The sequence below is a fragment of the Ursus arctos genome, unplaced genomic scaffold (assembly GCF_023065955.2).
Source record: "Ursus arctos isolate Adak ecotype North America unplaced genomic scaffold, UrsArc2.0 scaffold_8, whole genome shotgun sequence".
Lineage (NCBI taxonomy): Eukaryota > Metazoa > Chordata > Mammalia > Carnivora > Ursidae > Ursus > Ursus arctos.
The window spans coordinates 28,133,960-28,710,675 of NW_026623100.1; the positions used below are offsets into that span (position 1 = coordinate 28,133,960).

The window sequence follows — 576,716 nt, forward strand, 5'->3', positions numbered from 1 at the left end:
AGAAAAGCTGGGAGCAAATGGCTTCACCATTGAATCCTACCAAACATTTAAAGAACAATTAATACTAATTCTTCACTAAGTCTTTCAAAAAATAGAAGAGGAGGGAGCACTTCACAACTCACTTTATGAGGCCAGTTTTACCCTGATATGAAAACCAAAGATATCACAAGAAAAGAAAATTACAGACCAATATCTCATATGAATCTAGATGCAAGAATCCTCAACAAAGGTTAAGTGTTGGTTAAGTGTCTGCCTTCAGCTCAGGTCATGTGGATCAAGCCCCACATTGGGCTCCTTGCTCAGCAAGGAGTCTGCTTCTCCCTCTACCGCTCCCCCTGATTGTGCTCTCTCACTCTCTCTCTCAAAGAAATAAATAAAATCTTTTTTTTTTTTAAGATTTTATTTATTTGACAGAGAGAGACACAGCAAGAGAGGGAACACAGCAGGGGTAGTGGGAGAGGGAGAAGCAGGCTTCCCATTGAGCAGGGAACCCAATGCAGGGCTCGACCCCAGGACCCTGGGATCATGACCTGAGCCGAAGGAAGATGCTTAATGACTGAGCCACCCAGGCGCCCCAAAGAAATAAATAAAGTCTCTAAAAAATCCTCGACAAAATACTAGCAAACCAAATTCAGCAACATATAGGAAGAATTATACACTATGACCAAATGGGATTTATCCCAGGAATTTAATGTTGATTCAAGATCTGAAAATTAACTAATATACCATTTCAATAGAATAAAAAACAAAAATCACATAATCATCTCTGCTATGAAATGAATTGAGTTCCCCCCGCCCGCCCCACCGCCCAAATTCACATGTTGAATTCCTAACCCCCAATGTGATGGTATTTGGATATGGGGCCTTTAGGAGGTAATTTGGTTTAGATGAGGTCATGAGAGTGGGGCCTTCATGATGGCATTAGTGCCCTCACAAGAAAAGACACCAGAGAATTTGGTCTCTTTTTCCCCTATGTGAGGATACAGTAAGACGGCAAGCCAGGAAGAGAGCTCTCGCCAGAACCTATCTTGCTGACACCCTGACCTCAGACTCCCTGCCTCTAGATCTAAAACAAAATAAATTTCTATTGTTAATGCCACTCAATCTATGGTAATTTGTTATGGCAGCCTAAGAAGACTAAAGGCAATCTCAACAGACTTGGAAAAAGCATTTGACACAATCTAACACTCCTTCATGATTAAAAAAAACACTCAGCAAAGTAGGAATAGAACTTTCTTACCTTGATAAAGGGCATCTACAAAAAACCCACAGCTAATATCGTATTTAAGGGTGAAAGACTGGATAGTTTCCCTCTATGATCAGGAATGAGACAAGAGTTTCCACTCTGACCACTTCGATTCAACATTGTACTAGAGATTCTGTCCAGGGCAATTAGTCAATTAAAGAAATAACTAAATTGAGGCACCTTAATTATTTTTTTAAAAGACTTTATTTATTTATTCATCGAAGAGAGAGAGCGAGCACAAGTGAGCACAAGCAGGGGGAGTGGCAGGCAGAGGGAGAAGCAGACTCCCCACTGAGCAAGGAGCCCGACTCAGGACTCGATCTCAGGACCCCAGAACCATGACCCGAGCCAAAGGCAGATGCTTAACTGATTGAGCTACCCAGGTGTCCCGGGGCACCTTAATTCTTAATTCTGGCTCAGTGGGAACTGCATGCAACTCTTGATCTCAGGATTGTGAGTTTGAGCCCCACGTTGGGTATAGAGATTACTGAAAATAAATAAATAAAATTTAAAATACATACATGTATACAAGAAATAAAAAGCATCCAGATTGGAAAGGAAGAAACAAAACTATCTCTACTCACTGATGGCATCATCTTATACATAGAAAATCCTAAGGACTTCACTAAAAAACTATCAGAACAGAAAAGAATTTCAAAAGGTTACAGGACACAAGATTGATACACAGAAATTAATTGTAGTTTTATACAATTTCAATGAACAATTCAAAATGAAATTAAGAAAACAGTCCCATTAACAATAGCATCATAAAGAATAAAATACTTTGGAAGAAATTTAACACATGAAGGTCAAAACTTCTACTCTGAAAACTATAAAGCACTGGTGAAAAAAATTAAAGGAGATCTAAGGAAATGGAAAAATCTATATTCTTGAATCTGAAGACTCAGTGTTGTTAAGATGCAATTCTCTTGAAATTGATCTATAAAAAATAAATAAGTAAAAAAATTGCCCTACAAATTTAACTCAATCCCTATCAGAATCCCCACTGAATTCTTTGTAAAAATTTACAAGGTGATTCTAAAATTCATATGGAAGGGCCATCTGGGTGGCTCAGTCAATTAAGTGGCCAACTCTTGATTTCGGCTCAGGTCATGATCTGAAGGTTGTGGGATCGAGCCCTGCATCTGGCTCTAGGCTTAGCACAGAGTCTGCTTGGGATGCTCTCTCTCCCTCTCCCTCTGCCCATCCCCACATACTCTCTCTCTAAAATAAAAATAAATTTTTAAAAAATAAAATAAAGTTCATATGGAAATGCAAAGGATCCAGAGTAACCTAATTAATCTTGAAAAAGTAGAGGGAAGTTGGAAGACTCACATTTCCTGATTTTAAAACTTATAAAAAGCAGCAGTAATCAAGACAATGTGGTACTGGCATAATTAGAGACATATAGATCAATAGAATAGAACTGATAGTCCAGAAATAAATCATACATCTACGGTCGATTGATTTTTGACAAGACTGCCAAGACTATTCAATGGGGAAGAATGTTCTTTCTGACAAATGATGAGACAACTAGATAGCCACAGGCAAAAGAATGAAGTTGGAATCTTATCTTATACCATATACAAAAATTAGCTTAAAATGGATCAAAGACCTAAATGTAGAAGCTGAAACTATAAAACTCTTACAAGAAAACCTAGGGGGAAATCATGATTTGGGATTTGGCAAAGGATTATCAGAAATGACACCAAAAGCATGAGCAACAAAAGAAAAAAAACATAAATTTGACTTCATCAAGATTAAAAACTTTTGTGTTTCAAAGGAAACCATATGGATCTCATTTAAACCTTATGTTTTAGCTGGCTTTCTCTGACATTTCTCCAGTAGAAGGATGGGGGATGGGGGATTGGCCACCTCATTATTGCCAGTTGGGGTGTAGAAGTTCATTTGGGTACTGGACTCTCTCAGCCTCTACTCAGCCTGTGTTGACACCTGAGGTGGGGGAGCTTTTCATTACTTATAGGGAAGATGTGAGTTCCAGCTCTTCACTAGGCCTCCACTGATAGGGAAGGGTAGGAGCGCCTTAATACTCCTCATGTGGACTCCAGTGACAACACAGGAGTGGGAGTGAGTGACCTCTGGCCTCATTACTACCAGTGGTTGTGAAAGTCCTGACTCTCTACTAGGCTTCCTCTGATACCACACTGATGGTAGTGGTGAGGGGGGAGGGTTAAGCCACTTCATTACAGCCTGGCAAAAAGTAGAGATCTGAGCTCTCCACTTGGCCTCTACTGATGTGGGTGGGGTCGGGGCTATAGTTTTTTTTCTATCATGTTTGGCTGGAGTAGGGCTCTTGCTTACAAGTCTGTCTTGCTAGGCTGCCCTTTTTCAGGTCCTTTGGCTAAAGAGAGTAGGCTTTTGGGGGGTTTTCCCTTTTTTTATTGTTAGGGGGCTCAAACTGAGGACCCCTAAATCAAGAGTCACATGCCCTACCTACTGAGCCAGCCAGGTGCCCCTAGGGCTTTCCTTTATTTTTACTTACTTACTTACTTATTTATAAAAGATTTTATTTATTTGACAGAGACAGACACAGCAAGAGAGGGAACACAAGCAGGGGGAGTGGGAGAGGGAAAAGCAGGCTTCCCCCTGAGCAGGAAGCCTGATGTGGGGCTCGATGCGGGGCTCAATCCCAGGACCCTGGGATCACAACCTGAGTGAAGGCAGACACCTAACGACTGAGCCACCTAGGCGCCCCTGGGGCTTTTCTTTAATTTGTGCTAGTTGCCAGCTTCCAAGTCTAGGTTATAGGAGGCAGAAAGACAACCCAGAGGACTCACCCCTGTGTTGTGCCTTCGGTCCCAAGCTCTAATCTATCTTCTCTCCGCCTTTTAGAATCTACCTTCTCTTCATCTTTTAGTATCTTCCTATGTTTGTTTTTAAATTACAGACTGTTAAACATGAAGAAATCTTTGGAGATGATCTTGCTTAATCACCTTATTTTACAGTAGAAAATGAACCCCAGTGTTACAAGCTAGTTAGCTTAATGTCAGTAGATTCCAGTGTTCAAAGTGTTTTTTAGTGCATAATATTGCCTCAATCTTTGTTTCATTTTGTTAGGTGTGTACTCAAATTGATTGAAATTTTTCATCCAGATGTTCAAATTTAGGGAAAAAACTTAAAACCATATGTTTTGTTACGTGAACAAAGTCAATTTGTAAATTAAACTTAAGAATCATTTTCTATTGCATAGGTTTGAGTCAAAATAAATTTTTATTAGATGATACTGAATATCTACTTTATGTCGAACTCTGTGCTAATACACTTTGTAAAATGGGCCTTGTTATCAACCCACTGGTAATGTTCCATCTCTAAAAGCTCTGACATGCAAAAATGTCCCAGGTGTTTTTATTTAAACACCAGTTACTAACTTGATGCCATTCTTCTAGGAAACTTGTTGGTTTCCCCATGGTATTTTGAATTTGCTTAATTTTCTATGGGAGTACCTGTCTTGTTTTAAATCATTCATCAACGTATAACTCCACTGAAATAACTGCCAATGGGAGATATTAATTTAATCTCTTTAAATAGTTGTTGTACAACTGAGTTTTCCAAGAGGATTTCCTAAATTGCTTCACAGATAAGTGCAAAGGAATTATTTCTTTTTCTTCCCAAGTACTGGGCAGATACCAAATATAAAGCCATATTATTTAGTCTGTCAAAACTCCATATTCTAATTGGTCATTTGTTTTCCTAATTGCAAGCTAGGAAGGTCTCAAAGAGACTAATTCTGACAGCTCTGGGTAGCATTTTTTTTTTTTTAACATAAGGCTATGTTTGCACGTTACAGGGCAGTCTGAAAATACTGACAAAAATGTCCTGAAAATATTAATGAATCTACAAACCCAGAGACTTATTACCCCTTGACATCAAGGTGTAGCCTTCCAGACATTTTCCTAGAACATGTTTAAATTTAAATGTATATGAATATTTTAGTAGAAAAAAACCTCAGTTATGGCAATTCTGCAGTATTTAGCACAGGGGCTGGGGCTCTTAGGCTATTAGAAAGAAGGAAACATGTCATGATACATAACATTTGTTTGGGGGCTTGTGTTATTAATCTTTTCTTAAGTTAGCACTTTAGGCTTATGTAGGTATAAGCTTTTGGACTTAATTCATGTTACACTATTCTACTTTGGTAGTAATAGGCTTTCAACCATACGCAACAATTTTTTTTTTTTTTTTTAGAGAGAGAGTGTGTGTGTGTGCGCGTGTGCACGCTCGTGTGGCGTGCATGCATTGGGAGTGCAAAGGGAGAGGGAGAGAGAGAGAATTCCAAGCAGGCTTCACACCCAGCGCAAGCTAGGGGCTGATCTTATGACTCTGAGATCATGACCTGAGCTGAAATCAAGAGTCAAATGCTAAACTGACTAAGCCACCCAGGCACCCCTCTATAGGAAACATTTTTAACAACTAGATGAGGATAAGAATGAAAGAAAGGAGAAGGTAGAGTGAGACTGCTGATTTCTAAAGTTGTTTGGGGTTATTTCTGGGCTATTTACCATGCATAAGTACTAATATCTCATTCTATTAGTTATTAATCAAGAGTGTTTATTAAACCCTTTAACCATTTTCTTTTTAAAAAGTAGCATTTATAGGGCACCTGGCGACTCAGTCTGTTAAGCATCTGCCTTTGGCTCAGGTCATGATCCCAGGGTCCTGGAATCGAGTCCTGCTTCTGGCTCCCTGTTCAGCGGGGAGCCTGCTTCTCCCCCTGCCTCTGCCCCTCTCCCTGCTCATGGTTGCTCTCTCTCTCTCTAATAAATAAAGAACATCTTTGAAAAAAAGTAGCATTTATTATTTTTTTGAATATAAAAAATAATGTTCATTATAAAGAATATGAAAAAATTAAATGATAAAGAAAATTTAAATGACCCATAATCTTACTATTCAGCAATAACTACAGACAACATTCTTATCTTTTTCTATGCATATACATGTCCTTTTTCTATGCATATACATGTATTTTATAGACTTGGAATGATACTCTATAAGATCACATGAATTTGAAACACATTTTAAAATTTCTGTAAATTTTAAATGACCATATTTTAAGATAAGCATAAATTGATATATCAATTTATTTAAAGATTTTACTATTGTTTAGATTAGATTTTCCAATCTTTGGCATTATAAATGCAGTGAACATGTTTTATATCTAAATCTTTGTTTTAATTTCTATCTTCTTTGCATAGATTTCTAGGAGGGTAGTTATTGGATCAAAGGTTATGAGCTTTTTAAAGATTCTTAATATACCTTGCCAAAAAGTATCTTAAGAATTCGAAGTATAGGTTTGAAATTGTATTTCAATTTTTATCATACAGATATAGGAATTCAAGGTGATATGCTGCTGGACAGGGGAAAAATGTACATTTATAGTGGATAACACATCCATGTATTAAAGTTGCTGCCACCTATTCAGAATGGTTCTAGTAAACTGTACATTTCTGGAATTAATCATAAATTCTATGAATAAATTAAGAAAACCATACTAGGAATTAGTTGGAGTAGAAACATTTTTAGTAGTTTATCAATTATAGGCTTATGCATATCTGAGAAGACACAGCTGCTTTCATTGCCAATTAAACTGCACTAATATTAAACAAATGTTAAAGAAGTAAAATAGCAAAGACAGTAACTACCATCAGGAAGGCTAGGTTCTCCACCCAGAGGTCTCATCTCAGGCTCTGTGCTGTTCCCCAACCATCCCTCCTGGTTATATCTAATTAACAAGAATGGTGATTTTCTATTGTTATGCTCAAACTTGCAAAGAACTCTTCTGATGGCAGCGCTGGGTCACTTTCCTCCTGCATTTCACAAAGGGTGCTAAACATGCATCCTAATCAAATTGCCCTAAGTCTCATGCTTTCTCTCGGCATCGTTTTCTTTTTCACTCAAGATATGTCACTGTCTTCACAATAGCCACTGAAGAGAATATCTCTTGGAAAACTTAAAGTTGTGCAGAATTCCTAACAGTGAAATCTCATTGGTCATATCCTATTCTGAGGCCTTATGGAGTTTGTCATTACTGGGGCTGTTAAATTGACCAATACATATATATCTGTATTGGGTGGGGACAGCCACTATCAGTTTAAGCATCCTAAGAAAGCCAGTTTTATTACTTTTGGAAGGAACTGAGCTATTTTGTGCCCTGTTTCTACATGTGCATAAGTAACCATAATTGTTCAGAATACCCAATTCACAAAATCTTGATTTGTAAATTATAATTAAAGCTTTAAATTCAAAATGTTTCTGAAACTGGTGAAACTTCAAAATGGAGCATCATACATTGAAAAAGGAGTCAATATATTTTCTTTAAACAGCCATAGACTTTAAACACAAATGCAATTGTGTGCCTTGCTTGTTTTGACAACTGTTCAAATAAGCTTTTAAAAAAGATTTATTTATTTTTAGAGTCAAATAAGTTTTAATTGAAAATAAAAATGTGTAAATTCTGAGACACAGCTTATAATCACAATGCTTAGTACAGTACTTTATTATACACAGAAAATGTGACTTTAATGCATGCCACCAGCAAAAGTATCTCACCTTTTAAAAAAAAGATTTATTTATTTATTTTAGTGGGGGAGGGGAGTAGAGGGAAAGGGAAAGAGAGAGAATCTCAAGCAGACTCCCCCTTCAACCAGAGGCGGGGCTTTATCTCAGGACCCGAGATCACAACCTGAGCCCAAATCGAGTTGGATGCCCAACAGACTGAGCCACCCAAGTGCCCCTAAACATTATTTCTAATACAATATTTAAATCACTTTGGGGATGCCTGGGTGGCTCAGTTGCTAAGCGTCTGCCTTCAGCTCAGGTCATGATCCCAGGGTCCTGAGACTGAGCCCTGAATCGGGCTCCCTGCTCAGCAGGGATCCTGCTTCTCCCTCTCCCACTCCCCATGCTTGTGCTCCCTCTCTAGCTCTCTGTCAAATAAATAAATAAAATCTTAAAAAAAAATGACCTGAGCCAAAACCAGGAGTTGGATGCTTAACTGACTGTGCTGCCCAGCTGTCCCCAAAAGTACCTAACTTTTTAATGTCCTATACTTGGAACATACTTTCGTTATACAGATTTGATACCACATACTTCAGATATCTTTTCCAGTTTTGTTGAAAAGTTTGCTTGGTTGATTTCCACAACAAACTTGTGTGCCCCTTAGCCATAGTAGCATCCTGGTTGTTATTTCTATACATCTGTATCTTAAGTTTAGGAAGATCATCCAAATGAACAATCCTTAACTTTGGTGTCACCAATCTTTCAGTGTCTATGTTAATTATATATATATATCTCACCTCCATCTCTTTTTCCTCTGAAACTGTCATGTATGAAATCATCATAATGTTGGTTTTTAAAAAAAGATTTTATTTATTTATTTGAGAGATAGAGAGCTCAGGGGACGGAGCAGAGGGAGAGGGACAAGCAGACTCTGCTGAGCAAAGAGCCTGATGCAGGTACTGATCCCATGACCCTGAATCATGACCTGAGCAGAAAACAAGAGTCAGATACCTAACCAACTGAGCCACCCAAGTGCCCCCATAATGTTTCTTTACCACATCACATTCATCCTCCATGATTTTTTTAAAAAGAATTTATTTATTTATTTATTTGAGAGAGAGGGAGCACGGGGGTGGGGGGAGAACAAGAAGGGGGGTAGGGGTAGAGGGAGAAGGAGAAGCAGACTCCCTGCTGAGGAGGGAGCCCAACGTGAGGCTCCATCCCAGGACCTGGAGATTATGACCTAAGGGGAAGGCAGATGTTTAACAGACTGAGCCACCCAGGTGACACTTGCATGATTTTTTTAAATTACCTTTACTAGGGTATAATTTAGATAAAATGTATCCACTTAAACTGTACATTGTGATGCACTTAGATAAATGATACACCCACATTCTGCGTGTTTTTAAGATTTTTTATTTATTCATTTGAGAGTGAGGGAGAGTGAGAGCACAAGCAGGGGGGAGGGTCAGAGGGAGAGGGAGAAGCAGATTCTGCACTGAGCAGGGATCCTGACGTGGGGCTTCATCCCCGGACCCTAGGATCATGACCTGAGCAGAAGGCAGGCGGACAACCGACTGAGCCACCCAGGAGCCCCTCTGCATGGTTTCTAATTTGGAGAAATGGGTGACCTGAGTTCAATCTTAAACTGGTCACTTACTATCCGTGTGATCTTGGGCAAGTTACCTTAACTTCTCAAAGATTCTTCTACCTGTAAAATGAGGATGATGATCTCACAGAATTGTAAAGGTATAGTGAAATAATGAACAGTAAGTGTCCAGAATATAGCCTATTCTCAATTCACCTTTCATTACTAGGTGAGATAAAAAATAAACTTCATATTTCTAATTTTCTACCTGGAGGCTTTCAAATAGAAATCTATGAACTCATCATTTCTTCCTCACTTCTGACTGTTCACCATATTCATTTGTTCTGTTATTTTTCCTTTTGACAGATCCTGCCTCATGTTTATTCGTGCAAAGAGCACAGGAGGATACCAGCCCCATGCAACCAGAAGCCCAAGGAGGAGGAGGGTGTCACACCAGAACTTGTATCCTCACATTGGCAGGCAGAAGCCTCTACATTAGAGCCTTCATGGGGGCTTGGGAGCACCTTTGGGAGCCTGAGCCACAGGCATAGCCTGGGCCTTGGTTTGAGCCTTGGCCTTTGGCCTGCAGAGACTGAGACCCTTGGCAATATGGCACCAGCCTGTTTCCTGAGCTTGGGGTGAGCAATGCAGGCAAGTTGACTGAGCTTGCAGCTGCCACCATTTAGGATCTTGGGTTTGATCTCCTTGGGCTTTACTAGGGCCTTGATAGCCTCAGCATGTGCACTCATGGCCTTGGAGTTGTCCTGCACCTTCTTCAGGCCCTCCTTGTTACTCTTCCTGGCAAAGCGCATGCTCCTCAGGATCTTAGGGTCTATCCCCTTAAGAGATTCTGATCTTTGTGACCAGGTTTTTTTTTTTTTTTTTTTTTGAATGCTGTTTCTGCACCATTTTCATGACTTGTGTGTGGTGTAGTTCTTGGACTTGGCCATGTCTATATGAAGCCTGCAGCTCCTGAATTGTCTGGGACTGCCATATTTATTTATTCTTTATGTCAGATGCAGAAGCAACACTGGAAAAACAGCATGATCTTATATTTCAGTTGCCCACAACCCTCAGAATTTTCAGTGTGTCCTTGTTAGCCCTGACAGGCATATATGGTTGTGTGTACCTTTCACTCTGCCACCAACAACTGATGAATAATTTCTAAAGGACAAAGTTTCACAAGGAAAAGTTAGTTATGAAGTAAGTCTCACAACTACACATTTCCTTAGGCAAAAGTTCACAGAAGCTAAAGGATAGTTTCTATAATTGTTCAAGTACAATTCTAAGCACTTGAAGCAGGGAGGTGTTTTTCTGTCCTTTAAACTCCCTACAAGTGTGTTAGGCAATGTTATTCAGCATCTGAGAACATAGGCAAACAACTGTATGTGCTAAATCATTTGGCTTCATTTTGATTGCAAGGGCTTACTCCAGCCAATGAATAACTTGTGAATACAATCTGATGTCAGACATGGAGAAACACAGATGACAGTGGCTTTATGTTGTTCTTGATTATGCCTGGGATATACATTTGTTGGAAGTTTTCCCCCCACTATTTTTCAGATACCTGAAAGGAACTCTGAAAACATCAATACCCCATTTTCCTGCTTCCTACCTGCATTTCTCTAAATAATTCGATCTGAACTTGGTCTGCAAGTATTAAGACTGGTGTCAGCTGTAATTAACAGGCATCCTGTTAGCTGTAATTAATTAAAAGGCAGTTTGAAATTAGCATTATTTGATGGTGATTCTAGCCATTTGTATTTTTTAACTGAACTCACCTCAAAAAATTTTAGTACTGTCATGTCCTTGCTCCCTGATTTTTCTTCGGCTAGGCACTTCGCAATTCAGAGGCATTCTCCTTTCAACAATCTGTTTACCTATTCCCCTTCTCACTTCCACTTGGGTGGGGCTGGCAGGAAGAAGTGCCTTAACGGTTCTTCAGGATCCACCCTACCTGACAGGTTCTCAATGCAGAGATGCGCCCGGTAGAAAGAGAATCAACCCGCCGCCTCCGGATGACCAGGCCGAGACGGGGCCCTAATGAGAAAATACCCTGGGTTCTCCGGGTCCCAGTCCCACCCAGGCCTTCGGGATCCGGTGACTCCCCGCAGCGCGGAGGAGGAAGAAAAGGATGTTCCGCGGCCGAAGCTCCGCCCCGCGCTGGCTTGGGCTCCCAGGAGGCGTGGCTTCAAGGGCGGAAGGAACCTCGTTGCGGTGGATACGCTTTGGGCCGGGAACCAGCGAGGCAGAAGGGAGCGGGGGTCATCATACCTCCCCAAAATGGGCGGTCAGGCTGCACCAGTCCGCGCAGTAAGAAAGGACCCCCTCCCACCCCCCTCCCCCACACCTCTACCCAGAGGAGAAAGCATTCAAGGCGCTTCCCATCCTCTCGCACAGCCTAAGTGACCAGTGCGGGTCGTCAGCCACGTAGAAGGCAATCAGGGTAGCTTCTGTTTTCATTTTCACTTTCCGGGCCCGCAGACTTGGAGCAGAGAAAGTGGAAGGGGCCAGCCCTGGTGTCACCATCTCTGCCCCCAGGCCGGCCTCCTGACTGTGGCAGGCGAGGGTACAGGGGCAGTGGTGTGGGGGTTAGGTGGTCTGCAGGGCTGTACCATACAAAACACTACTCCAAGATTTCCACCTCTGAAACAGTACGGGATAAAATGCAAATGACACTACAGATAAAAGATTAGTATCCAAGATCTACAAAGAACTTCTCAAACTCAATACACCGGAAACAAATAATCAAATCAAAAAATGAGCAGAAGATATGAACAGACACTTTTCCAGTGAAGACATACAAATGGCTAACAGACACATGAAAAAATGTTCAAAATCATTAGCCATCAGGGAAATTCAAATCAAAACCACATTGAGATACCACCTTACACCAGTTAGAAAGGCAAAAATTGACAAGGCAGGGAACAACAAATGTTGGAGAGGATGTGGAGAAAGGGGATCCCTCTTACACTGTTGATGCGAATGCAAGTTGGTACAGCCACTTTGGAAAACAGTGTGGAGGTCCCTTAAAAAGTTAAAAATTGAGCTACCCTATGACCCAGCCATTGCACTACTGGTTATTTACCCCAAAGATACAGGCGTAGTGAAGAGAAGGGCCATATGCACCCCAATGTTCATAGCAGCATTGTCCACAATAGCTAAATCGTGGAAGGAACCGAGATGCCCTTCAACAGATGACTGGATTAAGATGTGGTCCATATATACAATGGAATATTACTCAGCCATCAGAAAGAAAGAGTTCTCAACATTTGCTGCAACATGGACGGCACTGGAGGAGATAATGCTAAGTGAAATAAGTCAAGCAGAGAAAGACAATTATGTGGTTTCACTCATTTACGGAACATAAGAAATAGGAAGATCGGTAGGAGAAGAAAGGGAAGAAGGAAAGGGGAGTAAAGAGAGGGGGGAATGAACCATGAGAGACTATGGACTCTGGGAAACAAACTGAGGGCTTCAGAGGGGAGGGGCGTGGGGGATTGAGATAGGCCGGTAATGGGTATTAAGGAGGGCACGTATTGCATGGTGCACTGGGTGTTATACGCAAGTAATGAATCATGGAACATTACATCAAAAACTGGGGATGTACTGTATGGTGACTAACATAACATAATTAAAAATTATTATAAAAAAAAAGACTGGGAACAAGTACTACCTCACTCATACAATATTTAAAAATATCTTAGGGGCTCCTGGCTGGCTTAGTCTGTGCAACTCTTGATCTCGGGATTGTGAGTTTGAGCCCCATGCTGGGCATGGAGATTGCTTAAATAAATAACCTTTTTTAAAAATCTCAAAAAAAAATGTAAATGTACTGGGGTCACGATAAGAAACTTAAGTATTCCCGGCCCCCAACTATCTAAAAATATTATTCTGGTTAAGTGGTTAGCTTTTCTTCTTTTAAGTGGAAAACCGGACCCTAAAAATACATACCAGATGTGGTGGCTAGGCTAGTTTGAAAGCAGCTGGACAGGGAGGACCTCAAGGAAAGCAAAGACAAGATTTTCCCTCCCTCCCACATTGTTAAAATGTGACATGGCTCCACTCTCTCGCAAATAATACGTGTTTTCAGAGAATTCAGTTTTTCTGGTTTTGGAACAGCTTCTTAACTGAATTCCTCCACGTTTAGTTTAACTTAAGTCTTGATTGTGTCATCTACCCCAACGCTAGACCAAAGAGTTAAAGGACCAAAAGAAACTAAAAAGCCTTGTAGAGGGGTGTGGGGGGTGTATAACTGCCTGTTCAAAGCATACTTCAACTCAAAAACTATAAGAGCAAAATTAAAGCATGCTGACATTTAAGATTCCCAAAGACAAGCACTCAAAACAATGCACAATACTGGACTAACGCACACCCAGGATGGCAGCCACTTTCTGTTGGTTTCCCCCTTCTCCATACCTGTTATGGTGTTGACAACTGCTCAAAGAACAGTGACTGGCTTTATCAGTTCTTTGAGGATGTTGCATCCAGTAGCCAGTGGAAATCCACTGTTAGGCATCTCTTCCTATACCTCATAAACCACAACCACATTGTCTTTGATCACTGGCTCTGAACAGACTCTAAAATAACCCTAAAATACAATATATATATTATCATTCAGAGACTAATAAAATGAAAGAATCTTCCTAGAGAATAAGAAAAAATATAAACCAAACCAAAACAAAAAAATACCTCAGCTTACTTAACTGAAGCATTCTTCAGCTTCTGTAACTGCAAAATATGTTTGGTTTAGCAGCTCTTTCTGCCCATGGATCCAGTCTTCATGCTTTAATAAAACCACCTTTTTTGCACAAACAAACAAAAAAAAAGTTTGGTTTAACCAACCAAATTCTGTGCTAGATCCAGGGAAAAGAAATATGTATCACAGACACTAATAGGGAAAATGGGTCTATAAATAGAAAAACAACTAATTCAGTGTTACATGTTTAATAAAAGCATATACTAGGTACAAAAGTAGCCTACCCAAGGAGTGACTAATTCTATAAGGTTTATGGGAATGAGGGTATAAGAAAAAGTTTGACTCAGGAATGATGTCCATTTGAGGGGGTATTTGAAACAATGAAGCATAAGCAGAAATGTAAAAAAAAGCTCATGAAGTAGATACTAATAAATGACTACAAAATGCTGATTGACAACACAGAACAAATTAAAATATAAAGAGGTACAGGATTCTATTAATTTTAAATTGGCAGCAAAAAGATTAGTTGAAAATGGGGTGAAAGGGAACAGAACTCCTTTTACTTGAATCTTAAGTAATACAGAAATTAAAATAACAGCCCTTTAGAATTACACTCCAGGCAAAACCAACATTGTTATAGTGGCATATATTTCTCCAGGTTATGTATTTGGAACTGACATTGTTTTCTATAAAAATAGACTCTCTATACGTGAGGCAGTACAGAAAAATGAGTGTGCTGGCTTTGGCAGTCTGGTGTTGGCTGGGCCAGAATGAAGGATCCACCACTTCCCACTTGGGAAGTTACTTCTCTTTATTTCAGTTTTCCCCTCTGCAAAATAGGTCTATAACTTTACCACATGTTACTGGAGATTTTAAATGTCAGAAGGGACTTTTTGTGCATGGGAAAGAACCCAAAAAGCTGCTTGTTTTTTAATTGATTTTTAAATTTATTAGTGTTATAAATTTTAAGCCTAGCTGCTATTATGTAAACACAAATCTCAAATTCATTTATAAATCTATCAATTTTATGTTAAAAATGAAACACTTTCACTTGTTCTTTGGTTAATGCTCAGTGAACTTACTAATTGACATATTAAACTTTCCATTTAAACACTATTATAAATGTGATAGAATTTTCTTAAGCATTACATATTAAAGTAACAAAAGCATCCAAATCCAACAAATCAAACTGTCTTACCTATTTGCACTGTTTATAAATTTAATTTATTAAATTCCCCTAAAATATGTCAAATTCACACATTGCCGTAATCTGATTGTCTCAGGTACGTCACGCCCCTAACGAGGCAGATTTACACTCTAAATCATCTTGGCTCATTTTCTGCCCAGTCCAGAGCACTTACAGAGTATTCCTATGAGTCTTCCTGAGCACTGAAAGGACACTGGTTAGAAGAATGGGCTGCCAGCCAGACTGCTCTGCTACTAACTGGCTGTGTGACCTTGGTTAAGTCATGTAACTCTGTGCCTCTGCTTTATCACCTGAAAGTGGGGGTAGCAATAGAACACAACTCCCAGAGTTGTTGTCAGCTTTACCTGAGTGAGTGCATGCAAAGCACTTAAAACGGTGTCTGGCAGGTACTAAGTGCTCAACAAATGTTACGGTGTTAGGGTAAATCTACCAGATTAAATTCTCTTAGGCATCTGTGCAGCATAAAAATCAAATCTATACATTAGGTCAAATTCACTTAAGCACTGAAATATTCACTACATCCCTAATTGGTCAAACCCTAAATATTTCAATTAAAAATCAATCTAATGTCAGATTTTTTCCCCAACCTGTGAGACTAAAATATTTCAAGTATCTTAAACACGGAGAATACGTACACTAGCAACACAGTGAGTAAAAAGTTTGTTACTACGGGGGCACCTGGGTGGCTCAGTCGTTAAGTGTCTGCCTTCGGCTCAGGTCATGAGCCCAGGGTCCTGGGATCGAGACCCGCATAGGGCTCCCTACTCAGCAGGAGGCCTGCTTCTCCCACTCCCACTCCCCCTGCTTGTGCTCCCTCCCACTCCCCCTGCTTTTGTTCCCTCCCACTCCCCCTGCTTGTGCTCCCTCTAATAAATAAATAAAATCTTTAAAAAAAGAAAAAAACTTTGTTACTACATCTTGTAAATATAAGGTGGCATTAAAATGATGTATTTCTTCAGCATGTATATGTTATTTGGGGCTGCAGTCATTATCCAATGACATTATCCAAGGAAGAGGGCAGGAGATTTATTTTGGCACCGTTAATCTAATATGTTCAGGGTTCAGTCAAAGACATGAGATTGTGGTTATGGCTTGGGGGTTTTTGGTCAATGATTCCAGATGGGGGAAGGTTAGGTGGGAGAAGAAGGGGTGCACTTTCTAAGGGTTCTACCCGGTCTGCCAGTTAACAAGCTGTAACAAGCTTGTAATCGCTGGGAACTTGTAATAGCTTGTAATAGTTGGGAACTGCCTGCCATGTGGTAGGAACTCAAAGCATTTCAGATGGGATTTATTTTTACAACCTAGAGCATCATCTATCCCTTGCAAGTTTTACCTTTGCCTGATTTTTATGGTAACTACTTTCAACTTTTCCCTGCTTGATTTGAGAGGATGGAATTTTGCACTTTCCCACTCAAGAGTTCAGCTAATCTCTTTGCTTTTTGAAGTTAATTAAATTCTTCATCTCTTTTATATTTACTTTCTTATCTGTCAAATGAACAGATTAATACCATTATAACATCATAGAATTGTCATAAGCCTTAAATGAAATTTTGTGAATCACAACATTGGGTATATAGTAAGTGGTCAGTAAATGTTAACTATTATTAGGTGGCTATTTTTTCAACTTTTTTTCTTTAAACATTTTCACATTCTTTAAATATTTTATTAAAATGCAAAAGAACAGCGTCCTTCAATCAAAACTCAAACTTGTAGTATCTTATGGTAAAACACTGTGTTAATTTCCTATTGCTGCTACAACAAATTACCATAAACTCAGGGACTTAAAAAATCCCACAAATTTATTATCTTGTAGTTCTGGAGATCAGAAATCTAAAAAGTTCTCACTGAACTAAGATCAAGGTGTTGGCAGTGGGCCGAATTCCTTTCTGGAAGCTCTCAGGGAGAATCCATTTCCCTGCCTTTTCCAGCTTCTAAAGGCCACCTGTATTCCTTGGCTCGTGGTCTTTTCCTCCAGCAATAGTATCACCCTGACCTCTGCTTTTGTCGACATATTTCCTAACTCTGACTCCCCCTTTAAGGACCCTTGTAATTTCTCTGGGCTCACCTGGATGATCCAGGATAATCTCCCCATCTCAAGATCCTTAATTTAACCATACCTGCAAAGTCCCCTTGTCATGTAAGGTAACCTATTCACGGATTTCAGGAATTAGGACCTGGTTGTCTTTGGGCAGCCATTATTCTGACTGCCACAGATACTCTTCCTGAATTACTGATGATGAAACCAAAGCTGGCATTATGTATCAGCAAAAGGATGAAAAAAGATTATTTCACTGTCCCTTAAATAGATCTTGGCCAAATGCTAAGAGCATTTGAAGACAAACCCTTTGGCTATATGTTTCCTTAGAATTGGGCAAATTTTTAAATCTAAAGGGTTCTGAGTATCTTCCAGGTATTCCAGGCATTATATGCCATATAAATATTTATATACAATATCATCTCATCTCTCCAGAACATGGCAACATGTTCCTAAGCTGCTTGAACTTAGGAAGTGCATATGCATGTGCATGCACGTGCACACACACACGCGTGCGCACACACACACACTGTCCCAAGTAGCTAAAATAGCTGACAAAAAGTTGTACCTAGACTCCCGTGTTTCACTCACAGGAAAACCTTAGATTTACACTCAGATCCCACCACTTGACATATAGTTCTATTAAGCCTATCTTATTTCTAATCCTTGGCTGACTTGAAGTAGGATATTAGAAGGGCAAGAAAGAAAGCACTAGGCAGGTAAACTGACAGAACGAAGAAGACCTGAAGAAACATATCTCAGTCAATGATGTGTCTTGTTTATATGACACAGTCAAATGAAATAAAATTATACTAAATCTGTGCATTCAAGTCAGGAAAGGATGGTGGGGAATAAGAGGTACTTTAAGTAGAACCTATTAGTTCTCAAACCTTTGGCCAATCACTACTTCTCTGAGTTTTTGCTTCTTCATATATATATTTTAAAAAAACCTCTTTGATGTCTAGACTCCTGTTTATGATAGAATTCTATTATTTCAGGTGACAACAATAGCTTGTCACCAAGGAGACAATCAGAAGTGCTATGTATTCTGGAATGCACTTGTTTTTTATTATATTTATTACAATGACAACTACTACTATGAATCTAGCATTTTACCAGCACTTAAACACCTCCGTTGTCTAGGACAATTAAGAGTAGGCAGGCAGGGCAATGTGCTTCAGTGGAGTCAAAGGCATCACTTTTTCACAGCCAGAATAATAACTAAGATTTGATGCTTTAAACTAACCAGCAGTTAATAAACATGTGCCAAGCACTGTGTTAGGTGCTAAGTCTTCATGAAAAATGAACTTTGTTTCATGGGACAGGTGGGGCGCAATAACTAAACCAAAATTTTAAAAATGTATAAACGTTTTGATCCAGAAATTCTTCCCACAAGCTGTCCAACAGAAAGTTACATGCAAGTGCTCAAAGGTATCCGTACAAAGATGCTTCCTTATGCATATTGTTTGTAACAGTAAAACACTGGAAATGACCTACATGCCCATCAATAGAATGAGAGAGACCTATATATACCAATATGAAAAGATGGCAAGATACAGTACTGGATGACAAAAGAAAGTTATAAGACAGTATGTCTTTCTTTTGTTGATGTAGAGATATAAGAATGTGCAAAAAAAAAAAAAAAGATCTCAAGGATATATAACAAAGTATTTTTTTTTTACAACAAAGTATTAATAAGGGGAGGATTATGGAGATTTTTTCCTTTCTACATTTTTTTTACAATGTTCACTTAAAAATAATACACATCACACAGGAAAAACCACAAAGGTAAAACAAATAGAATACAAAATAAAAGGCAAGAAATTAAATAATAAGTTTTAGCAATGTTTTTATGAGAAAGTATTGAAACTGTATTTAAAACAACATGTTTTCCAAGAATTTGGATCAGATAAGGTGTTTAATCTGTGGTTTTCTGACCTAGTAGCTAGAAACTGAACTTTCCCTCAGTTTCCCCTTTCTTCGTTCTGGTTGGTTATAGCTTTCAATAAAGCTTTTCACCTGAGCTTGCTCTTTAAGAGCCCTGGATTCAGAACACAGGATAGTAGTGAGTGCACACATGCCAATTTGTTTACCACCAGTCTCTCAGAGGAAATCATGTGCATCTGTCTGTTTACTTTTCCTTGGAACCTAGAAGGTCACCTCTAAAAATAATCTTGCTCAGTGTCAGAGCTTCCGTGACACAGAGGTACATGCCTCACATGCTCTCCACAGTTAGTGCCCTATGCCAGGCGTATCCAGTTCCCAAAGGGCTGAGACCAGAGAAGGAAGAGAAAGCAGCTGCCAGCTGAGCTGTCCAGTTACTAATTTAATTTAGTAATGGGCACAAAGGAAGCCCTTCAAAAAATAATACACACCTTTTCTCATGGCTGTCACTCTACACTAGTGATGTTGAACATTTAAATGTTGGTTGGTTGTATTTCTTCTTCTGTGATATTCTGAAGGAAACATGAAGAGAATTTCTCAACCAGAGCCCATGCTATGGTTAGTTGACTTTGCAACGGGCACATCTGGGGTGCCTAACCAGCCTTTACTCTTCTGGTAAGGCCCTGAAGCTCTGCTGAATGAGCAGTCCTGAGAAATGATGCTCGTACCTAGGGAACATGCTCCATTTGCCCTGGCCTCCACCCCATTTCTCCCAGCTGGCACCTTTTCAATACCCCTGCTGGGCTGGGATTCCCCCCCCCCCCATTGTGTGAGTGGGGAAAGTGAGAAATCAGTTAGAAGTCTGCTGTCCAAGTCAGGAATATTGAGAGGCCAAACTAAAGATATGGGCAGAAGACAAATAAATAGAAAGATGGTAACTGAAGAACTGGAATCTATGGAATTTTATAGCTGGTTGGATATAGGGTGCAAAGGAGTTCCACACGTTCTGGAAAATTCCTAGACTTGTGCTATTATGGAGGAGAAGTCCCATACTGGACTATGAACTCATCCTTTTCTGTCTCTTCAGGGACCTCAGGGCAACAACTGTTTTGCCATCTATCTTCAATTGTTCACTTTCATTGATTCCTTTCCATTTAACCCTATTCAAGAATCTCTCACATTTAAAAAACAAAACAAACAAAAACAAAACTTTCCCCTGGAGAGGTGGTGGGAAGAGTGGGCTACTAACATCCTCATCTTAAATGTAGGGAGTCAAGTAATGCTGTGATTAATGGAATGAAAAATAGAGCTTATGTAGGTTTTGTGGCCAGTGGATGGTGACACAACCACTTTGGATGACAAAGGAGAGAGGTATAAGTGAACTAAATTCTCATTTAGTATGGTGGGAAGTTAGTAGATAATGTCTAAGGCTGATAAATCAAGAAACAGTCATTAGGAGGTTAAGTGGTGATAAGGAGGTTACCATAACACAGAAGCAGTTGAAAGTGGTTGCTTCTGGGCTGGCAGAGTGGCTCAAAGGATTGTTGCTTTTTCTTTTAACTATTTGCATGTATTTCTTTGATGAGGTTTTAAAAACTTTTTTTTTTCAATATGGTAAAGAAAGAGGCCTTAAAAAAATCCTCCCTAAACTTACATCTCATGGCTTACCACCGTTTCTCCTCTTCCTTAAGATATATTCCTTTTTTTTCTTTTAACTAGGCACCACACTCAGTGTGGAGCCCAATATAGGGCTCAAATTCACCACCAGAAGATCAAGACCTGAGCTGAGATCAAGAGCCGAACGCTTAACCAACTGAGACACCCATGCACCCCAAGAGATATTCCTTAATATATAATAATAATAGTAGTAGCTTATACTTACTGAATTATTGTTATGTGCCACACACTGTGCTAATTGCTTTCCTTTCATCATCTCATTTAATCTTTACAGTGAACTTACTGCAAAAAGATATTTTGAAGGAGTATTCTTTTCTTTTAGAGTTTTATTCATTTAAGTAATCTCCATCCAACGTGGAGCTCGAACTTGGGAGTTTCCTATGTTCACCATCTACATTTGCTTACCATCCAGTCTCCCCTCAACCCACTGCAGGCTGGCTTAGATTGCTCTCAAAAAGGGAACCCATAAACGCCCCACTGTTGAAACTAGTTATACTGTCAGCATCTCTACCTCTATTCCTATCCTCCCTTTGCTTCCACAAGACTATACTTTTTTGTTTTTTTTTTTTCTCCTGCTTCTCTAGCTTCTTCTCAGGCTCCTTGAAGGTCTTTCTTCTCCTACTCACCTCCTAAATGTTTGTATGTCTCAGTTCCTTCTTCAACCTGCTTTTCCTCTCATTTTATATCTCTTTGGAGTATTCATATACTCCTATTGCTTAAGTTACCATTGATGAAACTCAAACCTCTGTCTCTATCCCAACAGTTCCTTCTCCTGAGCTATAAACCCATAGACCACTGTCAGACATCCTGATCTGGGTGTACTACAGGCACCTCGCCTCCACATGTCTCAAATGAAATGCATCAACATTCCTTCATGCTTGCCCTTTCTTGTGTATCTCTCTCTCTTAATGACTCCACCATCCACATAGTTGCCCACTTCCAAATATGAATATTATCTTTGATTCCTTAGCTACCTTCCACATCTAATAACATTTAATCAACCACCAAGTGCCATGCAGTCTCCATTCTGGATTTCTTTCTACCCCTCCTTATCTAGGGGTCCATTACCTTAATTTGCACTGTCATCATCTCTTACCTGGACTATGGCCATGGCCTGCTAATTGGTCCCCCTGCCCTCTCCTCTTTGGTTCCCTCTAGAGTCCATTCTCTCTCTCTCTCTTTTTTTAAAGATGTTATTTATTTATATGCCAGAGAGAGAGAGCACAAGCAGGGGGAGCAGCAGGCAGAGGGAGAGGCAGGCTCCCCACTGAGCAGGGAGCCCGATGCAGAACTTGATTCCAGGACCCTGGGATCATGACCTGAGGCGAAGGCAGACGTGCTTAACTGACTGAGCCATCCAGGCGCCCTAGAGTCCATTCTCTACCTTTCAGCCAAAGTGATTCTTTCTCATAGGCAAATCTGAAGCTGCTTTTCCTCTGCTAAAAGGATCTAACGGTTTCCTGTAACCTCAACCTAGATTCCAGCTGGCCTTGCTCACCTCTCTCTCATGCTACCTCTGGTCTGGCTCCTGCCACACGGAACTTCTTGTGGCCTCTCAACTCTCTCTCTCCCAGTTTCAGGGATTTGCTCTCACTACCCCCTCTGCTGAGATCATTCTTCCTACCCCGTTCTCTTCCTTTGTGATTCTTACTAGTCTTTCTTGATTCAGCAGAGATATTTTCTCTTTGGTAGAGGCTTTTTCTGACCCCAAAGCCTGAGTTAGGTTCCCCTCTGTGCATTCCCATTGGGCCCTATTATAGTACTACCACACCTGAATTTACCTGTATCTTCTCTGTCTCTCTCACTAAACTGCAAACTGTTAGGGGGTAGATGGTATATTACCCATCCTGGCAGAGAGCATCAATACATTGGTCCTACGGATTGGAAAGAATATGGAGTCTGGATTCAGACAGACCTAGATTTTGGTTTTCTTCTTCTGAGTCTTCCCCCCCCCCCAGATGTAAAATGTAGATCACAGTTCCTTCCTCACAGAGTTATTATGAAGATTAAAGGCTGTGGCCATAGGAGCTTGGAGTCAGTGTGTGTTCTCTTCCCCCACTGACCGCAAGCTGGGAACCTGGTTTGAGGGGAACAAGGATGAATTCAGAGGTGGGTCATGCGGGAGGAGGGGCCAGCGGGGAGCAGTAGGTTGGGCCTGAAGCTGAAGGGGAACCTGGAGGTATAGGTTTGGGAGCCATCAGTTTAGGAGAACTGAGCTTAGGGGTAAATGAGATTGTGCCCGGGATGGCTCAGGCCCAGGGAGCAGTGAAGAGATTTGCTTTTGCAGAAGGAGGAGGAGGAAGAGAAGGAGGAATAGCCTGTAGGATGTTAGAGGAGAACCAGATGAGGAGGGAGAAGCAACAGTGTCACACACTGCAGAGGTTGAGGAGAAAGTGCCCCTTAGTTTGGACTTAATGAGGTCACTGATGTCCTTGGAAAGAGTGTTGATGACTGCTTTGGGTGGTTAATCATTTGTTCTAGTTCAGAGTAGAAAGGTGGGGGGGGGGCATGTAGGACTTGGAGTTCCAGAGCAAAAGCCATCTGAACAGATAAGGGGGAGGGAAGAGCTGAAGATAACAGTAGCAGCAAACAGTGTTCATAAATTAACCACAGGGCTGAGCTGGGGTGCCTGCCAGTACCCAGATGCCCAGACCTTTCCCTACTTCTCACCGCCACCCTCACTAACTCCTGCCCTGCTTAAGAATACCAAGGCATAAACAGGCATGGGTGGCAGAGAGTGGTGGAAGCATATACAAAGCATATACAGAGAGTTAGTTTTTTAATGACTACCATTTATTCATTTCTGTGTGGCAGGCATTGTGCTAAACGTCTTGTGCACACTACCTCTCTTACTACTCACAACAACCCTTTAAAATACTGTCATCAATTTATTAATGAGAAAACGAAGGCTCAGAGAAGTTAATTAACCTGTTGGAAGTCAACCAGTAAGTGATGAGCTGAGATTAAAATTGGGTTTTTGACTCCAGAACCCTTGCTCTTTACTGACTTGAAGGACAGGGGATAGAGTGAGGAAAGGACCTGGAGAAGTCAGTTTGAGAGTCAAGGGAGAGGCATCTCAAGGCTTTTGGAAAGTTAAGGAATCTGTTTTGTGTACACAGCTTACTTCCCTGACTCTGTCTGGCTAAGTAGTGAATTAAGTTTACACTAAAGGCTAAAACCATCTAGACCTGCACAGTCCCATAACACTTTCTGCACTGATGGAATGTTCTCTGTCTGTGCTAATATGGTTGTCACTAGCCACACGTGGCTAATGAGCACTTGAAATGTGGCTACTGTGATTGAAAAACTAAATTTTAAATTTTATTTTAGTTTAAATTTAAAAACTGATATTTGATTCAGTTATTGGAAAATTTTAAGTATGTTTTGAACAACTTAGTCTATGAAACTACTCTTTCCATTTAAAATTTTGTGAAATCTAAACATAGTGAGCATCTGAATTGTTATCTGCTATACATGTAATACACACTAGACTTCAAAGATACATAAAAGAAACGAATGTAAAATAGCTTATTAATTTTTAATTGCCTACATGTTGAAGTGACAGTATTTTTGATATATTGGTTTAAATAAATTTTTAAAATTAATTTCACCTGTATTTAGAAAACAAATTTTAATGTGGTACTAGAAAAATGTGAATTAAATGTGTGGCAGGCATTATATTTCTGTTGGACAGCCTCGTTCCAGAGGCAGGGTCCTGGCACTAACAGAAGTTTCCATTAAGTGGTGGGTTGGAAGGCCTTTCCCTGCCTTTTATTACTCTAGCCCTCTCCATTCTTTCTTCCCCTCCACCCTTCTTATTCTTCTCACCCTTGAAGTAGGGAAAGTACTAAGTACTCAATTGTACCCTTACAGAGTGTTCAATTTTAAAAGACAGGAGAGGTCATGTGGATGTTTCTCGTGAAGAAGTGACTCACTGTCATTGGATTTCAAGCCTTGGTGAGGAAGGTATTTGGCCTTTAGGAGTTTCTGTTAATAGGTACCAGTGGCATCCTTCGTGGACTTCCAGGATTGTCTCCATTTACATGTTCTGACCATATTAGTACTCATAGTTGTCAAAACTTGAACCCTTTTTATGGTTCCAAAATGTGTACATGTAAGAAATTATCAGTTCTGCTTATGTATATAGTTGACCCCTTATCTGGGAGAGATATGTTCCAAGACCCCCAGTGGATGCCTGAAACCACAGATAGTGTAGAACCCTATATACCATGTGTCTCTCTATGTATACATACCTATAATTAAGTTTAATTTATAAATTTGGCACAGTAAGAGATTGACAGTAATACCACAATAGAATAATTATAACTATATCCTGTAATAAGTTACATAAGTGTGCATATGTGTCTTACTCTCAAAATACCTTATTGTAGGGGCGCCTGGGTGGCTCAGTTGTTAAGCATCTGCCTTCAGCTCAGGGCGTGTTCCCGGCGTTCTGGGATCGAGCCCCACATCAGGCTCCTCCGCTGGGAGCCTGCTTCTCCCTCTCCCACTCCCCCTGCTTGTGTTCCCTCTCTTGCTGGCTGTCTCTCTCTCTGTTAAATAAATAAAAATCTTTAAAAAAAATACCTTATTGTACTGTATTCACCTTTTATTGTGATAACTGAGATGATAAGATGCCTATGTGATACGATGAAGTGAGGTGAATGACACAGGCTTGTGACACAGCATCAGGCTACTATTGACCTTCTGACGATTGTCAGAAGGAGGATCATCTGCTTGCATGGGTAACTGAGACCGTGGAAAACAAAACTGCAGATAAGGGGAGACTACTGTAATGCTACTCTCCCTATTCCTAAAAACATGCCTTTCTGAGGAGTTGAAGGGATCTGCAGCTGCAAACCTGTCTTGCTCAAGCCATAAATCAGAGCTGTCATCACTGGGTGGGAGACTAAAATGCTAAAGCTGGTACATCTCTAAAGTTGGCTCTCTGGAGCCCCTATTAAAAGGACATGTGATAGAAGCCCTTATTTGTTTTTGATTTTAAAATGAAGTAGCCTCGATTTCTTTATATGTAAATTGGGGAAACCAAGAAAGGACATTTGGTTAGACTCATATTGTTGCTGAGAAGATTAAATGAATTCAGACATGTAAAGTGCTTAGACCACTCTCTGGAACATAATAAACCCTCAACTCCATCAATGTTAACTTTTAATATAAAATAGGTGTAGGATGCTCCTAAATGCCAGAACCTAAACGATCACATATCATGAACGTCTGATTCCAATTAGATTATTTATTGGAAACATACTAGACTATCTTACCCAATAGAAGGAAAAGGTTAAAACAATCAAACCTAGAAAAGCTGGATACAGGTGGACCTCAAACAACTGAATGCTGCAGGCACTCTCTGTCTCTTGTCTTTGTACTTCTGTGGGTGTTGACTTCATTCTCACTCACTGTAGATGGGCTTCTTCACATGGCCAGAAGCCAATAACTCCAGAGTCTACCTCCTACACCCTCCCTACTAGAGAGACTCTTTTCTCAGTTACAGTTAAAAAAAAAAAAAAGAAAAGAAAAAAAATTCAAGGGAAGGACTATGAGTGGCCACCTATCGTCAGTTAGGTATTCATCCTTAGACCAATCAACTTTGTTGGTGGGAGCCAGGACATAGAAGAGCATGGTTGCTCCTTTTGGAACCCCATAGTTGGGATTTGGGTAGAGAAGTTCCCATGTGGGTCACCTGAATTCTATACATATTTTTCCCCGTCCCCATAATGGAACCAGAGTTGATCCTCCATTTGCTGATCAGGGACAATGACCTGTGCCAAGATGGTGACTCTTCTTGTCTGCTGGCCCCTAGACGCAGGAATCCAAGGTGCCCAGGTAGCAGCCACAGCTTGTAGTTCACTGTGTCCAATGGCAAGAGTGCCTCTTATCAGGCCTTCCAACCCTGCAGATCCCTGGAATGGAGCCCCACATCAGGCTCTCTGCTCAGCAGGGAGTCTACTTCTCCCTCTCCCTCTGCCGCACCCCCTGCTTGTGCTCTCTCACTCTTTCTCTCTCTCTCAAATAAATAAATAAAATCTTAAACAAAAATAAAAATGAAAGGGTTTGAATCATCTCACCCGCCAGGGCATTCTCCACTGGGATGTCACTCCCAAGTCACGACCAGTGATATTTTTAGCAATTAGACAACCACTTTTGTCTGAGACTATCCGTGCCCACATACTACTTGAATGGGTCCTCCTAGCCAGCAGGGAGGTGTGTGGTCCAGTCCCCAAACTGGGCTTGTCATTTCAGACCACTTCCAGTATCACCTGTATTGATGGGTTCTCTGGCAGCAGACATCAAGGCAGAGTTAGAACTGCAAGAGGTTTATTGCTGGTAACATCTATTAAAGGAGTAGTCAGGGTAAATCTTTAGACCATGATGCAGGTCTGACACCTGGGAAAGGAGAAGGGAGAGAAAAGAGGACTAAGTGGGAAGAGCCTCAGACAGAGTAGGCAGAGGCTCTGAGAAAATCTTGGCCAGCTCATAGAGGGGGCCCATGTTGGGCAGAAATACCCAGGTACCAGTACCGACGCCATGCTTAGGCATTGACAGAGAGCTTCCTGGGAAGCAAGTGGACATGGTGTGTAGTAACTAGAAGGCAGAAGAGGGCTTCTGGGGTTTTGGTCATTATCTGTTTCTTAGTCTAGGTTTCATTGTACATGTGTCCATTTTATAAAATTTTATCAACCTTACTTTTATGAGCTTTTATGTACACATGCTATCTTTTTATTTTTAAAAAGTCACAGGTCTCTGCCTTTGGCCTCTAAGTAGTCCTTTTTTTTTCTGAAGATTTTATTTATTTAAAAACACAGAAAGAGAGCGAGAAAGAGCGTGCACATAAGCAGGGGGAGTGGTGGGCAGGGGGAGAAGGAGAAGCAGGCTCCCTGCTGAGACTCTTTTTTTTTTTTTTTTTAAAGATTTTATTTATTTATTTGACCGAGACAGCCAGCGATAGAGGGAACACAAGTAGGGGGAGTGGGAGAGGAAGAAGCAGGCTCCTAGAGGAGGATCCTGATGTGGGGCTTGATCCCAGAACGCTGGGATCACGCCCTGAGCCGAAGGCAGACACTTAATGACTGCGCCACCCAGGCGCCCCCCTGCTGAGACTCTTGACTGACTGAGCCACCTAGGTGCCTAAAGTGTTTTTAAATAAATAATCTATCACTCAAGGTTCACAGTAAGCATCTACAAAGAGCAGAACTTGTGCTAGGTCTTTATGGGGATTTTTTTTTTAAGGAGCTTAAGGGAGAGTCTTATTTTGAGAGTTTATCTTCTTCTTAGAGAATAAGAGGCACACAGAATTAGAGAATTAGTCAGTTTATAATCAACAGCCGGGTTACCTTTAGGGTAGGGAATTAAAGCTTATTTATCTGTGTACTCCCAGAATCTTTCATGTCACCAGGAGTATGATATTGGAGTTCATTTTATTAGTCAACCAAGGGAAAGAATGAATTAATGAATAATAAATAAATTAAAAAATGAATGCTGGATGAGTATAAGACATTTGAGACTAGGGAGTAGTATGGGATGGCTACAGAACTGGCAATATCATTTGTAATTATGTTTCAGTTACAATCTATAAGGTGATGAGTCCTGGATCCTTACCTCTTTCATGAGTTTCAGACAAACATTTACAGCAGCAAACTTGATGTTGACACATGGATGTTCCAAAGGCACCTGCAACAAAACACATTCCAAAAAAAATTTTTTTAAAGACTTATTTATTTGAGAGAGAGAGAGAGAGAGAGAGAGAGAGAGAAGCATGAGCAGGGGGAGGGGCACAGGGAGAGGGAGAGAATTCTCAAGCAGACTCCCTGTTGAGTGCAGAGTCCAAAGTGGGACTCGATCTCATGACCCCGAGATCATGACCTGAGCCAAAATCAAGAGTCAGATGCTTAACCGATTGAGCCACCCAGGCATCCCCCAAATGCATTCAAAACTGAAGTCATTTTTCTACTAACCCTATTCTCTTTCTCCTGCTGCCACTCAGACCAGAATCTTAGAAGTCTTTCTAGATTTCATCCTCTCCCTCAGTCTTCACATTCAATTTGTTATGAAAATCTTGTTATTTCTATTTCTTCAACTGCTTTGGAATTTGATTTCTCCTCCCTCTGATTTCCTTCCTTCTGGCCACTCTTCCTTGTCATTGTCAAACTGATTTCTCTAAAATGTAAATTTAACCATGATTCTGTTTTCCTTTATACTGTCTCATAAAGCTCCTCACTGTTATAGTATAAAACCCATGTTCCTTGACTAGACTGACTTGAAACATCTTCCACAATCTGGTCCTGTCTACATCGCTTACCTCCCTACAAAGCTGGAAGCTCCTGGTGATTTGGAGACTTATTCTCCTCATCTTTTTCATTCCAGTGCCTCACAGTTTGGGAAACCTAATAAACTTTTCCTAAATGAATGAATGAGGAGATAAGACCTGAACTGGTCTTTGCAGATTGGGCTGCCTGGATAAAATATAGATAGAAAGACCTGGATCCTTCAAACAATTATTGGGCTACTAAGTTGAGCTAATTAGTAGAGATTCCTTGTCATTAATTTTTGTATCTCCATGACCTGCCAAGTACTTGACACATAGGAGGTATTCAATATATATTAGATTAATTAATAAATTAGTAAATGGTATTATGTATTCAGCCACAAAACAATATTTCTTTCAGGAAATGTAATGCTCAATTAATTACAGAGCAAATTATGTGAAGAAGAGATGAAAACTCCATTAAGTCTTTATGAAGAGGCGACAATGCTAGCCAGATATCGGAGCAAACAGACCAGGCCTCAAGCCAATTTAATTGAGCAAGTAAATTTCTTATTGACCAGAATATGGACATACTGTTAGAGAGGACACCTGTCTTCCTAAGGTCAGCAGCTCCAGCATTAGTTTATTAACTGTAACAAGATCTGGCTGCAGATGCTGCCAAAACAGGGATATCCCAAGGTGTTGTTACTGGATGCTAATTTTGGATAAATACCTACTAGAGGTTTTAAGTCTTTCAAAATGAAGACTGTATCCTCTAATAAGTCATAAATATTATTAGAGTTTCTATTTCCAGTGAACAGTTAAACTCATATTTTTTGTAGTTGGGATATGTAATGGACATGCTGGCATTTTAATACTTATATTGATGTTCAGAAGTCAAATATTTTACAAGGTCCTAGGAACTTATTTGCAAAGTAGTATGTTATGAAAAATGACCCTGGTGCAACACAGTCACTCCCTTTGGAGAACTCACAAGTAAATTTAGTTAGTTAAAGCTTCTGCCAGCATGACTGTAGCCCAGAGAATAACAGGATATCTTCAGTTGCCAGTTGCTCTTATCTGCTGCTTCTGATGCCTAATTTGGAGAAACTCCATTTTGCTGCAGGTTTAAGTCTCTGGGTTATCTGCTCCTGGACTTTTCGGCAACTGTTTGATTCTCTGGAGCTTTCAAGGAAACTCAGTGGTTCCTGACATGGAGCCTCTCACTCAAAATACAAAAGGGTAAGCTGGTTAAAGTATCAACAGTCAAGACCTTGTAAAGCTTTTTTCTTTTTTTCTTGACAGAAAGAGTTTTAATCGACCTTATCAATTAGAGGACGAGATTAAACCTTAATAATAACCTTGACTAGTCTTCCCTCATTATGCTGGACTGTGGTGAAATGCTTTCTACTCTCATGTCACATGAAATGGATTTTCCTGCTTCCAGTTTAACTGGCTAGAAACTGCAACAAATAAAGCTTACATTTTAAAATGAGATGGTTTTCTTTGACCCTCTGGGACCAAGAATGGATACATGACAAGGATGGAGGCCAGCTTATTCATCCCAGTCACCAAGAGGCTTGGAGCTTTAGGGAAAGATTTCCCCAGAGATGAAAGGTTGTTATTTACAGTTCTCTAAAAAATTAATAAGGCAATTTGATTTTTAATACTTCTGCAGTCTCAGTATAGTGACTTTTTATAGCCCTGAGCTATGTGTTTAAATGCACTTCGAAATGTCAAAGTGGGCCTCTACACATCACCCCTTCCTGCTGTTTCCAAAAATGGTTTCTTTCTTAATTATCTGCAGACTTACAACTTCGTTTGAAAACATTTGAAATGCTCCTGATCAGTTGTAAGCAAAGCTGATCACTTGCTGCCTTCTGAAAGTTAGGAGCAAATGCAGCCTGGCTGGAGTTTGTAACCTATGAATATTCATGGCAGGCAGGATTGCCGAGTGGTTAAGAGCACCAGCTCTGGAATTTGGTAATCTGTGTTTGAGTCCCCTGGTCTGTTACTCACTAGCTACAAGACTTGTGCAAGTCCCTTAAACTCTCATCAGGGAAAAGGGAACAATAATAGCACTTGCTGAGCATAACATATTGCCTGGCACAGGAGGAGCTGCTCGGTAAATCTTATTAGCAAAAAGAAAATAAGCATCAGCATCAGCAAAACGCTATATCAATGAGACTTTGTGTTAGGTCCTGAGGATACAACAATGTGTAAGATACGGGTTGTATCCTTCCCAGGCTGACAGGAGAGAAGGGATATATACAAACATATGTTTATTAGACAGATAAGTTGAGGTGGCGCAGCTATGAGTGAGTGAAAGGAAGATCTGTCGAGGAAGAAAGACAGGTGCTTGGCCTTGGTGGAAGGGCAGGATCCGATATGCTGACTACAAGGCTGGGGGCATTCTCGAATCTGTCACAATTGCATAAATTACTCTTTTTGTCAACCTCATTGAGCATCTCAGGTACCTCAATGACTAAAAATTCATGGGGCAGGAAGGTAGGGGGACTTAAAAGGTTATTGGCCTTTTTTTTTTTTTTTTTAATGTTTTTAGTTTGGTCATTTGAAAACAAAGCTTTGTTGCTGGTTTAAAAATACTTCTTTTCCTTAAGTAAATGAAATATTTACCACAACAAAATAAGAAATTATGTATGTGCCATATGTTGTTAGGTTTCTTTGAAGAAAACAAAAACAGATATGATCTTTGGCCCTGGGGTACAGTCAAAACTCTGAATCATCCAAGTTTATATATAGTTTAATAAATCATGCTTAAGGAAATGTATGTGGTCCAATTCAGTCCAGGGGAAATATGTGAGCTTGACTACGGTGGTGGCAATGAAGAGGGGAAGAAGTGTATAGATTCAAGATCTTTATAGACAACCTATTTTAGACATAGCATATTGTAAGGAGAACAAGGTAGCAGATAATATTTTCCAAAAGATTCTTCTCTAGAGACAATAGAGGTATTTGGTACTCTATTGTAACCAGAAACTTTATGAAAAGATAGTAAAATAATATCCAAACACTGACATGTTAGGGAAAGAACTACTGGAATGTTCTCTTGGTACCCTACTCTTTCATTCTTGAATTCGTTAAAAACGTATTGTGTTTCCTACTATGTGCCATGCAGTATGTGTTAGGTAATGCATATGTGGTTGTGAACAAATTAGATATGTTTCCTTCTCTCATGGAGCTGGAAGAAGGCAGATGATAAGGGGTAGGCAAATAAATCACCATATAATTATATATTCATCCATTTATGCATCCAGGAACTAATTATTGAGCACATATTATGTGTTGGGGAACATTTTGCATTCTCAGGATACAATGATGAGCAAAAGTAGACCATCCCTGTCCTCATGGAGCCTACATTCTGAGGAAGCCAGTTTACTCAAAGAGTCACACTAAAAAAGGTGAAGTTGTAACTATGTAAGAGCTATGAAGAAATATACAATAGGAAATATGACCTCACAAGGAGGTCAGAGGAAGCTTCCCTGAAGAAATGAAGAATGAATGGAGAACTGAAGGATAAGGAAGACTAAGCTGGCAAAAGGAAGGAGAGGAAAGCATTCGCACCAGAGGGAAGAGCATGTGACTAAGGCCATGGTCTGTCTTAGAGGCCGAGAGACTGTGAGTGTGGCTAGAAGAGGAAGAGTAATCCACAAAGGAAACAGAGAGGGCGCTCCTGGAGGTGAAGGAACAAACTCAGAGAGTATTGGTCGTGGAAGCCACGGGAAGACAGTGTTTCAAAGAGGAGAGCATGAACAAGAGTCAAATGCTGCTGAGAGGTTAAGAAATACGAGAACTGAAAATATCCCCTGGATTTCACAACATGCAGGTCATTGGTGAGCCCAGCGGAATGATGGGCCAGAAGCCAGAATGGAATGATTTGAGAGTGAGTAGAAGGTGAGGAAATGTAGGCAGCAAGAGTATAGATTAAGAATTGCATTTGGTCACATGTAATGGATCCTGATGACAGTTGCTTAACTAAATAGGGTTATTCTCGTCATATAATAAGAATGACGGACGGAGACGGTTAAGACTGGTGCAGTGACTCCGTGATGTCACCAATGTCCTAGAGTCCTTCCTTATGCTCTGTCATCCCCACTATGTGGCTTCCCCCATTGGGCATGCAAGATAGCTGCTAACTTTCAAGCCAGTGTCTCAGATAGGCAGAAGAAAGAAACATCAAGGGGAAAGGTCTGGTACCTATACCAGGAAAACAAACATTTCCTGTAAATCCTCAACTGACTTCAGCTTACTTATCATTGGCCAGAACTATGTCATATGGCTACTCCTAGGTATCAGGGCAGCTGGGAAATGTTGCTGTTTAGTTTGACTCATTGTCATTCCTAACAGAATCAGTTTCTATAGCAAACAGGGGAGATGGATATTGAGAAGGCACCCACAGTAGCTACATAGCGTGTACAAATCATATGTTGAAAAAGTGTGTCCACAAGGGAAGGAGATTATAAGATGATAGTTGGAGGGGGGATGTGGGATTGAGTGACCCTTTAAAAAAATTGGGGATGACTTGAATGTATTTAAAACTTGATAAGAAGGGTCTAATTAGAAGAGAGAAAGTTTGAACATACAAGAACAGAAAAGGATAACTGACAGTGTAATGTTCCTCAGAGGGAGGGAATAAAATCTAAACAAAGAGAAGAGGGATTAACTTTAAAAACCAATAAGGATGGGCTCTGTGTTGTAACAACAGGAAGGAGGGAAGCAGGCTTATGTTTTATACTGAGAAAATGGGGCTTCTATTTCCTCTATTGTGTAGGAGGTAGGTTTGCTATTGCCAATGAGGGTAGAAGGGGGTGACCAGAGCTTTGAGAAGTTTGAGACATTGAAGGTTGAAATCACCGTTGTGGGGCAAAACTGACTCAAACATAAAAGGCACAGCTTTTTTTGCAACGGGTTTGCTGCAAGAACACGGGTGTCATGAAAACCACCGCTCAACCTAAACCAAAGTGGGAAAAGAAAAGACTCACATCAACATCATCGTCATCACTGGACATGTAGATTCGGGCAAGTCTACCACTACTGGTCATCTGATCTACAAATGTGTTGGAATTGACAAAAGAACTATTGAAAAATTTGAGAAGGAGGCTGCTGAGATGAGAAAGGGCTCCTTCAAGTATGCCTGGGTCTTGGAAAAACTGAAAGCTGAATGTGAATGTGGTATCACCATTGAGATCTCCCTGTGAAAATTCTCGAGACCAGCAAGTATTATGTGACCATCACTGATGCCCCAGGACACAGAGACTTTATTAACAACATGATTACAGGCACATCTTAGGCTGTGCTGTCCTGATTGTTGCTGCTGGTGTTGGTGAATTTGAAGCAGGTATCTCCAACAGTAGGCAGACTTGTGAGCATGCCTGTCTGGCTTACACACTGGGTGTAAAACAACCAATTGTTGGTATTAACAAAATGGATTCCACTGAGCCACCCTATAGCCAGAAGAGATACGAGGAAATCATTAAGTCAGCACCTACATTAATAAAATTGGCTACAACCCTGACACTGTTGCATTTGTGCCAATTCCTGGTTGGAATCGTGAAAACATGCTGGAGCCAAGTGCTGTTATAACATGCCTTTGTTCAAGGGATGGAAAGTCACCCGTAAAGATGGGAATGCCAGTGGAACCACACTGCTTGAAACTCTAGATTGCATTCTGCCACCAACTCGTCCAACTGATAAGCCCTTGCATCTGCCTCTCCAGGACGTCTACAAAATTGGTGGTATTGATACTGTCCCTGTGGGCTGAGTGGAGACTGGTGTTCTAAAAACCTGGCATGGTGGTCACCTTTGCTCCAGTCAATGTTACAACTGAAGTAAAGTCTGTTGAAATGCACCATGAAGCTTTGAGTGAAGTTCTTCCTGGGGACAATGTGTGGGCTTCAATGTCAAGAATGTATCTGTCAAATGTCGTGGCAATGTGGCTGATGACAGCAAAAATGACCCACCCATGGAAGCAGCTGGCTTAATGGCTCAGGTGATTATCCTGAACCATCCAGGCTAAATCAGTGCTGGATATGCATCTGTGCTGGATTGTCACACAGCTCACGTTGTTGCAAGTTTGCTGAGCTGAAGGGGAAGATTGTCGTTCCAGAAAAAAGCTGGAAGATGGTCCCAAGTTCTTGAAATCTGGTGATGCTGCCATTGTTGATATGGTTCCTGGAAGCCTATGTGTGTTGAGAGCTTCTCTGACTATCCTCCTCTGGGCCGTTTTGCTGTTCGTGACATGAGACAGACGCTTGCTGTGGGTGTCATCAAAGCAGCGGAGAAGAAGGCAGCTGGAGCTGGCAAGGTCACCAAGTCTGTCCAGAAAGCTCAGAAGGCTAAATGAATATTATCCCCAATACCTGCCACCCCAGTCTTAATCAGTAGTGGAAGAACAGTCTCAGAACTGTTTGTGTCAATTGGCCATTTAAGTTTAATAGTAAAAGACTGGTTAATGATAACAATGCATTGTAAAACCTTCAGAAGGAAATGAGAATGTGGACCATTTTGTGTGTGTGTGTGCGTGTGTGTGTGGCAGTTTTAAGTTATTAGTTTTTAAAATCAGTACTTTTTAATGGAAACAACTTGATCAAAAATCTGTCACAGAATTTTGAGACCCTGGGAAGCCTGGGTGGCTCAGTGGGTTAAGTATCTGCCTTTGGCTCAGGTCATGATCCCAGGGTCCTGGAATCGAGTCCCACATTGGGTTCCTTGCTCAGCGGGGAGCCTGCTTCTCCCTCTGCCTGCCACTTCCCCTGCTGTGCTCTCTCTCTCTAAAATAGATAAATAAAATCTTAAAAAAGATTTTTAAGACCCATTAAAACAAAAGTTTCCTGAAGAAAAAAATACATATAAAGGGCACAAATAAACTGCTACCAAGGAACGCTGTTCTCATGTGCCTTTCCCAGGAATATACCAGAGAATGAGATTCAGAAATCAAAGTGACAAGAAAGACATCAAGATAAGGTCTAGTATAAAGTATTAAATATACAATTACTTCCAGAATTACTCATACCCATGCCCATACCAGCTGAATATCCTCCCATCCCCATCATTAACATGAACATCATTAATTCAACAAATATTTAGTGGATATCTTCTACAGGAGGTACTTATTTGTGTCATAAAGCATTCTAGGATGGGTTGAGGTGGGTGGGAAACAGAGCCTGGGATAAGGCAGCAGTAGGAAAGCAACTGATTGAAAAGGTGGACCCTCTCTTAGCTGGAGAGATGTATAGAAGTCTTAACATCTAAGCCCAGGGAGAGTGGCTAAACTGCACCCAGACAATGGCATGCAAGGGGTGATCTGATCTGAGGGTAAGATGGGAGTGGTGACATCTGGCTTTGGGAACTCTGGGCAAAATTGTCATGGTACCAGGGGCAGACCTGGACCCAGATCAATTGGACTTGAGGGTGCCTAGAAGAGCAATCCAGCTGTGGAGATGGCAGGTGCAAAGTTAGAGGGTAGAACAGGTTTCAGGAGGCCTGCTTCCTACTTGGATGATTCCTCAAAATGCAAGCCTCAGGAAGCTGCAGGCACTGAGATGTTAAGATATCCAAAAGTACAGATGCCTGATAGGCTGACACAAAGAAACTGCATCTGAATAATGCTGCTCACGTCAAGAGGTAGGTTGTGCTGCATACATGGTCTATCTTAGAAAGCCTAGTGCAACAGAAAAATATTTCTATTTGTATATTCTACTTACCACTATGGATATTTCTACATTCTACTTACCACTATGGAGAGACTATATCATATTCATAGGGGCAGATAATAATAACCACCATTTATTGCACATACTATATGCCAGACACTGTTCTAGTTACTTAATGAGCTGTATCTCATTTTATCCTTACAACAACCCTCTAAGTTAGCTATTATTGTTTAGAGAAGAGGAAATCGAGCTTGGTCTAGTAAGTTTAAATTAATTTGCGCAAGATCACATGGCTGTAAGTGGCCAAGCCAGGATTCTGGCCCAAGTGAGACTCCGGACCTATCATTACGCCATACCCATTTTATCATACTGTTCCAGTACCGTGTTGAACCCTTATTAAGTGTCATTTAAATAATGATTAGATTGGTCTGTTTCTTTAGTAAGCAAAACTGGGATCACAGCCCATCTCTTTGGATGTATGCTAAAATGACAAGACCATGCTGCCCTCTATCTATCAGCTTCAGTGACATTGGCCTCTGGTAATTTTCAAAATAAATAAGAATATCTGACATTTATATTGTGACATACACTTAATAAAAACGCTTTACTCAAACTTGCCCCATATATTATGAGCATTGAAGCCCACACATATACACACAAAAATCAATGCAAAAATTTTAATGAATATGAATTTGATTTGTGGTAAAGGCCAGTTATACTCACTGTAGTATTCACTTTTTCTAGAACCTGTCACTTAAAACTTTATTTTTACTTTCACAGAAGTAAAAAAGTGATTTAGGTTTTTCCACACTTTTGTTTGTTTGCTTTCACTTCTTTAATGGAAAATTTCGAAGATACACAAAAGTAGAGAGAATTAAACCTCTTCAACAATGACCATTTTCCCAATAAGTTTGATGACATGATTTCTGATTGAGTTATCTCTTAAATTCTTTCTGATATAATTACTACTTCATTCAGATATGATCATGGTGTTTCCATATCATTGGCACAATTACTGCCTTATACTAATTAACCATGGCTGTTGCAGGGACATTTGATATATTATTAAATGGTACTGTTTAAGTTAGCTCACTAGAGCCCACAAAGTATTTCTGTTTTACCTGGAAATATGATTGTTATGAGTTTTAGGTTTTGCCTTAGCTTGGGTTTGAAAATGAATCTGGTCTCTGTTGCCCCCCATTGGGTTAGTCTGTGTTTAACCACAGTGACCATCCAATTTTAATCCTGTTTCTGTTAACACTGAAACAGAGAAGAAATTTATCCTCTGCAAAGATAATCAGAACAGAAAATGTAGCTGCTGGAATTATGTCAGTGTGCATAATAATGTAATTCATAGCTATTTGTAGTGGGTCCATTTAGAGAGTTATCTGATGCTTTTTTAAAAAAGATTTATTTATTTATTTGAGAGAGAGAAAGAGAGAGCAAGCACACAGAGGGAGAGGGAGAAGCAGACTCTCCACTGAGCAGGGAGCCCAATGCAGGGCTAAATCCCAGGACACTGGGATCATGATCTGAGCCAAAGGCAGATGCTTAACCGACTGTGCCACCTAGATGCTCCGAGAGTTATCTGATGGGTATAATCCCACAAATTCGATGCCAGTGTGGGCCAGGTGACTTTCCTGGTTCTGATCCTTAGCCAGCCTTCTCCACTACAAGACAAAGTGGATCAGATAAAAGAGCATAAATATTTCAACCCAAATCGATCCTGCTACTGGATAAAACAAGCAAAAACAGTAACAACAAAGCTACACTCAACTCTTCGCATTCTTGGGAGTGGAATCATAAAACTGTATTTTTATATAAACATAATAGCCACACTTTTTAAATATATTTTTTTCTTCTCAGTTATATTGGTAGATGTCAAATCCCTAATAATCTGCAATTGGTTTAATAAGACCTGATAGTACTATTTGTTCCCACCCTTCTTTCTTTTGTGGTCACTTACTCTATAGTAATTATAATTTTATAGATTCAGATTTCCAAGTTGTATTTCAAATTAGTTGGTGAATTGTTTGTTTTAACCCATCCAGTTATATAATTAAGATTTTATCTATTTGCTTATTTAAAAGATTTTATTTTTACGTAATCTCTACACCCAACATGGGGCTCAAACTCACATCCCTGAGATCAAGAGTGGTGTGCTCTACCAACTGAGCCAGCCAGGTGCCCCTATAATTAACATTTTAAATTATTTCCTTATAATTACTTCTTTAAGATATTTGAACCTTGACAGGTAGTCACCTTCCTAATCAAAATACTATTTAACATTTTGATGTATTTTTAATTAAATAAAAATAACTATCTCCTATTTACAATAGACACACTTAAAACAACATGTCAAAAAAGGAAAAAATAAAGGAATGGGAAAAGATTCACTAGAAAAATGCTAATGAAAAGGTGGATATAGCAGTTTTGTAATCACTTTTCTACTTGGATATTATTCTGGATTCTGTCTCTCTGTCAAATAAATATTCTGGATAGCACTACTAGTATTATAAATATATAACTATTCTATATACTAAGTAAGCAGTCTGAAGAAAAACAGGAAATAGTGATAACTTCCTAAACCCATTGTATCATCCTTGCCTACCCCCACTCCATTGCCTAGGATCCTCCATAACTCAGTAGACACATCCCTTCATGCTTCTCCTTCAAAATCTAGCACTGAATAAAACCAACTACACTTATTTTTTTAAAAAAGATTTTATTTATTTATTTGAAACAGAGAGAGAGAGAGAGATGAGCGGTGGGGGAGGACAGAGGGAGAGGGAGAAGCAGACTCCCCACTGAGCAGGGAGCCTGATGGGGCTCGACCCCAGGACCCTAAGATCATGACCTGGGCCAAAGGCAAACACCTAACTGACTGAGCCACCCAGGTACCCCCCAACTTATAACTGGAGCTCAATCAACTTTAAAGTCAACGACCTTGATCGTCCCCCAAGCCCAGTGATGTGTCTGCCCCAAATTGGCCTCTTGCAAGCCTGTCCATATCAGATTCCATTATAGGCCCAAGATCAGGCTGAATCTGGACCCAATGAGAGACTTCCCAGGGTCCTAAGTCTCCAACCAATTATGTAGAGGTCTCCAGGCCTTGACCTCCAGCCATACCACAAGGGCTCTGAGCTTTTCCTCCTCTGTATCTTTTAAGGGCTGGCCTAACTGTGGTAGTCCTCCTCATTCCCCTTCCCTTCAACCCCAAATAATTAAATTTATGACCCCCAAATACATATTATGCTGATGTTACATTCTTTTTTTTTTTTTTTAAGATTTTTTAAAATTTACTTATTTGTCAGAGAGACAGCACAAGTGGGGGCAGTAGGCAGAGGGAGAAGCAGGCTCCCCGCTGAGCAAGGAACCCAGTGTGGGACTCGATTCCAGGACTCTGGGATCATGACCTGAGCTGAAGGCAAACACTTAACCCACTGAGCCACCCAGGCAACCTGGTGATGTTACCTTCTTACTCTCTTCTAGGCACTTGGGTCACCAACCCTAGTTTTGTTGTTGTTGTTGTTGTTTTTCAATTTTGACCATGACCCACAGTAAACAAACAAACAAAATTCTATTGAGACCAGGTGCATACAAAAGTTTTTCCTAAACAATACTTAGTCCCTTACCATATGATAATTCAATCTGATATTTTCTTTTTTATTCTAGCGAAAAAATTCAGCCACTAAATTGATTTCCCTAATCACTAATAGGTCAAGACCCTCACTTTGAAAACCCTTGATCAAAAGGGTCTCCCATTCTTAAAAATAAAATAAAATAAAATAAAATAAAATAAAATAAAATGGGCACCTGGGTGGCTCAGTTGGTTAAGTGTCTCCCTTTGGCTTAGGTCATGATCCCAGGGTCCTGGGATTGAGCCCTGTGTCAGGCTCACTGCTAAGAAGGAAGCCTGCTTCTCCCTCTCCAACTGCCTGCTGCTTCCCCTGCTTGTGCTCTCTCTCTCAAATAAATAAATAAAATCTTTAAAATAAAATAAAATAAAATAAAATAAAAGGGCCCCCCAAGGCTCTTCTGGCATCTTGTTCATCAGAACCAGGTCAGATAACATGAAGGCATATTTAAAACAATCAATACCTAATTGCTTGGATTTTCTAAGGAAGAATTCTTTTCCACAAAAGGACAATAATATCTAGGATATAAAAGAGGTACTTTTAATTGTTGGAATTGGTAGAGATTTTTTAAAGCCTTCTAGAAAATTTTCACAATCTGAAATCTTCTTAAAGAACATAAGATTGAGGGGCGCCTGGGTGGCTCAGATGGTTAAGTGTCTGCCTTCAGCTCAGGTCATGACCTCCAGGTCCTGGGATTGGGTGCATCAGGCTCCCTGCTCAACGAGGAGTCTGCTTCTCCCTCCCCCACTGCCTCCTCCCTCCATCTCCCCTTCATTTGTGCTCTCTCTCTCAAATGAATAAATAAAATCTTAAAAAAGAAAAAAAAGAACACAGGATTGAAAGTCAGGAAACCTGAGTCCTGTCTCACCCTGCCACTGAATGTTAGGAAGTAAATCCCTCAGCCTTTCTGAACCAAGGATCTTGATCATGTAAATCCAATGATATATAAACCCTGTAAATTTAGTGATTCATTCACTCATTCATTTGCTCAATCGTTTGACAAATGCTTCATTAAGTATGTGCCAGACAGGTTTCTCACTGCTCATCTGACAGTTTAAACTGGGAGGGCCAATGTTACAAATTCATCACACATCACATATGATTGTATGCCAGGGTTCTTTCTCATCAAATTTATGCTACATCAGGCACCACAGGGAAATGAGCTGCTTCTTATAAACACATTACTCAGAAAAATGATAATCATTTATATAAACCACTTAATAAAAATCTCTCTAAAATGTATTAGAGATTATACTGTACCTAATTTCATTAATGGTTTAATGAGTTAACTCTGATAGTAAGGAGTTTAAGTTATGAATTCTTATACTAGTTTAAGACATCAAAAATGTAATTTTCACTCTAATTCCATTTTCTTTGATTCCCCCCACTGCTTTTTAACTCTTCATTTAAATGTCACAACACCAGGTAAGTTGTCACCATCAGTGATTACAGTATTACTAAAAGTCATTCCTATACCAACATAGATAGCAATTGCTTGACTGTACACAAGTGATCGTGAACTACATAAAATAACACACAAAACCCAAATTAAATGTATCCCCAAATCCCCAATTCAGTATAAAAATGTCCAGAGCCATTCCAATGCCCTGTGATGTAAGGGAAAGTGTGAGAGAGGAGGAGTTGAATGGAAGGAAAAGCATCTTAACTGATAGCTCATTTTACAAAGGCACATAGCCATGTGGACACATCATTAGGGACCCCACGCCCAAGGCTTTGGAAGGCGTTTGTACAGTTCAAGGGCCTGAAATTTAAGCTTCACTAGTTCATGGTAAATCTGCTTCTACAAATACCAATTATTGAGTAAAGGGGTCAATATGGTAAGCTTCTTATGAGCATGACTCTGGTTAAATGGGTCTGTGTTTGATTTTTAACTTTATTCACTAGTTTGTGACTGTGAGGAAATTAATTTCTCCACACTTTCCTTTTTAATCTGTGAAAAGGGATAATAATATCTAACACATAGGGCTGTTCTGAGTTACTGAAAAATAAATGTATAAATGTATAAAGCATATTTGGTCACTGGCAGATGGTTAATAAACAAGACCAATACTTATGTGATAATGGTGATGAAGATGATGACAGAGCTATACTGAATATGACAAGATAGTCAGAGGATGTTGAGGGGTATAATGCTTTTTGATCCTATAATAAATGTTCTGCAAACAACTGGAATTTGTTTGCAAATTTGCAACCTTTGGTTGACTTGGTTTTAGTTTCCACAGTCTTTCAAAATTCTGCAATAAATGTTCCTATTCTACACCCCTCTGTAAAACCTTTGTTTTTGCATAACTAAGGTTATAGGAGCAAGGACAAGTTTAGGATAGAAAGAACATTCTGCCACCCACTTCTTGGCCCTATTTAGGGTCATTCCCTTACTCTTCTATCAGTTTTACCAGTGTTTCAAAATGGCTAGATGCTAGGCTCACACATTTAGGATCATTAGGAACATCCAAAATACTTGTTCATTGATCCAGAGATTTCCCAACACCTCCTCAACCAGAAGTTCTTTAGAAGGGAAAGTCGCAAATATATATACTTATCTATATGGAACATTCACAATTCATATACACATATATATATTTATATACCTATATACATATATATATATAAATAGTATATACATGTGTGTACACACACATACACATACATATGTGTATATGCATTTCAGTGTCTAGTAGATAAGTAAGTTTAGCGTTTTGAAAAACTGAAGAAATGATATTTATTACAAATGTTCTGTCTCTAGAAGTAGAGATGAAAATGGAACCTGTAAAATGTGAAAGACAAGCAGGAATCCATCAACTGTTCTTGGAGACAACTGTGAAGACAAGTGCAGGCTGTTGTAAAGCATCTGAAAACTTAAAATGTTAAGCCTTTTATTTAGGGATACAAATTGGGGGTATTATTAGCAGGACTATATGCTTTCAGAGTAAGAGAGCTGGTTTTGTCTTTTGTTTTTCTAATTGCTTGTGTAGACTGGAATGTCCCTGAAAGTGATGGTTCTTGCAAGAGGTATTTGCATTTTTGTTAAAGTATTTGCTCATGGGAGATTTTAAGACTAGACAGTAGGCAGGATATTGTGCAGGTCTGAACTTCTCTTTCTCCTATGCCACAAGAAAAGCTGTGAAAAGGACTTGGAGTATGTGAAACAATAGAAAATGTATATATTGGCCTCTGTCTCCGGTTCCTAGCACAGAGCTCCTAAAACCCTTGTAATTTCCTAACTGATAGGAGTATCTTTTGTACTCACGAGGCAATGGTTGGCGGGCTCCAGATGGGGCATGTCACCAGAAAGACCAAGCCATGATAAGAAACAGAACTTTCAGCCCCACCCCCTATCCTCCAGGAAGAGGAGGCTGGAAATTGAGGTATTGATCAATCATGCATACGTGATGATGCCTCCATAAAAGTCCCAAAAGTATGAGGTCCAGTGAGCTTCCAGCTTGCTGAACACACTGTGGATGGAGGATGGAGGTGCTGGGAGGGTGGCACACCTGTCAAGGACAGGGAAGCTCTGTGCTCTTCCCCCTGTGACTTGTCTTAGGCATCTCTTCCATCTGGATGTCAATCTGTATCCTTTACCATATCCATTTATAATAAACTAGAAAAGGTAATTTAGTATTTCCCTGAGTTCTGTAAGCCACTGTAGCAAATTATCAAACCGAAGGAATGAGATGTGAGATTTACAGCTGAGCAGTCAGAAGTACAGATGACAGTCTCGGACTTGAGATCAGCATCTGAAGTGGGGGGAGATAGGCAGTCTTGTGAGACTGAGAACTCAAACCTGTGGGCTCTGATATTAACTCCAAGTAGATAGTGTCAGAGTTAAATTGTGGGATACCCATCTGGTGTCAGAAGTGAAATGAAGTGTGATAGGAGTGTGAGAGTAGAGGAAAGCACAGGGAGTATTTTTTCCATACAGAGTATTTTGGCCCAGTGCTGCATGGACTACACTGCAGGTTGGGGTAGAGGGTGTCCCACAGTGGCATTATTCAAGACACAGTAATCAGCTTTGGAAATACTCTGTCATCCATAGCGATCACTTTATTCTGGCCATATGGAGCCAGACCACATCTAGGAATATCCAGAATATATAAAGAACTCTCAAAACTCAATAATAAGGAAACAAACAACACAAAAATTTTTGAAATGGGCAAAACATCTGAAAAGACACTTCACTGAGAAGATATAAAGATGGCAAATAAGCACATTGAAAATATATTTTACATCATTAGCTATTAGGGAAATGTCAATTAAAATAACAGTGAGATTCTGCTACCCTTATTAGAATGGCTAAAACATAAGACTAACCATACTAAGAATTAGCAAGAATATAGATCAACTAGAATATAGATCAACTAGATCATACATTGCTAGTGGTAATGCAAAGTGACACAATCAGTTTGGAAGACTTAGCAATTTCTTAAAAATTAACGATAAACCTACCATCTGACCCTGCCATTCTACTTCCAGGTATTTAACCAAGACAGATGAAGGTACATGACCATACAAAGAATTATATGCAAATCGTCACAGCAGATTTGTAATAAACCCTAAACTAGAAACAATCCAAATGTCTCAACAATAAATTGGATAAGGAAATTGCAGCAAATTCATAAAATGGAATATAATAGTAATAAAAAGGAACAAACTATTGATACACACAACATGGATGAATCCCAAAATAACTATGTTGGAAAACAAAGCCAGACAAAAAGGAGTATACTATATGATTCCATTTATAGAAAGTTACAGAAAATGCAAACTAAACTGACAGAAATCAGTGGTTAAGGACAGGAGTGAGAACAAGGGGGAGGAATTACAAAGAGGCATGAGGAAACCTTTTAAAGGTGATGGATCTGTTTGTTTTCTTGATTCGGTGATGATTTCTCAGGCTATACATAAGTCAAAACATATCAAATTGTACACTTTAAATATGAGCCCTTTATTGTATGTCAATATCTGACACTAAAGGTGTTAAAAACAGCATATTTCCAACTTAACTTGCTCTTTAAAAAAACAAAAAAATGAGGCACAACATATATAGTATTCACTTTCCTCTTAGGCAGGTCCTATAAAAAGTCCCACAGCCATTCCAATACCACTCCAGACAGGGAGAGTACAAAGGAGCAAAAGTAGTAGAAACAGACAGAAGTCTGAAATGTTTGCAATTAAAATACAACTTTTACAAAAACATACACCCATTTGAATGTACTGTGAGGGCTTCTCCCAGGGCCTTGGGAGAGGCCACTTTGGAAGCAAAGTACTGATGGAGATGACAAGCACTCCTAAGCCCTCCTTGGATTTGGGGGAGGTGAAGAGGAGCATGGGGATTCAGCGAAGGAACAGACTCCCCAGCTCCATGGGCTCAGAGCTATGGTTTGGATATTAAAGCATGGCCTTGTTTTGAGGTCACAAGCTAGTAAGGAGTGAAGACATATCAATTACTCAAGGAATGGGGCAAGTTTTGAAAGGTCAATGACACCATCCTCTGGAGTTTATGCATGATCAGCCAGCACAGACCTGCATAGACGCTCAAGAGATATTCGTGAGCTTAGGCACAGGGCTGTAAGACAAGACTCACAGATTCTATTACTGTGCGGCGGCTGCTGCTACTATTTGCTGATTTGTGACTTGAGGCAGATCATATCATCTCTGGGTGTTGGTTTCAACACTAGTAAAATAGAATAACAAGAATTACCTATTGTGGGGTATACTGAGGTCTTCCCACAGAAATAATTTTTAACCTTGTTCTGAAATCTTGCCGGTCCCTTCTATTATGTAAAGTTCCTTCTGGGTGCCTGGGTGGCTCAGTTGGTTAAGCATCTGTCTGCCTCAGCTCAGGTCATGATTCCAGAGTCCTGGGATTGAGCCCTGCATCAGGCTCCCTGTGCAGTGGGGAGACTGCTTCTCCCCTGCTGCTACCCCTGCTTGTGCTCTTTCACTCTCTCTCTGTCAAATAAATAAATAAAATCTTAAAAAAAATAAAGTTCCTTTTGCAGTTGGAAGAAACAGAAACAGGGAAGTAAAAGAGAATTAGATAGCACAGGCAGGTGGCCCTGGGTAGGGCAGCTCTCCACAGGGCTGGGGCTGCTGACCACTCTCCTTACTACACAGAGACCTCACTGAGCCTTAGAAGGAGCCTGTGCAGGGTCCTGAAACATAAGCCTCATCTGCTTCAAATTAAATCCACCTCTGCCTAGAAGTTTTCTATTACATTTCCCCCAATTTTTTAAAGTTACCATTTATTGGGTGCTTACTTTGTGCCAGCCATATATATACTTGCCATTTTTTCTCAACCTTGTCAATACATTAGAACTACTTGGGAAGTTTTTAAAATATAGCAACCAAAAAATGAACTCAAAATGGATTAAAAACCTAAATACGAGACCTGAAACCATAAAACTCCTCAAAGAAAACATAGGCAGTAGTCTATGGACCTAGGCCTTAGCAAATTTATTTATGGATATGTCTCCTTGGGCAAGGGAAACAAAAGTAAAATTAAACTATTGGTACTACATCAAAATGAGAAGTTTCTGCACAGCAAAGGAAACCATCAACAAAACAACAAGGCAAACTACCGAATGGGAGAAGATATTTGCAAATATATATCTGTAAAGGGTTAATATCCAAAATATATAAAGAACTTATACAACTCAACACCAAAAAAATTCAATTAATAAAATGGGCAGAGGACCTCAATAAACATTTTTCTAAAGAAGACATACAAATGGCTGACACATGAAAAGACGTTCAATATCACTAATCATCAAGGAAATGCAAATCAAAACCACCAGATAACAGCTCACACCTGCCAGAATAGCTAAAATCAAGAAGACAAGAAATAACAAGTGTTGATGGGGATGTGGAAAAAAAGGACCTTCATGCACTGTTGGTGGGAATGCAAATTGGCGCAGCCATTGTGGAAAACAGCATGGAGGTTGTTCAAAAAATTAAAAATAGAGGGGCGCCTGGGTGGCACAGCGGTTAAGCGTCTGCCTTCGGCTCAGGGCGTGATCCCGGCATTATGGGATCGAGACCCACATCAGGCTCCTCTGCTATGAGCCTGCTTCTTCCTCTCCCACTCCCCCTGCTTGTGTTCCCTCTCTCGTTGGCTGTCTCTATCTCTGTCAAATAAATAAATAAAATCTTTAAAAAAAAATTAAAAATAGAATTACCATATGATCCAGTAATTCCACTACTGGGTATTTACCCAAGGAAAATTAAAACACCAATTCAAAAAGATATATGTATTCCTACGTATATTGCAGCATTATTTACAATGGGCATGATATGGAAGGAATCTAAGTGTTCACCCACAGATGAATAAAGATGTGGTATATATATATAATGGAATATTGCCCAACTATAAAAAAGAATAAGATCTTGCCATTTGCAACATGACCTAAAGGGTATAATACTAAGTGAAATAAGTCAGACAGAAAAAGACAAATACCATATAATTTCACTCATGTGGAATTTAAGAAACAAAACAAAGAAAAAAGAGACCAAAAAACAGACTCTTAAATACAGAGAAGAAACTGGTGGTTGCCAGAGGGGAGGTGGGTGGATAGGAAGTGAAATAAATAAAAAAGATTAAGATTACACTTACTGTAATGAGCACTGAGTATGTATGGAATGTATAGAATTGTTGAATCATTATATTATATACCTGAGACTAATATAACACTGCATGTTAATTATACTTCAATTTTTAAAAATGTAAAACATACCAACCTGGAACCCACTGAAACCAAATCTCTAGGGGTAGGGCTTGAGTATCTATAGTTTCTAAAAACCCCACAGGTGATTCTAATGTGCAATAAGGGTTGGCACACTATACTATTTACATATGTTAACTTTTTAAATCCTTACACAAACCTGAGAGATAGGTCTTATGACTGTTATATGTGAATAAACTAAGGTTCGGCAAGGTTAAATATTTTATTCAAGATGAAATCACAGAGTCATAATTCAAACCCAAATGGGTCTGACTTCACAGAACAATTTACTATACCAGTCCCCAACTTTATATGCCCCTATAAGAAAGAACAACCTTTTAATGCAAACTTTTGCAATTGGCAAAATGCAGTGATGAGTAAAATATCACGTAATTATTTTCACAGCAAATGTGACTTTAACTCTAATCCTATAAGAAACAATGGAGTAAAGCCATATTCCAGAGTTTAGTTTTAAGTTGGAAGAGTCCTTTACATCCAACAAAACTTCTAATTATCTTTATAAAAGAGAAAGTTTTTGGTGATAAAAATCCTAAGTACCATCTAAGGTTGGAATGGGTCCTATTTGGTGTGGTCTGGGAGGTCCTGGATACAGGGTAATTGGCAGTAACTCAGAATATACTGTACCTCAAGCCTACCCACTCTCCCTTTCACAATCCTACATCTTCCTTTTTCTTGGATTCATTGTTCACTTTGCTAGAGTACATTCCCAACTAATTATTTCAACAAAGATCTGTAGGGGGGGGGTAAAATTTCTGGATCTTTGGGTATACAAAAGTAACTATATTTTGTACTCCTACTTAAAACCTAGTTTTTCTCAGTATCATTTTTCCCCACATCTTTGAAGATACTGTTCCATCATCTTCCAGCACTGTTGTCAATGAGAAATCTGATGCCCCGATTTGCATTCCTTTAAGCTTAACCTGTTTACCCCTTTGGAAGCTTTTAGGATTTTATCTTTATCCCTAGTTTTCTAAAATTTCACTATGACAAGTCTAGGTGTTGGTTCTAGTTCATTCATCTTGGTTAACATTCTCAATTTGAAGATTTGTAGCTTTTTTTTTCCATTGAAATGCAGCTTGGCACACAATGTTACATTAGTTTCAAGAGTACAACATAGTGATTTGACAAGTCTATACTTTATACTATGCTCACCACAACTGTAACTACCATCTGTCAGCACACGCATCATTACAATACCATTGACTATATTCCCTATGCTGTACCTTTTATCACCATGACTTATTCATTCCGTAACTGGAAACCTGTATCTCCCATTCCCCTTCATCCATTTTGCCCATCTCCCTAGTCCCTGACTTGTATCTTTCTTAAACTCTGAGAAATCGACTTTTATCATTATTTTCTCCTCTACATTCTCTCTTTTCTCTTTCTAGTGCCTCTATAAATGAATATTTAAACTTCCAGATCTATTTTGAAATGCACTAAAGGAGAATTCCTTGGCCTTTACTTTCCACTCACCAATTTAGTCTTCAGCCAACTCTCTCCTATTAATAAACCTTCTATTGATTTATTTCAAAAACCAAAAATTTAATTTCCACGATCTCCAACTGACTCTTTGATTTGGTTGTGGTATCCTTTCACAACACACTAAAAATACCAATTTTGTTTATTTACCCAAAGAGTCCTTCTGTTTGTTACATTAACTCTCTCGAGTGTTTAGTTCCATTTGTGGAATTCAGTGCTTTTCTTTTTTCTCTTCTTTTAAAGACTTTATTTTATTCATTTGATAGATAGAGAGAGCACAAGCAGGGGAAGCAGCAGGCAAAGGAAGAGGAAGAAGCAGGCTCCCCACTGAGCAGAGAGCCCAAGACACTGGAATCAGAACCTGAGCTGAAGGCAGACGCTTAACCTACTGAACCACCCAGGTGCCCCGAATTCAGTGCTTTTCTTACATGGGGTTAGTTTTCCATAAAATTTTGATGATTCTTTTATCTGTTTACCTTCATATGTGTTAATTAATTAATACCTGATCAGTGGAGTGAAAGTGAGATTGTGTGACTATCATGCACTCTAGCAGTTTTTCACCTAATTGCCTTAGTAGCCACTGGTGAATATAGCCTGAATCAGTAATCCCGAAGACAGCTGTAAAGTGGTGATTTTCAGGTCATCTGGGTGGCTCAGTCGGTTAAGTGTCCCACTCTTGATTTCAGCTCAGGTCTTGATCTCAGGGTCATGAGTGCAAGCCCTGTGTTGGGCTCTACACTGGGCTTAGAGGCTACTTTTTTCTTTTTTCTTTTTTAAAAAATTTAAATTCAATTAATTAACATATAATGTATTACTTGCTTCAGGGGTCTGTGATTCATCAGTCTTATATAATACCCAGTGCTCATCACAACATATACCCTCCCCAATGTCCCTCACTCAGGAGAGCCTACTTGAACAAAAAAACCCCAAAAAACAAACAAACAAAAAAACCGCAGAAGGGGTGCCTGGCTGGCTCAGTTGGTGGACTATGTGACTCTTGATTTCAAGGTTGTAAATTTGAGCCCCATGTAGGATATAGAGATAACCTTAAGATAGAATCTTAAAAAAAAAAAGTACCAATGGAAAATAAATTTATGGGTTTATTAAAGAGAATTATTGCACTTGCTGGCTCCTTGGCCAAGACTTTGAACTTTAAATGAGATAGGATCAGGTGAGATGAAAAAAAAATTACTGGTTGGTATTCAAGTTATTATAAATGTCCCATATGGGACATATGGCAATAAATTCAAATTTATTCATTCATTTATACATTCAAATACTATCTTGATGGGCATTTATTATGAGCTAGGACTTTGCTATAGATTAACTACTCATTTTCTATATTGAATCCACCCTAAATATAATTTACATCTTCTTTACCTTTAGTTCTTAACAGATGACATTGTAAAATTTCTTCAGATGCTGATGATTCTTCATTCGTTATCTATTAAGACCTATCATATCCCAGGCATGGGGGATACAATAGCAAACGGATAAGGCCCCAGCCATCATGGAGCCTGTATTTCAGCTGAGGGAGGAGGCAGACAAAGAAGTAAAATAGCTGCAAACCACAATAAGTACTAAAAAGGACACAAACAAGGATGGAAGGTGGACAATAACAGGGAAGGGGGCAAGGAAGATCTTCATTTGGGTGAATAGGGGAGGTCTCTGAGGGTAGGGATCTTTGTCTGCTTCACTGCTCTCCCCCAAGCATCTAGAACATGCCTGGAATGTAGGCACTCACTAAATGAGTAAGGAGATAATATACAAACTGAATCAAAAGGATGCTAACCATTCAAGGAGAAGGGCATTCCAGACAAAGCAAACAGCATGAACAAAGGCTCTGAAGCAACCTAAGTGTCCATTGATAGATAAATGGATAAAAAAGATATTATATATATATAATATATATATGATATTATCTATAATGGATTATTAATCAGCCATAAAAAAGAATGAAATCTTGTCATTCAGGATAAGATGGATGGATCTACAGAGAATTATGCTAAGTGAAATAAGTCAGACAGAGAAGGACAAATACCATATGACTTCACTTACATGTGGAATCTAAAAAACAAAACAAAAGAACAAACAGAAACAGAATCATAAATATAGTGGATAAACTGGTGGCTGCCAGAGGGGAAGAGTTTAGGGGGATGGGCAAAACAGGTAAAGGGGATTAAGAGGTACAAACTTTCAGTTATAAATAAGTTATGGGGATGAAACGTACAGCATGGTGAATACCATCAATAATATTGTAATAACGTTGTATTGTAACTACGCTTACCTTAGTGAGCATAGCTGAATGTGTATAGAATTGTCAAGTCAGAGCTAGGAGTTAAGATGGTGGGGGAGTAGGGGACCCCTTTTTCAGCCAGTCCCCTGAGTTGAGTTGGATAGGTACCAGACCATCCTGAACATCCACGGAATCAGCCTGAGACGCAGGAAGATACATCTGGATCTCTGCAAATGAACATCTCCAGCGCTGAGTATTGAGGTACAAAGCGGGGAGCCGTGAAACCGCGCACAGATATTGGAAGATAAACGGAAGGGGGAGGGAGCCGCTGCGTTCAGGCGCCGGAAAGCGGTAGCCACCTGCACGGGGGAGCGGGCGGACTCTCGGAAGGCACCCGCGAGACAGCAGACTGAGACCATGAGCCGGGGAACGCGCACGACCAGACTGAGGGCCGGAGCTCCGGTGCGCTCACTGGAACCAGACTGAGACTGGGAGCTCCAGGAGCGCGTGGGGGGCGGCTGGTGGTGTTAGAAACACAAAGGACAGAGATGCGCCGGCCCTGGAAGTGAGGGCTGGGACGCCGGGTGTGGGGCGCACATCCAGGGACGCTGCAGGGTTGAGCAGCACCAACAGAAACAGAGTTAAAGTGGCCAGAACATCAGTGGAGAACAGTCTGCGATCCCTCTGTTCTGAGACAGAGGCTGAGATTCAGCCACTGCTGCTCTGACTCTCAGAAGAGGCACAGCAAACCGCCAGGGAAAGCCGCCAGAGAACAAAAGCCTGGAAAGACCGGCTCACAGTGTGCCCATTCCCATCCCCCCTCGCAGGGGACACGGAGACTCTACCCAAACAGGGTTGCCTGAGTATCCGCGCGGCAGGCCCCTCACCCAGAAGGCAGGCTGAAAAATCAAGAAGCCCACATCCCTAAGATCCCTATAAAACAAGTGCGTACGGCCTGGGTCCCAGTCAATAATTTGGGCTCTGGACAACCCCGCAACCTCTCCTCATCAGAATGACGAGAAGGAGAAATCCCCCCCAGCAAAGAAAAGACAATGAGTCTGTGGCCTCTGCCACAGAACTAACGGATATGGATACAACCAAATTATCAGAAATGGAATTCAGAGTAACAATGGTGAAGATGATGTGTAGACTTGAAAAAAGTATTAACGAAAATGTTAATGAGAATATAGAATCTCTAAGGGTGGAAATGAGAGCGAATCTGGGAGAAATTAAAAATTCTATGAGCCAAATGCAGGCAAAACTAGAGGCTCTGATGGCCAGGGTGAATGAGGCAGAAGAACGTATCAGCTAATTGGAGGATGGGTTAGTAGAAGAAAGCACTAAAATAGAATCTGGACTCAAAAAAATCCACGCTCAGGAATGTAGGTTACGGGAGATTACTGACTCAATGAAACGTTCCAATGTCAGAATCATCGGCATCCCCAAGGGGGTGAAGAAAAACAGAGGTCTAGAAGAGATATTTGAACAAATTGTAGCTGAAAACTTCCCTAATCTAGCAAAGGAAACAAACATTCGTGTCCAAGAGGCAGAGAGGACCCCTCCCAAGCTCAACCACGACAAACCTACGCCATGTCACGTCATAGTGCATTCGCAAATATTAGATCCAAGGATACAGTATTGAAAGTGGCCAGGGCAAAGAAATTTCTCATGTACCAAGGCAAAGGTATCAGAATTACGTCAGACCTGTCTACACAGACCTGGAATGAGAGAAAGGGTTGGGGGGGCATTTTTAAAGCTCTTTCAGAGAAAAACATGCAGCCAAGGATCCTTTATCCAGCAAGGCTGTCATTCAGAATTTTTTTTTTTTTTTAAAGATTTTATTTATTTATTCAACAGAGATAGAGACAGCCAGCGAGAGAGGGAACACAAGCAGGGGGAGTGGGAGAGGAAGAAGCAGGCTCACAGCGGAGGAGCCTGATGCGGGGCTCGATCCCATAACGCCGGGATCACGCCCTGAGCCGAAGGCAGACGCTTAACCGCTGTGCCACCCAGGCGCCCCGTCATTCAGAATTGATGGAGAAATAAAGACCTTCCAGAATTGCCAGTCATTGACCAATTTCATAACCACGAAACCAGCCCTACAGGAGATATTAAGGGGGGTTCTATAAAAGTAAAAAAGGCCCCAAGAGTGATACAGAACAGAAAGTCACAATCTATAAAAACAAAGACTTTACTGGCAACATGGCATCATTAAAATCATCTCTCTCAATAATCAGTCTCAATGTAAATGGCCTAAATGCCCCCATTAACGCCACAGGGTTGCAGATTGGATAAAAACACATGACCCATCCTTTGCTGTCTACAAGAGACTCATTTTGAACCTAAAGATGCATTCAGACTGAAAGTAAAGGGATGGAATACCATCTTTCATGCCAAATGACCTCAAAAGAAAGCTGGGGTAGCAATTCTCGTATCATACAGATTGGATTTTAAACTAAAGACTATAGTTAGAGACACAGAAAGGCACGATATTATTCTTAAAGGATGTATCCAACAAGTGGATATGACAATTTTAAATATATATGCCCCCAACAGGGGAGCAGCAAGATACACAAGCCAACTCTTAACTACAATAAAGAGACATATAGATAAAAATACGTTAATAGTAGGGGACCTCAACACTCCACTATCAGCAACAGACAGATCACCTAAGCAAGAAATCAACAAAGAAACAAGAGCTTTGAATGCCATACTCGACGAGTTGGACCTCATAGATATATATAGAACACTACACCCCAGAACCAAAGAATACTCATTCTATTCTAATGCCCATGGAACATTCTCAAGAATAGACCATGTTCTGGGTCACAAAACAGGTCTCAACTGATACCAAAAGACTGAAATTATTCCCTGCATATTCTCAGACCACAACACTTTGAAATTGGAACTCAACCACAAGGAAAAATTTGGAAGAAACTCAAACACTTGGAGACTAAGAACCATCCTGTTCAGGAATGATTTGATAAACCAGGAAATCAAAAATCAATTTAAACAATTTATGGAGACCAACAAGAATGAAAACACAACAGTCCAAAACTTATGGGATACTGCAAAGGCGGTCCTAAGGGGAAAATACATAGCCATCCAAGCCTCACTCAAAAGAATAGAAAAATCTAAAATGCAGTTTTTTTTTTTTTAAAGATTTTATTTATTTATTTGACAGAGAGACAGCCAGTGAGAGAGGGAACACAGCAGGGGGAGTGGGAGAGGAAGAAGCAGGCTCCCAGCGGAGGAGCCTGATGTGGGACTCGATCCCGGAACGCCGGGATCACGCCCTGAGCCGAAGGCAGACGCTTAACGACTGCACTACCCAGGCGCCCCTAAAATGCAGTTTTTATATTCTCACCTCAAGAAGCTGGAACAGCAACAGAGGGACAGGCCTAATCCACGCACGAGGAAGCAGTTGACCAAGATTAGAGCAGAAATCAATGAATTAGAAACCGGGAGTACAGTAGAGCAGATCAACAGAACTAGAAGCTGGTTCTTTGAGAGAATTAATAAAATTGACAGACCACTGGCAAGACTTATCCAAAAGAATAGAGAAAGGACCCAAATTAATAAAATTATGAATGAAAAAGGAGAGGTCACAACCAACACCAATGAAATTGGAAGGATTATTAGAAACTTTTATCAACAGCTTTTTGCCAATAAATTAAGCAATCTGGAAGAGATGGAGGCCTTCCTGGAAACCTATAAACTACCAAGACTGAAACAGGAAGAAATTGATTTTTTAAACAGGCCAATTAATTATGAAGAGATTGAGTCAGTGATAAACAACTTTCCAAAAAACAAAACTCCAGGCCCGGACGGTTTTCCTGGGGAATTCTACCAAACATTCAAAGAAGAAATAATACCTATTCTCCTAAAGCTATTTCAAAAAATAGAAACACAAGGAAAGCTACCAAACTCATTCTATGAGGCCAATATTACCTTGATCCCCAAATCAGGCAAAGACCTCATCAAAAAGGAGAAATACAGACCAATTTCCCTAATGAATATGGACGCCAAAATCCTCAACAAGATCCTGGCTAATAGAATCCAACAGTACATTAAAAGGATTATCCATCATGACCAAGTGGGATTCATCCCTGGGATGCAAGGGTGGTTCAACATTCGCAAATCTATCAGTGTCTTAGATTTTATCCAGAAGGAAAAATTCAAAAATCATATGATTCTCTCAACAGATGCAGAAAAATAATTTGACAAAATACAGCATCCTTTCCTGATTAAAACTCTTCAGAGTGTAGGGATAGAGGGTACATTCCTCAATCTCATAAAAACCATCTATGAAAAGCCTACAGCAAATATCATTCTCAATGGGGAAAAGCTGGAAGCCTTTCCCTTAAGATCAGGAACACGACAAGGATGCCCACTCTCGCCACTATTATTCAACATAGTACTAGAAGTCCTTGCAACAGCAATCAGACAACAAAAAGGGATAAAAGGTATCCAAATCGGCAAAGAAGAAGTCAAACTGTCTCTCTTCACAGATGACATGATACTCTATATGGAAAACCCAAAAGAATCCACTCCCAAACTATTAGAAGTCATAGAGCAATTCAGTACGGGATACAGCAATTCAGTGGCGGGATACAAAATCAATGCTCAGAAATCAGTTGCATTTCTATACATGAATAATGAGACTGAAGAAAGAGAAATTAGGGAATCCATCCCATTAACAACAGCACCAAAAACCATACGTTACCTTGGAATCAACTTAACCAGAGACGTAAAGGATATATATTCTAGAAACTATAAATCACTCTTGAAGGACATTGAAGAAGACACAAAAAGATGGAAAGATATTCCATGCTCATGGATCGGAAGAATTAACATAGTTAAAATGTCCATGCTACCCAGAGCAATCTACACTTTCAATGCTATCCCGATCAAAATACCGATGACATTTTTCAAAGAACTGGAACAAATAGTCCTTAAATTTGTATGGAACCAGAAAAGGCCCCGAATCGCCAAGGAATTGTTGAAAAGGAAAAACAAAGCTGGGAGCATCACAATGCTGGATTTCAAGCTGTACTACAAAGCTGTGATCACAAAGACAGCATGGTACTGGCACAAAAACAGACACATAGACCAAGGGAACAGAATAGAGAACCCAGAAATGGACCCTCGGCTCTTTGGGCAACTAATCTTTGATAAAGCAGGAAAAAACATCTGGTGGAAAAAAGACAGTCTCTTCAATAAATGGTGCTGGGAAAACTGGACAGCTACATGCAAAAGAATGAAACTTGACCACTCTCTCATACCATACACAAAGATAAACTCCAAATGGATGAAAGAGCTTGATGTGAGACAGGAATCCATCAAAATCCTAGAGGAGAACATAGGCAGCAACCTCTACGACATCGGCCAAAGCAATCTTTTTCATGACACATCTCCAAAGGCAAGAGAAACAAAAGATAAAATGAACTTATGGGACTTCATCAAGATAAAAAGCTTCTGCACAGCCAAGGAAACAGTCAAAGAAACTAAGAGGCAGCCCACGAAATAGGAGAATATATTTGCAAATGATACTACAGATAAAAGACTGGTATCCAAGATCTACAAAGAACTTCTCAAACTCAATACATGAGAAACAAATAAACAAATCATAAAATGGGCAGAAGATATGAACAGACACTTTTCCAATGATGACATAGAAATGGCTAACAGACACATGAAAAAATGTTCAAAATCATTAGCCATCAGGGAAATTCAAATCAAAACCACACTAAGATACCACCTTACGCCAGTTAGAATGGCAAAAATAGACAAGGCAAGAAACAACAATTGCTGGAGAGGATGTGGAGAAAGGGGATCCCTCCTACATTGTTGGTAGGAATGCAAGTTGGTACAGCCACTCTGGAAAACAGTGTGGAGGTCCCTTAAAAAGTTAAAAATTGAGCTACCCTATGATCCAGCCATTGCACTACTGGGTGTTTACCCCAAAGATACAGACGTAGTGAAGAGAAGGTCCATATGCACCCCAATGTTCACAGCAGCATTGTCCACAATAGCTAAATCGTGGAAGGAACCGAGATGCCCTTCAACAGATGACTGGATTAAGAAGTTGTGGTCCAGGGGGTGCCTGGGTGGCACAGCGGTTAAGCGTCTGCCTTCGGCTCAGGGCGTGATCCCGGCGTTCTGGGATCGAGCCCCACATCAGGCTCCTCTGCTATGGGCCTGCTTCTTCCTCTCCCACTCCCCCTGCTTGTGTTCCCTCTCTCGCTGGCTGTCTCTATCTCTGTCAAATAAATAAAAAAAATCTTAAAAAAAAAAAAAAAGAAGTTGTGGTCCATATATACAATGGAATATTACTCAGCTATCAGAAAGAACGAATTCTCAACATTTGCTGCAACATGGACGGCACTGGAGGAGATAATGCTAAGTGAAATAAGTCAAGCAGAGAAAGACAATTATCATATGGTTTCTCTCATCTATGGAACATAAGAACTAGGAAGATCGGTAGGGGAAGAAAGGGATAAAGAACGGGGGAGTTATCAGAAGGGGGAATGAACCATGAGAGACTATGGACTCTGAGAAACAAACTGAGGGCTTCAGAGGGGAGGGGGGTGGGGGAATGGGATAGGCTGGTGATGGGTATTAAGGAGGGCACGTATTGCATGGTGCACTGGGTGTTATACACAACTAATGAATCATCAAACTTTACATCAAAAACCAGGGATGTACTGTATGGTAACTAACATAATATAATTTAAAAAATAAAAAAAAAAAAAAAAGAAGTTGCCCACCAACATAAAAAAAAAAAAAAAAAAAGTAAAGCTCTATTTGGCCAGGGAAAGCTACAAAATGTGAGAATGAAAAAGTTAAGACCCCCCCCCCCAAAAAAAAGAATTGTTAAGTCACTGTGCTGTATGCCTGAAACTAATATAACACTGCACGTCGACTACACTTCAATTAAAAAAAAGTTCATAGAAAAAAGTTTAAAAATAAAATTGCAGGATTATATGCAACTGACGAATTATTGAACACTACATCTGAAACTAATGATGTACCATATGTTGGCTAATTGAATTTAAAAGAAATAAAAATAAAATTGCATTCCTTACCTCATGTTTATGGATCAGCCACTGAAGTAGGAGGAACTCATGGCCTGAGTTGAGTATACATTATTTCTTCACCCCGACTGACCTTATCAGTATTTCTTCCACTATCAAAGGCAACAAACAAAGGGACCAAATAAGCTTCTTACGGGACAGATAAAACTATTGCTTGCAATGATTTGGAGGCATCCAAGTGGGATAAAAACAGATTGAATTACTCAAAGACTGTAGGGTGGCAACCAAACTTATCCAAATCTTCATCTTTTTCTATCCTCCAACCCACAACTACAGTAAGACAGAAACACAATTTGGAATTATTGTGATAATTGATATGGGGTGAACCTTATTATAAAAAATTTCCTATGTGTTCAAATAGTTTAATGAAAGAGAAAACATTAAATGTGAACTAGTTAGTTCAAAAGGAATGAATAGTTTTTGTTTTAAAAAAATTCAAATCAGGTGTACCTTTCATTATTGCTCTGTATTAAACAGTTAACATACATTATTTCATTTAATCTTCACGACTACCCTGGTGGTCAATTTTAATATTCCCACTTTATAGAGAAGGCTTAGAAAAAAGTCACTTACCCAAAGTCACACAAATAACATTACTATGATAATAACGGCAAAGTCAAGTCTGACAATTTTTATTACTTTGTGTATAGATATAATACCTTCAGTAATTATTTTATATTAGCATTATTTGAAAATAGCTCAGCAAGGATTCTAAATAAGTTGTTTAACAGGAATCATCTCATTTTGGGGGGCACCTGGGAGGCTCAGTAGGCTAAGCATCTGTCTTCAGCTCAGGTCATGATCTCAGGGTCCTGGGATCGAGCCCCACATCAGGCTCCCCACTCAGCAGGAAGCCTGTTTCTCCCTCTCCCTTTGCCTGCCTCTGCCCGTTTGTGCTCTGTCAAATAAATAAAATCTTAAAAAAAAAAAATCATCTCAGTTTGGAAACAACCCCTTTATATTTTTATAGCATTTGTCACAAAGTGTTTTCATTGGATTTTTACCACATCCTTTCAGGTAGGGGAGCAGATGTGATAAAAAAGGAAATGGAGGCACAGCATATCTCTATGTTACAGCCTCTCTGTTGCTCTGTGAGTTGTGTGCTTCCATGTCTGGGCCCCACACTTGAATAAAAGCCCTTTGAGGGATGAGGTTCTGCCTATATTCTCTTTGTGGCCCGGGGCCAGCAACCCTGTGGGCACTCCGTCAATATTTTAAACAGCTTTACTGAGGGATAAATGACTTACAGTAAACTGCACATATTTAGAGTGTTAAGTTCTGACATATGTACATATCCGTGAAACTAACAGCACAATCAAGGTATAAAATATATTGAACATATCCATCACTCCCAAAAGTTTCCATGAGCATTTATGAATGAACAAAACCCAAATCTTTAGACTCCTAGGATGGTGCTGCTTCTCCTATATTTGATGGAAGTCTATGCTTTTGTATGTTTTTTTGTTCCTTTTGTATACTGTTGTACATTTTTGGAAAAGAACATAATTGAAGATAAAATATTTTATTTGTAGAAGCCTGAAACATACATCGGTTGAAGCACATATGGAGTCTGCCATTTGGGAATTAGAATATTCCGCCTGCTTCCTGATGAATCACCAACTCACAGTCCTTCCAGAGACTTTGCCCTGTCCTGATCTTGGATCCCGGGAGGCACCCGGGGGTTTGTCATCTTTATAATTACTTCCCTTTTTGCTTTCTGCTTAGGCAATTTTAAGCAGTACTCCTGCCATTTGTTGTCTCAATTTCTGTTTATCTGCTGAGAGTGATGGTGAAACTCCTAGGTTCCTGACCCAGACCGCCTGGGTTCAAATCCTAACTCTACTTCTTATAAGCTTTGGGCAGGTTACCTCTCTGCACAGAGTCTTGTAGTTTGACAGCACATTTTTGGTAAATGTTACATATAACTATTTTCTCTGAAAACTGGCTTATATACTCTATTCAGCCCACATGGCAGAAATGTCCAAAACTCGTGCCTCACAAGAGGAGGATCTTCCCTTCCTCCCACAGGATGCCCCCCCTTCACTTCCTCCCACCTCTAGTTTTTATATTTGTACCTTTTAAGAGACTGCTCCATTAAAAGAATTCTAACCAATAATATAATGATCTAATTTAGAAAACAGTTACTGGGGCACCTGGGTGGCTCAGTTGGTTAAGCATCTGATACCTGATTTTCCACTCAGGTCATGATCTCAGGGTTGTGAGATCAAGACCAGAGTCAGGAGTGGAGCCTGCTTAAGATTCTCTCTCTTCCTCTGCCTCTCCTCCCCCACCACCTCTCTCCCTTTCTAAGAAAAAAAAAAATTACTAAAATTGGTTCCACTTCTCTATTTCTCTCTGGAACCAAGGAGTATTTTAAGTCTAATCTACATGAAAGGGTTTTAAAATATTTTTTGGAAAATATATGTATGTATATTTGTATATATGTATATACACACACACTACATATACATATATAGTACATACATTGAGTGTGTATATACATATATGTATAAATGTATATGTATATGAACACACATAGATATAGAACAAATCTTATTACTTAAAGCAGACAATCAAAATCTGATATCCAATATTTGTTAGTGAGTTATTCACTTTCGATGACATTGTTTCATAGTACATAAAGTTAAGATGTTAGGTAGCATGATCTCTCCTTACATATAATAGCTAATAAAGACACATTAACGAAGCAGTCATATAAAGTATTTTATGTATGTATGTATGTATGTATTACTTTTTAAGTTTAGTTTTTTAGTAATCTCTACACCCAAGTGGGGCTCAAACTCACAACCCCCAAGATCAAGCATCGAATGCTCTTCCTACTGAGCCAGCCAGGTGCCTAGTCATATCAAGTATTTTAAACTGTCCTTGAAAGGGTGGACACCAAGAGTTCTTCATTGACTCCCCCATTGTTCTTAGGATAAAGCTACTGTCTCTTCTCTTCGCACCTCCTTTCCTGTGATCAAAGTTCTTCCTAAGAATTGCCTATACTTAATTTCTAGTGACTCTTCTTTCTCTCTTGAGCCCACTCTAATCAGATCTTCCTCCCACTGTCATCAAAATGCACTTATCAAAATCACTGATGACATCCATGCAGTCAAATCTAAAGGACAACTCTCAGTTCTTCTTTCATTCTGCCTATTAGTTGTTCTTTTCTTCCTGAAATACTTTCTTCACTTGGTCTCCAAGACACGCCCCCTCCCTTGGGTCTTCTCCTACCTCAACGGCCTTTTCTTCTCTGCATTATTTGTTGAGTTCTCCTTTATCTTCCCAACCTCTAAAAATTGGAGTGTCCAGGTCTTATTCCATAGACCTCTTCTCTTTCCAATCTATATACACACACTCATTGGAGTTCTCATCCAGACCATAACTTTAAATATCTATATGCTATGGCCTCCCAAATTCATATACCTAGCCCAACTCCTATCCAAACTCCAGACATGTTTATATGTCCAACAGGCTATATAATATCTCCAGTGGGATGTCTGTAGGAATCTCAACAAGCCCAAAACTAAACTGCTGAACTTCTGCCCTACATTGCTCTTCTTTCATCTTCTCCATTTCATAAAAGTAGTAACACCATTCTTCCACTTGCTCAGGCCCGAACTTTGGAATCATTCTTGAATCCTCTCTTCTCACATCCTACATCCAATCCATCAGAACATGCAATTAGCTGTACCCACAAAATTTATTCATAATCACAGTATTTGTCATTGCCTCCTCTTCTGCCACTTCAGTCCAAACCCCCATAATCTCATGTTCCCCCCTACTCAATTTTTTTTATCCAGTGAAGTGAAAATTTTTAAATGTAAGTTTGAGGGCACCTGGGTGGCTCAGTAGGTTAAGCATCTGCCTTCGGCTCAGATAATGATCCCAGTTTCCTGGGATGGAGTCCTGCATCGGGCTCCCTGCTCAGATCTCTCTATCTCTCTTTCTCAAATAAATTTTTTAAAAATGTAAATTCAGTTGTTACTTTTCTGCTTAAAACTCTTCTACAGCTTCCCATTTTACTCAGAGTGAAAAGTCCTTAATTGTGACTTATAAGCCCCTATACGATCTGTCTCTACAACCACCATCTGTATCAACTCTCTGATTTTATTTCCCATTGCTCTCCTTCTTGCTCACCCCACTTTATCCACAATGGTGTCCTTGCTATTCCTTACCCACACCAAGCATATTCTCAGGGCCTTTATACTTCTAATATTTTCCAGATATGTATATGTAATTCCCTAACATCCTTTATCAGCTAGGCTTTTCCTAACTATCCCAAATAAAATAAATCCTCTCATTTCTTTCAATCCCCTCTCTCAATTTATATTTATAGCATTAAAAAACCAGTTTATTGGGGCACCTGGGTGGCTCAGTCAGTTAAGGGTCTGCCTCTGGCTCAGGTCATGATCCCAGGATCCTGGAATTGAGCCCTGTGTCAGGCTCTCTGCTCAGCGGGGAGCCTGCTTCTCCCTCTCCCTCTGCCTGCCGCTCCCCCTCCTTGTGAGCACGCTCTCTCTCTCTCTGTCAAATAAATAAATAAAATCTTAAAAAACAAAAAACAACAACAAAAAAAACCCTTTATCCTGAAACAATTATAGATTCATAGGCAGTTGTAAGAAATAATACTGATAGATTCTGCATACCCTTTACTTAGTTTCCTCCAAAGGTCACATTTTATAAAACTATAGTACAATATCACAACTAGGATACTGACATTGATATGGTTAAGATACAGAACCTTTCCACAGTTCCATCACCATAGGGCTTTGCGTTGCTCTTTTATAGCCACACCCACTTCCCTCCAACCTCCACCCCCTCCGTAACCCCTGGCAACCACTAATTTGTTCTCTATTTCTATAGTTTTGTTATTTCAAGAATGTTATATAAATGGAATTATACAGTATTAACCTTTTGGGATTGCCTTTTTCTAGTCAGCATAATTCTCTGGAGATTCATCCAAGTTGTTGTGTCATAGCATTTTTTTACCACCTGACATATACATTTATTTGCTTATCTGGCTAAGTTCCCTGAGAGCAGGGAATCCATTTTGTACATTATACTTATAATGTAGACATACTATAAATATTTGTTGAATAAAGGAAGTCCAAACTCTTTAACATGGTCTATAAGACCCCAAGTGAAGCATGTTTACCTCTCCAACCTCATCTGTCACTTCCATGACCTCCCTACTCTGCCACCCCAATCCCATACAGACCCCATTTATGACAAGATTGCCTACACACTCTTGGTTCTATCACATTTGCTATTTAGAACAGTGGGCTTTCAACTTTGGTGTGCATGAGAATCACTTGAATGGTCAGGCTTTTTTTTTTTTTTTTTTGGTTTTTTAAAAGATTTTACTTATTTATTTGAGAGAGAGAGAGTCTGTGTGAGTAGGGGGAGGGACAGAGGAAGAGGGAGACAATCTCAAGCAGACACCACAATGAGGGCGAAGACTGATGTGTCACTTGATCTCAGGACCCTGAGTTGAAATCAAGGGTTGGAGGCTTAACCGACTGAGCCACCCAGGTACTCTGGATGGTCAGGCTTATTAAAACACAGATTGTTAGGCTTGGCCCCCAGAATTTTTGATTAAGTAGATCTGTGATAGGACCTGAGAATCTGCATTTCTTTCACATCCCAGATGGTGATGATGTTGCTGGTCCATGAACCATGGACTTTGAAAATCACTGTTAGAACATTTCCCTCCCCCATTCACCTGCCTAATTTTTTACTTCACCTTCGGTCCTTCCCTCACCCCAGAACACGGTGTTCCATGACACACTGTACTTACCCCATCACATCACTTATCTCACGATATTATAATATCCCACTTATGTGTGCTTCTCTACCACCAGACTATATCCTCAGCACCTAGCACAGTTTGACACAGAGTAAGCACTCAATGTATATGATGACTGAATAGGTTCCTTAATTTGGGTACTTTAAAAGACTCAACTGAAACAATATCTTCACGTCAGAGGACATTTAGAAGGAAGGGAGTCTATGTGCTAAAAATAAAAACATCATGAATCCCTTCATTGATAGGTTGAGGGAAAAATACAGCAACTTTTTAAGTTAAGATTTTCTAGGAACTGTTAGTGCTTATCGCAATTCTTTCAACCAAAACACCGCGCACTGCAATAATGACTGATGACAAAGCTCAAGAATGAAAGTTAATGGGGCACCTGGGTGGCTCAGTTGGTTGAGCACTAACTGTCTGACTCTTGGTTTTGGCTCAGGTTATGATCTCAGGATCCTGGGATTGTGTCCCACTCCGGGCTCCAAGCTCTGCACTCAGCACAAAGTCTGCTTGAGATTCTCTCACTCCCCCTCTCCCCTCCCCTGTGCTCATTCTTTCTCTTCTCTAATAAATAAGCAAAATCTTTAAAAAAAGGATGCAAGTTAAGATACTTCACCCATTACTTTTTCAATAATTGCTTCAAAGTCTGTATTTTGTTCTTCTAAAAGTGTACTCCTTTGCCTTCAGACTAAACATCCCAAACCACAGGACTATCTAACACAGCCAGGACTTCAAAGAACTCTTTCACTGACCCCCAGAGCTGGTCAGATATTGAAATCTGAACATATTTGCTTGCATACGTCTATAAGGCATTATCTAAAATTCCAAAATCCAGAAAAGCTTTAGAAACCTAAAGTTTTTCATAAGGTTAAGGCAAACTCATTTGGCAGCAAATCTGACCTGAACATATATACAGATATTATATAGGTTATATAGCCTTTATTTTATCCTATTTAGGGTTAATACTAATGCATTCTTATTGGCATGAATATTAATATGTTTCATTATAAAATGCTGCTTCACACCCCACTGAGGTGTTACAGAAAATATACTATATGCATTATATTCCTGTCTAAAAACCCAACAATTTTGAGTTCTGAAACACATCTGGCCCTAAGGTTTTAGATAAAGGAGAATGTGCCTATATTAAATGTGAGGTATCAATTTCTCTTAATCTCTTTTTTTTATCTACTGTATTCAAAATATTTACCCAAATAATGCCCTCTATTGTTTTATTATTTTGTATCTGAAAAAGTGGTCTTATTGAAAACAGCATTCCTCATTTTATCTGTTTTAATATCAGCTAAACATTGTTGAAAACTCCATGTTTCTATTCATATGAGACTTTCTTTTTAAATCAGGTTACAGGAAATTCTATACTTCTTGGGATCCTTGTGGCTCATTTCCATCAGATGAATCATCATCATCCTCACATGAATCATCAGCAGAACAACCGAAAGTATAGAACTAAAAAATATATCTAGGAAACATTATTTCAAAACACAGTTGAAAGACTAATTCACATTTCCAAACCACTGACATCTAGCAGTCTCAACTGATGAAAGTAAAATTTTTATAGATTAAGATGTAAAGGGAACAACAATAAACATATTATCATTATAAAGAGCAAAAAACAACTAAAATATATTTAGGAATGAACTGAACAAGAAATGTGCAGAATTTATGTAAAGAAAGTGCTACTGGGGAATCAAAAGAAAATGGGTAAATCAAGGGGCCATGTTTTTAGATAGCATAACTGGTTTCAAAAGGAACAGAAGTCATTCAGGTGAGCTTAAAGTGAAAGAAGTTTATTTGAAGGAAGAGAGGTATCTTGTGTAGATCCCCAAGAGCAGAAGGGGCAGTAGGGTCTTAGTAGGGGCAAACCAGGCCATGGAAAACCCCAGAATCCCAGGCAGCTACCCTGATATCCTCTGCTAGGCTTCTTAGCTCTGCTTCACTTCTGATTGCCTCTCTGCAGGCCTGCTTTTCTCTGCACTACCTATGTGTGGGTTAAACCTCTCTCTCTGCTTAACCCTTGTGTCATCACTTTCTAGGTCAAGAAACCAGGTAAGACTAATTGCAAATTTCTGGGAGAAACAATCTGATTGGACCAGCTTTTCTACCTACCTGCTAGTCTAATCAGCTATGGCAGAGGAGGGTAGGGTCCAGTAGGTATCTACTCATTAACAGAAGGTAAGGATGTAGACTGGGACATGGGGGAGTGGTGCAGACAGGTTGAATGGCATGTCCATTACAGATGAGCAGATTCCATGTTATAGAGAGGCCATATGACATAGAGAACACAGGCTCTGTTTCCTGACCTTCAACAAGTTATTTAATATCTTTATGCACCAGTTCCCTCATCTGTAAAATGAGGGTGATAATAACAGAGTTCTGTAGATTAAATAACACAAACAGAGCACTAAGTAAAAACTAGAGAATTATTTTTATAAATATGCCCATTTTCCCTAAATTAATCTATAAAATTAATGCAATTCCAATCAAATCACAACTCTTTTAATTTGACAAAATAAGTTTAAAGTTACTATGAAAGAAACAATGAAACAATATATCTATGGCAAGGATGACATAGAGTACAATGGGAAGAGAACATAGACTGAAGCAAGTTATTGGTACTGTTGTAGTTCTTGGGTTGGCAGTTCACTTCGCTTTGTTTGTTAACATATATATTATAAAGTTTTTTATATATCAAATAGATTTTAAAAAGACAGTTCTTAAAGAAATACTCTGCAAAAGAAGTCTACTAAGCAGGGATTTACCTACCAGAAATTTAAAAACAATTTTAAAATATATTAAAATAATAATATTGTTGTCCAGTAACAAATCAATATTATAGAAAATAAAGTACATATGGAAACTTCGTGCTGTACAGATTTTAAGTCTATAGGGAAGATTAAGTATTCAATAAATGGTGTGTGGACAACCAGCAAGTCATTGACAAAAAAAATCAAGCTAGATTCTTCTCTTCCTCCTCATAAATAAATTTTAGATGGATTAAAAATTGAAAAAAAAAATTTAAAGATACCAAAAATGCTAGAAGAATACACAGATAAACATGACATCAAAGCTAGAAACAAAGGAAAAGACTAACAGATACGCCTACATAAAAATGAGAAACTTCCCAACAAAAATCCCATCACCTTGGGGGACCTGGGTGGCTCAGTTGCTTAAGCGTTTGCCTTCAGCTCAGGTCATGATCTCAGGGTCCTGGGACTGAGCCCCATATGGGGCTCCCTGCTTAGCAGGGAGTCTGCTCCTCCCTCTCCCCCTGCCCCTCCTTCCAGCTTGTGCACACTCTCTCTGTCTTAAATAAAGAAAATCTAAAAAAAAAAAAAAAAAAATCCATCACCTTAAACTTATACTTATTTGCACTTACTTACGTGTTCTGATTCTGATTAATTCTACACAAACTGAGTTTCTACATAGTACAAAATTGTACATAATTTTATGGAATACACTTAATATAACCTTACCACATATTTTTTCTTGTACTCCTAGTTATCTTTATATTTAGCCTACAAATCATGTTAGGAGAGTCCATTCTCCTCCACTCTCTCCCTTTTTCAAATAAGTTTTTTGAAAGTTATGACCATTTACAGTTGTCCCTTGAACAACACAGAAGTTAGGGCACCAACCCCTCCCAAGTAGAAAATCCACATATAACTCTTGACCCTCCAAAACTTTATTATTATTATTTTTTAAGTAGACTCCACACCCAGTGTGGAGCCCAACACAGGGCCTGAATTCACAACCCTGACATCAAGACCTGAGCTGAGGTCAAGACTTGGATGCCTAACCAACTGAGCCACCCAGGCGCCCCAAAAAACTTTATTAATAAAAAACTGACAGGACACCTGGGTGGCTCAGTAGGTTAAGCGTTCAGTCGGTTAAGCATCTGCCTTCAGCTCAGGTCATGATCCCAGGGTCCTGGGATGGAGTCCCACATTGGGCTCCTTGCCCATCAGGGAGCCTGCTTCTCCCTCTGCCTACCACGCCCCCTGTTTGGTCTCTCTCTCTCTGACAAATAAATAAAATCTTTAAAAAAAAATAAATCGACTGTCCTTACTGACAACATAAACTGTTAACACATATTTTGCATGTTACATGTATTACATACTATATTCTTACAATAAAGCCAGAGAAAAATATTAAGAAAATCATAAGGAAGAGAAAATACATTTACAGTACTGTACTATATATATATTTAAAAAAAAAAGCCCACATATAAGTGAACAGCAGCAGTTCAAATCTGTGTTGTTCAGGGTCAACTATATTCTCTCAAGTGAATTTTAGTATCATTTTCTTGAGGTCTATATTTTTTTTTGCATTGTAAACTTTTGATACACAAATAACTTAGAGATGAATTGTTTTCTTTGCTATGTTAGTCCATCTGGCATCGTATGTTCTTCCTTTCTGTACGACTTTTCTCTTTTTCCTTCAGCAAATGACCACCACAAGCCATGTTAAAAAATGGTAATAATGGGTACCTAGGTGGCTCAGCGGGTTAAGCATCTGCCTTTGGCTCAAGTCATGTCCCAGGGCCCTGGGATTGAGCCCCACATTGGCCTCCCTCCTCAGTGGGGAGCCTGCTTCTCCCACTACTCCTTACCCCACCGCTTGTGCTCTCTCGTGCTCTCTCTCTGAAATAAATAAAATCTTTAAAAAATAGGGTAATAATATTTGTAATTATATTTCAGACAAAGGTTAATATTCCTGATATACAAAAGCGCTGGTAATTTTTTAAACGTAAATACTTCAATTTTAAAACAGGAGTAACTTACTGGCAATACATAAAAATAGAGCCAATAAATGTATGAATGATGTTGTTTTATACTTAGTCAACAAAATGCAAATTAAAACAAGATGACAAAGATGAGAAAAATGTTCAAAAGGTGATAAAGATCTCAAAGCCTGACAATACTCAAGATTAGCAAGAAGATGAAGACACAGGTGGGAAAGTAATAAATACATTTCAAGGGGAAAGTCTGGTAACATCATCTAGAATCTTATAAGCGTGCATTCCTTTGATCCAGTAATTGTATTTCCATGAATTTATTGTAAGGAAATCATCAGGAATATGTACGGATTTATGTATGAGAATAGTCATCTAGTAGTTTTTTTTTCTTTATGAGCATGATTTTTTTTTAAAGATTTTATTTATTTACTTAAGAGAGAGAATGAGAGAGAGAGAGAGAGCATGAGAGGGGGGGAAGTCAGACGGAGAAGCAGAGTCCCCGCTGAGCAGGGAGGCACATGAAGAACTTGATCCTAGGACTCCAGGATCATGACCTGAGCCGAAGGCAGCCGCTTCACCAACTGAGCCACCCAGGAGCCCAGTATGACTCTTTTTTAAATTTTATTTAAATTCTAGTTAGTTAACATACAGGGTAATATTGGTTTCAGAAGAATATAGTGATTCATCACTTACATATAACAACCAGTACAGCTGCACCTGGGTGGCTCAGTCGGTTAAGTGGCAGACTCTTGATTTCCACTCAGCTCATGATCCCAGGGTAGTGAAATCAAGCCTGGCATGGTACTCCGTGCTCAGCGCAGGAGCCTGCTTAGCATTCTCTCTCTCCCCCTCCCTCTGCTCCTATCCCACTTGCTTGCACACACTCTTGCTCTAAAAACAAATAAATAAATCTTTAACACCCACTGCTCATCACAAGTGCCCTTCTTAATACCCATCACCCATTGTGCCCACCCCCACCCACTTCCCTCTAGCAGCCCTGTTTGTTCTCTATAGGTAAGAGTCTGTTATAGCTTGCGTCTCTCACCTTCCCCCACGCCCCCCCTCTTATGTTCATCTGTTTTGTTTCTTAAATTCCATATGAGTGAAATCATATGGTATTTGTCTTTCTCTGACTGACTTATTTCACTTAGCTTAATACCCTCTAGTTCCATCCACATCATTGCAAATGGCAAGATTTCATTCTCTTTGATGACATCTAGTATCGTTTGTACATGTGAAAAATTGTAAATACCCTAGAAGTCCAACAACTTAGGGACTGGATGGACAAATTATATCCATACAGCCATTAAAAAAGATTATTTAAATTAACCTGGAAAGCTATGAGACACTACTGTCTTTGAAGAAAAAAACCAAACCACACATTTTATGTGTATATGTGAAGTCTCCCAAGTTTACATTAGCAGTGTGTTAATACTGTTATTTCTGGGTGGTGACATTGTGGGTGAGTGGTAAGTTCAACTTTCTTTTATAAACATTTATGTACTTACTATCAGTTTTGCAGGGAGCAGGCACTTTTTGAAAGCAGTTTTCTTCTTACATCATAAACTACAAGGAAACTATTACTTTGCTGGGGGAAGCAGGCACTGGGCGAGGACCCACAGGGGAGGGGCAGGGTAAAAAGCTCGCCAACGCGGGAGCCTCGCCTTGCTGCTCCCCGGCAGCGCGCAGACCGGAAACACGCCACGAGGGACTCGGGAATTCTGGGTAACGCACGGAGGCCGCATTACTTCACGAGAACTTCTCATTTGAAAGCAAAACTAATACCGCTTTCCTTTAACACAACATCTGTTGACTGAAGCCGGTGTAGGGAACGTCTCTATCCAGAAAGGCGAGCGGGAGAAGTATGGAGGGTGAAAGGGGTTTTCTTGAAAGTGAAAAAGCCGTGCTCACTTCCCACGTTTCCCCCACCACCCGCTTTCCCTCCCTCGGGAGGGGCTTCGAGGTCGCCCCTGGGAAGGGCGTTTCTATGGGCAACGAATGAAGAGAACACAGCAAAGGGAATGTAGACTAGCAGGCTATTGCATTCGAAAGCCGCCCTTAAAGGAAAACAGACGCGCGCCGAGCTAGGGGCGTAGAGGCGAGGCACGCTCTGATTGGCCCGGCTTCTCAGGCCCTGCGCGCGCCGGCAGGGCGGGCAGGAGCGCGCGCGTGCGCAAAGGCGTAAGCTCGCGCCGGCCTATCTCTCTCACGTCCTTGTGGGGGCGCCGGGCTCGGAACTGGGCAGAGGGTGGGGAGTGGTTCATGATTGTCCTTGTGCTGAGAGCGGCTTAATCTTCCTCGCACCCGTGGTTAGTGGGCTGCAGGAGTCAAGCGAGTCTTTCCCGTGAGGCCACACCACTGCGGGCGTGGGACTGCGGAGGAGGAGGAAGGGAAGGCGAGGCCTAAGCGGAAGGGTCGGGTCAGCTGCCGGCCGCTCCCTGGATAGCCAAGGGCCGGGAAGGCGGGAGGGGAGGGACCGACGGCACCGAACAACCCTGTGAGACAGAGCTCGCTTGGACGTGAAATGGCTAAGAGAGACCGTTAGGTGGAGAGGCCCGAGAGATGAACAGGCCCACGCCCCTGTACTCGTGTAGGAACCAGAGAGACCTGACTAAGCTTGTGTTTGGGATGAAAGTCGATACCGAATATTTGAATGATTATCATTAAAAATAAATGGTCTTTGAGTTTGAGGTATCAATAGGACATTTAGGTGGAAAGGTTGACATGAGCTCTTTTAAGGCAATCTTTGTGAATTACCCTGTAGAAAATAGGTCCCTGATTTGTTACGCTGGGTGGCTCAGTTGGTTAAGCGGTCTATCTTCAGCTCAGGTCATGATCCCAGGGTTCTGGGATCCAGGCCCTCAACAGGCTCCCTGCCCAGGAGGGAGCCTGCTTCTTCCTCTCCTCCCTGCTCTCTGTGGCTATCTCTCTCTCTTCCTCAAGTAAATAAAATCTTAAAAAAGAAAATCCATGAATGGTGTTGTGAAATTCATTCTGTTTTCTTTGGCTAATTAACTAACTTTGTGGTGACTGATTAGTAACTTTCCTGTAAAAGTCTAATGATTCAGTCCCAGAGAGTGGACAGGAACCACATAAAGTTTTGGGGAAATAACACCTCAGCTGGAGGCCTGGAAATGGGGCAAGGCTTCCAGATCAAAGATTTCTAGACCATCTGGTGAATGATTTAAAAGGGAAAATAAGAGTTTGCTCATCTGTGAAACTCTTAAGGTCTAAGTACCTGTCTTAAACACAAATTACATAATTAAGTTATGGAAACTGTATGGTAGATTGTATTGATACATTGACTATTATAATTTTAAAATTCTTATAATCTGTAGATATCAGAATTACTGTTCTTAGAATATTGTTTTATTTTTTATTCTTAGGATATTAAATGAAATGAAAAATTTTATTTCAAAAATTGCAAAAGTTTGAATATAATTACATTTATTTCGAGGAAGAGATGCTTAAGTCTTAACATTTCAAGGTTTTTTAAATATAAAATAAATGTTCAAGAAATAAATAATTAATTGTTAGTTTAGACACATAAGAAAATACAGATAAATCAATAGAAGGGGGAAAAATCCATTAATCTCACTCTCCAGAGTTAACTACTGTTACTATTTTAATGTTATCTTTCTGTTGCTTTTTCCTATCATATATTTTACAAATATAGAATCACTGAACAGTAGTATACTTAGAGAACAACCTGTGACTTTATCTAAGGCTGTGACTATGAAAGACCTTCCCTTTGTTAGATATTTCTGTATCCTTTGGGTTATTATAGTGAGCAAACATTTCTTTTTCTTTTTTATTTTTTTTAAGATTTTATTTATTTGACACAGAGAGAGAGAGAGCACAAGCAGGGGGAGTGGTGGAGGGAGAGGGAGAAGCAGGCTCCCTGCTCAGAAACCTAAGATCATGACCTGAGCCCAAGGCAAACACTTAACCCACTGAGCCACCCAGGTGCCCCAATGAGCAAACATTTCTAATCAGAAAAAAAAGATTCAGTACTGCCCCCTTATCTGCAGGTCATAGGTTCAAGACCCCCAGTAGATGCCTGAAACTGGCAATGGTAACAAGCCCCATATACACTGTTTTTTTTCCTATGCATACATAGCTATGATAAAGTTTAATTTATAAATTAGGCACAGCAAGAGATTAATAAGTAATAATAGAACAATTATAAGAATATACTATAATAAAAGTTACATGAATGTTGGTCTCTCTCAAAACATCTTATACTGGTACTCACCCTTTTTGTGAGGATGTGAGATGGGAAAATGCCTAAGTGATGACATGAAGTGAAGTGAATGATGTTTGTATGTGATGTGGCATTAGGCATTAGACTATTGCCTTGACTATACATCAGGAGAAGGATCATCTGCTTTAGGATTGAGGTTGACCCGCCTTGGTAACGGAAATCTCAGAAAGTGAAACCATGGATAAGGGAGGACTGCTGTATTGAAAAACAAAGTATATCACTTAAGTATTTTATAACCACATAATTGGTTTTAAAAGAATACATAATTTTGAAAACGTATTTTACAGAGTGACTTTTAACATGAGAGATCAAACATGTTTGTCTTGTTTCCCTATGAAACCCCGCTGAAATGAGAAAATATAAAAACCCACAAGGACTAAGAAAGCGGGAAAGGGACAGAAGAGAGAGATGTTGGAGTGTTCTGAGTGGAAGAAGGAAAGAGGATAAACAAATTGTTGGAACTAAGAAAGCTGAACGCAGAGGGGAATGGCAAGTAGAAGTACAGTAATTCATAATTCAGAACTCCGGGAAGGCTCTGTAAAGGAAAATTCTGTTTTTCTCACTCTACTCTCAATACTTTTGACACAAGATGTGAGGGGATTATCCCACATCAATTCTCCAATTTCCAGTGAACACTGACTGGGTGTCCTACACATTTAACTCAATTCTGATACTATCTACTTGGAGAGAGCATCAGATCCCAGAGGTTAAAGACTGTGCACCAGACCACAATTGGCAATAAAAACCCCAGGCCCCAAGCAAAGACAAGACTCAAGCTCTTTACCTTTCTGAGTCTCCCAGATACTCTTGTCTGTACCTCTCTATCTCTACATACATATCTTCAATGAACTCTGCTTTCACTTCTGCTGGTTCACATTTGATTTCCATCCTGCGTGAAGCCAAGGACCCTCTTGGCTAGTCCTGTGGGACCCCCTCTCTGGATCCTCGGACCCGCCTGCCTGCTTCATTCAGACTCAACTGGAATTATACCACCAGCTTTCCTGCTTCTCCAGCTTGCAGACAGCAGAGCATAGGACTTCTTGCCCTCCATAACCATCTGAGCCAATTCCTATAATAAATCTCATCTATCTATCTATCTACCTATCTATCTATCTATCTATCTATCTATCTATCTATCTACCTACCTATCCATCCATCCATCCATCCATCCATCCATCCATCCATCCATCCATCCATCCATCCTATTTGCTCTGTTTCTCTGGAGAAACCTGACTCAGCTCTTAAGACTACCCTCACCTCAGAAGCCAACTGCAAGTCCATATTGTCACTTGTACTTCTTTCTATTTTATTTTTTTAAGATTTTATTTATTTGAGAGAGAACACTAGAGAGACAGAGCAAGCACAAGTGGGGGACAGAGAGAGAGGGAGAAGCAAGCTCCCCACTGAGCAGGGAGCCTGACATGGGGCTCTATCCCAGGACCCTGCGATCATGACCTGAGCCGAAGGCAGATGCTTAACTGACTGAGCCACCCAGGTACCCCGTCACTTGTACTTCTGACCAAATAGCCATAAATTGGAGTTCCCATGACTCCCTTTTCTAGTTCAGTAATTTGCTAGAATGGCTCACAGAACTTGGGGAAATATTTACTTATGTTTATTGATTTGTTATAAAGGATACAATGCAACAGCCACATGAAAGATGCATAGGGCAAAGAAGTGGGGAAGGGGCATAGGGCTTCCATACCCTCTATGCATCATCCTCCCAGCACCTCCATGATGTTCACCAACCCAGAAACTCACCAAATTTCCTTAAGAGGAAAGGGGGATTACCCTCTCCCTTTCCTGAAGGTCTGTGGATGGGGCTGAAAGTTCTAAGTCCCTAGTCACTTGGTTATCGAGGGGCCCTCCCCTAAATCACCTCATTAACATAAACTCAAGTGTACACGCCCCCTCTTGAGGGCACCTGGTTGGCTAAGTCTGTTAAGTGTCTGACTTAATTTCAGCTCAGGTCTTGATCTCAGGGTCATGAGACCAAGCACCGGAGGTGGGCTGGGCATGAAGCTTGCTTAAGATTCTCTCTCTCCCCCTCTGCATCACAGCCCCGCCCCCCCTTAAAAAAAAAAAATTGGAGCCTCCTGAGTAACAAAAGATATTCCTATCACTCAGGAAATTCCAAAGGTGTTAGAAGCTCTTTGCCAGGAACAGGAGACAAAGACCCAATACATGCCTTATTATACTACAGACTGGGAAATTGCAGATACCACATCAATGGGAGGGTGTGGAAGGAAAGACCAGAGGATTGATTGAAAATCTGTGCAGAGTAGTTAGACTTCTAGATCTGGGTCACCATCCTTAGGACAAATAACCAAGTGAGTAGCTTATCCCTAGAACTGGTAGAGAGTTTGAACCAGAGGCGATTTAGGCACATTAGGTCAAGGAAAAACAGATTAAATGAGAAAGTCCATATACTGAGATGCCTGAGTGGCTCAGCTGGTTAAGCGGCTGCCTTCAGCTCAGGTCATGATCCCAGAGTCCTGGGATCGAGTTCCACATCGGGCTCCTTGCTCAGCTGGAAGCCTGCTCCTCTCTCTCCCTCTGCTGCTCTCTCAAATAAATAAATAAAATCTTAAAAAAAAAAAAAAGTCCATATACTGAATAATGAGACCCAACCCAGCCCCTTTCCACTGCTTGCTCTCTGAATCCACATTCATTTTTTTATCTCATTTGATGTTGGTCACCCCCCTTTTTTTTTCATCTTCATGATGTTCCTTTGTATCCTTTCTGATTTTTCTTTATTTTCTTCACTCTTAATCTGTGTAACTGTAATTGCTTGAGCTGATGTCCTAGGCTTTCTTCTTTCTATCTTTCTATGAATTCATCCAACAGGCTGTCCCTACCAGTGGTTAGGACTCACTCAAATCTGCATCTCTAGTGCTAAACTCTTTTTTTTTTTTTTTTTAAGATTTTATTTATTTGACAGAGAGAGACAGCCAGTGAGAGAGGGAACACAAGCAGGGGGAGTGGGAGAGGAAGAAGCAGGCTCCCAGGAGAGGAGCCTGACATGGGGCTCGATCCTGGGATTCCGGGATCACGCCCTGAGCCGAAGGCAGGCGCTTAACGACTGCGCCACCCAGACGCCCCTCTAGTGCTAACCTGTAACCAACCTTCAAGTCTCATATTTTCAGACTTTTACTGAATCTATTCCTTTTGGATGCCACATGGGTAAAAAAGTAACCCAATCAACTTTGCAGTGTCCTGTAGAGGCGGCTTTTAGGCAACAAGCTAGAGTAACAGAAACCTGCGTAAGGTAAAAGGGCTCACAGCAACCACCGAGGTGAACGCAAACAGGCTCATTAAGCGACCCAACTCAAAATAACCATAGGCCCTAACTGACCAAATACAAACAGGCACGGTTCCTAAGATTACCAAGAAAGGGAAAATTTCATATGTTCGCATACTCTCTCACTCTGCCCTGTAACTGCAGCCCCTCACCACCACCTTGCTGCAGACAGTCTCTGCTCTGCTGTCCTGCCCATCACTTCCTTCTGGTGTATTCAGTAAACTTCTATCTCCTTTTTTCTGCCTTGGGTGAATTCTTTCACTGCCCCCGTGTCTCTGGCTTCCATCCAGTTGGGTCACCCCACATTTGGTGGCCCCCCATTCCATCAGAGAATCCCACATATCCCACTTGAATAGGCTGTAGAGTAGATGCTCTTCTATCCAATGCCATTAGGGCCAGTTAATTGGTCAATTAATTTTAAGTCACTAAAACAAAGAATCATTACAAAATTATCTACACTGGTAGGGTCTGTTACTTGCCTAAATAATTTTCATTCTTTATACTTGAAACTAATATAACACTGTATGTTACTTATACTTGAATTTTATTTTATTATTTTATTTTTTAAAAAGATTTTATTTATTTATTTGTCAGAGAGAGAGAGAAAGAGCAGGGGAGCGGCAGGGAGAGGCAGAGGGAGAAGCTGGCTCCCTGCCGAGCAAGGAGCTCAATGCAGGACTCGATCCCAGGACCCTGGGACCATGACCTGAGCCGAAGGCAGATGCTCAACTGATTTAGCCACCAAGGCATCCCTATATTTGAATTTTAAAAAAGAAGTTCATTCTTCCCTTCATCCTTACCAATAAAACTGAGGTTTTATTCTTCATAGTCAGTGTACTAAAGAAAAGACACTTCACAGCCACCTTTGCAGTTAGAGCTGGTCAATGAGATATAAATGGACTCTGCTGAGTGTGACTTCTGGGAGAGACCTTTCTTGTTCTCCCTTCCTCTTGCTTCCCATCTGGAATTCATTTATGATGGCTAGAGCTCTAAGTGCTAGCTTATATGCCACAAGGGATGGTACAGAAGGAGTCTGATTGTTGAGAACTTTGCTGCCTATCTCCAGCCTTCTTTTCAGTGAGAAAATAAGCCCTTGTGTGACTTATTACACAATAAATGTGGATCTTGGATACTAACAGTCAAATGTAATTCCTAATTGATACACGTGTACTTAAACATTTTATTTTAACTTAAAGTATATGAATATTTATAAGTGCTTTGATGTAGGGCCAAGACTTTTTGAATTTGGGTTCTGATTGGAGTTCATCAGTATACTTCCATGAACCATATGCATAATGCACTGTCTGTTGTCGCAAGTTTGAATTTCTTCCATGTGGCTTAAGAACTTAAAGATACTCACAGACCAATCTGAGTGCCGAATTCTAGATTTCTACATTTTTTCTCTCATCTTTTAATATTCTCTTGCCCTAAACCAATTTAACAGTTATTACATTAGTCTGCCACTGGGCCCCCCAAATTCATGTCCTTCTTGCATGCATAATACATTCAGTCTATTCCAGTAGCCCCAGAAGTCTTAACTTGTTCCAGCACCAATTCTTAAATCTAAAGTCCAAAGTCTCGTTTAATTATCATCTAAAGCAGGGGCGCCTGGGTGGCTCAGGTGTTAAGCACCTGCCTTTGGCTCAGGGCATGATCCCAGGGTCCTGGGATCGAGCCCCACATCAGGCTCCTCCGCTGGAAGCCTGCTTCTTCCTCTCCCACTCCCCCTGCCTGTGTTCCCTCTCTCGCTGGCTGTCTCTTGTCTCTCTTTGTCAAATAAATAAATAAAATCTTTAAAAAAAATAATTATCATCTAAAGCAGATATCGGTAAGACTCAAGAGGTATGATTCAACGTGACACAGAATTCCTCTCTAGCTGTGAATCTGTGAAACCCAGTTATATGCTTCCAAAATACAGTAATGGGCCAGATAGACATTCCCATTCCAAAAAGGCAAAAGAGGAAAGAGGGAAGGGGTGGTGGTGACGAGTCCCAAGCAAGTCTAAACCTAGGAAGGCAAATCCCATTAGATCTTATTTTTAATTATAAGAGATTTTTTTCAATTGAGATATAATTGACATATAACATTGTGTTAGTTTTAGGTGTATAACATGATTTGATATATGTATATGTTGCAAAATAATTACCACAACAAGTTTAGTTAACATCCATCACCACACATAGTTACAATTTTGTTTCTTTGTGATGAGAACTTTTAAGATCTACTCATTTAGTATCTATCCAATATACAATACAGTATTACTTATAGTCACCCTGCTGTACATTACATTCCCAGGACTTATATAATTCCATTAGATCTTAAGGCTTGAGAATAATCCTTTTTAGTCCAATGCTCTGCTGCTCTAGAAGGATCCCAACCTCTGAAACCAAGGAGAAAACAAACTTGCACCCTGGGCCCATGGTGGATTTGGAAGCCCCAGTGATCTCTGAACTACCTTCAAGGTCATTCTTCCTTTTTCTAAAAGTTAAACCACGTTCATAGCAGAAGAGCTCTATCATTCAGCTTTGTACAATACAAAAAGTCCAGCAGCCTTCCTTCATTTCCTTCTTTTTTCAGTCCCTATTAGGGCCAACTGGCAGAGTCTCTGCTGGTATAATCCCATCTCTATTCCTGCCTGTCTGTTGAGGTGATGATTAAATTCAGGGTTCACAACCATATTAATATCTTTACCAAATGGTTGCTCAGCCACACCTTTAGTGTTATCCTCAGAACAAGCTTTCTCCTATTTTGCATCATGGATAGGCTGACAATTTTCCAAAGCTTTAAGTTCGGTTCTTTTTTGGTTTTAACAATTTCTTCCTCCATTCATCTCTCCCTTCTCATACTTCACTAGTAGTAGTCAGGAGGACCAGGCTACACCTTCAGTATTTTGCTTAGAAACCTTCTCAGCTGGGGCGCCTGGGTGGCTCAGTTGGTTAAGTGTCTGCCTTCGGCTCTGTCAGGGTCCTGGGATCAAGCCCTGCTCAGCGGGGAGTCTGCTCTCTCTCTCTCTTATTCTATCAAATAAATAAATAAATAAATAAATAAATAAATCTTAAAAAAAAAAAAAAGATGGCATACCATCTAAATGTAACATGGCATCCAGGATGGGATCCTGGAACATAAAAAGGACATTAGGTAAAAACTAAGCAATTCTGAATAAACTATGAACTTTAGTTATTAGTAATGTAACAGTATTGGCACTAATTAATATATTACATACTAATGTAAAGATGCTAATAATGAGGAAGATTATGTAGATCTAAGGATAGAATATGAGATCTGTACTATCTGCTCAATTTTTCTGTAATCCTAAAATTGTTCTAAAAAATTAAGTCTATTAATTAAAAAAAAATTATTCCTGTGCTCTACCACTAGATTTAATCATTTTAGGGTGTGACTGGGAATAATGGTTCTGCTCCCAATTTCAACTTGTGGGGGGTTTTACATGCCACCAACAACTCTCCCACACCAGCTGGTTGTCCAACAATTTAACTCAATTCTGACACTATGATGAGGGAGAAGGCTCGCTGAGGACAAAGCACAAGCTGACACCCTGCAAACCACCCCCCCAACTCCTGGGTGGGATGTGTGTGACATGCCTCCAGGAAACTTCCAACTATCTTAATGTTAATGCTTGGCTAAAGGGAAAAACAACCTTAGCTTGATAAGAGCAAGGCCTCCAGTATCCTCGGGGTCTTCTTTAGCATATTAAGGTCCTTTTGGACACCTTCCTTTCTCCTTATTTCCCTCAACTTCATAGTATATAAGTCAGTCACTCCTCACAACCCCAGTGCCCCTCTTTCTGCCCATGGGTCCTGTTACCTACACTTGTGACCGACTGGCTAGTGACTGACTTGGTTTGGGCTCAGGTCATGATCTCAGGATCAGGAAATCAAGCCCGCATCAGGCTCTGCGGTCAGCGGGGAGTCTTCTCGAGATTCTCTCCCTCCCCACGTCTGTGCTTGTTCTCTCTCTCTCTCTCTCTCTCTCAAATAAATAAATAAATAAATCTTTAAAAAATTATCAAAACATAATCTCATTGCTTTAAAGAAGCAACCACTTTTAATTTCTCTGAGTTCCCTTTTGTACACGACTTTAGGGTCATTGAATTTTTATGTTTTTATATTATATCGCATTTACATTTTTCATATACATTTTCTTCTATATCGATAGAGTCATCATATTTATTATTTAAAGGGCAGGCCAATATTCTATTGTATTGATGTATTAGCATAATATAGACAGAAGTATAGAAAGAAGAATGAGCTTTTAAAGAAGCCTGATTCAAATTCCAGTTCCCCAAATACTAGCAGTGTGACTGAAGGCAGTTAACCTTTCTCAGCCTTGGTCATTAGTAAAATACCAAAATTTCAGGGTTGTTAAGAGTTAAATAAAGTTATATATGTAAAATACCTGGCACATAGGTGTCCAACAAAATAGCTTTTATTAATACCATAATTTTAACTTTTCTCCTATTTTTGGACATTTAAGATTGTTTCCTGGCAGAGTCTTTATGCTGGAGTCTAAGAATTATTACTCTCTTTTCAGGATCTTGATCCTTAGGCTTTTAAATTCCTTATTCTGAAGTTTATCTAGGGTGATTAAGGCTTAGGGAATTGACTTACAAGGGCTGATTTGTAAATCAAAATGCCAATTAGCTAATAAACTGAGCAATACGTGTATTGGTTGCTTAGAACGCATTATCCTTAGTATTTTGCTGAAAGCACACTTAACTGATTCTTGCTTTGTGTGTCTTTATTTTTAACATTGTATTGTCCATTCTCCTTCAGTTTGTATTGATCATGAGTGATGTAACCATGGCCATGAACTATTTCAGAATCCCACTGCCAGTACCGCATGTGGGAGGCATGAGACCTGGGGCATAGCCTCCAAGGAGGGGCCAGCAGTCCCAGTAGGAAATTCCATGAGAATCAGTCAATAGGATTCCTATCTAAGGGACAGGTGTAGTGTAATAGAAGGGATTTCGAGACAGACAATTTTTAGGTTCAGAAACAGGCCAAAGACATAGAAGAGAAGGTCCATCTTGGTGACAAAGGAAGCAGCCAGCTGCTGAAAGACAATGGGGAAAAAACTAAATGTCTGGGAAAAGTACAGGCCAGATTTATAAGACTGGGGTTCAAGGTCAGACTCCAGTCCCAGCAGGGAGCCTCATTTGAAAACCAATAATCAGCACTGAAGATTAGTCAGACAGACTGGCCGCAACTTGAGGGAAAGCTACAGTCTCTTGTTCATGAATATGCACAGGGTCTGGGTTCCTTCCCAGGACAGAAGGAAGAATTGTTCTAAATCCATCCCGCTTGTGCAGAGAGAGAAGGCAGTGTACATCAAGGGTCAGCTTGGAGGCGTGGGAAGGTTTTGGTCATGAAATCGGCCATGAACAGGGAAATGTGCCCATAATATGAATGGTATTGTAGAATCAAACTGCAATGTAGAATCAAGTTTCTGAGATTTCTTGTTGAAAATCAATACCATCTGTATCCATCAGGATCCAGGAAGCAGATGGCACCGCCAAACTGAGTAATTAAGGAGAGTTTAATAAAGGGATTATTTATAAAGGCAAGATTTTGGGGAAAAATAGAAGGGATAGTGTAGTGCCCCAAGGCTAGTAACAGCGGGGAGCAATTTCCACACTTATGTTTGAAAGGGCAAGGGGAAGGAATGGTTGCTGAGCCCTGGGGGATGAACTTAGTGGTGAGGACAACCTATAGGGAGCAGTAATTCTGGCAAAGGGAAACAGTCAACCTACGGCAATGTGGAAGGGAGGGAGCCAGGGAAAGAAACATCCTTTTCACACTCTCTCACCAATTTCCTACCAGTACCAGCGCCCCCGCTCCCATTCACTGAACCCAAATAGATGTTGGAAGGCAGGGAGCCCAGCCCTGTAGTCCATATAGGCCAGCCTCTCAGGGCACAGAGTAGGCTGCAGAATGAATCTGAAAGGAAAACTAGATTATGGCGCATAGATTCTCATTAAAATTAATCAAAATGTCACTTTCCAGGCCTGAGTATTTTGGCTTTTATATATATATATATATATATATTTTTTTTTTTTTTTTGCCTCCGTCACCACATTTTGGATTTTAGGCTTACCTTCTTTTGGGCGTATGGCCCTCTGTCCTCTAAAGTCGCAACCCTCGTGGAAGAGTCAAAGTATAATCACCTCAGAGCTGCTGGTTATTCCAGTCAAAGCTACAGCTGCCCTGGAAAAGAAAAGCTGGATCCTGTAAGAAAGCTAGAGCTCCTTTCAACATGGTTGCCAGTAATTTAGCTGAAGGTGTCGGCAGTCCTACAGGCCTGTGAGGAAATAATCAGACCCTGGAAGCCAGCCCTCCCCCACCTGGAGAAAGTTCGCTTGCAGCAAACCTATCCGAGGGGATTATTATCCTTCGGACAACTAGAGGCTTCATTCAAATTTCCACCGGAGCAAAACTATCAGAAAATAATTAAACCTGACTAAATGAAAGGGATACTCCATTGACTGCTTTCTGCTGCCTTTTTTTTTTTTTTTTTTTTTTTTTTTACTTTTCTTGCTTTTTCACAGTTTTTGACCGTGGCATAGCAAGAGACCTGGTCTTTTTTGTAAGATAAATTTTGGTGTAGAGTTGATTGATAAGGAACAAGCTAAGTGTGTTACTTGTGGTGCCTAAATGGGGTGGGGGCCCCCAAATGTGGGGTGACGATCGGGTGGCAGCCGGTGGTGCAGGAGGTGAAAGAATTCACCTGAGGCAGAACAAAGGAGACGGAAGGTTATGGAACACAGCGCAAGAGAGCAGCGGGCAGGCGGGCAGAGAAGAGGCTGGCTGCACCGAGGAAGTGGGACTGGGACCGGGCTGTTTTTAAAGGGGAAAGAAGGAGATATCGCGAGGTATGGAATTTTCCCTTTTTTGGTAACTGTGCCTGGTTGTAAGTAACCCATTGGTTAGTTAGGACCTACAGATATTTTGAGGTGGGTCAGCTGATGGGTGGTGTATTCAGCCAGGGGGTCTCTGCGGGCCTTTCAACATTCCAGTGCTCAAGCCTCTTTGCCTAAAAGTGGCCTCTACGTTACTGACACATTAAAATTGCCTTCTACCAATACATTCTTTCATTAACATTAAAAACCAACAGTTGGAAAAATAAATAAATAAATCAAAACCAACAGTAGTTGTAATTGTGGAGCAAGTAATATGTAGAATTAAGTGTGATGTGACTTCTTTTGTGAATAGCCTATGTGTGCAAAGGATATGCAACTTTTGTAATTCTTTTCCTTTTTTCTGTTGTTTGTTCTGATTATACTTATTGAAATGTAAAAATAAAAGTCAACAGTCGATGTTGAATGAGAATTTATTTTTTTATTTTTTAAATAAATCTCTTTTTTAAAAAAGATTTTATTTTATTTATTTATTTGCCAGAGAGAGAGAGAGAGAGAGAGCAAGAGACGACATAAGCAGGGGTAGTGCCAGGCAGAGGGAGAAGCAGGTTCCCCACTGAGCAAGGAGCCTGATGGAGGATTTGATCCCAGGCCCCTGGGATCATGACCTGAGCCAAAGGCAGACACTTCACTGACTGAGCCACCCAGGAATCCCATTGAATGAGAACTTAAAAGAAATCCTGAGATGTTTCTGATTCCTCTTGAACATTTTGAGTTGTTTGAATAAATTTCTAATAATTTTGATGTATGAAGATTTATATTCCCAAGACAGATTAGAAAAAGATAATCTTCAAGATACAGTTTTTCTAGTGATTTTAAGTTCCTGGGTAGGTTTTACAGTGCTTAGGAAAAGAACACATTTCTCAAATCATAAAGGTTTACAGTACTATTTAGTGAGTAAAAATTTTTTTTTATCTTTTAGTTTCTATACATCTATTTTAAGTTGTCTCTAATTAGTCATATTTGGAATTAAAATTGTTAGGTAGTTCATTGTTAGACACAAACCTAGACTAGAAGCTGAATGATATCCAGAAGAAATTATTCTATCTATTGACCAAAAACAGCACCACCTCCCTTTCCATGCTGGCATTTAATTTCTTCCCTTTTCTTCACTGGCAAAGAGACAAAGGGTATTTTATTTGCTGATATTAATGTATGATTTGAGAAGTAGTCAAACTTCTTTTTATAGTATCTCCACATATTAATAAAAATCTTGCACTAGTAGCAGATATTATCATTTTTAAAAAGCATTAAATATTATGTCTTTACTTGGGTGATTTTAAATTATAGTTTCACTACGCACTCAAATATTTAGCACAAATAGCTCCATGGAGATGACAAAATGCAGCTCAAACACAATTCAATTCTTTTCTTCTCCAGTGTGTGTGATCTGTTTCCATGGAAATTTCATGTTGACCAGGAACTGTAAAAATACTATATGCAAACATATCTCAGAAGCAAACCATTTTGGAGAATAATCGTGATTTAATTTGAGCCACTCCATTAAAATTGTTCAAATAATAGAAAAGACTATTCTTCTTTAGCAGAGACCATTCTGCAATTTCCCTTAGCTCAATATATTAGTCTAATAGAGTTGGAGATTATAGGGACTTTAATTTACCTTTTGATAAGAGTAAAATTAAATCTTAATGATTTAGGTAAATTTGTTCATTCAAAAAAGATTAAGGACTTAGTATGAACCAGGTATTGTTGGGGTTCTGAAAGGAATACAAAGATGTATACCAACTCAGTGGTGGTATGAAATGGAATGATAACCTGGTTTGGGAGTAGAGAGGAGGGTGGGGAAGAGCAAGGAAATCTTGGATGAAAAGGCATTTGAACTGGGTCTTGAACAATGAGAACACGAGGAGAGCACCTTTCTAGTGAGGGAAACCATCTGAGCAAAAGCATGGAAGTGGGAAGCAGAGGTCATGTGTGGAGAATGATGATGAGAAATCCCCCTACCTGAGGTGTAAGGGGAACTGGGGGAGATGAAATGAAAAGCTAGGCTGTGGTTAGGTTTTGTAGGGCCTCGAATGCCGCGCTCATTCAGAAGGAATACAAAATTCAGGAAGACAGTAGTCATCTGGACTGTCGACAGTTGAGTAGTAAGTGATGAGACAGTGGGGGAAGGGAATGGATCACTGCTTTGAGAAGCATGGCAATGAAAGGAGTAAGGAAGGAGCAAAGTAGCTTGAAGAACTAGCAGGCTTAAAAAAACAGTTTGAGGACGCCTGGGTGGCTCAGTTGGTTAAGCATCTGCCTTTGGCTCAGGTCATGATCCCAGGGTCCTGGGATTGAGCCCCGCACCAGGCTCCCTGCTCAGCGGGGAGTCTTCTTCTCCCTCTGCCCCTCTGCCCCCCACTAGTGTGCTCGCACTCGCTCTCTCTCTCTTTCACAAAAATAAATAAAATCCTTAAAAAAACGGTTTGAGAGATGTGGTGGGTTTAAAATATGTCTACGATTTTTTTGATATTCGTTTCTTTGAGAGGTGGAAACATTTCTGCTCTTTTGAGTGTGGCTGGATTTGCTGACTCACGTCTAGTAAATTGAACAAGGCAGAAGAGATGGTGTGCCACTTCGGAGACTAGGTCCTGAAAGGCACCGGGGCTTTCTTCTTGCCTTCTTGGATCACTTGCCCTGGGGGAAGCCAGCTGCCATGTTGTGAGGAAGCTCAACCTTGGAAGTAGATTCTGCAGCCCCAAGACAAGCTCTGGATGACATGGTGATCACAGCCACGGGAGAGACCCAGAGCTGGATGCAGCTAACCTGATCCTATATTCCTGACCTGCAGAAACTGTGAGATAAGTGTTGTTTCAATCTGCTAAATTTTGAGGTAATTTGTTATGCAACAGTAACTAATGCAGGAGGTGAGGGAATAGGGCAGTCTTGACCGTGTCTGTGGGTTGAGAAGGAGAAGCCAACAGTTTGAGAGACTGCAGTTCCAGCAGGAGAGGGAAAATCATGGTTAGGTCAAATTCTGGAAGAAGTCTGTAGGGGAGAGAATCATCAGGGAAGGGTGGAGAAGTTATTTTTGGAAAGGAGGAGCAAGGATCAGAAAAAAATTCAGATGGGAAGGGTGGAAGGTGCAATCAAGCCACTCATTCCTGTACAGGAGGTGAGGTCACCTGCTGAAATGAAGGAGCCTCTGGGACCAGGAGCTCCAGGAGAGTAGGAAAAATTGGAAGAGCCATTGTGAGACACCACATAGAGAATCAGGTAAAGCAAAGAACATCATTCTCTCCAGCGATGGTTAGCACCTTAGGAGAGTAAGCTGAGAAAACAGATAGTGGCGTTTCCCAGGTTCGAGGACTGGTAAGGCAGATACGACAGTTCAAGTGGGCAAAGGCATCTGAGATGCTGATGTAATTAAAGGGGCTAGACCAGGAACAAGGGCATGTGAAACTCTAAGGGGTTAATAAACGGAGACCCTGAAAGGGTGGGTCTTCTACAGCAACTATCATCTGTACCACACATTTCACATTTTATTCAAAAACTACCTTACGATCGTGGAACTTCTTGGGTGTGTAGGCCTGGTCGCCCCGGTGAGATCACAGGCGCAGGGTAGCGGCCGCAGTTTGTGCGTTCTGCACGCTCTTAGCAACCAGTGCGTTGCTTCATAGAGCCTCACGTATTTGTTGACTCACCGAATAAAATCATTCTAGCATTCTGTGTGTTTTCTCCCGAGTTTTTCTTCCTTCACAATAAGCATCTGATTGAGGCTAAAGATCTGCTCCTTTGAGGTGGTTGAATGCGTTCCGTCCTTGTCTGTATGAGCCAGGATTTCTGGATGCTTTTAAGAAGCGTTATAGAATTATGAAAAGGGGGACAATACCTGGTTGGCTAAAAAGTATGAGCTTAATTATACCTCTGTGAAGCAACCTTGAAATAAACCTTACATGACTTCGATCTGGCAAAAATGGGAATAAAAGTAAAAAGGGTTAGAGGAGAGAGAGAGGGGGGTGTGGGCATTCTCTTGGGAAATCAGGGGAAGCAGAGACCTCCATTGAAAGGAATCTCACAGAAGCTCGGATCTGGAGTGAGAGCTCTGAGCAGGACGTCGAGTTTTCAGAGATGACCGGTGCAAATGGATCCCTAGCCTCAGCAGACATTTATGTATGCTTACCTGCTGCACTCTTCTTTCATTGTCTTTCTGGGAACATAGATTTGTAAGAAAACGTTGAAAATAAGCTTCTAAGCCCCTGAATAGAGTCACTGATTGCAATGATATAAAGGTGGTTCTTCACATTTTTACCACCTGTCCTTCTGTGTATTATCGTCACACCCCAACCCACCTTCCCTTCAGTTCAGGTTCTTAAATATCAGTTAATGAATTAATATTTCAAAATATTGTATGATAAGACAGGCAAGAGCTTCTTTTCAGTTTTAACAGTCACAGTCACTAGCTTTGTCGATGAGTTTGTGTAATTATTTGAATATTATATTGCATCTTGTCCTTCTCTTATTAAAATGAAGAGAAACAGGGGTGCCTGGGTGGCTCAGTCAGTTAAGCGTCTACCTTCATCTCAGGTCATGATCCCAGAGTCCCGGGATCGAGTCCCACATCCGGCTCCTTGCTCAGCGGGAAGTCTGCTTCTCCCTCTGCCTGCTGCTCCCCGTGTTTGTGCTCGCTCTCTGTCTCTGACAAATAAATAGATAAAATCTTAAAAAAGAAAGAAGGAGAGAAAGAAGGAAGAAAGGAAGAAAGGAAGGATAATAGGCGCTTTATAGTAACATTTAGGTCTTAGATCATGTTAGTTCTACTTACAGCAGGTCAGAGATATTTGAGGACACATTATTAGAAAGAAGGGAACTGCCTCTATTGCTCTCTGCTCCAGGAGGCCGCCTGGAGCTGCCACAGAGGCGAAGGTGAGGGCCAAGCCGCTGGGGCTACAGACCTCCCACCTGGGTATCAGCTTCCACCAAAACAAAGCTTCTTTTCTGCTTTACATTCTGGATGCTGAAAAGGATTTCTTTCAAAGAAAGAGTTCCCACAGTACACAAGTCTGAAAATCACTGCCTTAGCCGGATACAGTATTTATACAAGAATCTTTAGTGGTTCAAACCTTTGGAGGCCCTCTTTGGAAATATCTGTTAAAATCCAAATAGTCATACTGTTGGACTCAGCAATTTTACCTCCAGCAACTGGCCTTCTATAAATAATCATTCAAGAGTACAAAGATACATATACACAGGATATTTATTGCAACATCATTTGTAATGGCAAAAGATTGAAAACAATGCGAGTATCTGTATAAATATGGAATTGGTTAGCATAACGATATTCAGGTACTGGGATACGACACAGTCTTTCAAAAGAATGACATGCAAAGTTGTCCAAGATATACTGGTAAGTGGAAAAAGTGTTATAAAACAGTATGATTCTGGGGCGCCTGGGTGACTCAGTGGGTAAAGCGTCTGCCTTTGGCTCAGGTCATGATCTCAGGGTCCTGGGATCGAGCCCCGCATCGGGCTCCCTGCTCAGCAGGAAGCCTGCTTCTCCCTCTCCCTCTGCCGCTCCCCCTGCTTGTGCTCTCTCTTTCTCTCTCTGTCAAATAAACAAGTAAAGTCTCAAAAAAAAAAAAAAGTTTAAAAAACAAAACAGTATGGTTCCATTTTTGTAAGTCCAATAGTAAGTCAATAAATAAAAAACATTGCCTTAACCTATGCTAATAGGTAGCTGTTACCTTACTTCTTAAAATTACTACTAAAATTCATAGGTTTGTTTTCATTTCTATATTAGATGGTATGATCTTTTTCTATTTAAGTAGATAATTTTTATTCAACTTTGTAGCTATGTTAGGGTTTTCCATAATTGCTCTATCTGCAAGTCTAATTTCTTGTTCTGAGAAAGTGATCAATTAAACTTATAGTATGATGGGTTTTAGAAAGTGAAAAAAAAAACTTGTAAAGGTTTTGTGTGTAATTTTACATGTTAAGGTAATCAGCAGTGACTTATGGGATTTAGTCACATAGTATGACAAAAAAATAAGTTGAGCCCTCAAGCCCTCTGAAACACAGTATCTTAACCATATTCAAGAGAATAATCATTTTTTATGCTGGTGCAATAGGTATTATCATAATTTAACCTTCAAGAGCTATTTTCTCTTCATTTTTCAGTCATTTGTTGGGTAGGCCAAAGAGAAAGGATTTTTCTTGTACAAACATATCACAAAGAGCTGTGAAATCACAACACTTATTGCTGAATGATTATAAGGTCTTTCACGCTGTATTTTGAAGCATGGAAGACTAAAAGTGGATGTCACAGTATAGGACTTCCTTTCCTACAGTTGATCTCAGCCTCTCAGTACCCCCAAAAAATCCACAGAAAAGGGGGTGTTCAGCAAATGATGTTTCCATAGTCTTGTGGGACAGAAAATGTCAGGGTAAATTTTACAACTCTATTAAACCCATGGTGCCATAGAAGAACAGGGGAATAAAAATTAAAGATTTCTTAAATCTCACAACAAATCCTAATGGTGCTTTTTAAGACCTTTAAAGAGGCGCCTGGGCGGCTCAGTCGGCGAAGCTTAAGCGTCTGTCTTTAGCTCAGGTCATGATCCCACCTGGGATCGAGCCCTTGTGGGGCCCTCTGCTCAGCGGGAAGCCTGCTTCCCCCCTCCCTCTCCCTCCTGCTCTGCCTACTTGTGCTCCCTCTCTTTATCAAAGAAACAAATAAAGTCTTAAAAAAAAAAAAAAAGACCTTTAAAGACATTCCACCAGAGAACAGATCCTGGTTTTACTTGCCTCCTTCTAATTAGAAAGATTCCTGTCTTATTCTATATATTGTTGATCTCCAGAGAGACTACAACAGTGAAACCTTGTACACATAAGGAATGCTTGGCATCTGGAAAGCAACTTAAAGCAGATGTTATCATCAATAGGGCTGCGGCAAATTCAGTGTCACAGACAAAGGAACAGGCTTTACTGGGAAAGTTGCAAGCCAAGAGTCTGCAAGAGAAGGCTCAGGGGACACCCTAGGGGCAGGGAGCTCTGTCGGACATGTCCTAAGTGGGCCTTCCAAGAAGGGCCCCCTCTCCCCTTTTGCTCTCTCCATGACCAAAGCCGTGAACATTCTTGTCAGTGGGGTCCACACAGAGTGTTTGGTGTCAGGCTGTCAGGGTGTAGATGCCAACTGTCAGGAGTTATCTGAGAGAACCAGCTGCCTGTATCTGGACTCCTTGGGTGCCTTTGGGAGATCGCAGCCCTCCTGCTGGGAGGGAAAAAGCCCCAGGTGCCAAGGGAAGCTAGCTGAGTTTGGAAGAAACAGGGAAGGGAGACTGTTGGTCACAGCTGGTTCATTGTCCAGGAAACCCAGAGTGATCTCCTGGGGTCATCTGTAGACTAGTCACCACTGGCGTTGGTTAGTAGCATCATCTTTTTATATAAAAAACCAGAAAATGTAGGATTCTGTTTTTATAAAAAATGTTGAGGCGCTTGCTTCTGCCACAATTATTTGTAATCCCAAGGACCTTATGTAGGCCTTCCATTTTATGCCAATTTAAACAAAATTTAAATATTTTAACAATTGGCATTTAATTAAGAATTTTAAACATTCAGTGCCCTTCTGGCTTTGGCTGTGAATGGGCCTCTTTGGAGTTTTGTCTCTTACATGTTGCCACCTGCTGGAGGAGAGAAGAAGTGCAACTGAACGCTTTGCGTGAAAATTATACTTTGCCCTCAAAGGAGTAGCCCCTTTTCACCCCAGGTGAAGGCACAGGAATGTGTGATTGGACTCAGGGAGAAGTAGGTTCTCTGACCTTTCCGTTCCTGAGAATGTCCTGCAGCCTGCATCCATCCCTTTACCTCAAGGGAATGGGAGGTGTTGGAGTGGGCAATAAGATAAGCTGGGAAAACAGCAAGGAAATCCACCTGCGGGTTCTGAGAGCCAAGAGAAGTGCCAGTGGTAATACTATTGGCTGCTTCAATACCTATAGCTTTGGGGATCAGAGCAGCTTTGATATGTTTCTATACTCTGTGGGCAGGTTAGGTTTACTTATTTAGGCTTGTGTCAGATGACTTTGAAATAAAAATTACAGAAAGCTCTTGTCAATTGTGTTCTTTATAGACATAAAACTAGGCTAATGAGCAAGAGATTGGAAAACTCATTCACCACAGACCACTAAAACTTTTCACGGTTCCACGAAAATATTTAACTTTATTGTTTGTTTTGTTTTTTTTTTTTTAAAGATTTATTTTATTATTTATTTGACAGAGATAGAGACAGCCAGCGAGAGAGGGAACACAAGCAGGGGGAGTGGGAGAGGAAGAAGCAGGCTCACAGCGGAGGAGCCTGACGTAGGGCTCGATCCCGGCACGCCAGGACCACGCCCTGAGCCGAAGGCAGACGCTTAACCGCTGTGCCACCCAGGCGCCCCTATTGTTTGTTTTAAGAGTGTTACTAGGGGAAATTATTTTTCGAATCTGCAAACTTCCTCACTGAGCTCCAGTGTAGGTAAGTATACTGTCCCATGGACCCCCCCCACCCCCCACATCCTGACAGACCTCCGCGTCCAGTCTTGCCAACCTCCAATGCATTCTCTCGCTGCAACTAGAATGACCATTATAATATACAGATCTCTGCGTACCACTGCCCTCCTTTAAAAATCCTTCAATGGTAGGGGTGCCTGGCTGGCTCAGTCGGTAGAACATGCAACTCTCGACCTCAGGGTTATGAGCTTGAGCGCCTTACTAGGTGTGGTGATTACTTAAAAATAAAATCTTTAATTAATTAATGAAATTAAATAAATAAAGTCCTTCAATGGCTTTTGAAGTCCAGGCTCTTTAATAAGTTTAGGGGCCACAGAGGGGCTGGTCTCCCCACTTCTTTTAGCTCGGCCCTGTCACTCTCAGATCTAGCCATGTTAAACCACCTCCATTTCCCAAGCCCTAGCCGTTCTCTTACTTCTGAGCCTACACACACACACACACACACACACACACACACACACACACTGCAGTCTCTTTGAGCAACTGTCTGAATTTGACCCATTCTTTAGGCCTCAGCTTCCTTTCACGAGCGGTGCCGGGACTCCTGAAGACTGGTGGGCCTCTGCTCCGTCTCCCCACCGCCTGCCAGCCCCCGCAGAGCACCGACGCACTCTGTGAGAAACCATGTCCTTGTCCCCATCCCGTTAACACCGCACGCTTCCTGAGGGAAGAGACTGGATCTTGTTTACTTTGGTATCCCCAGTGCCTGATACCATCCCCGGCACATGATAGGTGTTCAAAAAATAAATGTTATGTGAATAAATGAAGCAGCGTACTTGAGAAAATTTTAATTCCCAAGAAAAATATGTATGCTGTCAATTTTATGGACCTAATCAGAATCAGTCTTTTTTTTTTTTTTTAAAGATTTTTTATTTATTTATTTGACAAAAAGAGACGAGAGAGGGAACACAAGCAAGAGGAGCGGGAGAGGGAGAAGCAGGCTCCCTGCTAAGCAGGGAGCCCGATCCAGAACCCTGGGATCACGCCCTGAGCCGAAGGCCGGCGCTTAACGACTGAGCCACCCAGGTGCCCCAGAATCAAAGTCTTTAAAACCAGGTTTTCTGATAAAGGAGAAATTCACAATTTACTCTCACAATTTTACTTTGAAAAATACTAATGCAAAAATAAAATTAAACAAAATTAAAATGTTCCTCTGAATTCATGATAAATAAGAGTCATGAGAATCATTCAAATCTTTTTTTGTTAGACCTGACTTTCTCAATAGGATATATTACTTAACAATGAGATTCTTACAAGAACAAAATACTATTATGAAAAATAAGTGTGACTTTACACACTGATTAAATTTGACCGTATTTAAATAAATCCTTATAAGAATATTCTTTCCTACTAAAGAAGGAGTGAAAATACTTTGAATAAAGTTGTAGGAAAAAAAAATTGTAGAATACTTTTTTTCTTTTAAGAAGCCAAAAAGAAGGGCAAATATAAATTCTGGGCTTCCAAATCAAATTCCAGAGAGGCTTCAGCACCTGGGTGGCTCAGTCGGTAGCCCCGCATAACGTCGTCGGGCTGCTCCCTGCTCAGTGGGGAGCCTGCTTCTCCCTCTCCCTCGGCCCGCTGCTCCCTCTGCTTGTGCTCCCCTGTGCGCGCTCTCTCTCTCTCTGTCAAATAAGTAAATAAAAATCTTTATTAAAAAAACAAAAACATTCCAGAGAGGCTTAAATGCATCAAAATGGCCTTATCTGTTAGTGATGCCTGTTTGTCCTTCACTGTAGGGGCTTCACCAAAGGCTGCGGGGCTCCAGCTCTCCCCGTGACGCTGGACACTACTTTGTTCACTGGCGTCTGGCAAGTACCCTAAGGTCACAGCCTGCTTTTGTGAGGTGGAGATTAGGACTCTAAGTGGTGAACGGTAAGGATTTCATATTCTGTCTGCAAATCATGATGAGATCTCATGGTACAAGGTAAAAACAATTTGTTCTCAAATATTGCTTTGCCACCTCCACTGTTCATTAACTTAATTTTGTGGGAGTTTCTTGATGGAAGACAATCAAACACATTTATGAGTGAGTCACAAATACTACCCCACTGATTCTTTGGAAAATATAGTTCTATTGTTAAGATGAAAATAAAGAGTCGTCGCCTTTCTTAGTTTTCCAGAAATAAACATGGTTCCCAAGGAGGGGAGAGCCCAAAGCAGAAAGATAAAAGCTACGTCCTGGTATTCTCCTGACAGGGACTTCCCTCTAGATTCGAAACATTCGTGCCTTAGGCTGAATGATGGCCCCCAAAGACATCAGGTCTTTTCCCTGCAACCTGCAACTGTGATCTGGTCTGAGAAAAAGGTCTTTGCAGATGTGATGTTTTTCAGATGGGGAGATTATCTTGGATTATCCGGTGGGCCCCCAAAGCCATCATATACCTCCCCCCAAGAGAAAGGCAGACAGATTTGATGTAGACATAGAGGAGAAGGTGATGTGAAGACAGAAGCAGCGATGGGAGTGATAGCCTCACAAGCAGGGAAGGCCAGCAGCCACCAGAAGTTAGAAGAGGCAAGGGATGGATTCTCCCCTGGAGCCTGCAGAGGGAGAAGGCCCTGCTGACACCTCGATTTGGGCCCAGCGAGGGTCTCATTAAAGTGCATTATAATGAGCTTACGGGGCAAAATGTTTATTTCAGTGGATTTTGACTATAACCCTGAGGATTTGTTCAGCAAATATTTATCAAACACCATGTATCACTGGACTCTCAGGTCCACTGGGCAGAGGTTTTTCCGTTTTGTTCACTGCTACGTACTCAGCATCCAGCAGAACACTACTTGCTAGCCACTCCTCTGGGCTGGGATAGAGCAGTGACCAAACATGATGATGTCTCTGTGCTTGTGGGCCTTCCATTCTAGTGGAAGAAAGATAATAAACAAGCAAATAAGGATATTACATGATGCCTAGTTGTGATAAATGCTATGTGGGAAAAGCAGAATAAGGGGCTAGAGAGAGACTGGGATTGTGAGGTGGTGCCGTTTTAGATAGGGGACTTAGGAAGGCTTCTCAGAGGAGGTGGTATTTGAACAATGAGGTGAGAGAGCGAGTCTGGTGACTGAGGAAAAGTGTTCTAGGCAGAGGGAAAGTCATATGCAAAGGTCCTGTGGTGGGAAAGGGCTTGGTGTATAAGAAGAACTGGAGGAAGAGCAAAAAGGCCAGTGTGGCTTTGGAGTGGAATGTATAGCAGTGGAATTGTGGGAAATTAGACCAGAGATGGGCAGGGCAGGAGCCACATCATAAGGGAACATTTTTTTTGGTTAGGACTTGGCTGAAATAGGAGGGGAAAAAATATACCAAGTTTCTATAAAGAATTTATAAGTGATCCCAAATTTTCTGAACTTCATCTAGTTAAAAGAAACAGGGAGGTTTTACATATCTACCTTTCTCCTCACTCTTTTCTTCTGCCGGGCTCTAATTTTTTAGTATGCTGTTCAATTGTACAGGTGGATGGAGAGTTTAGGTTGTTTCTTCTAGGAGTGGAGCTTGGGCTTACTAAGGCTTGTAGTGGTGTTGTCTCTGAATGAGTAGTGCTGTTGTCCATCATGACACATTAAAGATGCATGGAAGATTCTGCTCAGCCCATGCTTGCTCACTTTGTTTAGAGATTATTTAGGGAGACAGGAACTAGAAAAGACTTGCTCTGTGGGGTAATTTGTTTCTAGAATTCATTGCAAATAGAACATATGGTACTTGCAAAGGTGTGAAATGATTTCCTTTATATAGAAAACACTACTATGCACAAGACTTCTCTGTGGCCAGGCCACTCACGTCATAGTATTATTTCCATTACTCAGCTCATTTTTTTTTTAGAAGCCCTAATGATATGATTTTTTAAAAAATCTATCCAGACCATTAATGGCAGTCCTGACAAGGGTTAAAATCTGTTTCTAAGAATCAGACATTTCTGCTTTAGTGGATATATGTATTCCCTTTTTTTTTTTTAAAGATTTTATTTATTCATTCGATAGAGATAGAGACAGCCAGTGAGAGAGGGAATACAAGCAGGGGGAGTGGGAGAGGAAGAAGCAGGCCCACAGTGGAGGAGCCTGATGTGGGGCTCGATCCCAGAACGCTGGGATCATGCCCTGAGCCGAAGGCAGACGCTTAACCGCTGTGCCACCCAGGCGCCCCTCGCTTTCTAAAAATTGAATTTTACAAGATCATGCTCTAAAAATCGATTGGACTTAGGGGATAAATGGGTCTGTGCAAACTTAAAATTCTATGCAATGTTGTAACCAGGGCACTAAGGAAAACAATAAGAATTCTGATCAAAATATTATCACATCCAATCTGCACATACATCTGCAGTTCATGTGTCAGGGTTTTTCTTTTTTTTTAAGATTTTATTTATTTATTTGACACAGAGAGAGAGAGCACAAGAAGGAGAAGGGGCAGAGGCAGAGGGACAAGCAGCCTCCCCACTGAGTAAGGAGCCCGATGTGGAACTCGATCCCAGGACCCTGGGATCGTGACCTGAGCCAAAGGCAGATGCTTAACCAGCTGAGCCACCCAGGCGTCCCTACTCTGCCAGTTCTTGCAGCACCAGTCCCTAAAGCTCACATGGCCTCCTCTGAGATGTACTGATGAAATTAGAACTCTTCACTGGAGGAAACAACTCTTCTGGAATTAAATGAATTATATGCATGCCCAGCTCCTTCAGTGGCCCTTTGGTTGTCTTTTCCAGGCTAGTTTAACATGGGGAAAGATTGGTGGTTCTTGAGGCCACCAAATGGCCACTACTTGTATCGGAGAAAGGTATTTCTGTAAGATTTTGAGTTTTTCTCTTAAGATCTTCATGCATTGCTTCAAAATATTAATGTGATGTGAAAAATAGTGTGTAAATCTATGCGACTCCCATGTCATGCTGTCCTCATTTCTCTATCTGCCAATTGCATGTGAGCTAACGACTGTCACAGATCACACATCAGAGAAGAATGATTGTAGTTAGTAAGTTAGGCAGGGGAAGACTTCATGTCTTAATGGTCCTGTTGTTCAGTCTTCTCACTGGGAATACTGAATGTGTCTGTCAGGCATTGCATCTGGACGCATGTAAACAGAAACCTAACTATCATGGCTTCACCAAATAGGGATTTGTTTTTCACATGGTAAGAGTAAAGGTGGGCAGTCCAGTCTGTGGCAGCTGCTCAGGGAAGTCACCAAGGGCCCAGGTTCCTCCCAGCTTTCTGGTCCTCCATCCTTAGGATATTTCTTCCATCTTCATGGTGGCAAGATGGCTCCTCCAATGTCAAGCATCATGTCTGTGAGTTAGGCAGGAAGAAGAGGGGGAAGGCAATGGGTATGTTCCCAGAAGCTCCACCGATCCACTGTTTATAGAATTGAGAATTGGCCAGAACCATGTTCTAGGGTACCTACAACTACCAGAGAGCCTGAGAGTTTAATATTTTAACTGGGCACTGGGTACCTAGAATAGAATTGTTCTGTGAATAAAAACTATGGCTATTGGGCAAGCCACTTGCAATGTCTGCCACGTTGGCATATTATGTATCTTAAAGATGCTAATCACAAATCTTATATTTATTCAACTCTGCAATTTCTTAGGAGGACTTAGGGTAGAAGCTCATAGGAAACATTAATTCTTCTCTGTGGGGAAACGTTAAAGAACACCACTTCAAAGCTTACTGGATTACATTCTGCAGACTCACAGATGTTAATAAGGATTTAGAATAGTGCCGCCAGAAGGACTCTAGGGATGTAATGGAACTTTAAGAATCAAAATGACAAACACAGAAACTTGTATAATTTGCATTCTCCCCGCGACTCTTTATTTATGAACTGTATTAAACGGAATCAAAACACGTAAGACACATAAATCAAACTTAACTTTCAGCCAGAATAAAACTGCGGATATGTTCTCAGGGTAAAATTTATTAATCCCTGAAAACTTGCTGTAAAATGAACTTGTAAAATATAACTCTGTTATAGCATGTTCCCATAAAACAAACTACATCGGATTTTAGGAGAGGTAGGTTTGAGTGCAACTGTAAGGTTGGCAACTGTAAGGGACACAGTACTGACACAGGATGCAGTCCCACCTTTCTCTGTCCCAGGAGGACCCCAGTCTTACTCAGGCATTCATCTTCCCCACCCAGCCCTGGCGCTCTAGGAGCAGCTGACCCCATCCCCAGCACCAGGAGTAATCCCCCTTCCCTTGTTTGGTCAGAAATGGGCATTTGTCAGTATGACTTCGGATTGCTATTTTTAGTGGCCAAAAATATTCTAACTAATAACAAATTATTTAACTGCCTAATACCCCAATGTTTAATCTATAAAATAGAGGTGAAATTGTCTTCCCTATCTATCCAACATAATCACTGTAAAAGTGCTATTTTATTTTATAAAATAGACTATATCTAGAAGGGGGTATTATGCCAAAACAAATAAAATTAGACTGAGTAGGTTGGGGCATTTCCCATAAACTATCAGAAAATTGTTGGATTTACAAATTATGGAAACTATTTCGAAAGACAGTTATTTCCGGTGCACCTGGGTGGCTCTGTCGGTTGACCACCTGACTCTTGGTTTTGGCTCTGGTCCTGATCTCAGGGTTGTGAGAACCAGCCTGCATAGTGGGCTCTGTGCTGGGTGTGGAGCCTGCTGAAGATTCTCCCTCTGCGCCCCCCTCTCTAAAACAAAACAAAAACCCTCACAACTCTTTCAAATATATGCATTAAATGAATGTCAGGTACTTTGAATTAGTACCCTTGTGAATGTTTGCATTGATTCATTCATTCAACCAATGTTTATTGAGCACCGGCTGTGTACTGTGTACTGTGTACTGTGTAATTGGCACACTGGTCACAGACACGACCTCAGGGAGCTGCAGCTGCCAGCGATGCTGCTGCCCAGAACACTCCGGGCACAAAAGACTCGTCTCGGAGGCAGGAACACCACTGTCATTATTTTTACTGCTAGGCTTTTTTTGCTAAGTCAACGCCACTGGTATGATCGACCATCTTATTCACTAGACCTATCAAATTCTTTTGGTCAGTCTTTAAAAAAATTAACCAGTTCTCAAAGAAGAAACATTTGGCACTAGTGAGAGACTCAAAAAAATATACCCTGGAGGGAGGTGCCTGGGGGGCTCAGTTGGTTGAGCGACCAACTCTTAGTTTTGGCTCAGGTCATGATCTCATGGGTCATGGGATGGAGCCCCGCACCCAGCTCCGTGCTCATCCGGGAGTCAGCTTGAGAGTCTCTCCCTCTGCCATGCCTCCCACCTCTCTCTCTCAAATAAATAAATCAATAAATCTTTAAAAAAAGAAAAGAATATACCCCGGGTATATGGTTCTAAGTATGTTTTGATCCACCGTGGCTCAGAATATATTGAGAACAATTCTTTTGAAGGAGCCTTGACCACTTAATCCGTGCATGTCGAAGTTCTAATGAAAAACTCACATTACTTTTCGATCGTGGTTTACGAATCTGGCATTACTTTACAATGAGCAGGCTTCGGATGTGGCCGTGACTGCGGTTGGCTTCTATTATCCTATTGCTGCCAATGAGAAATGTTCATTTTAAACACCTAGGAAACAGGAAAGTGAACCATGCCTTAAAATCAGGTAAAAGACCAGCAGTCTTGGAAACGTAATACTAAGTCTCAGATTCTATTTAGAAGTAAATCTAGGGAAAGAAGGTTTTTATGAGTAATTGATATTAAACAGCTTAAATCATGGGTATCTATTTTTCACATGAAAGCAATTTTGCCTTTCACGTCTTCTTGTTTGAAAGAATCAAATCTCACATTTGTCAGATGAAATTGCTGCCTAAATTATCGAAGACGATTTTCACATTCTTTTGTGGAAATCAAATTTTGTAAGGTCATAGAATTAATGTAGAAATGACAGCGGTATGCGCTTTCTTCCAGAAGAGCTTGCTAATTGGAGTTGAAGCATTAAATGTCCTCCTGAAAGCACTCAAGCTAATGAGGTAACAAAAGCCCGGAGAACAAAAATTAAGCAAAGCAAGTTAGTTCTTGAAATGAGACTCTTGAAACCCCAACTTGAGAAAATACAGAAGCAGGAAAAGAAAATAATTAAAAGAGAAAAAAGTGATAGAATATGAGACTGTTATGAAAGGAAATATTTTTTGTTTAATTATCTATTTGGCTTTTTCGATTACATGCATTGCATAGATTGTACTATGGTTTTGAAGCTGTAAAATGTGGGGGGTGTCCAGGTGGTTCTGTCGGTTAAGCATCTTGATTTCGGCTCAGGTCATGATCTCAGAGTCATGAGATCGAGCCCAGGTCAGGCTCCATGCTGGGTGTGGAGCCTGCTGAAGATTCTCTCTCTTCCTCTCCCTCTGCCCCACCCCCCACGCACACGTGTTTTCTCACTCTCAAAAATAAATAAATAAATAACAATAAATGAAGTTGTAAAATGTGTTCTCTCACTGCTTCAAAATGTAGAAAAGCGGGGCACCTGGCTGGCTCAGTCGGTGGAGCAGAAGACTCTCAATCTCGGGGTTGTAAATTCAAGCGCCATTTTGGGAATAGAGAGTACTTAAAAATAAGATCTTTAAAAAAAAAAAGTAAAAAAGAAAGACCTCCCTTTCCCTGTGTCTTATGGGTGCAGGATCGCAAACCCAGATGTCTACTCGGCCCGTCCCAGAGAAATCTGTTCGGAATAGAGACACTGGCAGCCTTGGAAGGGTCAGTTGCCTCTGGGCTCCACTGTCTGTCGTCAGATGAAGGACGGGCCCAGGGCTGCTAGACATTTCAGGTACTCAGAAGGGCACGGTTCGGGCTCCCCCAAGAGCCGGCCCTGAGACAGATTTGGGAGCAAGGTTTATCTGGGAGGGGATTGCAGGAACTGATGAAGTGGGGAAAGGACGCGGCTGCAGCCATCTGGCAACCACTGAAAGGAGGGACAGGCGACATTGCCTTGTCTTTTCAAAAGAACTATTTTGAGGTTTCATTCATTAACAGTACATGTACTTAAAGCTTCTTAGTAATTGTTTACAGACAATGGACAGAGTTTTCTAAATGTGCTCTGAACCCAGGATTTAAGGCAGGCTCTTTTTCTTTTAGGCATAGGATGTAGTGTTTGGGAAGTTATAGCATTATTATATCTGGAATGCATGACAAGAATAAATCCGGGAAGACGTGGAGGGGGAAAGGTAAGTTGTTACTCCTGGCAGAAGGAAGAGGACAAAGCCACTTAAAAATGAGGACGAAGCTGGCTGGTTAGCTCAGTTGGGTAGAATGGGACTCTGACACCACCAACGCTGTGGTTTTGATCCCGTCCCCAAAAGATCAAGAAAGGCATTAGTTCTGGTGTTTAATAAAAAATAATTTTAAAAAGATAATAAAATGAGGTGTGAATAGCACAGCAGAATTGATTTGGGGGGGGCAGTTGGTAATACCTGATCACCAACTAATTGTAAACAAGAGATACAATGTGATTCCTTTTAAGTGTGACGTTTAAAATGGTTTGAGCCTCTAGTTCCTTTGGAGAGCTCGCCGTAACCCCTATATCTAGGCCGCGGCACAGCGCTGAATTTGTGACCTTTGCCCTTCTTGGCTTCCTTTTCAACTCCCTCTTTATTTACACACCTGCCCCAAAGGTACATGTTCTGCTTACCTCTGTCTTTCCGTTGCAAAATAATTCTTTTTTTTTTTAAAGATTTTATTTATTTATTTGAGAGAGAGAGCACGTCCGAGCAGGGGGAGGGGCAGAGAAAAAGGGAGAAGAAAACTCACTGCTGAGAGTGAGCCCAACTTGGGGCTCCATCCCAGGACCCCAAGATCATGACCTGAGCCGAAGTCAGGCATTTAATCAACTGAGCCACCCAGGCGCTCCACAAAATAATTCTTAAAACTGAATGAATTAAAAAATAATGAAGACGGATATTGGTAAGTAACAAAAGTCAATCAAGTAAATTTGCAGATCTAATTGGCTTTATTAAATGATTCACGAATTGGGCAGCATCCCATCTAGCAAACAGAGAGGCACTCCAAGGAGTTACACAAAATGGAAGGTATTTCTAGAAAGAGGGTGGAGGGGGCAAGAAAGTTATTAGGAAAAGAAAAGAATTAGGAGAGGCTGCTTTTTAGGGGCAAAAGCAAGGTGCTTTATCATGCAGATTACTTCATCTTCTTTGGGGGTTGTAGGGGCCCAGGTGGCAGACTTATCCACAGGGACTGAAATATTCCTGGCCGACAGGTTGAGACTGTATTTCTGCGGGAGGTTGAAATTGAAATTAGATTCCATATTAAGCATCAGTTTGGGAACTCAGTCTAAGTAACACCATTTAGGGCCAGTAGGTTTTTTTTTAAACAATGTAAAATGCTGACACATACGAATCAGTGAGCCCAGGTCACTTTATACAGAGTATACCGAACCCCGCTCCCCGCCCCGCCATTTATTTCTGTTCTTAGAAACACTCTTTCCTTGGCCTCCAGGACATCAGTGGCTGCTCCTTCTCAGTGACCTTTGCTGGTCCCTCACTCTCCAACTTCTCATCACTGGTAGCCCAGAACTCAGTCTTCTGACCTCTTCTCTCTACACATGTTGCTTACATGCTCCTACCTGGGCCCCTGACTTTCACTATTTATGTCTATTTCAATGACTCCCAAACTGAGTATCTCTAGCTCAGACCTCTGTTCTGAATTCCAGACTCATATATATCCAACTGTTAATTCAAAATCTCCCTTTTGGGGTGCCTGGCTGGCTCACTCAGTTAAGCGTCTGCCATCAGCTCAAGTCATGGTCCCAGGGTCCTGGGATCGAGACCCACGTCGGGGTTTTTCTCAGCCAGGTGCCTGCTTCTCCCTCTCCCTCTGCTGCTCCCCCTGCTTGTGCTCTCCTGCTCTCTCTCAGTCAAATAAATAAATAAAATCTTAAGAAACAACAACAAAAGCAAAATTTCCCTTTGCTTTCTCCAACAAGCATCTCACACTTGGCACATCCAAACCAGAGCTTTGATTCCTACCCACGCCCATCTTAGTTTCAATTCCCCGAAGAGCAGACTCCGAGACTCGGATCTAGAGCAGTAGTTACCTTGGGGAGTGGGGGGACGGGTAGATTGTGTGCAAAGATGGCTAAGCTTTCCTCCCTTCCTGTGTGCCTGCTCCTCTGCACGGTGACTCTGACATCCCTACCAGTAAGAAGGAGGATTTATCACTTCACCCTGCACGGTGACTTGCTTTGACCGAAAGAATGCGGTAGTAGTGACAGTGTGGGACTTCTGACTCCAGGCCCCATGATGCTTTGTGGCTTCCCCTTTTGCTCCCCTTAGGATGCTGCCCTGAGACTGCCATGTGAAGAGTCCCAGTCTATGCTAGTGGAGGATACGTGGGCTGGGGTGGGGGTGGGGGGTGGATGAGCCATTCCATCTGAAGCCTCTTTTTTTTTTATTATTATTATTATATTATGTTAGTCACCATAGAGTACATCCCTAATTTTTGATGTAAAGTTCCATGATTCATTACTTGCATATAACACCCAGTGCACCACGCAATATGTGCCCTCCTTGCTACCCATCACCAGCCTATCCCATTCCCCCACCCCCCTCCACTCTGAAGCCCTCAGTTTGTTTCCCAGAGTCCATAGTCTCTCATGGTTCATTCCCCCTTCTGTTTACCCCCCCTTTCTTCTTCCCTTTCTTCTCCTACTGATCTTCCTATTTCTTATGTTCCATAAATGAGTGAAACCATATGATAATTGTCTTTCTCTGCTTGACTTATTTCGCTTAGCATTATTTCCTCCAGTCCCGTCCATGTTGCAGCAAATGGTGAGAAATCATTCTTTTTGATGGCTGAGTAATATTCCATCGTATATAGGGACCACATCTTCTTAATCCAGTCATCTGTTGAAGGGCATCTCGGCTCCTTCCACTGAAGGAGGCTTCATCCGAAGCCTCTTAAATCAACCAGCTGACAACTAGCATCTACCATCTACCAGCAGAGGTCGTCTTAAACCATTCAGCACCAATCAAGCTGCCAGATGATTGTAGCCACTATGTGACATGGGCAAGGCCAGCAGAACAATCACCCAGCTGAGACCAGATCAAATTGCTGACCCGCAGAATTGTGAGCAAAAATAGTAGTTGTTTTAAGCCACTACCTTTTGAGGTGGTTGGTTATGCAGCAAAAGCTAACTTACACAGGAGGTTAACCCAGAAATTCTAAGCAAGGTTCCCCAGCAATGGAGGAGTCCCCAGGCAGGGAAGTAGAGGGATAAGGGTGAACTGTTTGCCAAGCTGCAAGTAAACTCAGAAGCAGACCAAGGGGAGGTGGGACAAGACATTGATAGCATTTGCTAACTCCTCAAACCCATTTCTTCCCGAATCTTCTCTAATCCAGTAAGTGGCAACTCCATTCTCCTGTTGTGCAAGGTAGAAACTCCATCCTTGGACTCATTGATTTATTTCACACTCCACACTAGAATCCTTTCAATGTTACCTTTAAAATATATCCAGACTCCGAATATTTCTCATTATCTCCCTCATGACAACTTGTAGTTGAAGTCCCATCATCTCTCACTTGGATTTTGGCAACAGCCAGAATGACCACTTAAAGATGAGCCTGGGGCAGGGAGGGACAGTCCTGGGCTGACTCTCTGTAGGGCCAAGTCCCTTAGTCTTCCAATCAACATTTTCCTCCCTCTGGGGATACATGTGGGATTCACACGCTATGGCTACAAATTATTGTTCTCTAGTAAATCACCCCAGGTTCTGGGAGGACCTTTCTCAGATTCTACATAATTACAAAGTTATGTGGAAAAAACACTTTGTCTAAAAGCCGTGCTGGCAAACTGCTTCATGAGGTGCCGGGAGAGCAGAATGGAACTCCCGTTTCCCCCACCCCACTGTGCCCCCCGCCCCCCACATGAGCTTCAGGGAGGGGGTGGGTCAGGACTAGCATCCGGTGGCCAACTAGTCTGTTCCTGGAGAGCACACACCTCTCCTCTTGGAAGCCAGCTGCCCACCCTCTGAAAAGGGTGTGTGTGTGTGTGTGTTGCTACGTCTCCTCAGACGTTTGAAGACAAACAGATCTTACCGCAGAGTGGAAACCAGGTGGTAAAAACTAAACATTATGTACTGTATTTTATGTAGACAAGGCAGAGCAGCTGAATAATCCTTTGATTGGTCTCCAGGTCTCATGCTGTCCTGAAAATGTCACCATATCATTATTTTTTCACAATGGGGAGGGTGGGGGAGAGGGGGACAAAGAACTAAATTAGGCTTCACTGAGGAATTTCGGCAAGTGTCTATAGATTACCTCCTTCCTGGGAGAACACACACAGAGCCCCAACAAGGTTTAAAAGGCTCTTTTCCAAGTGAAGGAGAGCAGGGCGTGGAAAATCAGGCCGTAAGCCCTGCTCTTTTGGATCCATAAATGCTGGTTCTCCTTCAGTTCTTCTCTCCCTTATTTCCCGAAGTCCCTCCTTTAACCTCTCTCTATTTTCTGTCCCTTTTCCCCCACTACACCCTCCATTACCCAGGGCACACGAACATACCCAACAAAAGTAATGGAACTCTTATCCCCCTCTTTCCTCTGTCTTGCGTATTTCGCATCCTTGGACTTCTACTGAAAGTCAGCATCTTCTCCTGAGTCCTTAATCCCATTTCTGCTGGCTCTGCAAAGAGGAAAGGGAAGCTCAGGTTAGGGTTAGGGTTGCTTCTCCCACCCCCACCTCTTGAGGAGGGGTAAGCTCTGGATCCTAGGGTGCCAGTGAGACCTCCACTCTGTGCTGACTTCCTTCCAGACCATGAAACCAAACACACATCCACAGCGAAGGCTGCATGTTCTTCGGAAGCCCTCCATCTCATCTCCACAAAGAATCTTACTCCTCTTCACACATCCTCTCCCCTCATTACCTTGTATTTGCCCTCCCCTCCTGCCTGGGTCACATTAAAGCACTCTGACCTCGAATGACAGCAAAGGCCTCCCTTCCTTCCTTGCCCAAATCCGTAAGTATCACGAGGCATAGGGGTGGGCTGAGCAGCTCTGGTTTACCGTACCTCTGTGCTGCCCTGTTGTAAAGGGGCTTTATCAGCACGTTTGATAACATGCACACCCTCCTTGACTTAGAACACAGTGGCTCTTCGTTCTCTGTCCTGCTTGTCTTGGCAACCACATTCTTGTAACCTTTCAAATTGCTTTATCACAAAGTACTCAACCAGCATTTCCAAAAATGAAGAACCATATTCAATCGCCTTCCTCTCATGGAACAAAGGTTTTTATATGATTATACATTAAAAAAAATTACTTTTAGGATAATTTTATATTCTAATCTTATCTTGTAAATATCTTTTTTGTACATGTTTTATAACATATATAATATGCTAGTAGAGTGGCACACATACTAAATAGGCATAATATAAAAATAGAAATGTATAAAACAGGGGCACCTGACGGTCTTACTCGGTAGAGTGTGCAACTCTTCATCTTGGGGTTGTAAGTTCAAGCCCCACATTGGGTGTAGAGATTATTTAAAAACAAAAACATGAGCCAAAGGCTGAGGCTTAACCAGCTAAGCCACCCAGGTGCCCCTAGATTCTGAAGCTTTTGAACACAAATGTTTTTGGACATCTTTAGTGGGGTTCGATTCTTTTTTTTTTTAAGATTTTTTAAAAAATGATTTTATTTATTTATTTGACAGAGAGAGAGTACAAGCAGGGGGAGTGGCAGGGAGAGGGAGAAGCAGACTCTTGCTTAGCAGAGAGCCTGACGTGGGGCTCAATTCCAGGGCCCTGGGATCATGACTTGGGCCGAAGGCAGGTGCTTAACCTGCTCAGCCACCCAGGCATCCCTAAGCTTTTATTTTTAAGTAATCTCTACACCCAACATGGGGCTCGAACTCACAACCCTGAGATCAAGAGTCACATGCTCTTCCTACTGAGCCAGCCAGGCACCCCTAGTGGGACCTAGTCTAAGGACCAAAAACCCCTGTACTTCCCTTGAGAGAAACTACTGTTTTGTTTCTGAGTCAACTTAGAACATGAACGAATCGTGTCTTCTGTTTTGAAGGTAACATTCCTCAGAGTGTAGGGCCGGGCGGCGGAACCAGCAGAGGACTCTGGTCCGGGTTCTGTCATGACCTAGCTGCACGATGTAGCCTTTGCCGGGGTTATTTAATTTCTTCCTCTGCACAACGGAAAGGGTACTCTACCCGCCTCACAGGTTGGGTGTGAATCTCCAGTGGTGTGAAATACACTGCAAACTACAGAGTTATACAAACAAAAACTTCTTGTTGATTATTTGCTGTTTTTAAACTTTCCTCCTTTCCTCTTTTTTTAACATGTGTAAAAGTGATGATAGGCGCTGGCGAGCCTTCTCAACTAGTGCTCTCGCCCCTCTAATCTGGAAATACTGGTTCAGAGTCTCCTTGCGAGAGAAAGAAATGCTGAGGCAAAATACAAGTTCCCTCTACTCCCCCGAGAGCAAAGCAAATTTACAGGATCCCATCAAAAATATAGAAGTTCTGAAAATTTCCTGATGAGCAAGGAAAATAACAAAGAGAATGAATTGTATGGCACTCATTATTAATTACATATATATGTCCATAATGCCATCGATACGACCTTTATTTACTGGGCTGTTTTGTATTGGTGAACATTTTTAGAAACGTACGGTTTGGCTTCCTCCTGGCCTATTTTTGTTCCTCTGTCTTCATATTTCTCACGAAGTATTCCAGTCCCTCGGCCACACTTTCTCTTGGCATGGTATTCAAGAACAGAACATTTAGGGTTGGTAAAAGGACACGGTAGCTTACTCAATCCCTCTGGGCATGATTACAGTGCCACAGGAGAGCTTATTTTCATAATAAAATACACCATGCCTCTTTTTATTAATAATTCGGGATGAACAAAAGAGAAGCGCTCCATTGGTGTTTTTCTTTATAATGTTGATTCCCTGTTGTGCATTTCTTCCCTCACAGATAAACGCGTGGGGTATTTTTCTTCTTGAAAAAAAGTGAGCGTTCTTCAAGGAGAAGTAAAATACAGACCTCAGCACATGTTTAACATCACAGGCACTTGTAGCTTGTGGAAATTCAGAAATGTTACTTCTTTCCAAAGTATGTTTAAGGATGGGTTGGGTATAGCTCTTGAATTGGGAACTGTGTTCTGCCACATGTGACCTACTGACGCTTAAACTAGAAACAGCAAGGCTCAAAGAAGATTAACACAGCGCCTGGAGGGTAGCAGTTGCTTCGTTGAGTCTGTGGCTCAAAGGTGTGAGGGCCATAGTTTCTCAGATTTCTCTCGGCCTTTCCCTCATGCTGATGAGATGACTACGCTGGCTCTAACCATCACATTGAAGTTCCAGAAAGGAAGGAGAAAAAGAGAAAAGGCAAAGACCAAAAGGCCGAGCCAGCCAAATCTTTCCCTCCTGAAGGCCTTACCTGAAAATCCACCTCTCTGTGGTATCACGTGACCACCTAGCTGCAAGGACGGTTGGGAAGTCTTGTGTTGTTTTGTTTTCACCTGGGCGTATTGCCACCTCCAGCAAAAGTAGGGGATTAATAATAAGGAAGAAAGGGAAAAATAGTTTGGCCAAACAATTGTGTGTGAATAAAAAGGCACACCATATACCTGGGGCAACTGGGTCAGGAAGCCAGCACTGAGACACAGCCTAGTAAAAGTACTGGACTTCAAACAAAAACAAAAACAAAAACTTTGGCTACACCAAGTCACTTACAAAGGCAAGAAAATAAGATTTCTATCAGACCATATGATACTTTATGCTAGAAGACAACAGAGACACATTCAAGACACTTAATATGCGGTAAAGCTTTTATATCCAGCCAAACTGATTTTCAAATACAAAGAACATAGACAAACAGTTATGAAGATGTTAAGGAATCAGGGACTGTTTTCTCCTTGAGCCCTTCCTAAGGAATCTACTAGAGAAGAGAGCTTCAGATAACCAAAGTGAGTGGAGAGATATTGGCATGAGGAATTGTAGCAATGCTCAGCAATGGCACATGACGTCACCAAAGAAAAAATATTAGACATCACTTCCTGTTGGAAATGCCCACCACCACCTAAGAAGTGATCTTGTCGAAAACATCAAATATGAATCTGCTTGTGTTCCCTCTCTCGCTGGCTGTCTCTATCTCTGTCAAATAAATAAATAAAATCTTAAAAAAAAATTTTTCTATATAAGTTATTCCTGTAACTTTTCTAAAGGATGATACAGGTAAATTGGCCAAGCACAGGCCACATCAGCACAGTTTGCAAGCTGCCGGAATGCCCAAGAGAGAATGCCTAGAGCATTTAGGACAAAGTAATCACTTTCTTTAGACCATAATATATTGACAAAGCTTTATTGACCAAAACTTCATTTCACAAAATCTTGTTTCCTTCTAAAACCACCACCAAGAACACACATCTACACACAGGCATATGAAGGCTGAGAAGAGTAAAAAAAAAAATTTTTTTTAAGCAGTAAGGCAGTATTTTAAGGCTGATGATTTTTATTGCCTAGGTCTAAATGTTGAGATCTTTGCTACTCTCAATTATTAGAAATAACTTAAAAAATATTGTCCATGAAACCAATGCCTTTGAGGCATGTGAATTTGTTTTATCGTGTAGACTAAATAAACGGAATAAAAGTAATTTCTAAAATTTTCTATCATTTACATACATACACTTGTGTGTGTGTATGCAGCATACATAGTATATATTTTAAATATACTATATATTATATGAATATAAAAATTTAGTATATATATTTAGGTATATTAGAGTTATATTAATTATATATATATATATACAGAGAGAGAGAACCACTTAATCCTCCATTACCCAGCTGATTTCTTCTGAAGAAATATGTGTTTGAGGCCACTAGGTAACCCAGTAGTATTTTTCTTATTTAAGGGGTAAAGAGCATCACCTTCTTGTTGCTAGGCTAATCATGAATAATAGACACTCCCATAAGTGAAAACAATTGTGGAGCAAATTCCGATGATACAAATGCACATTTTCAGTTACCTACCTGAAAACGACATCTGATTTAATCTTTAAGACCAACTTCTGCCCATCACTGTGTAATGCCACACGCTAAAAATGTTTCAGCTATCAATTTGGTATCTTCTAAAAGAAAAATTGTGATTTTGCATAGAAAGATTTGAAACTGCCAGTGTCTTGTAAGTTTGGCTCTGAGTTTACCAGATCATGGTCTTTTAAAAAAAGTGGCCTGGGGCGCCTGGGTGGCTCAGTCAGTTAAGCATCTGACTTCAGCTCTGATCATGATCTTGGGGTCCTGGGATTGAGGCCCGTGTGGGACTCTGAACTCAACAGGGAGTCTTCTTCTCCCTCTCCCTCTGCCCCTTCCCCTGCTTGTGCTCTCTCTAATAAATAAATAAAATATTTCTTAAAAAGTGGTTCAAACATTATTTCTTTTTTTTCAAAGATATCTATTTATTTATTTGAGAGAGAGACAGGGAGAGAGCATGGGTGTGTGTGTGTGTGGAGGAGGGCAGAAGGAGAGGAAGAGAGAGAATCGCAAGCGGACTCCTGGTGAGTGTGAAGCCCTAAGCAGGGCTCCATCCCATGACCCTGAGATAATGACCTGAGCCGAATGAGTCACCCAAGCACCCCCAAACATTATTTCTTTTTTTTTTTTTTTAATGATTTTTTATTATATTATGTTAGTCACCATACAGTACATCCCTGGTTTCCGATGTAAGGCTCAATGATTCATTAGTTGTGTATAACACCCAGTGCACCATGCAATACGTGCCCTCCTTACTACCCATCACCGGTCTATCCCATTCCCCCACCTCCCTCCCCTCTGAAGTCCTCAGTTTGTTTCTCATAGTCCATAGTCTCTCATGTTTCATTCCCCCTTCTGATTACCCCCCCTTTCTTTATCCCTTTCTTCCCCTACCGATCTTCCTAGTTCTTATGTTCCATAGATGAGAGAAATCATATGATAGTTGTCTTTCTCTGCTTGACTTATTTCACTTAGCATTATCTCCTCCAGTGCCGTCCATGTTGTAACAAATGTTGAGAACTCGTTCTTTCTGATAGCTGAGTAATATTCCATTGTATATATGGACCACAACTTCTTAATCCAGTCATCTGTTGCAGGGCATCTCGGCTCCTTCCACGATTTAGCTATTGTGGACATTGCTGCTATGAACATTGGGGTGCATATGGCCCTTCTCTTCACTACGTCTGTATCTTTGGGGTAAACACCCAGTAGTGCAATGGCTGGATCATAGGGTAGCTCAATTTTTAACTTTTTAAGGGACCTCCACACTGTTTTCCAGAGTGGCTGTACCAACTTGCATTCCCACCAACAATGTAGGAGGGATCCCCTTTCTCCACATCCTCTCCAACAATTGTTGTTTCTTGCCTTGTCTATTTTTGCCATTCTAACTGGCGTAAGGTGGTATCTCAGTGTGGTTTTGATTTGAATTTCCCTGATGGCTAATGATTTTGAACATTTTTTCATGTGTCTGTTAGCCATTTGTATGTCTTCATTGGAAAAGTGTCTGTTCATATCTTCTGCCCATTTTATGATTTGTTTATTTGTTTCTCGTGTATTGAGTTTGAGAAGTTCTTTGTAGATCTTGGATACCAGTCCTTTATCTGTAGTGTCATTTGCAAATATATTCCAAACATTATTTCTAATACAATATTTAAATCACTTTGTATCTCATTGAAATACAAGTACGGTTAATTGACATTTCTTCAGAAATACTCTGTCCTCTGACACTAATCATTAGAATAGCTTAGTTTCCAAAGAGTTTTTTCCATACATGGTATCATCCAATCCTTCCTAAAGCCACCCAAATAGGTACTACTTCCATTTTTTAAGAAAAGAAAACTGAACATTGGTCCTGAAACCAAGTCCCACACTGTTCCCATGAAACTGAGAAGGGACAGAATGAGGAGCAAATCCTTGGAAGCAAGTCATGTTTTAAATATTACAATTTGTTGATTGTGTTTCGCTGGCTTTCAATAAATTAGAAGGGAGATGATTTTAATCCCATGTGTACTCGTTTTGAAATAATTATAATTAAAAACCATATTCATCTACTTACTCATCCAAGCCTTTATTAAGTACCTACTGTATGCACAATCCTGTGCAATAAAATATTAAAGGAATCACAAAGGTGACTTTTAAAATGGTACCAACTCTCAAAGAGTTTACGATCTAATTATAGTGACAAATAGTTTTAACGCGAACTGTAGGAAGGAATTACAAGGAAACAGATGCCCTTGAGAAATATCATCTTATTTCTTAATTTAAAGCATAAATTTCCAGCTGGGAAACACTGCTATTATAAATACTTTAGTTAGCTCATCCTCTTTAAAGGAGGCTGTTTTTAGAAAAGAAAATGTCTTATCCTATCACATCTTTATGTCTGGTTTGAATTTTTAAATTTTTTTTTTAAGATTTTATTTATTTATTTGACAGAGAGAGAGAGAGAGACAGCCAGTGAGAGAGGGAACACAAGCAGGGGGAGTGGGAGAGGAAGAACAGGCTCCCAGCAGAGGAGCCTGATGTGGGGCTCGATCCCAGGACTCCGGGATCACGCCCTGAGCCGAAGGCAGATGCTTAACGACTGAGCCACCCAGGCGCCCCTGGTTTGAATTTTTAAAACAAAAATTTGCTTAAAGACTAAAAAATGATAGATTCATACAAATTACCGTCATGCACAGAAAGATAAAATATATCTACAATAATGTATAAAAATTTGAGCACAACTGGGTCTAGTATTAAAGAGTTAAATCTCAATTACTTTGGAGATTTGCCTTGGATAAGTTATTATGCACAATTTCATCATATATACAACAGTGTTGATATTTACCCCCAATCAAGATTATAACTCAGATGTTTATAATTACTTCTGTCATAATACACAGGGTTAAAAAAAACTGGTATAAAAACTTTTAAAATAATTTACATATCAAAAACAATTTGGAATAAAACTAGGGATAAAAAGAAAAAGTCATGATAGTATGGATAATTTAACAGCAAATAGTGCAGAAATGAACACAAATTTGTAAGTGCCTATTTTTTTCTATATTTTATTACTTTAAAAAAAATGGCTCAGATAAGAAACTTAAAATACCCAGTAAAACAAGTATGAGGATTCATTTTGTGAGATGTATTGCAGAGGAAAAGAATGGGCAAATAATTTAAAGATATTTATTGATTCAGACTTTCCAGAAAATTTTTTTCAAATCACCAAAAGCCAATACTTCTCTCTGCTCTCACTGCCACGCCATTTGTTTCCACCCCAAATAAGGAAGTAACACATACTTTTATAACTAATCAGTTTGTGACAGCTATGATTCTCAAATGCTTTTTTAGACATACAAGTAAGGTCAAAGTTGCAAACCATATGGAGCGATTAAAAAACCTGACTCGGCAAAGCCTTACTCTAACTGACCCAACAACCTTTCGGCTGGATTTGGCCTTTTCAGGCTACAGATAACTTTGCTCAAGAGCCCTGTACCTATCGGAGGGCTCTCATCGATGCTCTTAACACCGCAAGCACGGGTGCTAAGGCCCACGGCCACCATCGACAGCTCGGCACAGACAGGAGACCCGCCGATTCCGTGTTACTCCTTAACAGATTTCTCTTCTCCGCTCTCTTCATCAGCTTCCTCTTTTTCCTTGTAAGAATCCTGGCTGTTCGTATCAATAAAATGATTTTCTTCCCCATTCTCTCTTTCTTCTATTTTTTCTTCTTCATCAAAGCTGGAGGAAGAAATTGATCAATCTTTCAAAGGAAAAATGATTTGGTTTAAAGGTCAACAAACCTTTGGCACTGTATGCCATCAAGAAGTCTTCCTTCCTCAAGTGTATGAGCTCCGATTTATCAAGAAAACTCTATGAAACTGCCAGTTGGGAACTAATCTATTTCAAACCTTGACTGGCTCTTTAAACTTAATTTGAAATCATCTTATTATTTTCATCGTTTATGTCAGTCAGAAATTTAAATTATTCTGCTTTAAAAACAAGATACTTCATTACCATGTAATATTTTGAATGCGTCAAGTATTAAAATATCAATGTTTTACAATAGTTTACATGTATTTTGTTAGATTAAAAGATCTTTTAAAAATAGAGGACATAATTTTATGCTTTCTGGCAGGTAAGAATTTTTTCAAAGGTAAATAATTTAGACATCTTATATATGTTACCTTTCTTTATCTTCAATGAAACTCTTCATCTCTTGATTGCTGAAGTACTCAATTATTTTTCCACTTTGGCCTTTCTTTGAAACAAACTCGTCAGATAGTCCTAGTGCTTTTAGGGTATTAGAATAATGCTTTTCTGCTGCCATTCTTGCATTTTTCTATAGGAAAGACAATCCTTTTTAGAGGAGAACAAAAGACTTCAAATTTCCATTAAAAATATATGGGTTAAAAGCTCCAGTGAAAATTAAATCCCATAATCACAGGTGGCTGACAGTATGCAGACCTTCTGACCAGCAATCCCCACCCCCAGACATATACCCGGAGAAGCTCCTACATATGTGCCCCAGAAGACCTGTACCAAAACCCTCGGGACAGTACTGTTTGTAACAGCCCCAAACTGGAGACAACCCAAAAATCTCTCAACGATAGGACGGATAAATAGTGGTATACTCATACAACAGAGTAAAATAAAGCAATGACAATGAATGAACTCTAGTTGTACATGACAACATGGATGGATCCCATGAACATAATACTAAGCAAAAGCAGCAACACACAAGAGAATACATATAGTATGTATGATTCATTTACATGAAGTCCCCAAACGGGCAAAACTAAACTATACTGTGTAGGGATAGGTACAAAGGATAGTAAGACTGCAAAACACAAACAACAATAATAGCAAAAACAAGGAAATGCTAATCTCAAAAATTAGAATGGTGGTTACCTCTAGGGAGCGGGAGGGGGTTTTGATGTGGGAAGGGCACATAGGGTTTCTGGGGTGCTGGCAATGTTCTGTTTGCTAACCTAGGTAGTAGCCACATGAGTTTTGACCTATAGTTATTCTTTACACTCTACCTGTTTTATATACTTTTTAAAAATACACTTTTATGACTTTTCAAGACTATCTGGAAAAACCAGGAAGAAAATAAGTTTGTGATAGTTGTCAGAGGGTTCTTTTATGTACCACTGTAATTTTTATTCTTTACTTGCCATATCTCTAATCTATCAAGGATGATAAAATCATCACTATTGTTCCCTCTACTCTGGAGGAATCAACGGATACAGAAAAAAGAACAAGAATTTAGAACTGGGTTCAAATCTCCAGAAAGTTGTTTCCTGGCTTTGGGACCTGTAGAGTTGTGATGACCCTCTCACACCTGAAGCAAGTCAGAAGTCATCAGTTCCTGAGACCACAGGCTTTCCAGGGTCACAGGCTTTGGTCCCCTTTTACCTCTTACGAGTATAGGGCCAAGAATTGCCATCTGGACCTTCAACTGAAGCAAGGTGACTAGGAATGGGCCAGTTCCAGTGCACCAATGGCACCCCATATTGGAAAGGGTGTGGGAGAGCACCCAGTCTCACCCCCAAATTTAACAAACAAGGAAACCAAAACACTCCTTCCACCACCACTAAAGTCAAGCAGTTTGCTTAAGGTCACAAGGATAGTGAGTGGTAGAACCAAGTCTCGACCATTTCCTGGGTCTTTTCCACTCTACCATGCAGCTTTCTCTAAGTAGCAGCGCTCATCCCGGAGTTTGAAGGTAGCTTAAACCTGACTTCAGCAATGCAGCTGTCAGATATTTATCTGCCTAGGGTGACTCCAGCATAATGAGGGACCAGAGCATCTAGTGTTCCATGGCAGAAACCAAAATAGCAAAGACTGATTACAATGGATAAACTGTCACCAGTGATTTCCTGATGATCTGGAAAACTGAAAATGCACTCAAAGTGTTGCTAAAATGCACCCACTATGAATAACAATTTTTAGAAAAGTTAATAAAAATGCATCCAGAGGGGCGCCTGGGTGGCTCAGTCAGTTAAGTGTCTGCCTTCAGCTCAGATCGTGATCCCAGGGTACTGGGATTGAGTCCGACATCAGGCTCCCGGCTCAGCGGGGAATCTGCTTCTCCCTCTCCCCTTCCCCCATGCTCCGTGTTCTCTCTCTCTCTCTCGAATAAATAAATAAAATCTTTAAAAAAAATGCATCGAGAGGCTATGAACACCAACACACAAGCCTTGAGGAACTGAAAGTCATGGCAAAGTGAGAAGATAAGAATTATGCCCCAAAGACTGTAAAGAAACCCCAAACCTAACTCTAAATGCATTAAGAACAGTATATGCTGATGTAAGCAAATTAAATATAAAAGAGATTAAAACGATACCAAAGTCAGTGCTCATAAGTCTTCATCTGATTTTGGTTTAGAATTTAGAATCTACTCAATTAGTAAACCCTGTGATTTCCAAGAAACAGGACAACATGGTTTGTTCTGTCCCAGATCATAGGCTTACTCTGCTAGAGAATAACTCAACAACAGCAAGATCACAATTAACACTAATAAATGGATAATGCACAAAGTTGTGAGTGAATTTATTAAATAACAGCTGTTAATTAGCAGCAATAGTCACAGCAAAACAGACTGCAAGAAAAAACTGCACTAATTTATGTTAACAAAACCAAAGCAATGGTGAGTCACTGCCAGTCACTCTATATATAGAATTAATTACCTTTTACTATTTTATATCAAGGTGAATAGTATATAATTATTCTTAATTGAAATAAATATTTCCTCCTTGCATTTCACCATGCAAAGAATTGCACAGACTGTGAGATTAAAGGAACAATTAAAATAACCGTATGGGGGCACCTGGGTAGCTCAGTGGGTTAAGCATCTGACTTTGGCTCAGGTTATGATCCCAGGGTCCTGAGATCGAGCCCTGCATCGGACTCCTTGCTCAGCGGGGAGCCTGCTTCTCCCTCTCCCTGTCTACCGCTTCCCTTGCTTGTGTTCTCTCTTGACAAATAAAATCTTTGAAATAAAATAACTATGATTATTTTACTATCAAAGATTGCAAAAAAAATTAGTGTTGCTTCTTCAGGAAACCAAAATAACATGCAATGACGAAAATTTGTCTACCATCAGTGCCCCCATGTGAAGGGGGAAAATACTTATTTTCCATAACCATAAGTTTCATTTATAGTATTTCTTCCACTTACTTAATTACTGCATACTTCTTTTGTTAACAAGACTTCACGGGAGGTAGCGGGTCATATATGGAGAGAGAAAAGTGTTTTCGGACAAAAAGGGACCGGAATATGTGAGGGCCAGAAGTGGCAGAAGTAGAACCAGCTGTGAAACTGACCTATGCTTTGGACATTTAACATTTCTCTGTGGCTTTAATTTACACACGCTACTTATTTTGCCTCACATTCTCTGGGCTCAGAAGCAGCGGGAATTCACAGCACGGCACAACGGCTTACTCAGGCTGAGAGCATTACTAACAGGTCAGGGCGGCGCTCTCCCCACCTCTCCCCCAGCTAATCCAAGAAAAAAAAAACAAGAGGTCATTATCTGATCCTAACAGTTTTGGTTCAACAAATGTTTATTAACATCTCCTCTGTGCCAGACGTTATTCTAGGTGCGAGGTGCTGGGAATACAAAGATTTGACCACGACCTTTAAAACAAACTAGCTAGAAGGGAAGAGAGATCCCGAAACAGCTAATTCCCATGCAGTGTAGCAGGAGCGAAGACAGAGGCATGCAGAGGGTAAAAAACACCGGAAAGGGCACCTGATCCTACCTGGGAAACAATGCAAGAAGTGATTTAATACGGACTTGAAAGATTAGGAGGAAAAACAGGAAGAGGCGCTAAGAGTGTTCAGCGACAGCATGAACAAAGATTTCAAGTTTGAAACTAGTAGTCTGGTATGGTCTCAGAGTAAAGGGTGTCCATGATGAGGGGGTGGGGGCAGTGCCGGGGTTGATGAATTTGGTTTAGTATTTAGAATCTACTCAATTAGACGTTAACAGGGATCAGAGTATAGAGAGTTCTATACACTATGCTGAGACTCATGGAGGTATTTTCTGGGAGAAAGCAGGACAGTATTAGTCTTAAGTGTTCGGAAGCAGACGGATTTGGGTCCAATCCTAGTTAAATTACTGACTGACTATAAAACTTACTAGTTACTTACCTTCTTTGAACTTCAGTTTTTTCCTCTGTAATACAGGAATACCCACTTTGTAGTCCTGTTTGAAGAAGTCAGTGACAAGACCTCTTGCTACCATTCATTGAAAATGAGAACGAGTAGAATCAGTGAAAATGCATGACTGTCACTGTTACCAGAGGTTATTTACTACCTATCCAGGGTTAATGTTTTGGCAACCGAACGGGAATGGTAAGCTGAAAATATAATGGGTGGCTTTGCAAAAAGCAAGGCCGGAAAACAGTCAAACCATTACAATAACTCAGGAGATAATAGAGGGTTCACGTAGCATTTCACCATCAGGAATGGAGAAAGGCAGATCCAAAAATTATTTGGGAAGAAAACTTGTCAGGTCTCTCAGTGACAACTGAAAGGGGGAGTAAAAATGGTTCCCAGCCACCAAAATTGTGGCCCAACAAAAATAGGAAGTTAAAGAGGAAGGCAAGATGAATGTGTGGGAAATCTGCGTAGGTAAAACCACCGACAAAAAGATAGAACACTCTGCAGTTGGGAGTTGGAAATGACTGCTTTGAGCTAAAAGTCAATCACTTTCCACTAGGTAATACAGAATTTTTCTGTATTTTTCTCTCTAAAGTTGAAACTGAGATATTAAAAAAGAAACCCACCCCTTAAGATGAAAAGTATTACATAAAATTATATCCAAATCTGTAAGTAGAGGGTTCCCATAACTCTGAGAGACTGAACATGTAAATTCACCTATAATACATGTCCCTGTCCTCAGTGCATCATTGAGAAGGGCGGTCCTGTAATGCTGCCAGGAAGCTCCAAACGCAACAGCTTGAAATTCACAACACAGCACCTGTAACCTCCAGTGATTCTATTGTTAGCTACGTCACCCATAAGAACACCTCCCTTGTGAGAACAAAGGAGAAGATGATGCGAAATGGATATCTCTCAGGGGAAGACTGTAAAACCGACTATAAATTTAGTAAAATCAGGACTCACCATCCATAGGATCAAATTATTTTCCCAATGAAAAGGAAGTCCTTTCAGTAATTGTAGATAAGAATGAAAATTATAGACTCTCACTTAAAAAAAAAACCGATCAACAAAATGAAAAGGCAAGCTACTGAATGGAGAAAATATTTGCAAATGATATATCTGATAACGGGTTAATATCTAAAATATATAAAGAACTCATACAAGTCAATAGCAAAAGCCCAAATAATCCAATTTAAGATGGGCAAAGGATCTGAATATATACATTTTCCCAAAGAAGATATTCAAATGGCCAACAGGTACATGAAAAGGTGCTCAACAGCACTAATCATCAGGCAACTGCAAATCAAAACCACAATGAGGTATCGCCTCACACCTGTTAGGATGGCTAGGATCAAAAAGACAAGAGATAACAAACGCTGTGCTAGTGAGGATGTGGAGAAAAGGGAGCCCTTGGGCACTGCTGTAAGAATTAGTACCACCGCTATGGAAAACAGTATGGAGGTCCCTCAAAAAGTTAAAAACAGAAATACAATACAATCCAGCAATACTCAACTTCTGGCTATTTATCTGAAGGAAAGAAAATCGCTATGTTGAAGAGATATTTGTACCCTCACATTCACTGAAGCATTATTTATAATAGCCAAGATGTGGAAACAAGGTAAGTATCCGTCAAAAGATGAATGGGTAAAGAAAATGTGGTATATGTGCAAAGGAATACTATTCGGCCATTAAAAAGGAAGTCCTGTCATAAGCAACAATCTGGATAGACTTTGAGGACTTTATGCTAAGTGAAATAAGTCAGACAGAGGAAGACAAATGCTATCGATCTCACTTATATGTGGCATCTAAAAACAAAAACAAAACAAACTCATAGAAAAACAGATCAGATATGTGGTTACCAGGGGCTAGATGAAGGTGGTCAAAGGTATAAACCTCTAATTATAAAATAAACAGGTACTGGGAATGTAATGTACAACATGAGGACTGTAGTTGATACCAACTGTATGGCACATTTGGAAGTTGCTAAGAGAGAAAATCCTAAAACGTCAGATTTTAGTAAATCCTAAAAGTTTGGTACCTAATGAGGTGTGGGTTATTAACCAAACTTACGGTAGTAATCGTCTTGCCATATATGTATGTCAGGTCACACGTTGTACATCTTAACCTTCCACAGTGCTCTAGGCCAGTTACAGCTCAATGACACCGAAAAAAGAACTGGCAGAAATAAATCTGATTCCATTAGCATTTTGTTTCATTTTTTAATTCTTCAAAGACTTCCAAATCACAGCATGAAGACTCACCTTAATTCACGGCTAAGTTGGTACTAAAAAAAAAAAAAAAAAAAGACCAGCCACGAAACCCAGGTTGTGCAGCTCTCACTTTGAGTGTGACTGCATTAGCAGCATGCTCTTTACCAAGCTGACACGTCTCCTCAACAAGGGCTGACGGGCAGATCTAAGCGAAAACGTACTTGACTGATTTGATGAGGCGGTCACAAAACCAATAATATGTCTCAATAAACTATATAAGAAAAATGGACTGTGAGTTAGGAGCTAGAGATGTTAAAAAAAAAAAAAAAGCTGACCGTAGCCTTAAATTCCAACAAACACAACCTGAGCGACTCTTTCAAATAGTAGCGGCCTGTGTTTTAATTTTTCTTCTCTTTCTTCTAGTTCTCGTCGGTATTCTCTCATCCTTTCCTTTTCACTCTTTCTAAAATCAAATAAAAGGAATGGAATTTTAAAAAGAAATAGTAACTTACACATATAACATTTAGCTCAGCTGATAAATCAGGAATTAAATTACGAGCACGGCTTACAGTTTACCGTAATTCCTTCCCTAGACTGGTGAAAGTCTATGGAATGCAGAATAAAAACCCTAGGCTGTGAGAGCACACATTTTACATCCTGGGAACAGTGTGGATATTCTGATGTTTCTGAAATTTTCAAGACATAATATATTAAATATGCTTTAAACTGGCTTGAAGAGATGAATAGATGCCCTCTTAACTCAATTTTAAGTGCAGAAAACCAAGAAAATTCAGTCCAAATTAGGTATCTTCTCTTTAAGGAATTTCTTCTGAAAATCAAGACCTTGCTCTTCTTTTTCTCCCTAAACAAGTTCTCCTACAGGTTGGTGGCAAAGGTAATTAAATGGGAGCAGGTCAGGGGAAAATAGGGAGTAAAGGGATAGGACATACAGAGGAAAAGGAACCAAATACATAAATTCACGGTAAATGTACTTACTATTTGCACAAGATCTTATAATGAATAAAATACTCTATTTCCTTTCTGTAAAACATACTAACTCTACTAAGGTAATAAGATTTCACGGATTAGAGAAAATAATTGTACTATAGAATGGTAATTATGCTTAACTATACACAAACTTGGTATTACGAAAAATTCAGTTTACTTTCTTAGGGTGAACAGTATATTTCTAAAAATTTTTGCTCAAGTTCATCAAATTAAGCTCCATCACTGAATTACACTGATATACATTATAAGGAATATAAACATAATATACATTATAAAGGAATATAATTATTATTACAAATAGTATGTATTTAAAAAGGAACACTCATAATTAAAAGCAAATATAGATTGGGGGGGTACTTATAAATCAGATTAAAAATTAATAAACTGTATTACTTACCGAGCTTTGGGGGAGATATTTTCCTACTTAAACATGAACATTTTTACATAAAAATGTTCCTCTGGAACACTGGTTTTCAAACTTTATACTGCAGAATTCCAGTGTTCTGTGAAGGGGTTCTGCAAATATTTTTATTTATTTATATTATATTTATATTAAAACTGCAATGAAATGCAACGCACAGCACTAAACACTTACACACATGTGTTAATTGACACATCACATAATTGGTGTTAATTAACATCAAAATGTTAATATGTGATATCAGATTTCATGCAGACCTTAGAACAAAGCTCTTTGAAAGATCTATTTATTAAAGAATATTCTGGGATTACATGGCGAACTATTAAAAAAGAGCTTTATCTGTATGAATCAGGATTTTTCTATGTTTATACTGGAATTAAAATAAAAAACTTAAAAAAAAAAGATTTTTCTCAATATTGTACTGTGCAATCAAAAATAGTATAAATAAGGGGCCCCTGCCTGGCTCAATCAGTAGAGCATAGAACTCTTGGTCTCAGATCGTGTCACATTTAGGCCCCACATTGGGCACGGAACTTACTCAAAAAAAAAATAAAGAAAGAAAGAAAAAGAAAAGATTAGATACTGACATAAGGTTACAACTATTAACTATGGCCATGCTAGTAAACGTTTCTGTTCATCAACATGGCATTATGGTCCTCCCCATGAGGTGACGTGAGTGAGTGGGTGTGAATACGTATGTGTGTGGACGCTGAGTCTAAGTGGTAGCAACTTGAATCCAGAAACTAAAATACGAATTAATCTGTTCCTATATTGTATCCGCTGATTAAAAAAGAAAGTTTGAAAACCAGTGATCTGGAGGTTCAGGATTCTTTTATGATACCTGAGAGATAGGACTCTGGATTTTGACATTTGAGCTAAACTTTGATGTGAGTCATAAGCCTTAGCCCGGATTGTCAGGAGTTTCTGCAATTCTTTCAGTCTTTGCTTCTGCTTAGTTAGGATCCGATTTCTCTCTTCTTCCAACATTTTCTTTTCCTCAAGTGATCTCCTGAGGGCAACAAACTAAGGCTTAATTCCCTTTAAGCCAAAGAGAATGTTGTGTAGCAAAGATTTAACACAGGAAAATTCAAATGTTGAAAAAAGGCGACCTTTTGAGAAGGCTCTGACTTGCGAGACTGGAAATCAACAGGCTGACTAATCTTTTCTATCCCCGAAGATTCATAAAATGGAAAATATATTAATTTCTTAGGAGAACACCCTCTGGCAAAATGCTCTATCTTATATAGTAAAATATATGACCAAATATAATTTCTTCAGATTTTCGAACTGACCGACATTAAAATCATCGGAGCTACAAACACTACTTCAGCAGCCATGAGTCAGCTGGTACTACGTCCTAGTCATTTACCTCGTGGCTTGTTCTCTTCCTCTGGAAGCTACTGTGGGCATCGGAGGGTTGCAGTTACAAGGCACAGGCTTTGCACTTGCACTTCTAACTGCTGGCTTGTGCCTTGGAGACAGACTGGGCCGTGTTTCTTTCAAAAGTTCTTCATTGGCTGCAACGTCTGCAATTTTCTCTCTTTTAGCGGATGTATTGGAGGCCGCGTGAAGATCAGATGGTTTATGGCCGGTGAGGAGTTTTAAACACTTCTGTTCTGAGAGGTGTTTCTGGTATCTCTGAGGATGGTCTTCAAAATCAGCAGTCTGGCATCTAAACTTGTGTTTACCCTTCAGCTTTTCAGCCTGTCCAGGACACTTGAGCTTCCTCGGAGCACTTGTGTGACCTGACCTACAAGGCAGAGGGGATGAATTCTGTAGAAGCTCTTGGGCTCTCAGCTGGGTCATAATGTCTCTGTAGAGCTCTTCTTCTTTTAACTTTTCATTGGAGGTTGAGCCATAAGTAGATCGGGGTATAGGTCTGGCCTTAAATCGATTTGTTTTCTTTTTAGACTTACACAAGTCTCTCAGCTGCTTTTCCCGGATTGCTTGCTTCTGCTCCTCCCTTGCAATAAACTTAAATGGCTTTTGTGAGGCCAAAAGAGCTTCTTTGGTTTTTTCCTTCAAACATCTCCTGCGTTCTTCATTTTGCTTGACTATGTCATGATAAAGGGGGAGAAAGACGAATGCAGGAACCGGATTGGCTCGGAATTTTTTCTTACACTCTGATTCCTCTTCTTGTTTTTTGAGCAGTTGGCGTACCGTTTCAGTGTCTGATTTAGATTTCATGTTCTCTTCTTTTTTCCTCTGTTCCCGGATCATCATTTGAAAAGGCTCAGGTACTGTAATCTTTGGCACCCATTCTCTTGGTTTCTTCTTTGTTTTTTCAACTGCTGGGAATTTAGCATCTTTGTACTGAATATAATCTTCAACAGAAAAGTTTGTCCACATGTTGTTGATGAGCTCTTCAGCATAGCTCAACACCCTCTTTTTCTCAGGATACTCTTTTTCTGAGTTGGGCAACTCATCTTCAGAGGAAGACATAATCAAGGAGGAAGACTGCCCTAAATCAGGCTCTGAAAATGATGTCATTAACGAGACAGGGTGATAGGAGTTCTTTTCTGAATCAGACCTAAATGAGAAGAATAATTAAGTTACATTATCAGTTGCATGTGACCAAATATAAAAATTAGGAACTATAAGATCAAGGTATAATCAGTTAGAAGATAGGAACTGGACAGAGAGGCCTTATAATTATCATTTTTATTTAGAATAGAGCTAAGAGACACCTATAAAAAATCTAATTCAATTCCCTCATTTCACAGGGGAACCTGAGACAGCAGAGACTCTTTGCGGCTAACCTCTATTAAATTCTTCACATGTTTTCCAGAGTCACCATCCCAAAACATACATCTAGTCACATCACTCCCCTTCCTGAAACTTTTCTATTATATCCCATTGCAACAAAGTCTAGATTATAAAGTCCTTCAAGACTAGCCCCTTTTCTGGGGTGTCTTGCTGGCTCAGTCGGTTAAGCGTCTGCCTTCGGCTCAGGTCATGATCCCAGGGTCCTGGGATCAAGCCCCACATCGGGCTCCTTGCTCAGCGGGGAGTCCGCTTCTCCCTCTCCCTCTGCCTCTCCCCCTGGCTTGTGCTCTCTCTTGCTCATTCTCTCTCTTTCTCAAATAAATAAATAAATCTTAAAAAAAAAAAGAAAAGAAAAAGACTAGCCCCGGTCTACCTTTCCTGTTTCACCTCTTGCCTTTCTCTACCTCCAGTTACCAATCTTAAGTCATGTCCAACCACATGAAGTTCCTCACACACACCATGATTTCTCATGCCGCTGTGCCTCTGCACACATGGTTTGTGTTGCCTTGAAGCCCACTCCTTGCTTCCTGCATCTGCTACAGCTACTCCTCCTTTAATACTGGACTTGGATAGGATAGTTCCATAGAAAATTCCTGCCTGCATCCCTGTACCAAAACCATGACATGATCAGTTGTTTCTTCCTGTCTCCATAACACTGTTATATCATGTTGTATCACAATTTTTGGTTCTCAGCTAGTCTTTGAGCTCCTTAAGGGCATCTTGATTTTTGACCCCTCAGTGCCCAGGCAACTTCTGGCACACAGGAGATGCACAATTAGCACTGACCAACTGGCTGAGTTAAGGGACCTGTCTCAAGTTTCAAAACAAGAGAGTTCATAGCAGAAATGGGTCCAGAAATTATAGACTACTTTGAAAACCTGAATCAGATTTATGTCTTAGTCCTGAACTCTGTGTGTGTGTGTGTGTGTATACACACATATACATATGTATGTGTGTGTATTATTTATTTTTTTGAGTAACAGAAGTGGGAAAGTTTATCAAAGCAAAAAGTACACTCTTTAGGGGCGCCTGAGTGGCTCAGTCGTTAAGCGTCTGCCTTCGGCTCAGGGCGTGGTCCCAGGGTGCTGGGATCGAGCCCCACATGAGGCTCCTTTGCTGAGAGCCTGCTTCCTCCTCTCCCACTCCCACTGCCTGTGTTTCCTCTCTCGCTGGCTGTCTCTCTCTGTCAAATAAATAAATAAAATCTTTAAAAGAAAAAAAAAGGTACACTCTTGAGTTACAAGAGCAGAAGCACTCAAGAGAGAGAGCTATACCTGTACTTTATATTTTTAATGAGCACATGTTTTGTTGTTGTTGTTTTATTTTATAAGCAGGCTCCATGCTAGGCATGGAGCCCAACACAGGGCTTGAACTCACAACCCTGAGATCAAGACCTGAGTTGAAATCAAGGATAGGATGCTTAACTGACTGAGCCACTCAGGTGCCCCTGAGCTCATGTTAATCCACATGATGTAAAGGGTTTTTAAAATTAAATTTTAATATTTATCATTTAAAAATGGCCTAGACTAGGGGCGCCTGGCTGGCTCAGTTGGAAGAGCATGCAACTCTTGATTTCGGGTTGTAAGTTCAAGTCCCACATTAGATGTAGAGACTATTTAAAAATAAAATCTTTAAAAAATAAAAAATAAAAATGGCCCAGACTAAATATTTGATACGTATCTCCAGTTCTATGAGTGACAGTTCAGAGAGAAAAGATTAAATACCACCAATGACTCTCAAAACAAGCAGCCATTGGTGGATAAGCCATTACACATTTCAAATAAAATCCAACCTCTGTATATCATTAAAAGTACAAAGGATAGTCGAGAGAAAATATTCGGAAATAGTTTTGTTCTGCACTTTTAAGTATACATTTTACGGCCCACAAATAACGTTATGTACAAACTCACCTGGAAGAGACACTAGAAACTTCTTCCCTGATGATCACTGGCTGAACTTCTTTTAAATTTAATTTATTCTGGTACATCTTCTCTAACTTTGCCATAGTTTCCAAGTGGGCAGCTTTCAGTTTTTCTAGCTCCCTAAAATACTCCTCATTAGAGTGGTATATATCAGAAAAGTTCACAAAGTCCTCATCACTTATACGTGTTTGTTCATCCACCTCAGAAATGTTGGTGTTAAAATCAGCCTGGTAGGAGGAAAAAAACCTGTTATATGGTGTTTAGAACTGAAAGACAAATTAAGCTGACACCAATTCCCAATGCTGCTTCTTAAAGTGTACACTTAATTAGGTTATACATTACTTGTAGGCTACATACGCATAATGGATTATAAGTTATTTGTGGACTATGTACATTTTCCCCTAATGACATTTTGTTAAGAATAAGAGACGGGGGGGCGCCTGGGTAGCACAGTCATTAAGCATCTGCCTTTGGCTCAGGGCATGATCCCGGCATTCTGGGATGGAGCCCCGCATCAGGCCCCTCTGCTGGGAGCCTGCTTCTTCCTCTCCCCCTCCCCCTGCTTGTGTTCCCTCTCTCGCTGGCTGTCTCTATGTCAAATAAATAAATAAAATCTTTAGAAAAAAAAAAAAAGAATAAGAGACAGAGCACCTGGGTGGCTCAGTCAGTTGAGTGTCTGACTCTTGATTTTGGCTCTGGTCATGATCTTTGGGTCGTGGGATTGGGCCCTGAGTCAGGGAATCTATTTGAGATTCTCTCTCTCCCTCTGCCCCTCCCCTCCTTTCTCTAAAATAAATGAATGAATCTTAAAAAATAAAGAAAGAAAGAAAAAAAGAAAAGAAAGAGCGAGAGAGAGACAGACAGACATCAAGTTGCCAGGAAAGAAATGCTATTTAATTCATTTTACATAGGATGGTTAAATTCCCAGGTCATGTACTAACTCATTAACCAGAACAGGGTAGAACCAAACCACCCTTTATAAAGAACCTCCTTCTGAGTTGTAAGTTTTAACGGAGATGAAGAAAAACAGTTCTTCCTGCTGCAAACCAGCCAGACACAGCCCAACACCCTCCCCTAGCTGGGCTCCTGCAGTGTGGGCCTCAAGGATGTGCCACTGAAGAAAAGACAGGGAAAGAGAGAAGTCAGGGAAATGGGAGAATGGGGACAGGGGAATGGAGGGAACAAATTTCTCATTGGCTCACCAAGGAGCCAGGGAGAAGGTCTCCTAGATGCCTCAGGAGGGAACAGGAGGGTGTGGGAGGGGGTAGGAGGGCCCATCAGAACAGCCACTTCTGTGGGCAACAGCTCCCATGGGTGACAGAGTCTTCGGGGGTGACAAGAGAACAAGAGTAGTACAGTATAGTAACTACACACAGTGCAGCTATGCTATTGACAGGTCATGCCTAGAAGGGTCTATCTTCCTCCCTCACTCCTTTCGTATACATTTCGATGTTCTTTTTTTTTTCTTTTAAGATTTTATTTATTTGACAGAGAGAGAGAGAAAGAGAGTGCACACGTGAGCAAGCACAAACAGGGGGGATGGCAGGCAGTGGGAGAAGCAGGCTTCCTGCTAAGCAGGGAGCCTGATGCAGGGCTCGATCCCAGCACCCTGGGATCATGACCTGAGCCGAAGGCAGATGCTTAAACGACTGAGCCACCCAGGTGCCCCCTTTCAACGTTCTTTAACTGAAACAATTAAGGAGATAAAATAAAAATTTTCTGTATAAATAAAAATTTTTCTGTATAAATAAAAATTTTCTGTATAAATAAAAATTTTTCTGTATAAATAAAAATTTTTAAAATATTTTCTCAGTTGAGAAACAGTTGAAATTATTTGTGAGGCTATGCATAAAGGGCTGCTGACCATGGTTTTAAATTTAACCTACTGCCTGAAATAGACTCAAAATGAAAAAAGCATATTTGCCATAGAAAATTATAGACACATAACAATCTGATAAGACTCTAGAAAACAAAATTGAGTAGCTTCTCCCAGCAGGAAAATTCATAACATCAATTGTATACAAATAGTTACAGGTATGGTGTTTTGTTTGTTTGTTGTTGTTGTTGTTGTTTTTTAATGGACTAAAAACAGTGCACCACCTGGGGTAACTTAAAGAAAGCAAATGGGGGCGCCTGGGTGGCACAGCGGTTGGGCGTCTGCCTTCGGCTCAGGGCGTGATCCCGGCGTTGTGGGATCGAGCCCCACATCAGGCTCCTCTGCTGTGAGCCTGCTTCTTCCTCTCCCACTCCCCCTGCTTGTGTTCCCTCTCTCGCTGGCTGTCTCTATCTCTGTCAAATAAATAAGTAAAATCTTTAAAAAAAAAAAAAAAGAAAGCAAATGAAGGAAAACAAGTTTTCCTCAAAAGAACTCATATGCAGAAATTTATTACCAACAAATTTATGACTCAGAGAATTGCTTTATATATGTCCTACAACTCAAGTAAGAGAATTCTGATATCTTCTGCTGTTTCTGTATGTGCTCCTCACCATTACTTTCTTAGCTGTGGGGATGAGAACTTTGTTAACTTCCCCAGTCATTAAATATTTAGAGACATCCAGCACTCAGCTGGCTCCTGAAAGATACAAATCAGATAAAAACTCCACCTTCCAGAAGCTTCCAGCTAGTGTAGCAGAGGACATGTAAATAAATCAATAGCAGACTTTGAATGAGACAGAACTCCCAACCCCTGCCCACAAGCTGCTCCCAGCTGAACAGGGAAGACAAATGAGTGACCACGTATGTCACGATGTAAGACACCATGAGAACTCATAGAAAGAATGCCTAACTCTGACTAGGGAGAAAGAAGACAGAGAACTTACAGAGGTGAGTCAGACTGGAGACATAAGGATGGGTGAGGACAGTGTGCCAAATCAAGGAAGCAGTGAAAAACAAAGAAATCTGAGGCACTACTAGCAGGTAGTGTGATCTTAAGGAAACTGAGGCTCAGAGAAGTTAGGTGACCTGCCTGCAGTCACACAGCTCGTAAGTAGCAGAGCTGGTATCAATCCCAAATCTGTTAGGCTCCAAAGGCACACCGCACTCCTCCTGAAGGCAAGAGGGGTTTTTTAGCCACAAGTGGAAGGAACAGGCATTATGTGCTCAGAGAGAGGTAGTCTGAGTGGCAGTGGGGAACAGGATATGTGGAACCCAGAGGAGGGTGGGAAACAAGGTGAAAAAGGTAAGTCAAGAGCCCCAGCCAAGAGACCAGGTGGCCAGGCCATAGCCAACAGAAGCCTTGAAGAATGTGAGCAGAAGAGTGACATAGTAATGCTCAGAAGGAGTCTTTTTTTTTTTTTTTAAGATTTTATTTATTCATTTGAGAGAGAAAGACAGAGAGAGCACAAGCAGGGGGAGAGGCAGAGGGAGAAACAGACTCCTTGCTGAACCAGGAGCCTGACATGGGGCTCGATCCCAGGACCTGGAGATCATAACCTGAGCAGACACCCAAACATCTTGGCCACCCAGGCGCCCCAGGAGTCTTCTCGTAGCAAGTAGGAGCGAGTGAAGGAAGCTAAGTTTGGCAGTAGTTAATGGGCTATTGCAAAGGTCTGAGTTAGAGATATGAAGGGTAAAATAAAGGGAGCAATGCCAGGGACAAAAGAAAGGAGGCTGCCTTGGGAGATCTGGGAGGCTGAAGTGTCAACTTGATAATGACCTGGGTTGTGGGCAAGAAAAAAGATTTCTGTTTGGAGTGCTGTCTGTCTAGGTAGATGGTGGTGCTGTCACTCATCGATACAGGGAATACAGTGGAAAAGTGTTTTAGGGAAAGGAAACTAATCTGACTAATCTGTCTCAGACACACTGAGTTTGAGGGGATAGTAGGGCAGCCAGATGTCCAGGAAACCAGGGCGGGTGGAATATATGTGGAGAGTTGGTAATAAGGGTGGGCTGGAGAGGGAGATATGGCAGGTAGCAGTGCACATAAAAGTGACAGGTACAGCTTTAGATGTGGATAAGGTTGCCTAGGGAGAATGAAGCACTGAGAGATGAAAACCTGAGGATGGAAATGCTGGCATACACCAACATTTAAATAAGCAGGGTAAGGAGGACTGATATGAAGGAGAAAGCGGTCATGAGAGATACAAAGACCAAGTGATAACAGTATTCAAACAAAAGGAACTTTGGTTTGGTTTGAGTTTGGAAGATAAAGGAGGACTTCCTGGAGGAGGTGATATTTGAGATGAGTCAAACCATGGAAGAATCTGGGGGGTCAGAGAGAGTATAGGGGGAAAAAGGAAAAGGGTACTCAAACTTCCAGATGAAGCTAAATGACATTAGTAAAAGCAGCAGAGGTGGACAATATGGTGGGGAGCAAGGTGCACAAAGTTGCAGGATAAGAGGAGAGCAAAATGCGTAAAGCAATTTTGGGGAGCAAGCAGGAAGTGGTTCCCATTTCTCATCTAACTACTGGCTCCCAACCACTCACTGGTTACCTGGTTTCAGCTTCCTTATAACCCTTCAATAAGAAACACCCGTATGGAAGTTAAATCACTTTTCAGTTTGGAGCGTTGTCATGCCTTGGGAGAAAGATTACAGGCATGGTGGTAGAATTCTCATTCAAGCCTAGGTTCTGCACTTCTTAGCCATGTGACATGGGCACTTACCTTCTGAACATCAATGTAGTGACACATAAAGTAGGTGTGCAGGTGTTAAACTATTGTCTCTTGGCTCCAATGCCACCCTTCAATACCCTGCTATGTGATGCTGGGGATGGGATTCTGCAGTGTTTCTGCTTTGCCAGCTGTTCCCCACTAGGCTCTGCCAAAAGAAAGACTAGAGGGAAACTGCAAGGCTGGAAGAGGAAGGGACTTTTATTCTTTCCTGTTAGTTCTCTGTCTGCTTGAGCCTCCCCAGCAATGGTTCTTCCCCTGGGCAGCAGCAGTTCACTCTAGTAGCAGCACCTGATTCCAGTTTGCAGTTTTTCCAATGCTCACAGAATCAGCAAAATCACCTCTGGACGTTTGCACCTGCTGTTCCCTCTCCCTGAACGCTCTTCCTCCAGATATTTGCATGGCTCACTTGCTCACTCCTTCAGGTCTTAATGAAATGTCATCTTCTCAACAAGATCTTCACTGACTACCCTATTTGAAATTACAACCTCTTCCCCCACTCATTGTCAGCCTCCCTTTTCTGCTTTATTTTTTTCATAAGTACTCACCACCAACTGACATTCTACATGACTTTACTTGTGTATCGTATGCCTGTCCCTACAAAAAGGGAAGCATCATCCTTGTCTTTGTTCATGGCTGTGTTCCCAGTGCCTAGAAAGTTCTTGGCCAATGGCAAATACTCAAGAAATATTGGTTGGATGAATGAATATAAACTAAAAAAAATATTAAGTTTCCACAGGGAAAAGAAGATAGGTATTTCCTCACAGAAGACTGAATCTTTTGAAGAAATACTGGCTGCCCTAAAGAGCTATATTCTACTCAGTATTGAGGAAAGGGCTCATTTTCCAAAAACTACAATTAAAACCAGGAGGATATTCCAAAGAACTGTTTTTGGCAAAAGCATCTGTACGCTCGTCATTCTTTCTTTCAGAATGTCCCTTAAAAGGAGGCCCTAGAACAATCATTTTCACAAAAAAGATAAAATATATTTGGACCTGGAAAAACTGTTTGAAAAGTTCTAGAAGCATGAGTAGCTTTTGACAAGATGGTGCAGGTCTCACAAACTTTACTTAGGTGCTGACTTTTGCCCACTATCCATTCCATTTCAGCTTAATAGTTTTAATTTTTTAGATAAACTGATCTCACAGTGTTTTATCTAAAACAGGTGAATGGTTAATAAGCAACTTCCAATTCTAATGTCATCTTTATCTCCACACAGAAGAAAATATTTAGTAAATCAAATAACGTAGGCCAAAGACATTATTTTCCAAGAACCTAAAATAGCATGCTTTCCCTTTAAATGTTCAGCTTTCTATGGAATGTTGTACATGTAGCCACCAGATTAGAGGATAATCTTCCCTAGGTTGGCTTGACCCATTTAGATAATGACTCCTAGCACATGTTGCTTCATTAGTAACTAGCACTCATAATTATCTGTGTTTTAGTCTATGTGGTATCATCTGCAGTTCCGGAATTTTTATTTAAAAACTTCTTTGCATTGAAAAGATTTCTAAGGAATAAGGTAGATATACATATACTAGCATGGATAAACCCCCAATAAATATAAGACAAAATGCAAGCTGCAGAACAATATGTATATACAAAATGTGACCATATATTACAATATCATATACACAGGAAACAGAAAAAAGCCCAGAAGACTATATATTGGTTTCAAAACAGTGGCTAACCAATGGGGGGAGTCAGATTTTCTTTTTTGTGGGAGAAGTGTTAAAAGGGCCTGTGTCTTATTTGTAGCGTTTGACATTTTTTAAGATTTTATTTTTAAGTAACCTCTACACCCAAACTGTGCTCAAACTCACAACCCCAAGGTAAGAGTCACATGCTCTACTGACTGAGCCAGCCAGGAGCCCTTGTAGCATTTGAAATTTTAAAAGGAGAATGTGTTCATATGTTATTTCCATAATTAAAATGTAACTTAAAAAAATAAAATGAGGGGCGCCTGGGGGCTCAGCAGGTTAAGCATTTGACTCTAGGTCTCAGCTCAGGTCTTGATCTCAGGGTCCTGAGTTCAAGCCCATTTTGCGTGTGGAACCTACTTAAAAATAAATAAGTAAAATTAAATTAAAAAATAAAAGAAAATAAAAAGTGTGTTTTGTGAATATTAATACTAAATTAAAAACTGAACAATATCTGGGGTGCCTGTTTGGCTCAGTCGATGGAGTGTCTGACTCTTGATTTTGGCTCAGGTCCTGATCTCAGGGTTGTGAGATCAAGCCCCGTGCCAGACTCCCAGCTCAGTGCGGAGTTGGCCTCAAATTCTTTCTCTCCCTCTCCCTCTGCCCCTTCCACTATCTCTCTCAGATAAATAAATCTTTAAAAAAAAAGGGAACCTGCCACCCGCCCCCCCAAAAACCGAACAATTTCTTTTCTTAAAAGATTTTATTTATTGGGGCGCCTGGGTGGCACAGCGGTTAAGCGTCTGCCTTCGGCTCAGGGCGTGATCCCGGCGTTATGGGATCGAGTCCCACATCAGGCTCCTCTGCTAGGAGTCTGCTTCTTCCTCTCCCACTCCCCCTGCTTGTGTTCCCTCTCTCGCTGGCTGTCTCTATCTCTGTCAAATAAATAAATAAAATCTTAAAAAAAAAAAAAGATTTTATTTATTTGAGAGAGAGAGAGCACAAGCCGGCAGAGGGGCAGAGGGAGAGGGAGAAAGACTCCCCACTGAGCAGGGAGCTCAACACAGAGCTCGATCCCACTGAGCTAAGGCAGACGCTTAACTGGTGAGCCACCCAGGTGCCCCCAAACTGAACAATTTCTAATGGACACTTGGTCTGCCTAGCACTTCCCCTTCCTTCCTTCTGAAAGGTGGCTCTCACTTTCCCCAGCTCTTCTACCTGCTCCCACGGACCCAGCCCCCAACTTCCCATGAGAACTCTTCTATTTCTTTAAGAAAACAGAAACCATCAGAGGGAAGTTCATTCATCTTCCCATCTACAAAACTGCCCACTTTTACAGCCCTTTTTCTCCTTTCCTCCTGTTTCAGAGATGAAATATCCTTTCTCTTAGCAGCATTTAACCCTTTTCCTCATCACTAAAACCAGTGAATGGGAAACTTACACCCCTTGTGATAACCCTTCTACCACTGTAGTTGGTCCTTAATCTCTTTTGTTCCCTTTTCTCTACCTGACTATTAAATGCTAGTTTCTTCTTCTCCTTTTTTTTTCTTTTAAGATTGATTTATTTATTTTAGAGAGAGAGTGTGAGCGTGAGCGGTGGAGAGGAGCAGAGAGAGGAGAGAATCTCAAGCAGACTCCCTGCTGAGTGTGGAGCTGGAGGGAAGGGGAGGGCTCTATCTCACAATCCTGAGATCACGACCCAACCTGAGCTGAAACCAAGACTCAGACACTCTACCGGCTGAGCCACCAAGGCACTTTTTTTTTTTTAATAAATAAATAAATAAATAAATATATATATATATATATATACACACACACACATATATATATATACATATATATATATATATATATATATTTTTTTTTTTTTTTAAGTAGGCTCCATGCCCAAAGTGGTGCCTGAACTCAGGACCCTGAGATTAAGAGTCCCATGCTCCACCTACAGAGCCAGCCAGACACCCCTTCAATGCGATGTTCTTCAGAGTTCTATACTAGGTCCTTTCTCTTCTTTTTCTACACTCTCTCCCTAAATGACTTCATCCTTTCCCATCGTCTTAAAAATGCTGGAAACTCCCAGATAGAAGTCTATATAATCCAGACCCCAGGACTACGGTTTCATAGGCCCAACTGTTTCCTACATATTTCCACTTGGTAGTTTCACAGGCATCTCAAATTTACCCTGTTCAGAACTGAAACCCTGGGATGCCTGGGTGGCACAGTCGGTTGAGCGTCTGACTCTTGTTCTGGCTCAGGTCCTAATCTCAGGATTGAGATCTCAGGGTCATGAGATCAAGCCCTGCTTCAGCTTTATGCTCAGTGCAGAGTCTGCTTGAAATTCTGTCACCCTCTTTTGCCCCTCCGGCTCATGCTCTCTCTCTAAAATAAATAAATAAATCTTAAAAAAAAAAAAAACCCAAAAAACTGAAACCCTGATTCCCCTCCAGCTTGTAAATCTATTCCTCCCCAAGTTATCCCCAATTCAGTAAATGGCATTACTTTTCATGCACTGGTCAAACAAGAAACCTGGGAGTGAACATTCTTGATTTCTTCCTCTTCCTTGGCCTTCACATGCAATCTAACAGTAAGTCCTATCCATTCTAAAGAAATCTGTCCACTTCTTGCCACCTCTCCTGGACTAGGACCAAGCCACCAACCCTGGCCCCTGAATTACCACGAGAGCTTCCTAACCAATTTTCCTACTTCTGCTTTGTCAAAGCCTCCAATCATTCTCCAAAGAGCCATCAGTCGTCTTTTAAAAATGTAAACAGAAACATGTCAGATCTCTTAAAAGTCTTCAAGGGCCTCCTGCTGTACCTGTACAAACAGTAAACACTAACCTCCTTACTGTGGTCTAAAAGGCCCTGAATGATCAGGCCCAGCTAACTTCTCTAACCTCATCTCCTTCCCTGCCCCCTTCCTCACTACCCCTTCTCTCTTTTCAGATCCTTAATCGCACAAAGCTCTTTTCTCTTCCTATCTAAGGCTCTCTGCACATGATGTTCCCTCTGCTTGGAATGCTTTGTCTACCCCTAGTCTTCAAATGGCTGCTCTTTCTCATCTACCAGGCATTGACTTAAATGTTAATTCATTTAAGTAGGTTCCTGGCTACTTCTCTTTTTAATCATAGAAGCCTGCTCATTTCTTTCCCAGCATTTCTCATCTTATAATCATTTGACTATTCATTTTGTATTATCTAGCTTCCCTACCAGACTGGAAGCTTTGTGACAATGTGCTCTATGTCTGCTTCACTCACAACTAAATGAATAGTCAGTAACTAGCACTTAATAACTGCTTGATATTTGTTGAAAAAGGTTATCCCATTAGGAAAGTCAGTGAAACTTTAACTGTGAATATTAAAGAATATTGCTTTACCCATGTCATCATTAACCACATAACAAGGCCTATGGAGTGCTTTCTTCAACTGAGGCTAGAATCAAGGAACCTGCCTCAGAGTCCTGCAAAGGGTGTGTGTGGGAGGGGGATGGGGTTGGCTTTGGCAAACTAAAGAACAGAAAGGAGCCTACTGTAACAGTTGGTTCTCTAATCAATCTTTTTTTTCTTTTTTTAAAAGTAGGCTCCATGTCCAGCGTGGAGCCCAATGTGGGGCTTGAACTCAGAATCCTGAGATCAAGATGTGAGATCAAGGCCTGAGCTGAAATCAGGAGTCAGACACTTAACCAACTGAGCCACCCAGGCGCCCCTCTAATCAGTGTTGTGTGGTGCACGTAGTATCTGAGCTTACTACATTTTATAGATGACAAAATTGAGACAAATTAATCTTTAAAAATCAAGGTAGAGACCCAAGACAAACTGTGAAGAAGACATGCTTGGCTCCTGGACCCTTTCCTGCCTTTCCAGGGCTTCTTCCTCCAACCGATACCCTCTGACTATCAGGTCTACTGCGGCAGCTCATCCAGGTTTGCTTTTGGACCCTCCATGTGTGGTAGTCTTAGAACAGTGTCAAACCCAAAAGACTTAGCACCCTTTTCTGTTTGCTTGGTAGGATCCTGTCCCTTTAAAACTAGCTTATTAGATAAACTAATCTCTCCTATGGTACTAAATTTCTAATACAAATTTGCAGTTTAGCAGGGCACTCTGGAAGTATGCCAGCCACCTCAGAAATTACTGACTCCTCTAGCACAGCAATCCAAAGGAGATTTAATCTTTGGATGAGTTGTTCAAATGACAGTCTCACTGGCAGTTGTTATTATTATTACGAATTTATATAAACTGTTTAGATATGACACACATTTTCTCATTTGGTTCTCCTAATATCCTGGTGGGATGAGAGAGACATTTATTACAGTTCTTTTACATATAAGGAAACTGAGATTGAAGAAAGTTACATCTTAGTATCACCTAGCAAATGGCAGAGAATGGAACCTAATCCAGGACTCCCAATCCTCTTCCACCATTCAAATCTTTTTCCTCTATCACTTTGCCTACTGAGATCTGTGTTGTGGGGAAGCTTTATCATGAATGAAACTGTTCCCAGGACTCTGACCCTGGTTCATGTTCAGGGTCTCAATCTGCCTTACTCTGGAGGATCTCAAGGAGTTTGTCTGTTGGTGAAATACTTACCATAAAAGGTGCTGCTACAGATTTTCTTATCAACAGTTTTAGTGTAAAAAGATTAGAATTCCAAAATATCTGGTGATTTTATTAGCCATAGACCATAATGTTTTGCATCTGAGAAGCTTTGGACAAATGGTATTAAGAATCTTTAACTGGTAGGATGCCTGGGTGGCTCAGTCAGTTAAGGTCTGCCTTGGGCTCAGGTCATGATCCCGTGGTTCTGGGATCAGTACCGCATCCGGCTCCCTGCTAAGCGGGGAGCCGCTTCTTCCTCTGCCTGCCACTCCCCCTGCTTGTGTGCTTGCTCTCCCTCTGACAAATAAATAAATAAAAATCTTTAAAAAAAATCTCTAACTGGGGGGTAAGGAGATTTATATTGGCACATTGCTAGTTAAAATTCAATGTTCCCATCTCTTAAGTGAATAGAGCAGATGGCAGCCTCAGCCCTCTACCTGATGGGCAGGTGTTCACGACACATTTGACACTGAAAATTGATGGGTGAAAAGGCTTCTCACACTGAAGAGTCGTTTAGGAAAAGGAAACCTCAGTAATTTGCTTCTCTGGATACTTAACTTTAATCTGTGTATGATCTGCCCACTGAACTAAATGATTTTAAACACCACCTCTCATGTACAATGTTGTATTAAAATGCACTAGTAACCAAGACTTTAAGGTGATAATAAAACACACCTGACAGCACAGCTGATTCACCTGAGTTTTATGGGTTATCCACTATGGGGTACATCAGTTTTCCACAAGCTGAAAAGAAAACGCAGTAACTACTTCCAACAGATGCTGGAGCAAAGTAAACTTCTGTACTTTATACTCTCTAGAAATAAATGCGCTCCAATAAATTTTTACAATCTCTTTGTTGAAAATTAAAAGATTTTCCAATGCCTCGGTTTTGAGTATCTTCCATGGGGGCAAAGAGAAGGTGGCCGGTCAGGTTTACTGGGTAGGGAGGACCTGGACAGGGCATCGCGCGCGTTTTCCAGGCGGTGCCTCTGCCCAGCGGGGACGCGGACCAGCCTTCAGCCAGCGCCCGGCGGACACCCAGCCCCAGCCTACGTCCCGCCCCTGCATTACCCGCGCCAGCGCCGGCAGCACCGCCTTCTCTCCGTCTTCTTCCTCCTCCTCCTCCAAGGCCACAGCCGCCGCCACCGCCAGGGCCTCTAAATTGTCTTCGCGTTTGTATTGGGCGACCTGCGCTCCAGTGCTGGGATGTTTCAGGATTTCGAGACTGGAGGCCTCCAGTTCCGCCGCTCGGTGCGAGGCGGCCATCACCACGCCGCCGAGGCCTGAGCGCCCGCGCTGGCCCGGGGCGGGGGAAGCTGGCGTCGATTCAGGAACCCCGGCGGCTCCTGGCTTGGGGCGGGCGGTTACTAGGGGCTCAGTAACTAGGGACGCTACAGGGGCCGCGAGGGGCCAAAAGTCACTCAAACTCCCTTCTGGCTGCGGGAAACCCAAGCTGGGCGCTTCCTGGATAGTGGGAGTGAATACTGAGTCTTTCCTGGTTTAGAGGCTTGGCAGGCAAAACAGAGCACCTCTTCGCCAGCTTCGCGCCTCACCGCCTAAACGCACACTTCTCACATTATACCCGTGAAACAACTCGTTTTGTAGAAAAAAAATGTGCGCATTTTCATTTATTGAAATAATACGTTTGTTGAAGGCGGCGGCGGCAGAGGAAAGCAGATGGTATAATGTGGCGATCTCAGAACAGCAGCATAGTTTGCATCTGCGACCTAACATGGCTCCCCCGGGAACCAGAGAATAAAGAGGGAGGTACATCCTACTTTGACTGACTTGAGAGCTCGCAGGAATCAACCAATCCGAGGCTGCTAGTTATCCCACGCGTTTTTTTTTTTTTCTTAGTTTGGCCAATAAAAGCCCAGAGTTGGGTGGAGCCTGGCTCACCCACCAGTGAGTGGCACTGCAGGTGTATGAACCGGGCGTTTGTGTTTGGGTCCATCAACTTTACGGTGGTTGGGTTGAAGTGTGCAAGCGCCCCACAGTAACCACAGACACACCCCATCTCCACCTCACCCCATCAACAGCTTCCCACTCAGGATTTGGGCGTTTCAAATGGCGACTTCCCTCTACATCATGTGGCTGTGGTGCAGTCTCAACCACCTGCTAAGTCCCTACTACCTCAGGCTGAGGCTGCTTTTACCTTCTCCCTGTCCTTCAGCCTCCTCCCACCACTAGCCCTACAACCAGCCATCGTCACCATAAAGTTAAAGTATGCAGCGCGCGCTGCCTAGAACCTGTGCGGTCTGAGCCCTTTTTCTTTTTTAATCGTTTTTTTAAAAAGATTTTATGTATTCGACAGAGATAGAGACAGCCAGAGAGAGAGCGGGAACACAGTCAGGGGGAGTGGAAGAGGAAGAAGCAGGCTCATAGCGGAGGAGCCTGATGTGGGGCTGGATCCCAGAACGCCGGGATCACGCCCTGCGCCGAAGGCAGACGCTTGACCGCTGTGCCACCCAGGCGCCCCTAATCTTTTTTTTTAACCAAGCTTCAGACCCATCATGGAGATTGAACTCAGGACTCTCAGATCTAGAGTCACATGCTCTACTGACTGAGCCAGCCAGGCAACCCTGAGCCCTGTTTATCAAGCCTTTCTTGGACAATGGGCTGGAATGTGAGCACCTGCAAAATCCCCCATTTCCCCACCTACTTCAGGCTGTTCTTTGTTTTGGCTGAGACTTGTTTTGCCTACTTGAACAGATACTGGCTTGATTCCGAGTAGAAGCCAAAGCCAGAAGCTCACGATGTATGGATGCCCTAAGTGACCAGAGTAGGGACTTCTAGTTAATTCACATGCAGATGGTTCTGTGGCCACATGTGCCCTTCTTGGGATTTGGTGTAAGCCTGACCCCAAAACAGCAAGACAGCCCTACATGCTGAAGCACTGCAAATGGAAGATTAGAAGGAATGAGTGTGGAGGACACATTGTGTGTGTGTGTGTGTGTGTGTGTGTGTGTGTGTAGAAGAGCAGAAAAGTTTCCATTCACCAACAATATTCTATATTTGCAGATATCTAATGATATAGCTGCAAAGTATGTAGAGCAGAAATGGACAGATAGTGCTACAAGAACAAAATAACAAATCCTACATCAGGGGAAGAATCGTTTTTGTACTTTTGTATTGAGATGTAACATACACGGTGAAGTGAACAGATCTTAAATGCATAGTTGGATGAGTTTTGACAAATGCGTACACTCATGAAATCGTACCACTATAAAGATATAGAACATTTGCAGAGAAAGACAGATACCATGATTTCACTCATATGTGGAATTTAAGAAACAAAACAGATGAACATACGGGAAGGAAAAAAAAAAGAGACAGAGGAAAGCAAACCATAAGAGACTCTTAACGATAGAGAACGAACTGAGGATTGATGGAGGGAGGTGGGTGGGGGATGGGCTAAATGGGTGATGGGTATTAAAGAGGGCACTCGTTATGATGAGCACTGGGTGTTATATGTAACCGATGAATCACTAAACTCTACTCCTGAAACCAGTATTACACTGTATGTTAACTAGAATTTAAATAAAAATTTGAAACAAAAAAAGATAAAGAACATTTCCATCATCCCAGAAAGATCTCTTGTGCCCTCCCAGCCTATCCCCCATTCCATCCCTTTGGCTGTTCTAGAACTTCATATACATGGACTCATACAGTATGTACTCTTTTTGCTTTCAGATTTTTTTGCTCAGTGTACTAGTTTCTTTTGTTTTTACTTCACCCATATTGTGTATTTAAGCAGTCTGTTCCTTTGGAAGTGCTGAATAAGATAATAGTTTCCGAACACTGGAAGAATTTTCCTTGTTTTTTTAAAGATTTTATTTATTTGAGAGAGCAAGCACAGTGAGGGGAGGGGCAGGGGGAGAGGGAGAAGCAGACTCCCGGCTGAGCAGGGAGTCCAATTCCGGGTTTGATCCCAGGACTCCGGGATCATGACCAGAGCCAAAGGCAGACACTTAACCGACTGAGCCACCCAGGCATTGCGAGAGCAATTTTTATTGTAGAACTCATTTAGCCTCAAAACTAAGGCAATAATAGCCTTCTGTAGGCTCTACTGAACTATTCCTGGCCCTTTGTAAACTCTGGTCTACTACTTTCCAGTGGTTGTTCCATGGATGCTAGAACTTTACTTCCCCCCTCCCATAGAAAAATAAATACTCAGCCAAGAACTCAAGACTCTACTCCTCCACACTACAAGTTTTCTCTTGTAGTACTTTGTCCAACTTCTAGCCACCTTAGTCATTCTGAACTTTGATCCCTATCTCAACTGAGCAAGACCACTGGAAAAATAATCTGTATCTCCAAGGCCAAAAAAACTCAAAGGGATCCACACTTAAGACACATGATAGTAAAAATGTCAAGAGAAATCTTAAAGCGGCAAGTAAACAACTTGAGCAAAATGCTAATTTCAAACTTGCTTGTGATTTCCTTAGAAAAAGGTGAACACAAGAAAAATGCACCCAGCTGAACTAAACTGCCTAATAACATGCAAAACACACAAACCCTCAATATATGCTGTTACATCAAATCACTGTTAAGCTACACCCATCCACACAGGTGTTACAACTTGGTCATGTTCAGATAACCCTCCTCCTACCACTTTGCAATGACAGCTGCATCTTAAAATATCCACTGCAAAGCAAGCTTTAGGTGTTTCTCAAGTGGCATATTTAATGTAGTATGTATTTCTTAACCATTTAACACATGTAGATCAGTTTCTACTAGGTTTCTTTCATTTGTTCCTGATGTTGAGTGTTGTGCCCTTAACCACATTTCTCCTCTAAGTCCTATGGTTTCTATTGCACAATTCTGCATTATCACGATTATTAGGGATGTCATTTACAGAACTGACTATATGGCAAAAATGTTAAGTCAGGCGGAGGGTATTTAATGTTCACGCTGTTCTTTTAACATTTTTATGTATTTGAAAATTTTCATAATAAAAAGTTAAGGGTTAGCAATAAATAGCACTCGAGAAAAACAAGTATGCAAAACCTCTGCCCCATTAGGGCACAATACCATCCCTTCTCATTATTAAAAAGCACACCTTTTAAATATTTAACAAGATGCATTTCCTCTTGTTTTAGAACTATACAAAAACCTCTTTTAGAGCAGTCTCATTTGGTCTCCCATTCCCTAAAACAGACTGGCTTAGATTATTTCCTAAACTGTTGTAAAACCTGAGTCAAACCTACTACACAAAGTGGTTAGTGGTTTAATTTACATCAAAACAAATTTAACAGAAAAACGAGTAAGAAACATTTCCTTGGAAGAGTTCCCTTTAAGAATTTTGTTATATAAATAATTTCTACTACTTAGATATGGCCTACAAACCTTGTGCTGAGTAATGGATAAATTCAAATATAAATCATTTGGATTACAGTATTTTGACTTAAAATTTTTAGAATGTACTTCATTTTATAGCAGCTTAAAAGTGTATTTTACAGTAAGCTAATATCCATTAAAATGAGTAAACTGGAATTACTGAATTCCAGATAATCCAGAAAATAGCCATCTAAACACAGTAAGACTTACCACTTACCAAATTATTTACTTATTAACTACTTGTCAGATGCAAAAGAAACTTCTGACTGGTTGGCTGAAATTATTTCTTCACAAATGAGCTTTTGTTGTTTTCATAATACTCCTTGTGAAATACAGGCCAGGAGATGGTAGGCTGAGTGTACCAGAATGCATAGGCCCAATTTATAGTCCACATCAAAGGTCTGGCCTTTATCCAAAGGCAGTCAGTAGCCATGAAAACTTGTGCCTAACAAATTAAAAAAAAAAAATCACTAGCTAGAGTGTGCAGAACTGATTGGAAGGAAGCGAGAAAGAGACTAGTTTGGAGATCTTAAGCAATTCCTGTCAATAGATGATGCTTGTATTAGGAGAGAGACAATAAAGAGGTTCCGAACCACTGAACTGACATATTAAGAATTCCTATGTGTAAGATTTGCTACATATACGCATATAGTTTTATTTGTAAAAGGAATCCCAATTAACACAATAATGGTCATATTCTTGAAGGAAAGGATTGGGATGATAGGGTAGAGGGAACTTCTCATTTTTTTACTTAGTATCTCCTGTACTGTTAACTTTTTTAAAAAAGATTTTATTTGAGAGAAAAAGAATGCGAAAGCACACACGCTCATGCAGGGGGAGAGGGAGAGAGAATCCCGAGCAGACTCCCCACAGAGCCTGACACGGGGCTCCATCTCACAACCCTGAGATCATGACCTGAGCCAGTCAGACACTTAACCAACTGAGCCACCCAGGTGCCCCCTGTACTGTTAACTTTAAAAATAGCATATATATATATCACTTTGATATTTTTGTGTAAATGGGGATTTATCAGGGTGATGAGCATATTGGGCCATTTAAAAATTCTCAATACCTCTGTTAAAAAACAAAACAAAACAACAAAACCCACAAAATTTAAAGCATTCAGGATTGAGACCTAAGAAAGTCAACAGGCAAATGTGAATTCATTTTTTTCTCTTCTTACATAGGTTTTTCAAGAATATCAGAAGTAGGGGCGCCTGGGTGGCTCAGTTGTTAAGCGTCTGCCTTTGGCTCAGGGCGTGATCCCAGCGTTCTGGGATCGAGCCCCACATCAGGCTTCTCCGATGGGAGCCTGCTTCTTCCTCTCCCACTCCCCCTGCTTGTGTTCCCTCTCTCACTGGCTATCTCTCTCTCTGTCAAATAAATAAATAAAATCTTAAAAAAAAAAAAAAAAGAATATCAGAAGTAACTGTATGTTGGGGGAGAAGGGCCAATAAATTAATCTGCTTTTTGAACCTGAACATTTAATATTTTAATTAAGTTTTGTCAATACAAGTTCAAGCAAGTGCCAACTTGCCAGGCCCAGGAATTCACAAAGGAAACAATCTTCCAAACAGCAAGGAACACCAAGGTGATCTTCCACTCCAGATGCACTACTAGTGGCCACAGTGGTGCCAGTCGGCCAGTGTTTATCCAATTACCGAGTGTTTACCTGACAAGAAAAAAACTTGAGTTCCACAACTTGTAATGACAGAATTTTTACGATCAAAGCGGTTTTGGGCAATTACCAAATCCTATTTTTAGAAGTGAGAATAGACTAAAAAGTATGAACTGTTACCACCTTGATGATCAACACAGTAACATTTACCACCCTGCTCCCCTCCCAAAACTCTTAAAAAAAAAAAAAAAAACCAAAAAACAAAACAAACAAACACCTTTTTGACCCTGTAGGGAAATACTTACCACATCGTCAATTTTCAGAATGCTCCGAACGGTTTCAGTTGCTAGAGTCAGTGCACTGACTGAAACCAACAAAGGCTGGACAACCAGTTCCTCCAAAATGTTGGAAATACCACCCTGCCAAAGAGCACAAATTGCTTTTAGCATCTGTAATTACACACCTCACCAACTACACTGTTGCCAGTATGACACAAGACCTTTCGAACCTAGTTTTCCCTTGTTCTAGTCAAAAGTAAAATATGCTCTACTAAGCTCTTCTCCATATCATAGGTTCTATTTAACTAAAATCTGAAAAACCGAATTGTTAGATTTACCCAATCCTAACCCCAAAACAACTCCTAATTATCTTTAACTTAAAAATACCCAGGCAAAAATTAGGTAATCACACTAATTAAAAATTTTAAGATTTTGGGGCGCCTAGGTGGCGCAGTCGTTATGCGTCTGCCTTCGGCTCAGGGCGTGATCCCAGCGTTCCGGGATTGAGCCCCACATTAGGCTCCTCCACTGGGAGCCTGCTTCTTCCTCTCCCACTCCCCCTGCTTGTCTTCTCTCTCGCTGGCCATCTGTCTCTGTCAAATAAATAAAATCTTAAAAAAAAAAAATTTTTTTTTTAAAAGATCTTTAATGCTCAAATCATCCCTGGACCCTAATTCTGAATATGGCCAATCTGGTCGGCCCTGCCTTTCGATCTCTCTCAGATCCCACCTTCAAGTTGTTTGTGCACTGTCAGTGATGGCCATAACAGGCAACCATGCCTCCAGTCTTCCCTCCTCAAAATACTTTTTCATCATCTTAGCCTCTGGGTTAAAAAAACAGTAGCTCCCAACTACTGGAATAAAAACAAAAAAACCTCCCCCATAACTGCCCCAATACTCAAAGGTCTCCTCATTCTAGCTCTTAGGGGAGCTTTCCAACCTTAAAGTCCACTATGTATTACCAACATAAGCCCTCTAGACAAAACGAGTAATTTCTTGGTTCCTTTCACCTATAAAACATTTGTTTCCCCACGTGAAATTTCCTCGTCCCTTACCAATCAAAGCTGCACCTTCATAAAGCTTTCCCAAACCAGGAAATGCCCTTCCTTTGGAGTTGTGTATCATTCAAAAAATATTACCTTGGATTGTCAGTTATTTTCCATTATGTATTATTTGTCTCTTTAATAAAAGGAGACATTAATAAAGCACTAATACAATAGGGGAGATTATTACTGTTGTACGTGTTTACCCTACACAACTATACTATGCTACTGGCCACAACAGCAACAATGATTAATAATATTTATGTAATGTTTACTCTATGCCAGGCAACTTAGCAAGAGCCTTCTAGCTGGTAATAACATTTAATCCTCACAGCAGGCATTTGAGGGAACTATTAATTGTCCCTGTTTTTACACTGAGGAAACTGAAGCACAGACTAAGTAACTCACTAAGAGTTACACAATCAATAGGTAGCACAGTAATGAACAAATAATACTTTTCACTTAAGACCTCTTCATTCTTAATGGCATAAATTAGTTAACCTGCAGTTCTCTTATTTGGATCCGAGATTACCTTTTTTTTTTTAAGGCAATCTCTACACCTAATGTGGGACTTTAAATTCATGACCTGGAGGTTAAGAGTCATACACTCTTCTGACTGAGCCAGCCAGGCACCCCTAAACCCAAGATTACTTTAAAAAAAAATTTTATTTATTTGAGCGAGCAAGCACGGGGCATAGGGGCATAGGGGCAGAGGGAGAGCAAACTCCCCACTGAGCTGGGAGTCCAACACAGGGCTGGATCCCGTGACCCTGATATCATGACCTGAGCCAAAATCATATCATGACCTGAGCCAAAATCAGGAGTCAGACGTTTAATTAACTGAGCCACCCAGATGCCCCCCTCCAAGATTACTTTTAATTAAGAAGCTTTTCATGCGGGCAACCTTTCGGGTCCCCTCCCTCTTTGGGAGCTTTGTACTCTACCGTTCAATAAACTTTCTAAAGCTCAATAAATCTTACTTCGCTGCCCACCAAAAAAAAAAAAAAAAAAGCTTTTCATTCAACAATTATGAAGTTTTTAACATTTTCATTTCTGCAATAATTGAAGACTAAATTATTACCTTTCGGACATTAATGCCAGTAGTTTTTTCTCCTTGGGCATGCCGGTTTCTTAGTTCTGTTACTGTAGAAATGGGATTCAGGCCAGCATTTTCAGCTAGTGTAGATGGAATGACTTCCATAGCATCTGCAAAAGCACGAACGCAGTAGGATTCCATGCCACTCAATGTTCGTGAATATTCAGTTAACCGCAGAGCCAATTCTATCTCTGGAGCACCACCTCCTGCAATAAGAGCTCTGAAATTCACAAATACATTTTAAGCTTATTTTATCCAACAGAAAGCTATTTTTAATAACTTACTAAATATACCTTATAATAAATAAGGTATAAATAAATAATAAAAATAGTCAAAGCATAGAAATTTTAATGTTCAAAATGTTACTTGGTAACTTATATTACCTCTTCTTCACTAAACAGCGAATAACACATAGGGCATCATGAATGGAGCGCTCGGCTTCCTCAATCACCAATTTGTTAGATCCACGAACAACAATTGTAACTGTTTTTCCAGGACTTGTACAGCCTGTAATCTTTAGTAAACAGACTCCAAATTAGGTATTTGAAATAAGGGTTAAAACAAATAACCCAGGTAAATAAAAGCTGTATTACAATACTGTTACCTTGAGCAGTTTGCCAGAACCATTTAAATTGACCTCCTCAGCTAACTCAGCTGATCCCAGCATGTCAGCAGTGAATTGGTCAATATGAGCAACTGGCTTGGTTCCAATTGTCTGGGAAAAATATCAAACCCACAGATTAAGACAACATTTGATTATTGGATATTCTCACACAGAAGATAGGAATATTTTACCTTACAAATGAATTCGATGTCTTCTCTTTCAATATCCTTAACCACCATAATCTTCATTTTGTTCAGAAAATGTAATGCAAGATCACTAAGAGCATCTCTAAAATACAAAATCAGTGATTAGGTCAATGATAGAATAAAAAAAATTTGCTGTTCAACTACTTTTTAAGCTTTTCATTTTATTATTGTTTAAATGATAAATAACTCAAATTATCTGTAGAGGAAGACACTTTAAATTTAGTTGACCAAGTTTATGAGCTCAAAACTCCTTGAGGATTTCCAACGGATAATATTAAAATGCACCCCAGCAACACTATTTGTAAAGGACACAATAAAAATTATTGTCATAGTTTTTATTAGTTTAACTTTGATAATTAAAACTTTATTGATATTTCATGAATTTAGAAGTATAATCAATTCAAGACTCCACGAATTTACACTTTCTCACAACTTATCTGGAACAAACCTCCTGACAACCCTGTGACACTGGAAGGGTAGATATTACTATCCCTGTGCTACAGATAAGCTAATTAAATTGAGAAGTTTACTTAGGGTCACTAGCTACAAAGTGACTTAGTAGAACCAGGTAATCAAACTCTTCATTCAGGTTTCTACATAAAATAATCGCCCACAGTACTTTCTGGCCTAATACTACCAGAATACAAGGGAATGTGTCTACTTACTAGAAGAAAACACTGAATGAAAAAAAAGGGATCAGTTCAAACTTTGGAAAATTCTTCTGATCCATGAACTACATTCCCCTCAAAAGAACTTCTAAATTTCAAGCAAGCAATTTCATGGACCTTTAAATAAATGCCTCCTTCAGCTAGCTCATCAATTCTAGACCAAACTTACCTTTTCAAAAACAAAGCATTCCATTTGTTTGATATATAGGATCTTGGTCTAGAAAAAACATACAATTGACTCTGGAACAATGCTTGAGTTAGGGGCACTCTCCAGCCAAAAACACGCATACGATTTTTGACTTCCCAAAAACTTGACTAATAACCTGCTGACCAAAGCCTCACTGATAATAGTTATCCAGTATTTTGTATGTTACATGTATTTTATGCTGTATTCTTATAATAAAGCTAGAGAAAAGAAAACGTTAAGAAAACCAAGAGGAGGGAGTCCTGGCTGGCTTACTTGGAAGAATATGCAAATTTTTTAAAAAAAGATTTTATTTATTTATTGGACAGAGAGAGACACAAAGAGAGAGGGAACACAAGCAGGGGGAGTGGGAGAGGGAGAAGCAGGCTTCCCGCTGAGCAGGGAGCCTGATGCAGGGCTTGATCCCAGGACCCTGGGATCATGACCTGAGCCGAAGGCAGATGCTTAACAACTGAGCCACCCAGACGCCCCTAGAATATGCAACTCTCGATCTCAGGGTCATGAGTTGGAGCCCTAATTTGGGTGGAGAGATTATTTAAATAAATATAACCTAAAAACCATGAGTAAAATACATTCATAGTACTGTACTATAAAAATAAATCCACATGTAAGTGGACCCACACAGTTCAAACCTGAGTTGTTCAAGGGTCAACTGTATATCCTGCACATTTAAATCATCACAATGGGAAGAGAACTCACTCTAGCGGATTTATCAGAATACAATGATGTCCAAAAATGGAGATCCATTCTAGATTTCTACCCACTCCAAATGTTTCTTAAAAAATTGCTAGAGGATCCAAATTAGTCATTAAAAGGTGAACAAAATAAATAGCCCCATACCTCAGAATAGACTTCTGTATGAGAAGGACATTACATCCTGTTTTTTTAATTTGCTTCACTAAATTGAGAATATAGGCTCTCTCCTCCCGCAGCACACGGTCCATCTGGACATAGTCAGAAACTACTATTTGATTATCCATCTGTTGAGAGAGAAAAAAAAAATCCCACTAATAAGTTGCATTAAGAGTTTTGTGGTATTTTTTTTTTCATTTCAAGAGTTTTTAAGTGAAAAGGACAGACTTTTAATGAAAGTATTATGTAGCATGTAAATTCAACCAAAATCATATCTAATAAATTATAGAGGCATACATAGAAAAGGTCTAGGAAAATGAATATACACCAATCTTAACTCAGGTCTTTAACTTTCACCTATACACCTTGCTGTCTGATTTATATTTCTTTACAAGCACATTTTTGGTAATTATAAAATGGTTATCCTAGTTCTTGAATATGTCAATTTCCTTCACACAAATATATGCATTACTGAAATAATTTCAGTTGCATCCTTTTAACTCAATGGCTTGTTATAAAAACTGGTATGCTGAAAGGAGGTACCAGGGACAAATCTTGTTAATCAAAGGTGAATAAAACAGCATTATTTTTTCTATGGGTTGAACTTTTGGGAAACACATGACTCAACAGGAAACCTGTACGCCAATACAATGTAAAAGGAGAGCAAATCTGAGCAACGTGATAAGATCAACCACTCCTTTTTGGAAATAACACTTCCCGAATAAAATATATGAAAATACCTTTAAAAACATTTCTTTAGAGTATAAATAGTAAGCTGGTTTCAACTTTCATTTGTGCAAATGTAGGACAAAAGATCTGCCTGCTGCTATATGATGGAGGTTTCTCAGAAACCTACAAAGAAACTGAAAATTCCACTTACACTGCAACTTTTAAATAACGTATTTTTATTATTTCATACACAGTGCCCCTACTGTTATTTGCCTTCATCTATGAAGCCAATACTCAATTTCAGTGACAGACTACTGAAGCCATAGATTTGTCAAATCTGGCATCCAACAATTTCTACTTTTGTCTCAATCTTACTAATTCTTTTGAAATCTATGATCTTTATCACTAGTATCACTATCTTCTATTTTTATAATATTGAACACAAAGGTCCGAGCTATGAGAAAGCTACACACACAAACAAGGAACCAATTTCATTTGGTTTTACTTACATCTGTTTTGGGAGCAGATAAGCAAAACTGAATAAGCCCGATTTTAGCCTTTTCAACTCTGGTTATGCCAGAATTTGCCACCTTTTGAGTAAGTACCAGCCCTTCCACCAGCTCACAATCATCAATTGTCCCACTAAGAAAAAAGAAAACAAGGAGACAGTTAACAGAGGGTGGAAATCTGTGAGTTTAATAGGTTGCTAACATTAAAAATCATCTGTCCAATAAAATGTGAGTCAGTCTCACATTTATTAGTGCCCCAATTCCTGAACTTCTTTGATCACACTACCACCTAGCCATCATAATGGAATATAAACAAATTCTTGAGATTCCCACGTTAATACAAGTTCTTAGATTAATTTTTAAATAAGATTTCTTTATTTATTTATCAGAGACAGAGAGCTCACAGGCAGGGGGAGCGGCAGGCTCCTCCCTAAGCAGGGAGCCTTATGCAGGACTCAATCCCAGGACCCGGGGATCATGACCTGAGCTAAAGGCAGACACCTAATAGACTGAGCCACCCAGGTGTCCCTTTAGATTAATTTTTATTAAAATTATAATTAGAAATGCTTACCCAAGTTTCTTAACAATTTTAATGTCTCTAAGATCTACACTAGTAGCGGTGGCTGGGTCAATCACTTTCATCACTGCATTTACACTCATTGGAGAAAGCAGACTTGAATACTGAGAGACAACCTAGAATTAAAAAAATAAGTCAGTTTCACAATAGAAAAAATCCTAGTTGTTTAATGACAAAGATCTTCAAGAAGTAATCTTAACCACTTTTTTGGGGTGATGGGGAGAGTGGGAACATGAGACAACATTCCATACAAACTGTCTTCTCCACTCAGGGTATCAGCCACCAAGGGCACAAAATACGTAGGCTTCTTTCCTATTTTATTAACCTAGTAGAAAGGACTGCCTAGATACTAATTCTATAGAAAATCCAAAAATCAAATTATATGTAGATGTTTCTTATCTAAAATGATTTTGTGAGCAAATGCTATATATGTGCACCCCTAATACCGATGGGCTAATAGAAATAACTAGTGACTAACACTAAGCACTTACTGTATGCGAGACAGTGGTCTTATTAGCCCTTTACACATTTACATAACCGTTCAATCTTCAGATGAAGAAATTCAAAGAACCACAGAGCTTAGTCAAGTGATGAGCCCAGTACTAAACCCAAGCAGTCTAGACTCTATGATCAATGCTTGTTAACCCTGCTATTCTGTCTATATTAGATTATCAATATCATCTATGTCACTAACACTATCCATGTAACACTGAAAGAAGATGAATATATTAATATAATGCTGATGAAAAAAATGGGGAGGGGTGACACAGGACATGAGAGAAAACAAGAACATTAAGTTTGCAAAAAATTTTAAAAAAAATCAATGCTTTAAATTTGAAAACTAAAAAAAGCAGCATTATTAGTTAAGAGGAACCATGGATGGGCAAACCTGTCCTGAGTGCCAATCTCCACTTATCCCTTACTGATAGGTTTTAGATTAGTTACTTAACTTCATTAGATCTATTTTCCCATCAGTAAAATGGGCATACAGTTTACTTGACAGCCCTGAAGGAAGAAATTTGACGTGAACTAATTCAGTTATACAAATTACCTCACTTACTTAGACACTCCAGACCTAACATTTATGAACTGTATAGCATCAAAAATCACAACCTAAGAGTTACAATTCTTAACAAGCTTTAAAAAGTAATTTTACAATGATCCCTGAGTACTGGTCTCACCTTAGAGTTCAGTGAAGTGGTAGCACTATTTAATAAAGTTTCTCTGTCACTTAGTTCCACAGGTCGAGACATGTCAGTCAAGATTTCTATACCCTTTTCCAAAGCCTTCTGGAATGACTCAGAAATGATGGTCGGATGAATCCCTGTCGTTTGTTAAAATTTAGTTATTGTAACACATAAACTACACATGACATTACTCATTATAATTTCTAAGTAGCCATAATTTTTAAATGATCTAAATTAACTTAGGCTTCAGTTATAAATAAAATAGCTTGAACAACCTTAACTACTATTATGGTTAATAATTTATTTCCATTAATTTAGAACAATCAATTCTGCGCTCTTGATATTTATACTTTTCAAAACACCAAAAATCTAGGTAAGAAATAGAGTAAGTGACTGCAAAGTCTCCACTATGGTTAATCACTATTTACCACAACAAGAACCCATACTACCTCTCCCAAATCACCATTCTCAACTACAGCCTAAGATTAGCACCACCACAACTTATTTTAGAAAAGTAAAATTTTATCAAGTTCCATTCAAAATGAAGCCTGATGGGGCGCGGGGGGGGGGGGGGGGGAGAGATAAAGAAAAGAAACAGAAAAAATTTTCTTATTTGTATGATAAACACATCAAAATTTAACCTAAAAATTCCTATAATAAAATCAGTTATTCCAAATGAAATATCAAATCTATTACTTAATAACTTTTGGGCTTTATTTAGTAATAAAACATGTCCTATGTCCTACCTACCTTTCTGAAGAAGCTTGGTACAGGAATCTAAGAGAGAGCCAGCAATGATGACCACTGATGTGGTGCCATCTCCTGCTTCTATATCTTGTGCCTTAGACAGCTCCACCAGCTAAGTAAACAGAACATGCTAAGTTGCTCAGTGAGAAACATGAGGACCCAGTAACATGAGATATAAAATGAATGGCCCTTGTATCAGTGTCAAAAAAAATTTGCTTATTATCAACACTGTAAGATTCAATATAATTCTTGAATTCTTGGGTTTCATTTTATTTATTTTTGAGTGTCATTTTAAAGTGACTGATGTATTTGTGACACAAAATTCTGCTCATATACTCTCTATAAAAATCTATGTTATGGCTTCTGGTTCAGACTATGGGTTATACATTTTTTTCTTCCCAACTGTTAAAAGTTCCTGTCAGAAAGTATAAATGATGTTGCACCACAGGTACCCTATAAACTTGGAAGCTAAAAAATGGGGCATTCTGTAAGAGAGAAGTGTCAGTTTGGAGTCCCTTGGAAATTTATCTGAATTGACCCTGTATAAGCATAAACTGATTCATTTCAAAAGTCATCTTTACATAATCAAACATAACTTTTTGACAGGAATTTCTTTTTGCAGATATGGTGACTTCTCACTTGATACTGGACTCATCATCACACTTAGCTGAAATGGTAACTGTTTTTAATAAACCCCAGTGTTTAAGTGTAGACACGTGATTTTGCACACAATTAAGATTACATTGCTCTCTTCCAACTGACACCCACTGAACTAATAATTTAAGCCATTTCATATTTTTATCTTCTTCTTCCTCAACTATACAGCACATTCCTGTGGACAAGGAGATTCATGTTTTATTACAACCCTGCACTGAAGAGCACAATGTTAGTTAGGCACACAACGTATCCTAAAAACATGCCTGTTTAACACAGAGAAAAAGAATTCACAATGCTTAAATAATACAATGTGATCAAATAAAACAAATTTAATTGTTTATAAATATCAAGCAATACACTTAAAAAAAGAAAACAACCTCATCTAAAATTATACTTACCATTCTGGCTGCTGGATGTAACACCTGCATTTGTTTCAGAATGGTGGCTCCATCATTTGTAATGGTCACATCGCCTTTTCCATCTTGAATCTGTAAAGTTACGTTTTTTAAAAAAAGCTGTATTTCAAAAATTGTTCTTTACTCAGCATTATGACACCCTAAAAGCTCTACTAATTTTAAAGCTTCTTAGTAGAGAAGTTAGTTTATGTTTGCACAGCTTATAACTGTGCTTAATTTCAAATTCTCTTCCCTTACATTAATATTAATGACATAAGAAATATGCAGCAACAGTCTAGCTTTACAAGTGCAAATACTTGGCTTTACTCCAGCTATTTTTTCATTTGTTTGAAAGTGAAAGAAATCTAGACACGCACATACAACACAACGCAGAAATAACACCATGAAGAATTACTAACATTATTGGGTTCATTTCCATAATAAATGATTACCACGGATCTCCAAAAAAGCACCAGAAACATAGTGAATGCAATCTTCCAGTCAATATGGGAACTTACGTCTTAGTATTTTCCACAAAGGGTAAACAGCATTATTAGCAGGGACAGATTTTAAAATATCCAGAGGGAATAATAATTTGCGTATCATCCAGACAATCCTTCATATTCTTTCTCTCTCATCTGGATGTTAACTAGCACTGATTTTGAGGGTGTATTTCTCAAACGTTACGGGAATGCACGGAAATGTTTTATGCTACCAGTCAATCACACTAGAGGAACAAGTGAAATTCTACAGACCCATGTTGGGTCACAGTTATATCAATAAGGAACACCAAACTCAAGCGTTTACCTATAGCCTTACTCTACTTTCCATGTAACAACACAAAAGGTAACTACTTTTGTGTATGTACTTTCATTGTTTAAAAATCATTTAAAAAATATGAATTATATTTAAGTCCTGTTCACCCCCCCAAAATCTATTATTCTTCTAAACTCTCAAAATATAACATTTTTTACTCTTTAAGCAGCACTACCTTAACCCTCTACCGAGATTCTGCAGTGCGGACAGTAGCACTCGTATGTAATGAATAATTCGGTTTTTTACCATTTTATCCATTCCTTTTGGTCCAAGGCTTGTTCTAATAGCATCAGCAACAGCTGTAAACAGAAGAAATCAAGACCCCTTTAAAAAAAGCAAAGTATTTCTCCTCTCAAATAATCATCTGTCCTTATTAGGATATGGTGTACAACTATTTACTGCGTCCATTAAAGAAAATTCATTGTCTAATAATAATCTACTGGAAACACAAAAATTTATTCCTTTAATGGTATGACACTTCACCTTTTGTTGTTAAAGTCACTGTACATAATATCTGTGCCCTGCCTATGGTAGAATAAATTTTGAGGATTTACCTAATCTTCCTTTAAATATCAAAGTAAGCACAATAAATAAGTAGTTATGAGCTCAGAATGGAGACTGCGTTCTTTTCTTCATTGCTTAAAAGAACACAAGCAGCAACAGGAGAGGCAAGATTTGCTACTATATAATTCCCCTCATTTGTCTATTCTGTCTCCCCTAATTATAGAGTGTAACTTCTGAAGGCATAGACTTGTCCACCAATGTGAAGCTGGTACAAAGATGGCCCACAGTAAAACACCCTTGGACACCCTCCACCCTGCCACCAAATAAACCAAAACAAAAACCCCAAACCTTAACCCAAACAAAAACCCTAGCTTTCAGTCATCACTGGTACATTATGAAACATCTTTGGATATACAGTCTACCATTCCAAAGTCACGTATTCTTATTAACTTCCCTAAGACTGGTTCTGTTTTATTGGTCCAGTTAAGGGAAACTGGATTTGATGAACACTCAAGTCAAATCCCCTTTTCTTTAAGAAGCCCAGGACAAATAACTAGACCTTCCCCTTCCTCACATACCACCTCACCCCATATACACAGGGCTGAGACTGTGCCCTAATCATTGTATACTCCACAACCAGTATACTTCCCCCTTTACTAAGTAAATCATACAAAAAGATCTTAAGGAAAAAAAATTGCTATAATTAAAAATTATTTACTATTTGTTTCATAGTTTTGGACTGCTATTCCTAATTATCCAGTCAATATTATGCTTTCAGGTGATTTCAGTGGACCGACAGGGCCATGATTCTACAAGCAGACCAATTCACTTTAAGAATGCCTTCACATTCATCTACATGAAGTAGTTAGGAAAACACACCCTATCCAAAAAATAAAAGATTTTAGACTGCTTACATATCCAAAAGTGTCTGATGTTTAAGATACTGTGTGGCACACAGAAGGGTCTGTTAAAGGACTCGTGAAGAGTACTAGAACTAATACTGCTTTTCTGTGTGTATATGGTTTTTACATGATCAACCGATTTTGGGGGGGCACTTTTTGGGGATAACATCTAAATAAAAAACTGGATCCCTGAATTAAACTGAAAATGCACCTAAACTAAAGCAACTTTTCTCTATCAAGTTTGCTAGGTTTTGTCTGACTTGGAAAGACTAGTTGTGCCCCTTTGTTCTGAGTTCTCATTTAAATAGGTCAGGTTCACAGATAATTTCACGTGGCCTCTGCTCACCAGGACCTTCAAGATTTGGCCCCATCCTACCCTTCCAATCTCACCTCTCATGTCTTCTTGCACTTTATTCTCTAACTGTAATAAAATACTCACTGTATTTCAATACTCATCAGCTAAGATCTCTAAGCCTTCGTCCTCATTTTTCCTTCCAGACTCTTCTGTCTCAACTACTCTTAATTCTCCCAACCCCCCCCCCCCCAAAGCTAACACTTTCCTCAATTTTATGGTTGAGGAAACGTTAGCTGAAAGTCCGAAGGTCACAAAGCCACTCAGTAATGGTAACAGAGAATGGTAATTAGGTTTTCATTTCTATCATATACCAAACTATTCTACAAAAAAACGAACCACCAATAAATCGTCCGTATCCCTAGACTTGCTTGTGTTTGGTTGCACATGCAGGGAGAACATGAAAGCACAACCTAGCTTTCCATATGGCCGATCAAGACGGGTGAGTCTTCCCCACAGCCCAATACAAAGGGCCCCGCCCCAACGTAAGCGCGAGGTTTACCCAACTCATTTCATTAGTTGCGCCGAGAGCTTCTTTAAATGATATTTTTCTAAGATCTGCAAACAACATTCTACCAGTGGAACCAATAAGCAGATAAGCGACAGTGCTCAGGTGTCGGATCCCATGGGACCGCTACGTGCGGTCCTCAGCATCTTTCTCCCGAAGCGTGATGAGCGACCGAGGATGAAAAATGACGGGCGTCTAAGACCCAGAATAGGGCCAGCCCAAAGGTCTCCATACTTGGCGTTGGGAATTACCGGCAGAAAACAGTCAAGTTCCCTCCACAGGGCTGCTATCCCTGGAAGGACAAAATCTTCTCAAGTAACAGAAAATGAGCTTTAACCACCTAAGTTCAGAATGCGAGTGCAGAGCTCGACCGAGCTCGACCCCGCACGGTCTCGGGTCAGACTCAGGGAGCGATACCTTTGGCCGCGGAGATGTTGCTGAAGCGGATCTGGGCCGGCTTGTCACGATCCTGATAGGCGCTTTTGCTGCGGCCGCCGGCACCTCCGGCGGGCGCCCCACTTCGGGGTGCCGCGTTCTCGGGCATGGCAAACTTAGCTGGGTCTGCGTTGGCTCGGGAAGGACGGATGGACCCGGATTCCAGCCGGCCACGGGAAGTAACGGAAGGTGCCCACCGCCTTCACGAAGCTTCCAGAAAGCAGCGCGGGCGGCGGGAGGAGGGGGTGGAGAGGGGGCCTGCCAAGCGGCGCGGCGCTGACATGACGTAGCAGGCTGCCCGCCGCGCGCCGGTTGAGGTAGCTGTAGCAGGGAGCTGGGGGTTCACTGGGAGTGTTGGCCCCGGCCCCGGGGTGGAGGCACGCTGGGGGAGGACGCTTGCGAGGCAGACAGAACAACCCATGATTTTAAAGGCGGGTGTTGGGCACCCACATCGCCCACTGCACTGTCCTCGGCCGTGAGGTCCCTTCCGTTAATTCAAACCCGACGCGTCTACGAGGTGTTGTGGGTTCTCGGATCACTCCTGAACGGGCGTGGCTGAGCCGGTTTTTGCTGGGCCGCTTAGCGTTGTATTCTGTTCAGTTTTGTTCATTTTGAAAGAGGTGGAAGAGAGAGGTTTGGGGTGGGTGTGTGTTCTCATTTGGCGTTAGTGTTGAATGTCTCCTATTGATTGATACTGAGTGGTAGTTAGAGATTTAAATACATCCTCGTTCAAGTCCAGAGAATTTTACTAGTTTTGAAGCTATGATTGCCTGCCAAACCAGGACTGCCTGTCTGATACAACGCCCTCGTTGTATACTAGTTTCTTAATACATAACATAAGCCACTCACAGGGAGCCTAAGCTTTTTAGTTACGGTCATTTAGTTATGTGCTAGGTGCATTGCTAAACGCTTTAGACGTTTTATCTCATTTAACCTTCACAATCATTCTATGAAGTGGGCGCCGTTATTATTATTTTTAGTAGATAAGGTAACCGAAACACAAAGAGAACTGAAGCCCAAGATAAACCTTTAAGTAGATTGAAACCGTATTTCCATACAGAGCAACGACTTCCCAGGTCATGAGCTGAACTGCTGGGCTCCTGTTACCAACTGTTTTTATTATGGAAGTTCATGTATGTTAAGTTCGTTCAATGTTCTTTCACAAATAAATATTAAGCGCTCATAAGGCAGAGATGTCTGGGATATGTTCGAAGTACTTAATCCTGTGCTTTTACACGGCTTGAGGAAATTAGCACTAGAAGATGAACTTTTCTTTCTTTCTTTTTTTTTTATTAAAGATTTAATTTATTTATTTGACAGAGATAGAGACAGCCAGCGAGAGAGGGAACACAAGCACGGGGAGTGGGAGAGGAAGAAGCAGGCTCATAGCAGAGGAGCCTGATGTGGGGCTCGATCCCATAACGCCGGGATCACGCCCTGAGCCGAAGGCAGACGCTTAACTGCTGTGCCACCCAGGCGCCGCAAGATGAACTTTTCTAAGTGCTCTTTAACTCATGTGCGTCGGGTGCTGACTTCTCTTTTATTTTATTTTTTTTTAAGATTTATTTACTTATTTTAGAGAGAGAGCCCGAGTGCGTGAGCGAGCAGAGGGAGGGGCAGAGGGAGAGAGAAAATCTAGCAGAATCCCTGCTGAGTGCAGAGCCCACAGGGGGTTCCATCCTATGACCCCCAAGATCATGACCCAAGCCAAAACCAAGCTCATTTCACTTTTAAAAGGACCACACTTCTGTGGGGTGCCTGGGTGGCTCAGTCGTTAAGCGTCTGCCTTTGGCTCAGGGCGTGATCTGGCATTCTGGATTGAGCCCCACATCAGGCTCCTCTGCTATGAGCCTGCTTCTTCCTCTCCCACTCCCCCTGCTTGTGTTCCCTCTCTCGCTGGCTGTCTCTCTCTCTCAAATAAATAAATAAAATCTTGAAAAAAAGAAAAAGGACCACACTTCTTTGATGTAGCTCATAAATATCCTGTGATTACTTGTTAAAACAACTGATGTGCGATCATGGAAACAAGTGTGTGATGATGGAAATAGCGTTAATTTGGGGATCCAAAATCCTGGCTTCCAGTTCTACTCTGCTACTTATTAACTATGTGATCTTGGGCAAGTCACTTAAGTTCTCTGGGTCTCATTTTCCTTACCTATGTAATAGTAGGATTACATTACATGATCTCTAAAGGCCAGTTAGAATCTACTAGTTTTATTAATATAAGGAGTAGACCTATTAGCCATAAAAGACAGAGCAGAATTTGGAAGATGCCATTACTGGCTTTTTTGGACAGCCCCCATGGGTAAGACAATTGCTTTAATTATCTTAAAGTTTTCAAGTTCTAAATATAGTTTTTCTTTTTCTGTGAAAAATCAGAATTACTTTTTACCCCCCTGACTTACCCAATAAATTAGTGCTGACAATTTGATTGCTTAAAAGTGTCAATATACATTAATTCCCCATTAGAATGGGATTGCATTAAGTATTAAAATGTGCAAGCTTTTGTATGCTATGCAAAGCACCGTTGCTAGTGAAGGATGGAAATACTGAAAAAAATCCTCTCAGATCCAAGCAGACACAAAGCATGTGTGAGGAGGTTGGCAATAGCCTTATAGAATTTCTTTAATGATTTGTAAAGTAGGTTTTATAAAACGGTAATATTGGGCCATTCATCCAGGTGGGGGTTGTCTTCCCTAGGATGGATGCTGAACCACTTGCTAAGCCCCTAATAACAAGACCTTGAGCTAGGCTCTGGTTGGGGTTGAAAAAGGGGAGAGGGATGTGTATATGTTCTCTCTTAATTTTTCATACCAAAGACGATGGTTTTTATTGTTAGTATGTAGAATCTATTTTTCTTCTCCATTACATTCGTTTATGCCATTGAGACCACCATTAAGCCCTATTTTTCCTAAGCCATATTGCTCGCATCATTCATTTTTTTGTTTGCCTTGCAATATTACATGAAGCAGAGGCCTGTTTCCCTTAAATACACTTTGGTTTTCCTAATTTTCCCCGAAAGACTTCTAGTTGACATTTTTATCACTTTGTAAGCTTCCCAGTGAAAAGATGTCTGAAAATGGGAAGAAGAAAAAAAACAAAAGAGGGTGCTGGCAAACTTAGAAGCTTCATGACCTGTATTAAGTAAACCAGATTTTCTATCTAAAAATAGAAATGAACTAATACTAATTACTGCAAATTTGTAGGCAAAATAAATGATTGTTTATTTTGGGGGTCAAAGAAGTGGGGCACAACATAAGAGAGGTAAGCAGACATTAGATACTTCCCAATGGAAGAAAAAAAGAATTGAACCTGAATCTAATCAAGTTCCTAGATCTAATATCCAAGTTACAGGTTTACAGGACATACAGGATAGAATATCATTTTTAAAAATGATACCCCATGGGGGCACCTGGGTGGCTCAGTTAAGTGTCTGCCTTCAGCTGAGGTCATGATCCCAGGGTCCTGGGATTGAGCCCGAGTCCGGCTCCCTGCTCAGCGGGGACCCTGCTTCTCCCTCTCCCACTCCCCCTGCTTGTGTTCCCTCTCTCGTTGTCTCTGTCTGTCAAATAAATACATAAAGTCTTTAAAAAAATTAAAAAAAATAAAAATGATACCCCATGAGGGTACAATCAAACATAGAATGTGGGACACTCTTTAGGATAAATGACCTGCAAATACATTGCAAGAAAAGAAAAACAAAAACAAAATGGAAGGGGAATCTATAGATTAAAAGAAACTTCAGATTTAAAAAAAAAGGAATGGGGGTGCATGGCTGGCTTAATCGGGGGAGTGAATGACTCTTGATCTCGGGGTCATGAGTTCAAGCCCCACACTGAGTGTAGAGATTACTTAAATAAGTAAATAAACTTAAAAAAATTAAAAGAATGATGCAAGCAATATGGCTTGGTAAAATAGGGCTTAATGGTGGTCTCAATAACAAACTATGCAAGGGAGAAGAAAACCAATTGTTCCTTGCTGGTTAATCAAGTACTTAAATATTCAGACAGACACTTAAAAAATATGAAGTTTGTGAGACAGAAGTTTCAGTACAGATTTATAATTGTTAAGAAAATTATATTTTAAGTGAATACTTGTTATGGGTTTTAAAAAATGTCTTTATCTTTTAGGGAAACATAAGGAAATATTTACCAATAGTTACTTTTTTTAAGATTTTATTTATTTATTTGTCACAGAGAGAGATGGAGAGACCAGAAGCAGGGGAGGTGGCAGGCAGAGGGAGAAGCAGGCTCCCCACTGAGCAGTGAGCCCGATGTGGGACTCCTTAGGTCAGACCCACATCATCATCTGTTTGCTTACAGCGAGTCTAGCCTTGGCCTTCCCACTCCTTCAGTTTATTCGCCACCCTGCCATACAGAGGAATCTTTTAAAAACGCAAATCTGATGGGGCACCTGGGTGGCTCAGTCGGTTAAGCTTTAGGCTCAGGTCATGATCTCATGGGTCATGATCTCTTGGGTCCTGGGATCAAGCCCCATGTTGGGCTCCATGCTCAGTGGGGAGTCTGCTGAAGATTCTTTCCTTCTGTCTCTCCCCCCATTTGTGTGAGCTTGCATGTGTGTGCATGCTCTCAAATAAGTAAATACATCTTTTTTTTTTTTTTAAAGATTTATTTATTTGATAGAGAGGGAGAGCACAAGCAGGGGGAGCAGGAGAGAGAGAGGGAAAAGCAGGCATTCTGCTGAGCAGGGAACCGGATGCCACCCATCCCAGGACCCTGGGATCATGACCTGAGGCAAAGGCAGAATAAAAGTCAGCATTATGTATAAATTCTCCATCTTTGTGACACAGACTCTGTTTATCTTTCCAGATTTATTACCCTAGGCTCCTCCTTCTACTCATGCCACTATAGGGGAGGAAAAATATCTTTTTCCTTCTGCTTTTCTAGCTTCTTGGCTGGGGCTCTGTAACAAAAGACAGATTAACAAGATAAAAGCATACACATTTATTTAATATAAGTTTCATGTGACATGGAAGGCTTGATAAGGACAAGAAGACCTGAAAAAGTGGTTAAACTTTATACTAGATTTAATGAAGAGTGCAAAGTTGTGGGAAAAAATGTGATAGATCAAAAAGATAAGAGCTAAGGGTTGTAAACTGGGAAAACTCAGCAAGGCCTGTTTGTTCAGATTTCTCTTGGCATCCCTCCATCTTTGGAGATAATAATGCTTAAGAAGGGTAACTCTCGCATGAGAGTCTTCTGACCTACTTCAGAAAGAAGGGGGAGATCAGGGAGTTCTTCCTGTACCTGTTATTTCTCAAGTTTTGTTCTCATGTTTCTTCACATATTTGCTCTGCCAAGGTTCCATATTTTGGTGTAGTATGTCCTGTACCCCATTATTACACTATGGGTTCATAGTGTACTTCAACATACCACTCTATTTCATGTCTCCATACACAGGAACATGCTGTTTCCCCTGCAACATGTCTGGTTATTTGTTGGTTTGCAACCTCAGAGCTTCCTGTGTGAAATCTGAAATCATGGAGAGCAGGAGAGACTGAAGAAAGAGGCACACCACTCAAAACTGGCAGGTGACAGTTTTAATAAGGAAGGGAATTTACTTAATAAGGTTTGTCTTGGGTGGCTGCAAGACGAGTAGATCTGTGCACCTATCATCTTAAAGTTTATATAGAGGCCATAATGGGCTCAGTCGCATACACCAACCAGATGGTCTCAACAGCACCTCACTCTCTACAGACTATGTCCTTGGAATAGTTCCCACTGTGGAAACTCGGCAGAATGTACATTCCAAGGATGGGAGGGGGTCGGAAGCCTCTGATTGCCTGGATCCAGCTCATGGGTCAACTAATGTTGACCCTCTTGATTACCTCCTTCAACACTATTCACCATTAAGCTACTCTGACCTATATAAGCTGAGTTAATCAATTTTTCTTTCTTCTACTACCAAATTTGATAGTTACTTCTAGGTACTTAGTAGTAGTAATCCTTAGTTCCTTGTATTTTAATAATTTGTTTAAGTAAAGGAGGAAAAATAATTTTGCCTCTGTTCTTGTAAATTCTTGGCAAGGACCCCTGTAACAAAAGACAGATTAATGAGAAAAACGGAAGTTTCTTAACATGTATATCTCACGTATACATGTGAGATACCCAGGGAAAAATGAGTAACTCAAAGCAATGGCTTAGAACCCCAGTTTATATGCCATCTTCAGCAAAAAAGTAAGGTCAGGAAGGCCAGTCAGTTATGGGGTAATGACTAGGAAAAGCCCAGTAAACAAGAGTAAAATTTGTTACACAGTTTTTTTTTTTTTAAGATTTTATTTATTTATTTGACAGAGATAGAGACAGCCAGCGAGAGAGGGAACACAAGCAGGGGGAGTGGGAGAGGAAGAAGCAGGTTCATAGCGGAGGAGCCTGATGTGGGGCTCAATCCCATAACGCTGGGATCACGCCCTGAGCCAAAGGCAGACGCTTAACTGCTGTGCCACCCAGACGCCCCTGTTACACAGTTTTAATTCCATGCCTTCTTCATTGGTAAGGGTCTAAAGTTCTCTCCTGGGATTAACTCTTCTTTGCTGGTAGACAGAGGAAGGATACCTTTGAAAATTTGTGTCCTGCTTTCAGGCACATAGGAGGGCCAGAAGCTTTTCTTATATCTGCTTCTCATTGCTTTTAGCTCAAAATAATCCTTATGCCAAAGTGGCATATTTTAGGGTGGCATATTCTGCTGCCCTTCATTTACATATCATTTTCCCTTACCAGAATGTAAGATTTTAGGATAGAGACTGTTTTGTTCATTTCTGTATCCCCTGGAGCCTAGCAGAATGGCACAAAGCTCTCCACTTACAGCTGCTGAGTGGCTGGCTGAGTGGAGTGAATGATAATTAAAACCGAATTTGAAAAGGTAGAGTAGAGACAGGGAGCAGGGAGCGTTTACTGCAAAACTTTGGGCCCTTGTGCTTGCACGTTATTTCAGTCCACATTTCTTACTTTAACATTTTCAGAAATGGAAAATCTTACAAAAACACCTATTTCTGGCCTGGGATCAAATAGCCTGTGAGCCATAAAAGGAGTAGTTTAAGAGAAGTAACCAGTTGCTTAATGGAACTTAGAATGGAAACCTATTTTCTGGGAAAATAGGCTGTTTTAGGTGCTTGTATTTTCCATTTGACCCAAGGCTTCAGGGTCTTTTTCTTTGCTGTTGCCACAGCTTAGGCAGTCCTTTTAATGGGACTATGCCAGGTTATCTGCAAAACAGATTGTGTTTTGAAATTTAATAAAATAAAACTTCGTGCTTTGATACTTTTGTTTGAAAGGCATTTCAGCTGTTAACCAACCTTGAATAGCTGCATTGGCAATAGCAGCTCCTGGTAGTACAGGATGGTTTCCTTTTATTGATCATGTTGGTGTTTTGGAACTTGCTGTAGACTCGGGCAGGCAGTGATATGTCCAGGTATTATATACAATGGGATAAGAGTTAAACAGTGGCAGTGATGTACAGTAGTTCCCTCTGCTTCTAGAAGAGTCATCTATTTCTTGTGAGTTTTAATTAGACCTGGGAGTGCTGAGAGGGAGTTCTTAGGGCCAGTAAAAAAGTAGGTTTATAGAAAGACTTCAGAGAGGTAAAGTAACCCTTAGATATTGTGGGCTACATTTGGTGTGTACATTTTTTGGTTAGTATCTGAGGCTTCTGTTGGATTCTGAGCATTTTATGTTATCAAAACTTTCAAGAAACACTGTGTAAGGTATATGGCTTTTCTCAGTTACGTAGAACACATGTTCTTTAAAGCTTTTTATTAAAAGGATTTTGATTTTACAACATACTAAACTTTTCATTATGTAACTTTTATTACAATAGTATTGCATGTGCACTGTAGACATTTAGAAAAATTAGGTAAGCAGAAAGAAGCAAATGAAAACCATTCTCAGGGCGCCTGGGTGGCTCAGTCGGTTAAGTATCTGACTCTTGATTTCGGCTCAGGTCATGATTTCAGGGTTGTGAGATCTGTGCTGGGTGTGGAGCCTGCTTGGGATTCTCTCCCTCCCGCTCCTTCTGGCCTCTCTCCCTCTCTAAAAGCAAAAACAAACAAAAAAACCATTCTCATTTATTCAGAGAGACACTCTACAGCATGTTGGTGAATACCCTTCCAGACTTCTTCTATGCAGGTTGACAGGTCCAACCATCTAAACCTGAGGAAAATATCTCAATATAGGTGAAAATCATTAATATTCCCAATGTTTAAGAGCTCATAGAAGTCACTGAAGTGACAGAAACCCTATAGAGAATTGTCAAGAAAACAGGAAGAAATACAAGTAGTCAATAAATATATATAAAAAAATATTCATTCTCAAGTTTAAGAAATAAAAATGAGAACAATAAGATACTATTTCTCATCTATCAGATTGCAAAGATTATATAGTATAATATCAGTCAGTGTTAGTGAGGTTTCATGGAAATACACGGTACAGCCTTTCTGGTAGGTAATTTGGAAGTCATGTGCTTAATAGTGCTGTTTCCACTCACAACCCTTTTCCCCTTATGTTGACCATTCTCTGCAAATCCTTTAGGCATACTTAACACAATGTATAATTTATCTTTAGGTTTGCTTTTCTTGGAGCTGTAAAACCATCTCTGAATTTGCCTTTTAGAACATTAAGTCCTTTAGGCAAAGAAATACATCTTTTCTATTATAAAGAATGCCTCTTGACTTTAGGCAAACACTGGATAAACATTAATTAAATCAGTCTAGATAAGCGATTCTCAACACTGCAACAAGGTGGCACTACCTTGAGAGGGCATGTCAGTTGTCACAACAACGGAGAGGGAAGGATGGCCCAGGCTGGACAGGGGCCGATTTATAAGATATCCTTCCATGCAGGGGGATATTCACTTAGGTGAAAAACCTAGATGTTTATTATTGTCTGAGCCTGAAATGGAACTCATTCTACCATTGTGTTTATGTTCTTAGCATGGCTTTAATATACACGGAACAGTCCTGGTTTACAGTTACTGGGTAAAGTGAGGAAAGAATGTTTTTTGTTCTGAACATTACCAACCTTTGTTTACATTTCAGAAGATCAAGTTACCAGTAGCAGCTGCTCTCTTTCTCTCTGGAATCACCAATACAGCATACCCATGTCAATTTGTATTTGTCAAATGAGGTTCAACATAAAGCTGCAGGCATTTGGCTATCCCGTATGTTTCCTAGTCACCTAGTATGGTTGTGCCTCAATGCTTACACATTGAAATACGTATGTTATAAATTAATTTCCTTTTATTTTTATTCTAATTAGGTCATTATGTTGACTTTTAAATTGAAATATAATTCACATACTATGAAATTCATCTTTTAAAGTGTATAATTCTGTGGGTGTAGTGTATTCACAAAGTTGTGAAACCATACCACTAGCTAATGCTAGAACATTTTCATGCCCTTGAAAGAAATCCAGTACCCATTAATCCATCCCTCCTTCGTCTAGGTCCCTGGCAACCATTAAATCTTCCTGTTACTATGGATTTATCTATTCTGGACATTTCATGTATATAGGATCATATATTATCTCACCTTTTGTGTCTGCTTTCACTTAGCATGTTTTTAAGATTCATCCATGTTGTAGCACGTATCAGTACCTCATTCCTTTTTATGGGTGAATAATATATTGATTTTTTGAAATCATATGGGTAGAAAGTTATTTAACCTGTGCATTTCATTTCAGGGTTGTAAAGAAAGTGTTAGCAAAATCTTTGTTATAGAAAGGAGCATTGGATCAGAGCCACTGATCTCTCCGGAAAGACATGACACATAAACGTAAAAAGGCAAGTAACAATCCTAGCAAGCACATAATGTTACCAGGGGATAGTTAAATTTTCTGGGACAAAAGGTGGACCGGTAATGATTAGCTGAGATTAGATATGAGTGATAGATTGATATGAGTGATCAATCCTATTGTTAGGGATTGGCAAGGAATGAGACACAGCCATCCCAAAGTTAAACTGCCACCTTCATAAGATAGTTCCCCATCTCAAGTGATCTCCACCAAAGTGATCTTTCCTTTCAGCAGGCCCTGGAGTGATGAAGGGAATCAGCCTAAGTGATTCTGGAACGAATGGATAGCTCTCTGGAGGCAACCTAAGGGGATGGGTTTTGCGGAGCAAAGCTGGTAGCTGCCAATACCGACCTCTAGTGGAACTTCGCTGCAATTTGTCCCGTGCGCCTTTGCCCAAGCCATTTAGGCCCATCCCGGATGCCGTAGCGGGGGGCCGCGCTCAGCTGTTGGGAGGCGGGGTGCCGCTGACGATGGCGGGCGAGCTTGAGGGCTCCAAATCTCTGAGCGGGCTGCTGAGCGGCCTAGCCCAGGAAGCTTTCCATGGGCACCAAGGTATCACGGAGGAGCTGCTGCGGAGCCAGCTCTATCCGGAGGTGTCGCTGGAGGAGTTCCGCCCCTTTCTGGCGAAGATGAGGGGGATTCTTAAGGTACCGGTCGTCCCTGCAGCTGCGGCTGCGGAGCCCAACCCCTTCTCCTCCGCCCTCAGATTGGGCTCCCCAAAAGGTGAAAAGGCTGTCCTCCTTATACCTCGACTCCGTGGGCTCTACATATGTTCCTTCAGATCCGGGGCGCTCGCTCCATCGCCTCCTCTCACTTTCTTAAGGGTGACCCCTTTCTACCCAAGCTCCCAGCCCCGCAGCAGATACGAACCGGAGAGGACTCTGGGTTTTTCCTCAACTTTTTCTCTGTTGTTGTGTGGGCAGCAATTTCGAGTTGCTTCGGCGGGTCTGTGCGCTCCAGATTAAAATTAAAAATGAAAGATCTATGAAGTCTAGCTTTCCCGGGTTTTGGAAGTGGGGAGTGTTAAAGTGAGCCACTGTATGCTGAGATAGCGGGTGGGCTCGCGGGAGTGAACCGCTGTCAAGCAGTGCACGGTATGGTTAAGAGAGCGCATTTACTAGCTTGAAGTCAAGGTATAAGCCAGCCTGTCCAGTAGAAATGTAATGAGAGTAAACATATAATTTAAAAATTTCTAAAAGCCACATTAAGAAAGTGAAAAAGAAGCAGATGAAATTAATTTTATTTCTTTGGATACCCAGTGTATCCAAAGTATTATCTCTTTTCATGTAATCGTTATACAAAATGTTAATAAGGTATTTTGTATTTTTTTCACCTAGTCTTTGAAATATTATATGTATTTTACACTTAAAGCACATATCATTTTTTACTAGCCAGATTTCAAGTGACCAGTAGTTACCTGCGGCGTTGAACAACACTGTTTCAGACTGAGAGCTATCATAGGAATGAATCCAGTGCCGAAGTATACTCTAGAGATAGACAATAAAAATGATTTTCGATTTTTGTGGACCTTCTGTGTGTTAGGAACTCTACTAGGCGGACACCTGTATTAAAGACTAGGAAACAGGCTCAGGGAGTCTAAGTCTAGTCAGTCTAAAATCACTTTAATTAAAGGCAGTGTTGAAATTTCATGTTTTTTTCATCTGTTTGTTTCAAAACTGCTTAGGCTTTAAGAGGCAGTTCTTTTTTTCAACTGCTTTTGCTTATAGGATTTGAATCCAGGAAAACAAAGGCAAAACAATTTTTCACAAAAAGTAAATGGACTGTCTCATAGAAATATTAGAGGTATTGTCTCAGGTGTGATCCTAGACATTCTGAGTAGTTTTATTTTATTTTAAAGATTTTAAAGTAGTCTCTATACCCAATGTGGGGCTTGAACTCACAACCCCAAGATTAAGAGTTGCTTGCCCTACCAACTAAGCCAGTCAGGCACCCCTATTCTAATTTTAATTGATATCATGAACACTAATGAATGCCTTTTGTTTCTATCAAATCTTATTCGCCTACTGGTCAGAAAAGGTTTCCTAGAGAATTTGGCTTCTAACCTGGGTTTTTGAGGTGTTTGCTAAGCCTATAAGGGGGATGAGGGTGAGGGACTGCAGGCCAGGGAAGAACAGCACGTGTGTAGGCAGTGTCTTAGGCAACTGCTCTCTAGGTGGACAACATGATTATTTGTTTTGGTTATGAGGTAAAAATTGCAGGCTACCCAGAGAAGACATTGCCTGGAAACTCTTTCTCTTACTTTTAAATATATTGCTAAATAATACCCAAGTATTGCTCTTTCTGCTTTCAGTCTTCTGCCTGAGGATGGAATACTTCAGTTTTCTTGAGTAATTCTGGGTGGAAGAGCTGGCATGGCTCACTTGGTGTTGGGTGTAGAACAGATTTGCCTGTGCTTTGCAGCACAGCCTCTGCATAGCCAATTGAGATACCAGGGGAAAAAGCCTTTGATTGTTTGACTTAGGGCTGAAACTGGGTTCTAGATGACATCTAGTTCCAATCTTCATTTACCTTTTAAGCAACACTGAGGTATAAACATCTCTCTAATTTTTAAGAAAATATAAAAAGCAAATAAGATTTGTGATCTCAGGGTTGTGGGGTCGAGCCTGGCATCGGGCTCCCTGCTCAGTGGGGAATGTGCTTAGGACTCTCTCTCCACCTCTTCCTCAGCCCCTCTCCCCTTGCTCACGATCTCTCGCTCTCTAAAATAAATGAATAAATCTTAAAAAAAAATTTATAACCATTTTAGAGTGTACAGTTCAGTGGTATTAAATACATTCATAATGTTGTGCGTCCATTACCACCATCCATATCTATAACTCTTTTCATCTTGTAAAACTGAAATTCTATACCCATTAAACAGTTAACTCCCCATAACAACCCCCCCCCCAAGCCTCTGGCAGCCACCATTCTGTTTCTATGATTTTGAATACTCTTAAGTATCTCATGTAAGTGGAATCATATAGTATTTGTCTTTTTTTTTTTTTTTTTTTTTGTGGCTGGCTGACTTTGCTTAGCATAGTGTCATCAAGGTTCATGTTGCGTATGTCAGAATTTCCTTCCTTTTAAAGGCTGACTAATATTCCATTGTATGTATATACCACACTTTATCCATTCGTGTCATTGGACACTTGGGTTGCTTCCATTGGATTGTGAATGATGCTGCTGTGAACACAGGGGTGCAGATATCTCTTTAAGACCCTGCTTTCAATTCTTTGGGGTATATATCCAGAGGTGGAATTGCTGGGTCATATGGTAATTCTATGTGTAATTTTTTGAGAAACTGCCAACTGTTTTCCACAGTGGTTGTACCATTTTACATTTCCACCAACAGTGCGTAAGAGTATTTCTTCACACCCTTGCCAACACTTGATATTTTCTGGTTTTGTTTTGTTTTGATACTAGCTATCCTAATGAGTATAAAGTGGGCAGGGTATATATTTTTACATGTAGATAACAGAAGTCAAAACATTTTTTTCTTTTGTCTTTGCGGAGTCTCAGCTATCTTGAATTCAACATACAGGCTAGAAGAGCAGAGAGGAAAATACTAAAAAATGCAGGAGTCTGAGCGAAGGGAAACAAACTTGAGGATAAAAGTGGAGTAGTACCTCATCTCATTTGGTGGCTACACCTTTCAGTCATGTATAGAGAATCAAGTTCTGTGAAGAAAGTGAAAGTGAGAGGGACAATAGGGGTAGGAGGAAAGGATGTATAACTCCCGAGAGGGAACAGGCAGTGAATATACATGTTAGGCTCCTTATGGCCAGCTGCCTGCATTAATTCATAGGCTGTGTTTCAGATATCCCGAGCTGCAGTCTTTCCCTCTAACCTTCATGTTGTGTGCCCAGATGTAATATACTGATTGCCACATTTGTACTGGTCTCTGTTTTCCACTTGGAAGTTTTCCTACCCTACTTGGTGAGCAGGCCGAGTCATTGATCCTCGCTAGCTTTACCTATAGCTCACAAAAGGACAAACCTTTCATCTCTTTGTAGATACATGAAGCTGGCCATTTGTTTGCTCTAGTTTTATTTTTGGTAGCTCCTAAAGAGTAGTGAAACCAGCAAATTTAGAGTGGTGTGTTAGTTAGGGAGATGACATCATATATAAATACTCTGCCATTTTAACCTATCTTTTTGGTTTATATTTATAATTTCAACTTCTTCTAGATATGCATTTGCAAATAACATATGCATTTGCTGTTAACCTTGCAAGGGATGCTCCTTACTCTAGTTTACTGGAATTCTAGAGAAAGATCTTACTGATTGAAGCTAGATCACCTTTTGTGTACTTACATTCTGTATTCACTACTGTCCTCTTTTGGTGATAATTTTATGTTCCTTCACTGAAATTTCATGTTAAAATTTTTTAAAATTAAGTTTTTATTTATTTATTTATTTGAGAGAGAAAAGAAGAAAGAGTGCACACCAGCGGGGGGTGGGGCAGGGAGAGAGAGGGAGAAGCAGACTCCCTTGCTAAGTGGGGAGCCGACCTGGGGCTCAATCCTAGGACCCTGGGATCATTGACCTGAGCTGAATGCAGACACTTAACTGGCTGAACCATCCAGGCACCACCTTATTTTAATTCCAGTATAGTTAACATGCAGTGTTACATATTAGTTTCAAGTGTGCAGTACAGTGATTCAGCAATTCCATACATCACCCAGTGCTCATCACAAGTGCACTCCGTAATCCCCATTCCTATTTCATCCCCCCATCCATCAGTTTGTTCTCTATCGTTAAGAGTCTGTTTCTTGGTTTGTCTCTCTTTTTTTCCCCTTCACTCTTTTGTTTTGTTTCTTAATTTCATGTGAGTGAAATCCTATGGTGTCTTTTTTTTGACTGACTTATTTTGCTTAGCATTATATTCTTGGTTTGTCTCTCTCTTTTTTTTTCCCCTTCACTCTTTTGTTTTGTTTCTTAATTTCATGTGAGTGAAATCCTATGGTGTCTTTTTTTTGACTGACTTATTTTGCTTAGCATCCAAAACAAAAATTTTTAATGAAAATTCTATTGAATTTTGTCTATTGTTGATATACTTCTGTACTACAAAAGTCAAAATTTATAGCCAAAAGTTAATTTACCCATTTCTCTTTTCCTTTATGATTTGAATTTAGAAATATGTTTAGGTCCTTTTTTTTTTTTTTTTTTAATTTTTACTATTATTGGCTCCACGCCCAATCTGGGGCTTGAACTCAGGATCCTGAGATCAAGAGTCACATGTTCTACTGACTGAACCAGCCAGGCACCCCTGTTTAGATCCTGTTTTAGAAGTCTAGAAATGCAAGCAATAGCTTATGGATTCATCTTCCTGTTCCACTCTTAGCCCCTGTAGTCTATTCTCAGCATAGCTACCAGTGATCCTTCCCCACCCCCACCCCCAGGTTTATTAAAATGTAATTGACAAATAAACCAGTGATCCTTTTAAAGCACACATCCTATCTCCTTACTTCCTGGCTTTCAGCCATTCCATATTCAAAGCTTCACATTAAACTTAAAATAAAATCCAGTTCTTTTACCTTATGTGACCTCTGCCCTACCTAGCTCTCTATTCACATTTTCTCATTTCCAGCCACACTAATCTTCTTGTCTTTATTTAAACATGTTAAGTGCTTTCTAACTCTTCAGGGCCTTTGCAGTTGCTCTTCTATATGCCTGCAATAATTTTCTCAGATCATTTGCTTCAGTCATTCTCTACTTAAAAGCGATTTCCTGGGAGGTATTTCCTGACCTATTCAAAGAGTCTCACCTCCCCCCTACCCCTCTTTTTACCCTGCTTTACTTTTCTTCATACTTAGCACTACCTGAAATTACAGTATGTACTTATTAGCTTGTTTATTTGTTGACTCTCCTATTTGAATGTAAGCATTAAGAGGGCAGGACTTTATTATTTTTTCCTTTTTTATTCCTAACTTCTAATACTGTTTCTAGCATGTAGTAGTAAAAATCTGTAGAATAAGTGAATGAGTGGATAGTGCTTAAATATGGAGATTACCATTAAAAAGATAAGCATGAGAGGGGTGCCTGGGTGGTTAAGAGTTGTGGGATTGTGCCCTTTGTTGGGCTCCGCACTCAGTGGGGAGATTCTGTCTTCCTCTCCCTCTGCCCCTGCCCCCATACTGTCTCTCTCTAAAATAAATAAATAAGTAAGTAAGTCAGTCTTAAAAAAAGATTTAAGGGGCACCTGGTGGCTCAGTTGGTAGAGCATGTGACTTTTGATCCCAGGTTTGAGCCCCATGTTGGGTGTAGAGGTCTGGTATAAAAAAGTAAAATCTCAGGGCGCTTGGGTGGCTCAGACGTTAAGCATCTGCCTTCGGCTCAGGGTGTGATCCCATGGTTCTGGGATCGAGCCCTGCATCGGGCTCCCTGCTCTGCTGGGAGCCTGCTCCTTCCTCTCCCACTCCCCCTGCTTGTGTTCCCTCTCTCGCTGGCTGTCTCTCTCTGTCAAATAAATAAATAAATAAAATCTTTAAAAAAAAAAAAAAAGGTAAAATCTCTAAGGGGTACCTGGCTGGCTCAGTTGGAATAGCATGACTCCTGGTTTTGGGGTCATGAATTTGAGCCCCATGTTGGGTATAGAGATTATAAATAAACCTAAAAGATTTATAATAGTAAAAGGCTATAAAAATATTTTGATTTTAAAGATTTTATTTATTTTAGAGGGAAAGAGAGAGCAAGTGTGCATGAGCAGGGGCTAAGGGCAGAGGGAGAGGGAGAGAGAGAGTCCCAAGCAGACTCTGCTCTGAGCATGGAGCCCCACACAGGGCTTGATCTCACGACCCTGAGATCATGACCTGAGCCAAAATCAAGAGTCAATGTTTAACCAACTGAGCCACTCAGGTGCCCCCAAAATATTTCTATTTTAAACACCTGGTTCTGTTTCTCTTCTTGAAGCCATGAAAATTTGTAATTTGTTTGAGAATTAGATTGGAGAGAAAAGACCTGTGTTAATATGGGTTTTGTATGTCTTGTAATTCAGGTATATCATCTGAAGAATGCTGGATTTAATTTTTTGTTTGTTTGTTTTACCAATATTGAGCTACCTGTGTGCTTTCTATTACTAATTTTTATAATAAGCATTATTTAGCCTCATTAAAGAAAGCTTAGAAATGTGAGATGTATAAAAACACGTAATACCATGTCCTGACATAACCAGCATTAATATTTTTGTACATTTATTTGTACCACAAATATTATTAAGCATCTTAATACATGCCATGCCTTGTGCTTGGGATGCAGCTGTAGTCCGTGCCCTTGTGGAATTTGTAGTTCCAGAAGAATATAGGCATTAAGTCTGTGGTTACCTTTTGAAAAGGCAGCCAGAGTATGCCAATTTATGCAGATTATAGGCAATTTAGAGTGGTTCCTAGCCTGGTCTACAACATGAACAAAGAAAGAAAAGCAGGGAAAAGCCTGCTTATTAGGTACAATGAACTGAAAAGAAAGGACAGAGACAGCACAAAAGTAATTCTCCTTCCTTTAGTTGTCTACCTCTGGTCCCAAGGTAGGGTTTCTCATGAATATGGTTGACTACAGTCATGATAATGTTTTTCCTGGATGAGGATATGACTGCTTTGGGACCTAATTTTAAGTTTCTTGACATGGCCTTTAGAGCCAGATGGGCTGTCAGAGCATCACCTGAACAGTCCAAGATGTACACTTAGAGTAGCTCCATCTTGCTGGTCTCAGCCTACTTTCAGTGTCTCTTCTCAGAGCCCGAAGCATGTTTTCAAGTAGCTCCTTAAGAACGTGTATATGAGAGGTCACTTTTTTCTTTTTAAGTCTTGAAAAAGTGTCTTTATTCTAGTTCACACTTAATTGCTAGTTTGGTTGAGAATATATTTCTAGGTTGTGATACTGACTCACAGTTTTGAAGGCATTGTTTCATTGCATGTGACCTTTTTCTCTATGTACTTTTAGGATTTTCTTTCTATCCTTTATTTCCTTGTGTGGTTTTCTTTTGTTTCATTATTTGGGCCACTGTGGACCCTTTGAATCTGGAGACTTATGATGACCTTTAGTTCTGGGAAAAGTTGTATTCCTACTTTGATGATTTTTTCCCCTCTACTCTCTTTCTAGCACTCTGATTTCAAATGTTAGACCTTCTAGACTGAATTCTTAGTTTTTCTTTTTTCTCTATTTTCCATTTCTTTTTTAAAATCTTTTTGATAGCTTTCCTCTACTTTACCATCTAGCATTTTATTTATTTATTTATTTATTTTTTTTTTAAAGATTTTATTTATTTATTTGACAGAGATAGAGACAGCCAGCGAGAGAGGGAACACAAGCAGGGGGAGTGGGAGAGGAAGAAGCAGGCTCATAGAGGAGGAGCCTGACGTGGGGCTCGATCCCGGAACGCCGGGATCACGCCCTGAGCCGAAGGCAGACGCTTTAACCGCTGTGCCACCCAGGCGCCCCTCCATCTAGCATTTTAATTGAATTTTTCATCTGGTCATGTTTTTAATTTCCAGGAATTTTCTTTTGACACGGACAATATACTATGTTTAGTCAGTGTAAGGGAAGAAAAGGTTTTTCCTTGATCCTCATAGGGTCCCTGGCCAGGTCTGAAAATTAAACTGACAAAGACAAGTTAACAAGAGAAAAGTGTACAAATTTATTTCATATAAGTTTTGCATGATACAGGAGACTTCATAAGGAAATGATGAGCCAGGTTCACCTGGGTGGCTCAGTTGGTTAAGCGTCTGCCTTTGGCTCAGGTCCTGATCCCAGAGTCCTGGGATCGAGTCCTGCATCGGGCTCCTTGCTCAGCGGGGAGCCTGCTTCTCTCTCTGCCTGCTGCTCCCCCTGCTTGTGCTTGCTGTCTGTCTCTCTCTGTCAAATAAATAAAATTAAAAAAAAATTGGAAAATAAGAAGACCCAAAGAAAGAGACTTGAATATTTTATTTTGGGTTTAATGAAGAGTTAATTGTAGTAAACTGGGGAAAACTTAGCAAGGCCTTTTTGGAGGGTTCTTCTTGGTGTCTCTCTTTGGAGATGAGGATGCTCCTTTCTTGTGGATGTAGGGAGGGCATCTCTCACAAGTGGGTTTTATGACCTATTGCAGGGGAAAAGGGTGGGGGAAAAGGTCAGAGTGACCTTCCTGCTCTACCTTTTCTCCAGCTACTTCAGTTTCCAAGAATCTGTATGCCAAGATGCTATATTTTGGGGTAGCATGCCCTGAACCCCATTACCAACAGTCTCTCCTCTCTTTCTTAAAACACAAGGTGGGAGTGTAGAGTACATAATTTTCTGCATTTGGCTTTTAAAAAATTTATTTATTTTGAGTGATTTTTGTGTGCTCTTTTTCAATATTAGAAATTTGGTATACTTGTACTCAGCATTGATGAAAGCTTTTTTCAGAGGGTTTCAATGAACATATTGCTGAGATGTTTTTGGGTATGATGTAAGTAGAAGATGTTAAATTCTCGCAGAGGGATACCCTACTTAATCTTTTTAATATTCTAATAATTTAATGTTTTGCAAACTGTGGTGTATATTTTTGGTTTTTTATTATTTGTTTGTATTATTTTAAAAGCACGGTTTGATCCTAGTTTCCAAATAACCTGCAAAATTTTGTGGAGAGTATTTATAGCAAAAGCAGAAGCTTAAAAGTATATTTGGTATTAAGTTTATAAAGTGACTTAAGTTGACTGCCCATCAGTAATATATTTTTTTTATTGTTAGAGAATGGTATTTTCAGCTTCTGTTTGAGATTTATCTTGTGTAGAGTATCTAGTACCTCATTCTTGTGAAAAAGCCAGAATACTTTTTAGTTTTATTTATTTTTAGTTTTTTTTAGAATGCTTTTCAATATTGAGCTTTCTTGTGTTACGTTAGGGTTTCTGCACTTATTTTGTAATGTAGAAAGATTTTACTGTGTAAGATACTTTTTAATATATTATTGGTCTCTCTTTACAATGAAAAATGTAAAGCAGTATATCTTTTTGACCAGTGTAAGAATGAACTTCACCCTTATACATTTCAGACAGTAAATATTAAATAATAAGAAATTAACTTGATTATAAAAAAAGAATGCAAAATATTTGGTCTTGAAATGTGTAGATTAGGAGACATGAATAGAAGAGATGGAAAACATTGATTTGTTCTGACATACTTTCAGGATTCATTTATCTGTCTTCATTTTTGTTTTAGCTATTCTTTTCTACACTAGGTGGCAGTAGAATATTGGCTTGCTAACACTGCTGGAAGCAGTGTAATGTTTAAAATGTTCTTTCTCTTTAATGTTCTAGTTCAGAAAACAAAGTTGGCTACTCAACAATAAGAATTTCTAATCCAAAAAGAATTCTAAATACTTGGTTTGATATTTTGAATTTAGAAATACCATTTCCTGGAAAATTTAAAGCTGTATAAACAGATTCCTTTTGCTATAGGTCTCTGGTTTTTGTATAACTAAATTTTACTAATCTCATTGAACAGTTTTGAGAAATTAGATGATAACTCATCTAAATAAATTTCTACGTTTCTGAAGGATTAGCAAGCAACTGTTTGGTAAGATGTTACTTTTTTTATGTCACTGGACATCACATGATAAAGCAGCAATTGCAGATTACCAGCTGGAGTTTATTTTAATGGGCTCAGATGACCTGTATGAGGGGTGCCTGGCTGGCTCAGTCAATAGAGCACTCTTGATCTCGGGGTCGTGAGTTCAAGCCCCACTTTGGGCGTGGAGTCTACTTAAAAAAAAGAGAGAGAGAAAATCAAATGACTAGTATGAGGTGTTCTAAAAGTTTGGCTGGCTCAGTTGGAGGAGCATGCAACTCTTGACCTTGGGGTTGTGAGTTTGAGTCCCACATTGGGTGTAGAGATTACCTAAATAAATAAAAAAAAAAAAAACTCTTTACACCCCCCCCCTCCCCATTTTAATTGAAGATCCATTTTTGGTTTTCCTCTCAAAGCTTTCTGGATCTGCAGACTTGACTTGGGTTGAAAGAGTTCCTGGGTAGAGAGATTTTAAAGAGAAAAAAAATTTTTTAGGAGATTTTATTTATTTATTTGAGAGAGAGTGAGTGAGACAGAGAGCATGAGTGGGGGAGGGCTTAGTGGGAGAGGGATAAGCAGACTCCCCACTGAGCAAGGAGCCCAAAGCAGGGCTTGATCCCAGGACCCTGGGATCATGATCTGAGGCAAAGGCAGACACTTAACCAACTGAGCCACCCAGAACCCCTAAAGAAAATTTCTACCTTTGATTTATCTGTCAAATATTTATAGAGTAGATAATGTGCTATATCTGGCTCTGTACACAAAGGTGACTACCGCAGTCAAAGAATTCTGTATTACACGGTAAATGCTGTAAGAAAGGTATCAATGGTGTGTTCTGGTGAAGTGGATCCTTATTTTAAATTACAGAAACATGAAAATCATTTTTTTTGTCCTAATAAAATACCTTCATTTTTGGCTTTGTGTTAACTTAGAATGTAATTTTTTTTTAGAGTGTAATTTTTGTAAATTTTGACTTCATTATTTGTTTCAACTCATTCCTTTTTTAAAAAAGCCATATTATACTAAATTGAAGAAATTTTGGTATAGGTTGTGTTATGTGTGCTTTATATATGATAAACTTTTAATATTTTTGTATGCCAGTATGGAATTATCTCTGAAAGGTATTCTGTATTCTCTGTCATGACATATGATCATGGTATAGCCAAATTCTTGCACAATTTTCTACAGACCTATTTCTAAACAAAGCTACCATTTATGAAATCCTTAAATTTCCATTATGTTTATCCTGAGGATATGTTACTTGAGAAGTAATGAAATCATTTATCATTTGTTTAAAATATGTTCATTTTTTCAAATGAACATTTATTGAGCACCTACCTGCCAGATCTTGTGTCTGGCACTGGAAACATCAGTGAACCAAACAGAAAATTTTCCTATTTCCTAGATGTATCATTCAAGGAAGGCAGGGGTATCCTGACAGTAAGCAAGAATATATGCATAAAGGAATGATGGAAGGAAATGTATTAATTAGTTTTTACATATATTTTTTGTTTTCATTTTTACATCTTTCCCTTTACTTCTCATAATCTTTTTTGATCCCTTAAAATCAATGATAGACATTTATCTGTGATAATAATTTTATATCTTTAGTATCTTTGGTTTTCTTTTTTTTTTGAAAAATTTTTAAAGATTTTATTTATTTATTTGAGATAGAGTGAGTGAGCAAGAGAGAGCATGGGTGGGGGGGGGGGTCAGAGGGAGAGGGAGAAGCAGGCTTTCCACCGACTAGGGAGCCCAGCACAGGGCTCGATCCCATGACCCTGAGATCATGACCTGAGCCAAAGGCAGATGCCTTAACTGACTGAGCTACCCAGGAGCCTCCCTTTGGATTCTTTTTAATTATCTGTCCCTAAAGTCAGTAGATCTTTGTATCATTTTTTGCTTTTTAGGTAGTTCTCTATAGAGAGAATACTTTTATTTTTAAAAACTTGTTGTTGGATGTAGCATACATACAGAAGTATTTACAGATCACATGTGTGCAATGGATTTTCACAAACTGAGCATACCCGTGTAACCAGCAGCCAGATCAAGAAACCAAATGCTACCAGCATCCTGGAAACCCCTTATGCTTGTTTTTAGTCACTAGGTCCTCCCCACTTTACTTTTTTTTTTTTTTTAAAGATGTATTTTGTTTATTTTAGAGACAAAGAGTGCTGAGGGGTGGGGAGGGGTAAGGGGAGAGGGAGAGAGAGTCCCAACTAGACTCCTCACTGAGTGCAGAGCCCAATGTGGGGCTCGATCTCACGACCCTGAGATCATGATCTGAGCCAAAACCAAGAGTTGGAGGCTCAAGCATCTGCACTACTCAGGTGCCCCATTCCACTTTACTTACTTCTAATACCACAGTGTAGTTTCACCTGTGTGTGAACTGTATATAAATGTAGTCTTACAGTACATACTCTTTTGTGTCTGTCTTTTTTCACTCAAGACACACATATGCTTATGAGATTCAGCATTATTGCATGTAGTTGCAGATCATTCATATTGCTGTTGAGCAGGGGTAAGCAAACTGTGACCCACAGGCTAAATCTGGCCCCTGCCTATTTGTTTGTTTTGAGAGGGAGAGAAAGGGAGGTGGGGGAGGAGCAAAAGGAGAGGGAGAGAGAAAATCTTAAGCAGGCTCCACGCCCAGCATGGATCCTGAAGTGGGGCTCAATCTATAACCCTGAGATCATGACCTGAGTGGAAATAAAGTCAGATGCTTAACTGAGTGAGCCACCCAGGTGCTCCAAGCCCCTGCCTATTTGTGTACAGCCGTTGAACTGTTTTTTTTTTTTTTTTTACATTTTTAAATAGTTTAAAGAGTTTTTTGTGACCTATGAAACTTACATGAAATTCAAATTTCAGTGTTTATAGTAAAGTATATGGTTTCTTCTCTCTACAAGGGCGTAGTTAAGTAGTTGCATCAGAGACTAGATGGTTGACAAAACCTAAATTAATTACTGTCTGGCCCTATATAGGAAAATTTTGCCTACCCCTGTTGAGTATATCAGTGTTTGAATATGTTACAATATGCTTATCCATTCTATTGTTGATGGGGAATTGAAAAGTTTACAGTTTTTGCTTAATTATGAATAGAGGATACTACTTTTTATCCTTAAAATTTAGCCACCATCATTTTCTCATTAGGTATCTTGTATTGAGTAGAGAACTATATATTTTTAAAGATTTTATTTATCTATTATTAGAGAGAGAAGAGAGAGAGAGAAAGCCTGAGCAGGGGAAGAGGCAGAGGGAGAGAATCTCAAGCAGACTGCTAGATCTCAAGAGCTACCCAGACACCAAAGTAGAGAACTATTTTGATTCATTTTTTTCATTTTACTTTATTGTGATGAGAAGACTTAACAAAATTTTAAGTACAGTATTGCTGACTATAGGTGCAGTGTTGTACAGCAGATCTCAAGAGCTTATTCCTCTTCCTTAATTGAAACTTTATGCCTGCTGATTAGTGATTCCCCATTCCCCTCTCCCCAACCTCTGATACCACCAGTCCATACTTAGATTCCATGAATTTGAATATTTTAGATGCCGTATATAGGGGGAATCATGTAGTGTTAGTCTTTCTGTGACTGGCTTATTTCACTTAGCATGTTGTCCCCAAGGTTCATTCATGATGTTGCATATTGCAAAATTTCCTTCTTTTTTTAAAAGATTTTATTTGTAAGTGATCTCTACACCCACTGTGAGGCTCGAACTTAAAGCCCTGAAATTCAGAGTCCCATGCTGTACTGATTGAGCCAGCCAGGTGCTCCAACATTTCCTTTTTTTTTTTTTTTTTTTTAAGATCTTTTTTTTCCCCCCAATTTTATTTTTGCGAAATCTCTACACCCAGTGTGGGGCTCAAACTTACAACAACGAGATCAGACCCGTTCCACTGATTGAGCAGCCAGGCACTCCAAAATTTCCTTCTTTTTAAAGTCCAAATAAAGGGTGCCTAGGTGGCTCAGTCGGTTAAGTGTCTGTAAGTGTCTGACTTGGGATTTTGGCTCAGGTCATGATCTCATGGGTTGTAGGATCGAGCCCTGTGTCAGGCTACCTGCTCAGTGGGAAGTCTGCTTGAGATTCTTTTTCCCTCCCTCTGTCCCTCCCCCGATTTGCATTTTCTCTCTCTCCCTCCCTCCCTCTCTGTAAAATAAATAAATAAATCTTTAAAAAAACCCAAGGCTGAATAATATTGCATTGTATGAGAACCATTTTTTATCTACTCACAGGTTGATTTGACAGGTTTTTGTATAGTTTCTCCGGTGTCTGTTTTGTCCTTACAAATAGACTGGAGGTAGGAACCATGCCCTGAGTTGTATTTCTTTTGAACTCCTGTGTACGTTAGACACATTCTGCTTTGAGGCTACAAATAATGAAGTAATTATTCTTCTTAAGTTTTATACCTCTACTCTCCCTTGTCATACATTTTATAGCGGGCCCAATGGTTTTTAATGGTCTTTATTAGCTAGTACAGCCAGTGTGGCATTTTTCTTTGTCTTTTTTTCTCATTCTTATTTTTCTTTATTGTTAAGTTATTTAAATTTCCACAGGCTCAGGACTTCCTCTCCTATTGCAGACTTTTGAATTTAAGCTGGCAGTGGGGCTCTGGTTATAATGAGAAAACCTCTGAGTAATTCTGTTTCTCAAACAGTAATTTTTTTTTTTTACATAAATGTTAATTTATGCACTCGAGTTGGATACTACACTAATCATGTGCTCTTTCCCAAGAGAAAGATTTATGGTTTGTCAATAGTACTGCAGAAGAAGGGAAAAAGGGGTATTTTTTTACTTTGTAATTGCTTCTGGAGACTTTCCCACACTTACGTCTTTGAGCTGGCCACAAAATGTTCTTTGAGAAAAAGCTAAATTCTTCTCCATTAAGTTAAAGGCTAATGTGTTGCTTGGAGTGTTCAGTAGAAGGAAACATTCATTGTGCTTCATGATGGATTTTTTTTTCCCCCTTGCTGACTGAGACAGGAGTCCTACCCAGAACTAGAAGAACACAGATGATGAGTAAAGTACTGGATAGAAGTAATTTGGCAGAATGAAAACCAGTAACAATGAGCTTCTACTACTAAAGAGTGTAATTTGGAAGTATCTTGAACTTCTTTTTTTTTTTTTTTTTTTTAATATTTTATTTATTTATTCGACGGAGATAGAGACAGCCAGCGAGAGAGGGAACACAAGCAGGGGGAGTGGGAGAGGAAGAAGCAGGCTCATAGCAGAAGAGCCTGATGTGGGGCTCGATCCCATAACGCCGGGATCACGCCCTGAGCCGAAGGCAGACGCTTAACCGCTGTGCCACCCAGGCGCCCCGGAAGTATCTTGAACTTCTATTGAACACTCCGAGCAACACATTAGCCTTTAACTTAATGGAGAAAGAATTTAGCTTTTTTTTTTTTTTGATTAATTTGCTTTACCTTTCTTAACCTACTTGTTTTGCATGAATTTTTTTCATCTTGGTCTCTAAGAAGCAGTACAAAGTTGGCAGTGCTTCTGTTTCTTTTATTTCCTTTATTAATTTACTATGTTTTCTTAATTACATAGGTACAAACTGGAGATTTAGTTTTTTGAACCCTTATTTATTTATTTATTTATTCTAAAGATTGTATTTATTTTAGATAGAGAGCATGAGCGGGGAGAGGGGGAAAGAATCCCAAGCAGACTCCGCACTGAGCATGGAGGCTGAAATCAGGAGTCAGGCACTTAACTGACTGAGCCACTCAGGCACCCCTTGAGCCCTTAATTATAAAATTTTTTTCTTGTAATAGGTTTTACAGAGCATTTTGGAATTGAAGATTATATTTGTTATCTTTTTACTATAATAACAGACTGTATAAGAAGAAATATGGAAGATAATAATTAGGTTTATAACTCTTTTGATACAGAAAATGACCAGGTGTTGGTTTATAATGTTTTGTATTATGACATTAGAAAACTTGGTGAGTTTTGGCATTTAAAATTGACCTGGGATTATTTTTTGGAGGAATCTGGCCCAATGCAGGAAGCATCCTAAAGATTTGCCCTGAAGACAGAATCTTGAATTCTTAGTCTGTTTTTTGTTTTTTGTTTTTTTTTAAGATTTTATTTTTGGGGTGCCTGGGTGGCTCAGTTAGTTGAGCATCCAACTCTTGGTTTCAGCACAGGTCATGATCTCATGCGTGGTGGGATCAAGCCCTGCCTCGGGCTCTGCGCTCAGCAGGGAGTCTACTTGAAGATTCTTTCCCTCTGCCCCTCCCCCTACTTGTGTGCTTGCACACACATGTGCTCTCTCTCAAAGAAATAAATCTTAAAAAAAAAAAGATTTTATTTTTAAGTAATCTCTACATCCAGTGTGGGGCTCGAACTTACAACTCCAAGATCAAGAGTTACATGCTTTGGGGCGCCTGGGTGGCACAGTGGTTAAGCGTCTGCCTTCGGCTCAGGGCGTGATCCCAGCGTTCTGGGTTCGAGCCCCACATCAGGCTCCTCTGCTATGAGCCTGCTTCTTCCTCTCCCACTCCCCCTGCTTGTGTTCCCTCTCTCGCTGGCTGTCTCTCTCTCTGTCGAATAAATAAATAAAATCTTAAAAAAAAAAAAAAAAAAAAGAGTTACATGCTCTATGGAACGAGCCAGCCAGGCACTGCATTAAATTCTTACTCTGGTTTTTAAGGTTTTGTTTCCACCTTATTTTTTTATAGCTTTGTAATTATTATCCTATAAAGTCTATGAGGTTTAGTTTTTTTTTTCTTTCTCTCTCTCTCTCTTTTTTTTTAAATTCATTTTTTTGACAGACAGAGAGCTCAGCCCCTCTGAGCAGGGAGCCTGATGCGGGGCTTGATCCCAGGACCCCAGGATCAGACCTGAGCTGAAGGCAGACATTGAAATGACTGAGCCACCCAGGTGCCCCTGGTTTGTTTTCCTTTTAGAATTTTAGGGAGCTTGAATTTAATTAAACAAATGTGGAGTATTCCTGAGGTGCTATTAATTATAATTACTTTAAAAGGCCCTTTATAGGCATCTAGTGAGAGATTGTGTATTACCTATGTAGGAGAAGGTTAAGATGGGGATAGACATCTGTGTGGAGGAAAATGATTAAGAATCAAATTCATAGAATCACCATTGACTTGGCTTTTTATGATTTCTGGGATAGCATGTAAATTTGTTTCAGAGTAGATCTTTTTGTTGAATAACAATGTAATTTAATATAATTCTAATGTTGATGTTCTGTAATTAGACTTTGGTAATATGGAAGGTAGCAAATTGCTTTCAGGATAAGTGACCTCAAGAGATTTTGCTGAAGCAGATACTAGGTTGCTCTTTTGGACATTCAGGATATTAAGATTTGAAAGCTGGCTTGATTAGTGGACTTGAAAACAGAAAACATCACTTTTTATAGAATATTTGTCAAATTTTTCCATTATTAATTTGTAAACCCTCTTAGTACTCTATGAGGTTAGGCCTAATCATTAATTTTCTTCTGTCTAGGTGGGTAAACTGAATAATAGATGATACAGAGTTATTCATTTTATTTTATTATTTTATTTTTTTTGAAGATTTTATTTATTTGACAGAGAACACAAGCCAGGGGAGGGGGCAGAGGGAGAGGAAGAAGCAGACTCCCCACTGAGCAGGGAGCCTGATGTGGGGCTTGATCCCAGGACCTTGGAATCATGACCTGAGCTTAACTACTGAGTCACCCAGGTGCCCCCAGAGTTACTCATTTTAATCAGGTGATGAAATAAGTATGCATTCTTTCATTCATTCCTGTATTCATTAAACTGTGTGCATATATTGTGCTCAGGGGGAATATAAAATGAGTAAGATTTCATAAGGAGCCTATAGTTTACTGGGGTAGGTGAACTTGTATGTGAGTGATAAGAATTAAAAGCAAAATATACAAAAAAACCCCAACCAAAAACAAAAAAGCAAAAACAAAACAAAAATAAAAAATAAAAAAAACAACCCCCCAAAATAAAAGCAAAATATAAAGCCTAATCAATGAGTTGTAAGTAATTTCAGTTATTAGGATATAACATTTAAGTTTGGTCTAGAAGGTAATATTTCCACAAGCAGAATTAGGGGTTCTGTGTAGAGAACAGCATTAAGACATGTAAATATGGAAATGTGTGTTGAATTCAAGGACTGGCAAGGTCACTCTTAGACATGTGAGATGCAGTACGATAAAGGGGACCTGATGTCAAGAATGCTTTGCTAATGCATTGGGACTTTATTCTGTGGGTAGCAAGGAGCCACTGGAAGGTTTTGATTGTGTAAGTGACATAAAATTGGGTTTATATTTAGAAGGAAAATTAATTAACTAATTAATTAATTTTATTTAGATCATGTGTCTGTGTACACACAGGGGGGAGGGGCAGAGGGAGAGAATATTAATAAGGCTCCATGCCCATTGCAGAGCCCAGTGTGGGACTTGATTTCATGACCCTGAGATCATGACCTGAGCTGAAATTGAGTGAGATTATTAACTGAGCTACAGGGATCCCTAGGGAGAACCCTTCTTATGTAATCTGAAGCATAAACTACTTCAGTGTAGCTACCAAGTGATGTAGCTCTTCAGTGTTTCAGGTAGATTTACTTAGTGGTGAGTAGCCCACATGATCTGCCTACCCTTACTCATTTTAAGATTAGATTAAATTCCTGATTTACTTAGCCACAGATACAAAATGTCTTTCTGTGGTAAAGTGGTCATGTAATGCAGAAAAAAAATGCAAACACCTTTCACCTTGGCTTCTTTTGGCCACCACTGTTTCTCTGCCTAAAAATTTAATTCATGGTACACATCTGTCCTTTTATACTGACCCACATCACCATTCCAGATTAAAAATGTTTAAAACACCTGACCTGCCATACTTGCATCAGTAAGGCTTCATATTCATTATTAAGGTTGCTTAGAAGGATCAAAATTAATTAGTTTACATTTTACCACATCCTATTGCTACCTACTCAGCTCAGATTTTCAGTAAACAATAAAATGGTCACATGGGTACAGCAGAAGGAAACAAAGTAACTGATACTCCCCTACAAAATGGGAGATTGATCCTGAATTGTGAAGTTGATGTTTCTACAGTACAAACACTGAATTTTTGATTACCCTTAGTATATTAACTTTTATTTCTTGTCCTATTGTGAATTTGTATCCATTGTATAAGAAATTCACTTAAAAAATTAGTGAGTATAAATCTAGAAGTCATGGGCCTGAAGAGTCAGTGGGTTAGGCTGTAATTGGGACAAGCCAGTAGAATTGCTTTTGGTTTCCTTTATGTCTTAGCCTCCTTGGGCTGCCATAACAAAATTCCGTAGACTGGGAAGCTTAAACAATAGAAATTTATTTCTCACGGTTTCTGGAGGCTGGGAAGTCTAAGGTCAAGGTGCTGGTAAGGTAGGTTTCTTTTGGCTTGCAGGCATCTACCATCTGTGCATAAATAACCTCTTCTTTGTGCACACACACAGGAGAGAGGGCAAACTCTCTGATGTGTCTTCTTTTAAAAAAAAGATTTATTTATTTAATTAATTAATTTATTTGAGAGAGAGAGAACGAGCAGGGGGAGGGGCAGAGGGAGAGAATCTCAGGAAGACTCCCCGCTGAGTGTGGAGGCCAAGTTGGGGCTCCATCTCATGACCCTGAGATCATGACCTGAGCCAAAATCAAGAGTCGGACGCTTAACTGACTGAGCCGCCCAGGCACCTTATGGTGTCTCTTCTTATAAAGGCACTAATACCATAATTAGGGTCCCACCCTTGTGGCTTCATCTAACCCTAATTACCTCACAGAAGCCTCATCTCCAAATACCATCACATTGGAGCTTAGGGCTTCAACGTATGAATTTTGGGAGGATACACACATTTCGTTCATAACACACTGAAGGCATTTTGCCTCTATAATAATAAGTTGTTTTGATACCATATGTTTGAGGAGGAAATTAATCTTTATCCTTACTTTTAGTTTACGTATAAATTTTTCCCTGGGAAGTTAATAGCCATCAGAATCTTTTAGCTAATGAGTTTGACATTTTTCAGATTCACATAGTCAAAACCTGTGGGATGCTGTCATTCTCAAGTCTACTAAGTTTAAATTGTTTTATTGCACGGGGAAAACAAGCAGTAAACAGAATAAGAGCTAGATAGGTATTTAAGCTGTATTTAAGCTGGCTTGTTTTTATCTTTTGACTTTGCTAGAGGAAGGTAATAGTGTAAGTTCCTGGGAAACAACTCTGTCTTCTGCTTCCTTTAAAAAATAAAACCATAGAAATTTTTCTTTTGACCATGTATGTCTCCTGATATGAAAACATGCATTTAATTTTTTCATGGTAATGGAGATCATTGAAACAAATTACTGTTCCTTAAAAAAATGTAACTAGACTTAATTTTTAGAATAGTTTTAAGTTCACAGCAAAATCAAGCAGAAAGTACAGTGTTCTCATGTATTCCCTGTTCCCACACATGCATTGCCTCTCCCATTCTTAATATCCCACTTCTGAGTGGTACATTTATTCCAGTAGATAAACTTACATTGACACATCATAATCACCCAGAGACCATAGTTTACATTAGAGTTCATTCTTGGTGTTGCACATTCTGTTATGTATGTATGTATGTATGTAAGTAAGTATGTAAGCAAGCTCTATGCCCAGTGTGGGGCTTGAACTCACAACCTCAAGATCAAGAGTCTCATGCTCTATCAGCTGAGCCAGCCAGGAGCCCCCCGCCTTGGTATGGGTTTTGACAAATGTATAATGATGTGTATCTAGCATTATAGTGTCAGACAGAATGGATTCACTGCACTAAAAATCCTGTTTCATCTATTCATCTCTCCCTCTCCTTTTTCTCTCAGCAAGCACTGATCTTTTTATTGTCTCCACAGTTTTGCCTTTTCCAGAAAGTATATAATTGAAGTCTTAGAGTATGTAGCCCTTTCTCGTTGGCTTCTTTCACTTAGTAATATGCATTTAAGGTTTCTCCATGTCTTTTTGTGGCTTGATAGCTCTGTTTTTGGGTTTTCTTTATTTAGAGCACCTGGCGGGGGGCAACAGAGAGGGGTGGGGAAGAGAGAGAGAATATCTCAAGCCCTGATGCAGGGCTTGATCTTATGACCCTGAGATTATGACCTGAGCCGAAATCAAGAATCGGACACTTAACTAAGCCAACCAGGTGCCCCTATTTTGTTTTGTTTTTTAAAGAGGAAAAGGACTCATTTGTTTTTAGTACTGAATAATATTCCATTATTTGGATATACTAGTTTATTCATTTACCTACTGAAGGATTTCTTGGCTGCTTCCACGTTTTGATAGTTATGAATAAGGCTGCTATAAACGTGTGCAGGTTTTTGTGTGGATATAAGTTTTCAGCTCATTTGGGTATATACCAAGGAGTGTAATTGCTGGGTCATATGGTAGGAGTATGTTTAGTTTTGTAAGAAACCACCAAATTATCTTCCAAAGAGGCTATACCATTTTATGTTCCTACCAGCAATGAATGAGAGTTTGTGTTACTTCGCCAGCATTTGGATTTTGTCCATTCTGGTAGGTGCGTTGCTATTAACTTTTTTTTTTTTTTTAAGATTTTATTCATTTGACAAAGAGAGAGACAGCCAGCGAGAGAGGGAACACAAGGAGGGGGAGTGGGAGAGGAAGAAGCAGGCTCCCAGTGGAGGAGCCTGATGTGGGGCTCGATCCCAGAACGCCGGGATCACGCCCTGCGCCAAAGACAGACGCTTAACCACTGAACCACTGAGCCACCCAGGCACCCCATGCTATTAACTTTTTGATTGGCAATTTGTTTCTGAAAGTCCTGGGGACTGCTTGATTGTGTGAAAGTGTTATCTTTCATGACATAGACAAGTATATTTACCCAGAGAATCTAATCGCAAGTGCCGAATAGTCTGAAATTGTGTCTAAATGTTTATAGTGCTTAAAAGTATATCTATGCTATGATGATTATATGTTACATATGCATGTAGACAAGAGCTAGAAGGGAACTTAAAAAAGTGATTTGTTGGCCTACCTTCTGTTTTCATTGGAGTTCTAATGTCTGTAAAGGAAAGTAAAGGAAGGCTTGAATAGTTTACCATTTAGGATGTGTTTTAAATATTTGATATTTGAGTTGATTTTAGTTACAACCCAGGCCATTTATGAAGTCTTTGTGACGTTTGTTTTAGTTAGCTACACATTTGCAAACTTTCAAAAAACTTGGTCATTTTTTAATCTATGTTTGATTATATTCCAGAAATATGGCAGAGAAAATGCAATATGGGCTACTGTGGATTTTAATGACTTTGTACATTTAAAATATTAATGATGCCTAAAATACCTAAAATACTGTATCCATGGGTCTGTAATTCGGGTTACTAATGACTTTTCACCTTAAAATTCTTAATCCACTCTTACATGTATTTTTAGGTTCCTTTGAAATTTGACAAATATTGTCCTGGATTGTGTTATTCTTCAAACAAAGCAAGAATAAGACTTGAAAATGAGTTATGTCAGCAGTGTACTAAGTCTCGTTGAAAGAGAAGAAGACCACAGATTCACAATTAAAAAAAAAAAGATTTTGCTATTAAAAGAGCTGCATTGCAAGAAGGAAGGAGGGGAGTTCTCACCAGTTACAGGTTGAAGATTACCACCCCATTTCCTTAGAACATCAGATTATATATATATGTATATATTTTTTTTCTTTTAAAGATTTTATTTATTTATTTGTCTCAGAGAGAGAGAGAGAGCGCGCACAAGCAGGGGGAGCAGCAGGCAGAGGGAGAAGCAGGCTCCCTACTGAGCAGGGAGCACAATGTGGAACTTGATCCCAGGACCCTGGGATCATGACCTGAGCCGAAGGCAGATGCTTAACCAGCTGAGCCACCCAGGCATCCCAAATTTTATTTTTTTAATAGGAGACCTTCATGTGTGTTTGGGGGCATGGAGAGTGAATATATTTCCTACCTGATCCTCAGGTAGGAAAGAGACTTGACTCTCTCAGCCTTGGAGAAGGGACAGAGATGGAGCCAGGAGTCTTATTTTAGCAAACTTGAAAAAGACTATTTGTTAAGCAGACTGATAACAAACTTGGAAAAAAATATTGTGTTTGTCCAGTAAAACATTACAGATTTATCTACTATTTAATTCCTTTTCTTTCTTTAACCATTGAAATTTTATATACACAACTAATGAATCGTTGAACACTACATCAAAACCTAATGATGCACTATAATGTTGGCTAATTGAACATCATAAAAAAAAATGGACTATTAGCCTTACGTGCTTGCTATGGAACTTGCATAAAATAAAATTATAAAAGTAAAAAACAAAAAACCATTTAAATTTTACTCTTTTATTATGGAAGACCTGATTTTTTCCATGTAATTCGGGCAATACCAAAGTTTCCACAGAATACAGACCCCCAAGTTCCTTTTGTTTTTTTTCAAGTTATTTTTTGGAAAAATGGAAAGCATTCAGTGATCAATTATGATTGGAATATGCTTCATACTATATTCCTTTCTCAGAGATGGGCATTAACATATTAAAGACACCAAGACATTCTGCATAAAGAAGCAAATAACTTTCTTTGACTTAGGGTTTCTCAAACTTATTTTGATCCGTGGAACCTCTCTTCCACTTTTCCCGCATAAATCAACCATAGTTTTCTGTGGAACAAGTTGTCTATAAATACAGTTAATACTTGTATAGTTCTTACTATATGTTGGGCGTTGTTTTAAGTGCTTTACATATAATTAGCTTGTTAATCTTTGCTATGCTTCCTATCTCTTTCTCCCTACCCCAGGTACTAGTGCCTCACAAACTGTGATCCACTGAACCAGAGGCAGTGTAGTATAAAAGCCAAGAACCCAGATTTGGAGCTAGGCCCAGATTTGGATTAAAATCCTAGCTATGCCATTTGCAGTTTTTGATCTTGAGCAAGTCACTTAATCTGTGCTTCAGGTTTTTAAAGATGGAAACAAAAAATTTTGAGTTATAAAAAATCTGTTAAAGTTCCGCTGAATAAATTTAAAGATCTAATTAGCTTTATTCGGCAATTCATAAATTGAGCAGCATTTCATCTAGCAAATAGAAAGGAACTCTGAGGAGCTGTGCAAAAATGGAAGGTTTTTATAGGCAGAAGGGGGCGGTAAAAGGAAGTTTCTAGCAAAGAATAGATTGTTTCAGATAAAGTTACCTTCCTCTGGGGTTGGAAGGGGTCTGTTGGGTGGATTAGCTCACTGGTGCTATCCAGGTAATACCAGATTGACTGGTTAAAAGTTAAATTTCTGGGAGAGGCTGAAACTGCATTTAGGTTGTGTATTAAGCCTTGATGTGGGGCTTAGCCCCAAGTGACTCCATTTGTGCCTGTTTCTTTTTTTAACAGTTAAGACATAAGAACAATAGAGAATAGTATACCTCTCAAGTAATTTAACAATTGTTAACATTTTCCTATATTTTCTTTTCCTTTTTTTACTGGGGTGTTTTAAAGTATATGTCATATTTCACTTTTACTTTAGTGTGTGTCTCTAAACTACGTAACCACGATAATGATTATATAACTAACACAATTAACAATAATGCCTTAATATTCAGAGTTCCTCCTAATTGCCCCTAGAAATGTCTTTTATTGCTGGTTTATTCAAACCACTATCCAAAAAAACAAATAAGAAACCCAGTATCTGAGCACATTTGGTTGCTTTGTCTGGAGGAAAATTTAGAAGTAGAGATGAGGTTGAGGGAGCCATTTTTGGATTTGATTTGATTTTGTAAAATTTTATTTAGTGAGCACACGTGTGCACAGAGGTTGGGGGGCACAGAGTGGGAGGGAGAGTGAGAGAAAATCTCTAGCAGACTCCAGGCTGAGGGTGGAGTCCAATGTAGGGCTCCATATCATGACCCTGAGATCATGACTGGAGCTGAAACCAAGAGTCGGATACCCAACTAACTGAGCTAGCCAGGTGCCCCAGCCATTTTTGGATTTTAGTGATGAGGTAGCACCTGGATTCCCTGTAGAGATTGAGGAGTAGAAAGGAGGATTTGGAGTCTGGAGAAACTGGAAAAGATTTAGAATAAATATAGTTAGAGATGGAGAAATAGATACTAGGTAGCTTTGGTGAACAAGAAAGCCTAGCAACAGAAGCACTGAGAGTCAATAATCAGATGATCAAACTCAGCATCCTCAAGAGACAAAGTGACATCTCTGCTTCCTGTATAATATTTCTGTTCAGAAAATGTATAAACTGATTCTAATGAGGAATAATCCTTGCAAAGCAGCCAACCTAGACTCTTCAAAAAGCCAGGAGAAGACAGGATCATTGGGAGTAATCTTGGAGGCTGGCTACTGTAAGGAGGATCAAATTTTCTAAGAAAATCATTTATTTGGGGATATTCAGGTGAAGATTCTAGTGGGCTTAAATATAAGGAATATGGAGTTTAGGAAAGATCAAGATAGATCTTGGGAAGTCATCGTGATAACAATGATGACACTGATGTGGGAAACAAAGGCAAAAGAAAAATTCCTTACTGCCTACAGCCCGAGTCTTTGAACAGGCAGAGTGACGTTCCTCTAGGAACTCAGCTGCTTCGGTGTTAACACTTTGCTAAGGGCAAAAGGCAATCTTAGCCCAGTCCCCCAGGATCCTGAGTCTACTTTAACATACAAAAATTCCTTTGGAAACTTCGTTTATCTCTACCCCCCAAGAGAGATGTTAGCAATCATCCTCCAAGCATATGGCCCACTAATACACATCTGAAGGGTCTCATGATTAAGGTTTTACTAGACAGTAATAAATGACCTTTTCCTAACAAGAGCTAGCCCCCTCAAGGTCCTGGAAACTTGCTTCCAAAATTCCTTGGAGACTTATACTATCCCTAACCCCCTCCCAACTTGAAAGTGTATAATCAGTTGCTCCTCGTAATCCCATTGCAGCCCTTTCTGCCCATGGGTCCTGTCTCTGTGCTTTAATATAACCACCTTTCTGTACCAAAGGCATCTCAATTCTTTCTTGACTGTTTGCTCTAAACCCCAACATTTCCACATCACTTAGACTTAGTGCCAGCCTCGGCAATGTCTTTGGTGAACCAAGAACTGAAAAGAGGAAGTAGAGACCATAAAGCCAATAGGTTTCTACTTCACTTGTTCATTTGAGCTCTGTGCCTGGAATACAGCTGCCCGTTTTACTGTTGAGGGGTCTGTAAAACATGGGTGGTATTTTAATCTCTCAGCAATTCAGACAAATTGAAATAACAACAAGGAAATGCCAGGAATGAGTGTAGTATTTTATAGAAATCCACTTTTGACTTTCATGTATGTTTTATCTGAAGAACTTTGCAGACTTAGACATTACTGTCAGATAAGAATTAAGGATGTCAGCAGAAAAGGAAAAAAAGATTTACAGCCTTTTATTTTGACAAAGGAGACAAGCTCTCTTAAACTGTCAGGGTTTGCAGAGAAGGTGGTTTTCATTCCCATCAATGTCAAATTTCCAAAGTTAAAGTGTAAGAGAAAGACATAGGTACAGTCTCTGCAATGCTACTTGGACTTTCTATGTATATAATGGATAAAAGATGGACATTTTAAATCATAATAAACAAATGGGGAAAGAGAGTGCTTTTTGTTAAAGGAATATATTGTCTTATTTATAATCTACTAAACTTTAACTTGAGAATAACTACACAGTCAAATGGGATTGTTCAGACTAAAATCTAAAGTCTTATTCCAGAAAAATGGAGAACCTGGTTTTGGGGACCTAGAGACCTGTAGTCTACCTCTAGAACTACACCAGTAGACCCCAAGATATTGACATGGAACAGAAACAATGGAAGACAAAGAGAGGGTTATCTGAACCAACGAAGACCCTGAAGCTATGAGTATGTCACTATCCACTACAAATTAAAATGTTTAGGAGCACGTGGGTGGCTCAGGCAGTTAAGTGGCCAACTCTTGATTTTGGCTCAGGTCATGATCTCAGTGTCCTGGGATCAATAGTGTCCTGAGGTGGGCTCCCTGCTTGGCAGGGAGTCTGCCGCGGGATTCTCTCTCCCTCTGGTCCTCCCTCTGTTCACACACTCTCTCTTGCTCTCTTTCTCAAATAAATCTTTTAAGAGAGAGAGTGAGAGAGAGCACAAGTGACAGGGAGGAGCAGAGGGAGAGGGAGAAGCAGGCTCCCTGCTGAGCAGGGAGCCTGATGCAGGGCTCGATCCCAGGACCCTGAGATCACAACCTGAGCTGGAGGCAGACTGAGCCACCCAGGCACCCCAAATAAATCTTTTTTTTTTTTTTTTAAGATTTTATTTATTTATTTGACAGAGATAGAGACAGCCAGCGAGAGAGGGAACACAAGCAGGGGGAGTGGGAGGGGAAGAAGCAGGCTCATAGCGGAGGAGCCTGATGTGGGGCTCGATCCCATAACGCCGGGATCACGCCCTGAGCCGAAGGCAGACGTTCAACCGCTGTGCCACTCAGGCGCCCCCCAAATAAATCTTTAATAAAATAAGATAAAAATAGAATGTTTATTCATTTATCAAATGCTTGAGTACTCCTGTTGTTCAAGCTACTGAGCTTGATAAAGACCATGGGTTGCTTCAAGGATCTTAGAGACACACAGTCAGGACAGAGGTCTTGCAGTACCCAGCTACATTCTCAAATACCAAGTTCCTTTGGCACATGTCTTCTCAAGATTTTAGTTCCCCAAGCTGCCATTACCAACTGAAGCTAACACTTTTCACCCGGTCTTTTGGAACTTTATCCAATTTTCAACCAAGTCTCCTAGATCCTCAGCATATCAAAGAACCCCAAAGGCGCACACTACCTCAACTCCCTCTGTTGCAATGCAAACAACCATCCAGTTATTATCTTAACTTTCCATGTAACATGATGCAAGAAAGAGGGGTCTCAAATGATGGACACAAATATTTTAATTAGTGAATAGGTGAGCTCAACCATCAGGTGCTAAAAATGCCCTCTGGCTTATCTAGCGGTCTCTTAGAAGTCCGCTTAAATCATTCTCTGGGCACCTGGGTGGCTCATCAGTTAAGCATCTGCTTTCAGCTCAGTTCATGATCCCAGGGTTCTAGGATTGAGCCCCACATGGGGTTCCCTGTTCAGCGGGGAGTCTGCTTCTCCCTCTGCTTCTCCCCCTGCTCATGCTCTCCTGCTTTCTCTCTCTTTTTCTCTCTAATAAATGAAATCTTTAAAAAAAAAAATCATTCTCTGAGAAACTGACCAGTTCTGGATGCCAGGACAAAAGAGAAAAATTTGTAGAGCATCAAGGCTGAATCCTGATGACTCTTCAAGTTCTGCCCTGCAAAGATGACTGTCCTGGAAGTCAGCTAGCTTCTATCTGTTGGGCAATTCCCATTCTTCTTGAACTTTGATAGCAGTCACTTGGAATTGTAATAGCATGTGTTCATGATTATGTAGATAAGGTGGTACTCCCCAAAGAACCAATAATACATGACAGTTTCCTTCTCCAAAACTGAAAAATTTTGTTAGCTCTTTAGGATATTGAAAAACGATATTTAAAAGCCTTTGAGTATTAACCTCTAACAGGACTGTTACCATTTTGTCTAAAACTGTATTCCACTGAAGGTAGACATGGCTCTCAAAGACAAATAACTAAAATCGAACTATATAATGAGGAAAGTCTTACTTGTACATTAATGCAAAGCTTATGTTTAATTTAAAAAACACTAACTTTACAGCTAACCTCTCCTTTTAGCTATCAGAGACCTTTATAATATATTATGTATCCAGTGGATCTAAATGCAGAGCTCTAAAGTAAATGACTTTCCTAAAGGAGTAAAGAGAATTAACACTTTACCACGCAGAATTTTATTTTATTTTATTTTTACCACACAGAATTTTAATACAATAACAGATGCAATTATTAAATATAAACCATATGCCAAATGCTATCTAGGAAGCATATACACATTATATATATATTAGATATATTACTAATTGCAGCTGAATCATAACTTATTTTTCTTATTCTTCATATGAAGAAACTGAGGCTCAGAAAGATTAAGCAACTCACCCAACTTTACCAATTAATAAATTACAGTATTGAGATTCTTAACTAAGATATTTCTGGTTCTTAGATCCTGTTATTTCCATAATAACTGCGTCCTAAAATTCACAAATTCATTAGAAGGAGTTAGGTGGCCTCCAGACCTCTTCTCCACTCACCAATGGAATGTATTCTTCTTATAAGTAGGAAGATGGGAGTTTCTGACATTTCTTTTTACTTATTGTTTCCCAAGTAGTACATGATTTTTTATTTCTCAATGCCATGGCTTATGCTGCTTCCTCTGGCTGTGAGACCCTCTACAAGCCCCATCTTTTCTCCAACTCCTTTGGAACGTAGCTCAGGAAACTAGTGCTTTCCTCCTCTTTATCTATATAGTACCATTTCCATATCTATTTTGAGTGATTAAAACTACAAATTAAGAGTCAAAATAATCTGTTCAGGACTAACTCCACTTCCCTAAATAAGATCTTGCGCAAGTTATTTGTCTACTCTAAATCTCAATTTTGTCATTTCTTATATGGAGATAAGAACATCTCCCTTCTTGGATTGTAGTAAGAACTAATTGAGGAACACAGAACAAATCCTATGTACCCTATGTGTATCCTTTACAGCACACTCTTCCAAGTTATCAGATTCTAGTCCAGTTCAGTGCCTTTGAGCTATCTAGCAACTCTTTCTGTGTGGTAGATTACCGATAGATACATAGATTATGTCCTGTCAAGTAGTAATTTAATTGACATCTCCCCTCCTCCCTAAGGAAGTAGGAAAACGTCAGTTTTGTTTGGTCTCAGTTAGCAATTCATCTCCATTCCTTTACTCTGTATAAATGTGTGCTGTTTTGATTTTTTTCATTTGAATATCTGCCTGGTTGCCTCATATAATATGAATAAAATAGATTCTTTAACATGTGTTCAACTTTTGTATCTTGGGAGTCACGATTTTGACTTTTTTTGGAAAATTACATTATAACAGTACTAATGATGTAGGAAATGTTAGGGTTCAGAGCTGATAGACAAAAAAGAATTCTTAAGATGCCTTTGGTGGAGAAAAGTGGTTTTATTAAAGCACAGGGACAAGACCCATGGACAGAAAGAGCGGCACTAGGGTCATGAGGAGTGGCTGACTTAAAGGTCATTTAGGGATGCCTTGGTGGCTCCGTTGGTTAAGTGTCTTCCTTCTGCTGGGGTCATGATCCTGGAGTCCTGGGATCGAGTCCCACATCAGGCTCCTTGCTCAGCGGGGAGCCTGCTTCTTTCTCTGCCTGCCGCTCCCCCTGCTTGTGCTTCCCCCCCCCCATGACAAATAAATAAATAAATAAAACCTTACCAAAAAAAAGGAAAGGGCCATTTATTACTGTTTAGTAAAACCTGAGTGATGAGAACCTTTGGATGTGTATCAGGGGGCCATATGCTTGGAGGATGATTGCTAACATCTGTCTTGGGGCAGGGGTGGAGATGAAGGAAGTTCCCAAAGGAATTTTTATATGTTAAAGTAGACTCACAGGATCCTGGGGGGTAGGGCTAAGCAAAGTATTAACATTGAGGCAGCTGAGTTCCTAGAGGAATGTCACTCTGACTGTCTCAAGGACTTGTCAGTGGGCTGTAAGTGGCAAGGAAATTAACATTTTTCTTTTGCCTTTGTTTCCCACATCATAAGGAGCAAAGAAAAACAAGGGAATATGCAACTTTTGTTTTTCTTTTTTGGTATAATGCTAAAATACCTAAGTCCAGTTTAAGCATCAGCAACTATACATTTAAAAGCAAAATGATTTGGAGGAGTGTTGCCTGGGTGTGTGTGTGTGTGTGTGTGTGTGTGTGTGTGTGTACGTGTGTTTATGTGAGTGTGACGAATGTGATGTGAGTGGAAGTAGAGTGAAAAATAAGTTTTAGTTATTAGTAGGCCTATCCCTTAGATGGGACAGTTGGGAAGGCTGCTCTGGAGGGGCTATGGGCGTGCTGCTTTGTAAAGAGAACTAGGACATACACATTATATCCCACACACATTATATGAGTTTTGTCTCAGGCTTGTGCTCTTCTGGGCTATCAGATGAAGTGATAAGCTAACAAATAAGACTTATTTTTGTCTTTTGAAAGGCTTAACAAGTTATGGATTAAAATTTTCAATTAAGGGTGAAGGTCAGGGATATGAAATTGAGAAGTAAACAAGATAGACAAATGACTAGGGTAGTGTAGCATTTACTGGTTTATCAGTTAGGTTTTATGAATTTGTGAATGATCCACCAGAGTCAAATATTATTCTCCAGAGTATTCATAGTCTTCAGAGTGTCCGAGTGTCAAGGTTATTTGTATCCACTAGATTGTATTGAGAAGAATTATCTTTCCTATTTCATTGCTTGATGTTGAGAGTAAAACTTAGGTCCAGTGGTTGGGGCCTGCAGATTAACTGACAGTAGACATATCAACAGGACAGAAGACTACGTTTATGGATCATCTATCTCCATGGCAGCTGTATTTGCAGTAAACTTGAGGGGAGGGTGGTGGTGAGAACAGGATTAATGACAGCTGTGTTTGCAGGAGGCTCTGCTTTAAGTCAGATAAGGACAGTTTAGATAAGATTTCTTTCTGTATCTTCTTTAGCTCAAATATTTTCACTTTAATATAATCTTTATATCAGTTCTAAGGGTCTGAGTGAGTCCCCACATTTCCTCCATCTGAAACTTCCCTAGAAGTTTCACCGAAAAAAGAAGCTAGGTTGATTGCTGTGGAGAGAAGATTTGAGATAGAAATTGAGAGGTAAAAGATGAGCAAAGAGAAAGAAAAACGTAGATAGAATGAGGAAACAAAAAGAAAAACAGATTAATGATTGGAATAGACTGTAATCCAGTTTTTGAGTCCAGAGGGCAGCCAGTTGAGAAGATTTCTAGATGTTGGGCTCAAAGTATCTTTAGATGGTAAAGAAGACATCAGTGTCTGGTCATTTCCCAGAGTGGAGCATGGAAGGTACAGGTGTTTGAAATTCCTGAGTGGCCCAAGCTTGTTGTAGTAACAAGCTGTTTGAAGTTAATATCAAATCGTCCAACATCAGTGTGCAGGGATGTGGGACAAGACAACTTGGAGTCTGAGTAAGGATCCAGGCAGTCAGGTTTTAGTTCTCAGTGATGTCAAGTCAGGAGAGTGAGAGGAAAATTGTAAACATTAATTACTGACAAAATGTCTAAGATAGCAGGATCCATTTTACAAGGAGATGAAAAATAGCTCAAAGACAACAGAACTAGTATCTGATATAACGCAGTGTGTTATAGTTTCCTACTGCAAAATTTTCTCTCTACAATCATAAAATTTCCCTCCATAGTCACTTCCATTTTGATCAGTGATATCAAACTGATAATCCTTGTTTATAAAATAAGTCATCTCGTTAAATCTGGGCTAATTATATACATAAGTGTAGCAAGAATGATAACTGATCACAAAGGCCTTTTAAAATTTGCTTTGCGGGACTTCTATAAGGAATCTCAGATGATATTTAAAACTCTCTCAAAGGCTAGGAAGTCAAGCCAAGAACTCCCCATCAGACTTCACCTGAAGTAATCTATAGATTTGGATGAATTCCTCTTTTCTTTAAGTCTCCAAAATATCTTAAAGTTCCTGCGCTTGCCAGCAGTGACCTTCCCTTAGTCACATATAAGGCTGGAACCCTGTTAAGTAAGGTAGTAGGCTGTTTTTGTTTGTTTGTTTGTTAGTTTTTGTTTTTTAAGATTTATTTATTTGGGAGGGAAGGGGAGGGAGAGAGAGAGAGCGAGAAAGAAAGTGCGTGCAGGGAGGAGGGGCAGAGGGAGAGGGAGAGAGTCTTAAACAAACTCCATGCTTAGTGTGAAGCCCCACATGGGGCTCGATCTCACAACCCTGAGATCACGAATGAACTGAGCCAAAACCAAGAGTCGGCCTTTCAACCAACTGCGCCACCCAGATGCTCCTAGGCTGGTTTTCCCAAGAGGGCTTTATAAGCATTAGCTCTCTAAATTCAACTGTAGTTCCTTGAAACTGTCTGGTCATATCTGATTCTATGTGCATCATTCTTAAACATGGCATTCCAGTCCAAGCCTTGGTAATAATAACCAGTAATTCCAGTTGTGTCCTGATACAAGGATAACACACTTCCTGAACTTATGAAAATAGCTATATGGCCATGAAAATAAGAGCATTCAATAAGAGTTTGCAAAATTTGGGGGGATCATTCTTGTTTACAGAGGTATAATCTACTAAATTGTTGTGAGTTATTGGTAGCTTAAGAGAAAAGAGAAAGGGGTTGCTCAGATCCAGAGAACAGAACATTAAATAACCAGCAACGTTCCAAACAAAAAAAGCCGTAACAATTACAATCATTCTTTGTCAGTTGATTTAGTTCCACGTAATTAATTCTCGTTTTAAAAGCTTAATCTTGGGTTATCAGTTTTATGAACCCATCAGCTTCTCCACTAGAGTTCTGAAAATCCTTGCTCAGTCCAGTTTTATGATCTCAAAATTATTTAAGCAATGCCATCAAAAGTCTATGTCTTAGATTACTTGTCCTAGTTTTTCCATAGGTCTGTGAAACAGTCCTGTTGTTGAAGATAAAGCATTTTGGTTTATAGGTGATTGAAGAACTTTTTTTTTTTTTTAAGAATTTATTTATTCATTTATTTGAGAGAGAGGGAGAAAGAGAGAGTGCTTGTGCGAGCGGGAAAGGGGTGAGGGGCAGAAGGAGAGGGAGAGAGAATCCCAAGCTGACTCTATGTTGAGCAAGGAGCCAGACCCAGAGCTCAGTCCCACGACCCTCAGATCATGACCTGAGCCAAAATCAAGAGTCGGGCGCTTAACTGACTGAGCCACCCAGGCGCCCCTGAGGAACTTTCAAGAAAGCATCGGAATAAGATAACTTTTTGTGAATGACAAAAGATTTAAAACAGCCATGTTAAAGATTTGATGAGAGAGCATTATAAAAATAATGTAATTGACAAATTTGGTTATTTCTGTGACATAACCACACAGTTTAATGTATCAAGTAAGCTGAATTATTTTATTTTATTTTACTTAAGATTTTACTCATTTGAGACGGAGGGCGCACACAAGCGAGGGGAAGGGGCAGAGGGAGAGAGAGAAGCAGACTGCCTGCTGATCAGGGAGTCTGATGTGGGTCTTGATCCCAGGACCCTGAGATTATGACCTGAGCCAAAGGCAGACGCTTGACCGACTTGAGCCACCTGGGCTCCCAAGCTGAATTGTTTTAAACATATCTCTTTTTAAAAGGTGAAAGAATAAACCCATTGAGATTTTCCAGATGCTCTCCTGGAAATCTCAAAATCAGTTCAAGATAAAGATTTTTTTTAGGGTGTGATTTTTGGGAAGGCAAAATATCAACGTTATCAAAAGGTTTGAACAGTTGATTTAATACCGTCATAGATCACTTTTTAAAAAAGAAGACTCCATTCTCCTAAATGATCACGGACATGATAAAGCACTGGAAATTATTCTAGTAAGGTATAGAATCTTTGTTTCATTGGGTGAATTACAGAAGAGCTCAAAAACTTTTCACTTTCTCTTAAAAGCAGACCAGTAATCCAAGAAGCTTTGTCTTTTTAAGAGAGAAAAAACCAAATTGTGGTTTGCATCTGTACACTATTGTTATCAAAGCTCATTTTAAAACCTTAATAATAAATCCATTCAATCTTAGCCAGCTTGACCATGTGAGATAAATTTCTCTTGCTCTTGCTTTATTTTTCTACAGACCCTTTATGACTTTCTATATCAATTTAAGTTTTTTTCTTCCACTTTCCTTTTTCTCATTCTGGAATAACATTTACTTATTTATTTATTCATTTAGTGCAAAAGGTGGTTTTATTAAAGGATGGGGACAGGGCCCATTGGCAGAAAGAGCTGCTGCCCATTCAGGAACAACAACTTTTAAACAATCTCTAAACAACTATTTTAGGACAAAATTATTCTTTTTTGCCCCTTAACAGAAACATATCCTAAATTCCTTGAATGCTTTTTATCCAGATATATTTTCCTTAACCTTTACTGTTCCTAGTAATTCCATTTACCTAAAATGGATTATATTTTTTAACTTCTAGTAACCTTTATTTTACAGTTGTAGTAGACAACTGAATTGCCTGTCATATACCAGCATTTTGTAGCAGATTAGCACATTTTATGAATATACTATCTTACAGCTTGTATATTCGTCATAGTACAACTTCTCAATGTGGAAAAAAAATGTTTATTAACAGGCCTAAGTATCTTTAGCCTCTCTGTAAAAAATTCTAATTTTTTTCTGGCTGGCTCACTTGGAAGAGCATGTGACTCTTGATCTTGGGTCGTGAATTTGAGCCCGATAATGGGCGTATGTAGAGTTTACTTAAAACAACAACCCCCCTCCCCCAAAACCTTAAACTATATTCAGTAATTAATGTTTCAGTGTTTTATCTTATTTAGAAATGATCTGGATATTCAGTAAATGTCTGTCATTAAACATAACTTAGGATAACTTTAAGTTTCAAGTTACCAAAAATATTTTGGAAACTACTTCTAAGCAGTTGTATTATAAAGTAATTATTGTTGGGGCTCCTGGGTGGCTCAGTTAGTTAGGCATCTGCCTTTGGCTCAGGTTGTGATCCCAGGGTCCTGGAATTGAGCCCCGCATCAAGCTCCCTGCTCAGGGAGGAGCCTGCTTCTCCCTCTCCCTCTGCCTGCTGCTTCCCCTGCTTGTGCATGCTTGCTCTCTCTATCTGTCAAATAAATAAAAGCTTTAGAAAAAAATAATTATTGTTGAAATGAAGTTTGTCAGAACAATGACTCAGATTAATTTATTTAGTTTTAAAAAAGATCTGTTTAGGGACTTCTGGGTGGCTCAGTTGGTTAAACATCTGCCTTCGGCTCAGGTCATGATCCCTGGGTCCTGGGATCGAGCTCCGCATCGGGCTCACTGCTCAGTGGGGAGTCTGCTTTTCCCTTTCCTTCTTGCTTGTGGTCTCTCTCGCTATCTCTGTTGCTATCTCTCTCTCTCTCTCAAATAAATAAATCAAATCTTAAAAAAAAAGATTTATTTAAGAGAGAGAGAAAACACAAGCTAGGGGAAGGGCAGATGGAGAGGCGGAGAGAATCCTCAAGCAGACTCCCCGCTGAGCGTGGAACCCAACACGTGGCTCAATCCCAGGACCCTGACATCATGACCTGAACAGAAATCAAGAGTCAGATGCTTAACCAACTGAGTGACGCAGGTGCCCCCAAACTGTTAGTTTTATAATCTTAAACATCTAGCTTATTTGACTATTAAATCCAAGTAGAATAAAATGTACGTATGTACGCATTATACTCAGTGCTGATAAGTGAGGACATTCCTGTTTTACTAAACCAAGAATATTAAACTAGTGCTATTTATCAAAGCTTTATCCAGATCACATGAACTTGAAAAACATTTGCGTTAATGCCCATATTTCTGAGAATTTTAGAATATTTTATATGAGCACTTTTTCTCTAAGCCAATTAGAATAGTCTTATTAATTTAGTGATACTATCCGGAGGTGGGAAAAATATGTATTTTACATATATTTATATATATAAATATTGTATATATATATGTTGTATATATATACACACACAGACAAGTAGAGATTCTAAAATTTTAGCCATGAGTCAGGTATAAATATGGTAATATGGAGTTCACTAGTTTATATATAAGAGTTGGTTCTCATCTTTGTCCTGCTTTATATTTTTATCTGAATTGTGTTTGTAGTGGATGGAATAAGTTGTTGTTTGCTCAATATAAAGGCTAAGATTTTTATCAATATTTGTGGAAAGGATTTTTAAGATTTTCTTTTTTCCTAGTGTATAATCTTATGGAGGCTGTGGACTAGGTTTTGTTCCAGTTAACCTTTTTACTTAGGCTGTTGCTCTTGGTGGGGGGGAGGGTCCCTGAGTCCCTAGAGGAAGGGGCCAGGGCCTAAAGTTTCAGTGATTCTACAGGTTTGAGGTGCCGGAGCAGGGAGGGAGAAATCTTGGAGGAGCTAGCTTAAGTTTTCTCAAAGAAGCTATTTAAGTTCTAAATTATTCTTAGTAAAGTCATGCCAACAAGATAGGAAGCAGACAGAGTTAGTGCTGTGGTGACAGAGAATGTAGTCAGCAGGAGTTTGAGAAGGAGGGTTTCAGTCAACCAAGTTCCTATGACAGGAGCAGAATCAAGAAGGGAGAACAGAGGGGCCTTAAAACAAAAATCCAAGAACTTGCAGCCTGAGCGAAGAGAAGAGAGAGGCCTTGAAACCAAAGCCAGGAAGAACTTTGAGCCCAAGAGTTAATTCCAAATGAAGAAACCTCAGACTATAACCCAGCTTCAGAGGATTTACTCATTTAAAATGTGACTGAAATCATAAGCCTTTTTATTTTTACAGCTTAATGGCAAATCCAAGAGGCATCCTAAAAAAAGGTATAGCCACCATGATCTAGTCATTCTCAAAGATAGAGAGAAAACAAAGACCCTGGTGCCAAAGGCACGAAGAATGGTATTTGTGAAAACTTTTGTGGGACACATCTGATCACTGATCTTCTAATCTGTGACAGTAGGCAGTTCATACTGAGATGGGACTTCTCAACAAGGAGTGAGAGGATATAGGTCCTTATGGGCTGAGACCCTTTATTTAGAAAAACTCCCTCAGAGCTAGCATAGTTGGTAGGAAAGTGTCTTGGGGCTGGTGGCGGGCTGCTTGTAGACACATACCCAACAATCTGCACCCTGCAGAAGGTGGAAAAGAAGGTGAACTTTCTCACTGGATCCAAGCCATGCTCCCAGGATACAAAACAAAATAGATGGGACACAGTGGCTATCCTGGGAGGTAATGGATCTATAACAAAATTACTCAGACCAGGAGTCACAATACCAAAGAATTAGTTTCTACAGGTGTTTTCTCTTATAAATCTAAATTTTGGAAAATTCCCTTTAGAAAGAACCAAGAAAGGCTTTTGCTACCCTTACTCACTAGACCCTGTGCAGGGATATGAGAGTCTGAATAGTAAACAGGTTAACCTTACCTGCTTAGTTAGAGGGCTTGAGATCTCAGCTGCAGTCTCCAGAGTGAGCAAAGGAGTTCCAGTAATCCCATCCTCATTGCCAAAACTGTTGGGAGGAAAACTTTCCCTCTTCCAACATCCCAGGTTGGTCCATTAGAGGCCTGCAAATTAATTGACAGTTGGCAGATTAACAGAAAAGACAAGTTTTACTTGCCATTGATAAGGTAGTGCTCAGTTGTAACTTAGTAGCCACAGATAAAAAGTGTATACACTAAACAAAGTTGGGGGGAAGTTTAGGCTTCAGTGAGAAGATACAGGAAGTTCTGTTGGCCTTTTTTTTTTTTAAGTTTTTATGTAAATTCCAGTTAGTTAACGCGCTGTGTGATATTATTTTCAGTTATACTATATAGTGACTCAACACTTCCATACAACACATGGTACTCATCATAACAAGTGCACGCCTTCATCCCCATCGCCTATTTAACCCAGCCCCTCCCCCCTCTGGTAATCATCAATTTGTTTGCTAGAGTTAAGAGGCTATTTCTTGGTTTGCCTCTCTTTTTCCCTTTGCTCATTTGTTTTGTTTCTTAAATTCCACATGAGTGAAATCGTTTGGTATTTGTCTTTCTCTGACTTATTTTATTTAGCAATAATACGCTTTAGCTCCATCCACATTGTTGGAAATGGCATGATTTCATTCTTGTTTATGGCTGAACAATATTCCAGTGTGTGTGTGTGTGTGTGTGTGTGTGTGTGTGTGTGTGTGTATGTGTATCTTTCTCCATTATCCATTCATCAGTTGATGGATGCTTGGGCTGTTTCCATAACTTTGGCTATTGTAGATAATGATGCTGTAGACATTGGGGTGCACGTATCCCTTTGAGTTCGTATTTTTGGGGGTACTAGGGTGGGAGCATGGTTAATGGCAGCTGTATTTTTTAGAGGCTCTAGTTTATTCAGATAAGGAAAATTCAAATAAGGTTTCTTTTTGTATCTTCTTTAGCTCAGATATTTTCACTTTAATATAATTTTTATACCAAGGGTCTGAATGGGTCTCCATAATATTGGAATCTTTCTCAATTATATTAAAACTCTTACCTGGGACCTTCACTTATTTTTTTAAAACAGATTTATTGCAGTATAATGGATGTGTAATAAATTATACATATTTAAAATATACAATTCAAAGAGGTGGTATGTGTATATACCTATGAAACTGTAAACATGATTAATATAGTAAACTTGTTTATCATTCCTAGGATTTTCCCAAGTATCCCTTTTCAATTCCTTCTTCCTGCCTTTCCCCATACCTTCCTCCCCAGAAAACCACTGGTTTTGTTACTATAGTTTAAATTTTCTAGGGTTTTATATAAATAGAAGCATACCATATATACTTTTTTTTAGTCTGGCTACTTTCACTTAGCATAATAAATTATTTTGAGATTCATTCATGTTGCTTCTATCAATAGTTCATTCCTTTTTATTACTGAGTAATATTCCATTGTGTGATATTTTCAGTGATCCCTCTTTCTGAACAATAGACCCCAAGAGTTGTTTTTTTGCACTTTCTTGAGGCATTGACAATGACTGGAACATTCTAACTGCTGGGCCAGAAAAGCTCTGATAGCAACAGGATGCTTAGAAGACCACACCACATGCATCCCCTTCCCTGCCCATGATTCTAGGCTGAACACATACTGACCCCCACAAATGAACACGTGTACTCTGCCTGATCTCTTGCATATAACCCCTCAACCTCTCCTTATAAAACTCTAGGTGTCCATCTTACAGGTGGAGAGGTTGGTTGTTAAGGCTTGACCCTGCCACTTCCCCTGGCTCCCAGCACCCAAAATAAATTTCTTCCTTTCTCTTTTCCAAAACCTCATCTATTGAGTTATTGGCTTTTCTTGCTATGAGTTTATCTGAGTTTACTCAGCAATGGTGTTGGCAAACCCTGTCAGGAGCTGTGCTTTTGACTTGTCCAACCTTCTTGGGAGTCCCTTGGACCAAGCAGTCTGCCAGCAGCATGACAGGGCTTACCCACTTGTTTCCTGAGTTAGTGGCTATGATAGATAGTTTGCTAACAATATATCACAATCTGTTACTCACTCTTGTATTGATGGACATTTGGATTGTTTCTAGTTTGGGGCTATTGAAAATGAGGCTGCTGTTATTGCTGGGTGAACTGGGGACACCCCAGACCCTGGGTTGTTTGGGACATCTGTCCCAAAGATGTCATGGAAGGTTCTTGATTTCTTCATGAGAAAGAATTGAAGGACAAAGACAGCGCACTGTGAACCAGCGACACAAGTGGGTAAGTTGGTTAAAGTGAAAGTACACTCTGGGGATGTGAGAGTTGGTGAGAGAGCAAGAGAGGAGGGGAGAGGGAGGGAGACAGAGAAAAAGAGAGAGATTGCACCAGAACATTGTGTGTCTTGGGCTTTGGTTTCTGTCTTTTACTGACGGTTATTAACTAGGAGGTGGAATAGTCCTTACTTGGGGTAGGGATTTCTTGGAAGCAGGGTTCTGTGCCATTTCTTCCTTACTGGGTCAGAGCTTTTCTGTCATGGCACATGCCATCTTGAGCCCCTTTAGTTTGCTTCGACTTCCTATGGAGTGCTGTCAGGAGAGGCCACTGACTTTTCCAATAGCTTGTCATGACTTCCTCTTTGCTGGCCTCCAGGTAGCCTGTTAGAACTTAACTAACTGCCTACTCTAACACCATGACTTTGTGTATGTCTTTGTATGGATATATGCTTTCATTTTTCTTAGGTAAATACCTAAGAGTGAAATGGCTGGATCATCTGGTAGGTATATATTTAACTTTTTAAGAAAACTGCCAAATTAGGGACACCCGAGTGGCTCAGTCAAACGACTACCTTTGGCTCAGGTTATGATCCCAGGGTCCTGGGATCGAGTCCTGTACCAGGCTCCTTGCTCAGTGGGGAGCCTGCTTCTCCCTCTCCCTCTGCCTGCTCCTCCCCTGCTTGTTCTCTCTCTCGCTCTCTCTCTCTCTCTGATAAATAAATAAAATCTTAAAAAAAAAGAAACTGCCAAAGTATTCTTTCTTTTTCCAGCTTTACTGAAGTATAATTAACAAAGTTGTGAGATATGCAAGGTGGACAATGTAATGATTTGACATATGTATACATTTTCCTCCACTGAGTTAGTTATTTAACACATCCATCATCTCATATATTTACCCCCTGCCCTTTTTTGTGTGTGTGTTTGTGTAACATTGAAGTTCTATTCTCAGCCAATTTTAATTATACAATACAGTGTTATATCATCTATAGTCACCTTGTTATACATTAGATCCTCCGGCCTTATTAATTTTATAACTGAAAGTTTGTACCCTTTTATCAACCTCTACATATTTTCTTCACCCCCCACCCCAGCCTCTGGCAACTACTCTTTTCTATTTTCTGTTTCTATGAGTTTGATTTTGTTTTTGTTTTTTTAGATTCCACATATAAGTAATACTACAAAGCATTTGTCGTTCTCCGTCAAGCTTATTTCACGTAGCATATTTCATCCATGTTGTTGCAAATGTTGAGTTGTTTTTAAAAATGGTTATACTATATACTTCCTACCAATAGAGTATGAGAGTTTCAGTTCTTTAACATTTTTGCCAACACTTGGTATGGTGGTCTTTTTAATTTTTGCCGTTTGAAAAAGTGTGTAGTAGTATCTTATTTTGATTTTAGTTTGCATGTCTCAAGTGACCAATGTGTTGAGCATGTTTATGTGCTTATTAGCCATTCCCATATTTTCTTTTGTGAAGTGTCTCTTTAAATCTTGTACCCATTTTTAATTGGGTCATTTATTATTGAGTTGTAAGAACTTTCTAAAATAGACTGGATGCAAGTCTTTTTTCAGAAATATGACTTGCAAATATTTTCTCCTAGTCTGTGGCTTGTCATTTAATTTTCTTAATGGTATTTTTTGAGCTGCTGAAGTATTGATTTTGATGAAGACCAATATATGAATTTGTTTCATTATGGGTTGTACTTTTGGTATTGTATTTAAGAACTCTTTATGTAACCAAAAGTTCTCAAAGTTCTCTTCTGTTTTTTTCTTTTTTTTTTTCAAGAAGTTTTATAGTTTTAGGTTTTACATTCTCTGTGGAGGCAAGAATTGTTTTTTTGTTTTTTTTTTTAATTTTATTTATTTATTTATTTTGGAGACAGAGAGCACTAGCCAGGGAGGGGCAGAGGCAAAGGGAGAGAGGATCCACAAGTAGACTCCCTGATGAGCACAGAGCCCAACGTGGTGCTCCATCTCAGGACCCTGCGATCATGACCTGAGCTGAAACCAAGAGTTGGATGCTTACCCGACTGAGCCACTCAGGTGCCCAAGAATTGGTTCTTGAAGAATGAAAAAAATCAGTTTTTGTGTATAAAGCAGAGATGTATGTATAGTACATAAGCAGGCTCATGAAATCTGTGTTAAAATTTATGGGGGGAGGCACAATTAAGTTTAAAATATCTAGAGGCACACCTTAGGGATGTGATCATGAAAAGTGGGGAAACACAGACTAAGTTAAACTTTATGCACGTGGATGCATGATTATCTGGGCCCTGTTCGTTGAAAATCTCTGTTGGATTGCCGTCTCACCTGTCAAAACTCAATGATCATAAATGTAAGGGTTTATTTCTGAACTCTCAATTCTCTTCCACTGGTCTCTATCAGATAGCTTGATTTTAAGATCACATATAGTAGATGGAATAATTTTTCAGGTGCTTAAAAAATATACCAAATTAATTCCTTGTAATTTTTATTTGAAAGAAGGTGGTAATGTTTAGTTGAAGGAAGATGGATGGTTTTGTTTTTTCCCAAATAAAAATTTGCATGAGAAATTTGTATGTCATTGCAAAATGGATGGGAAAAAGATGGCTTTTAAAAATTTTAGTTCAAATTTGTTTTACAAGGTCAAGAAATGTAATTTTTACTCTAAGAATGAAATTATTTAGATTTCTTCCAAATATTTATTCATTTAATATTAATTCAAATCCATAAAAGAACATTAGGGGAGAGACACCTGGGTGACTCAGTTGTTTAAGCGTCTGACTCTTGATTTCGGCTCAGGTCATGATCTAGGGGTCAAAAGATCAAGCCCTGTGTTGGACTCTGTGCTGGGCATGGAGCCTGCTTAAGATTCTCTCTCCCTCCTCTCCCTCTGCCCAGCACCACCACCTCCCCCCAGCTTGGGCATGTGCCTGTACACATGAGTGCCTGCGTGCTCGCTCTCTCAAAAAAAAAAAAAAAAAAAAAAAAAGATCATTAGGGGAAGGGATGCTAGGGAAAAGATTTAAATAGTCCCCTTAAACTTTGTTATTTTAAAAAGTAAAACACCCCCCCCAAAAAAACCCATCCCTAATTTCACTTTAAGATAATTAGTGAAGAAAATTAAAAATCAAGGTAGAAGCACATGTTGAAGCCCCCCCTCGCCCATTAAAACAAAACAGGATTCATTCCTGTGATAATAACTTTTCTTGTTTTTATTATAGCATGGTTTTTGTAAGTTTTACTTATGTGTACCTCTTTGAGCTACCATACTGAAATATTTTTAAATTGCCATCTAGGTTTGAGTAAAGTTGTCTATTTTCTGTATAAGGACGGGATTTGCAGTCTTTTTTGGAGACTGGTTTTCCACTTTTGCGAAAGATTTTTACCTCAGTTTTTTTGGATTGCCTACGTAGCTAGCTGAGTTGAAATCTCCCTAAACTAATCTCGTCTGTAAAATCTTGATCTTAAAATAAAGGCGTATCAATAAAACTTAGAAACTTACAGGAAAAGGGCATTCCACTTGTCAACATTTTACTAAGTTTCTTTGATATTAAAAAAACAAAATTGCCTATCATTTTTATTTTAGGATTTTGATTTTGTTGAACCCATTCTCTAACAAACCCAAATGACTATAGTCTTTTCTTCAGTTGCCATTAAGAGTTTTAAGTAAGATTTCTCCCTTTTTTTTTTAAAAAAGCTTTTATTTATTCATTTGAGAGAGAGAGAGCAGAGCAAGAGAGAGAATGAGCAGGGGGAGGGGAGAAGCAGACTCCCTGCCATGCAGGAAGCCTGACATGGGGCTCGATCCCAGGACTCCAGGACCACGACCTGAGCTGAGGGCAGATGCTTAACTGACTGAGCCACCCAGGCTTACTGTAAGTAAAGATTTCTGAAGAATTATCTGCCCTTAAGAAAGAGGAAACTGCTCATGGAATAACTGTAAATGAGGGAAGGAAGCAAAAAAGAAAAATGTTTCTTGAGTGCCTGCCATGTGCTGGATACTATTGCATGCTTTTATACATTATCTCATTTAAATCTTGCCACTGTCCTTTGAGATTAGTATTACTAGTTCCATTTGAAAACGGAAGAAGAGGAGGCTCAGAGAAATTTTTTAACTTGTTTAGGATTTTGCATTTGGTAAGAAGGAGATCTTTTTAATCCTGAAGCCTATGTCTTCATTCTGGGGTATTCTTAGGCTGAGTCTTTTAAACAGAGATAAAATATTTCACAAGGGGCGCCTGGGTGGCTCAGTCGTTAAGTGTCTGCCTTTGGCTCAGGGCGTAATCCTGGCGTTCTGGGATCGAGCCCCACGTCGGGCTCCTCCGCTATGAGCCTGCTTCTTCCTCTCCCACTCCCCCTGCTTGTGTTCCCTCTCTCGCTGGCTGTCTCTATCTCTGTCAAATAAATAAATAAAATCTTAAAAAAAAAATATTTCACAAAAATTAAAGTTGGGAACAAGAACAAATTACATATTCAACCCTGTTTTCTGTATTTTGTTTCATGTGCTTTATTTGAAAAATTTGAACAAACAAATGCAGGCCAGTAGTTTGCTGTTGAGAGCACTTTCAGGTAGTTTCGTTAGATGCAGTAGATGCAGTGTTTCTGCCCACTTTGCAAGTTACTGTTGATACTATAATAAAACTAAGAGGAAATTTAAAACCTGAACTTTTTGTCCCCTCATGGCTCATGCCTGTACAGAATACTTATTTCTATTCTGACCATTTTACAAGTAATAAAGCAATGGAGCAATGAAGGTATCTTGCTTTCTTTTTCACAGAAAGGACACACAAATATGTGAATCTGTGTGTGTGTGCCTGGGTGCACACACAGGAACGTACACACACACACAAAGACAGAGTAACCACTGTCAAAAGATAAACTGAGGCGTGTTAAAAATTTTAAGAGTTTAATTGAACAAAAATTGATCCCAATTTGGCAGTGCCCAGTGTGAAGTAGTTAGGAGTACTCTATTGACATGAACTGGGGGAAAGATTTTTATAGAGAAGAGGTGGAAGCAAAGCAGGGAAATTATTTGCTTGACTATAGCTTAAGCAGTTGCCTTCTTTGGGAAAACCTGGTTGGCTGTGATTTGTTCTTAGGTTTTGATTTTTTAGACTTGAGGCATTTGAAACTTAGATTTTGGTTTGCTACTAAGGTATTAAAGTCACCTCAATCTAATGGCCTCCTTATTTCACTAAACAGTTCCTCCTTTTTAGTCATCTTCTCATACGTGAGAGATTGAACAATGATTTGGTATTAGAGTCATTTTTAGTCATGATCATGGTTAAGTTATTCTTGTCATGAAAGTTGTAAGTTATGATGTCAGGTCTGTGGAAGATTTTTTTAAATTTTATTTTAATTCCATTATAGTTAACATACAATGTTTAATTTCATGTGTACAATATAATGATTCACCATTTCTATACATTACTCAATGCTCATTACGATAAGTGTACTATTAATCCATTCACCCGTTTCACCCATCTCCCCACATACCTCCCTTGTGGTAACTATCAGTTCTCTATAGTTAAGAATCTGTTTTTTGATTTGTGTCTTTTATTCTTTGTTTATTTCTTAAAATCCACAGATGAGTGAAATCATAAGGTATTTATCTTTCTTTGACTAACTTATTGCACTAAGCATTATGCCCTTTATATCCATCCATGTTGTTACAAATGGCAGGATTTCATTCTTTTTTTTTTTTAAGACTTTATTTATTTGAGAGAGAGAGGAAGAGAGAGCGAGCATGAGTGGGGGGAGGTGCAGGGGGGAAGGAAGAAGCAGACTGCCCACTGAGCAGGGAGCCCAACATGGGGCTCGATCCCAGGACCCTCAGATCATGACCTGAGCTGAAGGCAGACACTTAATGGACTGAGCCACCCAGGTGTCCCTTCATTTTTTTTATGGCAGAGTAATATTCCTCTGTGTGTGTGTGTTTGTGTATCACATCTTCTTTATCCATTCATCTGTTGGTGTGTGTGTGTGTGTGTGTATCACATCTTCTTTATCTGTTCATCTATTGATGGACATATGGTATATTTCCATAATTTGACTGTTGTAAATAATGCCGCAGTAAACATTGGGATGCATAGATCTTTTGAATTAGTATTTTCAAATTCTTTGGGTAAATACCCAATAATGGAATTACTGGATCATGTGGTAATTCTATTCTATTCTTAATCTAAAATTCTATTCTTAATTTTTTTGAGCAATCTTCTTGCCGTTTTCCACAGTGGCAGTACCAGCTTATATTCTCACCAGCAAAGCATGAGGGTTCCTTTTTCTCCATATCTTTGTGAACACTTGTTGCTTCTTGTGTTTTTGATTTTAGCCATTCTGACACATGGAAGGTGATGTCTCATTGTTTTGATTTGCATTTCCCTGATAATGAGTTATACAAAGCATCTTTTCATGTGTCTGGTGACAATCTGTATGTCTTCTTGGAGAAGTGTCTGCTCATGTCTTCTGCCCATTTTATAATTGGATTATGGTTTTTTTGATATAAAGTTGTTTAAGTTCTTTATATACTTTGGATACTAGGTCTTTATCAGATATGTTATTGCAAATATCTTCTTCCATTCAGTAGGTTCTTTTAGTTTTGTTGATTGTTTTGCTGTGCAGAAGCTTTTTATTTTGATGTATATAGTCACAATAGTTTATTTTTGGTTTTGTTTTCCTTGCCTCAGGAGACATCTAGAAAAATGTTGCTGTGGCCAATGTCAGAGAAATTATTGCCTGTGCTCTCTTCAAGGATTTTTATGGTTTCTGGTCTCACATTTCAGTCCTTAAACTATTTTGAGTTAATTTTTGTGTATGGTATAAGAAAGTGGTCTAGTTTCATTCTTTGTCATGTAGCTGTCCAGTTTCCCAACATCATTTGTTGAAGACATGGTCTTTTCCCCATTGCATATTCTTGTTTCTTTTGCTATAGATTAATTGACCATATAACAGTGAAATTATTTTTGGCCTGTCTATTCTGTTCCATTGATCTATGCGTCTGTTTTTGTGCCAGTACCATTACTGTTTTGATTACTACAATTTTACCGTATAACTTGAAATCTAGGATTGTGTTACCTCTAGTATCTTTCTCAAGATTGTTTTTGCTCTTTGGAGTCTTTTGTGGTTCCATACAAATTTTAGGATTATTTGTTCTAGTTCTGGGAAAAATGATGTTGATATTTTGATAGGAATTGCATTAAATCTGTAGATTGTTTTGGGTACTATCATTTGAACGATGTTTGTTCTTTTAATCCATGAACGTGTAATATCTTTCCATTTCTATGTGTTGTCTTTACTTTCTTTCATCAGGGTTTTATGGTTTTCATAGTACAGGACTTTTCACCTCTGTGATTGTTTATTCCTAGGTATTTTGTTATTTTTGGTGCAATTGTAAATGGGATTGTTTTCTTAATATCTTTCTGCTACATTATTAGTGTATAGAAATGCAACAGATTTCTGTATATTGATTTTGTATCCTGCGATCTTACTGAGTTCACTTATCAGTTCTAGTAGTTTTTTGGTGGAATCTTTAGGATTTTTAATATAAAGTATCATGTCATCTGCAAATAGTTACTTCTTCCTTACCAGTTTGGATACCTTTTATTTCTTTTTCTTATCTGATTGTTGTGGCTAGTACTTCCATTACTATGTTGAAAAAACTGGTGAGAGTGGACGTCCTTGTCTTGTTCCTGTTCTTAGGGGAAAATCTCTCCGTTTTTCACCATTGAGTATGATGTTTGCTGTGGGATTTTCATACATGGCCTATACTATATTGAAGTATGTTCCCTCTAAACCTATTTTGTTATCACAAATGTATGTTGTACCTTGTCAAATGCTTTTATGTGTCTACTTAAATGATCCTATGGGTTTTATTCTTGTTGATCTGATGTAAAACATTGATTTGTGAATAGTGAACCACCCTTGCATCTCAGGAATAAATCCCATTTGATTATGGTGAATAATTATTTAAAATATATTGTTGGATTCAGTTTGCTACTGTTTCATTGAGGATTTTTGCATCTGTGTTCATCAGAGGTATTGTTTTGTAGTTCTCCTTTTTTGTAGTGTCTTTATGTGGTTTTGGTATAAGGGTAATGCTGGCCTCATAGAATGCATGTGCAAGCTTTCCTTCCTCTTCTGTTTTTTTTTTTTTTGGAATAGTTTGAGAAGAATAGGTATCAACTCTTTTTCAAATGTTTGGTAGAATTCACCTCTGAAGCCTTCTGGTCCTGGACTTTTGTATGTAGAGAGTTTTTTGATTACTGATTTGATTTCCTTGTTGGTAATTGGTCTGTTCAAATTTTCTATTTCTAAAAAAAAAGTAAAGAAAAACTTTTTTTTCTATTTATTCCTGATTCAATTTTGGGAGGTTATATGTTTCTACTAATTTATCCATTCCTACCCAGGTCATCCAATTTCTTAGCATGTAATTTTTCATGATATTTTCTTATAATCCTTTATATTTTTGTACTTGTTGTTATGTCTCCTCTTTCATTTTTCATTTTATTTGAGTTTTCTCTCTTTTGATGAGTCTAGCTAAAGGTTTATCAATTTTGTTGATCTTTTCAAAGAACCAACTCCTGGTATTGTTTTTTGTTTGTTTGTTTCTATTTTGTTTATTTCTACTCTAGTCCTTATTATTTCCTTCTTTCTACTGGTTTGGGGTTTCATTTGTTCTTCTTTTACTAGCTCTGTTAGGTGTAAGGTTAAGTTGTTTATTTGAGATTTTTTTCCTGCTTTTTGAGGCAGGCCTGTATTGTTATAAATTTCCCTCTTAGAACTTCATTTACTGCATCCTGAAGATTTTGGGCCATTGTGTTTTCTTATTTTATTTTCTTTATTTATTTATTTGAGAGAGAGAGAGAGAGAGACAGAAATAGCAACAGAGATAGCAAGAGAGAGTACTAGCAGGGTAGAGAGGGAGAAGTAGGCTCCCTGTTGAGCAGGGACCTCGATGTGGGGCTCGATCCCAGGACCCTGGGATCATGACCTGAGCCAAAGACAGATGCTTAACCCACTGAGCCACCCAGATGCCCTGACCATTGTGTTTTCATTTTCATTTGTTTCTGTGTATTTTTTGATTGCCTCTGATTTCTTGCTTGGTCCATTCATTGTTTAGTAGCATATTATTTAACCTCCATGTATTTGTACTTTTTCCAGATTTTTTTCTTGCAGTTGATTTCTAGTTTCGCAGTGTTGTGATCGGAAGAGATGTATGGTATGACTTGGATCTTTTTGAATTTGTTGAGATTTGTTTCGTGGCCTAATATGTTATTTCTTCTGGAGAGAGTTCCATATACACTTGAAAAGAATGTGTATTCTGTTGTTTTAGGATGGAATGTTCTCAATATATCTGTTAAATCCATTTGGTCCAGTGTGTCATTTAAAGCCACTGTTTACTTGATTTTCTGTTTGGATGATCTGTCCGTTGATATAAGTAGGGTGTAAAGTCCCCTACTATTCTTGTATTACTATTGATTACTTTCTTTTTTTCTTTTCTTTAAAGATTTCATTTTATTTAATTTTTTTTTAAGGATTTTATTTGTTTGGGAGATAGAGTGAGCAGGCACGAGTGGGTGATGGGGCAGAGGGAGAGAAGAATATCCAAGCAGACTCCTCCTGAGTGATGAGGCCTACGAGATCAGGACCTGAGCCGAAACCAAGAGTTGGATGCTCAATTGACTGAGCCACCCAGGCACACCTAAAAATTTTATTTTTAAGTAATCTCTACACCCAGTGTGGGGCTCAAACTCACAAGAGTTGCTTACTGTACTAAGTCAGCTAGGCGCCCTTTGATTATTTTCTTTCTTTTTTTAATTTGTCTTTCTAGATTCTTTTTTTTTATGATTTTATTTATTTAATTGTCAGAGAGCACAAGCAGAGGGAGCAGCAGGCAGAGGGAGAAGCAGGCTCCCTGCTGAGCAAGGAGCACATTGTGGGACTTGATCCCAGGAAGCTGGGATCATGACCGGAGCCAAAGGCAGATGCTTAACTGACTGAACCACCCAGGCATCACCCCTTGATTACTTTCTTTATGTTTGTTGTTAGCTGTTCTTATGTATTTAGGGTGCTCCCATGTTGGGTGTATAAATATTTACAATTGTTTTAACTTTTTGTTGGAATGTTTCCTTTATGATTAAATGTCCTCTTTTTCTTTTTTTCCAGTCTTTGTTTTAAAGTCTGTTTTGTACTCTGCAAGTATTGCTACCCTGGCCTTTTCGTTTCTGTTTGCATGATAAATGCTTTTCCATCCCTTCACTTTCAATCTGCATGTGTTTTTGGGTCTGAAAAGAGTCTTTTGTTGGCAGGATGTGAATGGGTCTTGCTTTTTTATCCATTCCATTACCTCTTGTCTTTTGATTGGAACATTTAGTTTGTTTACATTCAAAGTAATTATTGATGGGTATATACTTATTGCCATTTTTTTACTTGCTTTATGGTTGTTTTTGTAGTTCTTCTCTGTTCCTTTCTTTTTTTGCTCTCTTCTCATGATTTTCTGGCTTTCTTTAGTGATATACTTGGATTCCGTTCTCTTCATTTTTGGCGTATGTGTTACTGATTTTTAATTTGTGGTTACCATGACTTTTATGTGTAACATCTTATGCATATAAAAGTCTGTATTAAGTTGATGGTTGCTTAAGTTTGAACCCATTCTTTACTCCTCTTCCCCCACATTTTAGTTTTATGGTGTCACACTTTACATTCTTTTCATTTTGTGAATCCCTGGACTGATTTTTCTAGATATAATTTTATTGCTTTTGTGCTTCCTACATTTCTTACTCCTGCTTATGGTCTTTCTTTTCTACTCATAGAGTCCCCTTAACATTTTTTTTTAAAGATTTTTATTTTTAAGTAATTTCTACACCCAATGTGGGTCTTAAACTCACAACCCTGAGATCAAGAATTGCATGCTCCACCAACTGAGCCTGCCAGGTGCCCCCCGCCCCTTAACATTTCTTGTAGTGCTGCTTCAGTGATGATGAATTCCTTTAACTTTTGTTTGTCTTGGAAACTATATCTGGGTAGGGGGATGGGCTAGCCCAGTGAAGGGTATTTAGGTGGGCACGTATTGCATGGAGCACTGGGTGTTATATACAAACAATGAATCATGGAACACTATATCAAATGCTAATGATGTACCGTATGGTGACTAACATATCATAATAAAAAAAATTTTAAGACCCCCAGAAAACAAAAAAACAAAACAAAACAATACTCTGGCCCAGAAACTAATAGTAATAAAAGTCAATATTATTAAAAAAAAAAAAAGAAACTGTATCTTTCCTATTCTGAATTATAGCCTTGCTGGGTAGAGTATTCATTTCAGGTATTTTTATGTAACTGTTTTCTTATCTCTTGCTGCTTTTAAAATTCTCTCTTTTTCACTTTTTGCCATTTTAGTAACTGTTTGTCTTGGTGTGGACCTCTTTGGTTTGAATTTATTGGGGGCTCCTTGTGCCTACTGGATCTAGATTTCTAGATTTCTGTTTCCTTCTCCAGATTAGGAATGTTTTCAGCTATTATTTCTTCAAATCTTCTGCCTCCTTTTTTCTCTTTTCTCCTTCTGGGATCCCTATCATGTGAATGTTACCATGCTTGGTGGTGTTGCTGAGTTCCCTTAGGCTGTTTTCATTTTTATTACTCCTGTTCAGCTTGAGTGCTTTCCATTACTATGTCCTTTAGATCACTGATCTGTTCTTCTGCTTTCTCTAGTCTACTATTCATTCCATTTAGTGTATTTTTAATAACATTTATGAATTCTTTATCTCTGATTGGTTCTTTTTCATGTTTTCTGTCCCTTTGTTGAGGGTCTCACTGAGGTCCTCCACTCTTCTCCAGTCCACTGAGTATCTTTATGACCATTACTTTACATTCTCTATCAGGCACATTACTCATCTCTGTTCCGTTTATCTCTTTGCTGCAATTTTGTTCTAGTCTTTAATTTGGGACATATTCCTCTGTCTCCTCAATTTGTCTCCCTCTTTGTGTCTGTTTCTCTGTGTTAGGAAATTCCGCTATGTCTCCTGGTCTTGAAAATTTGGCCTAATGAAGAATAGGTCCTGTAGTAATCTGCAGTGCAATGTCCCCTGTTCATCACAACCTGGCACTTCAGGGGTGTCATGTTTGTTGCATGCTCCCTACTGTTGTGGCTGAGCCGCATTTGCGTTCAATCCAGTCATCTACAGTGGTTATTTTTTGCCTGGTGGGCAGGTTTTGGTTCCGGTATTGTTAGTGGGCCAGACTGGGGCTGCCTTGGGCTTGAGTTAGTCGTGCTAGGCATTTGCCAGAGACATAGTAGCACTGAACTCCTGTGTTGTTCCCTGAGAAGCTTCCATTGGTGGGTGGGGCCTGCAGATGTCTGCCCCAGCCTGCTGCCAGGGCTGCAGTCAGATTAGTGTGTGTGGTTATCTTTCCCTCTCCCCAGGGCAGGAGTCACTTTGAAGTGGTGCTGGCCTCTGTCTGGGCTGCTTGCACACTGCCCAGCTTGTCGTACCACTTTGGATGTGCCCTGGTCAAGGGCGTATTGGAGGGAGCAGGTCTGCAGGAGAATGCAGGGCAGGGGGCTTGGTTCCAGGTCCCTGCAGGTCTGCTGTGGGAGGGGGTCTGCAGCCACCAGGGAAATACCTGCAGCTGGCTGGGTTAGAGGGGCAGTTGCACAGAAGTGTGTGGGGGTGGTATGCACTGTTCGTTAGTAAGCTAGGTGGAGATTATTGGTGCTATGATGTTTCCTGCAGGTGTTTGTGTATCTAGCTTGAGGGTGGGGCAGGGAAATGACACCTGCCAGCCCTTTTGTTCTTGGAGAATTCTCCCAAGGATCACTGCCCCTCCAGCATACACTCTGAGATTAGTAAACAAATCTCCCTCTTGTGTAACCCAGGTGTTTTTCACACGACTGCTTCTAAGCTGTGTCTCAGTAAGGCTATTTGTTGTGCTCTGTCTTTAATGGTGGAGACTCATTTTCCTATTGCCCTCCTGGCTCTCGTAGAGCACTGATTTTTAAAGCTCCAGGTGCTAAGTCCCACTGATTATAAGAACTTGTGAAGTAGGCCTTTCTGGTTTTTGAAGCCACATGTTATGGGTATTCGTTTTCCCAGTGCCAATTCCCTGTGCCTGGGGTGCCTGGGGTGTGTTTCTGCTCCTTTTCCCTATGTGCCTGTCATGTCCCTCCTTCCTGCAGACAGTCCCATGGGTCCGTTTTACTCCTGACTATATCTCTGCTCTTCCTACTCTCTTCAGTGTGGCCTCTTCTCTACATTTAGCTGTGGAGAGTGTTCTGCCAGTCTTTGGGTCATTTTCTGGGTTATTTATACTGATGTGGGTGTAATCTAGTTGTATCTGTGGGACGAGGTAAATGTAGGATCCTTGTACTGGGCTGTTTTTCAGAGAATTGTTTTTGTTCTTCATCTTGTTGTCCATTCTGTGTCTGTTTCTCCAAGTGCAGTGAGACCATCTCATGGCTGTGAACATGTATTTAAGACCTTTATTTATTTTTATAATTTTTTAAAGATTTTATTTATTTAAGAGAGAGAATGAACAAGGGGCAGGGGCAGAGGGAGAAAGAAGCAGACTCCCTGTTGAGCAGGGAGCCCAACGTGGGGCTGGATCCCAGGACCCCGGAATCATGACCTGATCCGAAGTCAGACGCTTAACCAACTGAACCACCCAGGTGCCCCAAAATTTAAGACCTTTGAGAGAGTACAGCACACCAGGGAGAATATACAATGATGACTGTCAGGGAGGATAATACCAAGAGACTGAAGTATACTCTTTAGTCATGACCCCCATGAACCAGACTAGTTGATATGAAATAAATCAAAGATTGTGACAAGTAAATTTCTTGTTGATTTCTTATATTCGTGTGACACCAACAGTGCTAATCCTGGTATAGCAGGAGGTATTTGTTATGGTACAGACTCCTCTTTGTTCAGCCAAAAGGCAAACTAAAACAATTCTATTATCTAATACCACCTCAGCCAGGGGGAGTCCAGGGATTTTTATTATATATCTGTGGCCTTAGGGGTAGATTCAGTGATGGTTATCAGAGTTAAGTAGCATTGTCTACTTGTGCATTAACAGAGTAGAGAAGCAAGTAGTGGGACAACAAGCGAAATACAGTTTCATATTGGTAATGAAGATCTTGATCTGTTTTGTTAGGAGAGCTTTGTACCTCAAGGTGGTGTTTGTTTCTGGAGAGGAACGTATCCAGTCAGTTTTAATTTTAGATCTCCAGTTAGTGTACAGTTTAATAGTTTGGAGGAGCCCTTTGTGATTGGGAGATATGAACCCAATGTTCAAGGTCCTGAAGTTAGGGCTGCTGTCTGGGTAGCGATTGGGTGTGGTCCCTTCTACTGAGGTTTGAGGGCAGTCTTTGTCTTTAGTGATTTCACGTCAGAGAGTGGGAGAAAATTGGAAACATAGTTTGGAGAGCTGTAGCCAGATATTACAGGAAACTGGAAGAATTCAGGGTCCAGTTCAGTTTACAGGTAGATAGCAGAGCCTCAAAGACAAGGAACAGGACCAGAACCTAATACCCATAAGGGTGTGCTATAGTTTTCCATTGAAACATATTTTTTCTCTGTCTTGTTACCCCCATTTCTATCAGAGGTAATCAAAAAGTAAGACTCATTTGTTTGCAAAATAAGTCTAGTCTCCTTTTCTTTTTTCTTTTTTTTTTTTTTAAAGATTTTATTTACTTATTTGACAGAGAGACAGACAGCAAGAGAGGGAACACAAGCAGGAGGAGTGGGAGAGAGAGAAGCAGGCCTCCAGCTGAACAGGGAGCCTCGTGCAGGGTTCGATCCCAGGACCCTGGGATCATGACCTGAGCCGAAGGCAGATGCTTAATGATTGAGCCACCAGGCGCCCCTAAGTCTAGTTTCCTTTCTTGTTCTGATTATTTACATAAGTGTAGTAAGAATGAGAATTGACCACAAAGGTTCTTTTAATCAGCTTTGCTCTAACTTTTCATAAGAAATTGTGGATTGGACTTTTAAGGAGCCTCGTGAGGCTAGGAAGACAAGGCAAAGACTCACCATCTGGCATTGTCTAGAATACCTAAAGATCTGAGTCTTTAGAATACCTAAAGACTCACCATCTGGCATTGTCTAGAATACCTATAGATCTCTCTTCTTGGCGTCCCCAAAATATCCTGATGTTACTGGGGATTCCAGGAAGTGACCTTTCTTACTTACCCAGGAAGACTTGGAAACCAAGTAGTCCAGACAAGGTACCACACAGTTTTTTCAGTGGGCTTTATTGGTTCCATAAAGTCAACATTAGTTTCTTAAAAATGTTTGGACATATCTGCTTTTATGAATATCATTATCAAAGATAACATTCCAGTCAAAGCCTTGGTAATATAACTAATGTTTCTAATTGTGTCCTGTTATAAGGAAAATAGATTTTCCTTGCACTTATGTAAGTAACTGTACTGCCATTAAAATAAGAGTAAGTTTCCATATTCTGGAGGGATCAGGTATGGAGGAAAAGTAAATGTTTCAATTCTGTTTGCAGGGATATTCTTTACCAAGTTGCTTTATGTAGTGAATAGCTTAAGAGGAAAGAGAGGGAGGTTTCCCTAACTTGGAAAATCAAAACATTAAAGAGCTGGTAATGTTTCAAACAGAAAGTCATTAAAAATTATAATCACCCTATCACTTCATTCACTCTCATGTTATTCTAATTGACCCAGTTTTTCCATTAGAATTGTAGAAATTCTTACCCAGTTTAGTAGTATGATCTTAAAGTTATCAGAAACCTGTATTCTAGGGTACTTCTCAAGTCCTTTCCATAAGATTTTCTGAAGATGAAGTACTTTTGCAAATGTGTCAAAGTAAAAACAGTAACTGTCTGTAAATGACAATAAGTCTTAGAAAATGGCCACCGTTAAAGATCTGAAGAGAGTTTATTTGATAAGGAAATTTGTTTTTGTGACATACAACAATTTAAGGTAATTGAATATTGAGGGTATTGACAGTGTCTGTGATCTTCAAACAAATTTCTGTAATACCTATACATATATCCATATATATGTAACATTTCTTCCCAACCAATGTAACATGGCAAATAAACCTAATTAATTTAACATCTCTTTTTTCCAAGGTGAGATAGAAATTCTTTGAGCTTTTCTAGGGGCCCTCTGGGAAATGTTGAAGTTAGTTTGAAGTCAGAAAGATTCTATTTAGAATTTGATTTGGGAAGTTGTCAACAGTGTTAGAAGGTTTGAACATTTAATTAAATATGATCATAGATCATTATGAAATAATAATTATCTGTTTAGGGACTCCTGGGTGACTCAGTTGGTTAAGTGTCTGCCCTCAGCTCAGGTCATGATCCCAGGGTCCTAGGATTGAGCCCCGCATCAGGCTCCTTGCTCAGCAGGGAGCCTGCTTCTCCCTCTGCCTGCTGCTCCCTGTGCTTGTGCTATCTTTCTCTCTGACAAATAAATAAATTAAAAAAAGAAAGAAAAAAAAAGAAAATTGTTTAAAAAATAATTATCTGTTTAAAGTGATAATAAATTTTAAAGGCAAGGATAGAAGGTTACTAAACTTAGCTTTTTTAATATTGAGAAGACTCCATTTTTCCATGTGATCAGAGATCTGATAAAGACAACATTAAACATAGGAAATTAACTTGGTAAGACACAAAATCTTTGCTTTACAGGCAGATTACCCAGAAGGTAAAGAAATACCTCTCATAATATCTTATCAAGAGCAAACCAATAGTCCAAGAAAAGTTTGTCCTTTTACAGAGAGAAAACCAAATTCTAATTTTGCACTAATGTACAAAACTCATTAAAACTCATTCTTTAAAAACTCAAAAATTATTGTCGGTCTTGGCCATCTTGACCAAGATTCCTTCTCCACCAACTTTCTGCAACTTTCTTTTATATCAATTTGGATTTTGGCCTGTATTTTTCTTCTTTCCCGTTCTGTAACATGCAGTCATTCTATTTTAGGACAAAATTATTCCTTTCCCTTAACAAAAACAAATTCTTTATAACTTTCTTTATCCCAAATACTCATTCTACTTTCTTTACCAACTTTTTGTACATAGTTGTTTCCTTTCACCCTTATTACTTCCAGTAGTTTTAATTACATATATTACTTAGAATCTTAACTCTTAGAAACCTTACTTTCTAGTGAAAACTAAGAAGCAAGCAATTGTGGAGTATGTTACACAAAGCAGTGTGTGGGTTCACAAATTTTTAAATACATCATAGTTTCTAGAAATATATCGTCCTCATAGTAAGTTTTTCAGTGTAGCATATGACATATTTACTAATAGACCCAAATATTTTTAGTTCCTCAATAATGAGCCAAAAGTAGATAGGACTATGTTCAGTAATTAATGTTTAAGTATTTTATCTTATATGAGAATGATTTAGATTGTCAATAAATATTTATCACTTAACTTGATTTGGTATAACTTTAAGGTTTCAAGTTATCAAAAAGATTTTGGAAACTCTTTTTAAGTGGACATACTATAAAACATAATTATTATTGAAAATTTCATTTATAAATTTTTGTCTTACATCTTTTTAATGTATTTGTTCTTAAGTTGTGTTTAACTTAATCATGAAAGTTTTATCAGACATTAAACAGCTAGCCATCTTTTTTTTTTTTTTTAAAGATTTTATTTATTTATTTGACAGAGAGAGACAGCCAGCGAGAGAGGGAACACAAGCAGGGGGAGTGGGAGAGGAAGAAGCAGGCTCATAGCGGAAGAGCCTGATGTGGGGCTCAATCCCACAATGCCGGGATCACGCCCTGAGCCGAAGGCAGACGCTTAACCGCTGTGCCACCCAGGCGCCCCAGCTAGCCATCTTCTTAAGTTATGTTTCTTGCTTACAAATTCTGTAACAGAGATAAGATGGACTTATTCAATTTTTAGTAAACCCAGATAGAATAAAAATTGTATGTCTATATTATAGTTAATGTTGATAAGCCTAAAGATGTGCCTGTTTTAATTAAGCCAACAAACATAAGCTAGCCTTTATTTACCGAAGATTATCCTAGGTCACATGAACTTGAAAAACATTTGGGTTAGTTTCTATATTTCTGAGACAATACTTAATTTATAAGCACTTATTTTTCTTTAAGCCAATTAAATAGAGCTCTTTTATAAATTAATTATGACAGTACCATTTGGAGTTAGAAAAATCACATATCGTAACATACATATATAGGCATACATAAGTACAGACATATGCAGATATATTGTAGCTTTCGTTTTAAAATTTTACCTAGGGGACAGGTACAATAATACAAAACTCAGTAGTTTATAAAAGAACAGCTGGATCCAAATTGTGTTTCTGGCAGATGAAATAAGATAATCTGCTCAGATGGCTTAAGCTTTTTACTATTTGTAGAGAAGACTTTTAACAGTTTTCATTCACCTAGTTTCCAAATAGCTTCCTTTTTGTTGTGATAAGAATGATCTCCCTGAAGTTTGTATTTCAGAGAGATGGCTTTTAGTTTGTACAGAAGGCCAGGTAGAACACTTACAATACAAAGGCACAGGGAAAGATTGTAAGTTTTCTCCAAAAGGAGTTTTGTTTACAATGGTCAGATCTTTTACAATATCTGCAAACATTTTGAGATGAATAGGGGAGATTTGGGATTGAGAAAAAGAATAAGTAGGTTTTGAATTGCGTCTAGAGTTGGATTTCTGTTCTTCTAAGGATATGATTTGTAAGACAAGGGCAGCTGTTTTTAATTCTTCAAAGAACTGGGTTGCAACCTGAGTGGTATTGTTGGGCTCACCCACTCATCCAAGTATGTTATCTTCAATTTGCTTCTTTAAATTGGGGAGATTTCCAAAATAAGGAATTCAAAAGATTCCGCTGTGCGTTTTATCTTAGGGGAGAAGGCCTAAAACAAAAGTTTCTATCAGTATCTGAATATCAATTTCCAGTTTGGCCATTTCTGTCCATAGAGCTCATTAAAAATCTTTTCAAATATCTTATTATCAAATTTTGTCCAGACAAACAAAATATTCCTTGTAGTACTGAGCTCTTTTTAAAAAATTATTATTTTTCCCTTTTTCTTTTAGACCACAGGCGTATCTGTTCTATGACTCTAAACCAAAACCAATAAGCCTTTTATGGCCTAACCCTGAACACAAGAGGTGTCCCCAGAGAGGGTACAAAAGATGCAGCCTTCCCAAGACCCAGACCCATTCCAAAAGATAACCAAAACAGAGAAAGACTTAGATAGTTCCTATGAGAGCGGGCAGCCATTCATAGGTTACTAGCTGCAGTTGTGTTGCTTCCATCTGGTCAAATTCTTGGGGGTCCCCAACTTTGTGGTTAAGCTGCTTGCACATACAAGAATTGCTGGCCTACATGCCCAGACATGTCGAAAGGTAAGCCAAGTTCACAGGACGCAAAACAAGACAAACAAGAAACTAACTGCTGTTCCTGAGTAGGAAAGGGTTGATAAATAATGAGTACCCCCAAATCAAATGCACAAAGTATGAATTTGGAAAGGAAGGGACAGTGTGAAATTTTACCTTCCTCTCTTGACGCACTGTAGACAGAGATCGAGAGAGCTTCTATGGTAAGAGTTTTTACCTTTTTCTGGCTTTTGCCAGTTTTCCCAGGATCTCATTTGTAGGGTTCAGAGTGACTCAGGTGTCTTAGTAGGTCCTATCCTGGTCATCAGAAAATAAAGAGGAAGAAAAATAATCTCTCTACCCTGGCTGAGATGCCTTTATCTCTAGGGTACCTCATAAATGAATAAGTTTATCTAGGTTAAAAGTTTTCCACTCTGGGGGCGCCTGGGTGGCACAGCGGTTAAAGCGTCTGCCTTCGGCTCAGGGCGTGATCCTGGCGTTACGGGATCGAGCCCCACATCAGGCTCCTCCGCTATGAGCCTGTTTCTTCTTCTCCCACTCCCCCTGCTTGTGTTCCCTCTCTCGCTGGCTGTCTCTATCTCTGTCAAATAAATAAATAAAATCTTAAAAAAAAAAAAAGTTTTCCACTCTGGCCACTGTAATTCAAGATTATCTTTGGTAAAGTTAACCCACTTGTTCAGAAAAACACAGGTCTAGGCCTATAATTTTTATACATACAGTTAGCTGGAGTCCCAGGTGGAAGAGACCTTAGACTCTTTGGACTCAGAGGAGCTTGTTTTCTCTCTTTCTTTCTTTTTTTCTGTAAAATAAAATTTTATTTTTCTGAGGCCTCATACTGGACCCAGTCTCATTTATTAGACCCAGTGTGACTCTGGACCCAGTCTGGACAAAGAAATGCTCTAATAAGAGTCTGAGAGGTTATAACACAAAGGCTGTGGAACCCAAATATCCCAGAGGGACTTATTTATGACTTCCAGATCCAGGGAGAAACCAGTGAGCATATGGGCTCAGTGGGTACTTAACACGGTTTCATTAGTCATCGCTCCCTGGGACTGTCAGTGGTCTCTCTTAGATTCCTTTTCTGACACCCAAACTGTTAAAAGATAAACTGAGGCATATTAAAATTTTTAAGAGTTTGAGCAGAAATTGCTTAGAAGCAGGTAGTAATTCATTAAATTGGTTTCATTAAAATCATGAAGACTGGTTCATATTATACTGCAGTTGGAAAAACATAGACCCTTAAAACTATTCATGACAATTTTGGTGAAAGATTATTCACAATTTCTTTTTTTGTTATTTTTTATTTTTTAAAGATTATTTATTTGAGAGAGAGAGAGTGCATGAGTGGGGGGGTAGGGGCAGAGGTAGAGAGAGAAGCAGACTCTCTGCTGAGCAGGGAGCCTGACACAGAGCTCAGTCCTTGGACTCTGGAATCATTCCCTGAGCCAAAGGCAGACACTTAACCGACTGAACCACCTAGGAGCCCCTAACTTTCCACAAATTCATCATTCTACCAAAGCAGTTTTTTAAGGTTTTATTTTTTTAAATTTATTTCTTTATTATAGCAAGATAGAGAGAGTGGGGGAAGGATCAGAGGGAGAGGGACAAGCAGACTCCTTGCTGAGTGCAGAGCCCAATGCAGGACTTGATCCCATGACTCTGAGATCATGACCTGAGCCGAAATCAAGAGTCGAACACAACCAGTTGAGCTACCCAGGTGCCCCTCTACCAAAGAAGTTTTCATTTTAATAATTCTTCTGGTCTTTGTTTACACGTTAACATTAATTTTTATGTAGTAGCAGTCATAATATATAAATTGTAATCTGATTTTATTTTATTTTATTTATTTTTTAAAAGATTTTATTTATTTATTTGACAGAGATAGAGACAGCCAGCGAGAGAGGGAACACAAGCAGGGGGAGTGGGAGAAGAAGAAGCAGGCTCATAGCGGAGGAGCCTGATGTGGGGCCCAATCCCATAACGCCAGGATCACGCCCTGAGCCAAAGGCAGACGCCCAACCGCTGTGCCACCCAGGCGCCCCTGTAATCTGATTTTAAAAAAAAGATTTATTTATTTTAGAGAGAGAGAGTGCACGTAAGAGAGTGCTTGTGGGGCTTAGCAAAGGGAGAGGGACAGACAAACTTAAGTAGACTCCATGCTGAGCACAGAGCCCAACTCGGAGCTCTGTCTCATAACCTGAGCCAAAATCAAGAGTTGGATGCTCTACTGACCGTGCCACCCAAGCACCCCTTAATCTGATTTTTATACTAAATGCAGAGTTCCATCTTCTCGATTTTCTGGGGACAGACCTTATTTTTGTTATCCTGCTATCAGAATATTAAATTAGAAATTAAATAGTTTTTTGGTTTAGAAATACCTTTTTTCATGTTTCTATTAGTGTTAGTAATTATTTTTATTGACCATTTAACACTTTATTGTACTTATATTTTACTTGTTTAGTACATGTTTGGATTATGTCTGGAATTTCTTATGGATAACCTTTCTTTTTTTTTTTTTTAAGATTTTATTTATTTATTTGTCAGAGAGAGAGAGAGAGCACAAGCAGGGGGAGCGGCAGCCAGAGGGAGAAGCAGTCTCCCAGTGGAGCAGGGAGCCCAATGCAGGGCTCGGTCCCAGGACCCTGGGATCACGCCCTGAGCCAAAGTCGGATGCTTAAGGACTGAGCCACCAGGTGCCCCTGGATAACCTTTCAATTAGTGTTTTTATACATGTTTTTGCTTCTGTTGAATTATATATTTGGTTTATTTCTTAGGAGTGGGTTATTAGATGAAAGCTCATGAACATATTGTCTTTTGTCATGTTATTTTCCATGAGGTTTTTCCACTTCGTAAATAACTCACTGTACCAGCTTTATTGTTTTGGTCAGTATTGTTTAAAATTATTATTATTATTATTATTATTGTTAATATTTTAAACAGAAATCCACTTTTTTAAAAAAGATTTTATTTATTTATTTGACAGAGAGAGAAACAACGAGAGAGAGAGAGAACAAAAGCAGGGGGGTGGGAGGGGGGAGAAGCGGTCCTCCCACTGAGCTGGGAGCCTGACCTGGTGCTTGACCCCAGGACCCCAGAATCACAACCCAAGCCAAAGGCAGACACCCAATGACTGAGACACCCAGGTGCCCCTAACATTATTTTTTTGTGTGGTTTTTGTTCATTTAATGTTACAGGTATCTTAAGATTTCATAAATCTGTGTTGGGGTTCAGGACATGCTGCCCCAAAATGTGGCATATTGGCATATTTATTATTTTAAGCTAAAGGAGTTTGAGAAAAGGCAGAGCAGGAAGGTCACTCTGACCTCTCCCTTGCCCTTCTTCCCTGAAACAGGCCATTAACCATGCGACAGGTGCCCTCTCTCAACCCAGATGAAAGGAGCATTCTTGTGTCCGAAGACAAAGGGATGCCAAAAAGAATCCTGACAAACAGGCCTCGCTAAGTTTCCAACAGTTTACTGCAATTACTTCTTAACTCCTTAACATATCATATTCCTCCATGAATGTCCACTCTTCATCAACCTAATATAAAAGTACACAGGTCTAACTGTTCTCTTTCTTTGGACCTTCCTTTCCTTTCCTTCCCTTCCCTTTCCTTTTTTTATTTTTGCGGGAGGAAAGGACCTTCATTTTCTTATGAAGCCTCCAATGTCATGTAAAACTTATGTTAAATAAATTTGTGCTTTTTTCTTCTGAATTTGTTTTTTTAGTTTAATTTTCAGATCCAGGCAGGGAACCTAAAAGGGTTGAGGAAAACATTTCCCTCCCATATTAATGCTTTTGTCTTAATACTGTTGTTTCCCCAAGTGTTTATTATTTGTATATTCTCTCATATGAATTGTCTTTTCATATCCTTCCCCTCTTTATGTATTGAAATCTTAAAGTCTTACATAAAAATGGTGATACTAATTTTTTTTCTTTAATTTGCAAAGATTCTCAGGAAACGAAATGATGCTAAGACAAGGAAGAGATGTATGATACATTGAAAATCTTATATAGGTTATAGAACATAACTATGAGTATTTGTAAGAAATAATGTATGGTTAATAGGAATAAGGCAAGGCAGTTAATATTTTTTGAAACCCTAGTTTGGTTGAACCTTAGGGCAGACACTGTAAATGTTATTTAATTCTTATAGCACTGCAAGCTTGACATTTCTCAATTTTACAGATGGGGAAACTGGCAGCTTTCTTTAGGTTACATAAAAGCACTATTAGTGAATTGGTTAATTTCTTCATGGCTGAGAAATATTGCCCATAATCTGTACACTTTGAATTTAGAAACACATGTCCTTTAGTTGTAAGAAATCTAATTTCCTTCACATCATTTTTTTTTTCTTTTCTAATTTTGGAACTCAGGGTTAGGCCTTCTTGCCAGATTCCTTTCATGTTCTTGATCTTTTTATTTCTCCTATCTTTTTATGTCTTTGCCTTTTTCAAACAACTTTCTGAAAAATTTCTCAACTGTCCTCTTGAATTTTCTATTTCTGCTATTTAATTAATTTCCAGGAATTCTTAGTTGTTCTTTAATGTTCCTTGAAAAGGGGTTAGTATTTGTTGTATGGGCAGTTCCTTGTGTATTTCTGATAATGTTAATAATAGGCCATTTTTTGAATTTAAAAAAGTTTCCTGAATTTTCTACTTTTTTTGAATTTCTTTTTTCTCTGTTTATTTTGGTCTTTCATGTGAGATGCTTTCCTCAAATATTTGGTGCATCTTTACTATTGTTAATATTTAAGAGTGGTGCATTAAAAGATTAATTGAAATCCTTGTGAGTATGAGTGGGGCTTATGTCCTACTGAACTTAGTTATAAGGTGCTCATGTATGTACCCTGCAGTCAATATCTATCAGTCCATTCTTTTTTACGAATATTTTATTTATTTATTTGAGGGAGGGAGAGAGACAGAGGGAGGGAGAGAGAACAAGTTGGGGGGGAGTGGCAGAGGGAGGGGGAAAAGCAGGCTCCCCACTGAGCAGGGAGCCCGCTGTGGGATTTGATCCCTGGACCCTGGGGTCATGACCTGAGCTGAAGGCAGATGCTTAACTGACTGAGCCATCCAGGTGCCCCTCTTTTTTTTTTTTTTTTTTTAAATTTTATTATTTTTTTTAAGTTATCTCTCTACCCAGTATGGAACTTGAACTCACAACCCTGAGATCAAGAGTCACATACTCCACCAACTGAGCCAGCCAGGTGCCCCTCTATAAGTCCATTTTTGGTCAGGTTGTTCTGTAGAGAGGAATCTTCCAATACTCCAGAAGTCTCACTGCCAATTTTCTTGGAACCTGTTATATGATGAAGTATTTGGTTGGTCATTGCTCTTAGTTCTTGGGAGAGAGGCTTTAAATCCTGAAATTTCTGGAGTGAAAAGGAGTGTTTTTGTTACTAATAATAGGCCTCTCAGACCAGACTTGATAGTTTTTACTATCAAGGTGACTCATAGTGAGCCCCTAGATGTTTATGGTGAGAAGACTCTGGACAGGGGCTTTTAACTCCAAAAAGACCAATCACTTGGTTAGAGGGTTAGAGCTTTGATCCACATGATATCAGCCCCACCTCCAGGGAGGAGAGGGAGGTTGAAGATTAAGTTAAATCAAATGGCCAATGATTTAATCAACCATGCCTTTGTACTGAAACCCTAATAAAAACTGGACTTTTTATCCTAGGGTGAGTTTTCCTGACAAACAATACTCTGTGTGGGGCACCTGGGTGGCTCACTTGGTTAGGCATCTGACAGGTAGTGATCTCGGGGTCCTGGAATCGGGGCCCATCTCAGGCTTCTCGCTCAGTGGGGAGTCTGCTTCCCCTCCTTCTCCCTCTGCCCCTCCCCCCACTTGTGCTTGCTCTCTCTCAAATAAATAAATGAAATCTTAAAAAAAAAAAGCAATCCAATACTGTGTGTGTCTTGTTATACATTGATGTGCCTGGAGGGTTGTGCATCTTGACTCTCTTGGGAGAAGATATGGAAACTTTGCATTTGGGACTCTCTTAGACCCTGCCCTATGCATCTTTTATTTTGCCCAGTCTTAATTTTATGTCCTTTCTTTATATAGTAAAACTGAAGTATAGTGCTTTTCTGTGTTCTGTGACTTGTTCTGCTGAATTATTGAATTTAAGAGGGTAGTGGGGATCCTCAAATGTCTATATAACCAGTTGGTCTGAAGAATAGGTGGCTTGGAATCCTCCAGCTGCATGGCTGGTTTCTGAGGTTGTGTCCTTGTGAAGCATTTTGCCATTGTAAAATTTGCATGGCAAATGAAAGGGAAGGAAGCTGGGTACCCTGCATTCAGTATATAGAATTACACTTCATCTCTCAGTTTTCAGAATGAGTCCCTTACCCTGAGTTGTGCCTAGAGTTGTTGAGTCTGGAGCCCTCTGGGTCACTCTAGAATGGTAACTCAGTCTTGCACCAGGGTTTGTTGATGGGGTGCTGGCTAAGTTAAATACCCATTATTACTTGAGTTTTCTGTTTTTAGCTAGTTGCTTTACAGTGTTTGACATGTAAATAAATGTTCTGTAAATATTTAGAATAGCAGGTGGCTAGGTGTATTGACTTTGCTGTAGATGGCTGTAATTAAAAATTTTGAAATTACTATGATTAGGTTTTTATTAATATGGAAACAAACATTGAAATACATTTCATGTAAAAATGTTCTGAAATACATATTTTTTAAATTTCTGTAATTTCAAGATGACTGTTATAAGTTATCTTATTTAACAGAGAAGACCATTTGTATTAGCAGTTTGATTTGTATGCTGGTCTAGCTACCAAGAGTAAAACTATTACAACACAGAAAATCATAGATATGATCTGTAGGCCTTCCACTAGACTGTAAACACAGTGTGAGTAGGTATTTTAACATGATGTCAAGCATTATGAACCCCTGGTAAATAGTTGGTGATCAGTTGATAACTCTGAATAAAGTTTATGAAGTCTTGTATATGACCAAGAAAGATCTTAAAAGGCCAGGTGGAGAATTTTCAGTATTTTGTTAATTTTTTACCTTAAAAAAACTTTACTAAGAATTTTCAGGCATACAAAAAGGTAAACAAATTGCTGGTAATGAAGTATTAAGACTTGATTTCATTAAGGAAGCAAGTAAATTCCATAAAGCTGCCCTGAAAAATGCCAGGAAGTTGACTAGGTTTGCTTACTAGCTAAGCATATCTCCTAAAATACATGATTAAAATTTCTATCTGAGCAGAGACTAACTGCTGTGTATCAAAACCTTCCCAGTTGCTTAAGGTTGTTTTGAAATTGTGGATGTTCAATCTTTAGTTGTCATGAGTGTTCTATTACATGCTATGTGAATGTGTTTAACCAGATTCCACACTCTTTTTTTTTTTTTTAAGATTTAATTTATTTATTTGACAGAGACAGCCAGCGAGAGAGGGAACACAAGCAGGGGGAGTGGGAGAGGAAGAAGCAGGCTCATAGCAGAGGAGCCTGATGTGGGGCTCGATCCCAGAACGCCGGGATCATGCCCTGAGCCGAAGGCAGACGCTTAGCCGCTGCGCCACCCAGGCGCCCCCAGATTCCACAGTCTAATACACTGTGTACTTTTATTTTTTCTCATTCCTGCCTGGCTCTCTATCACCAGATTTGGGCTTGGTTAAATGTTCAACTGTCTCCCTTTGTGGAACATTAGAGCAGCCGGTGAACTGTAAAGTTCCTTGTGAAGTGTCTGTTATTAGGCGCACAATTCAATCAGCTTTAAAATGTGTCCAGAGGTGCTGTAGGTGAGTCTTTCATTGGTCAAATTTTTGTTTTATGAAACCAAATTAGTTCCTTGTTTTTTAATATGGAAATTTGTTAAATTACCTTGCAGAATTTGGCAGTAATTCCCAACAGAAGCACTAGTCAATTGTATATTAAAATGGGAAATAAGAATTTGTCTTTGAAATATGATTTAACTTCTGTTTTTAGTTCTGTCAAATTGAACAAGGTTGGACTTTGTGTACCAAGGCTCCAGTAATTTCCCAGGGCTTAGAGACATCAGATAAACGGAGACTTCATTGCACAGATGGCAATAAATAGGACTAATTACACAGATTTGTGAGGAATGAATTTGTCTATCCACTCCATAGCTCATTTTTTGCTGCAGTTTCCATTTATGGCCTTTTTTGGCAATTTTCTTTTTTTTTCTTTTTTCAAAAGATTTTATTTATTTATTTATTCGAGTGAGAGTGAGAGGGCACAAGCAGGGGGAGTGGCAGAGGGAAAGGGAGAAGCAGGCTCCCTGCTGAGTAGGGAGTCCTACATGGGGCTCCATCCCAGGACCCTGGGACCATGACCAGAGCTGAAAGCAGATGTTTAACTGACTGATATTGGCAATTTTCAACTGATGCATTGTATAAGTTGAGAAATTCTAAATGATTCTAGCTATTTTTTTTCTATAAGAAGAGCCAGGGATAGATAACAGTGGTTTATAAATTTGCTGTCAACTTAAAATATTTTCCTTTCTCCTCAGTGAAGAGTAATAGCGTTTTTCTCTTTTCTTATTTTTAGTTTTTACTTTAATCTTTCCAGCTTGTCCATAGCCAGCACCTTATTTACTTCATAGTATTGTGGTACCTTTTTTTCCTTTGTTCAAATGTAACCAGAATTTTTTTTTTTTTTTTTTTTTTTTTTGGAGAGAATCTTAAGCAGGCTCCATGCTCAGTGCGGAGCCTGACACAGGGCTTGATTTCACGATCCTGAGATCATGACCTGAGCCGAAATCAAGAGTTGGACACTTAACTGAGTGAGCCACCCAGGCACCCCCAGGATTTTTATTATAAGTGGAAATGGGTCCAATTAGCTATTAGTTGATGAAGTTTTATATAAATAGTTTTACTTTAAAATGCAGCTTTGCTAAATTGCAAAGACAGTAGAACCTTCCATTATGTTTATTATCAGTGCAGTGCTTCTTTAAATTTATTTTTTTATTGAGTTATAATTGATATATAACATTATATTGGTTTTAAGTGTATAGCATATTGATTCAGCATTTGTATTCATTACATAATGATCACCACCATAAATCTAGTTGCTGTCACCATATAAAGTTTAACTTTTAGGATTTATTATCTTGACAACTTTCAAGAATGGTCTACAGTATTATTGACTATAGTCACCATGGTGTACATTGCATCCCATGACTTACTTACTTTGTAACCGAAATTTTGTACCTCTTGACTACTTCATCTGTTTCACCTACTCCCCAACCAATATTATGTACTCTGTTTCTGTGATGTTTTATTTTGTTCATTTTTTTTCTCTAAGATTCCACATACAAGTGAAATGTTATTTGTTTTTCATCGTTTGACATATTTCACTTAGCCTAATTCCTTCAAGGAAGGAATTGCCATGTTGCAAATGGCAAGATTTCATTTTTTTCTGTTGTGGGTGAGTAGTATTCCTGTGTTTGTTCTCTCTCTCTCTCTCTCTCTCTCTCTCACTCACACACACACACACACACACACACACACACACACCATGCGTGCAAGGATGGTGTCTCCCTTCTTACATTCTCCGAGAGGACCTCAGTAGCTTCTAGAATGTGTGGCAGACCTGAACCTACTCAGACTGAGGCTCTGAACTAGTGCTTCAGAAAGACTGGGGGGGTGTTTTTGTCTGCTGTTTCTGCAGTGCCCTGGACACTACCAAGAACTGTCTTTCTGATTACTGCAGTCCTGTGGAGCTCTTGAACACACACCCCCTTGTCCACCAAGGCCAGGTGATCAAGGGGTGTCTCCTGTGTGGATTGCATATGCCTGTCGGCTTTAATGGAATAGATAGAGAGCATAGGGAGTAGGGCAAGCTCACTGGCTTTAGCAAGGTAGAAGGGGTATACCTTGACTACATGCCCGCCAGCTTCAGTGGTACATCGGGAAGAGTGCCTTGTCTGTGCCCCTGCCAGCTTTAGGGCTTTAGCAAGGGTGTGAGAGAATGCCATGACCATTTGTGCTTGCTGGTCCCAATCAGGGAGCAGGGGAGTGCTGCAGCTGCCCAAGCTTACTGGCTTTAAACAGGGGAGTGAGAGAATGCTGACACTTTGGGTCCATTGACCCCTGCCAGGGATCTGGGAAGTGCTGCACCCTTTTGCTCCCACTGGCTTTAACAAGGCAGTGGGATGGTGCCACATGATCGCATACCCACTTGTCCCAGCAGGACATAGGGAGAAGGTAAAAATGACATCCTCTAGTACTTCTTTCTCTAAAGAGAGTATCAGCTTTACCCTGACTCTCCAGCAGATGCTTTAAGATTAGTAAATGAATCTTCTTCACATATGGTCTAGGCATTTTTTAAACTGCTACTTTTGCAGTGGGTTCTGGGACAAGTGTGACTGCATATGTGCAGTTTAAAAGGAGAGCTGCAGTTCCCTGTAGCCCTTTGGGTCCCTAGTATGTAAGCCCTGTTGGTTTTCTAAGCCAGATGTTTTGGAGTGTCTTCTCTCCAGTGTAGGTTCTAAAGGCTGGGATTCCTGACTTGGGGCAGAAACCCCTTGCTCCTTGGGGAGAAACTCCCATATGTGAGATCCCTCCCTATTGTTGGTTCCCATGCCAGTGGGGTTTTTGGCAAGACTGTGTCCTTTGTCTCCCTTACCATTCTCAGTGTGGTCCTTTTATCTGTTGATGTGGAGGAGCAGTTCAACTAGTTCTCAGTTATTTTTCACAGGGAATTTTTCCATACGGAGATACAGATTTGGTGTTTCTGTGGGAGGAGCTAAGCTTAGGACCTTCTTTCACCACCATCTTGGACTGACCCTTCCCTTCCCATGCTACCCCCCCCAACCAATCTTAGTGCTTCTTAAATAATGTACATTGAGGACTAGTTTTGTGTGTGTGTGTATGCATGTGTGTGGGGGTGTGTGTGTGCATGTGTCTGTTGTTTTTAAATATTTTTTCGATTTCTCACCAAAAATATAGAAAATTATAAGCTCTAGTTGTTTTATTAGATTAACTGACATAAAATTCATAAAATTACCATCACATTACCACAGAAGTTTTAAATGTTTACTATCCGTTTCTATAATCACATCATAAAGGACTGGTAATAAAGTTTGTGGGCTGGCATTGGTTTGCCAGTTGTACTTTGGGCATCATTGCTCTAGATTTTCTGGCAGATTGAGAAAGCCAAGGATGCTTTTGGTTAACACAGTAGATTGAATGCTATTCAAGGGCAGGTTCATATGTTATTTATCTTATTTGAGAGTTTAGGTCTGGGCCTGATAGGTGGTGGAAACTCAGTGATAGTGATTATATGGTGATAACTAAGTGATGTCATAAAACTGAATGGGCTAATACAAATTCTGCAAATATTCATAATTGAATTGTGACTAATTTAGGAGGGTTTCCATATCAGATTATCATCTTTTTCTTCAGGGATAAAGTAGTAAGCATCTGCCTTCGGCTCAGGTTATGATCCTGGGGTCCTCGGATCAAGCACATTGTGGGCTCCCTGCTCAGCAAGGAGTCTGCTTCTCCCTCTGCCTCTGTCCCTCCACCTGCCCGTACTTTCTCTCTCTCTCTCTCTCAAATAAAAAAATCTTTAAAAAAATAAAAATAAGAAAAATTTCAAGAGCTTTAGAAAATGCTAATATTTAAATTGTTTTTTAGACAGTTTCACTTGCTTTAGCTCATTATATAATTTTATTATAATTTCAGGAGATTATAGAAATTCAACTCTGTTCTTTTTACCTGATACTTGGTCTTTTATTGTGTAAGTATATATTTCTGACAGAAAAAATGCTGATGGAATAAATCAGGACAAGAAACATTCTCTTTAAGACCCTTTACTAACAGCTAATATTAATCATCTCTAGAGGCAAATTGCTTTAATTTTTCAAGGTCTTAATTCCTTTGTGCTAACAACTGGCAGCATTCTGTAGTTTATAGGCTTAACTACACATTTTATCAGCAAATTCTTGGAACCTTGACAGAACTGTTGACAAGTAAAGATTTGTTTTGGTTACCATGAGTAATTTCTATGGGGGTGAACTATTGTTAGTTCTTGGTAGCCTTCTATGCTTCTCAGTGTGTTTTCTTCAGAAGTGTTGATGAATTTAAATCTGCATGATGTGTTCCAGTTTACTTACTTAATGGAGATTAGGAGAGTGCATAGCTTTTTGAAATCCTTAATTACTGTTCCACTGAGTGGTTGGAGAAGCAAGTATTTATATTTCATATATTATCTTAATTAATAATCATTCTTTTTTTCTTAGACATGACCGTAGCCACTAAAGAAATAACTATCCTTTGTTCAGACAACTCACTTGCCATATTCCAGCAATATTTTTTTCCTTACAGTATTAAAAACCCAACATATAATATGACTGGTAGAAGACTTAGTTATTTACAGAGTGAGAATGTTAAATATACTATTTGTGGATGAGGATTTTCTGCTTTTTCTTTTTTTAAGTATGTATATGAGTTACCAGCAATGCTGACCATGACAAAGAAAATTTCTTATAATTAATTTTTTTTTTCATTACCTAAATTCAAGGTCATCTTGTACTTTGGTCAATAAGATACTTATCCTAGAAGTTTATTATTTATCTTTGACAATATTTTATCTAGTTCATTAAAAATAGCTGTAAGTTGTGAGATTACATTTATCACTTATGTTTGGTAAACTTTTAAAAAATAGTGCTTTGGGTCATTGAATTCACGTTCCTAATATTTATTCTTCCTGATCATGAGACCCGAGATTTTTTTCTTTTCTTTTCTTTTCTTTTCTTTTCTTTTCTTTTCTTTTCTTTTCTTTTCTCTTCTCTTCTCTTCTCTTCTCTTTTCTTTTCCTTTCCTTTCTCTTCTCTTCTCTTCTTTTCTTTTTAAAGATTGTGTTTATTTGAGGAAGAGAGAGAGAGAAAGAGCAGGGAGCAGGGGGGAGGGGCAGAGGGAGATGGAGAGGGAGAAGCAGGCTTCCAGCTGAGCAGGGAGCCCCATGTGGGGTGGGATCCCAGGACCCTGGGATCATGACCTGAGCCAAAGGCAGACGCTTAACTGACTGAGCCCCCCCAGGTGCTCTAAGAACCATTCATATTAATCTAGATTTATTATATTTTTGATATGGAATAAAACTGGAGAAATTAATAATTCTTACATTATAATGACTACAGGCATGGTTAAAGTAAAAGAAATCTGGGCGCCTGGGTGGATCAGTCGGTGAAACGTCTGCCTTCAGCTCAGGTCAAGATCCTAGAGTCCTGGGATTAGAGTCCTGCATCAGGCTCCCTGTTTGGTGGGGAGTCTGCTTCTCCCTCTGCCCCTCACCCTGCTTTTGTTTCTCTCTCTCTCTCTGTCTTGTGTTTGCACTCTCTCTCAAATAAATAAATAAAATCTTAAAAAAAAATAAAGTAAAAGAAATCTCATTATCTAGGTAGAAAATGCTCATTAAAGAAAATTTGGGAAGTGCTAAAAATTTTTTTAAAAATTTAAAAACTGTAGGGGCGCCTGGGTGGCACAGTGGTTAAGCGTCTGCCTTTGGCTCAGGGCGTGATCCCGGCATTATGGGATCGAGCCCCACATCAGGCTCTTCTGCTATGAGCCTGCTTCTTCCTCTCCCACTCCCCCTGCTTGTGTTCCCTCTCTCGCTGGCTGTCTCTATCTCTGTCGAATAAATAAATAAAAAAATCTTTTTAAAAAAATTTAAAAACTCTAATTTTAACAGTGATAAAGACTTTGATATTTTTCTTTCCCTTTGTGTGTGAGTGCTGTGGGGGAAGAAAGGGAAGCAAGATGCCTCTTATCTTTTTTATATACTTTAAAACATTATAGGCTTGTATAGAATTCCACATGATTTATGTAGGTGCTTTGTCCTTAAGGAGGTGGAGCATAACTTCCTGTTCCTTAAGTGTGGGCCTCTCATAGTGACTCCTTCCAAAGAGGATAGTGTAGGAAGTTGGAAAAATTATTTTAGCGTGGTGAAACCTGACAAAATTACCTCATCCAGGTGTCATTAACCGTGATAATCCATGTTGATAGCATGTACCCTTGATAAGGTATGATGAGAATGGCAATTGACTTCTGTGGTCTTCCTCCCCAAAACCCATAACCCCAGTCTAACCATGAGAATATCATCAGGCAGATTCCAACTGAAGGGCACTCTGCAAAATAACTGACGAGTACTCCTCAAAAAAACTGTCAAGTTATCAAAAACAAGGAAAGTTTGAGAAACTATCACAGCCACTTGAACTTAAGGAGAAATGAGGACTAAATGCAATGTAGCTTGGAAGGGATCCTGGAACATTAAGAGGACATTAGGTCAAAACTAAGAAAGTACGGGGGGTACCTGGCTGTCTTGTCGGTAGAGCATGCAACTCTTGAACTCAGGGTTGTAAGTTTGAGATCCATGTTGGGTGTAGAGATTACTTAAAAATAAAATCTTAACAAAACAAAACAAAACAACTAAGTAACAAACTATGGAGCTGCCTGTCTGGCTTAGTTAGACGAGCACACGACTCTTGATCTCTGGGTTGTGAGTTCCAGTCCCACGTTGGGTGTAGAGATTACTAAAAAATGAACTTTAAAAAAAGCAACTAAGAAAGTATGACTATAGACTGTTGTTAATAATAACGTATTGGGGTGCTTGAGTGGTTCAGTTGGTTAAGCATCCGATTCTTGATTTTAGCTCAGGGCTTGATCTCAGTGTCGTTAGTTCAAGCCCCACGTTGGGCTCCATGCTTAAGAAATTTAAAAAAATTAAAATACTGGATCATTATTGGTTCATTAATTGCCATAAGTATACCATAGTAATGTAAGATGTTAATAAACCGGAAAATTGGTGTATTGAAACTGTCCTGTCTTCACAACTTTTTCTATTTTTAATCTAGAATTAAAGTTTTATTGAAACCATAACAAAGAAAGTTATAGATCCTATTAGAGCCCACTATTATGTCTCTAAGATTTCATTCTCCCTGTTCTCTGAAGTAATCAATACTCTGAGTTAAGTGTTTAACAATCTCATGCATGACTTTACAGTCTTACTACATGTTTTTTAAATTTATAGTATTCATCATCTAATAATTTCATATAAATAGCATCATACTTTATGTGTTTGTGTGCATTTGCCTTTTTTTGTTATTGTTCGGCATTCTGTGTTTGTACTCTATCCATGTTGATAGATATAATTCTAATTCATTGACTGAACTTTCTAAATGGAATCATACAGTCATGTATATTCTTTGTGTTTGACTTATTTTAGCATATCTAAAACTTATGTATATCTGTCAATCATTTTTTAAAAATAGACATTATTTTTTAAAGCAGTTTTAGGTTTACAGAAAAATTGAGTAGAATGTACAGAGAATTATTACTTTACATCCCCTCACACTCCTTCCCCATGCAATATCCCTTATTATTAGCATCTTGCATTAGTGTAGTATATTTGTTACAATTGATGAGCTGATGTTGATTACATTATTATTAATAAAGTTCATAGTTTGCATCAGAGTTCACTCCTTGTGTTGTACATTTTGTTGGTACATTCCATCTGTACAAACCTATAACAGCTTGTGTCCAGATTCTGTACAATATACAGCATAGTATTACTGCCTGAAAAATCCCTTGTGCCCACCTATTCATCCCTCTCCCTCTGAACCCACGGCAGCCACTGGTTTTTTACTGTGTCCATGGTTTTGCCTTTTCCAGAATGTCATATAATTGGAATCATAAAGTTTGTAGCTTTTTCATATTGGTTTCTTTCATTTGGTAATGTGCATTTAAGGTTCTTTTATGTTTTTTTCATAGCTTGATAGCTCTTTTTTAAAATTTATTTTTTATTTTAATAGACCTGAATAATATTCCATTTTCTGGGTGTACTGCAGTTTATCTAGCCATTCCCTTACTGAAGGACATTTTGATTGCTTCCAGGCTCTGGCAGTTATGATTAAAGCTGCTATAAATATCCATGTTTAAGTTTTTGTTTGAATATAAGCTTTTAATTCATTCGGTTAAATATCAAGGAGTGTGATTTCTCTATTGTATGGTAAGAATATGTTTAGTTTTGTAAGAAACTGCCAATGTCATCTAAAATGGATATTCCATTTTGCATTTCTACCTGTAACGAGTAAGATTTCTTGTTGTTCCATATCCTTGTCAGCATTTGTTGTTGCTTTTTCTGCATCTATTGATGTGAACATATAATTTTTCTTTTTTAGCCTGTTGATATGATGGATTATATTAATTGAATTTTGAATATTGAACCATCCTTGCATATCTGGCATAAATCCCAGTTGGTTTGGTTGTGGTATATAAATCTTTTTAGACATTATTGGATTTGATTTGCTAATAGGTTGTTGAGGATTTTTGTATTTATGTTCATGAGAGATATTAATTTGCGGTCGTTTTTCTTGTAACATCTTTGTCTGGTTTTGGTATTAGAATAATGCTTGTCTCATGGAATGAGTTTGGAAGTATTCCTTCTGCTTCTATTTTCTGAAAGAGTGTAGAGAATTGGTACAATTCTTTCTTTAAATGTTTGGTGAAACTCACCAGTAAACCGATCTGGACCTGGTACTTTCTGTTTTGGAAAGCTATTAATTATTGATTCCATTTCTTTAATAGACATAGGCCTATTCAGATGATTCATTTAGTTTTTGTAGATTGTCAATTTCCAGAAACTGTTCCGTTTCTTCCAGGTTATCAAATTTGTGGGCATATACTTGTTCATCATAGTCCTTTATTATCCTTTTAATGTTCATGGTGTCGGTAATAATGGCCTGTCTTTCTTTTCTAATGTTAGTAATTTATTTCTTCTCTTTTTTTTCCCTTAGTTTACCTGGCTAGAGGTTTATTAATTTTATTGATCTTTTTGAAGAACCAGCTTTTGGTTTAATTCATTTTCTCAGTTGATTTCCTGCTTCCAGTTTCATTGAGTTTTGCTCTAATTTTTATTATTTCTTTTCTACTGCTTACTTTGGATTAATTTGCTCTTCTTTTTCTAGTTTCCTAAAGTGAAAGTTTAGATTATTCATTCAGATTTTTCTTCTTTTCTAATATATGTTTTCAGTGCTATAAATTTCTTTGTAACAGTTGCCTTCACTGCATCCCACAAATTTAGATATTTTCATTTTAAATTTGTTTAAAATATGTTAAAATTTCTTTTGGTATTTCTTTGACATATGTGTTATTTAGAAGTGTTATTTGGGGTACCTGGGTGGCTCAGTCGGTTAAGCGTCTGCCTTCGGCTCAGGTCATGATTCCAGGGTCCTGGAATCAAGCACCACGTCAGGCTCCCTGCTCAGCCGAGAGTCTGCTTGTCCCTCTTCTTCTGCCCCTACCCCCCTGCTTTAACGCTCTCTCTCTCTCTCATTTGTGCTCTCTCAAATAAATAAAATCTTAAAAAAAAATAAAAGTGTGTTATTTAATTTCCAACTATTTTGGGATTTTTCAGCTACCTTTCTGTTACTGATTTCTAGTTTAATTCCATTGTTGTCTAAGAGCAGACATGTATGATTTTTTTTTTAAAGATTATTTACTTATTTATGTATTTGAGAACAAGAGAGCATGAGCTGGAGGTGGGGGATGGGCAGAGGAAGAGGGAGAAGCAGACTCCCTGCTCAACAGGGAGCCCAACACAGGCTCTCCCAAGATCCTGAGATCACAACCTCAGCTGAAGCCACCCAGGCACCCAAGACATGTATGATATCTATTCTTTTAAATGTATTAAGGTGTGTTGTATAGCTGAGAACGTAGTCTTTCTTGGTCAGTGTTCTCTGTGAGGTTGAGAAGAATGTGTATTGTGCTGTTGTTGGATGAAGTACTCTATAGATGTCAATTAGATCCAGTTGATAGTATTGTTTATTTAAACTGTGTTCTGCTTGCTGGATCTTTTAATTACCAATAGAGGGGTGTTTAATAGTCCCACTATAATAGTGGATTCATCTATTTCTCTTTGCAATTGTAGCAGTTTTCATACCATATGTGTTTTACACCAATTTAAAGACTGAGACTGTTAGAGTAGATGAAAAAAACAAGACCTAACTATATGTTGTCTATAAGAAACCCGTTTTAAGTATGACACATATTGATTAAAAGCGAAAAGATGGGGGAGGATATACCATGATAACTCTAATCAAATGAAAACTGGAGTGGTTTTATTAATTTCAGATAAAGCAGAGTTTATTTATTTATTTTTTAAGATTTTATTTATTTATTTGACAGAGGGAGAGCGAGCCTGAGCAGGGGAAGCGGCAGGCATAGGGAGAGGGAGAAGCAAATTCTCCCCTTGAGTAGGGAGCCCAATGCAGGACTCGATCCCAGGACCCTGCAATCATGATCTGAGCTGAAGGCAGATGCTTAACCGACTAAGCCACCCAGTCGCCCCTAAAGCAGAGTTTAGAGCAAGGAAAATTGGTATGGATAAAGAGAGACATTACATAATGATAAAGGGGTCAGATCTTCAAGAAGATGTTTAGGACATCTTCCTCAACATGTATGCACCCAGCAGCACATTGTCAAAATACATGAAGCAGAAAGTGGTAGAAATGCAAGGAGAAATAGACAAATCCGCTATTGTAGTTGGGAGACTTCAACACCCTGCTCTTCATAATAGACAGATCCAACAGGCAGAAGATCAATAAGGACATAGTTGAACCGAACAGGTCAATCAGTTAACTAGATCTAATTGACACTGATAGATTGTCTTGGTCGGGGGAGGGGAGGAGAGATGAAGAGGTAGAACACAATAGTTACGGCTGTGTAACTATTCTGTGTGATATATAAGGGTGGATACATGTTGTTTATACCTTAGACAAAACTTATAGAATGTACGAGAATGAACCCTAATGTAATCTGTAGACTTTGGTTAATAATGATGTGTCAGTATTATTTATCCATTGTAACAAAGTACCACGCTGATGTGGATATTGATGGTAGGGAAAGCTATATGTGCAGGGGTGGAGGGATTGTGGGTATGCGGGAACTCTACTTTTTGGTTAATTTTGCTGTGAATCTAAAACTGCTCTAAAAACTAAAGTTACTTAGTTAAAAATGAGAAAAGTACATGTGGAACCTAGTAGTTTCTAAAGGTGTTTTCTGTATTCTTTTTCAGAGAGGCTTCCATTTTTATTGAAAAACCAGAGGCAGAAGTGTGTCATTGAAGCATTCATATTAGGTGATAATATGGAATCACTTTGCTCTGATATGTGAAGTTTACATTGTATGAAAATATATATCTCACTAAATACCATCTATCTGTGTTTGTTTTCAGCACCTAGCCTTTGTTTGAAATACCACTCTAATAAACTAGAAACTTAATGGAAAAGCTATGTTTTGTCTACCAAAGAATAATAGGAATTCTCTGTGGTTTATCTTTAGTGCCAACTGTAAATACTCCTGCTTTCAAGCAGGAAGAAGATATTAATGATTGTTTATAAGTATTAAATTACAATGGTTTGCTTTAGGACTAAAATGCTTTGGGGTTGATTAATGCTTTGGGGTTGATTAATATCAAAGTTTCCCATTTTCAAATATTAGCCTTTTAATTTTAATTAGTTAAATAAGTAATATACTTGATACTTAATGAGCAGCTTACTAAAAAAGGCATCATTATCTTGAGTTCAGTTGATTATTCATTATTTATTATTTTATTTTTTGATTTAAATTTTATTTTATTTAAAGATTTATTTATTTATTTTAGAGAGCATGAGCAGGAGGAGCAGAGAGGAAGGGATAAAGAATCTCAAGCAATCTCTGCACTGAGCACAGAGCTGGATGCAGGGCTCAGTCTCATGACCCTGAGATCATGACTTGAGCCAAAACCAAGAGTCAGATGCTTAACTGACTGTGTACCCCCCAAGCACCCCTTTCATTTATTTATTAAAACGTAGCAGTCATTTCTTTAGGTAATGAATCTGAACTTTAGGCAAAACTCAGAGGAGAAGGCTCTCTTCATAAGGTGTCTACTCAACTGGAGGCTATATGATCCACTTCCCAAAATGCATGGTTAACTGGCTATTTGGTGCTGGCTGTTGGCTGGAAGCTTAGTGATAGGCTGAGGGCTGAAGGCCAGAGTCCTTATGAAGTAGTGTCTGAGCTCCTTACAGCGTAGTGCCTGGGTTATACAAGCAAGCCTCTTACAGGGGATAAAACAGAAGTTGCCAGTTTCTTAAAACCTGAGCCAGAAAATTGACACAGCATCACTCTGCTGTGATGTTTTTTGAACTTGCTTTTTCTTTTTTTTAAGGACTTTAATTTTTATAGTAGTTTCAGATTCACAGCAAAATTGAGCAGAAAGTATAGACTTTCCATATGCCCCCGGCCCCACATATGCACAGCCCCCCCAACAATCAATATCTTGCACCAGAGCTGTGCACTTGTTACAGTGGATGTTGTTACAACATCACCCAAAGTCCATAGTTTAGGGTTCACTCTTGTTGTTGTACATTTAATGGATTTTGGCAAATGTATAATGATATATATCTACCATTATGTTATCATATAGAAAGTTTCACTGCCCTAAAAATCCTCTGTGTTCTGTTTATCCCTTCCTTTCCCCCCAACCCCTGGCAACCATGATCTTTTTAATGTCTTTATAGTTTTACCTTTTCCAGAATGTCATATACAGTTCATCCTTGAACAACAAGGGTTTAAACTGTGTGGGTCTACTTACATGCAGATTTTGTACAGTACTGTAAATGTGTTTGCTCTTCCTTAGGATTTTAATAACATTTTCTTTTCTCTACCTTACTTTATTGTATGAATATGGTACATATAGTACATATAACACACAAAATACGTGTTAATTGATTGTTTATGTTATTGGGAAGGTAAGGCTTCCAGTCAGCTTAAGGCTATTAGTAGTTAAGTTTTTAGGGAATCAAAAGTTATATGTGGATTTTCGATTGTGCTGGGGATGTCAGTGCCCCTAACCCCTGTGTTATCGAGGGGTCAGCTTTAGTTGGAATTGCCATGACCTTTGGAGAAGCAGTCATACAACCCATATTCAAGGGGTTGGGATATAGACTCTTTAACTTTCAGTGGGAGAGGGATCAAAGAATTTTGTAGCCAAGTTTTTAAATTGTCATATTCTATATTTCTATATTGTACATAAAGAAACCCAGGTGCAACAAGACTAAAAGATTTTCCTAAGGTCAAATGAGTAAAGACCAGGTTTTTTGGAGTCCAGATTCACTCATTCGTCATATATTTACTACTATGTGGCAGTCGCTATGCTAGGACCCAGAGATTGAATATAAACAAGTGGGGCAAGGTCTAGAAGTGCGTACATGTTAGAGCGAGGTATGGGCCTGGCAGTTCCCCTACGTTGTGATAAATACCTCTAGTTTACTGTGCAGTCTACAAAGTAACATCTGTATTAAAGCCTGAAAAAAAAGGTAGTGTCAACAAAAGGGGTTGAAGGAACAGCAGCTAAGATGTTCTAGGCAGAAAGAACAACATAGGCAAAGATCCAGAGGATAGCGATAGAACAGCAGTTTTATGAGCTAAAATAAGTTCAGTATGGATGGAGGGAGGTCGAATGGGTGGAGGATTATAATAGGTAGGGGAAGATGAAGAGACATGAAGTTAGGTACAGGAGGTACTGGTTTATGATTCACCTTGTAAACCGTATTGAAGAATTAGTACTGAAATCTGGAAGCTAGAGAAGTCTTTACAGGTTTTTTTAATTAAGCTTTTTATTTAGCGATAATTACAGATTCATATGCAGCTGTAAGAAATGGTAGAGATATTCTTGTACACTTGAGCACTTCCCTCAGTGGTAACCTCCTGCAAAACTATAGTACTTTTGGGGGTGCCTGGGTGGGTCAGGTTGTGATCCCAGGGTCCTGAGATCGAGCCCCACATCAGGCTCCCTGCTCTGTGGGGAGTCTGCTTCTCCCTCTCTCTCTGACCCTCCTCCTGCTTGTGCTCTTGCTCAGTCTCTCTCAAATGAATAAATAAAAGATCTAAAAAGAACCCCCACTATGGTACTATATTGACATTGATTCAGTCAGGATATAGAACTTTCCTTTACCAGTAGGATAGCCACATTCATTTTCCTCCCACCCATCCTCACCCCTTCCTTTGTTTTCAAACAACTGGTAATCAATTTATTAAAATAGTTGATATAAGTATCTGAAGTGGTGACTTCAATCTTGACTCCTGGCTAAATACTGATGGAAGTCATCTATTTAACAATTTCAGAAGGACTGTGTGAGTCAGTGAGTCACTTATGGCTCCTCATCTTAAAAAAAAAATCATCTTAGACTCTTCAGCCCAAGGAGTTTTTCTTCTACAGATTCTTAGAGTTGTTGTAGGCATCTGAACTGGTCCTTTTTTTCTTTGAGCATACACCTTATCCAGAGATTTTACACTGTGACTGGTTAGGGTAATTCTAATTTGGTGTAGCAACACCTCCAGCTCCACTGGTAGCTTTCTAGTATCTTTTCAAAACCATGGCTGTGATGTGGCTTCCTGACCAACTTGTTCTTGGACAAGAGTGAACAGTGGTGAGTCAGTAGCAGGAGGCTGTGGACCTGAGCTCTGCTGTAGCTGTGACCATGTCTTTCTCAAACAGCCCTCACTTCTTTTTTAACTCCTTTTTAACCCCTGACAACCACTAATCTGTTTTCCATTTCTGTAATTTTGTCCTTTCAAAAATATTACATACATGAAATAATACAGTGTATAACCTTTCCTGATTGGCCTTTTTCATTCAGTATAATTCTCTGGGAATTCATGCAGATTGTGGTATCAGTGGTCCAGTTCCTTTTTATTGCAGAGAAGTATTCCATGGTATGGATGTATCATAGTTTATCTAACAATTTACCTGTTGAAGGACATCTAGTTTATTTCTAATTTTTGGGTATTACAAATAAAGCTGCTGGAAACATTTGTGTATTATAGCTTTTTCTGTGGACGCAAGTCCTCCTTTCTATAGGATAAATTCCCAGAAATACTATTGCTAGGTCATATGGTAATTGCATGTTTCATTTCTTTAGTAAATTGACAGACTTTTTCACTGTGTGTGTACCATTTTACATTCCTACCAGCAATGTATGAGTGATCCAATTTCTCTGTATGCCTGGCAGCATTTGGTCTTGTCACTGTTTTCAAATTGTAACCATTCTAATTCATTGTGGTTTTATTTATTTTGTTTAAATATTATTTTTTAAAAATAATGTCTACACCCATTATGGGGCTTGAACTCACAACCCTGAGATCAAGAGTCAAATGCTCTACCAACTGAGCCAGCCATGTATGTGTGTGTGTGTGTGTGTGTGTGTGTGTGTATATATATATATGTTTCTTTTCTCTGAAGTAGCCACGAATAACTTGGCATGGGTTTACTTCTCTTCTCCTGTTTCTTACTACCTAACTTTTTGTGTTCATTTGAAATTTCAGTTTCAGATTTATAATTATTAAGTTTTAACATTTAAAAATTGTTTTTGGATCATCATGTTCCAATCAAATATATCTTTAGCATAATGCTGATCTGTGTAGACTAGGAGACCAGCAGTTTCTTTAAGCTGCCTACTATCAGTGACATAATGTGGTGACACTCAGTGATTATATTCTAGCAGCAGCAGTTTTGCCAATAATATTAGTATGTTGGTTTACATTTTTAATTTTTACTCAAATTCTCCCTTTCCTCTGATTTCGTAGCCTAAATTACCTTTGGCTCAGAGCCCCTAGTTTAGCAAGGCTAGATTAGGCAAACAAATCAACACTTTGGGATTATTTTTTATCTTTATCTAGGAATTTATGGCTTGTGATATACGTGACAGGATTTTGTAAAGAAGTTGTTACCTTTAAATAAATAATTCTAGACTTTATGTTGATCTGCAGCATTTGTTATTTTTGGTTTAAAAAGTTGTTGATATGGTTGTGAGTGCTTTTTCAAACATGAATTGTTGTGTTAGATGCTGTAATTGTGGAGAGATTATAGACCCTGCCCTCACAGATTAGAATCTGTTCGGTGAAATTACTTGTAAACAGATAATTTCATTACATTGAGGTAAGTGTGATGACAGAGATATTAGGGCATTTCTGGAATAGAAAGGGGCCCTTACCTCTCTAGGGGAGAAGGAATATTGGAGAAGCCATGCTTGAAATGAGTCTTGAATAGTGAATAGGAGTTAATCTGGTGAAAGACATTTAATCTGATGGAAGTTAATGTAATGGAAGGACATTTCAAGCAGTTAGAATAACGGACAAAGACACAAAGAAGTAGCGTGTTGGGATTTCTAGTAGGGGAATTTCAAACAGGTTAGTGCTGTGTGAATGACAAGTGGGGGAAGCAGGAAGCTGTAAGATATGAGGCAGTGGTTCTCAAACCTATTATGTCCAGTGTTTCCTTTCTATAGTAAATTTTTTTTAAGGTTTTATTTATTTACTTAGAGAGGATGAGCGGAGGGGCAGGGAAGAGGGAGAGGGAGAAGCAGACTCCCCACTGAGCAGAGAGAGCCTGATACAGGGCTCGATCCCAAGATCATGACCTGAGCCGAAGGCAGACTCTTAACCGACTGAGCCACCCAGGTGCCCTATAGTAAATATTTTCTAATGCCACTTTATTTACTCTTAAATAGAATTTATGTATAATTATAATTCATATATGATAAAACTAATGTGCATAATTTCTAACATGACATAAATCTAATATAAAGTCAATTATAAGAAAATAATTTGAATAACGTATTTTAAAATGTAAATGTTCAAGCATTACTGCATTAGAACGTATAGTGAATCAGATACTTGTACCTATATGTAGAATCCCTGTGAGTGTGCAACAGTAAACACAGACTTATATAGATGTGTTGATAATTCAGATATTTTAACCAGTATTGCCATTGGTAATGAGATTTTCCAAAATGTTCAACCTGTTTGTAAAGTTCTGACCAAACTGAAGTACAAATTATATTACTTCATTCCTGTAAAATTTGGTGTTTATTAAAACTGCAAAATATTTTTTTAAGAAAAAAGATTAATTTCTAGGTTCGGGTAATTATAAACAGGTTTTTCCACATAATGTTAGATGGGACGTTACCAAGTCACGTGGGGTACGAGTCAGTCTGTTTTGTGGGATGTCCTTGAGCAGGGATTGGTAAACTATATCCCAGAGTCACACTGCCTATTTTTGTATAGCTCATGAGCTAAGAATCTTAGGTTTGTATATTTTTAGAGTTGGACCAAAAAAAAAAAAAAAAAAAAAGAGAGAGAGAGAGAGAGAAATATATAATAACACCTTTACAGAAAGTTTGCCAACTCATTTTCTCGAGCATTATAGGTTGCCTAGCATTCCTCGGTCCTGCTCACTAGATGCCAATAGCACTCCAATCACTATGGAACTAAACACAGCTCCAGCATTTTTCAGGTGACTCTGGAGGGCAGTACTACCTTGTTGAGGACCACTACCCTAGATGATCAGTTTTCAATATTTTATTCCTCTGTGACATACTTAACAGATAGCAATATGCATGATTTATTCTGATGTAGTTTTCTTGTGTTTGTAATTTTCTTTTTCTTCTATTGAAGGAAACAATTAAAATGAGGCAAGAATTGTTAATATAAAGTTAACCTTGAAAACCCTCCAATTTATATTTATAAAAATAAATCTTTACAAAATTTAATCCTTTTACTACTAATAATAACATTATTTGTAACTTATAACTTAACACAGGAAGTTTTACAATTGATAACCACTCTAGCAGGTAATAGCCAACTCTTGGAAACCTTAACACAGGGAAGTGATAGTATCCTATTGACATTTTATTTATTTATTTTCTTTTTAAAAGATTTTATCTATCTATCTATCTATCTATCTATCTATCTATCTATCTATCTATTTATTTTAGAGAAAGAGTGTGAGGAAGAGCAGAGGGGAGGGACAAGTAGGCTCTGTGCTGAGTGCCGAGCCCGAAGTGGGGCTCGATCTCACAACCCTGAGACCATGACCTCAGCCAAAATTAAGAGTCGGAGGCTTAACTGACTGACTCACCCAGGCAACCTGACATTTTAGGTAGATTACTTTGGTGAGGTATAGAAGATAGACTTGAGGAGGTACAAGGTAGAAGCCTAGTGTAGGTATAAGAGATGATTGCTCCCAAGTACTCAACACTGGGTAGTAGGGACAGAACAGAAGGGACACATTATTATTATTTCAAATATAAGAATCAATAGAAGTTGATGAGTAAAATGTTGTAGGCTTAGTTCTTAACCTTTGCTGCTCATTAGAATTATTTGGGAAGCTTTTAAACAATGCCAATGTCTAGGCCCTGTTTTAGAATTTTTAGAAATCACATTTCTGGGGTAGAGTCTGGGCATTGATATTTTAAAGATGTAGCTCATGGGGCGCCTTGGTGGCACAGTTGGTTAAGCATCATACTCTTGGTTCCAGCTCGGGTCATGAACTCAGGGTCATGGGATTGAGCTCCACATGGGGCTCCATGCTCAACGTGGAGTCTGCTTAAGATTCTTCCCTCTTCCTCTGCCCCCCCCCACTCACTCGCGTGCTCTCTCTCTCTCTCAAATAAATAAGTAGATCTTAAAAAAAAAAACAAAATGTACCTCCTGATTCTAATGTGCAGCCAGTGTTGAGAACCACTAGTTCAAGTTGTGGAGGAGGGGGAAGAATCAGGAATAAGTGAGTACCAGGCTGCCAACTGAGGCTACTGGTAGATTGAGGTGGCATGCCTTGAACAGTGTCTGTTCCATGGTAGCTATTCAGATATCTCTTGAATAAATGAAAATTGATGGTTTTGAACTTGAACCACAGTCATTTCCTTATTTAATTTCTGATTATTCTAAATTTGGATGAATTGACCCCAGTTCAATGTATTATTGACTGGGACCCAACCAGAATAAATTCTGTCACAGGTGAGGTTATATCAAAATAGACAACTTCATATGATTTTAGGAAAAGAATGTATGAATCATCTATGTTGCGATGTGATATTGTGAAGCAAAGTGCTGGTAGAAATAATTTGACTTAATTATAGTATATTATATGAATCAATGTTTCTATTGAATGGCTTAGGTAGAGAATTTGGGTCCCCATACCTGGTAAATAGGCAGGCATTCAATAAATGTTTATTGAATTATACCATGAAATAGCTTTATCAGAAAGTTGTTATATTTATCATACAGGTTTTTTTTTTTACATTAATTGAAGGACGAAAGGCAGTATGTTTGTCTGTCAGCCGCCGTCCTACTTCCTCTACGTATACTTTACCTATACACTGTCTTCCTTTACACTCCTTTGCTTTCACTGCTACTGCCCAAATTTAGTCAGAACTGTTGGTTTTAAATGTTAGAAATATAACTTAAACTATCTTGAATAGTAAATCAATTTTTTGGTACCTGAACGTGGAAAGGATGCTGAGATAGCATACAGAATTGAAGGAAGGTTTACAGGAACCAGGGCCTTGGGGATTATAGAGCAGGGATATCACTCCTTTAGAACTCACTCTCAATTCTGCTTGACTTCATTCTTTTTATTGCAGTCAGGCCTCTGCCAAAAGATCAAAGAGAGCAGTCTGCATCCTAGCCTCATATTCTTCTGATACCATAACCCCAAGAGGCAAGACCATTTCTTCTCCTGCTCTAAATTGGGAGATTGATTTGGATCAGCTGTTGTGTCCAGAGAAAGGAAGATGCTGTGATTTGTCTGGTTGGGAGCTCATGCCAACCCCAGTGGCCAGGGGAGGATAAGGATATACCAAAGAAGAAGCAAGGAAAATCTTGTTTTGTGACCAAACCGTGAACAGTCGGTGTCCTCTCCAAGGCTCCATTGCCATAGACCTTTGATGATTTTCCACTTCAGTTTATATAGCAGCTTACTGTTCTCAAACAGCAATGGTGGGGTGCCTGGTGGCTCAGTTGGTTAAGCGTCTGCCTTGGGCTCAGGTCATGATCCCAGAGTCCCAGGATCGAGCCCTGTGTCGGGCTACCTGCTCAGCAGGGAATCTGCTTCTCCCTCTCCCTCTGTTCCTCCTCTGCTCATGCTCTCTCTCTCTCTCATGCTCTCTCAAATAAATAAATAAAATCATTAAAAAAAAACAGCAATGGCAATTAAATTTTGAAAATATATGGAGAAATGTAAAATAGTGTACAATTTCAGAATAGTATTGTGAATGAACTATTTGATTGAAAATGGACTTACACATGGGGCGCCTGGGTGGCTCAGTCGTTAAGATCTGCCTTCATCTCAGGGCGTGATCCCAGAGTCCTGGGATCGAACCCCACATTCGGCTCTCTGCTCTGCTGGGAAGCCTGCTTCTTCCTCTCCCACTCCCCCTGCTTGTGTTCCCTCTCTCGCTGGCTATCTCTCTCTCTCTCTGTCAAATAAATAAATAAAATCTTAAAAAAAAAAAAGATGGACTTACACAGCTAAAATAATGCATTTAAACACTTTGTGCTTCTATGGACAAGGTACAGTTACAGTATATCAAACCAAGCCTGGCTATAAGGCATTGTGAAATTACGTAAGATTTCATCAGAGGATGAATTAATTTATTTTCTTGTTTCATTATTTAGTTTGAATTTATTTATTTGTTTTTTATTATTTCCCACCATGGAACTCAATATTTAAGAATTATATTCTAGTTATTGGTATAAAATTTGAGTGACATGGAATTTTTAACAAGTAGCTTTTCTGATACTTGATATTTGTAAAAAGAATATTTTGTTCTTTTTTGTTGTTGTTGAAAAATACTTTATTGCTGAAAAATGCTAACCATCATCTGAACTTTCAACAAGTTGTAATATTTTTGCTGGTGGAGGGTTTATTTTTTTTTAACATATAATGTATTATTTATTTCAGGGATATAGGTCTGTGATTCATCAGACTTACACAATACACAGCTCTCACCACCACACATACCCTTTCCAATATCCATAATCCAGCCACTCCATCCCTCTCACCTGCCTCCACTCCAGCAACCCTCAGTTTGTTTCCCGAGATTAAGAGTCTCTTATGGTTTGTCTCCCTCTCTGGTTTCGTTTTGTTTTATTTTTCCTCTCTTCCTCTATGATCCCTGCCTTATTTCTCAAATTCCACATATCAGTGAGATCATATGATAATTGTCTTTCTCTGATTGAGTTACTTCGTTTAGCATAATACCCTGTAGTTCCATCCACGCCGTTGCAAATGGCAAGATTTCATTTTTTAATGGCTGCGTAATATTCCCTTGTGTGTGTGTGTGTGTGTGTGTGTGTGTGTGTGTGTACACACACCACATCTTCTTTATCCATTCATCTGTTGATGGACATCTGGGCTCTTTCCATAGTTTGGCTATTGTGGACATTGCTGCTATAAACATTGGGGTGCATGTGCCCCTTCGGATTACTACATTTGTATCTTTGAGGTATACCCGGTAGTGCGATTGCTGGGTCATAGGGTAGCTCTATTTTCAACCTTTTGAGGAACTTCCATACTGTTTTCCAGAGTGGCTACATCAGCTTGCATTCCAACACTGACAGTGTAGGAGTGTTCCCCTTTCTCCACATCCTCGCCAACATCTGTCATTTCCTGACTTGTTCATTTTAGCCATTCTGACTGGTGTGAGGTGGTATCTCTTCATGGTTTTGGTTTGTATTTCCCTGATGCTGAGTGATGTTGAGCACTTTTTCATGTGTCTGTTCGCCATTTGGATGTCTTCTTTGCTATTTTTGTTCTTTTAAAGAGCTTATTCTCATTACTGTCTTTGATGACCCTTTTTGAAAGCTTATTCAGTGATTAATAATCATTCAAAAATATGATCTGTAGTTAAGAAGCTATCTTTTTCTAGTTATTTACCAAATTCAAATTTATTACTTTTTCTGTCATTACAGTCTATTGCATCTGCAGACATGGATTTCAACCAACTGGAGGCATTCTTGACTGCTCAAACCAAAAAGCAAGGCGGGATCACATCTGACCAAGCTGCTGTCATTTCCAAATTCTGGAAGAGCCATAAGACAAAAATTCGAGAGAGCCTCATGAACCAGAGCCGTTGGGACAGTGGGCTTCGGGGCCTGAGTTGGAGAGTTGATGGCAAATCGCAGTCAAGGCATTCAGCTCAGATACACACCCCTGTTGCTATAATGGAGCTGGAAATAGGGAAAAGTGGACAGGTAATTTCCTTTTGTAAACTATATCTCTCATTACATGCTTTAGTTATATATTCAGATTGATTTTATGTAACAGTCTTCTTTGCAGAGATAATAAGAATAATAAGAAAAGACCCTGTTTCTTAGAATCCCTTTTCAGAGATGGAATCATCTGAAAATTTGGATATTCCCAGTTTTGGATAGAATCTGGAAACCAGCCTTATGGGCCTGGCAGCTATCTCAGAAGTACAAAATGGGTCATTGAGGTGATTGCGCAGAAGCTGGCTACTATCCCATTTTGGTTAGATCTCAGAATTCTTGGCATTTGGTCAGAATCTTTAAAGCAATAATAGAGATGCTAAATAAAGAGCAGAAATTGAGATTAAACAACACAGAGCAAAACTGTCTCACCCAGTCATCTTTATTGGCAGTGTATCTTAATTACAGTAATGTATTTGTTCCTAAAGACCCTAAGTGTGCTATCTCTGTCCTTGAGCCCACAAATAATTTTTAATTTGATCTTGATTATTTACAAAACAGTTTCTCTTTTTCTTGCAGTTTCCATAGTTATTATGGCAGATAATTTTGGCATCTATATTGTTTTCTTGAACTCATTCAGTTTGTGCCTCAGATGACTGCCAGATCAGACTTTTAATGACCTGGTGTATGCCTTTTGGGAAAAGAAAAAAAAAAGGAAAAAGCAGCAACCCATAATTAGGAAGAGGAAACCCAGATCACTGAATGAGCTAACCAGATTTATTTTCAGATAAATAATCAAATAAGTGCTTCTATTACATCCTATAATAGAAATTTATTTTTCTTCTATTGATAAGAGCATTTTTTTAGCTGTCACTTTCCCTCACATATTCCTTTCTTAAGTTTCTTAGGATTTTTCAGTGTTTATGGTTCCATAATGATTTTAGTTTTAATTTAAAAGGTAATTCCTTTAAAAAATAATTCTTCTTCAAAATACATTTGGAAAATCTTTTATACGTTATTGTAAAATAGTGCTTTTGCCTTTATTGACTTTGGTTTGTCTGACCCTAAAGTCCATTCTCTTAACCATTGTCATAAATGGCCTTCTTCCAACTGTTCCTAGACCAAAAATCTGACAGATTAGAAAGGTGTGATAGGTATACTTGGATATCCAAGTTTCACTAGCCATTTGTATAGGCTATTCATTGTTTATTTGGCAGTCGTGATTATTTCATTTTGTCTTTAACTATTTGTCATTTGGGCAGGAATATGAAAACATGCATATCTATTTTAAGATGTTCCTAGAAAGTTGTTATAATACTTCTAAACTTGTTATTTTCCTATTATTTCTTGAACTCAGGTTTATAAGGTGCCTTTTGATTTTAGTAACTTACACATCATCTGGATTTATTGGGTATCACCACAGGGATTTTTAAATCTACTTTAAAATCTTTAAAATTTTTTCTTTGATCTTGTTACCCAAAGTGGCATTCAACTGTTTGTTTGGTTGGTTTTTTTAAGTGTAGAATGATTTTGCCAACAGTAAATCTAAACATCACTATAAATAATTTGTTGGCAAGCTTCAGGGACATTTTGTGATCAATTAGAAAAAATTGGTAAATTTTTTTTTAAGTGGCCAGGTAGTTTATGCTTGACAACCATATAGTTTCTGTTGTAAGTACGCAACTTTGTTGTTGTAGCTCAGAAGCAACAACAGACAATATGTAAATAAATGGACATTGACGTTTCTAGAAAGTTTAACTATCACAATGTAATGAACAGGCCTTAGAAGTCAGAGAGTCCTTAAGCACTTATCTGAAGAATTACACAGGTGAAGTAGTATATCCCCATTTTCTAGAGAAGGTATTTGAGATATAAGATATGACTTCCTTTAGACAGAGGTAATATGTGATAAAATTAAAACTAAAATGGAGATCACTAAATTGATTTTCTCCAAAAACCATTGACACCAACATTTAGGAGCCAAAAAGACATGTTCATTAATACAATATGATAGTCAACGGCATTGATATTGAAATTGCTCTTTAACCCACAAAATGCAAATATATTCTTAAATCAAGAAAAGTTGTAAAGAAAGAAGTAAACAATAATACATCCTAGGCTGGCAATAAAATATACAGCCCAGATCCTACAGGAAATGTTTTTGTGAGAACTGGATCCTTGGTTAGTACTTCTGTCAGCCTCTAAGTGAATATTATTTATGAAGTACTCCACTATGTCAAATTTCCAGTTTCTAGAACATCTGTTGGCAATAAAGTCAAAGTTATTTTCTTATGTATACATTGAATAAATTTGTGAGAGAATTAATGATTCTACGATACTGAGAGGTTGCTCCCAAGAATGACCAACTTTTTTGAACTCTGTGGTATGTGTGTGTGTTGTGTGTGTGTGTGTGTGTGTGTGTATGCATATGTGTGTATTGATATACCCCAAAGTAACTAAATTACTGTCTTCAGTTTATGTCATTTTAAATCAGTTGTTCTAAGTGATGGCTGCACATAAGAATTAGCTTGTGAGGCTTTAAAATTTTTCATGCTTAGGATGGTGTTGAGACCAATTAAATAAGAATCTGTGGGGATGGGACCTGGGTATCAGTATGCATTAAAATTAGTGATTCCAGTATTCATTCAGAGTTGAGAACCACTGTGTTAAAGGTAGCCAGACAATGTGATTTGAAGTGTAAATAGAGCTTGGTATCAAATTTTTACAGTGAGAATTCAGTATATGTTGGCATAATGTTCAGAGTGCTTGAGGACTATCTTCAGGAACTAGATGTGGTAGCGTTGGGTTTTTGTCTTCCCTTCTCTATTTAAATTGCTTTCTCCTGCTAGTTTGTCTGTGTTACTTATTTCTTTGGTCCAAAAGGTACATTTGGTGATCAATGGCCAAGTACATACATTGACTTTTTTCTATTAACACAATGTAATATACTTTTGGAAGATGAGGAAACCAAAGTAATAGAGAACTAACTGAAGCAGTATACGTTTATAGAAATCTACAGAGCTAGAGAATATGAGTATGAAGTAGTGACCTAATTACTTTTCTTAGAGTGAATGTTTTCAACAGAAAAAAAAAGTTTGCAAGAATAAAACATGAATTCAATGGTGAAAGTACACAGAAAACATTTCATGTACAAAGGAAAGAACATCAAGTGCTTTACTTGTACCATTGAGGTCCTATCATATTTGGTCATAAATCACTGAGGGTCCCCAAGCCTTGAGAACTATTGGAATCTGGCATGTGTCTTTAGGAAAGTTTTGTTGTTTAACATACTCAATTAACTCCATGTTCTGTTTTTCTTTTCTGGAACTTAATTATCAGAGAATGTTTTCTTTTTTAAGTAGTAACTTTTGGGGGGATGATTTATGTTTAGTGGAGTCTCATTTTTGGTTATTTCTTTTTTAGAGACTGAATTTTGGTATTTTATAAACATGTGTCAGTTTTTTCTTTTGTGACTTTTTTTTTTTTTTTAGAGTTTATTTATTTTTGTTAGTAATCTCTACACCCAGTATCGGGCTCAAACTCACAACCCTGAGATCAGGAGTTGCAAGCTCTTCTGACTGAGCCAGCTAGGCATCTCTCTTTTGTGACTTCTTGTTTTTCAAGACCAGTAAGCCATTTTGTGAAGAAACATTTAGTAATAAATTGTTCCTCTTATCTTCCACCAAATTTTTCTTTCGTATACATTTTGAGGTACCCTGCCTGTAGAAATCAGAAATATAAAGCTCTGTTTCTTTTTTGCCTTTTAAAAAAATGGCTAATGTTACTGCCTTTTCTAGACTAGGGTTTAGTGTACCAAGCACTCCTCTAGGTTTGGGTGTGTTTTCAGCAGACATAGGAAAGAAAATAGAGTCTGCCTTTACTGATCTGATTTTTTTTTCTGGCCAACTCATCATATATTCAATTCTGTCATTTATGTGCAGTTAGATAACAGAAATATCCAATGATATGCTCACTCTAATTTACAGAACCAGGACCAGTTTAGACTCTGGATTAAAAGACCAGCACTTTGTCTGAAGGATAAGTAAGCATCTAATCTCAAAGGAAAGTATTCACTTATATTTAATCTCCATAATTCCGGGGCGCCTGGGTGGTGCAGTCGTTAAGCATCTGCCTTCAGCTCAGGGCGTGATCCCTGCGTTCTGGGATCGAGCCCCACATCAGGCTTCTCCGCTAGGAGCCTGCTTCTTCCTCTCCTGCTCCCCCTGCTTGTGTTCCCTCTCTCGCTGGCTGTCTCTCTCTGTCAAAATAAATAAATAAAATCTTTAAAAAAATAATAATCTTCATAATTCCTTCTTAAACTAAATATACTGGGGCACCTGGGTGGCTCAGTTGGTTAAGCGTCTGCCTTTGGTACAGGTCATGAACTAAGGATTCTGGGATCGAGCCCCACATCAGGCTCCCTGCTCCGTGGGGAGTCTGCTTCTCCTTCTTCCTCTGCCACTCCCCTGCCTTGCTCGTGCTCTTTCTCTTTCAAATAAATAAATCTTAAAAAAAAATAAAATAAAACTAAATATACTGATCTCCTTGTGTAATTATGCCCAATGAGGAGTAAGAACCTGCTAAAACCTATGATTAATAATCAATTTATTTTTTTGGAGAATTCACATTTATTTAATAATTGTTGTGATACAACATGGAATTTCTGAATTCCAGATAAATAAATTTCACTTTACAAACATTTGATCTGTTACTTTTTTTTGTTTTTTTGAAGATTTTATTTATTTGTCAGAGAGAAAAAAAGAGCACAAGCAGGGGGAGCCACAGGCAGAGGGAGAAGCAGGCTCTCTGCTGAGCAGGGAGCCTGATGTGGGACTCGATCCCAGGAACCCAGGATCATGACCTGACCTGAAGACAGACACTTAACTGACTGAGCCACCCAGGCATCCCTGATCTGTTACTTTTTAAAAAGTACCAACAGGCTTAGTAACAGTCTCAAGTTGACCTGGCAAGGGATGACAGCCTCCCCTCCCCTGCCCTTCAGTCTGCTTAATAACAAGTCCTTTCCTTCTTCTGTCACTTTCGTAGGGGATGGCCTACTGTTCTCCTTTCTGTATAGTCTGGGCAAACTGACTGGTGATAGCAAGAGTAGTGTCAGTGAAGTGGTCCACACAGCTAGAGAGACAATTTTCAGTGGGAGAGTCTAGACTATTCCCTGGCTTCTCCACGTGTTTATCTCAGCATAGCTCCCAGATGTGATACACCTGTGCAGTGAACTGCTTGCACCTTCCGTTGTTTGGCTGCTACCAGGTGCTGCAACTCTGCTTCATCTGCCTCACCCAGGTCTGCCATTATCCTCCTTGAGCTTGGGCAATTGATGACCAGTTTATTATTATTATTAACAACTGAGCTTTGTTATGCACTACTGTAGCTTCACCAGCTTGAGCAGTGCCACCTCAACTCCCTGCTTTGTGTCATAGGAAAAGAAGCAAAGATTAAAACACATACACCCATATTCTGACACTCTTTCTCACTTACACAGACACACATGTACATACATACATTTTATGTGTGTGTATATAAATATATGGAGATATATAAGGATAGGGGCACCTGGATGGCTAAGTCAGGTGTCCAACTCTTGATTTTGGTTCAGGTCATGATCTCGGGGTCATGGGATCAAGCCCCACTTGAGGCTCTGCGCTTGATGCGGAGTCTGCTTGAGATTCTCTCCTGCTCCCTCTGCCCCTTCCGCTCATGCTTAATACATACATACATACATAAAATCTTTTTTAAAAATGAAATATAAGGATAGAATATAGAGCGTAATCAAAATGCCATTGTTTTTATCAATGCTCAATCATTGCCTTACTCCAAGTAGCTACCAAGGTGAGCTTAGCTGTCTCATTTGGTTATATAAGCTGTAATGGTTGGCCTATTTCTGATAATTCTTGTATTTAAGCTTGTTTTCATTTTTAGCAATGTAGTAAAGGATAGCTTCCGCAGAAATTAGTGAAGGTAATGTAATAAACAAACCATGCTTTGTCCTAGGGATTGATGAAATTTAACAGTTTGGGGATTATCAAATCAGTTTAGAATGCTTTTTTTAAAATAAAATTTTCATTTTATATCTTGTATCAGGTTTAGAACATGGAGTTTATTTAAACTTTAGTTATGAATGGGCCAGCCCCTTTTTGGAGCTCTAAGGTGTGTTTCATAATGGTTTGTGTTCTAAAGTTGAGGTCCAGAATTTACAGTTCCAAGATATCATGTATAGAAGACAATGCCTAAAGTCTATAACATGCAGAAAAGAAAAAGAATAAGAAATTTTGTCCCCTTGAAAGCCATTGTGATTTTTACTGTGTTCATGTTTGCTAAAAAACAAACATGGAGATCCAAAACTTAATATTTAAATTCTGACTAACTCTGGATTTAGCTATTCCTTGTACAGAAGGAAATGTTTACCAAAACAGGAAAAAAAAAAGATGCAAAAAAAGCTTTTAACATTATAAATTAAAATGGATAGTTACATAACAGAATAGGATATAGTTAATGGGGGAAAATGTAAGTTTAAAGTGGTCATCTAGTTATGAAAGATTAAAATTAGAATTATTCAGTAATTGATAATTTACCAGTTGAAAAGTAGACATTTTTTTTTTTTTTAAAGATTTTATTTATTTATTTGACAGTGAGAGACAACCAGCGAGAGAGGGAACACAAGCAGGGGGAGTGGGAGAGGAAGAAGCAGGCTCATAGCGGAAGAGCCTGATGTGGGGCTCGATCCCAGAACACCGGGATCACGCCCTGAGCCGAAAGCAGACGCTTAACTGCTGTGCCACCCAGGTGCCCCGAAAAGTAGACATTTTGAGTATGTTGTAAATATTATACATCGTATTGTATAGTAAGTGGTATTTCATATTTTTGATTGTTAAATATTAGTTTGCTCTATTAATAATGTAGTACTTGGTTTTCTTAGCCAAGTCATTGTTTAAAAATTTATATAATGTTTTGCATTTATTTTGGTTTTAAGTAACAGCCTTTTGAGATTGCAGTTCCTTGACCCATGAGCAATATTTGACATACTTGAGTTCTCTTTTCTTTGAAACACTCATCCTTCCAGGATACCACATTTGCCTGATTTTCCTCATAGCTCTCTAGTCTGCTCTTTTCTTTCCCCTTTTTAAATCTCTTTTGCTGGCTCCTTCTCATTTCCCCAACGTCTAAAAGTTGTAGTGTCCATGGGCTCAAGTCCTTGGTCCTCTTTTCTTCTTAGGTACAATATACTTCCTAGGTTATCATATCCATTTTCATGGATTTAAATATCACCTATATGCTGACAGCTCCTGAATTATATCTCCAAACTAGATTTTGCCCCTAAATTCCAGATATATATTTATGACATATTTGAGAATTCTATTTAAATGTGAAAAGGGTATCAAAAAATTGAATATGCCCTGAACTAAGTTCCTCATATGTCTCCCAAACCTGTTCCTCCTTCATTTTTTTCATCTTGGTTAGTGACACCTCCATTCTAATTTATATCCTTTCTTTTTCTCACACCCACATGTAGTTCATCATCAGATCCTGCTAGTTTTAATTTTAAAATGTGGGTTAAATTTTACTGCTTCTCACTAACACCGCCCGCCTCACTATCCTGTTCGGATCACCAACGCTTCTTTCCTAGATCCTAACAGCATCCTCCCAGCTGCTCTATTTGCGTCTGCTCTTTAACTTATTTTCAACACACAGTAGTTTATCAACAGAGTGTCTCTCTTAAAGTGTAAGTCAAATCACGTATTCATTCATATCTCACTAGTGGTTCCTTTCTCAATCAGATTAATAGCTGTCTCCCTTACTCACTCTTCCCTAACTAGACCCAATGGCCTCCTTGCTGATTTGTGGAACATGTCAAGCATGCTCCTTCTTTAGGGTCTGTGCATTTGCTGTTCCTGCTTTCTGTATTGATCTTCCCTCCGATATCTGCAATAATAGCTTTTCCACTTTTCTGACATCTTTTTTTTTCCCCCTAATTCACCTTCTCAGTAATGCTTTCACCGACCATCTTTCTAAAAGTTTAGTCCTCCACTTCCTGCTTTATTTCTTAAAACTTCGTTGAGCCATAATATCCATACAGTAGTCTGTATCCATTTGAAGTGTCTGATCTGATTAATTTTAGCTGGTGTATACACTTGTGAAATTACCACTATAGTCAAGAGGCAAAATGTGTTCATCAGCCCCCCAAAGTTTCCTTGTGCCCCTTTATAGCCCATCCCTCTCTCTACCCCAATTCCTAGGCAACCGGTGATGTACCTTTTGTTATCATAGATTAGGTTTTTTCTGTATTTTTTTTCCTGCCACTTATTCTAACTAGTATACTGTATATTTTGTTTTACTTATTAATCTTGCCTGTGTTCCACGTTAACATATAAGGGAGCAAGGATTTTTACTGTTTTGTTCACTGACGTATCCTCAAGGTCTAGGATGCTGTCTGGAACATGATGTTCAGTAAATACTAGTTGAATGAATAAATGAATCACCGAATCCATTATTTACTAAGCATCTACCATGTGTCAGACTCTGTATAGGTGTTGGGGATATATCAGTGAACAACACAGACAAATCCTTTATTTTATGGAGCTGACAGTAAAAGAAAAATAGTAGTAATTAGTGTAAAAAAGTATATCAGAAACTGAAGAACCTTACCAAAGCTCAGAAGAGGGAATAGCCAGCCCTCTTTACCCAGGAAGTTAGGGAAGGCAGTTGTGAGCAGGTGACATTTGCATTTGATTTCTCTGACAACTGCAGCTCTCCTCTTCAGAGCTGAGAGTCATGAACTGAGAAAAGTTGGTACAGGCAGTATAGATTCTTTGGAATTTATGAACATACCCCTTGCATTTAACAGGTTGGTACGACCTTTGATAAGGTTTAGTACAGGTTCCTGATGATTGTCATTTCTTTTTTTATCACTTCCTACGTATTGGTTTTCCAGTTTCTCAATCCACAGGCAGTAAGAAGTAGCAAGAAGTAAATTGGCAGAAAAATTATTGTAAGCAAAAGCAAGATTCTTAGTGTACTGGTCTTAGCATCACTGAATATCAGACTCACCCAGGGAGCTTTAAACAATTATGGATGCCCAGATCCCACCTCAAAGTAAGGAGCTACTGCTTTAGCTTGAGTGAGGAAAGGCTTTCTGAGGAGGCTGATCTAGAAGCTCAAAATGCAGAGGAAACAGGAAAGGCAAGATGTTGGCTTTGGTAAGAAATTTGTTTTTTTATTCTAAGTATAATAGGAAACCATTGGAAGGTTTCAAACAAAGGAATGATGCAATGTGACTTATGTTCTTGGAGGATCACTTTGACTCATGTGTGAGGGGTGGATTATAGCACAGTCCAGAGTGAAGCCATGATACCAAAATACCCCCCAAAATTACTGAGGTTGGAATTGGTTTTTTGCATATTAAAAGCAGTTCTCTTTTTCGCTTCCAAATCTCTGTGTGATAATATGTAGGTAAAATGGGATCTCAAGGTGAAAAAGCAAAAACCAAAACGCTCCATCCTTCATTCTATTAGCAAAGCTAAGTATACAGAATGAACAGAGCCAATATTAATGCTCTACTTCCAAATGGGGTTGTATAGACCTCTGGAAATCTCCATTCCACATTTCCACCTCTGTTCTACAATTTTGACAGTTCTCTTTCTTTTTAAAATTAATTGTAACATGTTTCAAAATTTGTTTGTCAAGCCCAGGGATAACTAATAAAAATCAATATTATGCCTCCCCACCCCCCCAAATTGAAGCCAGAACACTTGGAGCTATTGTAGTGGTCCAGGTGAGATGATTTTAGCAGAGCAGATGGAGATAATTTTAGCAGTCAAGGTGGAAAGAAGTGAGCAGACAGAAGAAATGTTTTGAATGTAGATGAGTTGCTTTGAGATGAGTTGGAATGCAAGTGGAAAAGGAAAGAAAGTGAGAAATTAGAGATAACTCTGCGTTTTTTTGCATGAATATGTTAGTATACATTGATGATCCTAGTCTTTAATAGTCTTATTGCTAAGTTGACCATCCAATATACAAATTGAGTTTTCTGATAGCTATAATTAGCCCTTCCACTTAGAAAAAAATAAATTAAAAGTAATGATTTAATATATGGCAATAGAAAATGTTGTTTGTGCTGAAGTAATTTTATTTTTAAACTCCAAATTTTTAAAGAGATGCATTTGAGAATTACTGAGGTTAAATTTTTCCTAACAGGCTTTGAAAGAAATCATTGTTTCTTATGATGTGCCCTTTTCTGTATGTATATTATACTTCAATAAAATGATTTAAAGAGGGAGAGAGAGATTTGAGTGTTTGTCTTTGTAAGCTCATTGACCCTGTGAGAATGGGGCTTTGGCAGTGCTGAAATCCTCAGCTTCTGACTAGTAGCCTGCCAACAGACAGCCTCTGGTGTTGGACTTCTTTCAGATTGTTGCTGTTCAGACTCTCTGGTTCTATTCTTGTGGACAGATGGGGTTTTTGAAAGGAAGCCAGGAAACCAAGCCTTAATAGGACTTGGAAATAATTTTTAGATGTAAGTTCTTTGTGCTGAACTCAGGGTGACAGTGTATCCTCCTCAGCAATGTTGAAACTGCTTGTGTTTGGCTAGTATTTGTATATTGGCTGGTTGGCTGTGGGCTTCATTCCATGTATGCCACTGCTCTACTGCCAAGATGAATGTAGGAGGCCTCTGGCCCAAACTCATTCTTAGCTCTTGTTTTTTATTGTGTAAAATATACATAACATAGAATTTATCGTTTAACCATTTTTAAGTGTAGAGTTCAGTGGTATTACGCACATGCACAGTGTTGTACAACCATCACTACTCTCTATTTCCAGAACTTTTTCATCATCCCAAACAGGAATTCTCCATCCATTAAAACTATAATTCCCCATTCCTACCTCTCTCCGGCGCTTAGTAACTTCTGTTTACTTTCTGTATCTATGAATTTCCCTATTCTGGGTTCTTCGTATAAGTGGAATCATATAATATTTGCCCTTTTGTGTCTGGCTTATTTTGCTTAGAATAATATCTTAAGATTCATCCATGTCATAGCATGTGTCAGAATTTCATTCCTTTTTTAAGGCTGAATTATATTCCATTATATGTATTGCCAGATCTTATTTATCCATTAATATAGCGATAGACATTTGAGTTGTTTCTACCTTTTGGCTATCGTGAATGTTACTGTGGACATGGATGTACAAATATCTGTTTGAATCCCCGCTTGTAATTCTTTTGGGTGTATACCTAGGAGTGGAATTGTTGGATCATATGATAATTCTATGTTTACATTTTTGAGGAACTACCAAACTGTTTTCCACAGTGGCTGCACTGTTTTACATTCTTTCTAGTAATGCATGAGCATTCCAAATTTTGCACATCCTTGTTAACACTTCCTTCCTTCCTTTCTACTTTCCTTCCTTCCTTCCTCTTTCCTTCTTACATTTTCCTTCTTTCTTGTAATGAATTGCCATCTACGCGTGGGTGGCTCAGTTAGGCATCCGACTCTTAATTACAGCTGAGGTCATGATCTCAGGGTCATGAGGCCAGGCTCCGTGCTGGGCATGGAGCCTACTTACGATTCTCTCTCTCCCTCTGCCCCCCCACCTCCTTGCATGCTCGCTTTCTCTCTCTCTCTCAAAAATATAAGTAAGTAAATAAATAAATAGCCATCCAAATGAGTGCACAGTGTTATTGTGGTTTTTATTCTCTAATGATTAGTGATGTTGAGCATCTTTCCATATGCTATGGGCCATTTGTAAATCTTTGGAGAAATAGCTATTCAGGACCTATGCCCATTTTTTAACCTGTTTTTTGTTGTTGCTTTTGGTGTTTTTATTGAGTTGTAGGAGTTCTTTATATATTCTGGGTATCAATCCCTTACAGATACGTGATTTGCAAATATTTTCTCACATTCAGTTGGTTTCCTTTTCACTTTTTAGATGCACAAAAATTTTTAATTTTAATGTAGTCCAATTTATCTATTTTTTTCTTTTGTTTCCTGTGCTTTTGGTGTCATATGTAAGAACTCATTGCCAAATCCAATGTCATTGAATTTTTTCCCCTGTGCTTTCTCTAAGAGTTTTATAGTTTTAGCTCTTACATTTAGGACTTTGATCCATTTTGAGTTAATTTTTATATATGGTATAAGGCTATTCTTAGCTCTTTTGTATGGATTTTTAAAAATGATTTCTCAATTGGGGAAGGAGAAAGTGGGACTTCTGAACTTGGAAGCTAAGTTTCAGGTTTCTCATTTTTCTGAAATTTCCCGATAGCTGTATGTGTAATTAATTAAAGAGAGCTTACTAGTAGCACCCAAGATGCAGGTAGCAGTAAATGATGAGTGGTAGTCACTAGGAACCAGCTCAGGTTAACTGCTGAATAAGTTCAACTTCCTGTTTATTGCCAGGGTAGATTAGAGGACATCAAAAATAAAGGAAGTATATCTGAATTTTAATAAGTCATTTAGTAGTATTATGGATACGGTAGAGAAGCATGAACTGAATTCTGATAAAGCTAGGGAGTACATAGCTAAATGAGTGGTCACATCTAAACAATATTGATCACAAAATGACTTTGATCCGTCATTCCTGTGATACCTCCCCTCATACACTCTCATAGTTTAAAGAAAACAGCCTAGTTGTGTAAGGATATAATTTAAGGCTTCCATGCCCAATCACCTATTTATATTGTACAGTCCAACCGAGCAGGACTGTATTTTCCATACATGCATATCCTTTCCTGTTGCTACTTGGAATGTTCTTTATCCACTCCCCATTTTCATTTAGTAAAATCTCTCTTCTTCGTGGTCCGTAATATCGAATACATCTGTTTCGAATTTCTCTCCAGTTATGTCAACTGGCTCTGATAATCTGAATTCTCAGGATATTTTGAACTTTTCTTTAGCATTTGATGCAACTTAGATTTAAAAGATAAACCAAAGCACCTATATTAGTGTCTAGCTTAAATTAAGCAAAAAAGGTGGTTAGTGGGTTATGTATTTAAGAAGCCCAAGCATGGTTCCTGGCTTTAGATATCTCTTGTCTTTGTTCATGTCATTCTGTAAACAAGCTTACTCCCCATGGAGGTAAGATGATGGTTATCAGGCCCAGATTCATCTTTTCAGATTAGAAATACCAGGGGTGGGGCACCTGGGTGGCTCAGTCATTAAGCAACTGCCTTTGGCTCAGGGTGTGATCCTGGCGTTCTTGGATCGAGCCCCACATCAGACTCCTCTGTTGAGAGCCTGCTTCCTCTCCCACCCCCCTGCTTGTGTTTCCTCTCTCGCTGGCTGTCTCTCTGTCAAATAAATAAATAAAATCTTAAAAAAAAAAAAAAAAGAAATAGCAGGGGAAAGAGATGTTTCTCCTTTCCCAATATATGTGTATTGATTAAAGACTGATCCTTATTTTTCCTGCTTAGGTCACATGGCTACCCATGGAGAAGTCACTATTTACAGGAATTAGGGTATTTTAAGCTTGTAGTATTTGTCCAGCTCTTTGACCAAGGGCAAGGTAAGGTGTAGGTTGACAGCTGATACTACTTGGAATAGGTGAGGAGTAGTTTCCCAAAGGAATTAGGCATACCGAACAAGCAAAATCAATGTATGTCCACTCCCTGTCTTGTTAGTTTATACCTTCAATAAATTTTGAATGAATTAATAAGGGAGAAAATCCATATATTAGTTATCTACTGCTATATAACAAATTACCCCTAAAATTTGGGTCATAAAACAACAAGCATTTATTATCTCACATAGGAGTTGGGGTAGGAATTTAGGAGGAGCTTAGTTAAGTGATTCTAGCTCAGGGTTCCTGTTGAGTTGCACTGGATTTTGGCCAGAGCTATAGCTACCCCAAGGATTGGGGCTGGAAGATCTGCCTCCAGGTTCACCCATGTGGCTGTTGGAAGAGGCCTCAGATCCCTTCTGGTGGTTGGCCATAGAGTGACATAGCAACTGGTTTCTTCTATAGTGAGTGATCCAAGAAAGAAAAAGCAAGCAGGAAGCCACAGTGCCTTGAATGACTTAGTCACTGACTTGTACACTATTACTTCTGCTTAAAAAAAAAAAAAAAAAAAAAAGTATACGTCACTTTTTTTTTTTTTTTTTGCTGGAAAATAATGAGGAATAGAGCAGTATAACAAGGATGGAATTAATGATGTTAGCTCTTGTTGGTTTGTTTTCGTGTTTTAATATTCATCCATTTAGCAAATATCTACTAATGTTTAATCTAAGAATAGTAATTGCTGTTAATTTATTATATCCTCATCGTGCTCCAAGCACTGTTCTGTGCATTGATTCATTCAGTCCTCTTACCAACCTCTGAAATAGGTATGATTTTGGGGGCAGGGGGTGGGAAGGTTATAGATTAACTTTATTTTTTAATAATTTTAGGTTTATACAGAAGTTGCAGAGATAGTACAATGAGTTCCCTTATTCCCTTCATATAGTGTTCCCAGGTAATCTTCTATTACCATGGTACATTTATAAAAATAACAAACTAACACTGGTACAATTGTTACTAAACTACAGATTTTATTTGTATTTAACCAGTTTTTCCATTAATGTTCTCTTTCTGTTCCAGGATCCAATTCAGGGTACCACTAAATTGCTGACTAAACTACCTAAATTGCATTTAGTTGTTATATCTTCCTAGTTTCCTCTGGTCTGTGTCAGTCTCTCATCTTTCATGACCATACAGTCTTGAAGCATACCAGCTAGATATCCTGTAGACTGTCGCCCAATCTGGGCTTGTTCGTTGTTTTTCTCATGGTTAGACTGGACTTACAGGTTTTGGGAAAGATTACAACAGAGGTGAAGGGCTATCCATATTAGAGGATACATACAATCCACATGACCTGACTGTTGATGTTAACTGTCATCACATATTAAGGTAGTGTCCAAGTTTCTCCGTTGTAAAGTTAATCATTTCTCCCTTTCCCTACTCTGTTCTTTGGAAGTTACTTTTTTATTATTGTTGGCACTGAGTCACTAAGTCCAGCTCACACTCAAGGGGAAGGGAACTAGGCTCCACCTTCTGAAGGAAGTGTGAAAGAATTTGTGAACATATTTTAAATCACTACAGTACATTCCTGGCCAAAATTATTGATGTTCCTCTCACATGTAAAATATACTTGGCCCCCTCCCAATATCCTGCAAGTCTCTCCTTTTCTAATATTAGGTTATGGTCCAGGATATCATTATCTAAATCAAGTCTAGGTTTGGATAAAGCATAGGTGTAGGCCTCATTAGGTGTAGTTGCTTAATTTCAGCTTAAGTACATTACCTCTCTATCTGAAGATCTGTGAAACCAAAGAGGCAAATTATCTGTTCCCTACATACCCAGAATACAGTGGTCAGGCCAGACAAAGATAACCGCTTTAGGCCGTCTTGTTCAAAAAGAGGGAAAATGTTGTCACAAAGGTGCCATTACTTCATACCACTTCTGAAATTCAACTAGACACAGGTTGGTAGTTCTTTGATTAGAATTCAAAGTCTGGAAATTTCTCCATGGCTCTTAGCTTCATCTCCTGGGCTTTTGGTTCTACACTTTGAGTTATCCCTCCTTTTCTATGAAAAGTAGCCTGCATTTGTAGTTGTGTATTTTCCTCTACCCATTTCCTGCCTGCAGATGTTCGAAGTCTAAAGGACTCTTCATTTTGTACTGTTTGTGTTTCTTTTAGTCAAAATGAGCAGTGTTTCTGCCTCTATAATTCTTTTAAAAACTTATGGATCTTCTATAAATTCTTATTTGAGCTCACTCTATTAGTTAGAAGCCACACTTAGAAATCTCTATGAGATAAGCCATTTTCTATCTTGGGACTCTGCTAAGGGACAGTGAATTTTAGCTTGTTGGAAGCTCTAGTGTTTGATTAAAAGAATCTGTGAGTTGTACTTTAAAAATCTTCAAAAGACCTTTTGTCTAACTGAATAGTGCTCAGAAGCACCACCTCAGAGCTTTCTGAAGTTATGACAAAGAATTTTATAGCTACATTCTCAACCTCATCTTTTAGACCATATTTTCTTGGCAATACCTTGGATTTGAATTTCGCTTGGAAGCCATTTCTTATTTTAATATTGTTTGCATCTGGAGAGACTGAGAATCTTCAAAACCGACAAGTTCTGGCTACTCTTTTGCTGAACTGTTCTTGAGATTTTTATTAGGAATTTGGAAATCAGTAGTCTGAGTTTCAGTGGTGTAGACTTGGCACGAGGAGAGGTCTGGGAATTATGAGCATTTGTTTAGTGGTTATTGAATTCAAGAGAATAGTGAGCAGAAGGTAGGTCAAGAGCAGAAGTTTGAGAAATGTGGAGTTTTAATGAGCAAGTGAATAAAGACTGTGAGGGAGGTAAAGTTGAAGGGGGTCAGTAATAGAGAAATGTAGAATGTGGGATTGGAGAAGTATTGACAATGGCACGGCCTCAGTTATTTTACATGCTGGATTTGGTGGAAAAGTTTTCAGTTTCCTCTTCATATAAATTCTTTGAGTTGAGATTAATGCCTTTTATATCATATAGTTTATAACATTAGCCTTTCTATTAGGGTGAAAGATGAAAACACAGACAGAACTTTGGTTCTTTCCAGTTTAACTAGTTTTTCTTCTGTTATTCATGCTTTTGATGTCACACCTAAAAATCCATTGTCAAATCTGTGTCACAACGATATACTCCTTTGTGACTCTTACAGTTAGGTCTTGGATCCATTTGAGTTAATTTTGTATATTGAATGAGGTAGGGGTTGAGTGAATTTTTCTTTTTGACATATATTTTAGGTAAAGAAACCCCAACCTGTGAATGTGTAAGTTTGCTCTTACACATGGAGGACAGGCAGTATCTAATTCAGGGTGTAGGTTATTTATTAATTTTTTTCTATAATGTAGTTTTTAATTCTTCTGTAGGTCCCTAAGAAAGTTGCTAAATGATAGTTCTTGGAATTTATTTTTGCTTTTTTTTTTAACCTTTTGAATTTTTATTGTGAAGGAGAGTGGTTCTAGAAAGTATAAGTCAGATATTCTAGGATCAGTTTTCTACTATGATTTACTAGTGCTTCCTTTCCTTTCACATGAAATGGGGACCAATGTACTTGGTGAACAAATCATGAGGGTAAAGTATTTCTAGCAGTATATTTAGCCATTGTCTTTGGAATGCTTTAATTCTAGTCTCTGGTTTTTATTTGCTTTTAATAACTGAGTGGGGGATACTTCTGAATAACATAATTCTTGTAAATTCATACTTTGTACCCCCCTGCTCCAGTAGAATTGACAAATAAAATAAAAAATAGAAACTCAAAAGACATAGTCACATTAAAAAAGAATAAACTTGTCTGTGAACCTGAAATGGAATCAGAGCAAACTGATGAGTGCGGCTAAAGCCATGGGTCTTTTGATCTCCATTGTAAGTGTTGGTAGCTGAGTTTGGTTTCTGTGCAGCGGGGAAGTAGATGCACTTCGTGGACACTGTCCCTTTATGTAAAGTTTTAAAAAATATCCAGATCACTTAAAAATATGCATGGGAATATTAAACAAAATTCAGAATAGTAGGTACCTGAAGAGTAGAAAGAGGAAAATGGGACAAGAGAAGAAAAAAAAAACCCATAGTGGCTTCAACGGTGTAAACTTTTATGACTTAAAAAACATGAGTTGTGTGTGTGTTGTGGGGGTAAAGGGTACTCATAGGAATTTAGCCGAAGGAAACAATCTGAGATTCAGTAAATATTTATTTATGCAAATATTTATGTGGTAGAAAATTAGAAACAACTGAATGCCCATTAATAGAGAAGTGAATGGGCCAGTGAGGGAGAATAAAGAAATAACCATATAAATGGTTATACCCACTCTATGAATAAATTTTCTAGGCATTAAAAAAAATTAATATTTTTACAAATTATTTAATGAACAATTATTTATAATGTTTATTGGAAAATATTCATGAAATAATGTTCAGTATGGGGAAAAAAGCAAGATACATAATTGTATACATAGTAAAGTCAAATTAAAAAAAATTTTATTCTGGTAAAATGCACTAACAAAATTTACCATTAATGACCTTTTAGTACATTCACAGTGTTATGCAACCATCATAATACAAATTTTATAAATACATATGCACTTGCACAGGGAAAAAATACCAAAGTAATACACAAAAAATGTTATAGAAGATTATTTTTGGGTGAGGGGATATCTGTATTTTTTATTCTATATCCTTTTTAGTATTTTCTATATTTTTTGTGGTGAAAATGCTTTGTTTTCCTATTCTTAGAAAGTCATTCTAAGCTTAAATAATAATGCTTATTTCTCTTTTTAATTTTTTTTAAATTTTTTAAAGATTTTATTTATTTATTTGAGAGAGAGAGAGAACATGAGGAGAGCAAACATGAGCAGGGAGAGGGGCAGAGGGAGAGGGAGAAGCAGATTCCCCCTGAGCAGGGAGTCCAATGCAGGGCTCAATCCCTGGACCCTGGGATCATGACCTGAGTTGAAGGCAGATGGTTAACTGACTGAGCCACCTAGATGCCCCTTATTTTTCTTATTTTTAATCACTTTAATAAAATGTTTATTTTCATTTTGTTTACTTAAAATGTTGTAGAAAAGGCTAGAGAGCTTGAATAATTTATTTTTGGCTTGTGTCCAAGAAAATGCTTTACTGCATTAGGTTAATAATAAGTAGAAAGGTTAATTGAGAAGTTCAGTGAGGTTTGGGATTAAACTTTGATATAACATTTCACATTTTTTTCTTGGATGTTGGACAACATTCTAAGAAGTTAAGATTACTATTTTATTGAGGCTTCAAATTTATTATTTGTGATGTATATTTATAAAATATTAATAAATATTTTAATATTTTTTGGTATAAAATGCTCTGCCTGTATTTTTTATACTACAATTAGCAGTATTTAGGTGATGAGCTTGTGGAAAAAAATCTTTGTACTGTGCTTGGATTTAAATCTGCTGGAGACAGTATTTTATTTTACTTGGAATCTGCACAAAGGAGAGCTAGACCTACAGTCTTTTTCAACTAAAGGAAATGCCTACAAATTTTTAAATTACAAGCCTAGTGAATTTCCTTATAGTGTGTCTGATTGTACTTTATACGTAAGTAAATTATGCATAGATCCTTTGCTGTTGATGGTTACATTACAGAGTGATTAAATAAGAATTTTGTATTGAATCTTTTGGGAAGAACTTTGAAGTTATTCTATGTATATGTCATAATGTCATCTTCAGGGCCTGTCAGCTCTATATCAGTACAGTATTTTGAAAATTTAGAATATTTACTATAATATTCTTTTCTACCCAAACTTATATAATACCACTCTGACCTGTTATTTCTTTTCCTGTCAGCTAAGTTTTTTTCTGCCAGTTTTATTGAGATATTGACTTAATTTAAAGTATAAACATGATGATTGATACCTGTATATATTGTAAAATGATTATCACAATAAGATTAGTGAATACCTCTGTTCCCCATAATTACGTTTTTGGGTATATGTGGTGATAATATTCAAGATTTACTCTCTTAGCAACTTTTGAGTCTGTAATACATTATTGTTATATATACTTTATTCACCATGCTGTACTTTAGATCCCTAGAATTTATCTATCTTGTAGCTGAAAGTTTGTACCCTTTGACCAACATTTTTCCATTTCCCCAACCTCCAAGCTGTTGGCAGCTAACATTCTACTATTCTACTACTCTCTCTTTCTATGAGTGACTTTTTTAGAATCCTCAGGTAAGTGAGAACATATAGTATTTGTTTTTCTCTTTCTGACTTGTTTTACTTAGCATAATGCCCTCAAAGTCCATCCGTGTCGCAAAAGGCAGGATTTCCTTCTTCTTTTGTGTGACTGAATAATATTCCACTGTGTGTATGTATATGTATGTATCATATTTTCCTCATCTGTTCATCCATTGATAACACTTAGGTTGTTTCCATGTCTTGGCTATTGTGTATAATGCGGCAATGAACATGGGGAAGTAGGTGTCTCTTCAAGATAGTGGTTTCATTTTCTTCAGATATATACCCCCTTACATGAGATTGTTGGATCATATGGTAGTCCTATTTTAATTTTTTTGAGGAACCTCTGTACTCTTTTCCAGTACTGGCTGTATCAATTTATATTTCCACCAACAGTGCATGAGGGTTCCCTTTTCTCCACAGCCTCTCCAACATTTGTCTCTTGTTTTTTTGTTTTGTTTTGTTTTATAATAGCCATTCTAACAGGTTCAAGGTGTTATCTCATTGTGGTTTAATTTGCACTTTCCTGATGACTGGTGATATTGAGCATCTTTTCCTGCACTTGTTGGCTGTCTGTATATCTTCTTTTGGAAAAATATCTATTTAGATCTTCTGCCTATTTTTAAAATTGATTGTTTGGGTTTGTTTGTTTTGCTATTGTATGAATTCCTTATATATTTTGGATACTAACCTCTTATCAGAGAGATGGCTTGTAGATATTTTCTCCCATTCTGTAGATTGCCATTTCATTTTGCTGATTGTTTCTTTTGCTATGTAGAAGCTTTTTAGTTTGATATAGTCCCACTTGTTTATTCAGTCAAGGTTTAAAAATCCAAAATAATTGTCACACATGGGCATTTAACGAGAAGCCGTTGTTAATGCTGTCATAAAGTCTGTTCTGTTCTCTCTCTCTCTCTCTCTCTCTCTGAGCAACCTAGAATTTTCCTGTTTCCTGTGTAACCTTGATGCCTTTTTTTTTTTATTCAAACCCAGGGAAGAAAGTAGAGGAGGGTGCTAAACCAATAATAAGTTTTAGAATATTATTTGCTGTTTGGCAGATTACAAAAGCCCAGTAGGGATGTACTGTTCTTATGCCTACTTTGCACATGGGGAACTTAGGCATGAAGAGGTGAAGTTAACTTGCCCAGGATCATACAACTAGTAGAAGAGAGAACCAGAATTCAAACATAGACCTGTTTGAGTCCAGTCAGACCATATGTTGTAACTCAACAACCCATTTATCTGCCTGTTGCTTTGTGATCAGTGATCTTTCTCACTTTTAGTCACTGGGACTGTCTTCTTTTGGAGGTAAACCTCACCCTTTGAGACCAAGGGCACTGTGTTCTCTAGGGAGATGATACTGCGAAAGCTATAGGGGAATGTCACAGATCCTGACATTCCTGGATTTAAATTCTACCTCTGATTGGCCACCTGTGTTGCTCAGTTGGTTAAGTGTCTGACTCTTGATTTTGGCTTAGGTCGTGATCCAGGATCATGGGATTGAGCCCCGTGTCCGGCTTCACACTGGGCATGGAGCCTGCTTAAAATTCTCTCTCTCTCTCTCTCACTCTCTCACTCACACACACACACAATCAGTTCCACCTCTGATACTTACTAGCCTAGTCACTAAACCATTATGATACATCTCTACAGTAATTTGATTTAATGAGTTGACTGTGTTATTACTAATCTTTAGAAGAACATAGGTAATTATTCCACTAGGAATGATTATTTCTTGGGGCACCTGGCTGGCTCAGTCAGTAGAGCATGCAGCTCTTGATCTTGTGAGATCAAGCCCCACGTTGGGTATAGAGCTTACTTAAAAATATTTAGGGGTGCCTGGCTGGCTCAGTCGGTTAAGGGTCCAACTCTTGATTTCAGCTCAAATTCTGTAAAAAATCTGATCTGTAATTCTGATTCTGTAAAAATCATGATCTCATGGTTGTGAGATTGAGCCTCATCAAGCTCCATGCTCAGTGCAGAGTCTGCTTAGGATTCTTTCTCCTTCTGCCCCTCCCCCCACTTGTGCTTTCTCTTTCTCATATAAATAGAATCTTGAAAAAAGTTTGTTAAAAAAAAGGATTATTGGTTTGTTTTTTTTTAAAGTAACATACCCTATAGAGGCTTGTTTTCACTCATGATTTTTGTCACATATGTCAGATAAAAGTTACTGGCAACATGGAAATACCTCCTTTAGAACCATGTGGAATATGGGCATTCCTCTGCCTATTTTGGAAACATTTAAATCTTTAGCATAATTTTGTGACAAAAGAACATCATTGTTTTCGAGTCCTGTGCCTTAATCTAAAAATGGGTAGTAATAGCAACAAATTTCCTAATTTCCTAATTTTGATAGTCCATGTTAATCTGTTTTGGGTATTAAAACAGCAGGGTGGAAAATCCTCTTCACTTTAGAATAGTTTACCTAGAGACCTAATGACCATACCAGAGTACTCAGGAAGAACAGAGTATGAACTAATAGTCACTAAGGACAATTCAGATGACTTCACTGATTGTGGTTTTCTGGAAGAGTCTTTGCAGAGGGAGGTTTCCAGCATGATCATGCTGTCTTTAAGTTTCTGCACAGGTGTGCAGTAAGGTCTTATTTTTCCAGTTGGGAAGGGAAAGGAAGTCATTTTCTTTTCTTTTCTTTTTTTTTTTTTTTTTTTAAGATTTTATTTATTTGGGAGAGAAAGAGAGAGCATGAACAGGGGCAGAGGGAGAAGCAGGCTCCCCACTGAGCAGGGAGCCCAACACAGGGCTCTGTCCCAGGACCCTGGGACCGTGACCTGAGCTGAAGGCAGCCGTTTAACTGACTGAGACACCCAGGTGCCCTGGAAATCATTTTCTGAGAGAAGAGAGATGATCTCTTTCTCTGAACTTTTATAGAGGCTTGATTTCCAGTTTTGACACACTTTAGGGTATGGTAATAATTTAGCAAAACATTACTCTTTAAAAAATTAGCTTTTAATGCTTTACCTAAACTGTAAAATGTATCTTTTATAATTCAAGAATCCAGTAGTTTCATAAACACCATTATTTTGATAGATTTTTTTTCAATTGACTATTTGGTTTTCATCAAAATCTTCAGGTGGATTATTTTGAAGCAAATTCCAGAAATCATTTATTCTGTAAAAACAAACAACCACAACACCATTATGACATCTGGAAAAAAATTAACAGTAGTATCTTATCAGGTGTCTGGCCAGTGTTAAGATTTTCCCAATTGTATAACTTTTTTTGAAAAGTTGTTTTGCTCTAGTCTACACATTACCTTTGGTTGATATGATTTTTTTTTTAAAGATTTATTTATTTATTTGAGGGACACCTGGGTGGCTCAGTCAATTAAGTGTCTGCCTTCGGCTTGGGCTCCTTGCTCAGCGGGGAGCCTACTTCTCCCTCTGCCTCCCACTCCCCCTGCTTTTTTAAAAAAAAGGACTTATTTATTTATTAGAGAGAGTAAGAGCGAGCGGGGGGGGAGGGGCAGAGGGAGAGAGAATCTGAAACAGACTCTGCGCTAAGCACGGAGCCCAACATGGGGCTTGATCTCAAGACCCTGAGATCACAGCCTAAGCTGAAACCAAGAGTCAGTCGCTTAACTGACTGAGCCACCCAGGCCTCCAGTTGAGTCTCTTTTACTCTGTAGATCCTCCTGTCCTATTTTTCTCCCTTGTAATTTATTTGTTGAAGAAACTGGGTCATTTGTCGTGTGAAGTTTCCCAAGTTCCAGATTTTGTTTATTGCATCCCCATGAAGTTCTTAATTTGCATGTTTCTCTGACCCCTGTATTTCCTGTTAGATCTAGAGAAGGGTTTCTCAATCTCCACTCTTGCTATTTATTTGTTTATTTATTTATTTACTTACTTACTTACTTACTGGATAATTTTTTTGTTGTGGGGAACTGTCCCTGTGCATTGTAGGGTGATGTTTAGCAGCATTGCTTGTCTCTAGCCACTAGACACCAATAGCACCTTCCCCACCTCCCTGGTTGTGACAACCAAAAATGTCTATTGACGTTGCCAGATGTCCCCCAGGGGCAAAAATTGCCCCCATGGGGAACCACTAATCCAAGAGGCTTGATCAGATTTAGGTTCAGTGTCTTGGGAAGAATTCTTCATCTGTGGTGGTGGAGTTTCCTCTCTTTTCTGAGCACCATTTTTTATCTTTTTTTTGTCATATACATAGTCTTTTAACATGTATATATCATATATTGAAAATGTTCCCTGATGCTTTAGAGGCCTTAATTTTAACATTTGGCATTTATTTGAGCATATTATTTAGTAATATCCAGAATATATTATTTTGCCATTTATTTTGAGCTTTAGAAAGAACAAACGTATTTTACAAGCCTCCAGGATTTCGGGGTAGGTTTACAGTTTATATATGCAGATGATTCTCTTTTTTTTTAGTTATTATCTTAACAAAGGACCGGTTATTCAAAAAAGTGTTGATACCTAGTATCATTAGTTAGAATTCCAAATGATTAATAAAGGGGAGTATATAGGCTAAGTTTATAGGCTAAGTTTATCTTTGGGGTGTTGTGAAATGTTTTCTCAGTGTTTCATCTCCTGGCCATGTTGTCATTGCCTCACTATTCTTTTAGCTTTCTTAGCATTTGATCTTGGTTTCTTGACCTCTTAACTAATTATCCCTTTCATCTTTTATAGCCCTGAGAACTTGCTTATTCCAGTAAAAAAATAAAAGTTAAAAAAAAAAGAAGCATCACATTCATGTCACTATCTGCCTTGTTAGTGCCTTTATCTTTCCTCTAAGGAACTATACTCATTCTGGCCCCACACCTGACCACCCCAGCTCTGGTTGAGTTGCCTTTGCTTTTAGACTTTTTACTTCCCTTTGTAAATCCTTACAGTAGTTAAACACAACCAACCCTGATTCTAGTGAACTAGACCTCATAAGATAAAATATGATTAAGTCCTGACTGAATGCTGCTGTGTTAATGAGTACTTTTTCTTTTTTAATCAAGTTTACCTGGAAACTCAAATGCGTTCAGTAGATACTGTTTCAAATTTAATCCTTTAAGTACCGAATTCTGTTATTAAAGATCATAGATATTTCTTAATCCAAATTATTGGTTTGACTGAAACATTTTAAGAAGTGTAATACTCATTGGTAGGATAAAAACAAAAAAACACTGCTTGTCCCTAAATGTGCTTCACCAGTGAAAGTTGTTGGTAATTAAAAGTTTATTAAGTCATATCTGGTTTTTCATTTTTACATTAAACTGAAGAGTCAGGGTATCATCTTTCATTGGGTTTACCTTTTCTCTGGAGGCCTATTGCCATTTACGTTAAACTAAATTTTATTTGGTTACTTATTTTAATGATGCCACATTTGCATTGGATTTTGTTTTTGAAGAACTTTATTTTATGATTTTTGGTGGGTTTTAAAATAAAAATGGTTTTGCGTTCTGAGATCAGTTAGAATTTAATCTCTAATGAATTATGAAGAAAAGGCTTAGATGGTGGGACTCCATCCTTCCTTAGTGATCATTTGTCTGACATAGAAACGGCGTTGCTTTAGCTTCCTTTAAATTTGCTTTTAAGAACATCTGCTATCACACTGACAACAGTTGATTATTGCTGTTGTGAAGTGATCTTTTTTATTACATAGTTAATTTTCTCTTTACAGTCTCCAGTGCCTATACAAGTACTTTGGTTTGTATGACACTGTCTAACACTTAGTTACACGTCCCTTTATAATTTGTAAGTTCTTCCACCATATGGTTTCTTATTTCTCTAGTTAAATTAAAAAAAATTTTTTTAAAGATTTATTTATTTGACAGAGAGAGAGAGGGAGCACGCACAAGCAGGGGGAGTGGCAGAAGCAGGCAGGGAGCCCAATGCAGGGCTCAATCATGACTTGAACTGAAGGCAGATGCTTAACTGACTGAGCCACCCAGGCACCCCTAAATTTAAAATTTTTTGAGTACAGGAATTGTCTGATACATTTCTTATACTGAACAGATAGAAAATATTCCGAATATGCTTTTGATTGATTGGCAGATAATTTAAAACTGCCCATAATATGCAAATTTTATGAAATTAGTTTTAGAAAGAGTTACTTCAAATTTGACTGTTCTAAAAACCATTGAGTCATATTAGTAAAAGTACTATATCTGCTTTTCAAAGCCCAAAGTATATTCTTTGAAATTGAAAATTGTTTACTTTAGTGGAACCTAATAGGCTCATATACATGTCCCTTGTTGCCCTTTTTATATTGGTTTAGCTTCTTTAAAACAGGACAGAAATAAAAGTATATTACCTTAAATTTTCTTTTTAGATTCCTGGGTCATTTATGACTTCTCTGTATTTATTTTTTGGGGGTTTTTTTTTGTTTGTTTGTTTTGTTTTGCTTTGTTTTACTACTTAAAAAAAAAGACATAAATATAGTAGGACCTGATTTACTTCCCTATTTCTTTGGAAACAAGAATAGGTATAGGACTAATTTATCAGAGATGATGAGGAAACCATAGTTCTTAAATGATTTCTGCTGAGAGGATATGCTTTTCTCACTTTTCTACTCAATTAATAAACAAAGGCAAGTGTTGCATTTTTTTGGGGGGGAGTGAAAATGTTGAATTAGGAGAGGGAAGAACAGAAAAATCTCTTCTTCAAAAGTTACTTCCCCCTTTTTTTTTTTTAAGATTTTATTTTATTTATTTGAGAGAGAGTGAAAGCGAGAGAAATCACAGAGGGAGAAGGAGAAGCAGACATGCTGCTGAGTGGAAAGCCGGATGTGGGTGGGGCTCAATCCCAGGATCCTGGGATCATGACCTGAGCCAAAGGCAGTCACTTAACCAACTGAGCCACCCAGGCGCCCCTAAAAGTTACTTCTTTTTTTTTTTTTTTTTTTTTAATTTTATTTATTTATTTGACAGAGAGAGACAGCCAGCGAGAGAGGAAACACAAGCAGGGGGAGTGGGAAAGGAAGAAGCAGGCTCCCAGCAGAGGAGCCTGATGTGGGGCTCTAATCCCAGAACGCCAGGATCACGCCCTCAGCAGAAGGCAGATGGTTAACGACTGAGCCACCCAGGCGCCCCCCTAAAAGTTACTTCTTAAAAAGAAGTGCCTTGCATAGTAAGGATTCAAATATTTGATTGTTTAAATTGCCCTGCTCTCAAGTTGCTACATTTAGTTGTTAAATTTGAATCTTAGGTGGTCAGCTAGTGGGTATAGTAGAGATCATGTTATAGGAGGGACACCTATAAAAGGGTGTAACCACCCACCGCTAAGTTTTGATAAAAACTGAAGTTAGAGGGGTGCCTGGATGGCTCAGCTGGTTAGATGTCAGACTTGATTTCGCTCAGGTCATGATTTCGGGATCGTGGGAATGGGGCTGTATCAGGCTTCACGCTCAGCAGGGAGTCTCCTTGAGATTTGTCTCCCTCAGCCCCTTCCTCCCTCTCTCTCTCTCTCTCTCTCTCTCAAGTAAATAAATAAATAAATCTTTAAAAAAACCAACCACTGAAGTTAGAAAATGTACCAAAAGAGACTGTGAATTTAGAAATTCAGCCTGTTGGGGTGGAAATGTCAGGTAGGAGACTATGATTTAAGTTTGGTCCTTTTGGTTTCCATTAACAGTCACACTCAAATTATGTCAAAGTATAGAGGATTTGTTATAAGGGTGCACGTGAACTGGAACTGAGCCTAGTTAGCCCCAGGATTCAAATCTCTTTTTGACCCTCTATTTTTTCTTCTCACTGTTTCTGTCTCTCTCTTTTCTTTTCCTTTCTTTATGGACACTTTCTCTCTGCACACTCAATCCATTCTCCTCTCCCTTTGGACTGGCTGCTTTTGCTTGCGCCATCTTAGCTGCAGTATGTATAATTCTCTTGTCTTGCTCAGCCCTTCTCCCCTTCACAGCCTTTTAGTTTAACCTTCCACTAGTAACTAATAGCTCAGGGCTCAGCTCATCATTTTATAATTGGGCCATATCTAACTTTGATCAGGAAGTTGTTGGAGTGTAAAATACATAGTAGTTGCAGTATAATGGTCAGTCCCCAAAGATATGTTTCGTGGATCACTGGTTAAGTTTTCTCAATGTACATAACACTGAAAGTGGCTTTGCCCTTTGATTTATAAGGAAAAATTGTTAAAAAAAAAAAAAGTCTCATCCTATGATTTTGAACACTAGACTGTTAGAGCTCCAGTTTAGCCATATACTAAGTAATAAGTCATACTCTAGGCAGTTAGCACATGAAACCCAGTTCACATGCTTTATCATCATCCTTTTTGTTCTCAAAACAGCCAAAAAACTCTTCTGTGTATGACATTTCACATGTTTAATTCTTTCAGTTCTTCTAATAAGCAGGAAGCTTAGAACAAGATTTCAGTATTTGGTTTTGATAACAATTTGTGTCAGGGGTGCCTGGGTAGCTGAGTCAGTGAAGCATGTGACTCTTGACCGCATCAGGGTTGTGAATTCAAGCCCCATGTTGGGTGTGGAGCTACTTTAAAAATTTGTTTGTGTGTTGTTAAACTGCTTGCCGGTCCAAGTCACTACAGCACAGACCTCTGCAGCACAGGGCCTTGGACAGTGTGGAGTAGGAATTCACGGCCATGCTTGAATGAATTGTAGCATTTTGTATACTGATAGGTATTCTTTCAACAAGATAACACCTCTCATTTAATGCTTTCTCTGAAAGTTTTCATTATGTATCTCCCCACTCTCATTTTAATACATAATTTGTTATGTTAGAATTGAAAGCTCAGCTGAAGAATTGCTCAGGCAATTGAAATAAATTTTTATTGACATTGACCTCTGATCAGTAAAGATTTTCAGTTCTGTTATCTGTAATGTTGAAAGAGAGCCAGAGCTTGTTATACATAAGCTATCTTGGCTATTAGTATAGGATGGTTTCTCAGCATGAAGGTATGGGGATTTTTCTTCTTTAGTTAATGGCAAGTTAATACGGAATCTTTTCATGTTTAGTTAACAAAGATAAATTAAACCTTCTATTTGCAATGACTGGTTGGTAAAATGGTTATCTTTCACAATGTACAGGTTACATGATATTTAGGATTTTAAATCATGCTTTGGTGTATATTATCAGATAATTATAATAATATTATGAGGTAAGTGGTATGGCTGTTGAATCCCTTATTAACAGATGAAAAGGCTGAGAGACAGAAAAAAGTATTTGCTTCAGCTCCCATGGGTAATTTGTAGCACAGGCAAGAAGAAAACAGTTACATTCCAGTTTGCTATCCTTTTCGGAAGACCATAGTCTTTTAAAGTATAGGGTGTTACAACTTTAGGAATATTAAATATTACAACTTTAGTGAATATTTTTGGGTAAATAGCTAGTTTATTGGACATAATGTATTTGATAGTAAGAAGGGAGTGGAGCTGATAATGGCTTCTCTGGAGCTGATGCAAAGGCTGTAGGGGTTTTTCTCTGACTTTGTATGATTTAAACTTTGACATCATCAGCTCTTCCCTGATGCTTTTTTTTTTTTTAAGATTTTATTTATTTATTTGACAGAGAGAGAGACAGCCAGCGAGAGAGGGAACACAAGCAGGGGGAGTGGGAAAGGAAGAAGCAGGCTCCCAGCAGAGCAGAGAGCCCGATGCAGGGCTGGAGCCCGATGCGGGGCTCCATCCCGGAACACTGGGATCACGCCCTAAGCAAAGGCAGACACTTAACTACTGAGCCACCCAGGTGCCCCGTCCCTGATGCTTTTTGTATATGTTGTTCTCATTGTTTGGTGGTTTTGTTTATACACTATTAATCAGCTCCATCCTGGTTCTCTTCTGAATTTAAGGTTTATTTTCAAAGGTAAATTAAGTTTGAGATTGCTTTCTGTTTGGCACTTGGGATTAATAAACTTGACCTGCTAGTTGATTACTGCTTGAACCCTGGGTAGCTTGTGCTGATATTTTTAATACTTCTTTGTTTTATGAGCCTTGTTTATGCCTCTGGCAGTAGTCCTTTTACAGAAGCTCACAAAGTGGTATTATAATGGTTTACTCAGGTGGGTGTGGACAGGAAGTTTATACTCAAAGCTCTACTTTGCCCTCAGGTACATTTATTTATGCCTATTGTTGAGGAAGAAAAGTTTTCCTTTAGTCTTGAAGGTTCTTTTGGGTGGTCTAAGAATTAAATTGACATGAAATAGGTTAACAGGAGAAAAATCAAATTTAATTACTTCCATAAGGGGGCTTCATAAGAAAACGAGGCCCACAGGCAGTCAAGCAGATGAGGCTTATATGGCACCCAGAGCTAAGGAGAAAAGGGATAGGGATCTGGGGTTTCAAGGGAAGGGGACAATTCACAGAAAGATGAAAACGATTAAATGTTTGTAAACAAATGTTTGCTGGGCCATACAGAAACAGTGGGACACAGAGAGGAATTTTAACAGACTGCTAAATTCTTCCCTGTCTACCACACCTGGTACATATTATGCTGTAGTCAGTCTGTGGTGATAGCTCCTTTTCTTTTTTTTTTTTAAAGATTTTATTTATTTATTCGACAGAGATAGAGACAGCCAGCGAGAGAGGGAACACAAGCAGGGGGAGTGGGAGAGGAAGAAGCAGGCTCATAGTGGAGGAGCCCGATGTGGGGCTCGATCCCATAACGCCAGGATCACGCCCTGAGCCGAAGGCAGACGCTTAACCGCTGTGCCACCCAGGCGCCCCGATAGCTCCTTTTCTGGACAAGGTCCTCTATCTAAATTGTTTTAGGCAGTTTAGGGGGAAGGTCGAAGTTTGGTTCTTCCTAAGACTTTTCTCTCTTAAAAATAATCAACCTAAAATAATCCACATGCCAAAAGAGACACATTTTGGAGTGGTAAATTTTGCTTCCCTACACTCTAAGTGTTGGTGCCTCTGCTTCAGATGTCAGTCCATCAACAGCGTATGCTGTTCACCATTATATATCAGGAATTGCTCAAAAACCTTGAAATAATCCTTTACTTCTGTCAGCTCTTCCTCCATTTTAGTGTTCCTACCGCCTTAAGCTGCTTTAAAAAGGCTTATTAGCTGACTCTTCTTGGCATGCCCCATGCTTTGCCCCATTTAACTAGAATGGCTTATAAAAAGCCTTCAATATAAGATTTTACTTAAATTTTATTTGAAGAAAAGTATCTATATTTAACTTTGGAAATAAATAGCTTAGTTAGTGTTTTCATGTCACAATTGTAAATGAGGTGATAATATTGCTAAAGCAATGAAATATTTCTCCCTTTCTGTCGTATCACATAGTACATGGGAGTAGTTCAGTAATTAGTAAACCCTGTGTGCCCATTATCTTTGGATGGTACAAATGGAATGTAACTTTTGTTTTGATCAGTATATATTTGTGACTTTAAAAATCTTAGATACGGTAGCTGTGACAGGTGTTATTTTATTAGTGATTAGTCTTATTCATGTTTGGATTCGAATTTAACTTTATGGATTTTCCATAGGGGATTTGTCAGAAGAGATGACCTTTGTTGGTGGTATTTTTACAGTGTGTTCTTTGGAGTTATGATGATCCCCAGAAATGCCTCAGAGTCTATCGTGGATGAGGAAAGGTAGAGCTCAAGTGTGCAGGGCTTTAGCCCCAATATCCACTTCATTTGGAGCAGCTGCAGTTGTGTCTATTGAATTAGTGGGGTTCCACAAAAGATTTAGTTTGAAAGAGGATTCTGGGACTAAAATTTGAAACCATTGATTTGTAATAAGACCTAGGAGTTAGGAAACCTAGGGTCCGTTTCTGGCTATCTCATTAACTAGTTTCGTAGTGGAGGCAAATCATTTGACATATTTTTCTCAGTTTTTCATATATAAAATAAAATAAAGTAAAAATAAGTCTCCCTCCTAGAACTGTTTTCAGGTACTGGTTTTAAAAATTGAATTAAAAAAACAAAATAAAAATACTGTTAATAATATCAGCAATTCCCAAGAACTGAGAAATCTGAAATGGTTTTGAATTTTGTTATAGAATTTATAATAATAACTATGGGTTTTCTTTTTCCAATTTTCTGTGATCTAGGGCATTGTTATTCTTTTAAAAAAATAAGATTTGTTGGCAGCCTTCCTTACAACTTGATTTATAATGGAGGATAATGACTATTTAAAAACATACTCATATATACACACATCTGTGTATATATATTTTGAAAATTTTATATTGATTTTCTTTCAGTTTCTAAGAACGTGATTAGATAAATAAAGCTTAGTTTGGAGAAAACTTTTAACTTTCCCTACATGTCCAAGAGAAATCAAGTCCAGGATGCTTGCATTCATTTCCAGCCCTTGAGAGGCTAGGAAATTGCACCTGAAATTGGATTAGCACATTTCTGCATCTGATGTTAAGTTACTCTGCATAGTTGGGTTGGATACCATTTCTTTCCTTTCTTCTTTGCTTTAAACAGAGAATTTCAGCTTCTTCAGGAAACCATCCTTAGCCTGTATATTTATTTAAACCCCACAGCTTGTGAAATTACAGACACAAGCATAGAGGTAGATCCTATTCAGAAAAGACTCAGTAATTGTGTCCTAGGCTTGAAGAGAACAAGCCTTTGTTCTCTTTCATCTAATGGAGTGTTAGAATGGCCTCTCTTTAAGGAGTTGATTAGCCAACTTGATTCAGAGAGAAAGTAAGAATAACACTATAGGGTTACTTTTTAGCTGACTTTTTAGCTCTTATACAGTTTATGCATGTTAAATATCGAGCAAGTAAGCTGCTTCTTACCTTGCATGCATGACCTGAGTTGGACAGCCCAAGTTAAAGTTTTGAGCATAGCTGGCCAGTTTCTGGTAGGTAATTATGGACATATAGGAAAGCACAGTCTGATCTGACAGAGGAATATATCTATCTGCCTATGGAATATTAAATGTGAGCTATGCCAGAAGAGTAGTATTTCCTATCTTTTGGAAGTTATTAGCAAATTAAATATCTGAAATGAAATATTATCTTTCTGTATTTAAAACCCTTTCCTCTGAACTGAAAAAATCCTAGAACCAGGAATTCCATAGGAGTTAAGAAACTTTTAATTGGTCACTTATTTTCTCGCACAGTGACATGTAGTTTTATTGACCAAAAGCCCTCCTGGGAGAAATTTAGCAATTCCATAGTAATTTCTTTTCTTTATTTCTTCCTTTTTTTTTTTTTTTTTTAAGATCTTATTTATTTATTTGACAGAGAGAGAGAGCACAGCAGGGGGAGCAGCAGGCAGAGGGAGAAGCTTAGCAGGGAGCCCAGTGCAGGGCTTGATCCCAGGATCCTGGGATCATGACCTGAGCCAAAGACAGATGCTTAACTGACTAAGCCACCCAGGCACCCCCATAATAATTCCAACAATAGTCATTTGTTGAGTACCTCCTATGGGCCACTTCTTAAAATAATATTTTAAGGTATACAACTGAGGAATTAAGGTTCAGAGGTGTTAAAATAATGTACTCAAGGTTGTTCAACTGAAGAGGGCTAGAGGGTTGAACACAGTGCTTCCCAGCTGTGCAATTCTTATTCTTTTCCTAAACCCATGTTCTCTCTCATTGAAGAATCATTTAGGAAATACATCTCTTACTTTTCAGAGTACATTTTCTCTTTAAAACAATTTATGTCAAGTGAATCCTGCTTTACTTTTACTTTTCATGGTGAAATTAGACATAATAAACTTAAAAATTAAAATCCAAAAGACTGAATTAAAGTATTTCAAGAAGAAAGTAAGGTTGGCATCCTTGGAATTATATATGCCCAGCATTGACTTGCCTTGCCGAGAGTTTTAGTACATCCATGTCAGCCTGCTTCTTGTTTGTGTTATGTTCTTTAGTAGGAGATTTTTCCTTGGCCACTGATCACCATCTTCCTCTTCACACTGCTATACTCTCTACCCCTCAGAAATTATGGGGATCTTTTTGGTCCACACTGTGGTGTCTCTCCCTGGCCATGAAAGAATTCACCTGACGCAGAACAAAGGAGATAGAAGTTTATTGAATACACTGCAAGGGAGTGGGAGGGCAGGACAACAAAGGAGAGACTGTCTGCAAGGAGGCAGTGGGTGGGGGCCTTTTTTAAAGAGGGGAGGTGAGAAGGTATGGCCGTGTGTGGAATTTTCCTCTTTTGGGGAACTGTGGCTGGTTGTAAGTAACCCATTGGTTAGTTAGGGGCTATGGATATTTTGAGGTGGGTTGCCTGATTGGCTTGTCTGTATTCAGTCAGTGGGTCACTGTGGGCCCTTTTTACATTCCATTGCTCGAGCCTGTTGCCTAGAAGTGGCCTCTGCACACACCACCAAAAAGTGCTCTTGCTGCAGATATCCATGACTAATGCAGTGATGCAATATTACATTTAGTCAGTGGGTGCTATCATCTATGCTTCACCTGAAATTTCTTTTATTTGTAGCTTTAGTTTATTTTAAATGAATCAGTTTCTCTTCTCTGAATCAAACATTTTGGGCCTCTGATTTGTTTATAATGAAAAAACTTCTAGTTTTCTTTGTTTGATAAATTATATATGTAAAGTTGATATGTGTTTTCTTCTTCCTGTTTTATTAATAAAAAGAGTAATCCTGAGCTGTTTTTATGTATTTTATATGTTGGCAGTGGGGTAATGGTGCCACTGGTAAAAATAACCCTTGAATGAAGGTGAGATAATTAGGCCAGTCAATGCTTTTACAGTCCAAAGGTATTTAGGAGAAAATAAAATACCTCATTTTATTTTGAAGGCCAAACAATACTCCAAACCATTTTTCTTTGAAGATTGTCAAATATCCTTTAACTTTGGATAAAGGAACACTGAATGTTCACTGAATGTTCAGTCTTTCACCTACTATAAACACACAGTTTTATTCAAAGAGGCTAAAGCCCTGTCATCCAACATCTCGAGGTTTGCCTATGAGTCAAGAGCCTTTGGGAATACTAGCTAAAACAGTGATACTGGTTATAGCTTTAGGCAAAGGGAATAGTTTATATCTTGACCAGTTGGGGATTAAACAAGAGTAGCAGTTGCTGTTCACTGAAGATGCCTTTACTTAATAATGGCTCAGAGATCTAAGGGTGTCTCTTTAAATTCTCAGACTTGAGTTCACTGCTTTATTTCATATTTCTTTGTTAGCTGTCCTCTCTTCAGTTCTTTATATTTCTATGCATTTTTAGAACCAATTTTCTTTGAAGTCAGTTTTAAATTCCATAAGGAAAGGTTTTCTGATGTTTTTGTTGTCATTTTGTATTATATGCTGAAAGTATGTCCCCTATTTCCTCTGTCCTTTACCTCTAAATTTAAGTTAACTTGAACTTTATTTCTGGAACTTAGGTCCAACTAAGTCTACCTACCAAATGATTGGAATGGTGGCAGAATAGACTTTTCTTTTTTTTTTTTTTTCTTTTTTTTAAAAGATTTTATTTATTTATCTGTCAGAGAGAGCATGCACAAACAGGCGGAGCGGCAGGCAGAGGGAGAGGAAGCAGACTCCCCACTGAGCAAGGAGCCTGGTGTGGACTTGATCCCAGGACCCTGGGATCATGACCTGAGCTGAAGGCAAGTGCTTAACCCACTGAGCCACCCAGGTGTCCCAGAGTAGTCTTTTCTGTAGTGTTCCCCTTTCTGCTCATATATACAAACTATCAGATTGTTTTAAGGTTTGAAACATGAACCTGAAACAAAGATGGCAAACTGGTGTAAGAGAGAAAGTGAAAGAGTACTATTATTCTTCATACGAATAGCAAGGAGGAAGTGTATTGCTTATCCTGGGAAACATAACTAATTCTTCCTTTCTTTCCTTTTTTTTTTTTTAATTTTAGAGATAACAGACTTATTGTCCAGCAATTAGAAGTATTCAAACATGTATTTTTCTGCATAACTTATTGTGAGGTGATCGATGTTAAATAAAATATTTTCATCATCTGCTTCAGTTCATGTCTTCTTGACCAGTTCTTCATTTTTCCTTATAATTGCATGCCTTTGAGGCAATGAAGAATTTTTAACCACCATATTTATGGACTTGAGTATTCATCTGCAACTACTGATATGCTTGTTACATGCGGTTGTGCTCCTATTGGTTTTGTCACAGCCATCCTCTATGATGTGTGTTTTTGGAAAACGTCAGGACAACCTTCATTTCATAGGCTCTGTTGCACCTCGAAGAGCTCAGTGAGTGGCTGGCAAACGCTGCTGCCCAGCCCGCATGGCCATTGGTGCCTCCTGCACCTTCCTCCTTCAGTGGAGCGCACAAAAGCCCGAATTTTAAGTCCTTTTCATCCTTCATATCTCAGATGTCCCTTGATTATGGAGATCTTTCCTTGACTTCTCTGTCTGGATGAGTTACCGTTATACTACCTTCCATAGCTCCTCCCCTTCCCTTTTTGTGGTGCCTACCTCATTTGTAATTGCTTGTTTACTATGTCTCAACAGACTTGAAGGGCCACAAAGGTAGGCGTTATGCTATTCTTGTTCCTTGTTGAATCACGGGTGCTCATGACATCATCAGGCATAGTGATGCCAAATAGAAACTTGTTGCATTAATGAGCAGAAGAATGACCAGATGTTATGGGAGGCTAATAATTCTGGGTAAGGACTTGCCTAACTCATCTCCCCAGAATTTTAGTTCCTTAAACGAAGAACTCCCCACCAAAATCTTAGAACTACAGTTGACCTTTGACCAATGCTGGGGTTAGGGGCTCCAAACCCCCATACAATCAGTTTTCTGTGTATAATTTCTAACTCCCTAAAAATTAGTAGCCTACTGTTTACCAGAGCCTTACCAGTAACAAACAGTTGATTAACACATATTTTGTTATATGTATTGTATACTGTGTTCTTATAATACAGAAAGCTGGGGAAGAGAAACTGTTATTAAATTCATAAGGGAGAGAAAATACATTTATAGTATGATATGCATATTTATTGAAAACAGTCTGCATGTAAGTGGACATTTGAATTTCAAACCCATGCTGTTCCAGGGTCAACTCTACTTTGTCTAAGCAGAGATTGAGAGAAGAACCTTAAGAATGATTATGGAATAAACTGTTTTAAGGAAGGTCCTATATGATTTTCCAAAGTAAGTATAGTAACTTACTTTTTTTTTTTTTTAAGATTTTATTTATTTATTAGACAGAGATAGAGACAGCCAGCGAGAGAGGGAACACAAGCAGGGGGAGTGGGAGAGGAAGAAGCAGGCTCATAGCGGAGGAGCCTGACGTGGGGCTCGATCCCATAACGCCGGGATCACACCCTGAGCCGAAGGCAGACGCTTAACCGCTGTGCCACCCAGGCGCCCCAGTAACTTACTTTTAATAGCCATAAGTCCATTGAGTCATTTTTCCCCCTAAATTTATTGTGATAGGTTTTTTGAGTGTGCGTATTTTATTTTTCTCCTTCTTTTTGGTTAGGCTCTACATCAGTTTTTTCTTGGATACTCATTTCAGCTTGTGATTTTGTCTGAGCATTCACTGGTTTGATTTATAAAAGGGATTACAGGTTTATATAGGTTTTCACCATTGTAACTAGCAGAGTGTGTGTACATTTGTGTGTGGGTAGAGCCGGAATGATGGGAAAGAAACAAAATACTTATTTAAATGACCCTTTAAACCATTTCTTATGTAATAAGTGTTATTGTTCACAATAGCCCTGTATCACTCATTGTAGCATTTAGGATTATTTGTTATATCGTTTCTAGGATATTTTTGTTTCTCTAGAGGGAGGGGGCATCAAAACATTTTCCACAGAAAAACCATCATCCTCAAGTAGTAAGGTTTTGGTTTTTGCTGTTTTTATGGGCTTCCTGCAGCTAAATTCCAGGTGTTCTTTCTGCCTTTTGGCTGCTCCCTTCTTTGTGTTAAATATACCAGTAATTAAATTCCAAAACTTTTGTAAATTTTGGTAGCAAATTTGTAATCCGTTTATTCTTTTCCTTCATTACGATTAATCAAGACTAGATTTTAATTTGCAGATTTACCTGAATTTGTGGCTGTGTAACATAGCTTCATTCTCTCCAGTTAGTCTTTGTAATATTAGGTGGAAGAGAGGTGCTGTTTTTAAGGGAGAAGTCTTTATCTTATTTCTGATGACCTTTAATCCACATTCTGGTTAATATCTTGCTTTTGCTTTATGTCGATTTCAGTTTTTTGCTTTGATCCTTTTCTACTGATTTCTTTGATAGCCTTGTTTTTAAAAAGTACCAATTTAAATTGGAAATTAGGCACAGAACTTAGAAATGTGTAAGTAGATCTTTAATATATTTTGTTTGCATAGTGCAAACTCCAAAGGGCTTGCTGATTTTAAGTGTCTACTTTGTTTTCTTGGCATCTTTGCAAAATAGATTTTAAAGGACTGGAATTATTCTGTTTCTTTTTTTACATTCTTTTTTTCAAACCGTGAACCAAGCGTTATGATGTAGCAGCCAGTGTCAAAGAAAAGTGAAAAGAAATGACAGAATAAGACTTTAGTTCCATTCCTTCTCCCATCATCTACAAAGAAACAATCTGGTGAGAGAATGGGCTTCTGCTCATTTGTATACAGGACCTCCAAGGAACAGGCTCCTGACCATGAGAAGAATGGCCTATTTTCTTCCTGTATGAACTATTAGAGGCCTTTGGTCACCACATTCACATCGATGTGATCTATCAGACATTGGGGCACTGGGATTATTAGTCTTGTTTTTATAGAAGAAATTGAGTCCTGGATTAGTCATATAACTTCATTCAATCCTTTGGCAAGTACTAAATATGTATCTGATCTGTGCTACGCAGATATACTACACAGAACCTGGTTTGGATAAGGAGATAAGATAGGTACTATGTTGGCAGTTCTGACCGGTAAAATTTATAATAACATGACTTGAACAACTATGGACAAAAATACTACACAACTCAGTCGAGGGAAATGAGGCTAGTTAAAAAATGAGTTCATGAAATGGTGACAAGCTGGACTCAAAGAAGGTAGCATTTTCCAGAGCCCCTTGTTTTCTAATAGAGCTGGGGTTTACTTGATGTTGACCTTGAAAATTACATAGACACTACTGATTTATTTGGGAATAGCAGAGGAATTGTAATTCAAGATATGTAAGCCATGACAAACCATAGGCAAGTTCTGAGAACAAAGGAGAGGAATGCTCTTCTATGGAGGACATGAGGGAGCTGGGCGGAGCTGTTACAATTGAAAGGTTGGCTGGGAAGCTTGAAGTATAGTGGCTTTTCATTGGCTGAATTGTGACAGTTTCTCATTGGCTGGACTGTTGCTAGGCAGAGAGAAGATCTTCCTCTTGATGGGGTAGGAAATTGTAGGCATTTTCCTGTTGAAGGGGTCTGCGATTGAGGGTGAGTGGTATGGTGTGAGAGCTCCTCCTTCTGGTCTCCTGACTCCATTTTAAATGAAATTTCCTTTATTCAGTTGCTCGTGGAATTACTACGTTTTATGGTATGGACAATATAAACTCAGTTATACTCTTCACTGTGTCTTTTCAGGAAAATCCCAAGTAAGATCATTGACCTTTATTAACAGGACCCCTTTCTGGTGATTGTTCTTTTCCTGTATCAGTGGTTCTCATTGGAGCTTGCAGCACAGGGGTTGCCCCCAGAGGATATTTGGCAATGTAGGAAACATTTTTGGTTTGTATCTCCAGCTGGGGAGATACTACTGACGTCTAGTAGGCAGAGGCCAGGAATGATGCTAAAGCTCCTACTATACACAGGGCAGCCTCTACAACAAAGAATCAATTAGCCCAAATTGACAATAATGCTGAGATTGAGAAACCCTGCCCTAAATGGACATTTCAAAGTAAATCAACAAACTTGCTGGAAGGCCTTAATAAGATAAAGGCTTGGCCTACTCAGGCATTCTAGTACTGCAATATCATACCACCCCAACTAACCCTCTAGTGTTTCGTCATTAGTGGGTTTCAGCCTTTATTAAAAGATTCTCTGGTAAACTCATATTCTGTTTGTGGTTCATCTTAGTGAATGTGGTTAATGTAATAGGGAATGATGGCTTGGATTTGAATTTGGAACTAAGTTTCCTTTAAAATATTACCCAAAATGTAGTGGTATCATTAATATATTCCCGTTTTCATTATCTCTTATTGTGAATGTTTATGGAATTGCATGAATAAACCTAACAGGTAAGTCTAAAAATATCATCATTGTAGACTAACATATCGGAGAAACTTAGGAATCAACATAGGTGTCACTCTTAGATGAATACTCTATAACAGTGCTTCACTAGCTTAATATGCATATGAACACCTAGAAATCATATTAAAATGTAGGTTGAGTACATCTGAGGTGAGGCCTGAGATTTTCTATTTTTTTTTTTTTAAGATTTTATTTATTTGAGAGAGAGAGCAAGCACAAGTGGGTGGAGGGGCAGAGGGAGAAGCAGACTCCCCACTGAGCAGGGAGCCAGAGTCAGGGCTCGATCCCAATCCCGGAACCCTGGGATCATGACCTGAGCTGAAGGCAGACACTTAACTGTCTGAGCCACCCAGGCACCATTGAGATTCTCTATTTATATCAAGATTTTTGGGTAATAAGCCTAGATGAAGCATTATTAGTTTGTAGCACAAAATAAGTATTCTTGAAGTGTCACTATTCTCCCAACAAAGAAGATTAATTTTTAAAAGGCTTTTCCTGCTTTTAAGTTATTTGTAATTTCACTGTTCAATTATAAAAGTGATAAAACCTAATGTTGGAGAAAATTTGAAATACAGAAAAAAAGGAAATCTCTAGTACTCGATTTCTACGACCCCAATGAAGTTGCTAGTATTTTATATATTTTCTTTCAGTTATTTTATCCTAAGAGCTTCAAAAAATATACTTAGGGGTGCCTGGGTGACTCAGTTAGTTCAGCATCTGGCTTCCCCTCAGGTCATAACCTAGGATCCTGGCATCAAGCTCCGTGTCAGGCTCCTTGCTCAGTGAGGAGTCTGCTTGTCTCCCTCTCCCTTTGCCCCTCCCCCCGCTCATGCTCTTTCTTCTCTCGAATAAATAAAATCTTCTAAAATTTTTTTTTAAAAATTTAAAAAATAAAAAATATACTTAAGCATAATGTATGTATTATACAATTTTGTATCTGCTTTTATTGAAAAAAAGGGAGGGGAAAAAAATCCCCTTTATTTTTTTCTCACTTTCCTTGTCCTCTCTCCTAATGCATTTTATTGTTTAGCTTTGAATAATTCAGTTTAGGAAAAATTTATCACTTAGGAAGAGGCCTGCTGAGAGGGATAAAGGATCACATGCCTTGCTGTAAAGACTTCATTTTGTAAGATGACTTACGTCACGTGGTGGTTAAAAATATATTTCTTGGGGCGCCTGGGTGATTCAGTCATTAGGCGTCTGCCTTCGGCTCAGGGCGTGATCCCGGCATTCTGGGATCGAGCCCCACATCAGGCTCCTCTGCTGGGAGCCTGTTCTTCCTCTCCTACTCCCCCTGCTTGTGTTTCCTCCTGGCTGTCTCTCTCTCTCTGTCAAATAAATAAAATCTTAAAAAAAAAAAAAAATATATATATATATATATATATATATATATATTTCTATATATTTCTTATCATTGGAGAAAACGAAGCTGAGGAAAGTCTGCCTCTTTTTTTACATTTAATTTTATTTCTCTTTGGAGATGTATAACTGATACTCTGGAACTAGACCTAGTCAAGGAACATGCCATTGCTATTTGAAATTGGATATATTTTTTTTCCCATAAGGAACTAACTTTTCTTCCTTGTAACTGGAAGATCAGTAACAAATGTGAAATTAAAGTACAAGTGTACCTTGAAATATGCAATTACTGAAAATCTGTGAGTTGAATATTTGTGACTGTGATTCTTATTTTCCATTTACGTATGTTATTGGTTCAGAACCACTCTAATGAGGGGCGCCTGGGTGGCACAGCGGTTAAGCGTCTGCCTTCGGCTCAGGGCGTGATCCCGGCGTTCTGGGATCGAGCCCCACATCAGGCTCTTCCTCTATGAGCCTGCTTCTTCCTCTCCCACTCCCCCTGCTTGTGTTCCCTCTCTCACTGGCTGTCTCTCTCTGTCGAATAAATAAATAAATAAATAAATAAATAAATAAATAAATCTTAAAAAAAAAAAGAAAAAGAACCACTCTAATGAGAAGATTATAAAGAAATTTACAGATTACTAGAGAAAATACCCTTTGCTCTATTCTTTTGATACAGCTTATTTATCTTATTACCTACTCACCTTAGGTTGGCTCAGTATATCTGATAGGCTTCTAGATTGACAAACAATTAGTTTATACTTTGGAGTTTTTGATTATTTTATTTTTTTAAAAGATTTTATTTATTTGAGAGAGAGGGAGCGAGAGAGAGACTGAGCACAAGCAGGGGGAGGGGTAGAGGGAGAAGCAGACTCCCCACTGAGCTGGAAGCCCAATGTGGGACTCTGTCCCAGGACCCTGGGATCATGACCTGATCCGAAGGCAGGCGATTAACCAACTGAGCCACCCAGGTGCCCTGAGTTTTTTATTATTTTAACAGTCCATTTAACTTCTAAGTCATTTGAGGCCTCTGAAGTTTCAGTGAATCATACAGACTTCTCTAATCCCAATTTGTAATTTGTAGAAAGCATCATTTTTTAAAAATTGTATAGTCATTTTATAGAGTTGTAAGAAATTTTATTGCTGTGCAGAAAAGTTTCACATTTTTCATATTGCATCTTGTAAGTCTAAGTCAATGATTTATTAAACTCTCTTCCACTTATCTTCAGTCTTTGTTTTCTATGACATTTAAATCTTTCAAGCCTCTTGATACATTCTTTAAATTGACAAATTTCTGTAATTATATAATGTATCCCATTAGTTATTTAGCCATGTTATGGTGAGAGTGATTCTTTTACAGATTTTCTTAGTTGTGACTCTTTCATAAATGAATTTTTATGTCTCCTATGGTTATATCATAATTGGTTCCATTTGGGCCTCCTGGAATTGATTGAAAGCAACACTGTAAATAGTCCAGAGGTTTTTAAAGCCATATGTTCGGTAAAGCCTGTTAATGGTTCAGTAAGCTCATGTACTTTGTCAAGTATTCGACATGATTAAGCTTCATAGCAACTATCAGCATTCTGTGAATATGCCAAAGACTTAGCTCATTCACTTAGCTGAGTTCCCTTTTTAAAGGGCTCTAATTTATGCTATACAAACAACTCTTCCGATCTGCCTCATTAAATTGGAGGAATAGTAATTAAAATTTCCTCATCTCCTTTCTTAGAGAAAATATCATCTTCTCATTCTGCTTTAGTGGGATGACTCTACAACTCAATCAAAAGGAATCTCAGGGCACCTGGGTGGCTCAGTTGATTAAGCATCCAGCTCTTGATTTTGGCCAGGTCGTGATCTCAGGGTTGTGAGATAGGATCCCACAGCGGGCTCCTCACTGGACGTGGTGCCTGCTTAAGATTCTCTCTCTTCCTCTCCTCCACCCCTCCCCCATAAAAAAAGAAAGAAAAAATAAGAATCTCTTTATTATTCTATTTTTCTTTATTTACTGTATTAGTTGGTATTAAGTTCAGCTGTCTTTCACAGAAATCCAAATTAACAAAAACTTTAACAAGATAAAAGTTTATTTCTCTTTTATGTGAAAGTCCCAAGATAAGCTCTGTTCTAAACAGACCTCAGAGTCCCAGACTTTCCCATTGGATCATTCCGTTGTCCCTTGGGTGTGATCCTTGTCCTCATGATCCAAGAAGCCATTATATTCACATCTCAGGCAACAGGATGCAGGAAAGGGTCAAAGAAGAAAGGTGCAAAAGGTACGTATTTTCTATCCTTTAAAGAAGATTCTTTGAAGCTGCCACAACTGTTCTTGCACTTACATCCTTTTGGTTAGAACTTAGTCACATGGCCATACTTAGCTGCAAGGAAGGGAAAGACAAGTTCTTTTTATTCTGGGTAGCTGCATGTCCAATTTATTACTATGAAAGGGACAATGGATATTGAGGAACAGTTAGCAGTTTGTCACACTGTCCATGATTTCTGTTTTATCCACTGTCATTGAGTAGAAAAAATTTTAAGACAGTATATCCCAATTTTAGCATAATATCTTTGGGGTATTATTAATAAGTTTGGTTATGGTAGACTAAGATTAGGGGGAAGAAATAGAACTGACATGAGCTTTATAAGTGTATTCACACAACTCTTTTCTTTTCTAATTTCCATATATCAGTACAATTTGTTTTCTCACCAATCACTGCAGTTTCTTAATCAGTTGGTCCAGGGACAGCTGACCAGAAGTCATGTTAATGGAAGATCCTTCTAGTCTCCAAATTCCTGGGCATGAAACCTATACTGATTGAAAAGTATCATTCTCAATACCTTTTTAAATTCTGATGCCCACTTTACCTCCTTAGAAAGGTGTGTGCTCCTGAATGCATCAGAATATTAAAATATGAGTCACAAAATAATGAGAGGAAGATGAGTGTAGGAGCAGTTACAGGGGAAAAAAATGACACAAATGGTTTTAATAGAAAAGTTTTCCTAGTAATGCAGGGCAAATGTAATGCAGGATACTATCCATAGATACAATATGGAATCAGGAGAAATTAGGATCCCTGGAAAAGAAATGAAGACCAAGAGCAGCTAATGGGAAATAATTTGTCCCTGTATTTTTTTTAAAGATTTTATTTATTCATTTGAGAGAGAGAGAGAGAGAGAGAGCATGTGCATGAACAGGAGGGAGAGGTGGAGGGAGAAGCAGATTCCCCACTGAGCTGGGAGCCCGACATGGGACTTCATCTCAGGACCTGGAGATCACAACCTGACCTGAAGGTAGACGCTTATTAGCCATTTGAGCCACCCAGGCGCCTGTGTCCCTGTATTTTGAGAGGTACTTATCTTTCTTTTTAAGTGTCGAATTTTTATTGGTAGGGTTTTATACAATGAAAAGAAATGGGCTGATGCTTCCTTTTTGTTTTTCTGGTAGATGAGAGAAACAATATTCTTGACTCCTAATGATCTGAATGTATTTTGAGACTAACAAGCTGACTCTAAGGCTGGGACTCTGAGAAAAAAGAATAGAGTGGGCCAGTTCTTCTTTTCAGTTGTCTGAATTAGCTCACTGAGACTATAGGGAATTGTTTCAACAATTAAATTTAAGGGATGAATGAAATGGTTGACTTGGCCGTAATATAGTCCAGCAAGACATTGGGAAACACATTTGATCAAATTTCAAGGAGCAATGGGCATGTCTGTGAATCACATTGATATACCCTTGACCACAGAGAAAAGAACTCAATGTGATTAAGGTATTATGGTTGTCATATTTTTTATGTACATAGAGTAGTTACATATCATGGAATATTTCATTTTAATTTTTGTTCATTTAAAATGAGGCCTTGGGGTGCCTGGGTGGCTCAGTCAGTTAAGTGGCTGTCTTTGGCTCAAGTCATGATCTCAGGGTCCTGCGATCGAGCCCTTCATCGGATTCCCTGCTTAGTGGGGAGCCTGCTTCTTCCTCTCCCTCTGCCGCTCCCCCTGCCTGTGCTCTTACTCTTTGTCAAATAAATAAATAAAAACTTAAAAAAAATAAAAATAAAATGAGGCCTGGAGGAATGTTGCTTGGCTCAGTCTGTGGAGCATGTGGCTTTTGATCTCAAGGTTGTGAGTTTGAGCCCCATGCTGGGTGTAGAGATTACTTAAAAATAAAATATTAAAATAAATAAAAGGTGGCCAGGAATTTTAATGTCCTTTATTAAATTGCAGATCTTCTAGAAATAATTCTAAGGCAAGCTGAAAGGCACATTTCCTACTCCTGGAGCACTTTTCAGATTATCTGTAAGTGTTTTAAAAATAATTTTTGTATACAGAAATTTAAATGAATTTAAGTAACTTTCCCAAGACAATGTAGAGTTATTATACTTAAGAAAAAATGAAGGAAAACACATTATAAATCTAAAATCCAAGAAGCTAGTGGACATGTTAACCAAATTCCAAGAAACGTAATTCTGTGTATCATGAATGGGGTAGAAGAGTGTAAACCTGTTGTTAGGTCTACCTACCACACAGTTAGGTCTACATACCACAGATGACTGCCATCTCCCTTGACTTTTTTTAAAGTAATTTCCCCATGATTTTTGTTATGAAAATATTTTAAACATACAGAAAACTTGAAAGAATTATGCTGGCAACACCTATATACCCACTGTGAATATTCTACAATTGTAAACATTTTGCTGTTTTTGCTTTATCACTCTCTCTCCATCCATCCACCTATTTTTTTATTTTTAAAAATTTTTTTAAAGATTTTATCTATTCATTTGAGAGAGAAAGAGAGAGAGTGAGCAGGAGAGAGAATCCTAAGCAGACTCCATGCTGAGCATAGAGCCCGATGCAGGGCTCAGTCCGATAACTGCGAGATCATGAGCTGAACTGAAACCAAGAGTGGGAGGCTGAGCCACCCAGGCACCCTTCCACCTATTTTCTTTTTTTTTTAGATTTTGTTTATTTATTTATTTTAGAGAGAGAGAGACAGAAAGAGATAGAGTGTGCACGAGCAGGGGTGGGCAGAGGGAGAGGTAGAGAGAGAATCTCAAGCAGACTCCTCACTGAGTACAGAGCCCAATGCCAGGCTGATCTCACAACCCTGACGTACGACCTGAGCCAGAATCAAGAGTCAGATGATTAATTGACTGAACCACCCAGGCGCCCCTATCTATTTTTAAAATGTTTTTCAAAAGTAAGTTGTAGGCATCAGTATGCTTCTTCCCTAAATTCTTTTGTATACATGCCATTAACTAAATTTGTTTATTTTTTTTAGGTAGAGTTTGCATGTACGGAAGTACTTAGATCTTAAATACAGCTTATATTTGTGTAACCAATTCCCTATCAAAATATAGACTATTTCCATCATCTTAGAAGGTTCCTTCTTGCCTCTTCCCAGTTAATCCCAGCCCCCAGAAACAATTGCTATTCTGATTTTTTTTTTAAATCATAGATTAGTTTGCCTAACATAGAACTTCATTTAAATGGATTCACAGTATTTATTTTTTTGTGAAAGACTTCTCTCAGAATGTTTTTGAGAGTCATCATGTATTGTTACATGTGTGAGTTCATTCCTTTTCATTGCTGAGTAGTATTACATTGTATGAATACACCATTGCTTATTCATCCATACTATTGATTGCTATCTAGGCTATTCACAGTTTTTGGCTATGAGATATATAATAGCTAAAAATTATCATAAACATATCTTTATATGTATATGTGTGTGATCTTATAATGTTAAACTACCTTGTATTCCTAGCTCAAGATATATTATCTTTTTAATATATTGCTGGATTTGCTTTGCTGATGTTCCATTAAGGTTTTTGCATTTATGTTTATGAAGAATTTTATTTAAAGCTATTATTTTCTCTTTGAGCTCTGTTTTAAACTTTAATGTAAATTTTCATATGTTGCATTTTAATTATTCAGTTCAAAATACTATTTTTTTCAAAATACTGTGATTTCTTCTTGATTCATGGTTTATTTAAAAATATTATGCTTAGGGACACCTGGGTAGCTCAGTCAGTTAAGCGTCTGCCTTTGGCTCAGGTCACGATCCCAGGGTCCTGGGATCAGGTAACCACATCAGGCTCCCTGCTCAGCGGGGAGCCTGCTTCTTCCTCTGCCTGCCATTTCCCCTGCTTGTGCTCTCAATCTTTCTCTCTCACAAATAAATAAAATCTTAAAAAATATATATTATGCTTAATTTCCAAGTACTTGAGGTTCTTTTAGGCATGTTTTTAAATACTTGATGATATAAGTCAGTTTGTTCAGAGAACATATTCTACATAAGTTTTCAATAAATCTTTTGATATTTAGTGAAACTTAACTTCTGGCTTGGTATTTGATCTATATTGTTGAATTAGACCATGCACACTTGAAAAGATCTGTTGTCTGGAGTATTTTACAAATGTTAATTAGATTAAGCCAGTTAATAGTCCTGTTCACATCTGTGTCCATAACTGATTTTTTTGTCTAGCCATTATTTCAGTTACCATGAGATAGGTATTAAGTTCACAATCATAGCTGGGAGTTAAAAAAAAAATCTGTTTTTCCCTATAATTCTTTCAAATTTTCTTCTTGTAGGTTGAAGCTCTGTATCAGACATACACATTTATGATTATATCTTTCTGATGAATTGTCCATTTTTTCCTTATGAAATGTCACTCTCTATAGTACTCTATCTTAGAGTCTGTTTTACCTGATAATAATAAAGCTACCCCAACCTTCTTATGCTTACTTTTTGCATCATATATCTAAGCATTACTTTTGACCTCTCTTCATCTTTGAAGATGCATCTATTGTAAACTGCATATAGGTTAGTCCTGCTTTTGAAGTTCTTTATCCATTTATGTTTAGTGTAATTATTATAAGTATTTTAGTCTACTTGTTTTGTTTTTTTCCTCTGGTTTCCTCCATCTATTTTTTCCATCTTTTTTTTTTTTTAAATTCCTGTTCATCCTTTCTGACTTTCTTTGACTTGAAAATTTTTTTTTTGAGAATTCTAATTTCTCTGTTGTCTTTTTAGCTACATCTCTTTAAAGGGGTTACACTAGAGATTGCGTTATATATCCTTAACTTTTCACAGTGTATTTAAAATGAAACTGTACGATTTTGTGTAGAAGATGACTTACAACTATAGAATTCTGTTTATGTCTCATCTTTTATGCAGTAATTGGTATAGCTTTTCGTTTTCATATGTGATAAGACCCATATTTCAATACTTATAACTTTTGCTTTAAGTAGTCATACGTATTCCTTTTTTTTTTTTTTTTTTTTAAGATTTTATTTATTTATTTATTTGACAGAGAGACAGCCAGCGAGAGAGGGAACACAAGCAGGGGTAGTGGGAGAGGAAGAAGCAGGCTGCTAGCGGAAGAGCCTGATGCAGGGCTTGATCCCATAACGCCGGGATCACACCCTGAGCCAAAGGCAGATGCTTAACGACTGAGCCACCCAGGCGCCCATCATATGTATTCCCAAGAAGAGAGAATAAAACATAGCCTTATGTTTAGCTGTATTTTTACTACTCACTGCTCTTCATTTCTTTTTGAAGATCTATTTCTCCATCTGGTTTACTTTCTCATTAGTTTGAAGAATTTCCTGTAGCATTTCTTATTGTACAGGTATGTGGGCAGTGAGTTTGCTTAGGTTTTGTTTGTCTGAAAATATCTTTATTCATATTTATTTTTGATATTTTTGCTTAGTATGGAATTCTGTGTTTTTCTTTCAGGACTTTACATCTATTGTTCTGCTGTTTTAGATTTCCATTGTTTCCAGTGTAATGTCAGTTTTCATGTGTATTATGTCATGTGCAATTTTTCATTGGCTACTTTCACAATTTTATCTTTATGTTTATCTTTCCACATTTTGAATATAATATATGTAAGTGTGGATTTCTTTGTATTTATCCTTGTGATTTATTGTTCTTCTTGAATTTGTATGTTTATATCTTCAAAAAAATTGGGAAACTTAATTATTTTTTCAAGTACTTTTTCTACCTCATTTTTCTTATGAAAGTCCATTTACATATATGTTAAAAGTTTTAACGTTGTCCTATCTGTTCCTCAGTTTCTTTCTTTCCCTTTTTTTTTTTTTTCCTGTTTCCCCCTCACCCTGTTCTTCAAACTGGATAATTTCTATCAATCTGTCTTCAAGTTAACTCTTTTATCTCCAATCTGCTTTTTTGACCATTTATTGAATTTTTTACTTCAGATACTAAATTTTTTAGTTTTAGTATTTCAGTTTGTCTATTTTATGGTTCCTGTTTCTCTGCTGAGATTTCCTGTCTCTTTGTTAATTTCAAACATCTTTTTCTTTACATTTTTAAACATAGGTATCATTGTAGCTATACCTGCTAATTCCAACAATGGGGCATTCCAAATTTAGTCTCTATCCATTGTCCTTTCTTTTGAGTATGTTAAATTTTCTGTTTCTGAAGAAACCTCTTGTTTCTTCTTAGGTCTAATAATTTTATTGTATAATGGACATTATGAATAATGCATTGTAAATACTATGAATTCTATTATGAGTCTCTGAGAAATGTTGATTTTGTGTGTGTGTTCTCAGACAATTAACTTGGCTATATCCAACACCAAACTCTTCCCTGCAATGAGTAGCAGCTAAAGCTTCTGTTCATATCTTTTAACTTTTTCTGAGCTGCCTAGAATCTGTCCCATGCATGCAGTTTACTTGTCAATCAGTTCGGTAGAGTCTCTATGCACAATGTAGGGTTCTTCTCTGTAGCTGTCTTTTTAAATTTTATTTCATTTTATTTTATTTTACTTTACTTTACTTTTATTTTATTTTATTTTATTTTATTTTATTTTATTTTATTTTATTTTAAGATTTTATTCATTCACCTGACAGAGAGAGAGAACACAAGCAGGGGTAGCGGGAGAGAGAGAAGCAGGACCCCTCTGCCAAGCAGGGAGCCCAATGTGGAGCTTGATCCCAGGACCCCGGGATCATGACTTGAGTTGAAGGCAGACGCCCAACCAACTGAGCCACACAGGCATCCCTGTAGGTGCCTTTTTTAAAAAAGGACTTTCCCTTAATTTCTGGGTGTTATGGTAACCTTAAACTCTTCAAAAATTTCTGAAGCCAGAAAGACTGAAGGTTTCTGAATTTTAGCCTCCAAACCAGCATTCACTGGAGCCTACCTTAGTGAAAAGCTGTTTAATATTTAAAAAGAGGGTTGGGACACAATAGACTCTCTCAGCCAGCACCATTCGTAGATGTTTACAACCCAGCAATTTCTGTCTGCTGCTGTTTTTCATTGCCTTCAGAAAGTTAGTTTTTGTTGTTTTGTTTTGGCCAGTTTTTTATAATTCTCATCTGAGGTGGTAGGTTAAATAAAGGAGCTCCACCATTAGTGGAAGTAGAACATTTTGTTTGGCTTGAAGGAAAAAAAGGGGCAGGCCACCTAAGGCTATTTTTTAGAAGAGCATGGGGAAAGAGGCCTCTAAGCAATAACTTAAGCTCCTTCTCCTTGGCCATTCTAGGTACCAGGGACATAGTCTTACTGATACTCATTATTAAAAATTAGAAATAAGAAGGCAATATGATACGGGGGAAAAACCTGTGTGTGAGTGGGATGGCAAGAGACCTAAACCATAGTCCAGCTTTTATACTGACCAGGTGTTTTTTTTATGATTTCAAGATTAATTTAATTTTTTATTTCCTTAGAAAACTTAACAAATGTCCCTGTTCATTTATATTTTAAGTTTTATCAGTATCCTTATATGGCTTTGTCGAGACCTTCTAATATTACCAGATGTGTTTTTAAAATGTTTTATGCAAGTAATGTTAGTATTTGAAACATATTTTTGAGCCCATAGAATTTTGAGTTGTGAGACTAGAAAAGTAACATAGCTCAATGAAAAACAAAAAGTAGTACTTAATGGGAAATCAAGGCTACTCCTTGAACAAGAAAGAAAGTAGAACAGTGTGCTAGGTACTTACAGTCTCACCTTTCCAAACACACATTTTGACACTATTAATATTGGTAAAATTAATCGCTATAACTCAATTTTTAGACTTTAATTATTTGAGTCTCATCAGAGGTCAACAGAAAAAATACTGCAATTTAGATTTTTACATTTTTCTCATCCTATGGAGCCTCTGAATTTATGAGACTTATTAAAGTCTTCAAACATTATCCTGTTGCTAATAACACATCTGCTACTTGTATTATTTTTGTCATCATTAACTAGTAGTAAGATAATACATTGCCCACCAACTGTACTCTGTTTACAATACAAAGCAACAAGCAACAGAGGCACACCTTTGTAACCAGCTGTTGTTGAGTAAAGGTGAATCTCTTAAACACATCACACCTGAACCATCCCTGGATAATCAACTCACTCTAATTGAGACCTGCACTTTGACTTGTTTTTCCAGTAGCAAGCATGTACTTGTATACATCTCCTCTACAATTTTTTTGAAGTAGGCTCCACGCCCAATGTGGGGCTTGAAGTCAGAATCCTGAGGTCAAGAGTTACATGCTCTACTGATTGAGCCAGCCAGGCGCCCCTCCTCTACATTTTCTTGCATCTGGTGGCATGGGTTTATGAGAAAAATCTCTAGCTAATACGGTTTTAGAACCTAACAGCTCCGCATTTATATGGTTCTTTACACTTTGCTTTTCATTGTGCTGGTTTTTTTTTATTCTAACAACTCAGATTCTCTGGACTTAAAAGATTGTTTCAAATACTAACATTAGTTGCGTCCAATATTATAAAAACATTTTCTTCAAAAGAGTAAAGGAAAGCCAGGGATAAGGAATTTAAATCCTAAATATTTCTCTTTAACGTATGGGGTTAGCCCCGCTGAAGAGCTCTGATAGGTCTATAATACTGAGTTGAAAGGTTACTGAAGACCATCTTGGAGCAGAAGAATACAGACATTTGAGTAAATTGTTCACTGTCGGAAATTTGGGTTATTACAGAATTAATGAACACAAAACAATGTGTCCCAGTGTACTTGAGTGTTGCGCTGACTAAGGAATATAGAAGAATTACTGTGGTTCTTGTCTCTCAAGAACCGTGAAGAGTCTGAGATTTTACCCTACTTGCAAACTAACAAATTAATCTGCCACAGTTTAATGGATGCTGGCAGGTTCCTGGATCAAAGACAAGTGATTTTTTTTTCAAAGACAAATGATTTTATTTGCTCATGGTAGTAGCAATTATAGCCAGAGCATCAGCATTTGCACCATTTGCCCAAGCCCCAATCCTACCAGAGTGATGCTAAGAGGGTCAGGTGACACCTGCACATGTAGTTGATTATGTTATAGGAGAGGATCCCTGAGCCCTAGGCATGTATAGTAAAGATAATACTAGACAGTAATCAAGCCTGCTCTCTGTTCCAAAGGATGAATATCTTCCAACGCTGTTTGCTGTACCATCATTTTTGAAAAAATAGGACAAAGGAAGTCAGGGTTTTGGCTCACAAAACATCTAGAAATATGAGAGACCTATGGAGAATTGTCTGCCAGTGGTGTCCCTTAGGATTTTCTCTTAAAACATTTTAAATGGATCAACCAATAGAGGACAGATCACATTAATAACTGTTCTATTCTTTTACTTTTAAAATGTTATTTGACCAGTTACTTTTATCCATATTGCACATTTAAAGCTTATTTACATCGATTTTTGTGTTAGCTTAACAGTTTCTTTATGAAGTTAGTAGAGTGAGCAAAGTATTTAGATGAGAACTTGAGAGACAGTATATTAGCTTCAAAAGTATTCTGATTGCCAATCATGCATTCTTTACTAAGCTTAATAATGAAAGTATCCTCAGTCTTGGTATATTTCTTTATTATTTAGTCTATTTGAATCTTAACATAAAAATCAAATTCTTTTACAGTCACAACCCAAGTATTACCTCTTGTTTTCATACTGCTGAGAGATGATAAAACTTACTAAATTTTATCTATATTTGCCCAGCACATAGGAGGTGCTTAATATATATTTCTTAAATGAGTAGATGAAGGAACAAGAGAGCTTTTCTTACAGTAAAATCAAATTATTAAGTTGAAGAGCATGGGACTATATTCCTTAAAGCATTGTTGCTACATTAATAACTCAAAATATTTTGGGGTAAATAATTTGTTCTCTGTGTTTGCTACAATTTTTTATGCACAAATTAAATTAAGAATCTCTTTTATATAAATTTGGACATTAATGTGGGAATTTTTAGCATTTTCCTTTGAAATTAGAGCAGCCACTTGAACTTAGTGATTATATTTCATTCCTAGAAATCCTGTTTGACTCTTTTTCAAATCTGTCTGTTCATTTAAAATGATATCTTGTTCTTCATTCTGTGTCTTATTCCATTTTGTGAAGTTCTTGAAGACCTAAATTCTATGATTTGTTTCTGTGTACTCTAACTTGTGGTTACTGTATTAGTCAGTGTTCTTTAGAGAAACAGAACCAATAAGATAATATACAGATATGTAGATAGGAGGAGATTTATTACAGGAATTGGATCAGGTAGTTATGGAGACCTAGAAGCCCCATGATCTATCATCTGCAAGCTGGAGAACCAGGAAAGTTCATGGTATAATTCAGTCTAAGTCCAACCAATGGTGTAATTCTCAGTCTGAGAGTGAAGGCTTGAGAACCATGAGCTCCCATGTCTGAGAGCAGGAGAAGATGGATTTCCCAAATCAAGACAAGAGATAGAGAATTTACTCTTCTTTCTCCTTTTTGAGCTATTGGACTCTCAAGGATTGGACGATGTCTACCCACATTGTTGAAGGAATATCTTCTTTTTCTCAGTCTACTGATTCAAATGCTAATTTCTTCCAGAAACACCCACACAGACACCCCCAGAAATAATGTTTTACCAGCTCTCTGGGTATCCCTTAGCCCAGTCAAGTTGACACATGAAATTAACCATCACAGTGGCTTTTTTCTTCCTGTGTTTTGTAATTTGGGATTGACATCTCATGTGAGCTCATTGTTCCCTTCTCTTAGGTAAAGCAGATTTTTGGCTTGTTAACCCTTTTGCTGAGGAGGATGAGACCTGGAAGTTGTAACTTTATCCAGGAGTCTCAGTTCCCTCCCTGCCTTTTACAGATGGATCCTAGGTTATGTCGTCATCGTCGTCGTCATCTTCTTCTTCTTCTTCTTCTTCTTCTTCTTCTTCTCCTTCTTCTCCTTCTCCTTCTCCTTCTCCTTCTCCTCCTTCTCCTTCTCCTTCTCCTTCTCCTTCTCCTTCTCCTTTTTAAAGATTTTTATTGTATTTATTTATTTGAGAGAGAGAGAGAGAGTGTGTGTGCACGAGCAGGGGAAAGGGCAGTGGAGGAGGGAGAGGGAGAGAACCTCAAGCAGACTCCATGCTGAGCATGGAGCCCAACTTGGGGCTTAATCTCACGACCCTGAGATCATGACCTGAGCCGAAAGCAAGAGCTGGACACTCAAACGACTGAGCCACCCAGGCACCTCAGGTTTTATATTCTGCATTGTATTGTGTGATTATTAAAATCCACTGATTTTAAGCTCCCTCTGTTTTTGGCCTTTTGCTTTTTTGTGAGCTTAGCTATTTATTTAAAAGGATATGTATTATATTTATCCAACATTTTAAAATGTCTTTTAAGGGAGATTTTATGTCTTTTATTTGTTAGTTTATTTGTTTTTAAGTAGGCTCCACGCCCAACATGGAGCCCAGTGTGGGACTTGAACTCATAACCCTGAGATCAAGACCTGAATGGAAATCAAGAGTTGGATACTTAAGTGACTGAGCCACCTAGGTGCCCTGATTTTATGTCTTTTAAGGGAGATTGTCCACTGTGTTCTCAGAAACTCAAGTCTCTAGTTACTTTAACATATAATTTTGTTAAAGTTATTCTGCAGTGGATGGATGCAAATATGTAATTAAAAGGAACACAGTCAGTCTTGTTATTATATCAGTATTTGCCATTGTAAAAATATATGGTGTTTTTACGTGGCCAGGTGGTGATGAAGCTTGAAATACTATCAATAGGATGCAGACAGTCAAAATATATGAGTCCAAACTAACTATAACTCCAGGCTACCATGACCTAGAAAATTAAAATGGAGACATTTTATATGCACTAACTTTAAAGGGAACATGGAATTTAACTGTTATTTCAATGCTTTTTAATGAATAATATTCAGATAATAAGTATATGATGTTTATTATAATTGTTAATTTGTTTTTAATAAAGTCTGCTGAGTAAAACTTTTGATAGATTGTAACTCAAGGCAAAAATTAACCTAGATGTTTCTATATAATTCAGAAGAGGAGGAACCATTTAACTGGAAAGCTCTTTTATGTAGTTTGATTATTCTGTTATATAGTTTGATTATTAAATTAGAATTTTAAAATACTGTGAAAGAAAATAAGAGAAAAAGAGAGGAGTAGGAATGAGAAACAGCTAGTCACCAGGGAAGGAGTGTTTGTGACAAACCTGGTCGGTTGGGGCAGGGTTTGGGTCTTTCCATTTACCACTCTAGAAGTACAGCAGAATTAATAGCATTATTTCCTGGTCAGTTTGACTGGTTAGTGGCAGTTAAACTGACATCACTCAGACTTAATTTGAATTGATTTTTTTTTGAAAGATAAAGTTGGTAAGAGGACATTGGATTCTTGAATTACTCAGTTATTTCCTGAAATTACCAATAGAAAAGAAACTCCCCACCCCACCTTTTTTTCCTTTTTTTTTTTTTAACTAACGTTCCTAACTCTTAAGATGATCTTTGTTTAGCATTTCAATACTTATATTATAGACTGAGGGAGAAGAGGGCAAAATCTGCATGGAAGTTATTATGAAAATGCCTAAATTCCCAGGGAACAGTGAAGGAAAGTTTTCACTACATATACTTCACTCCTATAATGACTTTTCGGGGATGCAAATCAAGACCAGATTTATACAGATTTTATAGGCTATTTGTTATTGCTTAAAGTCCTAGGTTCAAGTTTCAATATTCAGATGTGGGGAAAAGGATAGGAACTGGTATTTACAAGTACTTAAAATTAAACTCCTAAATGAAAAACTAGAAACTATTTTGTGTAGCCCATTCAAGGCATTTTTCTATCTGTTTTCTCACTTGACCTTGGACAATCCCATGTGGTAGGTATCATTACCCCAAGACACACAGAAATATGTGATTTCAGTTCATTGATGATGGGACTTGTACTAGAATTTATTCATATTGATTCTTAGCCCCATATTCTGTTTATAGGATGCTGGTTACTGTCTCTATTCCCAGATAATGAAGAAACACACTGATCACAATATAGCCACCAAGTCAAAGTCATTTGGTTTGTAGCCCCAGTTAATTGAAAAAAAGGATAAACACCCAGGTCAATGCAAGAAAACAGAGTCCAGAAATAGATTCACATGTACATGCTCAATTCATTTCAACAAAGATGCAAAGGTGATTCAACAGAGAAATAGTAATCTTTTCATGAAAAAAGAGCAAAAGAACATTTGATATTAAAAGTGACTCCCAGGGCGCTTGGGTGGCGCAGTCTTTAAGCGTCTGCCTTCGGCTCAGGGCGTGATCCCGGCATTATGGGATTGAGCCCCACATCAGGCTCCTCCTCTATGAGCCTGCTTCTTCCTCTCCCACTCCCCCTGCTTCTGTTCCCTCTCTCGCTGGCTGTCTCTATCTCTTCAAATAAATAAAAATAAAAAATAAATAAATAAAAGTGACTCCCAGATGAGAGGAGTCCCAAGATGGCAGAGGAGTAGGAGACTTTAATTTCATCTGGTCCCAGGAATTCGGCTAGGTAGCTATCAAGTCATTCTGAACACCTGCAAACTCAACTGGAGATCGAAGAAAAGATGAAACTCTATGAATAGAAAAGCGACCACTTTCTGCAAGAATGACAAAACAGAAAAACTCACTTCAAAAAAGAGAACCAGAGGCAGTACTGACTGTCAGGGACCTACTCAATATGGACATTAGTAAGATGTCGGTGCTAGAGTTCAGAATAATGATTATAAAGATACTAGCTGGGCTTGAAAAAAACATAGAAGACACTAGAGAATCCCTTTCTGGAGAAATAAAAGAACTAAAATCTAACCAGGTTGAAATAAAAAAAGGCTATTAATGAGATGCAATAAAAAATGGAGGCTCTAACTGCTAGGACAAATGAGGCAGAAGAGAGAATTAGTGGTATAGAAGACCAAAGGATGGAGAATAAAGAAGCTGAGAAGAAGAGAGATAAACAACTACTGGATCATGAGGGGAGAATTTGAGAGAGAAGTGATACCATAAAGGGAAACAATATTAGAATAATTGGGATCCCAGAAGAAGAAGAAAGAGAGAGGGGTAGAAGGTATATTGGAGCAAATTATAGCAGAGAACTCCCCAAATCTGGGGAAGGAAACAGGCATCAAAATCCAGCAGGCACAGAGAAACCCCCCCAAAATCAATAAAAATAGATCAGCACCCCGACATCTAATAGTAAAGCTTACAAATCTCAGAGACAAAGAGGAAATCCTGAAATCAGCTTGGGACAAGTGTAGAAACATTAGATTGGCATCAGACTTATCCAAAGAGACCTGGCAGGCCAGAAAGGACTGGCATGATATATTCGGGGTACTAAATAAGAAAAATACGCAGCCAAGAATACTTTATCCAGCCAGGATGTCATGCAAAATAGAAGGAATGATAAAAAAAACTTTCAGGACAAACAGAAACTAAAAGAATTTGTGATCACCAAACCAGTCCTACAAGAAATATTAAAAGGGGTTCACTAAGCAAAGAGAGAGCCCAAAATAACATAGACTAGAAAGGAACAGGGACAGTATACAGTAACAGTCATTTTACAGGCAATACAATGGCACTAAATTCCTATCTTTCAATAGTTGCTCTGAATGTAAATGGGCTAAATGTGCTCAATCAAAAGACCAGGATATCAGATTGGATAAAAAAGCAAGACCCATCGATATGCTATCTGCAAGAGACTCATTTTAGAGCCAGAGACATCTCCAGATTTAAAGTGAGGGGGTGGAAAACCATTTATCATGTTAATGGACATCAAAAGAAAGCTGGGATGACAATCCCTATATCAGACAAATTAGATTTTGAACCAAAGACTAATAAGAAATGAGGAAGGATGCTATATCATAATTAAAGATTCTATCCAATAAGATCTAACAATTGTAAATATTTATGCCCCTAACATGGGAGCAGCCAATTATATAAGCCAATTAATAACAAAATCAAATAATACAATAATACAATACAGATAATAATACAAGAACAGTAGGGAACTTTAACACCCCCCTCACTGCAATGGACAGATCATCTAAGCAGAAGATCAACAAGGAAAATAAGGGCTTTGAATGAGACACTGGGCCAGATGGACTTTATAGATATGTTCAGAGTATTCTATTCTAAAGCAGCAGAATACACATTCTTCTTGAGTGCACGTGGAACATTCTCTAGGATAGATCACATACTGGGTCACAAATAGATCACATACTGCATCCCATTCCAAAAGATTGGTATCATTCTCTGCATATTTTCAGATCACAGTGCTTTGAAAATAAGAAGAGAAAAGTTGGAAAGAACTCAAATGCATGGAGGCTAAAGAGCATCCTACTGAAGAATGAATGGGTCAACCAGATAAGTAAAGAAGAATTTTAAAAATTCATGGAAACAAATGAAAATGAAAACACAACTGTGTAAGATCTTTGGGATGCTGCAAAGGTGGTCCTAAGAGGGAAGTATATAGCAATACAACCCTTTGTCAGGAAATAAGGAAGATCTCAAGTATACAACCTAACCTTACACCTAAAAGAACTGGAGAAAGAACTGCAAATAAAGCCTACACCCAGCAGGAGAAGAGAATTAATAAAGATTAGAGCAGAGGTCAATGAAATAGAAACCAAAAGAACAGTAGAACATATCAATGAAAGTAGGAGCTGGTTCTTTGAAAGAATTAATAGGATCAATAAACCCCTAGCCAGATGTATCAAAAAGAAAAGAGAACAGACCCAAATAAATAAAATCATGAATAAAAGAGGAGAGATCACGACCAACACCAAAGAAATACAAATAATTATAAGAGCATATTATGAGTACCTATATGCCAAAAAATTAAGACAATCTGAAAGAAATGGATGCGTTCCCAGACATGTATAAACTACCAAAACTGAACCAGGAAGAAACAGAAAACCTGAACAGACCCATAACCAGCAAGGAAATTGAAGCAGTAATAAAAAATCTCCCAACAAACAAGAGCCCAGGGCCAGATGACTTCCCAGGGGAATTCCACCAAACATTTAAAGAAGAATTTATCCTATTCTTTGAAGCTCTTTCCAAAAATCGAAATGGAAGAAAAACATCCAAACTCATTCTATGAGGCTATTGTTACCTTGATCCCAAAACCAGACCAAGACCACACCAAAAAGGAGAATTTCCGACCAATATCCCTGATGAACATGGATGCAAAAATTATCACCAAAATACTAGTCAGTAGGATCCAACGGTACATTAAAAGGGTTATTCACCACGACCAAGTGGGATTTATTCCTGGGTTGCAGGGGTGGTTCAACATCTTCAAATCAATCAATGTGATACAGTACAAAAATAAAAGAAAGGACAAGAACCATACGATCCTCTCAATAGATGCAGAAAAAGCATTTGACAAAGTACAACATCCTTTCTTGATTAAAATTCTCCACAGTGTAGGGATAGAGGGAACATACCTCTATATCATAAAAGCCATCTATGAAAAGCCCACAGCAAATATCATTCTCAGTGGAGAAAAGCAGAGAGCTTTTCCCTAAGGTCAGGAACACAGCAGGGATGTCCACTATCACCGCTGCTATTCAACAAAGTACTAGAAGTCCTAGCCTCAGCAATCAGACAACAAAAAGAAATAAAAGGCATCCGAATTGGCAATCTTTGCAGATGGCATGATACTCTATGTGGAAAACCCAAAAGACTCCACCCCAAAATTGCTAGAACTCATACAGAAATTCAGTAAAGTGGTAGGATATAAAATTAATGCAGAGAAATCAGTTGCATTTCTATACACAAACAATGAGACAGAAGAAAGAGAAATTAACGAGTTGATCCCATTTACAGTTACACCCAACACCATAAGATACCTAGGAATAAACCTAACCAAAGAGGCAAAGGACCTGTACTAAGAAAACTATAGAATACTAATGAAAGAAATTGAGGAAGATACAAAGAAATGCATAAACGTTCCATGCTCATGAATTGGAAGAACAAATATTGTTAAAATATCTATACTACCTAAAGCAATCTACACATTCAATGCAATCCCTCTCAAAATACCATCAACTTTTTTCACAAAACTGGAACAAATAATCCTAAAATTTGTATGGAACCAGAAAAGTCCCCGAATAGTCAAAGGAATGTTGAAAAAGAAAACGAAAACTGGTGGTATCACAATTGCAGACTTCAAGCTGTATTACATAGCTATAATCATCAAGGCAGTATGATACTGGCGCAAAAACAGACACATAGATCAATGGAACAGAACAGAGAATCCAGAAATGGACCCTCAACTCTATGGTCAACTCCTTTTTGACAAAGCAGAATATCCAATGGAAAAAAAGACAGTCTCTTCAACAAATGGTGTTGGGAAAATTGGACAGCCACAGGCAGAAGAATGAAATTGGGCCATTTCCTTACCATACACAAAAATAGACTCAAAATGGATGAAAGACCTAAATGTGGGACAGGAATCCATCAAAATCCTAGAGGAGAACACAGGCAGCAACTTCTTTTTCCTTGGCTGCAGCAACTTCTTCCTAGACATGTCTCCAAAGGCAAGGGAAACAAAGGCAAAAATGAATTATTGGGACTTCATCAATGTTAAAAGCTTTTGCACAGCAAAGGAGACAATCGACAAAACCAAAAGACAACCGACAGAATAGGAGAAGATATTTGCCAATGACCTATCAGATAAAGGGCTAGTATCCAAAATCTGTAAAGAACTTATCAAACTCAACACCCAGAGAACAAATAATCCAATCAAGAAATGGGCAGAAGACATGAACAGACATTTCTGCAAAGAAGACATCCAGATGGCCAACAGACGCATGAAAAAGTGCTCAACATCATTCAGCATCAGGGAAATACAAATCAAAACCACGATGAGATACCACCTCACGTGAGTCAGAATGGCTAAAATTAACAAATCAGGAAATGACAGATGTTGGCGAGGATATGGAGAAAGGGGAACCCTCCTATACCATTGGTGGGAATGCAAGTTGGTGCAGCCACTCTGGAAAACAGTATGGAGGTTCCTCAAAAAGTTGAAAATAGAGCTGCCCTACAGCCCAACAATTGCAGTACTGTGTATTTACCCCAAAGATACAAATGTAGTGATTCAGAGGGGCACATGCACCCCAATGTTTATAGCAGCAGTGTCCACAATGCTAAACTACGGAAAGAGTCCAGATATCCATCAACAGATGAATGGATAAAGAAGATAAATATATCTTCTTTGTGTGTGTGTATACACACACATACACACACACACAGTGGAATATTATCCAGCCATCAAAAAATGAGATCTTGTCATTTGCGACGACATGGATGGAACTAGAGAGTATTATGTTAAGTGAAATAAGTCCGTCAGAAAGACAATTATTTTATGATCTCACTTATATGTGGAATTTTAAGAAACAAGGCACTATCATAGGAGAAGAGAGGGAAAAAAATGAAACAAGACAAAACCAGAGAGGGAGACAAACCGTAAGAGACTCTTAATCATAGGAAACAAACTGAGGGTTGCTGGAGGCGGGGGGGACGGGACCGGGTAACTGGGTGATGGACATTGGGAGGATGTGTGTTGTAATGAGCACTGGATATTATATAAGACTGATGAATCACAGACCTATACCCCTGAAACAAATAATACGTTATATGTTAATGAATTGAATTTAAATTAAAAATAATCAGAAAAAAATTAATAAAGGATTGTTATTAAATTTTTAAAAAGTGGCTCCCAGAAGCTGCTGCAAGAATAGTGGCTACCTCTAAAGGGAAGATCAGATAATGTGTTTGGGAAGTAATGTAGGTTTTGAATGTTGGTGAGGTCTGGAGCTGAAGGCCAAGAAAGAATTCTTGAGACGTCTTTGGTGCAAAAAGATTTTGTTAAAGCATGGGGACGGGACTCATGGGCAGAAAGAGCTCCTGAACTGGGGTTGTGAGGGATGGCTGATTATATTCTTGGAAGTTGGGGAAAATAAGGACAAAGGAAGGTGTCCAGAAGGACTTTCATTTACTAAAGAAGACCCTCAGGATTCTGTAGGCTTGGCTATTATCAAATTAAGGTTGTTTTTCCTTGTAGTAAGGCATTAACATTAAGACAGTTGGGAGCTTCCTGCGGGAATGTTATACTCTATCTCAAGTCCTTGTCAATAGGCTGCAGGTCATGAAGACATTTAATTTTGTTTACTTTCCCTTCTGCCTCGGTTTCCCACATCACTCATGGAAGGGAGGGTGATGTTAGGGCTCCAGGAAATTGAGTTATGGGTCTCTGGACGTTAGGCTATTGATAAGGATGCTTTGTCCTTGTAAATCACTAAGACACTGGTAAGCTGATAGAGGCTCATGTCTTGCAGGACTGTGATCTCTATTAGTTAGCCATTTGTTTTTCCCTTCCCTTAGTTTTAGGGTAGTCAGGAGTGTCTGAGGAATGTCACACATTTCCCGCCTGGGAGTGTGTGTTTGGGGGGGTAGTTAGTGGGGTGTCAGCTTGTGCTTTGTCCTCAGCTTGCCTTCTGCTCCCTTATCAGAAGGGGGATGCAGGAGCTTCAGAGATGTTGGTATTGTATTAATTCTTCAGCTAGGTGATAAGACACTGTGTTTTATTACTCCTTAAGTCCTACATATATGTCCTATGTATTTCCAGAATACATGACTAAATTTCATTAAGAAATACAAATAAAAGTTAATTTTTTAAGAATACTAAAGACTTTTGGGAAATGAGAGTACCACTGTCAAAATCAGTCAGTCCAACTTCATTAAATAGTTTTTGTCTAGAGCTGCAATATTTGGAATTTAGGAAGACTTGGCTCTGCTATAACAGAGGACAGATATTTTATATTCTGGCTTTCCTTTTAATTTTTCTGGTGTTGATATCAATTTTAACATGATATTAACTATGTATTTTAGGAATCTGCAGAACAAAGACAGAGGCAGATATGGTTGAGTTGGAGGTTTTCAGTAAGACAGCTAAAATAATTTGACAATCTGATAGTGAATGATATGAGAGGAGAGCCCTCATTGATTAAGGCCAGGCAGTATGACTTGAGAAAATAATTAGAGCTCAAGTGGTGTTAGGAGTAGAAATTCAGACAGGAGGTGTACCAAATGAAGGAGTAGGGGGCTGGTGGTAGTGGTGGGAAGGGCAAAGACTAAAGTTGAATGAAAATAAGTAATAATACATATTGCTGGGGCATGAAGGACAAACCCTTCTGGTTGTATTTCTTTCTGTGACAAGTTTTCCGTGGGGAGTAAATGTTAAGTTTTACATTTTGCTTTAAAAAAGTGATCATTTCCAGTTTGACTTTGTCTTCTCATTATAACATTTGACATCTGCTTTACTAACGTCAACTTTAATAACCATAAGTGATTATAACATCACTGATGGCTGATGTTGTATATTATAAGATACATATATATGTTGGGAGTGGGAGGTGTATATATATATAGAGAGAGAGAGAGAGGGGCTGTTGAGTTTAGAATATAAGTGAACAGTTGGTTCCTGATTACTCCTAAGATTGCAGTTTTCTCAATCACAAAGAATTAAGATCTGTCAAAATACATTTGTAGTGTTAAATCTTATACCTAAAGAATATTCTCTTGTAATACCACAATATTCAATTCTGATGCTAGTAACCACCCAGAGTTAACACAGACCTTATAGATTAAAGGCACAGTCCCCAACAGACAGTCACTTCAGCCTCTGATTGCAAGTTTTGGGGTCCCAGAACATCCACACTTCTAACCAACTGGATATAAATATGGGGGGTCCCACAAGACCCCTCAGGTTCAATAAATAGCTGGAAGCTAGAATAATTCACGGAATTCAGGAAAGCACTGTACTAATGATTATAGTTTAATTATATAGGATACAAATCAGGACCAGCCAAATGAAAAGACACATAAGGTGAATTCACGTCTATGAGGGTTTCACACACAGTGCTTTCATGTCCTCTGCCCTTGGAGTCAAGGCACGTCACCCTCCTGCACAAGCTCCTCACAGCTTCTGTATCCAGAGTTTTTACAAGGGTTGCATTATCTAGCCATATTGATTATATCATTGGCCACATGATTGAACTCAGTCTCTAGCTCTCCTGCCTTGCCCAGAGGTTAGGCTGATATTAAGTAGCTCAAAGCCAACCCCAACCCTGTGGTCACATGGTTGGTCTTTCTTGCTTGGCCTGTTCCCATGCCTAGCCATTTCTTTAGCATAAGCTACCTTGAGGCCCACAATAAGTGACCTCATTAGTGCAAACTGTCGTAGCCCACTCATGAATAACAAGACGTTCTTATCACTGGGGAAAATCCAAGGGTACCAAGAGCAGTCAAATTCTGTGTTAGGCAACACTCTGGATCCAGAAGGCTAAACAGTATTCAGGGATTTTGCTTTCTATGTCTGGCATTGTCTGTGGAGAGCAGTATCTAACTTGTATTCTCTGTTTTGTCTATTACCAGTTTCTCAGCACAGGTGAAACTAAGAACCAATTGATAAAACCAAAAGCGTTACCTTCCACTCCCACCAAGGCTTTAAAGCTTCTAGCAAGAGAACTATATTTGCAATTTCTGCCTTCCCTCTGAGCAATTAAGGCATAGATTGCAAATTGGTGACTTGTAGGTTTTAGCAGATGTTTTATTTGGTGCACACTTAAAAAAAATTTTTTTTTGAAATACATGCCAATGTTTTAAGAAACTGGAGAGTTCTCATTAAAGTGAACTTTCTGACTTGTCTTAAACTCAAAAACATCGCAGGGCCTGTGTTCCTATTTAGCAGTACTTGGCTGAAGTGGAATAGTGGCCATTCCCTTTAAAGGGCCATTTAGAAATCTCTACAGCTTATCACAGTTCTTACCCGCCTGCATTATACTAAACTTATCCCCCAACTTGATCGTTAAAGAATCTGAGTTAAAAAGAAAAATTTTTTAAAGCCCATGTATAATTTATCAGCCTCTGGCTGGATCCCTTTGTTTATATCATCTCTGTTAATTGTGGATATAATCCTATGAGGTAAGCATTGTAACTCCCATTTTATAATTGAACAAAATGAAACTGGCTAAATGAATTTCTGAAATAAATTTCCTAGGCTTCGTAATATGTGGAAGAACTAGAATTCATATCCTATTGTTCATTGGTTATAGTTCTGCTAACCTGGCCCCATACCTCTGGCTCTCAACCCATTCTTAAAGGCAGATTCAAAGCCTTACTCTTCTTTATATCCCCATACACATTAGCACAATGCCTACAAATGTAGTGGGTTTTGCATAAATGAGTGTTGACTTCGATTGGGTTTGTTTGGGCAGAATTGAAGTATTTGGCAACTAATTGGGTGTTAGCCATAAGGAAAAAGGGAGATGTCAAAGAGGGCCAAGGGAATTTGAGGTTGGTGACTGGAAAAATAGTGATGTTCTTTGGAGAAATAGAAAACAGAGTAAAGAGCAAATTTGAGAGGCAAAATGGCTAATGTAGTTTGAACGATTTCTCTGTGTTAGGCACTATCGTATATCTTCATATGCATCACCTTATTTAGACATAATAAGCTTTTGCTAAAGGAACTATTCTTTTCTGCATTTTACAGAGAAGGGAATAGGCTCAGAGATTTAAAATAATTTATCCATTGTCTCATAGCTAGTAAAATAACTAGGAACTAAGATTTCAACCTAGGATTATGTGGCATGAGAGTTCCTTTGGGGGGAACATATTTATTAGGTTTAAGGCACTAACAGGATGGCTTTATGGCAATATCTAGCATATAGCTGGAAATACAGGAACTGTGCCCCGGAGATATGTTGGGCCAGAAATTATTCACCTGAAAGTGAATTGTCACAGTGTTTGGTTTGTTCACATTTATCCAGGGAAGGTACAAGGAAGTTAAAAGATTCAAAGCCAGAAAATTGAACATCTGTTTACTGAGTAAGGAGTGAAGATCCTTTTTACCTTTTGGAGAATAAAAAAAAATTTGCATGTATTATTGGTTAAGAATAATTCTTATGATGGGGCGCCTGGGTGGCACAGTCGTTAAGCGTCTGCCTTCGGCTCAGGGCGTGATCCCAGCGTTCTGGGATCGAGCCCCACATCAGGCTCCTCCTCTACGAACCTGCTTCTTCCTCTCCCACTCCCCCTGCTCGTGTTCCCTCTCTCGCTGGCTGTCTCTCTCTGTCAAATAAATAAATAAAATCTTAAAAAAAAAAAAAGAATAATTCTTATGAGACAAGGTCATTTTCACTAGCTGGCAGTACATATTTAATTTGGTTTAGGATAGGGGAAGATATTTTCATTGTTCCAATTTTGTAATAAAGTTACAAAATTAATTTTATTTTGTTAAGTATACTTGTTAAAGTTAATATTATGAAAGACATAGTGAACTTTTAAAATTGAAATATATTTGACATGTAACGTAAATTTAAGGTGTACAACATGTTGATTTATATGTTTATATATTTATATATTGATTTATATATAGTGCTTTTCATTACTCTGTCCTTTAGGTCACTGTTCTGTTCTGCTTCTTCTGATCTACTATTCATTTTATCTAGTGTTTTGTTTTTTTAAGTAGGTCTCATGCTTTATCTCGTGTATTTTTAATTTCATTTATTGAGTTCTTCATCTCTGATTGGTTCTTCTGTCCTTTTGTTGAGGGTCTCACTGAGGTCCTCTACTCCTTTCTCCAGTCCAGTATCTTTATGATCATTACTTTATTTTTTTTTAAGATTTTATGTATTTATTTATTTGACAGAGAGAGAGAGAGTCAGCGAGAGAGGGAACACAGCAGGGGGAGTGGGAGAGGAAGAAGCAGGCTCCCAGCAGAGGAGCCCAGTATGGGGCTCCATCCCAGGATTCTGGGATCACGCCCTGAGCCAGAGGCAGACACCCAGGCGCCCCTATGATCATTACATCCCCTATCAGGGATATTACTTGTCTCTGTTTCCTTTAGTTCTCTTGCTGTGATTTTGTCCTTTTCTTTCGTTTGGAACATATTCCTTTGTCTCCTCAATTTGTCTACCTCTGTGTCTGTTTCTGTGTGTTAGGAAAGTCAACTATGTCTCCTGCTCTTGAAAGTAGCGGCCTTATGAAGAATAGGTCCTGTAATGTCCTGCAGTACATTGTTCCCTGTTCACCAGAACCTGTTGTTGTTGCTTCAGGGGTGTCTCCTTTGTATGTTGTGTGTGCCCTTCTGTCGTGTCTGAGCCACATTTGCCTTCAGTCCAGTCATCTGCAATGGCTCTTTTTGCCTATTGTGGGCAAGGTTTGGTTCCTGTATTGTCAGTGGGCCAGTCTGGGGCTGCCTTGGGCTTGAGTTGAGTCAGCCCAGGCAACTGCCAGAGCTGTGGTAGCACTGAACTGTCGGGTACTTTCCCCGTATTGTCCCCTTAGAAGCTTTCATTGGTGGTCAGAGCTTGAAGTAAGACCAGGTGTCTGCCCCCAGCCTCCTGCTAGGGCTGCAGTTGGACTGGTGTGTGTGGTTATCTTCCCTTCTCCCCAGGGCAGGAGTCACTTTGGGGTGGTGCTGGTCCCTGTTAGGACTGCCTGTCCACTTCCAGCCTTACGGCCCCACTTTGGATGGACTCCTGCAACAGGCAGGTTGGAGGGTTTGAGTCTACAGGAGAACGTGGAGGGATGAGGTGTGGTATAGTGCCAGCAAGTTTCCTGCCAGTCTGCTGGGAGAGGGGACCTGCAGCCGCCTGGGAAAACTCCTACTGAGGCCAGCTGGGTTGGAGGGTCTGATCTGCAGAAGCCTGAGAGGGCGGGGTGCACTGTTAGCAAGCCAGGTAGAGATTGTTGGCTCTGCACTGGTTCCCTCAGGTTTCCGTGCATCTAGGCTGAGGGGTGAGGGAGGGAAATGATGCCCCCCAGCTCCTTTGCTCTTAGATAAGTCTTCCAAATATCCCTGCCCCTCCAGCACACACTCTGAAATTAGTAAATAAATCTCCTTCCTGTATACCCCTTGCCTTTTTCAAGCTGCCACTTCTGTGCTGTATCTCAGTGGGGCTGTTTATTGTGCTGTCTCTTTAAGTGTGGGGACACGGTTTGCTATTGACTTCTGCCTCTGCCAGAGCAGGGTCCTCTGATTTATGAAGTTCCAGATACTAAGCCCCACTGATTGTAGGAACTCGCAAAGGGAGGCTGCTCTGATTTTCATAGGCATATGTTATGGGGATTCATTTTCCCCAGTGCGGGTCCCCTGTGCCTGGGATACCTGGCTCAGGGTGTGCTCTTCTCCCCTCTATGTGTCCCTGGCATCCCTTCCTCCCCTGGACAGTCCTGGGTCTCTTTGGCTCCTTACAGCATCTCCAATTTTCCTGTCCTCCTCAATGTGGCCTCTTGTCCACATTTAGCTGTGGAGAGTCTGTTCTGCTAGTCTTCAGGTCGTTTTCTGAGTTATTTACACTGATGTGGGTGTTACCTAGTTATTTCCATTGGACAAGGTGAACCCAGGATCTTTCTACTCTGCCATCTTCCTTGGAAGTCCTGTATTTTAACTCTTAACAGTTATTGCTTAATTACTTCTCAAAAGGTTGTAAGAATTAACACCTCTCCCAGCAATACATAAGATTGCTCCATTTCTACATCTTTACCATCCCTGAATGTTATCACTCTTTAATTTTTCTTATCCTGAAATTTAATAATGATACCCCATTGTTGCTTTATTAATACTGCATTATATTGCTCACTAGTGAGGTTGAGTCTGTTGTCCCAAATGTCCATTACGCATTTGGATTTCCTCTTATTAACTGCCTATGTGCATTCTGTGCCTGGTTTTTCTTTTTCTCTTTCTTTCTTTCTTTCTTTCTTTCTTTCTTTCTTTCTTTCTTTCTTTCTTTCTTTCTTTTTTCTTAAATTTTATTTTCAAGTAATCTCTACACCCACTGTGGGGCTTGAACTCATGACCTTTAGATCAAGAGTCTCATGCTCTTCTGACTGAGCCAGCCTGGTGCCCCTGTGCCTGTTTTTTCTAGTGGATTGCTTATGATTTCTTTATCGATATAGAGAAGCTTTTGTATTAGAAATTTTAAATCAGTTAAGTGGTATAGTTTGCTGTTCTTTTTTATTTTATTAATGTGATTTTTTTTCTTTAGAACTATTTTATTTTTAATTTCTATATATTCAGATATGTCAATCTTTTTTCTTTATGCTTTTAGGTTTCCTGATTTTTGTTAGATCTCCTCTAAAAATTCTCCTATTTTTGTTTTCATTTTTGTTTATCTTTTGACATTAACATTAAATTTGTAACCCATTAGGAATTTGTATATAGTGTAAGTCAAGGGTCTAATTTCCCTTTTCTGGTAGCTTGAAAAGTGTCATTTAAACATATATACCTATTGGGCCTCAAAATTAACCTGTACCCATTAATTTTATATAATTTATTACTAGATCAAAGGCTAAAAATTGGATATACAACCCCTTCAAAAAAAAAAGACTGAATTCCAAAAGTTTGTATGAATTTGTGATTTGTGATGCTGAATTTTTTATTTCTCTGTGATGCTGAAGAACAGAACAAAAACTCCTCCCCCCCCCAGTTCTGAATGTGTATATACCTTACTACTACTTGAACCAGGATCAAATACATTTTCTCATCTTTGTACTGTTGTGTGTCCCTTCCATCTCTGTTCATCTAGAGCAGGGGTTGAAAATTTTTTTTCTGTAAAGACTTGGATAATAAATATTTTAGGCTTTGGTGGGCCATTTTGTCTCTGTCACAACTATTCAGCTGTGTCATTATAGTGCAAATGCAGCCATAGACAACATGAAAAGGAATCAACCTGTCTTCCAATAAAACTTTGATAAAAAGAAAACAAAAAAAATGGGCAAGTCACATTTGGAACATGGGCTGAAGTTTGCCAATTTTTGATCTAATGTATTACCCCTTCCTTCCTTCCTTCCTTCCTTCCTTCCTTCCTTCCTTCCTTCCTTCCTTTTTTTCTTTCTTTCTCCTTCTCTTTTTTCTCTTTTCTTTTTTTCTTTTGTCTTTTTTATCCCCCCTCCAAGAGTTTAAGCTAGTGTTCTTTTTTTTTTTAAAGATCATATTTATTTATTTGACAGAGGGAAAGACAGCCAGCGAAGGAGGGAACACAGGCAAGGGGAGTGGGGGAGGAAGAAGTAGGCTCCCAGCAGAGGAGCGTAATTTGGGGCTTGATCCCAGGACTCCGGAATCACGCCCTGAGCCGAAGGCAGACGCTTAACCAACTGAGCCACCCAGGTGCCCCAATATTATTAACTTTTGAATAGAGACATTTCTACATAGGAATGTGTTACTGTTATTTCAGACATATTTCTTTTATTTCCTGTTTGAGTCAGTAACATCGCCATCATACTTTTAACCTAGGCTGAAAATATCAGTGGTCTTCGTCACTTTTCTCTTCTTCACCTCCAGTCCATTTGGTTACCTGGTCCTATGTGTCTGTAGTACTTTGTGTACCCATCTGTCATTCATTCCCATGGCCACTGCCCTAGATCAGGTCCTCTTCTCCTGGTCTCTAATCTTTTGCTTTTCTAGCCTTTCATACTGCCATCTGACCATTTAACTCTTCTTGAATGGCTTCTGTCACCTGAAGTCCTAATGCTTTATTATGAAATCTTATCTAAACTGTATTCTATCCTGACATTCCTTCCATCAGACTAGACGTTTGAACTTTATATAAACACTCTTTGTACTGTTTTTGTACTTGTACTGTTCCTCTACTCAGAAATATCCCTTCCTGTATTTCTTTCTGTAAAAATCCTAGTTCAGATGCTATTTCCTTTGTGAATCTCTTTAATTCTTCCAGTGAGGCTTAATATCCCTTTTGTATATACATTTGTAATACCGGGGTTAAACCTTTTCTGCTACATCAATGACATTTTATTCGGAATTGTAGTTCATTGTGTATATACATCTCTTCTATTCTACCATGACCTTATTACAGGTGGAAACTGTATATAGAACACAGTCACACCTTAATAACTTTATATGTAATAGTCTTTGCTTTCAACTTTTAATTGAATTCTGTAATCCATTGAGCAGATCAATGGAGCATTTTCAAGAACTGATTAATCTTTATACTACCCCTAAAAAATTATTAGAAGGAATAATTTTGTTTCACAGCTGGTAAAAGCTTAGGAAAAAGTTGCTGTCTTTGTACGTGTTTCCTGAAATCAACAGTGTAGATAGAAATGGAATCTTCTACTATCTATAAACATTCTAAACAATTAAAGTTTGTTATATGTGTTCTACCTGTCTTATTTTCTATGAAATTGTTGTAGGACATAAATACAGACTGACAGAATTCAAAACATCACTTAGTTTTTTCCATTCTTACATCCTTCCCACCGGCCATTCATTTATCATTTAGAATTGCCTACTATGTTCCAAGCACAATTCTAAATGCTAGAGATATAACTATAAACAAACACAGTCTACGTTTAGGAAACAGTCATGTAAAGAAAGCAAATATATACAATATGATAGCAAATTAAGAGTTGTACAGAATGGTAATAGTGCTAATCCTATTTCTTTATGATTGTCAGAATGTGGGCTAATGGCTTGCTTCGAGTTTAAATTTATATTTAAATCCTTGCTTGTGTTTTACTTCCCTTGCCTATGCTAAATTTGGTTAGGGTTTGTATTTTGGGTTCTGGATTACATGGTGATGTATAAATATTAAATCTAAATAGAATTTATTAAACTTAAATATATTTTTTGAAATAAATGTGTGATTCATGCTAAATAATATGTGAGCCCCTAGAAAAATTGTATGAATATCAAATTTTTAAAAAATTTTTTATTAAAGATTATTTATTTATTTGAGAGAATGAGAGAGTACAGAGGGAGAGGGTGAGGGAGAACAGACTCCCCGCTGAGTGGAGAGCCAGATGTGGGGCTTTATCCCAGGACCCTGAGATCATGACCTGAGCCGAAGGCAGATGCTTAACTGACTGAGCCTCCCAGGAGTCCCATGAACATCAATTTTTTTTAATTTTAATTTTTTCAGCATCAGAGGATAATTTTTAGAAGGCTAATGAAAAGGGATGTGTGCATGGCGCCGTCAGCTATGTGTCTGACTCCTGGTTTTGGCTCAGGTCGTGATCTCCAGGTCAGGGGATGGAGTCCAGCATCTGGCTCTGCGCTCAGCGTGGAATATGCTTGGGGTTTCTTTCTGCTCCCTCAGCATCCCCCCTCAAATAAGTAAATAAATCTTAAAAAAAAAAAAAAAGGACTGATGAGAAACTTTAGGAGGTAAACAGTCATTTTGCAGTTGTGTGACAGTCAGTCTTTATATATGGTAGTTTGCTTGAATGTAGGTGCACATGTATACCATACATACACATCATAGTCAGATGAACAGTTTGTTTCCATTGGGTACCAGTTAATTTTATGTGTTTGCTAATCTTTTTTTTTTTTCTAAGTATAGCTTATATTTTTTCTCCAGTTCTATTGAGAGGTAACATGTTTGCTAATCTTAAAACAGCCATCACATCTATCTGGCTGTAAAAGTTCTCTGTGCTCTACCTAGCATAGCTTATTTTTTGCTATAGCAAAATATGTCTGTCATTGCCGGGCCTACCCTGCCACTTGACTTAAGATAAGCTACTTTCCCAACAGTCCTTGCTGTATGAGTAGTAAATCATTGCCAGCTTCTCAGTCTTACCCACTGGCCCAGCTAATTAGATCAGAGGGAACGCTGAACAAGGGTAGCTTAACATTCACAGGCTAAACAGGTATTTGTGATGTGATTTGGTGTGACAGGCTCTGCTCAGGCAGAGATAATAGTTTTGGGGTGAAATAGATTCTCCTCAGGATTTTCAGCTTATTGATGTAGGGAAGCTGCTTACTGGTGTTAAGCACTGTAACTGAGAGGTCACATGGAGTTTACATTAGCATAGTATTTATTGGCCACCTGTATACTGCAGTAGTTTTCTGGGAAGGAGAAGAGAAGAGAACTGATGGACAGAGGCAGACACTGTATGAATATACACATGCATGTGTATGAGGGTTTGTGTGTATGTAAGAGAAAGGCACATACCTGATAGAGTAACAACAGTTCTTGATGGTTTCCTAGGCCCTGAGAAGCCCGGTGTCCTCCTCACCCTCCTATAGACCTACCATGCTCATTCCCAACTCTTTGCATTTGCTTAAGTTAGTCTCCCTACTTTTTGTCTTTCTCCCCACTTCAAGCCATCCTGAATATTGCCACCAGGTTAGTGTTCCTTAAAATCTGCTCTGATCATGATATTTATCTGGCCAAAAATCATTAATGTTTCCCACATTACTCATAATAAAGTTTAAATTTCTTATCAATGTGTATATGGCCTTTCTCAACTGTGCCTTATAGGATATTTTGTCTGAAAGAACAAAATACATTTAATACATTTGGTATTTTAAAGATTGATTGATTGATTGGTTGATTGATTTTAGGGAGGGGGAAGCAGAGGGAGAGAATCTCAGGCAGATTCCTGCTGAGCGTAGACAGAGGGCTCGATCCCATGACTCTGAGATCAGGACCTCAGCTGAAATCAAGAGTCAGAGGCTTAACTGACTAAGCCACCCAGGTGCCCCAATACCTTTGATATTTTAGTATCCCAGCTCTTGGTGAGAGTCAATAGCTCTGTTCTTCTGGCCATTTGTCTCCAGGAATTTTACTGAGAGTATCAGCTGGACTAAAAGCCCCAGAATCATTTGTTGTAGAAGAAAATAGAAATGGCTCTGAGGTTGAAATAAGAGCTATCAGATTTTTGAATATAGATAGTAGTACGATCTGGGGATTGTGCCTGGTGGAAGACTTTTATATAAGAGACTAGCCTTGTCAGTCTAGCTTCTTTTCTGCTGATAGGCAGTCTGATGAAAGCTCTGTCTGATGATTAACCTGACAATGTGCCAAACTGGCCAGTAATCTTTTCTTTGAGTTTTAAATTCTATGTTATGTTTCTATTGTTTGTTTCTATTGATCAGAAAAAAATAGCCCTTTAGAGACCATTTAATTTTTTTTTAAAGCTTTGACCACCACAATGCCACGGGAGTTGACTTATAGTGTGGTTGGTTAAATCGGCATTCATTTGGGAATGAATGTTTCCCAAGTTTCACGGGTTAAAATCCAGCCTCATCCTCTATTTTGAAAAAGATGGGAAGCACAGCAACCTATAACTCTTGGCAAGATAGGAAATGCAATGTTCCTCCTCCTCATAATGGGTCCTCATTTTCTATAGACTTTCTTTTTTAAAGATTATCCATAAAAATCTTAGCTCTTTACTCTCGAATTCAGTTTTTTCCCATTTGTGTCCTGTTGCTTCTCTAAAGGAATTCTTCAGCCAAACTAGCCTATACATTCTCCTTCCTCCTCCTAACATGCCAGGCATATTTCTACCTCAATGGTTTTGCACATTAATGTTTGCCCAGCCTGAAACATCTTCTTTCCTATTTCTAGTTTGCAAGGCCCAGCTTAATATTTACTTCCTCAGATCAGAATAATGGTAGGTTATATATCAGCACTAATAACTACTTTTTAAATAAATGATCTACCTCTTCCCTGGCAGAAGAAATATGCACTATGAATTTATAGTGAGCTGTAGGTGACTGCACATTTTGCAAATAAAATTTCAGGGGTATCACACAAAAATGTAATTTTTGGAATCTTTTGAAATAACATCTGTCAACACTAAGCCCGCCTATCTACAAACAACAGGCTGCAGCTGAGACATGATTACCCCCCTTTTTTAAGATTTTATTTATTTATTTGTCAGAGAGAGAGCACAAGCAGGGAGAGTAGCAGGCAGAGGGAGAAGCAGGCCCCCCACTGAGCAGGGAGCCTGATGCAGGACTCAATCCCAGGACCCTGGGATTATGACCTGAGCCAAAGGTAGACAAACAGCTGAGCCACCCAGGCGTTCCTGATTATTCCTTTAAATGATATTTGTATTTGTCACTTTAGTCCCACTACTCCTCACTCTGTCCCCATATTGCCCTAGCCTGCCTTGGTTTTCTTTTTGGCCCTTTTCTGCACCATGGGCAACTGAATTTAAGCTGGCTATAGAGATACTCAAGGAAAATGAAAGACTAGCTTTCCAAGGAAACAAGAGATTAATAAGGTCCTTGATGGCCTGTGTTTTAACAGCTAAGAGAGATAACTTCATATTTACTTCCTATCTTGTAATTGATAATAATCAGTGAGAGTAACTCATAAAGTAAGGATATTTAATCATGGGTTAGGATGCCAGGAAATGAAATACCTTTAAGAAAGTAATTTTTGTTATCTTGGTTCAGAGGAGGGAGTAATCACTAAGAAGGGCTGTCTGAGCCCTGACATCACTTTTTAGGATCCATTTCCTCCACAGGGTGAGCCCTTTGGAATAATAGAATGGGAGCAAAGATTTCAAAACAGCTAATATATAGGAGCAGGAATTCATATTATTCTCAAATGTAGCTATTTCTGTCTCTTTTCTCATCTGAGTCTTCCTATAAACATTAGGCAGTAATAGTTGGTAATTGTTCAACGTTTTAAATATTTTCAAGTTCTTTTTTTATAGTGTCTCATTTAAATTCTAAAAAACTCTACAAAGTGCGATAGAATAAAGAAAGTCAGACTCTAGGAGTTTAAGTGAATTACCCAAGTTCATGTGAATTTTATATGATAGAATTGGAAGTGGATCCCACATCTTCAGATTTCTTGCCTTGTGTTTATAATTTTATGCTGTCTTGGTCTTCATTATCTTCCTAAAAATGATCTCATCCTGCTTTTGTATGTGTTACCAAATGACAGAGGCAATGACGCTAAGCCCATGGCAAGGAGACAATAATGTAAGAATTGAATTTTGAAACTTGGTTAGCCTCTATCAGTAATTTATTCAGTCTTTAACTCTTTGAATAAACTACCTGCAAGGTGACTAAAGTTTCTTCATTATGCCAAAAGTTTTGTTCTGCATCTTTACTACAGATCAAAAATACTGAGCTTTATGACCTACTGAAATTGCCTTTTAAATTGTTTTAATTTAATCTTTCTTTGTGTTTAGAATCTTTCTTTGTTTGCCACTGAACCCTCAGTATTTAGAATTATATACCTGGCCAGTATAATACCCTCAATTAAGTACTTGATACCTGATTTGCTGATTTAGTGTTTTATGATCCTCCATAGAGGACCTGCTGTCCCAAATCAAATGTTAGTTGCTTTCTGACGTTGACTTTCTCCCTAAGGTCCAGTAGGGGTGGTCAGCCCTGTGAAGGAGTGTGAACATTGACCTAGAGCTGCTTGGAGTTGAAACAATTACGTTTATGTGGTAAAAGTCTCTGAGTCGGGTGGCAAATAGTTCTAATCTTTATATACCTTTTTCTCTCAGCGCTGCTTGTACTTTACCCCTTTGTAGCCATCAATACTCTCAAGTCCCTTTAGTTCAAAGATGTTGTGTGTCGAGGTCAGTCTATATCATGAAGTGGGAGAAGTTGGAAAGCGTTGATTTTTAGATTATAGTCCGAGTTTAAGATTCTAGACTTCCGTAAGAAGTTTTCTACATGGTAAGAGTTCTATGTTAATGTAGTTGAGGGAAATACACAGACATGTTTGAACCAGTGTATCCGCAAGTCTGCTGTATCCAAGAACAGAAAGCACACAAAAGTCCAGATTCTAAAAGGTTAATAAGAAGGGCTTACTGTTTAGTCCCAAGACTTTGCCAGTTTCTTCATGGTTGAACCTGGCCTTTTTGATTCCTAGTATTTGAATCCTTTGGGTGGTCTTGTTGAATAAAGACCTCTATTAAGAAGGGAAAAGAGGCAAATAGCATGCCTGATCCTTGCAGGGAGAAAAAGACTTTTGAAAGAGCACAAAGTGCTCAGGATGTTAAGTAACACTGTAAAAACATGCAGGAGTTGATTTACTGTTTGGGGCTTGTCATAGCCTGAAGCAGTTGGTGCTGTTCCCCAGTATAAGAACTTTTTTGTTTCTCTAGGACAATGTCAGGCCCCAGGAGTCTTTCACATGACTGTTTGTCACTATTAAGAGCCAAGTGCCTGTTTTGAAGAAGACAGAGCTGGTAGTTCAAGTGTTCAGCAGAACTCCTTATTATTAAGTGTCAGGGGACGGGATGTGTGTAACAGGATAGAAGGAGAAACTAATATTTATTGAGAGTCTGTTTCACACTAGACATGGTGGTGGATGCTTGCATATGTGCCATTTATTTAGTCTTTATAACAGTCCTATGAGATAGGTATTATTTTTCCATTTTCTAGATTTGGAAACCAAGATTTCAAAAGACTTGAATGACTTTCCCAAGGTCACACAGCCAATAACTGAGCTAGATCTAAATCCAAATTGTCTAACTCTCAAACCAATAATTTTTCCCCCATAATACTTCTTTGGGTTCCATGGGTAATAATAGAGAGAGCTCACTTCCTGATTTTCCTATACAGGGAGAGGGAAACAGTATAAAATGGCAGAATTTACATGCATTTACATATTCCTTTCTAACCCTAACCTTCAAAATGTTTTAAATATAGTGAACTTTTAAACATAATACTGAGATCTCACGAGTGATACAGTGGATGAGATGAGAAGTGTTTTTCTCTCCAAATTAAAGATGATTGCTAAAGTATATGTGATTTCTTTGAAATTTCCAGTAGAGTCATTATGTCCTAAGGAAAAGAGGCTACTAGTGACTTTCAGGGTATATAGCATCTTCACGATTTAAGCTCTTGTTGAGAATTCCCATTTTTAAGCAGTTTTGTTTTTAATCTAAGTATTTCTTGGAGGCTGACTCAGACTTAGGATCTCTGTCCTATAAATGACAGGTTTATTAGAAGTTCTTTCTTAATGCTCACATTATAGAATTTTTACTTTTCATTAATAAAGATAAAATAAAGGCTTTGCATTAGAATTTTCTTTTTCAGAGTATAGATGTGAACTCTCATTCAGCACAGTGATGGGAGTATATTTGCTTTGCTGGAGGCCCCTTTCCACAGTTTGAAATGTGGGACACAGGAATGTTCTTGTTTGTTTCATCTTATTTCCTTTATCCTCAGGGATCATTTGACTTTCATTTGAAGTTCTAATTGACGGAAGGGGGAAAAACAGAAAAATGATGGAACATTGGAGTTAATATCATAGAAAAACCCAAATTAAATTAGATTCCAAATCTCAAAAGTGAGTCTGTACTTCCATACTTAGAATTGGTGCAGTTGTTAAAATTCTGTTTTGTTTTGTTTTGTTTTAACCTCTGGCATAGAGTAGTGATTTAGCATAAATAGAATAATTTTATTGGTGTTTTCTAAGAGAGAGTGGGAGGATGAGATTATCATAGGAAAACAGTAGGTTGGAAATGCTGTGCATACCAGCTCCCTTGCCCTCCTGCATGGGCAAGGGATTTATGGAAATGAAGTATGAATGGCATCTTAACTGTGGACTTCCTGATTTTTTTCAGTGTTATTGTTGAATATTAAAATAAACTCTCAATTTGACTTTAAGAAAATTACTTGATTTGGGTATTCTCCTCTTCTTTCGTAGGATTGACAGTGATGGATTGACAGGAAGGACTTTGCACCTGAGCTCCTGACTCAGTTTTTAGTCAGAGTACTCATTATCAGTCCCCTAAACTAGTTCATGTTCTTGGCAGCTCTGTCCTGGAGTCTTCACGTTCAGTGCCTTGTCATACTCTTCCAGTCCACTTCACTGGCCCGTGTCATGTGGCGGGAGCTCAGCAGGAAGGAACGTGCTCTGTGTAGTACTTCTGGTATTCTTCCCCTAGCCAGTGCTTGTGTACGCCTTGGGCTGGTACAGGCAGCAGCAAGATACCGGGAGGCAGCCATTAGGAGCTTCCAGACAGCCGAGATGTTGCTGCCAATTTCAGGCTGGCATTGAAGTACCTTGGCCAGACTAGATTGCTAAAGGCAGCATGTACATCAGAGTACAGTACTTTTTTTCTTTGGGAAAGTAAGTAGAGATGCTGCTTAATCAATTTTATTTCATTGTTGCTGAGTATAAGATAATGTGGTAAAATCAAGAGAGGTGTAAGATAGTTTTATACCCACCCCAAAACTGTGTTAAATTGCTTTAGATGCATTATCTCGTTAAATCTTCACAACAATCTTAACAGTTAAATCTGTTAAAATCACTATTTTACAGAATAGAAAGCTTAAACCTAGCCAGCCACACAGCTAGAAAGTGGTGTTTCGATTTACATTCGAATTTAAGTTTGTATGACTTCAAAGCCCATGTCCACTAATTGTTGGGGGTAGGTTCTTAGTAAATAGATAGGCATTCCCTCACACATAGAATCTCACCATGAGGAAATATCAGACAAACCCAAATTGACATTCTGTAAAATAACTAGCTTGTACTCTTCAAAAATGTCAGGATCAAGAAACACAAAAAGGCTGACTGAGAAACTATTCTAGAATAAAGGAGACTAAAGATGCATGACATCTAAATGCAGTCACTGTGTGATTGTGAATTTGATTTGGGAACAGGAAAAAAACTTTATAAACGGCACTATTGGGGCATTTGCTAAAACTTGAATATACACTGGGTTAGATAGTAGCATTTATCATTATCATATAACCATGGTTATGTAAGAAAATGCTGTCTTTTTTTTCTTTTTAGATTTTATTTTATTTATTTATTTTGGAGAGAGCCGGCACGAGCTGGGGGAGGGGCAGACAGGGAGGGAGGAAGAGAGAATCTCAAGCAGACTGCACTGAGCACAGATCCCCATGTGGGGCTTGCTTGATCTCATGACCCTGAGATCATGACCTCGAGCTTAAACCAAGAGTCAGATGCTCAACTGACTGAACTACCCAAGTGCCCTGAAAATGCCCTTGTCTTTAGAAAAAAAAAAACTAGAGTTTTAGGAATAAAAGGGCATGACATCCTCTACTTACTCTCAAGTAGTTGTGAGAGAGACAAAAAATGACAAAGTGAATGTGGCGATATGTAAGCAGTTGAACAAATGGTGAATCTGGGGAAAGAGTATAAGAGAATCATATTTTTGCCAAATTTTTTGTATACTTGAAATGCCTTGTGAAAAAGGATACAGACAAAAGAAAAAATTAAATTTCTTTACTGCCTACAGCCCATTGACAAGTCCTTGAAACGGGTAGAGTGACTTTCCTCTGGGAGCTCAGCTGCCTTGATGTTGACACTTTGCTAGGGGCAAAATCTTAGCTTAACATTATCCCAACCTCCAGGATCCTGTAAGTCTTCTTTAACATCTACAAATTCCTTTGGAAACTTCCTTTATCTCTACCCCCCAAGATACATGTTAGCAATCATCCTTCAAGCATATGGTCCACTGATAGACATCTGAAAGGTCTCATGACAGGATTTCTAGGCAGTAATAAATGACCTTTTTCCTAACAATAGCTAGCCCCCTCAAGGTCCTTGAAACCTTGCCTCCAAAATTCCTTAGGGACTTATGGTATCCCTAACTCCCTTCCAACTTGAAAGCGTATAATCAGTCCATCCATCACAACCCCAGTACAGCTCTTTCTGCCCGTAGGTCCTGTCCCCGTGATTTAATAAAACCGCCTTTTTGCACTGAAGACATCTCAAGAATTCTTTCTTGACTGTTTGCTCCAAACCCCAACATTTCTACATCACCCTTACGTTTTATAAATGTGGCTAGAATGCTTCAGAAACCAGGAATCCCAGTGAAGTCATCACAGCCAGCAGTTAGGTACCATATTCTTCTATTCATGTTTCCTCTCTTGACAAAGAACTTGCCAAACCAAGTTGAGGAAATAAACATGGACTGTTATTTCATAAATGTCATACTGTCAAAATGTTTTTCTTATACTTCCAATGGGGACATACCTCACTTTTCTTCAGAATAGTTATTTGCTTAACTAATATTTTTGTCCCATTTCTTCTGACCTCTTTTTGATAGTTCATATTTCTGGTTTGTTTAGACATAATCTTGGATAGAATGGCAAATGTATTCTTTCTAATGAAAGGTTAGACTACTAAATAGAGTAAGCATTACTTTTATTAATCTTTTATGTTTGTTTATTTTTATCTATAACAGTGTATGTGCTGCCTACACCATCTTTCTGTTTTAGGTGATTATCATCAAGCCTTGATTATGTATGAGTGAGCTGTGCTATTTTGGGCATTATCAAGAGCTCTTTTCCTTCATATCACCCAGTCCTATTTACTCTTGGCTTGGCCAGAGAATAGCTATAGGCCAAATATAAAGGATGTTAAAAGTTTGAATTCATAATTTAATATACTTATATTTTTTCAGTACTTTTTCACTCCCTTTTTTAAAAATGTGAGATATAATTGACATATTTCAGGTGTACAACATAAAATGATCATATTTATCTTTTTGCTTTCCTTAAGTGCCTATATATGTTGATGTGATTTTTTTTTCAAGATGAATAATATGGTGTCCTTGGATTAGCAAGGCAGAACTGAGAATTTGTTCTGATTATAGATGGAAAGAACCCAGGTTTAACCAGGTATTGTGTTTCTACTAACTGTGATTTGGGAGAAGTCTTAAGTGCCACACAGGGGTATCTGAGTGGCTCAGTCGGTTAAGCAGTGGACTTGATCTCAATTCAGGTCTTGATCTCAGCCCAGGTCTTGATCTAGGATCCTGAGTTCAAGCCCCACATTGGGCTCTATGCTGAGCATGGAGCCTACTTTAAAAAAAAAAAAAGTTCCATGTATTAGTCAATTGACTAAGGTAAACATTACTTCTACCTTTCCTGGTGATGGGGACAGGTAGCTATATATAAAACTGAATGCCCTTCCTCTCCCCCTACCTCCCCCTTACAGAAAGAGAAAGGGAATAAAAGGCCTTCTTGCCTCAGAATAAGAACTTAGTCTCTTTATAATATGATTCTCTGCCCAGATCTCATGCACATATTAATTCAGCTATGCTGCCATCCCATTACACTTACAAAATGCTAGAAATCTTCCATGGCAGCTAGGATGTACTCATTGTCTATCCAGATGTTTTTACAGGCCAATTTAGATTGACTTTGGGTTATCATACTCTCAACACTCAGGTTTCCTTTGAGTCTTTGTTAAAGTTAACTGAATCATAGAATAACTTTCACATGAGGGTACTTAGTGACTATTAATAATGGTGTTTATCTTATATACGAGTGTGAGTCAGGATTGCAAAATGGTTAAGTGCTCATACTGTGAAGCCAGACAGACCTGGGTTTAAAACTGGCTCTGCCACTTACCACTTGCGTGGCCTTAATAAACCAAGATGCTCATCTTTCCTTACTTTCCTCATCTGTAAAAGGGGATAAAATTATCCTCATCAACATGAAATGATGCATGTAAAGCACTTAGCATGTAATGCGTGATGTTTTGTATATGTTCAATAAATGTTAGCCGTTGATAGTTATCATTGCTATTAATATTATTAGTGTAATTTCTGTATCCCACTGAAGTTGCTAATGTTTTCAGATTTGTTGCACTTTTCCTGCAGGTTCTCCTACTCCTGTCTTCTAGGCTTATTTCTTTTTAATTGTGGCATTTCACTTTTTAGGCATTTCATTTTTCCCAGAGTCCAGAGGTGATCCTCTCAATCTCCTCAACTTTTCTATTTCCTCTACTGCTTCCAGAATCTACTGAATAAATGGTGTCCAAGTAAGAAACTCTATTTCTTTGCCAGTTAGGACCTGACTACCTGTTCTGTCTTTTGCAAAGGACTGAACTCTAATCTCTGGTTTCTAGAACTCTGGGGAATTTTAAGAAAATGAGACCTTTCTTTCTTTTCCTCCACAAATTGGACCAGGAGTATATCAAAGCCCATAAAATCCATTGCATCATCTGATGAAGTCTTCTTGCTGGATATAGTTGAAAAGATCTGGATCAGATGGATAGATCTGTCTGTCACTTCCATAGTTCTTCCAAGTACCTTAATTCTGGCTTGCTTTCTTCCTAGTTAATAGGACTGTTCTAAGGATCACATGAGGTCATTCATGCAAAAGGGCTTTCTAAACTGTGAAGCACTGTGTTAGTGTGAGGGATGATTGTTGTATATGAACAAAGGCCCCAGCAACCTAAGTGATGTCAGAATCCAACCCTAGGTCATAAAGATGCAATCTCCTCTCTTCCTGCCACTTCAGAAGTTTGCACTAAATTATTTAAGCTAAAAAGGCTAGTGACTAACTTCATGCAGTGACTACAAATCCTTTCTTCTCTCACCCCCATATTCTCTCACAGAATGGTATGCCAGATTCTGAGTCAATCTCAGGCCTAGACTTTGGGACACAGCATGGCAGGCAAAGTACTTCATAGGATCTGGGAATGAGGATTAGCAAAGATTTCTTTTGTACCATTTTCCAATCCCCTTCCTGGCAGCTTTTATCCTGTCAGCCCCCACAGATTAAGTGACATTTCAAAATTGAGTTCAGTGAGGATGAAGCCAGATGAGGTTTCTGCCAAACTGGGCTGGCAGACCTGAGTAATCAGCAGATAGCGTGCACGCGTGTGTGTGTGTGTGTGTGTGTGTGTGTGTGTTTCTGGAATATTAGAACTTTTTTTCTGTACAATAAGAACAAGAAGCCTAGAATTATGTGTGAGATCATCATCATTATCATCAACCACAAACACGTAATCCTTGATAAACACGACCCTCCAAGCTTTTGTGATTATTATGGACTGAATTGTGTCCCCTGCCATTTCATATTAAAGTCCCAGCTCCCAGGGCCTTAGAATGTAACTGTATTTGAAGTTTGTTGGAAACCCAACAAAATTAATCACCCTTCCCCACAACCTTGACAAAAAAAAAAAAATTTATCCAAAACTGTTTCTCCCCAAATCAGCATTTTCTGAATTTGAAAGGCCTCTTCCCCTTAGTCATTTCATCCTTTGCCCTCTTTACTAGTCTTATTTGCTTTCTCAAGAGAAGAGTGAAGAGAAGGGCTTACTTTTTAACTATGCCTATTTCTGCTTAATTGTGCTGTCATGAATGACTTAAACCACGTTGAGACAGCTGGGACATAGATAGATGGTGCTATTGGCAGAGCAAGTTGATGATCCCTCTAGTTGGAGAAAATCTGCAGTCCCAGAATGGGTTTGATTAGTTTCACTTCTGTCTTCCTCCCCTTCCAAAGAGTTTGTCATTCATTGCTACACTCTGGTCTTTTTAATGGATGTATTAAGATGTTTCCCCCATCTTAATCTGTAGATTATCAAGAACCCCTTAGAAAGCAAGTGCCATTGCATACTTTGTTTCTGCCTAATTGTATTACCTAAACAAGCAACTCTGGTTGATTTTGTTTTGTTTTGTTTTTAATCTTCTCTATTCCTTTCATGTAAATATATTTTAGTTTGTTTGTCAGAGTTGTTTTCAGATGAGTTTGCTCTGGAATGTATCTCATTAGGAACGATGAGGGGACCCCAATTTGAACTTCAAACTAATATTAGCAACACTTCCTTTCTCATGTGTTAAAAGAGTTTTGTCAATTTATTTTCTCTAAGATTTAAGTGAAGTTTCTTTCTCCTTCAGTATGATTTGCATTTTCACTTGTTTACCAGTTGTTCCTCTGGTTCTTTGTCCATTGTCACATGGGAACTAGTTCTACTTAGCCAAAAGCCAGTATGATTTCTTACAAATCAAACCAGGGTACCTAAAAATAGTTTTTTTATCCAAATATTTTTTCACTGAAAGTTTTTCAGAATACAGAAAATCTTAACAGCTAAACATTGAATCCTGCCAAAAATAAAAAAAGTTACAAAACTAACTGGAGCACAGTATTTTGAAAAAGGTAGAAATCAGCCAATGATCTCATTGTATTGAGCTTTTAGTGTTTATATAACTCAGCTTCGTTTTATTTTCTTTTGTTGTGTGTTTTTAAAATAGTCTTTGTAAATGCTTGGTGCTTATAAATCCTGGTACTTATGTAAATCAGTACAAAATCATGTATCTCTAATTAGTTCCCATTCTACTCTTAAATATACAGTAGTCGGCTTGAAAGTGTCTGAATTCAGAGTCAGATGTGGGTATTAGTGAGCAGTGGATTGAATCAAAGAGCTGGGAATTCTGGCCTTCACATAACTGGGGCTAGTCTCCAGGTTTCTTGTTTTTTCTAGTGGTAAAATGGAGATCGATGGTACTTCTACCTTTCATTATATCTGCTGACCTGTAATGGGGAGCAGAATATGTCAGGATGCTTTGAAATCTCTAAAGGAAAAAGAATAGTGATAGTCCTGGTTTAGCAGTACATAATTCAGCCAAGAAAAGAACTGCTCATTCTTGCAAGGTCAGACTATTTTCTCCTTTCAGAAACAAGTCAGGGTTGCCTGGGCCAAAATACATGTTCCTTTTGACCACATATTGGCAGGACAGGCATGTCTAGTTTTCTCCTAAATCATGGCTCTAGATTTTTTTCCGGCTAAGAAATCTTACACCAAAACAATTGCAGGGGCCTGTTCTTGACACTCTGTCTTTTTAGAAATTCAAATAACTTTCAGTAGACAGTATTCTTGGAATCTAATTGCCTTGTTGGTTCACAGGCCCTGAGCGTGCAGATAGAGATGAAAGCACACACACAGAAGGATGTGTATGTGTTTCTGTGCATGTAAATTCAATTTTGGTTCATTGAGGATTGTCTTACTAATACCCCCTTTATAAAGTTCCCTAGGTTTTCCTGGTGCCTAGCAACGTTGGTGATCAGGTGATTAGAAAGGCACAGAGAATATGGGTCAGGGCTGAGTAGTTTAAGATACCACACCTATTGATCTGTGTATCTGATATGGGTTACGGAGTAAGGAGAAAGATTTGCCTTTGGTATTTTCCTAGTTCTTTTGTGTTTTGTGCGCAACCTATACACTCCACCCTCCCCTAGTTCCTCTTAATGCTAGGCATCCTGAGTTTTAAGGCAGGCTACTTGGGTTCATTCTTCCTGGAAGAAAATAAATCTTATGATTTAAGTAATAGAAAGGTATTAATGACTTTTTGTATTACCTCTGCCTGAGATATTTATGTTCTAAAGACATTATCTGGGCTGAGAACTGTAGTCCTCGTTACTAAAGGAAGGGAAATATCTGGAAATAAGATCTTTCTGACATGAATAGACATTTTTTCAAAGAAGACATACACAAGAAAAGATACTCAATATCACTAGTCATCAGGAAAATGCCGGGGCGCCTGGGTGGCACAGTCATTAAGCGTCTGCCTTTGGCTCAGGGCGTGATCCCGGCGTTATGGGATCGAGCCCCACGTCAGGCTCCTCTGCTATGAGCCTGCTTCTTCCTCTCCCACTCCCCCTGCTTGTGTTCCCTCTCTCGCTGGCTGTCTCTGTCAGATAAATAAATAAATAAATAATCTTTAAAAAAAAAAAAAAAGGAAAATGCCAATCAAAACCACAGTGACCTATCACTTCACACCTGTCAGAATGGCTAAAATAAAAAAGACAAGAGGAGGAACCTGGCTGACTTAGTAGAGCATGAGACTCTTAATCCCAGGGTCATGAGTTAGGTCCCCACATTGGGCATGGAGCGTCTTTTAAAATAAAAAATAAATAAATAAATAAATAAATTGATTAAAAAGACAAGGAATAACAAGTGTTGGCAAGGATGTGGAGAAAAAGGAACCCATGTACACTGTTGGTGGGAATGTAAATTGGTGCAACCACTATGGAAAACAGTATGGAGCTTCCTGAAAAAATTAAAAATAATTTAATAATACCATATGACCCAGTATTTCCACTTCTGGATACTTACCCAAAGAAAACAAAAACACTAATTCCAAAAGATCTATGCACTCCTGTGTTCATTGCAGCATTATTTGCAATACGCCAAGAATTGGAAGCAACCTAAGTATCTGTAGATAAACGAATGGATAAAGAAGATGACCCACACCTGATATATACATATCAAATATTACTCAGCCATAAAAAAGAATGAAATCTTGCCATTTGCCATTTGTGATCATGTGGCTCAACCTAGAGAGTATTATGCTAAGTGAAATAAGTCAGAGAAGACAAATACTGTATGATTTCAATTATATGTGGAATCTGAAAAAACAAAGCAGAACCAAACTCATAAATATAGAGAACAAATGGGTGTTTGCTGGGGTGGTAGGGATAGGCAAAATAAGTGAAGGGGATTAGGAGGTACAGATTTCCAGCTATAAAATAAGTAAGTCATGGGATGTAAAATACAGCATAGGGAATATAATCAATAATATTATCATAACATTGTATGATGTTTGATGGTGAGCATTTCATAATGTATATAAATGTCAAATTATAATGTTGTACATCTGAAACTTACATAATATTGTATGCCAACCATACTTCAATTTAAAAATAAATAAATGGGGAAAAAATCTTTCTGGCTTAAATTGCACTACATGGGCATGATTTTCAAAAGTTGTCATATGAAGGTACAATTAAAGTTCCTCCCAATAGCTCTAATCTCCTTGTCTATAAAACTTTTTATGGAGCTGCTATGATTTATAAGTCAGATTAACCAGTTTAAATTTCACTTCATTTTTCCATCTTATGGAAATAGTTAAAAGATGGACCAAAACAAGGAGGAAGTGAAACTGAATCAGAGACCCAGATAATAGGTCTCTAAATGATTAAGATCTGAAATTATTTATATATATATATATATATATATATATATATATATATATATATAAAAATTTAAGATTTATTTATTTATTTTAAAGAGAAAGAGCACAGCGGGGAAGGGCAGAGGGAGAGTCTCAAGCACACTCCATGTGGAGCCTGACACAGGGCTTGATCTCACGACCCTGAGATTACAACCTGCGCCAAAACCAACAGTCTAACACTTAACCAACTGCGCCACCCAGGCACCTCTGAAATTATTACATTTTAAAATATCACTTTATATAAAACCTGTGTATAGAGTGTTGAAGTTAGGTTGTACCTTAGATGTAACTTCAGTCAGTGGTAAATCTGCAACTTCCTATGTACTCAATGTCTCTTTTCTCCCTTGAGTTGTTAGTTAACTAATGAAAAGTTCATGTGTTCTTAATATAATAAGAATTAGTGGGAGTTGTCAGGTTGTCCTCACAAAAGTTCTTTGAAATGCCTGAATGACAACTCCAGAAAACTCAGTAATTATTGTCCAGTGATGGTTAATGCTTTTATAATACACTGGTAACACTCTGTCCTCTTCTAGGAGATTGTGGTGAATATGGGTAAGCACTTCCTCTAGAAGCTGCTCTGGATCGGAAAGCACCTGGTGTGTGCTAAGGCAGTGCTGTATTTCATTTATTAGAGTGGATTCTTTTAGTTCTTGAAGACCCTGTCTTAGTCCCACATAGCTTTTAGCATATTATGGACACCTATTGAGTTTTGGGATGAATCATTTTAATTTAGTTGCTCCATCATTTAAATTGCAGTCTTAGCCTCCCAAAGAGTCTGATTTTCATCTTTTTTCATCCCCAGTAGGATGATTTGCTTTGTGATTTTCTTTTCATTTTGAAAATTGTGTTAGCAGGCCCTTTACACAGTAGCTGTAGAACTCCTCAGCTATTGTATTCAAAATGAGGATTTCCTCAGGATAAAAATGGCCTGAGTAGGGGCCATTGTTTGTATTGCTAACAAATTTTGGTTAAAAAAAAGATTATAGGGGCACCTGTGTTGCCCAGTTGGTTAATCGTCTGACTCTTGATTTTGGCTCAGGCCATGATCTTGGGGTCCTGGGATGGAGCTCTGTGTCAGGCTCTATGCTCAGCCCAGAGTCTGCTTGTCCCTTTCCCTCTGCTCCTTCCCCCATGCTTTCTTTCTCTCTCTCTCTCTCAAATAAGTAATAAATAAAATCTTTTAAAAATTTTTAAAAGTTAAAAATTACAAGCTTTTAAAAGAGATTATAAATTACAAGTTTTCTTTTTTGAAGTATTGTTTTAAGCTGCAGCATAAGCTATCCGTTACTTTAGATATGGGGTATAAGAGTAGGTTGTAGAGATGAGCCCACGTTTCTGAAATCAAGATTCTTGATGCTAATTTTTAATGAAATCTGATCTTCCATGGTGGTTGTTGCTGCTGTTGTTGGCTCTTGTTGTTCTTAATACCAAAGTGCTGCTATATAGAATTTCAATACAGTGATAGTAGAAAAAAATCAGATATTGGTTTTGGATAATAACGACTTGGAGTGCAGCCCCACTATCAATTTAGGCATGATGAAAATCCTTGCTCTGCTAATCTTTGGGGTTTGTGTTTGGTGATATGTACTTCGGCAGTCTGAAGAGACTCATCTTTATATTTATGCTGAAAACAGTGATTGAGGCCAGAAAGTAAAGTAGGAAATGAAGAAGCAATACCCGCAGATAGAAAATATTGGAAATATCAGAGGAGAGGGAATTGGGGTTTGGGGAATAAATACACTGACCTCTTTCCTCTTGCTAGAACCCAGCTGTAAGAATAAGGGAGTGACACAGCCTTAGAGAGCAGCCCCATAAGATATGGAACAAAGCAGAGAAGGGTGGAAAATGGATAAGAAAGGACAAGTGGAGAATAGTCACAGTTTTTAGGGAACTATAAAATTTTAATTTTGGATAAATGGTTCCTTAAGAAGGAAGGTGGAAGATTTGCTACAAAAAAGCTCTATCAAGGTATCCTAAAAGAATTGGGAGAATTATCAATATAATTCTGAAAAAGCAACATGAAGTATTGGTATCTTTATTATGGATATCTATATTATCAATTATTACATAATTGCTCTTTAAGAAGCTATTGCCAATTTTGACCTTTGCTGCATGTTTTCTTTCTCTGTCAAGTTGTTAAACATGGAAGACACAGAGTGACAGAGCTGCAGATCAGAGGTTAATTTAAGTTTATGAAAGGACAGCCTAAATAGAGGGATAGGCTTCATGGCTAAAGTTTAGGCTTAGCCAAGATTCCCCTTGTGTTAATAAATGTAACCAAAAGAAAAATTGGGGAAAGCCATATGGTATCTGGCTAGTTGTATGTGGCCTTCTTGAATCAGTCTTGGTTAGGAGATCCTAGGTCACCTTTTCTCACTCTCACCCTCTGTCCCCTAACTTTAGTACTTTTTAAAGAAAGCACAACATGTAGAACTTGCCAAAATTGTGTTATAATGCTAAATGTGACCAGTCAATTGGGGAATAAAGCTTTGTGGCAATTTTGCATGGGAAATAATAATAATATAGAAAATTAGATATAGGACTTCTATTTTGTTTTTTAATTTTTGTTATTTTTTAAGTTTTTAAAAAATTTTCATTGATTAGTTTATTTTAGGTAGGCTCTACACTCAACGTGGGGCTTGAACTCACAACTCTGAGATTAAGAGTCACATGCTATACTGACTGTGCCAGCCAGGCACCCCTCTATTTTGTTTTATGATGAACTTATTCTAAATGGTTCCACTTAAGTATTTAATAAGTCATCGTTCTTTTTATTTTTTATTTTAGCATTTTGTGACTGTAGTATTGTTTTGCCAAAGAATTTCTTGGTATGGTTATGGGCCTAGATATCAAAATCATTTAAGTAGACATTATACACAAAGAAGTTTTAGCGTGTAGATGGAGAAAACCAAACACTTTCTTAATGGCAGCCTTCAATTATTATGTAAACTAATAATTAGTTATATTCACTGACCCTGCTAGGGAACGAGTTTAAGCTAAAGCACTAAAGATCTAGGCTCAGCGAGTAAGAGTTTCCTGAAGAATATTAGAGTGGTTACCTGGGAAAGGAATTTCTTAGTAACCTGTGAGGTATCTTTCTCCAAAGTCATTAAAGGTAGCTTGGGTTTTTCTGTTGGTTTGGAGATGGTGTCCTCTTAGATCTCTTAGGATTTTATAACTTTTTAGCTTTTGCACTTGGAGAGAATTTTGAATTTTTTAATGTTTTGCCTTTGCTTTCTTTTCTAATTTGGAATATTTAAACCCTGAGTTTAATACAGTGCTGTACTCCCCCATGATCAGAGACTACATATTCTTAATAATGATGTAGTTACTTATTCACCTGCTAACTGATTTGATTCCACCACATGCTGTATCTACACTCTATTAAAAAGCAGCAGGTTCAGGGCACCTGGGTGGCTCAGTTAAGTATCTCCCTCTGTCTCAGGTCATGATTCCAGGCTCCTGAGATCGAGCCCCGCATTGGGCTCTCTGCCAGTGGGAAGCCTGCTTTTCCCTCTCCCTCCCTCTGCCTGCCACTCACCCTGGTTGTGTGTGCTCGCTCTCTCTCTCTCTTTCTCTGTCAAAGAAATAAATAAAAAAATTTTTTTTAAAAAAGCAGGTTCTAACTCTTGACTCAGATACTTAAATCCAGGAGTTTAGTCTTATCATATCTTGTTCTTATAACCCATTAGGTCCAGACCTGGGTGGATGATTTTGGGGGGAAAAAAAATCAAATGTTTCAGGAGTGCCTGGCTGGCTCAGTTGGAAGAGCATGTGACTCTTGATCTTGGGGTCATGAGTTCAAGCCCCCTGTTGGGTGTAGAAATTACTTTAAAAAAAAAAAACTTAAAAAAAATCAGATGTTTCAAATTGTTGTTATACTTTGTCTCTGGCTTGATAAGCATCATCTGCATTCCTACAGCTATCTTTAAGTGCATTAGATGCATTTTCTTTAGTGTACCCCAGCCAAATGCAAAAATCTGAACAAAGCCCCATGTGTTAAGCCCCAGTTTGAAGGCTCTTGAATACCTGATAAAATATTTTGATAGCATAACTAGGTAAAGCTAGGCCTTTTAATAGTTTCAAATAAACTTTCTTCAAGAGTCATAAATGGTTACATTTGTCTTTCTAACACTGTTAATGTGCATTGTTTCAAGGGGGGAGAGGTGGAGGTTGGGAGTGGATAGAAAATTTAACTTTGGACTCTGTTTTTCTAGCCCGCTTGTCTCTCTGGTAGTTGATTTCCCTTAAAAATAAACAGCTTCAGGGGCACCTGGGTGGCACAGTTAAGCATCCAACTCTTGGTTTCAACTCAGGTCATGAAGTTAGGGTCATAAGATTGAGCCCCATGTCAGGCTCTGGGTTCAGTACAGAGTCTGCTTAAGACTCTCTCTCTCTCTCTCCCTCTGCCTCCCACCCCTGCACTCTCTTTCTCTCTCTCTCTCAAATAAATAAATATTTAAAAATAAATAAATAAACAGCTTCGCTGATACTTAGAGGTCTGAGCAAAGATCTGAGTACTAACAAAGATCTGTAACAAAGTAATGACCCCTAGTCAGAAAAGATTCTGGCTTTTATTAATAAACTCTGCTCAGGTATTCTAATCTTTGTGATCAAAGTCCTTGATAATCTTTCCCATATAAATGGAAAACCAGGGGATTTGTTATTGTTACTGACTTTCACTGAGGTAAAACATGGGTCACATTATCTTCTGCCAATTTCCCAAATATATATGTTAGACTGGTAATTATCACTCTCTAGACCATTGTTTCAAAGGCCAAATGTTCAAAAATGTTTTAAAGTCAAGCTAAAGATCTCAATAAAACTGAATGAAGAATAAGAGGCTTTCAAATCTGAGACGTGTTCTTAATTTAGGTAACTGAATTATCTAATTTGCCATAAATTTGCTCTTCTTTCTTCAAAGGAGGTGATCCCTCCTGCAGTTCCTCAACACAAGGAGTATCTTTCTTTTCTTTAAATTGGTTTTCATTTTCAACTAAGTGAATACCTGGCAGGTTCGTTCATTTCTTTTTTCTTTTCTTTTCTTTTCTTTTCTTTTCTTTTCTTTTCTCTTCTCTTCTCTTCTCTTCTCTTCTCTTCTCTTCTCTCTTCTCTTTTCATTCATTCATTCATTCATTCATTCACTTGGCAGTTTCTAAGTTATACCTCTCTCCTATCCAAACTTGTTTGAGGAAAAGTTTCCCTATATTCAGGGAAAGCCTTTTCTCTCTTTGGCAGGTTTTCATCTGAGAGGCCCTTCCTTTCCCTCTGCACTTGTTTCTCCTGGGATATGTTCAATGCCATCAGTAAACCCTCAGCACAGCAACTTAGCAACAGCAAAGGAGATTTCCAGAATCTCCTGAAAGTTCTTCTAGCTCATGACAGAATAACTTGGTCCCACTGAAAAGGCTTACTGGTCTTCCTTTTACCTGCCACTTTGGGGGTAGGGATGGGAAATACCATGTCTTTAGAGAAGAAAAGGTAGGGAAAAGAGCATTGAGTCTGGTGGTGGCTCTGCCATCAACAGAGGGACAATAGGCATGGCATTTACCATGCCTGGGGCCTCAATTTCATTATCTAAAAAAACAAGGTAGTTGAAGTATATGATCTCTGAGAATTCATACTGCTTTAAAATACATGATTATTGTTCTTAAGAATCTTGAATATAGTCACTCTTGGTTACATATAGTTTTCCTTGTCACTTGAGACAATGTAGACCAAGGATTTGTTCACTGTACATGAAATTTCTGTCACTACACTTCAAAGGCCTTTTTCTTTGATATCTACCTAATCTAGGGTTGATTGACTGATCCTAACAGTGTTTGAAGGGAATGTGTTTGATGGAAATCTTGGAGAGTTGGCTTGCAGCAAGTGGAAAGGCCTCAGAAATGTTTAAGGCTATTTCAAGACCTGGTTATCCTTCAGTTATCTGGTTGATGTTTCCCAAGCAACTTGGTCACAACTTGTTAGAATTTCTAGTATAACCCCTAAATCCAAGGTAGCTCAGTTACCAGTCTAACACAGACCCAATCCAAATCCTCCTTCCATCGTTATGATGCTATGGAGACAGTATGGACTTTGGAGTCAGCCAGAGCTGGGAGTTCACAGTCTGAGTGTGCCTTTTTCTGATTTTATGATACAGGTTAACCTCTCTGTGCCTCAGCGTCATCATCTATATAACAGCAATACTTAAGTACTTCCCTTAAAAATTGTTGTGGGATCAAATGTGATGACAGACAAAAGAGCTTCTCACATGCCTCATCATGAGGACACCTGACATTTGTATACCTCTTTACCATTTATGAAACATCTCATCAAAATAGTTTTATTTAGGAAACTAAATGTGTAGATTTTCTTTGCTGGCTAATATATCATTTAGGTATTGGGCCGTGAGTCAGACTTGCTAGGTAGGGGCCCCTAGATCTTTGGAATTGGGTCAGGCCAGGTCCAGAGCCTTGGCTATCTTGAGGGTCTCTCATAAGAACATCCTTTTATGTTTTCCAGGAATCTGAATTTCTGTGTTTGGAATTTGATGAAGTCAAGGTCAATCAACTCCTAAAGAAGCTTTCAGAGGTAGAAGAAAGTATCAGCACCCTGATGCAGCCAGCCTAGCTGAAGATGGAGATGTTGAAGCAAAGGTGTTCATGATCCCTCCCCAGTGACCTGGGTTTTTTGGTTGTTGTTTTGTTATTTTTTAAAAAATCTTAACTCCCCCATTAGTATTAAATCCTCAAATCCAAATCCTGCCCGTCTCTGCTTGCTGGGATTTCTTTCCTTTTCATTCAGTCTTGCAGTTTTACTACTTGCAGAGGTTCTGATACTTCAGCATGCAGAGGTGCTCGTAAAAGCATTTTATTTTATTTTATTTTTTTAAGATTTTATTTTTAAGTAATCTCTACACCCAGTGTGGGGCTCAAACTCACAACCTGAGATCAAGAGTCACAGGCTCCACCAACTGAGCCAGCCTGGAGCCCCATCATAAAGGCATTTTAAAAAGAAGGCTTCTAGGACTGTATCCCTAGAGGCTTGAATTCAGTAGGACCAGGTGGAGTCAACTTTAGAAACCCTTGCTATGGTAGTTTATTCCTGGAGTAGGATTTTAGGAATTTATACATGATAAATCTTGGAAAAATTAGAAAAGGGGGAAGAAAACGTTTTATTCATACAAATACAAGGTGACCAAAAGCCATGCGTCTTGAGCTGAGGCTTAGAGGAGCCAAAATTTTGAGTCATCAAATAAAACCTTGTCAAGAAAAACTAATGTCGGGGCACCTGACTGGCTCTGTTGGTAGAACATGCAATGCTTGATCTTGGGGTTGTGGGTGTAGAGATCACTTAAAAAAACAAAAATTCAAAAAATTAAAAGAAAGAAAACTAGTGTAAAAACTAGTAAAAACTAGTCCTCATAGAGAAGTTATACCAAACACCAAGAATATTCTAAAAGGAGGAAGCTGTCAGCCAGTATATTGAAGCCATGGCCCTTGTTTAACAGGTTTTATCATCTGATACTGATAACATTTAGAAACCCCAGGTGCCTTTGAGATGTAATGTGTTCAAAAAACGTAGTTCCGTTGGTCAGTGGTTACACCATATGTCAGTTCTAATGAGTTTATTCTAGGGCAGGAATAAGTTCTCTTCTGTTAAACATTTCCTCCTAAATCAGTTTGCAGACATTTTAGGAACTCTTCCAACACCCAAGCTGAAAATATTGGCTTCCTCTCTGATTAAAACCATCCCAGCAGTTAGCAAACAGTGACCAGAAGGTCTTAAATGTAGCTCCTGTGGACGCTTTAGAAAACATCTTGAAACAGTATGGTAAATAGATTCAGAGAAGGTGAGTGGTTTGGCCAAAGAACTATTAAAACTTGCTTTCTGTTTCCAGGGCTACTGTCATGTGATCCAGGAGAATTTTTAGATAATGTCTTCTGCTATAAAATGGAGGAAAAGAGTATCCTGTCATATAATGGGATTCCAGATATCGTTGGAAAGGAAGAACTGTAGCTACCACATTAGTATTGACTCACATATACAGTGAAAGTCTGTAAAAGCCTAAAAGAACAGTCCATGGGCTCACAGGGAGAGGAAATCATTGTTGTGGTTTAAGCTCTATTGAGGTCAACCTATAAAATTAATAGCCACAAAAGTGGATATGGGCTTTTTATTATACCCCCAAACCCTAGATTATTGGAAAATCTGTTAATGTATACTGAGTTTTTCATAATAATAAAAGTAGTGGGAGGAAAAGAAATTGGTTGCTGAAGGTGGTCCCACATTTAACACTAAACACTTTGGAATACAAGTGGTTTTAGACAGGGTGTTTTAGTGTGTGTGTTATATTTAGTGGGATTTTTTAAATATCTGATTACCAAAGGAATATATGTTTATTATAGTCTGTTGTGAGAATACAGACCACACTGAGGATAGTCAAATGACCTATCGACCTAACCTAACAGAGATAACAGAAAGAAGGCTGGAACTAGGTGAAGAGCTACCTTTCCTTGAATAAATTCCTACAAGTAGAACACATGGTTTTTAAGACTTTGGTAAATATTTACCAAATTGTTGTCCAGAAACATTATATCAGTTTGTATTACCTCTAAGAAAGTATGAAAATAAATCACTCCCTTTCTTGCCTAATTGGGTATTATCTGGTTTTGTTTTGGTTTGGGTTTGTTGTTTTTTTTTTAATTTGGGGGGACTAACTTGTTTTTGTAAATTTTTGCAAGGGACACTTAACGTAAACTGGGAATTCTCCCTGGGAATAGTGCAAGCATGGAGAAAGGACCAGGGAAGGAGGAAACTGGCATAAGGGTCCCAGCAGATGCCATTAGATTTCCTACCTCGGTAATCCTAGGTTAAAATCATTTTATTTTGAGTTCAAGAGATGTGGGACAAAATTAAAATAGGCTTTATCCTGAATTAGGCCTTGTAGAAATTGTCCCTACTTGAGCAATAAGCACTCTAACTTCAGTCTGTTTAGAAACAGTCCAGGCAAGCTAAAATTTGCTTTTAGAATAGAGTCAGAAAGAAACTTCAGCCTTCAGTAGTTTCATGTTGATAGGAGCAAAGGATTTGGCTTTAATCTCAGGCCTGGCTTTTCTTAGAAGCTCTGGTTTCTATTGGCTTCATCAGAGAAGGCTTAAATTTTACCATTATAGCCTCCCCTTTCCTTTACTTAACCTCTTTTCTTCGGGGTTTTTTTTTTTTTTTTTTTTTGTCCCCTTTATTTATTTAACTCATCCTGTCCACCCACCTCCCCTCCAGCAACCACCAATTTGTCCTCTATATTCAAGAGTCTGTTTGTCTTTTTTCCTTGTTCATTTATTTTGTTTCTTAAATTCCACATATGAGTGAAATCATATGATACTTGTCTTTCTCTGACTTATTTCACTTAGTGTTATACTGTTTAGATCCATCCATGTTGCTGCAAATGTCAAGATTTCATTCTCTTTTATGGCTAAATAATATTCCTCTGTGTGTGTGTGTGTGTGTGTGTGTGTGTGTGTGTGTGTGTGTAACACATCTTCTTTATCCATTCATCTGTGGATGGACACTTGGGTTTCTTCCATATCTTGACTGTTGTAAATGCTGCAGTAAACAAAGAGGTGCATTTATCTTTTTGAATTAGTATTTTCTTTTTCTTTGGATAAATATCCAGTAGTGAGATTACTAGATCGTATGGTAATTCTATTTTTAATTTTTTGAGGAACCTCCATACTGTTTTCCATAGTGGCTGCACCAATTGGTATTCTCACCAAAAGTACACAAGGTTTCCCTTTTTTCCAAATTCTTGCCAACATTTGTTATTTCTTGTCTTTTTGATTTTAGCACTTTGACAAGTGTGAGGTGATATCTCATTGTGGTTTTGATTTGCACTTCCCTGATGTATAATGATGCTGAGCATCTTTTCATGTATCTGGCCATTTGTATGTCTTTTTTTGGAAAAAAAATGTCAATTCAGGTTTTCTGCCCATTTTAATTGGATTATTTGGGGGTTTTTGTCTTCTTTAGTGATGATTCAAAAAGAACTATAGCACTTAAAAATTTCATTTAACTTAGTCTCTCCCAAATGCAAGAAGGTGGTGAAAAGCAAAGGATGACATTGAGTATCTGAAATCTTTAATAACTGACATGGTGTCAAGCTAGTAGTTACTGAAATTCTTTTTTTAGACCTGAGTGAAAATTTGGAAAACAGAATATGAAAAGAAATTCAAGGAAATTAAATGTTAAACTGATGTTAGAAAATAATGTTTTCTGAAGTACACAATAAATATTTAAACCAGTGAAGGGACAAGGATAAGAAGGAAGCCTTCTAGAGTCAGCTCAAAAATTGTTAGATATTTTCCTAAAAGAACAGGATGCTGGCAGGATGGGTCTTAGTAGGACAACTGCCACCTTATAATTCTAGCTGTCCCAACTTTCCAGCCAATTTTTTCAATATTTTAGAGGGTGATTTAGCTAGCAGAAGGGAAAAGCCAAACAGAACATAAGTAGTTTGCACTTACCTCTAGTTGTAAAGTATACAGTTTTTTACTGCAAAATTTGAGAAATAGCAATTTTTTTATCTAAGTTCAGTCAGTTCTCAGTTCTCCCCTACCTGGGGATGGCCATGATTGTCATAGCATCATGACTGAATACAACATGGAAGTGACCTTTGTTATAAAGGAAACTGCCTAGGCCTGCCTCTCAGATAAATGGTGCAAACTGACATATCTTGGAATATTATCAGAATAAAATACTAAACCTATATCTGAGCACATAGCAAAATATGAGTATTTATACCATATACTCATCAAAGACTATAATTAGGCTTTTTGTTTCTCTTTTACCTACCTACTCTTGGCTAGTTGTCTTTTCTTTTCTTTTTTTAAATAGGCTCCATGCCCAATGTGGGGTTTGAACTCACAACCCTGAGATCAAGAGTTGCATGCTCTACCACCTGAACCAGCCAGGTGCCCCTTGGCTAGATTTCTGTTTCAAATTCTGTTTATTCACAGGAGGCAGATGGGGGAGAAATGGAAAGTGGGGAAGTATGGATTGCACAAGTGCAATAAGAGATTAAACTGTTAGTTTAAAAGAAATTTAGGCTGAAAAATGAAAATAGTTAAAATCCTTAAGACTGTTACTATACTGTTGTTACGTTAAAGAAATAAAAATAAATTGGGGGATTTTATGATTCATAAATAATGGTTGATTTTAGAATCATGGCTAAGATTTGGCACTGATCTCAAAATGACTGGGAGGCTTTTGGTAGAAGCCATTTTGCCATCTTTAAAAAGGGGGGAAACATCTGGACGGATGGGCAGAGGATTCGCACAAGGCCATGGTCAGGAAAAGACCTCAGGGCTTTTCTTTCCAGGGCAGTATCTTCCATTTCCATATTCTATCTGCGAAACCCTCCAAAAGAATATGTGCTTGAAAAAAATACCTCTGTCCCTGCTCATTGTGTTTAGATAATGACAGTTCCTACAGTGATGGCTTTTGTATGCAGATATGAACTAGGGGATGTGAGGTCCTATGTCATTTGCAACCTGCATCCATGTTAGACCTGTCTGTGTGCTGAGGCTGCTGATGCTCTTTGTAGAACCTAATGATGTTTCTGATAACCTTGTCCTCACTGTCCACTCAATGCCACTCATTTTTGATGCAAAGTGCAAGATGAGTCTATTGCCATGTGGGGCTTCCTGGCTGTCCTCAGTACCCAGGTAGGCAGCAGATTGTCTTTATCCTCCCTGGACAACCATGACCCAAGCTTGCTAAATATAACATAACTCTTGGCCAATACGTCATTGTAACAATGTCTTCAGTGAATTTTGTAGCAGCTACTTCCTCATTATTATGGTTTTTCTCAATATAGTCTACCCATGGTGCCATAGAACAGAGATTTAAAATTTTTTTTTTAACATTTTAATTTTAAAAGTAATTCATGCTCATTAGGGGCACCTGGGTGGCTCAGTCAGTTAAGCATCTGACTCTTGATTTTGGCTCAGGGCATGATCTCAGGGTCACAAGATCGAGCCCTGTGTCAGGTTCTGCACTGGGCATGGAGTGTGCTTAGGATTCTCTCTCTCCCTGTCCCTCTGCCCCTTCCTTGCTCTCTAAAAAAAATATGTAGTACATGCTCATTAAAAATTATTCATAATTTTTTATTTTTATTTTTTCATAACTTTTAAATCAGTACAAAACTGGAGCAAAACGTGATTCTTCCTTTCTTTCTGCTTTTAAAAAAAAAAACACCTCTCTTCTGGGGTGCCTGGCTGGCTCAGTCAATAGAGCATGAAACTCTTGGCCTCAGAGTTGTTAAGTTTGAGCCCCACATTGGGTGTAGAGATTACTTAAAAATGAAAGATCTTTTAAAAAATAAAAATAAAAATAAATCTCTATCCCTAGAAGTAGTTGTTATAACAGTTTGTTGTGTTTCCTTCCAGATACTTTCTATGCACCTAAAAATATATTACCAGTTACACTTTCAAAGCATCATTTTAGAAGGCATCAGTCACAGCTGAAAGATACAACAAAAACAAAAAATACACTACAGGGAATAAGCAGAGATTAGATGATACAGAAGAATGGATCAGTCATCTGGAAGATAGGGTAATGGAAATCTCCCAAGCTGAACAGCAAAAAGAACCAAGAATTTTTAAAAATGAGGATAAGTTTAAGGGACTTCTGGAACAACATCAAGCATACTAACATTTGAATCATAGGGATCTCAGAGGGAAAAGAGAAGCAGGCAGAAAACTTACTTGGAGAAATAATAGCTGAAAACTCTTCTGACCTGGAGAAAGAAACAGATATCCAGGTTCAAGACACAAAGAGAGTTCCAAACAAGATCAACCCAAAGAGATACACACCAAAATATATCATAATTAAAATTCAAAAATAAAGGAATAACAGAAAAGCGATTAGTTACATATAACAGAATCTTACCTTAAAAGCAATAACAGAAAAACAAATAGATACATATAGTGAATTGTCCATAAGACTGTAAGCTGATTTTTCAGTAGGAACTTTGTAGCTAGGAGGGAATGGCACAGTATATTCAAAATACTGAAAGGAAAAAACTTACAACCAAGAATACTCTACCTGGCAAGGTTATCATCATTGAAGGGAAGATACAGAATTTCCCAGACAAGCAAAAGCTAAAAGAGTTTGTTACCACTAAACTGGCCTTACAAGAAATACTAAAGGGATTTCTTTAAGCAGAAAAGAAAAGGCTATAAATAGAAATAAGAAAATATATTTTTTAAAAAATCTCACTGTAAAGGCAAACATGTAGTAGAGGTAGTGGATCAACCATTTATAAAGCTAGTATGAAAGTTAAAAGACAAAAGTAGTGAAACCAACTATGTCTACAGTAATTAATTAAGGGATACACAAAATGAAAAGACGTAAAGTATGATGTCAAAAACATAAAATGGAGCTAAAATGTAGTGCTTTTAGAATGCATATGAATATAGGTGACCACCAACTTAAAATAGACTGCTATATATAAGGTTAAGGTTGTTTTTTTTGTGAACTTCATGATAACTGCAAGCCAAAAACCTATAATAGATACACAAATAATAAAAAGAAAAGAATCCAAACATAACACTAAAGATAGTTATTAAATCACAAGGGAAGCATGCAAGAGAAGATGAACAGAAAAGAACTATAAAAACAACTAGAAAACAATTAACAAAATGACAATAAATACATACCTCTCAATAATTACTTTGAATGGAAATGGATTAAATGCTTAAATTGAAAGACAAAGGGTGGCTGAATGGATAAAATACAAGACCCATCTATAGGAGACTCACTTCAGATCTAAAGACACACAAAGGGTGAAAATGAAGGGGTAGAAAAAGATATTCCATGCAAATGGAAATGAAAGTTGGTGTAGCAATACTTTTATGAGACAAACAGATTTTAAAACAAAGCCTATAATGAGATAAAGAAGGGCATTACATAGTGATTAAGGGATCAATCCATCAAGAAGATAAAACTCTTGTAAATATTTCTGCACCCAGTGAAGGAGCACCTAAATATATAAAGGAAATATTAACAGGCAAAACGGGAGAAATCGACAGTAATACAATAATAGTAGGGGCTTTAACTCTCCACATATATCAGCGGGTAGATCAGACAGAATTGTGAAGAATAGAGAGTATGTCTTGGATCTGGAGGTGGAAAGGAAGCACATTTCCAGGAATGCATGGGGTCACACCTCTTCATAGAAAGGATCTTTCTTTTTTCTTGGTGGATGTTCACAAACCTGGATCATACCTGGCTCATCATCTGGGGCTCAGGTTCTTGGTGATGAGCTGTTATAAATGGAGAGCTGAGAAAAGGGAGATGAATGCAGTTGTGTTCCCATGGAAGACAAACAAAGCTAAACATAGCCAGAGTAAGAGAACCTATGACTGCTAACAGACATGGGACTGTGTAAGTGAACAAACCCCAAAGCTCACTCCCTCCTTGGGGAGTTGAGGCCAGAAGCAGTTTCTGTAGCATCCCTAGCAGAGCTGTGGACCTGTTCTGACTTGATTGGGAAGGGAGGTGAGGTCTGTTTTTCTTTCAAGAGTTGCTTATCTTCCTTCTGAAGAGAATCCGGGGGCTAGATTTTAGAAAAGGTAGGGAAATTGAGGAGAGCGTTCTTGGGGAGGAAAATTTTCCCTCCACAATTGAAGATTCTTTTGGCTGGTCTAAATTTATATCAGATATTCACAGAAGAAAATAAAATTTAATTATGTACATATGGCAGTTCCATAAGAATAGGAGGCCCACAGGTAGTCAGACAATTGAGGCTTATATTGCCATTCTGAATGAAGGAGAATGGGATAGGGGTCTGGGACTTCAAAGGGAAAGAAGACAATTCACAAGAAGATGAAAAAGAATAAATATGTTTGGTAAACGAATGTTTGCTAGGCCATACAGAAACAGTGGAACACAGGAATTTTAACAAATTTTACCAAGTTCCTCCTTGTCCACCACCCCTAATTTATATTATGCTGTGGTTATCTATGGTGATCTCTCCCTTCCTAGAGGAGGTCCTCCGTCTAAATTGTTCTAGGCAGTGAGAGGAAGGTCAAAGAGTCTTCCTGGACCTTTTGATTCTTAAAAAAATCAGCCTAGAACCCACATTTTCCTTCCCTACAGTACTGCCTTTGAAACTTGTCCAAGAAGTTCACAGTCTACAAGTTGAGTTGGTAGATTGTTTCATCTTTCTGAGTTGGTCCTTTAGTCTTGAGAATATGTCAGTTCAGTTAAACTCATTTCAGCAGGCTGTGATGCAGGTACACTTCCAAAGTAGGCCTGTGAATGAAGTAATCAGGTATTAAAGAAGAGGTATTTCTAAGGAAATAAAAACAATGGGTAATGATTGGAGCAAATTATAAACCAGTTTTTGAGTTCTGATAGCAACCAATTTAGAAGATTTTTAAATGTCCAGCTTGAGGTGTCTTTAGGTGGAGTGAAGCCAGGCAGTGGTAATCTGCTAGATTTCCTGGGTTGTAGTTGGAATACCCCTGATGATCATTCTGTGTGGCCACACAGCAATTGGCACAAGTGTTATCCATACATGAGCTGTTGTAGTGATTTCTCAGAGTTTCTATCAAGGCATTCATATTCAGTTTACAGGGCTTCAGGGAAAAGGACACTTTTAGTTGTCAATGATTCCAAGTCGGAAGGGGAGGAGCAAAATTGGAAACGGTGTTTTGGAGGGTTGTAGCCAGACATTAGAAGAAACAAGAATTGGGGATTTAGTCCAGTTTACAATGAGAATCTAATATTCACAAAGTGTGGAATTAAACAATTTTTTTCTCTCAACAGTCACCCTCATTTCTAAAAAAAGATAGGCAAATTAAGACTAATTTGTTTGCCTTGTTTCAATAAACCTGGCTTGATTACTTCTGCATAAGTGCAACAGGAATAGCAGTTGATCATGTAGGGTCTTTTAAATCTACTTTGCTGGGACCTTTCAGAAGGAATCTCCAGATTGAACTTGTAGCTGCCAAATACTTGTCATTAGACTTTGCCTGCAATACCTATAGCTTTGGGTTACTTTTATCTCTTCACCAGGTGCCCAAAATATCCTGAGGTTCCTGCACCTGACAGGAAGTGACCTTTTTTACTCACCTGATAAGGCTGCTGGGAACACTGTAAGGAAGGCATCAGGCTGATACTTCCAAGGGGCTTTATTGGCTCCATTAAGTCAACCTTAGTTTCTTAAAGCTGTGTGGTCATATATGAATCCAGGTACATCTCTCAAATAGGACGCTCCAGTCAAAGCCTTGGTAATATAACCAGTGTTTCCAGTTGTCCTTTCAAGGAGAAGAGATTCTTATTGAACTTATGCGAATAAACATGTTGCCGTAAGTGTTAAGAATATTCATTAAGAGCTTTTGAATTCTAGAGGGATACGGTAGGGAGAAAGAGAAATGTTTCAATTCTGCTTGCACAGGTATAATTTACCAAGTTGCTGTAAGGCATAGTTAAAGAGGAAATGTTTCTTTTTTTCTGGAAAATTAAAAATTAAAGAACCAGCACTGTTATTACAAACAGAAATTGATAAAATTCATTTTCCTCAGTTTATTCAGTCCCATGTAATGCATTTTTGTTCTCCTTGAACCAAGTTCCTGTTTCTGTATTCTAGAAATTTTTATTGAGTTCAGATTTATGATCTTAAAGTTATCAGAAATCCAATAGAAGCATTTTTGCAGGAACACTTCTGTAAAAGCAATAGAGCAAAAGAATAACTAAATGACAAAAGACTTTAAAATGGCCTGGTTAAAAGTCTGATTAGGGTTCATTACAATGTGATTGACAGGGAAATTTGGTTATTTCTGTGACATACAACATTTTAAGATAATAACTAGAATTATGACTGATGACATGCCAGGACTTACCAGAATTTTTAGGAATGTTATACAATTTTTAGAGCCCTTAAATTAATATTTACCCATACAATATAATCTAAAAAGATTATTCACCATTTATTTGACAATGTTTTTCATATAATTTAACATATCAAATAAGCATAGTTCATTTAACATCTTTTACAAGGAGAGAGAAAAATCTTGTGATTTTTCAGGAATCCTCTGAAAAGTTCCAAAGTTACTTTGAGGTTAAAACGGCTTCATTTAGGGTTTAAATTTTGGATAGTTTGTCAAAATGTCAAAAGGTTTTAAAACACTTGGTCATATAGGATCAGAGTCACTGTGAAACATTACCTAATTATACACTTAACCATGGTGACAAAGACTCTGCAGACAGATACAGAAAGTTAAATGATCATAAAAAGGGAAAACTTAGCTCTTTTCATACTGAGAAGAATCTATTTTCTTAAGTAATCCAAAGCCTGATAGAGACAACATGAAACATAGGACATTATTTTGATAAAACACAGGATATTTGTTTTCTAGACAGATTACACTAAAAGCAAAGAAAAACCCTTCATAATCTCTTATTGTCAAGAACAGACCAATAGTCTAAGAAGACTGTCTTTGAACAGACAACCCAAATTTTAATTTTGCACAAGCTTACTTTTGAAATTAAAACTCATTTACTTAATTAAATTCATTCCAATGTTAGGCAGTCTCTACCATACGTAAAATTTGTCTCTGAAGATTCCTTTTCCATAAACCTATGACTTTCTACATTCAAGTTTGTCTCTTTTTCTTATAACCAGACTTGCTTTAGGACAAATTTACTTCTTTCCCTTAACAAAACCATCATACCCCATAACTTATCTTACCCAAAACATATGCAACTTTCCTTGTATATTACTTCTAGTAGTTTCAATCACATATATTAGAATTCTTAACTCTTAGAAACTTTAATTTCTAGTGAAAATGAAGTAGTAATCAATTGTGAATTGTCTATTATACCAGCAATCTTTAGATTGGCAAATTTATGAATATATTTTATAATTTCTGGAACCATATGCCTCTTCATAATACAGTCTTTCATCATAACACAAAACACGTTTACCAACAAACACAATATCTTTAGTTCCTCTGTATTAGTGTTAAAAAAAAATTCAACTAAGTAAATTTGAAGATCCAATTGGCAAGATTCATGAATTGAGTAACATTCTTTTTACCAAATAGAAAGAAGCTCCAAGTATGTGTGTAACATGGGAAGGCTTTCCACAGGCAGAAAGTGCAGTAATTAGTGTTTGGTATTTTATCTTATTTGGAAATGATTTAGAAACTAATGGATTTAACTTATTGTTTAATTTAACTTAGCAAAATTTTAAAGTTTCAGGTTCCCAAAAAGATTTTGGAAACTATTTTTAACTACACATACCATAAAACAAAAAATTTTTAAAAAAGATTTTGTTTGTTTATTGGAGAGATAGTGACAGAGATAATGAGAGACAGCACAGGTGGGGAGGAGAGGGAGAAGCAGGGTCCCCGCTGAGCAGGGAGATCAACACACGGATCATGACCTGGGATTACAACCTGAGCCCAAGGCAGATGCTTAACTGACTGAGCCACCCAGGCACCCAAAACAAACATTTTTTTTTAACTTTTTTTTTTTTAACTAAGGTCTAACCCCTATTGAGACTTGAACTCATGACCCTGAGATCAAGAGTTGCATGCTGTATTGACTGAGACAGCCAGGCACCCCCCCCCATAAAACAATTTTCCTAAAAAGTTCACCGAAAAACTCTTAACTCATTTACATCTATCTAAATCATTTGCTCTCAACAATTATGTTTAGGTTACCTATGAAAATTTCATGAGACATTAGACAAAATCAGCCACCATTCAAAGATAACATGAACTTACATGATTAAGAAACTCAGAAGTGTGCCTGGGTGGCTCAGTCGTTAAGCATCTGCCTTCGGCTCAGGGCGTGATCCCGCCGTTCTGGGATCGAGCCCCACATCAGGCTCCTCTGCTGGAAGCCTGCTTCTTCCCCTCCCACTTCCCCTGCTTGTGTTCCCTCTCTTGCTGGCTGCCTCTATGTCTGTCAAATAAATAAATAAAATCTTAAAAAAAAAAAAAAAAAGAAACTCAGAATAAAAAGTTGTGTGTCTGCATTATATTCAATCTTGGTAAGTCTAAGACATGTCTATTTTAATCAAACCAGCAACCTTAAATTAGCTTTAATACTGAATATTTTCCTATATCATGTGAACCTGAAATTCATTTGGATTAAGTTTCTATTTTATTTTTGAGAATTTTTATGAATACTAAAGTTACATAAGCCCTTTTCTTTAAGCTAATCAAATTAATTTTGACAATACCATTGGAGGTAGAAAAATACCATATCAGAGCACACAGAAATAGACATGGATATCAATGAATACGGAGATCTTACAGCTTCTCTTTTAAAACAGTATAAAACTAACAGCGTTATAAGTAACAGTTGGAATAATTTAAGTTTACTTGCTCAGATGGCCTAAGGTATCTTACTATTTCTGGAGAAGACTTTTAAGATTTGTATTTGTTCCTGAAGGTAATCTTGAAGAGTCTGTGGTCTAGAGTCTTAGCCCTTTCTTGCAGTTTGTGTTTTTAAAAGACCTCATTTTCTTTTCTTTTTTTTTTTTTTTTTCCTTTAGTCTTAGGCAAGTGTGGGTGTTGTTTTAGATACCTCCTGGGGTGTTCATATTTCAAAGACATGGTAAGATTTATATCTTCAAGGGACAGAGAAAGAATGCAAGTTTCTCCAAGAGGGACTTCAGTTTTCTAAGGCCAATAATTTGCGAGTTATTTGAGATAAATAGGGGAGCTTTTAGGATTGGTTAAAAAAAAAGAAAAGGAATAGATGGACGTTTGATTGCCTCTAGAGTTCCATTTTTTTAGTTTTGCAAAGATTTATAAGATAAGGACAGTTGCAAAAAAAAAAAGTTAGGACAGTTGCTCTCAATTTTTTTTTCTTTTCTTCTTACATGCAGGACAATTCTATTTCCAATGTCCTGATTTTTTTTACAGTATCTGCAAATGTCTGAAGGCAAATAGGACTTTGTGTGGACTTTGGTTTTTGTTCTAATTTCTGTTCTTTGATCTTGTTAAGAGAGTCCTAAGGCTAGCTGTGATACCAATAAGACAGTGAGCGATCTCTAAAAAGAATTTTTTTCTTTCAAATATAGCCAATTTAGAGGATCCATTATCTGGCCATTGACAAGTAGGATCTTATATTTGTCTCAATAGTGACTTAATCCAATAAGCCTTTTTATGGCTTAACTGTGGACCAAAGAGGCATCCCCAAAGGAGAGTGCAAAAATGGAGCCCTCACTAGATCCTGAAAGTTCACTCCCAAAATTAGCCTAAGAAAGATCTAGCCACAAATGGCTGCAACTCATGCTTCTTTATGGCCAAATTAGTGACAAGGAAAGTAGAGATGACAAAGGCCCCTCAGGGACCAGAACCCCTTATGACAAATTCCTCTGAGAACTGGCACAGTTGGACAAAGAGAATGCTGACTATTAGAGCCACAGTCTATTGGGCTGCCTGCCAGATGCATGCTGGTATGTGCATCCTCCAGTTGGCAGAGACCAGAGAGAATATTCCCATTGGTTATAAAGCTAAGCTTTCAAGACAGAACAGGATGAGAGGAAAGCCTAGTCAGACCTATGGTTTTCCATACCTTATGACAGATGACACAAAAGACAGAGGCAGGGTGCCTGGGTGGCTCAGTTGGTTACATGACTGCCTTTGGTTCAGGTCAGGATCCCAGAGTACCAGGATTGAGTTCTGCATTGGGCTCCCCACTCAGCAGGAAGTCTGCTTCTCCCTCTGACCCTCCCCTCTCACACTTTCTCTCGCAAGTAAATAATAATAATATAAAAAATATAAAATCTTAAAAAAAAAAAAAAAAGACAGGGGTGCCTGGGTGGCTTAGTTGGTTAAGCGTCTGCCTTTAGCTCAGGTCATGATCTAAGAGTCCTGGGACTGAGACCCACATTGGGCTCCCTGCTCAGTGGGGAGTCTGCTTCTCCCTCTCCCTTTGCCCCTTGACCTGCTTGTGCTGTCTTTCAAATAAATAAATAAAATCTAAAAAAAAAAAAAAACAAAAGAAAACAATGAGCATCTCTGGGAGGAAAAGGATCAATTGAAAACAAGAGTACTCATAACATATTTTTACAAAAGTTGCTATACCCAATGAACTAGTTTCACACATATTTTTTCCTGCTAATCTAAATTTAGATAAAGAAAAGGCCTCTCACCACTCTTACTTTCATTAGGCCCGCAGGCAGAGATCCAGGAAACTGAGGTAGTACGAATTCTTATATTCTGCCAGCTTTTTGTCAGAAATCCCAGGACCTTTCAGCTGTAGCAGTCCCAGGGTAAGTAACATCCAGTCAGTTAAAGTTTATCCTGTGAACTACTCCAAATGCTGGGAAGGAAAATTTTTCCTCTACCTTTCAAGATTCTTTTGCCTGGTCTAAGAATTAAATTGACTTGAGACAGACTAACAAGAGAAAATCAAATTTAATTGCTGACCTACAGGGGCTCCAAAGGAATATGATGCTCACAGACAGTCAGGCGGTTGAGGCTTATATGGCACCCAGAGCTAAGGGGAATGGGGTAGGGGCCTGGGACTTCAAAGGGAAGGAAGATAATTCACAGGAAGATGGAAAAGAGTAAATGTGTTTGATAAATGTTCACTGCATCATGCAGAAACAGGACACAGACTTTGCCAAGTTCCTCCCTGACCACCACCCCAGGTTCATTTTATGCTGTGGTTATCTAGGGTGATAACTCTCTTCCTAGAGGAGGTCCTCTATCTAAATTGTTTTAGGCAGTTAGGACAGTCAGAGGTTCTTCCTGAGCCTTCTGTTTCTTAAAAATAATCAGCCTAAAATAATCCACATGCCAAAGAGACAAATTTTGGGGGTGGCAAATTTTGCTCCCCTACAACATGAAAAAAGAACCTTACAAGATTCATGTTCGTGTCCCCCAATCAGTTTGTAGGAAGGAACGATTTAAAAAAAATCCCCACCTGCCCTGTCCTTCAAAATAGAGTTCAGTTGTGGAAGACTTAAAGGGGGTGAGGGTTGTCAATACAAAACTGAACTTTGCCAAAAGGGTTTTTATATTTGCTATTAACTAGTATCAGCCAAAGAATGGCACAAGAAGGCAGAGGGGCCATGTAACATTTTTTTCTTCCCTGGAGCCCCAATCTGACTTGGATTGGCTGTCCAGGCCAGGGGATAGAGGTGAGGTGCCAAATCTTCTGGGCACAGAAGGACCACCTGGCTTTGGACCTCATACATGAAGACGATGCCTGTCTTCTGATCCCCTCTGAGCTGAAAGAAAGCAAATCATTTCATAGGTTACTATATGGTCCATTAAACTATAGAAATAGCCATTTGCCAGTTAGTGTACCACCACTTCAAATATGGTCTATTTGATAATATATAATCTGGATCTAGGAGCATCTAAGTGGAAAAGCCGTCAGACCCACCCAGTTCCACCCAATTGCTGAGATAGGTGGGAAAAGCTGATCCTTCTCTTCATTGATGCTTATGCATGTAATTTTAGTAAATGGAGAAGGATAATGTGAAATTTTAACAAATAGTCCCCTTCCTCTCCTTGTACACATAAGGAACAGTTTAATAAAAAGTGAAGGGAATTTGATTCTGAAGGTCCCTGAAGAGCTGGAGAAATCTCTTCACTGGGGATCCGATCCTGGGAGAATCAACTTGCAGCTCCTGTGGGCAAGCAGCCAGGGAACCAGTGCTGGAGGGGCAAGACCCAGCAAGTCCCTGTTGCCTGATGGGAGTCCCAGGACAGACATGGTTGCAGCGCATCACAGCAAGCCCATTCTTTATAGATAAATACCACACCTAGTTTTTTGCACCTGGAAGTTCGACCAGTTAACTGTGTGCATGGTTTGTTAAGGAGCTAGTTTCAGGAGACACACAGTGATTAAACATTTGTCCTTCCCTTCCTTTTTTTTTTTTTTTTTTTTTTATCATATATTGGAGAAGGACTGAAGATTGCTGGTGATTAGTTCCATTTCTCACCCTTCCATTGCCAGGTGCTATATCACCCAGCTGTTCAGAATTAAACATATGCTCCCAGCTAAACCTCAAATTTTGAGAGATTTAAAATTTTTCAACTATCAAAAGCATCACCATAGTCATAGGAAAAATCAGTACTTATGGTATTTCTTTACTTTCATAGTATTTTTATTTTTAAATATAAATGCATAGAAGGGAGGAGAATCATAATCTTCTCAGTGCTTTTCAGAGGCCATTAGGGGTCTTAATCAGACTTGATATGCCACAAAGTTACCAGAATGCCCTGGGTGGGGAGAAGTATAGGCCTACCCAGGAGGCCTGGGCCACTAAAGGAGGGATTGAATTCCAGGAGTAAGAGGGTGCCTCCCATTCCAGGAGCTCAGAACCCTGATCATGGATTTGGTTGACAGCTTACAGACATATCTATCTTCAAGGAGTTGTTTTGTTTTTGTTTTGACTTTATGCAAATAATACATGGATACATTGCCCTTGAAAAGCATTTAATCCTTACAAATTAAGACCAAAGTCCCCTATGACCAATACCACCTATCCTGGTTTTCTCCTCTTCCCCAGCAGTAACCTCTGTGGTCACTTTTGAGTGTAAATCCTTCCAGTTTTTTAATCATTTTTACCTACTTACAATTATATGCCCATTTTTACAGCATGGTTTTGTATATTTCTGTGACATAAGTGCAATCATACTATGTGTACTCATGTCCTGCAAATTGCTTTTACCCTCAACAACATGTCTTGAGACTTACAAATTAGTACTGCTGAGACCACCAACCTACAAAACTGGTAGAGAGAATATTATCACACTTTTTGCCAGTATAATGAGTCAAAAACAATGTTTCATTTTGCCTTGCATTTTCTCAGTCATCAGTGAGATTGAGCATCTTTTCTTTGCTGTTTTTATTTCTTCTTCTATGAAATGGTCCATATCCTTTGCCTGTTTTTCTTTTGAGTTGTTTGTCTTTTTCTCACTGATTTGTAGCAACCCTTGATATAGTCTGGAAACATCCATCAAGGAGTTTTCAATATATTCTGGAGAATGAAATTGGGAGAATATTTCCAAATTTTATTGAGCACCTGCTATATGAATATACCCAACAAGGACTGGAACTGAGAGAGAACAGTACACATTGTGTATATCAAACTCTGTGTGTCCTTGTTTAACATTGTGGTAAGGTCAATTGAACACACATGTGCATACCAACAATACTAATAAAAAGTAATTTCTATGAAAAAATGTATTTTGGTTCAGTCAGCCTACTTGTCATATTTTTTTCCATAAGCATCTTACCAGTCTTCACTTCTGTAGGTCACTGGACTTTTTTTCTTGAGGGAATACACACACTAGCACTTTCTATTCTCACTGAAGTCTCTTATGACCTTCCTATGTGGCCTCATCTTACATCTACTTTTCACTGTTGGCCCTGAACTGAAAAAGTATAGTGCTTTTCTCCCAGGCTGTTTCTCCCTACTGGCTGTGCAACCAGCTTGCTGTCCTCAGATAAATTAAGAACTCGCAATTTTCCTCTGGGGTCAACAGTTCCCAGAATCCCTCAAATGCAGGATGCAGGAGATAGCCTGTTCTTACAAAGGCAGGGCTGTGTAAATAGGAAACAAAATAGAGGTGTTACCTTAGATGGGAATGGTTATCTGCAAAATGCAATTTTGACTGCTTCTAATTTGCTGCTCAGGGTGTTTCATTCTTGAACCAGACATCAAAAGTTTTAAGTTGAAAGGATATTGAAATGATACCAGGTAGTAATGCAGATGTTAGGGAGGGCAACTCTTGAATTTCCCAATTCCCTGGCATTCTTGCCCTTCTTCCTTTTCTCCACCACAATGCCCGGTACTGGTTTTAGTGAATTCTGAAAGAGGATCTTGATTCTTTGAATTTGTACCAAGCTGCAAACAGTAGCTTTGGCAATATGTCAGAATAGCAGTGGTTCTTAATCAGGGATGGACATCAGAATCCTTTGGGAAGTGTCTATTAAACATGTCAAACCTGCTGAATCAGAGTCTGGGTGGAGTGCAGGCAAGTGTATTTGGCAAAAGTTCAGGAATGATTCTGATGTGCCCTCATGACCAGAACTACTACTCTATACTAGTGCCATTCCGTGACAAGAGTCACTGCGAAGACAGATGTAAGTGTTTAGAAACATTTACAGCAATTTCACAGAGTGTCTGTTGATTGTAAGTTTGGGCTTGTATTGCGTGTATCTTTTCTCATTTTAAATGTTACAAAATTATGTATCTTCTGAAACTGTCAAGCTGTGATAGATTGAAATTTAAAAATTGGTCCTTCACAGATAGTTTGAGAAGCACTGTTCTAGGCTAGTTTAGCTGTGACCAAGTCACACAGGCACAACTAAAAATTTTCTGGCGTGGTAGTTTTGTGGACTTAGGTGAGGAGCTAAGTCTCAGTGACCTCTTCTGGTGGGCTATTCAGAGGATTAGAGATAATGAGTGTATCTAAAGCACTTAGCACAGTGCCTGACAATAATAGAAGTTATTGGAAGCCCATCATGAAACAGTTCCTAACAAAACTATCTTCCAGTTGGCTGTTGAAGAATACACAGAATCATGGAGCGTGGTGAGTGAATCTTTTTATTCAGCCTCATGTATCATATTCTAACCAAACTAGAGTGTATCACATGGCAGAGATTTGATTAACTTCCATAAGCTGTACAACCATCAGTAAGGGGGCTTATTGGCCATGGCACTTATAGAGCCAAATTGTGGTTAGCAGACTTCCTCTCAACCTCTCCTTGCCTCCTTTTTCATATTCCCCTTCCTCATAGTCCTTTTCTCTATTCCTTCCCCCACAGATCCCAACTGCTTTTTATTTCTTAACAGCACAGTCACTTTTTCTTCCTGATGGAGGGTAAGGGTGGGGGGTGGAAATTTCTGGCCACTTTGGTCAGAAATTTGGTCTGGCCTCCTATTCAAGCATCTAAAAATAACCCGATCATTCATACTGAGCCAATTAACCTCCTGCTGGCATCACTCTTGTGTCCTTGTCCTGGTAAAAGAGTATCTGTCCCTTTTTGACTTACATCACAAAAAAACCCTTCCCCTTAGCTTCACCTTGGTAGGTACCATTATCATTATTTCTGGGGGCATTGTTATGTCATAGTCAAATACAGGTGCTTTGGAGGGAGCCAGCAGTTTTGGATTGAATTCTGACTCTGCTACTTGTTAGTTGTGTGGCTTAAGGAAAAAGTTAATTTTTTTAAAAAGTATCATAAATACTATTAGAAGCAATACAAATTTGAGCCCTTTTGTCTAACCTGAATAGTCAGGAAAATAGAATAAAGTCAAAGGCTTTAACAAACCATCTTTTCAAGGGTGCCTGGATGGCTCAGTCATTAAGTGTCTGCCTTCTGCTCAGGGCGTGATCCCAGAGTCCTGGGATTGAGCCCCTCATTGGGCTCCCTGCTCCACTGGGAGCCTGCTTCTTCCTCTCCCACTCCCCCTGCTTGTGTTCCCTCTCTTGCTGGCTGTCCCTCTCTCTGTCAAATAAATAAATAAATAAAATCTTAAAAAAACAAAAAAACAAAACAAAACCATTTTTTCTTGCAGGATTCACAGTTCTTTTGCATGATAGCACAGACCACTGGCCTGGCTATAATTCTGAACTTCTCTGGTTAGGTCTTTTTAATTCAAGGCAATGTGATTTAAAATTCCTCTGTCCCCAGTATTTCCTATAAACCAGAATTTAGGCCTAGAATCTTGATTAGCTCGGATTAACATTTTTGCCCATCCTTCAGTCCTCAGCTCAAATGGTACACTCTTTCGGTCAGCTCTTCCCATTATACAGACTCATATTTTTCTGTTTTTCTTTCATAGCATTTATCACAAGTTATCTGGATTTTTTTTTTCATGAATGTCTGTTGCACTTACTAGACTATAAATTCTTTGGAGGCAGGGACCATGTTTGTATTTGCTTACTGTTGTATCCCCATCACCTAGCATGGTACCTGGCTCCTTTAGCAGCTAGTAAATATTTATTAGATGAGAAAGTGTGCTATTTCCTTCATTAATCTCCTTTAGGGCAGGAACTGTCTTACTGATGTTTGTGGCCTCAGTATCTAGTTGGTACCTCCACAAGATTTTGTTGCGTACGTACACAAGTCCTATGGTATTGATTAGGTTGTGGAATATAGGTGAGGTTCAGTGGGGTGGAGTCCAGAGCCGACGACCAAGAAAGAATTCTTGAGACGTCTTTGGTGCAAAATGGTGGTTTATTAAAGCATGGGGACAGGACCCATGGGCAGAAAGAGCTGCTGCACTAGGGTTGTGAGGAATGGCCCATTATATGCCCTCAAGTTGGGAGGGGGTTAGGGATAGTGTAAGTCTCTAAAGAATTTTGGAAGCAAGGTTTCCAGGACCTTGAGGGGTCTAGCTATTGTTGGGAACAGGTCATTTATTACCGTCTAATAAAACCTTAGTCATGAGACCCTTCAGATGTATATTGGTGGGCCATATGCTTGGGGGATGATTACTAACACATATCTTGGGGGGCGTGGTTAGAGATAAAGGAAGTTTCCAAAGAAATTTTTATACGTTAAAGTAGTATTAACAGGATCTTGGTGGAGGCGAGGGGGTCAGGCTAGGACTGCCTTTTGCCCTTAGCTGAGTTCCTAGAGGTATGTCACTGTGCCTGTTTCAAGGACTTGTCAATGTGGTGTAGGTAGTAAGGAAATTTAACTGTGTCTACATACATTCCCTTCTGGAAGCTAGGTTACTGATTGCTTTGTTCTTGTAAACTGCTAAGACATTTGTAAACTGAAGAAGACTCAAGTCTTGCAAGATTGTGGCATCTATAGGTTAACTGTTTCTTTGTCCTTTAGGGCAGCCAGGAGTGCCTGAGGAATGTTGCATACATCCCAGGGGGAGGGGGGTTGCAGGGTGTCAGCTTCTGCTTTGTCCTCAGCTTGCCTTCCGTTCCCTCATCAGTATGAGAAAGAAAGGCAGGAAGACCGGTCTCTAGGGAGGCCAGCCAGATGGAAAAATAGATCTCTATCACCCATGAAATATTCTTGCCAAAAGCCTTTAGCCTGAATCTAATCAAGCCTCCAGCCCTAACTTCAAATTTATAGGAAATAAAGAGAAGAAAATTTGGTAACACTGTGAGGAAGCAGTCAGACAAATCCAGACATTGTAGAATATTCTGCAAGACTACTGGCCTAGACAAAAGGTCACCAAAAGAAAAAGATGGGAAGATTATTCTAGATTAAGAGATTGAGGAGACATAACATCCAAATGTATTATGTGATCCTTGATTGGATCCTGGTCAGAAAAAGGCAATTACAGAAGACATTTTGAATACAATAGAAGTTGGAATATGGATTGTATATTAGATGATACTTTGGAATTATTGTTACTTTTCTTGCATATCTATGTAGAAAAATGTCCTTATTCTTAAAAGATGTATGATAAAATTTTTAGGGATGAAGTGTCATGATGTCTTCAACTTATTTTTAAATGATTCAGCAAACATAAAATACAGATATAGATAAAGCAAATGTGGTCAAATATTAACAACCACTGAATCTGGGTGGAATATATACAGATGGCCACTGTATGATGGTTTTTTGTTGTTGTTGTTGTTTATTTATAGTTTATGAATTTGGGGGGATCAGCTTTATTGAGGTATGATTTACATAAACTTCAAAATTTTTAAATTTATATACTATGAAGTTTTATGAGTTTTGACAAACACATGCAATCATGTAACTACCATCATAATCAAAATCTAGAATATTTCTATCACCCTCAAAATTCTCCCTTACCTATATATACTCATCCCCTCATCCTAGCCCCAACCCTGGGCACCACTGATCCATTCTCCATCCTTGTAGTTTTTACTTTTCTAGAATGTCATATAAATGCCTTTGAGTCTGCTTTAACTTAGTGCAATAATTTCCTGGCTTTGCTGTAACAAAGTACCACAAAGTAGGTGGCTTAACACAACAGAAATTTATTATCTCGTAGGTCTGGATGCCAGAAATCCAAAATCAAGGTGTCAGCAGGGCCATGCTCTGTGGATAGCTTTGGGGAAGAATCTCTGCATGCCTTTCTCTTAGCTTCTGGCATCACCAGCAATCCTTGGCAATCCATATCTTGTAGCTGCGTAACTCCACTCTCCCTCTGTCATCCCATGGTGTTCTCCCTGTGTGTTGCTTCTGTCATTGCATGGGTTCTCCCTGTGTGTCTCTTATAAAGACACCAGGCAGTTGGAGCAAGGGCTCACTCTATCCTAGTATCTTAATTAATTATATCTGTAATGACCCTGTTTCTAAATAAGTTCACAATTTGAGGTGTTTAGGGGTTAGGACTTAATATTTTTTGATGGGGAGACACAATGGAGTCCATGATGCCTAGCATAATATGTTTGCAATCTATCCATGTTTTCCCATGCATCAGTAATTTGTACCATTTTATTGCTATGTAGTATCCCATTGAATGGATGTACCACAATACTTACCTATTTATTAGCTAAAGGACTTTGGTTGTTTACGGTTTTAGGCAATTATGAATAAAGCCGCTATAAATATTTGCATATGGATTTTTGTGTGAACATAGATTTTCACTTTTCTTGGGTAAATATCGAGGAGTGGGATGCTTAATTCTTCTATAAGAGACTGCCAAACTTTTCCTAAGTTGTGGTACCATTTTCCATTTCCATCAGCAACATATGAGAGTTTAAGTTCTCCACATTTTAAACAAGGCTTGTTGTTAGTCTTCCTGATTATAGCCATTTCAGTTCATTATCATGGCATCTCATCATGTGTTTTAATTTGCATTTTCCTAATGACTTATGGTGTTCAGCATCTTTTCACATGGTCATTTGCCGTTTGTATATCTTCTTTGGAAAAATGTCTGTTCGAGTCTTTTGCCCATTTTTATTAGGGTATCTGTTGTCTTATTATTGAGTTGTGTGAGTTCTTTGTATATTCTGGATGCAAGTCCTTTATCAGATAAAAGTATTTTCTCCCAATTTGTGGCTTGTCTTTTTCTTAGCAACGTCTTTTAAAGAGCAGAGTTTTTAATTTTGATGAAGTCCAGTTTATTTTTATGGATTCTTTTGATTGTCATTGTACATGTTTTTCAACTTTTCTGTGGGTTTGGAATTTTTCTTTTTTTTTTCCTTTTTTTGGCTGCTGAAGAAATGAAACTTTTTGTAATAAAAAGTTGGAAGAAAAAGGAAGTCAGACAGCTTTTTAAAAAAGCAGTTACTAAAAGGCAAACAATAACAAAAAGATAAAGTTCTTTTTCACAATCTCTAAGTTTATTCCTTTTCACTCTTCAGTCCTCCACAGATGCTTACTTTTCAAACCCTCTGTTCTTCTTCAACTTTTTTTTTTTTTTAAGATTTATTTCTTTGAGAGAGAGCACAAGTGTGGGAGGGAGGGGCAGAGGGAGAGGGAGAGAGAGTCTTAAGCCGACTTTCTGCTGGGTGTGAAGCCCCGCAGGGCTCAATCTCATGACCCTGAGATCACAACCTGAGCTGAAACCAAGAGTCCAGTGCTTAACTGACTGTACCACCCAGGCAGCCCTCTTCTTCAATTCCTTATTTAACCAATCTCTAAGATTTAGAAAGAGAGGGTGGAATGCTTCCAGAACATACCAGGGTTCATGAAAGGGAGCTTTAGACCTGTCCTCAGAAGTATCCCTGAAGCTAGAGTGGTATTGACCCAGACTCCTTAGCCTCAGCAACTAAAGTTTGTTTTGGCTGTAAAATAAATACTCAGTTCTCATTAAAAGTAAACTCTGAGATTGCAGAGGGACAGTCAACTCTGCTGGTCTCTGGGGTCTGTCTTGTTACTCCCTCAGCCATTATCCAACCTCAGGCAATTTCCAGGCCTCCCTGCCTCAGCCAGACCTAGTGAGAAACTTGCCGAAGCTGCAGAATCTGTGGTCTGAGAAGTAGCCCTCAGGATAGCGACTAGTAATGATTCATCTTGTTGCATGTAGAAGTCCCCCCAAAAGAAGATGAGCAATGAGAATTCCAACCTCTGAACTGGCTTTCTCTATGCCTGCCTCCCACTTACCTTCCTGCTGTACACACCTGCTGTACACATCTCTCCTGGGCAGGGATTTGTCTATCACATCCTGTTCAGAGACTGTTGGCTTCTTCCTCAGTTCACCATCCTATGACCGTTTGGAGTTGGTTCCAAGGAATAGTAAGAATCTAGGACAGACTCCCTGTAAGGTGTTTTCAGTGTAGTAACCCAGGCAGAAAAAGACCTAAGACATTTTTTGGACTCTATGTCATGACCCTCTGGTTTCTCTTGTTTTCCCTGCTGCTGCACTTTTTCTTCCAAGAAGAAAAAAGTTGCAAACAGATGGAAGGTTAACTCAGTTTGGTCCTATTTTTTTTATTTCTGGCCTGAGCCTACATCAGAAGTCCTGGGTTGGCCCTGAAATAAATTAGATTCTGGATGATCTTTGGAACAGGTCCTTCTGGATGGTCTTTGGAAGATACTAACTTACCTAAAACTATTTTGGGTTACCAACATTGTGTCTAAAGTACTCCAAAAGTCAGCCTCTTCCCAGGAGAATGTGTCTGTCTTTATCAGGGCCAGAGCTAGCCTCGAACCCTGCTGGCTGCCTTCAGTACATGGGTGATAGACAGATGGAAAGGTCCTCCAATCACCTGCTGGTGGTTTTGTGTGTCACTGGCTTCCCAAAGTTTTTGCCTTGCAAATCAGTCACACCCTATCTCACGCCTACTTCAGCCATGTTGGAGTTTCCCTGTGGCCCATGTTCTGTCTTCCCCAGTCAGCTTCAGGTATTTCCCCAGCACCACCAATTCCTGATCCCACAGCACCTATTGAGTACAGCCAATCTCTACCTCGCTATTGGTACATGGATGTTGCTCCCATTTGAACAGTTGGTGTTGGCATAGCACTTTCAGAAAGCACCATTAGACACAATCTTACTTACTGCTCACCCTAACCTTGTGAAGTGGGTGCTATTATTCCCATTTCTCAGGTGAAGAATCTGAGGCTCAAAGAGGTGAGGTGACTTATCCCTGGTTACACAGTTAGTTTTGAGAGGGACAAAACTGGAATTCCAACCCAAGCCCTTCTAAGGAAAATAAGATATATGTCTGTAGTTGCTTTTATAAAATATCACCTGTTGGGAGAGGAGAACCGGGTGGTAGAGGGACAGGAATGCCAGGGAGGCTTCCTACTATATACAATTCTGTGAACCATGTTACTGTATTGTCCATTTAAACAAACAGAAAATCTTATCCCTGCCTTACTTCTTTAGCCTGATCTACTGACTCCTCTGTCAGTGCCCAGCTTAATAAGCCACTCAGCTGAGTTGATCAAGACAATATACTTCTGGAATTGGCAGTATTATTGGTTTAAAATTTAAGTACTGGTTTCAGTCTTCTATCTTGAATCCATTTTACATTATTAACATATCCATTCTCCCTCAGGGGAAAAAAATATCTATTTTTCTAGTCAAGGCAGACCAGCCCCCAGTTGTCTGCATAGTGCACCTCAGCCAGCCTACAAGGTTGCCAAGACAGCAGGAAAGCAACAGCACTTCCAGTATTGGCCACGGCCACAGGGGATCTAGGATGATCTACTGTTCAGAGGAACTGAGAATTCTTTGGCAGGCTGGGGGATTTTCCCCTCTGTCAGATTCTTGGTCAAATCCAGAATCAAGCTGGAGGGGTTGGGACTTCCAGAATGGCAGAGTAAGGAGCTCAGCAGACCTTCTCCCCAGCAAACAACAATTTGGTAAAAATTAAAGTCTCTGGAAATTGTCCTAAGGGCATACTGCAAATGAAGAAACATTCATCAAGAAAATCTACTAAATCTCAGTAAGAACAGGAAAAGGCTATGGTATTTGAAACATGGACAAGCTCCTACACCCCTTCTCCCACCTTCAGGTTCTAGAAGTTCTACCTCAGGCATTATAGTCCATACAAGTGCAGCCAAGAAGACAGAGGCTCTGCCCCAGAATCTCTCAGTCTGGAGTCACACTTTAACCCCAGGTGGGACAGGCTGCCACTTTTCTCACCCCTCTCCCACAGCCCCTTGTTGCAAAAGCTCCACAGCAGGCAAGCACAGAAAAGAGGACTGGGTCTCCCTTCCCCCACTCAGTCTTCACTCATAGAAACTGGATCACTCATACATTGCTGGAAGGAATGTAAAATGATACACCCTGGGAATTGGTTTGGCAGTTTCTTAAAAACCTAAACATAAAACTACTAAACAACCCAGAAATTGCAATCCTGGGCATTTATCCCAGAGAAATGAAGACATATGTTCAAACCAAAACCTGTACACATATGTTTATAGCAGCTTTATTTGTAATAGCTCAAAACTGGAAACAACCCAAATGTCCTTCAACAGGTGAATGGTTAAACAAACTGGTACATCCATACAAGAGAATATTCCTCAGCAATAAAAGGAAATAAACTATTGATCATGCAACAATCTAGATGAATCTCCAGAGAATTATACTGAGTAGACAAAAACAATCCCAAAGGTTATACACTGTTCTTGAAATGACAAAATTATAGAAGTGAAGGACAGATTGGTGATTGCCAGGGGTAAGGAGGGGTAGGGGCAGGAGGGAAGTGGGTGTGGCTATAAAAGGGCACATGAAAGATCTGAGAGGTAATGGAAATGTTCTGTATCTTGACGGTATCAATGTCAATATCTTGATTGTGACATTGGAGTACAGTTTTGTAAGATGTTACATGGGGAAAACTGAGTAAAGGATATATAGGATCTCTCTATTTCTCACAGCTCTATGCAAATCTACAATTACTTCAAAATAAAAAACTTAATTTTTTGAAAATTGGAAAAGATTTGAATAGACATTTGCCCAAAGAAGATATACAGATAGCTAGTAAGTACATGAAAAGATGCTCAATGTCATGAGTCATTAAGGAAATGCAACTCAAAACCACAATGAAATAAGATAGCTATAACCAAAGCCAGACAATCAGTGTTGAGGAGGATGCAGAGAAATTGGAACATTTTTAAACTGCTGGTGGGAATGTAAAATGGTACAGTCACTTTTGAAAACAGCTTGGCAGTTCTTCAAAATAATAAACTTATAGTTATCACATGGCCCAGTAACTCTATTCCTAGGAATATACACAGGAGAAATGAAAATGTAGGGGCACCTGGGTGGCTCATTCAGTTAAGTGTCTGCCTTTGGCTCAGGTCATGATCGTGGAGTCCCAGGATCGACCTGCGCGTTGGACTCCCTGTTCAGCGGGGAGTCTGCTTCTCCCTTGCCCCTCACCCAGGTCATGCTCTCTCTCTCAAATAAATAAAAACTTTAAAAAAAAGTGAAAATATACATTCACCAAAAACTATTTTTTAGCAATAAAAAGGAATGACTGATACATTCCACAGCATGGATGAACCTTGAAAACATATTAAGTGAAAGAAGCCAGTTATAAAAGACCACATATTACATTTAAATTTATTACATTTACAATTATATTTATATGAAATGTCCAGAACAGGTAAATCTATAGAGACAAAGTAGATTAGTGGTTGCCTGGGGGCAGTCCGTGTGACTGCTAATGGGTAGAGAATTTCTTGGGGAGAGAATGAAAATGTCTAAAATTAACTACGGTGATGGTTGCACAAATCTGTGAACTAACTAAAGAACATTGACTTTTACACTTTAAATGGGTCGATAGTATAGTATGTGAATTATATCTCAATAAATCTTTTAAAAAAGAATCAAGCTTGACCCCAAGCTATCTCTTTTGCACTACTTAAAAAAAAAAAGCCTTTTTATTTGAAAAAAAAAATTTAAGTTATAGAAAGTTGCGAGATTCACCGATTATTGAAATTTTGCCTATATTTAAGATCAAATTTCATCATCAGCTTTGGCTTGATGTATTTATTGACTTTTTTTGTAGGTCTTGGTTTTGGATTGTGTTGCTTACTCTGTAACAGTGGTTCTCGTTTGGGGCATTTGGCAATGTTTGGAGACACTGGGGCTGCTATTGTCATCTAGTGACTACAGACCCAGTATGGTGCTAGACATCCTACAATGCATAGGGCAGCACTCCCAACAAAAACTTATCTTGGGGTGCCTGGGTGGCTCAGTCTGTAGAGCATGCAACTCTTGATCTTGGGATTGTGAGCTCAAGCCCCATGTTGGGTGTAGACATTACTTAAAAATAAAATCTTAAAAAAAACCCACCAAACTTATCTGGACTAAATGCAAACAGTACCAAGATTGAGAAACTTGCTGTACTCTTTTAGTGTATTTATCAAAAAGAGAAATATTATAGTATGATCAAAATAGTCAGGGGACTATCATATGGTTTATTTATTAGTCTTTCAATTGGTTCTCCCACCATAAACATTTATTTGCCTGTTGCCTAAGAGGGCAGGAGCCAGACGTAAAGTGCTACAGCATCTGAGCAGCACTACAAACTAATGGGCACTTAAGCATTTGGAAAAGATGATGGGGCTGTAGCTGAGAAGTCAGGTGGCAGCATTAACATGGCCCAGGGGGCAGTAAAGCCTGTAGCTTGGGAGATCTGGTCCCAGTTTGAGGCAGCCCTGTCATGGCACTGGAACAAACCACAACCACAAAACTTAGAGAATCTAAGAGTTCATTTCAAACATATCTTCTTGCTACTGTGTTTCCTTCATGAAATGGTGGCACTGTGGCCATTCCCAGAAGCTGAGTGGTTGAGGGGGTGACTACATGCTAGAATATCCCTACGTGCAACTAGCCAAGGCTTTTCAGTGGATACGCCTCTCACATGATGGGCCTGTGTGGGGTTTCTATTATCTCCAGAGAAGATGGGAACCACGAAGGGAATCTTAGGTCTTTTAACCCACCATTAAATAGATATATGTGCTGTGATAGGACTTGGGTGTGTATGTGAAGGGTTGCTGGTCATGAACTCCTGGATCCGTTATTTCTGCATATTCCCAGAATGTCTGAGAAGAGTCTCCTGTGCAAAGAGCGCACTCAGTAATTTTTAGTAAATATTTGAATCTCTATTATGTTCCAAACACTGTATGAGGCACATTAGTGGATAAGAGAGACAAAGTCCCTAACTTCAGGTAGCATATATTAACAGGAGTACCCCAGTATATATTTATTCATCAGTTGATACTTCTCTCTGAGAAACTGGCTTCATCACATCTTTGTAAGTTATCATCAGAAAGTTTTTGAGATGAATAATGCTTGTCTATGGGAGCAACAGAGGGACCATCTGTTGAGTTTTCTAGAAGGGTTAATAGCCATCAGCTAGAGTCATAGACTACTGGAAAAATCCTTCTTTTTTTTTTTTTTAAGATTTTATTTATTTATTCGACAGAGATAGAGACAGCCAGCGAGAGAGGGAACACTAGCATGGGGAGTGGGAGAGGAAGAAGCAGGCTCATAGCAGAGGAGCCTGATGTGGGGCTCGATCCCATAATGCCGGGATCACGCCCTGAGCCGAAGGCAGACGCTCAACCGCTGTGCCACCCAGGCGTCCCTGGAAAAATCCTTCTTAAGACGTTAATTCAAGTGGATAAGCCACTAAAAGCTCAGTAATTGAAGAACAAAATAGTGAAATGGAAACTATAGGCATATAAATTGAATCTAAAATTTTGAAGACATCGTATGGGAAATTCAAATGATGGCTTTCTAAAAGAGTATTATTGCATCTGAGTATTAGAAGCTAAGAGCGTTCTTTAAAGCAAAATATAATTGTTGTGGATGATAAATACAAATTTGGCCAAATCTATTTTTTCTGTTGCTTTTAACTAACTAGTTTTCATTCTGTTGGTCCTTTTTGTTGTTCTGTTTTATATAGGAAAATATTTTAATTTTTAAATTTCTTCAAAGCCGTTTTGGAATAGGGTGGGGTATAAATAAATGCTTTTTAGCAAAATCAGAGCAGAGTATAGACAATAGATGTCCCCTGGGGTGAAGGGCAGGAAGGGCAGGGGTGGAGAAAGGTATGCCAGGAAGGACAGAAAGTCCCCTGATAGCATTATGCTTCTATGTGATCATGAGCATAGTGTTTTGTGTCATTTCAGACAAAATTGACCTTTGTCTAAAGAATTTTTTTGGGGGGGGAGGAGGGGAACGAGGAGGGGCAGAGGGAGAGGGAGAGAATCTTAACCAGGCTCCACACCCACTGTGGAACCCGATGTGGGGGTCCATCTCACAGCCCAGGGATCGTGACTTGAGCCAAAATCGGGAGTCAGATGCTTAACTAACTGAGGCACCCCGATGCCCCTAAAGCATTATTTTTTTTAAGCTAAATATTTGTGGGGTACTTGGATAGCTCAGTTGGTTAAGCATCTGCCTTTGACTAAGGTCGTGATCCCAGGATCCTGGGATCAAGCCCCTTGTCGGGCTCCCTGCTCTTTGGGGAGCCTGCTTTTCCCTCTCCCTCTGCTCTTCCCTTCCCCCCCATCATGCTCCCTCTCTCTCGAATAAATAAATAAAATCTTTCTTTTAAAAAGCTAAATATGTTTGATATATCAAGGTCATCTACTCCTTAGATAACTGAGATTAAATAACTGTACAGTCCATATTCACAATTCTCAGTAAATGGAACTTAATGCCCTAGGCTTAATACAATAGACAGAGGCTGAGGAAAATGAGAACTTGGATGATAATCTAGGACTCGTCTTTAACAGCTACTAGAAAAATATAGGATCCTCTCTCAGGTTGAAAATCAGTTTCATTTTGCCACAGGTGGGCCTTTGTTAGCTTTGTGCTATTTCTTTGCAAAACATAGGCAGAATCTGAACCTCTTTTTGGAGACCCAGAGAGTAAATGCCATTCTTTTATACTAGAATTTCAAACAGCCAGACTGGATACAATAATTTCCTTCCCCTACCCTTCCACAGAATTGTGTGGTTTTTTTTTCCCTTCTGAATTCCACAGATATTTCCCTGACATGGCTATCTGTTAGGGACTCCGGGTTTATCATCCAACACACAGCATTACTGGTGAGCTCATAGGGCTTCCAGAATGACTTGGGAGGAACTGGCATCCTCTCATACTCTCGTCTTGCCTCTCCAGTCCCTTGCATGTAAGCTGGGTTTCCTCCACACTCAAAGAGCCTAACCTGGAGCTGTTGGGCATACAGGCAACATTAGCCAGTACATACTGGCTCAATTGTTTTAAAATATTTATGGGTTTCCAAAAAAAGTATGTACACATCTATCAGAATGGCTGAAACAAAACTAGTGATAACACCAAATGCTGGCAAGGATGTGGGAAAACTAAATCACTTATACATCACTGGGGAGAATGTAAAATGGTACAGCCATTCTGGAAACTAGTTTGACAGTTTCTTACCAACCTAAACATGCACTTAGCATATTTTACCAGCAATTGCACTCCTTGAATATTTATCCTAGAACACAAAAACTTGTGCATGAATGTTTATAGCAGTTTTATTCATAATAGCCCCAAAGCAAAAATAACCCAATGTCCTTCAACCAGGTGAATGGTTAAACAAACTTAGCTACTTCTACATCATGGAATACTATGAAACAATAGAAAATGAACAGACTATTGATACACAGAACAACTTGATGATCTCAAGGAAATGATACTGAGTCCAAATGGAAGCCCATCCAAAAAGATACATAGTGAATGACTCAACTTTTATAACATTCTTAAAATAACTAATTTTAGAAATGAAGAACAGATTAGTATTTGCCAGTGATTAGGAATGTAGGGAAGAGGTGCTGGATGGAAATGAATATGACTGTAAAAGGAAACAAAAGAGATCCTTGTGGTTCTTTAACTCTTTTGTGTCTGACTGTAGTAGTGGATATATAAACCTATTCATGAGATTAAACTATATAAATACATACACACAAATGAGTAAAAGTTAAAGAAATCTGAGTAAGATTGGTGGATATATTAATGTCAAGATTCTGGTTGTAATATTGTTTTGCAAGCCGTTAGCACCGGGGTAAACTGGTAAACAATACATGGATCTGTTTGTATTTTCTTTCTTTCTTTCTTTCTTTCTTTCTTTCTTTCTTTCTTTCTTTCTTCTTTCTTTCTTTCTTTCAAGATTTCGTTTATTTATTTGACAGAGAGAGAGCGAAAGAGCACAAGCAGGTGGAGTGGAAGATGTAGGGGTAGAAGCAGGGTCCCTGAGGAGCAGGGAGCCCAACATGGGCCTCGTTTTCAGGAACCTGGGACCATGACCCAAGCCAAGCTGAAGGGAGATGCTCAACCGACTAAGCCACCCATCTGTATTCTTTCTTAAAACAGCATGTGAATCTATAATAAATTAAATTTACAACAGCCATTCATAATACACTCTGCAAACTGGGAATAGAGGAAGACTTCCTCAATATGACAAAGAGCACCTACAAAAGACCTACATCTCACATCATACTTAATAGTGAGAAACTGGATAATTCCCCCCTATGATTGGGAACAAGGCAAAGATGTCCCCTCTCATCACTCCTATTCAACATTATACTGAAATTCATAGCTAGTGCATTAAGACAAGAAAAGGAAATAAAAGGTATATAGATTAGAAAAGAAGAGATAAAACTATTCACAGATGACAAGAAAATCCCAAAGAACCAACTAAAAACCCTCTAGAACTAATAAGTGAGTATAGCAAAGTCATAGGATGTAAGGGTAAGATACAAATGTCAATTGCTTTCCTATATACCAGCAATGAACCAGTTCATATTGGGATTTGAAATTTCAAAAAAATGATTCTGTTTACAATAGTACCAAATAAATGAAATACTTAGGTATAAGGCTAACAAAATATGTGTGGGTCCTATATGGGGAAAATTAGGAAACACTAATGAAAAGAAATCAAAGGTCTAAATAAATACAGATATATTTCATGTTCATGGATTGGAAGACTCAATATTGTTAAGATACCAATTCTTCCCAACTTGATTTGTAGATTCAATATAAACAAAATCAAGGGATGCCTGGGTGGCTCAGTCAGTTGGGTGTCTGCCTTCAGCTCAGGTCATGATCTTTGAGTCCTGGGATCGAGCCCTAAGAGAAGCTCCCTGCTCAATGGGGAGTCTGCTTCTCCCTCTCCCTCTGCCCCTCCTCACTACACATGCTCTCTCTCTCTCTCAAATAAATAAATAAATAAATAAATAAATAAATAAATAAAATTTTAAAATATATATATATTAACAAAATCAAAATCTCAGCAAATTATTTTGTAGATAATAACTTTCTAAAGTTTATATGTAAAGACAAAGGACCTAGAATAGCCAATACAATACTGAAAAAAAAACGTTGGAAGACTCACACTGCCCAATTTCAAGACTTACTATAAACCTTCAGTAATCAAGACAACATGGTATTAATGAAAGAATAGTCACATAGATCAACGAAATAGGTTAGAGAGCCCAGAAATAGACCCACACAAATATAACCAGCTGATCTTTGGCAAAGAGGCAAGGGTGATTCAGTGGAGAAAGGATAGCCATTTCAATAAATGGTAATGGAACAAATGGTGATGGATGTCCATATGCAAAAAAAAAAAAAAAATGAATCTAGGCACAGACCTTACATCTTATATAAAAAGTAACTCAAAGTGGATCATAGACCTACAATGAAAAATGCAAAACTATAAAATTTCTTGAAGAAAACATAGGGGAAAATCTGCATGACCTTGGGTCTGGTATGACTTTTTTAAAGATTTTATTTATTTATTTGATAGTTATTTGAGAGAGAGAGAGTGAGAGAGAGAGAGAGCACACACGCAGGGACAGAGGGAGAGGGAGAAGCAGACTCCTGCTGACCAGGGAGCCCAATGCAGGGCTCTGTCCCAGGATGCAGGGATCATGACCTGAGCTGAAGGCAGACACTTAACTGACTGAACCACCCAGGTGCCTCTGGTATGACTTTTAAAATAAAACACCAACAGCATGATCCAGGGAAGAAAAATTGTTTGACCTTACTAAAATTAAAAATGTCTTCCTTGCAGAAGACACTGTTAAAATAATGAAAAGACAAGCCAAAGACTTGGAAAAAATATTTGCAAGGCACATATCTGATACAGAACTTATACATAAAATACACAAAGGACTATTAAAATACTATAAGAAAAGAAACAACCCAATTAAGAAATGAACAAAAGATCTAAAGAGATACCTCACCAAAGAAGATCTACAAAAGGTGGTTAAGCCTATGTAAAGATGCTCAACATCATTTGTCATTAGGAAACTGCAAATTACAACAATGTTATACCATGACATACCTATTCGAATGGCTTAAGAAAAAACCCTGGGGTGCCTGGGTGGCTCAGTTGGTTAAGCATCTGCCTTCAGCTCAGGGAGTCTTCTTCTCTCTCTCTCTCTGCTCCCCCTCCCCGCTTGTGCTCTCGCTCTCAAATAAATAAATAACTCTTAAAAAGAGAGAGAGAGAGAAAAAAGAAAGAAAGAAAGAAAGAAAGAAAGAAAGAAAGAAAGAAAGAAAGACCAAAAACCTGCATACTAACTGCTGAGGAGGATAAGGAGCATCAGGACCTCTCACTCGTTACTATTGGAAATCCGAAGTGGTAGCACTACTTTGGAAAAACAGTTTAGCAGTTTCTTACAAAACTAAACCACCAATCATGCTCCTGACTTGAAAACTGATGTCCCAACTGATCTGAAAAATATGGCCACACAAAAACCTGCATGCAAATATTTGTAACAGCTTTATTCAGAATCACCCAAACCAAAAGCACATCAAGATGTCCTTCAATAGGTGAATAACTAAACAAAATGGTACATCCATACAACAGAGTATTAAGCAGCAATAGAATGAAATGAGCTGTTCAAGACATTGATGAATCTTAAATATATACTGCTAAGTGTAAGAAACCAGTCTGAAAAAAGCACATACTGTATGAGTCCAATTATACAACATTCTGGAAAAGGCAAAAGTATACAGAAGGTAAACAGGTCAGTGGCTGCCAGGTGTTCAGAGTAGGGGAGGCTTGAAAAGGTGAAACACAAATCTTTTTTTTTAGGTCAGTAAAACTATTCTGTATGATGCTCTAATGGTGGATACAAAGACATTAAGCTTTTTCAGAACCCATAGATCTTTGCATCACAAAGAGTAAATCTTAATGTATGTAGATTTAAAAAAATCATTTAGGAGGTTGGAGATCCCACAATGGAATACAGAATGTGACCAAAGAATATAAATCTATCTCAATAACTTTGGAAATGAGAGGATTTTATAAGACTAAAAGCAAAAGGAATTATACATAAGTACCATTTCACATGGGGGTGTGGGTTAGCAATTCTGAAGCCACTATATATGTATACTGGAATTGAATTAAATAAATAATGGGTGATAGGAGCCAGGTTGTTATTGGAGTGGGAGGTTACAGATAAGGGAAAGAAGCTAGAATAATCTATGTTGTAATGGATTAGAGTTGGAAATATCAGTATGAACTCATATTTAGCCTAATATAAATATATATCATTACAGATAGAAATACTTACAGATATGTATGTATATATAGGTTAGTATACACACCTATATTTATTTGTTCTGTCAACTGAGAGGGCTTAAAAGAAATGATACCCCAGAGGTGCCTGGGTGGCTCAGTCGGTTGGGCGTCCTGCTCTTGATTTTGGCTCAGGTCATGATCTCAGGGTTGTGAGATTGAGCCCTGCCTCAGGCTCTATGCTCATCGGGGAGTCTCCTGGAGATTTGCTCTCTCCCTCTGTCCTCTGCCCCTCCCCCTGCTCTCATACATACATACATACACACACACACACACACACACTCTCTCTCTCTCTCTCTCTCTCTCTAAAATAAATAAATAAACTTAAAAAAAAAAAAAGAGAGAAAGAGAAAGAAATGATACCCAGTAGCATGGAACACACCTAGAGCCCAGATCTTGGTTCCTAATACCATTATCCAATAAAGGGAATCAGGGCTCCTTGGAGAAAATGCTGATTCTAGCAACAGGACAGGAAAGATACAATTTGATCCTAGAGCATCTTGTAGTGCCAGAAAGTAATAGAGTGCTAAAAAACCAAAAAAAAAATCAACCTCACAGTGATGGTCATATGGGGATACAGGGGCCAACTGGATGAGCTCCTAATGGCCAAAGCTGGAAGAATGTGAATAACACAATGAATAAAATAGTATTGTATTGTAACCCTAAGTATAAAAGAAATATTCATGAATCCATACTGCTATAATAAGTGATTAAATAAATAAGTAAATACATGGAGGAGATTAGATATATCTCCCATGCAGAACTGTAAATAATTGGTGTAGATGCTCTGCCCTTAAGAGTGTGGAACATAATTCCCCATCCCTTAAATGTGGGCTGTGCATGGTGACTTTCTTCCAAAGAATACATATGGAAAGAAAAAAAAAAGGGGGGGAGAGAGAGAGAAAGTTTACCGTAGAGAATTCTGACAAACACTATCCCAGCCTGTTGATCAAGGTCCTCCCCAAAACACATCACCCTGGTCTAATCATGAGGGAACATCAGATAAATCACAATTGGAGGACCTTCTACAAAATATCTGACCAGAAGTCCTTAAAACTAAAAGAGGGAAAGTCTGAGTAATAGTCACAGCCAAAAGGAACCTAAGGAGACATAACTGCAAAACACCATATAGTATCCTAGATAGGATCCTGATATAGAAAAATGACATTAGAGGAAAACTGATGAAATCTAAAGTATGAACTTCGGTTAATAAGAACGTATCGAGATTGGCCCATTAATCATGACAAATGTACCATACTAATGAGAGATGCTAATGGTAGGGGAAACTGGATGTGATATATATAAGAACTCTTTGTACTGTATAAATAATGTCTGTAAATCTAAGACTGTTCTGAAAATAAAATTTATTTTAAAATAAAGGAAATAGACATGTCCCTTCTACTACTCCCAGAGAGAGTTCTGGTGCACCTGTGCCTGGGCTAGTGGTACCTTCATACTTGGCCTCTCAATTTTCCCTCTTTGCCCTGCCCTCGCAGTGCTTGAACAGAGGACTTAGTGCTGAGACTGTCTGATTGTCTAAACCCACCAGGAAAATGGTGGAAAATTCATATCATCATTACCAGAAAGAGTGATTTGTGGCTTTGCTCTTGAGCTCCCAGTTTGGGTTTATACTATATCTTATATGGACTTTTATTCCTGAATCTTGACTAGACTCCTTAGGCTTAACGTTTTGACCTCAGGAATATTGGGCACTTGCATTGCCTGTTTACCTCCTATAGTAATCAGCTATGTACTTTTATTTGGAGTTTACATGATGAGTACCTCTCCACTCAACTCTATTCCTACAGTCACAGATAACTATGCTAAAAATCAACAGCAGAAGAAATACCAAGAGGCCATCCCAACATTAAGAGAGATTGCTGTTAGTGACTTAAACCAAATATTCTTTTTTGCAGCCAAAGAATTTTACACCAAAAACTGAATTGTATTTAGACATACTAACACCCAGTATTTATTTGTGATCTTTGATATAATAATTTTAACCATAATTATTTTGACTATCTTTTATTAATACCCAGTATCAAGATGTTAAAAAAAAGTAAGTTGAACTTCCCTTAGGTTAGGTTCTATTAATATTATAAAAGTTCTTAAATATTAGTTATTAATGGAAAGAATAAATAAAATGCTGCCTTACCAAAGAAAAATTAAAAATAAATAAGGAGAATGAACTGTTGATACATGTAACAACTTGGGTAGATCCTAAGGGAATTATGCTGAGTAAAAAAAACCAACTCAAAAGGTTACACTTATGTATTATGTAGCAATTTATATGAGCTTTGGAATAACAAAATTATTGAGATAGAGAACAGATCAGTGGTTGGCAGGGGCTAGGGATGGAGGAGAGGGAGGGCATGAGTAAAATGGGTAGCACGAAGGACACATGATAATGAAACAGTTTTGTATCTTGATTGTGGTGGTATTTGCATGAATCTACACATGAGAAAATTGCAGAGAACTACATGCACACACACACACACACACACACACACATACACACAAGGGCATTACAACTGGTGAATTTTTAATAAGCTTTGTGCATTATACTAATGTCATTTTCCCGGTTGTGATATGGTGTATAGTTATACACCACTGGGTGAATCTGAGTAAAAGGTAAACGGAATCTCATTACATATTTAAAGGCATTAGCTGCTGCTTTTATTCATTCTTTTTTAAATTGACATATAATTCATATACCACAAAATTCACCCTTTTGAAGTGTACAATTCAATGGACTTTACTATATTCACAGTCCAGTTTAGTATACTGGTCACATATATGTAACCATTACCACTAATTCTAGAACACTTTCATCACCACAAAAGAAACCCTATCATCAGTATTCACTCCCCGTTTTCCCCTCCTTTATCCTCTAGAAACTACTAATCTACTGTCTGTCACTGTGGATGTGCCTATTCTTGATATTTCACTTATATGGAATCAATACAATATGTGTTCTTTTGTATCTGGCCTCTGTCACCTAGCATGTTTTCGAGATTCACCCACATTGTAGCATATATGAGTTTTACATTCCTTTCTGTGACTGAATAATGTTCCATCACATAGATATACCACATTTTGTTAATCCATTCATTACTTAATGGACATCTAGGTGGTTTCTGCTTTTTGACTATTATGAATAATGTTTCTATACACATTTATGTACAGGCCTTTTTGAACATTGTTTTCAATTTTCTTGAGTATATACCTATGAGTAGAATTTTGGGGTTATATGATAACTGTCTTCAACTTTTTGAAGGACTGACAGTTTTTGAAGATGCTGAACCACTTTACATTCCCACCATCAGTGTATGAGCATTCCCATTTCTCCACATCCTCACTAACATGTTATTGTTTGTCTTTTTGATTAGAGCTATCCAAGTGGGTATGAAGTGATAGCTCATTGTGGTTTTTATTTTTTATTTCTTTTTAAAAATTATTTATTTATTTATTTATTTGAGAGAGATTGAGCACAAGCAGGGGAAGGGATAGAGGGAGTGGGAGAGAGAGAATCCCAAGCAGACTCCCTGCTGAGCACAAAGCCCCATGCGGGGCTTGATCCCATGACCCAAAGATCATGACCTGAGCCAAAACCAGGAGGGGGATGCCCAACTAATGGAGCCACCCAGGTGCCCCTGATTTTCTATTTCTTAACAACTCAATTTCAGTAGCTTTTGTCTTTCTAGGAATTTATCTATGGCATCTATGTTATCTATTGTTGGTATATAATTGTTCTTAGTTTTTACTTACAGTCCTTTTTATTTTTGTAAAGTTGATAGTAACGTTCTCTTTCATTATTGATTTTAGTAATTTGAGTCTTCTTTCCTTTTATCTTCATCAGTCTAGCTAAAGGTTTGTCAATTTTATTGATTTTTTTCAAAGAACCAACTTTTGGTTTTATTGATTTTCTCTATTGTTTTTCTATTCTCTATTTCATTTATTTCCTCTCTAATCTTTTTTCTTTCCTTCCACTTGTCTTGGATTTAGTTTGCTCTTCTTTTTCTATTTATTTTAGGTAGGAAGTTAGGTTATTGATGTAAGTTATTTTCTTCTTTTTAAACACAGGCATTTATGGCTCTCTATATTTTTTTGCAACTTCATGTGAATCAATTATTACTTCAAAATAAAAAATTTAAGAAAAAAGTATGTACTTCTACTATGCCAAGGGAGCTGTGTATGGTGATGACTTGGCCATTGTACCTATCTTCAAGGAGGTTAGTCTAGTGGAGCAAGGTACCAACAGAGTGATCCAGAAGATGAGGAGATGGCTGCTTGCTGCAGAGGTGAGAGAAAACACTGAGGGCTATCCAGGAAAGCCCCACAAAAGGTACAATTGAGGGCCTGTATGAATTGAAGAGCTATGTTTCTACCACGGGAGTTCCTTTCTCGGGCCAGTCCCCGACGGGGTTGTCACTTAGTTCTTCGCAGATCTTCAGGGAGCACAGCTGAAGTCATTTGGGACAGGGATGGAAGCACACTCTGATTAAGGCTAATATTCCTAGCTGAGGGCTTTTCTCTGCAGCTCAGAGTTCATAAAGTATCCCTATCTCCTACCAAATCATTCAAAATGTTCAAAATATGCCTCTTGACTTCCTTTATAAAAGATAGCAAGAATGGTGTTAAAACAGGAAGGGAAGGCTAGAAAATTTGTTGGGGTTACTAATAATGAAAACATTTCAAAGAATTCCCATATGCCCTCAACAAACTTCCTCAACTCTACCAAACATTAACACTTTGCTTTGGGTTTCTAACACTTTTTTAATGTTTATTTTAAAATATTTTTTGATTGTAAAATACACATTCTTTCAGTTTATAAAGAGAAATAGTATAAAGAGGTACACAGGTGAAAAGTCTTGTTCTTGCCTCTGCCCTTTCTTCTTTTCTCTTCTTTCCTTCTTTTCTTTCTTTCTTTCTTTCTTTCTTTCTTTCTTTCTTTCTTTCTTTCTTTCTTTCTTTCTTTCTTTCTTTCTTTCTTTCTTTCTTTCTTTCTTTCTTTCTTTCTTTCTTTTTCTTTCTTCTTTCTTTCTTTCTTAGATCTATTTGACTTTATTAAGTGAATCATGAATTGGGCAGCATCTCATCTAGCAAGCAGAGGGAGCCCACTGCCTCTGCCCTTTCTACCCCATTACTCTCACACTTCACAAACACTTACAGGTGACCATCTGTATTTTTCTTTATGCAAACATAAAAAAATATTTTCATACCTCCTCTTTTTCTCCTCCTTCCTGCCCCCAAAAGCTAGCATCCTATGCATACTCTTCTGGACTTGCATTTACCATTTAACAACATAGCTTAGAAAGATTTCCAAATCAGAATATAGTCATGCTTAAAAAAAAAAAACAAAAAACGGACTTCAGTATTTGTTGTATCTCAGCCCCCTGCCGTCCAGCATCACCTCAGACATTGCTCATGTTCCCTCTCTTTCCTGTCTAACCTCAATTGTTTGAATCCCGAATTCCCCAAGCGTAGTTCGTCCTCTGTGCTAACAAGCTCAGGGCTTACACAGACCCCAGGCTGTGTGACTGGAGCAAAGCCACAAACCCCCTGTGCCATCAAGACCACAGGGACACATTCAGGAGCGACAGCAACAGGGTGATGATTGCCTTAGCATGAGCGACACCCCAAAGAGATCACTCTGGGCCAAGGAGAAGAGATGATCTGGAACTAGGCCTTGTTGCCAAGCAACCCCAGAGGGGATGAAATTAACTCAGTCTGTTTTTCATGTAACTGCATCTGAAATGAAAGCTGAGGCCAGAGTTGATCCCATGCAAAATTAATAATTACCACATGATTCTTTCAAATGGCTGTTGCCAAAAAAATGGGGAACTTAAGAAATCAGTCTACCCCTTTTTTAAAGAGGTAAGGGAGGGGGAAAAGAGAATAAATACAAGCAGATCCCATGTTTTTCCATTTGAGTCTTAGGTAGGAAATCAGGCCTTTCTATCTTAGACTGCTGTTGAATCTCCCTGGTGGGTAGGAAACCTGCTTTAAAAGCAGATCCCAAGTAGACAAGATAATATGCACCAAAGAGCTGAGGGAAGATATTTTTCCTAGAGGTGAGAGAAAGCTTAGATCATGTGAGACCCTTTTAGTCTCCTTTTTTAGAAAATTTTAAATGTACTTTTCCCCATTAGTGTGTTCAGAGAGGATAAATTGTCATAAAAATAAAAATAGCCCTTCCACCTACTCTCCTTAACCCAGCACCAACGGCTGAAGGAGGAGCACAGCTTGATATGCTCAGTAACCCTTGCTTTTCAAAGGGTTATTAAATTTAAAAGGCAAAAATGACATAGAAAAGTAGACATCCCCCCCCCTCCCCGCTTCTGCTGCATTAATTTGGGTAAATTAACTGTGTGGTCAGAGAGGAGCAGTGGCCTCCTCACCAACAGAACCTTTGATTATTATTTTGTAGTTGTGCAATAAAATGTAATCCAAAACAAAGCTTTTTTAGCCAAAGAAACTAATTTTATCTGAGAAGGAAAGCTTTCTTGCCTAACAGAAGGTGAGACTCTGTCCTGGGCAAGGTAGCGACCAGTGGTCTTCCGCACTCAGCATTTATGCAATGTATTTACTAGTGTTGAGACAGAATACTCCCTTGTTCCCTTCTGCCACTCCACCATCTTCACCTCATACTAGGCCAATTTGAGCAAACCTCCTCCTCCTCTTTGCAGATAGAGTGGAGAAGAATGTACTGGTACATACAGAAAACCAGATAGCAAAATGTACACAATTGATTTTTGGAAACTCTGTCAGTCAGGGTCTTAGCATGAAACAGATGCTATGTTCAAATTGGATGCTTGGAGGATAAATAAAGGGGTTATTTAGGGGCACCTGGGTCGCTCAGCCGTTACACATCTGCCGTTGGCTCAGGGTGTGATCCCAGAGTCCTGGGATCAAGCCCCACATCGGGCTCCCTGCTCCGCTGGGAGCCAGCTTCTTCCTCTCCCACTTCCCCTGCTTGTGTTCCCTCTCTTGCTGGCTGTCTCTTTCTCTGTCAAATAAATAAATAAAATCTTTTTTAAAAAGGGGGGTGTTATTTAGAAAGGTTGGTGGGGAAACCACAAAGGATGGGTATTACCTGGGGCTGATCACACTGGATTGGGAGTCACTCCCATGCCTCAGCCTGCAGAGTGAGAGAATTGGCAGGTGGAGGGATGGGAGGGTAGGGCCACCTTATACATTGTAGCTATCAATGGGGGAGGGATAGCCCTATATCACTTTCCTCCTTCCCTCTGATTTCTGGCAAGGGCTCCCCATTTGGCTGAACCCCACTGGAAGTCAGAGGACCAAGAAACCCTTGAATGTAGAAACTATAGGTCAGCCTCTTGGGGCATGGAGCAGTAGGCAGAGAGATCGTAACACCCAGAAAACAGCAAATGCCAAACCTAACTTAATCTGCCTGGCTTCTGGTCTGTCTGTTCATTCAGCCAGCACTTATTGATCACCAGCTTTGTCAGACACTGAGCTAAGAGACACAGCAGTAAGCAAGACAGCCCTCCTGGAGTTCACAGTCCCTCTGACAATGTCAGGCCCTCCAACTTGTACCATGGTTATTGCCTGACTTCTCTTACCTTCTTCCCTCTTGGTCAGGAATAAAGATTTTCTTGTTATATGTGTCAGCTATACTTTAAATAAATAAAGAGAGGGCCTGGCTGGCTCAGTTGGTGGAACATGCGACTCTTGATCTCGGGGTTGTAAGTTGGAGTCACACATGGGGTGTATAGATTACTCAAAAATAAAATTGTAAGGGGCGCCTGGGTGGCTCAGTCGGTGAAGTGTCTGCCTTCAGCTCAGGTCATGATCCCAGGGTCCTGGGATTGAGCCCCATGTCGGGCTCCCTGCTCAGCCGGGAGCCTGCTTCTCCCTCTCTCTCTGCCCTCCCCCTGCTTGTACTCTGTCTCTCTGTCAAATAAGTGAAAAATCTTTTTAAAAAATAAAAGTAAAAAATAAGATTGTAAATAAATAAATAGGTGTGTCTTAAGACATGGGTATTAGAAGGGGACATATACAGAGGAACCCAGAAAAAGGAAGGTAGCTGGGCCTGAGGAAAAGCAGGAACAGAGGTAAAGCCAGGTCACAGGAGCTTCTCCGCAGGGCATGGCCTTTAAGGACCCAGCTCCTCCCCATGTGTCTGCCCTCTGTCTCCTCCAGGTGCACCCAGATCTTAGCTCTTATTCCCATAGGTTTGGCCCAGCTCATCTTTCTATGCTGGCCCACTGAGGCCACTGCCTAGCCTATGGGGGTAGCCTTTGGGCTAACCCCCTGGCCCCGGCCTAATAGTGGCCATTCCTGGGCGAAGAACAGCTTGGTGTTATCTCTCTGAGCAGAGCACTTTTGGTGGGGCAGTCTCCCTTCTGACACTGGGTATGGCAGAGCCCCTGGCCAACATTCCCAGGGCCCCCCTACTATTAGATGACAAACTTGTAAAGGTCAGGGATCTGGGTCTTACATTGGTTTTCCAGTAGCACATGGCATTGTTTAAGTCAGCCACTCAGTCAGCACATACTGAGCAGACTGGGCAAAATAATCCCTAAGCTGCAACTAGCTACCTCAACTACATCTGTTCATGGGAATCTTAAAGCACAAAGACATTTGACATTTGTTGAGAAGGACTTTGTTGATCCACAGGCAGAGAAGCCAACCTGTGCTGGGCTGATGAATAGACACGCTGGCGAAGTGTGCATCCTGTTGGGGACAATGGCTCCCTTTTTCTTGAAATGCCTCCCAGCTGTGTGTGGCCAAGCCAGGGCTAGGCTCAGTTCCTTGTACTAAGAAATCTCTTAGTGTAGCCTGAGAGTGAGTGAGGCACTGCCTTCCTGCTGTGGTAACCCTCTTATTCCATTCAGTGATATGAGCTTATTGACATGGAACAGAGAGAGTGATGCCATCAATTCTTCCCAGAACAAAGCCAACCCTTCTGATGGTGAGCATGGTACTCAACGCTGTGTTCAGAGAGGTTTCCTTACTGATCGTTTTTGAGGGATAGAATTCCTTTGGCTGATAACTGGGAGAATGAGTTAGAGTAAAAGCTGCTAGTAGAAATGTTTTTGAGGGGAGCCCAGGTGGCTCAGTCAGTTAAGATCTGTCTTCTGCTCAGGTCATGATCCCAGGGTCCTGGGATCGAGCCCCGCATCAGGCTCCTTGCTCAGTGGGGATCCTGCTTCTGCCTCTGCCCCTCCGCTCACTCATGTTCTCTCTCTCTCGAATAAACGAATAAAATCTTTAAAAAAAAGAAATGTTTTTGAGTTCTCCCACACTCTGGCCTAGAAACTTTAAGGCAGAAAACAACTGTTTCCTTTGCAGGGAGGGTTGGCACTTTCCACATGGCATAGCTTTCTAAACGAAATTCACCAGTCCTTGGGAGACTTGCTCATCCAGAGACTCAGCTGGAGAACAACTTGAAACAGCAAGACTGACCCTTAGGACAGGGGAAGGTTTTAATTAACTTCATCTGAGAACTTTCTAAGGCTTTTCAACTGTTTTTAGAATATTGTTTTCCAAGCTATAGAGGTTAAAACTTCCTTTTTCTGGCATCTAAAAGTGACCTTTAAAAGCAAAATAAGAACAGCTTTTGGCCCCTGATACCACCAAACACCAGCCAGGCCTGAACCTGCCACCGAAGAGGAGAAACTGTCTCTGGGGTCTTCTTAGGGCCAGAATGGCATGTTTGACCTTAAACATGAGGACCTGGAGGTCCTGGAGCAGACTGCTTGATTAGCCGTCAATGCTTGAGTAGGCTCTGGGTCTTTTCCCAAAGCCTGGGACTTTGGGGGACAGCCAGTGAATGTAAGAGCCAGCTCAGTAGTGTTGAGTATCTAGAGAGGGGAAATTCTGACCTGTCAGTACCATGAGGCCTGGTCTTCCTGACATTTTAGAGCAGAAATTACCCGTTGGGGGGCGCCTGGGTGGCACAGCGGTTAAGCATCTGCCTTTGGCTCAGGGCGTGATCCTGGCGTTACGGAATCGAGCCCCACATCAGGCTCCTCCGCTATGAGCCTGCTTCTTTCTCCCCCACTCCCCCTGCTTGTGTTCCCTCTCTCGCTGGCTGTCTCTATCTCTGTCAAATAAATAAATAAATAAATAAATAAATAAATAAATAAATCTTAAAAAAAAAAAAAAAAGAAATTACCTGTTGGGACTAATGGATCCAAAAAAGTCAAGGAAAAGGGTATGAGCACTTTTCCACCTGAAAGGATGTGATGCTTTTCTTTATTATTTTTTTTAAGATTTATTCATTTATTTGACAGAGAGAGAGAGAGAGAGAGAGAGAGAAAGCACAAGCAGGGGGAGCTGCAGGCCAGGGAGAGGGAGAAGCAGGCTCCCTGCTGAGCAGGGATCCTGATGTGGGGCTCGGTCCCAGGACCCTGGATTCATGACCTGAGCAGAAGGCAGACGCTTAACTGACTGAGCCACCCAGGTGCCCCAGTGCAGCATCTTTTCAAGAATGGACATCTCATTCTTTCATTCAAGGAAGGTTGATTGAGTCCTTTATGCCCAGGCACCATGCTGGGTATTAGATGACAGAGTAGGAAACAGTCACACTTTTTTCTTTTTTTGAAGATTTTATTTATTTGTCAGAGAGAGAGAGAGACAAAGAGACAGAGTACAAGCAAGGGGAGTGGCAGGCAGAGGGAGAAGCAGGCTCCCCTCTGAGCAGGAAGCCTGATGTGGGGCTTGGTCTCAGGATTCCGAGATCAGGACCTGAGCCAAAGGCAGACATTTAACTGACTCCACTACCCAGTCGCCCCTGGGACTGAGGTTCTATGTTTGTATCGAACAGCACTAGACTGGACCCTGAGCTCTCAGTTTGACTCCAGGTTTTGTCAGTAACTAGCTGCTCCCTTAAAAGAGTCTCTCAGACTCTGTTTATTATATCATTTGTGAAGTAATTGTTGATTTGATTGTCTAATTGCCCTGACCCATCGTTTAAGAATAAATATTTATTTGGTTAATCTATTTTCTCTCTCCACCGTGGTTCTTACTCTTTCCACCTCAAAGACCTACCAGTTTTACTGTTTCTCATTACCCAGCCCTACTGGTCTTCCCTGTAGAGAGGGGCGCAATGTTGTCTTTTCCAATTGTTCCTGTCGGTGAGCAAACTCGCCATCTCACTTCTTAGTCATTTTTCGTGCTCTTTGTGCTCTTTCTGTTCTCTTCCAAGGCTTGTATCTGAAATGAGGCCTCACAAAAGCAGGTTTGCCTCTCTGATCTATGGCTTTTACTGATGTAATCGATTAATTAACAAGTCTTTATTGGGCACCTACAATGAACAAAGCATAGCTCAGTGCTGTTAAAAAGAGAATATAGGTTTAAGATGTTCTCAGCCTTCTAAAAGACAAGATCTCTGAGGCCGCAAATGCCTTAGCTGCCTTCTGGTCCAACACTGACCTCTGCGGCCAGCGCTGATAACCACCCTGCCATGCTGAAACCTTCTCTTCTCTGGGCTGCTGCATCTCTACACCTCCTTTTCCTCCTCCGTGTCTCACTTCTTCCTGACCTCCCGCTGGATCCTCCCTGGGGCCCATTCACTAAATCTTGTTCCCAGGGGCTCTGTCCTGGGCCCTCTTCTCTTGTCAGTCTCTTCATTCCCTGGACCATCTCCGCCATTCCCATGACTTCAGTTACCATCTATACTCTGGTAATTCCCCCAAAATATGTATTGTCATTCATATTAATGTGTCTGCAGCAGCACCTAAGATCAAACACATTAATGAATGGGTAGTGAAACAAAGAATAAATAAAAACTAGAACTACCCTCTCATAAGTTCTAGTCAGATTTTGCTGCTGAGTTAGTTTTAGTGCCATCTCGTTTTCCAGAGCTGTGTAGATTTTGGGTTTGCACTGAAGATTATGGACCTGTATGAGGAGGGGCAGCCTTCATCACTCAAGAGAGGGGAAAAGGATAAAGAAAAGAGAACTGCTTTGTATTTCCCCTTCCACAGAACAATGAATATCCACAAGAGGTCTCTACTGCTAGAATGAGGAGTAACTCGAAATTTCCTTTTTCTTGTTAAAATAATAAAACTAAAATAACAAAGTTCTATCACATCGTGGCTCTCTACTACACTAGCAGCAGTATCAGACTGAAGCACCTCATTGTATCAGGGATTTCGTACTTAGCTGAAATGCTTAGGGTTTCTGTAACACATAGTCTCTGTACTTCCTGAATTTATATACAACACTCACATTGATGGTTTTAATTCTTGGGTATTTAATTAGCTATATAACAACGAACAAAAATTTCCCAGCTCCTTTAAGTGATGACTGTTTTCATACCCTAGCATAACATTTCCTATGAGTTGGCCCTAGAGCCAGATTAATAATAGAGTTAGAGAATGTTCAAGAAGCTAGGGGTGGGAGGGGAGGAGTTAAGATGGCAGAGGAGAAGGGGACCCCTTTTTCAGCCGGTCCCCTGAGTCAAGTTGGATAGGTACCAGATCATCCTGAGCATCCACGGAATCAGCATGAGACGCAGGAAGATACATCTGGATCTCTACAAATGAACATCTCCAGCGCTGAGTATTGAGGTACAAAGCGGGGAGCCGTGAAACCGCGCACAGATATCGGAAGATAAACGGAAGGGGGAGGGAGCCGCCGAGTTTGGGCGCCGGGAAGTGGTAGCCACCTGCACGGGGGAGCGGGCGGACTCGCAGACGGCACCCTCGAGAGAGCAGACTACGACCGTGAGCCGGGAGTGCGCGCCACCAGACTGAAACGGAGCTCCAGTGCGCTCACTGGAACCAGACTGAGACCGGGAGCTCCGGGAGCGTGCGGGGCGGCTGGCGGCTGGCGGTGATAGAAACACAAAGGACAGAGACGCGCCGGGACACTGGGTGTGGGGCGCACATCCCCGGACGCTGCAGGGTTGAGCAGCACCAACAGAAACAGAGTTAAAGTGGCCAGAACATCAGTGGAGAACGGTCCGTGATCCCTCTGTTCTGAGACAGAGGCTGAGATTCAGCCACTGCTGCTCTGACTCTCAGAAGAGGCACAGCAAACCGCCAGGGAAAGCTGCCAGAGAACAAAAGCCTGGAAATACTGGCTCACAGTGTGCCCATCCCCATCCCCCCTCGCAGGGGACACGGAGACTCTACCCAAACAGGGTTGCCTGAGTATCGGCGCGGCAGGCCCCTCCCCCAGAAGGCAGGCTGAAAAATCAAGAAGCCCACATCTCTAAGATCCCTATAAAACAAGTGCACACTTCCTAGGTCCCGGTCAATAATTTGGGCTCTGGACAACCCCGCAACCTCTCCTCATCAGAATGACGAGAAGGAGAAATCCCCCCCAGCAAAGAAAAGACAATGAGTCTGTGTCCTCTGCCACAGAACTAATGGATATGGATATAACCAAATTATCAGAAATGGAATTCAGAGTAACAATGGTCAAGATGATGTGTAGACTTGAAAAAAGTATTAATGAAAATGTTAATGAGAATATAGAAACTCTAAGGGTGGAAATGAGAGTGAATCTGGCAGAAATTAAAAATTCTATGAGCCAGATGCAGTCAAAACTAGAGGCTCTGACAGCCAGGGTGAATGAGGCAGAAGAACATATCAGCGAATTGGAGGATGGGTTAGTAGAAGAGAAAGCTAAAATAGAAACTGGGCTCAAAAAAATCCAATCTCAAGACTGTAAGGTTACGGGAGATTACTTACTCAATGAAACGTTCCAATGTCAGAATAATCTGTATCCCCAAGGGGGTGGAGAAAAACAGGTCTAGAAGAGATATTTGAACAAATTATAGCTGAAAACTTCCCTAATCTAGCAAAGGAAACAGGCATTCATGTCCAAGAGGCAGAGAGGACCCCCCCCCAAGCTCAACCATGACAAACCTACACCACGTCACGTCATAGCGCAATTCGCAAATATTAGATCCAACGATACAGTACTGAAAGCGGCCAGGGCAAAGAAATTTCTCACGTACCAAGGCATAGATATCAAAATTACGTCAGACCTGTCTACACAGACCTGGAATGAGAGAAAGGGTTGGGGGGGGGGGGCGGGCATTTTTAAAGCTCTTTCAGAGCCCTACAGGAGATATTAAGGGAGGTTCTATAAAAGTAAAAAGGCCCCAAGAGTGATACAGAACAGAAAATCACAATCTATAGAAACAAAGACTTTACTGGCAACATGGCATCATTAAAATCATATCTCTCAATAATCAGTCTCAATGTAAATGGCCTAAATGCTCCCATAAACGCCACAGGGTTGCAGATTGGATAAAAAGACATGACCCATCCATTTGCTGTCTACAAAGGACTCATTTTGAACCTAAAGATACATTCAGACTGAAAGTAAAGGGATGGAATACCATCTTTCACGCCAATGGACCTCAAAAGAAAGCTGGGGTAGCAATTCTCATATCAGACAGATTGGATTTTAAACTAAAGACTATAGTTAGAGACACAGAAGGGCACTATATTATTCTTAAAGGATGTATCCAACAAGTGGATATGACAAATTATAAATATATATGCCCCCAACAGGGGAGCAGCAAGATACACAAGCCAACTCTTAACCACAATAAAGAGAGATATAGATAATAATACGTTAATAGTAGGGGACCTCAACACTCCACTATCAGCAATAGAGAGAGCATTGGAGCAGAAAACCAACATAGAAACAAGAGCTTTGAATGCCATACTCGACGAGTTGGACCTCATAGATATATATAGAACACTACACCCCAGAACCAAAGAATACTCATTCTATTCTAATGCCCATGGAACATTCTCAAGAATAGACCATGTTCTGGGTCACAAAACAGGTCTCAACCGATACCAAAAGACTGAAATTATTCCCTGCATATTCTCAGACCACAACGCTTTGAAATTGGAACTCAACCACAAAGAAAAATTTGGAAGAAACTCAAACACTTGGAGACTAAGAACCATCCTTCTCAAGAATGATTCGATAAACCAGGAAATCAAAAATCAATTTAAACAATTTATGGAGACCAACGAGAATGAAAACACAACGGTCCAAAACCTATGGGATACTGCAAAGGCAGTCCTAAGGGGGAAATACATAGCCATCCAAGCCTCACTCAAAAGAACAGAAAAATCTAAAATGCAGTTTTAATATTCTCACCTCAAGAAGCTGGAACAGCAACAGAGGGACAGGCCTAATCCACGCACGAGAAAGCAGTTGATCAAGATTAGAGCAGAAGTCAATGAATTAGAAACCAGGAATACAGTAGAGCAGATCAACAGAACTAGAAGCTGGTTCTTTGAAAGAATAAATAAAATTGACAGACCACTGGCAAGACTTATCCAAAAGAATAGAGAAAGGACCCAAATTAATAAAATTATGAATGAAAAGGGAGAGGTCACAACCAACACCAATGAAATTGGAAGGATTGTTAGAAACGTTTATCAACAGCTTTATGCCAATAAATTAAGCAATCTGGAAGAGATGGAGGACTTCTGGAAACTTATATACTACTAAGACTGAAACAGGAAGAAATTGATTTTTTAAACAGGCCAATTAATTATGAAGAGATTGAAACAGTGATAAAAAACCTTCCAAAAAACAAAACTCCAGGACTGGATGGTTTTCCTAGGGAATTCTACCAAACATGCAAAGAAGAAGTAATACCTATTCTCCTAAAGCTATTTCAAAAAATAGAAACAAGGAAAGCTACCAAACTCATTCTATGAGGCCAATATTACCTTGATTTCCAAAACCAGGCAAAGACCCCATCAAAAAGGAGAATTACAGACCGATTTCCCTAATGAATATGGATGCCAAAATTCTCAACAAGATCCTGGCTAATAGAATCCAACAGTACTTTAAAAGGATTATCCATCATGACCAAGTGGGATTCATCCCTGGGATGCAAGGGTGGTTCAACATTTGCAAATTGATCAGTGTTATAGATTTTATCCAGAAGGAAAAAGCCAAAAATCATATCATTCTCTCAATAGATGCAGAAAAAGCATTTGACAAAATACAGCATCCTTTCCTGATTAAAACCCTTCAGAGTGTAGGGATAGAGGGTACATTCCTCAATCTCATAAAAACCATCTATGAAAAGCCTACAGCAAATATCATTCTCAATGGGGAAAAGCTGGAAGCCTTTCCCTTAAGATCAGGAACACGACAAGGATGCCCACTCTTGCCACTATTATTCAACGTAGTACTAGAAGTCCTTGCAACAGCAATCAGACAACAAAAAGGGATAAAATGTATCCAAATCGGCAAAGAAGAAGCCAAACTGTCTCTCTTCGCAGATGACATGATGCTCTATATGGAAAACCCAAAAGAATCCACTCCCAAACTATTAGAAGTTATAGAGCAATTCAGTAATGTGGCGGGATACAAAATGAATGCTGAGAAATCAGTTGCATTTCTATACATGAATAATGAGACTGAAGAAAGAGAAATTAGGGAATCCATCCCATTTACAATAGCACCAAAAACCATACACTATCTTGGAATTAACTTAACCAGAGACGTAAAGGATCTATATTCTAGAAAGTATAAATCACTCTTGAAGGACATTGAAGAAGACACAAAAAGATGGAAAAATATTCCATGCTCATGGATCGGAAGAATTAACATAGTTAAAATGTCCATGCTACCCAGAGCAATCTACACTTTCAATGCTATCCCGATCAAAATACCAATGACATTTTTCAAAGAACTGGAACAAATAGTCCTTAAATTTGTATGGAACCAGAAAAGGCCCCGAATCGCCAAGGAATTGTTGAAAGGGAAAAACAAAGCCGGGGGCATCACAATGCCGGATTTCAAGCTGTACTACAAAGCTGTGATCACAAAGACAGCATGGTACTGACACAAAAACAGACACACAGACCAATGGAACAGAATAGAGAACCCAGAAATGGACCCTCGGCTCTTTGGGCAACTAATCTTTGATAAAGCAGGAAAAAACACCTGGTGGAAAAAAGACAGTCTCTTCAATAAATGGTGCTGGGAAAATTGGACAGCTACATGCAAAAGAATGAAACTTGACCACTCTCTCACACCATACACAAAGATAAACTCCAAATGGATGAAAGATCTCGATGTGAGACAGGAATCCATCAAAATCCTAGAGGAGAACATAGGCAGCAACCTCTACAACATCGGCCAAAGCAACCTTTTTCATGATACATCCCCAAAGGCAAGAGAAACAAAAGATAAAATGAATTTATGGGACTTCATCAAGATTAAAAGTTTCTGCACAGCCAAGGAAACAGTCAGAAAAACTAAGAGGCAGCCCACGGAATGGGAGAATATATTTGCAAATGATACTACAGATAAAAGACTGGTATCCAAGATCTACAAGGAACTTCTCAAACGCAATACACGAGAAACAAATAAACAAATCATAAAATGGGCAGAAGATATGAACAGACACTTTTCCAATGATGACATAGAAATGGCTAACAGACACATGAAAAAATGTTCAAAATCATTAGCCATCAGGGAAATTCAAATCAAAACCACACTAAGATACCACCTTACGCCAGTTAGAATGGCAAAAATTGACAAGGCAAGAAACAACAATTCCTGGAGAGGATGTGGAGAAAGGGTATCCCTCCTACATTGTTGGTGGGAATGCAAGTTGGTACAACCACTTTGGAAAATAGTGTGGAGGTCCCTTAAAAAGTTAAAAATTGAGCTACCCTATGATCCAGCCATTGCACTACTGGGTATTTACCCAAAGACACAGACGTAGTGAAGAGAAGGGCCATATGCACCCCAATGTTCATAGCAGCATTGTCCACAATAGCTAAATCGTGAAAGGAACCGAGATGCCCTTCAACAGATGACTGGATTAAGAAGATGTGGTCCATATATACAATGGAATATTATTCAGCTATCAAAAAGAACGATTTCTCAACATTTGCTGCAACATGGATGGCACTGGAGGAGATAATGCTAAGTGAAATAAGTCAAGCAGAGAAAGAGAATTATCATATGGTTTCTCTCATCTATGGAACATAAGAACTAGGAAGATTGGTAGGGGAAGAAAGGGATAAAGAAAGGGGGTTAATCAGAAGGGGGAATGAAGCATGAGAGACTATGGACTATGAGAAACAAACCGAGGGCTTCAGAGGGGAGGGGGTGGGGGAATGGGATAGGCTGGTGATGGGGAGCAAGGAGGGCACGTATTGCATGGTGCACTGGGTGTTATACGCAACTAATCAATCATCAAACTTTACATCAAAAACCAGGGATGTACTGTATGGTGACTAACATTATATAATAAAAAAACATTAAAAAAAAGTAGCTAGGAGTGGGGGGTGGTGGGACAGAGCAGCGCAGGGAGGCAGAATAATACGTTATTTTAGTATTTTCAGGGAGACAGAGAAAAAAATCATGCAAATATCTCTACCCCCCACCTCTTTTTATTTTGCAAAGCCTTTCTTTGTCAAAATCTCAATTTTGGATTATACCCTTGTTGACTGTGTCTGTTTAAGATCTAGATAAAGGCTTGTTTGTTGGACCTGTCGTATCCATAATTGCTCAAACTGCTCGTTTTGATTTTCTTATTGTGTAGACTGTGCTGGGAAGCTTGGCAGGAAGCACACTGTGGAAATGTGGAACTGGACAGCTTAATGTGTGTCATTTGGGAAATTCAGCAGATGCCAGGGCTTAGCAGGCTCTCAGCTTGTTCAAGACTAATCCTGGGGATTTTCATTCTTGTGGGCATCGTGCCCCTTAAGTCTGAGGGCTTAGGTCCCATCCAAAATCAGTCCACACAGCCACCTCCCAGCTGTCCCACTCTTAAAAACTAGGCTGGTAGCTGACAAAGGCTCTCCTATCACTTCCTAAGGAAGTGGAAGGGTAGTGAGATCATTGGGTTCCAGAGATGGTCCTGGTACAGGCTGATATGCAATGTTTTCACTGGACATGAGTGTGGACTCCTAGTTGGTTTCTAGGAAACGTGTGGGACTACAAATGCAACATACATCCCCCCTATAGTGGATGACATGTTGTGCCCTCCAGATGCCCCTCCAAGATTGAAGCACTTGTTTCCCCATCTACTGGGAGGGTTGACAGCAGCCACTGTCTGCTGAGTCACTTTCTGAGACTTCTCCTCTGCTGAAAAGAGCCACCTTGCCCACGATCATGTTCCCCTTCCCAAGGGCTCACATCTAGTATCTGGTTGATGCAGGAGTAAAAAGGCCCAGCTTTGTCACCCCAATTTGGGACAACTCTGAGACATCCCAGCACCAGAGCTCCCTAAAAGATCACGTAGGCTTTTCTTTTCCCTCTCCCTTCCTTTTTCCTTTTCCTTTCCCTTCCCTTTTCTTTTATCTTTCCCTTCCCTTCCCTTTCTTCTTTCCTTTTCTTTTTCCTTTCCTTTCCTTTCTCACTTTCTTTTTCTTTTTTAAAGTAGGCTCTATGCCCAAATGGGACCCAAACTTACGACCCCTCGATCCATAGTCATATGTTCCACTGACTGAGCCAGCCAGGCACCCCCTTTCTGAAATGTTTGATTGTCAAGATTCTTCCAGAAAGTTTCCTGGTGACCCAAACTCTTTTTTCTGACTTCTAATGATCATTAATTTGATTTTGGCTGATCAGTTAAACTTGGCTTCCTCTTTCTACAGCTTCATGGGCACAAAGTTTCTAGAGTTAATGAAATCCAAAAATGTCTCTGTGCAGCTGGGGGGTGGAGGGAGGGTGACTCCTAAAGGGTACTGCCTCAGGAAAACCATGTCCTGGAATGGCTTTAGATGAGAAGTGAAGGAAATGTGATGAAAAGGATTTCAATTTGCAGAGGAACATGGGCTTAAGCCTAATGTTTGGCTCAGAAGACTATACTAATTTTTAGAAAAATGCATCCTCTCCTATCTGCAGTTGATTTTGAAATGCCAGTTTGTAGCTGTCCTAGTTTGGTGCTGAAGAAACTGCCCAGCATGGTAGTGGGTGGGAGCCCCTTCTTTCTCCCACTTGCCTCTATTTCTCTCCACCTACACACTGTTTCCTTTTTTTTTTTTTTTTTTTTTTTTTGCTAGTTGAGGTAAAATTTGTAAACAGTAAAGTGCACAAATTCAAGGTATACAGTGTGGGGGTGCCTGTGGGGTGGCTCAGTCGGTTAAGCATCTGCCTTTGGCTCAGGTCATGATCCCAGGGTGCTGGGGTGGAGCCCCACATCAGGCTCCCTGCTCAGCAGAAAGTCTGCTTTTCCTTTGGACCTTCCCCCCTCTTGTGCTCTCTCTCTCTCAAATAAATAAATAAAATCTAAAAAAAAAAAAGTGTACACTGTGGTAAATTTTGACAATGATGTGCTCCCATGCAGCCATCATTCCAATCAACAGACGAAACATTTCTCTCATCTCAGAAAGTTCACTTACACCTCTTTTCATTTAATTCTCTTCTTATCCCTGAGGCAACTGGTGTTCTGATTTCTATCACCATAGGTTAGTTTTTACCTGTTCTTGTGCTTCATGTATATTCTTTTGTGTATGGCTTCTTTCACTCAACATGTTTTGAGATTTGTCCACCTTGTTACATGCATCCTGCTTCTCTTTTAAGACTATTCATGGGCGTGCTGGTTTTTTGCCTTAAGCATCTTTGCCGCAAGCATTTCCTCCATATGAGTTATTGGCTGTAAGACAATTTTGACATAAAAGATAAAATGGCAAAAAATAAAAGAGGGACATTCATTAAAAAGAACATAATGAAACTTGGAAAATGAGTAGATTTAAAAGACTTTATTGCAGGGGCGCCTGGGTGGTGCAGTCGTTAAGCGTCTGCCTTCGGCTCAGGGTGTGATCCTGGCGTTATGGGATCGAGCCCCACATCAGGCTCCTCCGCTGGGAGTCTGCTGCTTCCTCTCCCACTCCCCCTGCTTGTGTTCCCTCTCTCACTGGCTGTCTCTATCTCTGTCAAGTAAATAAATAAAAATCTTTTAAAAATTTTTTAAAAATTAAAAAAAAGACTTTATTGCAAAATACGAAATACTTGAATACATTCAAAATGTATAATGTTGATTCATGGCAATAGTGCACCAATAACTGATTTTATTTTGTAGATTGTACCTAAGTAGTTGTCTTCGAAGTCTTTCATTCATATTATACTTTCATTTGTTTTGCTTGTTGATTTGTTTCCCTGTTTGGCATCACACTTTTTCTTTTTTTGTTAAAATTTCTTCCTTCATTAAGAGAGGTATCAGATTCCAAATACTAGGATGTTTATCTGTAACTGGGCTTTGTATTGTGTTGTGAAAGCTTTTTGATACTGCTGTTTGTTCTTGGCATATTGTCACTTGTCCAATGATAGATGTTCCAGAGTTCTAGGGAAATGTGGATTCAAAACTCTATGCTACCATATAGACCATTATGCTATTCTGAAAGCTAAGATTTACATCATATAAAAATGTGAGGACTACCTCGAGAAATGAAACCAAACTGTCGACCAGTTGATGAAACCAAACTGTCAAACAAACCAGAGTGTCAACCAATTCCTTTTTTAAAGATTTTATTTATTTATTTAAGAGAGAGAGAGAGAGAGAGAGAGAGGAGAGGGGCAGAGAGGAAGGGAGAGGGACAAGCAGACTCCATGCTGAGCACCAACCCCCATGCAGGGCTTTATCCCATGACCCCGAGATCATGACCTAAGCTAAAACCAAGAGTCAGCCACTTAGCCAACTGAGCCACCCAGGTGCCCCCTAAGACTTTATTTTTTTAAGTAATCTATATACCCAATGTGGGGCTCCAACTTAAAACACCGAGATCAAGAATTGCATGCTCTACCAACTGAGCCAGCCAGGCACCCCTACTTTTTAATCTTTCATGGCAAAATGGCCTTAATGCTACTTAGTTATTTGACCAAAATGCTCACAGCAAAGATGTCTACAGCAAAGACACTTACAGTGAAAGTAACTAGAACCATCTGCGGGGTCCATTGTTCTCTGATTTCTCTGTCATGCTTAAGGAAAAGGCCCTGCCCCTCCTGAGGATGGTTTTGCTATGACACATCTTGCCAAGTGAGTTTCATCAGTCACTGGGTCCTAAAAAGACCAAGCAAGTGGCTCCTCCCAGGTATAGCCAATTGATCTTCCTGTTCTCAATGGTGATGGTGATTAATGATATCTGAACACTTTGGAATAAAGATAGAGTAGCAATTCCTCTTGTAGGCTCCCACGACAAATGTTAATAATCCCCAGGGTTCTATGCCAAGATACCACCTGTACTTCATCCTGATGAGGACTTGGGCCCACTGTCAAAGCCAAAGGTGAAACAAACTTATTAAGCACCAGGTATCTATAGGCACTTGGTCATAAATGACCTTATTTTCCCTTCTTGGGAAGTCTTCGAGATAGATTTTACTATACCTATGAGGACACATAGAGTGGGATTTGAACTTGGGTTTGTAGATTTCCATACCATATTTGTGCCCACCACTAGCCAAGACTTAGGCTCCTGAATCCATCTGAGGTGGCACATGCCTATGTGAAGATGACAGACCTCACGGTTATACCCATATCTGGATGGCTGCACAACTGGGGAGGACTTGGAGCCTAGCATACTTTCTTTCTCAATAAGAGCCAACTGGAGTTGGCAGATGAGTCTTCATTTTTCAGAAATGTTCTCTGTTCTCCTTAGCCAGGCAGCTTTGACCTTTGGTAAAGGCCAGCAGATCTTTGTTATGCCGCTTGCAAATCATTGTTTTGTAACAGTTGTGTTTACAGCTGAGATGGTTTCCAGACCTGGAGTAGCCGGCAGGATGATGCCAGCAATGAGGCATTAGGTTCTCTAATAGGCTTATGCCCTGATAATCATATTAATGGCACTGTCTCATGCTTGATGCGGCAATTATGGGCCTCTCCTCTTGAATGTAATTTTGCAGTTTGATAATCATTATAAGTATGATTTTGCATTTCTCTTTAATGAGAGTTCCATTCCCCAAACAATATTATGACCCTCATAGAGATGGCTGTTTGTGCCCCTTCAAATTACTGATCTTATACACCATCACAATGCCATACACAGGCTGGACTTTACTCACCTAGGAATTCTGAGTTCTTCTAGCATCAGGATTCTGTGGGAGATGGAGCAAATCCCTTGGGAATCATAACACTGGTTTGTGGTATCCGCATCTGACAATGAGGTTTTATGTTCTTCTGCTGTTGCGAAGTCAAAGTAATCTTGGGGTAAAGGATCTGCTTTAGGAGCCAGGTGATTTTTAACCTGTGACTTGATTGACCAACATTCAAGAGATTATCTCTAGTATCAGGTGTTTGGCCTCCCAAAATCTACTTTTTGGACCTTCTTTTTCTCATTTGTAAGTTCCAAGGGATTTGGACTGGAGTTCCAAGAATTCCAGTGCCAAGATTCCACACTTTCCATCAGTAATTAATGTTTTAGCCATTGACAGAGGTGGCTGTTGTTTTTATGGCCCCAACTGGGACTGATTAACAGACTCGCTCCTTCTGAAGCAACCTAAGTCCATAGTATATACAAGATTTAGGGATTTCTGCTGCGATGCTGCCTGTGTATGCTTGCCCCTCGAGCATGATGGGATCTTTTCCAGGTCTGTGGGGAAGGGAGGAGGGAACTACAGGGCTTGGGCACCAAACAGACCATGGCACTAGCTACTGAGGAAGAAGGCCTTCATTCTGAACCATGCCCAGAGGGCTGCAGGAATTGGCTCCTGTGGCTCCAATACAACCATGGAGGTCGAAGCCAGCTCTGGGCTTGCAGGTCTCAGGCTCGAGGGTGGCAGCTCCATGGGGTCTGTATCCGAATGGTGGGTTGATGGGTGCTCCTGGACAATGAAGCAGAGGCAGTAAAGAGCAAAGGAGGCAGGTGTGGGAGCTGGTGTCGGGCTTTGGTTCAGTGGACATGGGGCCCCCCAGGCTGGCTGGGTACAGTGAGACAAACAGCAGCAAGAGGGGCATCCGGGATTGCTTGTTCAAAAGCCTGCAGTCTGGCTGGGCAACAATACTAGTCATTTCTTCACCAGGCAAACAGGTGACAAGGGAGACCCAAACATGAGAGGCCCAGAGCAAAGCACATAAGATTTGCTCTGTAGCCTAGGCTGCCCAACCATGTGGGGGGAGTGCCAGACTATGACTGAGAAGGTGTATGACTATAGGGGTGACAACAGGTTGGGCATTAGGGGTGCCAAAAGAGCATCTGTGACCTAGAAGCTTTAATTGTGGAGCCATGTCAGACTGTCAGATTGATAGTGTTTGCAGCCACAAAGGCACGAGCACTTGCCAATATTCTTCTCACCTTCAGTGAGCAGTCTGGGAGCCTTTTACCCCACCTTCTCCAGGAAGCCTCCCAGACTTTCCGAAGTCTGGTTAATTGTTCTCTTTTCTGATCTCAGAGCTCTTACTGTCTGTACCTTACAATTTAGCACTTAATCAGACACAGCTGTGCATTCCTCTCTAATTGTTTTGTGTGTGTTTGTCCTATCTCTGGGCAAGATTACAGCTTGCTTTAGAGCAGAGACTTGCAATCTTTTTGGGGAGGGCTCCTGGGAGAGATATGGATGTATGTGAGGGAGTTCTGGACAAGGGAAATCACTCATATCCCTAAAAGTGATTTACAGTTTAGAAAGTGCTTTTTTTTTTTTTAAACTAATTTCTACACCCAACATGGGGCTCAAGCTCACGACCCCAAGATCAAGAGTCACATGCTCCACCAACTGAGCTGCCAGGTGCCCCTAGAAAGTGCTTTTACTTAAGTTATCTTCTCACTCCTTATAATTGTCCTGAGAGGTGTGTGTGTTTTAGCATCTACAGACAATGAAACTGAGACAGAAGAGGTCAACAATCTGCCTGAGGAAGAAACAAGGTGAGTAGCAGCAGTGAGATAAGCCTGGGATTCCTGACTCATGGCCAGAGTCCCAAAGGAGCTCATGTGTTGACAGCAAAGTCCCTAGTGGAGAAGAGGGGGAAGGAGAAAGGAGGCCTCCACATGCCTTTCCCTGATGGAAATCTTGGGGTGAAACAAGTGAGGGGGATGTGGCCTTGGTTTACACAGCTACCAGCTCAAGCTTCATAGAGACCACTCATTTCTCTTTTCATTATCATTCTCTCATGGATCTTCTATCCACCATCAGGCATAATCCTCTGCTCTTCCTGGCATCTGACCTCCTACCCTTACTCACTCCCACCCTTCAAATCTTTTTATTTAATCCTCTGGGACAGAGGCTTCAACAAGCAAACTGAATTGATGATTGCTCCATCCATCCATCCATCCATCCATCCTTAAGCTCTAATCAGAATGAAATCCCCACCTTCTTTGCTTTCCCTGAAGCTCTAGGAGATGAAGATGCTTTTTCACCTCTGTGTCCCCCAGGGCTGAGAGCTGGGGTTAGTCCCCTCTCTGATCATTTCTCCTCCACCTCTTGTAAACACTCTTGTTCCTCCACTCTTGAGGTTGCTGCCTAGCCATATTCCCTCTTCCCTTCTGGTGGTTCCCATCTTCTGACCTCCTGGTCACTCCTTCTTCCTCACTTTCTTAAGACTTCAGCTCCCAGCTCCATGGCTTTCACACCATGACCTTGACTTCGATTCCTGCCCATATCGTCCTGGGTGGCTTCACTGCCCACATGGATGACCTATCCAGTACCCTACCTCTCAGTCCCCTGGCCTCATATTCCCCAGTGACTTTCTCCTCTACTCTCCCTTATCATATCCTGGCTTTGTCATGATCTTAAACCTGTCCACCTCCCGGACCACTAACTTAAGCATCCAGATCGCTGACCCAAGTCAGCAACCTCCTCTTCTTCCAACATGATTAAACATTGACTCCTTTGACACCTCCAGCCCATTGACTTCTGTCCTTTCTCTTGTATCATTCATCATGTCAACCTCACTTTTGCCAAGGTTCTTAATTCCTTAGCAAAAGGAATTTGCTCCTCTGCCCTAGGAATTCCCTCACCTGAGCCTGCACCAGAGCAGACACCTGAGCTCTGCTGGACGAAATCACACAGTGGGGCCAAAGGGTACCTTAAAAGTTCACACCACCAACCTCAAGTAGGTTGCCATGCTGACTTAATCATCTGGCCATTTCTCAACCTTCTCACTTTCTGCAATAACTCTGTCACACCTTCTCCACTTTCTTCAAATCTGTCATCTCTCCCTGCCCCAACCCTAGCCTCCTGTATGTCACAGAGCAAGATAAAGTCATCCTGTGGAAGGATTCAATGTCCTATACCAAACCTGCCTGGTTCAGTCCTCCTCCAACTTCCTCCCTCCTGTTATAACAGAGGAGGTAGCCTCTGGCATGAGGTTAGATTTTCCACCCATACTCTGGTTCCATCCTCTCCCATGGTCACAGGAACCTTTATTGTCCATTGTCCTTTCACTGCTATACCTTCATCTTCCTCTTCTCTATAGGATCCTCCCCATCTGCATTTAAACACACTCAAGTAATTCTATCCCAAACCCACTGCTGACATAACATTCCTCTGCAGCTGTTTCTCTCTCTGACCCTTCAAACCTTTCTGTCTGCATGAAGTACCTTTCTTCATTTCTTCACCTCTCACTCACTCCTCAATCCACTCCAGTCTATCTCTTCACCCTTCACTATACCAGTAACTGCTCCGTGAAACTCCCAGTGACACCAAGGTCAGTCAATCCAGTGGACGTTATTTAGTCCTCATTTCCCTTGGGTCTCTCAGCCATTTTGAGTGTGTTGACTACTGCCTCCTTAAGACATGTTCTTTCCCTGGGACACCCCTATGTCCCCAAGCTCCTAGTTTTCTTCCTGCCTCTCTGGCAGCTCCTCCACTTCATCTGTAGATAGTTTTCCGGTCCAGCTCTACACTCTCCTAGGAGACCACCTTATTCTCCTGGCTTTATTACCACCTCTACTTACTACTTCAGTTTCAGCCTCTCCTCAGAGCACCAGACCCTACAACCAACGTCCTATTCAACATACCCACTTGGACATCTCACAGGCACTGCAGACCCACTGCAGACCCACCTTGACCAAATGTGAACCTTGGGAACGTTTTCTTAATTCTCTTCCCTGAGGGTGCCCCAACTGAGAAAATGGCACCACCGTCCATCTGGTTGAAGAAGCAGAGAACTGGGAGTTTTCCTTGATTCCTCCCTAGTTAAGCAATCACCAAGTCTTGTTGGTATTCTTCTCTCCATTTGCTTTACCACTTGGATAAACAGCCCTTTCATTTATATTTTGGCAAGAGCCTCCTAACTATCTCTCAACTCCCTTTCTCCCTTTTCCCTATTCCTTCTTCACATTGTGGTCAGAGTGATCTTACTGAAAATGGTATTCTAGACCCTGCAGAACGTAGCCCCTGCCTACCTCTCCAACTTCTTCCTCAACCACATCCCCTTTGTAGTATAAACCAGCCAGAACTCTGTTCCATTCTTTTCTTTGCCTGAGTAAATCCTGCTCACCCTTCAGAGCTCAACTCAAATGTCACCTCCTCTTGGACTCCCCCACATGGTCCCACTACCTTGTACTTCTGCAATTGTCATTATATAATTGACAGTGCATTGAATTGTGAAGCTGTCTCTCTCCAGCTAAACTGGGAGCTCCAAGAGAGAAGAGTTTGTCTGTCATGTTTACCACTCCAGTGTCAATACATATTTGTTAAATAAATAAATAATACATCTTTACCTACTGATGATGGACCCAGGCCCCAACCCAAGAGTAAAGACTACAGCCAAGTCAGTGTGGAACTTAGCGTTGAGTAATTCCCCCAAAGGAACAGTGTTAGCTGTTACAGATACACTCCCAGCTGCATTAATTAATGGCAGGATGGAGAGAATGCCCTTATTTTTAAATTTCAGGGCCTGAACAGCTACAAAGGACACAATCTTAATTTCCTTGTTGGATCCCAACTTACGCTGCAGCAGTTCCTTTACTAAAAACTCCTTAGCAGGCAGTCCCTGAAAGTATGTCTGTGGCTACTGGGTGTCTACTTAAAGGGAAGACACACGTGCATAGAAACAATATGTCAATCTGACGGCCCAGAAAAATCTTCAGATGTCAGTCTTGTCCCACCACAGCGTTTAATCACAACAGCAGCCTAGAGATATCTTTATTTAACCCAAGGAACACGGACTCAGGATTAATTATTTTTATGCAGAATGAAAGCATAGGCTTTCCTTTTTATTAATTTATACTTTCTCTAGAGTTCAAGAATTTCTAAATTCTGTATTTCTTTAAAAAATGTTTTATTAGCTTTCTAAATTATGACAGTTAATACAACTGGAAAAATACAAAATTCAGAGTCAGTATAAGGGTATAAAATTCATTTCCCTCCTTCCCACACTCCAATTCCACATTTGGGATAACGGTGGTTAGCAGTCAGTGTGCATCCTTTTTGTTTTTCTGTGAACATACAAAATCCAACTTGTTTCTTGGACTTTTATGTTTCAGTCTTAGGAGAATCATGTGATCAACATAAAAACAAAAAGGTCTGCAGGCTGAAAATCAAAACTTTCCCAGATGACTCTGAACGCCTGTTTCTAAAAGAGTGCACCCACGTGTCTCAGTGCATCAAGCAGCAAAGTATTCTTTTGGTCGGAACTGGGATAAGAGTAAGGGCCCACAGTCGAGAGGGCTGAACTCCTAGGTGCCTGAAATCCCTACATTTGCATTTCCTTCCCCTTAGGCTAATTCCGCCTCAAAAAGCCTTCTGAAAAATGCAAATATTTGAGGGTGGAGTGTCCTTAACTGCTGGGTCTGGTTGTGTAAAGGGGATCTCTCTTCCTGAAGAGACAAGGACCTAGCGAGGGAGGTGCTTTCTGATGGGCCTCTGGCCAGGCTTGCCACGGAGCAAGCGCGTGACGAGCTGGCTGCTCTGGGCCTTTCAGACCTGTGCAACCTCCCCATCCGGTTGCGCTAGGCTTACCTGGGGCCCCCAAAGTTGGGCCCAGAGGCTGGGACTCACCTTAGAATGTAGTGCTCTGGCGAGCCAGCGGGGGCGCTAGGCTAAGAAGGGTGCGTCTGTGGTTCCAGGTGTTTCGGCTGGTGGGCGTCGTAGTGGGGAGCCGGAGGTGTGTGTGTCAGAATTCAGCCATTTAGGCTGCTCCTAGGTGTCCGCCCTGCCCCTTTGGGCAGCGGCGCGGGTTGGAGGCGCAGCGTCTGGACACCTTGCACTTCTGGCTTCCAAGACGCGCGTGGGACCTCGAGGAAATTCTCTGCAAGACACCACAAGGAGGAGAGCTAAAACTTCCCCCTCACCAGTTCCTGGGCGGCTTTATAAATTCGAAGATTGGGTGGCAGTGCCAAGTAGGGCACCACTGTAGGCCTTGGGCTCTAGGGCGTTATTTGGGGATCTAAGAGGTGGCGGCAAGTAACGGGTGGGCAGAGAGCAATGGTCACGTCCTACTTTGGCCCTGGTTCCCCCTTCCCCAGTGGAACTCTGGGTTTTGCAAGGGCGCACGCACCCGAACACTGGCACGCCGGCCAGACGGTCTAGGCCCAGTCACAAACTGGTTCTGGCCAGAAAAGGTCACTGGAGTTCTACCCAGGCTCTGTGTTTAGTCCTCCAACATTAGGCGCACCGCAAGAGGGGTGACCTGCAGTTGGAGAGATTTAGGTTAGACCGGGGTTGGAATACGGTCGAACTGTCCTGTTCTTCCGAGGGGGTCTACTTCCTGGGGTCCCCGTCCCCCAGTTTAACCCTTTACTTTCCACGTGTGGACTTGGGGCCCCCGGCGGGTCTCTGGAAGCTAGAAGGAGCACTAGCCTGGGCGAATCTTAGGCGCAAACTGGCAGACAGGCTGGAGCTCGGCCTTCCCCAAACTTGGGGCGCCGGGCTGCGGGCCCCGCTGGGCGGTGACGTGAGGGGTGGTGCCGGGCCTGATTGGCGCGCCAGGCGGGGGCGAAGGCGGGGCCCGACCCGGGCGCCCAGAGGCGGCGGCGGCGCCGGGAGCTGGAGCCGGGAGTGAGAGGCGCAGTAGCGCTGGCGGCAACAAGTGCAGGAGACGAGCCGTGCCGGTGACTTCCCTGCCGACGACACCACCCGGCCGCCCCTCGCGGAGCACCGTATGGAGCGGGAGCGGCGGCGCTCGCCGGGCTAAGCCGCGCCGAGCGGCCGGGACGTGGATGCGGCCGGGATCTCCCGCCCCCGCCCCGCTGAGCAGGAGCTGCTCCCGGACAAGGTAGGGCCGGGGCGGGTGTGCACCCCCGCCCCCTCCCGCCCCTCTTCCCCTCCCCCACCGTCTCCCCCAGCCCTCTCCACCTCCTTTCTATCTCTGCTTGCTGCTCCCCCTGCTCCGCACCGACTCCTGTCCCTCGCAGTCCCGTTCCTCGCCGGTTCCGGCTTCGTACCGGCGCGCCACAGGAGGAAAACGTTCCTGGGAGGCTCCCGCCGCATTTAGGCGTCCCCCCTTCCCTCCAGCTTCCTTACCCTAGAGGAAGAGGATAACAAAACCAGCAGCAGCATGTCTTTTTAGTCTCTTGCCCTGTTCCACCCCCACCCCCACGGGGCCCTGGGACATCCCCCCTCCTCGCTGCACCCCAACTTCCGGGGGAGCCCGCGCGGGGGTGATGCAGGCATTGGGAAGGGGCGTCTGGGGCCGGCGTCCTCACCTGGCTTCCACCGGCGTTTTGAGTAGGGGGCCATGCGTGATTTTTCACTCTCACTCCCTCACCCCACCCTCGCACTGCGCTGGTCTCGGTTGCCGCATGGGGAGATCAGGTGTTTTGTGAGCCAAGGAGCCACCAGCCGCCGCTCCCCACCCCCATCTGCCTGCCACTGCCACCTCCGAGTCCCCAAAGGCTGGTTTCTGTGAAACTTAGGGAGAACCTTTCAATTTGACCTCTAAAAAATTGTTCCACGCCGCCGGCGTTGAATGATTAACCAGGCTACTTGTCTGAGACCTGGGGAGGGGGATGGGTGGGTGCTGCCCGGAGCGCGTAAGACAGGCCTTTGCAAAACACCTCGCTAGAAGGGTGGGCGTGGGGACGCTCGGTGGGACCCGCCGACGGAGATCCAAGAGGTAGTCCCGGCACGGCAGGCGGACCCTTCTGGAGGTAATAAAAATCAAGTCACCTTAATATCCAGGCCACGGTGTTTTGCACTTAGGACCGGGGAGCCCCAGAATCCATTATCTCCCTACAAGTGTCGGGGCGTGAAAGCCTTATCTCTGAAATTAATACTTTTTTAAGCCTGGGTTGGCGAGGAGGCTCTATCTCCTGCTTAAAACTCAGGGATGGTGTGTTTGTCTCTGCTCCCCTATCCCCCATGGTCTCGTGAACCTTCCCAATTTCGTAGAAAGATAGTTTAGAACGATTATACCATGTTCTCCTGCCCCTCCCTTGTTGGAGCCTTGCTGTAGATTGCACAGATTGCTAAACCAGTTGGTGAATATGGGCGTCTACTTGTTACAACAAATTCTTCCGGTGTATTTTGCCTCGGGAGGTGGCCAGCAGAGTCAGGATCGGGACTAGGAAGGAGGGGGGATCCGAGCCTAACCCAGTCTGAGGGCTTTAGAGCCGAGCTGTCTCCTGGTCGCGCTCAGGCGGATCTGACAGTTTACCCTGGTGGGAGGACGGGCTTGGGCGGTCACTTCTTCCCACTGCCCTAGTTCTCACTTCTTTCTTTTGAATAGAGGTTATTAAGCCTGGTGGAATTTGGGAGAGTGTTACACACACAGCCCTGTGCTCCTAAAACAGATTAGATTTTAAGACGAGGGAAGTGCAGATCCCTATAGAATTCTCTACATGAGTAAACCTTCCCCCCCTGCCCAGCTTTGCAAATGTCTGTATCTTTGGATCTAATGTTTTGAAATTACTTTTTCAGTTTGAAGTATTGCTTTTCCCATTGGCCATCTCCCAACCTCAGGGGCTCACGACTCTTCATTTCATGTGTGTTGATGAAAGGCCTAATTCTCCATTAAAGTTCAAGTTCCCACCCTCACTGTTCACTGGTCTTGAATCTGCCACATACTGTTCAGTGACCTCGGGCAGGTTGTTGATCATCCCAGCCTTACTTTCCATACCGGGTTTTGGGGACGGCAGCTCCTGGTCTACGAGATTGTTTTTGAGGACAGATAGGATAATGTTTGTCAAACTCCTGGCTCTGCATCATGGGAAATAAGAAGTGCTTAATGAGTGGTGGTCATTGTGTAATCCGTATAGAAGTTCCTCTAGGCATCAATTTCCCCTTACCAAATACAGTAATGGGAACCATTTAGATTGGTCTGAGACTGAAATCTGCCAGATTTGGCAGAGGCAGATAAAGTTTTTAAAATCCAAGAAATGAAGTAATCTATTGATGAAAATGAACATAATATGCTTGTAAAAATTATGATTTTTCTTTCTGGGTTTCTGATGAATAGCTGAGTAATGGCTTGTAGTTTTGAAGAGTTCCTTGTTTAAAAAAACACAATTTAGATTTCTCCAATTCTGAGATACTACAGTTTTGCTAAAATAGGAAAGTGGAACTGATAATTCATGGTTGATTTTTTACTATACAATTTGTTCAAATGTGTGCCTTTTTAATTTTTTAAATTTTTAAATTTTTTATTATTTTTTAAATTTTATTTATTGGAGAGAGAATGAGAAAGCACAAGCAGGGGGAGGCGGAGGGAGAGGGAGAAGAGCAGACTCCCTGCTGAGCAGGCAGCCTGCCAGTTTGTGAACCAGTGGACTGACTGCCTGCCAGAGGAAGGACTCCATCCCTGGACCTTGGGATCATGACTTGAGCCAAAGGTAGACGTTTAACTGACGTAGCCACCCAGGGGCCCCCAAAAGTGTGCCTTTTTTAGAGGTACACTGGAAAAAAAGGATTTCTGTTAGGAAATAAAGAAATCTTAAAAAAAAAAAAGGATCATTCTGCTTTACGTGATGCATTGTTGGTACAAAGCTAAGATGTTCTGGATAGAAATGCATGAGGCTTTTCAGCTGATGCAGGATAAGAGAAAAGATGAGTCCACTGTTTCTTAAAGAAACTTTGAAACTTTAAGTTTTAATGTTTTCTGGTAATGCTGTTTTTTTGTGTTGTTTCTTTTTAAACCATAATTTAGGGATCCTGACCCGGTGCTGTGAATGTGCCTGAAGCGTACTCTGTTCTTAACATACTGGGTCAGTGCTTTTAATTCTTTCTCACTTGCTTAATAGCCACAATATTTGACTTTGCTTAGTTTTTTTTGACAGTTTTATTGGGCAGTTTGTTAAAGACTTTAACAATTAATAAATGCCAACGGTTGCTTTTATAAACATTAAGATTCTTGCACCTGGGATAATATTTGGTTATATAATCTATTGCAACATGCCCAATTGTGTATAAGTTACAAATACTGGAAAATTCTCATAAAGGCCTTTTGGTCTTATATGCAAATGCTCAGAGGGAACTAAAATCATTTCAGTCAATTGCCTGGCAATTTTAGTGTATACAGAACGTTAAAACACGAATTAAACTGGGCTCTGACGATTTGAAAGTTGGGTTTCCTGGCTGACCTAATCAAAAGCACCCAGTAAGGACCACAGCACATATAGCCAACAGGTGTGTAGGTACAGCTGTCTCCCCCCCCCCCCCCCAGCAAAGGTGGGATAGCTGTTAACTAGGTGCTTGCCAAAGATGTCTCCAGATTGCAGGATAAATACATTCCTCTCTCTCTGGAGAGGCAATTACCGCTTGAATAAGAGGTATATGTGTGTGGTATAAGACTTTAAGAGAATTGATGTAATGATTTCATCATCACCTGGTGATGAGGCTTTGCTAGTCTGAACAGAACTTCTGTGGGAAGAACTTGTACTTGATGGAGAATTTGTTATTAGGGCATATGTGGTACAATTACTTCACTGCTGGAAAAAGTTAATTGTACCAGTTTTCTATATGCTAGAACCCATATAGAGATTTTGCACTTACTGTGAGTTGCCACTACTGGAACTTTATGTTCTTTGCCCATCAGCTTTATCTCCTTGCCTTTCTTAATTTTTGTAACAAAATTCAAATTTCCATTTTTTTTTAAAAAGTAGACTCTATGCCCAGCATGGGGCTCGAACTCACAATCCTGAGATCAAGAGTCTCACGCTCTACTGACTGAGCCAGCCAGCCAATGTTAGCATTGTTGATAAAGTTATAACATGTCTTGAAATATTTTGTGTAATTTTAGCTTTAGGTATTTCCATAGATAATGTTGTTACAAATTATTTTCTGTACATCTGTGAACATTCCCTTAAAGCAGGGTTTAAAATTGTATTCTGATGTGGCTACAGAGGGGAAATTCCCAGTAGCCAGGAAATTGATACTTTCTACTTTTCATTCTGTGGCATTTAAGAACAGGTTTATTGTTCCAGTGTTTTCACTCTGATGTGATTAGGATGTACGTTGCTTACCAGAATACTTGAAAAAAACGATTATCCGAGGGAATCAATTCTAGAGTGTGGCTAGATTCTGTCAGAGTGGTGGTTTAGTGGTTAAGAGTATGAACTTGGAGTCAATCAAATGAGGAATATTTTTTTTTAACTTGACGTATAGCATGCAGTAAAGTGTGAAGTGTCCTAGTATTGTGTGCAGCTCCTGAATGTATATCCAGCACCCCGCTCAAGAAGTAAACATTTTCAGTACCCCAGAAGGTGCCTGTGCCCCTTTCTAGGCAGTATCCACCCTCTAGAGTGAACTTTCATATCATCTTAGAAGTGACTCCTTTCATGTAGATTGGTTTTGCCTGTTCTTGAACCTAATAGAAGTGGAATTAAAGAATCATACTGTGTATAGTCTTTTGTGAAACAGAGCTGGTTTTGAGTTGGTGTTTGCCACTGTGTGACTGTCGTTACTGTGACTAAGTTACTTAACCTCTCTGAGCCTCAGTTTCTTCATTTGTGAAATGAGGGAGATGAAACTCCATCTCACATTTACTAAGAAGATTAATGTGGTCATATACCTAAAATATCTAGCACTGTGCTTGACATGCGGTTTCCTTGTTCCCCTTTTATTTCTTTAAAAAGGTGATAACTAAAGGGGCACCTGGGTGGCTCAGTTGGTTTAGTGTCCAACTCTTGGTTTCAAGCTCAGGTCATGATCTCATGGGTCGTGAGATTGAGCCACACTCAGCAGGAGTCTGCTTGAGATTCTCTCCCTCTGCCCCCTCCTCCAACTCACACATGTATGGTCTCTCTCTCAGAATACATAAATAAATCTTTAAAAAAAAAAGTGGCAACTAAAGCAATTATATCTTCCTTGTGTTAATATGCTATTTCACTATAAAAGTTATGTTGGTCTTTTACTGAAAGTTAGAAGCCAAGTCTTTGTTGATTCAACATTTTGTTGATGTAGCTTTCAGCTTAAATCAGACATATTATGTCTTGATAACTGATCTCCTATTATTTTTTCAAAAATTTATTTTGTTTTGGAGAGTGAGAGAGAGAGGGAGAAAGAGAGAGGGTGCACTTGTGGGTGGAGGGGGGAGGGGCAGAGGAAGAGGGAGAGGGAGAGAATCTCAAGTGGATTCCACATGACCTGAGCTGAAATCGAGAGTCAGATGCTTAACGGACTGGGCCACACAGGCACCCCTCCTGTTATTTTTAATTGACATTTTCTCTATAAGTCATGAAATGACAGTCATTGAAATATGTCCCATTTAGAGCCAATCAGTCACTTGCTGTCACCTGCATGGTATAAGCTAGGGTGCAGTGGTGACAGTTTACACTTGATTATGAAATCTATGGAAGAATTTAGGCAAGAGGGAATGGTCAGTGCCTGGGGTATCCAGAACAATGTTCACTGCTTTATGTTTTGGGAAATAGTTATTTCAGAAATGAAAGCGCAGGGCCAGTTGTTAGGCTCAGACCATTGCGTGCCCCGACAAACCTTTTCAAACATTTGCTACTATGATCTCCCTCTGTAAGTAGTAGTATATGTTCCGTGGTCTCATGTTCCCAGTGTTTTGGTGGGCTTTTTGGATACTTTCTATTTTTGGAGCCATTCTTTAACTCTAACTCGGGTGGTACTGTGACATTCTTTCTAAGAGACTTTTTTCTTATGATGTTTATTTAGGGGAAAAAAATCAAGGTAAGGTAAAGGAAAAAAAAATTAATTTCACCATCTCCTAACACTGTAGCTACTCTTAACTTGGTTTGAGTCCTTCTAGGTTCTTTTCTCTGCATCTGTACATCTCTAGAATGGGCTTAGGAAAAACACATTGCCGATACTTTAGGCAAATTTAAAATGGATTGTATGGCCTGCCTAGAGATATACCTGGCTGAGAGGTCATGAGGCTTTGAAGGCTTGGGTTCCAATCCATCGCCACTCTGGCCCTGCTTGTGGCTGTACCATTGTCAGGAGTGCTGGGCATGCAGTCCCCCAACATTCCCATCAGGATCCCTGTCTTCCAGATTACAGTAGCTGAGAGAGAAAACCTGTCCTTGGGACCTCCTCCCCCTAAGACCTCAAGATGGTATATAATCAGAGGAGCATTTTATCCCCTTAGCCAGTGTGCATTAATTGAGCACTTACTCTATGCCTGGCACTGTGCTTGGCCCCATGTGTATTCCTAGATGGGTCAGGCACAGTTCTGCCCTCGAGTTACCAGTCTGTGGAAACTCTAACCTAGAACTGATGGAAGAGTGCTCTCGTAGAGGTGCGAATAATGTGCAGTTTGGGGGTCAGCCAAGAAAGGCTTCCTGAGGAAGTAGTGTTTGGGCTTAGCCTTAATGGATGAATTAATAACTTTTCGGAGGGCAGAGGCAGGTACTGCAGGTTTGTGGCAGTGTGTCAGGGAAATAGCAGGTGATCCCGCGGGTTGGGAGGTCAGGGTGTTTCAGAAGGGGTAATAGGACACAGTGCAACCCCAGTGACCATGCAGAGAAGTGGCACTGGATAGTTATGGAGGTCGGGGAGCCATGAAAAGTTCCTGCAGATGGGATGTGGTGATGTGTCCGGGTCAGGCTTGCATTTAGTAAGATGAGCTTGAGCCTGACAGGTAGATGCAAGGCAGGTGTGATCGTGGGCCTGGGTCATTTTACAGCCTTCTGACGGAGAACTGTTTCCCATTTGCCCCTCAGTCTATTCTCCGAAAGAAGGTGGAGGAATATTTAAAAACTGAAATTATATATTTCTCTACTCAGAAACCTTTAGTAGCTCCTACTCTCAGACTAAAGTCAGACTAAAGCCAGGGTTCTTCTGTCACCTCCCAGGCTCTTGGTTCAGTTTACTGTCACCACACTGGTCTCTGCGCTCTCCTGCCTCCGGAGAGCAGTGGCATGTTGCAATGGCCGTTCCCTCTTCCTGCCCTGCTTCTGCCATCTTCTTTCTGAGAAGAGAGGTTTTGTCTGACTGTTCTTACCCTTATTATCTGTACTGTCCTTTTTATTTTGTCTGAGTTCTTATCAACGTTACGATAATCGGCCATAACTTTATTCTCAGTTGTCTGTTTTAAACACTGCTCAGTTAAGCATAGTGCTTCATAATTGTTGAATCTGGTCACTTCATCAATCTTTCTGGAGGAAAACTCAGTGCCCAAACCAGGCCAGGGATGGTACAGGATTAAAGTGTATCTGTGTGATTTATTTGAAAGAGAGTGAGAGATAAAAAGACTCAAGTTGGTGGGGTGGGATTTGGAAGTCAGTACGGGGAAGTGCGAAGGGGGTGACCTACAGATAAGGAACATTGGGGATCTTTGTTTAACATGTAGGACACTGGAGGCTGTCGTGGTGTCTCAGAGGGTCCAGGGGTTGGGAGCAAGGGAAGACCCAGCAACAAGCTTGAGCCCAGAATTGTGGAGAGCACCTATTTTGGGGCATGAGGCCAGGAGCGAAGCTGCGAAGATGCAGAATGAGGAAGAGAATCCGGGTTCAGTGGTCTTGAATTTGGGGCGGGGGCAGTGTTAGGTGCCCTAGGAAGTCAGGAGAGGCCAAGGACTATGAAAATTCTAGAGGATGAAGGGAATTGGGAAGGTCCGGGCACAACAAGGAGCAGAACCTTTTCAGGATGTTGACAGAGAAGGGAAAGAGGGCCTTGTGCCTGGATCTACTGGGAGGGTGAAGGAGAATGGAGATCTGCCCTTGTTACGGACCCCAGGGGGCCATCTAGCACTGTCACAGAGGACAGTGATCTTCGGAGGCCTGGGAAGTGACTTGCTGTTAAGGTGAGAGTGGTCCATGTGGAGAACTTGAAGTAAATTTTGGCTCGAAGAGCTGACTTTAACAAAAAACAAAAAAAACAAAAAACAAAACAAAACAACAACAACAAAACCCTTTGTAACCATGGCAACCCACTTAGCTTCTTTTGCCTCCCCCACCCCCGCAAAATAGGAAAAAACCTGCACAGCTAACCTCACATGTTGATTGTTTAAATCCAGTGCAGTCATGAATATGAAAGCGTTAACCCTCCAGTAAGGTTGTTTCTATGGACCATAAACTTGCTAAGGTTTTTAATTTGTGCTTCAGAATTATGTTGTTTTTTATTTTCTTTGGAAAGCACTTAACATCCAAATGCTTCTCTGAAATGCTTCTTTTGAGTCTTGATCAGAGAGTAACACAATTGTGTTAAAAAAACAAAACAGAACAAAATAAAACCTTCAAGTCTGGCTTTAGATTATTCATTGGGATGCCTAGTGATGTTTTCAGAATCAAATATGTTTGTTTAGCATTCAAAGGGTCTAATTGGGTTTGTTACAAATACCATCTTTTCTAAATATTTAACATTTGGAACTAAAGAAGTATATTTTACATTCTTTATTTTATGGCTGAATTTGATGTTTGTTTATTAGGAATTTATATAGCTTTTATTCTTAAAGTAAATGAAATGCATCCATTTTATTTCTTCTCTTCACCACATAAGGAATTATTTTCTTCAAATGAACTTAAAATATCTCTCATGAATACTCCTATTTTTAACCGAATGTTTCTCTCTTTTGAATTTTTTTCCCTTAAGGTTCTGATGGATCCTTAAAAAAAAAATCCTCTTTATCATGGAAATTTTGAAACCTGTACAGATGGAGAGTGATAGAAAGAAGCATCAGGTGGCTGTCACTGGTTCCAGCCTGATGGCCTCTCTGTTTTCATCCTTACCCAACGCATGAGTAGGAGGCTGTGTGGGCACCACCCCGGATGGCAGGGCAGGTCCTGCTGGACCTCCAGGTCACCAGTTGGAGAAGTAGAAACTATGGGAGTGTTTGGGACCCCCCCCCCATGGGGAGGGAGAAGTGAGGAGAGGGTGAACACCGGGGGACACACAAATTGCTATAGTCCCTGATATTTCCAAGTAGGTGATAGCCTATGACATGTGAAGGTGACATTCACAGACATACTTAAAATTAGATGATTTAAGCTGCTTGGTAAAAGAGGCCCCGTTTCTAAGCTGCTCTGTCCTGTGCTCATATATTGAGCAAACATAATCTCTTTTATTTTGGCAACATAAATTTTCCTTGGCAGGTGGCCAAAGAAAGAAGTGTTACCATTTCATCTCTTTAAATATGCGGACATAAGTCTTGGTTGAACAGCCCCCTTTTAATAGAACGTTTGGATAAAAGGCCAGAATGTCAGTTTTGAGGATATGTATTTTCAATCTGTACAATTTATTTTGATATTTGAAAAAGCAACTTAAAAACAATCCTTAAGCTTCTTTTAGTAACTTCTTGAAATTTGCCGTTTGAGGAAGGGAAAAGAGGCAGGAAAGGGAAAGGAATCTAGGAGAAGAGAACTGGCGGGGGGGAGGGGGGGTGGGGAGCACTTTGCTTGTTTGGTACCCTATTCTGAAGTTGCCACCCTAGGGTCACTCGTCACTAGAAAGGGTGCCTTCTGGGATGAGGATGGGCCCTGACTCTGGAGGAGAGGTGGCATCCCAGGGGGAGCCCAGTTTCACTGGATACTCAGTATGTGTGAGGAACGGTGGCTGGCACTCAGTGGTTGGGGTGCTTTCACCTCGTGGTTTCAGCACACGGTGGGGGTGCCTTGGTCCCGCCTCCCTCAGGGTTGAGGAGAGTGGGATCTTGGCTCATCTGGAACCGTTTGGGCTGGGAAGTATTGCTGGGGGTGAGGGGTGGGTTCTGGGTAACTAGCGCTTGGTATTCCTTTTGGGAGGTTCCAGTTTTGGGGGAATCCCGAGTGCTGGGAGGGAAGATTAAGTACAGGGCACTGAGGGAATAGATGGTGTCCTCATGGAGGAGGTGGTGGCATTTGAACCTGGGTCTTCAAGACTAGGATTGAGAAGGAGGAGAATGGACATTTCAGGCTGAGGGAAGCTAGCATGAGCAGAGGTGTTAGAGGGGAGGGCAGGAGTTGTACTTACGGGGTACAGGTCCCCAGGAGTTCTCTGGGAGGGGATTTTGAGGGCAGCATACTTGGCTCTAGGATCAGGTCTTTGTGAGAGTGCTTAATGAGGATGGGGGTGCCTACCTCCCCTGTACCTGACCGTGCGAACCATGCAGCTCCAATGCTTGTCTTCAGGTTTGGAAGCAATGAGGGTGTGAACCCGTCTGGCTTCCCAGTTCCTGCCAGTCTCCTTCCCTTCACTCTCCATTTTGGGAACCTTAGGCCAGTTTTGGAAGCAGTTGACATTTCTGCAAAATGAGGATACCTCAAGAACCATTTCACAGGACTGAGTACCCAGTTGGGCCCTTGGCATGCTTCCTGGCATGTGGACGAGCCCTCCGTGAATGGGTAGGGGCTGGTATGCACTCGTTAGTCTTGTTACAAGGAGTGTCTCTGGTACCTCCATCCCATTCCTTCATTTCTTGTCTCCCCTCCCCCCACAAGGTATTAGCTCTGTCGAGTCCTTATATTTTAATACAACATTGTTTAAATCTCTGCACATGCCAGATCTGCACAACTTTCTATGATTTTCATGCATGTTTTTAGAACAGTGCGTCAGGCAGTTAACTCAAGGCTGCTCTGAGTGAGTATGACTGGAGTCCTGGAGGCTGAGGCATGGTACGTCATGCTCCTTGCTGTCACCTTCATTGTAACTAAGGGCAGGTGCTCTTTACGAAAATGTGTCACTGGGAACCTTCATTCTGACAGTCAAGAAATTGAGTCTTTGAAGGCAGTTTATTAAATTACTTAAGATAAACACAATGAATGGGGTGCCTGGGTGGCTTAGTCATTAAGCGTCTGCCTTCGGCTCAGGTCATGATCCCAGAGTCCTGGGATCCAGCCCCGCATCGGGCTCCCTGGTCAGCGGGAAGCCTGCTTCTCCCTCTCCCACTCCCCCTGCTTGTGTTCCCTCTCTCTCACTGTGTCTTTCTGTCAAATAAATCTTTAAAAAAAAAAAAAAAGATAAACACAATTAATGTCATTGCTGTTGATTTAAATATTAAAGTTACAAAAGAAGTCTAATATGCTATATGCAGTCTCAGTTTGCAGCATGTTGAAACAATGTTTTTTTGATTTGGGGAGGTTATATTTTTATTTTAGAAGGAAGACAAATAGAAACTTTTATTTTACAGGAAATTGATGGACATGATCTCAAATTCTACATTTTGTAGGGTCCAGAATTGCCAAATTTAATAAAATTGGGAAGGGCAGTGGTTGATTTGAAAGTTTGTCTGTGGAGCTTGTGGGAAGTGACATAGATAAATCTCTGTGCCAGAGAAAATGGAAAATTGGATTTGACTGTCCAGGTGCTTAATATTAAAGGATTGTTTTAAAATAAAGTTCTGGGGCACCTGGGTGGCTCAGTCATTAGGCGTCTGCCTTCGGCTCGGGGCATGATCCCGAGGTTCTGGGATCGAGCCCCACATCAGGCTCCTCCGCGGGAGCCTGCTTCTTCCTCTCCCACTCCCCCTGCTTGTGTTCCCTCTCTCGCTGGCTGTCTCTGTCAAATAAATAAATAAAATCTTTTTTTTCTTTTTAAATAAATAAATAAAATTAAAAAGTTCTTCTGTTTGTGGTCAGTTATCACAACCCATGGAATTAAGTGGTGGGGAATGACTTAATTTTGAAAATCTATTTTAAAACTTTGACGAGTGTCAACTTTTAATTTTGTTAAAAGTTAGTCTTGAGGTGAAATTTTCATGAATTTTTACTATGTAAAAATGGCAGTAATCTCTTTCCTAATACTTCTACAAAAATATTGTCTCTTACTGATTTCATTAGCTTTTCTTTATAAGTATCTGTAGACAAAAGGAGGCCACAGAGCAGGCACCAAATTACTCCCCCCATCTCTTTACATCAAGATTGCCAAGCCATGCTGACGGCCTGCTTATTTCCAGAAGCATTTATACAAGGTCAGTTTGATAACTTAGTTTACATAGTGGGATTCTTTTCTAGTCCAGTACTGTAATTTATGCTTGTTCATTTTTATTAATTTGTAATTGCCCTCCAACCCTTGGGCCTATGTTTGTTTATAGATTTATTTAATCATATTAGACTGTTTCCTGAGATGTTTTTAGGTTATGTGCTGTATTGAGATGACACCTGTTAATGCTTCCGTGATGTGATGGCTGAGGGGTAAGGCATTGAGGGGGAAAGCACTGGAATTGGAAAAGGCTTAGGGCCATTAGGAAGAGGAGTGGCCTGGACTGACAAATAGCCAGGGACCAGGTACTGGACTCTGGGGAGCGCTGGAGATGGGGTCTGTGTGGAATTATTCAACAATGACCTGTTTAGAGTAATGCTGACTCTTGATCAAAAAGATCAAAAAAATAAAAATTTTAGTTAGCCCTTGTTTCCTTTTTTTTTTTTTTTTTTTTAAGATTTTATGTATTTATTTGTCAGAGACAGCAAGCTAGTGCGCACAAGCAGGGGAAGCTGCAGGCAGAGGGAGAAGCAGGCTCCTGTTGTCCTTGTTCCTTTACTGGTCCTCCTCGTCCTCAGATTCGTTGCCTGAAGTATCAATATATTGTCTGAGCGGCAGGCACGAGAGATAAAGAAATGAATGTGGATATGGCCCAGCCCCTGTCCTTGGGGCCCCCCACATCCTGTGGGTGTGTCAGACTTGTTAACAACAAGTGTGGATAAGTCAGATAAATGTGTGTGTTCAGTGTTCCCGCAGCAAAGGGGAAGTAATACAGACACACCCGGGAGAGGGGCTCAGGGATGGCGCCACTCCGGCCGCGCTGGTGTGCTTGGCCTTTTTGCCTTTTGCTTATTTCTGTTGAAGGCCTAGAGCGGGAGCTGCAGACTGTGAGGAAAAGCCCTTGTCACTCACAGTAACTCTCACTGCTGGGACACACCGGCCTGACTCTCTGCGCGAGGCGGGGAGTCGGCTCGGCTGAGATTCTGGGCCTCCTGGTACCTTGGTTTCCTCATCTGTAAATGTGGTGATTGGAGTCGATGAGCTCTCAAGCCCTGGAGAGGAAATTCTTATGGCTTCTTTCTGGTAACAAACTTGGTCTGTGATCTGTGCGTGTGGAATGTGTGTGCTTGTGATGGAGAAAATCAGTAAAAGGGTGAGATGGTAGGGTTTGTGGCCAACATTGACTCTTTGGTCATCTTTTCTGACACGGGCTGGGGTCTCTTCCTCTTCTGTCTGGGGGAGCTGACTTGTGGGCCAGCTCTGCCCTGACCTGTAGCAGGGTGCAGGGCTGTGCTGGGATCCCCTCCCTTCAGGCTGTGCTTCTGGAGGCAAGGGGAATGAAAAGGCAGCATTTTCTCTGTCAACAGCTCTCACAAAAGGGTTTGCGTGGACGAGTTTGTGAGTAGGCTGGTTTAAGCCCCTGCCAGTCTCTCGTTCTTTAGTTTGCCTAGCACACGTCTGCAGGGACTCCAGCCCTGGTTGGGAAGGTGCCTGCGATACCAGACCAGGACCTCTGGCACCTTAAACCATGAACAGTTCCCAACGGGTGATTTTTGTCTACGGGATTCCTTTCTCATGCTCATTAAGATTTTCGTTCCTAAATTATTTTAAGTCCAACTTTATTTGGGGATTCTTGAAATCTTGAGCAACATCATTGTGTGGTAGAAAGAGTGAGAGCTTAGTCTTGGGGTCAGGGTCCAGTGTCCACATGCTGGCTCCACCGGGATTAGCTCCATAACCTCAGACTAATTGCTTCACATTTTTGAGCTTGCAAAGATTAAATGAGGGGAGAACCACCGACATAGAAAAAATGGGAAAGGACACGAGGAGTCGGAAAATCAGAAAGGAAGTATGTGAAAAGAATAGCGTAAATTAAAACAGGGAGATGTCCTTTCTTTGTAAAGATTAAAAAGAAGGACAATGTCCACGGTCAACATGGATAGCTCTGTGTTCTTGGGCGTGCAGGGAAGATAAACCAGTTTGGGGGATGGAAGAGGAGGAGAGGAGAGTAATTTGATTGTTTACTTTCTCTCTCTAGTTTTTCCAAAGGAAATAATAAGACAAAAAAGATGGCGTTTATGAGGTTGTTCATCAATATTTTTTTGATTATGCGGAAAATCACAAACAACTCATTGGTAGTGATTGGTAAGCCAGAAAAATTCCTGTGTTGCATCAGAGATGCACGAGAGCTCTGCTGATAGGAGACCGACTACTCAGACTGTGCTCTCTCCCCTGTGAACTGAATCTGCTTTCCAGAAATTAAATCTCAGTGGGGCACCTGGATGGCTCAGTTCCTTGTGCATCCGACTCGATTTCGGCTTTTGGCTCGGGTCATGATCTCAGGGTCGTGAGATTCAGCCCCGAATCAGGCTCTGTGCTGGGTGTGGAGCCTGCTTCAGATTCTCCTCCCCCCCCACTAAAAATAAAAATCTCAGTGAATGCAGAAGCCAGCTCTATTTGTTGTCAACATGGACATCAATTTGGTGGTCTTCATTTTCCCTTATTTCATATTCCTCTGTGATTTACTGCATTTTCTTTTCTTTATTTTTTTTTAAATCAAAGGCCTGTGAAAGAAAGAAAGAACACATTCCAACAGCCTCTCCAGTGACAACACTTGTTCCGTGAGGTGCAGATGTGGGTCCCCTTCTGGGGAGAGGCCCTGGGCCCGCCAGCACTTCCTCTTCCCAGTGTGGCCTCAGAGCCCACAGACTGGCTGTGTTACCTCTGCCTGCAAACACCCTGTGCAGGTCCTGCCTTGACCTCTGCTGTCCACGAATGGACGGTCACCTATATGTTGGCTATCTCCCAATTCATTGTATAGGACCCATGTTTTATAATAAACCTGTCCTCCTGACTTCAGACTCAAATGAAAGTATGCTTGGAGATGAGGTTGGGTTGGTGATTTAGAGATGTAGAACTTGTGCCAGTTTGTGACTGTGGCATCTCAGCTCCACATTCACCCTGTGTTGCCTGATACGTGAAAATGGATCAGGGCCTTCAAATATTTCACCTTTGCCTTCTGTAAGTTGAGGCTCTGAAGAAGATGTTGCAGAAGAACGGGATTTTCCTTCCTGGTTCCCAGGGTCTAGAACCAGGCTCCTGTAAAAGCTGCTGTTTTGCCTGCACTCCTCAGTGCCCACGAGGGCATGGCTTTTTCCGGCTCCAGCAGCCGTGATAGGATGGAGGAGTCTGGGCTCACCCCGGGTTACTGCTTCCCTGCCCTGGGTGGTTAGCCCCACGTATATTCATCCTGGCCATCTAATCTTTGTCCCAGGCTCTGGCCACGAGCTGCTCCCGTCTAAGGCATACATTGACATGCTAACCTGCCGTGGAAGGGGGTCTCCCCACTTCCGGGTTCCAGCAGCACACTCGACCCCCTGTGTGTGGTGATCCCCTCTGCACCCTTGTTCTCTTTGCATGCCCCACCCAGCAGGCTCCAAGGCTTGTTTTCACTTATTCTCCTGATGGGGACCCTGTGTGTTCCAGGCTTTGTGCCTGCACCCCCGGGGGTGGTTCCTGCTTTCCTGGGGACTGGACCATCTCTGGCCTGGGAACCTGGGAACTTTTCTGCCGTCCATACCTTCTCAAATAAGCTCAAAAAAGCTCTCTTCCACCTTTGTCCTTTTTCTGGTACTTTTCTTTTGCCAAAGGCTGCTCTTAGAATTCTATTCCATCTTTATAGTTACTCAGTTACCAGATTCTAAAACTTGTGCATAAATTACTGTGTGGTTTCTGCCTCCTGGTTGGACCCAGACTGAAATTCCCATCCCATGTAACCCAACTAAGCAAACAGAAGGATGGATCAGAGAGAAATCTAAGGATTTCTCTGAGGGCCTGCTGAGAGCCTGCCGGACTGTGCTGTTTGTACCTAGTCCTGGAGCTCAGAGTGGAAACACTTACCAAGGCATAGCCATGTACAGCTCTTAACAAGGCCTCCAACACACATTAAGCTCCACAGGAATGGGGCGCCTGGGCGGCTCAGTCAGTTAAGTGTCCAACTCTTGATTTTGGCTCAGATCATGATCTCAGGGTCATGCGATTGAGCCCCGCATAGGGCTCTGTGCTGGGTGAAGAGCCTGCTTAAGATTCTCTTTCTCTCAAAAAAAGTCTCCACAGGAAGCAACTGCCTGCCTTTCAGCCTTTGTTTTCTAAGATGATTTCCCACTTTAGGGAAGTGGATGCCCCTCAGATTTTAAGTCTGTACCAAGGACCTTCCTTTCTTGAGGCATGTTCACCCTGGGCCTCCACTGTCATGGAGTGACAATTGATGGGGGTGTCAAGGTCCTCCCGTTGCCAGAAAGGAGGTGTGGAGGCTCCCCTATTTGGAGATAGGACAGAGGATGGGGTCTGCCGCAGGAGGAGGGTTGTTGGCGCGCTCCCCTGTGCACAGGGCACGCCCAGTCAAAGCACACCCCAGTATGTTGCCTTTGGTGGGTCTGGGGCTGACTGTGGGAAATGAGGGGGTGGGCGACAGTGTCCATCCCCATTTACCTCTTCAGATCTTGTCCCCGAACTCCTAGATTGAATACAGACAAAAAAAATAATAATTTTTTCTATTGTACTTTAGTACTTTGAAAAGAGACAGATTTGTATAAATACGTGTGTGTGTCATTTACCAGCCCATAAGTCAGTGATTTTCCTGTGTCATCTCTTTGGAGAAAAGGTATACATGTTTAATCTAGTTTCTACTGACTATCTCACTGTATTCATTGAACTTGAGCAGATGACCAAAATATCTGTCCATTTAGCAAATGTGGAATGACTCTCAGGTGCCACGTGCTGGGGTAATGGGGCATAGTGTGAAGACCTTGATTATGGAATATGCCAGGTGTAGGCCAACATAATCAGGAGAGGGTGCCCTAACTCCTGGGAGGTGGGTGCTCCACCCAGGAGGTGACACTGGAACTAATTTATTTGGAAGGAGTAGAAGCTCTCCAGGAAGGCATAGCAAAGGGAAGGCACTCTGCAGATGGCAGAGTGAAGCTGAGATTTTCTGGAAGAGAAATGTGTTTGCTGTGTTTGAATGTTCAAGTGTGGATGGCATGGAAATGAGGGATATTGGCTGGAGACGGTGGAGGGAAGCACGAGTCATTATGAAGTGCCCGGGTTGGGACCAGAAGGGGATGCGAGTGAGAAGACTGAGGCTGGTGTTGAGGCTGGGGCATATCACTGGGCAGGAGATCTTGGAGAAGAAGGGAAGAGGCCATGAGGCCCTGAGCTCTTGCTCTGGGAGTGGAGAAGAGGGGAGCTTTAGAAGACAGCACGGGTAGGTGGTGCTTTGAGGGAGCAGTAGCCTGCTGGTGGTTGTCTGACCAAACCGGGGGAACAGCATGAGCAGGAAGAGTATGTATGCACAGGGGACTAAAGACTGAGTAGTTGGGGAAGACGGCCGGTCTGGGAGCATGGTGGGAAGTAAGGCAGGAGGCTGTCGCTGTAGTCAGTGGCAGAGCCTGCATAGAATAGAAGAGAGGTGACGAGGAAGTGCAAGTCACGTTGTGGGAACATGAGACCCGGCTCCTGGTTGGACAGGGAGAGCATGAAGAAGCAGCAATTCAAGGTCATTCTCGGATGTACATCCAGGTGCCTGTGAAATTGACTCATTACAAATAGTGGACTTGGGAAGAGGGACCCTACAAAGCATTTAGAAGCTAGTATCTGGAATTAACTGGGTCAACCTGTGGTCTTCCTTTTGGAGGTGATGTTTAAGGTAGTGGTTACGTGGGTTTCTAGAGAGGGAGAATTTATAAAAGGGGCAATGAACAACAAAACTTGAGTAATGTGTTTAGTGTTGGAGGGATCAGTATCCTTGAAGGAGAACTATTGAATGCCCACTGAGTGGTAGACAACAAACTGGAATGGTAGGTTATATCTTCCCCCTTTTACAAATGAGGAAACAGACTCAGAGAGGTCAAGTAACTTGCCCAAGGTCACACAGCTAGTAGGTAGCATAGCCAGAATTTAATTCTGGGCTGACTCCAGATGTCAGGCTGACCTTCAGAGTGAAAATGGATTGGGGACATTTCTATCCTCAAACATATACCAGCCTTGTTTTATAACTACATAATCTTTTACACTAAACAGCTAAAACTGTTGTCAGTTTTATTAAAGGCAGGGTCAAGATGGCCTGTGGGAAGATTAATTCCCTGTCATCATTTGCTAAATTTTCGTCTTCCCCCTTTTCTGAAAGTTCTTGGTGATAATTTTATCTTAAATGATAAATACCCCTTGAGAACATCAGCCATGCTGGGCTTTGAGGAACTGTAATCAGTTGGGGACGAGAACATGTCCTTCCAGACACTTTCATGTATAATGTTGCCTGTGGGGATGTGTGGGTGAGTGGATTCATTATATGTTCTTTTTCCTTTTAATTTCAAACGTGAAGTACTAATACTCGTACTGATGACTATCAGCCAGACCCCTTGCATGTAGCTGGTAGCTGTTCTAAGACTTAGAGATTAGAAGGCAAAGTCAGAGACACATATGTGTTCTCTCTCAGTGCAAGCTTCTAGGTGAGGTTATGGGGAAAGCCCTGGCCTTCCTACTCCAGGCCTGGCGAGAACCCGGGCTTCTTGCTGCTATTAAGGAAGGTTCTGGGTATGGCCCAGCTCTTCTGGTCCCCTGAGCTGTTTCACTCACACCCTGATCACTCCACTGTGTGCACGAGTGCTGGGAGCTGTTCTCTCCCCCAGAACCACTTAGCTGCAAACTGTCCCTGTCTCTGTTTATTGGGGCAGAGCCTGGAAAGGGCTGGCAAGGACCAAGCAACAGCTGGGAGCAGCCTGGGAGATAAGGACTTAGGAAAGCCACTCTCTCCAGGCCCCTCGAGGGTGGGGGAGAACAGCGGGCCAGCAGAGTGATGTGCCAGGTCTCCAAAGCCTGTCTGTACTTCCCCCGTCCTCGTGATACGGCAGTGGGCTTGGGCTCTCTCCCCCTGGCGGACTTGTGTGTCTGGTTTGTGCAGGAGAGTGAGCAGGAAGCAGGACCTCCTGGACGCGAAGGCTGCCAGCCCATACTGTGGTTAAGAGCTTGGATTTCCAGCCTCCTTGCCTCAGCCTGACTGGACAGGGGTGGCTGCTCATTTTATGTAATGGTTATAAGAAGGTCCTGCCTTCCTTTATAACCTTGGTAATACTGTAGGGCAGTGCCAAGCACAGGTTTCTGGTCAGGCCTGGGTGTGATTGCTGGCTCTGTCCCTGACTAGCCGTTGGTAGCCACCTCTCTAACTTGCCTGAGCTCCTTGGCTGTGTGTGTGTGTGTGTGTGTGTGTGTGTGAGAGAGAGAGAGAGAGAGAGAGAGAGAGAGAGAATGAATGAGAATATCCCTGAGTTGAAGTTTTGAGAATGAGTCCTTCTGGCTGTTGATGGCTACATTAGAATGTTTTCTGGCCAGCATTTTGTTTCTGTGTTTCTAGGGCTTTCAGAACTAGAGGAAACATTTTAGGATAAGCCCCTTCAGTGGTTCCCACTCTAGTGTCCCTGAATGAAATAACTGGGATGCGTGGGACTGTATACTGGGAAACAAAATGAGGTATGTGAGAGTTTTGCCCAGATTTTGGCTTATGCAGTAATCATTAATCAAGTTTACTTATTTATCACCCTGCCTCCCATATCTGACTTTGACTCATGGTAGTTTTGTAGGTTCAAATGTATAAATCTAAAGCTTTAAGATATTTAATAATTTTTAAGGAGATTAACCATGGAAAGTAAGACTAATGTCCCATTAGTCATAACCTTGTGTGGCACTGTTCGCTTGTATCATGGTTTAAAACTCAGACTCAGAGCTGAGCTGCTTGGGTTTGAATCCTGGCTCTGCCATTTACCAGCTGTGTGACCTTGGGCAGGTTAAATCACGATTGCTGGTGCTTGGCAGGTACCTAAGTATTTATTAAAACAGGGCATAGGTATTCATAGTCCTTTCTAATAGATGGCTTCAGATAAATAGCACAGGACCAAGGAAAGCTGTCAGGTGGGCTGGGATGGATGTTGTCACAGGGGGTCTAGGACAGTGGTGGAGTGACTATGGGACTGAGGCCATGACACAGGCTATCGACTTGGTGTCATAAAGATGGGAAGCCAGCCTCAGGAATTGTGTGAGATACGCTCCCCACCCCCATCCCAGCTGGTAGATGTGCGCAGGAGAGGCTGTTCAAAGACGGACATGGTGTGGCAGCACTAAAGAATGTTCAAGTAACCTACGATCCTACCACCCCAATTAAACCAGTTTTGGTTTTGTGTGGTTATTTTATCTCGATTTTCACATAGTTTAAGCATGTGCTGTTTTATAATCCACTTTCAGCTAACAAGTATATTTTTCCTGTTTCTACCTTGCTTTTCCAAATATTTTAATTGCAAAATAAAAAAGGAAGTTCTTTTCCACTAAACAGAACTAACTGAAGTGTTTTAGAAATTTCAAAACTGTTCAGTCCTTATTGGGAGTGGGGGGAAGGCTCTACCCCGAGGCACAAGGTGAAAAGCTAAGGTTATTCTTTGTTTGCATATGGGATTTTCTCCTATTTCTGTTATTCACCATAAAAATTCTGTTTCATAGTAAGCGTTGTATAACATCTTCCCCAGTTCTGGGGTAAGTTTTCTTACTCAAATTCTTTTTAAGCAATGTAACTTCCTGCTCAGAAAAGAACATGTATTGGTTTTATGTCTGCAATGGGAATATTTAGTCAGATATTCAGAGAGCTTTTTCCCACAGATATTTTTATGGGGGTCACTGTTTTATCCTCCTTTCCGTGAACTTTGGTTTGTTGTAAGAGTCTGCCAAAAGCTGAGTTCTCATGCGAGGAACCATGCCCAGGTCACAAATGAAAGATGACGTTTAAACTTGATGTATAATTGAGAATCTTGGTTTTCCCATCCTTCCTTCTCAGGTTGGAAGAAATGCCCTTTAGCAAGTAGTGGTAAGAGCCTGAGGTGCGTGTTTGGGAATTTGGACTGGGAAGCCTGGCCCATTCTCAGAAGGGGGGCTGGGAGCTTCTAGGCATTCCCGTTTCCTTTTCTTTGGAGAGTCTTGGTAATGATCAAATGTACGTTAGGTACATATGAGCTAACAAATAGAGTTTTCCTGTGCTTTGGGGTTTTTTTAGTCTTGAGCCAGCCCTTGAGACTTTGCTGTTGACCTACCTGGGTCAGGTTACAAGAATGTGGCCAGTGCCTTGTAGAAAAAGGAAATCCAAAGAGCCCTGGGTTGGGAACCATTTGAAAGCTGCATCCTGTCACCCTTGTCACTTAACTCTTGTGTAATATTTAGGCAGCTCAATTAACTGTCTCCGAGCCTCCACTTTTCTCATTTAAAACAGGGGCTATCCTTTCAGCTTCCCTGAGGGGGTGCAAATGAGAAATGCACAAGAAAGTGCTCTGCAGACTGGAATCCTTGAGCAGACAGAAGGAGGGGATGGTGTCCCTTTGAGAGCCACAGAGCCCTGTCTTGGCTGAGGTGATGGGAAGTCCTGGCTGGGTCTTGATCATGGAAATAAAAGCCTGAATTGCAGTGGATGAAGTTGGAAGTCTTGGCCAGGGGTGGCAAACCTCGTGTTTTCCTCAGAGTAGTCCCAAAAGAAGTTATGGTGCTTTCCATGACAGAAACTTCAAGCCATCACTTCAGACAGTTATGGCTGGATTCCACATAGCCATAGCCCTGCCCCATAACCTGTATGTACAACCAGCTCATTTATCTGGAATCATCTCACATATTATTTACCCGGAATCTTTCCCTAGGAAAATTTACTCACAGGTTCACAGCCTGTTTTCCTGTGCTTTTCTTTTTTCTCCTTAAGCTGACCTCTCTTACTCTAGAAACTTCAGAAATAGTCTCCTGATACCCGTATTCCTTTTCTGAGTTGAAAATTTCAGTAGTTAGCTGTTCATAGTATGCACTGTTTTTTCCTGAGTACCTTCCAAATCTTTTTCCTCATTGTGGGCTTTCTCCATTCATCCTCATACTTTTCCTTATTGTCCTTTCTTCAGGCTGTTTACATGAAGCACCCAAGACCTAGAGATCTGAGATACGGGCTCAAGTGCTACAGTAGCTTTAGAAGAGTTATCCCAATTTAGAGAGAATCGCTTGTTTTTGAAAAACATTTTGTCTCATCTAGAAGCCAAAAAAAATCCCAAAACTTAAAATACGACTTACTTTCTTAAAAGATGGCTATTTCTTCACCTGTATGAGGTACCCATGCAAGTACATTCTGAGTGTCCATTTGAGTTCTCTTCTTGCAAGTAAGGCCCAGAGCAAAGAGGTTTAAGTTGCCAAAGATGTATTGGACAGAGACCTTCAGTTTGCTCCTTATATTTGCCCAAAAGCTCATTTGAAAGGAGCTGACCTAAGGAGGGTGTGGACCCTAGACTTGGGTATGGGTGTTTGAATTATTCAGGTTGTGTGTGCCTTGGGACCCTTTCGAACTGGAATTAAGGAGTAAAGAAATGTGTTGTGGTTTGTTTTAACTGCCTTAGGAAGTTTAAGAAAGCCCTTTCTTGGGGCACCTGGGTGGCTCAGTTGTTAAGCATCTGGCTTCGGCTCAGGGCGTGATCCCGGAGTCCTGGAATCAAGCCCTGCATCGGGCTTCTCCGCTGGGAGCCTGCTTCTTCCTCTCCCACTCCCCCTGCTTGTGTTCCCTCTCTCGCTGGCTGTCTCTCTTTCTGTCAAATAAATAAATAAAATCTTTAAAAAAAAAAAAAAAGCTCTTTCTTGGGGTACCTGGGTGGCTCAGTCGGTTAAGTGTCCTACTCTTGATTTCGGCTCAAGTCATGATCTCAGGGTCATGAGATTGAGCCCTGCCTTGGGAGTCTGCTTGGGATTCTCCCTCTCCATCCCCTTCTCTCCCTCCACCCCCTGCCCCTGCTTGTTCAGTCTCTAAATAAATAAATGAATAAACAAACAAACAAATAAATAAATAAATAAATAAAATCTTTTTAAAAATGCCCCTTTCTTGGTGGCTCAGTGGTGGGATTCTTGAGGGGTGGAGGTGGGTAGTGGTTGAGAAGTGAGGGGAGAAATGGGGTGGTGAAAGGGGGCTGTTTACCGGGTGAGCTGGGGGCACCCACATAACTTTGTCATCTGCCGTGTTTTCTAGATATGCAAAAGTTTTAGGGGTGTGGGGGTATGGGATAGGGGCTGTTTTTTTTGTTTTTTTTTTAAGCACCTTTTCCTGCTGTGTCTCTAACCAAAGCTATTTAGCAGTGGTAAACACAAGCGACTAGATAGGGATCTGCTAGACAGATTTTAAGAGACACAAAAGAACTTGTGAATTCCAACCTATCTAATCTGGGCTGTCCAGCATGTGATAACTTCACAGCATTCTCAGCATGACAAATACTTCTACCTTGGGACTATGTGTTAGAACCCAGTAAACTTGAAAATCCTCTTATATTAAAATAATAATAATAAACACTACCCTTGGTTAAAATGGGCTCCCAGCTTTGTTTCTAGAAGTTAGAGGAGAGGCTACCACATGACTTGGTGGCCTTGGAACCTCATTGACTTGGTGGCCTTGGAACCCAGCTCTGCCCTTAACAGCTACTTCTTTAAATCTGTTTCCTCAGGTATAAAATGGGAATAAAAGTAGCAGCACCTACTTCATAGAATCACTGTATAAGGAGGATACTACATCGTGCTTGGAATGCAATAGTTCTTAGGAATTCTAAGTGTAGATTCTCAGTTGTAGAATTAACCTGATAAGAAAATTCCTTACAGTGCATTGCTGGTCCACTTTTTTGGATTGTCTTTTAATGGCAAGCTTATCTAACTGGTTATTCTTGTGGTCGGTCATCTATCTCAGTAGTGCCGGAATTCTGGAGTTCTATCCCCAGCAAACTATTTTATTGCTCTTTCTTCTTTTCTTCTGTTGCCCACAGCCCGAAATCTATTCTTGGCCTTTGATATTTCACGAAAATGTCATTTCCATTTTCCCTTTTTCATTTTGCTATAAACAGCAGAGCTCTTAAGTATGCAGTTTGAGTTTTGATAAATGTATACATCCATGAAACCCTCATCTAGGCCAAGACATATACAGTACATTTCTATGCCCTAGAAAGTTCCCTCCTTCCCCTTTCAAGTCAAAACATGGATCACATGGATCATGTTCAGATTTCTAGGCCCTAGATTAATCTTGCCTTCTTGAACCTCACATAAATGGAATTTCAGGTCGTCGTCGTTGTCGTCTTCTTCTTTTAAAAAAATTTTTGAAAGAGAAAGCATGAGCATGGTGGCGGGGGGAGGGTGAGAGAGTGGCAGAGGCCCCACTGAGCAGGGAGCCTGATGTGGGGCTCAGTTCCAAGACGCTGGGATTATGACCTGAGCCGAAGGCAGAGGCTTAATGGTCTGAGCCACTCAGGTGCCCCAAGTTCGTCATCATCATCGTCGTCTTCTTCTTCTTCTTTTTTTAAATAAACACTTCTTTGTTTCTTTGTTTGAAGTAATCCCTACATCCTACTTGGGGCTCAAACTCAGGACCCCAAGATCAAGAATCATGTGCTCTTTTCTGACTGAGCCAGCCAGGCGCTCCTGAGGTCTGTCTCTCATGCACAATGTAGTATTGCTGCTAGTAGAAGTCATTTCCTTTTTAGTGCTGAGGCTTATTCCATTGTATGAATATACCACAGTTTGACAGTCCATTCTTCTGTTGATGGTATTTGGGTCATTCTCAGTTTTGGGCCAGTTGCTCAAAGCTGGTATGAGCCTTTCCATTTTCTGAATATTCGGTATGGCTAGTGTCTCCTCCGCCTCCTAGTCCTGCAACCCTGGGCAAGCATCTTAATCTCTCTCCCTTGCTTTGGTTTCTTCATCTGTCAAATGTTGGGTTGAGAAACAATTCAGAGTTGGGACCACCATTTTCTAAAAAATGAAATAGAAGAAAATGGAAAATTTTGTGAATTACATGGCAACTCACACATTGTAAGGCACATATAAATACAGTTACATGTGTGTACTGGGTCACAATATAAAATGTATTTGCTATGAATTGTGAGCAAATCAGTTTGCAATACACTGATTTGTATGTGTGTCCTTATAAGCAAAGAAGTTGAACACCTGTGAGGTTATTTAGTAAATGCGTATCTTTGCCCTCAGGTGTCTAAGACAGCCACGCTATTAACAGTCACTTATGTACTGCTTGCTGTGGACCAGCCACTGTTTCCGAAGCTTTACATACAAAATCATAGAGCCCTTGCAACCATCCTACGAAGTGGGTTATTGTCCCCATTTTATAGATGGAAAAAATGAGACATCAGTTGCACAGCTTGCCCACAGTCACAGCGCTAGAGTGGTAGGGCCATGATTTGAACTTAGCCAGCACAAGTCTACAATCTGTGTCCTAAACTACTATTCCAGAGAAGATAACGACAGAGGCAAGTGACATATGTCAGCAAATGCAAATTAATAATTATCTAATTAATACAGTGCTCCTCCTTTTTATTCCAGATATGAGAAATGAGTGTTGGACGTCGAAGAATAAAATTGTTGGGTATCCTGATGATGGTTAATGTCTTCATTTATTTGATCGTGGAAGTCTCCAAAAGTAGCAGCCAAGAAAAAAATGGAAAGGGGGAAGTAATAATACCCAAAGAAAAGTTCTGGAAGATCTCTGACCCCCCTGTGGCGTACTGGAACAGAGAACAAGAAAAGCTGAACAGGCGGTACAATCCCATCTTGAACATGTTGGCCAACCAGACGGGGGACGTATACGGGTTTTCCAACATAAGCCATCTAAATTTTTGTGAACCTGACCTGAGGGTCATGTCAGTAGTTTCAGGTTTCAGCAATTTGCCAGACAGATTTAAAGACTTTCTGCTGTATTTGAGATGTCGAAATTATTCACTACTTATAGATCAGCCAGATAAATGTGCAAAGAAACCCTTCTTATTACTGGCGATAAAGTCCCTCATCCCACATTTTGCTAGAAGGCAAGCAATTCGGGAATCTTGGGGCAGAGAAACCAATGTGGGGAACCAAACGGTAGTGAGAGTCTTCTTACTGGGGCAGACCCCGCCTGAGGACAACCACCCGGACCTGTCAGATATGCTGAAATTTGAGAGTGAGAAGCACCAGGACATTCTTATGTGGAACTACAGAGACACTTTCTTCAACTTGTCCCTAAAAGAAGTGCTCTTTCTCAGGTGGGTGAGCACTTCTTGCCCAAATGCCGAGTTCGTTTTCAAGGGCGATGACGACGTTTTTGTGAACACCCATCACATCCTGAATTACTTGAATAGCTTACCCAAGAACAAAGCCAAAGATTTGTTTATAGGCGATGTGATCCACAATGCTGGACCTCATCGGGATAAGAAACTGAAGTACTACATCCCAGAAGTTGTTTACACTGGCGTCTATCCGCCCTATGCGGGGGGAGGTGGGTTCCTCTACTCTGGCCCCCTGGCCCTGAGGCTGTACAATATAACTGACCAGGTCCTTCTCTACCCCATTGATGATGTTTATACTGGAATGTGCCTTCAGAAGCTCGGCCTCGTTCCAGAGAAACATAAAGGCTTCAAGACATTTGATATAGAAGAGAAAAACAAGAATAACATTTGTTCCTATGTAGATTTGATGTTAGTACATAGCAGAAAACCTCAAGAGATGATCGCTATTTGGTCCCGGTTGCAAAATGCGCATTTAAATTGCTGAAATATATACAAACTAAGTTTTGCATAGAAAGACCTATCTTGAATAGTTCCCATGTTGTGTTCTTTCACATTAGGGGTAACTTCTATGTTAAACCATCAAAATTGCCTTTATTAGTAGTATCCATTTGAGGGCCTCTAAACTCTCCAATGTGGTACTTTCTGAAGAGGGGAAAGCAGACGATTATAATTTTTTTTTATGGAGGATGTAGTGGGACGATTCATTCTGATCCTTCCTATGGCTAATGGCCGTTATTTTCTAATTTGCCGCCCTTCTCACCTGAAATCGTGTTTCTGGAATTTGACCGTTTTAGGTTATTTATGTTTTGCCCTCTTGATCATATTCAGACCTTTCCATTATAACGAGTGAATTATCTGCAATTTAGGTGTTTATGAACTCATTGGCTACAAAGACTTTGTTCTGTGTGATCCAGTGATTTTTGTTGAATGGAATTCCATTTATTGTCATGAAATTCGGATGAATTTTTTAAAATTGTCTGGAAAAATTCTGTCAAAGTTTCCCACCACCCCAACAGTATTTTTTTGTGTTAATCAGGTCCGCTAATTTTGCAAAATGAGAATCACTGTGTGATATTTATCCTGTTTACCTTGTTATGGTCTCAGGGCTGTAATAAGGAGAAAGTTTAGCTGTTCTTGTATTTGGTTTGCTGGGTGGTATCATGATCATTCTCAAGTTTTAGTATTTGACAGTAATTAGTGTGATTCTGTAATGGTCAACTGAAAATTGAATTGACCCAGGAAAGCATATGTCATTTCTGAACTTCAAGTGAAAAGACCGAAACTGCAGACCTTCTCACGAGTGCATTGTCAGTTTAAAACTCCAGGATTCTGTTCTTGCCATATTTTCACATGCCGCTTATATAAAATTATTCTGAGTAGTGACTGCTTCCCTGTCTCAGTGTAGAAGTGCCTGTGTTTTTATTTATTGTTCAGATCAAAGACCAAAACATTTTCTTAAATATATTTTGTGTAATATTTTATTTGTATACAGTGTTGTTGATGAAATATTTAACTAGAGCATGGTATTTTAAGTGTTAAGGTGTAACATATGTTAAATAAAGCTAACTGTTATTTTTGAATTTTAAAACTTGGCTTTTTTGTGGGGGAGGGGGGCTAAGAACTACTAGAGTTGATAAAATTCTGCCAAACTGTTGCTTACATATACTCTCTGGTAACATGCTTTCTTGAAATATTTTTGTGTTTATAGAGATGATGCTTCTTACCACATGTGATACTGGGGACTGTAAGAAGATGGAAATAAAAGTGACTGTATTTTTAATTGTTGTGTGTAATGTGTAATAATCTATGATCTCTTTTTGTTTCCTGTATTTGATTACGTTGCCCCAAAAGAGACCATTTTCCCCCCAGAAACAATTATGCTAGTATTGACCTATAACTTTTTCTCTGTCTCAATGCGTTCTCTGTCTTTGCATTTAAAATTCTTAGAAGTGCTTTCCCATCTAGAGTCTTGAAAGAGGAATATAAATATTTATTTATGCTTCCATTTGTGGTGAGTAGAAAATGTAATTGGAAATAATGCAGCACCTTTTTAAATTTTTTTGAGTATCGTTGACATACAATGTTACATAAGTTTCAGGTGTACAACATAGTGATTAAACTTCTCCATACATTATGCTGTGCTCATCACAAGTATAGTTTCTGTCAACTGTACAACGCTATTATTATGTCATTGACTATATTCCCTGTGCTATACCTTTTATTTCTGTGAATTTTATTCATTCCATAATTGGAAACCTGTATCTCCTCCCCTTCCCCCATCTTGCCCATCCTCCCATCTTCTTCCCTCCAACAACCATCAGTTTGTTCTCTGTGTTAATGGGTCTGTTTCTGCATTTTGTTTATTCATTTGTTTTTTAGGTTGTACATATAAGTGAAATCATATGGTATTTGTCTTTGTCTGACTTATTTCACTTACCATAATACTCTCTAGGTCCATCCATGTTGTCACAAATGGCAAGATCTGATTCTGCTTTACAGTTGGGTAATACTCCATTGTGTGTATAGACCACATCTTTACCCATTCTTCTATGCACTGACTCTTGAGTTACTTGCATATCTTGGCTATTGTAAATAATACTGCAGTAAACATAGAGGTACATAGATCTTTTCAAATTAATGTTTTGTTGTCAGTGGGTAAATTGGGTTTACTGGATCGTATGGTATTTGTATTTGTAATTTTTCAAGGAAGCTCCATACTGTTTTTCACGGTGGCTGTACCAGTTTGCATTCCCATCAGTGGTGCATGACGGTTCCTTTTCTTCTGCATCCTTGCCAACACTTGTAATTTCTTGTCATGTTGATCCTAGCCATTCTGGTGGGTGTGAGGTGATCTCTTGTAGTTTTGATTTGCATTTCCCTGATGATTAGTGATGTTGAGCCTCTTTTCATATGTCTGTTGGCCATCAGTAGGTCATCTTTGGAAAAATGTCAGTTCATGTCTTCTCCCCATTTTTCTTTTTTCTTTTTTTTTTTTAAAGATTTTATTTTATTTTTTTATTTATTCGACAGAGATAGAGACAGCCAGCGAGAGAGGGAACACAAGCAGGGGGAGTGGGAGAGGAAGAAGCAGGCTCCTAGCGGAGGAGCCTGATATGGGGCTCGATCCCAGAACGCCGGGATCACGCCCTGAGCCGAAGGCAGACGCTTAACCGCTGTGCCACCCAGGCGCCCCTCCCCATTTTTCAATTGGATTTTTTTGGGATTTTGTGTTTGTTTTTTGGTGTTGTAGAAGTTCTTTATAGATTTGGGGTACCAACCCCTTATTGCATATATCATACAAATATTTTCCCCTATTCATTAGGTTGCCTTTTTTTGTTCTGTTGATGGTTTCCTTTGCTGTGCGGAAGCTCCTTATTTTGGTGTAGTCCCTATAGTTTGTTTTTGCTTTTTTTCCCCTTGCCTCAGGAGACCTGTTAGAAAAATGTTGCTACAGCAGATGTCAGAGAAATTACTGCCAGTGTTTTCTTCCAGGAATTTTATGATTTCAGGTCTCACATTTAGGTCTTTAATCCATTTTGAGTTTATTTGTGTGTATAGTGTAAGGAAGTGGTCCAATTTCATTCTGTTGCATGTAGCTGTCCAGTTTTCCCAACACCGTTTGTTGAAGAGACTTTTCCCCATTGTATGTTCTTGCCTCTAAAGGAGCATCTTAAAGACCATATTATCCTAATCCATGTCCATTTGGGGGTTTGTGTCCTTTTCAGCAATGGCATATACTGGGTTTTAGAGCTTTACATATGTGCATTGGGCTCCATTATGGTTACCAACTGATCTTTAAGGCCATGAAGCCCTCTTGGTGCTTACAAGATGGATTCTCCCCTGAGCCTCCGTCTCGTGGATGTAAGCATCACAGTCTAATTCATTCTTTGAGAACTGCTCAATTGAGGCTTCAGCAGAAACACGTTTGGACCTTTTTCTTGGCTACTCCCAAATCATGTTGATTTTAAGTTTGAAGGTCATGGCCGAATGAGTGTTGCCTGGTTTTAAGTTTTTGTAAACCCAGGCAGGTGTTAAGAGGAAAAGGATGAAAGAGACATCCTTGACCTTGGTTTCCTTTCTGGATTTTGTCAAGGGAGAATGGAAAAGAAGGACAAGACTTTGAGGGAATACTTTGCATTCCTTGGAAGTTGAATCCAAATTTAAAGGCCTCCCTAAGTGTGACCATCTCCTACTACCCCTGATTGAAAGTGGTCTAGAATATTTGGTGTTCTGGGTTATCTTAGTCCCCTTAGATGCAGAAAGGGGAAAATGCATTTATTAAGGCAAAGGATGACTTATTCTCGCTTCCAGGAAAACTGAAATGAATGAAGCCTTTACTTGGGCCAAATGTTAATTCAATGTGATTTGCCTTTTTATGAAAAATGTCAGATGAAGTAAAAATTCTTATTTAGAACAGTTGAAAACATTTTTCATCCTCTGGGCTGTGATTATTGGATACATTCTGTTTTTCCTTAATGTTGATTGTATATTGGTTATATTTTTTAAATGCTAGTAACATATGCCAGGTAATCTTGAAGCTGAACTTCACCTTGTTAGAGTTAACAGTAAATCTGAAAAGTTGAGGTATTTGTCCTGATTTATTCAGGTCTTAAAGTAATGGTTTGGAAAGGTAGAGGCCAAGAATGAGGCATGTTTTATATTTAAGGAGCCAAAAAAATCTTGTCACATTGAATATGAATTACTAATTTTAAGATGTAATATTTTATTTACCATTAAAAGTCAGTTCAATATGATTTCTATTGTATGATATGCCTGAATTGCAGAGATATTAAAATGTAAAATATCACATCTTAGAATAATTGAAATACAGCATTAGTGTGTGTGTTACATACATATATATAAAATTTAAAAACTCTTAAATTGAAGAAATGGAGTCCTGTTGAGGAATATTTCCTGCTTCTCTCACGTTTTTGTGTGACTTTTCCCGGTTTAGCAATTTCCACCCAAGAAACCATGGTGGCTTTTGAGCTTTGGCGGTTGCTCTCTTCCTGCCTAGTGTGCGTTGTAAATAAGAGTTTTTAATTTGATTGTCACCCACAGGCTTATTTCCCAGTCAGAGGTCTGGCTGTTGAACGAAGTGCTTGTGGCTTCCCGACAGCTGCCCCGCAGCAGGGGAATGCTGTCGTCCTTGTTCTACTCAAGCAGTAAGCCACGTGAAGAGATCGCATCCTGGGGGTTAGCGAGGGCCTCTCATTGCTCTGGTAACCTGCCATCCGCGACATACCTTTTCCTGGCCTGTCTTCAGCTCACGTTCCCTTCCTGTTCATCACCAAGCCCTTCCCAGGTTGGCTTCCCCGACTGGTCTACTGAAATGTCATCAGTAACCCTGATCCTGGCACCAACTTGACCACCTCTTCTTTAACTTGCAGCAAAATGAAAAAAATATTCTGCCCTTGGTTTGGGGCTTCCAGAAATACACCTTAAGAGAAAGATTCCTCCCCAATTAGTTTTTCAGGTACACGGTTTGGTGAGGAGGTGATGTTGGGAAGGAAGGCAACCAACAAGGAGTGTGTATTAAACCAGCTGCTACCACGGAATTGGAGCTCAGCCCATGGGACACCTCTGGAGAACAGTGTGGAAAACAATGCCCCAGAATGATGCCTCTTAAGGCCGAGGGGGCTGGGCTATTGTTTATAACCGCTTTATTGAGGTATAATTTTCCTACCAAGATAGTGACCCATTCTGAGTATACACGATGATTTTTAGTCAATTAGATAAGGATGTGCTGTAACTTGTACTGCAATCCAATAGAAAAATAATTTGGTTTCTGGCAGTGCGCCCCCAGGTCCTGCGAATCTCTTGCTTCAACAGTGTTTGGATGGAACAGACCCAAGGACTCCCCTTCTATCAGCCTCCCACCACTTTCCAACCTTTTTTCCAGTGATAACTTTGGAGCCATCTTCTCGGCCATCCTCTGCCTCCGGGACCAGCCAACATGCTATTTTGAGCTTAGTTCCTTATTACCGATCAATGGTGAACTCCCAGATTCCTCAGAATTATTTCACTGAGGTGGAGGCCGCCGTCAACCGCGTGGTCAGCATGCATCTGCAGGCCTCCTACACCTGCTTCTCTCCGGGTTTCTATGTTAACCTTGACGATGTGGCTCTGGAGCGCGCGGGCCGCTTCTTCTGCCAGTTGGCCGAGGAGAAGCACGAGCGTGCTGAGTGTCTCTTGAAGATGCGAAGTCAGCGAAAAGGCCGGGCGGAAGCAGTCTCAAAAGAGTTCTGTCCCCGCCCGGGTTCTGGAGAGGAACCAGAACCAGGACTGTCTGGATCTGCACGCCCTGGGTTCTGCGCACACAGGACCCCATCTCTGTGACTTGCTGGAGAACCACGATGAGAAGGTGATCGAGAAGATGGGCCGCCACCTAACAGGCCCCCCCTCAGGCTGGGCTGGGCGAGGCTCACACTGGAAGACGAGGAGCCCAGCAGCGTTTGAGGGGGCCCTTTGGGGGTCCCTCCCACCCAGGTGCCACCGCTTATGCCCGAGCTTCTCCCTGCAGCCACGAGGCAGCTTTTTAAGCACCCTGGAGCCCTCTCCCAAGCCTGGACCAAATGGAAACAATAAAGCTTTTTGCAGCAGACAGAAAGAAAAATTTGTTTCCAGTCTTAAAACCATTCTTTTGCTTAGCCCTCTATAGAAATTTTTAAATTTTGGCCATCTTTTTTCTTTTTTAATTTCCCAACAATATCTTGTTCTTTTATTACTCTTCTTTCCACAGCAGCCTGTCGTCTGTGGATGCAGTGACTTAGATGAGTTAGCGCTGTTTTGTTTTGATAAATCTTAATGAAGTATATCAGGCCTTAGTTATGTTGTTTTTCACCTTAATTTTTTTTAAAGTTTTTATTTATTTGAGAGAGAGAGAGAACAAGCTGGGGAGGGGTGGAAGGAGCAGACCCCCCTGAGGAACAGGGAGCCTGACCTTGGGCTCAATCCCATCATGACCTGAGCCCAGGGCAGATGCTTAACCCACTGAGCCACCCAGGCATGCCTGTTTTTCACCTTAATTTTCATGGAAGAGAAAACTAAGTGATCCTTGGCCATTTATGTGAATGAATGTACTGAACTGACGTTTAAGTTCCTGGGAAGAGCTTCTTTTCAAGGCTGTTGGCCCCAGAGGCTACTTCCCCGCATTGGAAGGCTGAGTGAGGGTCTGTGTGAGTTGTGTCCTGGTACAGGCCCATATCCTTTCAGGGGTTGAGCAGGGAGACGGCCCCAGGTGCTGGAGCTGCCATTTCTCCTTTAGCTTTTGGTCTGTTTCAGGGTGTTCTACTCAGCTTCTCCTCCCAACCTGAACACTGTACCTCTGCTCAGTTTAGGGAACATTTCTTGGCATGTAGGCATCTGAGCTCATAATCACCCAACTCTGTGTGTGTGTGTGTTTGTGTGTGTGTACATATGTTTGGAGGGGTTGGTCCAGCTGTTGTGCAGCCAGGCCCCCAGTAAGTCACCCCCACTGCCTCCTCCAAGCTGGGAGCCTTTGTGGGGCTCCCCTGGGAAGGCCAACCCCATATCCCTGCAGTGTTCTCTTGTTGATGTTCCGGGCTGTCCTCCCCTTATCTGGTTTGTCCAGTAATACAATTGCGTGTATTTCCCGTCTTTCTGTTGATGGTAGCATCCTTGTTGCCAGTGCTGCCTTGGGTTTCTTCATTTTTACCCTTTATTGTCATTTCAAGGTGATTTTAGGAGGGGCGGAGGCCAGCACTTCTGACTGCCCGCTCTCCTGAACTGGGGCAGGAGGCCCCAGCCTGGTTTCTCATCATTCCTGACCTCTGTAGCATTTCACCACGTTGACCTGCTCCCCTCGACACTCTCCGCTCTGTGCTGGGAGACATGGCGCCCCTTGTCCTCCCTGTTTGTTAATCTGCTGGTGGTGACAAGTGGAACGGGCCTGGAAGGGCCTCTGCCTTAGTCTCCATGAGGCCCTCTGTGCAAAGCTCAGTAGCCAGGGACGTGACCTTGGAAGGGGGCTCTGGGTTTCATTCACAGACAGCCGACCCTGCCCGGGCCGCACCCCTTCAGCTGCCAAAAATTCCTGGGTGAGCGGGAAGTGATCCAGCCCTCCCAGCCTCCCTTGGCCCCACCCGAAGTGACCTCAGACCCTAGAGGAAGGCTCAGCCCTTGCCTCTGAATCAGTAGCCCCCTGGGCTCTGCCTCCTCTTGTTCTAGGATTCGAGGCACTGGGGTCAGAATTCCTTTTTCTACTTGTCCCACCTCCTTGCAAAATGTGACACAACGATGAGGTGTTTACTAATCATTGGATAATTTGTTTCCAGTCTGTGTGAGGTGGACAGAAGGGAATGAAAACAGAACTTTGCTGGCTGAGCACCAAAACAGCCAAGGGGCAGGCTTGCAGGGGCCTAGCAGGAGACCTAACTGGGCAGAGACCCAGGAGCCAGATGACAGGTGCCAAGGTCCCGCATAGTGACAAGGTACAAGTCCAGTCTGCTTGGCTCATTGGAAGCATGAGGACCAATGTGCCTGCTCCTGGAGCTGCAGTCAGCCCGGAGGCCAGGGCTCTGGATTCTCGGCAGCAGCCTCCGATCTGCTGTTGCCCTCCCGGTTGGTGAGATGAGAGGAACCCAGAGAAGCACAAAGAAAGATAAAGAAGATAATCGAACGTAGGCAAACCCCAGCCGCTTAGACAGCAATCATGTCACACTGGTTTTTGCTCTGCGGGATGTGAGAAAGGAGTGGTGGACATTGAGGGATGAAGTTGTTGGGCTTAAAGTTGGTGGGAAGTGCCTTTATTTATTTGATTGTGAAAGCCTCCAAAAGTGAGTCACCATGGAAGGAATGAAGAAGGGGGGGTGGGGCTGTGATGCGCTGTCAAGAAAGCTGAGAACTTTCTCACTGCCTGAGTCCTGCTGGGTTGGAGCACGAAAGATGCAGAACAACCTCATTGTGAGCTCACTGGTGCACGAGGCTGGGGAGGAGCATTTCCGGGCAGCCGGTCTTGCAGTCACTCCTCCAGAAAATGCAGAAGCGCTTATTGAAATGGGTGCTGGTCCAGTCCCTGCTGAGAACCCGCTTAACAAATAAGGGCCATTAGAGCAGTAGAAACTCAGCTGTGGTGAATTTGTAACAATACAGGGGACAGAAATACTCCTCGCCTTATCCAGGGTCGGGGCATTCTTCACTGCTGGTAGACCAATCCACTCAGTTACTCTTCTGAGGTGGATTGATTTGTCTGGAAAAATCTTGCACTTAGAGAGCTTTAAATTCAAAAATAATTAAAAATTTTAAATTTCGTGGGGCGCCTGGGTGGCGCAGTCATTAAGTGTCTGCCTTCGGCTCAGGGTGTGATCCCAGAGTTCTGGGATCGAGTCCCACATCAGGCTCCTCTGCTGGGAGCCTGCTTCTTCCTCTCCCACTCCCCCTGCTGTGTTCCCTCTCTCGCTGGCTGTGTCTCTCTGTCAAATAAATAAATAAAATCTTTAAAAAATTTTTTTAAATTTCGAATTAATTTTTGACTCACAGCCAAGTTGTAGTACAGAGAGTACCGCTCAACCCCCAGCCAGCTTTCCCTGACGGTGTTGCAATGGTCACAGTCAGCCCTGGACGAACCAACAACAGGAAGTCAACATTCTATTGCCTACGCTATTTTCTGTTCCAGGATCCTGTTCAAGGTCCCACATGCAAGGAGTTATTTTGACTTGGACACCTCCAATCTGTTGCAGTTTCTTCACATTTCCTAGCCTTTTATGACTTTAATAGTTTTGAAGAGTACTTTTAAAGAGTTGAATGTCCTTCAATTTGGGTTTGTTTTTTCATGATTAGAATGAAGTTGTGTGTTTTGGGCAAGAATACCACCGAAGTGTGTTTTGTCCTCAGTGCATCATGTTGGGGTTTATGGTGCCAGCAATGTTCTGTTCTTGGTAATTTTTCATGTGTTCACTGGGTTTCTCCTCCGTAAGGTACTATCTTTCTCTTTGTAGTTAAAAAATATCTTGGGGAACATTTGTACATTGGAAAGTTTGTACATTTAAAATGTAGAAATAATGAACTGAGTTCAGGCATGTGAGGTGCTAGAGCCTGGCATGTAGCAAGTGCTCAGTGAATGGTGGCTGTTGCTTTTTTCCTCATCAGTGTTGCTCCCTCTGTCCCTGTTCTTTCTCTGGTTTTCCTCGTCTGGTGGTGGCTACTCTTACTGTTCCTTCACTATCCTCTTCATCCCATGCTGATGCACCCTCGTTGGTCACTTCCTCACAGTGTGCTTGGTACTCTCATTCAAAATATCTGAAGCTTTGGGGTGCTTGGGGGGCTCAGGCAGTTAAGCGTCTGACTCTCGGTTTTGGCTCAGATTGAGATCTCAGGGTTGTGAGATCAAGCCCGGCTTCGGGCTCTGTGCTCAGCGTGGAGTCTGAGTCTCTCTCTCCCTCTGCCCCTTCCACTCATGCTCTGTCTCTCTAAAAGAAAGAAAGAAATATTTTTAAAAAGTCTCTGAAGCTTTAAGAAGGGTACAGCAGGCTGAATGCTCCTCAGCACGTGGGGACCAGGGTGGCGTGAGAGCCTATCATTACTCCAGAGTAGGGTGTGCTGACAGGAGGAAGGTTCGTCTGTCTTTGAAGAATGTGTTTACTTTGGTGTTTTTTTTTTTTGTTTTTTGTTTTTAAGATTTATTTATTTGAGAGAGAGAGGGAGCAGGAGCAGGAGGGGCGGAGGAAGAGAGTATTTCAAGCAGCAGAGCCCACCACGGGGCTCGATCTCACGACCCTGAGATCACGACCTAAGCCAAAACCCAGAGTCAGACGCTTAACCGACTGTGACACCCAGGTGCCCCAAAATGTGTTTACTTCTGAGGTAACCATGGTTGCAGGGGGAAGCTGTCCCATATCCCTTGTGGTGGGAGTCTGGACCAGAACCTGAGGACCACAGTCACTCTCCTCGTGGACCTGGAATGGGCCAGAGGTGGACCTCCTCCTGTAGAAGGTGGGAGAGTTTTCTCCAATGAGGGGGTGGGGCGCAGCACTGGGCAACCTTTAGGGGTCACACCAGACGAGGAGAGTCACGTCAAGGGTGGAGACAGCACCAAAGTCTGATGCGGGAGAGCCCCGTCCTTTCTTCTCATGCTGGGCAAGGGTGCCCACATTAAAGTCATCTTGTTCCCTGTATGTGAGCATGGTTGGGAGATGCCAGGGTGCTCAAGGACAGCCTGTTACCAGTTGCTTTGCAGGAGCGTCCTTGTCTCACTCTAGCACACAGTGCTTTATTTGCAGAATGGCTGTTCTTGGCAGCTCTCTTGGCCGTCCAGACTCTTCCTCTAATTTAGAGCATTTACTCTCTATTTTTACTTAGAGCGGAGAAGTTTCTCATGTTTGAAAACAGCTGCCATGTAGAGGACTGTTGTAGCTACTATTTTTGCCTGCCCAGGATACTTTCCTCTGTCTTCCTCCTCCTGGAGATGGACTGAGCCCCAGGACTGGAGGGCTGGGCATGTGACCAAGCAGGGCCTGCTGGAGTCCTCTGGGGTAGGAGAGGGGAGCTGCTCTTTCTTGGGGTTGCTAAATGGGGCTGACGGAGTTACCCTGCCAGCTCCCTGACTGTCTGCACAAAGTTTCCCTTTGGCAAAAAAATAAGGGAACGTGTGTGGAAGCAGAAAGGGGGGAGTAGAGAGAGCAGAGGTGACACGGGGGGCCATGGACCCCTGGATCTAAAGCCACCCCTGCCTCACTGGCCACGTGAGCCAGCACATCCCCTTTTTTGCTTAGGTTTGCTGGAGTTGGGTTTCTTGGTCCGGGCTGATACCACAAAAGCCTCGCTCCTTCCCTGAGTTTTAGGTTGAGGCCAGCCACGAGTGTCTCCAGATTCCTACCCTGAAACACAGGATAGGCAGCTGGGGATGGGAGTCGATAATTGTCTTAGGATAAAGAATTTGTGTAGAAAAACTCAGGAAGGGGCACCTGGGTGGCTCAGTCATTAGGCGTCTGCCTTTGGCTCAGGTCATGATCCCAGGGTCCTGGGATCGGGCCCTGCATCGGGCTCCCTGCTCAGTGGGAGCCTGCTTCTTCCTCTCCCACTCCCCCTGCTTGTGTTCCCTCTCTCGATGTGTCTCTCTCTGTCAAATAAATGCAATCTTGAAAGAAAGAAAGAAAGAAAGAAAGAAAGAAAGAAAGAAAGAAAGAAAGAAGGAAGGAAGGAAGGAAGGAAGGAAGGAAGGAAGGAAGGAAGGAAGGAAGGAAGGAAGAAAGAAAGAAAGAAAGAAAGAAAGAAAGAAAGAAAGAAAGAAAGAAAGAAAGAAAGAAAGAAAGAAAGAAAGAAAAGAAAGAAAAAGAAAGAAAAGATAGACTCAGGAAGCAGGGTAGTCCTTCCTTTCTCCCAGGGGTATTCAGTGTCGGTCTGAGATCCCCAGACAAGACAGTTTACAGCTTCTCTTTCAGGTTCAGGTTAATAGGCTCTGTGTGTATTTGCTCTGGTGACATATGGAGAGCCAACAACAAAAGGTAGAGAGGTGTGTCTGTGTGTGTTTGCGTGGGCAGAATCCCGTTCCTTGGGAGAAGATGCTGGTGGTGTGGGAAAAGATTGGGCAGGGGAGGGGCTTAGCTACCCATGCATCCTGAGTGTGGGGTGTGGGTCCCCTGTGTGGGGTCCTATGGTCAAGGGAAGGAGAGCCTGAGTCCAGACCCTGGCTCCTCCATAGTGGGGTAGTGAAGAGCCTGGCCCAGCTGTGGATGGAGGCTCATTAGAAAGTTCTGTGCTCCAAGCTGCCCAGGATTCTCCTGGGCCTGAGCAAGCTGGGGCCCAGCAGCACAGCTGCAAAGGTTGGAACAGCCAAAGGACAATTCCCGGCTTTCATAATCATGTGATCATTCTTTTAAAAATGCGCTTGGTGTTGGCAGACGTGGAGAGGGACCTCCGTGGCTCACTGGGGGAAGTGATGGGGGGAGTCCAGGTGTTCAGCCCTCAGCCGTGGAGGGGATTGTTCTGGTTGCCTGAACACTGCAGTCCACCGATCCCAGTCCCAGTTTCTTCCACCAGTTTACCAATGAGGAAGGTGAGGCTTGAGAACTTATGTCAGCCCAAGTTCACACAACTAGCAAGTGGAGAGCCAGCAATTATACGGGGGGTCTCTGACTCCAAATCCCAAGAGCTTTATTTCACTGTGGGACTGTCTCCCTGGGCCTTCCAGAAGATGACTTGGGAGGCTATCATGATCCAGTAAAGTGCCACTGGTGCTGTGGCATTTCTGCCAGTCCCCAGCCACGAGCTTGTACTGCTCTTTGGCCTTTGATCCTGCTGTCCAGGGATTTTTGCCTCCGTCAGCTGCTTGACCCAGGCTTTGTCATCCCTAAGTCCGATCCCCGCCCCGCCCTGGTGACTCACTCTGCACTTAACTGTTCTACTCGCTGACTTACCTGTTTGTCGAAGGTTTGTGGCCAGCAGAAGTGTTACTGGGTGAGACAACTGAGACCTATAGAGCATGTGGCCTTTTAATTTCAGATAGGCAGTGAAAGGTAAAGCAGGATAGTGAACGCCTAGGGCTTGGAGGTGCTGGTGGAGGGAAATGGGGCATGACTACTGAGGAGTGTGGGATTTCTTTTGGGAATGATGAAAATGATCTAAAATTCAGTGTGATAATTGTTGCACAGCTCTGTGGATATACTAAAAACCAATGACTTTGTATACTTTAAATAGGTGAATTGTATGGTGTGTAAGTTATATCTCAAGAAACTTATTTAAAAATAAAATTTCACTGAATTTAAGGGGAAAAAAGGTAAGGCAGGGACTCACTTCCAATTCTTGCAAAAAAACCAGACCAAATCAATCAATTCTGAGCTCCCCAATACCAGTAAACGACAGACCTTCACATTAGCTACACTGGATTTCCTGCCCACTAGAAGTGTTCTTTCAGTGCTTTCCCTGCAGGCTGGGGGCTGTCCCTGGATTGTCTGTTTACTGCTTCCCGGTGCTGGTAAAAAAATAAAGGCCTAAGGCCTCTCCTAGTGCTGAAATTCCATAATTCTGATCCCAGGATGCCGTGAGACCCCTGCCTGTCAGCTAGTTATGTGGAATCAGGGGTGCACACTGGGCAAAGGGTTGTAGTTCACTGGGCATAGTCACTTTGTTGCCCTGCCATCTGTCACCCGTTAGACTAGGTGGTCACACAGGGTAGAGACCAATTCTGTCTTGTCCGTCTGGAACTCCTAGTGCCTGCTGTCCTGTTACTCCCTTTTTCTTCCAAGCACTGGCTTCTTTGCTTGCATATTGTCTCCCACCAACTGAAGTACTAGTTCTAATAGGGCAGAAGAGCGTCTGTCCTTTTCACCTCTGTATCTTACCCGTGATAGGAGCTCAAGAAGTAGTTGCTGAATGAATGAAGAAATGCATAGAATATTTAAGGGAGAAGTATGCGAGTGAATAGGCAACAGTTTCAGATTTCCAAAGTGTTTTTCCTAAGGTTTTGTACTAACCAGATTGGCTGATTTAATTTGAATTTAATCTTTGATTTTTTCCACTCAGTTTTCATGGGAAAGTAGATAAAAAGTTCTTTCAGGGCAGGTATCTGCTGTGTTCCCCTCTATACCTTTCCATAATAGGAGCTCAGTAGAGAGTTATTGGCTGAATGAATAGATGAACAAGATAATATTCATTGAAAGAGGAAAAGTTAGAGTGGCACTCAAGGTGCGCCTGGATGGCTCGGTTGGGCGTCTGCCTTCGGCTTGGGTCGTGATCCTGGAGTCCCAGGATCGGGCCCCATGTCGGGCTCCCTGCTCAGTGGGGAGTCTGCTTCTCCTTCTTTGCTCCTCTGCCCCCACTTGTGCTCACGCTCTCTCTCTCTCAAATAAATAAATTAAAAAAAAAAAAAAAAAAAGAGTGGCATTCGACAGGTCTCCAGAGAGGGGAGGAAGAAAAAGCAGGGAAGGGTTTGTTCCACATAGTTCCCAGCTGTTTATTATGTTCTTTCTGTCTGCCATATCCCAGCCTCTTAATGGACAAACTGCCTATGCAGAGATAACCTGAAGATAGGTAAACACCCTGCCACAGGTGCTGGCCACTTACCTAAAGGACTACCTGAATTACTTCTCACCCAACTCCCATGTGCCTCAGTTCTTGGCTTTGATATCTGTCCCAGTCTTGCATTTAATGACTCATTTTGAGATCTGAATCTCAGCATGGGCCATTTGGACTGGAGCCTGGCACTCTATCTCCCCCACTTTCTGTGTCCACAGTGTGTAAGAGACACTCCTACTTCCTCCACACCCTGTAGGCCAACCAGCCATCTTGTGTCCTGCCTAGAGTCACTGCCAGGGGAGGGAGACCGAAAATTATTCTAGAGAGTAGCTTGCTTCATGGAGCCTCCAAGTGTCTAAATTTAGGGACTTGCTTATAACCCATAGACTACAGCAAAGATAATGAGATGTCACTTCCATATCACTAAATGATTGTGACTCCTGTCTTATTAGTAAACTCTCTCTTGAAGCAAGCTGCCACTTGCAAAGGCCTATGTGGCAAGGAACTGAGGGTAGTCTCTGGCCATCTGCCAACTAGGAAATGAGGCCATTAGTCTAAGAGTCCTCAAGGAAGTGAATCCTGCCAACAACCACATGAATGAGCTTAGAAGCCACTCTTTCCCCAGTTGAGTCTTCAGATGAGACTGCAGAGCCTAGGTCAACACCTTGACTGCAGACTTGTGAGAGACCATGAAGCAGAGGACCCAAGTAAGCTGTGCCTAGATTCTTGACCCTCAGAAACTGAGATAATAAATGTATGTGGTTTGAAAGCACTAAGTTGTTTTTTTTTTTTTTTTAAGATTTTATTTATTTATTCGACAGATATAGAGACAGCCAGCGAGAGAGGGAATACAGCAGGGGAGTGGGAGAGGAAGAAGCAGGCTCCTAGCGGAGGAGCCTGATGTGGGGCTCGATCCCATAACGCCGGGATCACGCCCTGAGCCGAAGGCAGACGCTTAACCGCTGTGCCACCCAGGCGCCCCTAAAAGCACTAAGTTTTGTTATAATTTGTTACTCAACAGGAGATAATTAACATAGTGTATATGTGGTTTTTGTTGTATGCTTTCCCCTAAGAGGTGAATGTACTATGAAACTAGAGAAACTTAAGTTTCTGGGCTCCTCACTTGTATAAGCCTCTTGAATGGCCCTGGGAGAGTCCCTAGCAATGTGTTCATGTGGTCACGTGTTTTTCTAAAATTTATAGAAAACATTTTAACTGCAGTCAGTTAGGGCTGGTGCCTCTTACTACTTCACCTCCCCCTCCCTCATACTTCCTCTTGAGTCTGATGATGTGGGAATGGCTGGGATATTTTGAGGAGATGCCTAAGGGAAGGTTGATTGGAGGTACCGTTAGTGGGATTTAGGGGCATACATTCACCTGACTTAAGTCATTTCTGTGTAAAGTCACGTCGTTGCTAGCAAAGTTTCACAGGCTGGTACTTGCCCAGTTAGGATTTCTCCCAAGGTTCATCTCATGGACTTAACACTAGAGTAGGTTGGCTTTCTTATTCTCAATGACCCATCAGAGGCTTTGATTCCTATACTTAAAGGCATGAGAGTCTGTCCTCAGATATTTGCTTTGTTTGACACTATTTTCCACTTTTTGGCCTGGTCTAACACTCCAGTGTTATCACCATAGCCACTATCCATGTACCCTTTGCTTCATCCATGGAACTCATCTTTTCTAGGCCTGCTTGTGCTCAGACTGCTCTCCAGCCTGAAATGGCATCTCCCAAGCACATCTCTATAGATTCTTACTAAGTTTTTGCTGTCCCGATATAAAACATGGACATAACATAAAAGGATATATAACTCATCATAAGCCACTCTGAAAATATTGGTGGCAAACTGGATAGTGAGTGTAGTCAATTCAAAGAATAAGATGAGTCACTGAACAGAAAAACTTGAAAGTCCCTGAAATTATATATAGCTCCTGTATGAAATGAACTTGAGTTTTCCCCAAGTTTGGGAAAAATTCAACAATATACATGATATTACAAATAATGAATCGTGAAGCTGAGCTTGAGAAGTTGAAAGAGACTTTTCTAAACTGTCAATGAAAAGCAAGTTTTGATCAAACATGGTAGAGGAAAGACTAAATCCTTCTGTTTTTTCTATGAAAAGCTATTTCACAAATTTATTGTTATATGATGAGCAAACCAGGAGTGCATGGACCAAAAAATGTAGGGAAAAAGTGTTAAAGGGATATGTGAGACAGTTTACGATAATATGTAATTTTTCTGGGTTTCATGACCCTTGTATTTCTAAAGTTGATGTAGTTTTTAATTTGTTGTGATTTTCTTCCTTATTTTAAGAAAAAAAAATGTGTGTGTATTTGGAGTTTTGTATTTTTTCTCTTAGAGGGCCACAAAATTGCATTAAGCTTCAGGGTCCACGGAGCCTGGATCTACTCAGCTTCCCATCAAGTAGGAAAAAATTCTGTGATGCCGAGATCAGAATTCCTTCTTCCTATGTTTCCACCTCTGAGTCAGCTATATCTTACATATCCTTAGTAGGGCTCAATAACTTTTTTCTAAGTTTCATTCAACTGAAAACGTTTGGTTTTGAGGAGAGAAGGCAAAAGGGACACATGATCAAAGATGTCTGAAGGGTGCTTGGTTGGAGGGGAAAATAGGGAAAAATGTGTAAATTGAGAAGATCTCAGTATTAGAAGCTCGGGTGGAAGTTATATTCAGAGACACTTCAATTAATTGAGAGAAACACTAATAGTTGACCATATATCGAAGACCCTGCCTGGGCAGGCAGGTGGGTTTCATTTGAAGTCTCCTCTTTCAGCACCTGAGTGGTGATGGCAGTGGTTCAGGCCCGCCTAGAGGATATGGTACCTGGAGACTGGACTTGCCAGTGGGGCAGGGCGGAGAGTGGGGGGCAGACCCTAGCATAAGTCTGGTCCAGCAGGCAGACCACTGGCCCTTGAATAGTGCCAGGGAGACCTTGTAAGGAGTCGCAGAGGGGTATCTGGTGTGGGAAATGTGGAGACGGCTACTGGTCTAACTTGGTCACTATGACAGATAGGAGGGTCCAGGTAAAACAGAAGGCTGGCCTGGAGGAGGGGATTATGCTGAAAGGAGCAAAGTCAAATGTCAGACTCTGGGGCAACCAGATGGGAATCCTGAGGTTCAAGACCAGCTTACAGACCTGAATTGAGGTCTTGTTGACATTACAAGTCCTGCTGGCACTTAGGGGGCTTTCCAGCTATTGGCTTCCTGCCAGCTATATGACCTGGTAACCACAGCCAAATATTTCATAAAATCTTATTTAAACAGTTCAGTATTCTGAAATTTCAGTTATTTACTGGTTGCTCTATGTGGCAGTTCTTTCTTCCCTGACAGAAGGACAGCTACTTGAGACCATCAGAACAGTAGGTTTAAGGGGCGCCTGGGTGGCTCAGTCAGTTGTCTGCCTTCAGCTCAGGTCATGATCAGGGTTCTGGGATCGAGCCCTGTGGTGGGCTCCCTGCTCAGCGGTGAGCCTGCTTCTCCCTCTCCGACTCCCCCTGCTTGTGTGCTCGTGCTCTCTCTCTCTGTCAAATAAATAAATAAAATCTTAGAAAAGAACAGTAGGTTTAAGAGGAAGGCGGTGTCCTTAATCTGATCTTTGTCAATATGCTGGCTCTCATGCTTCTTAATGCTGGCTGAGAAATACTAATAGGAAGCTCTTGAGAAGTACTTGGGGCCCCAGGCATTTTCTGACTCTCAGTCCCAAGTAGATTGCTGATCACAGGCTGAGAAAGCCTCTCTCACAGCAGGGCTGTATTCCTTAACATCTCAGAAGATAATCGACTGTTTAAACAAAAATAATAACAATGTATTCCGGGGTTTATAACACATGTAAAAGTAAAATGCGTGAAAACCTAGCATAAAGGCTGGGAGGGGAGAGATGAAAGTAGAGCAATGGAAGGTTCTTATATGATATGTGAAATGGTGTAGCATTACTTGAAGGTAGCTTGTGATGAGTGAAAGACATACGCAGTAAACCGTAAAGCAAGCACTAAAATAAAGAAACAGAGAGTTATAGCTAATAAGCCAGTAAAGGAGATAAAATAGAATCATAAAGTATGCTCAATTAATCTACAAGTGGGCAGAAAAAGAAAACAAAGGACAACTAGGACCAATAGAAAGCAAATAGCAGGATGATAGACTTAAAACCTAATTATGTTGGGGTGCCTGGGTGGCTCAGTTGGTAAAGCGTCTGACTCTTGATGTTGGCTCAGGTCATGATCTTAGGGTCATGAAATTAAGTCCCGGGTTGAGCTCCCCACTGTGCTTGGAGCCTGCTGAGGATTCTCTCTCTCCCTCTCCCTCCCCCACCCCACCCCACCACATGCACACTCTTTCTCTAAAAAAAAAAAGAAAAAAAAGATAAAGAATGTCAGATTAGTTTTCAAAACAAAACCAAACAATATGCTGCCTACACGAAACACACTTAAATATAAAGTTACTTGGGGAAGTGCCTGGTGGCTCAGTTGGTTAAGCATCTGCCTCGGCTGGGGTCATGATCTCAGGATCCTGGGATCAAGCCCACCTTGGGCTCCCTGCTTCTCCCTCCTCTCTGCCGTTCCCCCTGCTTGTGCTCTCTCTCTCAAATAAATAAATAAAATCTTTAAAAAAATACCCAAGGTTTTTAAAAACTAAATTAATAAATAAATTTACTTAGGGTAAAAGTAAAAGAATGGAAAAAAGATATACATGCAAATTCTAGTCAGAAGAAAGCTGGGGCGGCTATATTAATATCAGACAAAGTTGATTTCATAGAGATAAAGTCATTTTATAATGACAACGGGGTCAATTCATCAAGAAGATATAAAGATCATAAGTGTGTATGTGCCTAACAGATCTTCAAAACACATAGAGCAAAGACTCAAGCAAGGAGGAAAAACAAATTCACAAGTGTGGTTGAAGATCTCATTACCCTTCCTTCCACAAGTGGTAGGACATGAAGATAGAACATCCTTAAGGATTTGGAAGATTTGAACATTATCAATGAACTTGGCTTAAAACATTCCACCCAACGAGAGCAAGACACATTTTCTTTTTTTATTCAAGTATAATTAACATACAGTGTTGTGTTAGTTTTAGGTGTACAATATAATGATTCAACACTTCTATGGATTACTCAGTGGTCATCACAAGTGTGTTTGTAATTCCTTTCACCTATTTGACTCATCCTCCCATCTGTCCCCCTCTGGCAACCACTGGTTTGTTCTCTATATTTAAGAGTCTGTTTTTGTTTGTTTTGTTTCTTAAATCCCATGAGCGAAATCATATGGTGTTTATCTTTCTCTGATTGACTTATTTCACAGCATTATACCCTCTAGATCCATCCCTATTGTTGTACATGGCAAGATTTCATTCTTTTTTACAGCTGAGTAATATTCCATTGTATGTATATACCTCTTCTTTATCCATTCATCTATAGATGGACACTTGGGCTGCTTCCATATCTTGACTATTATAAATAATGCTTCAATACACATAGGGGTGCATATATCTTTTTGAATTAGTGTTTTTGACATGTTTTCAAATGATGCAGACTTGTAGTTTCTTCCTCCCTTCCTCCCTTTCTCTTCTTTCTTTCTTTCCTTCTTTCTTTCTTTCTTTCTTTCTTTCTTTCTTTCTTTCTTTCTTTCTTTCTTTCTTTCTTTCTTTCTTTCTTCTCTCCTGCCTTTTTGCTGGCACATAAAATAATGATGTACCCACCGTTGATTATATCTTCTAGGCAGTGGTGTCTTAGATTAGATGAAATATGGCAGAGTCTATATTGGGGCTTTCTTGGACCTATGAAGGAGTAAGTTATACTTTGTGTGCCTGAACTTTGAAAAATCCTCTCCAAATATCCCACTCTTTCCCCAAATTCTTCTCCTCTCTGTAGTGACTACGGCATGTATCTCTTTTTTCTCTCTAGCCTCCTCTTGCAGCCTGCTGGCCCTTGCCAGACCCCTCCTATCCCTCCTATCCACCCTCGCTTTCTCCTCACTCTCCCCTTTCAGCCCTTAGTCTGCCCAGCTCCCTCCAGCCCCTCAGAGTCTCTATCTCTTTATTTCAAATCACCCCCTCTCTCCTGGCTTCTCCATTACCTGTCCCCAGCAGTACCCACCAAGGAAAAGAAAGAATCCTCCAGGGAAACTACCCTTCTAGGAAGGTGAAGAGCACAGAGGCAATTATAAATGCTTAACATTTAACTTTTTGTGTGTGGTTTCATAGACAATAACAATATCTACCTCATAGGGCTTTTGTGAGCCTTAAAAGAGATGGGGAGTATAAACACTTGGCATGTTGCTGGCACATACTAAGAATTCAACCAATGTTAGCTATCATTATTTACTATTGTTCTAGAAATAAATGTATAATTAACATTGTAACAACACAGAAAAGGAAAAAAAGACCAAAGGAGAAAGAATCACCCACTGTCTTAGCACTGCATATTTTCCTAGTAGCAATTATAAATATGCCATGGTGAAATTTGATTTTTATGCTTTTCCAGTGACAGAGCATTCTTATGTATGAATCACAGTCCATAAATGGAGATAGAAGGGCGAAAAGAAAGTCATTGTGCATTTTTAATGCATTGTAACATGCAGCATTCTGTGCTATCTTTAGATCACCACAGAGAGGAACTTACTGTCATCTTCTTCCTGTAGCTAGCATGAGTTTCTTTTTCTCCAGTAGAAGGACATTTGGCAGAAACTTGTTGACGTTCAGAGGAATGCTACTACCTACTATTCTAATGAAGTATTTGAAGAGGATTGTAAAAAAAAGCCTTTAGAAACGAGGGTAATACTTTTAAATATGCTTTCCTATTTATAGTCACGGAAGATAAGAGGAAACCTTTGCAGAGTTTGTTGTCATTTCACATCATAGGATTGGGAATTGGAGAGACTGCCTCAAAGGCTGAGACCTTGCTATAGACTGAATGTTGTCTCTCCCCCACACACCCACCCAAGTTCATAGGTTAAAGCCCTAACCGGCAATGCGATGGCATTTGGAGGGGGGGGTCTTGAGGAAGTGTTTAGGGTTAGATGAAGTCATGAGGGTGGGGCCCTCGTGAGGGGATGAGTGCCCTCAAAAAAGAGACACCGGAGAGCTCTCTCTGTCCCTGCATGCGCAAAAAGAAGAGAGCTCGCAGTGAGAAGGCAGCTTCCGACAAGGCAAGAGAAGGAGCCTCAGAATGAAACCTACCTTGCGGGCACCTTGATCTTGGACTTCCCAGCCTCCAGAGCGGGGAAGTAAGTTTCTGTGGTTTAGACCACCCAGTCCCTGGTATTCTGTTATGGCGGCCCAAGGAGACTAGTACAGTCTGGTATCCTCCCATATTGAAGGTCAATAGGAAGCTTTCTGAGGCCAGTCTCTCCACGCGAAGGGAAGTTTCCTGAAAGCAGTAGGAAAGTTGAGACAAGGTAAGAAGTAGGGAACACATGGGTAATATTGCAAAACCAAACCGAAGGCTTGGTGAAATTCAAAATTAGGAAGTTTTGTTTTTAGAAATTGCAACATGCAGCTAACTGCGGGGACTTCTTGGCTGGCTAACGTGTGGAGATTAGGAATCGATACCCAGCACAGGAGTGTTTTGCTGTCTCGATAGGTTTCGTGGTGCCGTTTCAGGAGTGAACAACCTCAGAGCTGCTGAGAGCATCTCCTGAGGCCCCCATCATTTTGCCCTTGGACTACGTGCCTTGGGGAGGACACAAATGATCTGTGCCCAAAAGATTTGCTCTGCTTCTAGGAAAACCGTGTTCTTCCCTAAAGGGCAATTCTGAATCCAGCTCTTTTTTGGGGCTCCGAGAGAGAGAAAATACAAATATGGCAAATTTAGGAACAATTTCCCTGAGAGCCACGTGAGAGAAAAAATTCCCTCTTCCCTCCCTCTATTTCACTATGTATTTATATTATTCTCTCCCATGTGTGGCGGGAGAAGAAAATTTTACTTTTTAAAACAAGAACCAACTGCCGCCACGTTCTCATTCTAGAGAAACGTCTTACTTTGTCTGAGGGGAATACCTTGCTGGCCTCCATGTTAAAGGTGAACACTCGGTCAGATCCAGCCTGAAAGCTCGGGGCTACACTTGCCCCAGAGAGAGCCCTGAGGGGTTGGGAAGAGAAGGGAGGGGTAGGGAGAGGTTTAGAGAAAGGAGCTGGGAGGACCTAACCTTCCAGATAGCACAGCGTGAGGCCAAGAACGGAGAGCCAGGGAAACACTCCGAAGGCAGGAAGGCCTGTGGGCTCTACTAATAAATGTGAAAATGGTGGCTGCGCAGGGTTGTGGCTTAACCACCTCCAAACCCTTATGAGGATCTGCAGCACACAACCGCTCAAGCAGGTGATGGGAAAGCAAGAGGGCGCCGGGTTCCAGGGCTGGGACCAAGAGAAGGAAACAGCCACAATGCAGGACACAGGCATTGAATGGGAACAGGAAATTGGAAAGAAGGGAAACCCCGGGAAGGCACAGCTTGAGCCATTTGGATGGAAAGCTTAAAGGACAGGGCGACTCCCTGAGGTTGAGGACTTCCCAGCTCACCCCTGAGACATGCATAGCGAGGGTGCAGTATACCGTCAGGTGCTAAGAGTCAGAGTCCCATCCGACCAGAGTGGGAAAAGGGGTCCAGAGGAGGGAGAACACAGCCACGACCAGCCTCTTCAGTTCTGCTCACCATCTGGGGGCAAGTCAAGTCCCAAATCGCGAAACAGGGTCGGTCTAAACATGAGTGGTAGATTCTGATGTTCTCACAGCCTGGATTTGGAGGTGCCAGAGGGCCTGGAGTTGGCAGCTGGTCAGATGGCCCTGTCTTTGCAGGCGGTGTAGGGCTAGGAAGGAAACGCAGGAGGGTCACCAAGGCCTTCTGCAGCAGCCACCTGTCGTTTCTGGGGACAAGGCGTGAAGTAGGTAACACCTGAACTACGATAGGATCAGAAGCCAGACTGTTTTTCTGCTTCGTAAATTCCTCCTGGTATTCCCCTCCTTTCGTATTTAGCAGTCCTCTTGAAAGCCTGCGACAGCGGGACTAAGAACGTCAAAGTGTAGCTTTCCGCAAGGTAAAGACGTAGTTCTCATACAAACATACAGTGAGCTCTTGTCAAAGATTTATTTCGCGCGCTAATGAGGGAACCAGCAGGATAACAAAGCTGGTTCCGAAGAGAATAGACAGAAGTATATCCGGCCGTGATGAGAACGCCAGGATAAGGCAGCTGAGTTAGATACAGAACAAGCCGACGACCTCACAGGGCCAACTGCGTGTGTTTTCTGCTAGACAGGAATCGTTTGCATCTCTACCGGGGAAAGGTCATTTGCAAAACAGGCCGCTCTTTTACACATTTGCTGTAACTTTACAGAGCTCAGCCTCATGGAGTCAGTCACCTCCCTCAGAATATCAGATGACTTGTCGGCCGATTGTTACACAGACTCACAGTCATGTGGCTTGGAAAGAGTACCCGGTAATCTTTTTGCTGAATTTCCGATTTCTGGATAAGTTTTCTTAACAAAGGGAAGTGAGGGACTAGGCTATTGTTCTCACATCTGTCTAAAGTGTCAGAGTCCCGAGCAAGCGCAGTGGGGTTGTTGAGACCTGGGGAAAGAAGCCCAGAGCTGGTGGCCACTCTAGGACAACAAGGGGGTGCCTGGGGATTCCTTTACTACCACGACTGCACCTTTCCGTTGCTGATCTGATAAAGGTATTGCTGGTCTCTGAAATCTACCAAGACCCTCACTGTCACCACTTCGGAACCCTTGATCCAGCACTAGGCTCAAAACGTGGAGAAACCAAGCATTGCCTCATCCGCTAGGGGTCGGACAGTTAAATGCTAAAGCCTCTTTGAGGACAATTTAGCAATATCTACCAACATTTTTTTTATTGTGATAAAATATACCTAACTTAAAATATACATAAAACTAAAATTTACCATTTTGACTATTTTCACGTGTACAGTTTAGTGGTATTAAGTTCATTCACACTGTTGTGCAACCATCACCGCCATCCATCTCCAGAACTCTTCATTTTCCCCAGCTGAAACTTTACCAGTAACTCCCCATTCCTCATCCCGGTAGCCCCTGGCAACCCCCATTCTACTTTCTGTCTCTATAAATTTGTCTACTCTAGTACCTCATATAAGTGGAATTATACAGTATTCGTCCTCTTGGGTCTGGCTTATTTTTCTTAGCATAATGTCTTCAAGGGCTGTCCCTGTTGTAACATGTGCTGGAATTTCATCCTTTTAAAGGCTGAATAATATCCATTTTATGTGTGTACCATATTTTGTTTACCCATTCATCCATTGATGTCTATCAACATTTTGAAAGAACAAATTCTTTTGACCCAGCATGTCTATTGCAGAGACTTTGTCCTATGAATATACTTGCATATACACCTGCAGCTGGATGTACGAGTGATAGTGGATGACCCTCTCGGTTGCTACCCAATAGTCATTTCACCCTTTCTTCTTGCTGATTGGACCTTGAGTTGGTTCATGTATCAGGAAGCACCATGCTCAGGAAAAGCATGTCCTTCCTCAGCCCTGGGGGATATCTGGACTGGAATAAGCCAATAATGATAGGTCTATTCCCCTTTGCCAGTTTAATTATGTCTCTCAATTTGCCTTTTGTAACTATTCTGGGGCTGATATTCAGCTGGGACACACTGGCATGGGCATATGAATTATTTATGGCTCATGTCCATTCTCACGGGGCCAGGGCCCTTTCAGATTTCTTTGTGTCCATTATGGACCAGTTATTAAATATTTAAATTACCATCACTGACTTATCTCATCTTAGCTAGGCCTTTCCTAGCTTTTCTAGAGGCTTCATCCATTTGAATGTAACCTCAACGCCTGGTTTCATTTTTTTTTTTTTTAAAGATTTTATTTATTTATTCGACAGAGAGACAGCCAGCGAGAGAGGGAACACAAGCAGGGGAAGTGGGAGAGGAAGAAGCAGGCTCATAGCAGAAGAGCCTGATGTGGGGCTCGATCCCATAACGCCGGGATCACGCCCTGAGCCGAAGGCAGATGCTTAACCGCTGTGCCACCCAGGTGCCCCTCAATGCCTGGTTTCTAACCTTATCTCTTGGTAGTGAATATTATCTAGGATGTATTTGGTAGCAGATAATAGAATATCAACTAAAATAGCTTCAACAATATAGACTCAATGATTTCATATAACAAATCTGGTAGTGGGCAGTTTCAGGGTGAATTTGGTGGCCCAGTGGTGTCATTAAGATCTGAAGTCTTCTCGTCTTTTCTTTCTGCCATTTCAGCATGTTGGCCATGTCTCCTGTCATGGTCACAAGATGGTTGCTGTAGCACCAAGTATTATCTTCACAGGACAGCATCCTAACATGAAGGTTAAGGAGGAGGCCATAGGGGGGCTTTTCCTTTTTTGATTCTCATTCTTATTTATTTTTTAAGTAGGCTCCATGCCTAGTGTGGAGCCCAACACAGGGCTTGAGCTCACGACCCTGAGATTGAGACCTGAACTGAGACCAATAGTCATACGCTTAATGGAGTAAGCCACTCAGGCACTCCTCTTTTTTAATTTTAACCAAAGAGTAAAATCTTCCTTAACAGCAACAAGCAGGCTTCCACTTACGTTTTATTGGCCAGAACTGGGTCATGTGCTTACCCTTACACCAATTACTGACAAAGAGGATGAGCTTTGGACCAATTATAGTTGTTAATCTTCTTCAGCTGGGCATACTGACCTTGAATCAAATCAGCTTTCTATTAACAAGAAAGAAGAGGAAATGGTAGCTGAGTAGCAAGCAGCTATGACTGCCACTCATAGCTCTTCAGTTGGTGTTCTTTTTAATTTGGAATTCTGCCAACAGTCTGTTCCTCCTTTTTCTGTTTAAAAGTAATGTCTATGTGTTTCTTATTATAAAAGTAATGTATGCGGATTGCTCATTGGGGAGATTATAGAATATGTGGAAGAAAATAAAAATCACTATGTGTGTTTATGTATGTATATATATAGATTACACAAAATTGACACTGTATGATATATAATTTAGTTTAGTTTCCTATCTATTTTCACTTAACCTTTCATGATGAACTTGTTTCTTTTTCCCTCCTGGTCCCAGCCCTTCTCCACACATGTCCAAAGGAAGGGAAAAGAAGCACATCCTAGGTCTCCATGAAGTGATTAATGAGCTAAAATTCATTTTTGATTTGGGAAGGTCCTGACTTCCTAGCTCCTAACTGGTCTACACATGGGGCATACCATCTTATTACTCTCCACCGAAGAATTTCCTCTCAGACTCCCAGGACCTCAGGACACCTAGGCTGAGAAAGAAAGAGACCGAGAGAGAGAGAGAGAAAATATACTCTATTCTTCTCCATCTGACTAAGGCTTGACACTGGGAGTGACCTCACCCTCTTTGAGAATCGTGGCCTCACCTTTGCAGGTCTCAGCAGGACACCTCTATCTTCATACGACCACTGGGTGATAGCAACGACTGTTGTGCAAGGAATAAATACACCTAGTGTTGGTGACAGGGATAATCTCTATCTCCATGGAGCATTGCTTGTACCTTTGTCCTGGGGGTCATTATGTTGACAATAGGCATATATGGGAGAACCTCTCCTGTTGAGCTGGATCTTTGGGACCTCCGGATGAGGAGCCATTTGTCCTTGACAAAAGTTCCGTGATTGCTCACTATATCCACAGCACATTACTAACCTCAGGTGGCCTTACATTAGAAAAAACATCGTCTAGAGTGGTGCTGTGGAGTATCCGTTATCCTTACTTGTAGCTTACTTTGGTCATGGTATCAGCAGAGATGAATGCCTATTGTTAATAGGGCTTAGAGCTACTATTTGAGGACAGTTGGCCTCAAAGCCCAACATGAAAGAGAAAAAATATAAAGATGGCAAAAGAGATAATTTTTCTCAATTCTGTCCACCCAGGCCAGAAAACTTGAATGCTGTTTTTTAGGCAGTAGAGAGCCAAGAACTTCATGAGGAACCACATGGCCACAGGTGGCAGATTGTATTTTCCAAAGATGGCCCCAACAACATCTTCCATCCCACATGCTCTTCTGCAACGTGACCTTTCTGCTCCCTCATCAAGAGATGGGTCTAATGGGTCCCCTCCCCTTGAATCTGGCTGGCGTTAGTGACTGCCATGTAAGGTTGCCAGGTTTAGCAAATAAAAATACAAGATGCCCAGTTAAATTCCGATTTCGGATAAACAATGAATGTTTTTTTTTTTATCGTAAGTATGTCCCATGCAATGTCCGTATTCTATCTAATACCCCTCTTCTCATGTAACCAATAGAATGTGACAGAGGGCTGCACGTGACTTCTGAGGCTAGGTTAGAGGAAGCCTTGAAGCGTCTGGCTTGGTCTCCTAGAGCACTTGCTCAATTGATGCTGCCTCTTGGGACACACCCTTTGGGAAGCCATGCTGTGAGAAGCCGGAACCTCGTGTAGATTCTCCACTCAGAGACCCAGCCGAGGTGCCAGGCATGTGGGTAAAGTCACCACCTCCAGAGCAGGCTTACCAACAGAACTTTCTATGATGATGGAAATGTTCTATATTTATATTGCCCAGTACAGTAGCTACTAGCTAACACGTGTGTTCAATACAGTAGCCACACGTGGGCTTAAAGTGTGGGCAGTGCCACGGAGTAACAAAATTAAAAAAAAAATTTTTTTAAAGACTTTATTTATTTATTTGTCAGAGAGAGAGAGCACAAGCAGGGGGAGTGGCAGGGAGAAGGAGAAGCAGGCTCCTTGCTGAACAAGGAGCCTGACACAGGACTCAATCCCTGGACCCCCAGATTATGACCTGAGCTGAAGGCAAGATGCTTAACCCACTGAGCCACCCAGGCGCCCCAAAATTTTAAATTTTATTGAATTTTAATCAATTTAAATGTACAATAAATAGCCATGTGTGGCTACTGTTTGGACACTGTAGTTGTAAATGATTTTGGTACCCAGCCCTTGGAGTCTCCCCTACTTGTTTGAGTCTTTCTAGTTGAGGCCTCACGTCTTTAGGTGCAGAACAAAGACACCTCAATAGTGCTCTGTTCAAATCCCAACCCACAGAATCCAGAACGTTAATAAAAAGGTTATTTTATGTTGTCGAGTTTAGGGTGGTTTGTTACATGCAGCCGTAGATTACCAGAGCAAAGCGAAATGCACTAAGGAAGCCTATCTAGAGGAGGGTTCCAAATCCAAAGGCCCCAGGGCCAGGAAGGAAGTAAATGAAGAGAACAGCCCCAGGTGATTGTAGGCAAGACCCATGAAAAGGGCAAGGATCAGTAATCTAGATAAACAATGTTCTCCAGTTCCTGGTGTCCCAGGAAGGCCTCAGGCCTGGAAGGTGAAGATTTCTGCCGCCCAGACTCTATTTCCCCGGGGTGATGTCTCAAGTCACTTTTAACTTTGAGCCCCTTTCTTAACCTATGGAGTAGGATTAAATGACCTACCTACCCCGGTTGGCTCAGCATGTTGTTGGAGGATCCAAGGTGCCTGTGGAGCGAGCGCACGCAGTTCGCTGCTCACGCGGGAGTCCATCCTTCGTACACCTGCCCTGCCCTCTGCTCCGCAACAGCTTTGCCAACCAGCTACCGCAGCTCACGTTTTCCTTACAGGAGCTCTGTGGTCTTAGGAACCCAGTCTTACTAAACACGCAGTGGTCTTGAATCGAGTTGCTCTGGAAAATTGCTAGCTGCCCCAGAAAAATCAACATTCGGGGGCACAATGTAGATGAAACCTCACTGTTAAAAGAAACCTCGTGGTTTTTCTAGGTAGCCTGTGGGGCTCCGGTTCTGTGGGGGCTTTGAGCTCCGAGTTGCACACTTCGCTGAAGCTGGTTTTCAGCGATGATCATCCAAATGGCTCCGGGGTGCGAGGCCCCAGGGCCCAGAGGGACTCGCCTCAGGGCCTAGACATCCGAGGGCGGGTCTCGGTGCTCTCAGAGGTCAAGGGGATTGTTGTTTGGAACTAAATTCTGGCCAACAAGAAACAGTGAGCCTGTGTATGCTATCTAGGGAAGAGCACGTGGCGTGTGTCTACTCAGTGTGGCCTAGACTTCAGAACGGGAGATTTCAAGAAAGTTCAGGGGAGTAATGGGCATGATCCCACGTCCTGAGTGGAAAGAGGGGAGACTTCGGCATGAGGCAGCATGGGTTTGAATCCAGGCTCTGCCACTTACAGGGTCAATGATCTCTGAAATTCAGTGATCTTACCTGTGGAAGGGGTGAGATACCTACCTCCCAGGGTGTTGTGATGAGTGAACTGGAATACAACAAAACAGGCATGTAGTCAATATTAAAAAGAATGTCAAAATATTCACTAGATAATAAATATATCAATACCTATTCAATGAATAAATATCCATAAGTTAATAGATATTTGATAAATACAGATATTGCCCAAAGGAGAAGCTGGCTTCGGAGGGTTGGGGGCTTCAGGAAATGGCACGTGACAACTTCGCAGCAAGCTCTCTTGGCTCCCAATGAAAGGGCAGGTGGCAAAATTGGTTAGACATCCGACAGGGATGTGCTCCCACTTTTCTACCTGCAAATAAGTGAAGAGGTAAATGAATAAAAGAGCCTATTTGAGAGCTTAGATTCCCTCACCTTTCCGGGTGGCAGGGAAGTTGCACAAGCTTGTGGGGGGCAGTTTAACAGTTTCTCCATATCTTAAAAATCCAGCAGCCCTCCTCTTGAAATTTATCTTAGGCAATAATGAGGTAAGTAAATCAAGAGGTAGATTTGAGTATGCTGTTGATAAAGAGTAAAAACTGGCAACAGCCTAAATATCGAGTAATAAGAGATGGCTAGATAATTATTGTAACCCTATCACAGCACGTATGTAGCCATAAAAGTAGACACTGTACGTCTGCGTATATTGACATGGACAGATATTCAGAAACTGTTATGTGACAAATGCATGTTAACAAATAATATAAATAGTATAGTCTCCCCCTTTGTAAAAATTTAATTTTATTTAAATTCAGTTAATTAACATGTAGTATATTATAGTTTCAGAGGTAGAGTTGGTGATTCATCAGTTGCATGTAACACCCAGTGCTCATTATATCACGTGCCCTCCTTAATACGCATCACCCCGTCACCCCATCCCCCCATCCCCCTCCCCTCCAGTGACCCTCAGTTTGTTTCCTATGATAAAGGGTCTCTTTGTTTCCCTCTCTGATTTTGTCTTATTTTATTTTTCCCTCCCTTCCCCTATGATCCTCTGTTTTGTTTCTTAAATTCCACATATGAGTGAGATCATATGATAATTGTCTTTCCCTGATTGACTTATTTTGCTTAGCATAATACCCTCCAGTTCTACCTACCTCATTGCAAATGGTAAGAGTTCATTCTTTTTGATGGCTGAGTAATATTCCATTGTGTGTATGTATGTGTGTGTGTGTGTGTGTGTGTGTGTGTGTGTGTATATATATATATATACCACATGTTCTTTATCCATTCATCTGTCGATGGATATCTGGGCTCTTTCCATAGTTCAGTATAGTTTCCCTTTTTAAAATGCATAGTATTTATGTAACACAGACCTGGAAAGATATCTGTCTGAATATCCAGTGCTTATGATTGGTTGGTGGATAGGTTGTGACTGAAATATAATTCACATACCATAAACTTCAGCATTTTAAAGTGTATATAGTTTAGTAGTTTTTAGTATATTCAGAGTCCTGCACAATCTTCACCATCTAATTCCACAACATTTTCCTCACCTGAACATTTCGTCACCCATATCCATTAGTGGTCACTCTTCTCCCCAGTCCTTGGCAACCACTAATCTTTTCTGTCTCTATCGATTTGCGTATTCTGGACATTTCATATGAATGGAATCCTGCAGTAGGTGGCCTTTTGTGTCTGGCTTCGTTTAGCATAATGTCTTCAAGATTCACCCTTGTTGTAGGACCTGTCAGTGCTCTATTCCTTTTCACTGCTGAATATTACATGGTAATATTACATAGGCCACATCTTATTTAGCCATTCATCACTTCCTGGACGTGCGGTTGATTCCTCTTTTTGGCTATCATGAAGACTGCTGCTATGAACGTTCGAATACAATTTTTGTGTGAACATAAGTTTCAGTTCTTTTGGGGACATGCTGAGGAGTGAAACTGCAGCATCATATGGTAATTCTATCTTTAGCTTTTTAAGTAACGACCAAATTGTTTTCCACGGCGGTCACACCAATTCACATTCCCACCAGGAATATATGAGGTTTCTGATTTTCTCCACATCCTCGCCAACAGTTGTTTGTTGTGTTGCTTTGTTTTGTTTTCTGGCCTTTTTTTTTTTTATAACCATTCTAGGGGGTGTGAAGTGGTATCTCACTGTGGCTTTGAACTGCATTTCCCTAATGGCTAGTGGTGTTGAGTGTCTTTTCATGTGCTTATTGGTCATTTATGTATCTTCTTCAGAGAAATATCTATTCAAATCCTTTGCCAGTTGTTGGGATTTGGGTTGTTTTCTTTCTGTTTTTCCACATTTCTGATTTTTAGGCAATGACAACTTGCTTCCGTAATAATGAATGAGAGACTCAGGATAAAGTCTGGTGTGGCTGCACAGTGGCCTTTTCTGGAGCCCTTGAAGGCAGAGCCACTAGTCTGGGCCTAGGCGCCCTGGCAAGATTCATCTCACTTAATCAGGGGTGACTCTCCTGGAGGAGCAGAGGCCCCTCTGGCCCTGGCTAAGCAGCATGTTATCAGGAGGAAAAGACAGTAATCAGAGGTGGGTCCTGAGCGTAGAGAGAAAATTCAGGGTCCGACTGAGGGTCCTGGTGGCAGGTGGAGCAGGGTCAGGTCTGGGAGTGTCTCTGCAGCGGGGCTGGGTGAAGCCGTGAGGAGAGGTTCCTCTGAGGCACCTGTGTGAGCTCCAGCCTAACGTGGGCCAGATGTGGGCCAGATGTGAGCCACACTCTCCAAAACGGTGAAGGCATCCTTCCTTCCATTAGAATTCTCATTTTGAAGGCACTCCTGCAATAACTATTTATTTTGCCTAGAACAGTTTTCCCCCTTTTCTTATGATGCGAACTGACCGAAGCTCATTTGGTCGTTTAGCAGTCCTCAGGTTTTTTAGTCTGGAATCCTTCAAAGGTCACACCAACCTCCTACTGGGATGTTCGCTCCACTGAAAGCAAGCCTGACGCCAAGGTCTACCAAATACGTACATGCTTTCCAGCAAATAGTCACCCAAACAGTTGTTACAACCCGTTTGAGAAGTCCTGCCTTCGGCCCTGAAAACCCGCCTGACCCCTTTATTGCAAGGTCCTCTCTGAGATGATGTCACACTCTCTAGGCTCCAGGGTTGGCTAGCCTTGTGGCTGAGGCGGATAACAGGCCCCTCGGTGAAGTGGGAGGACTCAGGACCACCAGGGCCTAGGCCTCAAATGCTCAGTGAAGGTAGACGATAGAGGCCTGCCTGAGAGACCTTCTGACTCCTTCTTGCAGCCTGTGCCACTTCTTAGCCACCTGTAGGATCTTGACTGACTACGGTATGACTTGATGTGACGATGAAGTGGTACATCTGAAAATGCATTTCTGACGTCCTTAGTCCAATTAACAAACCCTCTGGTACAGATTTTTATAGCATTTTAAAATAGCTAAATAATCACCTCTGGAGTGTTAGTCATAATTAGGGTGTTTCAAATATTAACGAATCATCCTTGAGGTATGTTTAAGTTAAAAGTAAGTAACAATGTGTAGAAGAAAACAGGATAAATTCATAAACTTGTAATAGGCAAAACCTCACTTGTCAGGACACGCAAAACATCACTGCCATAAAAGAAAATTGACAAATTGAAATTCACTAAAATAAAAACCCAAAAAATCATCTGCTCTTTGGAAAACACATTTAAAAAATTGAAAAATACACTGGAGACTGGAAGAAAATATTTGCAATGCATATATCTGACCAAGGACTTGTATTCAGAATGTGTAACGGATTCTTACAATTCAATAATAATAAGGAAAACAACCCTGTTTTTAAAATGGCCAAAAGGTTGAAAGATATATTGGAGCTTTTGAATATTAGCTTTACAACTTTTCTATAAATCTGAAGTTATTCCAAAATAAATTTTATTTTAAAAATATGAGCAAAAGATTTGCCCACTTTACAAAAGAAGATATGTGAATGCCCAATAAGTATGTGAAAAGATGCTCAAAATCATTAGTCATCAGAAAGATGCACGTTAAAATTACACTACTACGTACCCGCTAGAGTGACTAATACCAAACAGATTGACAAGACCAAGTGCTGGCAAGGACCAGAAAAATTACACCTCTCACACATTGGTGGTACAAATGTAAAATGATAAAAGCACTTTGGGAAACAGTTTGGCAGTTTTTTAAAAAGTTAAATATGTATTTATCATAGGACCTTTTACTTCTACTTCTAGATATTTACCCAAGAAAAATGAAACCATGCCCACAAAAAGACTTACACATGAATGTTTATAGGAACTTTATTTATTATGGCGCCAAACTGAAAGCAACCCAAATTTCTAACAACAGGTGAATGAAGAGACAAATTGTGATGTAGTCATAAAAGGGTTACCCCTTGGCAATAAGAATGAACCACGCATGCAGAATATGGACACTTCTCCAGAACATCATGCTGAGCCAGTGAAGCCAGACACAAACCAAGAGCATGCTGTGTAATTCCACTGATATGACATTGCCCGGGGCTGAGGGCTGAGTAAAGGCATTGACTTGCAAAGGGGCGCAAGGGAACTTTTGGAGATGGGGTGCATATTCTGTAACTTGATTGCGAGGGGGTCACATGACTCTGTAAGAACTAACAGGGGGCACACTAAAAAAGGTGCATTTCGTTGTGTGTAAATTACACCTGAAAAAGTTACATTTTAGAAGAAGTGGAAGAAGAGGACTAGGAAGAAGGAGAAGGAAAAGGAGAAGGAGGGAAGAAGGAGGAGAAAGAGGAGGAGGGGCAGGGGGAAGAGGAGGAGCGGGAGAAGAAAAATTAACACGCGGAAATGATATTCCCAGTCAAGCCATCATCTACCTCGTGCCAGTCACTGTTAAGTGCTGGGGCAGGAATATGAAAGTAAAAGTCCCCTGTCTATAGGCGCTTACAATCCATTGGAGAAGTGAAATTTTCTTCGAGATCTCCCAAAGTGTGAGGAATGACAAAGCAAATCTCATCTGGTCCCGCCCATTGGGATTGGAAGGAAAGAGTCTCTGTGGTTTGTTAGGGTTCTGTCCTTCCTCTCCTTCATCACCCCAAACCCTCCTCACCCCCCCACCCCCCACAGCCTGTGGGTGCACGGGACCCCAGGCTGCACAGGCTGGGGAAGAGCCATTTCTAGTGCCGCGGGGGCTGGTCTCCCAGGGCCCTTTGTCCCCAGCCTGGTGATCTCTCCCAGGCTGTGACTCCTCCTCCTTCACCCTGAGCTAGGGCACAGCTTTGTGGGTTTCCTCAGGCCACCACCCCGGTGCCTCTGTCTCTCACCCTCAAGGCACCTCTCCTCCTGGGTTGCAGATCCCTGTGAGTGATGGGACCTGTGAAGCCCCCTTCCTTTCCTGCACCGGAGGGTGGCTGGGGGGGGGGGGGAGCCTCGGCAACTCCCCTCTCCGGCTGCTTCGAAGCTCTCCCACCTACCCTTTACCTACTTGATAAAAATTATTATAAAGACTCGCCTCTCTGAGCCAGGGAGACCTAAACCCACAGGAGTAAGTCCTGGTTACCCATTAGGAGGAAGGGGGATACTTTATTTCTTATGACAAGCCTATAGCCCAGAAAACAAGGGATAGGTGAGTTTCTCAGGCTGGTTCTTCCATCATCCTGCTGCAGAGGCCTTGTTCTAAAACAAAAAGGAGAGAGAGAGAAGGTGCTAGATGTCTGGAGGGGTGAAGGGCCCCAGAGTGCAGGCAGTGCATGTCAGTGGAGGGGGTGGCTTTGTGAGGGTGGGGCCTGTGGCAGGCAGCCTGAACTCCGGAAGCCGTCGCCACCTCAGCGTCCTGGCGCTGTGCCCCGCCCAAGGCCAGCATCTTGCTGCCTGACACGTGTGTGGTTACAGGAGAAAGGCAATGGGGTTGGGTGACAGAGTAGACGGTTTGGGGAGGTTGAGCCCAAAGGAATCCCAGCTTGGGGGCATTCGAGGGAGGTGGCAGTAGCAGTGAATCAGGAAGGTGGCCCGTAATTCAGAATCAGATGAGGGAAGGCACCAACTTTGTGGGAAAGGGAAGCAGGTGTATTCCGTGTTGTGTGTAACCTGCCCACCCCCAGGATTTCTAAGAAATGCTTGGCCTGTATTTCTTGGGTCTCCTGGGAGCCAGATGTATAATAATTTGGGTACATTTTAACCTGAAAATGCAAAAACATCCTTCCAGCTGCATCCTCCTTTTCCTTCCAGGGCCAGAATTATATAGGGGGAGAGCTTGGTTCAGAAATCAAATAGAAAGTGCTTTTGTTTCTGGAGATTAGGAAAGCATTATCAGAGCCAAGTCCTCATCTCTAAAAAGAAAACGTCAGTGTGCTGTAAGTCCTGCTTAATAATTCAGACACCAAACTGAGCCAACTAGAAGCTGAAGTGAATGATCAGATATCCCCACACTCTTCCCTTTTTATCAGCTTGCAAATGTCCTGGTTGGCCTCTGGTTGGAGAGAAGCCATCAACGGCGAATGGAACTAAACCATTCATTTGTTCATTCATTCATTCAATAAAGTTTTCATGATTTCTTACCATATACCAAGCAGACATAGCTAAAAGCTAAGACTACACATTGGAACAAGGCAAATGTCCCTATATCTCAGGGACCTTAGGATCTATGCCATGGTTTTCAACTTTAATATGCTTCAGACTTCCCTGGATGGCTTAAAACAGAATGCTGGGCTCCATCCCTGGAGTTTCCAATTCAGTAGATCTGGGATGGCCGAAGAATTTGCATTTCTAACAAGTTCCCATGTGATTCTGATGGTGCTGGTCCTGGGACCACCCTTTGAGAACCACTGGTCTAGGCAATCATTTCACCCAGCTATTTTTTAAAAAGATTTATTTATTTCTTAGAGGGGGAGGGGAGGAGGGGCAGAGGGAGAGAGAATTTTTAAGCAGACTCCCTGCTGAGCGGGGAGTGCAACTCGGGGCTCGATCTCTTGACCCATGAGATCATGACCTGAGCCAAAACCAAGAGTCAGATGCCACCCAGGCATCCCTCCCCCAACTATTTTTACCTCTTGGCACAACATGGCTTACTTGGTAAACTGGAGGAAATTTGGAACTCCAGACCAGTTTGCAAACAGCCTGAGGTTACCAACCCAAGAGCTGTGGTCATTGCAGGCCCCATAGAGCAAAGGGAATCAATGTCTTAGTGCACACTGACGTCCAGGGAAACCATCCAAAGGCTGTGGCACCCATGCTGAGGCAGGAGGACATGCAGTTTTGAGAGATCTTCTGTTGACTTCTCTTAGGAAATGGAGGCCTCACTTTACCACTAGCCCAGTGCAAGCCCATAGATCCGGGGTCCAAGTCTGGCGTAGGGTGCAAGGTGGTCTTCCGCAGTTTCATCCTCCCTCCCCGAACCTCTGCTGATTTCCCATCACATTCTCAACGATCCAGGATAGCTCATCCCTCTTCCACTCTCACAGGCGAGCAGGCAGGTGAGGTGCCATTTGGGCCCTTGTGATCTTTTCCATGTGAGCAGACACAGGAGCCTCAGACAGAGCTCTGTGGGGCCCCGCTGCCAGGAGTAAGGGCAAGGAATGAGGGTGAGGGTAGATGACCAAACCACACCAGGAGCTTTTAAAATGCATCCAAGGAGGGGCACCTGGGTGGCTCAGTCGGTTAAGCATCCAACTTGTGATTTTGACTCAGGTCATGATCTCATGGGTCCTGAGACTGAGCTCCGCCTCCGACTCCCCGCTCAGGTGGGGAGTCTGGAGATTCTCTCCCTCTGCCCCTCCCCCCACTCGTGCATGCGCATGCTCTCTCTCTCAAATAAATAAGTAAATCTTTTTAAAAAATAAAATAAAATTCATCCAAGGAGGAGGACATTCTGGTTAGAGCGACAGCTGCCCTGAGAGTGGATGCAGAACCCATACCCCAAAGGGCAGATCATCTTGTGAGTTGAAATCTGTCAAAATTATTTATTTTCTAACAGCTTTATTGAAATAGAATTCACATCTATCTAAATTCGCCCATCTAAGTATACAATAGAGGGGTGCCTGGCTGGCTCAGTTGGAAGAGCATGTGACTCTTGATCTTGGGGTCATGAATTCGAGCCCATGTTGGTTGTAGAGATTACTTAAGTAAGTAAATAAAAACTTAAAAAATGAATACAATTCAATGTTTTTTAGTATATTCAGAGTTGTACAACCATCTTCCCAATCAATTTTAGAATATTTTCAGCCAAAAAAGAAACCCTGTACCCTTTAGACCCTCGACTCTCCCAGCCCCCCTCCCGCTCTGGGCGACGACCAGTCTACTTTCTGTCTTTATAGATCTGCCTGTTCTGGACGTTGCATAGCAAGGGAATCATATTGTACGTGGTCTTTCGTGACAGGCTTCAAAGTCGCCTCTACCAGGGGAATATGACAACCTACATTTGGGTCTAACACATGATTAGCAGAAACCCAAGGTGGAGAGGTAATTTAGAAGTCACTGCTTAACCTTGGAGCCTCCATTGTCTCAGGCTGCCCATTCCTCCCTCAGGCTGTGGTGAGGATGCGAAGGTCCAGCCCAGGCCCGGCCCCCAGCTGCTCAGCAGAGGGGGACCTCTCTAATGAGAAGGAGGCCTCGCGATAAGACCGACTGTGGAGCAGCCTCAGATAAAGTGATCTTATGAATCAGTGGCATGCTGTGGCTTTCAGAAAGTTAAACCATCAACTAAGTTACGTAAGAGGTGTTTTCCCTGCCTCCCACCCGGGTTCTGTCCGGCTGCCAAAGTCAGCAAAGCTGGGCTCTCGGCTCTTTCTCGTAGAAGAGGCACAGAAATTTTCAGTCCCCTTGAAATGGCTCCTGCTGCCCAAGGGAGAGGAGACCCTCTGGGGACCCCTGTCTCCTCTGAATCCCCAGATTTCCCCTGACTGTGGCCCAGGCCTCTCCTGGTTCCTCTGCAGGCCTGGGCTGCGGCCTGCCAGGACTCCGCTGGCGACTGTGCGTGCCAGGGCAGAGGCTGCTTACCTGTTCCACGGGAGCTGCTTGTTGTTGTCGCTACAGCAACAGCTTTGTTTTCGCCGCCACCAGGAATCCTCTCCTGCTCCATTCAGACCCCTGCTTGTCCCCAGTGTGGTGGGAGGCCCAGAACCCAGGTCAGCAACTGACCCTCTGCCCCAGCCTGTCTCTGGGGTGGAGATGCTTTCAATGGCTACTTTTCCTGGCTCAGCCCTTAACAGGAATGCCTGGAACCTGCCCCTTCATTTGCCCTCCCGAGAGAGAGGGAATGAGGTCCCACGGGATCCTTCTCAGCTCGGCCCACACTCTCAGGCCACAGGACCATCGCTGCCTCCCCCCCATCACATCAGGAGTCTGGGGCTTTCCTGACAGTTGCAGAACAGAGTCTGAGGTCTCAAGTGAGAGGGGGGACTGGAGGCCTGCCCTCTGCCTCGCAGGTCCCCCCACATAGCAGTGAGCTCAGGTCTGGGAATGGAGGAGGCTGGGGCAGGGGGGTGAGGTGGAGGGGAGCCTGAGGAGGAGAGGGTGAGGGGTGAGGCATGAGAACTTCCCTTCCTTGGACTGCATCCAGTGAGGTGTGACTGCAGCATCCCTGGGGTTGAGTGGCTGCCAGAGCACAGTAACCAGAGCTGTGGGACAGCACCCCAGGGGCGGGCAGGGAAAGCAGACGGACACAACGCTGCAGGCAGGGCTGCCCGGGCTGCTGGGTGTGCCCGAGGAGGTCTTCTCAGTGAGAGCCTTAGCCTGAGACCCCCCCTCAACTCCCATAAGTTCAGTGTGGGGAGGCAGAGCCGGGGAGCTTGTGCAGGAGGCAGTGAGGGACACAGAAAGCCACAGGCCTTGGCTCACAGCCCCGCTGCAGGCCTGGGGCCCATTAGGTTAACAGACCTGAATTATTAAGGCCTGGGAAGGAGGCCGGCGGGCAGGCATGCCAAGGGGGAACCGATCCCCTCTCTCGTGTTCTCTTCACCGTTGCCCAGGAGGTGAGGAATTCAGCCTCCAGTTCCGGCTGCCCCAGTGGGCCCAGTGTGTAAACAGGGCATCCGGCTGCCCTTGGAGGGCCCCGGCCTAGGCTGTCCCTGTCCCTACACCCTGAAGTTGTCAGGGCCTCTTGTTTAGGTGCTCCAGCTCGCCCCCCTCGGCCTGCTCTGAGCTCCCCTGCCACACACATTTTCTGCATTCTCCTTCCTGCAAAGCAGCTCTGCTCCTTCGCTTCCCCACAGAGGAAGACCCTGAAGCTGTCCCCCGGCCCGGTCTCCAGAGCCTTGGATTTTATGGGGCCAGTCACCGGGATCCACCTGCACGTAGATGTCAGCCTAAGGCTCCTGATCGGCTGGAAGTCTCCAGAGGAGACCAAATCCACTCCCTCGTCCGCTCCGGGCTTTCTCTGGCATTCCCCTCCGAGCAGAGCAGATAGGGTTCATAAACCCCCACAAGTGTTCCATTTCCAGGGCCAGATCCCCCTAAAGTCACAGGGCTTGGAATGGTGTCGGTGAAACCTGGAAGGACAGATGCCAGGCCCCACGCTGGTACCACACTGCCATGAGTCTAGAATTCTGGGGCAAGGATGAGCCTGGTGGGCCTGAGAATGATCTGGGTGGCTTGTGGAGCCAGAACCCCTTCCTGGTTTTCGTTCCTACAGTCCTTTCCCTAAATGCCTATGTTCCTGGAAACTGCCGATCCCCTACTCTCCTGGAGGAGAACCAGCTGGCTTCCTCCGGACCACAGGGCATCCCTGGGCCCATTGCTTCTTTGATAGCACTGCTTGCTCTTTCCTCCCTGTCACAGCACACCTCACATCCCCTGCTTCCCTTCATCGGGACCGTTAGGAAAAATTGTTCAAGATTTGGAAATGGGATAAAGGGATTCCTGCAAGCCCTTGAGTCATGCTGGGCTCAGGCATTGTCTACAGTCCTGCAGAGGTGGGGGAGTGTGTGATCTTGTTTTCCTAGGGGTGTGGACCTTTGTCTAACGTGTCTATTTACTATGGATTAGGGTATTTTACAACTTTATAAGGAAGGTGTAGAAAACCGATAGCAACACAGAATTATTGTAAAGTGATGCAAATAAAAATGTTAGTCAAAAGGCTAAGGTTTTATTTTCTGCGATGCAGTATAACAAACATTTCAATACTCTTTCTTTCAGTTATTATTACAAAGACTTAAGTGTCTTCTTAACTTTTTTGAACCAGCTTTACCATCCTGCTGATTCTGTCATTAATTAATTAAATTCACTTTTGATACATGTTCAGTCTACGTTTGCATGAAAACTATGTTTTAAAACTTTTCATTAAAAAAATTAACATATAGCAAAATGGACTCTACTCATGGTCAGGTTCTGTGAATCCGACCCGTAGAGAAGCTGCGCAGCGTCTACCACAACCCGGCCAGAGCGGTCTCACCGCGCCAAAAGCCTCCCTTGTGCCATCCCTGCAGAAGCGCGTTTGTGAGTGTGTATATAGTAAAAAAAAAACCCACACATCATAAAATGTACCATCTTAAGCATTTTTAAGTGTATAGTTCAGTAGTTTTAGGAATATGTACTTGTTGTAAAACAGAACTTCATCTTGCAAAACAGAAACTTTGATACCCATTAAACAACTCCCCTTCCGCACCCCAGCCCCGGCCACCACCGTTGTACTCCTTGCTTCTATGCATTTGACTATCTTAGACACATCATGTAAGTGGGATGGTATAGGATCTGTCTTTTGTGACTGGCTTATTTCCTTTAGCATTATACCCTCAATGTTCATCCACGTTGTGCCATGTTTTTGACTTTCCGAAAATTCTTCTTTGATAATTTGCAGAAGGATGTCAGTGACTAGGGTGTTGATGGCCTGCCTGTCTTCCTTCCTGTGGGGATTCTCTCTATCTGTCCCTGTCCCAGGGAAAAGCTTGGAGTCTCAGAATTTGGCTCTGCCCTGCCACCCCCACTGCCTGCTCTCCCGTGCAAGGCTTCCAGGAGCCACTAGAATTAGACACGAGAGCACACAGGAAAGCCCCTTCATCAGCAGGGTGCTTGGGGGACATGTCAAGGTATGAGTGGGGTTAACCACACGAAGGTAAATAACTGAACTGACTATAGGCACCCAAGCCAGATGTCCCACTAGCTCTTATTTCAGACAAAGGCAGATGCTGGGGATGACAGAGCCTTTACCTGTTGCCTTTGTACCATAAGAACTGGGGACATGGCACGTGGGAGGAGCTGGGCGAACCTGGGGGGTGAGCGAGTACACAGTAATGACAGGGCGGGCACAGGGGGTAGGTGTCCCCAGACAAAACTAAATAATTTTCTTGGGCCTCTAAAATGCAGTCAGATCGACGTGTACATCCTCTTTCTTTCTCTCTCTCAGTCTCTCTCACGTACACAAAGACCCTAAGCACGTTTTCACTCAGCATCCAGAATCTATAGTATGTGTAAAGGCCAAGTAGTCTTCACAGCTTTAAAACCCATCATTCTCTCTAGGGGCCCCCCTTAAAAATATTTAAAAACCTTTTATTTGTCTGTATAAGCAACGAAAGCAGACTTTCTTGGGGTGCACTGTGTCTACGCCCACTTGTCTCCCCCGACCCCCGCCGTTCTCCAGAAGCCCCATTTTCTCTGCTGGGAAGCGTGTGTGGAGAGGCTGGTAAGGAAGTAGCCTTAGATACTGGTTGCAGCGATCCCCGACAGGCCTCATGGTCTGGGAGCTACGTAACACTTGGAGCCTCCGTTTCCTCTCTGAGAAGCACTGTGACGGCCCTTGACCCAGCACTTGAGAGTATGTTCCACCCTAGATTTCTGAGCTCTTTTGTCATGTGAATACGTCTTACCTCCAGGGTGACTGTGTAACTCTTCATCTCCAAACCCGGACATTTTTAAAAGTGAAAAGCAATATAAATACTCATTACACGGGGACACAGTGTGTAAACTGGGACGGTGGAAAGCAAACAGCAAAGTATCGTGACTCTTCTTCTTTTTTTTCAAGATTTATTTATTTATTTATTTATTTGAGAGCGAGTGAGAGCCGGGCGGGTAAGGGGCAGAGGCAGAGGAAGAGAGAATCTCCAATAGATTCCATACTGAGCGCAAAGCCCAACGTGGGGCTCAGTGTCACAACCCTGAGATCATGACCTGAGCCAAAATCAAGAGTTGCATGCTTAACCGACTGAGCCACCCCGGCGCCCCAGTATGGTGACTCTCCTTATCTTCCAAACTGGAAGGCTTCTTCCATGTGTTGGCCTTGACTGCCCAGCTAGGAGACAACGTGGCCCATGATTGGAAGTGGACCATCTCGGAGCAGGTCAGGATTGGGCTGCTGAGGGCAGGGTATGTCTGACAAGTCACAATCCTGTGGCAGAGGCTCCTGGGACCACAGCTGTACGCAAGGGAGGGGATGTGTGTTGGCATACCCACATGGGATTTCAAGTATCCGCTTTGCGCAAGAATGTGCTAGGACCGCCAGAAGAAATGAAAAGAATTTTAAGGATTGGGGCGCCTGGGTGGCACAGCAGTTAAGCGTCTGCCTTTGACTCAGGGCGTGATCCCGGCGTTATGGGATCGAGCCCCACATCAGGCTCCTCTGCTAGGAGCCTGCTTCTTCCTCTCCCACTCCCCCTGCTTGTGTTCCCTTTCTCGCTGGCTGTCTCTATCTCTGTCAAATAAATAAATAAAATTTAAAAAAAAAAAAAGAATTTTAAGGATTAACTGCTGGACCCTAGGAGAGCAGGTTTACATCTCTAGGGGGGAAAAAAAAAAGACAAAGGTGACATTGACTCCTTAACAGTATGCCTAGTGGGCAAAAAGTTCCCCTTAATTTGGAGGGCTGTGGTTTGAAATTGTGGAAAGGAGTCTTTTGAATGTTCCCCTGTATGGTTGATGGTGGTTGATGGCTGATAAGTTGTGACCCAGCCCTGGGTGGAGGAAGCAAGGAAGCCTTAAGAAAATGGAGGGAGCAGGGCTGTTCCTTTTTTAGCCGTATAAGGGAGCTGTGAATGCTGCTTAAGAGAGACCGCTCCCCCAGGGCTGGTCAGAGAACTGCGTAGGCTGTGCTCTGCTCGACCCAAGGAAGCACATTCATACAGACAGAGGAGACAAATCTTTACAGCAAATGGCAGCCAAGTATTGCATCCTAATAAAATCAGAATATCATGACCGTTTCTGATAGAGGAAGTCCAGTGTCGACGAAGGGCACCCTTTAGTCTAATTGGCACCAGGGCACAATATGGAGGTCAGAATATGTGGTGTTGTCCTCCCTGGGCAGTGATGGCAACTACAAAAACCTGGGACTTGTGCTGCTCATGGCCAATGTCCCAGTGACGTATGGAGTTAACGACACTGCTCTGGGTGACAGGCAGGTTGGCGCTCATAGCAAAGCCCTCTGCTGGTCCCATTGAAGCAAAGAGGAGAATGGCACCAAAGAGAAGTACAGAAAGCCTTTACCAGCTGAGGTGGTAGTGATGAGATACCAGAGTCCTGCGCAGAGAAGGACAGAACCATGAGCAGCGGCCTGGAGTAGAAGATTTTTCTGTCACACTGCGGTTGTGACTCATTCCCTTAAGAGGCTGTGTCCAGAGAAAACACATTGCAGTGGGATGGGAAAACATTTTTTTTAGGTTATGTTCTTTAAATCATTTTGATTTACTATTAGTGGCCTTATCTGATGTTGCTCATTAATCATCATTAAATAAATAACCTTTGTTTCTCACCCACAAGATACCCACGTGAGAGGCAGGGTGAGCCCCAGTCGTGCTTGGAGTTTTGGGCACCTGCTTCTGTGACTTTTGTTGTGTGACTCAATCGGCACTACTACAGTTGACCCTTGAACTGCTCAAACACAGGTTTGAACTGCGCGTAGAGATTTTTTCCATAAATACTGTACAGTGCTGTAAATGTATTTTCCCTTCCTTATGACTTCTTAGTGGCATCTTCTTTTCTCTTGCTTACTTTATTGTAAGAGTACAGTACATAGTACATTTATATAATACATATACAAAATACATGTTAATCAACTGTTTATGTTATTGGTAAGGCTTCATGTCAACGGTAGGCTATTAGTAAAGTTTTTGGTGAAAAATCCAAATCCTATCTCCCAGATCACCAGGGATCCATAGTGGGGGATTCAAGAGGTATACATGGATTTTCAACTGTGTGGATGTTGGTGCCCTTAACCCCTGCGTTGCTCAACTGTACATATTTCTTATTATAAATCACAATATTATACTATCTTCAAAGTGAATTATCTTGGGTATGACATTTAGTCTATATAAAGACAGACTACCCCAAATATATTCTAAACATTTGCCCAAAATTTATTTGACTATTTTAATATGATAAAATGTTATTAATTTCTCATGGTTTAATTAATGATTATTTTATACTTAGTGACATAGGTTGAACCAGAAGTCCTGCCAACACCCCACCATTTTTAAATTAAAATGTGTCAGGGCACCGGGGTGCCTCAGTCAGTTGAGTGGCTGACTCTTGATTTTGGCTCAGGTCATGATCTCAGGATTGTGGGACTGAACCCCCAGCAGGCTTTGTGCTCGGTGGGGGGGGGGGGGTCCGCTTAGGATTCTCTCTCTCCCTCTCCCTTTGCCCCTCTCCCTGCTCATTCACTCTCTCTCTCAAATAAATAAATAAAATTTAAAAAAAATTTTTTTTAATTAAAATATACCTTTTGTTGATTTTTCTTTTGATAGAAACATTACATAGTCACTGTTAAAAAAAAATTAGGAGACACAGATAGGCAAAAAGAAGAAAATACATACCCCCAGCCCATTCTCAGAGTTAACTGCTATTCACAGCTTGATGTATATTCTTCCAGATCTTTTTCTGTGTATGTCCATGTGGATGCCTGAGTATAGAAAAACACTCATATGCCTGTAAAACACAAATAAGGCTTTGTCCAGTTATATAACTACATTACTTGTTTCTGATATTTCTACTTTGTAGAATATTTGCCTGTTTTTATTTCATAATTACCTGTTCTTATTTATGGTGGCTGTGCTTTCATTTAGTTCTCTGAAGAAAGCAGGCTGAGGAGAGTAATTTCCATCTGCCTCAGAGGAGAAATGACTGGTACCCACAGGCCTCCATCTGCCAGGGGCCACGTCAGCCCCCACCAAGGGCAATCCCCAGGCCTGCTTACTCCCTAGAGAGAGGAGGAAATTCTTCCCTCCCTCCCTTCCCTGCTGCCACAGGATGACAGATAGTGAGAATACCCCTTTCTGTTAGCAGCAGTCTCCTAGCAGAGAAGGGCAAAGACGGCCCCTTTTCTCACCTATCTGGGGTCTCTCAGAACATTTTAACCACTCAAGAAAGGCAAGAACAATGGGTGATTCAAGGCCAATTAAAGTTTCAGCCCAGCTCCCCACCACCTGACCCATTACTACCTCTACAAATATCACCTGCTGGGACAGAGGAAGGGGTTGGCCTAGGTTTCCTACCAGGAAGGGGTCGGATCCTTGGAGAGGCTACCATGGCTGTCGCTGACTTCTTTGTTCTGGACAGAGGAGGAAGCCAAATACCTGAGCCAGATCTTAGTACACTGACCAGGCGAAGGGCTTCAGGCCCGCTCAGGGCCTTGCATCTGGAATCAAGAGCCACAGAGAATAAAGAACCATTGTGGGTCCTCTTTGGAGTTAGTACTGGAAACTTCTCTTTATAGCCAGAGAAAAATTGCCATTCCAGAGGAAACCGGAAATTGTCTTCGGGCCTGCACCTCTCTGTTCCGGCCTTCCTTCAGTGATTGGCATGTTCTGCAGCACCGACCTCAGGCAGGTGAGAAAAGTGGCAGCCCAGTCAGACACAGAGCGCACAAAAGCCAGACGGGAAGGGGGCAGCTGGAGCTTCTGAGTCCTGGTATCCAACGGTGTGGGTGGGATCTCTGCCTATCTGTAGAGAGGCCTCCGGGAATCAACCTTATCTTGACCCTTCCTGTGAGCCAGGCTCCCCTGCACTCAAATTTTCGCAAACATCATGACCTTTACTTCATAAAGCCCTGGGGGAAAGCCAGGGCAAATGTCCCTGCTTTGAAGTGCTGTGTAACCGACGTGGCATCTTCCGTGTGTGAGGATGACACGAGTAGCCCACTGTCACCTGAGTCATTTTTTCCAGATGTGAGGGGAAAGCAGCCAGCTGGCGTCACGGGGAGAGTGCTGGATTCGGGTCACCGTCATAGCGTTTGCTAACCACGGCGCGGCTGCGGCTCGCCGCATCCCCTCGCACTGCCCGTTCTCCTGTGGAGGTAGAGGTGGGGAGGGGATGAGTCGTGCCTGGCGTGTCTCACCGAGGGGGCACGTGCGCACTCACAGAGGTGAGAGCCCTGAGAACACGGCATGCCAGTGACTTGACAGACGGGCTGTCTAGGGGAATGTACACTGGACTTAGGGTTTAAAGACTCCGGTCTGATCCGAGCTACTTCCTAGTCATGTGATTTTAGGCAAGTTATTAATGGCGCAAGGCCTCAGTTTCTTCATCTGTCAAGTGGGTGTAATCACCCTGGCCCTGACTCCCTCAAGAGGTGGACTAAGTGAGATGGAAATGCACAGGAAGTGCTGTCGTAGGTGAAGTTCTCTTATTTGGGCCAACAGGGCAGGGTATATCTTGACTTCCATCCTCTCTCAAGGGAGAAGAGCATCTGCTGGTTGCCCTGGTAACCTGGAGCAACGGCTGGCTTCCTGCAGGGGCTTTCCTGCTTGTGCACAGTTTCGGTTTCCCCTCTCCACCCCTGCCAGAGGCTGCCAGTGTGGCGGGGGAGTGCAGATTGCTCAAGCAGACCACGCTGCCTCCATTGGCACGGCTTGCCGCAACTTCTCCCTGCTTTGTGGAACAGAAAAGAGAATCTGGTTACACATCTCACTGGTTTCTCTGCTTTTTTTTCATGACTCATTTCTGGGGGTATTTCAGGTAAAACACTTGTGGCAAAGATACTTCTTTGCTAAGTTTTCTCCTCCTCTGTTTCTTCTGCGCCAGGCTGACCAATCTTCCTTCCGCATCCAGTGTACCCTCCCCAGAAAACAGGCCAGGCCACCTGAGGTCACCGGTTGCCTGGACTGTCTTCAGTGGGCACCTGGGGGGATTTGGGCATCTCTGTAGTGGTAAAATTCACTCACTGGGTGTCCTCTGTAAAAAGAGGAAACCACCTGTCTCCCCTCTGACTTTCCTTATAGGCCACTGGAACTGGCTGAAATCTCTTCATCGGTGACTCACTTCTTTGTGTCTGAGTCTCATATTCAATGCAAAAGCCCTGGGTGTCACTATAGTCTTCAGGAGTAACTATTCCCGGGAAGTCAGGGAGCAGCCTGACAGGGCTTTGTAACTTCCCCAGGGTTGCTGTTTTTACCATCCTGTGTTTCCTATAATCATTAGCTGTGAAACCCATTAAACAAAAAAGGCCTGTGTGTTTATTTTGGGGGCAGCCATAAAAAAAGGTTTTGAACCAGAGTCCTCTGTACGGGCAGGTTTTCTTGAGGGGTAGGTGGACCAGCTGCCCACTGAGAAGGAGGCAGACCTGCTCCCGGACTGCAAGGAGGCAAGAAGTCCTGGAGCACTGACAGGGAACCAGGCAGGGCCTCTAAGACTGACCTGTACCGAGGCTGTGGGAGAGTTTCTGATCTTTCCTAGCCAGGCACTTATAAAGAGCAGGGAGCAATTCCCACTTATGTCGTTCTCGTTGGAACGGTCTCTGAGATTAGTTTGAGAGACATTTATCTGGTGATCAGAGAGCTATCAAAATTCTGACTCCTCACATTAAGACTGGGAGGTGGTACTGTTCTATTATCTTCATTTTACCGATAGGGAAGCCAAGAAGCAACAACCTGGGTTAGGAGTCTCAGATTCAACTGACTTTTATCGAAGTGTGCTGCATGTCAGGGGCTAGATGTTTCCACAAGGACTACCTCCTGTAATCTCACAAGAGCTTGGTAGCGTAGGCTCTATTTTCCCCATTTTACAGGTGATATCGTAGTCCTTGTAGTCCTGTGATATTGTGATTTATAATAAGAAATGTGTCTTTGATCTTTGTCATTTCTCTGAATCATCTAACATGCTGTTGATTCCCTCTACTATATTTTTTCATTTCAGTTATTGTTTTCTTTAGCTCTGATTGGTTCTTTCTTATATATTCTATCTCTGTTCAAGTTCTCACTGTGTTTAACTATTCTTCTCCCAAGTCCAGGAGTATCTTTATGTCCATTACTTTGAAGTCTTTATCTAATAGATTGCTTATCTCCATTTCATTTAGTTCTTTTTCTGAGGTTTTGTCTTGTTCTTTTGTTTGGACTCTATTCCTCACTCTGCCTATTTTGCCTAACTCTGCTTGTTTCTATGTATTAGGTAGTTCAGTTATGTCCCCTGGTCTCGAAGGACTAGCTTTATGTAGAGGGTGTCTGTCCTGTGGCGCCCAGTAGTGAAAATCCCCCTTTATCACTGGAGCAGGGTGCCCTAGGGGTGTCCCCTGTGTGGGCTGCAAGCATCCTCCTGTTGGAGCTGGGCCAAGATTGGTGCCAATTGGCTGGTGCAAAGGGCTGTCCCCCAGCTCGGCTGTCTGCAAGGATTGGCTGTGACTGCCTCCAGTGTGCTGGTGGGTGGGGCAGTCCTCCAGTGTCGCTGGCTGACAGGCTGGTGGCTGCAACTGTTGCAGGTGCCCGGTGTGCACCCCGTGCTTCCCTGCACTGGAGCGGGGTGAGCGGTGCTAGCAAGGTAGATGGACGGTGTTGGAACTGGCTCCCACCTGTGCTGGCCTGGCTAGGTGCAAAGGGAGTGAAAAAAAAATAGTGCCTACCAGTGCCTCTGTCCCCAGAGAATGTGCCAAGAGATCCCTGCTTCTCCAGTACATGCCCTAAAATGAGTAAATAAATCTCCTTCAGGTACAGCCCGGGTGCTTTTCAATCTGCCGCCTTTATGCTGGCACTCCCAGCGAGTGAGGTTGTGTGTGCCCCTCGAGAACAGTCTTAACTGCCCACTGCACTCTGGCTCTTCAAGACCTAAGCCCTGTTGTCTTTCAAAGCTAGACCCACTGGGGGCTCATCTTCCTGGAGCAGGTCCCTTGAGCTGGGGAGCCTGATGTGGGGGGCTCCGACACATCATTACCCCTCCTGCTGGTGGGTCTCAGCACCAGGGGTGTGGATGCCGACTGGACCCACATCTCTGCCCCTCCTGTCCCACACCGTGTGGCTTTTCCTTTATCTCCTCTGTTGTGTCAAATCTGTTCTGCTAGGCTTCAGCTCATTCTCAGAGATCGCTGTTCTGTGTGTAGTTGTACTGTTGGTATGTCTGTGGGAGGAGGTGAGCTCGGGGTCTTTCTGCTCCACTATCTTGACCCTGCCTCAGTATTGATTCTTACACTGACTGGAATCTACCGTTAGAGTCTTCTTCAAGACGATTTTGACTTTTGCAGCTAAGGTCTTGTCAGATCTGATGAGAGCATCATATTTTTCTAGCTTTTATTGAGTGTTTGTGCTAGGGCTGTTCCCACTGTGTTACTGCATCAGCTCACTTAAGCCTCACAACAACTTTCTGAGGTGGGAACTATTATGCCCATTGTACAGCTAAGGAGACAAAGGCCCAGAGAGTTAGCTAACAACTCTTACAGCTGGAAAGAGTCACAGCTGCGGGGAACTCTGGCAGTTAAGCTCCAGAGCCTATTCTGTAGCCACCACCTCTGCCCCCTTGCCTAGTAGGCCTCATGTCAGAAACACAGGCTCATATAATCTCCTTGAGGGAAACAAAGCTGCCATTATCCTAGGAGGCAAGGCTGTGCTAAGGGTGCCGACCAGTTGCAGGGTTGGCCGCCAGCCTCAGGTGTTCCTCTGAGACTCCTGCCTGCTTCTAGTTGTTCTGAGCTAGGCAGAAGGCACTCCCTTTTTGAGCTTGACCATTTAACTAAGGCTCACCAGCCTCAATTTTATCATTTCAATCAGCCTCTCTTCAGGGTGGCTGTGAGGAGGAGAGGAGATATTTCTGCCAAGCACTTAGCACTGTTGGTGGGCAGAAAGCATCTGATGAGGAGGCAGTAAAGCTCATGGGGCCTCAGTCCACATGGCTCAGTCTCGTGCTGGAGCTCCCATGCTGCCAAGAGACTATGAAACCAAAAGTAATTTAAAAATAACTCGTCTTTCACTTGCATTTCTCATTACTAAGTGAACAATAGTCCTCAGCAGTACTTTTGATTTTTCCCAGCGGCAGTGTGAGATTCTCAGTGCTTCTCACACGTCCCTTGCTGCCTCGCCCGCCATTGCTCTCACCTGCTGCAGGAGCTTCTGCTCTCCACCTGTTCTCAGACCCTCCTGCCCCTGGCTGTTTCCTTCTCTCCTCCCTTCTATGATTTTTATCTCAAGAATGGCTGACAGAGCCAGGATTCTGCCCTCAAAGAAGGGGTCTAGGAGAGACCAAGGAGAGTGGAGCCAGGACCCTCAGGGGGATGAGAAAGTCTGAAAACTTGTCCATCGTGGTTATCTGTCCACACCAACCATTGCTATTGTTCGGTAGAGGCTAGAAGTCAGAAATCAAGTTGGTAGCAGGGCCGTGGTCTGGCTGAAGGCTCTGGGGAGGCTCCTTCTTTGCCTCTCCCCAGTTTCTCATGATTGTTAGCAATCTTTGGCGTGTAGATGGATCACTCTAGTCGCTAACTCCATCTTCACATAGCCTTCTCCCCTATGTGTCCGTGTTCAAATTTCCCTCTTTTATCAGAATACCAATCGTTGGATTAAGGCCGGCTTTAATCCAGTCTGACCTCATCTTAACTTGATTACATTTGAAAGACCCTGTTACCAAATAAGGTCATATTCCCAGATTCAGAGGCTAAGACATATCTTTTTAAGGAACACAATTCAACCCAACCCACAGTGCCCTGTTGTTCAGATTGATTTTAAGCTGGCCCATTCCCAGACTAGCATCCCCAGAACTGGTTCCCCCAGGTGTTTGTAGTTGTCTCTGGCTTTCGTCCAGATGAACCTGTGAGTCCTGTGCTGACCTACAGCAGATCCTCTCCCTGGGTCCAGCCCCTGGCGGGCCAATCAGGTGCTTGCCTGCTGCTGTGAGGGAAGCAAGGAGGAAAAGTGCTGGAAGCATAGCCAGTGAGGAACCCATTTTCCTGAAGTGACAACTTTACAACAGTTTTTTGAAAAGGTAACATATTGACAGAATGTTTTACAGGTAATATGCTAACATAATGTTTTATTAAGACTAGGAGTGAAAAATGTTCTTCTGTGAAGACTTCGTGTGAAGTACAATATTAATAGCTATGTCATATTAGTGGGGAAAATTCAATAACTGGAACTAGAAAAACATACATATGGATAAAAATGAAACAGGATCCCCATTTAACGCCACACATGAGGTCAATGCTGGTGTCAAAGCGTGTCTTTGTATGCTTATTGTGGTAGAAAAGATAGATGGCTATCTTTCTTGCACTGAAGAAAGGAAAATTTCTTGGAGCACCTGGCTGGCTCAGTCAGTGGAGCGTGTGACTCTTGATCTCGGCGCTGTGAGCTTGAGCCTCACCTGGGGTGTAGAGATGACTTAAAAATAGAATCTTTAAAGAAAAATTTCTTTAATAAGGTATAAAAAAGCACCAGCCAAAAAGAGAAAAGATTGATAAATTTGACCATATTAACTATATTATAAAATTAAATAGTCATATTCTCCACGATTCAACACATACATCAGGATACATATGTAAGATTATTCTTAGCAGTGCTGTACATAATAACAAAAATAAACAAACATAAATGAACCCAGAAATATTCAAATTGCCCATGGAGAGGTAAACGGATAAACTCCTATATTCTCACAGTGGGATATTATATAATGAAAACAATGAACTACCAGTGCATGCAACAGAGTTCTGACAATATAGGTTGGTTATATATGCTGAGTGATATAAAAGGTGATATAACTAATACCTTTTCTATAAAGTTTAAAAACAGCTAAAACTAAATATTAATTAAGCATTATATTCACTAAATGTAATGGAATATTAATTAAAGATAACATTAAACTATGTTTAAAAAAGAAGAAAATTATAAATACAAAATGAAAGTAAAGGGATGGGGAGAAACACTTAGGTAAATGTATGTTGTTAATATTTTAGATCTTAGGTTGAGATGTGTTCACAGATGTTTATATACATATAATTTTGAAATAAGGATAAAAGAAAGCCATGCTTAAAAAAAATAACAACCAAGAAAATAACAATGACCTGTGGTCAGGTTCTACGATGCAAAGAAAAGTTAATCAATGGGAAGTACCTTTTTAAATGTGTCTTGTCACCCACCAGCCAGTGGTGCTGACTCCCTCCCCGACTCAGATAAGCCAGCTCTGCTTCCTCTGGGCCTTGGGCCCTGCCATCTGGGGGTCCCCATTTGGTTGAGGAGCTGCAGAGGAAGGGTGTGTTTCTGTGGCCTGAGGAGTGGAGCACACCTGCCTGATGGAGGAGTTTCCTCTCCTTCCAGAGAGATCATCTGGGTAACAGCTACACTGAACACAATGGCAGAGAAGATGTCACAGCTGTTGTCATTCAGGGGTTCCTCCTTTTTCAATTAAAGGATTTGTGATGGACCAGCAGAGAAACACTTGCCAGTTACTTAATCATTTGCACTGGATCTTACATAGTAAGGCTTTCCCACAACACACATGCCCACTGTGCCAGGGCAGGAAGTAACCAGAAGGAGGCCCCCTGAGTGCTGTGATTACAGGGCCTGCACCTGCAGCCACACCCACACACTGAGATTCCGAGAAGGGATGGGGGATGTGGTGGTTAAGAGACAGAGAACAGAGAAGTATTGTTATTATCTCCAGATTTTTCCCCAAAATATGAGATTTGCAAGTGACTATGGGGCCCTATTTTTTCCCTCCCCGTGCCACTCCCAGGCCTAATATGCTTAACAAGATGAATGATGATGGTTCTTTACAGTTTGCAAAATGCTCTGTATGACATCACCACATTGGGTCCTTCTTAAAAAAGAAAAGAAAAGAAAAACAACAACCCTGTGAGGTGGTTGTGATGGTTAGCTTTATTTTACTGAGGCTCAGAGAGGCACGGTGACTTGTCTAAGGAGGCAGAGCTGGAAGTAAGACTTCTGACTCCCTGTCCAGTGTTCTTATACCATGTTGTTTATTTTTCACTAAAATCTTTGCAGGTCCCAGAGGGAAAACTAGGAAAGCATGTTATTTCAGCAGGGAACGGCGGCCTACCCCCTCAGCTGGCACCTGGCCCTTTCCCACCAAGGCAGAATGGAAACAGAGGAACAGGGGCTACATCCTGGCCCTCTGCAGCTGGGAGGAAGTGGTGGCTCTGAAAGGAAATATCCAGAGAATGGCCTTCCTGCCACCTGAGCCAAAGGCCAGAGCTGAAGAAACTGTGTCCTTCGAACAGCAGAGTTCTTTTCATTTGTTGCATGAACCTTCCAGACAGTATCCCCCGGTGCCCCTGACCATGCTGTTTCCTCCAGTGAGTCTAGAAAAGGGTCTCTCAGGAATCGTCACACTGTCATTTAAAACAATTATTTAAAGGAAATGCTTCAAAGTTTGGTGTTCTAGTTGTTTCTATCAAGTAGTGATGGCTCACTGTAAAAATAATTTGGGAATACAGTCAAAAAGGAGGAAAAAAGAGTCATTCCATCCAGAACTAATCACTTGTCTGCTCCTGACTTACCCCCTGGCACAGAATCTGTACCCATACACAACATTCTTACCTCCCCTCAAGGCCCCAAATAAATTCTAACAGAAAGAGTTATGTTTTAGGATGTCTGGGTGACTCGGTTGGTTGAGTGTCTGACTTGTGATTTTGGCTGGGGTCATAATCTCATGGGTCATGGGATCCAGCCCCTCGTTACACCTGCACTCAGCCAGGGAGTCTGCTTGAGATTCTCTCCCTCTGTCCCTCCCCCCACTCCTGCTTTCTTTTTCTCTCTCTCAAATAAATAAATAAATCTAGAAAGAAAGAAAGAAAGAAAGAAAGAAAGAAAGAAAGAAAGAAAGAAGAGAAGGAAAGAAAGAAGGAAAGAAAGAAAGAAAGAAAGAAGGAAAGAAAAAGAAAAAGTTGTGTTTCCACTTAGGATATAGAAAGCTGCCCCAGGCTTTGCCATTTGGGACTCATGCTAAAGGAATAATCCCCTATCTAGAAGTTTCCAGCTCATGCAAAGGGGGGAAAAGGGATGACAGAACCACATGAAGACTCTTAAAACTTGTTTTCAGACGTGGCCAGTGTGGGTCCTACTCACACTTTACTGGGTAGAACGAGTCGCCTTTCAAGTGTGATGTCAAAGGTGTAGAAAAATATTAGCACCTTGCAGAGAGGAGCAGTGAATAATGGGACCAGCGATACAATCTACCCCGTGCACATTTAAGAAGATAGAGATATAACATTAAAAGTTTCTGGAACTAAAAACATGATGTTACAATTAAAAACAGTAGATTAATCAACGAGTATAAGGGCAAACTGGAAAAATGAATTAGTGGCCTGGAATATCAAGTGGAAGAAAATCTCAAACCAAAGCATAGAACTACAAAGAGATGAGGGAAAACAATAACTGCATTATTATCAAAACTTACATGTATTAACACACTTCCTTTTTACTAAAACTTAGGCATTAAGTACTATTGTTCTTCAAACCCATATTACAGCTGAAGAAACTGAGGCCCAGGAAAGTGGTACCATCCTAAGATCACACAGCTGTGGCAGGCTGGTATTCAGTCCCAGGTTGTCTGGTTTCTGTGACTGTGCTGTTAAGTGCTTTTGTTAACCACATTTTCTGCTTTTTTTTTTTTCAGTAGGCTTGACGCCCAGCATGGAGCCCAACACAGGGCTTGAACTCACGACCCTGAGATCAAGACTTGATCTGAGATCAAGAGTCAGACACTCAATCGACTGAGCTACCCAAGACCCACATTTTTTGCTTCTTAATGGCCATCCTGTTTTGCCATGTTAACACTTGGAGGATAGATCTAGGACACCTAATGTGAGAAACGGGAACTCACGAAGGAGAAAAGGAATTGCTGAAGTTGGTATAGGAATTCAATAAATGATAAAAGAAAATGCCTCTAACTTTAAGGAAGACTTGCAATTTCAAAGGGCTCACTGAGTTCCAGGATGAAATTGAGAAAAAGACACACATCAAAGTAACATCCTGTAAAATTCCTCAATTCCCAGGATTAAGAGAATTTGTATAAGCTTCCAGACAAAAAGAAGAAATAACTTATAAAGAAGCCTCAGACTGTTCTTCGGGCTTTTCATTTACAACACTGGAAGCTAGAAGACTATGAATAACATCTAATGACAACCGAAAGTAAATGACCTCGGCCTAGGAATTCTACAACCCCACCTGACAAGTCTCACCCATCAGGACGAAAGTAATTTGTGGATATGATGTCGCGAACAGAGTATATCACCCACACACTCCATTTAAGGAATTTATTTAAAAGATCCTCTTTCCAAGCAACAAATGAAGCAAAGCAAAAATCTCAGGATAGGGAAGATGAAGAACAAGGAAACAGTAATGGTAAGAAATAAGGCTCATATATAATGTACATTTGTATCCCTAAATCTAAGTGAATAATGACAGAGCGACTAGCAATTTTCCCCCTAAGTTTGTATGGACAATTATGATTGAGATTTAAAAACACTGCTTTATAATCAGACAGATCTAGCAGGAAAAAGAAAAGTGAAATCCTAGAGGAATGGACTATTTCATTAAAAAATTGCAGCGCAGTAATGTAACAAGGCACCCTATGATTCCAGAGAGGGAGCAAGGGAAAGAGCAGCTCTTTGCGGGTAGAATAGGACCCCGTCATTTCAGGGACGCCGAATGAGGGTCTCTGCAAACATTCTTCTGTCTGCTCGCTGAACTTTCAGTCAAGATAAGAAACGAGTTCTTTGCTTTGAGGCTTTGTTCTGTGCTCAGAGATCTCCTAGGACTTGAAAATGTCTTTATTTTAAATGATAGCAATCACTGCTCCTCAGCAGAAGTTTGCCTGTTAAATTTTATCCTGAGAAGAACTTTAGTAAGGAATTTACAGGGCAGAGCATGAGTTCCAGGAAAGGGTGCATGAGAGGGTAAGAGAGGTGGGCAAAGGACCTGGAAAGAATTCAAGGGGGTAGTTCTGCCCCACGTCAAGCCTATTGATCTGCCTCACATGTTGGGGTACCAACTCCTAGCCTTTCCCTTCCTCTCCTCTCTTCCTTGCCATCATTTCTCTATGACAGCATTGAAATTGTTAGTAACACGGGTGATGGAACAGAGCATTTCTTTTTCTTTTTTAAAATATTCATTTATTTATTTGAGAGAGATTGAGAGGGAGGGAGCACAAGCACGTACACGAGCAGGCAGAGGGAGAGGGAGTTCAGACTCCCGGCTGAACAGGGAACCAGACGTGGGGCTCAGTCCCAGGACCCTGGGATCATGACCTGAGCCAAAGGCAGACGCTTAACTGACTGGGCCACCCAGCCACCCCATCATTTCTTCTTTCATCCTAATTCCTGAGAGAAGCAACTGCTACTCATGGAATTTTTCAAGCTCAGAGCATAATTAAATGTGACTTTTAGGCCTGAACAATTACATTGGGGAGCTCCTGGGTGAGCAGTCTCCTTGACATTTGGAAGTGTGACCCTTACCTGGAGCAGCCCTTTGCAGGCTGCCTTATTGCCTTATTGAACTTGAGCCATTTCTGCCCCACTGTAATTATTTCTCATTTCTGTTTTTCAATTACACAGCAGCAGAAGATTCAGTTTGAATATAAGGGCTTTTTCTCATTAATTCAGAGAGCCAACTTTAAACTTAAGTGGTCCTAGTTTACAGGGAAATAAATATTGCATTGGTTTTCTTGCTTGTATGTCAATCTCTTCTTGTTATTATTGATATGCAAGGAACGCAGACCTGAGGCCTGAGAGTTCTCTCAGGTTCTCAAACCTCTGGCTCCAAAATGTATCTTGTTCCATGGTTCCTCTGCTCTGCTGTGACCTTGAGTAGCTCCAGTGTTCAACCAGCTTTCCCTCTTTCTGCCTTTTTTCCTTGCCACGTTTGTATGGCTTGCAAAAATGATCTTATTGTAGGTGTCAGTTATTTTTTTAATTATAAAAATTGCTCCGTTTGGGTGTGATTGCACAGACATACCATTTTTATTACAAATAGTTACTATTGTGTTAGGCATTTTATACACATTATCTATGTTCTCATGCAACCATGTAAACTTGGTACTATTATTTCCGTTTCACAGGTGACATTTTGGTTATCCGTTGCTGTGTAACAATCACCCCAAAACTTTGGTAGATTAAAATAACTATTTATAATTCTATGCTTAGACTTCTGTTGGTTGGGACGGTCAGCTGGGTTGTTCTCTTTTGGACTTTCACATGTGGTTGCAATCAGATGGTGGCTAGGGCTGGAGTCCTTGAGATTGGACATCTGAGGTTGCTTCTTTACTCATGTGTGTGATGCCTCAGCTGAGATGAGAGGACAGCTGGAGGCTGGCTAAGTATCTGTATCTCCACACAGTCTCTCCCTGTTGGGCTTCCTCACAGCATCATAGTATCAGGCCAGTTGCACTTCTTACGTGACCACTGGCTGCCCCAGATCTAGTATTCTAAGAGACCAAGGCTTCTTATGACCTAGTATTATGTCTGCTGCATCCCATTGGTCATCATATGCAGCCAAGTTCAATGTGGGACTACAGAAGAATGTGAGACAGTGTTCACTGTTGAGTGGAGGGCATCTTTGCAGACTAGCTACTGGAAGTGAGGAAATCGAGGGTCTGATGGGTTATACAATGTGCCCAAGATTATACTGCCAATAAGTGGCAAAATGGAGATTTGAACCTAAGAGGTCTATCTGATCCCCAAAGTCTTTTTCTTTATCATTCTGTTTCTTGTGCTTGGCTACTTTGGTTCTGTAGTATAGCATATCAAATACTGTCTCTAGGATGGCCTCTTAACTTTTGCCAGGCTGCTGACAGCACCAAGAGTGGCTTTGCAGAGTTAACAGGAAGATATCAGGTAAAATGAGTAGTACAACTACTTAAACCTCGTTGGGGGCTTTATTTGTAGGATGAAACCACTCAAATGTTCTTCAAATCAAGATATTTCAATAGGGGCTGGTCAGTTGTGCTGCCACCCCCAAAGGAATCCAAAATGTCTCTCTTTTAGTTGCACTCTGGGGACCGTGCAAATGATCAAATTCCTACAGTCGATCATTGGGACATGATGAACAATCATCCATTTAGACAGAATATACATTGTCCCAATGTGAAGACTTTAGCAATGTCAGAAAAAGCTGCAGTAAGAGTACAATTGGGGTAATGACAATCCCTTTAAATGCAAGTGTCCTGGAGCTTTTAAAGCATACCCACATTTTATCAGTCAAGATAGGCTGGGTTTTGCTGCAAAAAAAGAAAAAAAAATCCTGGTACCTTAAAACAACAAAACTTTATTTCTCACTCACAGCACAGGTTCATTACAGATGCATTAGGTACTGTGTTTCCATGTCTTTTGCCTCCTCACTCTTAAGACCCAGGGCAATGGAGCAGCCACTATTCAGAATATTGCTAGTGGCCATGGCAATGCCATAGTAAGTCTCACTCAGAAATTAAACATTTGGTCCAAAAGTGCCATGAATCACTTCTGCTCAAAATTTATTAGCCAAAGAAAATCATTGGCTATAACTGGTCACATGGCTGTACCCAACCACAAGATCACCAATGTAGGATTTCAGAACAAATAACCCTAAGATGAGCTACTTTGGCATGTGAATTATTTTGAGCTGAAAATAATCAAGGCCCAAAAGACTCTGGAAGAAACTGACCTTCCCTTGACTGCCTACAGGAATTTAGATAGAGGACGTGTTCCAGGAATGGAGCTATCGCTATAATAACCACAGCATAATATGAAGTAGGGGTGGTAGACAGGGAGAAAATTAACATAATCTGTTAAAATTCTTCTCTCTGTCCCACTGTTTCTGTATGACCCAGCAGACATTTGTTTGCCAAACATTTACTCTTTTTCATCTTCCTGTGAATTTCCTTCTTCTCTTTGAAGTCCCAGACCCCTACACCCTTCTCCTTTGCTCAGAATGGCATATGTACATAATTCTGCCTGTTTTTGGAATCTCTCATGTTTATATGGATTCCTCATATGTACATAATTAATTTGATTTTCTCTTGTTAATTTGGCTCATGTCTATTTGATTCTTAGAGCAGCCAGAGAATCTTGAAGAGTCGTGAAAAATCTCTCCTTCCCAACACCAAGAAGTATAATCTAACATGTGTAGAAGGGAATAAAATGGAAATGACTGTTTGGCAATAGCACTAATAATTACCACATATAAATGGCCATCTGGTTTTTCTTAACAATCCCATGATGCAAGGAATTGTGGAATTATTCTCATTTTCCAGAAGTATGGAAAAGGCAGAAATTACGGAAGAGCCTGTTACATAGTATATGAATTATGTCTCAATGAAGACTGTAGGGGTGGAAGATTTTTCACTTCTCCCCTGCTAGTTTCTTTGGCTGGTCTAATAATTAAATTGATATAAGACAGATTGACAAGAGAAAAACAAACAAATTTCATACATACAGGAGCCCCACAAAAATATGACACCAAAGGACAGGTAATTGAGGTTTATATATCATCCTGAGTTAAGGAAAAGTGTAGGGGTCTGACAATACAAAGGGAAAGAAGGCCACTCACAGGTAGGTGAGAGAAGAGGTTTGTAAAACAAAGGTTGCCCTGTTATGCAGGTAAGTTTCTTAGGTAAAAAAATATCTCTGCTAATAACTCTCCTTCTGGTACAGGCCCACTTTCCAAAGTAAATTTAGGCAGTGAGGGGGAGGTAAAGAACTTTCCCTGAATCTGCTGGATTTTGTTTGCCTTTAGCTCAAAATAATCCTTATGCCAGAGAGACATATTTTGAGGTGGCAAAACCTGCTCCCCTTCAAGCTGTTATAAAAAAATTAAAAGTGGGTGAAAGATGAGGGAGAGTGTATGACTTATGGGGAGAATAAACACTTTCTTTTACAAGCCTGGTTAATATATAATCACCCTAGAGTTCCCATTCTATTCATAGCCCTGCACACAAGAGAGGCAGAGGGTATAATATAAGGGCTCTAAACTTGGGTCTAGATAGAGGAGGATGGTTCACAAACTCACCCCCAAATTATAGGGAAAATAAATGTGTATAGATGTTCATTTTGGGAGAGAGAGGATCCACAGTTTATATCAGCTTCCAAAGAAGTCTATGAACCCCAGGGGTTATTAGAAAGAATAATGGGCCAGGAGTCAAGAAACTGGCTCTAACTAGCTGAGTAAACCTGGACAAATCACTTGTCTTCTTCATTTGTAAAGTGAGGGACAGGCCTCAAGCTTCCTTCCAGCTAGGTGCACAAGGTGCAGGCTACTTTATGGTCAGACAGATCTGAGTTTATATCCTGGCTCTACCTCTTACTAATTGCATGCCCTTATGTCAGTTCTAGAACCTGTGTCAAAGGTGAATACAAATGCGGGGTTCTTGGGAGGATTAGCAACCATGACTGGAGAACAACTGGAGGCCATTATTATTAAATGATGCTTCCTATGAATCTATGTCTGGCTTAAGTCCTGCCAAGCATTAAGTATCTTCAGTGAATGGGCATGGTCTACAGGGAACTCAAGGGCAGTCGTGCCAAATTCTTGCCCTTGGCTAGTTCCTACTCTAGAAAGGAAGTCTGGGTGGGAGCTTTGCCCAGCCTCATGCATGTATACTCCATGCCTGTCTCATGCCCTTCCTGAGCTCCCCAGCAAGGCCAGCTCCTGCCTCTGCTTGCTCCTCTAGGCAGGCGTGGGGTCTTACTGAGTCACCATTGGCTGAGTCATGACGTGGGCTGATGGCATCTCTAGGAGACTCACAAAAAGCACCAGTACTGACAGAACCACAAAACTACCCCCTTGGCCATTCTAGCTTTCGTCGCTGGGAGCTTCCCATGTTGTTACTATAGACATTATATCCCAAATTGACTCATTGCTTCCTGCTATAGCTAGAGGAGTAATGATCATGCCTAGTTTAGTCTCAAGGTGTCTGAAACCCAAAAGAATCAGGTAATCTAACCCAGGAAACAAAGTGAGCTGGTGGTAGCTCCTGGTCAGGCCTCCTGTCTCCTGGTTCCTTGTCATCTCCTTGTATGATGTCATTGTATTTGTTTTCACTTGCTGCCATAACAAATAACCACAAGTTTAGTGACTCAAAACAACACAAATTAATTAACAATAAGATAAACAATGCAATACTACTACATACCTATCAGAATGGCCAAAATCCAGAACACTGCCAACACCAAATGCTGGTGAGTATGTGGAGCAACAGGAACTCTTGTTCATTGCTAGTGGGAATGAAGAATGGTACAGCTCCTTTGGAAGACAGTTTGGCATTTCTTACAAAATGAAATGTACTCTTACCATATGATCCAGCAATGGCCCTCCTTGGTGTTTACCCAAATGAGTTGAAAACTTATGTCCGTACAAAAACCAGCACATGGATGTTTATAGCAGTTTTATTCATAATTGCCAAAAGTCGGAAGCAACCACAATGCCTTTCGGTAGGTGAATGAATAAATAATCTGTGGTACATTAGTCAGTGGAGTATTAGCACTAAAAAGAAATGAGCTAGCAAGCCATGAAAAGACATGGAAGAACCTTAAATGCATGTTATGAAAAGAAAGAAACCAATCAGGAAAGGCCACATACTGTCTGATTCCAACTATATGACTATTGTAGGCAAATACTCTTTTTTTTAAAGATTTTATTTATTTTTTTGACAGAGAGAGAGACAGCCAGGGAGAGAGGGAACACAAGCAGGGGGAGTGGGAGAGGAAAAAGCAGGCTCCCAGAGGAGGAGCCTGATGCGGGGCTTGATCCCAGAACACCAGGATCACGCCCTGAGCGGAAGGCAGACGCTTAACGACTGAGCCACCCAGGCGCCCCTGTAGCAAAATATTCTGTCTGATTCCAACTATATGACCTTGTAGCAAAACTGTGGAGGCAGTAAAAAGATCAGTGGTTGCCAAAGGTTGGGAAGGTGGTGAACAGGAGGAGCACAGAGAATTTTTAGGGCAGTGAAAATAGTCTCTGTGATACTATAATGATGGATATGTCATTATACATTTGTCAAAATCTGTAGAAATACACCACCAAGAGTGAATCCTAATGTGAATGATGGACTTTGGGTGATTATGATGTGTCAATGCAGGTTCATCAATTGTAACAAATGTATCACTCTGGTGGGGAATGTTGATAATGGGCAAGGCTATTCCTGTGTGAGGGCAGAGGTATGTGGGAAATCTCAATACTTTCCCATCAATTTTGCTGAGAGCCTAAAACTTCTCTTAAAACTAAAGTCTTAAAATATATATATATATATATTATCTACCAGTTCTGGAGGTCAGAACCTCCCTGGACTTGAGGCTCCAGGGGAGAATAGGTTTTCTTGTCTGTTGCAGCTTCTAGAGGCTGCCCTCATTCCTTGGCTTGTGGCCATCTTCCGTCCTCAAAGCTCATAGTGGCTAGTCAAGTTTTTCCTTGTCATGTCACTTTTAGACTCATTCTTCTGCCTCCTGCTCCCACATTTAAGGGTTCTTGTGATTGCATTTGGGCCCTGTTTTAAGTTCAGCTGTTTAGCAACTTTAATTACACCTGCAACCTTAATTCCCTCTTGCCATAAACCCTAACATATCACAGGTTCTGGGTATCAGGATGTGGACATCTTTAGAGAGTCATTATTGTTAGGTTTTTTTCTCGTCGTCAATGAAATCAAGACAGCAAGGCAAACGTGGTTCGAGGGATGAACTTTATTGCAAGCACCCTCGGGCGAGGTTCCGCGACTCAGGAAAGAGTGGTGAGTCAGGGAAGTCGCGCCCAGGGCAAGGCAGCGAGGGTTTTTATCCGGTACGGCTGGGGGTGGGGAAAGTCTGTCTTGGAGAGTCGCGGCAGGTTTTCATTGGGTACTGCTGGGGGGGTGAAGAAAGTCGGTAGGACGGGTTTCGGTTTCCCGCCTAGGTTTTGGTTTAAATCTTGGCGGGAGAGTCGGTTATCTTGGCGGGAGAGTCGGCCATCTTGGGTGTCTTGGCCTCTTTTTCTCGGCCAGCCCAACATCCCGACCTTTTGTTTTATATAATGGCATCGGGGGCGTCGACTCCATTCTGGCTACTTCCTGCTGACGGTCGGGCGTTGTCATAGGGGTAGTCGGAAGTGGGCAGGCAAGAATAGGGCTGTAGGAGCAGTTGGTTGACTGACACCCGAGTTACTTCCCGCAAGCATTCCTGTATATACCGAATAAGGCAAGGGGCAACCGAGATTAGCAGGAGGATTAAGCAGAGGGGTCCCGCTAAAGGGAGAAGCCACGTTACCCATGTTGGGGGTCTAGGCCCCATATGGAGGTGTCTTGGCGCCTTGCTCGGATCCGGTCCTTGAGTTCCCGGATCTTGGAGGTGACTATACCTGACTGGGTGACAAAATAACAGCACTCCTCATTTAGGTAGAGGCAGGTTCCTCCCTTTTCGGCGGTCAGGAGGTCCAAGGCGCATCGGTTTTGTAGGGCAATGGCAGCCAAACTGGTGACCTGGGTCTGTAAGGCAGTAAGGGAGTCGGCAATCCGTTCCATGTTATCGTTGAGTGCTTGGGAGAGTTTATAGTAGAAATTTATTGACGTCCCAAGCCCAGCCGCTCCGTCGCCACCCCAGTGGTTAAGCCCACCCCTATCAGTAGGGGAAGGAATACAGCCCTTTTTTCTCAGCGCTGGGGGAATAGTATGGACAGGAGTTGGGAATGGGAGTAGATGTTGGTAGATGGGGATAGTAGGATAAATACACAGTCTAGGGAGTCATTAGTAGTCAGGCAGCGATAGATTCCCTTGGGGCACGAGAGGAACACCCCCAAGGGAGTGCAGTAAGGAAGGGAGGAGGTGATGTTGGCGGTGCGAGGGGTGAGGGTGTCGATGGTGGAGGAAAGATTAAGGATTGGTATGGTCCCTCCAATGGGTCCGATGTGGACTGTCTTATTGTTGATGGTGGAATTGGGGAGGGGCCACCGGGTTGGAATGGGTATCCCCACAATGTTAGAGAGAGTAGAGAAAGGGAAACAGATCCAGCAGTCGCGGTCCTGAGAGACGTTCCGCCACAGGTTATAGCTGGAGTTTAAAAGGGCCACTGTCAGTTGCTCAGTGGTGGGAACCTTCTGGATGCTGTCGAGATTGATTCCCTTGTAGGTGGGATAGGCCTGGGCTTGTAGTTGCTCATGTAACCTCCTGACTATTTGCCGGGTTTGGTTACGGCCGGCCTGGTCCTGGACCCCTCCTCCGTGGGAGAGTCCTATCTGGGCCAGATATGTCCAGCAGACCTTCCCCGTCTTGGGGTAAGTGTCGCAAGGGTGACTGTACCTTTCAGTGAGGTCAGACATCCAGAAGGTTCTTCCTGGGGCGTGGACAGATGTGCAAGTATATGGGGACTTTCCTGCGTAGCATTTACTAGGCATATGGGTGAATGACTGGAAGTACCTTGTGGTCCACTGCCACGCATGCATCCACATTCTGTCGCTTGGGTCAGGGGGCTCAGGAGAACCAGAGGGAGGAGCCCGTACCAAGCGAAGTTCGGTAGGGCCCACCATCTGAGAGGTCCAGTCATTACCTGTAGGCGCCCGTTTGAGGTTGTTGATGTGTACCCACACCTGTTGCCCCAGCAGTTTCGCCACGGTTGGGGTGGTAAGGATGACAGTATGAGGCCCTGTCCATCACGTCTGCAAGGAGCCTGGGTGCAGATTTCTGAGGAGGACCTGGTCCCCTGGGAATAGCCCTTGCGGGGGGGGGGGGGCTCCCTGATGGTCATGGTCGTTCGGGGCAGGGATGACAGCATCAGCATGGGCCCTCAGGAGAGCCTGCAGGAGGGTAAGGTAAGGCAGGTAGTTCAGGAGAGGTGGGGGAACGGCTGGGAGGTTATGGCTTATAAGGAAGGGTCGGCCGTACGGCAGCTCAAATGGGCTCAACCCCTAGGATCCGCGAGGGGTTGCCCTAAGCCTGGTGAGGGCCAGGGGCAAGAGTGTGGGCCACGAAAGATGGGTTTCCAAGGTCAGTTTGGTGAGCTGTGCCTTGAGGAGCCCGTTGGCTTTTTCTACCTTACCCGACAATTGAGGGTGGTAGGGGATGTGGAGTTTCCAGGTGATGTTGAGACTCTCTGCCACCTGTTGGGTTATACTGGAGATGAAAACAGGTCCGTTGTCTGACTGCAGAGTTCGGGGTAGTCCGAATCTCGGAATGATGTGCTCAATGAGAATTGTGGCCACTGTATCTGCTGTCTCTCGGGCCGCGGGATATGCCTCGATCCAGCCTGTGAATGTATCGACCAGAGTTAACAGGTATCAGAAGGTTCTGTGGTGGGGCATATGAGTGAAGTCCAGTTGCCAGTCTTCTCCTGGCTGATGGCCATGGAGTTGATGGTTGGGCCCTGGTCTGTGGATTCTGCCCTGTGCATTTACGGCCGAACAGGTTTTACAGGCTCTGTGAACTGTCTCAATTACCCGAGATAGGGAAGGGTGGTGAAGAAGAGGTCGCAGGAACTGGTGGAGGGCCTTTAGGCCAATGTGGAGAGACTGGTGAATGTCTGTGATTAGGGTGTGAGCCATGTTTTCCGGCAGGGCAATTTTATTCTGGATGTAGATCCATCCCTTGTCTCCGGGTTTTCCCCCTAGGCCTTGGAGGGTTTGCACCTCCTTTTCAGAGTAAGAAGGCTGGTGGGGGGTGTTGAGGAAGAGGATCGGAGCCAAAGAAGTGTTCAGGGCCGTTTGCCTGGCCACTAAGTCCGCCCTGTTATTGCCTTGGGAGACCGGGTCTTTGGAGGTCTGGTGGCCGCGGCAGTGGACTACTGCTACCTCGGTGGGCAAGCTAAGGGCCTCGAGTAATTTGGCAATGAGAGGCCTGTTAACTATAGGAGTGCCCTTGGTGGTCAGGAACCCCCGCTCCTGCCAAAGGACGGAGTGGGTGTGAGTTATGAGATAGGCGTACTTGGAGTCCGTATGAATAGTGACTCGCTGTCCCTTAGACAGGTGTAGCACCCTGGTGAGAGCTATAAGCTCAGCCTTCTGGGAGGTGGTCCTGATAGGAAGGGGAGCTGTTTCTATTACTGCCTCCGAGGTGACTACAGCATAGGCGGCGCGGCTTTGGCCGTCCAAGGCCAGGAGGGAGCTGCCGTCCACGAAAAGCACGCGGTCAGGGTTAGGCAACGGCTGATCAGAGAGCCCTGGGTGAGAGGGAGTGAGGTCCTCCAGGAGTTGCGGGCAGGAATGAATGGGTTCAGGGGTGAGCGAGGGTGCAGGCAACAAAGTAGCAGGATTTAAGCGAGGGGAGGCAGAGAGGGAAATTTGCGGATTTTTGAGGAATACAGATGATACAGTTGCAGGCGGGAGGGGGTTAACTGGGCCAGGGATCGGTGGCTGAGGAGATCCATGAGTCGGTGGGGAGAGTAGACTACAAGGGGCTGTCCCAGAGTAAGTTTGAGGGCCTCCTTGGTCAGAGAGGCAGCGGCCGCCAGTGCTCGGAGGCAGGGCTGCCATCCTCGGGTGGTGGTGTCTAACTGTTTAGATAGATAGTCTATGGCCCTGTATGTGGGCCCCGCTGGTTGAGCTAGGAGGCCAGTGGCTGAGCCGGAGCGCTCATCGGTGAACAGGTGGAAGAGTTTAGAGTGGTCAGGTAGCGCCAGGACTGGTCTGGCGGTGAGGTAGTCCCGCAGCTTGGAGAACAAGTGCCGGACTGAAGTGGGGTCAGTGAGAGGACCCTGGGGGGTCTCCTTGGCCGCTTGGTATAAAGGTCGGGCCAGGATCGAGTAATTTGGAATCCAGTGTTTGAAAAAGCCTACAAGCCCAAGAAAGGAGAGAATTTCCTCTGCGGTTTGAGGAGGCTGGAGTTCCCGTAGGAGGTGGATGCGGTCCCCAGTAAGGGACTTAGAGGTGGGAGTCAGGAAGATACCCAGGTACATGACTGAGGGGGTGCACAGTTGGGCCTTTGAAGGGGTGACCCGGTACCCTTTGCCCCCCAGGAAATTGAGTAGGGTAGAGGTATCTTCCTGGGATAAGGGGAGAGAGGGTCTGCAGAGGAGGAGATCGTCCACATATTGTAGCAGGGTACTGGCCTTAAGGGTGCACTGCTGCAGGTCAGTGGCCAACGCCTGACCAAAAATATGGGGACTGCCTCGGAATCCCTGAGGCAGGACTGTCCAGGTCAGTTGCCCGGAGACATATGTGTCCGGGTCCTCCCAGGTAAAGGCAAAGAGGAAGTAGGAGTCAGGGTGCAGGGGGATAGTAAAGAAGGCATCCTTTAAGTCTAATACAGTAAAGTGAGAAGTGTTAGACGGGACATGAGACAATAGGGTATACAGGTTGCGGACGACTGGATGAAGCGGGACTACACCTCATTAATGAGCCGCAGGTCCTGCACCAGTCGGTAGGCCCCCGAGGGTTTACGGACTGGCAGGATAGGGGTGTTACAGGGGGAGCTGATGGGGATCAGGAGCCCCTGCCGTCTCAGCCGGTCTATGATAGGCTTGAGACACTGACGGTGAGTCAGGGAAATGAGAAACTGTGCTCAGGAGGGGAACTTGGAGTTATCTTTTAGCTGTATTTTAACAGGGGCATGGTGGGATGCAATGATGGGTTTAGAGGTGTCCCAGACCTGGGGATCCACTGCAGGAAGGTTATCTGGGGCAGGGGTCGGATGGGCAGGAAGGAGGGGTAAGACGAGGCATTCTGAAGTCAAGGGGGAGGGAGAGAGACGAATGGTGGCCTGCAGTTTTTGGAGGATATCCCTTCCCAGCAGGGGGACCGGACAAGAGGGAATTACGAGGAACGAGTGGGAGAAGGGGAAACCATTCAGGCTGCAAGTAAGGGGAAGGGTCACCCTGGGAGAGGAGGAGGTCCCATCGATCCCCGTGACAGTGACCGGTGAGGTTCGCGTAGGTCCCAAGTAGGATGGCAGAACTGAGTAGGTAGCCCCCGTGTCCAGCAGAAAGGAGATGGACTTACCCGCTACCTGGAGCGTAACCCTGGGCTCGGCCTGGGTGAGAGGGGTGTCCGAGTCTGGGCTCCATCAGTCGTCCTCCAACCCGAGCAGCTGGAAGGCCGGACTTACCGTCTCGGGGTTGACCCCGTGTAGAGGCGCTGAGGATCCCCGGAGGTTAGGGCAGTCTGATTTCCAATGCCCCATCATGTGGCATTGAGGACACGATCTGGTGGGTGCCTTTGGGTTGGGACATTGACGAGCCCAGTGTCCCTCGGCTCCGCATTTGAAGCATGCCCCCGGTGGGGTATGGTTGGCTGCCCCCCTCTGCTGGCTCCCGGAGCCGGCCAACCGCAGGGCCGCTACCAAGGCCTGGGTCTGTAGCTGAACCTTCTGCTGGAGCCTGGCCTGCCGTTTAAACTCAGCCACCTCCTCTCGGGAATTAAAGACCTTAAATGCCATTTTCACCAGGTTGGAAATGGGGGTCTGGGGGCCCTCCTTGGCCTTTTTTAATTTTTTCCAAATATCTGGTGCCGACTGGGAGATAAAGTGAGTGGCTAGGACCGTGGCCCCCGCCAGAGAGGCCGGGTCTAGACGGGTGAATTGGGTCAAGACCTTGGTTAGCAGGTTAAGGAATACAGCGGGGTTCTCGTCAGGGGTCTGAATGATTTCCCTGATCTTATGATTTACAGCTTTATTGGAGGCCGCCCTCATCCCGGCGATGAGGCACTGGATCACGCGGTCGCGGCGTCGGCGGCCATCTTGTCCGTTCTGATAGTCCAGCCTGGTTCCACGGCTGGGACCGCCTGAGCGCCGACCGGCATGGTGGCGTCAGTAAGATGAACCTGGTCGGCATGCTCTCGGGCGGCAGCCTGGATACGTTCCCTCTCCTCAGTGGTGAGGGTGGTGGTCTGGACAACATGTAAGTCGTGCCAGGTAAGGTCGTAGGCCTGGGCCAAATATTGGAATTCTTTGATGAAATTATCTGGGTTGGCTGAAAAAGAGCCCAGGCGTTTTTCGATTTGGGAGAGGTCCTGCAGGGAGAAGGGCGCATGGACTCGGACGACCCCCTCGGCCCTGGCGACCTCCCTCAGGGGACAAACCAGGTCGGGGGAAGGATTCCAGGACCGGGTACGAGCGGAGATGGGAGGGGATGAGAGAGAGTCGGGAGTGAGCGGGGCTCGGTGGCTGTCCCGAGGGGTAGAACTTCAGGAGCCGTTGGAGTAGCTGGAGCTGGGGGTCTGCGGGGGATTAGGGGATACAGGCGGCTGAGGAACGGGATGGTAAGGGGGGGTGGAGGTACGAGGGGGGTCCTTACAGGGGGGCCCCAAGAGGTTCTCAGGAGGTTCAGAGAGAGGAGAGAGAGAGGGTAGATCGGGGTCCTTGGGAGCAGTAGGCGGAAGGGTCAGAGGGGGAGAGCGGGCGAGGAGGACCTGAGAGGTCGAACAGCGGGAGCATAGTCAAGGCTGAGAGCGTAAGGCCCAGAAAGCCTGGACACAAGGGACCTCGGACCATTTGCCTTGGTGTCTACAGAGGTTGTCAAGATCCATGAGCACCTGATAATCGAAGGTGCCTTCGGGGGACCATTGTGATTGGTTGTCCAATTGATATTGGGGCCAAGCGACAGTACAGTAATGTATGAGGCGTCGCCTTCGTAGGTCCTGATCCAATTTTAGGGTTCGAAGATTGTCTAGGAGACAGCCCAGGGGCGTTTTAGGGTCGAATTTGGACTGGGAGGTTCCCATGGCCCCTTCGCCTATCAACCCAGGGCACAGAGGAAGGCATCCCTTCGTCCGTGTGCTGAGTCGAGGTTCGGAGGGGAAGGTAGTAGCCGCGGAATGGGGACGTCTCCCGATTCCTCGTAACTATGGGGCCACCAGGTGGCCGGAGCGGGGGCTCGCCCTGACGCGGCCGCAATTAGGACAGGGCGTCCCGGAGGAGGATCAGGGAACAGGGAACACTCACCACAGCAAGTTCCGAGAGATGTTTGGAGAGGGAGAGAGGGGTCCCAGTCCGCTTGAGAGGAGGAGAGAGCCTCCGTGCCGAAGCAGGGGCTTGATCTCCTCCCGGGTTTCAGCGCCAAATGTTAGGTATTTTTTTCTCATTGTCAATGAAATCAAGACAGCAAGGCAAACGTGGTTCGAGGGATGAACTTTATTGCAAGCACCCTCGGGCGAGGTTCCGCGACTCAGGAAAGAGCGGTGAGTCGGGGAAGTCGCGCCCAGGGCAAGGCAGCGAGGGTTTTTATCTGGTACGGCTGGGGGTGGGGAAAGTCTGTCTTGGAGAGTCGCGGCAGGTTTTCACTGGGTACTGCTGGGGGGTGAGGAAAGTCAGTAGGACGGGTTTCGGTTTCCCGCCTAGGTTTTGGTTTAAATCTTGGCGGGAGAGTCGGTTATCTTGGTGGGAGAGTCGGCCATCTTGGGCGTCTTAGCCCCTTTTTCTCGGCCAGCCCAACAATTATCCTTCCTACCAGGGTCATGAACCAATGTCCTGTGGTAGGAGATGATGCTAATAATGGCAGCTAATAATGTCACAGTCCAGCTGAGCCTTGCTTGAAGCTACAGGTTAGTGCCTTTCTAATTTTCAACTGTGGTTGAGCCCCATCAGCCCTTAAGTTGGTTGGTGCCCCCATATTTTCCAAACTTCCAGAATTACCCTTTACTTAAATATTTAGAGAAAATTACTCATGCACTGAGGTCAGGGGGATTCCCTCTCAAATACTGCCAAGAATTCCTGGATGAGTGTTTGCCCCCGTGGTTTGTTTCCTCTCCATACTGCTCCTGACTTCTCCTGGATCTTTCCGGTTCCCCCAGCACGGGTTCTACACAGTGCCCACACTTTGCTCCCAGATAAGGACTTGCCCATCATTCCTGAAACAGGGCTGTCTGGAGAGAACCAGCCTAGGGTACCTAATCAATTCCATTCAAGATTTGAAGACCCTTGTAAGGGCTTAGCATGCAGGCAAGGAGAACCTCACCAAGATCTTAGTACAGGCAGCCCCCAGTGCTGTGGTCACATGGTGTCAAGCGAGGCCTTTACTCAGGGTCTCCCTCCTTGGTCCCAGCCCAAACCCCCTTTCCTCTGAAACCCTAGGCCCCATGTTGCTTCTTCTAAGACCACCAAAGGAAACAGAAATCCTTGAATATTGACTTTATCAAGCAGAGTTTAGCCACTTTTAACCTGGCCTCCTACCTTTGCATAACCAAAGAGCCCATTAAAGTGTTTTCCCAAACAAAAGATAAATTCTTTGCCTAGATGAATTCTTCTCCCACTCTTGGAATGTGAAAATGCTGCAGTTAAAAAATACAGCAAGGCAAAAACAGCTCCCTTTATTTCTAGTTTCATTATTTACCACAGAAATAAAGTGTTAGTACGTGTGTTGTGATATAAAATCTGTTTTACATCACAACACACGTACTAACACACACACACACACACACACCACATGCACACATACAACTTAATAAAAGAAGCAATACATACCCTTATTACTTGGGATACACATGGATATTTTCTATTCTATTCATTTTTTTAAAGTTGATCAGAGCGTACTAATTTTTTTTCACAATCTGCTGATGGCTCAAAGCCTGCTCTTTGAAAAACATTGCACTAAACATAATACCTCCTTCTCTTCCCTCCCAGGCCTAGGATAAGTGTTTGTGTAATGCTTTAATGCCTACAAAGTGGGTTTTAAAGCACACATTATTACATTTACTCATGCAATGCTAAAATGGCAGTAACTCCCTTTTGATAGATGGGGAAACTGAGGTCTGATGAAGTAGTTTGTCCGAAGTCAGGCAGCCAGAAAGCAGAGTTTGGATGCAGATCTTTGAATCTAAACCCAGTGTTCCTTTCACCAAGACCAGACTCCCAGTTTCATTTTATACACCCTTATTAAATAAGAAAAATCCAACTGAGTAAATTTGAAGATACAACTGGCTTTATTCAATGATTCCTAAATTAGTCAGCATCCCATTTAGCAAATAGAAAGGAGCTCCAAACAGCTACAGAAAAGGAAAGCTTTTTAAAGGCAGAGAAGAAGTGGGACAAGGAAGTCATAAATGAAAAAAAGGATTATTTGGGGCTAGGTGACCTTCATTTGGGGAACAGAAAGGGTTTATTAGGCAGATTACCCAGATTAGCTCACTAATGCTGACCAGAAAATTCCAGACTGAGCAGTTAAGATTATAGTCCTGGGGAATGTGGAAACTGCAATTAGATTAGGTATCAAGTCTTGGTTTGGTGATGTGGGCTTAGCACAAGTGACTCCACTTTGAGCCTCTTTTTTAACAACTTTCACTCATGATATGGTTTAGGTTAAGCTAGGCAATGTAAGCCCTTTTTGCATGTTAGATCCATAGTGCTCTTAAAATCTTACTTCTACTATGTCAGCCTAAAGTTGGCATACCTGCCCTCCTCCCTCCCCCACCCCAGGTGTACCTGTCCCTAGGCAAGATGCCCTAGCTCCTGCCTTGGCCTTCACTGTGGCTGGCCTTCAGACCAAAGGATGCCTCTCAGTGCAGCAGGAGGGTTCAGTCCCTGCCCTGGGCCAGGAAGGAGCTTAGCCCAGGTAGCTGGGAGATGATAACCAAGAAAGACAAACTATGGGCCTAGAAAGCTGTGAGGAGGGATGATATGCCCCTGAGGACAAGGAGCTCTGGGCTCAAGGTTTCCTTCAGGGATACCGACTGATAAAAGGAACCGGGCATCATACATCCAGAAAATGCTGAGCAGGCAACTGAAGGAAAATCTGGGGTTTGGGGCACCTGGGTGGCTCAGTCAGTTAAGTGTCTGCCTTCAGCTCAGGTCATGATCCCAGGGTCCTGGGATCAAGCCCCACATCGGGCTCCCTACTCAGTGGGGAGCCTGCTTCTCCCTCTCCCTCTGCCTGCCACTCCCCCTGCTTGCGCGCTCTCTCTCTGTCTCTCTGTCAAATAAATAAAGAAATAAAATCTTTAAGAAAAGAAAAGAAAAGAAAATCTGGGGTTAGAAAACATGGATGCTAGTTTCCAAGTTCAGCTCCCTCTTTCTCTCTTCGACAGTTCTGCTTCTTTGGGTTTTCTACATAGGGCAGTTGTTAGAAGGGGCTTATCAACTTTCGAACATATGGGCTCTGTGTTTATATGGAAAGCTATCAATGTTTCTTTTTTTTTTAATTTTATGTATTTATTTGAGAGAGAGATAGAGCAAGCACAAGGTAGGGGGAGACAGGGGCAGGGGCAGAGGAAGAAGAAGAAGCAGGCTCCCCACTGAGCAGGGCTCAATCCCAGGACCCTGGGATCATGACCTGAGCTGAAGGCAGAAGCTTAACCGACTGAACCACCCAGGAGCCCCTCTATCAATGTTTCCAAACACTGATGTGTCTGGAGAAACTGGTAAAGAAAAGGTTTCTAAATGGGCTTTTGGGCTGCACAGGTCTGTGAGGTGACCCCTGAGCTCAGAGAGAGGCTCGTCATGGCTAAGAGGCCTGGATGGGGAGAATTGTTTCTCTTTCTCTGGATCCAGTCCTGAGTGTCTGGTGCATTGAGCATTGTGCCTCCTTCAAGCACCAACAATGCCCTCTAACCCTGTGTGGGCTATTGGGGCTTGATTACCTGTGTTCCATCCAATCTGAAAGAGCGTCACCTGTAAGCTGTACCATTAGTCTGTGTCCCTCCGGGCAAGAGGAGAAGTGCTGGAGAGGGAGGCTCCACATAAAAGCTGGGACACCAGAGATAAGGAAATCTTCCCAAAGAGGAGACTGGCTGGAAATGTGCATGTCTTAGTCTTGGCACCATGTGGAGTGAGAAAAACAATTCTCTCCTGACAAGTTGGACCACAAATTCAGAGAGGTCTGAATTTGCACTGTCAGTTGGGTCTAAAAATGTCAAACAGAAAATGAATGTAAGGTGATCTCAGGTTGCTGGTGTCCCAGAAGTGACTGGCAGACACATATTCTCTCCCAGACAACTCAGCCACAGTCCTGGCTAACAGCCATTGCAGGACACTGCTGATTTTAAGACACATCCTGATTTCACATGAAGAAATGTGTTCCTCAGAATTAATGCTAGAGGGACACGAAACAGATGTGGCTGTTGGTTACACTGGTGATTAACTCCTCTGGGTTTGCCTGCAACTTTCCTGGTTTTAGCCCTTAAATTCACACTTCTAGTGACGTCTCTCTGTCCCGGACAAAGGTTGGTCACTCCATCTAACTCATTCCTCTCCTGGGAGCATCTTCTCTGGCCAAGGGGCCTTGTTTTATACCACATACCAGGGGCAGGCTGACAGCACCAGGGTGTGGACACAGCCAGTCAGCACCTGGGACTTGAGGCCTAACCTGGGAGGATAAGAGAATTTGGAAATTTGGATATGAGCATCTGAAGAACTGAGGGCATTCTCCGAGAACTCTAGGAGTGGCCTGGCTACTCGGGTTCTCTTGGGTTCCTGTGCATTGAAATAATTTCAGGACACTCCCTTTTATTTATTTCCTTTTTGGGGGGGAAGGAGTTACCTTCCGTACCTCTTTGGCCCTTCTGGCTAAAGGGGCCCTGACTGAAGCAGGGAGGCTGTCCCGCCTGGCATTTTAGAGGCTACAGAACTGTCCTAGGTGCCGCCAAAAAGGGACAAAGCAGTGCCTGTCAGTGCGTCTGCGAGCCCCGGGGACAGGTGCTCCTCAGGCTCAGGTGTGTAAATGCAGCACAAGTAACATGAGTTCCACTGATGTCATTGGCGGAGTGACGGGAATTATTCCCTCACGGGGGCCAAGAGAGCGGTTTAACAGTGTCTGTGGTTTGTGTACTAAATAACTACTTGGACTCGTGCTTGTTTCCAAGCTCCTTTTCACATGTTTTCCCGGGATGAACACTTAGAGACACCAGTACCTCATGGTTACCAAGGGGCCGGGGCCTCCCAAGACGATTTCACACGAATTGAATCATGCGGTGTTCTCAGCAGCCCAGCGCCGCTCCCGTGGACAGCGCGCTCTCTCCTCTGCTCCCTAGCTTTCCGCAGCCGCACGGTGCACCCCGGTCCTGTGAGGCCCCCGAGTGCCTGGCACACGGCAGGTTCTGTCACGAGGTGACGGTGGTGTCCCCGCTGGTGGAGTGCGTCGACAGGGCAGGTCCCACGATAGAGGAGGAAACGGCCAAATTGTCTACATTCTTGTGCTGAACGTTCACCACACCTCTGTGAGGGGGATACTCCTATCTCCACTAGAATCAGCCGGGAGCGAGTGAGGTCGGGCGGCTGCTCCAGTGTGGAGCGGCCCTCGGGGCAGACCTGCTGCGGCAGTCTGTGGGGGCCGAGCGGACCCAAGCCCCCTCATAGTGCTGGGAGGGGGCTGGACGGAAGGAAGACACGTGCTCTCTCCTTTCCAATGGGCAGACAAGGGAGACGATGATAGCAGAGCTTGAGAAGAACAAGGACGGTCCCGTGCAGGACGTGCTGGTGGGGTACAGCTCTAGCCTAGCTCTGAATCTCCTATGGAGGGGGGTGGCGGGACCCCCTGAGGCTTCCACGGGCCTCACTGGCTGGAAGTCACTAAGGCTTTCTTCCAGTCACTTCCGTCTCAGACCCTCTCCCCCACGTTGCTTGCCAGGGCTGGAGAGGGGGTCCTGTCATGGATTCAGGGATAGGAGTCATGCCCATATCCTTTCTCCTTGGCCCCTTAGCCCCCTTGCCAAATGCTGAGCTTCCCTGAGCATCCCTGCTTCCTCGCCAAGGCCAGGAGCGAACCAGTGGCTAGGAATGGGATCTCCAAGCTAAGTGGTGGCCTTGCAACTATGTGCAGGAATGAATTCTGAGCCAAGGTGGCTTGCTCTCTCTCTCTCTCTCTCTCAGAATGTTTCTATATTAAATGCCCCCACAGCCAGTTCTATTAGGACATCCTCCAGGCCCGCCTTCAAAACCCATCCAGAATCTGACCACTTCCTGCTTCACCATGGGGTAAGCTCTCCTCTTTGTCATGACAACAGCCTCTTCACTCTCCTCTGCCTCCCTTTACCCCCTTGAGTCAGTTGTCATAGCAGCCAGACGGATTCTCCAAAAATCTAAGTCAGGTGATGGGGCTTCTCAGCTCAGAACCTTCTGGTGGCTTCCCATCCTACACAGAGTAAAACCCAGAGTCCTGACCGGGAGCTGTGAGGCCCTACGCGCGCGCACACACACACACACACACACACACACACACACACACACACCCTGACTCTACAGCTGTCCTCCTGACCTCACCTCCAACCCCTGTCCCCTGCCACCTGGCATCCTTGATGTTCCTAGATCTCATCAACCACTCCCAAGTCATGGCCTTTGTGCTTGCTGTTCCTGTCTAGCCTGCCCTTCCTCCTGAATGCCACAAAGTCCTTTCCCTCACTTCCTTCCAGACTCCGTCTCTCAACCCACCTTCATTATTCTTCACAGCACCTACTTACTGCCATCTAATGTGCTACATACTTATTTGCTTGTCTGTGGTCTTTCTTCATTAACATGTGAATTCCGTGAACAACAAACCTGGTCTTGTTCCCTGCCGTATGCCTAGGACTTAGAGCAGTGCCAGGTTCATAGCTGATGCTCAGTAAATGTTCAATGAATGAAAGAATGCATAAATCTCACTAAGTCAGATATAAATCCAAGTCGGATATGTCAGGATACAACAAGCTTTTCAACAGTTGCGTAACGTCTGCTAATGTGGATGGACCACAATTCACTTGGCCATCCCCCCATTAATGAAGTTTAAATTGTTTCCACTTTTTCCTACTTTAAACGATGTTTGTGCTAAACATTTTGCACAGCTACTTTAATACATGGGTCCTATTATTCCTATAGGATATTTTCCCTAAAACTGGGTTGATGTATGAAGAGATTGGCATACTTAAAATTTTAATAGCCATTACCAGTTTTCCTTAGTTACTGTTCACAGGCAAATCCCAAAACAAGGCCTCAACCATTTTCCTAAACTGGGGCTGGGATAATATTGCCCTTAGATCAGTCAAGGTGGCCTCCATCCTGAGCCTCCACACTTTGGAGCCCCCTGCATGTCACAAACACAAAAAATTAAATGTATTAAAGCTCACATGGGAGCTTTTTTCCCCATGGGATTCTGCATTCAGTGCTGGGCTGGCACAGGGTGACCTACAACCCTGAACGTGAATGCTCATAATTAACACCCAAAGTTTCCACATTTCTTCCTATAATTCTCAACACAAAACGCTGCTGAGTCCAAATGCTGTGAAGGTTGTGCCCCTGCGAAACTTAGAGAGAGTCACTGCTTTGGAGGGGGAAAGAATTTAATTGGCTGATCTGTGTAGATAAGAGAAAAGACAAATTAATTTGTTCCTCAGCTTAAAACCCTCCAGTGCCTTACACTCCTTCTCTCATAGAGCATGAATTCAGTGGGTCCTTGTGTAACTAAATGTTATTTCTCAACAGTGCCAAGGGGCTATTTTCTTTTCTATCTTTGTTCTCATTTGCGATTCTAGAGGCATTCAGGGATTAGCTCGTATTCACAATAGTTGCATACCTTATCAATGTCAGTTATCTGTTGCTGTGTAACAAACCACATTGAAACTTAGTTGGCGGCTTAAAACAGCAGTTTGCTCACAATTCTGGGCTAGGCCCGCTGGGCCATTTTTCTGCTGATCTCCATGGGCTCACGTATGTGGGTGCAGTCTGCCAGCAACTCTACTGGGATGCTCCAGGATGGCCTTATTCAAATGTTGGGCAGTTGTGCTGACTCTTGGCTAGGTAGGATGCCTCAGTCCTCCTTCAAATAGCCCTATACCCTCTAGGCTGGAATGGGCTTCTTTACCTACTGGTGTTAAGTGTTCCAAGAGGACAGAAGCAAAAGCTATAAGGCTTCTTAAGGCCTGGCCTTGGGAGCTGCTCAGTGTTACTTCTGTCTCATTCTGTTGACCAAATGAGGCCTTGAGGGACACCCGGATACAATGGGTGGGCTGGGGGAAGAGACTCTGTCTCTTGATGGGAGGCGTGGCAAAAATTGTATGGCAAAGATTCTGGACGCAGGGAGGTATGAAATCTCCAAACGAAAATTGGGGACCATTATATCACGATATACCACTGTGTCTCAGAAACTTTTTGCCATACTAAAGAATTAATATTTTTCTTACGTTTGTGTATGTGTAGCTATAGCTGTCAAATATTTGAGTGTGGTACAGATTCTTTGCCTTGCTTATTAAGTGGACATTAAAACCTAGTATTATGAAGTTTTATTTTTATAGCAGTATTTAATTAAAAAGTAAAAAAAATATAAAATTTAGCTTTATTTAAATACACTTAATTTAAAATTTTTATATTTATTAATTAAATTTTGTGTATTTTGCTTCATAATATTAATCATTTTGAATATTTTAGAAGAAAGACAACTTTATTTTGTAAGCTCAGCCTACTGGGAATGAGTACAAATCAAGTTGGGATTGATTTAGAAAATATGACATTGATGCTCAGAAAAGAAAAAAAGGCAAAAAAAGAAAAGTATTCAAAAAGATGATCTGCTTAAGTTTTTAAAAACCAGAAACACTGAAAGTGAGCAATCTTCCATTGAGCAAGTTTCTCATAAAATTTAACGAGCAGAGAACTTCACAGGTTGTTTAGTTAATGAACTTTAAATTACTGATAAAAACTGAAAATGAGCAGGAACATTATTCTCCTCAAATTGATGACTTGAACAGGTTGAACGAAATGCCCTGAACTTCACGGTTTTTGTGAAATGAAGATTTCAGCACAGATCCACGGGCAAAGACTGTATGTGTCCTCCTCTTGCAGGTCCCAGGGTTGGGGTGGTGAAAGTGTGCCCATCGACTTCTCTCCCAGAGTCTGTTTTCAGATTGGGCAGAACTGGGAGGAGACATTGCAGGAAGCTGTGCCTTGTCACATTCTTTAGGAGGGAGGGCCTCCCAGCCGCCTCTGAGCCCCTGACTAGAGAAAGAGCCAGGAAGAACATTCAGTCATGACAGCGTCCCAGGCTCCTGCCAGAGCCACCCCAAAGGGGCTAGGCCCTCACGCTCCTTTCTGATGTTCCCACCCTCTACCCCTGTACCTTTGGACTCAACTGGGCCTCTGTTCACCTGTCCATCTGAATAGGTGCAGGACCACTTCTGGAAACAAAGGCAGCTGCTTCTCTGTTTGCTTTCCCCTGCCAATGCAGTGCATGCATCACAGCCGCCCAGTGCCTGGTTTGCCCAGTGGGATCCCTGCCAAGTGACAGTCCCGTCCGATCTGCCACATCTGGGGGCTGCCCCAGGTCACTAGTGTAGTGTTAGAGCATCAGTACAATGGGAGGAGTAAACGAGGTCCTGTCTGGAGAGCAGAGACAGCGGGGGGATGACGTGACACAGGCCCAGAGAGGGGGAAGTGACTTCTCCAGGTCGCACAGCCCCTCTGGAACAGAACCAGCATTCTCAGTTTCCAGTTGGGACTTTTTTCTACTGTATCAATTAGGAATATGGAGCTGTCTTCCCATCTTGGTAGGAGCTTCTTATTTTGTTTTGTCCGCCTGTCTTTTGTAAGCTAACCCTATCTTAGTCGGTTAGTGGAATGTCTTCAGGCTCAGGGATTGGGTGAGTTTATCAATGAGAATACAAAAATGTTTAATGAAGATAATTACATTCTCCCTTTCCCAGGACCCTCTGCTTCCTGAGGCGGCCCCACTTCCAGCCGTCAAATCCTGTAGGAAACTTTTGTTTAGTCTGAGGTGTGGGTTACATTTTCAGCTGCAAAGATTTAGAACCAAAGTTAGGGGGTCTTAAAAAGACCTCAGCATCCTATTTGTTAGGACATGTGAAAAGTCAATAACCAGACTCCCTCATGTTTAAAAGCAAAAGTTTGGAAATAATCACCCACCCAGAGAGGGCTGAGGAAATGACTTGGTGCACATTCACGCAGCAGCAGGCCGTGGAGCTGTAAAACAGACGAGACATGAGAGCGTTCCTTTTTACTTCTAACTTGAAGTTTCAGGTAGTTAATAATCTACAAGTCTAGTGCAAAGCCTCCCTCCCACTGTGGGCCAGCCACCTGCAGGCAACCAGCCCGACCTATTTCTTCTGTAACCTTTTAAAGCTATGTCATGCACACGGGACCATTCACATGGATAATCTTTTAAAGAATAGAAGCATGTTAAAAATCACTTCCCGGCATCTTGCTTTCTTCACTTCATATATTCATTTATTCAATAAATACTTAGTACCTACCATATGCCACCCACTCTTTTCGGCATTTGGAATCTGGTAGTGAACAGAAGAGCTGCATTCTTTGTCCTCTTAGAGCTTACATTTTCTTTGGAAGTAATGAAGCAGGTAAATATGTAGTGATAAGGGGTTAAGTGCTATGGATAAAAGCAGGATAAAGGAATAAGGAGTGTGTGTGTGTGTCTTGGGGGGGATTGTTGCTGTTTTACAGAGAGTGGTCAGGAAAGGCCTTGCTGATTAAGTGATACTTGAGGTGAGCCCTGTATATAATCTGGAGTCGAACATTCAAAGTGGAGGAGACATCCTGCCCTAAGGCCCTGAGACCAGACAATGCTCCTTATCAGGAACACCAAGGCAGCCATTGCAGCTGGAACCGAGTAAATCTGTCTCAGAGATACTCTGTATCATGAGAGCTTTCTCATTTTTTTCAACATCTGCATCTCATTGCATTGGAGATATGTACCAGTTTAATTAAGCTTACTGATGAAAGTTTAGGACACTTGCGGTCTCTTATGATTGTAATTAATAATTTTATCAGGTGGCCCTTTGCACATGTGCAAGTTATCTGCAGGATTAATTTCTAAAAGTGAAATTGTTAGGTCAAGGGTGTATTTGTATGTTTTATAGATTTTGCCAGACTAAAGCCATCAAAGAAGTTGTACTGTTTTTGCCCCCCTGCCTATAATATGTTGTTTTGTGTTTGGTTTGTTTTTGTTTTGTCATTCAACAAATATTTACTGAGTACCTACCTACCAGGGACCAGGTAAGTGCCGAGGATTGAGAACTGGAACAGAAACCACAATTTATCAAGTATATCTTGACTTACAAAACAGGTGAACTGCGCCAGACTAAGCTATGATGTGCTTCATACACTATCAATCTCAAATAAGTACACCACTTTGTTCAGATTGGTAATTCCAAGGTAAGACCACTGACACTTCCGTTAATTATCTAGTTTACAAAATCTAACCAAGGAGATTAGAGCAAAGAGCACCCTATGTCTAAATACCACCTAGGACAAAATGCACCCAGCAATTAAGGAGATCGTTTTATTTAGGCAGGTGCAAAAGGGAGATCATTCATTAATGAGGCGAGTCTCAAGGAAGAGGAAGAGGACTTGAAGTTTTCTGAAACAAAGAGTCATTACGGAAGAGTAGAGGCAGGTCTTATCTTGGATATGTGATTGTGAGGTGGTCCTTTGTGGTTAACCTTTTCTCTGTATTGTTCCCGTTTTAGCATACGTGCTGCTGAACTGAGCACGTGTTAGCCTTTTTTCTGAACGCAGAAGGGTGGGGGATTTCTGAACCATTAAAAAATGCTATCTCACGTAGCTCTATTTCTTTAAATAATAGCTCGACATATAATTTACCTACCATACAATTAGCTCGTTTAAAGTACACGTTTCTCTGGTTTTTGATACTTCACAGAGTGGTGCAACCATCATCGTGATCAATTTTAGAACATAACGTTTTTATCACCTCTAAAAAACCTTCAGCCACTGCCCCATTTTTCATGGCCTGGTCCTAAGCGACCTCTACTCTACTTTCTGCCTTTCTGTTTCTTTCATTTAAGCATGGTTTCCAGGTTCACCATGTTGAGTGTCAGTACTTCATTCCTTTTTATAACCTAATATTTCATCGTATAACACGTTTTATTTATCCATTCATCAGTCGGTGGACATCTAGGATGTTCCACTTTTCGGCTATTATGAATAATGCTGCTATGAACATTCAGGTACAAGTTTTTGTGTGAACTTGTGTTTTCCATTCTTCTGGCTATAGACCTAGGAGTGCAATGGCTGAGTCTAATGGTAACTCTAGGTTTAACCTTTCGGGGAACTGGCAGGCTGTTTTCCACAGTGATTGGGCCAGTTTACATTTCAACCAGCAGTCTAGGAAGGTTCCAATTTTTTGACATCCTGGCCAACACTTGTTTTTGTTTTTGTTTTTTAATTCCAGCTAGCCTAGTGGGCATGAAGTGGGGTCTGGTGGCTCTGATTGGCATTTCCCTGATGGCTAACTATGTTGAGCATCTTTTCCCGTGCTTACTTATCTCAGTATAGTTTCAAATTATGTAGCTCTTCTTATGAGTAAGGTTAGACACCATTCTGTATGTTTAAGAACTTTCTATATGTTCTTTTTAAAGATTTGAGAGAGAGAGCGTACACGTGAGTGGGGTGGGGCAAGAAGGAGAGAATCTCAAGCAGGCTCTCCACTGAGCACGGAGCTGAAGTTGGGGGTACTCGATCTCAGGACCCTGAGATCAATACCTGAGCTGAAATCAAGAGTCAGGATACTTAACTGACTGAGCCCCCCAGGTGCCCCTGTATGTTCTTTTCTGTGAATTGTTTATGTCCTTTGTTTTTCTTTGGGGATGTTTTTTCTTTTTCTTGTTTCCTTTCTTCCTTTCTTTCTTGGCCTTTTCAAAGAATTGGCTAATTGATTTTTTAAAAGATTTTATTTATTTATTTGAGAGAGAGCATGAGAGAGCCAGGGGGAAGGGCAGAGCGAGAAGGAGAGGGACAACCAGACTGCCTGCTGAGTAGGGAACCTGATGTGATGTGGAGCTCAGTCCCAGGACCCTGGGATCATGACCGGAGCCAAAGGCAGGCAGACACTCAACCGACTGAGCTACCTAGGTACTCCAAAAGATCAGCTAACCGATTTATTTATTAGTGCTATAATTTTTATGTGTTCTAATTCATTTATTTCTCCTTTATTGATTTCTTCCTCTTGCTTTTCTTAGAATAGTTCCCCACTCCTCAACTTCCTTGGGTTTTATGTTTAATTTACTTTAGTTTTTCCTTTCCTAAGAAATATTTTTGAATATATTTTTTCCCTCTGAGAACTGGTTTAGCTATATCCTATGGCTTTTGGTATATATAGTTTTCATTAACATTATTGTCTAAATATTCTACAGTAAGATCTTTTTATTTCCTGGTTCTATTATTAATTTCTGGTTTTATTACATTATGATTAGAGAATGGTGTCTATTGATGAGGGAGCAGAAGGCAAGCTGAGGACAAAGCACAAGCTGACACCCCACTAAACCCCACCACCACTCCCAGGTGGGAAATGTGTGACATTCCTCAGGCACTCCTGACTGCCCTAGAACTAAGGGAAGGGAAAAACAAATGGTTAACTAATAGAGATCACAGTACTGCCAGACATGAATCTCCACCAGTTTACCAATGTCTTGGTGATTTACAAGGAAAAAGCATCCTTATCAATAGCCTAACGTCCAGAGACCCATAACTCAATTTCCTGGAGCCCTAACATCACCCTCCCTTCCATGAGTGATGTGGGAAACTGAGGCAGAAGGGAAAGTAAACAAAATTAAATTTCTTTATAACCTGTAGTCCATTGACAAGGACCTGAGACAGGCAGAGTATAACATTCCTCCAGGAAGCTCCCAACTGTCTTAACACCTTACTCAACCTTAGCTTGACAATAGCAAGGCCTCCAGGATCCTGTGTTTTCGTTGGCATATGAAAGTCCTTTTGGACACCTCCCTTTGTCCTTACCTCCCCCAGCTCCCAACTATATAATCAGCCATCCCTCACAACCCCATTTCAGCAGCTCTTTCTGCCCACGGGTCCTGTCCCCATGCTTTAATAAAATCACTTCTTTTTGCACCAAAGACGTCTCAAGAATTCTTTCTTGGCCTTCAGCTCTGGACTTCACCAACATTCAAAAACTACATCATTTATTATTCTTTTTAGAATCTGTTAACATTTTCAATGAATTCTTTTTTTTTTTTTTTTAAGATTTTATTTATTTATTTGACAGAGAGAAAGCACACAAGCAGGGGGAGCAGCAGGCAGAGGGAGAGGGAGTAGCAGACTCCCCACTAAGCAAGGAGCCCAATGTCGGCTCAATCCCAGGACACTGAGATCATGACCTGAGCCGAAGGCAGCCGCTTAACCGACTGAGCCACCCAGGCGCCCTGAATGAATTCTTATTGGAGAATTATAATCAGTACCAGAATATGCCATCCCAAAATATGCCGCTTTAGCACATGTAGATCATTTTGAGCTAAAGATAATTGAGAACCAGGAGACTCAGGAAAAGCTCTTTACCTCCCCCCCATTGCCTAAAAATGAACTACAAATTTCTCCTATTGTGAAGGACATTTACATTTATAAAGGAAATTTCCATTTGCAAGATGTCTCTGTACCAGGAAGAGAGCTACTTCTGGAGACACCTCTTACTACCTGGGAGACCCTTAACCGCATAACACAACAATCTTATCTACCATATCTCTCACCTTCCCTAAACTCTCCCTTTACCCCAAAACTCCAAACCTCTTTTCCCCTTGTAACCGAACCAACGTGAGTTCACTCCTTGGTGAGTTGCAGATACACCAGATGGAGTTGTTGCATGAAGTGAACTTTATTTGCAGCAAATAAGGGGATGGTGGGAAATAGCTTCCAAAGCCACAACTCCCGAAAGAGGGTGAATGGGTACCTTTGGTTTAGGGTTAGGATGGATATTGAGATAGGGAAGTTTTGTCATTCTGTGTAGAGGCGGGCATAAGGTCATGCAGGTGCCCTAAGGGAACATGCCTATACATGTTATGTAAATGAGGCTTGTGTGTTATGTGTGCGTTATGTAAATGAGGCTTGTGCTCCTCCTCAGGCGGGAGATTTTAGTATTCTAATGAGGTAAAGGTCATTGCCGGTCTTTCCACAGCCCACCTGCACAAGTACAATTCAGGGTTCTAGCTCAAATGGTCTGGGTGGTGTGGAGGTAGTGGGGGGTGAGGATTTGAGGTTTCATTTGCCTGAGTTTAGAGGTAAGCCAGAAAGAAGAGCTTAAGGAGAAATGTAAGACAAAGGTTAGTAAGTACAAGCAGGTAAGGCGGTAAAGGTCAGGTCTTGGGGTCTAGTTGGTGACAGCTTTTCTGGCCTAAGACGGTATATAAACCTCAATCATATGGCCGCCTCCATGGGTCACATTATCTTTGTGGAACTTCTGTTCATTGCATCTGGCGGGGGAAGAGAAGAGATGTTTTTCTCCCCTTCTATTATATTACTTTTGGAATGTATTGACGTTTCTTTGTGACCTAATTATGGCAGTCCATTAATTTTGAAAATGTTCTATAGATACATGAGAATAAAATAAATTTTTAGTTTTCGGATTATAAGTTTGATATATCAAGCAGCTCCATTTTTAAAACTATGTTATTTAAGATCTTACCTTATGACTATAATCTAAAAGATACTTACGTGTCCCTATTTCTCTTTGTATTTCCTCTAGCTTTTGCTTTGTTAATGTATGTTAATTGTTACATAGATATTCATAAGAGTTATGTCTTTGTGGGACTCTCATAATCTTACTATTCAACAACTCTTTGTAGCATTTAATGATTTTTGTCCAAAATTCATCCTCGTCTAGTATTAAGATCATGATGTCTGGGGCACCTGGGTGGCTCCGTTGATTAAGCATCTGCCTTCAGCTCAGGTCATGATCTCAGGATCCTGGGATCAAGCCCCTTGTCTTTGGGCTCCCTGCTCAGCAGGGAGTCTGCCTCTGCCTCTCTCTCTCTCTCTCTCTCTCTCTCTCTCTCTGCCCCTCCCCTGCTCATGCTCTCTATCAAATAAATAAATAAAATCTGGGGCGCCTGGGTGGCACAGTCGTTAAGTGTCTGCCTTCGGCTCAGGGCGTGATCCCGGCGTTATGGGATCGAGCCCCACATCAGGCTCCTCTGCTGTGAGCCTGCTTCTTCCTCTCCCACTCCTGCTGCTTGTGTTCCCTCTCTCACTGGCTGTCTCTATCTCTGTCAAATAAATAAATAAAATCTTTAAAAAAATAAAATAAATAAAATCTTTTTAAAAACCCCACAAAACCCCACAAAAAACCCCCAAAAACAAAAGATCATTATGTCTGCTAAATTTTTACACTTACTTGGTAAAAACACCTTTTCTCATCCTTTTCAATCCTTCTTAATCATTTTGTTTTATCATTAGGTTTTAGTTTGTGATCTCATATGAGTCTCTCTTAACAGATAAATTTGGCCTAATATACTTATTGATATGACAGTTATGTTTGGGTCTGTTGTATTTGTTTTATTCTTGTGTTTGTGTTTTTAATGATAATTTGGATGGTTTGTATATCTGTTCTAGTAGTTACCTTATAGCCTTGTTAAATAATTTTCAGAAAAAAAGAAAGGCATGACTGTTGCTCAGATACAAGAATGGACATGTGTTAAAGATTTTATTTTACTTTTTAATTAGCTGGAGAACCAGACAGGTATTATAACAGGTTCAGAGGAAAAGCCAAAGGAACACAAATTTAAATGAAATAAAGGGACTGAATTACAAATGGAGGCAAAACTGGTTTTTCCAGAGGCTCCTGGCTGGCTCAGTCATTTGGCATGGGACCCTTAATCTCAGGGTCATGAGTTCAAACCCTATGTTGGGTGTGAAGCCTACTTAAAAATACATAAATACATACACACATAAAGCAATGATTTTGAGAAAAAAAAAATCCTAGTGCAACCCACACATAGATCACAATTTTAAAAATAAAGTTTTCTGAGAACCTAAATTAACCAGAAGTTTCTAAATAAAAAACAAAACAAACATAAAAACACCTGCCTGGTTTTTCCAGAGGGGGAAGGAAGTCAAAGGAAACTACCAAACAATACAGATTTGCATAGCAATCGTTTACCTGCAGTTTACAAGAAGTGCAAAAGAGCTCAAAGACAATGACCAAGTCTCCAGCTGAAGAGCCGGGAGGGGGTGCTGGAGATGATGCCAGGTTTTTCACTGAAGTACAACATTTCTTTCTATAGTCTTAAAATTATGTGATAACCTTTTAATCCTCGATTTCTTTAGACATATGTACCAATGTCTTATAGGTTGAACAATTCATCCTGGCTTCAGCACCGAAGGTCCCATGTCTGGGAAAACCAGGACAGATGGTCACCCTAATTTTCTGTTACAAGCAATGATGGAATTATTATATTTCTTCTTCTTTTCTGAGGAAGCTCTTTCTATACCAGTGGTATGCAACCTTGACTACTCTTGAAGGAGCTTTTCAGATATCCTCATGCCTGGGCCTCACCCTCATAGACTCTCATTTAATCGGTCTGGGATGTGGCTTACACATCTGGGAGTTTTAAAAGCTACTCAGATAATTCTAATGTTTAGCGGAGATTGGGAACCACTGGTATGTAAAGATATGGAACGTTCTCCAAGTTGTACTGAGTGTAGAACAGTGTATGCGAAATGCCACCGCTACGTAGAAGACGGAAAGGAAGAAGAAAATATTTATATATATGCATAAACTATCTTTGGAAGGAATTGTTAACATTGGTTACTGCCAAGGATGTCAGCTGGGGATTGGAAAGGAGACTTTTCACTGCCTACTTTTTGACCTTGTGAATCTGTTATCTATTTTTAACTGTTATTTTAAAGTTCTACCTCTTTAATCTGGAAAAAGCATTTACTGTCCTGAAAAAGTAGATCTATAATTAAATAGACAGTATGATCTTTAATTTTTTAAAAGCTCCCAACACATACAAATTTAACTGCAGCGCAACAAAGAGTTATGCATAGAAAACATTTTCTGAGAAAGGAAATTTAAAATATATTGCTACAAAATTACATTAATATATCACATTACAAAATTAAAATATAAAAAAATTAAAATCTATACATATATGCAAATATACATACGTATACACATACACACACATGAAACAAAGGGTGTTTCAGTGGTAGGACTAGGGCTTTTATTTCTTCTATCTTTTTAAAATATATAAACCATCTTCATTATTTTTATAATAAAAATAAAAAAATAGAAACTGAATAATCATGTTTTTATGTAAAGGCAGGGCTTTCGCTCCACTGGAAGGAGTCAGCTTTATCTTGCTGGTGTAGGGGCTTTTGTTCTTCTTCCTTCCTTCCTGTGCCATGTGGGATCCTTTCTCACTCAAGAGGAAGCCCAACTGCTGAGCCTTCAAAATCAGCCCGACTGCCTCATGGCAGCACCTGGGGAAGGGCCACCGCTGGAGCTGGGCAGCTGCCAGCAGATGCCTGGTAAACTTTACTGTTTGCTTCCCACACAGTGAACACTGTGCTCGGCTGTGTGAGGGGCAAAAAGGTCAGCAGACAGGACTTGACCAACAAGGCCTTGCCTGTCAGAGGTGATAGCCTGGACATATGCACATAAATAGGCTTGTCCGAATATTTATGGGGCCAGGATGAGCGTCTCAGTGGAAGCCCACATTCCATATATCTAAATATTGAAAAGCTGTAGCTCAAGTTAACACACTGTTGACTGAAATATTATCTATTTTCTTCCTTTGATAAATATAACTTCAAATGACTTGAGAAGACCAGGTTTGAAAGTAGAATTTCCTCTTATTCCATGGGGTTCTGTGTTTGGACATAGCGGTGGTGGGCATCTTCTCATATTCCCTCCCACCCCCACCAACATCTTGATATTTATACCTCTGTGTAATCCCCTCCTCTTGAGTATGGGCAGGACCCATCAATGCTTCTAACTGACAGAATGTGGCAAATAGGTTGGGATTTCACTTCTGTGGTTAGGTTAAATGAAGTAGTGGCTTCACTCTTGCTAGCAGACTGTCCCTTCCTGGCTTTGATGAAGCAAGTTGCCATGCAGGAGAGGCCTACATGACAAGTAAATGTGGGTGGCCTCCAGTTAACAGCCAGCAAGGAACCAAGGCCTGCAGTCCAGTGACCCTTGAGGAACCGAAATTCTGCCAACAGTTGTCCGAACTTAGAAGCACGGGGAGCCTGGGTGGCTCAGTTGGTTAAACAACTGCCTTTGGCTCAGGTCATGATCCTGGAGTCCAGGGATCGAGCCCTGCATGGGCTCCATGCTCAGCGGAGAGCCTACTGTTCCCTCTGCCCCCACCCCACTCGTGCTCTCTATCTCAAATAAATAAAATCTTTTAAAAATAAATAAATAAATTTAAGAATTAAAAAAATGAACTTAGAAGCAGACCCTTCCCCAGTCAAGGCTACAGATGAGACTCCAGTCCTGGACAATACCTTGTGATAGATCCTGAAACTGAGGACCCATCTAAGCCCTGCCCAGATTCCTAACCCACAGAAACTGTGAGACAATAAATGTGCTGTTTTAAGTCACTAAGTTTGTGGTAATTTGTTACACAATAGAAAACTAATATAATGGCTCTGTTGGAAGAGTTGGCCTTCAGCCGTGGCTCTGTTAGTCACTTACTCATTTTCTCTTCTCGCCCCCTCTTTGTCTTGAATCTTGAGGGGCCTCATGTTCATTTCTGTAGATACCCTGGCTTTCCTGTCAGTCCTGTCATCCCCACTCTCTACTCCCAGATAACCTTCAAGCCCAGGGGTACGCACATACTCAGCAGGTGCTACCCATGGGAGCAATGCTGCCCTTGGGAGTACAGGCCAGGGGACAATTCCAATCAAGCCCTGGGAATGGCTCAAGGTCATTTGTGCAGGGAATTCCAGGGTCCTAAATACTCAGAACCCCTAGGAGAGGGGCTTCAGATCCTTGCCCTGCCTCCCACCCAGACTCTCTACCCCACTGGAAAGGGCATGGCTAGAGAAGGGACAAAGCAAGGCTTACCAAAGCATAGGCCAAGGCCAGAGGCCCTTCTTGCCCACTCTAACTCCAGCACTGCACTCGTGAGAAGCACTGGCTGAGGCCCAGGTAGACTGGATCAGACTCGGAGAGCTGCCTGAGGAGCATACATGAGCTGACTGCTGCACATCTAAGGGAAATCTTCAAAGGGAGCTGTTGGTCCAGCTGGACTATAAAAGTGGGAGGGCTTAGGGATCAGGAGAAATGGGAAGGCCTCCAACAGAGCAGCCAGAACTGAGTTGTTGGCTCCTGCTCATGTAGTTTGCTTAGGGCAGGGTGATGAGGAGTTTGGGCTATAGAGTCAGAGCACATCTGTTCAAATCCTGCTTCTGCACCCTGGCTGTGTGACTTTAGTCAAATTACCTAAACTCTCTGAATATCAGTTTTCCTCATCTGTAAAATGGGGATAATAATAGTATCTTTCTCATAAGTCTGTGAAGAGGATCAATACATGTAAAATGGCTGGTAAATGCTTCATGAATATTGGCTATCATTAAGGAAACTGAGGCTCAAAGCAGATGAAAGATTATCTTTCTGCTCCTCAGTGCTACTTGCCTTGCCTCAGAGGTCAGAGGGAGAAGCAAGGAGGGTTTTATTCAGTTCCTAGGACACTCATTTGGTAAGAAGAATTTATAGTGTGGGGGCCAGGGGCTGGCCTCTCAAGATGGGCCACTTTGGTGTGAATATTATTTTGAGATAAAAGCAATCTAAACCCAGCAGATTCAGGAAAAGCTTTTTACCTACCTCCCCAACTGCCTGCTTGTACCAGGAAGAGAGTTATTAACAGAGATGCCCCTTTACCTGAGAAACTTAACTGCATAATAGGGCAACTTTTCTTGTCCAAGCATCTGCTAATGGTCTTTCTCCCCTTGGTATCCTCAGACCCTACTCCTCTCCTTAGTTCATATAAGCATCATGTTGCCTCACTGTCTTCTGAATTTCCATGTCTGTGTGGATTCCTGTACATATGCTATTAAATTTGATTTTTTACTGTTAATCTGTTTCAGGTCAGTTTGATTCTTAGTCCAGCTAGAAGGATCTTGAAGGGTATAGGAAATTCTTCCTCCTCAACAATGGGAACTTTCAGAGCATGGTCCTAACTCACACCTTCCTTCCTCAAACTCCATGACAGCACTGGGAAAGTGGCTGCTGGAGTGAGGGGATACGGGTCCCATGGTGCCTGTTTTTAACAACTATGTGCCGTTGGGCAAGGCACCTGGGCTCTGTTGTCCCATCTGTGAAGTAAAGGGGTTATCAATGTACCTGAAGTGTGGACCACAGATCTATAGCCTCGGCATCACCTGGAGCCTGTTAGAAGTGCAAAATCTCAGGCTCCCCCTGGACCTACTGACACACAATCCCTGGGGCCAAGGCCTGAGAATTTGCATTTCTCACACACTCTCTAGGTAATTTTTTGCTCACTGAAGTTGGACGATCACTGGGGTGGACTATCAGAGGTCTTCACGGGTCTGGCCCCGCAGACCCCCCTCAGGCACCAACGCAGGAAGCCCAATGGACTGGGCTTCCTGGCGCCAAGCCTGACCAGTACTGGTCTCCACCAGAGGCTCCACTTTCATAGACACCTGTAGGATTCTAAGAAACAGGTGTTCTGCTTTTATTCAGTAGAGTTTAGAAACTGCTTGTTGTGGTCTGAATGTTTGTGCTTCCCCAATTTGTAACTTGAAATTCCACCTCCTGAAGGTGATGATATTAGGAGGTGGGGCTTTTGGCAGATGCTTAAGTCTCGAGGGTGGAGCCATCACGAATGGCATTAGTGCCCTTATAAAAGAGGCCCCAGAGAACTCCCTACCCTCTCTGCCAAGAGAGGTTGTACTGAGAAGCTGGAACTCGGCAGGAGAGGGCCCTCACCTGACCATCGTGGCACCCTGATCCCGGACTTCTAGCCTCCAGAATCGTGAGATAGAAATTTCTGTTGTTCTTAAGCCACCCAGTGTGTGCTACTTTGCTATAGCAGCGTGAAAGAACTAAGATACTGCTGGCCTGGGGCCCGGGCTGGCTGTATAATTCGTGGGGCCCGGTGCAAAATGGAAATACAGGGCCCCTTGTTCAAAAAGCAGGAGAAAAGCTTTTTTTTTCTTGTTTCTACTGTCTCCCTCTTGACTTTTCATGTGTTTTAAAATTTGCTATTTAATGTCATGGCCCTTCAGGCATGGGGACACTTGCAGGGCAAGTGCAGGCCACAACCCCCACCCTCCCTGGGTTTGCACCCAGGCCCCTGCTGTGGCCTTGCAGTTTACATGGAGACCTCTGAGCTCTGGTTGGAGGAAAAGTGATTGCAGCTGGGAGAAAGCAGAGCAGCCAGCAGCAACCTGCTACTTGAGGTGATTAATGAATGCATTTGGAAATTTCCTCCTGCTTCGGCCTCAGCCTGCACCCGAACTGTGGTTGATGCAGGAGTACATTTATGTATAATCTCTTTTGACAGCCAGGAGGAGGGCAAACCCACAAGACTAACCCAATTACAGTAAAAGAGAGATCTGCTGCTCCCTGTTGACAAGGTCAATCCAAGGGCATCCCAATTCAGGGATCCAGTGCTTCTGGAACGGCGAGCTGCCAGCACAGAAAGTACTTCCCTGTCCAGCTCCTTGGCATATTTTTACTTCGTGACAAATGGTGGCTGTCACTCCTAGGCTGTGTCAAGTAGGGTGATGTGAAGAGAGCCAAGTGGGTTGGGCTCCCTGTACCCCCATAGCCAGGCCTGCACTACATCAGCCTAGGAGGAGATGTACAGTGGTCAGAGCCCTCATCAGGGACTCAGAAAAACTGAGGTCTCTTCCTAGTCTCTCTCCCAGAGTGACTTTGGGTAGACATTCAGCCTCCCTGGGCCTCAGTATTCTCATCTGTAACATAAAGATATTCAATTAGATTATTTCCCAGCTCTGCCTCTCCCTTATTTAACATTCCATCTGGTTAAGGATTTAAAAGAGGGATTTCAGTCTGTGCAGTTAATTTTATAGGAAGAGCATGAAGAACATAGGGCAAAGTGAGATATAAACCGTAAGGTGGGTTGGTTATATCATGAAAGACTAAAATGTCATTAAAGAACTTGATGCTTCTTTTGTAGGCGGCAGGGCGGGGGGGGGGGGGCGGGGGAGTGAAGGCATATAAAGAGGAAAGGATGTCTTCAGAGCTGAAGCTGAGAAAGATGAAGTAGGATGCCAAGTTTCAGAATTGAGGACAAAAGACGTCAGTTAAGGTGCTACACACAGGTGTTTGCCCTTACCAGACAGTGTCAAATTACCTTCCTGAGGGCTGTCCAAATTTACACTCCCCCCAGCAGGCTGAGAGTCTTATTTCCTTATAAACTCATTATTATTTGGCATTATCAGACCGCTACATTTTTGCCAACTAAATGGGTGTGAATTGGCATTTCATTGTGATCTTTCTTTCTTTCTTTCTTTCTTTCTTTCTTTCTTTCTTTCTCTTTTCTTTTTTCTTTTTAGATTTTATTTATTAGAGCGCACTCGAGCACAAGCAGGGGGAGAGGCAGAGGAAGAGGGAGAAGCAGGCTTCCCGCTGAGTGGGGAGCCTGTCTCAGGGCTGGAACCCAGGGTCCTGGGATCTTGACCTGAGCTGAAGGCAGATGTTTAACCAACTGAGCCACCCAGGTGCCCCTGCGGATTTATAGGATTTTTTAAAAAGTAATTTCTACACCCACTGTGGGGTTTGAACTCATGACCCCGAGATCAGGAATTGCATGCTTTACCAACTGAGCCAGCTAGGCACCCCATATTTATTGTATATTTATGTTTCCTCTGTGAATTTCCTGTTCAGTCTTTTGTCTATTTTTATGTTCTTTTAAAATCCCCCCTACCCCATTGATTCTGGGTACTAATGTTTTATCAGTTACTTGCAATATGAATGTATTTTCCCAGTTTGTAGTGACCTAGAAAAGCAATCGGATCATTGTAATAGTTGAATTTATCGACATTTTTACCTACAGTTTGTTCTTATTTTTTATTTCTCCTATATTTTCTAAAAAATTTAATGTTTTCTTTTTCATTTTTAGGCCTTTGCACATTGAACTTAGGTTTGTATATAGTGTGGGATAAGGAAAGATCAGATTGGATCTAATTTTATCTTTTTCCATGCGGCTACCCAGTTGTCCCAGCACCACATACTGAGCGGTTCACTTCAGCCAGGAAAAGGATGAGACTAGCCAAGTGCCCACTCCCAGGGTTGCAAGCATCTAAAGCTGAGTGTGAGCACCTTCATTTTTGCACCCTGGGCACCTTGCTTGCCTCAGTCTATCCCTGCCTTGCTGTCATTCTCCCCTTCCAGGGAACCCAGCACATGGCAAAAAGCCTTGTCCTGATTCTGACACACATGAGACTTTGGGTCTCCTGTCTAGGAATATAGGTTCCCGAGACAGAAGATTCTTCTTTTTTTTTTTTTAATCTTTATTTCAGTATAGCTAACATACAAGTGTTATATTTCAGGCGTGCAATATAGTGATTCAGCAATTCTATACACAGTGCTCATTGCTGTAAGTATACTCTTTTTTTTTTTTTTTTAAGATTTTATTTATTTATTTGACAGAGACAGCCAGCGAGAGAGGGAACACAAGCAGGGGGAGTGGGAGAGGAAGAAGCAGGCTCCCAGCGGAGCAGGGAGCCCGATGCGGGGCTCGATCCCAGAACCCTGGGACCACACCCTGAGCGGAAGGCAGACGCTTAACAACTGAGCCACCCAGGCGCCCCTGTAAGTATACTCTTAATCCCCCTCACCTGTTTCACCCATTCCCCCCACCTCCCCTCTGGTAACCATCAGTTTGCTCTCTACAGTTCAGAGTCTAGTTTTTGGTTTGTCTTTTTCTCTTTGTTCGTTTGTTTTGTTTCTTAAATTCCACATATGAATGAGATCATGTGGTATTGGTCTTTCTCTGACTGACCTATTTCATTTAGCATTATACCCTCTAGATTCATCCATGTTGTAAATGGCAGGATTTCATTCTTTTTTATGGCTGAGAAATATATCATTGTGTATATATGTGTGTATATATGTATATATCACATCTTCTTTATCCATTCATCTATTGATGGACACTTGGGCTGCTTCCATAATTTGGCTATGGTAAAAAATGCTGCAATAAACATAAGGGTGTACATATCTTTTCAAATTAGTGTTTTTATATTCTGTGGGTAAATACCAGTAGTGGATCATATGGTAGTTTTATTTTTGATTTTTTTTTTTTTTTTTTTTTTAAGAATCTCCATACTATTCTCCACAGTGGCTGGACTGATTTACGGTCCCACCAAAAGTGCACAAGTGTTCCTTTTTCCCACATCATCCCCACCAACACTTGTTTGTTGTGTTTTTGATTTTAGTCATTCTGACAGGTGTGAGGTGATACAGTGATTTTGATTTGTGTTTCCCTGATGATGAGTGGTGTTGAGCATTTTTCCTGTGTTTGTTGGCCATCTGGATGTCTTCTTAGGAGAAATCTCTGTTCAGGTCTTCTGCCCATTTTTTAAGTGGTTTATTTTTTTGTTTGTATATTGAGTTGCATAAATTCTTTATATATCTTGGATACTAACCCTTTATTGAATATATCCTTTGCAGACATCCTTTCCCATTCAGTAGGTTGTTTTTTTTAGTTTTGCTGGTTATTTCCTTTGCTGTGCAGAAGCTTTTTATTTTGACGTAGTTCCAAGAATTAATTTTGCTTTTGTTTCCCTTGCCTCAGGAGACCTATGTATAAAAATGTTTCTATGGCTGATATTGGAAAATTACTGCCTATGCTCTCTTCAGGATTTTTATGGCTTCAGGTCTCACATTTAGGTCCTTAATCCATTTTGAGTTTACTTGTATGTATGCTGTAAGAAAGTGGTCCAGTTTCATTCTTTTGCATGTAGCTTTCCAGTTTTCGCAACACCATTTGTTGAAGAGACTGTCTACTGGGTATTCCTACTGGATATTCTTGCCTCCTTTGTTATAGATTAATTGACCATATAACTGTGGGTTTATTTCTGGGCTCTCTATTCTGTTCCATTGATTTAGATCACATAGGTGTCTATTTTTATGTCAGTACCACATTGTTTTGATTAGCATGGCTTTGTAGTATATCTTGAAATCTGTGATACCTCCAGTTTTGTTCTTTTTCAAGATTTCTTTGGCTATTCAGGGTCTTTTGTGGTTCCATACAAATTTTAGGATTATTTGTTTTAGCTCTGTGAAAAATGCTATTGGTATTTTGATAGGGATCGCATTGAATCTGTAGATTGCTTTGTGTAGTATAGACATTTTTAACAATATTTGTTCTTCCAATCCATAAGCATGGAATATCTTTCCATTTGTTTTTGTTGTCTTCAATTTCTTTCATCAATATTTTATAGTTTTCAGAGGCTAGGTCTTTCATCTCCTTTGTTAAGTTTATTTCTAGGTATGTTAGTATTTTTGGTGCAATTGTAAATGGGATTGTTTTCTTAGTTTCCCATTCTGCTACTTCATTACTAGTGTATACAGATGCAACAGATTTCTGTATATTGATTTTTGTATCCTGTGACCTTACTGAATTCATTTATCAGTTCTAGCAGGTTTTTTTTTTTTTTTTTTTTTTTGGTGGAGTCTTTAGGATTTTCTGTATATAATATCCATATCATCTACAAATAGTGAAAGTTTTACTTCTTCCTTACCACTTTGGATGCCTTTTCTTTTTCTTCTCTGGTTGCTGTGGCTAGGAACAGTACTATGTTGAATAAAAGTGGTGAGAGTAGATGTCTTTGTCTTGTTCCTGATCTTAGGGGAAAAAACTCTGTTTTTCAGCATTGAGTATGATGTTTACTGTGGGTTTTTCATTGATGGCCTTTATTATATTGAGGTGTGTTCATTCTAACCCTACTTTGTTGAAGGTCTTTATCACGAATGAATGCTTTATTTTGTTGAATGCTTCTTCTGCATCTATTGAAATGATCATATGGTTTCTATTCTTTCTCTTATATTGATGTGATGTATCATGTTGATCGATTTGCAAATACACTTGCATCCCAGGAATAAATCCCTTGTGGTGGTGGTGAATGATTTTTTTAAATGTATTGTTGGATTCAGTTTTGCTACTATTTTGTTGAGGATTTTTGCATCCATGTTCATCAGAGATATTGGCCTATAGTACTCTCTCTCTCTCTTTTTTTTTTTTAATCTTTATATGGTTTTGGTATCTGGGTAATGCTGGCCTTATAGAATGAATTTGGAAGCTTTCCTTCTTCTTCTGCTTTGTGGAATACTTTGAGAAGAATGGGTATTCACTCCTCTTTAAATGTTTGGCAGAATTTGCCTGTGAAGCCATATGGTCCTGGACTTTTGTTTGTTGGGAGTTTTTTGATTGCAGATTCAATTTCATTGCTGGTAATCAGTCTGTTCAAATGTTCTGTTTCTACCTGTTTCAGTTTTGGGAGGTTATATGTTTCTAGGAATTTATCCATTTCTTCTAGGTTGTCCAATTTGTGGGCATATAATTTTTCATAATATCCTCTTACAATTCTCTGTATTTCTGTGGTGTTGGTGGTTATTTCCTCTTTCATTTCTGATTTTGAGTTTCCTCTCTCTCTCTCTCTCTCTCTCTCTTTTTGATGAGTCTAGCTAAAAATTTATCAATTTTGTTGATCTTTTCAAAGAACCAGCTCCTGGTTTCATTGATCAGTTCTATCATTTTTTTTGGTTTCCATTTTGTTTCTTTCTGCTCTAATCTTTATTATTTCCTTCCTTCTACTGTTTTGGTTCTTCTTTTCCTAACTCCTTTAGCTGTAAAGTTAGGCTTTTTATTTGAGATTTTTTTTTTTTTTTTTTTTTTTTGGCTTCCTTTAGTAGGCCTGTATTCATGTTCATGACCTATAAACTTCCCTCTTAAAACCACTTTTGCTGCTTTCCCAAAATTTTGGACAATTGTGTTTTCATTTTCATTTGTCTCTGTGTATTTTTTGATTTCCTTTTTGATTTCTCAGTTGACCCATTTATTGTTTAGTAGTATATTATCTAACCTCCACGTATTTGTGCTCTTTCCAGATTTTTTTCTTGTTGATTTTTGAGAAATCGGATGATTTCTTGTTGATTTTCTAGTTTCATAGTGTTGTGGTCAGAAAAGATGCATGGTATAACTTCAAGTTTTTTGAATTTGTTGAACTTGTTTTGTAGCCTAATATGTGATTTACTCTGGAGAATGTTCCATGTGCACTTGAGAAGAATGTGTGTTCTGTTTTCGGATGGCATGTTCTGAATATATCTGTTAGATCCTTCTGGTCCAATGTGTAATTCAAAGCCACTGTTTCCTTGTCGATTTTCTGTTTGGACGATCTATCCATTGATGTAAACGGGATGTTAAAGTTCCCTACTATTATTGTATTACTATTGATTACTTTCTTTATGTTCGTTATTAGCTGCTTTATGTATTTGGGTGCTCCTATGTTGGGTTCATATTTATAATTATTATATCTTCATGTTGGATTTTCCCCTTTATGTTTACATAGTGTCATTCTTTGAGGCAGTAGAATCTTTATGAAGAAGAAGGAAAAGGAGGCTTGAATCTTCTGTCTACTCCAGGCTGAGGAAGGAGGAATGCCTGCATCTGGTGGGGGAGGGGAGAATAGGTCTATTGCCCCTGATGTGCTGTTAGAGGCTTTTATAGTTTTCTGACACTTCTGGGGTCAAGGGGCTGGTGCAACAGGGCCTGTCCCCTCCACACTGTCTTGAGTGGACCCTGAAGGGTCTGGCACTTGTGGATTCTGCCCCTTGCCTTCTCCAGAGAATGTGGGAGGTTCTTGAGGGCACCCCAGGAATCTTAAGCTACTACATAGATATGGGACAGGGAACAGTAGAGGTAGAGAAAGATTTTCTTCTTTTAATTCTCTTTCAGTCTTTCTAATTGTATCTCAGAGAAAGCCTCCCTTTGGTATAACCAGTCAAGCTTCTCTAACACTTGCTAACCTTTTTAACTCCTAGAGATTGAGCTTCAGGCTTTGGGGCCTTGGGGGCTGTGGTGTCTGACTAAATATTTAATCACATAGTTTTGTTTTCATTGTATTCATTTTTGGAGGGTTGCCTTCTATTCTGTCAAGTGATGGCAGTTTGCTATTAGTGATGCTAATAGCAAGTTCCAATTAATTAATTAATTTTTAAGTAGGCTCCATGCCCAACATGGAGCCCAATGTAGGGCTTGAACTCATGACCCTGAGATCAAGATCTGAGCTGAGATCAAGAGTCAGATGCTTAACCAACTGAGCCATCCAGGTGCCCCAGAAAGTTCCATTTTATTTATTATTTATTTTTTTGAAGATTTTATTCATTTATTTATTTGACACAGAGAGAGAGCGCACGGGTGTGCACGAGCTGGGGGAACAGCAGACAGAGCGAGAAGCAGGCTCCCCACAGAGCAGAGAGCCCAACGTGGGGCTCAGTCTCAGGACCCTGGGATCATGACCTGAGCCAAAAGCAGATGCTTAACCTACTGAGCCGCACAGGTGCCCCCAGAAAGTTCTGTTTTAATACATGCATTTGAGCAAAGAAGTTTACCTTATGTATGTAAAGTCATATGGATGTATGCATCTGGATAGAGAGATGTAGGAAAGAGTCACCCAAATGTTGATGGTGGTTATCTTATAATGACTTTTGTTTTCCTTATTTTTGGGTGTGTTGTTTGCATTTTTTATAATTACGTATTATTTACATAATCAGAAAATAACTATTTTTGTTATGGATCAAGGTATACATATTAAAGGGAATGTATTAAGTACATAATAATACAAGGAATATGTGGATTTAGCTACATGGTTGACTTAGCCTGATGTAGGGCTCAATCTGGGAGACGTGAGGAATGAGGAGCTGGCTGAACCCAGGCTAAGAGCAAGGATGGCTTTCCTGTCATGGAAAATTAGGTGCCTGGCTCTCAGGGGCTGCATTTTGTCCTTTCAGTATTGTTCAGAAGGCTCCATTTCAGAGTCTCAGTTACAGTTTTTGAATCAGGTAAAGCATTGATTCTTTCGGTGGGATGGGGCCAAGTTTCTGTGGTGTGTTAGATCTTTGCCTAGCCTGCATTTACATGCCCCAGGTTGGGGTGGACAAAGGGGACCTGGCCGGAGTCTAGATGTCTCTGATTTATGAGCGCTGCCTTGTGAATGGTCTGTTGTACCAGAGCTGACGGACGATAGCCTTCTTCCTGCTGGGCTGTTCCCTGTCTGCAGAGCCCACTGTCTGGCTCTCTTCCCAAAGAGGCTTGGCAGTTAGTCCCAGTTCATGGTGCTGGCCTTCCCCCGGGGGGAGGGCATGATTGAATAGGAGACCCTCAGGCAAACATTCCTGATGTGTAGCCCTAGGAATTCACCGCCCTCAGGAAAGGCTCTTTGTCGGATCACACCCCAAGTTACTGTTTAATCTTTAGTGGAGCCAACATTGTCCAGACGCATCAAGGAGCAAACAATTAATCCCAGATCTTCCTTGGGAATTTACCTGACTTTATGGTCTGATTCCTGTTCTGTGTATCTGATTATGGGATAGCCAAGTTGGGCTGGTGGTGTCCACTGATCATCAGATAATACAGACCATGTAGCCACTAATCAGTAGGCACTGTAATCAGTAGGACCAGACAGTCATAGGCCCTGCCCTCCTGGAGGCAGCGGTTTGACAGAGGAGGCAAACGAATGACAGAGCTGTGAAGAGGGTTTGTAGCACAGGAGGGGGCTGCTGCAGCACACAGCAGTGAGCTCTGAAAGGGGGGCAAGGAGGGGTGTCTGAGCAATAGTCATTTAGGTTGACACACGAAGAGTTTGCCAGATAAGGAGATGTGGGGAAGAGTGATCCTGAAAGAGGAAACAATGTATGCAGAAATCCGGAGGCCAGAAGAGCCCTGCTGGCTCCAGCTGAGAGAGGTCCTTTAGGTGGTTAAGGAAGAGGGAATGGGGTGGGAGGATGGTTAGAGCCCAGATCCTGCAGGACTTCCTTGGAGACAGGAGTCCTCAACAAAGGATGATTTTCTCCCTCAGGGACATCTGGCAAGGTGTCACAACTTGGTTGTTACAAGAGTGTGTGTAGGGGGGTGGGGGTGGGATAGGGGTGTTACTGGCATCTTAGTGGGAAAGAGTCCTAGATGCTTCCAGACACCCTGCAATGCACAAGACAGTCCCCAGCAACAAAGAATTATCCTGCCAAAATGTCAATATTGCTGAGGTTGAGAAACCCTCATCTAGGTCCACTAGGACCACTTCAAGGACTTTGTTCCTTATTCTAAGCCAAGGGGAAGCCATGATGGGGTTTTACACAGGAGAGGAACGTGATCACATTTCTATTCTACAGTGATAAGTCTAGGTGCTTGGAGGAAATTTTAAGGTCTAGCTATTCCAGTTTGGGGCAACTCTCTTAGTAGTTCTGGACTATTCTCCAGCTTGGGAATTTCTAGCCTCTGATTTTTTTCCCTTCCCCACCTTGGGGCTTACCTTGGACAACTTTGTGGCCATCTAGTTTTCTACCAGGGCAGGGGAAGCAATTCAGATGCACAGTAAGAGCTAAGCGGGCCAGGGGGTTTTCTACCGGGTACAAAAGTTACCGCACTAGGGCTTATCAAACTTTTAAGGCCGGTGTGGCAGGCAGAAAATGGCCCTCCAGAGATGTCCATGCCCTAATCCTCAAAACCTGTGAATATTGGCAAAGGGATTTTGCAGATGTGTATAAGCTAAGGAACATAAAATGGGAAAATTCTCTGGCTTGTCTGAATGGGTCAGTGTGATCACAGGGCCCTTATAAAAGGGAGGTGGGTCAGATTCAGAGGAGATTTGGTGACAGAAACAGAGACCAGAGAGAGAGAGAGAGAGAGAGATTTGAAGATCCCATGCTGCCGGCTTCGAAGATGCTGTATGAGACCAGTAGTACAAAATAATAAATTTATGTGCCACTAAATTTCTGGCAATTTGGCAAAATAACAACAGGAAACTAATCCAGCCTGGAAAAAATTTTTTTGTGTTTTTGTTTTTAGGTAAACTCAACCCCCAATATGGGGCTCACAACCCCAAGATCAAGTCACGTGCTCTACCGACTGAGCCAGCCAGGTGCCCTGGGCCTGGAAAAATTTTAATTAACTCTGAAATAACAAAGGAAAACTGCAAAATAGAAACTAATAAATGTCATTTATTTTAACATTTGTTTTATAATATTTAATATATACAAAAAGATATAAAGACTAACACAACACACGACTAGGTATTATCCATCCAATTCAAGAAATGAAGTTCTAATACAGCTGAAGCCTCTTGAAATCCATCCTGGATTTCACATTCCTCTCTTCCTTCCAGAGGTAATAAATAACCTAAATTCGGTATTTATTATTCTCATACATTTTTTATACCTGTCACCAAACAACATATAGTATTGCTTTGCATACTATTTTATATACATGACATCTTAATGTACGCTTTCTTATGCAACTTGCTATTTATTTCTAAAATGTGTCGAGAATCAAGTATCTGGCACCATCCTTACCTAGAAGATTTATAATCCAAAAATGTACAAATCTATTTTTTTTAAAGATATTATTTATTTGACAGAGAGAGACACAGCCAGCGAGAGAGGGAACATATCAGGGGGAGTGGGAGAGGAAGAAGCAGGCTCATAGCGGAGGAGCCTGATGTGGGGCTCGATCCCAGGACCCTGGGATCACGCCCTGAGCCGAAGGCAGACGCTTAACAACTGAGCCACCCAGGAGCCCCTACAAATCTATTTAAAGTAAATGGAACTCTAGGTTGGGAGTAGGGTCAGCATTATTATAGCTAACATGTTTTTAGCATTTATTAATCCAGAATTTCATTTAATCCTCCTACGACAATCCTCTGAAGTGGGTGCTGTTATTATCCTCAGTTACCAATGAAAAGATGAGACACAAAGAAGCTTAGTAATTTGTCCAAGGTTATAGGGGAGCCCTACCCTGGAGGAGTCCCAAATTCTGCAAAATAATCTGATGGAAGAATGGGAAGGGTTACACAGGGAGAGAGAAATGCTTTTCAGCAAAACTGTAAGTAAGGCCTCTTTACTAGTTGGGCAGTTTAAACATATATTTACAAATTCTTTAATTCTCCCCCCTCCTTCAAAAAATGGAGCCTAATTACCTCACCTTGAGAGTGAGATGTCTTGCTTATAGAATAGTATGTGACAGGAATGACAACGTATGACTTCTGAGACTAAGGAGTTATGGTTTTCTCCTCTCCTCTCAGTTACACGCTCTGGGGGAAGCCAGCTGCTATGTTGTGAGGACAGTCAAACAGCCCAATAGAGAGGTCCATTTGGCAAGGAGTGGAGCCCTCCTGCTAATAGCCCATAAGGAACTGAGGCCTTCTGCCAACAGCCATGTAAGCAAACCATCTTGGAAGCAGATTCTCTGGTCCCTGTCAAGCTGTCACATGATAGCAACCCCAGCTGACTTCTTGACTACAACATCACAAGAGACCCCGAAAGTCACTCAGCTAAGCCACTCCTCAAATTCCACACAACCTGTGAGCTAATGTTAGCTGTATTACACTGTTAAGTTTTGGGGTAGTTTGTTTATATAACAGTAGATAACTAAGTTAACTCTATGTGAGTAGCTCTTACCTTTTCGAGAATCTGATAAAAACTATGGATCCTCTCCTCAGAAAAATATACAGACACAAAAACACATTGCTCACAGTTTCTGGAGGACCGTATGTTTTGATAAAGCCCATTTATGGATCTCAGGTTCAAGACGTTTTCTATAAATACTAGAATAGTCCAAGTGTGGATTTTTCCCCCAGAAAATCTCTTTCCTGTGGATGACTAACTTAAAACATTTATTCTTTCCTTTATTTTTCCTTGAGATGGAAGAACCAGTTGAAGAAGAGCTCCCGCCAACTCTCAGCCCATTCCCCCAGGCTCTTTCCACCCAGCACATTTCAGGGAGCAAAGGGGTCAAATTAACTTTTCTCATGGTTCTATTTTTATGACTCAATTCTTTTGGAGGAGAGAGTCAGGATGACTGGAGGGATTTCCAGAAAAGCCAGAAACAGTAATTACTAGAAATATAGGAAGGAAGTGTGTTCTTGAAAGATTAAAGCTCCAGCGTTGAGAGCTATGTGAGTTGGCTTGAGCTGTATTCTCAGGACACATTGGAGCATTTAGGGGAAATCCTACTGCATTCATTCTTCATCCACTTGACCTCCTCCATCCTTGTTTCACATATACCTATCTACAGGTTGACATTACCAGCGCAAGGGAGATGCAGAAGTATCCCTCCACATTTCCTACCTGGGAAGATAAAGAACTGGAAGGGGACACAGACACAGGAGGAAGAGCAATGAAACTTCCTCTCTGAGGTCAGTGTCTGCTAAAGCCCTTGAGGTCATGCTTTCTGCTCAAACCAAGGGCAATAATTGAAGCTCTCAGAGTGACTTCTGCTTTGGGGACCCATGAATGGTTCTCACTTCCATTTATGAGCATGTTTCTCTGGGCCACGGAAATGTAATGCAGGGAGTGTAACCTAGGAAGAGAGAGTTTGGGGCATGATCATGCATTAATTCAGGGCAAATTAAGACCTCCTGTAAGAGTTGGATAAATGGGAATGGAAACCTTGAGAGAGCTGGGTTTGGAGACCTCTGGTAGTTAAAACCTGAGGATAGAAGAGCTTGCTCACTGAATATAGAACCCTGAACCCTTTCGGGTGGAGGAGGAAGAGATGCCCATTAAAGAGGGAGAGGAACTATCAATGGGCTGCAGAAAGAACTGGGAGAGAAAGATGTGAGAGGAATCAGGGGAATGGGAGTTTAAAGGTGGAAAAAATCTGGAGTAGTTTCACGTAAGAGCAGAGGGATTAGGCAAATGGGAGGTGAAACACGTCACTCCTATTTGGCATGAGTAGGGACTCACTGGTGGTCTAGGAAAGAGCCTTATCAGTAGAGCAGAGGGGGCAGAAGCCTGATCAAGCAGGCTGAGGAGTGAATGAGTTGAAAGAGTGGTTCACAAGAAAATGGCTAAACAAAGTCACCCAAGATCTGATATCAGGTAAGGCAGAGACGTCAGCCCCCACTATGGGCAGTGGTTCTAAAAGGTTGTGGGAAGACTGTGGTGAAAGCAGATTCATTTTGCTGCTTGTTCATAATCGAGTTTCAGTGAATGACTAAAATTATATTTTTAATAAACCAAGGTAGCTCTCTAGAGATGTGAACTTTGATGTGAAGAAAATGCAACTAAGTGAGCAGAAATAAGTAGAGCAGAAGCCATCTGCCCAGATTACAACTATCAGAGAAGAAAGAGCCTTGCCAGGCACAGGGACACACCTGAGAAGCCGATCATGAATCCAAGCACTACAGGGTGAAGGGTGTGGGAGGAGACACAGCCCACCCCAAGGGTGCAGTGGCAGGAGATAAGGTGGTCTCGCTGCCTTGTCTAAATGGATATAAGCTCTGAGACACTCAGCCTCTCTGAATAATTAACACCAGCCTTAGATGTATGTAGGGAGCAAAGAGGAGGTGGACAGGTTGCAACAATTCTAGGACCTAGATTCAGAACAACAGAGAACGTAAGACTTGTAGTATTGTTATTTGAAATACATTGATTTCCTGTATATTTTAACAAGTAATTTTCTGTCTGTTTAATAATAATCTAATTTTTTAAAAAAGTGAGTACAGACCACATTTTCCAAGAAGTTTCCCCGGCTGCTGGCAGGTGCTGCCTTCATGGCTCTTGTGTTTCTCTGTGCTCAACATTCACTGAAGACCTCTGCCCGCCTCTATAGCTGTGTTACTGGGACAACATGTCTGGGGATTCTCTCCCTTGGAGACACTGGCTACATGTGATCTTTAGCCTTTTGGTAGAGTCCGGTATGCAGGTCCTATGTGCCACACTGCCTTAGCCAGCATTCAGGTTTAGATGACCGTCTTGGGGTCTCAGGCCCCACAATGAGTGCTTGCCCAGGCTGGGACCCCATTCATGCTGTAGATGTCCTGTCACTGCCCTCCTGCTTGTCCTTGCACCCCCTGCTGCTGAGCTTGTATCTCCCGGTGGGACACCTGTCCCATTTTAGAGGCTCGAAAGCTCAAATGTATGGGCCGGCACCACCTTTCAGGAAGTCAGGCCCAAAGCCCATGACTCTTTTGTGATGTGCTCAGCCTTACAAAGCCCCAGCTGCCTCCGTGCTGTATCCACAGAAACCTCCAGCGTTTCCATTAAAATACAGGAAGAGAAGCAGTAAAAGATAAATTTCCTGCCAAGCATTTGGGGGCAACCAGATATAAGAAGAGGAACAATAAAATATGAATATGATGACGACCGTTACGTGCCCAGATGCCTTTCCTGTTGAAAAAGTCCAGCTTGCAGGATGGAGTGGGGAACGTGATCACACACGTGAGCTCGAGACAGTCACACAGGCAACTCTGAGGCTTGGGGGTCGAGAAGGATGGAGGCATCCTCCAGGTCGGTTTTTGGGAGCATTGGCTTCTTCGATGTCACAATAAAGCAAATGTTGAACTTTCTCAAGAGTTAGAGGCAGCTGTGAGTCATTTTGCTGACCTTAGAGGACAGGTAGCTTCTTTGGGAGCTGGGTCTGATGTTGGAAAGTCTGGCATTGGAGTTGGGGAGTTTTCTGCCACAGCTACTGCAAAACAGGACCCCCAGCCGTGGAAGGGCCCCTTAACAGCCCAGGCACCTTGCGTTGGCTGTCACAACATCCTCGGACACCACTTTTTGCCTCCCAGACCCTGTGCCTCCTAGAAGCTGAAGTTGAGTCCCACCCTCAATGCCTGCAAAGAAAACTTTTAGGAGAAAAATGCGAAACAATTTTACTGTTTTTGTTCAAAATAACATCTACTTATTATTATAAAAATTCAAGTAATACAGAAAAGCACAACAAAGTTAAAAAAAAACAAAACCTCACTGTAAATCCTACTGCTCAGAGATCACCATTCCCAACTCTATAAAACATCCTTAAAGATTCCATAGATATGTGGAGAGAGAGAACAACGATTAAATTTTGTGAGATAGGACCTCACTCTGCAGACTATTTTAGATGAAAAAAAATTAATACTGATTTAGTTGAATTTATTGTCAGAAAAACTGAAGACAAACTTAGAAATGACTAACTGGATTGTTTCTTCACAAGTTTTTAAGAGATGAATTCTTTTAGAAATAAGAGAAAAGAATGAAAAACATTAAGAGATTGAATTTGCTGTTTTTTTTAACAACCTCCCCCCAAGTTTGTGTCTCAATGATACTAAAAAAAAATTTTTTTTTATAAAATTTAAGCTTAAAAAACAAGACAAGTTTCAGTTTTAAGTGGCATCTCTTGGCTTCCTGCTAATGGTAAGGAATTACTCACACTTGTACTTTATCCCACTCCCCCACTCTGTCTTTTGATTTTTATTATGTTGTATCATCCATGTTTACCTCCATTCATTTTGTTCTCTAACCATACTTCTTACTGCTGTTTAGTTTTCGCTCTATATGTAACGGACTCAGTGCTCACCCCTTGTATTACCCCAGTGTTACAGGTTCAATTGTATCCTCCCCCCAAAAATGTTGGAGTCATAATTCCTAGTTCCTCAGAATGTGACCTTATTTGGAAATAGAGTATTTGCAGAGGTAATCAAGTTAACATGAGGTCATTCGAGTGGGCCTTAATCCAGTACTACTGGTGTCCTTACAAAGGGGAAATCTGGACACAGATGTGCACAGAGCGAAGACTGTATGAAGAGACATAGGGAAAACACTATGTGAAAATTGGAATTATGCTGCCATGGGCCAATGAACGTGTGAGGCTTTAAAATGCTGGAAAGGGCTTGGAAGGATCTGTCTCTAGCTCTTTGGGAGGGAACATGGCCCTACTGACACCTTGATTTCAAACTTCTAGACTCTAGAATGGTGACACAATGAAATTCTGTTGTTCTAAGCCATCCAGTTTGTGGTACTTTGTTGTGGTGGCCCTAGGAAACCAGTACACTTAGGTTTTCTATTCTAGAATTTATTTTGACTCATCCCTTGGTTAGATTAATTTCATTCATAAGTTGTTTTTCCACGATGATTTCCTGGGTGCTTTGGTCTGTATGGTTTCACATGTCTGAGAATGCTTGTCTGTTGCCTTTATGCTTGAAGGTAACTTGGCATGTACACAATCCTTGAATCATGTTTTCTTTCCTTCACACCTTTTTAGATGTTGGTTTGCTGCTTTTGGCATTGAGATGAAGTCCAAAGAAACTGGATTTTTCTCTCTGCATGTAGTTTATTAACTGCATGGCCATACATGTGAGATTTTGTTTATCCTTATGTTGCATAACTTCATTAGGTTATATGTTGATGTTGAACAGTCTATATCACTTTTCTTGGGATGTATATGTCCTTTTGATCTGTAGATTCAAGTCATCCTTATTTCAAGAAAGTCCTCTTCTATTTTTGAAAATAATGTATATTTAATTCCTTTTCTCCTTCTTCAGAAATTATTATTCTCCTTCAGAAACGCCAAGGATCACTATTATTGGTCTTCTAGAACAATAGCAATTTTCTCTAGGATTATGTAAAAATCTTGTGTTTTGTTGTTCATTTCATGTGATTTCCCAGACTCTTTCCACTGTGGTCTGAATTATATAGTGATTTATATCCTATTTTTTGTTGCTTTTGATGTAGATTCCATTTCTATCATGGTTTATGCTTCCATTTTTATCCAGAATCTACTAGTTTGCTTTTAGTTGTTTTTTTTCATTTTTTAAATTTCTTTTTTGAATTCTTATGTCTTTTCTTTGGAGTCTTTTTCTAGATAGTGTTGTCTGAAATTTCTCTGAGAAGTGGAGACTTTATCTGAACATCTTTGGGTAATACCATGCCTTGGGTAATTCCTCTTGTGGTTTCTTCTCCTCCCCCCCCCCTCCTCCTCCTCCTCCTCCTCCTCCTCCCCCTCCCCCTCCTCCCCCTCCTCCTCCCCCTCCTCCTCCTCCTCCTTCTTCTTCTTCCTTTTTTTTTAAATCAGTCTTTTATGTAATATTCCCTTCCCGTATAATTTCTATGTGTGAAACCCATCATGGTTTGAATGGGGGCCATTATTGGCTAAATAATGGTATGACAAGTGAAGAAGTTGGTGAGATTAGAGAGCATCTAGGAGCCTTAAATTTTAATAGATTTTGTTGTCTCAAACACCCTTTCCATTATTTCCTTTTCCTTGGGGACCATCTCCCCTCGACTTTTGGTGTTCTGGAAATCCATGAGGCTCAGACTCATAGGCACTCCCTGTGGTGCAAACTGTTGGTTCCTGCCTTCACTTCCTCCTTCCCCTTGCATCATCTCCACATATCTCCCTCTCCAGAGGTGAGTTTGGTAAGGTGCTTCCTGCAACCCCACCACCCAGGCCACTCTGCACTGTGAGTCCTGCTCTCTATGGGATATTCCCCAGTTTTTAGAGGTAGCCCATGCTATCATACCTTGTACATGGAGTAAAGCTGTCATCAGCTAAACTTCCTCCATGGACCTTTGGTGAGATCTGGTTCCTACTTGGGTCCAAGGAGGCACCTGGCATCTCTTTGCTGTTCTAGCTCTGATTCCACAGTAACCAGCTGGTTTGCATCATGGTTTCTGCTTTGGTGCTTCCTTGCCTCATTGAAAATGGAGGCCTCCCTCCCTCTGTTTTTTCCATTTCTTTTGCTATGTTCAGTGGGTTTCATAAAAGAAGAGTGGAATAAATATTTTAACAGGAAGTTTCTTGTTTTAAAATACTAATTGGTATTACAATAAATCTGTTTATAGCTTGGGATGATTTATCTTTATTGTATTTATATGTGAATATACTATAAATTAGAAATAGGAACATGATCTGGGGTGTCTGGGCGGCTCAGTTGGTTGAGTGTTTGACTCTTGATCTCAGCTCAGGTCTTGTTCTCAGGGTCGTGGATTCAGGCCTCATGTTGGACTCCATGCTGGGCATGGAGCCTGCTTAAGAAAAAAACAGAAACATGATCTATTTTTCCATTTGTTTATATTCTTCTTAATTTTAAGTGTCCTTGTGTATGTCATTAACAGCACTCTTTAGGTTCTTTTTTTTTTTTTTTAAGATTTTATTTATTTATTTGACAGAGATAGAGACAGCCAGCGAAAGAGGGAACACAAGCAGGGGGAGTGGGAGAGGAAGAAGCAGGCTCATAGCGGAGGAGCCTGATGTGGGGCTCGATCCCACAACGCCGGGATCACGCCCTGAGCCAAAGGCAGACACTTAACTGCTGTGCCACCCAGTTGCCCCTATTTTTTTCTTTTCAAAAGAAGATACCTTTATTACTTTTTATTATAAAAATAACCCACACTTATTGTAAAACATTAAACAACACTAAAAAGAAAACCACAGTGAAAATCATCTGAAATTCTGCTATCTATACATAACTGTTTAATCATCTTTTGAGACATAAATGTGTACACAAATGTATCTGTAACTGACAAAATGGGATCCTACATGCTGCTTAGGAAAGTTTTTTAAAATTATGTAAGTACTGTGTTAATACCTTATCATTGGAAGAATTTCAAAGGAAGCAGACAAGCCCTTTCTTACTTTCTCTCCATCTTCTTCCCCTCTTTTCAGAAAAGTACTTGTCCCAGGTTTCCAGGCCTTTTTAAATTCATTTACATACATATCCATAAATATATGAACATACATGATTTTTTAAAATATAAATTATACTGAGTACAATTAAAATTCTCATTCGGTATTTTTTGTTACTATTGTGAATGGGATCTCATTTTTAATTAAAATTTCTAATCCGTTCAAAGGAATTATGTTGTGTTTTGAATATATAGTTATCTTATACTCATTTACTTTATTCAACTGTTTTATCAATTCATATGAATTACAGCCCATGACTTTCCTAAGTTCCCATTTATGTTTTCATATTCTATCACTTTTTTTGCATATTCTAATACTTATTTTTTCCCCAATATTATGTTTCAGTAACAGTGCTGACGTAGGAAAGTGTTTCTAAGAACTTATTGTGCATCAGACTCACCTGGAATGCTTATTAGGGATAAATTTGACCAAAGATGTGCAAGATCTGTGCACTACAGAATCTGATAACTACAAAATATTCCTGACAGAAATTTAAAAAGACCTAAATTAGTGGAGAGAAATTCTGAATTCATGGATTAGAAGACTCAATATTGTTATGTGTCAATTCTCCCTAAATTGATCTGTAGATTCAATGCAATCCCAATCAAAATCCCAGAAGGCTCTTTGTAGAAATTTAAAAACTGGTTCTAAAATTCATCAGGAAATTTAAAGGACCTGAAATAGCCAAAACAACTTTGAAAAAGAAGAACAAATTTGGAGGGCTAACTCCACTTGATTTCAGACTTATTATAGAGCTACAAAAATCAAGACAATATTGTATTGGTATAAAAAGAGACAAATAGAAATCTCAATAGAACAGAACAGAGAGTCCAGAAATAGACTCACACATATATGGTCTATTGATCTTTAACAAAACTTTCAAGGCAATTCAATAAGGGAAAGGAAAATCTTTTTCAAGAGATGGTGTGGAATAATTGAAGAGGCATATGCAAAAAAGATGAATCTTGACTTTTACCCCATATCTTATATAAAAATTAACTTGAAGGACAAGGAAAGATTGAGGAATCGTCATAGATTGGAAGAGACTAGGGACAACTAAATACAATATGGAATTCTGGATTGGAGGCTCGAACAAAAAAAGGAACAGTAGGGGAAAAATAGGTGAGATTTAAATAAAGTCAATAGCTTAGTTAATGTTAATTTCTCTCATTTGGTAATTGCACTATGGCTTATGTAAGTTGTTAACATTGGGAGAAACTGAGTAAAGCATATATATGTACTCTGTACTATATTTGCAGCTTTTCTGACTTATATCAAAATAAAGTTTCTTAAAAATTAGCTTTAAATGGATCATAGACCTAAATTTAAGAGCTAAAATCTCTAGAAGAAAATTTAATAGAAAATCTTAGTAGGCTTGGGTTTAGCAAGATTTCTTAACTATGACACAGAAGGTACAAACTATAAAAGAAAAATATTGATACTTAGATATCATGAAAATTGAAGAATTTTGCCCTTCAAAAAACACTGTTACCAAAGGAAAAAACAAAAGGCAAACTACAGACTGGGAGAAAATATTTGCAAAATATTATTGGACAAAAGACATGTATCTAAAATATATGAAGAACTCTTGTAACTCAATGAGATAAACAACTCAATAAAAAATGGGTGAAAGATTTGAACAGATACTTCAACAGATACTTCACCAAAGAAGATAAACAGATGGCAAATAAGCATGTGAAGATGCTTAACATCATTAGGCATTAGGAAAATGGAAATAAAAACCACAATGAGATACTACTACACACTTTTCAGAATGGCTAAGATTTAAAAAGGCTGATGACCTTACCAAGTATGGAGGAACTGGAAACTCATACACTGTTGGTGGGAATGCAAAATAGAACAACCACTTTGGGAAAAAAGTTTGACAGTTTCTTTAAAAGATAAACATACACTTACCATATAATCCAGTCATTCCACTTCTAGGTATTTACCCAAAAGAAGTGAAAGCATATGTCCATACAAAGACTTGCACATGAATGCTCATAGTGGCTTTATTAATCATGACCCCAAACTGGAAACAGTCCAAGTGTTTGTAAACAGGTTAATGGATAAACAAATTAAGTGTATCCACATAATGGAACACTACTCAGCTACAAAAAGGAATGGAATCTTGACACATAATACAACATTGATGAATTAAAATTTATTATGCTGAATAAAAGAAGACAAAGGGGTACCTGGCTGGCTCAGTTGGTAGTGTGTGCAACTCTTGATCTTGGGGTTGTGAGTTTGAGTCCCACGTTGGATATAATGATTACTTAAAAAATAAAATCTTCAGGGGAGTGGCAGCCAGAGGGAGAGAGAGAAGGTGGCTCCCTGCTGAGCAGAGAGCCTGATGTGGGGCTGGATCCCAGGACCCTGGGATCATGACCTGAGCTGAAGGCAGACTCTTAACCAACCCAGGCACCCCTAAAAAAAAAATCTTTAAAAGGCAAGAATAATACTGTGATTCTATACATGTAAAATTATAAACATTGCAAACTAACCTAGAGCAACACAAGATCAGTGGTTGCCTCAGGATGTTGGGAGTGTGTGTGGAAAGGGGAAGGAGGGAGAGATGACAATGGGGGTTGAAGAAACATCAGGGGTGATGAATATGTGCATTATCTTGATTGTGGTGATGGTTTTATTGGTATATACATGTGTTAAACTCATCAAAGTGTGAACTATATGTGTAATTTACTGTATGTCAATTCTACCTCAATTGAGCTATAAAAAAATAAAAAGGAAGAAAGGAAGGAATCTCCTGGAAGACTTGTTGAAAAGTTTGCTGAGCCCCACCCTAGCATTCCTGATTCAATATATCTGTGGTAGGACCAAGAATTTACATTTCTTTTTTTTTTTTTTAATGGGACTTTTTAAAAAAATTTTATTTATTTGACAGAGACAGATAGCTAGCGAGAGAGAGAACACAAGCAGGGGGAGTGGGAGAGGAAGAAGCAGGCTCCCAGCGGAGGAGCCTGATGTGGGGCTCGATCCCAGAACGCTGGGATCACACCCTGAGCCGAAGGCAGATGCTTAATGACTGCGCCACCCAGGCGCCCCAAGAATTTATATTTCTAAGTTGCTCCCAGGAAATACTCATGGCTGGTGTTCCACACTTGGAAGAGCACTGTGTACAGGATTTGGCAAACAGCTTTATAGTGACATTTGTCTTTTTGTTTGCCATGATAGTTTTATGTATTAGCTTGATTAGGCAAGAGATGCCCAGATAGTTGTTAACACATTATTTCTGGGTGTGCCTGTGAGGGTGTTTCTGGAAGAGATTAGCATTTAACTCAGTAAACTGAGTAAAGACCAATGAGGTGGGCATCATCTAATCCATTGAGGTACAAAATATTACTAAAAGGTAGAGGAAGGGTGAATTTATTATTTTTGCTTAAGCTGCCCCCAGACATTGGTACTCCTGGTTCTTGGGCCTTTGGACTTAGACTGGGACTTTCTCATAGGCCCTCCAATTCATGGGCCTTTGGATTCAGACTTATATCATCAACTCCCCCGGTTCTCAGGCCTTCAGACTTAGACTGAATTACATCACTGGCTTTTCTGGTTTTCTAGCTTGCAGATGGCAGACTGTGGGACTTCTTGGCCTCTATAATTGTGTGAGCCAATTCCTACGATAAATCTCCTCTTCTATTTATCTGTCTATCTAATCAGTCTATCATCATCTATCATCTCTTGGTTCTATTTCTCTGGAGAAACAAGACTAACATATCTGTCCAGCACCCCAACACTCTTATTACTGTGAGAGAATCTCTGTATACTATGGAGCCAAGACTGCTTCCCACCACAGAAAGAGGGAGTACAGTCTGCTTTCTCTTGCCCCCTAGCAGCTAGCGTGTGAGCCTGTGGCCCAGACTTGGTCAGTCTGCTCACTTGGACTTGCACTGGATTTGCTCACCCTTCAGATGCTCACTTGGACTTGCATTGTGAGGGGCAGTGTAGGAATCTAGAGCCTGAGGCCCCAGGAGGAGGAGTCCTAAGGACCAGACCTGGCAGAGCAGCTGTAATGACCAGTTGCAATGGGGGCAGCAGTGGTCGTGGCAGATGTGCCCTGTTGGTGAGCCCCAGAGACCTAGGCTGTCTGCTAGACGCATCATCTTGACAATCTTCTTTCTTTGGCTCCTGTTCAAACCTGGTACTCTGGCCCTGGGGCTTATCCTATGAGCTACTGATAGTATATCTGTTAAGAGTTGGGTTATGTCCCCCAGAAATTCATATGTTGAAGTCCTAACCCCTAGTACTTAAGAATGTGATCTTACTTGGAGATGGGGTTGTTGTGGAAGTAATTAGTTAAGAGGAGGTCATACTGGAGTAGAATAGGCCTCTAATCCAATATGACTATTGTTCTTATAAGAAGAGGGGCATCTGGGTGGCTCAGCCGTTGAGCGTCTGCCTTCAGCTCAGGTCATGATCCCAGGGTCCTGGGATCGAGCCCCGCATTGGGCTCTCTGCTCGGTGGGAAGCCTGCTTCTCCCCTTGCTTGTGTTCCCTCTCTCACTGTCTCAAATAAATAAGTAAAATCTTAAAAAAAAAAAAAAAAAAGAAAAGAAAAGAAATCTGGACACAGATACACACACAGAGTGCCATGTGAAGACGAAGGCAAAGATCTACAAGCCAAGGAATCCAAAGATTGCTAGCAGACCACTGGAAGCTAGGGGAGAGGCATGGAACTAATTCTCTCATGGCCTCCCAAAGGAACCAACCCTGCCAACACCCAAATTTCAGACTTATAGCTTCCAGAACTGAGACAGTTTCTGTTGCTTAAGCTAGTTTGTGGTACTTTGTTATGACAGCCCTAGCAAACTAGTACAATACCCTATGTAAATTTTGTTTCTGCCTAAGTTAGTTTTTGTTGTTTGCAACTAAGATCCATGACTAGTACAAGCTCCCAGAGGTGTTGGCAAATCACCAGCTATGGAAATATGTACAAATAAACAGAGGGCGTAAGGGAAGGAGTCAGAATGAACAGTTTTCAAGAGTAGTACTCTCTTGTTGATGTCCAAGAGGGAGGAAAAAATCTATAACAAATGGGAACAAAGGGGTGGGACGGGAACCCACGTTCTGATCAGGGTCGCCATCTGTCTGAGGCCTGGTGCGGAGATCTAGAATTCCAAGGAAACTAGATGATGCTCTGAGGTACATAAGGCTGGAAACAGAGTCTAAACCAACGAGATTGGTAGGAGTATAGCAAGAGAAGTCAGACTTCCCAAGGATTCAAGGACCCAGAAAGATAGATATGCCCAGGTGTCAGAGATTCAGGAAGCTGCTGTCTGGAAATATCCCCAGTGTGGAGGCTAATGTTGACCTGCAGCCAAGCCTGATCAAGGACAGGAGCCGACTAGCTACAGACTGACTTGTAGGTGGGATGAAGCCTCCTCCCGGCTCCAGGGCCCGCTGATCTTTTAGGTGGCTGGGGTCAAGGTTTCTGTTTTGTTCCTCTTTTTAAGAACAACGCTTCTGCTTTGCATGAAAGGTAAAACCAGCTCTGTTTTAAATAGCTCTGTATTTTGTTATTGTAATATATTTCTATTTCCCCCCTTTTTAAAATGAGAACTACCTAGTGAATTTTACCAAAGGCTGTTTCAGCATCTGTTGAAATCATTGTATTTTTCATTATTTAATCCAGTGATGTAGGTGGTATTATTAATACTTGCCTTTGTGTCAAACATTTCAATCATTCTTGGCTCTTTGGTCATGGTGTAATGTTTCCCATAATATATTAATGAAAAACATTTTATATATATATATATATTTTTTTCTTTTTAAAAGTTGAATTTATTTAAACAAAAACAGTTTACCCCTTTTTCCTACCTCCACTCCCTGACTCTGGCAACCACCAATCCCTTCTCTGTCTCTGTGAGCTTGATTATTGATTGATTCCACATATAAGAGAGATCATATGGTATTTGTCTTTCTTTGTCTGATTTATTTCACTTAGCATAATGCCCTTGATAAAATGTCTTGTATATTTTAACGTAAGATTTGTGGATGGCTTATATCTACAGGTGAATATTTCCTAGAGCAGTCCTGCTTAAACTTCTTATTATTTCCCACCTAAGTAAAACTTTTATTTATTTGAGTGAGAGTGAGCGTGCACAAGTAGGGGGAGCGGCAGAGGGAGAAGGAGAGGGAACAGGAGAAGGAGAGGGAGCAGAGAGCGAGAGGGAGAAGCAGACTCCCTGCTGAGCAGGGAGCCCAGCATGGGGCGCAATCCCAGGACCCTGGGATCATGACCTGAGTTGAAGGCGGATGCTTAACTGACTGAGCCACCCAGGTGCCCCTATATTTAAATTTTTTATATAGTGGTTGGTGTCTCCTTTCTCATTTCAAATGTCATTGAATTATAGCTTTACTTCTAAATACTTGGCTTTTGGTTTTATTTATTGAGCCCATTGAAATTATTTTTCATTTTCAAAATTATCTCCTTCTGTTTTCATCTAATTTTTTTCTCTTTTTTAAAAAATATTTTTATTTATTTTAGACAGAGATCACGCACAGGCGCATGGGAGCAGGGAGGGGACAGAGCGGGAAGGACACAGAAAGGGAGAAAATCCTAAGTAGATTCCTCCCTAAGCACAGAGCTGGAGCCTGAGGTGGGGTGCCCGTGTGGGGGCCTGACTGGGGGCCGGCGCAGGGCTTGATCCCACAACCCTGATATTGTGACCTGAGCCAAAACTAAGAGTCGGACACTTAAGTGACTGAACAACCGAGATGCCCCTATTTTTTTCCTCTTTAGTTTGGCTTGTCTTCCTGTTCCTTTCTAATATCTTCAGTTGAATTATTTATAAAATGTTCTCTTTTTATCAACCACCAAAAAAGAGAGCACTTTAAATCATAAAATTTCCTGAAAGTACTGCTTTGAACACATCCCACAGAGATTACTGTGGTATATTTTAATCATTATTGTTTTCTGAATAAACTCCTTTTGTGTTCCTTTCCAATTCAATTGTTGATTCAGTAAGAATTTTTAAATATCCAAGTAGTTGGTTTCTTTTTGTTTTGGTTGTTGCTTTATATTTCATTTTATTGTGGCCAGAGAACATAGCATGTATCATTTCTGATCTTTTTAACTAGTTGAGATGATGTTTGTGGCCTGGTATGTGATATATGAGACCATATGGGCAATTGCTGTGGACAGTTAGAAATCATACATAGCACAAGTTATCCATTAACTATCTCAAGATACTTTGTCTTAGTTGTGACAGCCTTGAGGTCCAAACTAAGGGTTGAGGAACATCCATGAGTACAGTTACTAGGTGGACGCTGGTTCCAGGCAGAGCTAAAAAGGGCACCACTCAAACAACTTACAAGTTACTGAAATAGTGAAGATAATAGCTGGTATGACAGGCCAGAGATATGGAGAAATAGTGTGTCACCTGCACAATGAGGCAGGGGTCCAACCGTAAGCAAGCAGAGAAGTCCAAGAGGGAATAGAGAGAGAGGTATGGATCTCACTAAAAATCCTTATACTATGTAGAATTTGGGTTGGCTGTGCAAGGCAGAAAATTGTAATAACAGTAACTTACATAACTAAGGGTTCTCTCGCTAGGGCATCTGGCAGTCCACGGCTGGAATAGTGGCTTCACAGAGTCATCAGGCACCCACATTCCTTCTCTCTTCTCTGCCAGTCTCAGAATTGACTGTTGGAACTCAACCACCATATCTGCATTTCTGGAACAGGAAGACAAAGAGGAAAGGGCAAAAAGCTCACCTTCCAGCTGAATCAACTTCCTGTGGAAGTCTTTCTGCAAGCTTCACATCTCCATTTCTATTTCTTTGGCCATAGGTCATGTGACCAGTCCTAACTGCAAGGAAAGCTGGGAAATGTCATCCTTTAGCTGGGTGCATTACTACCCTGAACAAAATCAAATTCATCTGTTACTAAGGAAGAAGGGGAGACTAGACAGTGTGTGAGCAGGTAACAGTCTCTGCCCACGGTGGAAACCGTGCCTGGTCTACCCGGACTTCCCCGATTCCAGGCACACTGCGGGCCTTTCATAGATATGTATTGACTCAGACTGGAGTGCTTTAGAAAGTTAAGTCTGAATTCATGTTAAGTAGAGCAGGCATAGCTCCTGAGAGCTATACAAGCCAGAGTAGATATGCATAACAACTACTATTAACTGAGCTCACACTCTGTACCAGGCAGTGGACTGGGGCAACCAATATAACCTTTGAAACAGTCCTGTGAAGTAGGCATCACTAATGTTCCCCTTGCATAGCCTAGAAATACAGGGTTTGGAATGTTGGGTAAACTTTCCCAGAGTCCTACAGTGAGCAAGTAGTGGAGCTGGGGCTAGACTAGGTGTTTCTGCTTCTATTCTGAATGTCTCCACTGTACCGCCTTATTTGCTTTTTGCTGGTTGTCTTAGCTCAGGTTATTATAATAAAACACCATAGACTGGGTGGTTTGAACAAGAGACATTTAATTGGCACAGTTCTGGAGGCTGGGAAGTCCAAGATCAAGGTGGCAGCAGATTCAGTGTCTGGTAAGGACCACTTTCTGCCTTGCAGACACAGTTTACTGTGTGTTCACTTGGCCTTTCCTTGGTGAGTGTTCATGGAAAGAGAGATCACTCTCTTCCTCCTTTTATAAGGGCACTAATCCCAACCTGAGGATTCCCCTCTTATGATCTCATCTAAACCCGAAAACCTCCCAAAGCTCCACCTCCAAATGCCATCGGACTGGGGCTAGAGCTTCAGCATACGAATTTTGTGGTGGGGGGACACAAACATTCAAACTGTTTGTTGATATGTGTGGGACAGATGCTGCTACTTCATGTGTAATCTGATATACATTTTCTCCATTTTCTTTACTAAGATAACCAATTTTGTTCAGGGTGGCAATGCAGCCAGGTTAAAAATACTACCTCACTTGCGGCCAGTAGGGGCCACGTAACCTAGTTGAGGCCCTGTGAGCTGTGAAAGGGAGGCTATTGGGTAGATTTCTGGGAAAGCTCTTGCTTTCCTAGTTGAGACAGACTAGTTTGGCTGGCACATGACTTCAACCCTCGACTTCCCCTTCTTCTTTCTTCTTTCTGGAAGGCAGAATCCATGGCTGGGGGCACAGTGGCCATCTTACACACTGAGGTTGTAGAGAAGAAAAAAACTTTCTTCTTCCTTCTACCTCCTAGGTTCTCCAGCTGGGGCACGGTAAATTTGGCAAAAGACAGAGTCACAAGAGAAAAGCCAGTTTATGAGCATGTGCATGGTGCATACACATGGGAGTTCTCAGAGATGAGTAACTCAAAGAGGTGGTTACAACTTGATCTTATGTAACATCTCAAGAAAAGAACAATACATTTTTAGAGAAGTGACGGGAGGAAGGAAGAGGACTGTGAGTTTCTAGGCTGCAAACTGTGTGAAGGTAAATATATGAGGGAAAGTAATGGAAGATAAGGGCCAGTTAGTAAGGCTGGTACATAGATTGCTCTGGTGCTGTCTCCGGCCGGGTAACGGTTTAAGTTGTCCCCAGTGATTAACTTCTGTCCTTCTGGTAGAGGACATTTCACAAATTTATGTCCTGTTTTTAGGCAAATAGGGGGAGGGCAGAGGACTTTTCTTGTATTTACTTCTCAATCGCCTTTAGCTCAAAATAATCTTTATGCCAGAGTGGCGTATTCTGCCACACTTCAAGGTCAAGAACAGCACACTGTAGCAAAGCATGAAGTTAGCAGGAGCCTGGATACTTGATAACTTCCACCACCTCTGCATCAGCCCTGAGGGCCTCATGCCAGACTTCTTGTTACTTGGGGAAAATATTCCGTTTGATTCAGCTGCAATGTTTACATTCCTGTTACTGTGCAACTGAATTCAAGACTAACTGAGGATAGGACAGCAAGAACTCTTACTACAATTGTGTTTTCTGGGATGAAATTTCCTTGTTTGCTTTCTTATTTTGTAACTATGTATTGGGCTCACATATGCTCAAAGTCCCTAACACTTTATTATTAAACATATCCTTTCCATTATATGATGATCTTTCTCATTCTTTTGAGTACTTTTTGCTTTTTTTGGTAGGCAGTGAAAAGCAAAAAAAATTTTCTCATAGAAGAGAGTTAAAAGTTTTGAGTGTTGTTAGGACTAAATATAGAAAAGAAAGTGTTTTTTGTTTGTTTTTCTTATTATCTATCTTTAGAAATCATAACTAAAGAAATAAATGAGTGGTACCCAACTAGCCAGATTTCCATTTTAACAGAATTACTAAACTAGTAGATACAGAAAATAGCAAATTGCGATGTATCGTGTTTTAGCAACAGATTGGACAGACACTATTCTTCGGACCAGATGGAAGAATGTAAACCATATGATCATGTAATTTCATGCATATTCAGCTGATTTCCTAGATAGATCTGGAGAATATGGATTTCTGGGAAATAAAACTTAACTTCACGTCTTTATCTACTGTGATCCATGAACTTCCTATGATCCTGGATCCAAACTTAATCTGCCAGAAATATTAGGACATTTAATAACTGGCCTTTGAGAGAAATCAGTTACTATGAGGAAAGGATGTGTTATACATACACTTGAAAAGTACACCATAAAGCACTCTAAAGAAAGGTCAAAACAAGCATCAATCAACTAACTTAAGAAATTAGCCATAAAGGGGGCATCTGGGTGGCTCAGTTGGTTAAGGCTCTTGGCTTTGGCTCAGGTCATGGTTTCACAATTGTGGGATTGAGCCCCACATCGGGCTCTGTGCTCAGTATAGAGTCTACTTTGGATTCTCTCTCTCCCTCTCCCTCCTGTTCTCTCTCTCTCAAATAAATTTAAAAAATCTTAAAAAAAAAATTAGCCATAAAGGAATGGAATTTTTTCCTTATTTCTTTTTTTCCCAGTTTTATTGAGAAATAGTCGATATACATCACTATAAGCTTAAGGTATACAGCATGATGGTTTGATTTACATATATTGTGAAATGATTGCCACAATGGGCTCAGCTAACATCTGTCCTCCTCTCATATAAATACAATAAAAAGAAAAGAAAAAAAAGGAAAACAAATTTCTCCCGGTGATGAGAACTCCTAGATTTACCCTCTTAGCAACTTTCTTATACGTTACAGCACTGTTAGCTCTAGTCATTGTGTTGTACATTATATCCCTGGTGCTTATTTCTCTTGTGACTGGAAGTTTGCACCTTTTGATCACCTTCCTCCAACTCCCCTGCCCCCACATCCCACCTTTGGTAACTACAAGTCTGATCTCACTTTCTATAATTTTGACTTTTTTTCATTAAGTTAATTGCCCATTTCTGCTGAAAAAAAATATGACTTACCATACATATTTACTTGCAAGGTACAAATAAACAAAAGACATAATGGAAAAGAGGCAAGGAAATATAAAAATTGAAATAAAATATGAACCCAGGAAATGACTAAACATAATGGCAAATGAATGTAGTCATAATTCTTCTACTAAAAACAAGAGCCTCAGTTCAGATTGAAAAATACAATCCATTAGTAAATTAATTATGAAGTGCACTCAAATGTTTTTTAAAAAGACAAAATCCAGAAAGTCAGATGAATATTTCCATCAACAGAATCAAACAGAAGGAAAGGAGAATTTCCAGAATCAATAGTGGTCTCTGAGCTTTCCTCTCCTCTGTCCAGTTCTCTCACAGGAAAGAGACCCCTGCCTCCAAATGCTTGGCTCCAAGGTGTGCTGCACCAAGGTTTTTAATGGGTCCCCAGAGGCTCCCATGTGTGATGGGTACAAATCTCAGTCTGCGAACGCAAGTGACAAACCTAAACTCCTCTGTTTTCCTTAATACAACTGGACTTCTAACACAGGCCCCCGTTCCAATCAAGGAGTCCCGATCTTCAACCTAGCCATTTAGAATCTGCCCCCTTTTCCCTAGGTTGTCTAGTTCTGGAGGACTTCCCCTGGTATGGGGGTGGAGCAGGGCAGATACTCCTTGGTTGCTATGGAGATGCAGGGTCCCTCAGGACGGGGCACCCCTCTGCCTCTGTGCTGCCCCTGAGCGCTGCAAAGTCCCTCCGCCAGGCCTCAAGGAGCTGCACACCCTCCTCCCTTCTGTGGAGCTCTGCTCCCTCTCTGACTGGGATTCTCTCTAGAAGGTGAGGCACAGGGCCTCCTGCTTGAAGCTCCTACACATTGTTTTGGGATTTTGCTCTCTCCTTGGGGCTCAGCTCAGGACAGAGGTCCCTGAATCGTTTTGTCCACGATCACTGACATCTAAGCCAGAGGAAACGAATCAGTAGCTCGCAGGTCAAATCCAGTCCAGCTGGTATTTTGTCTGGCTCAGACAGTATCTAAAGATTCTTTTGAAAAGATTATGAACATACTTTTTTTTTTTTTTGAAGTAGAGCTTTAGCTTTTAGATCCAACTACCAGTTACCAGGAAATGCAGAAAACAGAGAAGCATGTGAAATGAGCCAGGCAAAACCCAAATGGTAGGAAATTAGATGACAAAAGACCTAGCTTCTTTAACAAATACCTTGCAAGGGACAAAAAGATGGGGATCAAACCTGTAGATGAAAAGAAACTTAAAAACACCAATCACTTGCAAGGCATGTGATTTGGATCCTGTCTCAAACAAACTGTAAAAAATAGAGTAATATAAACATTTATGACCTTCATGAGAAAATTGTAAATTTTCACACTGACAGGCTACTTGATGTGAAATTATTGGGGTTTTGTTTAGTTATGATATTGTGTTATAGTTAGAAACATGAGTCCTTATCTACACAAAGAAAGTGGTGTGTCTGGGATTTACTGCAAAATAATCAAAGTGGGTGGGGTTATAGATGAAACGAAATTGGCCATTATGGAAACTCGGTGAGTACAAGGAAGTTCATTAAACTGATTTGTTTATTTTTAAATTTGAAGTTTTACATAGTAACATTTTTTTAAGGGGACCTTCCACATAAAAAATCTGATTTGTATTCTCTTGAAAAAAATGGAAAGATCTGGAACACGAGGGTAGACCTCCATATTGCAGCCAGAGTTGAGAAGTGTTAGAGGAAGGTGGCATCCAGGGAAACACAGTCCCTGCCACTCCCCGTTGACCTTAAACCTGGCTCATTTCCTGTGTTTATGGGACCTGACTCAGCCAACAGTGTTTTGATCTGCAATCATAGGAACTTTCCTTCCAACACTCTCCTTACCCAGCTCACTCCCTGTTGTTCAACTGGGCCTGGGCCAAAGGAGGTGCCTGCTTTTCCTCTCCTTTTCATGATGTTTCCCCCAAAAAAATCCATTTTCTGTGCTATGAATCCTTTTTGGTCCTCCAAGAGCCTAGGATTTTGAAACTCAAAAGCCAGAAGGAAACACTCGTCCCTCCTCCCCATTTTCTGCTTTTGGCCATTACATCCCTTCCCTGAGGGAGTGAGAATAGAACAACCTGACCCTGAATGGGGAAACAACAGATAGGGATGGAAAGGAAAAATTGGGGAAAATTTGGTGACGATGTAGATACAGGTCTTATGCACATCAGATTGGCAAATATTAAAAAGTTGGATAATATCAAGTGCTACTAAAGGTAAAGGAAAACAAACTCTCATGGGAATGTTAACTGGTATAACTTTCTGGGAAGCAGTTCACAAGTGTTAAGTGAAACAATACAGGTAGATCCTACAACCTGGCTCTCCTGGAGGCGGAGCCCAGAGAAACTCTTGCCCAAGCCCCCACAGAAACACATGTGAGTATGTCCTTGGAGAATCATTTGTAATAGGGTTTGGGAACACCTAGAAATTTATTAATAGGAAAGCAGATAAAGAAAATGTTATATGAAATGATGAGTACTATTCAGCAGGTAAAAGAAATGCTCTGGTCATGTTTACTCACATCAACTTGGAGCCATCTCAAAGTCTCATCATCTTGAGTGGACAAGAGTGAGAAGAGTAGCTAAAGACTACTTCAGCATATGTTTTAAAAATACACACAAAATAATACGAATACTGGGTCAGGATGCAAATAGGAATAGGATTGGCAGTACACAGAATCACAGCAACGATAAGAGGAGAAAAACAAGGCTGGGGATGGGACAAAGGGGAGAAAAAAAAAGTAAAATAAAAGTGAGCCCTGCATATGCTAATAAAAAAGGGTGTGCCTTGAACCAAGGAGTAGGCTAACTCATTCTCAGCACATGAAGTTTCAGCTAACAGAAAACCAAACCAAACCAAACCAAAACAAAACACCAGTTAATATTTAAAATATTAACCTGATGCATGTGGAAAGAGCATGTGAGTGAGTGGCTATGAATAACCAGAAGGCTAACTTGTGTCCAAGGAGGGGCAGAGAGAGCTGTCACTTAGGGGTCTAGGCAGAATGGGGCCAGAAAGTGGCCTTGGGCTACTTCAGGGGACATCAGGTGTCCCCAAACCTTCAGTCCTCTGTGATTCTCTCCAACATCTGATCTCCTTCTGGGGTCACCCTGTTATGGCCTTGAGTCGCTTAATGGCAGACATTCACCTCCTGTCAGCACTGCTGGCTGCTCTCAGGGAGCCTGGTGGGTCACAGAGATTGTCACCATGGGGTGCTTTCAACCTGTGGATAGTCTCAAGCTCCTCCAGTTAAGTCGGGGTATCCTGGGAACAAATAATCCTGCAGCTCCTCCCTTTTTTGTATGCCTTCAATACTAAAAGCTATTTCTCAAACAACATGTTATATGATAGAGACTAGAACTGTCCAGATTACTTTGGTTGGGCTGTGGAGGGGCAGAGGAGAGTGGTTCTGGCCAAGAGCTCTGATATTGCCTGAAGCCCCACTCTTAGGAATGAAGGGGAGGAGGAAAGATGATGTGTTATTGCTACCTCCTGAGCCCATCCTCCTTCTCTCTCTTCCTCTTGCCCAACCTCCTTTGTTTTTACAAACATATATTCAGTGATAGTATGCACCAGGCACTGTGCTAGGCACCATATAATATGAATCTGACATTGTTGCCTGCCCTCAAGAAGATTCAAGTCTAGTGGGGAAGCAAGCAGTGCGTCAGGTCAAGCATGGTAGAGTTCTGTGGGAGGTAAGGATGCTTTGAGACCACAGAGGAGGACAGCTACATCAGATGAGAGGGTATCAGGGATGGCTTATTAGAGGCAGTGCTCCTGTCTGAAAGGAGAAATGGAGTTAACGAGAAGGGGAAGATTGGGGAAAAGGTATTCCTGCTGAAGGGAAGAGCATATGCAATGGCTGGGAGGCATGAAACAGCAGGAAGCAGGGGGAAGCTGTCAGTAGTTCCTCATATTTGGACTTGGGACTCAGGAAGGGTCTTGGGTGATAGGACTTAACTCATGTCTCATCTCTTCCCCAAAGCCTGCCGAACTGCCTCAGCCCCATCATGTCCCCTCCTCTATAATCTCACAATTAAAAAATTGCATGTTTCCATATTATTATCATTATTATTTTCGTGTGAGGGCTTTATTTCCCAGTCTTGACTCAGAGAGGGCTCCATGAGCCCTGTGCTTCTCCCACCCAGTGCCTTGCATGTAGATTTTGCTCCACCGTGGGGATGACTCATGACCCACTTCTGAGTGGGTGTGCTTTTCGGTGAGGAGGCAGACTGAGGCAGTGGGTAGTAGCATCAAATCCCACCCTCGTGCAACTGGATTTTCATCTGAGAGGCTTCTGCAAGGGTGTGCCTGAGCAGGGCTGACCTCACAGTGCCCAGGCGAAATTCTTCTGTGGTGGTGTGGTAGATAGTCTCTAACACGGTGCCCAGTGAACCCCATCTCCTGGTTTTCAGGGCCTTGTGTAGTGTCCCACATTGTATCAGGTTGATCTGTATGATCAACAGAAGACAACTGAAGTGACTGTACATGATTTTAAGCCTAGCTCAACCAAGACATGACGACCTCTGCATCCCTTTCTGTCTTGGGCTGCTCACTCTGGACAAGGCCTGTGCCATGTCATAAAGACACACAAGCAGCCCTATCCCAGGTCGGTGCAGTGAGTAACTGAGGTCTCCTGCCAACAGCCCTGAGAGGAGACATCTTAGAGGCAGATCCCACAGCCCCAGCCAAGCCTTCAGATGACAGCGGCCCCATGTGACATATTGATCACAAGCTCCTGAGAGACCTTGAGCCAGAACCACCCAGCTAAGCTGCTTCCAGGTTCCTGACTCTCGGATACTGTCAGAGATGATAAACATTTATTGTTTAAGGGTAATTTGTTACCTAGCGATAGATAACTAACACAGTGCAGTTGGCGACTCTGAGTGGCTTTTCCTGCTTGTGTTTGGGGAAGCTTCCGGACTAGGGTTTTGCCTCCTCTGATAGGCAGAAGTGTTAGGGCTCCCCAAAGGCCTCATCCACTCACTCTAATTCCTTCCCTCACTCCCCCCCCCCCCCAGGTACTTCCCTTGAAGGGACCAATAGCTCAACGGCAGATGCGCAGAAACCTCATCTGGACTTTCCTTATCTGACTAACGTAGAGCTTTCGGAGAGCCAGCTGCCACCCCCGCTCCCCCCACCCCCAGGGAGGCCTCAGTCAGGGAGGCACTGCTGTGCGGCACAGGGACATTCCCGAAGAAATCGAGTAAGCCAGCCTCATCAGAACCTTTCATCCTTTGAAGCTCTAACCCCCTCCCCCCTTTTGTTAAATTGGTATATACACCCTCATCTCTGGTTTTGCAGTGAGTTGCCGTTACTCGGTGCCCCTGCACTCAGTGTGTGCACACACGTCGCCTTCTGTCCTATTAATCAGCTCCCTACCCTCACCCCTCACACTTATGTTTGTAGAGGAAAAGGTTTTCCTCCCAACGCTTGCAAAGAAATCCCCAGGGGCTGTCAGATGGGAAGTTCTGAAGCCCTCTGCACCAAGTTTTTGGTCTAGTCAAAGGAACGCAGTTTTAAGAGCAACCACCACTGTGGGGGGGATGCCCCGGGGATTCACAGCCCCTTCAGCCCGGTGCAGATGGCCAGGGGTCCGCACAAACACAACCGCAGGGGCAACGTCTGACTTACAGAAGCTGGTGTCTCCTGGCCTGTAGCAGCTTTCTTTTGGGTTTGGGCTTATTTAACGAACACTGAGTACTTGCCATGTGCCAGACTCTGTTTTAAGTACTTTACAAATATGAAGTCATTTAATCCTCTTAATGACCCTATAAGGTAAATGCTCTTGTTGTCGTCATTTTACAGATACGGATCCTAAGGCCCAGAGCCGGTGAGCAATTTGCCCAAGGACACACGGTGAGTGAGTGGCAGAGTAGGGAGTCACACTCTGGTGGTGCTCGGCCCGAAGATCAGAATTGACCCGATGTCGATTCAGTGAGCGTTCTGGGCCTCTGGGGCACTGCTGCTTGGCCAGAGCTCCTGGGGCTGGACAGGGCGATGTATCTGAGTTCTGGCTATGGGCAATCCAGAGGCGCACATCAAAGCAGACTGCTGTGTCCTGGATAAGCCAGGCCCAGTCTTACCAGGGAAAACCGTGGGGCTGCTCTCTGTACTCAACCCTGCAGCTCTGCCTGAGCACTGCCTTGGCAGGAGAGCCTCTCCTCCGATCACGCTCCTTCCTGCCTCCACACTTTAGCTCCACCGGGTACCTGGGGGGAGGTCTCCACACTTGCCCATCTGCCTAGACCAGGGGTTCTCAACCAAGGGCAATTTTGCCTCCCAGGGGACATGCGGGGAAGTCTAGAGACATTTTTGATTGTCACAACTAGAAGGCTGCTACTGGCACCTAGTGAGTAGAGGCCTGAGATGCTGCTTTACATTGTAAAAGCACAGGCTGACACCTCACAACAGGGGGTTACCTGGACTGAAATGTCAACAGTGCAGAGGTTGAGAAACTGACGTGGGCCCGTCTCACAGCCTCCTGAAGGCGAAGACACCCCCCCGCCCCCCCGCTGCCCCTGCAGACAGACGTACAATGATCCGATTCCTGTTAAGTCCTCGTGGGGCTTCGTGCGTCCTCGCTTCACCTCTTAGGGGCCACAACAGAACATGAAAGATACAGTTTGCATGGCAGCTACAAGCTCTTGAAAATAAAACAAGGATTTTGAGGTACTGACAAATGTAGCTGACATTATTTTGTACCAGGTTCTCTGCTAGGCATTTTATATATTTTGTCCTTTGTAATTCTCATAAGCCAGCCTTAGAGGCGATTATCATCCCTATTTCACAGATTGGGAAACTGAGGCTTGACAAGGTTAAGTAACTTGCCCAAGGTCAAACAGCTCATAAGTGACAGGGCCAGGTTTGTAGGCTGCCCAGTCAGTCTGACTCTAGCACTGATCTCCATACTGAGGCCAAGTAAAGATGAGGTAAGTTTCCAAGGACAGCCCACCTGATGCCTTGCTAGGGACAGAGGGATTGGCCCTACTGACTCCACAGTACAGCTGCAGCCAAGACTCTCTGGAGCGGGGCAGAGAGCAGCTGGACCTGCTGTGGTTTTTAAAAAGGAAAGAACAAGACTAGAGAGAAGGGAGAGGCGGGTTGGTTTTTGTACAGGGACAGTTAAGACAGGACCAGCAGGAAAGAGACGGGTAAGGAACGAGGCCCGGGGAGCTTTTTATTATTTATTATAACAAGGGAAAGAATGGGAGGGTTGTTTCTAAGCTATAAATACCCTCCTTTGATCCCTGTGCATATCAGAGATAAATGAGTCACTCAGGCCTCAGAAATTAATGACGGTCCTAATTATTACCTCAAATGACCTCCTGGTATTAGTAATTCTGATCACTCCCTGCAAAGCAGCTGTGTCAGAGTTTGACCAGGTTTGGGGAGGAGGCAGGACTGGTGTGGGTGCGTTTCTGCCGCGACAGGCTCCGTTTGCAGAGATGAAATCGGCCTCAGCTTTTAAGGCCAGAGGACAGTTAGAGCCAGAAACTCGGGGCGGGGTTGGGGCGCTGTCCTCCCTGTGTTTGCCTTCAGGGCCCTGGCGAATCCCGAGTCCGCTGAGCGGGGACAGTCTGGAGGTGTTTGAAGAGCGGCAGGCCCGGCTCAAAGCAAGAGGGCGGTGCCTGCAAAGCTGCCTTCCACCTTCCGCAGGGCCCCTTCCCTTCCCGATTCCCGGAAGAGCTTTGAAGTTTCCTCGGTGTGCGAGCTTTCAGAGCCCCAAGCCTGCCGCACTGGAATTAGCCCGCGGCCCTGCCCCGTCCCTGGGGATTGAGTCCCCAACTGCAAAAATCTCAGAAAAATACTGCAAGCTCCACCCACCATCCCCAGGCCACTGGCTCCTTTGTCCTTAGGCTAAAATAACAAAGGAGACCTCAGAACCCTCACCAGGGGACGTTCTCTCCGCGTTTATAGTTTCTCCGGAGACATTCCGGTGATGACCTGTGGGACCGGATCCGAGGGCAGGAGCTTCCAAGATCTGTTGAGGGGAGGGGGAAGGAAGGGAGGGGTTGGTGGGGAGAACGCGGTAAGGGGAAGAGTGAGTGAACAAGACTGTCCCTGAAGGCCTTCCAAGGCGCAGGCCAGGTCCAGGGCAGTTATAGAAGGATCCAGAGTGCCTTTCCCGTCATGGCCAATGAACCAAGCACTGAGCTTCCCCTAGCCAAATATCAAACTCAAGGATCCTTGCTGCTTTCAGCTTCTCACAAGGTCCTCTGCTGTCCTATTGCTCAAGGCCACCAAACAGTCTCATGAAGTCAGGATTGAAGAAGAAGGTTGGGGGGGGGGGAGAGGAAGAGGGAGAGGAGGGAGGGAAGAAGAAAGACCTAAGAGAGACAGCTGGACAGAGATAGAAGAGAGAGGAGAGCTGGGAATCCCAAAAGGGCCAGATTTGCTTTTCAGAGCAGAGAGTCTGAGCAATGGTGTCATCTTGTGGCTGTCAGGAGGAATTACAACCAGGACGCGTGCACGCGCTTCCTCCCTCCCTCTCCCTCCCTTTCCCTCCCTCTCATCTTTTCCTTCTTCTCCTCGCCAACCCCCCTTTTCCTTCTCTCCCTCTCCCTCTATGTGTGTGTCTCTCTGTCTTTCTCCCTTCTCCCCCCATCTCTTTCTCCCACCTGCCCCTCCTCTTCATATTCCAGAGTAAGGCTTCTGTATACAAGTGTCTAGAATGGTAGTCCAAAAGCGGTAGCCACTAGCCACATACAGCAATTTATACCCAAATGTAGATTAACTAAGTGACATCAGATTTAAAATTTAAAATTCAGTTCCTCAGTCACACTAGCCACGAATGTTCACTAGCCCCATGTGACAGGGGGTTCCTGTATTGGACAGCACAAAAACAGAATATTTCCACTGTTGTAGAAAGTTCTGTTGAACAATACTGTTATATAAAGTCCAGAGTTGTCATTTGATAGAGAGTTGTAAAAATTCAGAGGAAATGTTGTTTAGAGTCCGCTTTCTACCTTCAGAGTAGCCACTGGTTAAAGGTTTACAGAGCAGTTTTCCTGAGACTCTTTCCTCCCACTCTTGGGGCGGCAGTGTTGCATTTTAGAAAGAAGAGTTGACTGGGTGTCAGATAGACCTGAGCGTGAACCCCAGCTCTGCCATGTAAACCTCTCTGGACCTCAGTTTGCTCATCAGTCAAATAATTCCTTTAGACTTTTCCAGTTCTAACCAGGCTGTTCTCTGCCAGGGTTTGAAGAGAGCTACTGTCAAACCAGGAGGGAGGTGGGCAAGAAGCAAGCCCCTGGGCTGTGCCCACCTGTGGTGTCTGCATCTGTGGGGCCACCAGCCGTGGATCTTGGCCCTCTCCCCACCCCAGCTTATCACCAAGCACTCCAAACTCTGCTCCTCTCCGCATACC

At 40.7% G+C, this 576,716-nt stretch overlaps 4 protein-coding genes, 1 long non-coding RNA gene and 4 pseudogenes across 15 annotated transcripts; 4 read left to right on the forward strand and 5 right to left on the reverse strand.

The window, feature by feature from the left end:
- The first annotated feature begins 11,329 nt into the window (after nt 1-11,329).
- Nucleotides 11,330-35,591, forward strand: LOC113245197 (elongation factor 1-alpha 1-like; annotated as a pseudogene).
- A 78,087-nt stretch (nt 35,592-113,678) lies between these two features.
- Nucleotides 113,679-139,598, reverse strand: FAM161A (FAM161 centrosomal protein A). Of its 4 annotated transcripts, XM_026485066.4 has the most exons (7): nt 138,918-139,597; nt 126,994-127,232; nt 123,687-124,847; nt 123,159-123,326; nt 121,252-121,351; nt 114,694-114,848; nt 113,679-114,247 (listed from the first exon to the last, which is right to left on the reverse strand). In XM_026485066.4, the coding sequence occupies exons 1-7, from the start codon at nt 139,110-139,112 to the stop codon at nt 114,109-114,111; spliced, it is 2,157 nt and encodes a 718-aa protein (XP_026340851.2). In that variant the 5' UTR covers nt 139,113-139,597; the 3' UTR covers nt 113,679-114,108. The 4 variants fall into 4 exon arrangements, with proteins under 4 accessions (XP_026340851.2, XP_026340860.2, XP_044233834.2 ...); XM_026485075.4 differs by lacking the exon at nt 123,159-123,326; XM_044377899.3 differs by lacking the exons at nt 113,679-114,247; nt 114,694-114,848 and adding an exon at nt 114,857-121,159 and having other exon boundaries at nt 138,918-139,598.
- A 5,055-nt stretch (nt 139,599-144,653) lies between these two features.
- CCT4 (chaperonin containing TCP1 subunit 4) lies at nt 144,654-158,301 on the reverse strand. Its single transcript, XM_026485056.4, has 14 exons — nt 157,996-158,301; nt 155,559-155,611; nt 154,500-154,589; nt 153,448-153,556; nt 152,692-152,834; nt 151,505-151,626; nt 150,934-151,066; nt 149,744-149,883; nt 148,016-148,112; nt 147,825-147,935; nt 147,604-147,734; nt 147,206-147,440; nt 145,110-145,223; nt 144,654-144,858 (listed from the first exon to the last, which is right to left on the reverse strand). Exons 1-14 carry the CDS (start codon nt 158,120-158,122, stop codon nt 144,844-144,846), a joined length of 1,620 nt encoding a protein of 539 aa, XP_026340841.1. The 5' UTR covers nt 158,123-158,301; the 3' UTR covers nt 144,654-144,843.
- Nucleotides 158,302-168,251: 9,950 nt separating this feature from the next.
- COMMD1 (copper metabolism domain containing 1) lies at nt 168,252-354,562 on the forward strand. 3 transcript variants are annotated; one of them, XM_026485043.4, is made up of 3 exons: nt 168,252-168,466; nt 257,754-258,035; nt 352,430-354,562. In XM_026485043.4, the coding sequence occupies exons 1-3, from the start codon at nt 168,290-168,292 to the stop codon at nt 352,535-352,537; spliced, it is 567 nt and encodes a 188-aa protein (XP_026340828.2). In that variant the 5' UTR covers nt 168,252-168,289; the 3' UTR covers nt 352,538-354,562. The 3 variants fall into 3 exon arrangements, with proteins under 3 accessions (XP_026340828.2, XP_057164920.1, XP_026340833.1); XM_057308937.1 differs by lacking the exon at nt 352,430-354,562 and adding an exon at nt 293,089-293,416; XM_026485048.4 differs by lacking the exon at nt 168,252-168,466 and adding an exon at nt 247,036-247,098.
- LOC113269059 (40S ribosomal protein S20-like) lies at nt 249,934-256,819 on the reverse strand (annotated as a pseudogene).
- Nucleotides 263,045-263,346, reverse strand: LOC123000184 (mitochondrial import inner membrane translocase subunit Tim8 B-like; annotated as a pseudogene).
- On the reverse strand, nt 354,562-419,078 carry LOC113245130 (uncharacterized). 3 transcript variants are annotated; one of them, XR_008958144.1, is made up of 5 exons: nt 418,875-419,077; nt 418,525-418,693; nt 417,229-417,859; nt 362,045-362,229; nt 354,562-361,222 (listed from the first exon to the last, which is right to left on the reverse strand). It is a non-coding gene; the product is annotated as an uncharacterized LOC113245130 (long non-coding RNA). The 3 variants fall into 3 exon arrangements; XR_007190773.2 differs by lacking the exons at nt 354,562-361,222; nt 362,045-362,229 and adding an exon at nt 408,718-408,952 and having other exon boundaries at nt 411,355-417,478; nt 417,728-417,859; nt 418,875-419,078; XR_008958143.1 differs by lacking the exons at nt 354,562-361,222; nt 362,045-362,229 and adding exons at nt 408,718-408,952; nt 411,355-412,113 and having other exon boundaries at nt 417,229-417,478; nt 417,728-417,859; nt 418,525-419,077.
- On the forward strand, nt 418,194-446,391 carry B3GNT2 (UDP-GlcNAc:betaGal beta-1,3-N-acetylglucosaminyltransferase 2). Of its 4 annotated transcripts, XM_026485008.4 has the most exons (3): nt 418,205-418,444; nt 421,313-421,370; nt 443,893-446,391. In XM_026485008.4, the coding sequence occupies exon 3, from the start codon at nt 443,902-443,904 to the stop codon at nt 445,093-445,095; it is 1,194 nt and encodes a 397-aa protein (XP_026340793.1). In that variant the 5' UTR covers nt 418,205-418,444; nt 421,313-421,370; nt 443,893-443,901; the 3' UTR covers nt 445,096-446,391. The 4 variants fall into 4 exon arrangements, with proteins under 4 accessions (XP_026340783.1, XP_026340793.1, XP_026340801.1 ...); XM_026484998.4 differs by lacking the exon at nt 421,313-421,370 and having other exon boundaries at nt 418,194-418,444; XM_026485016.4 differs by lacking the exons at nt 418,205-418,444; nt 421,313-421,370 and adding an exon at nt 419,180-419,318.
- A 3,995-nt stretch (nt 446,392-450,386) lies between these two features.
- On the forward strand, nt 450,387-453,872 carry LOC130543098 (ferritin light chain-like; annotated as a pseudogene).
- Nucleotides 453,873-576,716: the final 122,844 nt, after the last annotated feature.

Coding starts and splice junctions, on each gene's coding strand:
- FAM161A (XM_026485066.4), bottom strand. CDS start 139,112: ATGGCCGCCTCGCACCGAGCGGCGGAACTGGAGGCCTCCAGTCTCGAA. Junction 121,352..123,158: donor TCCAGAGTCCTATCTCTCAG/GTATCATAAAAG, acceptor ATTTGATTTTAG/AAAGAGTGAAAAGGAAAGGA. Junction 114,849..121,251: donor TATTTGAAAGAGTCGCTCAG/GTTGTGTTTGTT, acceptor TCTTTCCTATAG/AAAAATGCAAGAATGGCAGC.
- CCT4 (XM_026485056.4), bottom strand. CDS start 158,122: ATGCCCGAGAACGCGGCACCCCGAAGTGGGGCGCCCGCCGGAGGTGCC. Junction 147,936..148,015: donor ACATCGAATTCATTTGTAAG/GTAAAATATTCC, acceptor TATTTTTCCCAG/ACAATTGGAACCAAGCCAGT. Junction 147,735..147,824: donor GTTCTGGCAAACTGCTCAAG/GTAACAGTATTG, acceptor TGTTTACTAAAG/ATTACAGGCTGTACAAGTCC.
- COMMD1 (XM_026485043.4), top strand. CDS start 168,290: ATGGCGGGCGAGCTTGAGGGCTCCAAATCTCTGAGCGGGCTGCTGAGC. Junction 168,467..257,753: donor AGATGAGGGGGATTCTTAAG/GTACCGGTCGTC, acceptor CTGTCATTACAG/TCTATTGCATCTGCAGACAT. Junction 258,036..352,429: donor AAATAGGGAAAAGTGGACAG/GTAATTTCCTTT, acceptor TATGTTTTCCAG/GAATCTGAATTTCTGTGTTT.
- B3GNT2 (XM_026484998.4), top strand. CDS start 443,902: ATGAGTGTTGGACGTCGAAGAATAAAATTGTTGGGTATCCTGATGATG.